At 43.8% G+C, this 481,386-nt stretch overlaps 9 protein-coding genes, 1 long non-coding RNA gene, 1 other non-coding gene and 2 pseudogenes across 25 annotated transcripts; 6 read left to right on the top strand and 7 right to left on the bottom strand.

Annotated features, from left to right (window-relative positions):
* Window positions 1–4,241: 4,241 nt before the first annotated feature.
* On the bottom strand, window positions 4,242–91,584 carry CAB39L (calcium binding protein 39 like). Of its 5 annotated transcripts, none has more exons than XM_074987760.1 (9): window positions 91,430–91,584; window positions 58,970–59,117; window positions 42,074–42,238; window positions 37,947–38,065; window positions 27,476–27,644; window positions 19,806–19,865; window positions 13,656–13,721; window positions 12,798–12,941; window positions 4,242–5,870 (listed from the first exon to the last, which is right to left on the bottom strand). In XM_074987760.1, exons 2-9 carry the CDS (start codon window positions 59,069–59,071, stop codon window positions 5,691–5,693), a joined length of 1,005 nt encoding a protein of 334 aa, XP_074843861.1. In that variant the 5' UTR covers window positions 59,072–59,117; window positions 91,430–91,584; the 3' UTR covers window positions 4,242–5,690. The 5 variants fall into 5 exon arrangements, with proteins under 5 accessions (XP_074843861.1, XP_074843876.1, XP_074843851.1 ...); XM_074987775.1 differs by having other exon boundaries at window positions 58,970–59,114; window positions 91,430–91,568; XM_074987750.1 differs by lacking the exon at window positions 91,430–91,584 and adding an exon at window positions 81,675–81,994.
* Window positions 91,585–91,804: 220 nt separating this feature from the next.
* SETDB2 (SET domain bifurcated histone lysine methyltransferase 2) lies at window positions 91,805–184,292 on the top strand. Its single transcript, XM_074984245.1, has 30 exons — window positions 91,805–91,944; window positions 93,131–93,482; window positions 94,760–94,843; window positions 106,294–106,416; window positions 108,945–109,010; window positions 111,747–111,837; window positions 112,246–112,433; window positions 113,123–113,729; window positions 114,466–114,585; window positions 116,084–116,253; window positions 116,680–116,908; window positions 118,903–118,999; window positions 119,999–120,107; window positions 121,096–121,430; window positions 123,486–123,574; window positions 124,549–124,625; window positions 138,746–138,798; window positions 139,643–139,792; window positions 146,438–146,520; window positions 150,117–150,199; window positions 150,306–150,381; window positions 151,176–151,308; window positions 156,775–156,882; window positions 157,496–157,629; window positions 161,305–161,351; window positions 172,521–172,579; window positions 174,987–175,053; window positions 178,535–178,657; window positions 181,119–181,190; window positions 183,447–184,292. The coding sequence occupies exons 2-30, from the start codon at window positions 93,449–93,451 to the stop codon at window positions 183,581–183,583; spliced, it is 3,744 nt and encodes a 1,247-aa protein (XP_074840346.1). The 5' UTR covers window positions 91,805–91,944; window positions 93,131–93,448; the 3' UTR covers window positions 183,584–184,292.
* Window positions 134,629–134,700, bottom strand: TRNAG-UCC (transfer RNA glycine (anticodon UCC)). The gene has a single exon. It is a non-coding gene; the product is annotated as a tRNA-Gly (tRNA).
* On the bottom strand, window positions 175,114–234,010 carry RCBTB1 (RCC1 and BTB domain containing protein 1). 9 transcript variants are annotated; one of them, XR_012644503.1, is made up of 14 exons: window positions 233,215–233,368; window positions 223,007–223,179; window positions 221,977–222,127; window positions 220,757–220,923; window positions 219,219–219,377; window positions 216,631–216,738; window positions 214,513–214,655; window positions 211,090–211,280; window positions 209,695–209,821; window positions 206,824–206,975; window positions 205,696–205,826; window positions 200,334–200,485; window positions 184,954–185,242; window positions 175,114–177,720 (listed from the first exon to the last, which is right to left on the bottom strand). XR_012644503.1 is itself a non-coding variant. In XM_074987719.1 (13 exons), exons 2-12 carry the CDS (start codon window positions 223,130–223,132, stop codon window positions 200,345–200,347), a joined length of 1,578 nt encoding a protein of 525 aa, XP_074843820.1. In that variant the 5' UTR covers window positions 223,133–223,179; window positions 233,215–233,368; the 3' UTR covers window positions 175,115–177,720; window positions 200,334–200,344. The 9 variants fall into 9 exon arrangements, 7 of the variants coding, with proteins under 7 accessions (XP_074843820.1, XP_074843802.1, XP_074843764.1 ...); XR_012644504.1 differs by having other exon boundaries at window positions 175,115–177,720; window positions 184,954–185,179; XM_074987719.1 differs by lacking the exon at window positions 184,954–185,242 and having other exon boundaries at window positions 175,115–177,720; window positions 205,714–205,826.
* LOC142009523 (jupiter microtubule associated homolog 1 pseudogene) lies at window positions 198,254–200,339 on the bottom strand (annotated as a pseudogene).
* Window positions 234,011–251,633: 17,623 nt separating the features above from the next.
* Window positions 251,634–252,206, top strand: ARL11 (ARF like GTPase 11). The gene has a single exon (XM_074982703.1). It carries the CDS (start codon window positions 251,634–251,636, stop codon window positions 252,204–252,206), a length of 573 nt encoding a protein of 190 aa, XP_074838804.1.
* A 10,293-nt stretch (window positions 252,207–262,499) lies between these two features.
* LOC142009492 (uncharacterized) lies at window positions 262,500–269,836 on the top strand. The gene is made up of 3 exons (XR_012644487.1): window positions 262,500–262,526; window positions 266,486–266,570; window positions 269,522–269,836. It is a non-coding gene; the product is annotated as an uncharacterized LOC142009492 (long non-coding RNA).
* On the bottom strand, window positions 267,539–285,568 carry EBPL (EBP like). Its single transcript, XM_074987640.1, has 4 exons — window positions 285,237–285,568; window positions 275,783–275,852; window positions 273,428–273,566; window positions 267,539–268,956 (listed from the first exon to the last, which is right to left on the bottom strand). Exons 1-4 carry the CDS (start codon window positions 285,420–285,422, stop codon window positions 268,716–268,718), a joined length of 636 nt encoding a protein of 211 aa, XP_074843741.1. The 5' UTR covers window positions 285,423–285,568; the 3' UTR covers window positions 267,539–268,715.
* LOC142007460 (tetratricopeptide repeat protein 9C pseudogene) lies at window positions 285,421–289,118 on the top strand (annotated as a pseudogene).
* A 5,274-nt stretch (window positions 289,119–294,392) lies between these two features.
* KPNA3 (karyopherin subunit alpha 3) lies at window positions 294,393–382,932 on the bottom strand. The gene is made up of 17 exons (XM_074987626.1): window positions 382,740–382,932; window positions 363,803–363,847; window positions 330,952–331,041; window positions 330,655–330,684; window positions 330,517–330,569; window positions 330,338–330,433; window positions 325,415–325,500; window positions 318,578–318,664; window positions 318,027–318,196; window positions 315,759–315,803; window positions 313,771–313,902; window positions 312,176–312,304; window positions 308,047–308,151; window positions 307,842–307,913; window positions 307,588–307,750; window positions 304,897–304,991; window positions 294,393–297,334 (listed from the first exon to the last, which is right to left on the bottom strand). The coding sequence occupies exons 1-17, from the start codon at window positions 382,827–382,829 to the stop codon at window positions 297,236–297,238; spliced, it is 1,587 nt and encodes a 528-aa protein (XP_074843727.1). The 5' UTR covers window positions 382,830–382,932; the 3' UTR covers window positions 294,393–297,235.
* A 33,290-nt stretch (window positions 382,933–416,222) lies between these two features.
* SPRYD7 (SPRY domain containing 7) lies at window positions 416,223–429,733 on the bottom strand. Its single transcript, XM_074987612.1, has 5 exons — window positions 429,317–429,733; window positions 423,328–423,444; window positions 421,795–421,961; window positions 420,137–420,239; window positions 416,223–417,496 (listed from the first exon to the last, which is right to left on the bottom strand). The coding sequence occupies exons 1-5, from the start codon at window positions 429,420–429,422 to the stop codon at window positions 417,399–417,401; spliced, it is 591 nt and encodes a 196-aa protein (XP_074843713.1). The 5' UTR covers window positions 429,423–429,733; the 3' UTR covers window positions 416,223–417,398.
* Window positions 429,734–452,399: 22,666 nt separating this feature from the next.
* On the top strand, window positions 452,400–461,477 carry TRIM13 (tripartite motif containing 13). Of its 3 annotated transcripts, XM_074987532.1 has the most exons (4): window positions 452,409–452,487; window positions 455,449–455,644; window positions 458,141–458,303; window positions 460,239–461,477. In XM_074987532.1, exons 3-4 carry the CDS (start codon window positions 458,298–458,300, stop codon window positions 461,472–461,474), a joined length of 1,242 nt encoding a protein of 413 aa, XP_074843633.1. In that variant the 5' UTR covers window positions 452,409–452,487; window positions 455,449–455,644; window positions 458,141–458,297; the 3' UTR covers window positions 461,475–461,477. The 3 variants fall into 3 exon arrangements, with proteins under 3 accessions (XP_074843642.1, XP_074843633.1, XP_074843652.1); XM_074987551.1 differs by lacking the exon at window positions 458,141–458,303; XM_074987541.1 differs by lacking the exons at window positions 455,449–455,644; window positions 458,141–458,303 and having other exon boundaries at window positions 452,400–452,487.
* A 197-nt stretch (window positions 461,478–461,674) lies between these two features.
* On the top strand, window positions 461,675–468,811 carry KCNRG (potassium channel regulator). Its single transcript, XM_074987563.1, has 2 exons — window positions 461,675–464,058; window positions 466,950–468,811. The coding sequence occupies exons 1-2, from the start codon at window positions 463,478–463,480 to the stop codon at window positions 467,200–467,202; spliced, it is 834 nt and encodes a 277-aa protein (XP_074843664.1). The 5' UTR covers window positions 461,675–463,477; the 3' UTR covers window positions 467,203–468,811.
* Window positions 468,812–481,386: the final 12,575 nt, after the last annotated feature.

Below are 481,386 nucleotides of genomic sequence, written 5' to 3'. Positions count from 1 at the left end.
GCCTACAAGAGCCACCTGCCACTGGTAACGTGAGATGGGCACAACAGGTGTCTAGCTTTCCCAGTCATGGCTGAACCTAACCTACAGCAGAAACCCTTGGTATTTAGCCAGGCTGTCTCTTGTCATGTTGTGCACAGCAGCAGCGTTTCACCAAAAATCCCTCTTGTGTATGTGGCATGGACCACCTGCTGTCCCTAGGGAAACACTACAGCACTTGGAAACTCCAGTAGAACCTCCATGGGACAAGCCTCGTGGGAATGGAGGTCATCCGCAACTCTGACATGTTCATAGCTGAACAAAATGTTCGGGTTGTTCCTTCAAATGGTTCCAGTGGGGGACAGACTGCAGCTTTGAAACATTACTATGCCAAAGAAAACCAGTGCTTGTAAAGTAGCTCAGTTTAAATAAAACTAGCACAGAAGCTGCTTCCTCACCTTGTCACATTTCTCTCAAAATTTTCCTTCAGTAGCTCACGCTTAACCCAGCACTATACCATATGTGCACTTTTATTTTTTGGTCTCTCCTGCTGCCCGATTGCATACTTTTTGTTCCAAGGGGCATGTAGTTGACCACTCAGTTTGTAACTCTGGGGTGCTGCTGGAGGTCTGATCATGTTGCCAGCACCCCCAATGACAAGCCCCACGTCGACTGGAACAGAAGCAGCTTCAGAGCCTATGTGCTGATGGAGGCAGCCGGGCTCTTGACAAAGTACAGGGCCAGACTGGGATACTGGAGATACAGGAGCCAACTCACTGTCCTTCAGGTTTGTGTCTGTCCCTGCCTGGTGTGGGCAGTGGAAAGGGTAAGAAGAGGGGGACTCACCCTCACCCCCTGTCAACTCCAGGAGGAAAGCAGAAATGAGAAGCCCTGGCTCTGTGAAATGTGTTCAGCTGTGTAGCCAAGCAATGAGCCAGGAGCATTCCCCAGGGTACATCAACCTTGTATATACAAACAGATACACATGCTTAAGTCATCAGCTTTTTGCAATTTTCCCCCTCCTATCTACTTCTCATTGACTCCAGAGTGGACTGGCTCTGCCAATGGACAGCAGCCTTCCCGTCTGATTGAGGTTGAATTGCCAGCCTGAATATTTAGGAGGTGGTGCAGTCCAGCCCACTACAAGTTCCATATCCTGGCTTCCACGGAGCTGCTGTGAGATGGTGAAAGGGGCACCACCCTTTTCGTCTTCATGGTTACTCTCCCACTTTGTCCCCTTGTTTGATCAAACTGTAAACCCATGGGACCCCGGCTCTGATAAGATGTTTGTATGGGAGTATGTGGCCTGGTGCTCAACTGCTATCACTAGGTGCTACTGTAAAAATAAGTGTTCAGTAATAAATAGTTGGCTGTCATTCAAGTGCTCTCAGAAGTAGATTAGGGATGAAATCCTAGTCCCACTAATTCTATGCAAGTTTAGCCTTATATTTCCAGGGAGCTAGGATTCCACCCCAGAGAAACATCATTCTGATGGGTAACAAAGATCTGAAGCTGACTTTTGAAATTACTAAAGGCACATGGAGTTAGGGGGCTTGTCTCTCATGGAAGAATGAAAGATTCTTTTTAATTACTGTATGAGACAAGCAGATACTAGGACTATGAATGCTTCACAAATGCACTAGAACAGAGGGCAAAAAAACTACTGAGATGAATTATTACTGTAATACTCACATAGAAGCACAGCTTGCCAAATTCCATCATTAGCGAGGCAAAGTCCTGCATCAAACTCTTTCCTCATCTGTTGAAGTGGGCAGGGAATGGATGGATGATCATTCTTCATTGCACAGGAAGGACTGTGGCCTGGTTTAGTCATATTCTTCATATTTTAATAAAAACTGTCTAAAAACTCAGCTATATGGGCCAGTTTGTATGTTCTGGGCACTCTTCTGTATCAAAGAATGTTCCTAGGCATGGTATTTTTGTAAGTTGCCACAAACCAAATCTCCATCTCCAAATATCCCTTGACCCTCGGGTGGGGTTTGGAATCTGAATGCTGCAGCTTAGCTCTCTCTCATGTTTGTTTTCTCCTTCTCCCACCAAGTGTCCTTTTCACCTTTCTCATTGATAAATTGTCTCTTGGGTACACGCTGATATTAATTTTAGTGTCTCAGAGAAACTGCAATTTCTCGTCAGGAGCTCTGTGAGGCAAAATAGGAGGAACCCTGTTTGAAGAACTAAAGGAAATTGAAAAGTGTCTCTCTACTCCCCTATGGATCAGAGACCTCCATCTTTCAGCTTCTTAGAGCTGCGAGTCCCAGCCCGCTGTGAAATATTATGGACCTTAAAGGGCTCCACTAGCTTAATTTAATCACCATCATTTCTGGTGTTTTCTTACGCTCTGAGGAAGATGTTGAATTGCCCTCAGGTCTGCTGGAAAAAACTTCACATTAGACTGCAAATACTGAGCCAGCCTGAGGTACAACAAACAGAGAGGAGACAGACAGGAGGTGGATAGATGCTGTTATGTACAGGGCCCCCTGAAAAATCTGAAATTCTAGGCGTAGCAGTGCATGGGCCTTCTTTGTGGTCTCACTTCTGCTTGTGGTGGCAGTGGCCACTGTTAAACGAGCTGACTTCTAGACTCCTCAGCATCACTTTTCGGAAGCAGACTTGGGCCTCTCCGCTCTTTGGGGTGCCATGGTACAATCAGGAGGACTGTGATGACTCAGCTCCATTTAACCTGATGTGGGCATGGGACTCTCTGCATGGTCCCCTCTTCCCCTACCAGAGCCAGTGAGGGAGAACAGACAGATCCTCTGTCCACGCAGAGTCCTCTGCTGGGACCCCTTGGAGCAGTGGGTTTTAGCATTAACAAGTCCCTCAGGCTTTGTCTCAATGATGCAGTCTGGGCGTGTAAATGCTGTTTGTTGGCAGGGGTGCTGGAAGCCACTGAATCAACCTGCAAACTCTGTACAGGTTGGGGACCACTTCCGGCCAAGGGCTGCCAAGCGCACCTCGTTCAAGCACCAATGCTCATCAGAACTTTTGCCAACAAAAAATATTCCCACCCTCTACGATCCAGGTTTGTGCTGCCACCCAGGAGCCTGTCACACTACCGCTTGCAGTGGCAAAACTTCTTTCTGGGGTGGGGGCTGAAGAGCTTTTTTAAGCACCCTTGAACAACAATTTTTTGTCCTTCAATTGGCAGCGTAGACAAAGCCCGAGATGTATGAAGCCATTTGGGCTGCGGGCAGCTGGAAGAAGGCATCCCTACATCTAATCCACCTAGCCCACATCACACACAGGAGCATACAACACTTTTTGTAGATGAAAGCAGAGATTCTGATGTTACCACATGCCTCTGAGGGCTGAGGCCCTACATTGCCTGTGTGCTAAATGCAGCCCCTGATACAGGCCTCTCCTACAAGGCTCTGAGCACGTTCGGGGACACTGCACACCCAACTTGCATTGATTTCAGCACCTTGCTGGAGATTCTCCACATTTCAGCAGCTCAGACACTTTAGTGAATACCTGAAGCTTTTACACAGAAAAACCCTGCACTGCTTGAGAGATGCTCCCTTACCCATGGTGAAACGCACAGATTGTCAGTGACAACCATGTAGCATGGCACTGAGGATCAGAGGAAAGCCAAAGTGGATTGCAGCCTGGGATCATCAGGTGCCCTGCCAGTGAAGGCTACAAATAGGATGTCTGCAACGCCCATTGGGTCTGAAGAAAGTGATCATCTGTCCTCCGCCATCTGTGCCAGATGTGGTGGCGTTGGCGGGGGCTGGGGGAGAGAATGCAAAAATGAAAAGATTCTACGTGGAAGCATTTTTGAGAAGGGGGAGTGGACCAAGGGAAGGAAATAAACAGTGATTAAAAAGCACAATTAGTAACCATGCCTTTAATAATTTGTAAATATAGTTTTATCACTTCACACTGCTAAGATATACATTTTGGTCTATGCCTGACATCCTAAAAGTAACCCACACGTTGATTCCCTATTTGGTTTCACCCTTTTTCTAAAGCATACAAATTACACTCTTAATTCCCTAATACGTGGCAGTTTCAAGGACAAAAATCTCACCTGATTTCTATCCTTTCACTGAAGTGTTTGCTAGGCAGTTATAGCTGGACAACTTAATATCTTATTCAACAAACAGAAAAAACCCAAAATTTAAGCTAATGGAAGAAATACTGCAAGACCCTCTCTCTCCACTCTCAAACTCCTCCAAATAAAATACACAGAATCACAGTGCCTATTTCCTAGAGAAGAAAAAAAGTGGCAAGAATACCTGGGCAACTTTTTGGACCCAACGCTTTATTTATCTTAAATCACAGTGCAACAATTTCCTCTTCAGCAACTTTCAGTGTCTAGCAGAGACTGAATTCACATCTGAACAAATAAAATGGAATATGCTAATCACGTACGGCAAACCTACGAGCCCAGCGTCACACTCCTAAACCTCATTCAAGCTTCTAAAGAAGCATCTTGACTTTCAGAGGGGCTAAATGTCCACACCTTCCATTCACTCAGTGGGAGCTGGGGTTGCTCAGCAGTTCTGAGTTAGGCCACTTCTATTTAGCTGCTGAAATAAGAATTCAGGAATCTGATTTAGGTCCCCTGGTTTGAATATTTTGTCCATGATGTTCCTTGCACAGGGAAGAAGGAAGGAGCAGAAACTGAACTGCTACAGAATTGACAAGGTGGTTTCCAGCCATGGCACAGGTACGATATTGGCACTTCAGGCTTGTATCACAGATGCCAGGCTTCCCTTACGACTCCGCTTAGGGCTCACATCTGTGAAGTCCTGAGTGCTCCCACTGATACCAAAGCCAGTGGGAGATGCAAGCTCCAGGACTGAACCCTGAAGTTCTGAATGAGGCCCAATTCTGTTTCCACTAAAGTCAACAGAAAAATTCCCCACTTGTTTCAATGGAAGCAGGAACATGTCTTTATTGATGCCTCTCTGCGCTTAGCCAGGATGCACTTCTGAAAGGGAGCTAAGCAGTACATGATCTCATTCCCAGTGGAGCAAGGGTGTCCCCAGTTTTATCACAAGGTCAGGGCTTGGGGCAACCCAGGCTGCAAAATGGGAGGCAGTGGGTGCTGGCTGCCCACCCAGTCTCAGCCTGCTTCCCAGGTACCATTGGCCAAACTTGCGGGAGACCCCTGAGCTTGAGTGAAATCTAAAAGACTGCAGCAATGAGTGAGCCTAAAACTAATGTGAACACGTGAGCCTTATTTTTAAAAATCTACTTCTCACTGCTTTACCTAACAAATCCACTACGTAAGTTCTGAAACGTCAGTCATCCAGCACCCTCTCACAGGTCTCCTGTGCATGCAGGACTAAAAAAAAAAAAAATGCAGAAGTGCAAAAGAGAGAAATACAGTCAAAGCTCCTACTTGGCACACTTACTGAGAGCTCAAGGTTGCTGATAAGTGAAGATAAAGGTTCCTTCCCTCTTGAGCGCACAGATGAAAATCTGCGTTACCAGCTTCTAATACAGAGTGCCTTAACTGACATAAATAATCACAGACCTGATTAGAAAGAATATATTATTCTAGACTTTTTTTTTTTTTTTTTTTTAAGTTTCCATGTAAGACGTTTATATTCCTGACATCTATGTGAAGAATGAAAAAAACTAAACCAGGCACTTCTGAAGTGCTGTTGCGTTTTTAAATGATATGGGGGAGGAACTGAACACGTTATGATCTAATGCCAATGATGGGAAACGAAGGGAGCTCTTCATGATGTAGGTTTTTTCAAGTCTCGGATCTGTTTAATCAAGTAGTTCTTCTCGTCGGTGAACTGCTCATCATCCGTCCTCTCCTTCTGGAAATTGCTCAGAAACTCAATGAGCTTGGGTTGGTTCTTCAATAGAATTTCCACGATCGGCTGTGTTTTGTTTGGACTGGCCACGAATACCTAACATGCAAACACAACCACAGACAGACAGAAAGAAAAGGACGAACAATCAGAGTCATGCCACTGCCCTACATTATTCTTTGAGTCAACTGAATGCTGAAGGCCAGTTTTTCTGGTACCTGCCCTGTATTCACTGAGTGTGGTACCCAGTGAGGGGGAGAGGAAAGAGGCTGCATAACTGTTGGTTGTAGCTACCCGATCTTGTGGCCAGTTCTACACTGACCTCAGGCCTAGTGTACTTTATAGTTGCCCCTAAGATCCTAGTTTAAAGTAAGACAGCTGACTACAGCTCCCATGGTTACCTGCCAGCTGGGGATTAAGTGCCCATGCCATGAAGTCTAGCCATGACCCTTCCATTGCTGCAAGCACCAATGCCTTAGGAGCTGCAAAAAGGCCCTAGGAACAGATTGCAGTAGCCACACATTAGCTGGGAAGAGCCAACAGCTTCTTGGCCATTAGTGGCACTGAGGCCAGCACTAGTAAGAAAATCTATCCCTTTCTCCTAGTGTCACATGATCTTGCTCATTAGCAGATGGAAGTGAAGTGACCCTTGACCTTGTTATCACTCTTCCTTAATCTGTTTTTTTTTCCATTGATAAAGGGTGCAGTTGAAAAGCCTAGTGTTGAAAGTTGGCTATAAATCCCTGATCCCTCCACACATTCAGCCCTACACATGAAATGTCTCCAATCACAATTACTGAGAGAACAGGCAAGGCTAGCATTGGTCATACAATTTCCATATTAAACTGAAATGGGCTAAAATTAGTCCATGCCGCTTTGTGCTGGTTTGTGAACACAGGTCACATCTGCCACTTTGCCCTCCCTCACCCATTCCAGTGAGCACTGTGAGAGTGCAAGTTTATAACAGCAAGATCCACCTATATGTCAACCTGATTGCTCAGCTTGCAATGACACAGTAGTGAGGCAGAGCAGAGGGATAGCATACCCCACTTCCACAAGCACCAAGTCCAAGCCACTGGGAGGGTAGTGAACTGCGTATGTATCATGCTCAGGTGAAAGTCTGAGCTCTTTCCTTTGTAGCACTCCCTCACTCTAGACACACGCCTCTTGACTCCTCGCTAGTTTGGCTCTTCAGGCGTTTCCTGCTTACATCTGTTTCATCCTTCAAAAGTAGGTGCAACAACAAGGAGGAACTGAAGCCTGTACTGATGCCCAAGCAGCTGTAAGCCCAGTCTACGTCCCAGCCCTTGCGAAGGTGATTTGCATCCACAGTAGGCCAATTTTCAACCATTGGGCCCTTTGTTTGGAAGTTTTGTAGTCATTTTGCTCTTTTAATTCCTGGTGACCTCTAGATGTTTACAAGCAATGGCAACTGGCTTAGTGCAAGAGTTCACCATCACCCCTTTAGAGCAACCATTCTAAATGGCAACCTCCTTCCCAGATGCTTCAAGTTCTCAAAAAGAAGCCTCGGTTATTAGGAATACCTTCTGTGATCCGAGAGGTAGTCAGCTCAGAGCCCCTGTGAGTGTGCTGAGAGGTGTACAGCTAGTTTGTTCAGCCTCTGCTTTGACAATTAAAAACCAACATACCTTTCATTACAAATAACCCTCTCATACAAATTGTATGCTCTTTCCCCAGTTTAGATAATTAAAGAATTGTCTGTGAGAGCACAATACAAATATACTTGCAATATCTGGCATTTTCAGAAGTTCTGTTTACAGCCACCAGTCCTGGCTCTCAGTGCCATTGTTTTCCTCCAATTTACCCTAAATGTCTTCTATGAGCACAGTAAGCAGTGAAAGTGTGGGTAATGCTGCTAGACAATGTTGACCTCCTATGCTTCAGCACATTCTCTGGTTTGGCACTGGTCAGTACCCAGGGTGCTGGACTAGAAAGGTTTGATCTATACTACAAAGAAATTTTATACATGTCCACAACGAAGAGCCCTTAAAGCTTGAGGCTAGATCCAGGATGTGGTTTACTTTTTAAAAAAGGTCTCCTGCTAATGCTACCCTTTAAGACAGCTCCACTTTGTAAAAATGTTTGACAAGTTTTGTTTTCATTCCAACATGGAATGAAAACAAAATGTCAGAACTCAAAAGGTGCCATGAAAAGGAACTGTTGTCCTCTAGCTGGCTGGTATTAATCAGCGTTATCCATCAAAATGGATACACTGTGCATTCCATATTCTTGCAAGCCACTTCAGAAAGTGCTTGATCTTGATTCTCACAATTCCAGTGCTGCACTATCAATGAAGAGACTAAAATGGTCTGATTTTCAATGTCTCATGGTGTGGTCAGTAAGAATCTTTTGGACATGCTATTTTTTTTTTTTTAAAGCTTGGAGGCCAGGCCTACTCAATGTGTCAGGATCTTGATGAGAATAATTCATGGCAACCTCTGACCTACTTTCAAAAGGCTAGAGATTATCGACCAAATCCAGCATGCCTAACTTCATACGTGAACAGGCCAATTGACCCATCTACACCACAGGCGACACCAGTCCCATGACTTTCCTACATGCATTGCAGGAGGATTACTCCCTAGCTGGAAATGCATGAATGCTCACAAAGTTACATCTGCAATATTCTCCCCCAGACTGAAGAACAATCAGGTCTATAGAGCTCAGAAGTAACAGTGGGTATTGCAACACAAATGTGGTTTCTGCCCCATGCTGAGCTGAAACCATCCGTATTGTCAAGTTCTGCAGAACTGTTTGCAGAGTGAGCAGCAGGAGACAGCTTTGTGATGGGCATGAAAGAGAAGGGAAATATGAAGCTAAGGTCAAAACACTAACTCATTCTATTTTTAGATTTAAATAATAAAAAACTTACTACATCTACTGCAGAAGAATGTTACACTAAACCACCACTGAGGGATGAGCTCACAAAATAATCTCATTGTTTAATAGGATAGCCAAGAGCCGCTGCTACTATCCTATATGTTCATGTGTGTTGTGTGCAATATATAGCCGAGTGCTTGACTTCAGATTGCTGGTAAGTGAACAAAAAGCAGAAATCATGTATGAGGATGGACCAATAATGGTAGTGAATATATCTGCTAGAAGAAAATGTGAGTATTCAGAAAGACCCTTTTATTGTTCAGACTTCAAACTAGATACTGCTTCCCCTGCTGGAATCGAGGGCGGGGGGGAAAGCTGCACGGGTAGGAAGGTGCTTAAGATACATGCTAATTTCCTGGGGGACTATCTAAATGCAAGGCTTTCAGGTGGCCATGAGCAGGCGACTGGGTGTGTATGGTGGAAGTTAAGTTTCATTTTGCAAAAGCAGGCGTAAGGGTGGGAGCAGGTATGAGGAGGTCATATCAGTGAAGGACCAGTTATACACAAGGAAGTACTGAAAACGAAAACTTACTTCTTATCTTCAGTACCTCTGGGTAGAATGCTCTGGATGAGTAAAACTGTTGTCAGCACTTGAAGAGTTAAACTGCATTTTTAATTGCCATCAAAATATACCCTAAAATAGTTAGAATTGTAGATGCTCATGGTTCCAGTTAAAATATTGCAACCTCAAGCCCTCAATAATCAGACTGCCTCAAAGAGCTGAGAGTCATATGCCTTCTTCAGGGTCAGCTGGGGCATGGGAGAGCCGGAATTTGGATACTTACAAAATAAGCACTCCCCCCACCGCCATTTCAAATGCGCCTAGCTGCAAAAACATCCAAGTCAGGTAATTTAAACTCAGATCTTTTGGCAGCTTGCAGTCAGCACTAAGTATCAGCCACTTGGCAAACCTCTATTTCAAGTCAGTATTGGCAGTCTGTGGTAATTTAATACAGGACTAACTGGATACTTTCAGGCACAGTTTTAAGTGTTGTGAAACAGACTGGGACCCTGACTCCATGTCCTCCATTACACCAGCATAAAAGCTAGAACAACCAGCAGGAGAATAAGGCCTGAAACTCTCCACCCTAGAGCAGCAAGGCAAATCACTGCCTTTCACCGGCCAGAAAGGGAACTGGCACAAGGCAGGAGTTGATTTTCCACGAAGCGCACATCCACTTCCACACTTAGAGATTTCCTTGATTGGTTCTCCCCCCCAGCCATCAGCAGATTTTTCCTTTGTTAATAAATTCCCAGGACAAAATGCTCAGGGTCCTTCTCTCATGCATATTCTATAGTCATTCCAGTCATGTGGAACAAGGAGGTACAATAACCCAGGGAGAGCCTTGCTGCAGACTAGAGAGGGAGCTTTTGCGGTAACTGTGGGTTACATTCTGCTCTTTGTGCAACTTCCACTGGGTGAGATTCCGCTCTGAATTACATGGTACAACTCCCATGGGAAAAAATATTAAGCATATTTCATTCACGTCTAACTGCTGCCATCAGCCATTATGGTAAAAAGGGACGAATCTGGTGGGAGTTGGATTCATGTAACTGAGGGAAGAATTTGGCCCAGTGACATCACTGTGGGGTGCATTATCCTTTACTATTGTTTTACATGGTGCCAAAAATCCCACTCAGGATCAGGGCCCTATTGTGTTTGGTGCTGCACACGGTACATGGGTAGAGACAACCTGTGCACTGAACAACCTACGAACGGGATATGCCGATGTGAGCAACGAAAGGAAGATGGACACTGGGGTGACAGTAACAATATCGCATGGTTACCTAGACAGCTACAACTTAGCTGGATGATTACAGATTTCTCCAGGTCATCTCATTTCTACTTCAGCCAAAATAAAATCAACTTCTCTTAACTGCCCAGCAGAACCGGTCTGGGTGCTGAAGAGGGATCTGAAGCAACAGATCTGGGGTGGGAAACTTATGGCCCACAGGTGGGATCCAGCTGCAGCTTGCCTGGATCCGATCAGAATGGCTTGGAGCTTGGCCCCCCACTGCAGCAGGGAGCCCGCACTGGTACTCCAGGCCCACGGCCCCCCATGAGGCTTAAGTATGATCACTGGCTCCCGGCTGTGGGTGTGGTAGAGGGAGAGCCAAGAGCCAGGCAAGCCGGGGCTGGATCCATCCTGGGGGCTCTGCCTGGTGGGGAGAGGAAGTGGCTCTGTATGCTGCTGTGCCCGCTCCCTCACTGCAGTGCAGGGAACTGCTCACCTGGAGGCTTCTCCCCTGCTACAAACACTGGCCAGAATCAAGGCCACTGGGATTGGTAGGGGGCAGTGCTGGGAGCAGGTAGGCGGGCATGGAGGCACGTGTGCTCCTGGGGAGCTGTGCCGAGTAAGCATGCCCCACGCCCAGCCTGCTCCCCCACCTCCGCATCCCCAGCCTCCTCCTGCAACCCCTCTCCCACTCAGGTCCTCTCCATCCCAAGCCTGCTCCTGCACACACACACTCCCATGCACAGCCCTCCCTCCCTCCGTCCCCGCACCCCTCATCCCACCCAGACTGTGCACGTCCTGCACAGCCCCTCCCAGACCCCTCCTGCACACTGAACCTCTCTTTTTTACCCTCACCTAGAGCCCATCTATTAGCCCTGGGTTCCCAGAAGAGTTAATCTGGCTGGGGGAAGCCCTGAACCTTGGTTCTCCCCCTACCCAGCCACCCACCCCCATGGGGCTGGAGCATTAGGGAAGTGAGGTGTTTCAACTGGGAGCCACATCAGAGAGGGGTGGCTTTTTCCACCCCTTTTGCTTCTCACTTGTGTGTGACCATCAAATGATTTTTCAGGTGGGTCAGTGGCCCCCGACCCAAAAAAGGCTTCCACCCCTGCGATACGTAGTAGTGCTCTTAGGAATTAATCCAGGCACTGCGCTTTGTGCATAGACGTTCCATGCACAAGAACGTGACTGCTGGTAAATATGAAAAAGTAGCCAGCCGAGACCAATCCTTTTTTTTTTTTCCCCCCTTCCTTCTCCTGACAATTGATGTCTTAAAGATGGCAAGTATTTGGGATTTACTCTCTCCAGCTTATCTTGGAGTTGCATACCTCACGATAAGGAGTGAGAGCAGAAGCTGCTCACTGTAGTTTGAATGTCAAGAATACATCAATGAGGCTTATGCAATTAAATGCACCACTGAGGCTTATTATGCTGGTAAATATTGTGGGAAGCCCTGTGACTACTCTTCATAAAATAAAGATTGTATGGAGCAACCATACCAGCTTTCAAGCCACTTGCTGGAGATGCGAATGCCTTCTGACAGATTTTTTTTTGCACAACAGAAGCAGCAGAATCAAAAAGCCCAGAAAAGCCTTATTGAATCAAGGGTCATGTAATTTTTGACACTTGCCATTTGCGCAGCGCTGCCAGTTTTATAAACATCCTCCAGAAAAGGCCTTCCTCCCACCCCCCGGGGCTTTATCCCTCATCTCTGCAGATTATTCTGTTCAGACTGTGGAAGTTCATCCTCACATATTCATGAGTTAATTTTGAATTACAGGTCAGTCTGCATAATAATAATTCTAGTCATCTTCTTGCTTGGGGCAAAAAGCTTTCTTGATGGAGAAATAAAATTTTAAAAAATAATCAAAATCATGACAAAAGAAAGCATGTGCATGTACGGATCATATTTTTATGACAATTCTGTACGGCTGTGTTAGTGATCAGTTCAAAACAGAGCCAGAAACGGGAGGACTAAGCATATGCCCATCTCAAACTTCTCAACGGCAAACCTCTGACATAAGAGCTCCCCACTTGCTTCTGTCTCGCCCAGAGAGCCAACGTGATATCCGTCTGTCACGACGTGCTCTCAGGAGGTTGAGGGGAATCACGGACTGAAGCAAGCGGTTAGCTTGCAGCAATTGATCTGTCACCTCTCAGTAATAACACATTCCTGTAACAGCCCCCTCAGCTCACGAGGAAACAATCCTGCCTTAGACATCACCTAGAGAGGGCAAACAAGTGACGATGACTGGTGGTCAGGGAGAAACTGACCAGTAAAACAGTTCCAAACGTTTGAAAAGGTTTGTAAGAGCCCGCACTTGTCTAAGTTCTCCTCCCTCCCATAGTGAAAGATGTTCCTTCCCCTCCGAAGGCCACACTGAGTTACCTTGAACACATGGAATGCCTCAAACTGAATGTTGGGGCTTTTATCTCGCAGCAGATTCATCATTAGCTTTAGGTTCTCTGGCTTGCTGATGTATTTTGTCATGATGGCAAAGTTGTGCCGGTCCAGAATCAGTTCACCCAGCAGCTATGGGAACATATACAAAAGTGAAGGCTTTGTGACTCACCACAGAATTTACGATTCAGATGAAAGCACCACACTTTTATCTTCACCCCCACAGGTTTCAACATAGTCTTATCTCAGATAGCTGTGGCTTCAAAAATGGAGGACCTTTAAAACAACTGAGGCGAATTTGCTGTTCATGTGAGAATTTCCCGACAGAACAGATCATCCAAATGTTGCAGAGATGGAGATCAGTTTAATGCATATAGTCACGGTTGTCTTGAGCCAGATAAAACAAAACCAAGTATAACCATACCACACTGGTCTGCTAATTCCCCTCTAGCTCTACATGCACCACGCTCTCCTGTTCTAGTCAGGAGACGACTGCAGATTAGACCCAACTGCTTGGTGCTACAGTGCCATGGATAAATGGGAACCAAAATGCACCTGCCAAACTCATTCCCTTCATTGTTCAGTACTCAGGGACAGTGAAAAAAGGATAAACACTTATTTTAGAGAAATCACTCCTGGCTTTGCCGTGGGAACTCAGGAACTTGAACTTTTCAATGCTAACCCCAAGGCAGCGACATGACAATATCACCTGATTTTCCCAAGCACTAGATTAAAAAGAATTTTTTTTGACAATTTAAAAAAGGTATAAAGGTCACTGACAGGCAGGGTAATATTCTGAGCATATTATGACTATTAAAGGAAAGGTGTTTTGGAACTTTACATTACCTTTAAAGATTGTCTCTTTGTGACATAATTCTCAGAATGAAGCAGTTTTTCATAATCCTCAAAGATCTAAGGGAACAAGAAAAGACTAATGTAGACATATGCGCTCTTCCTTCCCCCAGTCTCCCTGTACTGGCGCCTAGCTCTCTGCCACCTCTTTATAATATTAGAGCTTAGCCCACACTGACCACTGATTAGCAATACCCAATCCATGTTTGCATGCGCATGTGAATGCACCAAAGAAAGAGGAGCTTAAGAGTCCTTGTGATTCTCACCTTATGCCATCATCTTATTTAAGATTATGCATTTGCTGCCAAAACACAGCACACACGTACAACATTAGTAACCAGATTGTCTGAGCTGTTGTACGCACATAGGGTTATACAAGCAGAGTGGCACATATGTCCCTGGAAAGACAGAGAAGGATGATGCAAGTCTGGTTGTTGAGCGTGACATTTTTAAGTGGGTTTACATGTGTGCACCTAAACTTGCCAATTTTCCATTTTGTTTCACTTCAGTTGTTCTCCTTGTCATTTATTATTCCCTATACCTTGGAGGTGGAAAGATCAAAATGAAGGCATTGCAAACACAGCATGCGGCAGCATAATGAAATCATGCCATGTTTATAATGCTTCCTCTTCATATGTTACAGTTCCTGTTGCCTCACTAGGTTCTGAGGACTTTCAAAGTCCCACTGAGTTAGTGGGAGTTGACGGTTGCTCAGCACCATCTCTTACCACAGAAAGGTTGCTGTGTTATCCTGTATCTTCACAAAACAAAAAAGCAATCCTGTAGCACTTTAGATTGTAGCAACCCTAAATAGATAGGTATATTTTAATAGAACCTTGGCATTACTATGTATCTTTGTATTTTCCTGTTTATCTACGAATAGGCGCTTCGTACCACTTTGTGTCTAACTCCATATGGTACTTAAGACTCCGTTTTGATGGATATGCTCTTCCATATTAGCCTGCAAACCTTGTGCTCTGTCTGTGTGAGGATGGGTGTGCGTGAGATGCATCTGGAAGGGTGAATGGGAATACTTAGAGTTAGCCTCTGGAGCCCGCCTGTCTGGACAGCAAAGACTTGGTGGCTGAAGAACAATGAGAATTGGACTCTACAGCAGTGACCCACTCAGACAGGAAGATTTAAGTCCCATCTGTAGGTGATGAGTCATACAGAAACCTGGGGCACTGGGAAAGGGTCAAACACATCTGCCATTGACTGGTGACTCATTGTACGTGGGGCAATGGGACAGAACCAGGACTATGGACTAAAAGCTATAAAAGGATGCGTGCACCACCACAAGGTTGGGTTCCTCTTCTTGTCTTGTCAACATCAGAGCAGAGGGTGGGTGGGTGGGCGAGCGATTCTTGCCTTATCCCTCCAAAAAGATCCTGTGTGCTTCTTATAAGCATAAAAACTACTTCACCAGGAGGGTGGTGAAGCACTGGAAGGCAATACCTAGGGTGGTAGTGGAATCTCCATCCCTAGAGGTTAAGTCCCAGCTTGACACAGTGATGGCTGGGATAATTAGTTGGGGTTAGTCCTGCTTGGGGCAGGGAGCTAGACTCGATGACCTCCTGAGGTCCTTTCCAGCCCTAGGATTCTATGATCTCTTGTGCTAGACATTTTGCAGGTCTTGTTCTTTGTACATGGACAGCACCACAGATGGGCATGGTGATTTACAAACAGATAATCAGCACTGAAAAGATTATGAATTAGGTGAGAGATTCAACATGTTATACAAAGTGTTACAGTGGGAGGGAAAAGTAGTCAGACTATGCCATACGATGGAAGTCCAACGTGGCACTAAAACACCTTAGCAGCCAGCGTATGGTGATAAAATGTACCGTACCTTAGAAAATCTGGCTAATACAGAGTAAGATGAAAATTGTCTGAATCATGCTGCATTTGTAACTCATCAGCCTGCAAGCCTGAAGTCTTCATTTAGCCTTCTGGACAGCTATGATTAAATAAATCCTCTTTGGCCTCTCTTTTCTTTTTGACAATGAAATAAAGAACATCTAACATAACACGACAACTTCAGTCAAATTCCACTTGCCATGACAGCCCAATTTCAGCTGACTCCAATGGAATCTATTTCTAACCTATGCTTGATTTTTCAGAGATTCTTTAAAATGAAATGACAATTCACAAATAGAATAATTTTCTTCAGGTGATAACAGGTGAATTCACATTTTAATCTCTTAGGATTTACACAAATATAAATTTCCAATAAACACTTCTATAAAGTTCCAGTAACTCTTGTTCTCTTTTCATTAAGTATTACTGGAGCTACGTCTACACCGCGAGAAATATGAATTTACTAATATCAATTTTGTAACACTGGGGCTGTGTCTACATGTGCCCCAAACTTCGAAATGGCCATGCAAATGGCCATTTCGAAGTTTACTAATGAAGCGCTGAAATGCATATTCAGCGCTTCATTAGCACGCGGGCGGCAGCCGCGCTTCGAAATTGACGCGCCTTGCCGCCGCGCGGCGTGTCCAGACGGGGCTCCGTTTCGAAAGGATGCTGCCTACTTCGAAGTCCCCTTATTCCCATGAGCTCATGGGAATAAAGGGGACTTCGAAGTAGGTGGCTTCCTTTCAAAAAGGAGCCCCGTCTGGACGCGCCGCGCGGCGGCAAGGCGCGTCAATTTCGAAGCGCGGCTGCCGCCCGTGTGCTAATGAAGCGCTGAATATACATTTCAGCGCTTCATTAGTAAACTTCGAAATGGCCATTTGCATGGCCATTTCGAAGTTTGGGGCACGTGTAGACACAGCCTGGATTTCATAAATTTGAATTTGACTATCCTCACTTCCCTACATGCTCCTCACAGTCAACTTATTACTGCCACACTCAAAAATCGGCAAACATTGACTGTTGCAGTTGTGCATTGTGGGAACCTATCCCACAGTTCCCTCATCCCCATAGCATTCTGGGTATTTCTGCTGGTCTTCTACATCTTGCCACATTGCATTGCCCTCATTCTCTTCCCATAGTAAGAGAACATCCTTTTTTCCAGGTGGAAGGAAGGAAAACTAGTGCATCAACAAAGATCACCAAATGCACAGGAATCTTTCCTCTATAACGCAATTGCTTTTTAAAAGTGTGTCTGTAACTGATTTAGGACAGATTTTATAAAAATTATCAGGTGTGTCTTCTCAGCTGGCTATCCACTGACTCTCCTCCTGCCCCTCCCCCCAGCAACTGCATCAGATCCCTGAAAATAACAAAGGGAAAACAAAAATCTTGAAGAAAAAGTAGACAGGAAAATTTTTGGAAAAAAAATGTTGCTGGAGGGAGAGTCTTGGCTTCCCAGGCCATCATACAGCTTCTGTGCACAGTCTATTCTCAGCTGGCCCTCCATCCACTCTTCCCTGCATGAAGGGGTCCAAAGTTAGAAGAAAAAAGATAGAAAAGGACAGGAAAAAAGATTTGTCTTCTCTCTCCGCTACAAAAGGCATTTCCAACATAAGGGATGGGGGTGCTCCAAATTGCACTGCCATTTTGGGGCGGGTTGGAATTTGGGAGGTTGAATGTCCAGTTGACATGATCCCCAAAAATCTTTTTTGTCTGTGGAGTGAGGGGTCCGTGGCTCAAGGGCCACTTGCACCATTCCCCCTGGCAGCGGAAAGGCCCCAAAAATCTGAGCCACTGGGTAAACTTCTCCCAGGCAGCAGCTAGCCCCCTGGGCCCTTGTTGTGGCAGGGAGGGTATCAGTGGGGGGCAGCTGAAGTAGTCCCATCGGGCTCCTGCAAACCCCTGCAATTAGTAGCCACTGGGGGACATTACCCCAGGCGGCAGAAAGGCCCCAAAATTCTTAGCTGCCCCGAAAATCTTAGCTACTGGGGGAGAATTCCCCCCAGCAGCAGCAACACCCCAAAAATCTTAGCTGTTGTGGGGAGACTTCTCCCTGGCAGCAGAAAGGCTCCAAAAATACCTTTGGTTGGGGGCCAGTTTAAGCAGTCCCACTGGATGGCTGCAAGCCCATGAAAATGTTAGCTGCTGGGGGAACACTTCCTCACAGGATGGGTGCAAACCCATGAAAATCTTTCATGACTTTAGTGCCTTACCCACACGCATGCCAGGACATGGTGCTGCCTGGCAGCATGGTCAGCACCGAATGGCAGGCACATCCTTTTATGGACTTGGGGGCTAGCCACCTGATGTGGTTGAGTGCGGGAAAGACCCCAACTGCGTGGTGCCTGTGGGGGAAGTAGGGGGAGCACACAAAAATGTAAACCACCAAGAAGTTTCTTGGCCTCTTATGCAAGCACGACCCCCACAACAGCCTTGCTGCCACGGGGCATGGTGGGGCAGTAGCTGGAGCCAGGCAGCACAGAAAAAAATACCAAGTGTAGAGACAGAACCATGAACTCCCTGCAGCAGCTATTTGTAATGGGTAGATGTGCTGACACCCTGATAGCAAAGGAAGAAAGACACTTCTCAGGCTCTGATATAAACATGACCCCACAGCCACAGGCTTCCTAGTTCTGATTTGAAGTCTTCCCGCTATCTAATTCCTGCACACCTGAGCTGTGTCTACACGTGCACGCTACTTCGAAGTAGCGGCACTAACTTCGAAATAGCGCCCGTCGCGGCTACATGCGTCGGGCGCTATTTCGAAGTTAACTTCGACGTTAGGCGGTGAGACGTTGAAGTCACTAACCTCATGAGGGGATCGGAATAGTGCCCTACTTCGACGTTCAACGTCGAAGTAGGGACCGTGTAGACGATCCGCGTCCCGCAACGTCGAAATTGCTGGGTCCTCCATGGCAGCCATCAGCTGGGGGGTTGAGAGATGCTCTCTCTCCAGCCCCTGCGGGGCTCTATGGTCACCGTGGGCAGCAGCCCTTAGCCCAGGGCTTCTGGCTGCTGCTGCGGCAGCTGGGGATCCATGCTGCAGGCACAGGGTCTGCAACCAGTTGTAGGCTCTGTGTATCTTGTGTTGTTTAGTGCAACTGTGTCTGGGAGGGGCCCTTTAAGGGAGCGGCTTGCTGTTGAGTCCGCCCTGTGACCCTGTCTGCAGCTGTGCCTGGCACCCTTATTTCGACGTGTGCTACTCTGGCGTGTAGACGTACCCTCGCAGCGCCTATTTCGATGTGGTGCCGCGCAACGTCGAAGTTGAACGTCGACGTTGCCAGCCCTGGAGGACGTGTAGACGTGCTACATCGAAATAAGCTATTTCGATGTTGGCTTCACGTGTAGACGTAGCCCTGGAGAGCAGCGGCCAGAGCGGAGCACTGTGGGACATATACTGGACACCCCTGGAGGGCAATAAATTCGATTTTAATATGCAGCACTTCCACACTGGACTTCATCTGAACTTTTAAATCCGAACTTGATGCTACACCCAGTAGGTACCGATGATATTATACCGATATTAGTGCTCCCTGTATCGAGCTAATGGTATTCACAGTGAAGAAAGTCCATGGTAATAACTGCCTTAAATTCAAATTTATCTCACAGTGGAGCAGTAGCCTAGCACACGAATGGCCACCCCCTAGCATTGTCTAGGTGACAAACTGTAGCAAAAGTTAAATATTTAACAATATTGGTCTGATATCTGCCCACACACATGTAGCTCCCATTAGTGTTAATGTAGTTATCTTGTGTGCAATGAGATGAGAACAGGTTGTCTCCTTCCACTGCTCATCATTCCAAATTAGATTTGCTTTTGATGAGGAGTGGTACTAGCAATCTGGAGGCCTGGAAACAGAATATAAGCATTATTTCTATGGCTGGCTAAGGAGAATTCTCCCTTGGTAAAACTAATTATTTTGGCTGAGAGCCTGCAATTCTTGGTTCTACATAAAAGTTTTAGATGGGGCACATGTGCTTGTTTTTCATGCACAGAACAGAATACTATGAGCTAATTGGCTTGAAGCACAGACACCTTCCCTGAAGTCATGCTGCTGCTGTCCAGATTGGATCCCTTGTCTGAGAAACGGATGAGCTCTGTTGAACAAACAGCTACAGTTGGCACAATGAATCAAGAAGATCCATTTATGTTTTTCTCTGAATGTTGCCAAAATGCCCCTGCCAAAGGTCTCCAGTTCAGATCCAAGTGAGGCTGGATTCCTCACAGTAAGGTCTGCAAGAACATATATGAAACCATAGATGCTGGAAAGTATTCGTACTTACTGTATCATAATTTTGTTCTAGGAAATCTGCTACCAACGATTTGTGTCTTGTTAGCAAGTCCTGGGAAAGAAAACCAGGGAAAAGTTAACTCTCTCTACCTGAAGCATTTGGAAACTCAGCCACCCTTTCCCCCCCTTCCTGCCCCCTAGTTTGTTCATCCCTTTAATGTCCACTTCTAATGAGTTGGAGAACACTTTAAAAAGCAGCTCTTCTTTACAGTAATTTCCATCATTACCTCAATAAAAAAACAGGTAGAAGAATGACAGTCCATCATTTAATACCAGTTGCTGATTCATGTTTACTAGTTCGCTGAATAAAAACAAAAAAACACTCCAACATGTATATTGGTAGGTGTTTTTTTTTTTTTTTGCACTCAGCACATGGTCTGTGGGCACATGTGCATACACTAATTTTTAAGATGCCCATTGTAAATTGGGAGTTATTTCACCTTGTCTCCTGAAAAGATATTTTCTAAAAGCGTACAGTGCAGGGCCAGCCAGACTGTTATGGGAAGTCCACATGGGACCCACAAAACCTAAAGAGTCCTAGAGATGCTCGACTGTCCTGTCTTTCTGCAGCTGTTAAGTGATGACCAAGCTGATCAACTGCAGAGTGTTTATAGAGGCAAACAGGCAATTTAAATTAATTGATCACAGCAGAAACAATTACTACTAATTATTGAGGTTATATATATTTAAAAATAAGTTTCTATGTGAAACAGAAGTATGAACCTGACAGAATTTAACCAGCACAATTCCTATTTGGAATTGAGGACCAGGACCATAGATTCCATTAAGAGTTTATGTTGCTAAACATCTCTTTGGCTCAATATGTAAGGGCAGCCCTCTGGCCCCCGGGAGATGACAGTACTGGACCCTCATCTCAGGCAGTTTTGAACAGTGTAACTCAATTACCTTCAGCATATTTACTTTCCATATGTGTACAATAAGTGTGTGAAGAGAACCAACATCTCCATGTAGTAAGTTGACCTAAGGCAGTGTTTTCAAATTTGGATGCCTAAAAGTTATCCACCTAAAATCCATATTTAGACACCTAAAGAAAAAAGTAAAAGTGGCCTGATTTCCACACAGGCTGAGCACCTTTTTTCCTGTTGAAGTCAACGGCAGCTGCAGTATCCGGCACCTCTGAAAATCAGGCCACTTATTTATGTGATTAACATGAAGCACCAAAATTTGAATTTTTTTGTCCTATTGCTTTCTTCAAGGTATTGCACTGAAATGCAATAAAAGCCAGGCTCTGAAGCCTTTCTCCTGATTTGAACAGGAAGGGCTTTGAATCAGGCCCTGTACCTTTAAAAGATCTGCCTCTTAATGGTTTTGTTACTCACTGTCAGAAGTTGAAGCAGGTGCAACCATGGTTCTCAATAGCTGCAAAAACTGTATTTAATCTGATGGTTCTTCAGTTTGTAATTTGATTTTCAATTAATTATATCGAAAGGTTTAGTATTTAGCAGCTATTTTGAAGGGAGAAGAAGTAGTCCTCAGACATGGTTGCTATAAAAACCAGTATACTATGCAGTTAATATATTCTTTTATTCAGCAGGCCTGTGATGAATTCAGATTAATTAGCTGAGTGGACATCAGCCTGCTTCATATGCGGGGAACATAGCAACCAAGCACAGCATTTTTCATTGAGTCTAACAAACTGCATATAGTTCAAAAATTAGCTTTGTTTATATTCACAGAAAAATCATAAGACAGAGGCACAGCAACCTTTTACCAGCATGCTTCCCATCTCCCAGCTGCTCCTGGTATCCCCATGGCAGATTGTGTCTCTAAATACAAGTCCACTTCCCCTGTTGCCCTTGCATTACTCAGCAGCTCAATCCCCGTATGCCCTACACCTGGCTGAATTTAATTAAAAAGTACGTCTTAATATAATCAAAAATTCCAATATTTCCTTACTATAAATATCCTTTGATATTAATGCAAATTTAATTAAGCCCTTCTCTGGATCCTGGGACAGACAAGGCTTTCTTCTCTAAACCAGACTGCCATGTAGCTACATTATACAACCCAACAAGGGGGTGGCAAAACCCAGATCAACAGCTGCAGTAATCCACTGAATGAAAACTACAGTGCTTGTTTTTACAGTCTTAGACATCAAGACAGCAACATATTTTACAATTCCTACGCTTTCACCTCACATGTTGCTATTTCAATATAACAGAGTGAAACCAAGATTAATCAATGCTTATCTAGACGATTGCCAAGTCTCCGACACTAGCCAATACCTGATGCTTCAGAAGGGGTCAAAAAACTAAAACCCATAATGGATAATTATGGCATAACCTGCTCACAGAGGAAAAGTTTTTCCTAACTTCAGACCGTTAGCAGCTGATACATACTCTGAGTCATGAAGGTTTTACATTCCTTATAGTTTGTTTTCATCTACTTCACATGTCTGCAGATGCTGCTGTTCATACAGACATGTAATCCTATTTTTAAATCCTGTCAGACTCTCAGTTGGTAGGTCCATGAGCTACATAGAGCCACTGGTTATACATGACCTAGTCCAACAGTCTGCAGCCCTTAACACAGCTCCAAAGTGCTTTGTCCCATGCACTGTTTTGTGGTTGAGAGAAAAGGAGATTGGTAATCAGCTCCACCCACATTTTTCCTTTCCTAAAGCCTGATCACTCTGCAAAGGACATAACTGTCTCACACCACACATTAATGGCAGAGCTGGAAATAAAACCAAGGAAATCTCATTCCCATCCCCAGGCCTGACCAAAAGACAACACCTCTTTGAATACAAAAATAGGGCACTGACCCCTAAAAACTTAAGTCATGTGTTCACCTTTGTAAAATTATGTTGCTGGAATTCTCTATATTTATAGAATAGTTCCAGTATCATATTTAGCTGGTGATAACAAAGACGGTTAGCAACATCAAATCTTCTTTATTCATTATTAGAACTTGTTCGTACTGGAAACCTGACTTCACCAACCAACTTAGGAACAAGAGGCCACTCCTATTAAGCAAATCATTACTCCACTCAATATTTCAAGGATGACAAGAAAAATTAAGACCAGGTTTTTGGATGTGATTTGCACTGGTAAGTTGAACTCTCTCTTAGACTTTCTTCTAATTATAGCCAAGGCGTCTTTCATTGTGCTTCTAATTAGCTTTTCCAAGAAGAAAAAAAAAAAAGTTGTTTCTATGACAGCAAAAACCTACCGATAGGAGAAAGAAAAACAGAGTTGTCTCTATATTTAGAAGACTCTCTCATTGCAAAGATTTTCCCCAGCTTTAGGGGATTTTTACAGAGAATAACCCAACTATTCCTATATGTTAAACTTCATGGACAAATAAATTTTGCTGAAGGCCTACAGTAGCTGTTGCAAGGAACATTATTTTATATAACGTCTATGTGACTGTAAAGCATATTGCAGTCAACATCCTCTTTAATACAGAGATATGGCCTGTGGAGACTGCAGGTCACAGCATACAGTCCCACATCTAGACCTGAGCACCAGCCACAGACCAGAATATTTAATTCTCCATCTTGCATTTGGGCCACCTCAGCCTCCTCCTCATTAGAGCATTTAACAGGAGGCGAGGGGAGTAAAACCCAATCACACCCGTCTTTTTGTGAGTGGGACATGTAAATAAAAGGTCTGAAGTGATTCAGTCTTGTTTGATCCAACCTGTTGCTCTCCAGCCTCTCCCCCCTTGGCCTACCTCTCCAATTTCTCAGTATTGCTATGCCCCGCAAGCATTCAAAAATCACAAGTCAGACTCCTACAAAATCATGAAATTAGTTTAAAAGATCAAGAGGCTTTCTAAAAATAGATTTGGGCTTCTTTTTGGTTGCCTTTGGAGCCCTTACAGTGCCATCAAGTCATGTTTTCAAGCTTTTCCCCTGAACCACAGTAGCCAGATAATTTAAAAAAAAATGAAAGCAGAAATACTACATGAAATTAGAAGCTGGGATTTACCACCTACAAATACCAGAGAAAGGCTGAAAGCTAAGTCTAAGGTGCGAGAAGTCCTCATCAGAGACATGCTGTTCGCAGACGATGCTGCTGTAGTGTCTCACACAGAAGACCAGCTTCAAAAACTGCTGGATCAGTTCTCCAAAGCGTGCAAGGACTTTGGGCTTACCATAAGCCTAAAGACAACAAAACGTACTCGGTCAGGATGTTGCTGAATCCCCATCAATCAGCATTGACAACTATACGTTAGAGGTCGTCCACGAGTTCGTTTACCTCGGGTCCACCATCACTGACACCCTGTCGTTGGACACTGAGCTAAATAGGAGGAACGGAAAAGCGGCCACAACTCTGTCCAGACTCGGCAAGAGAGTGTGGAATAACAACAACCTGTCCGCTCACAATGTACAGAGCACATATAAACATAGATGTGTGGTCACAGGCTAACTAGACATAGATGTGTAATCGCAGGGTAACTATTTTTACCAGTCTACACCATTTTCATGAATTACAAGTTTACAGAGTCATCAGTTAAAGTTTGCTGCATCTCTGTACTGCATTCCTAGGACTCCATGATCAGTACAGATGCATGTGACATCTTCCATCCAGTCAGGGTGTACTGTAAATGTTTTCAAGTTACATGCATCCAATGGTTACCCAATGGAGCCAAGCAGTCTTCAGCTCCTAATACAGCTCAAAGACACTTTGTTGCGTACACTGGCATCAACTCCATGACCACATTGCTGGGACAGGAAACAACAGTTATGCAATCAGTCACTTAAAAAAAAAAAAAGAAGATTGTATTGCTATTAAAGAGGTAGGAACAAAGGGAACCTTTTGTGAACAAAGCAGCGGAAGAAATGAGAACATGGAACCCTCAATTATGGGGGTGGAAGATGTGATTGAAGAACCTGGTGCCCTCCTTAGGGATTCTTATATTTCTCTCAGAATATATTAAACTGGCATTGCAAACTTGTAGCTGGACTCCTACAGGATATTGCTGGATCTATGCTCCGCCCCCTTTTTTTTTTTTTAAATAGGCCTACACCGACTCAAGTATTCTCTTGCACACTTTAACACCCCAGCAAGCTCTCCATCCTTGTGAGATGGCTAAATATTTTGAAGACTAATCTCTGAATTACTTGTCAACCAACATTTTTTTTTTTTAAGAGTACATTGGCTATCGGTGAACAGTGCAAATCCAGACCGGATGAAGACCTCTGTGTAACTTCAAAACTCGTCCTTCTCACCAACAGAAACTTGCCCAATAAAAGATACTTCCTGACCTGCTTTGTCTCTCTAAGCAGAGAACAGGCAGCATGGTAAAACAGAGCATTTCTTACTTCACGACCATTTCATGGGCATGGTGGTCCTAGATGCCATGTACGTCACAGCCCATGGACAACCTTATTTTGGAAGGTCTCAAACAAAACTGATCAAGATGATGTTGCTTTCCAGTTAGAGTCTTCCTAATGTTGCTATCAGAGCCCACAACAGACACTGCAAAGCCAAAAAGCTGCCGGAGATTATATGTCAGAATGGTTTAGGAGAGGGACTTTGGCAAAGTCAGCTGGAGGAAATCACTGACTGGCAGGAATTTATTAGCACACAGTGCTGTAATGATCTGATGAGGAGCTGATATGAAGCCAAGGGGCAGAGATGTCAATCAGAGGAGAAATGCTTCAAGTGGTCCCTCTTGTTTGTCCTTATTTACACTTTTGCAGTGTCTAAAATCTGTGTGTTAAAGCCCCTAGGGCATGGACCTTGGTAGCAGGAGTAGCTGAACAATCTCCTAACATATCTGTTGGCCTTTTTTGTTCAGGAGGATCAAGCTAAAGAACAGCCATTTTGTTTTTCGTTGTGTGTTTAGCCATGTTAATCACCTCAGGAATGCTACGAGTGCATTTTGTTTGGGTTGAAACTGACAAAATCAGCTTTACTGTGCGATTGATATTATTTTTCTGCACAAGTGTCTGCTACCTTGATGCCATCACAGAGGCTGCACTGACAGTGTTGGACAGTCAGTCACTCTTCCAGCCTGTTTTTACTGCTGTTCCAGATATGCTGCGATGGCTTTTCTACTGGTTAGGTTTGTGTTATTCATCTGAGCAGAAGCATCAGTCCATAAGGAATTAGTGAGGATAAATTTCCACACATAATGTGAACACTCAGTTCACTGAATCAGTAAGTAATTGGCACAATTTAGTTCACAAGCACAGCCTATGGTAAGAAGTGATGTGTGGCCATGCCACCCCATGGAGATCGTTGGGAGATATTCTGTGTAATGGAGGCAGAATCTCTCCTTGAACAATCCAGTACTTCAGGGATTTCAAAATCATTACTATGTCACTTTAGGTGGTGTGGCTTGCCGTCTCCCTCTTCCGTGTGCCACACCCACTCCATGGAATGGTACAGAGAAGGGGAACAGTCTGGATTTCACCTCCCTCTAATCTCCCTGCTCCTCCAAGAATATGGAAGCACAGCAGATACAGCAGTTACATATGGCCCTTACATGGGCCTTCTTAGGTATGGAAGAGGCTTGCCCCTTCTCTGTTTGTAGAATGTCTGTGCACAGATGAATACAATTCATGCCTTTAATTAATCAAAATTATTCCACAAAACTTGAATTAATTTTTTGACTGTAGCTTGCTGCCTGAATTTTGCTGCTGCATTGTGGTTGATCACAATGATCATATGATTCAGATCTACTTTGTGATCGGATTAACGTACCAACCAATTTGCAAAAGGTACTCCAAAAACACGCCAGTGTTTTGGCATAGCAATTATTTTAAATTTAGCAATAAGGGCACTGAAAGCCTAGAAAGAAGTTCTTTTAAGTTGTACTTAAATCTGGATACCTCAACAAAAAGGTTTGTTAACACTGCCAGCTGTGGTTCATCTAACTATTCACACAAATAGTTGTGGAACTTATTTTAAATAATTTGCCTAACTTGGCTTCCGAAGAATAAAAACCTAAAGGCTGCTGCAACCTCATTCTCTTTAAGTTCTTTAAGAACAAATCGCTTGAGTCTGCATAACACTCACTCTCTTCGGCCCTAATCCTGAAATTCATTATGTGTGACAGACCGCTACACTTGTGCAAAACCCCAGTGACTTCATTAGGGATTGGCGGAATCAAGACCTTAAAATCTGAACCTCCTTGGTGCTCTGAGCCCACAGATCCCCATAGACAAAACAAGGATTTCTACACTGGACTGGACTGTGTACTTGCCGATGTTTTCAAATTAAATCTATGAGAAAAGCTTATTCTGTCTACAAACTATGGATAAGCAGTGTGATGTGTAAAGACCAAACTCAGAGTAGTAAGGAAAACAGACTGACTTTAAATGATTCATTCCATATATTATTTTAAAGGGGTTATGATTCATTCCACATATTATTGTAAGGGGTTACATGTGATACATGGCTAATTTTAGTTTTAAATGGTTATGCAAAATGCCTCGAGATGTCAGGAGAGACATGAAAGAAGCAGAAATATGGATTAATTTAAAGGTTCTGGATTGGCTTTATTCCCTGCTGTAAATGAGTCACAATCAGACTAGGGATGAATTTAGTCCTCTCTAACAGTAAAGAATGCTGTCTACTAGAAAGAAAAAGGTGCACTAGACCACATTCTGCAGTCTAAAGCCAGTGAGGGAGAAGTGATGTTTTAAACCCAACATTATAAAGTTCCCACAAATATACGATAATTTACCTTAAATGTAGCAAAGGCATCAGAAGCGATGTCAAACGTCGACATTTCCACATATTTGAAAAAGTCTCTGAATTGTTCAGAGAACAGGATGATTTTGGCAAGTGGCTCATGCCGAATACATTCCCTCAGCATAATTCCACAGCGTAAGGCAATACTTGGTGCTTCGTACCTAGAGTGTGAAAAACACAGCAGACAAAGAGGGTTATTTTAAGAATAAATGGCCAAACCATACAAAAAAGATATATCTACAAACAAAAAACACGCCAGAAGGCTCTGAAAAACAAACACTGGAGTAAACCTTGATAGCCTGGACTCATGGTTGTTACAAACATTCATTCCAATCACCTGTTTTTATGTACTAATTTTTTGAAATACTTAAATTTTCACTGAGATTGTTATGCTTAATTTGTGCTGAAAGCGGACTCTGAGGGTTGTCTGAACATTCTGAACAGAATTCCTTTGCTATTTTGGAACTGAGAGGGTAAAACAAATGAAGTTAAACCCTTTCCTTTTTAAAAATAATGATGAGATCCTTAAACTATTACAGGTACATCATTCTTCCCATCCCCCGAATCCCTGCCCACTCTGCAAGAAGAGAAGACTCCACTGGAACTCTAGTCTCTTCCTCACTTACTTGTTAAGAGTTTATTCATGCAGCCTATTCAGTGTCTCTCTGTGGTTCTGATGACCTTTGCTGTAGGCCTGGGAGTTTGGGGAGAATTATGTTCATTCCCATCTCCGTGGAAAATCCCTGTGCTTTGTTCAGAAGATCATTATTTGGCCCTCAGGTTGTAACCATCTTACGACAAAGACACTATCATACAGCAGGAAGCATACTTGTAAAAGGGGAAAGAGGTCCATCTATCTCCAATTCCCGTGTAACACATTTTATCATCTTTACTTCAAAGTGCATACAAAAATAAAGCATGAGACGTTTCAAGAAAAAAAAAAATGAATATGATTCAGCCACCCCGCACCCAAAAAAACAAAACAAAAAAACACCCAAACCTCCTCTCCTCATAACCTTTAATTACTATATAATGAACATGCTTTAACAACGTTCATTTAGCTGAAAGTGACAAGGCCCAAATGAACAGAAAGGAAACTGCTTTGATGGTTGACTACAGCATATCAAAGCTTCCTATTGTCCAAAGCTTACTGTTTCTCTGCACAACTCATTTCTACCGTCAGGCTGAAAAACTAGACAAAAACAGACTGCTATCTGTGTTTTTAGTGGGTCTTTCAAAATTCACCACTTCCGAGGTAAAAGGAATCATAGCATTTTCAAAGCATACTAAGACTGTTTATTTCCATGTGATGACTACAATAGGTAGCCTAATGAAAAATAAACCACTGATTTGAAAAAGTCAAATGAAGTTCCCCTTTCTGCAAACTAAAATAAATCCCATGCAGCTGATGACAATCAAGCATCTCTCTAATTTTGGGGGCTATTTGCACCACAGCCATATGACTGTTTGGTAAATGGCCACAGATGTTTTCTGTTAAGAGTTTCCTCTTCCCTACTGCATCAGGTCACACTAGTACAAAAGCACATTTTCAAACAGAAGAGGCAGAGTCACTTTTAGGAATGCAGCCAGGAAATATTTAAGGGCTGGGCTAGGAAATATTTTGGGCAGAATATAAATCAATTATATTTTTCCAAACACAATACACTACTAACAATAATGCTTGTTTTTAGAAAACACTAGAATCTTTAAGTCAAATGATTCATTATCTAGAATTTGGTTACATTATCTGGCTACACCAGAAAGGTAAGTTATACCTGGCTCCTGGAATACACCTGAAAGTGATTACCAGCTCTCTGGCCATAGTTAGCATTTCGTCTGCACCAGCAGTTCCATTCAGAGACCCTGTGAAATTTAACAGAGAACCAGGAGGGAAAGCAATCCATTATCAGATGCTAATAAAGCACTGTTTGTGATGATTATTTGTTATTGGCTGATGAAACAAAGCATGAGGCAGGAGTCAGATTCCTTCTTAGCAAAAGAGCTAGAGCAGCATTGTAAGGGTACAAACGGGTGACCAGAAGCCAGTGTGCTTTGTACAGATTCATGCAGTATCATTCATCTTGTTCATGAGCACCTTGTTGTTCATCACTACCGGTGATGGTAGTGAGATTCAAAGCAAAACTGTTCAACATCTCGGTTGTTCAGGTGCATGCACCCATGTCCAATGGTATGGAGAAAGAGACTGAGCTATTCTATAAAGACTTGACAAAGACACTGGAGGAGATACTGAAGACAGATATGTTGCTCATTGGAGGAGACTGGAACGCGAAGGTCAGAACAGATAACGGAGGTTGGGAGAGAGTCCTGGGAACGTTTGGGTATGGAGAAAGAAATGAACAAGGTAAGAAGCTACTAGAATTTGCTACGGAGCATGAGATGGTAATCTGCAACCTGGGATCCCAACAAAAAGGACTGTAGGAAGTGGACACGGCAATCCAATGATGGGATGTGCAAGAACATGATAGATATGATCTTAAGAAGATGAGTAACATCAGTACAGCTGTGCTGAACTTTCCAAGGAGGAGATAAAGACTTGGACCACAGTCTAGTGATCGCAAACATCAAGATGAAATGCAAGAGAAAGCATAAGACAGTTTAATAAAAGAAGAGACATGACAAGGCTAGGTGAGGAAAAAATAGGGAATGCATACACAGCAGTGCTTGAAGAGAAGATTAGGAATACTGGCACAGAGAAAGACCTAGATAAAAGAGAGTCGAAAGGATAGCCACGACAATAAAAGTAGTAACTGAGCAGACCGTTCTGGAAGAAGAGAAGATCAACAAGAAGCGGATTATGCAGGAGACACTGACGATGGTCCAAGAGAAGAGTGTTGAAGATCTGAGAAAGCAGATCAGCAATACGGAGTGAAATGCAATGAGGTAAGGAAAGCAGCCAGAAAGGATAAGGTGAAATGGTTAGATGAGCAGTGTGAAGATACAGAGAGGTATTACGATGAGTAAGACTAGAGAGGTCTATCAGACGATTAGGAATATTAACAGGAAGTGGTAGCCGAAGCAGACGGCGATCAAAAAAGAGAACAACGAGGTGCTCATGAAGAAGGAGAAGGTTGTGCAGTGATGGATGAGAAGATACTGCATCGATCTGTACAAAGCACAGTTGGACCCGAGTGTCTCAGGAGGGACTGACTGAAGAACTGAAAGAGATATCTCCACAGAGCATTGAAAACAAGACCAATATTTTAAAGCAGAAAGTGCAAAAAGCGGTGAAACAACTAAAGAACAAGAGCCCTGAAAATGATAAGATCATGGGTGAGAGGATCAAATACTGGAGGAGAAAGCATGATTCAGGAAATACACTGACTATAATATAGCATGGAAAGAAGGGAAGGCACCTAAGGAATGAACAAGAGCCATGCCAGTGACAATACACAAGAAAGGAAGTGCACTGGAGTGCAAGAGCTACAGAACGATTGCCTTAACAAGTCATCTAGGCAAAGTGCTGGTGATGATATTGATGGAGAGACAGACTGCAGGTAGAAGAACATCTGGAGGATGAGCAAGTGGGGTTCAGGAAAGATAGAAGTACTATACAGCAGATATTGGCACTAAGACTGATAGTGGAGAAATCTTGATGAAAGAACTTCTACAATTGCTTTGCTGATTTTCAGAAGGCATTTGACAGTATGGATCAGAAAGTGACTTGGGTGGTGTTGGAGTCATATGGAGGGGATCGCAGACTGATACGGTTGTTGAAGGATATTAGTGACAATGCGGAAGCAGAGGTGAGAATGTGTGGAGAGTTGGGAAGTTGGTTTAGAACGAGCAGAGTACGAGACAAGGAAAGCCGATATTGCCAAGTATCTGCATCACGCGCTTGAGAGTGATGGATAAGATCAAGGAAGAAGTAGAATGGATATCTGTGCACGGGATGAGAATCAACAACTTGAGGTTTGCAGATGACAAAGTTATCAATGAGGAAGATGAGGAGAAGCTAGAGAGAATGGTACACGTGCTAAGTGAGGAAGGGAAGTTGTATGGGCTGATTATGAACAATGATAAAAACAAAAACGGTATTTTCAGATAACAAATAGGAAGGAAGATCAGTGTAGATGGGATCGAACTAGAGAACAGAGAAGTTCACATATCTGGGGAACAAGATAATGCATAATCTAGCCTGTAAGAAGGAAACAGCGACTACAATAACGAGTTGGAAGGTAATGGGTAAGATCAGGAAAACCAAAGCAATTAGCTTAGGAATGAAGCTGAATGTCTTGAAAATGTGTGTATTCAGCAGTATATTGTACGCATGTGAGACATGGGTGATAACGAAAGATTTGAAGAGAAGGATATTGGCATTTGAGAGGAGTTGTTATAGAAAGATCCTGATAATAGGATGGATGCAGAAGGTCACCAACAAAAATGTATATAGGAAGATATAGACAAAAGAGAACCTACTGCAGAAGGTTATACAATGGAAGTTATAGCTGTTCAGGCATATCTGCAGAATGGATGAAGAAAGGAAAAAAATCAAGACCCTGGTATTCAGCATAATGGACAGTCTGAATAGGAGAGTCAGACCCCACAGAGTAGATGATACAGCAGATTGGTGAGGAGCTAGTCTACAGAAACTAAGCCTCTCTGCACTGGAAAGGGAAAAGATGGAAGGAAATAGCGAGGGAGGCATCGGACACCAATGGGCGCTGAGCCCATCGCCAATGAATGAGCTCAATGGTGTAGACACACAAAATTAAGAGCGCATTGGCTCTGAAAAAAAAAACTTACAACCTAAAAGTCAGCCACTCTGAACACAGGATGCACTGGGAAATCCAGAAAAGGAGGTTTTTAAGTCTCATCTTGACAAAGTGCTGGCTGGGATTATTTAGCTGCAATTGGTCCTTTTAGCAGGGGGTTTCAGCGCTGTGATTCGACAATGATGTTGATCTAAGCTATGCAATTTGAGTTATGTTAGTAAGTGTAACTCAAATCATAGTTGCTTAGATCACTTACTATGGGGTCCACAGAACAAATGCTGTCGACTCCCCCTTACTCATCTCAATTTACTGAAGTATCAGAGTTGATAGAGTGACCGGCACTTGATTTAGTGGGTCTTTACTAGACTTGCTAAATCAACTGGTAGTGGACTGATTGCTGCAAAACCACCATCTTAGCACCTGAGGTGGAGTCTGTCGTACCTCTTCTTTGGTACAGAATTATATATTATTTTGAATTGAATTCATCCCTGGTCTAAGACCACTGAATGCAATCAATTCCAATGGACATCAGTGATTAATATGGCCCAAGGACATTTGCTACCTTATATACCCAAAACTACATTCATTTGAAGTTCTATTTGCTCTCCACAAATCACACAGAGCCTCCGTGAAGGGAAAATACAAGACCATTAAAGTTAGCTTGGTTGGCAGCAGGTAAGTCATGCAAACACATGCACCACTGAACAGTCTGCTGAGTCTTTTTGTGAAGCTGATAATTTGGGAGGGAATGACTGAAGTAAAATGAGGACCCGGAGGTAACAATTAGTTCCCTGAAGCTAGCAAGGCCACTGCAGTATTACTCAGGAAATGCTGGGAGGAAGATCTTATTCACGAATCTTCCCACTTAACAACAGAGCTCACATTATGCAGTGAAAAAAAATGACCTTTTGTTGTTGCTGCTGGGAACTGACTATCAGGTGACAGTTGAAATGTTTCGTCCAACACTATGCAAACAATGGCTTGTCTTCATGATTGTTCTGCACTGTTTTTTTTTTGTTTTTTTTTGTTTTTACAGTTGTGTGCAGTACATACATTTTATTTTAAAAATAAGTCAGTCAGGATATATGCCAGAAATCACATCCTGTAATTTTATGAGAGAGATAGTAGAGAGAATATTGTGACATTGCTTTGATTTTGTTTCAGTTTTCCTTCCTTTTTTAAATGAATTTTGTAATAAACTATTACATTGTAGTCACACACAAAAAACATCTGTAAAGGAAAATGATAAAAGAAAATACAAGGCTAAATGTTCAGATGTGGATGTCTGAAGTAAAGCACATAAACCCAGTCTTGCAGATCACGTCACATGAGCACACAAGACTATTCCCATGCACCAAATTGCAAGGTTGGGGCCCCACATTAGGCACTTTATGTAATATGTAGAATTTGGTACTCAACCCTGAAGTCTGATTCACACAGATAGGTGCTCTTGCGTTTGCTCAAGTGTATTACAGGTTCAAGGCACCTTATTAAGATGCCCTGTACAAAGAAGTTCCATCAATCAAGAGATCACAAAGTTCTATAACGGGAACAAAAAGCAGTGTCCAAGTAACAGGAAGATTCATAACCTCTCCACAGGAGTTCGGCAAGGTTGCATTCAGTCATCTTTGTTCAATATTCATATTAGTTAGTTGATAGCCAATTTTCAGGAGACAGCCAATAGCAGCACTGAATCAACACCATTCTGCTTTGAGATCTTGAATGCACCAGTAACATTGTCTTGCTAGCACTGTGTGATGAATTGCTGCAGCTGATGGCCAAACTGGCTGGGAAAGAACCAGTGCGTGTTGATCTGGTAACCGATCTGGATAAAATTAAACTCCTGGCCATTTCCATCAAGCAGCCCCCACGTCCATATTACAATCAGCTCAGTAAAAATCTGTCCAGGTAGCAACTGTCAAATACTTGAGCAGCGTCAGAAAGCACTGGAGAACTCTCAAAAGATATAGATGTTTGTATGTCAGCAGCTGCCACCATGTTTCATGCTCTTCAGAAGCCTCTGCGGGGATGCTGGGACATCAAAAGCTTGCTATGAAGCTGGGATCTATGGAACTACGGTTGTGTCAGCTCCACTGTATGGAAGAGGTGCTGAGAAAGGTTGAAGAAAATCAGACGGATGTTTTTGACTATCATCATCCATCAATTGTTCCAGAGCTAGTGGCAAGACAAGATCAGAAAACAGGCCATGCACCGCTGGAATTTGCCACAATGATGATGAGTATATAAAAGCTACAGCACTCAGCAACAATCCCCTAATACTGCTGTAATATTGTAAAAAAGGGAGAGTTTTGCATCACTCCAGTAGAATTCTTTAGTTTTTTCTTATAAGGTTCTCTGGGACTGGCCTACATTAAATATTTTGACACAGTTCACCACCGAATAGTAATGGCTACAATAATTTCCATATTAATTATTTTATAGTTATTTGCAAAGAGTATTTGGGACATTATCCAAAAATATTTTACAGAACTGCACATCATATAAAACCATGCAATGTGCTAAAAAGTCTATGGGAGAGGGTTAGCAAAGAGGGGGGTGAAAACAGTTAAAGCAAAACTTGACAAATATTAGACAAAATATTTTAATTACGCTCAAAAGGTTAGGAAATTTACATAAGCAGTAATTAAAGGAACTGTTATCACTGTCATGCAACAAGGCAAAATGGTCACAAAGTTGATTTCCTCTATCTGAACAAGGAACTTCATCAGAATCAGAAAAATGTTATTTCCTAAGCTACTCTGCCTCTCTTGTTCTACTTCACTCTCAAGGTGCTGTCTGGAACCTTGCTTAACCTCTAATACCTGGATTCCTGCCAGAAATTTAAAGTACCAATGCACACATCTTCATAACCATTTAAAGCTGGACTGCAAAATGGTAGATGGAAAAACTCCTTAGAATCAAAAGCTATTTGCAGACAGCTACTACTGAAGCTATGTCAGCACTGAAAAAGGGTGCTGCAGCATTATCAACACTCACTATAGCAACCGGTGGGGTTCTCTCACTGTGGTAATAAATACATCTCTCCAAGAGGCGGTAACTAACTTCATGACAGACTACTTCATTTATCTAGTCCTGTTGACACCAGTGTTTAGGTCAGCATATCTATGTCTCCTGAGACGTACTTATGACAATGTAACTTTTCAGTGTAGACCAGCCTGAAGTATTTGGGACTGGGCAGCAGTAGAGGTGGTCTTCAAATACCCCTTTCTGTAGGGTTTCACCCATGCAGATCCACACTGAGCATAAATCACATTTGTAGAAGGTGCGCACTTTCTCACTGACTATGTTCTCCTGTGAAGACCTGCCAGAAAAGTCACATCTACAGTCAGCAGAGCAAACCAGAAATCCCTCACACAAATCTCTGCAGACTAGTCCCAACACAACAAAAATGTAGCTTTCCATTTGAGCAACATGTTCCCAGGCAGGTAGTTTAGGATTTGACCATAAGTATTAATTAAGCAGTACTATGAAAGTATCAAAATGAAAGAGCTATATGTGAGCGGGAAGCGTTTCCAGTGGGAATTTTGTTACTTAATATTAACTTCACCCTCTTCATAGTTGACAACAGGTTTCAGAGGTAGTCGTGTTGGTCTGTTTCAGCAAAAACCAACAAGGACTCCAGTGGCACCTTAAAGACTAACAAATTTATTATGGCACAAACTTTGGTGAGTTGCAACTCCCATCATCAGATGCAGGAAGGTAAATAAAAAGAAACAGCAGGGATTTTCCCCCTTTTTCTTTGCCTTCCTGCATCCCATGAAGTGAGTTGCAACTCACCTTCTTTTGTATATGCAATCATTACACTGGACGTGAAACTGACGCTCTCACATGCAAATGTCAAATCTATGCAGAAAATGCACTATTGGAACAACTAAGTTAACAGACCTCATGCCTTGCTTTATGAAAATCTGCTATATTTAGTAGTATTAAATTTAAGGAAGTGCCAATGCTTCATAGAAAAAAATTGGCAAAATGATAAAGACTAGTTTTTGAAACACTGTATTCAACAAATACTTAATCTGTAGCTTGACATATCAAAATTCAGCAGCAACAGACGTCCGTAATGCTGGCTGACCGACACCTTTTTGAGAAATTTGCCACCTCAGTGACTCAGACTAATGAATAAAAACAAATCTGCATTTCAAAATTAACAATAAAGTTAAGTTAAACTTATAAATCTAATGATATGTTAAGACCAAATGAGTGGCCCAATGTTTGTATTGATCACTCCCCATCACTTCAGCAAAGATAGTGGGCCCAAACCTGACTACACTGAAGTCAGAATTTTGCTCCCAGTTTCAATAAGAGCAGACTCAGTTTGGAAAAATCCTTATTTAAAAAACAAAACAAAACACAAAACCTGCTAGTAATATAGTCATAGGCCAAATCTTTTTCAAAGTCACCACCAGAGCTCTGAGTGTTGCCACCTCTTGTGACGTCATTATGAGTCTTGCATTATTTGGGATTTCTTATGAAAGTACAGCTCATGGAATTACAAGAAAATCTCAGGATGCATTTTTTTTTTTTTTATAAACAGTAAAGTACTATTCATGATTGCAAAGAAAAGCTTGAAAATTAAACCCCTAAAGGCTCTAAAAAGTTAAAGACCCCCAAATATATTTTTAAATCTCAATTTTGAGGACCCATCTCACGATTTCTGAATGCCTGGGTTTAATGGCACTGCTATTATGAGATTAACAGAGATCATACTGGTTATGTTTATTAACAGACTAATATAATGTCTTATTGCTACATGGCAACTTTTACCCAAAACAATCCTCAAGCTCTTTATAAGCAATGGCCTATATTTACCACCCCTGAGAAAAAAAAAAATAAAAGGGTGAACAGAAAATGGCAGCTTTCAAACCATGGAAAAGCTAACAGTCTCAACGTAAGGGCACAGACTTGTGGCCAAGCAGAGGACAGAGGCCTCAGAGAAGTTTGGTCTAATCTCATGTTCTCCCGTGCATCAATGTAGTTAACATGCCTGTGTTGCTGCTTAGCCTCTTTCCATGGCAGCATGGTGCACTGGCCTCTAAAGTGAGCTAACTCCTTCCATGAGACAGAAACCAGACAGAGAACTAATGCTAAAAAGAGCCATGTTAACTTCTGAGCTGATCTGAAGTTGGAAATCTGCTGGTGGTTGAAAGGAACATGTTCCCTGTCTACATCCCCCTCTGTTTGTCCAAAACTAAGAGCCAACCATGCAAAATTCACACACACAAATTTTTGTGCAGTCACCAGAGGCTGTAGAGCACGCTTTTCAGACATCTTTCTTGTAGTCTTCTGAAACAGAGTCCAGAATTTGGCCAAATATTTACAGGAATCCTCTCTCTCACTGCTGAACTGCAGCCACCTGTGAAGGGAACTCAGCAGCTGCTTAAGTGCACCCATCAGTCCTATCCAACAGTTTAGGACAGGAATGGAAGTGAGTATCACATGGAAAACAGGGGGAAAGCAGTCAGAATGTAATAAACCCAATACAGAGTCTGGCCAAGAAATCACAGCCAAATAAATAATTCAGGTACTGGAATGTGAATAAGTGTCCACTTAAGTAGTAGCAAGTCAATGGAAGCCAAGAAATCTGGAATTAAGGCTGAAATTTCATCTACTTTTAAAAAACACCATTAAGGTACATCAAATGCAATACGAGCATTCTCCAGACAATCCTGCCTAACAGAAATAAAACAGATTAAAATGAACACTCACCCTTTCAGAAGCATGAATAGGATATGTGGATGGGCACTAATGTATTCCACAGTAGGGCTTCGAGTGCCAATCTGTCTCCTCAAGATGTTGTTAAATATCTGGGACACGTCCTTTTTGCCCTGTTAAAAAAATTAAACCTATTTGCAAGTGTGAAAACATGATGAAATGGGTTTAATGGTGTCTTTAATTACAACGAGAAAAGATACCAAAAGCATAAACAAGCCAACACCAGATTTTCCTAGCTGGCTTTGCTGTTGAACCTCCACATCTTACACATCAGAAGATGGGTGCATCTTCAATGGCTCAGCAGGGTCTTTTGGGAAAAGAAAAATGCAAATTGTGGAATTGGTATTGCCCAGAACACATAAATAGGGGGAACTAAAAGTGCAGACAAAGACCAACTCTTTTGCTCATTCTGAGAATCAAACCCTTTGTTCTGTTAATTGGCAAACATCTCCCCAGTGATATAGAATCTGAGGCTAAGGGAGCAGTTCTAAGCCCTCACAGCACCACTCCCAATGGGTAATGCAACGCATGGTTCTGACATTTGGTCAGGGTAGACCTTTTTCCTTGTATTACCTTCACAATGAAAATGACAGATCAAAAGTTAACTAACTCTCACGCATCTCATCTACACAGGGCCCTTTTCAAAAGGACCCCGCAAATGCCAAAATCACCTCATTCCTATCAGCTGATTTTGAAATTTCAGCCAAGTGTAGACCCGGTCTAAGAGTTAGCTGATAGGAATAAGAATATTTCAAAGTTTGTGGGGTCCTTTTGAAAAGGGCCCCATGCAGATGTGCCACGCATGATCAAAACATGGCACTTTTGAAGTGCTGCAGCTGGCAGCATGCTAATGAGGCGCTGAATGTTCATTTCAGCGTCTCATTTGTATTCTCCAATTTGGCCATTAGCATGGCCCTGTCAAAATTTTGGCCAAGTGTAGAAACGGCCTTAAACAGTCCTACTTTGAGAATTTAATTCCAACTCCTGACATACAGCAAGGTTCATGGTGAATCGAAGGACAGGACTAGCATTGCTCTTTTGCACTTTATTTAAACTTTAAATATAGGGCCAACGTTACTGTCACAGTCTATGGTATGGTTTTTGTCTTTTGTTGACTCTACTTTATTCCCCTCAAAACTGGATGAGATTGGTCCATAACTTCTCTGAAGCCTCAAGGAGCCCTCGGATTTTCTCTTGCTGTTAATCCCTGCATATACCTCTTCTGATTTTTGTGCTACATTAGTCATCATAGTTTCAGTTAAAGACTTCTGGAGAAGGCCCTTCTAAGCCAAATCACTCAGAGTCTGCTGTTGCCAAAGTGAAGAGCACCACGGTAAAGGTCTTGTAGCAGAGAAGCAAAATAAACAATGGATCATAATAGACTATGCAGACAATATTTATAACATTTCAAGACGACAAACACATTCCTTGTGTTGGAAATGAACAAAGGTCTCAAGGCAAAGGGCAGTTTGTTTCACATAGAGGAGAATTTTCCTCACCTCACCCATGCACATAAATCACTGTTGAGAAAGAATGAATATTTTGCTTTCCTAGTTGTTCCACCCCAGCTGGCATGGAGAATAAGAGAGGAAATCAAGTCATAAGGAAGGCCCTTCTGCTGTCTGAGATATTCTTGACAAAATGAGCCTCCTTGTAATCCAGCCAACTTCTTTTTTTTAAGAAGTTTCCTTTTAAACAGTAACACTCTCCACATAAGCCCAGAATGCAGCACAATGTAAATCAGTAAGTCATGAGATGTGTTCCCAGGAACCCCAAAAGTTAGTTCACCGTGAAAATAATCCATAAAACCAGGGCTGTTAAACATAGGACAGAATTAAAATGATTTTAGCTGCATAAGCACAGGATTGGCGGGACTGACTTCTGAGATGCTTGGGGCTGCCTCTCATGCAGTCGACTACCAGTGACATCATGAAAAAAGGGCACTTCAGATGACACAGACACAAAAGGAACAGTGAATACTCTAGAAAAGAAAAATAATATGGGGCTTGTCCCGAAGACAACAGATCCTGAGGCCCATCAGTATCCAGACTTCTGCTGAGTGGGGAATTACTATTGTTGAATTAAAATAACTTATTATGTTTAAATGTCAGATAGAAAAATTATGTATTTTGGTGGTAGTAGGGGAAGGTCCCCTGAAAGAAAATATCTTGTGCAGTAAAACCCCAATTATCTGACCCCCTGTTATCCAACACACTGTTTTATCCAACACCACCTGGAGTTACAAGCTAAATCATTAAGGGCTTTACAAATATCAGCCACATATTCAACATGCATTTTAAATTTTGGAAGCATCATCACCTCTGGCTATAAAAGTAGGAGCAGAGCCAAAGTCCTCATATTAAGGTTTAAACACTAATTGTACTACAATGATGTGTTTTAAAATAGCACATATCTACAGGATGAAGGCATGCACTCATCAAAAATGCATGCAATTAAAATACAAGAATTAAAGTGATTTTGCAATGCTTCCTTCACGTGGAATTTGTGATGTAGGTTCTCTTTACAATGAAAAATGCAAGATACAATAGAAAGAGCAGAGGAGGGGCAAAATGGGAACCAAAGCACAGCAACTAGATTGGAGCAAGGGACAAATTTGTATGCACAAGATGGGTTTATTACCAGATTTCTACACCATAAAATAACCCAAGCCAATATGATCTTTTAAAGGACTCAAAGCAAGAAAATGAAAGTAGGATTTTTGTAATGATATGGTTTTGTGTTACCACTTTTTTGAACTAGTAACTATTTCTCTTCTCCTTTATTAACCAGTTAGGTGTTTTTTCTACCGAGTGGCCAAAGTCAAAGTTCAGATCTGAATCTAAATTAGAGCCTCACAAATTTCAGTTGTATTTGAGTTCATTATCCCTGCTCATGTCCATCTCCACAGTTTTGTAAGAGTATCAGTGCTTTAAAAAAAAAAGATTTTAACATGATTTACAATGGTAGAAGAAAGAATTAAACACAGAAAACATCATCTATTTATTTGCATGCTGAAAAGCAACAAATTGCTCAGATAATGAGTTATATGTGGGTAACAATTGGAAGACAGCAAAATAAGGCTCAAATGTGGCCAGGAAAGTTGAGAAGCTCAAAAAAACTTGGGAATCTGAAGACACAGTGGGCATACACTGTTACTAAACTACTTTTCAATTACATTTTCGTAATACAGAGGAAGCCGTGCTAGTCTATACGCTATCAAAACAAAAAGCAGTCAAGTAGCACTTTAAAGACTAGCAAAATGGTTTATTAGGTGACCTTTCGTGGGACAGACCCACTTCTTCAGACCATAGCCAGACCAGAACAGACTCAATATTTAAGGCACAGAGAACCAAAAACAGTAAGCAAGGAGGACAAATCAGAAAAAGATAATCAAGGTGAGCAAATCAGAGAGCGGAGGGGTGGGGGGGGAAGGTCAAGAATTAGATTGAGCCAACTATGCAGACGAGCCCCTATGGTAACTCAGAAAGTTCCCAATCACGATTTAAACCATTTGTTAATGTGCCGAATTTGAATATTGGTGCACCAACATGCTGAACTTTTTGTGATAATTTATCACAGCATGTGGCAACACAGGAAGTGCCATATTGGATCTGACCAGTAGCCTCTCTTGTCCAGTATCTTCAGTTACAGAATAACCTCCCTAAAGGGAAGTTTCTTCTCAAGCCCCATCAGTCAGAGACTACTTATGACGTTTGTATACATCCTAAATTATTTTTATTGGAAACTGACCAATGGGAGCTGAGAGATGTTGCTGGGGCGGGGAGAGGAGGCAGCACCCAAGCTCTCCCTCCTCTGCAGCCATTAGGGAGGGCAGTGGGCCTGATTAAAAGGCTTGGTGGCCTGGATCTTGCCTGCCCTGATCTAGTGCATCATGTGTCAGAGAGAGGGTGCCTGTCCATTAGCACATTGATCACTCCAGAACAGAGGAGCTCTATTTAAAAACCCTATAGTTCAGCATGTCTAAAATTTTATAGTAAAAGGTGTTGAGAAGATTCTACACAAATCAGTTAACCATCAGGAAACGACAACTAAGCTAAATGACAATAGCAGGATCAAACAGACAAAGCTCTTGGCTTTTCAGAGGACTAATATTGACCTACCTCAAAATCTATCAACTGCAAGTTGGCTATAAGTGTCACTAGCAGGCCACTGTTGTACAATTCTTGCGCCAGTTGAGCCACGGTTTCCGTAGGTGGCTCCTTGTCAGTAGTACCACACAGAATTTCCTTCATTGCTTGCAGTGATTTTGACACTTCTTCCGATGCCTGGTAATCAAACAGCACATTAACAGTTAAGGAAAAAACACCTCAACATAAATAGAACTGGTAACAAAGAAAAACAGTTTCAACAAAGCTTCAGAGAGATTCCAGTACAAAAAAGAGTTAACGTCATTAACGATTGACTAGCTTTTTGCATAGGTTGGGGCTGGAACATTCACATGGGATCCTGCAGCCCTTATTCAGGCAAAACCATGCACTAATTCAACTGCTGGTAAACAAATTTAGTATACCTTATATTCATGTGTAACACACATACAATGGGTCAGATTCTAAGGTAAAGGTGTAAGTTACACCTGTGTTAACAAGTCCCATTTGTTTCAGGAGGTATTCATGCCAAATAAAGGCAGACAATGACTCAGCTGCCACCCCCTCTCAGGTTTCTGGCAAAGAGCTCCACAAGAGGAAGCTGTTGAAGGGCACACTGAATCAGGACACTCCCCACCGGCCCTCCAGACATACCTTTTCTATCCAAAGCTTCCCGTTTTGGTGGCTGCACTGGCCCCACTACAGGTGGGCAAGTATCTCCTTACAGAAAAGCGCCAGGTTTGCACCACTATTTTTCTCACAATCTTGTGTTTGACACTCAAGCCCTACACCTGCTAGCAAGTCTAGCCGATTACCTTTAACTAGGAAAGTATTGATAAAATGTATGGACACCTAGATTGCAGAATAAGGTAGACAAAACTAACCCACTGCCACTAAAAGAAAAATTTCATTATGCAAAAACAAAAGCCAAATCTCCACTTCTTTACAGTTTACTTTAAAACACTTTTGATGAGCCCAGCTCTTCAGCTGCATCACCCATGACAGCAAGATACAAAATAGTGATGTTGCTTAAGATCTACTTCTAGACTAGAAAGTATTTGAGTCTAGGGCTTTGGTTTGGTCCAAAAGAAAGATCGAAACAATTTGTAAAACCTGATTCAAAATCAGATTAAGATGTCGAATATCTCAACTTTTGGCGTGCGTTCATAAAATAAAAGCCAGAAAGGTCCACTGTGATCATCTAGTCTGGCCTCCTGCATAACAGGCCACAGAACTTTCCTCAAATAATTCCAACCTAGAGCATAACTTTTAGAAAAACATCCAGTTTCCAAGCACTCATATCCAGGTTTCTAGTCTACACCAAGCTCATTTCCTATTTTCAGACATCTCAGGAGTTTCCAGTCAGAACGTGATGAAGCTCTATAAATAACCCCCACAACATGCTAAAAAACCCATACAATATGTAGACTGTAGGCACTTCTGGGCAGAGATCTTGGGATGGGGACTGAACTCATACCACTATTACACAGATGCAACTCAATTAACTCCAATGGAATTAATCCAGATTTGCAGGAGAAAGAGACTGGAATCAGCCCCTTGATTTTGCCATCTACAAATCAAATACTATTTACCTCCTAATTGTACCAGGATTGCGGCTGCCCGCTAATTTGGACAGATAATGTGGATGAAATTAACGTACATTCTCTTTACAACAAAAAGTTTTATTTAGCCATAACAGAAGGCTCTTTCCTCCGACATTCCTCATGGTCACCACCTTTAATGAAGGCAACTTGCTCTAAAAACATGCCTATTTCTAACCATCAAATGTTTATGGTACATCACTAGAGCTATAACAGAGTACAAAAGGGCTTAACAGGAATGTTATCTTGTGAACTGAAAATCTAAGTCTTTACAAACGCCATGCAAATATTTTCATACTCAAAGCAAAACCAGTGCATTTTTGGCTTTTCACCAGTTCTGCTTGGGTGGGTGTGAAAATTTCTAGTATTCTGCTGTAAAAGCAAAACACAAAACAAAACACCACTTTGCTTTGCTCCCTAAAACACAAATAGTCCTTCTGCCAGTTAGAAAATCTCTCCGGAATTTAAACTTCAGTTGCAGCCTCATAGAGCTGATCAGTAAATAACTAAAAAGGAAGAAAAAATTGTAATAAGCCCTAGGAGTTACATACCATGTTGGACTCCAGTTCTGTCTTCATCTGTCTCATTTCCCTCCTCTCCTTCACTGGTCTACACCGATGACTTCAGCATTTTTTTTAAATTCCCTCTTGGATACACTGAAATTTGGTTCTCAACATAATATCCTTCAGGAAAAGTGCTCTTATCACAGTTGACAATAACCTAATTCCAGGCCAAGTTTGAGGGCCTTGTCTATAGTCTTAAACTTCATTATCTCTGAGCAGGGAGACCTTGAAGCACCAAATGCCAGTCCTTAAAGATCACTCCTAGCCTCTATTTTGACACTGGTATTTAAACTCATTGTTGATAACTCCATTAGTGAAGAACACAAGCGTTTTGCTCCTGGGACAGAACGTCAATCCAGCCTCGTATACAGAAGACATTCCATTTCAGGAACAAAAGTAGGCTGTGAATTTTGGTACTGAGCCTTTCAACTGTTTATCATCCCAAACTGGCACTCTGGGGGGGAGCGTGCAGCAGGTACCCATAGTCTGTGATGCAGAGTCAGCTGGAGGACTGTGTCACTGAACAAAGACTCTCTTTCAAGCATCTTGGGCCCAAACTGATCCTTGAACATCAAGATCAAGATCAAATTCAATAAAGACAAATGCAAGGTAATTCACCTAGGAAGAAGAAAACTCAAATTTACACCTATCAAGTGTGGCAGTACAGCTGAAAGGGATCTTGGAGATATAGTGGGTTGTCAGAGAATCATAGAATCCTTGGGCTGGAAGGGACCTTAGGAGATCATCTAGTCCAGCCCCCTACCTAAAGCAGGAAATATACATATCTCATAGGACTGGAAGGGACCTGGAGTGGTCATCAAGTCCAGTCCCCGCCTCACAGCGGGACCAAGCACCATCTCTGACAGATTTTTTTTTTTTTTTTTTTTTTTAAATCTATTCGCCCCAGACTCCTAAGTGGCCTCCTCAAGGACTGGACTCACAAGGCCAAATGCTCAAACAACTGTCATGGAAGTCTCCGAAAGTCATGGAATTTGTGACAATCTTCTCCTTAGAGATGGTAGAGGGTGAGGCTCAACAGCCCTGGCTCCTTTTGGGCATATGGCTTATGTTTCTAAAATTCTCGTGCTTCAAGGTTTTCGCAGGATACACATAGAGGTTGGGAAGGGAGGTGCCTGCCCCTCATCCCCCCAGCGTAGTCTGTATTTTAAACCTCCTTTCTCTGAAAGGTGAGGAACGATCGAGGCAGGAGATGGGACACTGGACCAAGTGGGTCAGCTCTCTGAGATGGCACTTAGCATTCTCTCTCAGATGTTTGGATGGCTGGTTCTTGCTCATGGATTCAAGGTCTACCAACCATATACGGGATTGAAAAAGGTATTTCCCTCCCTCCCCCAGGTGAGTTCCCCTTCTTCCCTTCCTCTGCAATGTGGGGGTAAAGTCTCTAGCTTGTATGGTCTGGGCATACCTCAATCACTTTCTTGTCATTGTGAGCACCTCAGGCACTGCTACACCTTAGTCAGAGATGGGATTGTTTAAGGAAACGAGGATGGTGATCCCGAACATGTTACACAAAAGTGTTAAAAAAAAGGGTACATGAAGGTAATTCAGAGTGTGAAAAACCTAAACAGAAGTGCTTGACTTTTTTATACTAGGCTCAAATCAATGACAACACTGAAGAAGCTGAAGGGACTTGTCACATATACCAAAAAGTACAGGCCACATCAAGCAAAATAGCATATGCTGTTGGTACAGACAAATTGCCCCAGGAGCAAAATGCGCCTACATCTGCTTATATTTAGATTGAAAAAAGTATGGTCTCATTCACACTATTATCGTCATTACCCTAAGACAGGGGTTGGCAACCAAAATAGCAAGAAGAGACTTTTTTTCGACTTTGGTTAAAAAAAAATTGATAATTCAAAAGCTGCAATACATGCAAATGTGAGACAGTCTTTAATAAATAACGTTAAACCAAAGTTTTGTAATCCCTACCTCAAGAACAGTGCACACCCAATGATTTGTAATGTGATACATGTTTACTGCAGGATGTTCACAAACTTTCTTACATATTCTATTTCCTCACACTTCATGTGTGTTTGTAACACTGTTTTCCTGACTTTCACTCCTGAACCCACTTTAATTTTACAAATTCTACTTCACACTTCATTTCAGTTCTCTTTCTTAGAAATGCATGTTGCCCTTCAGGCAAAGAAATTCCACAAGCTTCCTTTTCAAAAATCAAGACTTTATTAGCAACACAATCATGACACCAATCCAGTATATCACATAATGCACTGCACATATAAAGGGGGAGTTACCCAGCGTTGCGAGATCATGTATCATTAGGTCTTTAGATGTGAGTTTTTCATGGTTGGGCTTTTAGACATCCACCGTTTATCAAAAATAATCAGGAGGTTCCGCCCCCCAACTTTGCAGTTATAGTATCGGGAGCCACAAAGAAGTCCTTAAGAGCTGAACATGGCTCGAGAGAGACAGGCTGCAGACCCCCTGCCCTAAGACAACTTTACTAGAAGACACTACAGCTAAACAACCGATTGTGCATGTGTATCACAAACCTTCTGAGAGCCACTTTCTCGCCACGCACTAGGACCACTTTGAGGGGAACACAGAGGCTTGGATTCCTAGCGACACTCCCAGCTCCTGAAGCCAGAACAGAATCCAAACACTGCTACAACCTCAGCATCCCTGTGCACACTTTCGAGGTGGAGACCCTCCTTTTTGGAACAGACTCCCCATACCCTCAAATGCTGGAGCCCGCTTACAAACAGCTTACCCCCAATAGTTACAGCATCAACTTCTCAGGCTCCCTAGTATTCAAAAGCAACAAAGGGGTCCTGTGGCACCTTATAGACTAACAGAAATGCCTCACAGTATACTTTCCTTATTCCATAGGAATAAGAGGACTTCGAAGTAGCCAGGGTCCTTTCGAAAAGGAGCCCCGTCTGGACGAGTCACGTCAATTTCGAAGTGCTGCGGCCACCCGCATGCTGATGAGGCACTGAATATGTATTTCAGCGCTTCATTAGTAAACTTCAAAATGGCCATTTGCATGGCCATTTCGAAGTTTTTGGCTAGTGTAGACATGGCCCATGAGGCGGGAATCCTTTTTGTCCCCCTCTCGCTGCCGCACCAGGCAGATGGAAAGTATACTGTGAGGCATTCCACTCTGCCTAGGTTCCCAGGCTGCAATACAGCTGCTCGCCTGGCTGGGGAGGCCATACTTTTGGTGGATGAGGATGGCTGTGGTGAGAAATGCACAGGCCAGGGCTGTTCACTTTCAACAAGTGGGAGGTCCTTGACTCCCTGGCTCTCTCTGTTTGAGCACCCCCAGAAGTATGGCATTGTCACCTTTAATTTTTCAGTGCTGCTGCTCATGCTCTTTTCAGGGCTGGGCACTAGCTAGCACCCTCTTTCGGGTCAGGACCCTCAGGCTGAGAAACAATAGTCTTTCCCATGAAATCTGTATGGTATTGGGTACAATACACAAAAGACCAGATTTCACAGACCTTGATGCATTTTTCACCGCTATGAATTGGTTGGCCCATGTGTGTCATGAACTGGACAAATCAGCTCAGACTGCATAGCCCAGACCAGCCCCAAGCTCTTGAGAAGAGCTATCAGCAAATGTCACTGATAGGCTCAGCTGAATATGTAGGGAGCTAAAATGGCAAAGAAAATTTAACTCTTGATCAGGTTACATGTGCATTTGGCCCCAAGCACATATGCCAAAGCTCAAAAAGCGCTGAAAAATTTAGTCATAGATCCTTGGCCACATGTCTTGTAAAAGCAAGCAAAACAAAAAAATTATATAGACAGACAGACAGACAGACAGACAGACAGACACACACACGGCCAGTGCTAATGGCAGTGATCAAGGCACACAAACTCCTTGAAAAAATGCAAATAGTTGCCCAATCCTAAAGAAATCAATACTTGACCTTAAGGATCTCTTCAACCACCTGTTCCCAAAGAAAATAACTAGAGATGGTAATAATCAAACTTCAACAACATAACATCAACCAGCACCAGGTACGCTTCACAATCAGGGTTCAGACTACAGTACAAAAACAGCACTGAAGAAATAAAATGTGCCAACATTTTGTGGCCAGAGACACAGGTAAGATCCAGCAGTGTGAGCCTGGACATACTCTGGAGCCTGTGTCACAGCAGACAAGGTGCTGCTCACTAAAGCCGGGCAAAAGTTTTCAGTCAAATAGCATATTGGCTAAAGGCAAAATACTATTTCAGGATGACCAGAACTAATTTATTGCTAATTCTAGTTCAACTAAAAAAAAGGAAAAATTATATTAAAAAAAGTCAAAATGACCCATTTTGTTATTGTCATCTTTTCAAAATGATGTTCAAAATATTTTGTTCAAGGCAGGAAAAAATGGTTTTATTTCCGTTGCTGAAATAAAAACAAAAACAAAAAAAGTCATTTTTGGTTCAAAAACAAATTTTTTTTAAAAATGTTAATTTGGCTAATAACCCTCTTCACCCTGCAAAATCCCAATTATTTGCCCAGCTCTATTGCTTACCCTCCTAAGAATGTAAGAATGACTATACTGGGTCAAACCAAGGCCCATCTAGCCCAGTATCTAGTCTTCCGACTGTGGCCAATGCCAGGAACCCCAAAGGGAATGAATGGAACACAGTCATCAAGTGATCCAACTCCTGCCACCTGGTCCCAGCTTCTGACAAACAGAAGCTACAGACACTTTTCCTGCCCATCCTGGCTAACAGCCACTGATGAACATATCCTCCCATTAATTTATCTAGCTCTTTTTTCAACCCTGTTATAGTCTTGGACTTCACTTCATCCTCTGGTCAAGGAGTTTCACAGGTTCAGTGTGTATTATGTGAAGTAGTACTTCCTTTTCTTTGTTTTAAGCCTGCCACCTATGAATTTCCTTCAATGATCCCAAGTTCTTGTGTTACGGAAAGAATAACTTCTTTATTCATATTTTCCACGCCAGTCTTGATTTTATAGACATCTATCATGTACCCACTTAGTTTTCGGTTTTCGAAGCTGAAAAGTCCCAGTCTTATTCATCTCTCCTCATATGGTAGCCATTCCACTCCCCTAATCATTTTGTTGCCCTTTATGTACCTTTTTCAATGCCACGATATATTTTTTTGAGATGAAGTGACTACATCTATTCGCTGTACTCAAGATAAGGGAGTACCGTGGATTTACATGGCGGCAATAAGATATTCTGTCCCATTCTCTATCCCTTTCTTAATGATTCTGAAAACTGTCCGCTTTTTTGACTGCGGCTGCACACTGGTTGGATGTTTTCAAAGAAATCTCCGCAATGACTCCAAGATCTCTCTCTCAAGTGGTAACAATTAAATTAGTCCCCATCATTTTATACATATTTTTGTATTATGGTTTTCCCAATGTGCATTACTTTGCATTCATCATTATAATGCATCCAGCGTTTTGTTACTCAGTCCCTTAGTTTTGTGAGACGCTTTTGAAGCTCTTCAGAGTCTGCTTTGGTCTTAACTATCTTGAGCAGTTTTGCATCATCTGCAAATTTTGCCACCTCACTGTTCACTCTTTTCTCCAGATCATATATGAATATGTTGAATAGGATTGGTTCCAGTACCAACCCAGGGTAGATGCCACTAGTTACCTCTTTCCATTCAAAAAGGGGGACCTAACAGGAATACATGGCCCAGTACTGCAGAGGTTTCAGTTGTTCCTCTCCAGCAAACTAACTGCTTCTTTTCTCTAAAAGATCCTCATGTGAGGTCCCATTGGAATTCATACTATACCTACTTCTCTTCAACATCTGTGAGACACCCAGGAGAGACACCGAGATGCAGTAAGGCATGTACTCCTTCTACACTCAACTAAGTATGTCATTTTCTACTGGTGCAGCTACCACCATTTGGAAGTTAGCTCCTGGCAAAGAGAGTGTTGGCTCAGCTAAATCCAAGGTCAGACTACGGTGGTGCTGATCGGAAAGGGGAAACATTTTGAAAAAGGTGGCCAAGATGCCATCTCCACCTTCCATTACAGGCACACAGCCACCCTTTGTGAAAGCTGTGAAAAGTTTCTGGGTTCTGTTTGGCCCCTTGCTAAGATTGGATGACAAAACAGAATCAGTTTTCAACAGTGCTTTCTTTCAACCTCCAGCTTATTTGGAAACTTTCTCCTTCCCTCCTGGGCAACAACCTGGACACAATAATGCCTATATTTGTCATCACCTAGACTGGATTACTGTTACTCATTGTATCTGAGGTTGAATGTGAAAACAATGCACAGGCTATAGTTGGAACAGAATGGGGATGCCCAACTTCACCAAGGCAGAGATTACCACAAACCACATCAGGCCCATGTTCAAATCAAGAACACTGGCTCCTCATCAATATTCAGCGCCAATATAAGGTCTTGGTCCTAATTTGTAAAGAAATTGTCTTTCAAATCAAAAATCAATCAGAGACTCCAGTAAGTCCACTGGGGACTTTGCTATTGCTGCTGAAATTATGTGCAATGTGACCCGATACTATGGTGCTGGGTGGTAGTATAAAACTTAAAGTGTTAAAGAAAATTTTACGACTACAGTTGAAGCACAAAAATATCACGTCCTCACACCTAAGTTGTCCCAGTCACCTACAGAGTTTCCTCAAACACAATCCCTTCTTTTGCAGGATTATTTGGTCAAACTAATTTCTGGTTTAATTTAATTATGGATAACGAAATTGCACCATGAACAAATGTGACCCACTATATTTACAAGAGATTGAGGGTGTGGCTAAAAAGAACACAATAAGTGAACCATACAGAATCCTAAAAAGACCAGCCTAAATTATTTCCAGATGACTGAAAAGGGATTATTTGCTGAGCTGAGGGCTCTAACAATATACAAAAAGGATAGTCAGGATCACCATGGCTACATCTACACTAGAAGCATATGTCTACAGAAGTTGCTATTGGAAGAGATGTTCCAACAAAACTTCTGTCGACAGATCACCTCTATCCATAAAAGTACATTGATTTTTTGTTCTTCTGTCAACAAAAGGGCCCCTTGGAGCATCTACATGACTTTTTTGTCAACAGTTTGCCAACAAAATGCATTGTGTGTGTAGATGCTCCATGAGTTTTGTTGACAAAACCCCAGTTCTGTCTACAAAACACTCTAGTGTAGACATAGCCAAAGAATTTAACATGTATTTGCTACTATTACTCACATTTGACTCTTGCTATGATAAAGCGCTTTATGTAACTTATAAATATACCCATACTTGGTTCCCTCAGAGGTAAAAATCAAGTGATTGTAATTTACTTGATAGGATCATAACAGCAACAGAAAATACCTTTTTGATTGTAATGTCTCTGCAAATGCACAATAGTCAACAAAACACAAAAGCAGTCCAGGAGCACTTTAAAGACTAACAAAATAATTTATTAGGTGACGAGCTTTCATGGGACAGATCCACTTCATCAGATCATAGCCATACTGGAACAAACTCAATATTTAAGGCACAGAGAACCAAAAATAGTAATCAAGGTTGACAAATCAGAAAAATTATTATCAAGGTGAGCAAATCAGAGAGCAGAGGGACAGAAAGGGCTGGGGGAAGGGAAGGGGCGTCAAGAATTAGATAAAGCAAAGTATGTAAAAGAGTCCTTACAATGACACAGATAATTGCCATTCCGTTTCAAACCATGTGCTACTGTGTCGAATTTGAATATGAGAGAGAGCTCAACAGCCTGTCTTTCCAAATGGCTGCAAAAGTTCCTTTTCAGTAAAACACAGACTTTCAGGTCATTAACAGAATGGCCCACTCCATTAAAGAGCTGGCTGACAGGTTTGTGAATCAGGACCGTTTTTATGTCTGTTTTTTGCCCATTAATTTTTTTTTTTTTTTTTTTTTTTTTTTTTTTTTTTAATCTAAGAGAGTCTGAAGTCTGTCCAATATACAAAGCATGTGGGCAGTGTTGGCACATGATGGCATATATGATGTTATTTGAGGAAAATGAAAATGTTCCCGTCACTCTGCGAATAACCTGGTTAGGTCCAGTGACAGCATCTCCAGAATAGATATGTGGACAAAGTTGGCAATGGGGCTTGTTGCAAGGAAAAGTTCCAGAATTGGTATTTTTGTGGTATAATCTGTGGTTGTTGGTGAGAATCCTCATAAGGTTGGGAAGTTGTCTGTAGGACAGAACAGGCTTGTCACCTAGGGCCTTCTGGAGTGTGACATCCTGATTAAGGATATGTTGTAGGTCTTTAATAATGTGTTGCAGTGGTTTGAGTTGGGGGCTGTACATAATGAACAGCGGTGTTCTGTTCTTGGCTTTTTTGGGCCTATCTTGGGGTAGCTGGTCTCTGGCTATTTGTCTGGCCCTGTCGATTTGTTTTATTTCTTCTGGTGGGCAATTCAGGTTTATGAATATTTGGTAGAGATCTTGTAGTTTTTGGTCTCTGTCAGTAGGATCAGAGCAAATGTGATTGTACCTAAGGGCTCGATTGTAAACAATGGAGCTAGTTGTGTGTGCAGGATGGAAGCTAGAAGCTTGTAACTAAGTATAGCAGTCAGTGGATTTCTGGTAGAGTGTGGTACCGATCAGGCCATCCTTGATTTGTACTGTAGTGTCCAGAAAATCTCTCTCTCACGTCAAGTAGTCGAGGCATAAGTTGATGGCGGGGTGCAGACAGTTAAAGTCTCTGTGGAATTCTTCTAGAGTCTCCATACCATGGGTCCAAATCATAAAGATGTCATTGACGTATCATAAGTAAAGGAGGGCTAATAGGGGACGAGAGCTGAGGAATCACTGTTCCAAGTCAGCTACAAATATATTTGCATATCTGTCATTATAAGGACTCTTTTACATACTTTGCTTTATCTAATTCTTGACTTCCCTCCCCTCTTTCTTCCCCTCTGCTCTCTGATTTGCTCACCTTGATGATAATTTTTCTGATTTGTCAATCTTGATTACTATTTTTCATTCTCTGTGCCTTAAATGTTGAGTCTGTTCTGTATGGCTATGATCTGAAGTAGTGGGTCTGTCCCACCTAATAAATTATTTTGTTAGTCTTTAAAGTGCTACTGGACTGCTTTTTTGCTTTGATAGTTTATAGACTATCATGGCTATCTCTGTTACTAGTCAACAAAAGACGTATTAGACAGAAAGTGGATATTGTATTTGATCTTAGCTCACTAAACTTTTTGGCTACATCTACACTAGAGTTTTGTAGACAAATCTCAGAGTGTCTACACACAAAATGCATCTTGTTGACAAAGAAGCTGTGTAGAGACTCCAGGGAGCCCTTTTGTTGACAGAGAGGATCAAAAGATCAATCTGCTTTTATGTGGAGATGCGATTGGTCAACAGAAGTTTTGTCGGAAGATCTCTTCCAACAGTAACTTCTGAAGACAGATGGTTGTAGTGTAGACATGGCCTTTGAGACAGGTTTGTTTTTTAAATTATGTGGTTGCAAAGTTCAGAACACCTGAGCCATAGTCTTTGACGGGGGCCATTCAGTGCCCTGTAAGTAAATACGAGTACTCTTATAAGGTCATTTTGACTCAAAACAATATGAGGAAGAGACTTCCTCAGTCATCTTCTTCCCTCAGCTCCACACAGACTAGCAGCGCACTGTTTTTATTTAAACAAATAATGAATAAGAATTTAATCAGCTGGTGAGGGGAGTAGCTATGGTTGGGAAACACACTTTCAATTCTCCTCCTAGTTTCACTATATTATGCTTGTGACCTTGTGTTGCTAAAAGAAACGAAGCAGAGTTTTACAAATAATCTCCTTTGCTTCTGATAACCAGCTATTTGAAGAAGTGCTTTGCTGAAATGTCTCAGGATCCAGTCCTGGCCTTACCTCTGACCCACATAGGAACACATTTAAAATTGCAGACCTGGTTGTTAGAACACAAAGGCTCTGTCCATATTATAGATCTGGCAATGTTTAAGCATGCTGTGCAAACAAATTGGTGCCCCTACTGTGTTATGAAATACCATTTGGTTATGCCTGTGGCATGAGACAAACTGTTACATAATTTCGAACATGGGATGCTCAAGACGAGAGACTAAAGCATGATAATATGGCTTAGGTCTGTCCCTATGGACAACAAATAGGCATGCTTGAATACTCTTGGGGCACTAATCAGGCAATGATTGAGTGCTATGCATGTGTACACACACACACACACACACACACACCAGAGCTTACTCATGCTTTCTGACAGTGGGCAGCACAACGTAAGGTGGGGGGCACATGACTGCCCCATGTATATCTCTGAGAGGAACCCTCCAGCCCCACCTCCCTGGAACAGGGCAGCCAATCACATCAGTTCCTGGGGAACTAGGAGACACTGGAGTGAGGATCACATGCCTCATGGGTCTGCCGAGACTCACAGCACCAGTGACTCCCCAAAGCGCCTCTACCCTCACATACACCACTGGGGAAAGAGGATAGGTATTGCCCCTACCTCCAACTGAGCACAGGGACCCTGCTCCCAACACCTTTCCAAGTGACACCGCCCCCCGCACGCACACACACCCCAAACAGACACTGCCCTCCAGAGTTTCCAGTTGACTTGGCCTCAGTCACAGACAGGGAGTGAACAGAGCCACTTTTACGCCAGATAAGGGTGACTGCTCCAAGTTGCTGCCTCTGGCAGTGCAACAGCTGCCTCAGAGCACCCAGCTGGGGAGGCCTCAGAAGCCTGCCCCCTCCACCCCACCTGCTGGGGACAGGGGCAGAGACAGCTGGAAGAGGTCGGCCAGGCTCAGCTAGAGCAACCCTGGTCCCCAGCGCACTGTGGGTAGGGGATGCTCTGGCCTGGCCTGAGCAGGCCTGTCCATGGCTGGGGGACAGCTCCAGTCCTTACCAGTTAACTGGTTAACCTATAACATCCCTATGTTACATACAGTACAAACAAATGAACCTTCACCACTTCAGGTGCTCCTGGATTTCTCCTTCTGATGCTACTATAAACACACAAAATCAATAGGACTTGATGTCAGTTCCTAAAGACCTGACACACAAACTCCTATGCTTAAACTTCATGAGTTTATTCCAGTTTGCGTCAGTCCCAGCTGGCAGTATGGCTAGCAGGCTGGGAGCACCTGCTCTTATTCTCATTTTACTCCTTAGCAGGCCACTGGTGATTCCACAATGCCAGCTGATAAAGAACTGAGACCAGGATCCATCCCCCCATCTGATCCCCTCCAAGGCCAGGAAAAGCGTATTCAATCATATGAACCTTCAAGTCACCAGGCAAGGTTCTGTACTGGGGAAGGAGTCTGCCAACCAGCCCCTGGTGCGGGATGTGATACACCACCAGTGGCTTACATAATTCTCTGCTAGACTGCAGTAGAATGTTTCAGATCAGGATTCAGGGGTTCTGCCCCTGGCTCTGGGAGACGAATGTGGCCTAACTCTTAGAGCAGGGGTTAACAACAGGCATTGATGATGTGTGAGAGAATACTGAGGATCCACTTGCCCCTTGCACCCACAGTTTTTGTGGGGGCAAAGTGCCAGAGCCTCTAGGTCAGTGGCGGACAACCTGCGGCTCCTAGGCTGCATGAGGCTCACTAGGGTTCCACCTGCGGCCCATACACCGTGCCTGTCCTCTTCCCCACCATTCCTACTTTACGTTCTCCTTCTCAGCAATCTGGAGCACCATTAGTCTGCTGATTCATGCTCCATTCTCACTCCTCCCTCACCTCCTACAGCTTGAGCACCATGAATCAGCTGCTCTAGGTGGCCCAACAGACTAGCAAGTGAGGGAGCTGGTGCCCATAATAGAGGTAGGGTTCAGTGTCATCCTGCCCACCCCCTGCCACCATGCGCAAAAAGAAATCGTTATGTGCATCAGCACATATGCGAATTTGCACCACCAGTAGAAGCACATGCTGAGGGCACTCTGCTACTCAGCTGGGTAGCATTTGAGTATCTCCTGGGTAGCCACCCAAGCACTCAGCTTAAAGGGAATCCTGGTTGGGCCCTCTCAAACTCACAGGCAGTGCAGATGGGAGGGAACTGGACAATGAGACTGTGCTCCCCTGCTGCCAGCCATGTCACTCAGGGAGGGATGGGACCACCCACCACTCGTAAGTGGGAAGTGGAGGGATGTGGCCAGCAGTCATGGGAACAGTCTTGGGCCACATCACTTCTCTTCCCACTATTGCTGCCTGAGTGTGTGGGGAGAAGGGCAGCTGGAGCTGAGCCCTGCTGCTAGCACCCAGGCCTTCATGCTAGCACCTAGGCCATGGCACTCGGAGGAAAGTAGGATTGGTTGGGATTTTTTTCTGTTTTTTTTAAATGCCTAACCATGCAAAGCCCTTACACTTACAACTGAAGTGTTATTGGAAAAAAAAAAAATCTAGCACTCCAGATTCTTATGAACAACTGTTGTGAACCTCTCCTACAGCACAGAGAAGTGAAATGTGAAGACATACTACACTGACCTCCCTACATGAATTTGCCTAATTCAGGAAATTTAAACCCAAAGGGGAAGAACAACATAAAAAAGGCTTCAAATGAATTTTTACCTAATTAATAGGGTGTTTTGAAATAGTGACTGGATCCCCGGGAAAAACAAAAATAAGGCCAAGCTTAAGGTAATCTCAAGGTTGTTTTGCTGGCCAGCAAACCACAACTATTCATAATAAAACCACTCATGAGTTACAACTTGCCAGATTTCAGATTCCATTATAAATCTAAAACTTTGGTCAGCTTTGTCAAGTTTTGGACACATTGTAGCACCTCCAAGCCGAATGCAGAGGGAATCTGTACCAGCTTTCAAATTACTATGGATCGGTTTATAATGTTGGATGAAAACCTTGTAAAACTTGATGGATTTGCCTGTTCAGTAAATGCTGCCAAGCCTGTAGCAGCAGGGGACCTTTGAGTCAGAGCCCAATCCATCAAGAATGGGTGAAAAATACCAGTGGGATGTTTACTGTTCATGCTTCGGTACTAGTGACACCAATTTCTTAATCTTTCAGCAGATATTCAGTCTCTGGCCCCGCTGCACTCTACCACTCCTCTTCCGCACCTTCCCCGTGGATGCTCCACTCCTGCTCCTCCCCACCCCCTGTGCCTCCTGCACTCCACAAAAGAGCTGATGGTGGTGGGTAGGAGATACTGAGTGGTAGGTCTGCTTGGAGGCAGAAGGTTCTGGGAAAGGGTGGAGCAGTCTACTAGTGGGGGGGCTCTGTCAAAAAATCCCACAGAGCATCTACACACAAAATGTGTTCTTTTGATATTAAATTGGAAGATCGCAGGACTTTTTCTAGGGCCCTCTTCTGCTCCTGGATGAGGAAGAGGGCCTTCTTCCGAAAGATTCTTTCAGAAAAAAAAGTATATAGATGCTGTGTGGCCCCTTTTTTCGAAAGAGCAGTCCTCCATGGCACTGGAGTTTTTGATCCACAGCATTTCCAGCATTAGGAATCAAACCATTTTTTTTTTTTTTTTTTTTTTTTTTTTTTTTTTTTTTTTTTTTTTAACAGAGTTGCTTAACTGGAACTAGATATGTTGGTGGTAGGCTGTAAGATTGGGATCATAGCCATTTACCATTGTAAGTAGTTAAATGATTTGTTAATGTTCAGTTAAAGTAAAATGTCATTTTCAAATTTGTGAAGTTTTTTTTTTTTGTTTTAAACGGATAAACTGGATGGAACCTTCCACATTTGTAACCCCTTTTTAGTCTTGTGAGAAAAAAAATTACACCAAGAGTTTAAACTTCCTAAAAAGAAAAATGTCAATTCAGTGGTATAAAACGTCCACATTCCTCTTAAAATTCTCCATCTCCAGGGTACGCTCTCCCTACCCCCTGCAACTTAAAAGCACAGCTCAACCAGTGGAAATTCAAAGTTGAATTTCAAAGCAAAAACAAAAATTGAGTTACATCCAGATTTCTGCATTAAATGTGGTCATTAAGTAGGCTACTGGGGTACATTTAGCATAGAATGAACCATTTATATATTCTCCTTCCCATTCCTGAAATTAACTGAAAGTACCCCAAAGTCAGCCAACGTCAAATACCAGAAGTCTCTGAGATTTGTGTTACAGAAGTAACTTGTTCTAAGGCACTGTCTTTGAACTTAAGGATTCCACTGATAAGGAAAATGTGCTTGTTTTCTGATTTTGGTTCACTTCTAATGTGTAAATGTATTGAGGAAAAGTACAATAATATGTGCAATCATATGACAGAATTGACTAAGAAGTGTTTTAATATCTAAAATTTAAAAATAAATTTTTAATCTCATCCACATTCGTGTTATTGAACTGTACCCAGGATAATTCTTTTAGAGAATATGAAAGCCTCTGGTGCAATTAAATGCATTTAAACAAATTTGTGGTTATATGTAAGTGCATGAACACTAAGACAGTGATTTATACAAATATCTATATACATAAGGTATACATAGCATATATAAACATTACTGATTTTTACATAATGTTGTGCCTGTGTGTAATCTGTCAGCCTACTAAAACAGTAAAGCCTAGAGTATTTTTAAAGTGGTATTTCCTTATTTTGTTACATGCTTGAATAATTAAACATAATCCAAGTCACTTATTTTGGCTTAGCCTTCTGGATATATAGGCATATTAAGCTAATTTGTCACCCAATGCTTGTTAACTTTACTCAGATGAATAGTCTCACTGACATGTATGAGAGTTTGCAAAGATCACAGTCTTGAACACAGTAATTTCACTCTTCAGTCTGTTGCCCCCCCAAGTACAAATTAATGCCTTATAGCTAGTATTAAAAACATGGATTTCATACCTTGTCTGTTTTTTTATCTTGCTTTTCCAATACAGACATATTTTCTTTCAGAGTTTTTACAATCTCCGCAGGATTTTTGTGTGATTTACTGAACAAAGGCATTATCTTCTTCACCTGAATTTTCTTCTTCTGATATAGATGAGGACTGCTTTAAATCAAAAAAGACCAAAGAGAGAGCAAAAATTAGCTGTTAAGGTTCTGTTTGCAGCTATGAGTCAAGTACAATATGCTCCATATATAAATCACACTGTAAACTCATTGTAAAAGCATCTTGGGCTCCAGTTGCTTATGTCTACTGAAAATTCCAGTAGTCTCCACTAGATCCTCCAACTTCTCTTTGTTTCTACAGGCCTTTCCAAATTTGACTAGAAAACCAGTAGCTCAAAGAGCCAGCAGGCAAACCTGTCTGTTGCTTGGATCATTGCAGGATTGGAGCTCAACTTTTCAGTCATTGCTTACGTTTTGTTCCATTTCTCTAACTTTTAAATGATGAGGATGTCAATATCAACCGTTTAAGCCACCACCAAAAAGAGAGCCTGCCAAACCTAGAGAGGCCTGCTTTCCTTGTGACTCAACTCATTTTTGATTCATTTAAATCCAGGGGAATTTTAGATGAGCAAGGAACAGAAAATGAGGCCTCACGGAAATACAAGTGCTTACAACAAATTAAAACATATAAAAAACCCATACACATTCCGCCCTGTTCTGTTAGAAACCCAAATTCCCATCAGTGTGCTAGTGAATGACAAGCAGAAACAGAAAGTGACCAGTTTAGTACTGATTTGTCAGGACCTGAGCCTGGAAGATGCTGTGTGTCCTTATGCCCACTGACTAACAGGAGTTGAAGACTTTTAGATTATGTCTTCACTACCCGCCAGATCCACAGGCTGCAATCAATCAATTTATCACCTTTAGTATAGATACGATATATCAACCATCAAGTGCTCTTCCCTTGACTCCGGTACTTCATTAAAACAAGAGCAAGTGGAGTTGACGGGAGAACGTCAGTAGACTTACTGTGGTGAAGATACCATGGTAAGCAGATCAAAGCATGTTGATGTCAGCTGTATTACTCATGGTAGTTGAAATTCCGTTACCTAGCTCAACAGCTCACAGTAGTGTAGCTAAGACCTAACAGCCCAACACAAAAACTAACGCAGTCAACAGACAGACTTCCATTGACTGGTATGGACTTTGGATCAGGCCCACGTCACTTTAAAGAGGGCGCACAGCACTTTGCATGAGTAGGTCTCCATGCTGAAGAACAAGCAAATAGTAAAAACACATTGATAAGAAGAAATGAGATCAGAAAAAAATATCACTGCAATTTTGACATATCCTAGAATCTCATACTAATAACAGATCTTGAACAGGAAGGAAGGAAAACACATTAAAATATACATATGTAAAATGCTGCATATAATGCTCATCCTTACCTCAAAAATCTAAGTGTCAGAGCATGCTTTTCTCCAAGTGTGCACAATGATAATTATTACATATTGCACATGATTAATAACGAAGAGCTACCAGTTTTACTTGTGTGCTCTTATGGATATTTGAGAGAATTATTTGAAATACATGTGATGTTTTACTAAAGCACAGCAGATATACCCAGCATAGCTCAGGAAGTAAATTTTTGAAAGTAAGTGAAAAAATGTACCTGCTTTCCCTCCCCCACTGCCAATGACTGTCTTTTTCAAAAATGAAAAAAAAAAAGAAGGCTAAAGGGAGGCTTCAGGGGTGAGAAGAGGCAGGGTGTGGATGGCTTAGGGCAGAGGGTTGTTGGGGGCGGGGTTGCAGAAGTCAAGGCCAGTGGAAGGTACATAAGTTAGGGCAGGGGGGAGGTCACCAAGGCCACCTGTGGCGATGAGGGTGAGGCTGCTAGGGCCAGAAGCTCCTCCTGAGGGGATCAGGGCACTTCTGCCAGTGACTCCATGCTGGGAGGGAGGGATTTGAGGCTGCATGCTTGTTGGGTGGTGGCTAGGGCTCTGTGGGCTGGCCCTGGCCTCCAGCTAGATCCAATTTGCAGCCTGTGGGGTGCAGCACTCTAGAGTCAGCCCCCAGCCTGCTGCTCCTCCTAGGGCATAGTTTCCCTATGGCATGCCCCTTTGCGGGGGCATGAAGAGATTCCAGGGGGGACATGAGGCAACCCAGCCCCCCCTCATCATTCCTCCCTACCTGAAGAACGAGCTGGCCTTTGCCTCCAGCTCTCAGGCCCTGCCATTTTATGTAGGTGATCTGGCATAGCCACTATAAAAACCAGGCAGCCAGCAAAGACCCGCATGGAGCTAGCTGCCTTCTGCAAAGAGTGAGTGAGTGTGGGTTGGGTAGGGGGAGAGGAAGATGGGATTAGATGAAAGGCTGGGGGTGCCTGGCTCAGGTGAGGGGGATGGGGTAAAAGCAGGGGGCTGGTGGTGCCTGGCTTTCTGGGATGGGAGAGGCTCAGGCAGGTAGCTTACGGGGCTCAGACGGCTGGCTGGCTTGTGGGACTCTCAGTGCTTGGGCAGCGGGCTCTGGCACTGCAGGATTTAGGTGGCTCATGGTGGCTCAGGCTGGCTGGCCAGCCCAGCAGTGTGGGTCTTGGGCAACTGGCCCTGGCAGCATGAGGCTTGGGATGGCAGGAAGGCAGCTGGCCCTGGCAACATGGGAATTGGGTAGGTGGCTTAGGCAGTGGCCCACAGCTGGTGGGCAGGCAGGTGGCTGGTCCCAGCAGGGTGGAGCTCAGGCAGGTGACTGGCTGGCCCTGACAGTATGGGGCTCAGGTGGGCAGCTCTGGCAGCACAGGTCTCAGGTGGCTGTTGCAGTCAGCTCTGGTGGTCCACAAGGGGTCAAGAAAAATTATTTGTGCTTGTTTTTTATTTTAAACAACATTTATATCATGTTTTTGTGTTTAAATTACAAATTGAATTTTTTGTTAAAGGGGGGTTGGATGATGGCAAAGAGGAAGCTGGGGAGGCGTGAGAATCTCTCAGAACTCAAGCGGGGGGGGGGGGGGTGTTGTCCTAGTGGGCCTTTGCTTTGGGTAGGAGCTGCCCCATCCCGAAGCCTGTCATGTGAGGGCAGTGCTCTGCAGGCTAGCCCCAGCCTCCAGCTGCCTCCCCCTGAACTGGTGGGGAGGAGGAAACAGTCTTTCCGGGGTTAGGTCCAGCCTCCAGTGGCGCACTCCATCCTGCAGCCTGTTTGGTGAGGCACTCCAGCTGCCTGCCAGTCTCTGGGGGCTACTCTCCCCACCTCCAATGCCCCTGTGGCCTACAGGCTTTTGGGAGGGAAGGAGGAGACCAGGCTCCGGGGGCTGCCCCTTCTTCCTGGGGGCCCTACCCCTATGGCCTGAAGGCTGTTGGTGGAGGCAAGGCTCTGGAGACTGCTCCAGCTGGCTCCCTCTCACCTGCAGCCTGCCGGCTGTCAGAGTGGGGGGCGAATTCCAAGATGGCAACCCCCCTCCAACCGTCCCCTGCAGCCTGCAGGCTGTCTGGGTGGGGAGCAAGGTTCTGGGGCAGCCCTGCTCTGCAACGGTCCCTCTCCAGCCTGCAGTCTATCTGGCAAGATGTCAGGCTCCGGGGTGCCCCGAAGTGTGCAGACTGCATGTGGAGGCAGGATCTGGGGTGCTGCCTCCCTCCGGCTGGCCCTCCACAATCTGCAAACTGTCAGGGGGCGGGGGGCTTTGGTGGGATGCCCCCTCCAGCTGCCCTCCACAGTCTGCAGGCTGTCTGGTGGGGGGCAGACTCTGGGGTCAGCTCTCCTTCCAACAGAGCCCCCAGGAACCCCCTTTGTGGCCAGTTAGCTCTCCACAGGGGGAGGAAGGCTCTGGGATTGGGGCAAGAGAGCTACTTACCCAGTCTTTGTGGCAGGCAAGATGGTGGAGCCATCGCCCTGCTAGCCTCTCTCTCAGTGCTGCAGCTGCCCTTAGTAGCCACTCTCAGCATCATGTCAACTGTCTGTGCCCCTCCCTTTCAGCTCCCTGCTCCTCCTGCCCCCTGCCCTTCCATGTTCTGGAAAACCCTGGGATTCAGGCATTTCCCATTTTCCAGGCACAACCAAACCAGGCCTTGGTTTAAGTTAGGGTAAAAGGAAGGGGCATACCACATTTTGTGGTTGTAGTGCTTATGGTTTAAGACCAAGGTGTCCAATACACGCCCCGTTTGCCCCTCCAACTGCTCCATGTACACACCCCATGATGGGACAAATGTGTGGTGGCAGTGGCGGAGGCAGCTCCTCCAGCCCTGGTGGGCTCCACCCACAGAGTGGCTCATGGGGTGGGGAGGGCCTGTGGCAATTAGTTAAATTTCTCTTTTTCAGAGGAAGAGGTAGTAATTTAAAAAAAAAAAAAAATCTGTTAGTTTCAGGGATCACAAGGCTTATCTGCTTTTTCCCCCCCAAAATGAATTAAAATCCATGTGTCTTTTGAGCATAGACTGTGCTAAATAGTTACTTTTTCCACTATAATTCCAACAGGATTTTGTACCACTAGACAGGTAACCTCTCCATCCTAGATGGAGTCCAGTGAATTCTAGAAGTAAAGGCCAATAGTTACAACCATGGGAGGGGTTTTGGTTACTCTGATTTCCAAATGCCCAATCCTGAGGCACCCCAAATTACTGTTCACTTTTTAAAATCTGGAGCTCTTTTTTCACCGCGTATCAGCTACACACTTTGATGAGGGTCTGTCTTTAATTCAGGACTACCTGTAAAAAAAAAAAAAATTGAAGGCACTGAGGTATTAGCATTTCCAGAGTAGACATGGAACCTTAGTGAATTTCTTTGTAGTGCTATTACATACAAGCTTACCACAACAGCATCTTAATGGCACCAAAGAACTGCCCAGTGAAAGGAAAGTGCCATTACTTTTCACTTCACTCTACCATTGATAGGAGCAGGGCAAATGCACACTCCTCTTTCCCCGCCTTTACCTACTATGCCCTCCACACAAAAAGCAAGCCTTGGGTAGAGCACAGATTATGCATTTTAAAATCTGTGTTAGACTTCCTCTTTCTTGCTGTTGTTTGTTTCCAACAACAGTTTTGGGCAGAGACTGCCTTCACACAAAGTAAGGGCAGAAGGGACTAGGCAGAGCATGTGGTTAAGTGAGGGGCAAACTGGGCTAGGGAGTGGGCCATAAGAATGCCTCCTGCCTCTATCTCAGTGTCATAACCAACATGGCTTCCTGGGACAGAGTAGTTTTGCTAACTGTGTTTGCATATCTAGAATTTCAGGGTGTGACAAATGAACCACAGCAGCACTTTATTTAGATGCAGAGGGAGCACACAGCTCTCACAGTCAAGGTTGTGTGCTATCAACGTGCACTTTACATACCCTTGCTTTAAGTTCATGTCACTTCTGTAATACCGAGAGGTGGAAAAAAAAACAATGCGGCTGAAAGTCAGCAGAATCTGGCAATCCTGTGCATGAGCAACGGTAAACAAAATGTCTTATCAGTCACACATGGAACCCCAACGGGCAGTTGTCTGCCACTGATGTAGTCGACCATCAGTCTGAGCACCAATACCAGCCAGCACCTTCTCACTAAACCCAAAAAAGGAAACAAAACCAAGGAGACTCTCAGGAATCTAGACTATTAAGTGTCTCAAACACAACAAGGAAAAGAAACACACAAGTGTTCAAAGCCCCTACGTAAGTTGGGGAAACAATTAGTGAAATATGTTGAGATACCCTTGCTGCTTCAGAAGTAGTCACTTAAAAAAAAAAAAAAAAAAAAAAATCACCCAGAATACTCTGGGGAAAAGAACACCTCTTCCTGACCCTGCGTGTGGCCAGCTGAAGCATGAGCTTTAAGAACATAAGATTTAGAACATAAGAATAAGAACATAAGAATAGCCATACTGGGTCAGACTAAAGGTCCATCCAGCCCAGTAGCCTCTCTGCCGACAGTGGCCAGTGCCAGGTGCTCCAGAGAAGGGGGACCGAAGAAGACAATGATCAAGCGATTTGTTTCCTGCCATCCATCTCCAGCCTTTGACAATCAGAGGCCAGGGACACCATTCCTACCCTTGGCTAATAGCCTTTAATGGACCTAACCTCCATGAATTTATCTCGCTCTTTCTTAAATTCTGTTATAGTCCTAGCCTTCACAGTCTCCTCTGGCAAGGAGTTCCACAGGTTAACTATGTGCTGAGTGAAGAAGAACTTTATTAGTTTTAAACCTGCTACCCATTAATTTCATTTGGTGTCCTCTAGTTCTTGTATTATAGGCACAAGTAAATAACTTCTCCTTATTCACTCTCTCCACACCTGCCATAATTTTATATACCTCTATCACGTCCCCCCTCAGCCTTCTCTTTTCTAAGCTGAAAAGTCCCAATCTTTTTAGCCTCTCCTCACCACGGGGCCTGTTTCAAGCCCCTAATTGTTCTAGTTGCCCTTTTCTGAACCTTTTCCTACGCCAGGATGTCTTTTTTTAGGTGAGGAGACCACATCTGTGCACAGTATTCAAGATGTGGGCGTATCAGATTTATATAGGGGCAGTAAGATACTCCTTGTCTTATTTTCTATCCCATTTTTAAATAATACCTAACACCCTATTTGCCTTTTTGACTGCCTCTGCACACTGTGTGGATGTTTTCAAGGAACTATCCACGATAACTCCAAGATCTTTCCTGATTAGTTATAGCTAAATTAGCCCCCCATCATATTGTAAGTATAGTTGGGGTTATTTTTTCCAATGTGCATTACCTTATACTTATCCACATGAAATTTCATTTGCCATTTTGTTGCCCAGTCACTCAGTTTAATGAGATCGTTTTGAAGTTTTTCCACAGTCTGCCTTTGTCTTGACTATTTTGAACAGTTTAGTGTCATCTGCAAACTTTGCCACCTCACTATTCACCACTTCTCCAGATCATTTATGAATAAACTGAACAGGATTGGTCTTAGGACTGACCCTTGGGGAACGCCACTAGTTACTCCTCTCCATTCAGAAAATCTACCATTTATGCCTACCCTCTATTTCCTGTCTTAACCAGTTCTCAGACCATGAAAGGACCTTCCCTCTTACGCCATGACAACTTAAATTACATAAGAGCCTTTGATGAAGTACCTTGTCAAAGGCTTTCTGGAAATCTAAATATACTATATCCACTGGAACTCCCCTGTCTGCATGTTTGTTAACCCCTTCAAAGAACTCGAACAGATTAGTAAAACATGATTTCCCCCTGCAGAAACCATGTTGACTTTTGCCCATCAAATTATGTTTTTCTACGTGCCTGACAATTTTATTCTTTATTATAGTTTCAACTAGTTTGCCCGGAACTGACATTAAGCTTACCAGAATAAGGTTCCGATGAAACCAGGTTAGCACGTGACCAGTTTCATTCTCATTGGAACTCAGACATGCATAAACTGTTGTCTATAGCATGATTTGAACCTAGGACACCTTTGTCATGGTCAAGGATGGTACCATATCTCCACAGGTTCACAGCATTGGTTATGGGAAAGGAATATATGTAGGTCAGCTGAATTGATTGCTTTCCCCAGTTAAACTTACCAGTCTGCAATTGCCAGGGTCACCTCTAGAGCCCTTTTTAAACATGGGTGTCACATCAGCTATCTTCCAGTCATTAGGCACGGAAGCTGATCCAAAGGACAGGTTACAAACTAGTGTTAATAGCTCTACAATTTCCCATTTGAGTTCTTTCAGAACGCTTGGATGAATGCCATCCAGACCCCGTGATTTGTTAACATTAAAGTTTATCTATTTGTTCCAAAATCTCCTCTAATGACACTTCAATCCGGGACAGTTCCTCAGTTTCATTTCCCACAAAAACAGTGCAGATTTGGGAACCTCCCCAACATCCTCAGCCGTGAAGACTGAAGCAAAGAAAGCATTTAGTCTCTCCACAATGGCTTTATCATCCTTGATTGCTCCTTTTGTATTTCCATCTTCGAGGGGACCCTCTGGTTTTTTAGCAGGCTTCCTGCTTCTAATGCATTTAAAAACATTTTGTTATTACTTTTTGAGCTTTTGGCTGGCTGTTACTCAAAATCTTTTTTGGCTTTCCTTATTACAGTTTTACACTTAATTTGGTAGCATTTATATTCCTTTCTATTTATGGCACTAGGATTTGCCTTCCACCTTTTGAAAGATGCCTTTTTATCCCTCGCTGCTTGTTTTACATGGATGTTAAGCCATGGTGGCTCTTTTTTCGGCCTCTTAGTATGTTTTTTAATTTGGGATATACATTTAAGTTGGGCCTCTATTATAGTGTCTTTGAGAAGCTTCCATGCAGCTTGCAGGGTTTTTGTTCTAGTCATTCTGGCTTTTAATTTCTGTTTAACTATCCTCCTCATTTTTGCATCATTCCCCCTTTTGAAATTAAATGCCAGAGAGTGCTGGACTGCTGAGGCGTTCTTCCCACCACAGGAATATCAAATATTATTACATTCTGATCACTATCCCCAAGCGGTCCTGTAATATAGTGACCTCATGGACCAGATCCTGCACTCCACTCAGTACTAAATTGAGAATTGCCCCTCCCCTTGGGGGTTCCTGTACCAGGTGCTCCAAGAAGCAGTCATTAATGGATCAAGAAACCTTATTTCCGCATCTCATCCTGATGTTACATGTACCCAGTCAACATGGGGATAATTGAAATCCCCCATTACTATTGAGTTTTTTATTTTGGAAGCCTCTCTACTTCTCCTTAGCATTTCAACATCACTATCACTGTCCTGATCAGGCAGTCGATAATATATCCCTAATGCTATATTCTTAGTACAGCTTGGAATTACTATCCATAGTGATTCTAGGGAACATTTTGATTAATTTAAAATTCTTATTTCATTTGATACTATGTTATCTTTCACATACAGTGCCACTCCGCCACCCACACGGCCCATTCTACCCTTCCGCTTTATTTTATATCCTGGTATGATTGTCTCCCATACATGGTCTTCATTCCACCAGGTTTCCTATTATGTAAATTTCTTCCTTTAATACAAAGGTACTCTAGTTGACCCATCTTTATTAGTCAGACTTCTAGTATTTGTGTAGAAGCATTTTAAAAAGATTTGCGTCTGGTTATTTGTCTTTCCATCCCAGACATATTAGATTATTTTATATGGGATTGTTTGTCTGATCTAGCCCATTGTTTGATATCTCCCCTCTTCTCTTTTTTACTAGAGTATCTCTAATCAGCGGATTCTCCTCCAAGAGGAGTTTGTCCAATCCACGTGCTCCTCTGCACCAATCAGCTTTCCCCCCGCATCTCTCAGTTTAAAAACTGCTCTAGGACCTTTTTAATGTTTAGTGCCAGCAGTCTGGATCCCCTTTGATTTAGGTGGAGCCCATCCTTCCTATATAGGCTCCCCCTCTCCCAAGAGCATTCCCAGTTCCTAACTAATCTAAACCCCTCCTCCCTATACCATCGTCTCATTCACGCATTGAGACTCTGAAATTCTGCTTGCCTACCTGGCCCTGCACGTGGAACAGGAAGCATTTCTGAGAATGCTACCTTAGAGGTCCTGAACTTCAGACTCTTTCCTAGCAACCTAAATTTGGCCTCCAGGATGTCTCTCCTATCCTTTCCTAGGTCACTGGTACCAACATGTACCACGACCACTGGCTCCTCTTCTATCTAGATGCCTCAAGAGATCTGCAACCTTTGCGCCAGGGAGGCAAGTCACCATACAGTTCTCCCGGTCATCGCAAACCCAGCTATCTACCTTTCTAACAAATGGAATCACCCACTACTAACACCTGCCTTTTCCTAACAACTGGCGTTCCCTTCCTGGGAGAGGTATCCTCAGTGTGAGAGAATACCATAACATCCTTTGGAAGGAGGGTCCCAACTATGGGATGGTTTCCCTGAGTTTCCAATGGCTGCTCTCTTCCCCTGAGCCCTTCATCCTCCTTAAGAGCACTAGGGCTCTCAGACTGCAGGTGGGACAGTACTACAGTGTCCTAAAAACTCTCATCCACATACCTCTCTGCCTCCCCAAGCTCCTCCAGTTCAGCCACTCTGGCCTCCAGAGCCCAAACTTGGTGTCTGAGGGTCAGGAGCTCCTTGCAATGAGCGCACACATACACCTATCCACAGGGCAGGTAGTCATACATGTTACACTCGATGCAACAAACAGGATAGCCCCCACTCTGCTGCTGGGCTTCTGCCTGCATTTTCTCTATTGAATAATCTGAATACAAATGGAGTTTTTATTTAAAGGTTTGGCATATATGTTATATGGCAGAAGGAAATTACACCCTCTAACCTCCCCCTCTAAACTTCCTCCAGTTTGCAATCACGTGTTCACAAGGTCCCTGGTCGCTATCTAGCAGGATAACCATAAACAAGCTCTGGGACAATTGAGGCCTTACCTCCCACCACCAGAGGCAGCTCCATCGTGGAATTGCACTCATACATTTTCCAGTTCTCTCTTAAAACTAATTGCTCCCCATCTGTGCCACACACATTTCCCATTGGGAAGCAGTCCCAGAAGCTCACCCCTTGATGGTTACAAAAGTTCTAATTTTCTTTGAGCACATACTATTCTCAGTCACACAACATAAAGAAAACAAATTGTGAAAAACCTTGAATAAAGACCAAGCTGGTAGCAACTGAAAACCACCGCCACCTGAAGGCTTTTTGGTGACCATAGTTTGGTAGCCTCCCACAAGTTCCTTATGAGGATAGGTTAACTTCATAAACAGCATCACCACAATAGACACAAATTTCTACCCTTACTAGCAGTCTGTGAAAAGAAAAAAAATAACCAGCTCTTTAAACCAAATAACTTTCAGACACACAGAGGTGGTTCCTCCGGTGTAGAAATGAGGTGCATTGCAGGGTTGTATGGAAAATAATGTACTTTCGCTGCCCGAGGTTGTAACCGTTAGATAAAACACACATTTCCGTCTCCATAGCTTGAAAGTCCAACACGTTTTATGTTCTCTACATTTACAAAAATATTTCAATAACCACATTGAAACTGACACTTGGCATTGTGAAAGAACATTTTGCTTTTGTTTTATTTTAGCAAAAAAAATAGCAAAAATAGTGAAAAGCTGTTTTTAAAGCAACCTTTCCCAGATGCTTGGCTGTGCTTATTAAAATTAGAAAGAAAAGCTTTTCTATGGTAGTAGGCGTGGGAGGAGCAGGTGTGCTTCATTCTCAGTGAGAAATTCTTCTGCTCTCTTATATTCTTTCAAACTATCTTGTCAATCCCTTGACAGCCCCATGCTAATACATGCACAAAAAAGGAAAAAACAACACACATTTTAGTACTCAAACTCAAGCATTCATGAAGTCAAGAGACTTGAGCCTGGTCTACACTATGAGATTACTCAATTTAAAGGGTCTAAGTTCAATTTTATAAACTATGCGTCTGCATCGAGCGTTCAACAGGTCTATTTTAAGGAGCTCCGAGGTAGACTTTTGTAATGCTAGCTTCCCCCTGAAGTAACTCGAGAAGTTGAATTTGCAAAGCTGAACTGTACAAATGGAGACAGCAGCACTACTAAAACCCATTTTAATTTAGCCTTTAAAAACTGTTGCACAGTTCCCCTCAAAGTGTCCTTTCCCATCATTGTTCCACTCCTGCTGCTCTGCAAGTGAGCCAGAAGTAGGTGACAGAAACAATGTTCATCAGCCTGGGGATTTTCTTTAGATTTCCTTTCCTCTCTGGTCAGCCTGGCAAACAGGCTTGTAGATCAAATCTCTGTAGCACACCTAGCACAGCTTATAGCTATGACTTCCCAGGATTGCAAAAGGACCCCAGCATAAAGCCATCAGATCTGGGACCTCATTTCAGTGTGGGGTGAAGAAGCTATTTTCATCCAGCTCAAATCCAGCAAAAGGAATGCTGGTATTTACGCAAACATTTCACGAAGCATGACTGAGAAAGGTTACAGCAGGGACACTCAGCAGTGCCGCATGAAGATCAAGGAGCTGAGGCAGAGCTGCCAGAAATGCAAGACAGCCAATGGCCAGTCAAGAGCATCTCCCCAGAAATGCTGATAGTACGAGCAGCTTCACACTATTCTGGGGTCAGACACAACCTCTTCCCCCCAAAAGTCGCATTAATTCCCATGTTCTGTGGGCAGGATGATGAAGCATGACACAATGTGGAAGGGATAGACGACAGTGGGTTCCATTCCAGCATAGAATTAGATCCCCTTAACTCAGGAGGAGGATTCATAGGCCAACCTGTATCCTGGAGAGGGCACTTCTGGCAAGTATGCTTTTTTCTACTGACGTATGTTGCAATCATGAGGTGGAAGGTCTATGCCCCTTTCCCTTAGATCAGCTTGTTAATGTGTGAGGATGGAGCACTGATCCTGTTCAGATGTCTGACTGAAGGTCTCAGACAGGCATTTTTGGATTCTCCTCACAAGATTTTTGGGAAGACTTAATTTGTTCCTGCATCCATGGTAAGACACCTTACAGCACCAAGCCACAGGTAAGTGATCTGGAAGGAAGGCCCCACAGAGCAGCGCACAGGTACTTCACTAGAAATAATTAAAAGAATGACTGAATAATCGTACTTTTCACTTACAGTGCATGCCTTCCCTGAGAGCGCCAGAACTTTTACAATCATTAAGCCAGCTATTACATGTGTGACGCATGTAAGTAACAACTACCTCCATTATCACAATGGAGGAACTGAGGCACAGAATGATTAAATGACTCAAAGATCAAAGAATCATTTAATGGGAAAAATCAGGAATAAAACCAAGATTTATTGGTTTCTAATTCTGTGCTGTATTAACCGCAAAACCAAAACCCCTAATGTTATACGCTACCGCAGGCCTCTCGTAAACATATCAATCTAGACTTAGGGCAGGTCTGCACTTTGGGAGAAAGTCGAAGTAAGAGACACAATTCTAGCTACACGAATTGCATAGCTGAAGTCAAGGTACCATAAGCTGAATGTCTGCAGCATCCCCAACAGTGGGACACCAACAAGAGACAGGCTGCTTCTACACTCTCTCCCCCCATCGGAGGTGGCACGGTAATGAGGCAATTCAAAGCAGGCTAATGAAGTGCTGACATGTATATTCAGTGCCTCATTAGCATAATAGCAGCCACATGAATTTCAAAGTGAAGACTTGGAATTGCAGATTGACAGCATATATGGGGGCAGCTTTGAAATAAGATTGGAGTAAGGGAATGTTGAAGTGGGGTGCTTATTTCGAAGCTGCCCCCATCTACACTGTCAATCTGCAGTTTGAAGTTCGAGTGGCTATTATGCTAATGAGGCACTGAATATGCATGTAAGTGCCTCATTAGCCTGCTTTGAATTGTCCCATTATAATGTCACCTCTGACAGGAGAGTGAGAATGTAGAAGCAGCCACGCTCTTATCAACTTCTCTTACTCCTTGCGACCCCATGCAGTATCAGCATCAATGGAAGAACAACAAGCTGTTGATTTAGCGCATCGCTACTAAGCACACTAAATCAACCTCCAGATCAATCATCTCTGGTTAAGTGTAGACAAGGCCTTCGGGGTGGATTAGAACGACATCCATAGGAACAAGAGCCTAACTTGCTCTTCCACTCACTTTTCCTCCACTCCCTGCCCCCCCCCCCCGGCATTCTGAGAAGTAGACCTCTACTAATTTTGGAGATATGCATGAAGAAGTTTGCAGAAGGTAAAAATTCGTTTTTTGTCTTAGCAAATCAGATGGATAAAGTTTACCAGACTTATTTTCATGTGATTCTTAAATGTGGGGAGGGGGTTGGAGAAGATCCGACTATTTGTACAGATCTGAGTTAATGTTCCCACAGCTCAGAATAGATATGCCATTGCTAATCCAATTAATCTAAAATAGCATGTAACACAAAAACCACCACTCAACCCACATCCACCAAATAACAAAACCCAACAGCTTCAACGGGAAGCTTAGAGCCAACTTGTCAGGGTGAATGTTAAAACAAGGCAAAGAAAGAACATGGACAGGCCACCACCCCTTTCTAGCTCTTGATTGAAGATGCTCTTACAATAGGCCACAGAAAACTCTCTCAGCCCAGGTGATATTCCTGTGAATAAATTGGAAGGTACAGAACCCATTCAGCCAGTTTACACTGTACATCACTCTGGTGAACAAAATGTTTAGTGCAGTGGTTCCCAACCCATTTGTGATGGCAACTCATTTTGACAATGACAAGTAGACTTTGTGACCCATGACAATTCAGACAAGGGGGAGGTTCTCCTCTGGGAAAATAATTTTACAAATTTTGACTTGCCCCTGCCCCCAGGCTTAAATCCCTCACAGCCCCAAAATGCCCCCCCCCCTGACTTTAAATCTCTGGCAGCCCCAAAACACCTCCCACCTACTTCACATGAAGGCCACTGCTGTCTCCCACTGCTCCTTTGCCAGGCAACCGCTACTGCCTCCTCTGCATGGCTCCCCCCAACCATCCTACTCCCTTTCCCCACCTGCAGCGCTGACAGTTCCCTGCCCAGCTGTGCTGAAATGGGGTTCAATTTAATTGGTTTAATGGCCAGATCCCTCCTGCTGGCTGTTAAATCAATTAAATTGAGTTCCGTTCCAGCAGGGCAGGGACAGGAGCCAGAGGAGTGAGTGGCAGCAGCTGCAAATGGCTCCTTAAAGAGCCACATATGGCTCGGAGCCACCCAGACAACGACCCTTAGAAAAATCTAATGGCGACCCATGTTTGGGTCCTGACCCATAGGTTGGGAATCCCTGATTTACCATGATTAAAGCTCTTTGATATAAACAAATCTGATTCCTTTTCATGTCATAGGCTCCCTCCCTGAGCTCCTTTATTTCTTTATCATAGTCCTTCTTAAGACCCCAGTACATCAAAACTTACAAAGATAATGAAAGAGGGAGAGACAATGGAAGTGAGGCAATACAGTTTAATGAATCAACATCTAGTGGTGAAAAGACACAAGCTAGAAGAAGCGCTCTGTTTTATCTTGAAAGCGTGGCTCTTTCATCAATAAAAGCTGGCCTAATAAGAGACTGGGTCTTTAATACCAGGGACCAACATGATTTCAACACCACTGCAAACACAGCAGTTAAGTAGACAGCAATTTTATTTAAAGCATCAGAGGGGAACTGTGTTAGGCTGTAGCCACAAAAACAATGAGGAGTCCTGCGACATCTTAAAAATTAACAGAGTTGCTTGTGCATAAGCCTTTGTGGGGAAAACCCACCTCATGAAATCCATAGAGTGGAAGTTACAGGGGCAGGAATAAATATACCAGCACAGTAGAAGAAGGGAGTTACCATATCAAATGGAGGACCAGTGCTAATGAGCCTAACTCAGTCAGGGTAGATGTGGCCCACTCCCAACAGTTAACAAGGGGATGTGAATACCAAAAGAGGGAACATTGCTTTTGTAGCGAGCCAGCCATTCCTAGTCCCTATTAAACACACATCAGTAGTGGCAAGTTTGCAAATGAGTTACCGCTCTGCAGTTTCTCTTTGGAAGTTTTATTTTCTTAATTTTTATTGCTATTGAAGGAGGTCCACTTTTTAATCCTCGAGTGTTCAGGGAGATTGCTCTCCTAACTTGTTTTTGTACGTTATCATTCCTGATGTCTGCTGGGTGTCCAGAACAAAAATCATGAACAGGAGGATGCCAAGCAACTCTCTAACACCTCATTCTATAGGCCACTAACTTCTGATCCCACTGAAGAATACCAACTACACCACCATCTGCGCAAGAAATTTGCTGTGAAAGCAGAGGAACAAATCTACACAGGCACCCCTCTAATGCCCCAACCAGAGGTAATCTACCACCAATATTCATAAGCCTGGAAATCCCAGGATGCCCCATCATCTCAGGCATTGGCACTCTTACTGCAGGAGGCTACGCTGTCACTCTACTCAGATTCTAATATACCACTGGTCCTAACAATCTTCAAGGTACCACCAATTTCCAGAGGAAACTACAGTGAATTAGTGATCTTCCTGAAACAACCATCCTAGCCACTGTGGTTAGAGAAGTGCTTTCTGCCAATACGTCACACAGGGACGGACTACCAGCTGTCAGAAACAATATACCCCATGATGTCATGGCACACCTGGTGGCTGGGCATTGTGACTTTGTCCTCACCTAGAGCTATTTCAGATTGGGACAATTTATACTTTCAGGTACCCTGCAAGGCCCCACACTATGCCAGCATTTTTATGGCTGACTTAGAATAATGCTCTCTCAGCTCTCATCCTCTAGCACCCTTTCTCTGCTTGTGCTCCTTTGCACCTCTTCACCATATGGACCCACAGAAGGAGGTTCTTGAAGAATTCCACTGTGACTTCAACAAATATCCACCCCATCAACCTCAGTCTGGACCAGTCCACACAAGAGATTCATTTCCTGGACACTACAGTACAAATCAGTGTTGGTCACATAAAAATCACCCCCCACTGGAAACCTACTCATCACTGTTCTTACCCAAATGCCTCCAGGTTCCATCCAGAGCGCACACATTTCATTTTCTACAGCCAAGCCCTAAAATACAATCTCCTTTGCTCTAATCCTCAGAGGGGAAAAAAAAAAAAATACCTACAAGATTTTTACTACCATATCCACCTGGGGAAGCAAGGAAACAGATTAATGGAGCCAAATGGATACTCAGAAGTCACATACTGCACGACAGGCTCAACAATGAAAAACAACAGAACACCACTGGCTATCACATACAGCCCCCAGCTAAAACCTCTGCAGCACAATCTATCCTGGAAAACAATCCCTCTCACAGCTCTTGGGAGGCAGGCCAGTCCTCACTTACAGACAGCTCGCCCTCCCCCAAACTTGAAATAAACACTCACCAACAACTACACATCACACCCACAGAAACACTAACTCAGGAACTGATCCCTTCAAAAGCCCCGTTGCCAACTCTGCCCACATATCTGCTCCAGTGACACTATCATAGGTCCTATCCACAATCAGCCACACCTTCCAGGCTGATTCACCTGCATGTCTACTAATCTGACACATGCCATCACTTACCAGTAATACCCTTTTACCATGGGGATTAGCCATACCAAACCAGACAGCCTCTACACTAAGTCAATGGACACAAATCAGACATCAGCAATGGTAACATAAAAAAAAAAAACACCTTAGCAGAATACTTCAGTTTCCCTGGACGCTCAGTAAGATTTAGAAATGACCATCCTTCAACAAAGAGAAAAACTTCAAGAACAGACTTCAAAAAGAGAAACTGGAGAGCTGCAATTGATGTGCAAACTTTCACTACAGAAGCAATTGTCCTTCTCTTGGAATTCACCCCTCTTCCTCAGCTGGTGGGAGTGGGCCACATCCTCCCTGAGTTGTTTTCATTAGCACAGGTCCTCCACTTGATGAGGTAACTCCCTTTTCATGTACTAGTATATTTATGTCTGCCTCTAATTTCCACTCCATGAATCTGATGAAGTGGATTTTTCCCACAAAAGCTTATGTCCAAATATTTTAGTCTTCAGAAGGTGTCACAGGACTCCTCCTAATATTACTTCAGTCATCAGCAGATCCCATCATTATACAGTAACTCAGTTAAGCAGTTTGGTAACAAATACTTCTTTTCTTCCCACAAACACAAGAATGTCAACATGTGATTCATTCAATCCATTCTTCTTATGTTACTGATAAGCAAGTCGGTACCAAAAATGAATGACTGCATACAATTTTATACAAATTCATGCAAGAAAAACCTTGATGTTTTTAGCTTTTTTTTTTTTTTAAAAAGGAAGAATGCAATAAATGCATAATTAGCATGATAAATATCAGCCCAGGCATACAATCCATATCCCATCAATGCTGCTCAACACACTGATGGGAGTGGGGAAGTGAAGATATTTTATTTACCCATGGAAAAAAAATAACTGATCCTAGAGTGAGTAAGTTAACAGAATTTTGCGACTCTGATAAACATGTAGATACTGTATACTGAACACAATAGGGAAAACTACATTTTAAACTCAAGTATCAGAGTTAGTTTGTATCTACAAAAACAACAACAGGAATCCTGTGGCACCTTACAGACTAACAGATATTTGGGAGCATAAACTTTTGCAGGCAATGACCCGCTTTGTCAGATGTGCAAATACAGGCTCCAGAGGAGGGTATACATTTATAGGTTCACGAACAGAAGAGTCCCAATCAAGAGGAGGACCACTGTTGACAAGGTACATTCAGTCACAGAGGATGTGGCCCGTTATCTGCAACTGACATGGAGGAGAGAATATCAAGAAAGGAGAAACAAGGTCAATTCAGTCAGAGAGGACGTGGCCTATTATCAGTAGCTAATGCGGAGGTGTGAACATCGAGAGGAGAAACTGCTTTTGTAATTGGCCAGCCACTCCCAGTCTCTGTTCCATCCTTGGTTGGTGTTGTCAAATTTGCAAATGAATAGCAGCTCTGCAGCGCCCAGCTAAAAGCTCTCCAACGCATCTTCAGTGATCTGTAACCCATCCTGAACAATGATCCTTCACTCCCACAGACCCTGGAAAGCAGGCCTGTCCTCACCTACAGACAGCCCACCAACCTGAAACAAAGTCTCACTAGCAAATACAGACCACAAAACAGTAATTCTAAACCAGGAACCAATCTCTGCAACAAGCCTTGGTGCCAACTCTGCTCACATATCTACACTAGTGATACCATCACAGGATCTAACCACACCATCAGGGGCTCTGTTACCTGCACTTCTATTAATATAACGTGCTATCATGTGCCAGCAAAGCCTCTCTGCAATATATGTATTGGCCAAACAGTCGCTGCATAAATGGACAGAAATCAGACATCAGGAATGGTAACATACAAAAACCTGTAGGAGAACACTTCAATCTCCCTGGACACTCAGTAACAGATTCAAAAGTAGCCATCCTACAGCAACTCCAGAAACAGACTCCAAAGAGAAACTGCAGAGCTGCAGTTCATTTGCAAATTTGACACCGTCAACCAACGATGGAATGGAGACTTGGAGTGGCCGACCAATTACAGAGGCAGTTTCTCCGCTCTTGGTGTTCACATCTCCACCTTAGCTACTGATAATAGGCCACATCCTCCCTGACTGCGTTTACCTTGTCAACTACGGCCCTCCTCTTGACTGAGGCTCCCTCTTTTCATAAGACTATAAATTTAGACTCTTCTGTGGAATCCCCACTCATGCATCTGACCAAGCAGGTCTTTGCCCACGAAAGCCTATGCTCCAAAAGATCTGTTGGTCTCTTGTTGTTATAACAGTCACCCACCTGAGCAATCTCCAGAATTCAGGATGCCCATGTATTAAATTCATCCCTTGTGTGTACGTGCATTACATTTAGACTCTTTAATTACATATTATTTTTCTACAAGAGTATTGCTTCATTCAATGCAGAGAATGGATAGTGTTCTAAAGACACATCAGGGTTGTGCATCAAATGAGGCTGTTATCTGGGTCCCTGCCTCATTTGTTGCAGAACTAGAACATTGATTACCCCATGATTAAAGCAGTTGCATGATGCCACAGAGCATTGGATTCTATCCCTGCCTTGGCCACAAGTTCCTATATGTTGTTAGGCAAACCACCTAAACCAGAATTCTCACATTTGCTTGCGAATTGTGTTTTCCAGTTTTGTGGGTACTCAAAGTAAGATACCTTGGGTCAGATTTGCAGGAGCACACTCTGAAGTTGACTAGAACTGTTCTTTAAGCATAAAGAGTGCTATAAAAATGCTAAATACCCTTAAACTGACTCTAGGCATCTCAGATAGGGCACTCAGAATTCATAAGCTCTTCTGACCTTGATCTCTGTGGCTCAATTTCCCAGATCGAAAATGGAGACACCACCACTTAGTCTCACAGAAATGTTGTTATAGTAATGTACACTTTTGAGGCACCTAGCTACTACTGTAAGAACACGTGAGGAAATTCATAATTTTGTATTCAATGTAGATTATGAATTGTGTGCACCAAGTCAGGCCTGTGGGCACATACTAACGACTGTGTCTACACCACATTCCCCTTTTGGAATGCAAATGTGGCTGACTGGAAATGCAAATGAGATGCTTATTTACATACTGGGTGCCTCATTTACATAACGGCACCCACTCACTGTTCCAGCAGTGCTGTTTTCAGAGGGAAAAAACAAAAACAAGCAAGCTGTATAGATGGGGTTTGCTGGAAAACAAACCCTGCTTTCGAAAGAACCCTTCTTCCTCATACTTTTCAGGAAGAAGAGTAATTTTGAAAGCGGGGCTTCCTTTTGAATAAACCTGATCTACATTGCTTCCTCTCACCCCTGAAAACAGCACTTCCAGAACAATGAGTGGCTGTCATTATGTAAATGCGGCATACAATAGATAAATTAGCACCTCATTTGTATTACCCTTCCAAAAGGGGAATGTAGTGTAGATGCAGCCAATAAGAAACAATACAGAATAATTCTCATTCACTTAGTGAGGTAAGGGTCCTGTGGAGGAAAAACAGTACATAGTTATATGATTAAAGTTTCTCTCATGAACACACACAAAAAGCAAAAGGGGGAGCGAATTACACAGGAACCTTAATTCTGTTTTTTCCTAACTTTTTAATGCTTCTCCGCAACATTAGCAATGCTCTTTTAATGGGTTTTTTTTTGTGTGTGCATGTGCACGCGTGCGTGTGCGTGCGTGCGTGCATGTGTTTGTTCATTTCTTAGGCTTTTAAAAATCCATAAAAAGGACCTAGCCTGACAGATCAGCAGCAGGACTGAAATTTTTAGGTCCACTATATAGGCCTCTGTGACTTGAGCTAATGGAATTACTGACAACAGTAGTATATTTTCTTCAGGGACTTGAGCTGAAACACACAATTTGCAAGTAGAATTTGCAGATGACAGCAGAAAGATAACACTTGGATTTTTTGGAATCTCTACCTGTACCCTGGCAACAGGAAAATTTTTGAAGAATAGTTAGAGCCCACTGGAGTTCATAGCAAAATTCCAAGTCTGCAATGATGCAGGATTAGGTCCCTTCATTATCTTTTGTAAAAGTAAAGACATTATGTAAGGGCTGTTATTCTTTACCCATGTGGAAGGGGAAATTTAACTTCATTTCCACAGAGAGTAGTAGTAATTGGAAAAGCAAAAGCAAACCAGTAGTAGAACCCAAGTAATATTTAAACAAACCCCTTGACAGAGCAGCTAAGAGGTAAAACAACATTCTTGGTCCCATAGTTCAAGTATTAACATATTCAGCTTTGCTTTATATTAGATGTTATTGGAAAGTGACCTATACCAACTCCATTCACTTTATCATGGCTCTTTTTTTTTTTTGTTTAAAAAAAAGAGAAGAAGTCATCATCAATTTGGCTTCATGACACATTAAATAATTTGGCACTGCAATAGGTTTACATTACCGCTAAAAGTGGGCCAACTTTTAAAGTCCCTACTCAGGCAAAACTCCCCAGACACTTAAAAGAACATTTTGCCTGAATAAAGAGCTGCTGATAGGCCCATTATGTCAGACTCCTAGAAGCTAGAGATGGATGAGATCTACTATTTCATGTTTCCCAAACTGCAGGGGCACAAAGAAATTCCAGGGTGGGGCAGGAGGCAACCCAGCCCCCCCATTCTCCCCACCCAAAGAAAGAGCTGGCCTTTGCTTCTGGCTCTTAGCTCCTGCCATTTTATTTGGGTGACCTGGTGCAGCCGCTATAAAAAGTAGGCAGCCAGCAAAGACCCACATGCAAAGGTGAGTGTGGGTGGAGGGTGAAAGGATGGGGTTAGATGAGGGGCTGGAGGTGCCTGGCTCATGTAAGGGATATGGGGTAAGAGCAGGGTGCTGGTGGTGCCTGGCTCTGTGGGAGGGGAGGGGCTCAGGTGGGCAGCTTGCCAGGATTGGGTGGCCGGCCAGCTGGCAAGATTCATGGGGCTTGGGCAACTGACCCTGGAGGACAGCTGACTCCAGTAGTGCGGGGCTTGGACAGGCGGCTGGCCTGGGCAGCATGGGGCTCAGGCAGATGACTCTGGCAGTGCAGGTCTCAGGCGGGTGGGGCAGCTGGTGCAGGCAGCTCTGGCAGATGGCACAAGGCTCAGGCAGCTGGCCACCTGAGGCTGCACCAGGCACCTGCTAGGGGCCAAGGAAAACCATGTGTGCTTACTTTTAATTTTAAACAACATTTTATATCAAGTTTTTGTGTTTATTATAAATTACAAATTGAATTTTTTGTTAAAAGGGGAGTTGGATGATGGGAAAGAAGAGGTGGGGGGGGCATGAAGGTTTCTCAAAAATCGAAAGGGGAGGACACGATGCCAAAAAATTTGGGAACCACTGTACTAGATCACCCTCCATCTCTTTATTTAAGGTGAGGTACATGTGACAATTTGTATACTCAAGTTTTATATACTTATTATATATCCTTAATAGTTTCTGAATTTCTTACAAAAGTGACTATGCTCCCATTTCTCTGTACTTCATGAGTAAAGCTGCAGCTGCAAACACCTCAGAGAGAAGCAAGAGAAATGATATGTTGCTGTTACTTTATTTTTGGAATCCCCATTGTAAATAAAACCTTTCCAAATATATTCCATGGATACAGAATATTTGTTAAGAACCATGGCCTTACGTAACAGAAATGGTACTATTTAGGACTGCTTTTAAACATACCAAACATAAAACACCATGCTACATTAGTTTACAATTCTACAAAAAGATAAGTGAGAATTACCAAAAAAGCTACTGATAAACCAAAAAGGGAAGTTTTAATTCATTGCCTAACTTTATTTAATTTAGAATAGATTCTCTTAGCTGATACTCACTGTATACAGTAATGTCCAGGCTCGTCTAAACAACAAAAAGCAGATACATGATGAGGTGCTGAAGACAGCTCTCTGCCAGACCCAAACACCAGCAGTCCAGTTTTAGGACCCTTTATTTATCTTCCATTTAAGATAAATTCTTCCTATTATTGACACGTGGCAAAGAAAAATTCCAGAATTCAATCTCCACTTGTTTGCCAAAGAGCAACTGCTACCTTTTGGAAAAAATGTTAATGAACATGATCATTAAAATACGCACGCTCACTCAGAGCAGCTGTAAATTTCCACTCTCCTTTTCCTGGATTCAGATTCCGAGCCTCACTTGTCTCTCTAATCTGCCAGAGGCAGTTCTGTTTCTGGTCAGACTAGCTCTGTGTATGTGCGTCTTCCCTCCCTTTGCAGCTTTCTCTCTCACATACTCCCACATACACACACATACCCTCCCTTGGTAAACTGAGCTCCACGTCAGAGGAATGTGTGTAAAGCGAAAGACAAAAGTCATGTCTCTGCCAACAGAATTTTCTAGGGGTTACAGTCCCAAATGCAACAAATCTACATCAATTACATAAGTTTTCCCTCATCAATCTTTTAGTACAAAAGCCCACCACAGATGTCTCTTTCGCATCCACAGAGTTAATAGCTGCTATAATCATATTATTCACCTTCCCCCTTGTTTAGAACGTAACTAAGGGCTTCTGACAATTACTGATTTGTTGTTGCAAGAAAATAACTTTGACATACTACCATGTGAGCCTTTTGGGCAGTGGGATCCTACCCACAGCTTACCCTTTTATGCTTAGGAAAAATTACTCAATATTTCAGTGCAAAAATTCAACTAATTCATAAAATTCAATTAATGTTTCTCAATCTAAATTATATTTTAATTTTATGTAAGATAGAAAGCAGAAATTCACATAATCAGCATATCAATTACGGGAAAATGTAACAGCAATTAAGGATCTTCTTGGACAGGGAGGGGTGGAGATGAGGGTCTGCTCCTGTGTTATTTTAAAGTTTCATTTTTCTCTAATATCAGTTATCTGCCAGGATGTTTGGTATAGGACCAGTGGAAATTACAAATGCTTTCCTCCTATAGTTGTCTAATCTACATTAGAGACCACGGAAAGAAAATTGTTTTACCAGTAATTGTTACCAATGCCATTTTTAACTCATTCCTCATCTTACTTTCTGCTGTATTATAGCATTGAGGAACTTTCCCATGATGAGTGATGACTATATACTTGTGCTAAAATCAACAGTTCAAGATGGAGATTGGGGCTGAATTCTGTATCAACATTGTATTGAGTCCATTCTCACTTCACATTCTTTAATGTTTGTGTGTGCATTAACAGATTGTTTTAGAACCCTCTATCCACCCCACTAGTGCTACCTTCCCTTGTCCTGTTAGGTCTCAATTTAGGACTCATCTGTAGCAGTTAACTACAGCCTTATAAGGAGGCAGTGTTAATATGTACTACCTCATCAGGAACTGTGGGAGGTACTGAGCTTAGGGATATGAAGTATGCAGCTGCAACACCACCCTTTCAAAAAGTGCATCTTCCATGTAGTCTCCAAATTGTGCAAGATAAAGGCAGAGGGAGGGGTGGGAGAAAGATTTGCTTTGGAAGAACCTAGAATCAATAACCTTTAGTCTTTATACTCAAATGAGAATGGGGACTAGTTATTTTAGAGCTATAAAGAGCCAGCTTCTTGCACTGTATCCCATCCTCATACATCCATAGAGGAAGCACAACCCTATTCTCAGAAAGTACTTCTACTTGCTTGGAAAGCACCACACATTTATTCTTAAATAAAATGTCACTGATGCACCTCGGCTCCAGCGGTTTAGACCATATGTTGAAGTGATGCTGGCTTTGACCATGATTTCAACATCTGAAGTGATGTGTGATTAGTACTAGTCCATCTGTACACAAAAGAGCTGCAGGAAGAAGCATTTCACCAAGTGGGATTCTTAGCTCCAAATTATTTGACAGTCTCTTCCCTCCACACAAACACACCCAGCACATGTATGGACATACTGTTGCTATAAGTGCCATCTTTTGATTAAGACCTACAACATATCTAAAATGTAGTAAGAGATGCAATTACATTTTGCATGCACTCCACTAGGGCCTGGTCTTCTGCCTAGAGAAAATCCTCTTAATGGGAGTTCTGTGCATGTACACATCATGCAGAAATGATTATTTTGAAGGGCTGCATGAAACTGCCTCATCCTCAATCGATTAGTGCACTTGGAGAAATATTGAAGATTTTCAAAAAAATTTATGTACCACCTATCTAATGTGGAATTTGGTTTCAGTGTGTAAGTCACTCAGTAGTTGAGTGCTAATTAACAATGAACAATCAACACTTGTAGTCTTGTCAAAATATACTGAACTTGCTTGCACACGCTAAAGAATTCTGAATTCTACATATTTGATTTTCATTACATTTTCTTCTTTATAAATGCAGATCTCAGGCTGAAGTTATGGGTTAAAAGCTCTTTTTTTAAAAAAAAAATTCTTATTTTAGCTTAAAGCACTTCCATGTATTACAGCAAAAAACCAAAACAACTCAAAAAAAAGTTAGCACATTTGCCTTTTATTTTTTTCCCCACAATGACAAAAGGAAAGCTAAAAAGCTTTGAACCACAAATGGTTCAAGCTGCAGAGCCAAGAAACAATTTTATAAATCTAAATTACACTCGAGTTCAATACTTAATCATCCACATGTAAGTAGCTCTAATAAAATAATTTTAGAAATAGTTTCTAGAAGTATTTCTTTGTTAAAAGGTCAGGTATAAATAGGCTTGGCAGAATGTGATTTTTCATAATTTCATGGCTGTATCAATATTTATTAATTTATGTTTTCACAGTGTGGGACGTCACGGATACATCTACACAGCTAAAAAAAAGAAATCCCACCACAGCGAGATTCAGAGCCCAGGTAAATTGCCTTCCATGATGTGGGGCTAAAAAGAACGTGACATTAACACTGGAAAGGGAACCCAGGGTTGGAAATCTCTCTGTGCATGCATGCATTCATCCCAGAGCCCATCAACAGGGCTATTTTTAAGCCCCTCAACCTAAACCTTGCAAGCTGCAGTGACTAGACTTGTCTTCTCAGACTAGGCTAAATCCTGGGTTTCTGTAGAGAGGTGCAATATTTGTTGCACTAAACTGGAAGGAAAGAGAGTAGAGCTTCTCATTTCTCTGAAGAGCACAGAGCTGGTATCCAACTTAACAAGCTCCCAGTGCTGGAGTCAGTGATGTTGCTTCTGCAATTGCTTTGGCTGAGTTGTTGTATTTTGGCTGAGGTTAAAAGAAGGATTAAAATAGATTCTTCATGTAAACTATTACAAAAACATTTAAACAGATCATTGGGATCACGTTGTTCCTTCTCTCCCTCTGCTCCCTCTAGTGTTCCCAAGCATAGGCTGCATTCTTTCCTGTTCTATTCAGTTTGTGTTCAACTTAACTTCAGAGAAGAAGCAATACTGATCTTTCCAAAGAATTCTGATTCTTGGTATGAATCCCGAGCCCCCTCCACTTGTTGGGTTCCTCTTCATTCCTGCAGCAGTCTGAGAGAGAGAGTACTTACGCTCACAGAAAAACACTGAAACCCAGAATCAAGAATACTGTACCAAAACAAGACACTTCTTTGCACCCATCTCTCTCCCTGGAGAAAAATACACACAACGGATGCTAATCAAGTTGCTTTGTGCACAACTGGAGAGTGCTCAGATACTAGAGAGAAGTATGGTATAAGAAGCTTAATAGACAAGAGTCTGGTCTAGGCAGCAATAGCTGCAGACAGGATCGACAGCCTTATCCCAGGGCTTTAATCCCTCCTGGGGGAAGAGCCAGATATTATAAGAAGCCCTGTTCCCAACCACCAGAAGTCTTTCTGGAGATCTCATCTGCACTGACATCTTCAACATTTGTCTGCACTAGGCCTCTTCTCCACATAAATGTAGTAATATCATACTGTATGTAAAGCAAGGAAGCTTCTAAAAAGGCATCCTTCCATCCACACAGTGAAAGTTAGAGGTAAACCAAGCAGAATTTTTCCCTTAAAATATTTTATACTTCAAAAGTAGGTTCAGCACATGAAACAGAATTACAGGATTAAACTTAATCATGTCTGCTCTGGAAAAAACACATATACAAGGTACCTTCTCTCTATATGACCCACATTAATGACTTCTAAATTCCTTTATAATCATAATTCTGCTTTCTATTTTATGTGTGGAAAGAAATTAGACTGAAAGATACACAAACAATTCTACAATGTGAACTTTTTATATGACCACTCATTTAAAAAAGAATGGCATATTGCTGATTTTAACCGAAAAGATGCATACTTACAGTAAGATTCCTTTGATTAGGCACGTCTGGGACCAGACAGATGCCATATTACCAAGTTTTCCAGACTACTGGACACCACCATAACCCCCACGCCCAACTGTAACTTCACCACCACCACCACCACCCACATTCCCAGCTTCTTCAACCCCACACGCCCCGGCTCCAACCCTTGCAGCCCAAACCCACCCCAGGCTTAACCCCCTGCCCCTTTCCCACAGCCTGAACCCACCACCCAAGCCCCCCAACTTAAGCAAGTTTTGAGGTACACGAGGGCTGTGTAGACTACAACCCTCACATATCTTGGGCAACTACTGTATGCCAGACCATCTCTGTAAATGGGACTATTTTTGCCAGCTGCCAGACCATCAGGATTTCCTAATCAGAGACCAGATTAAAGGAATTTTACTGTATATTCACATTTCAGCATCTCTACCTGCTCAAACTGCACCTGTGCCAAGTATATGCTCCAAAGTGATAGAACACTACCAGTTTCCTAAAGATATCTTACCATCCTATTCAGAACATTCTCGATTTTTTGAAGAATGTGAAGAGGAAGAATAGTAAGGTGTTATTTGGCTTCTGCAGGTGACTATTTCTCCTTCAATCTAAAGGTATAACATGTTATTGTTCTTGAAAAATCACGTAAAAGACTGAATTACAATAAAGCATAATTGAATAGGACTCTCGTATCCTTAATTCTTGAATACTATAAGTATTATTTCATCCATTTTGAAGCAACAGTAAGAGACAGCAAGACACAAAGACTTTCCCCACCAAGGTCTGATTATTAGATGAAAACAGGAATTATATGTACTTGCATCTGTAAAAACAAAGCCTTAACATCTCAAGTTGCCCACCCTCTTTTTTTTTTTTTTTTTAAAAGAATTCAGCAAGTCAGCTTAGATTTGAACAAAGTGAAACAGAAGACCTGTTACAGACCAAAATTTAGAACTGAAGAGCCCTGTCCTTTATTCACTAGTCTTAGGAACACAATGACTCTGAACACTATTCAGATTACATAGCATAATAATGAACCTTAAAACTCACAATTCTGAATTGTACATATTTGATTTTCATTACATTTTCTTCTTTATAAATGCAGATCTCAGGCTTAACATGCAAGATAAACTTACAGTGCCATCTATTGGTCAAGGTCCTATCTACAATAAGACCATGAGCCTGGAGAAATGCTACCTGTGAGCGTTGATGCTAGGAAGTTTACTGATCATACAAAGGAGACAGGCATTTTGGGAGAACTTGACAGACTTACGGTCTCTGTGCATGAACGACCAGATGAGAGAGCAGCATGATACCGATCAGTACCTTTTAATGGTGATGGCAAATCATTTTACCAGTAGCTTCCAAGTGTGGATCATGGTTCTTAGTTATGCAGAAATATCAAATGAATGAAAAACCATTATATTGTAATCCTATGTTTTCTTTACTGCTGAAAGGGAGTCTGGTGCATTCAGCATGTAACACAGCATCACAGCTCTGCTAATAAGGGAGCATTATTAACCCCAAGTTGCTTATATCTGGACTTAATTTCATAAAAAGCACGCAATTCTTGATTTAGTCAAGTGCTTTATTTACAGCACAGGAATTGGCAATACTGTACAAGCTTGCCTAGCTCTGCGCCTGAGCCTTGTTATGAGAGGATAACTTCAGAGATGAGATTCACTCTCTGCTTACAGCCCTACCATTTACACATTTTTTTAAATTGATCTGCCCATTTGGAACTCGACTAAAATCATCAATCCATTTCACACTAGCCAGAGTACAGCCATCAGAAGGAAACAAGTATTAAACCACTATTAGAGGTTCACCCTTTCTACTTTGGCTCCCTTAGAACCTCACCAGTGCCAAACCAGGGAAGGTAAATATTATCTAGCAGCATTAACACTTCCATTGCTTAATGGGCTCTTAGAAAACAATAGGCGCAAATTAGAGCTAAATAACGGCACACAAACTGGTGGCTGTAAACAAACTTACTCCTAGTACGGGGTAGGAGCACAGACACAGGGGCCCCATAAATTCAACTTTTAGCTTGCTCCTAGTAGGCACACTAAATCAAATACTGCAATATTGACCGCAGAAATGAAGAAAATGCAGACATGCGCAATAGAAATGCCTATTCTGCATCTAGAAATGCAATGATATCATAGCATACCTCTCCCTCTCCATTCCACTAGTATTTCAGGAGGCAGTTAAATCACAGGTAATAAAGGGAAATATTTTAAAGCCAGGTTTAAAAAACTTGCATCCAATAATTTTAAAAAAAGATGATTGAGAAGCTCATTGGACTGATAATGTTTATTTTCAGTAAATCTTAGAACAGTGGGGAGGTTCAAGACACTAGGGATGGGTCTACACGGCATGACTTTCCCGGCAGATCCAATGCTAACGAGCAGCCTCAAAATTGCAAATGGCTGCTTGTTAGCATGGTCCCACAGCTCAGTAGCATAGCCACTTAACAGCTTGGTCTCAGCAGAGTGGGGTACCAGCAGTAAAGAGGCCACATGGACGTGCCCCTGCCGGCAAAAAGCTCCTCTGTTGCCAGACCCTTAAGCCTGAAGGGCGTAAGTCTGGCAACAGAGGGCTTTTTGCTGGCAGGGGCACGTCGACGCGGCGTCCTTACTGCCAGCACCCACCTCTGCTGAGGCCGAGCTCTTGTGCAGCTATGCTGGATTGAAGAGAGCATTATTAGAGAAAAGTTACGTGGGATTCAATGCCTGGAAGTTGAAGAAAGTAGACAAACCCAAACTAGAAATAAAGTATACATTTTTAATACAGTAACAACCCACTAAAAATTTACCAATGGCAGTATTTTTAAAAGCAAGATGGATATTTTTCTAAAAAAGATATGTCCTAGGAATTATATCGGGGAAGTTCTATGGCTTGTTACATAGGAGATCAAACTGGATGATAATTTTTTTTTTATGGCTACTATTATATTTCAGCAGTGCTTAGTTTGCTGAAGAGCCCAGATTCACAAGCAATGAAATATATAAACAAATATACTTCCGTCATTAGTTTTATACCACGTTAAAATACTCAAGCCTGGTAGTGATTATTCCTTTGCTTCCGATGCACATATGAACATGTTATAAAAATTCAGGGAGACTTTTCTTCAAACGGAAGTCAAAGCTGTTTTATAAAGAAGTCATGTTTAACAGAGTTATAGATTTATGTTGAAATATTTTGTCTCATTTCACAATCAGCTCACAGCAACAAAATAATCAATACTGCCATGAAAAAAGATTTTTTTTAAATAAAATGTTCCTATTTCTAACTTAGAGTGCTATCATCAAAATATTCCCTAGTCCTGTTCCTGAGAACATATTAATAACTCGGTAGTGGACGCTTTTAAGTAATTGACGTGCATGGAAAAGGGCTTTCTAACCATGTGACCTTTAAACAAGCTCTACACGTTTTAAACAATTAAGTGGCAAACATATGACATCAAATTCATCTGGAGTATCCTCATTTAGATAGCAGTTCAAGAAAAAGACTTTCTGTGCAACACCTGTTTCCTCCCCCTTCCCTCTTTTCAGAAGGAAAAGAGTATTTGCAAGACTGGAAGCATTCAGGCTATTATTATTATTAGTTAGATTTCTCTTTAGAATAAAATGAAATTGTTCTGAAACATGAACTGTTATATTTCATTAAAGCATGGCATAGGTGCTGAAAAAAATTGCAAAAATGTGCATTTTTCAAAGAATATCTTGTACACTGTTACATGTATGCTCTGTAAGATTCTTTTTTTAAAAAAAATCAGATTTTAAATGCAATATGAAATCTATAGTAAAATATATTTTAAATAAATAATCTAAAACATTGGAAGAATTTTTTTTATTTTATTGGCACTAAAGAGAAGTCACAGGTGACAGTAAAGTACAACTGAAATAATTCATTTACTGTGTTGACTTATAAATATTACTTGTCAAAGAAATAAGTGCCTACTGCTTATATACATATGGTAGTTTATTTGAGTGACTCTGCAGAAAAGTCAGTTTCTCAATATATAAACACTTAAATTCTGAAAATTACTTGATAGTAGTTTAATCATGGTGAGTTTAAGGTACCTTCTACACTTTTGTAGGCCCTATTCTGCAAGAGACTCCTTGCATTAATTACCATGTCTAGGAGATCACACACATGGAAAAGCTTCTCTGTACCTGCAGTAAGAGACAGCAAGTACTGCTTGCAGTCTTACACTGCAAACTGCAAGGCAAAAAACAGACCAAAACTGTAAGACAAAACTTGAGTACTGTAAGACACAAAAGGGAGAAATCTGAATTACACCTCAGCCTGAAGCACATCTCAGCAGCCAAATACATAACCAACCTCAGTACCACCCCCTTCCATTACACCTTTTTGGAGGTGCAGCTCCTACCAGGGTTTCCAACCCACAAAAAGCCATCATCATCTCACTCTTTATTTACTACAGTAACAGCAGTAATGTAAGACTTACAAGCCAGGGTAACAGAATACACTACACAGAAACAAAATACGCTATATGGAAATAGGATAAAAAGGCAGCTCTCCAGCCTCAACCAGCAACCCACGTAACAGGAAGGCCATTGTATGGGTGTTCAGTGGAAAACAAGCCCAGATACCACAGCAAAGGGCACAGTATGGGTTGCTATATTAAACAAAAGAAGAGAAGGTCCCAGGCTTGGGGCTGCCTCCATCTCCTGCGTGTAGGTTAGGGCAGTAGCAGGAAGAGCTACCCACATTCCCTCTCAACAGGGTGGCCATCCCACCATAATGGGAACTAAGAGACCAGAATAATTCAAATCTTCGGGAAAAAAATGAATACCTTGAAGGCAAAAAAGCCTCCAGGCACAGGAGCTAAGCTCTTCCCCACATTCCCAGGATTAACCGGCCTCAGCATCCCCCCCCCCCCCCGCCACCCCAACTCCACACCCAGTCTTTTAGCCCCCACCCCCATCCCCAGTCTTTTATCCCCCCAAATCCATCCTGTCTTTTATCCCCTCCACAGCCCCCAAACTCACCCCTGCCATCCCCCCACTCCACACACACACACACACACACACACACCCATCCCCCAAACTCACCCCTGCCATCCCCCGGCTCCACACACCCCCGTTCCCCAACCCACCACCCCAACCCCAGGCTTTACACAGCCCAGCTTCCTCAGTCCCCCTTCAGCCCCCTAAACCCCTCCCCCACCCACATGCTTTACCACCACACCCCCATCTCCAGGCTTTAGTCCCCAGCCTCCCTAATCCACCCTCCGTCCCCATGCGACCCCCAGGAGTAACCCATGCACCCACAGCAGCCCCCAACCTAACCCTGACTGAACAACCTCAGGCCGAGTTAGCTCCTCCCCTTTACCTCACCCAACATGGCCGACGAACCTACCTTAGCCACCGCTGCTCCTTCGAGTCTATTCCAGAGGACCCGATGTCATTGGCTGCCCTATGGCAACGCGAGAGGCCAGTGACAGCCAATTAAAGACGAGGACGACTCACCAACCCCTGGGCCCATCTGGCTCCCCTTCCGGAGAACCATTGGCTTCTCTTCTCCCGCCCCCATTGCGCATGCGCTGGGTAGTCGGGGCACGAGTAGCCACTTGAGAGTGTCCAATCCTCTCCTAGTTTTAGACCGACCGCGGGTTGAAACCCGCCTCCTGCCCGGCGAGGAGGTTGCTGATTGGTGACTGCGGAGCTGGCCGGGATCCTACGCCGGGCGGCCACGTGCGCACAGCGGAAGGAAGGCGGGGGGAGGAGTTCCGCTGACGGGGGAGCCGAGTCACACCCATTAGAGGCGTGTGGCCTTTCGGGTAGCGGTGCCAGCGCGGGGTTGGTGACTTCCTGCTGCCTTGGGAGGTTCCCCCCTCCCCTCGGGGCTGGCTGGAGCGCGCTGTTGGAGGCAAGGTACAGTGCATGGCGCTGGGGTCCCTCCCCTGCCGAGCCTGAGGTGCGCGCGGAAAGGTGCAGGGTCTGCCCTGGCCCGAGAAACGGGCTGTTGGTGTGGGGTTGGAATTGAGAGAGCCCTGCGGGTGACTGGGAATTTCGTATCCTTTTCGTTAACAGCTGCTGTGCCTGTCCAATGTAATTTGTCCTCCCATCCCTCTCGCTCTCTCTGAAGATGGAAAAATGCCGTGGAGGGGAGGGATCGGATCGCACCTCTCTGTAATTGTTGAAGTTCTCTCTCTGTTCACAGACTGGGTTCCTAATAACTAAATAACTCTCTGTGCTAGATCTTTTGCAGTAATTATTAAAGAAACTTTCCCCAGAGTTTTAAAGATGAATAATAGTCATGTTGGAGTGCCTGGCTACCATTCATCTGTAAAATAATACCTAGGCTCAAGTGTATACCTGTTGACTTAATTGTATGTATGTATGTAAGAAGTCTCACTTAAGCATGTGCATTATTGATTGCAGGTCCAGTGCAGAAGTGAGACTTCTTACATGTGCATACAGTTTAGTCAAGTGGCATAGTTTCAAGCCTGTGTGTTTGCACTATTGGGTCCTTAGACATTACTTAATATCGTGGTCTGATGGCAAGAATGTATCCACATATGTGCACTTTGACTATAAAAATCAGTTTTGTGTGTTGTATATTGTGTTTTATTACAAGTAAATCCCAGATCACTAAAGCTAAAAGATTTAGAGGAGATAAACCAGCCTCTCTTTCCCTTTTATAGTATGACTGTTTCCAGCAAAGGAATGAAGAATGTTCTTTTTAAAACATGACTGGTAGAGAGAAACGCAGTTCCTGAAGCCACTCCTGATAGTTCCTTACGAGGGGGCTAGATTTTCAATTGAGTAAATCAAACATTATCAATTATGTGTAAGTCTTTTGCATAACCTGACCAGTTATTTTCTAGGCAACTTGGCTGCCCTGTGCAGACTGGGCGTGGTGGTTGTTCTGTCCTCGCTCTCCTTCCTCGACACAATAGGATGAAGGAGGAGGATCTTTGATAATACCATTTTAAATATACTGCAAAACTTTTTATTTTAGCAGTGGTTTTTTTCATATTTCTGGTGGCGGGTAATGCTGTTTGCTTGATCTTGGAAACAACCATTGTAAATTACTTCAGACTTTTTTTTTCTTTAGTTTACGGAGGAATGGAACTTTCTTGGCTCAGGGGAGAATGAAAAGTTTTATGAGACCCAAGAAGTGCTAAAGAATCATGGAGAGATCACATTGCAACAGTGAAGAGTGGCTGGCAACTGAAGATTGACTTGATGGTGCTTAATATTGGTTGTCCTGGAAAATTAATTGTGCCTCTAATTAAGCATGGAATCTGGTACTTCCTCCAAGAGCAGTATAATAAATTGGGAATGCAGTTTTAGGACAGCAAGTTCATAATGTTCTATTCTAGCCTGGATTTGCTGCAGTTAATGTTCTAATAGTTTTTGAAGAACAACTTGCATGCGTCTACTTCAAAGGATGGAAGAAGAAAAACGTAAGTTTTATTTTTTTAATTAGGGAAAAAAAGCATTTTTAATCATCAGTAGGCAGTTTCTTTGAGAGAGTTTTCTTTAACAAAGGCTGGCTAACCCTACCCAATTTAATATGAAAACCAGACTCCAACCTAATTAAACAAGTGATTTAAAGCAACCAACATTTGATTAAATCCACTGAGTTTTTTTTAAAGGTGTATATCACAGTGGACCGGAAGCAATTTGATTTTCCTCTAACACTTTGGCTATGTCTACACTAGCCAAAAACTTCGAAATGGCCATGCAAATGGCCATTTTGAAGTTTACTAATGAAGCGCTGAAATACATATTCAGCACCTCATTAGCGTGTGGGCGGCTGCAGCACTTCGAAATTGACATGGCTCATCCAGAGGTGGCTTCTGTTCGAAAGGACCCTGGCTACTTCGAAGTCCCCTTATTCCTATGAGCAGATGGGAATAAGGGGACTTCGAAGTAGCCAGGGTCCTTTCGAAAAGGAGCCCCGTCTGGACGAGCCGCGCGGCAGTGAGCCGCATCAATTTCGAAGTGCTGTGGCCGCCCGCGTGCTAATGAGGCGCTGAATATGTATTTCAGCGCTTGATTGGTAAACTTCGAAATGGCCACTTCGAAGTTTTTGGCTAATGTAGACACAGCCTTCTGGTTGTATTTCTAGCACACACCTTGTACTCTTTATTCAGCACTCTGTCCACATTAACATTCGTGACAAACATTATATGCTTGCTATGGAGACAGAGTGCCATCTTATGTGTCCTTATAACCTACTGTTCAAGCAGAGTTATCTGTGTTTTGCTGTACATCTCTTGGGGTCAAAATTCAGGATTTTTTCCAGAGTCTTTGGGTCTGCCATTCTTTCTGGAGAAGTTTACCATCAATGCAGTTGCTGTCTGGCAACTTTAACAGAAACAAAAAAGACTCATACGCAGAAAGGGAGCAGAAAATGGACATGCTTAGCTGACTATAGAAAGCATAGCTAATCTGGCAACACTTGGGTACTTTTGGGCTGATAGGACCTGATTCTTGCGTAAAAATGAATACAATCTTACTGACTCCATTTCAACTTGCTGCTTTTAGTAGCAGTTTACCACGGCCACGTCTCAAAGTTTGTGTAGCCTTGACAGTGGAATGATTTTCTTTCCCTTGTAAGTATCGTCTCACACGGTGCTCTTTCAACTGCCTTCTGCAGTTAAAGGTAGCTGAATGGCAGCTTTTTGCAGAAACTGGTATGAATCAAAAGCATCTAATCACTATTCTTTTTACCTAGCTGTTTATACTGCACCTGTCACAGTAACATCTGAATGCCTCGATGTAGAGCCTCATAGCAGTATCAGTGGAGAAGGAGGTGAAGGTGATGTCATCTCATTTTCTTTTTGTTATTGGGGGACAAGGGGAGGTAGAAGTAAATAAGTAGTGCTCAAGAACATAAGAACGGCCATACTGGGTCAGACTAAAGGTCCATCTAGCCCAGTATCCTGTCTGCCGACGGTAGCCAATGCCAGGCGCCCCAGAGGAGGTGAACCGAAGACAGTGATCAAGCAATTTGTCTCCTGCCGTCCATCTCCTGCCTTCGACAAAAGGCTAGGCACCATACTTTACCCCTTGCTAATAGCCATCTTTGACCTAACCTCCAGACATTTATCAAGCTCTTTTTTAAACTCTGTTAGAGTCCTGGCCTTCACAGCATCCTCTGGTAAGGAGTTCCACAGGTTGACTGTGCGCTATGTGAGGAAAAACTTTCTTTTACTAGTTTTGAACCTGCTACCCATTAATTTCATTTGGTGTCCTCTAGTTCTTATATTATGGGAACAAGTAAATAACTTTTCTGTATTCGCTTTCTCCACACCATTCATGATTTTATATACCTCTATCATATCACCCCTCAGTCTCCTCTTTTCTAGACTGAAAAGTCCCAGTCTCTCTAGCCTCTCCTCATATGGGACCCGTTCCAAATCCTTAATCATTTTAGTTGCCCTTTTCTAATGCTAATATATCTTTTTTGAGGTGAGGAGACCACATCTGCACACAGTACTCAAGATGTGGGAGTACCATAGTTTTATATAGGGGAAGTAAGATATTCTTCATCTTATTTTCTGTCCCTTTTTTAATTATTCCTAACATCCTATTTGCTTTACTGACTGCCGCTGCACACTGCGTGGATGTTTTCAGAGAACTATCCACTATAATTCCAAGATCCCTTTCCTGATCTGTTGTAGCTAAATTTGCCCCCATCATATTGTATGTATAATTGGGGTTATTTTTCCCAATGTGCATTACCTTACGCTTACCCACATTAAATTTCATTTGCCATTTTGCTGCCCAGTCACTCAGTTTGCTGAGATTTTTTTGAAGTTCTTCACAGTCTGCTTTGGTTTCGACTATCCTGAACAGTTTGGTGTCATCTGCAAACTTTGCCTCCTCACTGCTTACCCTCTTCTCTAGATCATTGATGAATAAGTTGAACAAGGTTGGTCCCAGGACTGACGCTTGAGGAATGCCACTAGTTACCCCCTTCCATTTATTCCTACCCTTTGTTTCCTGTCTTTTGACCAGCTCCCAATCCACGAAAAGATCTTTCCTCCTATCCCATGACCACCTAATTTACATAAGAGCTTTGGTGAGGGACTGTGTCAAAGGCTTTCTGGAAATCTAAGAATACTATGTCTACTGGATCCCCCCTGTCCGCATGCTTGTTAACCCCTTCAGAGAACTCTAATAGATTAGTAAGACACAACTTCCCTTAACAGCAACCATGTTGACTTTTGCTCAACAAATCATGTTCTTCTATGTGTCTGACAATTTTATTCTTTACTATTGTTTCTACTGGTTTGCCCGGTACTGACTGAGGAGCAAATAAGCTGTGCTGTATGTCCTAAATAAGGGTGGAGGTGAGAGGTGGGTGAAGTGTTGGACTGCGGAAAAGGGAGGGCTGCTTCTCAGTGATGACCCGCTCCACTGAGAGTGATTGTGCTATTTATTACGAAACTGACTTAATTATAGCTGTGGCTTACCCCACACTACTAACAGGAGGAATAGGATTACACCCAAAAGGAAAAGAAACACCCCCTGGGGTTTTTCTAACTCCTAGTAGTTCTCTAAAATAGCCCACGGGGTGGTGGAATTCATTGGCTGTTATCTATCCTGGTTTCTAAAAGCTGTTATCTATCCCCAGGAAGTGTGAGTTTTGAGTTTCAGGGGATAGGACTTAAGGATTAATAGGAGAAAGTGATGTACAGATACAAACAACACTCTGTTCTGTAGAACATGGAGGTTCAGCGGACCACGCTTCCCAGCTGAGGCAGCTTGCTTTCAGAACTTCCCGGTCATTGGGTCAAAGCCCTCTCGGGGGTCCTGGGGCATCTTTGCCTCAGCCTTACACGTGACCCTTACAGACTCATAAAACTAAAGACATACGCACAGCAATACACATAGCTATGGCAGGGTATCAAAAGAAAAGTCAGAGATAAAATGCAACTGCTAACTTTTACTTATGTAGCTGAGCAGGTACAGGAACTAAACAATAAAACACTGCATCTGGCTATGTAAGCTATACTGTTACAAATTTCTTCATGGTACCAATAGGTTTTTCACCCACTACTCTGTTTAACTCGTGAGCAGGTGGGAGGAACGGCGAAGGGTGATCAGTCCTTGTCGCAGACAGCATCCGGTCTCTCCAGGATTCGGGAGTTCCTCTTCCTTCTTACTTTGTTGCCCCCTTCTATGATCTGCCATTTGCTGGCTCCTCCCGAGGCCTGACTCATCACATCCTGGTTGCTTCTCTTTGCCTGCAGCCCCTCTCAGCCCCCTCACCTTTTTACACAACCATGCATCCCATACTTCTTTTTCCCTTTTAAGGTATGCAGCTGGCACCTCTGGGCTGCTAGGTCAGAGGCCATGGCTCTTTTCTGTATAGGGTTTTCCTGTTTGTCAAGTTTTAGACTGCGGGCGTGGCTGCAGACAGTGCAGTCTGCAAGCAAGTCAGTAAAGACCATTGCTAACTGGGTTAGACTTCCCCAATTCACTTGGATCCTCAGTTCTAGGAGTTTGTGGTTTAGCCTCTTGTGCTAAGGCACATTTCCCTATCACAATTCAAAAGGGTCTTTGGAACCTGCCTCCACCCCACATACCTCACGGCATTGTTCAAGTGCCCATGCAATTCACCCTAACATGCCCGAGCATGGCTGTTCACTTAAGGGTCACCCGGTAATTTTGCACACTGATGTTAGACTTACCAGTAGAGTCTCCTTTAGAGCCTTTTTTAAATATTGGTGTTTATATTAGCTGTCTTCCAATCATTGGGTACCGAAGCTGACTTAAAGGATAGGTTACAAACCACCGTTAATAGTTCCACAATTTCACGTTTGAGTTCTTTCAGAACCCTTGGGTGAATACCATCCGGTCCTGGAGACTTGTGACTGTTTAGCTTATCAATTAGTTCCAAAACCTCCTCTAATGACACTTCAGTCTGGGACAGTTCCTCACATTTGTCACCTATAAAGGACGGCTCAGATTTGGGAATCTCTCTAACATCCTCGGCCGTGAAGACTGGAGCAAAGAAATCATTTAGTTTTTCCGCAATGGCATTATCCTCCTTGATTGTCCTTTTATGTCTCTATCGTCCAGGGGCCCCACTGCTTTTTTAGCAGGCTTCCTGCTTCTTATGTACTTAAAAAAACATTTTACTATTGTTTTTTGAATTTATGGCTAACTTTTTTGGCTTTTCTTATTACATTTTAATTTGGCAGTGTTTATGTTCCTTTCTATTTTCGTCGCTAGGATTTGACTTCCACTTTTTAAAAGATGCCTTCTTATCTCTCACTGCCTCTTTTACATGGTTGTTAAGCCATGGTGGCTCTTTTTTAGGTCTCTCACTGTGTTTTTTAATTTGGGGTATACATTTAAGTTGGGCCTCTAATATGGTGTCTTTGAGAAGTTTCCATGCAGCTTGCAGGGATTTTACTCTACTTACTCTACCTTTTAATTTCTGCTTAACTAACCTCCTCATTTTTGTGTAATTCCCCTTTTTGAAATTAAATACCAGAGTGTTGGACTGTTGCGGTGTTCTTCCCTACACAGGAATATTAAATAATAACAGAGAGGAAGCTATGCTAGTCTATACACTATCAAAACAAAAAGCAGTCAAGTAGCACTTTAAAGACTAGCAAAATGGTTTATTAGGTGAGCTTTCATGGGACAGACCCACTTCTTCAGACCATAGCCAGACCAGAACAGACTAGAGTCTGTTTTGAGTCTGTTCTGGTCTGGCTATGGTCTGAAGAAGTGGGTCTGTCCCATGAAAGCTCACCTAATAAACCATTTTGCTAGTCTTTAAAGTGCTACTTGACTGCTTTAGGAATATTAAATGTTATGGTCACTATTTCCAAGCGCTCCTGTAATAGTTACCTCTTGGACCAGATCCTGTGTTCCACTCAGTACTAAATCAAGAATTGCCTCTCCCCTTGTGGGTTCTTGTACCAGCTGCTCCAAGAAGCAGTCATTTAAGGCATCAAAAAATTTTCTCTCTGAATCCCTTCCTGAGGTGACATGTACCCAGTCAATATGGGGATAATTGAAATCCTCTATTATTACTGAGTTTTTTATTTTGATAGCCTCTCTAATCTCCCTTAGCATTTCAGCATCACTATCACTGTCCTGGTCGGGTGGTCGATAATATATCCCTAGCGCTATATTCCCATCAGAGGAAGGAATTGCTATCCATAGTGATTCTATGGAACATTTTGATTCATTTAGGATTTTTATTTCATTTGATTCTATATTATCTTTCACATACAGTACCACTCCGCCACCTGCTCGACGCATTCTGTCCTTCCGATATATTTTATATTCCGGTATGATCATGTCCCACTGATTGTCCTTATTCCACCAGGTTTCCATGTTGCCTATTATGTCAATCTCCTCTTTTTGATATGAGGTACTCTAATTCACCCATCTTATTAGACAGACTTCTAGCATTTGTGTAAAAGCGCTTTAAAAAACTACCACTATTCATATGCCTGCCCTTCCCTGACGTATTGGATTCTTTTGTATGTAATTGTTTCTCATCTGATCTGGCCCATACTTTGTCATCTCCCATCTCTTCTTTCTGACTGAATTCTAGAGAATCTCTATCAATGGAGTCTCACGTAAGAGAAGTCTCTGTCCGATCCACATGCTTCTCCGCAGCAATCGGCTTTCCCCCCATCTCTTAGTTTAAACACTGCTTTACAACCTTTTTAATGTTTAATGCCAGCAGTCTGGATCCACCTTGGTTTAGATAGAGCCCATCCTTCCTGTACAGGCTCACCCCTACCCCAAAAGTGTCCCCAGTTCCTAATAAATCTAAACCCTTCTTCCATCCACCATCGTCTCATCCACGCATTGAGACTCTGCAGTTCTGCCTGCCTACCTGGCCCTGCGTGTGGAACTGGAAGCATTTCTGAGAATGCCACCATAGAGGTCTTGGATTTCAGTCTCCTTCCTAGCAACCTAAATTTGGCCTTCAGGACATCTCTCCTACCCTTCCCTATGTCATTGGTACCTACATGTACCACAACCACCGGCTCCTCCCCACGACTACATATAAGTCTGTCTGGATGCCTTGAAAGATCCACAACCTTTGCACCAGGCAGGCAAGTCACCATACGGTTCTCCTGGTCATCACAAACCCAACTATCTATATTTCTAATGGTCGAATCACCCACTACTGACACCTGCCTCTTCCTAACAACTGGCGTTCCCTCCCCCGGAGAGGTATCCTTGGCATGAGAGGATACCATAGCACCCTCTGGAAGGAGGGTCCCAGCTATGGGATGGTTTCCCTCTGCCCCCGTTGACTGCTCTCCTTCCCTGTGCCTTTCATCCTCCTTAACAGCATTGGGGCTCTCAGATTGGAGGTGGGACAGCCCTACTACATCCTGGAAAGCCTCATCAGCATAGCTCTCTGCCTCCCTTAGCTCCTCCAGTTCAGCCAACCTGGTCTCCAAAGCCCGCACGCAGTCTCTGAGCGCCAGGAGCTCCTTGCATCGAGTGCACACATACCCTGTGGGCAGGTGGCGTATGTAATCATACGTATTACACTTGACGCAATAAACAGGATAGCCCCCACTCTGCTGCTGGTCTTCAGCCTCCATTTCCTCCTCTGATTTAATTTAATTCTATATGGGGCTTTTAAGTAAAAGTTTCAGATGGGGATGTTATAAAAGATTTAAGGGTGTGAGAAGTAACTAGCTCCCTCTAAGCTCCCCCTCTAAACTACCCTCTCAGAACTCCCTCCTGTTAGCAGTCACCCTGTTTGCAAGAGCCCTGATCGCAAGCTTGTGGGAAATTGTGTTGGGAATAAGAGGAGGTGACCAATGTGGGATCTTGGGGTGTGGGGTATCAGCTATGTGTCCCTGCCCATGCCTCACCCCTTGCCTGCTCCAGATAACTCCCACTGCCCTTGCTACTTCTAGTGGTTCGCTGAAGCAGTACGGTCTGGGAGTAGTGCAAGGAAATTTCACCTACAGACAGCCCGCCAAGCTTAAACAAAGTCTCACCAGCAACTATAGACCACACCACAGTAACTCTAAACCTGGAACCTATCCTTGTAACAAACCTCGCTGCCAACTCTAGTCATGTATCTAGACTAGCGATATCATCACAGGATCTAACCACATCAACCACACCGTCAAGGGCTCTTTCATCTGCACATCTACTAACGTAATATATGTCGTCATGTGCCAACAATGCCCCACTGCAATATACATTGGCCAAACTGGATAGTCTCTCCATAAAAGAATAAATGGACACGAATCAGACATTGGGAATGGCAACATACACGAACCTGTAGGAAAACACTTCAGTCTCCCTGGACACTCAGTAACAGATTTAAAAGTAGCAATCCTACAACCAAAAAACTTCAAAAACAGACTCCAAAAAGAAACTGCAGAGTTGCAATTCATTTGCAAATTTGACACCATCAACCAAGGATGAACTCCGCCATGAAGCCACTGAGAGCTCCGTGCCAGTCCCAAGCCTGGATGAAGGAGCAGGGTTGGTCAGATGTGTGTCAATGCGCTGACTGTCAAACAACAATACGAATGAAATCTGATGCCAATACAACCAAACGTTAAAAGATGTCAGCTCGGACGTCGCCCAGATAAACAAGGTCCACGATACCAATCGAGAGATCGGGGTTGGGTTGATAAGTTGGCTACTGGAAGAAAATTACACCTAACACATATGCTATCCATTGGAACATGGAATGTCCAAACACTGGGCAACTGGAAGGAAGTAGGAAGGAAGATCAGTGTGGAAGGTATTGAACTAGAAAATGTAGAGAAGCTCACGTATCTGGGGAGCAACATAACATATGATCTAGATTGTAAGAAGGAAATAGCGAAAGCAAGAGCGAGTTTGAAGGCGATGGAGAAGATCTGGAAAAGCAAAGCAATTAGCTTAAAAACGAAGCTGAGCATCTTGAAAATGTGTGTATTCAGCAGCATGTATGGATGTGAGACATGGGTGATAATGAAAGATTCCAAAAGAAGAATATTGGCGTTCGAAAGGAGTTGTTATAGAAAGATTCTGAGAATAGGATGGATGTAGAAGGAACCAATGAGGAATTATATAGGAAGATACAGCCAAAAGAGAACCTGCTGCAGAAGGTTATAAAATGGAAACTACAACTATTTGAACATCTTTGCAGAATGAACAACAAACGAAAAATCAAGACCCTGTATTCGGCATAATGGATGGTTCAAACAGGAGAGGCAGACCCCACAGAGAATGGATAGATGATGTGGTAGATTTGGTGCAGAGCTAGTCTCCAGAAACTAAGCCACTCTGCACTGGACAGGGAAAGATGGAAGGAAATAGTGAGAGAGGCATCAGACACTAATGGGTGCTGAGCCCATGGTTGATGATGATGATGAACCAAGGATGGAACAGAGACTGGGAGTGGCTGGCCAATTACAAAAGCAGTTTGTGTTCTCGGTGTTCACACCTCCATTAGCTACTGATAATGGGCCACATCCTCCCTGACTGAATTGACCTGATATCTACTCTTTTGATGTTCACAACTCCGCTTTAACTGCTGATAATGGGCTACAACCTCTGTCACTGAACTGACCTTGTCAACGCTGGCCTTTCTCTTGACTGAGACTCCCTCCTTTTCATAAGCCTGTATATTTAAACCCTCCTCTGGAACCCCCCTGCTCAGGCATCTGATGAAGCGGGTCTTTGCCCACAAAAGCTTATGCTCCAAAATATCTGTTAGTCTCTAAGGTGCGACAGGACTTGTTGTTTCTGAAGATACAGACAAACTCAGCTATTCCTCTGATTCCTAGCTCGGGCTACTCCTAGGCTGCACCATTCTGGGGGAGGCCTCCGTGCGCATCGGAAGTGGCACAGTTGTGTGGTGGGTGGGCAGGAAGGTTGGGGCCCCCTGTGCACCCCTCCCCCTCCTGCATCACCTGTGAATGACAACAGGGAGGCTAAAATTGTGTCTAGCACAGGTATGTGTAACAGGCAGCTTCTATGCACATTCATCCATCCTCTGCTGGAGAGAGAGAACACCTGGGGGGCTAAAAGAATAATTGCATCTCCATGACCATTCAGTCTTTGGCCTTTCTGCTGGGACTGCCTACAAAGGTGCCAAATGTGGAGGTGACAATGTGGACATCTGTCTGAGAACTGGGCTAAGAATGTGCATGTGTTTTATGTAGGACATCAAATATCCAAGAATCGAATAATATACCAAGCTTACTGGTTTGGGATGTTAGCATAACAGGTAAAATATATGCAGTGCTTTGAAGAGAGAAATCACTGGCTGTATAAAGTGATTTTTATTCAATGTTGATCCTGGGCTGGATTTGAACTGATGACATGGACGCGAAAGACTTTATATATCCTTGCCAGTCCTTTAAGATATCTAATTCACCATTAGCATCCAGCCATAACAAATGTTATATCACAGAAAGGCTGTGTCTACACAGGCACAAATCTTTGAAATAGCCATATTTCGAAGATTACTAATGAGGCCCTGAACTGAATATTCAGCGTCTCATTAGCATTAGGATGCTTTCCAAAGCGCTTGGCGCAGCTACATGGGGGTCCGTTTCAAAAGGACCGGCACCTTTCAGAATCCTCTTATTCCGCTCGGTGAGTGGGATAAGGGGATTTTGAAAGGTGTGGGATCCTTTTGAAAAGGATCCCCATGTAGCTGCACCAAGCTGCGCGCTTTCGAAAGCAGTGCTTTGAAAGCACCGCAGCAGACAGCGTCTGAATGCTAATGAGGTGCTGAATATGCAATTCAGCACCTCATTAGTAATATTCGAAATAGCCATTAGCATGTCTGTTTTGAAGATTTGTGCACATGTAGACATACCCAAACAGTACAAGGTAGTAATCTTGCTGTGGGGAAACCTGCTATGGAATTAGATATTACTGTAACTTAAAGAAAAAAAAACACCCTTTTCCAATTTTTTTAAAACAAAAATCCCTCAAGCATCTTGATTAGTGCAGGAATGTCTCACAGAATTGTCTGCTAGAACACTGACGTGAGATTCTGCCTGATCAGTTGGTGCTGTCAGAGGGTGGACATTGCTTTTCCTTGTGTTTGTTTATTTCTTGGAATACCAGGGTTAATGAGTACTTGTGTCAGTTGGCAAGTGTCCTCCCTATCCAATCAGCTTTAACAGAAAAGAAGCTCTTTTTGGATCTTACCTCTTAATATTAAGGCAAGCCCATTGCTGTCACTCATATGGCTGGTGATCTTGTGCTCAAACAGAACTTTGTTTTCCCCTTTCCCTGTCTCCATAAACCAGCTCCCCTCACATTATTCAACAGTTGTGCCTAAGGAAACTATGCTAGCTGGGCATATTTGTTTCATGTCCTTACAAGTACCCATGCATGTTATCCTGTGACTTCTTGGTAGATACTATGCATAGTCATTTTATGTCTGAGCATATTTGTTCATCCAGATTAGCAGTCTAAGACCAGAACATAAAGATTCCTGTCTAAATATGATAGTTATTTAGAAATTAATTAACAAACCAGATGTAGAGCTTCCTGGATTATTTCATGGGTAAATATCCTTAATCTCAAAACTAGTAAAACATTTATTTGTCATGACTGATTTTTGTGACTTGTTGCAGCAATATACTTTCTATTGGAGGCCTGTCCAGTTAAAATATTGGAAGCAGTAAGCATTCCAAAAAAGGGTTCCGCATTTAGTCTGTAGGCTGCAGATTCGTGCTTTGCAAGAGAGGAGTGTGGGACTAAGGACTCTTATTAATTGGCTTTTTAATACCTTACATATATTTTGTCTTCTTTCTCTATATATATGCTTATTTATGCATATAAAATAATGGGTTCTAAATTACTTCTTTCCACTTTAAGAAAGAGATCTTGGAGTTGTGGATTGTTCTCGGGAAAACAACCAGTGTGCAGTAGCAGTGAAAAAACTAAGTGTTTGGACTCCTCCTTAAGAAAAAGATACATAATAAGACACATATTATATTGCCTCTGTATGAATCCACATGCACTTACAGTTTGAATACTGTGTGCAGATGTCGGTGCCCCGTGTCAAGATATATTGAAATTGGGAAAGGTATAGGAAAGGGAGAAAAAACGATTAGGTGTATGGAACAATTTCCATATGAGGAGAGAATAAGGCTGACTTTTCAGCTCAGAAAAGAGGCAGCTGAGTGAGATGGGATAGAGGGCTGTACGGTCATCACAGATGTGAAAGTAAGGGAGAGTTATCTAGTTAGAACGCAAACTTGGGGTTCACCAAATTAAAGTAAAAAGTTTTGTATTTCTTCAGACAACACACTGTTAACCTGAGGAACTTTTTGCCAGATTGTGAAACCCAGGAGTTTAACTGCGTACCAAAAAAACTGGATAAGTTAATGGAAGATAGGTACGCCCATGGCTGTTATCCCGACTCAGCAGGGATCCTGTCCTCTCCCTGTGTTTGCCACAAGCTGCGAATGGGTGTTGGTATGGGTCACTTGATTACCTGTTCTATTAATTCCCTGTGAAGCACATGACATTGGCCACTGTTGGAAGACAGGATACTGGGCTAGATGGACGCTTTATCTGGCTTAGTGTGGCCATTCTTGTACCCAAGGAAGGCAGTATACTTCTGGGCACAGGAAAAGTTAATAAAACTAACGCCACTTTGAAAACAAACATGTAAAGGTGCATTTACCTCACAATGTTTATACTTTTTTCTGCTGACTATAAGTGTGTTTCTGGGATGGGAAACTTTTATTAATTTTGTGGGGTACAAAAATTTTGTAGAGACTTAGTTTAAAAAAAAAAAACCCTATGGTATCCAGTTAACCAAAAAAGAGTGTGTTATTTTTATAAACTTCAGTGATAGTATATCTCTAGTAGTCTCAGAGTCTTACCCATGAAAGCTCATTCCCTAAAAAATAATCTTAAAGGTGCTACAGGATTGTTTGACATCTCTAGTAGGAATAACTTAACAGTGTGCAGGGAGAGGGTGATATCTGTTAGAGGCAAGGAGATGTTAAATTTCCTTCCTCTTTGATAGTACCAGAATATTTTAACAAAGGACAGTTTTGAGTCTCCAGAAGACTCCTCAAGCACCTCAGTTGACTACCCTTTCACTTTTAGTTTAGATTTAAGGCCAAATTTGTAAAGGTATTTAGGTAGCTAAAAACAGAGTGGTTTATTGGAATTTTAAAAATTGCCCAGGAGCCCCTGTCTGCATATCTAGGCACCTACATGCTTTTAAAACTCTGGTCATTAGAAACTGCATACTCTTGTTGTAAATGGAAATGTGTATTTCAGGTGATGCTCAGATGTTCTGGAGGCAAATGGAAGATGAGACTGTGGACTTCATATTTGAGCAGGCACAAAACATGTTGCTGTCCCTGAAACAAAAAATCAAGGATGGAACTGCAACAAATGATGGTTTGACCCTCTTGCAATACTTATGCATGCTTAGAATCCAACTGAAAGCTATTTTATATATTGCTAGACCTTAGCTGTAAGTTTAAAAAAATACTGTGTCTGAGGATGGTGATATTACTGATTTATATTATCATAGCGACCAAGACCCCTGTTGTGCTAGGTGCTATGCAAGCATATGGCGGGGGAGGTCAATCCTTGCCCCAGAGAGCTTACAGCCAATGGTTACTTCTGCACTAGCACCTGTACATGTCCATGACCCCCAACCGTCCACATCTAAAACCTAAAAACACAAGTCTGAGGATGAGGAGAAGGTGAGTAAGCTAATACACCTGAGGAGCTTGGGAATCTCAAGGTCATTGAACCTCAAGGTCAGCCATTTTCAACACGTCAAAGTTATGCTCAAATTCCACTGAGCACTTCACCGATCACCTACTCCACTACATAAACGTTTGTCTCACAAAAGGAGTAGGAGGAGATCCAGATCACCATTCCATTGCTCTGTTCTCCACCCGGTTCAGCAGAAATAATAGTGAGGGGGCAACATGGTCACAAGATGCCACTTGTAAGCATGTGAAGGGCAGAGGTGGTATCAGCAGCAAATTAGTTCCTAGAGTGTCTCTTTTATGTGCACAGTGCTTCCCCTAAACTGGTAGTGCTAACTTTGCCTAAAAGCAGCAGTGGTGTGGATGTATACATGAACATTGGGTTTCCCCCGTCTCTAGCACAACATTTTATGGACATTTGTTGTGGTGTGGGGAGCCACGTACACAATCCAGTACTTTGAGTCTGTGTTCCAATGTAGCTGTAGCTTGAGTATAACAGCATCCCATTAGGTGGGGAGCCCCAAACCTAAATCCGAGATGGAGTAAATGGGAAAGGAGGCATGATTACCAAAAAAAATTCCTCATTGCCTCCAAACATCAGTTTGATTGCTATACCTTTTGAGAAGCTCCTTTGAAAACCTCCTTTATTAGTTTAATTTTTTCCAGCAGCTAATCCTCAGTATAGCTTTTTGTTTACAGAGCTAAGATGTTGGTGCTCTAGACAAAACAATGGAGCTTTGCTTGTTCATTGTTCTGCGGCATGTTTTGCTCTAGAAGCTGAACTCCCCTGTTGAGTTAGTTCACATTGTAATTGTGATCTCTTGAGAGTCTGTGTTAACGTTAGAGACTCCATTGTAACTTTGGATTTCACTAGGACAAACTTTTTAAAATTGAAGGGCTTAGGGAATCAATTATAAGATCCTTTTGATGGTATTAAGAGGTGAAACTAATTTTGGTGCAGGTCTTCAGAGATTCATTAGGGCTGCTCTGTGCACATTTTGTCCCAGTTTAGCCATTTTGGTTGGTACATATTGAACCTCTCTAATCCAGCATGCTCTCATCCAACAATGTCCATAATCCCTCGTGATTTTAGTTAGCCAGACAATCACTTATCATGGGTCTGGCCAAGTTTCCTGTGGTCCCAAAAAATTCGTTTACAGCCACCAGTCCTGGCTCTCAGTGTTCTGTGCTGTTACTTATCAGATATTTAACAGTAAATTACAGCTAAGAGGCCAGTAAGCAGTGGAAGTGTTGGTAATGTGTTTGACAATATTGAACTCCTCTGGTCCGTCAACTTCTCTCCATTCGGCACCAGCCAAGTTCCAAGAGTGCTGGACTAGAGAGGTGCAACCTGTAATATAAGTTTGTTTTTTTTTTGCAGTCCAACCCAGGGTTTGGATAGCAGCTGTGCTACTTACTATAGTTTATTCCCCTTCTCAGATGAAAGAAGCAAAACTAAAAGCATGTTCGTGCTGGTATAATGACAGCATTCCATGCCAGGAGGGCCGTTCTGCTTAAATTATACTAGAATCATTAAAGTATAGAAGTTTTGTGCATACAAGCCTTCAGTCTTGGCGTTGTGATGCAACATTACAGCAGCACGATATTGTACGAATAAACTTAAATCCCTCTGCAGATGTAATGAAAATGTGAGATGAAGACTGTAACTCTCACACCTGCCAGTCTATAAAGACCCTGCTATTTAACTGCTGCTGCTTTTGTAGTAGTACAGTAAATTACTACATAGTGGTCTGGGGTTCAAGACACTTTCTCTCTTGCTCCTTTGCACTCTCCTTGCTCTTTATTAAACATTCCAGCAAATCTGAGACTGGTGTTAATTGGCTTTGATGGAAACAGCGTACGGCCCTTCTCAGCAAGAAGATGGTTAGCTATGTGAGAGAATGAAAACATTAAACTATACTAAAATGTATTATGGGGTTGTAGACCTCTGCAATGCCAATCAGAAAAGAACCTCCAACAATCTGCCAAAGTCCACAAAATTGTCAGGTCTGAGTTACAGCTGTAATGTTGTTATTACAAATGTAGGCTTCTATCAGGGGAGGTGGTGGTGTGCGTAGGCTCTAGTGTAGCAGGAACAGATGTTACTGTGGGTGGCCTATGGTCTGGATGTCTTATTTGTCCATCATTCCTTTTAATTCATATTGTTGTTTAGAAACAATATATCCGTTTTTGTTTTGTAAACAGAATGCTTCCAAGCTTTGATGCTGGTCAACAGAGGTGATGTAAGCAATCTCTTAGCACTGACAAATGGTATGTGTGCATCTCAGCTCCGTTTATTCTACGCTCTCCAGTATTTTATTGTCTCAATTTTTATCATCTGGAGCACAAAGTTAAATAAAATTGGCCTGAAAAGCTTACTGCTGTTGCATGTAGACTAACTGTAGCATTACTCTGATTAGGCTCTATATTGTTTTCTAGGTTTTCACAATCATAGTATGTAGGTACAGTTCCCTGCAAGTAAAAATGCGATGCCTTAAATGAGAATCATGTTTTCTGGTGCAGCAGCTGAGGAGAAAAATAAGAGTTGAAATCTTGATGTATTTTCTGGTCAGGCATTAAAACCTATGGGATAGATGTGAGGGGCTTATTTCTTTCAGAAGTATACAAAGGGTTTTGGAAGTGAGGCAGGGAATTCATAGAGGAAGTGACTTTCTTTGTAGCTTATGATGTTAGCAATGTCTGAAAGAGAGGGGGAGGAAGAGGGAAGAACTTGCTGCAGACACTAATGCACTGAGAAGCATGATTCTACTTGCCCACTGATGTTAAATGAGGGTTGCAGGATCTTGGTGTTAAACTGCAAAAAGAATCAAATCTTGGGCTATGTCTGATCTTCAGGTTTTACAGCAGTGCAGCTGGATTGTTGCAGCTGCTTCTCTGTAAGCTCTCCCGGGAAGCCACTCTATGCCAATGGGAAAGAAGTTTCCCATTGAACCTATCCCCAGTGAGGAGTGGTGTCTTTATCTGTGAGAGAGCATCTGATGCCTACAAAGTGTTGTCCACACTAGTGCTTTTGGGGTGAAACTTTTGTCAGTCAGAGGTTTTTTGTTGGTCCTCTGACCAACAAAAGTTTTACTGATATAAGTGCTAGCCTAGACGTAACCCTGGTCTTGTATTAATACTGAAATTAAAAGAATGCACTTCACCTGTTTTAGGTCCAAAATGTGAATTTTCTTTAGTCTAATGATCTAGGGATAATGTCTCTTGGATTATAGATAGTCATTTGTGTTTCAAAATGTGAACCAGTTAATTTAAATCCCCGTAGAAGTGATGAATCTCCTCTCTTCCTTTCTGCAACCTGCTGACACCTGCAATTTATCAAATAGGAATTATAAACATCATATTTCTCCTCGGTCCCACCCTCTACCCCATACTTTACAATTTTGGTAAGGTCTCATGGAAGATGATGAGATTTGCCTTTGAGGAGGAAGCACTAGTTGACCAGTCCTATTCTGAGTGTTGATTATATCAATGACATGGGATTTTAGGGCTTAAATTATAGTATTAATTGAGAGCAATTCAGGACTTACAATTACTGCGTATTAAGAGACATTATTTTTCCCTTTGAATAAATTTTTAAGATGGTTTATTTCTTTATACTTTTCATCTGTCATTAGTTAATTCTATTTAAAGTATAGTATTGTATCACATGGTAGAGGGGGTAATAAATCCAGCTCATTTACGTGAATTAATGCTGTGTAGAATATTTCAATAAACATATACTGAGATGGGACAGTCAGTTTTCCCACTTAAAAATAAAGAGCCAAGCTATGTGCTGACTTGCACCCTGTAAAACCGTGTTTCTTAAACTATGTTCCACGAAACATAGGTGTGCCATGAACAACTCACAAGCGTTCCACTTATATTTGGAAAAATACCCTGATGGTATACGTCGGGGTCAGCAGCCTTTCTGAGGTGGAATGCCGAAATTTTACTTTTGACCTCTATATACAGTCTGAGAGCCAGTGATACTTTTTAAAGTCAGTAATAGTCCTACCTCTAACTGCTTCATTAATAAATAAGCAGTAAAGCTCTGCATCCTAATTTAGGTGGTGGTTGGTAGCATTAGCTGGTCTTTTCTTAATCCACAGATGACATGGCTTTGAGCTAGCTCCTTGCTGCATGGGGGAAGAGAGGTAGGGTGGAGCTGAGGTCTCACTTCACGTGCCAATGAAAATTGGCTTGTGTGCCACTCTTGGCAGTCATGCCAGGAGTTGTTGATCCCTGGTACATCTCTTCCATAATTCAAACTAGATAGCAGTGACATACTAACATTGTATGATACCTGATTAAATTACTTCATTTTGGTTTTGCTGTATATGTTGCTGTTTGGGTTCTTTTGGTTTAACAACATTTTTTTAAAGAACATTTTCATAGGTGTTCCACGTAAAAAATATTATTGTTTGATGTTCCATGGTGTCAAAAAGTTTGAGAAACACTGCTGTAAAACTCTACACACTATAATGTGGGTGGATAATATGCAAGTCAATACACAGTGTGGCTCAAACTATGCATACTGGGCTATATTTTATGTCTGCTTTTTGATAAACAGATATCACTTTTCGTGTGCTCTCACTCTCTATTTAATGTATAATATTTGTATGAACTTCGAAGGTTGCAGCTTGATGAAACTTATAAGATTTCAGGCAAATTCAGCTCTGCATTCTGTTCCTTGTTGTGGAGGAGGGGGAAGATTAAATGGTGGTGGCCCATTCCTCTGCAAATTTATCAAAATAGTTCATGTAGGAAGCACTCTGAAATCTGTTTTACAGTGGATTCTCTGCTTAGTAAGATTTTTTTCCACATTCTCCATTGCATTTGTTTTATAAAACTGTTTCTTTAGCACACTTTTTTTTTTCTTTCTTTTTGGCTAGAATAGGTCAAAATGATCTTTAATGTATTTCGATATCTGATAATGTGGTAAGTTGTAAGATTAATTGTACAAATGTAATGTGGATTGTCAAAGTCTTTGTATTTTAATTTTTAAAGTAAACAATTTGACTACTGAAGGCGGGAAGCAGAGACTCAAACCTAGATTACAGCGTTCTATAGCAGATGAAAGTACAACAGGTTTTTCTTTGTGAGTATACATGATACATTTTAATTCCAGTTTACTGTAGCCCATTCTTTTAAATATTCTTTGTCTTGCACAAGAGAATTTGGAGCTAACACTATGAAATTAACCACTTAAATGCAATTTTGAATCATGGTTATGGCCTAAGCCTTGCAGTTTATAACCTCAACTGTGTGGAAGATTTGAACGCTCTCCAAGTTACAGCCTGAGGGTATGTGTTTGCTTGTAGCTAGAGAGAGGATAGTGTGATTAAACTTTTGCTGTGTATGAAAGTGTACAGATAAAGCCTTATACGATTAAGGTGCTGGTCTGGGACTCAAGAAATTTGATTTCAGTTCCTAGCTCTACATTATTCAGCTGCTGTACTGGAAAATGGGCTGTATATTATTTCCTTTGTCTTTGCTGTCTGTTTAGGGCAGAATGGGGCAAACTACAGCCTGTGAGCTGTGTATGGCCTGTCACCTGTTTTAATTTGGCCCTTGAGCAACCACTGGGGAGTGAAGTCTGTGGTTTGCCTTATTCTACATGGCTCCCCGAAGCAGTGGCATGTCCCCTTTCTGGCCAGCTCCTATGCGTAGAGGTAGCTGGGGGCTCCGTGCACTGTTCGTGCCCCTAGCACCATCCTTACAGCTCCAATTGGCCATGGTTCTCAGCCAATGAGAGCTGCAGGGGTGCTGCCCTGGGTGGAGGGGAACAGCACACAGGGCTGCCTGGCTTCCTCAAGCTGACCAGAAGGGTCACATGCTGCTGCTGCTGCTGCTGCTTCTTCTGGGAGCTGTTTGAGGAGATAAGCGCAGCCTAGAGCCTGCACCCCTGTGCCCCAACCTCCTGTCCTCCAAAGCCTTCAGTCTCAGCCCAGAGCCTGCTCCTGCACCCCAAGCTCCTGTCCCAGCCCAGAGGTCCCTCCCACTCCCTGAAATCTTCATTTCTGGCTCCATCCCAGAGCCCACGCTCCCAAGCCATAGCCCGCATCCTCTCCTGCACGCAAACCCCAATTTCATGAGCATTCATGATCCTCCATATCGCTTCCGTATGTGTGACCCTTGGGCCAAAACATTGCCAACCCCTGATCATAGAGCATAAGCTCTTTGTGACAGAAGTACGGTATAACAGATGGCTTATACAGTGCTGAGCACAAAGAAACCATGATTGCCAGTGAAGCCTCATGGCATTAGCTTAATACAAATAATGATCCATTGAAATCCTGGACCTCACGATTGTGACTGAGGGTGGTTTTCTCTACCTTGTGAAGAATACTGAATGATTAAAAAACTGCATCTTTTATTGGTAGTGCCAGCCACGGTTCAAATATGTGTTGTGATTCTTAACAGGAGAATGGAGGTGAAAGAAAAATCACACTTGGGGAACGAAGACTCATGTAGTGAAACAAGGGAATTGCCATTAAAGTTATGTTACCAGAATCATGACTGCTCTAATCTGTGTCTTGCCAGCAGACCACTGACCTCATTCAAGGGGGAGAACCCCCTTAAAATACCAATCCTTTGTCATTTCCAGAGGCGACATGCCAAAGCAGACTCGTTTTCAAAGTCACTTGATGTGAATTATAAGGCCCCCTGTGGGAGGACTCTGAGAAACTATCAAGATGTGCAGCATTACCTGTGTCAAACAGAATGCAACTTCTTATTTGTCGATCACTTTTCTTTCAACACATACGTACAGCTGTGCAGAAACACTCTGAACCGAGAAGCACTTGTGTTTGATTTTGATATCAGCAATGGAGCTGAGTCTGTGCCAGTTTCCTTCTGTAATGAAGCCAACCACGCAAGATTACCCTATTTTAAGTATAGGAAGGCCACGTGGCCACGTGGGTACTTTCTGAACAACTTCTCTAGCATGTTTCTCGACTCATGCGATTGTACCGATGGCTGCACAGATAGGTAAATAGAAAAAGTTGACCTAACTAAAGCCCTGTCATAGAGGTGCCCTAAATAACATAAAAGGAAACTGTCACACTTATTTTGTGCGTGTAGGAATATAATACTTTTGTCTGATAATACAAAGGGTAGCAAAATCTGGTCCATATTAAAAGCTCCAGCTCTGTGTGCCAGAAGAGTAGGGAGCAGCAGATCCATTGCTTGTTTCTTCCATTCCCTAGCAGACTATTTCCTCAGGGGACTGAGACTCTCCAGTTATGTAGGGAGCGGGTTCAGAGCCAGGCCAAGGCATTCACAACAAGTCTTTGGAGCTATAACAATGTAAGACAACGAAAGGGTCAGTGTCATCTTCTGTTGATCCACAATCTGCATTGTGAACTCTAGTCATTATCTGATGGAGGGAGGGGCATGGCGAAGCACTGGCAGGCAGGGCTGCCGCGATAGTATAGATTTTGTTCAGTTTCTTTATTTACTAGTATTTTGTGCACAGTAAGTTTTTTGCCGTGTCCCCTGGTGTAACTAGTCCCCCTGTTCCTGTTGTTTGGGCCTTCAACAGAGTACAGACAAAAGAAAAATTCTTAAAGAAGTAGGAAAATGTGACTGTAGACCAAAAAATTGGGGGCAGGGGCTGAAACCAGTTGTAAAAAGCATAGGTTTTGAATTCACTTGATTTACAGTTGGATTTATCCCTTTAATTACATGCTTATTTTCACATGACGTTTTACTGTTGCCCTTCTAGGTCAAAATGTGCATGCCTACAACTGACTGCAAATGGCTGCAGTGAAAATTCTGCCTCACCAAGTAACAGAACACCTTATGGTTATAGGTATAAAAGACTGGACGGACCTGTCCCCAGCGGGTAAGGCACCTGGAATTGACATTGGTGTTTTATTCACATACAGTTATGGCATTCAGGCCACTCTTAAACAGTTAGGGGAGTGTGGGCGTATGGATTACAGTGATTGTATTGAATGGCAAAAGTATTTTTGTTTTGAAAGCCACGGCATGGTTTTGTACTACAGGAACTTCTTTTATATTTAATTAAACTTGAATGATTAGGATGGCAGCTCTCAAAGTACTTTACAGAGGAGATCATTGTCTCCTTACAGATAGAGAAACTGAGGCACAGACAAAGCGATTTGTCCAACATCACCAGTAGGCCAGTGTTGGTGCTAGGAACGGAGCCTGTGTCTTTTGAGTTCCAGTCCAATGCTGTGTCCATAAGGCACGCTCCCCACTTGTGATATATTTACAACTACAGTTAGACACCTTTGTGCTGTTTGACTCTGGCTAAGATAATGTTGAATTGTAGTGTAGATGGTCCGGCTCTGGCTGGAGTATGGGCTCTGGGACTCACCCTCTGCTTGGGTCTTAAAGCCTAGACTCTACCCCAAGCATGTACACTGCAGATAACCTGAGTCAGCTGGCATGGGGAACTACTCGCAGGGTTTTAATTGCAGTGTAGGCATACCCGCAGTCCATGTACTGTGGTAACATGGCGTTGAACCTTGGAATTGCTAACTCACAGATGGCTCGTGCATGACTCCTTAAGGGATTAATGCCCTCACTGAAGTTCTTCCAACATTATGACAATCACATCCACCCCGAAATGTCTCACAAGTTGGGGCTAAGGTAAACTTTTTTTCATATCCATCATTCTATCATCCAGAACTCTCAAATAACTAAAATTTTAACCATAAGTAAATTTTAGTTACGTTTTTCACATTTACAGTATAAATACAGTACAGTAAATACAAATAAATACAGCAAATACATTTTAAGTTTACAGCGTACAATATTACTGTTTTTGGCCAGTAAAGTACTCTGTATACATTTTCGTTTTTCTTAATACCTAATCTTGTTTTTCTTTAGTGTTATGCATTGCTAGGTGTATCTCTCTATTGCCCAGAATATTTGAATATCTGGCAGCTGCCCGGTCCCAGGGCTGTCGGATATGAAAGAGTTTACTGTATTTTAAAAATCAGAAAAATCCTAGAGTAACTGCCATAATAAAATCCATCCAGGTTGATTGCTCTTTTAAGCTCTTACATATGTCCCAAGGGTAGAATGGGGTGATTTGTTAAGTCACTCATCAGGGCTATAGAATCTATGCTGCATTAGCTCACTTAAATAATGTAAGTATGGTATATATTCTTAGTCATCCCTGAAAATCTGAAGGACTGTTAAAAGTGTGCAGTCAGGAATGGGGAAGACCAAACTCTAAAAGTGCAGTGATTTGCCCATTCTTTTCTAAGCAGATGTCTTTGTCTTTTCAGTGAGCTGCTCTTCTATTTGCATCTCCAGATATGAACAAGTGACACTTTTTTTACTTCGTTTTTAATTTTTTTTCCTGTCAGAATTTACGAATGCAACTTATCATGTAAGTGTGACAGAATCAGGTGTCAAAATAGAGTAGCACAGCATGGCATCCAAGTTCGGCTGCAGGTATTCAACACAGAGCGAAAGGGCTGGGGTGTCCGCTGCCTAGATGATATTGACAAAGGAACGTTCGTTTGCACTTATTCAGGTAACATATAACAATTGTCATTCTCAAACAGTTCTTTGTGGAGCCCTTCCTAGAAGTCTGCAAACTACAGCAATTTAAGTACCAAGCAGTAAGCGGCATTTGCTGGGGTTGGGATGGCAGATACAACCATAATGTCTGCTTTGCAGTGTGTATGCCAAAGAGTAGAAAAAAGCTGTGGAAAACAAGTAATCCAGTGGAGTTAGTCGAGCACAAAGACCTGTCCAAGGTTAGAGTTCTAGCAGTGTTGTCTCAGAAGCAGATGACTTCTCTGTTCTGTGCTAGATTCCACAAGGACCGTTGCCTCGCAGAAGGAATGGTGTTTGCATTTCACACTCACAAATGGTGATCTAGTCCCTGCTAAAAACGTAACTGCAAAGTTGGTCGGAGAACATGGACTAAACTAGAAACCTTCTGTTTTTCTCACAGGCCGGATAATGAGCAGAGTTGATCCGCAAGAAATGGAAGCTATAGATCATAAGGATGAAAAGAAGAATGTTGTGAATGAGAAAAGTCCCACCTCTCTTTCACTAAAGAGAAAACTGGACACTGCTTATTCAGATTCTGAGATCGAACTTGTACAGACTGGTAAAGACAACATTAACAGAAAATGTGAATCTTTGTCCCAGCCTGCAGATGACAAATATAAACCAGTTGTGTAAGTTGTCATAGCAGATTTAAGGTAAAAATAGACTGTATGCTACTATTATAGACTATTCATAAAAGAACTAGATACATTCATGGAGGGTAGGTCTGTCAATAGCTGTTAGCCAGGATGTAACGGGTGGCATCTGTAGCTTCTGTTAGCCAGAAACTGGGACTGCACACCGGGGAGTAGATGACTTGATGATCACTTGTTCAGTTCATTCTTTCTGAAACACCTGGCTTTGGCCGCTGTCAGAACACAGGATACTACGTTGATCTGAGTATGGCTGTTCTTATCTGATAGCAAGAGCCACAGTGGAACCTGAGTTTGTTCAACTGTGCGGCTTTCTCTCATATTTTTTAAGCTAACGAATTGGGAATAAGGGAATTTCAACGTTGGGAGTGTATTTCAAAGCGCCTGTATTTAGGCTGCCTGTCAGCAGTTCGAAGTCAGTAGTTTGAAATTCGTGTGGCTGTCATTATGCTAATGAGGCACTGCATATGCATGGCAGGGCCTCATTGATATTCCCTGGTCCGTGTCATTTCCATGCCCCGCTTTGAAGAAGGGGGCTGGTGTAGAGACTGCTTTCCTGAGGAATAATGCCTATTTTAAAATAGGCCATACTAGGCTCCAATGGCACTATTTCGAAATAGCGCTGTGTGGGGTAAAGTTATAATTTGTTTTTTAGATTATAATATTTCTGGAGTAGGAACTTTTTCTTTTAGTTTATAATCCTAGGGGTGACTAGCCCTACGCAGCTTCATTCTGGCTGATGCCTGGAGATAGTGTTGCAACATAACTGGTTCATAATGTTAAACCATTAGACTTTGAATCATAAATTACATTTCAAAGGGTCATAGCTTGTCTGCTTATCTTTCTCTGTTGCTAAGGGAGTGTGCTTGGGTGCTCCACTCATGGTTAACGTGGCACCTCGTCCTGGTCACTCTGAGGAGTCAGGTCAGCATCCCTTCCCTTGGTTGCTAGCCATCCCTCCATCTCTCTCTGCCAGCCTGCAGCTCCCTTTCCTCCACAAGTTGCTGCCAGCTCTTCATGGCTTAGCCCTACTGCCAGGTCACCAATTAGTTTTCCCTTTTAGGATTGGAAATTCTCCTCACCAGCTGTCCTAGGCAGTCTTCCCATTCGCTGCCTCATAGTGCTTTTATGTTCATGGCTAGCAGGGAAAACCAGGCCCAGGTTCTAGCTCAGGAACATGCATCAGCAACCAGGGTCTGTTCCCTTCTATACCTTACTGCTTTGCCCTGAGCCCTGTCTTGCCTTTCTGGCCTTCCCACTCTCTGGGTTTGCCACCCCAAACTCACATCCCCTTTAGCCAGGGAGTGATTGCAGACTTTCCCAGCAGCCCCCTTCTACTGTGAATTCCATCCTTTATAGCCCTAGCTCAGCTCCTTCCACCAGGGGATTACTTGGTCAATTGATTCCTCTGTCATGATCTGGTAGGCTAATTAGTCCCCTTAGTCTGTATTAACCCTTGCAGAGCAAGTGTAGTGTAAACACAGGGAGTTGACGTTCTCTTATGCTTTGCAGGATTTTGTTGGTTTCAGTGGTAGGTTTACAGTCTCTCTTCTTGCAAATTGTGCCTTCCACTGTCGGGGCTTAACCATCGTAGCAGGGACATCTAAGGAACCTGAATGTAGTTCAATGATGAGCATGATCTAAGAACCTAGATGGATGAATAGCTCTTACCAGAAATATTATTGAAGTAGTGATTGTTTGTTTTAAAGATGTCTGAGGGGTATAGAAACAACTGGCTGACAATAAAGCTTGAGCAGCAACTGATGGTCTACCTTTTTGAGAATGGCTTGCCAAATCCTGCAGTCTCTTCAGGGGCAAAACTGCCACAAGATTTCTAATGATTATTGACGGTAGGCTTTGGCTTGCAGTCTGTTGTTCTTTACAAACTGGAAAATGTTAGCGAAGTAGATGTTGCAAAAGTTCTCTTATCGGTCTTTAGGCTTGCATAAAATGCTTTTGCCATCCCTGTGCAGGGTTCAGAACTATGGGTACAATCCAACGACTCTGAGAAGCCCAGCCAGTAGACCTAAAACAAGAACGGCTATTCTTCAGGCTCGTCGGCTAAAACTGGTAAAAATTGAGAAGAATAACAGATTGCATTCAGACTTGTACATATTCAGTGAAGTGTAAAGGCCGTTATTTATGACTTTATATCAGTACTCATTGCAAAAAAAAAAAAAAAAATTGAATAGCTTCACCCCCCGCCCCAACTTGCATCTGTCCTGGGACTTCTATGTTATAGCTGCTGGCACTGGCCCCTTCCCATCCCTCATCTCCCTGCACTAAATACTCCCACAGCGTCATCCCTGTACATGCAGGACTGTCTCCAGCAAACAGCCCTCCCAGGAGTTGTAAACATTCTCCTCCCTGCAACGTCCTCCATGGTCCTCCTAACTAATGAAATAGGAAAGGAAAAGATAAATGCTGTCAGGAGCCAAACTCAATATTGCAGCATCCTTTGCTGCACTAGTGCTCAGGGCCTTATGCTCCACTACTACAGCACAGACTGGAGAATTTGGTCTGCCACGTGAGCTAATAGGAAGAGGCAGGAAGTATCTATGAAGGAGATGTGCACAAGTTTTGGTCGCCCCTTAGCTGGCCGTGTTAGTATCAGAAATATGTATAAGAGCTTGAGACAGAACTGGAGATCCCATGACTAGTCACTGGTTCATAGCGAAAGGGGAGGAATCTTGCTGATCCTGTCCATTTCCATTAGCTCCATATGCAGAGCTAACTTAGGCCCTGGTTAAGCAAAGCAGTTAGGTATGTATTTAAGCATGTGTTTCAATTCTATTGAAATCAGTCGAAGTGAAAGGGAAACCATGCTTAAGTGTTTTCGTGAATTGGGACCCAAGCTAGCTCTGCGTACAGCACTGATGGAAACGGGCTGGGTCAGCAAGTCTGGGAGGCTTGTGTGGATAATTCGGAATTATGTCTAGACTTGGAATTTAGCCTGTTGAAACTCAAACAACAGATTAGAGTCGATTTGCAACTTAAATCCCGGTTGTCTTTGGCTCTCGGTGTAGAGATACATGGGACACAGTACCTCACAGTCTTATTTCTTTTAAGGAAGTTGCTGCTGTTGTGCGCGATGCCAGCTTGGATGAAGATGATAGTTCTCTGTCCCAACAATCAACCAAAATCAAACTAACCCCTGGAACCAAGAAGGGAGAAGAAAGTAGGTTTGCAGAGCTATAAATATTACTCCGGTTAGCACACTTGTGCCCAGTCAGGCAATACAGTTACTCAGTAGAAAATGATCTTATAATTTGCAGAAATTTGTTCAAATGCCATCTTTCTGACTACAATGGCATATATGTGTAACACTTAGTACGCCCTATCATGCCTTAGCAGCACAGAGTATTGCTTATTACACCGTAAATGTGGATCATGCTTAAAGACTAAGAATTTAAAGATAAATGAAGTTCCTTGCCATGAAAAGTGTAGTGTGCAGTGTAATGGCCTGATCCTGTAAGAATTGAGTGCTCCTGGAAAGGTGCTAAACCCCCTGGACTTCTGCTTCCTTCAGCGGAATTTGGGGGGAAGTGGCAGAATTGTGCTATTTACTAATTGTGACACAGCAATGGTTAGTGGTAAGCAAAGAGGGGTGTGGGGATATGGGAGAAAGAAGAGTACAATTGGAAAAGGTGCTGGGAAATATTTGCTGTTGAAGATGAATCTTGCTAGCACCTTATTAAAATTCAGGATGGTGTGCAGAATGCAAGTAGACAGTCAAATAGCAACTGGAAAAGTTGAGTTCCGGGAGAGGATTTGAAAAGAGGGGAGAGAGTGGATTATGCACAAGATTTGAGGGCCTGTTTCAGGTACTGAGGGGGTAGTGTAGCATTGGTGCTCCTGGGAAATGACACGGAAATCAAGCAACTGAGCTGAATTTAACAGTGCAAACAACTAGTGGGGCTTTAGGGAACCATGTATGCAGAGGGGCAGAGCTTGTTCTGTATTTCTGTCTGAAGGTGACAGGGAATCATTTGAGACCCATAAATACCAGAGGAAATAAGCTAGTTCAGGAGTTGTTGGGTATTTAGGGTCAAGTAAGCCAAACACATTTAATTTTGCAATGTTATCCTTAGTTGTTTGCTGAGTCATTTTCTGGCAGTGCAAACAGATTACCTATTCTTTTAATCTTTTGACATTTCTTTTGACAGAACCCAACCTGCAGCAAAAGCCAGGAGAACCAGAGAAGGCCATGCAAACTGTGCCATGTGTCCCAGATAGTGCAAAATCTGAAGAAAAAAGGCCATTGGCACAAGATGCTAGATGTGGGAAATCAGCCGGAGTAGATGATGCACATGTTGCAAGACAGTCTGTAGGCCTACCCCAAAGAGATGCCTTCAAAGAGGAAACAAATAGGAGGTCCAAACAAGATGCTATTTATAACAAGGAGGCAGAGGGTGATAACACATCTCTGAAGAAGTCTAAGGAAGAAAATATTTATTTATTGGATGCCACAAAAGAGGGAAATGTGGGCCGATTTCTTAATGTGAGTGAAAATGGTAAATGTGATTTAACAGCACACACTTTTTTTAATTGCTTATTTGCATAAACAGAAGAGATTAATGAGTTTTGCAAAACTGTTCTCTTCTCCCAAGATGAGCAGTCTGTGGTTTGTTTTTTGTTTTGGGGTGGGAAAATAAATAATTGATCTGGGTTCTCTGTTTGCTTGCTGAATGGCGCTACCAATGGGTGCTATGCTGGATCAGAGCAGGGGCTGGATGGTTGACAAGATTGCAAGCCTCCTTTCCACCCCACTGGTTTCTGAAACCATTGTAAATTGTGGTTTGTATCATTTTGAGGATATTTCACATAACACTGTCTAAAAATTGCATCCTTACTCCTGACCGTACAGCTGTAGATACTGTCTACTACAGATCCTTATGTAGGTTTCACACTCAACTGAAAACATTCTGAGAAGGGACTCTGGCTGTTCTAGGCATTTGTGTAGCTAACAACATTATTCAATCAGCTGGCAGATTTATTGGGTAATTATTAGATAATGAATGAATTTTCATAATTTTCGTAGTGATAGGAAAACTAAAAATTCTCATCTGCCCTGATATTTAGAAATAACTGGACATACACATCTCCTGGAATTGGAACAGACCTCCAGAGGTCATCTGGTCTAGTCCCCTGCCTTCTTGGCAGGAGCAGGCACCGTCCCTGACATCAATTAGCCCTAATCCCTAAATGAGCTCCACAGGGATTGAACTCACAACCCCAGGTTTAGCAGGCAAATGCTCAAACTACTGAGCTATCCCTCATGCCGTGTATGTATAACACTCGATTTGTTTTTCCCATGAGCATTAATAGGTGTGTCAAACTGAAATCTGCACGAACATTGAAACGATGCTCTGTGATACAAAACAGGGACAATAACAGCCTTTCTATCCATGTGCATGCACACACGGAGATGTGTCTAACTTGGGTTGGCAGAATTTGAACTTTTTTTTTGTAATTTTGACAATTAATAATTTCTATTGTAGCATTTTTTCAATTTAACTATTTTAATTTTCAGTTGTGAGAAACTAAGGGGAGTTCTGGGTCAGAGCAGGGCTGCAGGTGTGTCTCTGGCCCTCAGCTGCACAGAACACCGAGGTGCAAGATGTGAGGGAGGCTGTGGTTCTGCCCCTGCCTCAGCTCAAGCTCCAGGGCAGGGCTGTGAGGAGCAGGATGAGCCCCAACCCCCACTGCAGGGGTCCTGCCCTGGAATGCCCCTGTAGTCCTGGCCAGTGAGTGAGTGGAACCAGGACAGCAGAGATGCAGAAAGCTCCCAGCAACGTTTCAGGGCAATGACACCTGATCCCTGCAGCTGCAGGCAGTGGTCCTACTGGGTCAGAGCAAAGACCCCAGTCCTGGACTGTGAGTAGGCTGCCCCACTGCTGAATGGCTCCTGTCCATGACAGTACATCTGCAGCAAGCTCGCTGCATGGCCATGGGGCTAGTGACGCTAGATTCCTTCAAGCACCGATCATGGGAGATGCTGCCATTGACTGATGTTTTTCCATCCATTTATTTAAGCGAAATCAGTACTTAGTGGTGCTTACGTACGTAAATCAAATCCTGCCAACCCTACCTAACTGTAAGCACCTGCACCACTGCATGGCAGGTTCTGCACACTTGGAGTAATTTTATTCATGCATATGCTCCCAAAGATTGCTCTCTTATCTGACTGCATAGCATCTTTAATTTATTATTGATGGTGATCTTTTGTTCCTGTGTGAAATGAAGAAAGAAGCAGCTCACCATAAATTACTGAAGTACAGATTGACAAAAGAACTTGATTTTTCAAGACCAAATTATTATCTTAGAAATGTTAAAGGTATTCCTTAACTTGAAGTGACTTACTTAGAGTTAAAACTGAGGCATGTTAGATATGAATGGTGAAGGAGTGGTAGGGGACATGTCTTCTTTCAGGTTTGGGGTTTGTTTGTTTTTTTTCTTATGCATGTTACAAATATTTCTGGGGGAAATTTAAATATTCTACAGCCAGAGACTGAGCAACCTTCTCATTAAATTTCAAATCATTTTTGTTTTACAGCATAGCTGCTGCCCAAATCTCTTTTTACAGAGTGTCTTTGTAGAGACGCACAACAGAAATTTTCCTTGGGTGGCGTTCTTCACAAACAGGTTGGAACTATCTTTTTTTAACGTTCATTCAAAGCAAAATGTTAGAGGGGAAAAAAAAACATATTGTTTTCCAATAGACAAGTATCCTGATTGAAAAAAGAACACATTGTTATCGGTGATCTCATTCGAGACCATGGCCTGAATGGGTCAGGGAGCTAAGCTACATTGTCACCACAAGAGAGGTGTTCTCCAGTGTTGTGTGGGGAAAGCTTCGCCCTGTGCCATACCTATTCTGTTCAGTCTTTAGCCAAAATCGTTCCAAAGAGCTAATGGGGTTCCATTAAAATTTACCATCCAGGAGTGCTTGCAGGCCACAAGGGCTGTATCTACACAGCAAAGAGACATCTGCAGGCCTGTGCCTGCTGACTGAGACTCACAGGGCTTATGCTTCACTGCCGTGTATACCACTGGGCATAAGGTGGGAGGATCTCAGAAATGAGGTTCCCACCTGAGCTCTATGCAGCAATAAAATAGTGCTGTAAGCCTGAGTTCTCCAGCATGGGTCAGCCACAAATTTTTCTTTGCCTTGTAGACTTGATCTCCACATCCATTTTATGGTGTTCCAGAATTTGATTAATGATGAACTGTAGTTAGTGAGACTAGATTTCTTCTACTGCCATTCAGATACTTTGTACTGATTTTTAGCTGAATGTATCTTAGACATCAGAGGAAGTTGTATTTGACCTCTGCAACCCCAAAACCACAATCTGAAACATCACAGGGAGTTCTTAACAGAACAGTCACAAGGTGGTTGCACAGTGTTGCTTTTGACGCAGACCGCATTGTTGCCCACAGTGGGGGATTCTGGTTTCATTCCTTCAGCTCTCACCTGCACCCTCACAGTTTTCTCTGTGCCACCTTCCCTTCAACCCACTACTTCAGGGATTCTGCAAGTAATTGATGGCAAATTGCAAACACAGTGGGAGAGAGCCAATTAACTAAATACGTTAACTGACAGTGTTTTTGTTCCCTAGGCATGTGAAAGCTGGAACCGAACTCACATGGGATTACGGTTATGAAGCTGGAAGCATGCCCGAGACAGAGATCTCTTGTCAGTGTGGGGTTCAGAAGTGCAGGAAAAAGATATTATAGACAAATGTTTACAACTGTCCCCGTGTCCAGTAAATCTGAAATTCACTTGCAAGAAAGGACTGTGTGTGCAGCAGAATTACGGCTCTGCAGTGGACTCAGGCATGTGGTAGGCTAATGTAACTCTCTCCAAGTAAAGGACCTATGCTCATGAGTTGTGTGAATCTGATTTATTTTTTAAATATTCTGCTGCTTGCTTTTTCACATGAAGCAAGAAAAGGTGCTTCCTTTTTTGCCTTCAGAAATGGAAGCCAGTGGCAACGTATCTAGTAAGATGAAAAGCAGGGTTGATACAACATTGTCAATCATTGGGGTTTCTTATTTTTAATTAATTGTAACTTCTCTGCTGGAGAAAATACAGTTGCAGGGGGTAGCTCAGTGGTTTGAATGTTGGCCTGCTGAACCCAGGGTTGAGAGCTCAATCCTTGAGGAGGCCATCTAGGGCAAATAGATATTTTTAAACAAAGAAGTCTGTCAGGGATGATGATAGGCCCTGCTGTGAGTGCAGGGGACTGGACTCAGTGACTTCTGAAGGTCCCTTTCAGTTTTATGAGAGAGATCTGTTGTGTTTGACTGCTTGTAGCAATTTCCATAGCTTATTTAGTACAAATTGTAGTCTGTTATCTCTATCTATCTATGTATATCTTAGAAGTGTGCGTTTGTCTGTCAGTCTGAATCCTCTTGTTCAAGAACTCCTCCTAAATTATAAGAGTTTGGAGTGCCAAATTTGGTAGGCACCTGCCTCTTTTCATAACTTAAAGCAAGGGCCAGGTTTGGTTTGTGCCAGGAAAATGGAGTGTGCGTGCAATGTGATTGTTTCATATCAGACAAAGGAGAGAGCATGAAAGCGGGAACCTTTTATAATCTCGCATGACCACAGGAGGACTGCAAGCATGGGGGGCTGTTATACTCATAAGTGACCACAGGGAGGCAGCAAGCCACCCCCGTGATCACTTACGAGCCAGCAGCGCAGCCCTCCCGCTCCACCCTGGCCTTCCCTGGGGAGCAGCAGCTGCCTGCATTGCCCACTCTGGCCCTGGGAGAACGCAGGGGCTATAGTGCACAGCATCCCCTTTGTCCCAGGAAGAGGCTGGCGGGGTGGTGCACGCATGCGCACACACATTATGTGTTTCTGCCATGGGCCAGCCCCTGAGAGAGGCCGGTGGGGCGGGTGTGTGAATCCCTTTTCCCCCATGCTGGGCGAGCCCCAGGAACAGGCCAGTGGGTGGGATGTGCTGCCTCCCCTGGCAGAAGGCATGGTGTTGCTTACTCCACCCCGGGCTGCAGAGAAGATGGCAGGTGGGGTCGCAAATATGAAACAAGTCCAGTCTGCGCACCTTCCCTTAAGCACCGGTGTACTTTGAGAGTGAATAATTTCTGAACCCAGCACTTACCTGGAGCCAAGATTGCTTTTTGCTGTGGAGCTCAACGGTGTATGAAATTCTTCTTTGAGTGTCCCCGTGGGTGCTCCACATTAGTGTCCCCGTGGGTGCTCCACATTAGGTGTCGGGCTCGCCCGGCGCCGCAGATCGGATCTTCCAAGCAGTTTCCGCCGGACCGCACATGCGCCGGTGCGCGCCACTCCCCCGCGCGCTCCCGACCACGTGCGCGATCCGGTCCCCGCCAGTTCCTCTTAACCGCCGTCGGCTGCAGACGGAATCCGACTAGGCTAAGGCCAAATAGCGTATTCAACGACTTTATCTGTTTTTCTTTCAAAGTTTTTTTTCAGATACTTAGGCTACTATGAGTTAGCCGGTTGTTATTTTGCAAAAAAAAAAAAAAGAGAACAAACAACAACAAACAAACTACGAGCGGGACAGCTTCAGCCAGTCCCAGTAACAAGCGCCGGAGGCCAGGAGCTACGGCCATCAGCCCTACTGCTGAGGCAGGCCATCGGACGGGGAAAACAGCACAGGGAAGGTGCTAAGTACCCACTTAATAAAACTCAAAGACTCACCAACAATGTCCTCTTCAGGCTTTAAAAAATGTGAGTCCTGCCGAGAGGCGATTAAGGAGAGACAGGGAGATGCGGCTTAAAATGCTGCTTTGGATAAGGCCCTCCAGCCAGACGTGCCGGAGCGGCCGCAGCAGGAGAGACCCTCCGGGGCCCATAAAAGGAAAGCTGCCTCCCTCACTCCATCAGCGCAGAAACGGAGTAAAGTCTCCCCAGCCCAATCCCTGCCGGCAGCAACAGCGAGCGGGACGGGAGGAGCGCACAGCCCCCAGCCGCAGCAACAGCTGATCGGCGGCGGCAGGGAGAGCCACGTGGAAGCAGCTCAGCCTCCGATGATCAGCCAGCCGCCCCGCACCGCAGGCAGGGCAGCGGCTTAAAACTGCTTTTCATAAGGCCCTCCAGCCAGACGTGCCGGAGCGGCCGCAGCAGGAGGGACCCTGCGGGGCCCATAAAAGGAAAGCTGCCAAAAACTGAGGAAAGCCTCCCCAGCCCGATCCCTGCCGGCAACAATAGCGAGCGGGACGGGAGGAGCGAGCAGCCCCCAGCCGCAGCAACAGCTGATAGGCAGCGGCACAGAGAGCCACGTGGAAGCGGCTCAGCCTCCGATAATCAGCCAGCCGCCCCGCACCGCAGGCAGGGCGGCGGCTAAACAAGCGCTGGTACCGGCGGCACCGCAGGCAGCGGCACCGACCCCCGGGGAACCGGCGGTGCAGAGCGCGCAGGCACGCAGCCTGCAGGCACCGGAGTACACCGCACCTACGGCACCGCCCTCCAGCGTGCCGAGCTTGGTGCGCACGGGGCCGGAATCCCCTGTACGTCAGGGGGCAGAGTTACCTCCTCAAGGGAGGGGGAAGGCTGCACACAAGAGGAGGCATTGCAGCCCCTCTCCGCACAGGGCTGTGGAGTTGCTTTCTCACAGCCCTCCGCTTATGTTACAGACTCCAACCAGAAGGCAGGGGTCCCCCCTAGCCTACCCGGAGCCCCCTTCTCCATTTTTTGCAACCAGCCTCACCCTGGCTGGGACCACCTTCACCCTTCCTGGGGTTTGAACCGCTGGACTATTATGCAAAATCGCTCTCTCCAGCCCTCCCCCAGACGCAGAGGGTATGCACCAAGGGAGTGGTCTAGGTCACCTTCCCAAGAACAGTGCCTATACTGCCATGGTCGCCCCTACCACGCGGGGCATAGACACCATCGGCTATCTACCAGGGAAAGATCCCCACAAACGATCTCTTACCCCCGAGGGCAATTGCGACCGGGGACAGAGACTCAAGCATCTCAGGGGGGACTGGTTATGGAACCCCGAGATTTTCCCTCGCAAACCTCTAGTGAGAGGGTGTACCATCACCAGCAGGAACCGGAAGGGTCCACAGAGACGTATCCCAGTGGTTCCTCGCTCTCCTCCCCGGATGAGGCTACGGCCCCGGGGGACGTCCATCCTCCGGACGATCTCAAACAGTTCCAAGAGCTGTTTTACGAGGGTGGCCTTCACGCAAGGCATCCAGACAGCTAAGGTGCAAGAGAAACACCATAAGCTCCTCAAAAATCTGAGACCTCTGGCCTCCTCCAAAATAGCAATACCGCTTAATGACGCAATCTTGGAGTCTGCCACTATGATATGGCAGACTCCTGCGACTATTCCGCCTGTCCACAAGAGAGCGGAAAAAAAAAACAAAAAAACTTCGTGCCGACAAAGGGCACGGAGTTCCTGTTCAGCCACCCACAACCAAATTCCTTGGTGGTGGAGTCGTCGCAATGTGGGGGAACAGACAAACATGCCAAAAAGCTAGAGCTGTTGGGCAGAAAGGTCTACTCCTCCTCCACTCTACTGTTGCGAATGGCAAATTACGCAGCGCATCTAGCGAACCATAATTTCGATAACCACATTAGGTTAACCTCCCTCATGGACTCGCTTCCAGAGGGCAAGAAACCAGTGCTCAAGGCCATCATGCAAGAAGGCTATGCGGCCTCGAGGACGGGAGTTCAGATCGCCCTGGATGTTGCGGACTCAGCAACAGCGTCCCCAGTACCACAGGGGTTACGAGCAAGGGCGACATCAACAGCACCAGCAGTACAGAACTCCCAGGCGTCGTTCCCAACACAGCCGTGCGTCCTCGGGGCAGGGCCAAAGGCCACAAGTTTGACACACAGATCCAGGGCTGCGCCATCACTACCGTCGCAAGGTCATCCGAAGCGGTTATTCCACCATCGCCTCCGACCATTCTATAACCAGTGACGAAGGATCACCACAGACAAATGGGTGCTGGAGATCATAGCCACGGGGTACGCCATCCCCTTCCAGTCGCTCCCACCGCCATGACCTCCACCCAGGCCCCACCTCCAGGAGGCCTCCCACGTGGCGAGGCTCAAGCAGGAGGTAGACCATCTCATGCTCATAGGGGCAGTGGAAAGAGTGCCGGAGCAACTGCAAGGGAGAGGGTTCTACTCCAGGTACTTCCTCACGGGGAAAAAGACAGGAGGCGGGAGGTCCATCTTAGATTTTCGAGGCCTCAACCGGTACCTGTGCAAGCAACGCTTTCGGATGATCACAATCGCCTCCATCCTTACGGCACTATACGATGGAGATTGGTTCGCAGCCCTCGACTTATAAGACGCGTATTTTCACATAACTATTCATCCGGCTCACCTACGATTCCTCTGGTTTCTCATGGTAGGCAAAGAACATTTTCAATACAAGGTCCTACCGTTTGGCCTCTCCTCGGCCCCCAGAGTCTTCACCAAGCCCTTGGCAGTGGTGTCAGCCTACCTGCACAGACGGGGTATTTATATTCCAGTATCCGGATGACTGCCTACTCAAAGGGGCCTCGAAGGAGGAGGTACTACGCATAATATGCGTCACAACAGGCACGTTCTCTCGCTCGGCCTGGTTATCAATCTGACAAAATCAAAGATAGACCCCACGCAGGACATAGAGTTCGTAGGGGCACACATAAATTCTATTACAGTGAGGGCGTATCTACCAGAGACTCCCTTTCGGGCCGTTGGCTCCCTCGTGCAAGTCTTCACCTTCAGCCCTACGGTGCTGGTTCTGACGTGCTTACAGCTGCTGGGCCACATGGCAGCAGCGGCGTTCGTACAACAGAACGCCAGGTTACACATGCGCAGCATGCAGCACTGGCTGGCGAGCGTATACAACCCGGCAGCACATACTGTTCACAGGGTGGCGTCGCCCACAACAGAGGTGCGCAAATCCCTGCAATGGTGGGTAAACCCCGAGAACCTGCTAACGGGTACCCTTCCACCAACCACACACATTGGTTTTTCTTACTACAGACGCCTCCCTCATAGGGTGGGGAGCACACATGGGCGAAGAGGTGACGCAAGGGCTGTGGTCCTCCACGGAGCAGTCACTGCACACAAATATACTGGAGCTCAGAGCAGTGTTCAACGCCTGCAGACACTTTCGAGACCATATAAAAGGCAAAGTAGTCGGGATCAGTATAGACAATACCTCCACCATGTTTTATATGAATCGGCAAGGAGGAGCTCGGTCCCGTGCCTTATGTGCAGAAGCAGTCCGGTCGTGAAACTGCTGCGTCGCCAACAATATAACCCTGGAAGCCTCGTACTTCCCAGGCGCTCACAATGTGCAGGCAGACCAGCTGAGCAGGCGCTTCGCACTCACGCACGAGTGGCAGATCCGTCCCAATCTGCTGCAACCAATTTTTCACGCATGGGGTTTTTCCCCAGATAGACCTGTTTGCTACTCAGCACAACAAGAAGTGCCCACGATTCTGCTCCAGGGCAGGACTGGGACGGGGGTCCCTGAGGGACGCCTTTGCGATCTCTTGGAGGGGCCCCCTGCTTTACGGTTTCCCTCCCACAGTGCTCATCCACAAGGTGTTGCAGAAAGTCAGGAGGGAAGGAGCCTGAATGATCCCGATAGTCCCAACGTGGGATCGACAGCAATGGTTCCCCCTACTCCTGCGCATGTCGGACCGGCCACCGATGCCCCTTCCGGTGGCGCCGGATCTGCTCACGCAATCCCAGGGGTCCATAGTGCATCCGCACCCCCAAGGCCTGCGACTACAAACGTGGTTAATCCATGGCTCAGCTCCCTAGAGAGCACATGTACGGAGGAAGTGCAGCAAGTCCTAGAAAGTAGCAGGAGGACTTCCACCAGGAAGACCTACAAGCAGAAATGGACTCGCTTTACGGCATGGTGTTCTACCAAACAGCTAGCCCCCCTTTCGGTGCCTATGGCTGTGATATTAGAGTATTTACTGGACCTCAAGAGAGGAGGACTCTCGCTATCCTCGTTTAAGGTCCTCCTTGCCGCCTTTTTGGCATTCACACACGGAGAGACAGGGCACACGGTGTTCGCCCATCCCATGGTTACCAGGTTCCTTAAAGGGCTGGTAAACCTATACCCCCCCCTCGGAAACCGCTTCCACCTTCGTGGAACTTGGACCTGGTGCTTAATGCGAAAAGGGGACCACCGTTCGAGCCTTTGGCCACGGTTTCCCTCTGCCTCCTTATGATAAAGACGACCTCTCTTCTCGCAATCACGTCAGCTCGCAGGGTGAGCGAGCTTGCGGCAGTTATGGCAACGCCACCCTGCGCTGTTTTTTCCAAGGAGGCGGTAACCATACGGCTGCATCCAGCCTTTGTTCCTAAAGTTTCTTCTGAGCTTCATACTAACGAACCTATTGTTTACCCTCGTTTTATCCAAAGCCTCATAACTCTGACAAAGAGGCGCGCCTATGCCTCCTGGACGTGAGGAGGCGCTAGCTTTCTATATGGACAGGGCCAAGTCCTTCCAGAGAATGGATAGACTCCTAGTCTCTATCGCTCCCAAATCAAAAGGAGAATGTCTCTCTTCGCAGAGAATCTCGAAGCACATCGTATCTTGCATTAAAAAGTGCTACAAACTCAAAAAGACTCCTTCCCTGGCCATGCCCAGAACTCATTCCACTAGGGCGGTGGCAGCATCAACAGCCCTTTTTCAAGGGCGTTGCGCTAAAAGACATTTGCAGAGTGGCGACCTGGTCATCCTGTGACACCTTCGCCAAACATTACGCCCTTCACAGGGTATTCCAGGAGGATACCCGTCTCTCGACAGCGGTCCTCTCGGGGACAAGCTGCACATACTCCGATTACCCACCTCCTATCTTGGGTTACTGCTGGGTAGTCACCTAATGTGGAGCACCCACGGGGACACTCGAAGAAGAAAGAAAGGTTACTCACCGTAGTAACGGTGGTTCTTCGAGATGTGTCCCCGTGGGTGCTCCACTACCCGCCCATCCTCCCCGCTTCGGATCTCTGTTTAGTGTTTTGCAGGAGCATCCGAGGCGGTTGGTCAAGGAACTGGCGGGGACCAGATCGCGCACGTGGCCGGGAGCGCGCGGGGGAGTGGCGCGCACCGGCGCATGCGCGGTCCAGCAGAAACTGCTTGGAAGATCCAGTCTGCGGCGCCAGGCGAGCCCGACACCTAATGTGGAGCACCCACGGGGACACTAATGTGGAGCACCCACGGGGACACATCTCGAAGAACCACCGTTACTACGGTGAGTAACCTTTCTTTTCCCAGTAATGATTGCTGGAAGCTGTCCCTGGCTCAGGAGAAGGTCAGGAATTTCATTGTTGTGTGAATTCTTGCTGCTGTTTGCTCTTTAAACTGGGCACGAAAATGATTATAAGAATCTGGTGACATAAAAATGGTTCACTTCCGGCACCACCTCTATCATGACAGTCCCTTGACTGAATGACCCCAGATTGGCATCATCCACTCTATCCCCGCCTGATACAACACATACGTTTTCAAGATAGCTTGCCTGGGCCATCTGGATTTTAAAGCAAATTGAAAATGCAGTTGTGAACAGAAACTCCCTTGCGACTTTAATTACTGTGTAACTAGGTGCCATTGCATAACATTACAGCCAACAGCCCAGCATTGGCTGCCCTGCTCAAGAGGGGAACAGGGGTTCTGTTGGAAATTACTTTTCCTAAATATGAAATAGAATGTTGTTCACAAGTATAGTTACAACAGACATAGTGTCTAAAGTAAAATTCAGGGAGGCATACCAGCATAGTTTCAGAAGATTTAAAAAAGAAATAAATCCCCCAGTTATAGTGAATCCTCTGAAGAAAAGTCTTAACAGAAAATCCTGAAATGGAAAAAAAGCATCTTCAAACATAACCTTCCTAAAAGAGACAGGCGCTTTAATGTTTGTAAAAAGGCTCCTTTCATGTAGAAAGGGAAACCTTTCCCACCACGCACAAGATACAATATCATGGACTGTATTTAGGTAAAGACAGCTGCATCTGCTAAAGCCGCTAGAACATCACAAGACAATTAAAAGGGAGAGGAAAGATTCCCCAGTTTCTGCTAGCAGGTTGTTTAACAAGCTGATGCCCCGTAGCCAGTCCAGTATACCAAATTTCCTGCCTATGGTGTGAAGAATGAAAAGGGCTGGCACAAGGGTAGAATCATAGAATAATAGAGCTGGAGGAGACCTAAGAAGCCATCAAGTCCAGCCCCCTGATCAAGGCAAGACCAAACCCCCTCAGATCAGCCCAGCCAGGGCTTTGTCAAGCTGAGACTTAAACACCTCCAGGGATGGAGACCCCACGACTTCCCTAGGTAGACCATTCCAATGCTTCACCACCCTCCTACTGAAAAAGTTTTTCCTAACGTTCAACCTGGACCTTACCAACCACAACTTGAGACCATTGTTCCATGTTCTGCTATCTGTGACCACTGTGAGCAGCTTCTCACCAGCCTCTTTGAACCTCTTTTCAGTAAGTTGAAGGCTGTTATCAAGTCCCCCCTCAGTCTTCTCTTCTGCAGACTAAACAGACCCAGTTCCCTCAACCTTTCTTCATAAGTCATATGCTCCAGCCCCCTAATTATTTTGGTCACCCTCCTCTGGAGCTCCTCCAGTGTGTCCACATCCTTCCTATAATTGGGGGCCTTATAGATCAGTGGTTCCCAAACATTTTGGCGTCACAGCCCCCTTTTGATATTTCAGGAATTCTCACATCCCCACCTCTTCTTTACCATCTTCCAGCCCCCCTTTTAACAAAAAAATAAATTCATAATTTAAAATAAACACAAAAACTTCATATGTTATTTTAAATTAAAAATGAGAACACACAATTTTTCTTGCCCCTTGTGGGTGCCTGCTGCAGCCCCTTTCCATCTGCCTACCTGAGACCTGTGCTGCCAGAGCCGCCCACCCAAGCTGCCTGCCCACCATCCACTCGAGCACTGCACTGCCAGGACCAGCTGACTGTACACCAGCCACCTGCCCCAGCCATAGGCCAGCTGCCCATGCTACCCACTCAAGCCCCATGCTGCCAGGGCCAGTTGCCTGACTGCCACCCCAAGCTGCCCGAGTCCCACGCTGATGGGGCCAGCTGCCCGAATTTTGTGTTGCTTGGGCCAGCTTCCTGCCCACCAGCCTGGGTTGTCCGAGACCCGCAGTGCTGGGGCCAGACACCCACCTTCCAGCCTGAGCCGCCCGAGCCCTGCAAGCCCCACGAGCCACCTGACAGAGCCCCTTCCCTCCCACAAAGCCAGGCACCACCAGCCCCCTGCTCTTACCCCGCCCCCCCATCTAACCCTATCCCCGTCCCCCTCCGCCTCCCCCTCCCCCCAAACCGCACTCAATCACCTTTGCAGGAAGCAGCTAGCTCCACATGGGTCTTCTAGCTCCATGTGGGTCTTTGCCGGCTGTCTGCTTTTTACAGCGGCTGGGTTGGGTCTCTCATGTAGAATATCAGGGCTGACAGCTGGAAGCAAAGGCTGGCTCTTTCTTGGGGTTGAGGAGAATGACAGGGAGGCTGGATTGCCTCCCCCCACCCTAGAATTTCTTCACTCCCCTCAGTTTGGGAAATGATGTTATAGACTAACAGATTTTTTGGGAGCAGAAGCTTTTGTGGACAATAACTCACTGACAGATGCATGACTAACAGGACTGTCTCTGGATGCTTACATTGACAATGCAACTGAAATTATACCAGCTCCCAACCAAATAAAGGACCTTGCTGCATTGGCTGGGAATCGAACCCAGGTCAACTGCTTGGAAGGCAGCTATGCTCACCACTATACCACCAATGCTTGTGACAAGTCTTTCTATTGACTGAAGTCACATGTGAAAGCACAGTGATTCATTCCCACACATTTAAGGAGCAACCTGTCAGCAGGGAGCACAGGCAGGTTCCCAGAGGAGCTGGAAGATGCAGGGGAAGGAGCTGCTACATCCCAGGCTGTGATGGCATGAGCTCCCTTCAGAGAAGGGGCATGAAGACACTTGCTCATGACAAGTATCAGAGGGGTAGCTGTGTTAGTCTGGATCTGCAGAAGTGAATACATGAGGCATATTAAACTAATGAATGTGGAAAGAAGTTAGCAAAATGGCTGGGAATGGGTTTGGGTATGCAAAGGACTGTTTTTAGAGAATGTTTTTGTGATACCATCATTTACCAAACTACAGAAGGAGGCTGGGCTGCTTGTTCTCTCCCCCATATCACTGAAGGGGCTTCATTTACATAATGCTGCCTGTGATCAAAAACTTCGGAATAGATTCTGTCCTATCAGTCTGTTAGAATAAAATGTGGTCAATTTAACTCCAAGTGCCAAACAGCTTTCAGTATAAACAACAACACAAATCACTGATTAGTCTCTGTGCCACAACTAAAAAGCTCACCTATATGTGTGTAAGTGAAACTTCAGTGAAGGCACTGGAAATAAAAATACTGTTCTTGTAATAGCAATGTTAGTATTATATTTATTTTTTACTGGGGCAAAAAAGAAAACGTTATTGACTTGTTCACAAATTCATCTTTACAAAATAAAATAGAGCCAAATGCTACCATGGCCCACCCTGTCACCCCATGATAAAATCTGATGAATAATGATTGAGCCAAAGCTACTCCAGTGGTTGACCTTGCAGCGTTTCTGCCAAATACTGCCTCAGGAATGAGGAGTGGTATGTGGAGGCATTTACTGTATAGAGCACTCCTGACCACGGTAGAGTGATTTTTGTGTTGTCGGGGGAAGCCATACCACAAAGGGGGTCGAGGTCTTTCCAGATGAGTTTCAGATGTGGGTGGGCATGTGGAGCCTGGCTCTCTAAGGCATTTTGGGGAGGAGTTTCTTCTCCTGGCTGGGGACCTAACTGGATTGTCAACTCCATAAACTTAAATGTGGAGATTGGCCCCAAAATTATAAGATTGTCTTTTACAATGTTCTGCTGTTATCTTTTAATTTCCTCTGCCAGCCACCAATGTGTGTGTGAGAAGTCAGTGTTGCTAACTCCCAGATTTGTGAGGAAGATGAGTTTTGGCCACAGCTAAAGGAAACTCTCGCACAAGGGTGCCCAGCCCAGATCTGGGTCCCACGGTACTAAGCATTGTACAAATTCATAGTAAGAGATAGCTGCTGCTCTGAATGGTTTGCAGTATGGTAAGTCTGACCTGGTATCTGGAATGGGGTCTAACCAAACTCAACAAACATCCATTAGATGACTGACTTCCTATATTGCTCCTAGCAGTCCTCCCACTGCCATCCCATACTGTAAATCTTGGTTGGTCTATTCCAACCCCTCTATTGTTCTAGTATTTGCACCCTCTGCTGTTCTGGGATTATTTTAACCATCTTTCACCTCCCTGTTTAAATAATGGCAAGCACCCAAGTGTGTCCCTTTGGTATTCTAGCTTATAGTAAATTCACACACCTGCAGTCAGATACTCATCATATCAAGCAGGCCCTGTGCTTCCACAGGGACCTATTTGGAGGCACTGGACTTTGCTGGCCTCCGGGATGGGGAATATGCCTGGTAGCATCTTCCAGCAGTCACTGGAACGCCAAGACAACTGAGCAGCTGACAAAGCAAATGGAGAGAGGGCATTCCTCAGGCACTACCCGTTGGCACAACAAAGCAAAACAGCTCTAGCAGGATTATAAACAGTACAAAAACAAGTCCTCCAGCAGTGGTCAGAATACCTGTGTCTTCTATGAGGCACTATATTGCATATTTGTCAGGAAACCACACCACACCTCAGTCTATTCTGGACAGCACCAAAGACCCTAAACAGGAACCCAAGGAAAAGTAAATTGCCCTGGACAACCAGGACAATATCAGCGCACAAAATTCCCAGGCAGCAGCAGCAGTGTCAGAAATGGCCCCCCATGCCTGAGATAGAGACCCAGTCTGACAATGCTGGAGAGAGGACCTCTTCCAGTAATAAATATGCTATTCTACAATACAATTTGTACAGAAGGATTTAAACAACTTTCTTCAGGTCACTGCCATGTTGTGCAGACAAGGTGGATAAGGTAATATTTAGGGCTGTCAAGCAACTGAAAAAATTAATTGCAATGTTAAATGATTTTTTTTTAAATATTAGCCTTTATGGTTGTTGAGAAAAGAACTTGAATGTGGGAAACCTAAGGGAGAAGAACCCAGAAAGGAAACAGAACCCAAGTTTTATTTTTCCGCAAAATCTAATCTCCCGGTTTTTGAATGCTTGGAGTTAGCAATACGGCAGGAGCAGCAGCATGCAATTTTGCCCAATGTGCACAGGATTTCCTATACGTTCTAATTCTACAGTGAGATCTGCTAGCGTAGACCCATGCAGAATTTTAGGATGGGAAAAAGGCATCCGCCAGAGCCATTGTCAGGGCAGGAACATTATTTTATTTGGTGTTATGCCTCTGGCACAGAGCAGCTTCTGACACAGGAAAGTGAACCAGCCAGCATTAACCTGGCCCATGTGTGGGGACAGGAGTAAGGGGGATTCCTACATGAAACCTGGGAGTGGTCCAACCTCTGAACTGAAGTATAACATTCAATTTACCTGCATTATGAAAGGTATTGGTATGCTGCAGGCCTTTTGAAAAATTTAATCCCAACCTTTACGTTTGAGAGCTCTCCCTAGGACTGCGGGGTCCCATACGCTTCCCATTCACCACATGTGGTGAACTGAGCAGCGTATTTTGTGCTGAAATGCAGCTCAAGAGAGCCGTACACATGGGGCACTGCTCCATGCATGCACCCCACCACATGGTGGAACAAGAGCATGGTGGAGGTGGCCCCTGCATTAGTTGCATCAGCATGGCACCTGCAGCTCCAACTGGGAAATATGCAACTTCCTCAGCCCTGGCACAGCACCTGCTGCCCTGGCATCTGCAGTTCAGCACGGCCTCAGGCCTCGCGTGGTGCCTGCAACCCCAGCGGCGACAGATACAGCAGTGGCTCCAGCGACGGCAACTCCGGTGAGTTGGGTGGAATAAATGGGGTGGGCTGCCTGTGGGGCAGGGGGAAGGGACACTTATTTAGAGTGAGGGCAGGTCCTGTGGCAAATGTGCAAGGATGGCAATTACAAGTGTGGCGATCCTTGATTAACTGTTGGAGTCCACTGCCCTCGACAGTATATTGCACCTTCACCCAAGTATTTACATGGCTACCATACCGCAAGCCAGCCTTATTCCGTGAGTTCCACCTCCACCTTTTCCCCCCTCTGCCCCTCCTGTAGCACGTAGTACATTACTTTCCAATCAACACACAAACTTTTTGTAATGGGTGGCTTGAGTCAGGGCTTGTAAAATTAGCATTTACATGGACTAAGGAAGTTCAAGGCAATCTCCGCTACAGTACAAAACAAGCAGCCATGTAGCACCTTACCTCTGCTTTGGATTACAACAGCCTCAGGCACTGGCTAGTGTAAATAGAGCTGTCAATTAGCAGGCATTAACACATGTTAATTTTTTTTTACATGTTAATTCTGCCCTGCATTAATCGCACATTAATTGACTGCCCTAGTAATATTTTATTAACCCAACTTCTGTTGGTAACAGAGAGACTTCTGTGCTAACAGAGCTCTTCAGCTCTGGAAAATGTTATGCAGATGAAAGTTAGAAGCACTCTTCTGCCTACTCTGCTTTTATTGAAGTGTTCCCCTCCTCCAGTTCCCCCAGTGAGCTTCAAAATGGTGCCTGTGCTGGATAATTTAAGTTCTAACCTTTCTATGTGGCTTAGTTACTCAAGAGTGACACAAAACTGCACGCTCATAATACAGATTGGTACGTGGCCATTCTGAAAGACTGACAAAGTGGTTGAAACTTGCTTTGGTTATGTCTGAGACCTGCGTTCTCTTCTCAGATTTGCATGAAATGACCTTGTGCAAGCTCTTATTGATCTTACCAGTGAAATGGGTGAGTGATAGTTTACCACCCATAGGGGGTAGCATCAGAGTGTAGCTCACCGGGTGGATTCTGAAAGCTACAGTCAGGCTAAGACTAGAATATGTGGCCTCTGCCATTGCAGCTCACACTCACTTCCCTTAGATCTGCAATTCTCAAACTTAATTTGTTCATGTACCAGTTTCGTTAAAAACTGATGTTTGATGTAATGTGCATATTTATTCTAGGCCCTAAGAGGCTTATATATTTCCAGATTCTACAGTAAAATAAGGGCAACTAAAATGTCCGATTATAATATTTTTAAATATATCAAATTTGATTATTTATTGTTTTACTTGTTACTCAAATTAGAAGAAAAATGTAGTGGATGTCACAATTCCCAGAAAGAGACGCTGACTCACTAGATTGTCATGCAGGAACCTAGCAACTGTCCCAGTTTTTGCAATCCCTAGGCACACTGACAGAGAACACAACCTCTGTAGCACTTCCTGGGAGGTGGAACTTGTAGTCTTGGTGTTTAAGCTTCTGGCCACTATGCTGGCCCTTCAGACTCCTCCCTAGCTTAAATATATCCTGTCCCAGAACTCTGTGTTCTGGATCACCTCTGCAAAAGCATATAACACACAAGACACTTTGCATAGGGTCTGACACATAAGGCAGTCATTTATTTAATCAGAAAAGGCACAAGAGTAGACATTTAGAAAACAAAAAAATTTGTAATTCATTGCCCCTCACTAGCTCCCCTTTTCCTTGGGAATCCTTGGGGAACCATCTGTGCTCAAACAGAATTTCCCTTGTCTGCAGCATCTAACAAAATGTATTTCTTACTCTCTAGGGTTGCCAACTTATCTGATAGAGGCACTTTGCTGGTGTGGTGGAGTATATTCTCCGGGGCACATCTTCAGAAGACAAAGAAACAACAGAGAAGGACTCTGAGCGTGCTTACAGCAGAGAATTGCAACGTTTAGACACACCTCTTTCTCACTGCCCGTTGGCTAGCACCTGGGTAGTAATGAGTCCTAGTTCTGGTGAGCTCACAAGGAAGGGGGATTGGCCAAGGGGAAATGGCAGGAAAGGACAAAGGATGGTTTACAAAAGGGGCTACTGTAAGTGGCTAGGAAACCAATTGGTACCCTTTTCCACAGGCTAGGGTAATCAAACCTGATATCTCACTCCTAAACATAACCCGGGATGCATGTACTTTCAGACCAGTTCTGGATACTGCTCTCGTGTGCTACTCTTGTCCTTGCGAAAATCATTGCTGGGTAGCATGGCAGTTTCCTACAGGGTAGCTCTCCCAAAGATCCTTTGCCAGAGAATTGCAGAAAGTTTCCTAGAGATCACTATAGAAGATTACAGAGACAATGCCATGTGCAATAACAAACTTTTCTGTCACGGCCCCACAGTGTATATGACCAGGCCATGGTGTTAATTTCTGTTCCTTGTTGTTCTACCCCTGAAGATCAATATCCTTTACCATGCAATATGAAAGCAAAGTGAGCATTTACCAGAGCTCCCCTGTCATGCATCCCCCATGCCAGACTCAGTGTTGGAACTAGCTAGATCCCTCAGGAGTTGGGAGGTCCTGACTTGCTGAGTCATTGGACTGTACTGTGCAATCCACACCATCCTCCACCGCTTCTTCAGTGGAGTTGTCTGCTGGTGGCTGCATCAAATCTCAAAGTATCCACAGGGCTTTTGGCAGTGGGGTCACCACAAGGATGGTGTGCAGTTTCTACAAAAGCAGTGTCTTTGATGCTAGACTAGCATGATGGTTGGGCTTTCTTACCTCCCTCATATCCCCAATTTTAGCATGATGATGCCGTGTGAACTGTGTACAACCAGCAAACAGGAAGAGAAATTTTCAAATATTCCCAGGCCTTTAAACGGGGGAAGAGTGCTCACCTGTGTACCTTCAGAGAAGCAGAGACCAAGCAACTAACGAGAGTAGCAAAGATGGGCATTGAAGGACACCTACTGGAGGCCACTTGAGATGACATAACCACGTAAGGTGTCTCCATTCATACTGTGTTGCTCTAATTCCATTGCAAAAAGCTTTAGGGCACTCATCGGGTATGTGTATGCTAGAACGCTACCTCGAAGTAGCTTATTTCAAAGTAGCAACATCGACATAAGCTACTTGGACGTGTAGTGTCCACACATTCTGCAGGGCTGGTGCTGTTGACGTAGCAATGTGCAACATCGAAAGGGGCGCCTCAGGGGAGCGTGTACACACTAAAGCTGCCCCGTTCAAAACAAGGGGGCTAGGAAAGTCTGCGGATGGGGTCACAGGGCGGACTAGCCCTTCTGGGGCAACAGCAAGCCATTCCCTTAAAAGGCCCCTCCCAGACACACTCAGCCTGCACAGCACGAGGTCTGCGGAGCTGACACCAGGTTGCAGACCCCATGCATGCAGCTATGGACCCCCAGCAGCAGCAGCCCTCAGCACCTCCTGGAAGACGAGCCCTCCTCAGGGGATGAAGCAGCTGCCCCAGATCATCATGGGACCCTCCTGCTCTCCTACCCCCTGCTGGGCATTCTGCTGGCTATGCAGGTACCCCACCAGCATTGAGTGGTAGGAGCGCCTGCTCCTGGAGGAGTGGGACCACGACCACTGGCTCTGGGCCTGTGCCGCTGGCTGGAGGTGGGGACCTACATCTCTGGGGGACACCACCATGCCCCTCTGCCTTGTGGCAGATGTGGCCTACCCCCTCCAGCCTTGGCTTATGCGCCCTTACATGGGCCACTTCAATGCCAGCCAGGGGAGGGTCAATATCCACCTGAACCATGCACGCCAGGTGGCTGAGCAGGCTTTCGGCCACCTCAAAGGCTGCTGGCAGTGCCTCCTCACTCATCTGGATGTGGGTCTCCCCAACATCCCCCAGGTTGTGGGTGCATGCTGTGCGCTCCACAACCTGGTGGAGAGCAAGGGGGAGGCCTTCATGCAGGGGTGGGCTGTGGAGGCCAGCACAGCCTACCCCCAACCAGCCGCCCCAAGCTGCCAGGATGACCACGAGGGGATCTGAGGCCGGGAGGCCCTGTGGCCCATTTTGACCATCCCAGGCAGGCCACTCACTGCCCTCACCATCCACACTACTGCACCCTAAGAGCACACGACACATTTTTTGAAAAATAAATCTGTGAAACAATTATTTTAACGAACAAATCTGCTGACCAATTAATTTACAACAGAAATGAACACCCATGGGGGAACTATGTACATGGGGACAGCTACCTGAAGGCAGGGCGGCACAACTATTTACAACATGACCCTTGGACCCCGCCGCCCCCCGCTGCTGGGTCCCCATCCCCTGTCCCCCAGCCACACGTGTGGTGTCCCTGTGGGTGACCCCCTTCAGCTCTCCCTTCCCTCGCAGGGATGGGGCTTGGTGCTGTCCATGGAAGGTGGGTGCTGACAGGCCCTGGGGTCATGCCATTTTCCCCTGGCCATGGGCTGGGGTTGGCTGGGTGGGGGCTTGGTCGTGTCCCTTGCCCCTCCCCATAAGCCAGGGGTGTGCACCTGTGGGGTACATACCTGATGGTCCACTCCCACAATCGGGGGACACCCGTCAGCCAGACGCCCTGCTGGAGCTGCGGTCTATGAGGAGCTCCCCGTCACTGGACTACTCCTCCTCTGCTGTCCCAGGGGTGGGCTTTTCCAGGGGCCTGTGGGGGTGCAGGGCTGGCCTCCGGGCCGGACTCCAGCTTTGAGGCCTGCTGGGACTCCTCAGCCGTGGTGTCAAGGGTGGCTGGTGGGAGAAGTTGTACTGGGGGCCCAGGATTTCCCTGAGCTCTCTGTAAAAGGGGCAAGCAGCGGGGGCGGCCCCAGACCAGCTGGCTGTGTCCCAGGCCCGGGTGTAACCCTGCCGCAGCTCCTCGACTTTACTCCTGACATGGTCAGGAGTGCGGGCAGGGTAACCCTGGGGGGCCAAGCCCTCAGCCAGCTGGGCAAACGTGTCTGCATTCCGCCACTTGCTCTCCATTACCTGTAGCACCTCCTCCTCACCCCAGAGCCCCAACGGGTACCCGGAAATCAGTGTCCCTCCAGGAGGGGCTCCACCGCCTCTCCTTGCCCCGGCTGGACAACTGGGAGATGTGGGTCCCCATGGGGGCGTGTCTTGGGGGCACTCAGGTGGCTGGCTGGCTGCCATGGGTCTGAATCGGGGCCTATGGAGGGCATGCATGCGTGTGCTGCTGCCTGCATGCTCTCAGCTTCCTGCCACAGGATATCCGGGTGTGTGGTGCACATGGGGACCATAGAGCCCCGCAGGGGCTGGGCGGCACGTCTCAACCCTTCAGCTGATTTCTGCCTTGGAGGAACCCGCTATTTTGAAGTAGCAGGATGCAGATTGTCTACACATGCCCTACTTCAACGTTGAACGTCGAAGTAGGGCTCTATTCCCATCTTCTGATGGGGATAGCAATGTCGATGTCTCACTGCCTAACATTGATTTCAACTTTGAAGTAGCGCATGGCCGGGGCTGGGTACTTCAAAATAGCTGGCTGGTGCAGACACAGCTATTAAGATGATTTTTATGTTGGCATAGCCAAGATGCTGGAACAGTTTTTATAGTGGGTATGAACCACTGTACCAAACTGTACATCCTGTATATAATGGAAACCTCTTCAAGTTGAGGGTTCTGCAGCACCCACTGCCCCCCCACCCCTAGTTCCAGCACTTGTGAGTATAGGTGGTTACCCGGGGTGGGAGGCCATTTCAATATGCACACCTCTATTGCTTTGTGGATGAAAGCTAATTTATGTTGACAAAACTATGTAGTGTAGCAAACAATGTCTTTGTCCATCAAGGAGGTAAACACAAAAGGGGAACTGTATTCAACATAGATTTTGCTGTTAGGTACAGGTACACAGAATTCACAGATCATATAGCGGTTCCCATGTTGTCACAGTGTCAATGTCATACATTTCAGTGCTACATTTTCTCATCTAATGTTAAATTTGACATTCCTGCTAAATTTTGTCAGGATTATTACTGAAGATGAACCACACTTTGGATCTGAGTGACTGTTCTTGGGCATCAAGCAACTCCAGCTCCCTCCCAAGCAGCTTCTCTGGATATCAGTAATGTAGATTCACACTGCAGCCACTCACCTATTCAGCTGCTAGCAAGCTAGGTTCTCCTTACTTAGGGTTGCCAACTTTCCTGACCAGACCACCTAGACACTATGTGTGAATGGCATCCACTCCAGAAAGCTGGCAATCCTGTCAGGCTCTTAGTCCAGCTGTAGCCAAGCTGTTATCCACCGGGCCCAACCGGCTCTCCTAGAGTACCATTCTCACAAGTTTATTATGATTTGGGTGTGTTTCTTAAAGCCCCTGCTCATGGAAGCAAAAGACTGCATGAGAATCTCTGTTTTCATGCAGGGGTGGGGGTGGGGGTGGGGGGCAGAGAAAAAAGTCCTTCATGTATACAGAAACATGAATCAAGTGTAATGTACCAGCTCAGAGCCCAGGCCATCCAGTAACAGAGAGAAAGCTGTGCTAGTCTATACACTATCGAAACAAAAGAGCAGTTCAGTAGCACTTTAAAGCCTAACAAAATGATTTATTAGGTGATGAGCTTTCATGGGACAGACCCACTTCTTCAGACCACAGCCAGACCAGAACAGACTGAGATATATTAGGTTTACCATGTTTGACCTTGCAAAAAAGAGGACACCCCGGGGAGGTGTATCTACGCCAATATCTACCCATGCACGTGAGATTAATGTACTATAACACATTAATACAACGTGATCAATCGTTCACTCTCCCCTCAGGGGGCTCTTCCCTCGACCGCCTCAGCAGCTGACCAGGACCCCAACAAGTGACTTCCACGCTACCAAGGGAGAGGTTAGCAACTCCCGCCTCCTAAGACCAGGATTCCCCATATATCCCCCAGCCCTGCTGGGGCAAGACGCAGCGCCTGCTCGGCGGCACCGGGAGGGGGGCCTCGGATCTCAGAAGCTGCGCCCCCGCCCAGCCGCCAGCCGAGCGCAGCATGCTGGGCCCGGCAACAGCGCGCCATGCATCAGCCTCCTGCCGCCCGTTCAGCTGCCGGGCCCGGGCTGCCTCCATAGCAACGGCAGGCTCGGGTCAGCTGGGCCCGCGCAGAATTCGAACCCGGCGCAGCATCTCCCCGCCCCTCCGCGACCCCTTGTCGCATGGGGAGCGAGGGCACGGCTAGATCAGCGGCTTCGGCGACGGTTAGTGAGCATGCGCAGCTGGCTCGTACATGCTCAGTTCTGGGTAGCGAGCCGGGGCCTTCCAACACTCTCCCAGCCGGACACGCCCGTTTGCTGGCCCCTCCCCCACCTTTCGGGAGTTTCGAGGATCCTGCCCTGGGTTGAGGTAGAAGCAGCAGCTCAGGCGGCGAATCATTGTCCCCTCCCGCCCACGGTAAGTACCATTGGGGTGGGGGGCGAGAGCCGGGCTGTGCCCTCCTGCGCCTCGGTGTGCGCCACCTCGGGAATGACTGTGTCCCACCTCCCCCACGGCTGCAACGAATGGGCCGTTCCGCCCCTGCTGCCCGCTGAACGGTGGGACTGATAGGGGAGGGGGTTCCCTAGTAAGGGGCAGGCTGGGCTGCAGCTCCTGGCTGGCCTCAGGTGGGGTGGGGATGTGCTGACTGACCTACCACTACGTCAGGGGAACCTGGTCCAAGTCAGCCTCTTCCCACAGGCCCCTGCCGCCCCCAGAGTATCTCCACCCAGCTAGGCAGGGACTGGCTGAGGTTGGAGGGTGCCAGGGTGATACTTGTGACACAACGTGCTCCCGGCACCTTTCTAATCCCTGCCGTGTGCCATGATGCAGCCTTGATAGGTGCTGCAACATCTCACCGTGCACCATAACGTGCCCCTTGCCATGCTCCATGCTACCCCTCAACAATCGCCACAGCCTGCTCCTCTAACTGTGCTCCATAACACCCTTTGCCAGGTGCCACAATGCTCCTCTTACCTTGGCCATCACTTTAGCCCCAGCGGAGCCCTGTCCATTTCCATGGTGCCTGCCACATGGCGGTGTTAGAGTGCTTGGCACTCACCAGCTTGGAAATCCTGCTCTTCTCCCAGATATACTCTCTTACTGTGATGATGCAGTTGATGGGGCCTGATATTTCACATACTTGTTTAAAACAAATAGCTGAATGTCTAGGCAGGTAGGGATTTTCACACCTGCAGCATGGAAACACAGTTCAAAACCACACAGAGTCTGTAAGACATTGATTCACTTTTTGACTACAAATGACATAGGAAGTGATCAAAACTGGAATAGAACAGAAAAAACCCCCAACTTTCCTTGTATTTTTTCCCGCTTCCATTTGTTTGTGCAAATCAATAGCAGATGGTGCAGAGTCAGTTTCACTTTTGTTGATCAGTTTCTGTTCCTCTCTTGAACTAGCAAGCCATGACATTATCTTCATGTTCTGAGTGATTTTCATATGTTTTCTCTCAGGCCTCTATTACAGCATTCAAAAGTCCCATGGTAAAAGGGAGCTGCCGGTATTTTGGTATCTATGTAGCTACACTTGAAAATATGAAATAGTAAAGAAATAGAGAATACTGCATTAGCGTTGACAGCCAGCATCTTGGCCAACACATAGTATTGAACTGGGGAATTTCAGAGCATAAGTTGTTGGTTTTCTCCCTGTTAGAAGAGGCACCGAACTTCTCAGTTTCAGACTGACTACACTGGTCAAGATAGAATTGAATTAATAGCAAAAGGGGAGGGTAAAAGGTTAGAAGATATGAGCTCTTAACACAGAAATTGTTACGCTGAGAAAGAACCAAAGGACAATTGAATTGCAGATCCACCAATCCTAGAAGATTTGTGAACAAATGAAGATCTGGAATTGCTTATACTTGAGCATAAATTCAGTCAATGTTACTGAAACTTGGTGGAGTGATTTGCATAATTGGAATGTTAAAATCAATATTTATAAGATTTTGGAAGTATTAAGTGGGCAAACGGGGAAGGAGAATGACAAGCAATATAAAAATGGTATTTTTACCTATTTGTATGTCACTGTTAACTCAGAAGAAAGTGATAATGGATCAGAGTCCTAACAGATAAAGCACGAGGTGGGATGTTAGTAGACACCAGCTAAAGACACAAGGCCATAATAAAGAACAGGATGGTCAATTCCTTATGGATCTGTCCATGATATGGAGCGGGAGTGCACAATTAGGGGGATTCAATTTGAGTAACATATGCTGGAGGTCTTCTGGTGGGAGTAAAAAAAATGTCCTTCGGTTTTCTGAGCATTATAGATGACAGTTTCCTAACAAAAAGTACTGCAGCCTGCATGGGGGGGAATTCTTTGTTAGATCTTGTCCTAACAGTTAAAGAGGAACTGATCAAAGAACTAAACATTAATGGTAGGCCAGGTAGTAATGATGGTGGCTTGATCAACTATTTATTGTGCAAGCAGAATAAAGGCCAGACTGATACAAAGATAAAAATAATTGGAAGTTAGGAGGAAGAATTTAATCAGAAAAATCTGAATTATAATTGGGAATCATTTAAGTACACTTTACTGTATACTCCAAAAGCCATAATCCCACAACTGAGCAAGAAGCCCATGCTAGTTAAAAAAACAACTTGATTTAGAGAAGTGAAGGATGTTATGTATAAACAAGACAGGAAAAGTTGATAATAATGAATATAAATCTGAAGTTAGGCATTATAAAAAAAATCTATAAGTGAACCAGAGGAACGCAAAGAGAAATCTTTGTCTTATAAGGACTATGCCAAGAAGTTTTTAAAATCTATTAGGAATAAAAAGAAATCTCACAATGGTGTTGGTCCATTATTAGATGGAAATGGTAAAATTTTCCATAATAATGTAGAAAAGGCAGAAGTGTCCAATAAATATTTGGTTTGTTTTTTGAAGGGAAAACATAATATAAACTCATTGTATGGTAATGATAACACTGTGACCAAAGAAGCTAATGAAATCCTGGGATTTATAACAGGGTAATCTTGAGTAGGAGTAAAGGCATTATTTTCTCTCTCTGTTTGGTACTAGAAGATTTACCCAGCATTGCTCAGGTCCTTCACTCGATTGAAATTTTATTTGTCCAAAAAAAAAATTCATCATTACTCTGGAATGGGACTAGGAATGAGAGGTTCAGTAAGGAGAATGCTCCTGAGGGACAGGACTACCTCCATCCTTTCTCACTGCAGCAGTTTGGGGCCAGGGGAGAAGCACCTCTCCATGGCCACTGCAGCTCCAGTGGGCACGCGCGGGGAAGAGGGGGAGCAGGTCCAGGTTCATCTGCCCCCTGTGTGAGTGAGGAATGCAACAAGCTGTGCGCTTTTCCTAGCTCTCTGACAAAAGGGAGCAGCCAGCAATGTCCCTGTATAAATTGAGGTGGGGTGAGCTGCAGTTTGCTCCTGCCCCCCGGCTGCCTTAAAGGGTTTTTTGAGAGTGGAAGGCTTGGGGCGGGGATAATCCCAGGCAGGGAACGTGGCCGGGGGAACGCCCCCATCCAGACCCTTTCATCTGCCTGGTGATTTTCTCTCTCTCTCTCCTGCCTGGTTTTATAAGAAGCAATCCCATTCCAGGCTCATCCCATTTTCCTGGCACAACCAAACCGTTACCTTGCTATAAGTTATTATAAGAGGAAATGGCGTACCAAATTTGGTGATCCTAGCTCTTTCTGTTTAGGAGGAGTTTTTGAACAGACAGCCAAACCATCTCAAATACAGAGTAGATTGAGGCGACCGCTGCTAGAATACTGTTTCTATTTCTGGTGCCCACAATTCAAGGACAGTTGGAGACTGTTCAGAGAAAGGCCATCAGAATGAGTAAGGAATTAGAAAATATACCTTACAATAAGCTTCTAAAAGACGTGCTATAGGAATTATTTGGCAGAAGCTCTTTGGTTTGTGTTTTACAGGAGATCAGGCCAGAATGGTCACAGTGATCCTTTCTGGCCTTGAAATCTTTTAATCTATTTTGCAATTGAACTAAAGTCATGTCATGAAACTGAGAGTTGTTAGACTTGTATTCTCTGGGGATCAAACCCAGAGGAGACACCCACTCATCATCAGATTATGTTGTTATTTTTCATTTACTAAAATAAGTTAATATACAAATGTAATGGTTTGCCTTGTAAACAGTATCATTCTCATAGCAGTTGGGAGGTGAGCAGAGGACAGATCAGGAGGGTGTGTTCAGACTGCTTGTATTGAGCCATGTAAATTGTCTTCCACTTCTTAATGGAGTTTGGAGGAGCAACAGTGACTGTTATTTCCATCCTAGTTCCTTCGCTGGAACTGGATGGATTGGAGATCTTTGGCCTATGCACAGAGCACCCCTTCCAGACCACACATCAGGGGAGCAGCGGCTGGAGAGGAGAAACATAAGATAAAGGGAGAAACAGCCAGAGCTAAGAGTGATCACTTGCCTCTAGTTGCTTCCATGAGATGTGTTCCTCCCATTCATGTACTCTGATACCCACTTCTGTACCTTCAGGCAAACTCCCATTTGGGGTATTTTGAAGTTAACAGAGAAAAAAACCCATCAAAAATAGGAACAACTGGTTTTAAAGTAAATACAGGAAATATTTTTAAAAGGGTCCTTGGGGGTAGTACTCCTTGCAGAGCAGCTTTATTTCCTTTTGCTGAATCTGACCAATTTGTTTGTTTAATTGATCCTGTCTGTACCCCTGGAGGTATAATTATCACCAATAAATGAATCAGACAGTAAGTCTGTGTAAGAGCCAGAAAAAGAACTCCAGTTTCCTGATTCCTAGTGCTATGTATGAATAACGACAAGAAAGCTGTCCTCATTGTTATTCTGCAGTTTTATTTTACATTATTGTAAAGTTCTTTTCAGCCTATAGATTAACAAATCATATTTAGCATTTTGTAGGATTTTCATCATCATAATCCTTAGCAAAGTGGAAGTAGTGCTGTTATTTAGCTAATGTTGAACAGCATTCTGTGTGCTCTGTAGGCCTGTTAAGAAGACAAACTCTCCCCAGAGAGCTTTGTCTCTGAGAACTAGATCCTGTAACTGGCCCACACAGGTAGAGCCAACTAACCAGATAGATCCAAGTGCTCTCTCCAGTGGACAGTGCTGTCTTCCTTTTACAGATAGGAAAAATGAGCCTAAATTACTTGTCCATGGTCACAAAAGGAATGAGTGTCAACAGCTGGGATTTGAATTTAGGCATTTGTGTCTCTCATGCTGTATTTGACTATGCTTCATCTATGTCATGTAATAAAAATAAGCTTTTAAATCCACACAATCCTAGAAAAACAGGGTTTTCTTTATCTTTGCAGGTGGTAGGCTCCAGTGTTCTCTAATGTGACATCACCTGCAGAGAGCATCTTGAACATCACACCTCGTGGGAACTAGCAGTTGCTGAGGATCTGAGTGTTGGGGACTTGCATGACAACAGAAGAAGTAACATTTTATATTACTGTTGTATTGAATGAACCTCTAACCTGGGCCCTGTTGGGCACTGGGCAAATAGTATTAAATGAATTTGAATTATGATTTTAATTTGCAGATGACCTTGAAAACTTACTGCAGCTGCCAGACAAGAAAAAGGAAGACAATGTGGGAGGGCAGAAGAGGATGATGAGGAAAGTGTTGGGAGAATTGAAACAGAAAAAGAGATTAGTGGGTTTTTGTAGCAAAACCAGGGATTTCATATTTTTCTGATGTACGTGTATAGGGTGTTGCCCAGAGTGGTGCTGACTTTGATGAAGGTTGCAGACCTCTAGCTTCCAGCTGTTATTGAGAGGACCCATTCTCTAATCTCACCTTCCTATTTTTTCCTTCCCCAATTTATTTGTAAATCTCTTCACTATAATCCCTTATTGTTAAGGAAACAACGTTCCCTTCTTCTTTCCTGTGAACTCAAGAAGAATATTTGTGGGAGCTGGAGGTACTACTTAGCTTATTTAAACTACTTTTATGCAGTGGCCGTCAGATGTGTGCAAGAACAAGCTTGAGGTGCTGATATCAGGAGACTAGTATCTTCTAAACTAAATATGCTTCACCGCACGTGAGGTGACTCACCAGCCCATACCAGGTAGTTGGTGTCTGCATGGAATGTTCTTCAGTGATCCCTATATTGCTGAGCAAGTTTGGAGGTTTTCATATTAATCCCTTCCTCCCACCAGTGACTTTCCAAGAAAAAATCCTAGTTCTTATTCCTCTATTCCCAATTTGTAGAACCCTAGCGGTTAGCTTCTATTCCGCTTTTGTCTCAGCAGGTTTTACTGATGTCAGTCAATCATTGCTAGACTGGCTGGGCACAAAGTCAACTGAATGCAAGTAGAATAGCAGCTAGTTCTGGAAATGTTGAGGGCCCTTACCAGCTATACTTTCCCTGCTCCTTCCACCTGGTAGAATTTAATGTTTTGTTCAACAGTCTCTCTCCAGGTGACAGCCAGATAATGGAGAAGATGGTGAAAAGAAAGTGTGCATTTTGTCCAGCAGATGAAGAGTGTGCCATAATGTACATAGCAGAAAAGCAAAATCTTGCAGTTCATCAAGATTGTTTGGTGAGATATTTTTTTTCTTAACTTATGAAAGGAATCAAGTACCAAGAGGAAATATTTCAAAGAGATTATGGACATTGTACGTAATTATCTACATTAGAACAGTGTTTCTCAACCAGGGTTAGGCAGATCCCTGAAGGTATGCACAGGTTTTTCAGGGGTACATTAACTCATCTAGATATTTGTCTAGTTTCTAGCAAAGTCAGTACATAGTAAAATTTCATACAGACAATGACTTGTTTATATGGCTGTACATCATACACTGAAATATAAGTACAATATTTATATTTCAGTTGATTTATTTTATAATTATACAGTAAAATGGAAAAAGTAAGCAATTTTTCAGTAATAGTGTGCTGTGACACTTGCATTTTTATGTCTGATTTTATAAAGAAGCAGTTTTCAAGTGAGATGAAACTTGGAGATACAGAAGACAAATCAGACTCCTGAAAGGGGTACAGTATTCTGGAAAGGTTGCGAGCCACTGCTCTAGAAGAAAATGGAACTAATTCCCTCTCTTTCAAAATGCAGGGAATGATCTACAATTTCATGGTCTTCTGGAATGCCATTGATTACAGATTCAGAGAGTTTTTATTTATTTATTTAATTATCCAAATGGTTGGTGCATTGAGCTGGAACAGAATAAGAAGAATGCAGGAATCAAGATGGAAAGTAGAAAGAGGGAAAAACTAGCCAATTCACCACTGCGTTGCTCTTTGTATAGTCACTTTAGACGAGTGCAAAATGACTGTGAAGTGTTGTTATGTTAAAATATTAATATTTAACATCCAATTTTCACTGATATAACTAGCTAGGTACGTTGCAGGACAATGCTGAATTGGGCCCCAGATCTGAGTAGGAAGTAGAAGGAAGGAGACCAAAAAAGCAGGAATGAACATACCTGTTTTGCTACTAATTTCTTCTGCTTCCCCACCATCAAACAGCTTCAGAGTTCAAGACAAGTTCAACATTTTGATTAGCCCTTGTTTAATTTAGAAACTATAGAAATTGCATTAACAGTAGATAACTAGAATTCGGAACAAAAATGAATTTGTTTTGCAATAATTTTGCAACCCTGTGACTTCCAATGATTTTGAAGAGCAAAGCAGGTGCTTTCAGTCCCTGGGCTGATCCTGCAAAGACTTATGCATGTGCTACATTTAAGGTAGTGTGAGTAATCTTGATTTGAACTAAATGAGTAGGACTCCTTGCAGTGTCCCAAGCCTTTGCAGGATCAGGCTCATAATTTGCATGATGAAAGTGGCAAGATGGCAGCTTTCTGTGGGCATCGTAAATATAAGGAATAATTAAGTGTGGTTTCAGTTAAAAATTAGCTATGTAAAAATATTGGTGGCAGGTTCTAGGTTTATCGTGATTCTGTTTGCAAATAAAATGTCTTCTGTCTGCTAGCCATTCAATCTTACCCTGAAATCTGAAAGTTAAGGTGGGCTCTTTCCTTTTTTCACATCAGCACCTTCAATAAAAATTCTGGACATCAGTCTGTCCTCATATAGGTGTAATGAAGGGCAGAATTTGGCTCTGTCTTTGGTATATAGCGAACTATTTTGTAGTGTCTAATGAGACCTCTCTTATTAAAGTTGTTTATTTTGCGACAATATCTGGAGAAAAGTAATATGAAAAAATTATCATTAAATATACAGGTATGGTTTTAAACTCACAGAAGGGAGATCTTTTGAGTTAAAAGGTGCCATCGTTGCTGTCAAGCAAGGTGTTTCCTTGCTATAAGCATAGTTATACCTTCTTATTGTAGCATATAAGATACCTATTATTATATCTGGAAATACACATTTCATAGAGCTGGAGGGGACCTTGGAAGGTCATTGAGTCCAGTCCCCTGGCAGGACTAATTTTTTTTTTTCCCCAAAAAGTCTATTTGCCCCAGATCCCTAAATGGCCTTCTCAAGGATTGGGCTCACAACTGTGGGTTTAGCAGGCCAATGCTCAAACCACTGAGCTATCCATCATACAGGATGAATGCTGGAAATTTTCTTTTATTATGTATCTCATAAGTCACAAATCCTTTGTTCCTCTTTTATTCCTCCATTTTTATAGATCAGCTCTTATTGAATTTGTTTGTATTTTTATTAATTTTGATTACTTTTATTTTTCATTTTACAGTGTTAATAGGTTTCAAACATTCAGATTCTTGAAAGCAAGCCAGTGTTGGTTTAGCAACGTTGTCACAGCCACACTAATCTCTCTGACCTCCATTGGAACATATATTAAGTGGCTTCTTATTTCTAATTATATGTTCTTATTCCTTTAGCTGGCCAAGCTTTGTGTTGTCTTGTAAATTTATTAAGTGTTTTTAAGTAACAATTTTGGGGGTAGGTTTTGTTTTAAATATGGTCATTTATGTAAAGCACATAAGAATGGCCATACTGGGTCAGACCAAAGGTCGATCTAGCCCAGTATCTTGTCTTCTGAGAGTGCCAGATGCCTCCGGGAAGTGAACAGAACAGGTGATTATCAAAGGAAGCCCTATTGAAGGCACAGAAAGAAACTGTCCCGATGCGCAGCAAGAGAAGTAAATATGGCAGGAGACCTAACGGGCTTAATGGGGAAATCCTTGGAAAACTTAGGCACAGAAAGGGAGCTTACAAAAAGTGGAAACTTGGACAGATGTCTAGGGAGGGATATAAATGTATAGCTCGAGAAAGTAGGGCAGTTATCAGGAAGGTGAAAGTGAGGAATGTGAAGGACAACAAGAAAAGTTTCTACAGGCATGTTACCAAGAAGAAGGTGATGAGAGAGGGCATGGGGCGGTAACTTAGTGACAGATGATGTAGAGAAAGCTGAAGTACTTAATGCTTTCTTTGCCTCTGTCTTCATGGACAGAGACAGCTCCCGGACTAATACAATAACTGATGCATTGTGGGATGAAGGTGGACAGCCTTTGGTGGGGAAAGAACAGGTTAGGAGCTATCTAAAAAAGCTAAATGTACATAAATCGATGGGCCCAGTACTAATTCGTCCTAGGGTTCTGAGGGAGTTGGCGTATGTTGTTGACAAGCCCTTGGGGGTTATCTTTGAAAAGTTGTGGAGATCGGGAGAGATCCTGGATGATTGGAAAAAGGCAAATGTAGTGCCCATCTTTAAAAAAGGGAAGAAGGATGATGCAGGGAGCTATAGGCCGGTCAGTCTTACATCAGTCCCTGGAAAAATCATGGAGGGACTCCTCAAGGAAGTCATTTTGAGGCACTTGGAGGAGGGGAGAGTGATCAGGAATAGTCAGCATGGATTCATGAAGGGCAAGTCATGCCTGACCAATCTGATTAGTTTCTATGATGAGATAACTGGCTCTGTGGATAGGGGGAATATCAATGGATGTGATTTATCTTGACTTTAGCAAAGCTTTTGATATGGTCTCCCACAATATTCTTGTCAGGAAGTTAAAGGAATGTGGATTGGATAAATGGACAGTAAGATGGATAGAAAGCTGGCTTGAAGGTTGGGCCCAGCAGGTAGTGATCAACGGCTCAAAGTTGGGATGGCAGTTGGTTTCTAGTGGAGTGCTCCAAGGTTCGGTTCTGGGTCCTGTTCTGTTCAACATATTTATCAGTGACGTGGATGAAGGGTTGGATTGCACGCTCAGCAAGTTTGCGGATGATGCTAAGCTAGGGGGAGAGGTAGATATGCTGGAGGGTAGGGACAGGGTCCAGACTGACTTAGACAAATTGGAAGACTGGGCTGCAAGGAATCTGATGAGGTTCAATAAGGACAAGTGCAGAGTCCTGCACTTGGACCGGAAGAATCCCAAGCATTGTTACAGGCTGGGGTCTGACTGGCTCAGTAGTAGTTTTGCAGAAAAGGACCTGGGAGTTGTAGTGGATGAGAAGCTGGACATGAGTCAACAGTGTGCTGTTGTAGCCAAGAAAGCTAGTGGCATATTAGGTTGCATCAAGAGGAGCATTGCTAGTAGAGCCAGAGAAGTGATTATTCCTCTTTATTCAGCTTTGGTGAGGCTGCATCTGGAGTACTGTGTCCAGTTCTGGGCCCCCCCATTATAGGAAGGATGTGGATACACTGGATAGGGTCCAGCGGAGGGCGACCAAAATAATTAGGGGGCTGGAGCATATGACTTATGAAGAAAGGTTGAGGGAATTGGGACTATTTAGTCTGCAGAAGAGAAGACTGAGACGGGACTTGATAACAGCCTTCAACTTACTGAAGGGAGGTTGCAAAGAGGCTGGAGAGAGGCTGCCATCCATGACCGCTGTGAACAGAACATGGAACAATGGTCTCAAGTTGCAGTTGGAAAGGTCCAGGTTGAACATTAGGAAAAAACTTCTTCAGTAGGAGGTTGGTGAAGCATTGGAATGGTCTACCCAGGGAAGCAGTGGAGTCTCCATCCCTGGAGATAGTAACAGAGAGTAAGCTGTGCTAGTCTATACACTATCAAAACAAAAAGCAGTCAAGTAGCACTTTAAAGACTAGCAAAATAGTTTATTAGGTGAGCTTTCGTGGGACAGACCCATGTCTTGGTCTGGCTATGGTCTGAAGAAGTGGGTCTGTCCCATGAAAGCTCACCTAATAAACTATTTTGCTAGTCTTTAAAGTGCTACTTGACTGCTTTTTGTTTTCATCCCTGGAGATGTTTAAGTCTCACCTTGACAAAGCCCTGGCAGGGCTGATCTGATGGGTTTGGTCCTGCTTAGGGCCGGGGGCTGGACTCAGTGGCTTTTTTAGGCCTCTTCCAGCTCTGTTGTTCTATGAGCCTATGGAAGTGATCCCTCTCCTGTCATCCATTTCCAACCTCTGACAAACAGAGGCTAGGGACACCAGTCCTACCTGTTCTAGCTAATTGCCACTGATGGACCTAACCTCCATTTGTGTTCTTATAAACCTCATATTCAGTTAATAATTAACTTATCCCTACTAATGTCATAGTCCAGTACATCAACCAAGTACTCATACATACATTTCTGCTGTATTTTTACAGTCACTCTTCAACCTTTTTACATTGCTTCTCCAACAACCCACTACTTTTCTTGGCCAATTTTAATCCTGTTGTAATTTCCAACCATGATGACCTCCTGAAAGTTCCCATTGTCTCTCAGACCTGCTCAGCTGGGATGGACTAATTGGCATAGGATGATAGCTTCCTTTGTGAAGCTTTCCTGTAAGAATCTCCTTAAACTTGAAGTGGAGTTTAGTACCACTGATGCTGGTTTGTAGGAGAGTGGAAAAGCTAAGCAGTTTCCCCTGCTTAATACTGGACAATGTCCGTTACAAAAGAAGAAATACAAATTTGCTCCATTAGGACCTCACTGCTTTGTGGGGTGAACAAAAATGCTGATTTTTTTTTCCAGAGTTCATAGTTCTCATGCCTGAAACTGAATGGAAACCCCGTCTACTTTCTAAAGTATATGTCATTACTTCTTGATACATCAGTTTCTCACTGACTGACTCACTGTTAAGTACTGCTGTCATTTGTTTTGTTTACAGTTATATTCCTCGGGCTTTGTAGAATCCGAAGAGCATAACCCAGAGAATCAGGATACAAGGTTTGATGTGGCCTCAGTTCAGAGTGAAATCAGGAGAGGAAAGCGGCTGGTAAAGCAATTTCTTTCAAATAGTTTCTTGTTTATAATTTGTGATAACAGCTGCAGCTTGTTAGACTGTGAAGTCTGTTTATGGCTTTTATATAACCTTGTAACGTAAAAGCTTAAATAAAATGCATACAAAGAACCCAGTCATTCTGACTCACCAAGGATCAGCATAATTTAAAGATCAGAAACATCAATCTGATTCTGCACTTGGTGGAACCTAAAGTGTATGAGCATTTTTGTTTAAGAGGAGCTTTTAAAATCCTGTTGTCTTTCAGTAAGACTTAGTCCTAAATCCCAAGCAGTTTTGCACATTGTACCCAATATCTCTATACTTTGTAGAGTGAGACGATACTGTGACTGTCAGTGGGTCACTTCGAAGAATATTAGCTGATTTAAATACAATTGTGTGAGAGCAGAGAGAATAATAGAAAGTTTGGTTTGAAAAATGAATTGAGTTTGGATTTGGAAGAGTGAGTTTGCATGATGAAGAGGGGAGAGAGACTGAGAGTTAAACACTTAAGCATGTTCATTGATGAAGATACCTACTCTCAAGTATACGATTTTAATTATTAAGTGCAAAATGCATATGCCCACTGAAAACACACCCTCTATTGTAGATGTGCAACTTCTGTCGCAAAAAAGGAGCCACTGTGGGATGTGAGATAAAGAACTGTCGCAGGAGTTATCACTACTTTTGTGCGCTGTGTGATGATGCAGCATTAGAAACTGATGGAGGGCAAGGAATTTACCGGTATTTAACAAACCATTTTCTAATTGTTTGTAGGTTTTGGTGTCGTTGTCAGAAAAGAGGTTAACTTTTTTTCTTTTTAAATGTTGAAAACATTTATGTACATGTCCCACCAAAAAGTTCTCATGCCACCATATTTGAGAGCTGTAGAGAAAATGTTCTTATCTAGTACTGCAATGTTGGGGGGAGGGAAATGCCATTTAAAGACAAGAATATATAGATGGTTCAATTCACTGCAGTACTATACCCATATGTCAGTTTGTGGTGCTGCTCCAGTACCCATTTACCATAACTTGTTGGGCCTCGTTGTGAGTCTGTGTTCCACAGCCCAGCCAGTCCATATTTAAGTTCTGTCTTCTTCCTGGGTAACAAGAGTCCAATTCAAAAATGCAAATAAATCACCAGACAAATCTTCCTTCTGCTCCTTCACACTACGTTGAAGTTCCCTGCTCTGCACCTCTTTATTCCGAGACACTGCAGAGTTCCTTCTTTGCACCTTAGGTTGAACTTATTCCCTGGAGGACTTCTTTAGCAGGTTTTCCCACTGCCTGCCCTCCCCACGAAGGAGCATCTGGGGAGCTTCTGTCAGGGGTTTCCTTGCTTTTTATAGGCCCTATGTCAGGACCTCACTGAGGAGCTAATCGCCTCCCTGGGGTTCTCTCCAGCCTGCCTCCATTACACCCTTCACAGAGACAGGAAATTCCCCCTGCCCTTCGTTCCTGAGCCTTCTCTCTTTAAAGGATCAGCTGTCCTGTGACCGTATCGATGAGTCTGAGAATCCTGAATGACTATGGTGCTAAAATTGACAGAGTTTTCATTAGCCATCTGTTCAGTAAAGACAAAGTTTTCTGCCCCACAAGATAGAGAGTTGGTCTCTCTCTCAAATTCAGATTTCCTCTTGGTTCATGGGCTTTAGTGAATAGCCTCGGTACATGGACGTTGGCACGCTCTAAGCAATCATTTAATTTAGATAGGTTTTTATATTTTTTGTCCTCTGGTTGAGCATCTGGAATGATAGTGGAAACCTTTGGGTCCCCACACAAAAGAACTTTTCATATTTCTTGTGCATTCTGAAGACCAGCAGAACTGAACTAGCTTTGGACAAGTCTTCTGAGTGCTTCCCAATGGTTTTAGAGGCATGCACTAGAATTTTGTAACAGTACCGCCATAGACAGTGTTGGTAGTTTGGAGAAAAGAGGTTTAGAATCTTTGGGGCTGACCAAGGAGAGTAGCCTAAAAGAAAAACATTTTGAGAGCAGAAGACAAAACATGATTTGATGCTGTAGGCTTTAGAGGTTGGACGAAAAAATACGTTGTTCCCAAAAAAAACAAACAAAAAAAAAAAAGATTTCAGGATTCTGTTTGTGCATCATAAAAATCTATCATTGAACAGCTGTTAAAAATTAAGAAGACAGCTCCAGACTAATAAAGAGGTAGGTGTGCTTAGAATTTGATTAATTAACTTCTGTGAGGAGACACAATGAGGAAAAAAAATTAAAAATGAAAAAGACTTTCAGGTGTTAGTATATTAGCCCATTAAACTCGTGTAAATTGAATAGCATAGCGTTGATAGCAAATTTCTTCGTCAGTGGCCAGAAGGCCAAGAATGATAACATCAGTATAGATCAGTTCTCACAACAGTTGCTTGCTCAGCCTGCTCTGAACTAAACAGCTCTTTGCATTTTACGTAGAGCCCTATCAAAATCTTTGCTGTGGAAAATGCATCACGGGCCATGAAATCTTATCTCCTCCATGAAAGCATGCAGCAAGGAGCTCCAAACTGCACAGGGCTCCAGCTGCTCGTGTCAGCTGGCGATGGGGAGGGACAGGACACACACACACACACACACACACACACACACACCCGCCCCACAACATCCTTGCAATCCCCACTTCTGCGCTCCTGGTAGCGGCTTTAGAGCTGTACGCCTGGCTGGCAACCTTCCTCTCTGACAACCCATTCTGAATGCAGTGCCCCTGCCAGCATCGGGGCAGAAGTAAGGGAGGCAGTAACACAGCCCTCCCATGGTAGCTTTGCAACCCACCTATCCTGACTGTATTTTAGGATGGAACACCTGTGATTACAATGCCATGAAATTTCAGATGTAAAAGTCTGAAAATGTGAATTTGACTAATTTCACACCCCCAGCCAAGAAATTGACCAAAAATCCCCTATGAATTTGGCAGGGCCCTAATTATGCATCAGTGATGCACCTAAAGAGACATGTGGCAGGGTGCATAAGTTTGTAGTTGACACAAACCTAGGAGGGCCAACCGTTGCCCAAGACGGGAGGGAAGAAATTAGAGACATGAAAAACTGTGAGCGTGGGTTGACAACACATGCAGTTGGACATGAGGGGAAAAAATATAAAGTAATGAGGCTTGTGTCAAAAGGGATAACATATTAAGTGGATATGACTCTGATGAGAATTTAGAACTTAAAATCATCAGCTTGATGACCAGTGTGATTAGGAAAGTGGTACAGATCATAAATGAGAAGTGGTCATTATGGCACTGTTTAAAGAAAACAACTGGAGAATTTAACATAACTTGGGGTGCTTTTTGTAGAAACAGTACTGAAGGATTGGGAATGCTCTAGAAGAGGGTAACGAGGATGATAAAGTATGGAGGGATTATTATTTGAATTGGCTAGTAAAATGTGTTGACATGTTTTAAAATACAATTTACACATATTAATTAGGAAAGAACCATATAGGGCTGTGGGCAATTAAAAATAGAATGTTGTGGTATAAATAAGGCAAATTATTTTAATGGGCAGTTCCCTACCTAGCTTTCTAGATTTAATTACCGAGTGTGCACACAGCTGGTATTTGTATGAGAAAATGAACAGTCACCCTAGTTGCACATACAAAAGTAGGCCTTTTTTATATAAAAGAACAAAATGTGGACCTTTGTGGACTATGTCTAAAAAAAAATTAGGAAATGCACTGTACTTTTCTGCACCTTTATTTTTTTTATAACAGTTTCTTCGAAACATGCACTTATTTCTGTGCTCCTGAAAATAGGCCATTTCAGCTGTAACTCTAACATTGTAATACAGTTTGAAAAGTGCACTGGGAGAAAGACGTTCTATAAATGGAAGGCAGTTGTTCTTGTTCTTCAGGAAAGCATCTGTTATGTATTCTCCACATTCTGGTAAATACCATTAATATTTAGAGTACCCATCCTTTGAGCTCTTATAATAGATCCATGTTGCCCTTCTAAAATCTGAAGCAGCTGGGGACAGGAGGGACATTTTTTTTCCTACCATTGCTGACCTCTCTAATTCAGATAAAAAGGAATTAATGGTTTAAACAAATGTTAGTACTCTGCCTATGCAATGGGCAGGGGTGTGTCGCAAGAGAACATGGTGATTTGCCTGTTAGTTCAAAACTGTGCCATAATAGCATTTGAGTCTAGTCAAATTCTACAAATAAAGTTACAGGAGTGTGGTTTATAAAAGTGCCAGCTGTAAGGCTCATGACTGAGGAGGAAATTTGGAAACATCCATTTTAAACAGGTTCAATTTTGTGTTCAAATTTTTTTGTATCATTAGTATAGGTGCTGATGAAAAGAGGGAAAATATCTTTAAAATCAAAATCAGGATAACATTGTTTACATACTAATTAATTCTCTGTCTGTCTGTCTGTCTGTCTCAAAATTGAACCAATATTTTAGAGTATTCTGTCCAAACCATGACCCAGGCAAAAGGACCAATCATTATGGTGAGTTTTTTTTAATGGCTTATTTTTAAAATCTGCATTCTACATTATTTGCAGTGGGTCGCTAATTCATCTGAACAAAGTCAGGGTTGCTCCTCTTCCTAATCTTGCAGTAATGGTTCAACTGATATACATGCAACGGAAACTCAACAAATTTTACTTGAGTATTTTTGTATTTAACAGTTGCCCTGAGCTTTTCCAGATAAACTTTAAAACTGTAAAATATAAACACCGTGGACAGTATTTTTCACTAGAACTACATTGCTTTTCATGAGCTGACAATCTGGCCGTAGTTAACATTATAACTTATGTTTATGGCTCCTGTAGTGACAGGGTCACGTTTTTTAGAAAGATGGCTGGCACCTGCATCTGACTTAAGTGCTTTGTTTTAAAAATATTCCACAGTTTCACAAGTGCTTCTTACCTTCTGCACTTTCAGATTGCAGGGCTGAGCAAAATGGCTTGTAAAATACGAGAACAATACTAAAGAATCACAAGTTAACATCTGATCTGCCAAAAGAGAGATGTTACAATAGTAGTCACTGGTGATTCTTATCTGGAGTTATATTAAGCCAGGGCTTTTTGTCTGGCAGAACGTAGTGGAACTGCATTCTGCAACATTTTTTTCCCTTGGCTGTCATTTGTAAAAGGCAGCTGGGCAGCTCTGAGCCGCATGTGGCTCTTTAAGCAGCCACTTGCAGCTCCTGTTGCTCCACCTCTGGCTCCTTGCCTGCTGATGAAAGAGCAGGACTCAATTTAAATTGGTGTAACAGCCAGCGCCTGTCATTAAACCTGCTCTCAGTGCAGCAAGTCAGGGAGCTGCCCCTGCTGCATTGTATGTGGGGGAGCTGGAGGTCTGGGGGGAGCCACGCAGCTATGCAGAAGGGAATATAGCAACCAGCAGTGGAGCAGGAGCACGTGGCACTCCTTTTGAAATGTAAGTGAATCCTGGGTTGTGGGGCGTTAAAGGCTGGCTGCAGGTTGGGGAGTAAAGGGACTTTGAAGTTGCCCAGGCACTTCGAAGTACTGTCGAGTGAGCCGTGGCTACATGTGAGTCAAGACTTTGAAGTTTAACACTTGGAAGTTGCTGCAGGGGAGAATTAGCGGAACGAAGTGCTACATATGCACCACAGCGCTTCATTAATAAACTCCCAACACCCTACTTATCATCCTCCCTTCAAAGTAGATAGGTGGTATAGACAAGCCCAAAGCGTTTTATAAATGCAACAATTATATATAAACAACAAACAAGGATCACTTTGTCTACCACAGAAATGCAGCCAGTCTGAGAGTGAAACACCTCCGCTTTTAACACTTTAAAGCCCTACAAAATAGAAAGTGAAGAACTCTGTATCTGATTAGTATCACAGAGGTAGCCGTGTTAGCCTGTAGCTTTGAGAACAGCAAGAAGTCTTGGGGCACCTTATAGACTAAGAGATATTTTGGAGTATAAGCTTTCGTGGGCAAAGACCTGCTTCATCAGAAAGCTTATGCTCCAAAATATCTCTTAGTCTATCAGGTGCCCCAAGAATTCTTGTTGTTCTGTATCTGATTGAAACCATAATAAGAACTGGGGAGAAGTTCTGTGTGTTTTGTAATGACCACAAGAAAGCAGAACTAATGTCATATCTCGTCCCAAACCATGCCGTCTCCAGCACCACAGTGTCCTCTGATAATGACCACTGACACGGCTTAGCATTGCTCACTGAGCCTTTGCCTCTGCTTACAGCATTAAAGCAGGGTTGTGGCAGCACTTCAATAGAACAGTGTGGTCACAGCTCCAGGCTTTAGGAAAACCACTTCCACAAGAGTGTAGTTCACACCACTGGGAGCCTGTCTACAGTGACAAGTTACTGGACTGAAACTTGCTTCCTTGGTGGGGGCGTTGAAGAAGTGTGATTTCCCCTCCCTCCCCCCACAGGCTGGAGGATATTAGTTTCTGTGCAGTGACTTGCCAGTGTAAGCAAGTTGGCAACATAGATTTCTGCTCACTTATATGGAAGACTTAATAAACCTCAGAGTTTGGACAGGCTTCATTAATATCTATAAAATGTTGTTTAATTACTTTTATGAGCTGTGTGAAACCTTGTTATGGGTTGAATTAAAACCCCACTCAGAATGATAGGTATGAACTCACCCTACAGTTAACATAACTGTAGGCATCAGCTCGCCCCTAATATAAAAGGAGCATGAGCCTCCCAGAAGCTTTTGGCTGAGTATTTTTTGAATAGCCTTACTCACACATGCCCTATGTCTAACCTAGCACTTGATCAACAAAACTTTCCTGTGAATGGCAAAGTTTTGCCCCAGCAAGGGGAAGTGTGAACACTGCTTTGTCGGCAGGAATGCTCTCCTGAGCTGTGTCTATGCGACAGCCTAACCTCAAAATAAGCTGTGCAATTTGTGCTGTGCAACTTGTGTAGCTTATTTTGAGTAGATTTCTAAATGGGCTATTTTGGCATGTGGAGCTGTCTAAGCAGCACCACATGCTGAAATAAAGCACTGTTTCGAGGCATCCCTATACTCCTCCTGTGATGAGGTATACAGGGATGCCAGAATAGCACACCTGTTACCTCAAACTGTTTCAAGACAACAGGCATATTTCTTAGATGTGGGCACTATTTTGGGATACTGCCGTATCCCAAAATAGCACCCTGCCATGAAGACAAAGCCCTGCTGACAAAGCAAAAGCCACTCCTTGGATACAAGTATCACAGCAAACAGCATTCACACACACTGTTTTTTTTTGTGACAAGGGGAAAAAAAAATACCAGACTCCCTCAGTTTCTGCTTTAGCTGGGCATTAAGGATGTTCTGAAAGTGTGATTAGCTTTTCAGGTTGAGAAGGGGCAATGCTGATGTCAGAAGCAGGGTCCATTGTTCAAGGAGAGAGAGTTAGCTTGCATAAGTCAAAACTGGCCAGTGGGATTTAAAACAAGGCCTGAAACAGGAATTGGAGGCTCAACAAAATAATAAAAAAAAAAAAAAAACTCAGAAGCTTCACAAATGAAACTGAACCATCATCTGAACAATTCCAAGAAAGGACTGCGGATTGTTGTGCATGAAGAGATCAAGTATCTACAAAGAGCCATACAGGTTTGTGAAGCTCTGTTTCAAAGCTCGCAAAAATGGAATGGGAAAACAGAACATGAGTGGTAACCTGATTGTCACAGACTAGAATGTTTTCCATGAAATAGTGGAGACCAGGCATTGCTAACACAGAAGAGTTGTTGCAAGGACCCAAGCATCTGAAAAGTAAGTTCCAGCAGGAAATCAAGAGGGTCACTGATTTCAATGGAATGCAGCTGCCTGGATGAGGAATTAAGCCTGCCATCGGACTTCCATAGGATCTCATTTATAACCTACAGAGGTTCAGAAGGGAGTGTTTGGGCTGTCCCAGCTCCAGTGATGCAAAACTCATGATATCTTTGAGACAGAAATTCCCTGGGAGGCTTAATTGGCTCACTCCAACATCATAGCTTACAAGGAAGATGGCCAGAAAGCTGGGTTACTAGCAGTCAGCTTGTGTTGCCCAGCCCTAATGGTGTTGCAGAACTTATCCCCAGAAAAGAGATGGAGTTATCTAAACCTGGTATGAGCCCTTGGCATGTAGGTTGGAGCCAGCCATCAGTCTGAACTGGTGAGTGCCCAGCTAATAGCTAGACAGAAAGGGAAAGAAGATGACCTACCTGAACTAGTAGGGGACCTGCAAGAGGCTTGTGTTCTTAGTATAGCCTGGTGCCACCAAGACCTTCCAGGACTGATTAGTAATGGACTAATAGCTGCTCAGCTGGACTAGGGCTTGCAGATTAAGATAAATGAAAACAAGCCAAAGACGCACTCAGAGAATCTGTGGAATTTGCCACGCAACGTAAACCTTTTCTTATAGCAACTCATCAAATGAGAAAGCAGCTGCTAGTGTGGGTGATGGATGCTCACTCAAAGCCCTGTGATTGTGGCTCTGGTTTAACACGTATATTTAAATGGGGATTTTAATATGGTTCATGACTGTATTGACCAATAAGAACAAATGATAAATCATGTGAAGGAAATTGAAGATAATTAAAGGAAACATTTCAGTTTAATGCTGGCAATGTGACAAAATTGGCCGCAGAAAGGTTTGGTATAAATTTAAAGTGGGCCAACACAGACTGGCACAGGTATCTAGTGAAAGCCTTTCCTCTAGTTGGAGAAATGATGGAAGACCGAGCCAAAAGGGCAAAGCTTGGAGATACAAGGATCAATCCCAGCACACCCACAATCAGATGGGATGGTGGAAAGATTCGATAGGAATCTAAGTCTGCAGTGACTACCTTTGTAGAATAGTACCCAAATGACTGGATCAGCATATCCCACTTCTTTTGATGGCTTATAAAAGAGCAGGCAAAGAGAATACAAGTGTCTCCCAGCACTCATGTTTGGACATGAGCTAAGGACCCCAGCAACACTCTTTTGTGGAGTTCCTGAAGAGTAATAAAAGGATTTAAATGACCCAGAAACTCTGCATTCCAAAACTAGAAAAAGTCAGGCCTATGGAAGCTAGCCTCTGATAAAATGGATAGGTTGTGTGATGTAAGGTCATAGGGGGAAGTTTTTAAAAGAGAGCACCTTATCTGCTGCCACAGTTCCAGAGGAAAGGAGGCTAGGAGCCCTAAATTGGATAAACCTTAAATGTACAGTACTGACCCAAATCAATGAAGTGATGTACGGGAACACAGTTGGGCCCCAGAACTAAGGCCAAAGTTATCCATACAATCATTTGAGAAGATAGAGGGGGACAGGGGTTCACTTTGCCTGTCCTCTGAATCTGAGACTGTAGCAGTGGAAGTTGAGTCTCAGAAAGTGTAACAGACGTAAATCCTCCATTAGAACAAAGAGCAGGGTCTGCCTGAGCCAACAAATTCCACAGAAACCATCGGTGTCCATCAGGGGCTGGCTGATATGAAACAGAGAGAGAGAAAAGCCCCAACAAGATTTAGATGGGAATAAAGAGTTTTTGGGCTGGTAAGATGAAAAACATCTTTATAGAAAGACACTGTACCTATGTAAATAGTTGCATCATCTTTAATTTAAATCATCTGTTTCCCTTTGGTCTGCCGTTGAGTGTCACCACTTTGAGGCTTCATCAGGATGATGGGCAAAGCTGATGTGGGGAAAGGTTTTGTGAGCTGGGTGGATTGAGTTAAACCCCATTCAGACTGATCAGTGTGCATACATGGCTCCTTGCATCAGCACTGCACATGCTCACCAGGAGTGTTTGTGTCAACACACAGTGTGTTGCAACATGCATAGGAATTCCATTGGGCAACTCACAATCATCGGTCATGCTGCCTATGGGAAATTTTGTCAGTGTCAAAAGGCGGTAGAAACTGGTTGTGGAAGGGTGAATGGAAGCAATGGGTTACGTTTGCATCCTGCAACTTTCTTCGTCCTGTAATGCTATCCATAGCTCATAATGTTTGCAACTTTTTGCACAGCTCTTCTCACAGTCCACCTTCTTTGATTGAAGTATGGAGCTCTTATAGATTTGGACTGTTACCATGAGCATTGCAAACACAAAGTGAACAATCTTCCCTATCTGCAGAATTCAGAGGAAGAACCACAACAACTGGGGAACACAACAGTTTTGTGGAGGACAGCTTTGCTGTGGGACACAGCAAAAACCCGTTCATTATTGTTGGTGACCTTCATGGACCAGCTGTAGATGGTGCAATGCTGCTTCCGTCCCTAAGAAACAAGTGTTGAGTGGTGGGATCACATCCTAATGCAGGATTAGGATGATAAGCAGAGGCTGCAGAACTTTTGGCTGCTAAAAACCACGTTTCTGAATCTGGGCTGAGCTTGCACCAGTCCTCCAGTGCAGAAATACTAGAATGAGTGCTGTGCTGACTGCTGAGAAGCAAGTGGTACTTGTTCTGTGGTACCTTATCATGGAGAATTGCTACCATTCAGTGGGAAATCACTTTAGTATTGGAAAGTCCGTAGTGAGGAACCACTGTCTTATGCAATTTGACAGGGCGACCAGTTGTCTCTGACACAGGACAGAGACTCTTCAAAACACAGCAGATGGCTTGCAAGAATGGGATTCCTGAGCTGCATGGGCCAACAGAGGGCATTCCTAACCCATTTTTGGCACCAGCCCACCTTGACACAGAGTACATCACTTGCTTCTTTTTTCTATACACACACTGGTGGATCTCCACGGATGCTACACTGTCATCAATGTTTGCTGGTCAGGAAAGGTGCATTACATTTGCATCTTTAAGAACCCACTGTTTAGAAAGCTACAAGCAGGGACATCCTGTCTCAACCAATGGATTATCATTGGTGGTGTTGAAAGACCAGTGGTGATCACGGGGGGACCCATCCTACTCTTTTGTTCCCCCCATACGCTAGCCACCTCATCATCACTAAAGAAAGTCTACTATCAGCTTAGGCAGTGTAGAATGGCTGTTGAATATGCTGTTGGTGGATGGAAGGGAGACTGGTGGTGTGTATTTAATAGATGGAATATCAGTGAGAGATACATCCCAGTCAGCACTGCTGCCCACTGTGTCCTGAGTGATATCTAATAGACAAACTGGGGAAAGTTGTCACCAAGGCACAGGGCAGTGCTCTCTGAAGAGTTGGAGAGTGCAGACACTAGGGGAAGTAGAAGAGATCAGTGCAGAATTGTGTGGTTCAGGAAAGCCTTGAAAGAACAGGTAACCAAGCCACCACAGTAATGCAGTGTGGAAGGGTGTGCCCCAGCTGGCCCTGAAGTTTTGGTGGCTATGAAGAATTGCACAGGGCTTGGTGAATATACAACACTATCTCTTAATGCATCTATTAACTCTGCAGTGCTTGCTGTCCATTTGTAGTTATTGTGCAGCGTGGTCCTGAGTTTTGTCATCCTGTGGACTGACACGTTGTAGACGCTCTCAGTAGTGCTCAGCATTCTGCAGCGTGTGTTGTTAATTAAGGAAGGTGAATTATTTACCAAAAAAAGTTCATTGCATACCAAAACTGGTGCATAACACAGTGTGCAATGCGGGGCGACAATAAAAATGTCTGAAATAAATTATCAGAAGAGAGGAAAAAACACTCATGTCCCTTTTCATTCATTTTGCCTACACATACGGCCCTCCTAGCTCTCACCAATGATCATATTTCCTCCATTTTTTCAGCCTTTCTCTACATTGTTTGCAGCATTCAACCTACAGGCCCAGTGCGGCACTGGCTTGCAGGATTTCACTAGAATATATCCTCTGTGTCGTCGTCTTTCTCCTCCTCCTTATGGTCAGGTGTTCTGTGGTTGTGGAGGGGAAACTCTTGATGTCCAACACAGTGGCTGTTACAGATGAAATACACAGTAGTGTCAAATTTAGAGCTACAAGGGGAAGTGAAAGTTAAGTTTCAGACTTTTCTTCCCTTGATCCACTGAAGTTTCAAACAAGACATGCTTATTGACCCTTGAGCCTTAGCGTGACTGCAGGGCGCTGCCCTCCAGCTCCAGCAACCGTGCTGTGTTTCCCAGTGGGGCCCAGGCTGGGAATAAAGAGGGAATTGTTATGTTGCGTGAAAAAATAATGTTTCAGCTCGTATTTCTATAAGTATGACCGGAGGGTAATGGCACGAAGCACTGGTGCTACTTCTCAGGTGATTCTAGCTGATATCTTGCTCGTGAGACCAACAAAGACAGAGAGAGGAGAGCTGCCACCTGTGTCCAGGCCCCTGTGCTGCTAGCATGTTTACTGCGATTGTGCCTGCCTAAGTCACTGTGGGGTGATGTGGGAAGAGTCCTACTGTGGATGGAGAAATAAGACAGGCATCCCTAGAAACCTGTGGGTGAGGATTGCAGAGTACATCCACTGGGAGTTTCACTGTGACTTCTCAGCAAGATTCAAAGGATACCCCTATGTACACACACAAACTGCTCGGCCTGGGCCCCTGCACTCCTTGGCCCCTGGCTAAGTCTACAGGGGAATGAAAAGCAGATAATAATTGTACATGTGTTTGTTGTACCACTACCTCTTCTAGTGTGAGTAAATTACTGAGAAGTCACTAGCTGTGCCCTGCTGCATTGGGAGTAGGCAGCATCTGCGTATTTAAACGCTGTAATGGGTCATACACTTGCCTGAGTTTCCTTCCTCAACATCGGGCTCACCCGTGCTCAGCGGCTGGGATTGACTAGACAGCACTGGAGTTTTGGAATGATCCTCTCTTGTGGCATAGTTGGACCTCCAGGTTGCATGTCCCCCCCGCCCCGCCATCTTCCTTGTTGGAGAACTCAGGAGAGGTCTGTGTCTGGGGTTCTGTGGAGGTATCCAAAGTGCTCCTGTGTGGGACAGGGTATCTCTGCTCAAATTTGGCATGCAACTTGTTAAAAGAGCACCAGGGATTCAGATCAGCACCAGGTTCACTGTTGGCCTCCCTGGCTATCTGGTGTGCCTGCCACTGATCCATCACTTTCACATAGCCCCCTTGCTAAGCCCTTTTCGTACCTCTCCACCAGGATTCCCTGTGCAGTATGCGCCTACAGGTCCATGTCTGTGTACTGCTCCATGGCTGGGCTGCACAGCCTCTTCTCCCCATGGGTCCAAGAGAGCCAGTAGTTCCCATCTACTCCAGGCAGGAGCTTGTCTGGAGCAAACAGCCAGCATGGTTGGTTGAGCAGCTGCACTCAACAAAGAGAGATGCGTGAGCTGCGCAGGACGTTGAGCAATCAAAAAATCATTTTAAAAATACATAAGATTTTAAAGGAGGTATTGATGGCTGCTCTCTGTGACCCCTTGGGCGTGGAGTTCAGAACTGTGACTAGTGTGGTCAGTGCGTGGCATTGTAGGATAGCGGCTGAAGGGCTAAGGGTGGACATAGATTATGCGGTGTCTACACATGTACTGCATTGATCACAGTAGGCCGACCATGACTCAGATATTGTTTGGAGACATGACATTACTGAATCCCCATAAGCAGACACTTACGCTGTCAGGACACTAATTTGAGGGTAGACACGTGCACAAATAGGTTGATGCAAGATGAGTTAGGTCCAGCTAACTTCATAGAATGTAGATCAACCCCAAGGACCTGCTCCTTTTTTTTCCCCTGGATCCTCCTGCATTTAGAGAAGGACGTTGTACATTCCTTGCAAGTAAACAAGATTGCATCAAAGACAATACCCAGCTCCATCTGTTTCTATGTCCAGTGGAAATATCCCCAGGGCCCCAAAATTTGATTAGTTCTCCAGGTCAAAAAAGGTGCAATAATACCATTTGCTTGCTTGACAACAGCCTCTCTCCCAGTGCACCACTGCTGCAACTGATATAACAGAGGTACTTAATTCTGGAGGCCCTCAATATAAATGAGGAAGGAGGTGGAGTATAGTCCATTAGGGGAGTTTCTGAAGCATATTTCCTCCACATTGGTCTTAGATGGTTTGGTGCGACTGACCCTGCAAAGAATACTTAAAAGCCTATCCATTTCCATTCAGGGAAGGCAGTGAGAGCCATGTTTCTGGGGAAGGTGAAGTGCTTTGTTTCTTAATGTGGGTGGCTCTGCTGATTTGTGTACATTTTATGTTATGACGTGTTTTTGATAGATACCCTGGGTGCTTTTATATAGCATTTTAAATCCAAATGAATATTCACCAAATTCTAATCTTCCTTAATTTGTGACAGGTCAATGAGGCATCCTTAGGCTATGTCTACATGGCCACCTAAAACTTTAGTCATTCAGGGGTGTGAGAAAACACACTTCTGAGGGAAAAAAATTTTGCATTGAAAAGCGCCAGCACAGACAGTGTGTTATCTCCAGAAGCCGCACTCCCAGCAGTAAAGCTGCCGTGTCTCATTTGAGGGGTTTTATTCCTCACTAGGAAGGTTCTCCTTGCGGCAATAAGGCGTGACTACGCTGTCCACATCAGAGAGCAGCCCATGGCAATGTAGACATACTTTAGACAGCGGAGCACTCTTATGAAGCAGTACCTTATGTTCTCAAATGAACATTTTCCAGCTTGGATTAGTGAAGTGCCTAAATCAATGATACAATTATTTTTAAACCATTCTGAGTGTCCCCAAGTCCTTCTGAGTCAATGGAAGCTGCAAGTTCTCAGCGCTAATGAAAATTAGGTCACTTAATTATATAAACTTTAGGCTCTCAGGTTTGAGGATTAGACTCTACTGCATCAAAAATGGGCTGATTAGTTCCTCCCAAAAGTATGGTGTACAATAATAATGCCATCACACTTTTGACCACACACAGGCAGGTGATTCTGACAACAAAGAGGGGCTTTATAGCTTCTTTTCATGTCTCTTTTCAGTTTGTGGGTTTCTTTGATTTGTTTATTTAGTTAGTTACCAGGGAGCTTTACCTGGAAAAGGCATCTCCTCTTTCTCAGTTCTTTCTGGCTGTTGCTCCATATGCCTTGCCAGCAGACCTTATTCTCCGTTTTCGATGGTGGACTCACTTCCACAGGAGCTAGCATGACATCTACGAAAGTCAAATACATTTGGGCAGCAAATACTTGATGAGAGCAGGTGAACTTTCCAGAACAAAGATCCTGTTTTCATATAAATGTTACTAAACAATTTACAAACAGACATCTGAAACATAAGCAGAATTGTTTCTATGTAGGATTTGTTTAAGATTTTCAGGGGCTACTCAGTTAAAGTTTAAAAGACCAGTGTAGATGAGGTGATTTATGCTTAATTTCTCAGTAAATTTATATGCACAAAATAGTTCTAGTTGTGAGTTGTATTAAACATGAGTTCATTTGGAGATTAAAAGTGCTTTCTGAACTATTTCTAACAACTCTTATTTGAAGTTTTTCTTTTTTAAAATAAATATTTTAATTCTTTTAGCCCTAGCTTGGGATGGGTAATCTACTCTGCAATGCAGAGTTAAAAATGTGCAGTTTGCTTTATAATCCTAAAACGAAGGAAATTGTAGCAGTAATGCACAGTGATTTATATATATTTTTAGGCAGCTAGTGATTTGGCTATATTTTAGATTTCTTGGAAGTAAAGTATATCCAGCTGAAATGTTGGCAAGTCAGGGAAACTAAAATACGCAGACTGTTATTCAAAGTTTCTAACATTATAGCCCTCATAAAGAGAAACGTCAAAATTAAGTGTGAAATGATCTGTCATTTGTTTCAGAATGTTACATTGTTACAGATTTTCTCTTGATTTCTAGATGCAGACAGTAAGAGGAACAGGCATGGAATGAAATCTTCCACCTTCACAGAAAAAATGGTAATTGGAATCAAAGCTAAAGACATGGAAGAATCCACTTTGTGTTGTTACGAGTTTAGCTGGACTTCTGCAAGAGGTTGTGTTAGCATATTCCAAAAATGGGAACTCAGGCAATGACTTGGGCCATGCACAGAGGCGCAGCCATATTTCCTGTGCAGTGGCTTCCCATCCTTATTTCAGTCTTATAATTCCCTTGAAGTGTTACATTTAACAGTCACAGTTTGAGTAAAGCTAATTCTACCCTGGTGTGAAGCTGGTGCAACTGTACTGGAATTGTGGCCATTTAAACCAACCATGATTTTGGCCCCATGACTGTGATATTGGCTTCTACAGAGAAGTGTTTTTTCCCCGATTTGTATTTCTTCTAAAAAGTACCAGGATGCAGGCAAACACACAGGATGCCAGGACATCATCGTCTGATCCGACAGTCAGCCACACTAGAGCACTAGGATTCTGAGACAAAGGAGTAAAGAATTTTTTTTTTTCCTAAAACATGCAGGTTTTGGATAGCCAAATAGGGCATGACTACATGCCAGCACTTGGCACAGAGATATTCTTCTATTATTAATAGGTCACACTAATATCTGCTAGCACTGGGGTGGCCAACCGGTTAGACACTAAGAGCCAAAATAGCTGTGGATAGAGTGCAAAAAGCCATGTATTATATATTTATTATAGACAGATAAAAATAAATACCTAATACATGGCTCAGTGCCCTGACCCTCTCCCAGAGCCAGGCACTCCCAGCCCCTGCACTCTAACCCAATCCCCATCCCCTCCCCCAGAGCCAGCCACCCCCATTCTCCCACAGACTCTGAATCAATGCCTGGGACTCAACGGAGATGCCACCGCCTCCGCCATGCATGTCTCCCCCCAGGTGCCGGGGCATATGCACAGAGAACAGTCAGGGAGTCAGCAGGAGCCACATTTCATTGATCAAAGAGCTGCACCACTGCCGCCTGGTTCCCAGCTCCTCACCAGTCCCAGGACCAGGAAACCGCTCCTGTCAGCGGCAGCAGCCAAGAGTCAGCCTGACTCTTGCCACCCCTAACAGGACCGGTTTCCTGCTCCTGGCCGGGGTGGCAGCTGCTCCTGTCAGTGACGGCAGTGAGAGTCTTGCCCTTGATTCACGACTCCCCTCCACTGGCTGGAGCCAGAAAACTGACCAAGGCCGCTGCGCGGGTCAGTTTCCTGGCTTTGCAAGGGGAGGGGAGAGAGGGGGAATCTCACGCCTGGTCAGTTTCCCGGGTCCTCTAAGCGGCAGGGAACTTGGAACCAAGTGGCAGCCTGGTTCACGGCTGCCCTGCACTGGCAGGAACTGGAAAACTGACTAGTCATCAGCTGGTAGTGGTGTGCTAGTCAGCTTCCCGGCTCCTGCAAGCCCAGGGAAGCCGGGATCCAGTCCGCAGCCTGGTTCCCATCTCCCTGCTGATTTGTGTGAAAATTTGAGTTACGCAGGGGGTTGCAGGAATTCAACCCCCGCATAACTTGAGGGTTTACTATACTCCAGGGATGAATTTGCCCAGCATCCATGCAGCACTTCTTCTGCTGTTCCCCCATCTTAGAGTCCTTCAGAAATGGACATAGACATAGGAGATCAAACACAGGAAGGCTCCATATGCATTTAGCGAATTCAGCGTAAATCACTTGTCACAGTACTAACCAAAAACAGCTCTGTGCTCTGGAATAGTCCAAAGTGTAATTGTTTTTTCCCCAACAGCTTCTTGCCCTTCTAACACCCATATCCATTTATATGGATTTGTGGATAGATATTAGAATGCTAGCATAGTGCATTATAATTTCACTTACAGATGATAGGGATATGGCTTTATTTTGGTTATTTACTGTAACCAGAATGCTAAAGGCAGTGTTCAAAGAAGAGGGTCTTTTTTTAATCAGATTTTTTTTTTTTTTTTTGCCCTTCTTTCGTTAGTTACAGTCAAACAACAAACACACAGACTGACTGAATGACTTTTAGGAAAACTGGGTGTAACTATTTATATACTGGCTGTTTTTCTCTTGCGGGTTCTGTATACATAAGCAGTTTTATCAACAAATCTTTTGCTGGTCAGAGAGGTGAAGGAAAAAAAAAACCGCACTGCTGATTGACGTAAGTTTTACCAGCAAAAACACCAGTGTGGACAACACTATGTTGGTGGACACTCTCTCCTGTTGCTGGTGGTGTGGGGAGCGGGGAGTGTGTTAGTCATGCCAGTGGGAGAGTTCTCTTCTGCGCATAGAGTGGCTACACAGGAGACCCTACACTGGTGTACTGGTACTGCTGTGTGCTGGTGTTAAAGTGGGCAGTGTAGACATAGTCTTTGTAACTGTAGACCGAGTTGTTTTCTTTAAGCAGTAAATGTCCCTGCTGGTATGAATGTACGGTATTTTGTTTTGTTTTCAATAGAGCACTGAAGAGACAGCAGCAGAAAATAGTTTACGACTTTTAAGGAAAAAACATAACAAACACAAAGGTTTGAAAAATAATATTATTACAACTATTTGATGCAATCATAAATTGTACTGAAATGGCCAGTCTGGGGTCTGATATGCTGCACAGCAGCTGAATCACAACTCTGCCTTTATTTTTCCTCTCAGCCAGTTCTCTTCTCTGCACCCCCCAACCCCCTGGTGAGGAAATGGGGTTCTGATTTGCAGCAAAGCTGTTTGATTTCAAAATAATTATGCAGTAAGCAAATCCCTCTCCTCTGGCTGAGGGCCATTATTATCCAATAAGAATCAGTGATTTCTCGGTGGTTGTATAACCCCTCTGCTCTGAGCGGCTGCTGGTCTCAAAACTCCTCATGCGTAGGCTGACAGCAAAAATGAATGCTTCAGTTTCTGCCTCCCCCGCCCCAGATATTAAACGAGATTACATTTGGCAAGGGAAATTAGCTGGAAAATTAACATTAGCCCCCTTCAATGGGAAAGGAGGAACAGGTGGGGGAGTCATTGAGAAGATTGTGGTGACCAGCGCCTGTGGTGGCAGAAGCTGAGGTAACCATTGTAAGTGGCAGTTCATAAGTTATATAACATGCTGGTGGGTGTCAGATCCTTAATTTTGTATTTGGTAGAGTGTTCTAAAAGGGGTAGGCGGGTCTTGAAAGTCACCAAAAATGTGTTGACTAATTTATGAACATCCCCTACTTGTACATAGCAGATTGAGGAGACTTGAGGCCAGTAGCCAGTTAGGACTACGCGTGAGAGGAAGTCAAGCCCATTTCAGTAAGAAAACTATGCAAAGATGTTTCCAGCTTCAGTTGGTGGTTAACCAGATCCTCATGCTTTAGACCCCCCTGCAGTTAGTAACCTCAAAGGGGAGCACTGTCTTGGAATAGTGGAGGTACACTGTATTATCAAATGCATTATCATGTGTGTTGTCCATTTTGATTTAGCTGTTGTAATTGAATTTTTCTGTAGTAAAGCAGGTTGTCGTGCTGCCTGATTAGTAGCTAGCATTCCTTGCCACTCTCTTTCTAGCGCGCAAAAAGTATTATTGTAATTAATTACCCTTGGGGATTGCTTTCCCAAATAACGACGGTATATCTCTGTTTACCTGGGATTGGTGCTGTGGTGACTGATCCACCAAGGGTTAATTTACTGGATCTAGTGATGACTAATGTTCCCATGGATTTTTTCCATCCATGTGCAGAATAAATGTTACGTGCACTGAGGCATATAGAAATGTGCACTATCAATAGAAACAAAGCTAACTATGGTCACTCTTCTGATTGGCTGGGAGGCATTTGACTGTCTCCTGAGTGGCCACACAAGTGAATGGCTTACAGGGAACACGGGTGCAGATCCACTAAATCGGGCATGTCAAACTCAAAGCCTACTGCGGGCTGCACAAACAAAAACTGATAGCTTTCAGGGCCACCAAAGAAAATGTACTTCTATCGCAAAGTCATGATTATGTATCATGCTAGATTATGTTTTAGGTATATTTTATAATATTTTTGAATATGCATATCCCAGTGCAATCATTGGCATCACTGACCTTAGTAACATACATCAACATCTTTGTCTGTCTGATTTGAAGCAGGACGGAGGCTCTGTATAGTTTTAACAATTGGAGTAGTAGTTTGAAAAGAATACAATAATTTTAATTGAGGATTAAAGACTTAATATGAATGTTGTTTTATAATTTTATTAATAGTTCACAACAGTTCTAATAATAGTTCATACCATTTGATGTGTAAAATTATTATTTGCTCATACATAGTATTAACTTAAATATAAAAATGTAAGGTACTCCATGCCCTGGGGCTGCTGGGGTTCCCCTAGCTGGGTCCCCCATGGGCTGGAGCTGGGGGGCAGCACTCCCAGTTCCAATGCTGCTGGGGTTTCCCCAGGCTCAGCTGGGTCCCTGGAGCTGGAGCTGCTGGTGGGGCTCTGTGCCCCAGCTGGCTCCCAGTCCCACGGTCACAAAAAAATTTGATCGGGCTGCATGTTAGACATGCTTGCACTAAACTGACCTCAGATCACTCTCTTGTTGACTCTAGTGCTCCACCAGAACAAGACGAATAAGGTAAGTCGATGGGAGAGTTTCTTGCGTTGACCCGGAGCGGTGTAGACACCACAGTCAGGCAATCTAAGCTATGTCAACTCAGCTATGTTACCCAAGTAGTTGGAGTTGTGCAATTTAGCTCGACTTAGCCCCTTAGTGTAGATCAGGCCTGAGAGAGTTTGTGTTTAAAAAAAAAGAGTGTTGTAAAGCAAAAGTGACATTTACTTACTGTGCATGGTGGCTAAATTCAATTCAATGAAATACATTACTTTTAAAAAAATTACACCACTGGGTATTACTTCTACAACAGTACGTCAGTGATCAGAAGACCCCCATAAAAGATGATGGATCATTTTATTTGTAAAATTTAAGACATTCTGTCTAAACAGAACTCTGCTTCCTTTCTCTCAAGTTCTCCCCAATAAAAAATTATATATAAATTAGTCTTTTAATTCTGACACCTGCTCCTGTAATTTATTCTCCTCCTGGATTCCTGGTCCTTAGAACTGCATCCTCATAACCCTCTTCACAATAACTGATGTCAAAATGTAAGATCAATCTTTGAGGTGCGGGAGGGAAAACCGCAGGAACAAACAATCCTGGGAAAACAGCCTGGTTTCATGAAAATCTCCTGCAAAAGAACAAACACAATGAACAGTAACTTTTTGATTTGGGCATGTTCTCTAAAGTTACCTGTCAGTGTCCAGCAGCTCTTTTAACTGAAGACCAATGTTTTAATAATGGAGTTTGTTATACCATCTCCAGAGGTCTTTAGTCAAGACCCTGAAGTTAAGACACACAATATCTTTATTTCAAGGCAAAGGGGAGTCACATCTTAACACAAGTGTACACATATCCCTCCTTTCAACCATACTGTTTATTTTAGCATAATTGATGACTGTCCTGCTGCCCTGAGACTAGGAAAGAAAAATGGCTACATACATTTTTCTAGTTTTCCAAACAGCTGCAAAGTTGTCATATAAAATGGACCTGCAATAAGGCAACTTAACTGCAGTGTCACTTGGGAGAGCCATGTTCACAAAAGGACACTATTTATCAACCAGATCTCATTCATCTTGCTCCTTATTAGAACTCTTTCTTCCCCCTTCCTGATCAAGCCACACAGCAGCTTTCACTACATCTTCTCTTAATGCTATGATTTATCTGATTGAAAGGCTAAGATATGAATTTGATGAAGGACATCTTGCTTGCCTGGAATTGAGAGGGTTTTATTATTGGCTATGCGCCTATTGGCTTCTGACCCTTTCAGTTCCTTGTCAGAAAAGGGTTCAGGAGGTAGAATTAGAACCACCAGCAGGCTACATGTGTAGCAATTAGTCTTTTAGCAATGTTCAGTCACATCCAGAAGAGGGTGAATGGGAGCTACTACAGTAACTGCGCTGACACACCATTTTAATAAAAGCATGTGTTCTGTATTTTGACAGCAAGAATAGACTATCTTAGGAAGTGCAAGCAGGCTGGACTTTTGGATGGCATATTTAAAGAGATGCTAGACACACTTCACCTTGCAAAGGCAAAACTGATGGATGACAACACTTCAGAAACAGGTACTATGAACAAATGGGAGTTCTGCTTTGGACAGAGATTCTGAACTGAGCCATTTATTTAATTCCTGGGACCTTTAACTCAGGGTCATGGTCACCTTTTTAGACACTTAAAAGTTTTGGGTGCTGCTTACTTAAGAGACCCTCTCTCTCTTCCACTGCTATGCTACTACAGTAGGGTGCTAGTGGTATAGGGGCAAGGAGCTGCCAACACGTCAGCCTCTGTGAAAGCACCTGTCTGGAATTTGTTAACTAAGCCCCTTCCCCACACAGATAGACACAGCTTAGTTTCTCAGATCCTTGGGATGCGGCAAGATGTAGCAACCATTTAAAGAGGAGGGTATTTGAAGGATTTTGAAGACATTATCTGGACTAAGATTGTTTTATTTCATCAGCGTGATCAATACTTTATGGTGCATAGTTGAAATACAATAAACCCCCAAAATGCATGCTTTCAAGTTGCACTTTATTTGCATTAATGCACGTTAAGCACAAGTCGAAGCTGCTCAGCGGCTGTCTGCCCACCTGGCTCCCCCAGCTGGGAGAAGCTGGGCAGCCACAGCTGTCTGGTGCTGGTCAGTTTCCAGCCGGGAGTCAGGCTGCTGCCTGGTCCCCAGCTCACCTCCACTTGCTGGAGCCAAGAAACTGACCAGTCAGTTTCGTAGCTCCCCCACCTTAAGCAGGGTGTGAGAACAACAACCCCTGTGCGAGTTGGGGGGTCTACTGTATTGGAAAAATTGCATAAGAATATGTTTCCTTGTAATAGATGATTTAGATTAATGTCAATTTAAATATTGGGGGTTCTGATACAGGGACTTGTACAAAATAATTTTCTTGAAGCAGTCTACCCAGCTTAATAATTTTGTGGACAAAGCATCATTTAAAAAGAATTTAAAATTTCTTTCTGGTATTAGTTATCTCTTTAAAAAATAATCTATGCTTATTTCATAGAATCATAGAAGAGTAGGACTGGAAGGGACCTCGAGAGGCCATCGAGTCCAGCCCCCTGCCCTCATGGCAGGACCAAGCACTTTCTAGACCATCCCTGAAAGCCATCTATCTAACCTCTTCTTAAATAGCTCCAGTGATGGAGATTCTACCACTTCCCTTGGCAATTCGTTCCAGTGTTTGATCACCCTGACAGTTAGGAACTTTTTCCTAATGTCCAACCTGAACCTCCCGTGCTGCAATTTCAGTCCATTGCCTCTTGGTCTATCCTCAGAGGCAAGGAAGAACAAGTTCCCTCCCTCTGCCTTATGACACCCTTTTAAATACCTGAAAACTGCTATCATGTCCCCCCTCAATCTTCTCTTTTCCAAACTAAACAAGCCCAATTTCTCCACATCCTTCCTGAACTGTGGTGCCCAGAACTGGACACAATACTCCAGCTGAGGCCTAACCAGCGCAGAGTAGAGCGGGAGAATGACTTCTCGTGTGCTGTTCACAACACACCTGTTAATGCATCCCAGAATCATGTTTGCCTTTTTCGCAACAGCATCACACTGTTGACTCATATTTAGCTTGTGGTCCACTATAACCCCTAGATCCCTTTCTGCTGTACTCATTCCTAGGCAGTCCTTTCCCATTCTGTATGTGTGACACTGATTGTTCCTTCCTAAGTGGAGCACTTTGCATTTGCCCTTATTAAACTTCATCCTGCCTACCTTAGCCTATTTCTCCAGGTTATCCAGATCCCCCCGAATCATGACCCTATCCTCCAAAGAAGTTGCAACCCCTCCCAGCCTGGTATCATCTGCAAACTTAATAAGTGTACTTTCTATGTCAATATCTAAATCGTTAATGAAGATATTGAACAGAACCGATCCCAAAACAGACCCCTGCGGAACCCCACTAGTTATACTTTTCCAGCGGGATTGAAAACCATTAATAACTACTCTCTGGGTATAAAACCTATATTTTACTGAGGGGGAAACCTGGCACTGAAGCATAATTTAACTAGGTTAATAAACTCTAGTTAAGGATACTACAAAGTCACTTCATGCATTTAGAAATGTAAAACAACTTATTAGCCTCTTCTACTGGGCACTTTCATTTCATCTGATTTGCAAATTGCAATTAAATTGGTTTCCAGCCACTTCTGTGTTCTGGCCTATGGTCCCAGAAGTGTTGCAATACACTAGATTTTAAAACTGATTTAATGCGTTACATGAACTTGGGTTACCAGACAAACAGCCCCCTATTTTAAATATATCCCATTAATATATTAGCAGTGCTTACTGTATGTAAAAAGTATTGAGAATCCCATTTATATCTTATTTGCTATAGGAAATTAGTGAGTGAAAATGGCAGAAGGGAGATTAATATTTTTCCCACTATTCTAGTTTTCTGAGCTTAAAGCATTGTAACTGAACAACTGTAATATACAGATTGGTAATTACCATTGTGTAAGTTTTAAGATCTGTGTTAAGATATAAAAGTAAATCATTTTTTTTCTAACCCCTAGAATACGAGGAAACAGTAATATCACTTTTTGACTGTAGCCTGTTTGAAAATATACTTACAAATGTTCATTCAGGTATGTAAATATACATATATGCTATTATATAAATTAATTCTCCAAAAAGAGTAATTTTTAGAATTAAGATTATTCTTCAGATGGCTCTGGGATTGTATCAGTTTAAAATTAAAGCTCTCATGCACACTTCTTTAATGTTGTATGAATAAACCCAGTGCAATCATTGGCGTCACTGTCCTTGGTAACATATGTCAACAGCTTTGTCTGTCTAATTTGAAGCAGGACAAAGGCTCTCTGTAGTTTTAACAATTGGAGTATCAAGCACCTTGTATGACTTCTTGATTCAGTGGACCCTGCCTCTCTCCTAAATGATGCACTTATATCATAGTATTTCCCAGGGCATAGTTTCTTGTCCTGTATTTCTCCAGAGCCCCTAACTCAGCCAATCATTTTAGACAGAACTCATGTCTTTTAGGCCGACAATTTAAAACAAGCCCCCCTTCTCTTTCCTTCATTCCAACAGTAGCTCAGGGAATTTCACTCACTTCAAATAGTATTTATACAGAAGTGGTGCAAATAGGAAGGGTATTTCAACATTATCAGCTAGATCAACAAGGGTCCATTTATCAAGTATCATGATAAATCAACTGCTGATTCCTCTACCATCAACTCCAGTATTCTACCTCAATGAGAAGAGCAAGGGGAGTTAATAGGAGAGCATCTCCCATCAAAGCAGTGCAGTGAAGACACTGAAATAACTACATCTTATTACTACAATTTCAGCTATGATAGTCACCTAACTAAAGCTGCGTAACTTGAATTGATCTTTCATAGTAGTTTGAACCAGCCTTAAGAAAGAAGTCTAAAAGGCAGAAGCAAAGGAATAAAAATGAGGAAATTAAGAGGAAGATAGCTGAGAAGGCGGTGAGACACAAACAGTTTTGAAAGCAGTATATCAAGTAGAAAGGATATACTGTTGTGTATTTTGGGCAAACACGGTCTGCTAGCACATGCCTGCAAACTCTCAAAGCACAGTGGTGCTTAAAAAATAATGATAGATGCTTTGGAAACTAGCACTGGAATGTGTGCATCTACATGAAAGCTGCTCCTAGAACACTTGGCCTTTTCCCCTGCTTTTCCTTCAGTTTTAACCTTCTCCATGGGGTAGCATCTGACAGCCTGGCACTTTGAAACAGCCATGAAGGTCATGAAACTATACAAGCTACATCTGACTTCACAGCAGTCTAAGGCATAATGGAGGGTAGTTTCATTAGAGTCTTTTCAGCAGTTTCTTTAAATGCCTGAAAGACGATATAGTCTTGAATAATTTATTATCATTAAAGATCAAGGTGAATGAGTATACAGTGACAACTGCTATATTTGCATCTCTTTTGAAGTCAAGCATGTGTAAGTGCAGACGATAGCATGAAGGCAGTATCAAGACATTTTAAAGTTGAATTTGCAACTGAACCTTTTACATGTTCCTTTTGAAATACAGTCTGTATAATCTATTTTTAATGATGCACTGGACTGTGAAGTACAAACATTCAGAGTTTCTGAACCAACTTTCCTCCAACATAGCAATTTTTTAAAACCTCAGATCTGCAAAGCAATTCAAGTTTTAAAGAAAGTTGTTTTAAGCACTTTAAAGACTAACAAAATAATTTATTAGGTAATGAGCTTTCGTGGGACAGACCCATTTCTTCAGATCTATAGCCTTACCAGAACAGACTCAATATATAAAGCACAGAGGTCCAAATCATAAAGATGTCATTGATGTATCATAAGTAAAGGAGGGATAATAGGGGATGAGAGCCGAGGAATCATTGTTCCAAGTCAGCCATAAACATATCGTGGGGCCATCTGAAGTTGCTAACACTGTACATGAGAATAACTGTTCTATTTCAAGTTCTGTTTCTAGTAATTAGGGATTCAACTGCTGAGGATACAGATACTACGTGACTGCTTTTTTGTTTTGATAGAATATAGACTAACACAGCTATCTCTCTGTTTCTCTCAAAACTGTTGTTTTCAAGCCTAGCTTGATTTAAGTTTCTCAATATGTTTCAGATATGACAATCATTTCTGATGGAACATAAACACATATGTAGTTCCAGTGCTTAAACTAATTTTGCTCAAATAAAGCAAAAATTCCACCTTTTGAGAGAGACCAAGCATACCTAAAGAATTTTATTTGAGAAAGGTATAAATATGAAGTCACAACTTTTATTAAGATAGTGATAGGTGTGAGTTTCATTATTTAAGTGAAACTATATTTATGGTCTTTATAGTGAACAGTGTTTTGTTTCATTATAGGAACAGAGGAAAAACTTCAGGAGCTTCTGGAAAAACGGAAAAGACTGGATACCCAGATTGAGCTACTGCAAGATTTAAAAGAAATTATTCCTTTCCAGGAAAATATAGCTAGTGCATCTAGTTCAGTGTCTGAATAGCCAATATTTACTTCTCTCTATATCAATTCCATATTAAAGATTTTTCTACTGATAGAAACTACAGTTGGTCAGTGTATAACAGTGACTTGTTAGGGGCACACAAACAATTGGGTGATCTATTCCTGTTCTATACCTCACTTTTGCAATAACTTATTTGTCCTTTTCCTTTTTAAATTTTACTGTGACTCAAATTGAAATACCTTCTGTATGAGATTTTTTTAAGAAATACTCCACAAGCCACTTTTTAACGTCACTTCAATTGTGGCAGCCCCATCATGTGATTTATCTGTGATTCAATGTCTACTCATCAGAGACAGTATACAAAATAATTATTGTTAAGGCTTTCCAAAGAGGAATTAAGACTTGCACTTGAAGAAGCCTTCTAAGAAACAGAAGGTTTTTTATTATGTTTTCCTCAATTTCTGGTGTGTTAGTGTTTAAGCTGTTCTGTTTTAACTTCAATGGTGAGAGGTAGTTTCTTTTAATTACATGCAAACACCCAAGGATGGCTGGTGATCATCCTCTAAAAATCACTCTCTGTAACATAGTTAGGGAGTCAAATACTGCAGTAAGAATGTTTATGGCTTCCATGTGTTATTTTGTCTTAAGATTATACTACAATTGTCTGAATATAGAAAAGCAGTACATTTAGTTACAAAATTGCAAGTTAATGAAAAACTTGACAATAAAATGGTTTTGTAAAAAAAAAGTGCATTGAGGAAAACCAGTAACAAACTCAAACTTATGCACCAAAATACTATTGTTTACAGTACAACCTTTTAGGTTCTCACTGCTAATCCACAGCCTGGCTGATTCTCACAAAACCTTTAGTGTCATCATACTTCACAACACACTTCTAAGAGAAGATGTAGTACAATATGAGATTCATATTAAGGTTTTGTTATTCTTAATATATTTAAAAAACTTTGCTGCTGTTCTATGAAATTAAATTACACAAACAATATTTTAGTGTATTTAACACTTTACTATTTTACAAAGTTAATAATACACTTGTCATTAGTGCAAACAAATAGGTCTATTGTATAGTGCTACTTGTTGCCTGTAAGCAGCCAAAACAGGCTATAGGAGTCCTAAATTCAGAGAGTGATAGCTTGTCTGGTTAGTTGGCAATATTTGAGAATGTTACTTCCAAGGATAAAAGTTACCAACATTCCAACAAGTCTTTCAGCTCTTCCTCCTGTAGAAAAGCTGCTAGTACTGCTAGAATATTAGTGTAATAGCAAGCAAATGTACAAATGTTCAAGCTCTAATTTTTATTTGTAGAGGTTGAACTGCTCTGATCTGGCATACTCTCATCCAGCAACATCCATAGTCCTACATGATTTTTAGTTAGCTGGACTGCCACTTACCCTGGGTGCAGCCGAGCGTCCTGTGGGCCTATAAAGTTTGTTTACAGCCATCAGTCCTGGCTTTCAGTGTTCTGTGCTGTTATTTGCTGTAATTTACCCCAAAACGTCTTCTAAGAACGCAGTAAGCAGTGGAAGTGTTGGTAGTCAATATTGAGCTCCTGTGGTCCAGCAAATTCTCTCGTCCGGCATCAGTTAGGTCCTGAGGATGCCAGCTGAGCGGTTGAACCTGTACTTGGTTTGAATTTAAGATGAGGTTTTCAACGATTCCCAATAGATGAGATCCCAAATCCTATTAAATTGCAAAAATGGATTGGGTGCTTAATGCCTGTACATTTCTTCAGAAATCTCACTTGTGGTCTCCTGGTATAGTGGGTGGCTTTCAAGTCTACATCTTAAGGTTATGTCACCAGTGGAGCTGGAAGTGTAATTTCCAGCTCCGATAGATATGTACACTGTGAGTCACTGAGCTAAAATGAGCAGTGTAGTCATGGCAGCAAGCAGGCTAATCCACCCAAGTACCCCAGATCTGGGGCCTGCTTGTCCTCCAGCAGTTCCCTGCTGTTGCTGCGGCCAGCTAGAGCAAAGCTAGCATGTAGAACTTTGCTACAAGTTACACATCCTGCGCTGGGTCTAGCTGCACTCATCCTAGCAAGAACTTGGCTGAGGCTAGTGAGTAGCATTTCCAGAACTGCTGCAGTGGTTTAAGAGGATAAGTGTATTGAAATCTTAGGGGACTTAGACTTATTAACTTTTGAAACCAGAATTGTATCCAAGATGAGTCACACCATAACTAACTCTTGTCTTCTGAGTTTCCCTCTGTTCACAGATAATGGATTAAACAAGATTTTACATCCCTAACTGGTTTTAACGGGGGGAGGGAGGGGCAGCTGGGGAAGGCTGCTTCAGATCAGCTGGAGGTGGAGTGGCTTTTCAGGCTGGAGCACCCCTGCTCACAGTACCCAGGCACTTGAGCTGCTCCAGCCAGGCCAGATGGGTGCTCCATCCCTGCTAAAGCAGACCCCCAATGTACTGTGGGACAGAGATGCTCCAGCCAGCCCCAGAGCAGCCCCAGTCCTTCCTGGCATGCTGCAGGTGGAGATGCTTCAGCATAGCCAGAGAAGCCTGTCCATGGCCTGCCAGCTGCTCTTACGTCCCTAGACCAGCAGAGACAGGGCGACTCTGGTCTGGCTGGAGAGTTCCAGCCAACTGTGGCCCATGGGTACAGGATCAACCCCCTGCCCACAGTGGTTAACCACAACTGGTAAGTCTCTTTGTGCAGGGACAGGATACCATGTCTAGGCCCCTCAGCAGGGTAGAGGTGAATAGAGAGCCAAGGGAAGTACAGATTCCAGAGACACTGCATTTCATTGCCTCTCCTTACAAGTTAGTGGTCTTATTTTCTTTGGAGACACCGAAGTGAAGTTACCCAAACCGGCTGAAACAAAGACAAGATTTTTTCACATTCAAAAGAAAAACTGCTTAACATCTACATTCACTTAGCTGCACTCAAAACTTTCTGGGCTTCTCTACACTAGCTTCCTACTTCAAAGGTGTGATGGGGTTCAGGGGTCCACCTGCACTGCACTCCGTCCGCTGGCAGGAGTGACTCTCACTCAGCAGGTACAACAGGAGGTTTATTAGGCAACAGATGCCCAGTTTCTCACAGAAGCATCAGTACAGCAGTCAGACAGTCCTTCCAACCCGTCCTGGGGAGAAGACCCCGAGGGGTGCCCCTCTGGGGTGTAGCTTTCCCCCTCCTCCCGCTGGCTGCCTTCCAGCTCTCTCTTCCCCTAGCCTCTAACTGCCGCCCCCCCGATTCAAAAAACCCCGCTCGGTTCCTCCCTCCTCTTTGTTCAGGGCAGAGGTGTTACCTGCCAGTTGTAGCCCCAGGGTCATCCTTAGCCACTGGGAGCTGCTCTGCTTGCCTCTCACATCCAGCCTGACTTACACATGCACTCCCCCCACTCCATCACAAAAGGGAGCATGGTAAGTAAGGTGGCGGGAGATTACTAATGAAGTACTGGTGGTGCATATGCAGCACTTCCTTAAGCTGATTCTCCCCCCACAGCAACTTCGAAGTGTTAAACTTCAAAGTGCCGGCTCAGGTGTAGCCGCAGCTCACCTGCCGGTACCTATTTGGAAGTCCCTTTACTCCTCAAAATTTTGAGGAGTAATGGGACTTTGAAGTTGCCCCCGTACTTCAACATACCGGCGGGTGAGCCGCGGCTACACGCGAGCTGGCACATGGAAGTTGCTGTGGGGGGGAGAATTAGCTTAATGAAGTGCTGCGTATGCACCACCAGCACTTCATTAAACTCCCGCCACCTCACTTACCATGCTCCCTTCAAAGTAGGGAGCTAGTGTAGACAAGCCCTCTCGCAGATCAGGGAGAGAAATGACTGCGACAACTCTTTCTGGCTGCTCTAGGCTACCTGTCAGTGACCACTGCTGTGTGAGTAGCAGCCACACTTTTGCTGTCCAAAACCCTATCGAGGGGTCAGCTTACATGTTCAGCGATGCTTTGGCCCTCATACATCTGTCTGTTACCGCAGCAGGTTAACATTTTATTATTTCCAGCAGCAGTCTTTTGGCCTGCTGGGTTGCAGAAACCCCCCTAACAATGATTAACAGCAGCCTTGCAAAGGAATAATTGATTTCATCACTGTTGGTGCCTTTTGCTGCCCTGGGAATCGCTCTAGTAGTGGGACACTAAACTGCTAAAAGCAGCCATGTAGTTGGTGAGGCAGTGCTGAGCAGAGACAGTCACGAAGGGCACAGAGTGAGCCAAGTGGGAGGTGCTTAGCTGCTGGGTCTCGCACTCATCCAGCTCATTAAAAATATTGAGCTATGCGACTGGTTTTAGGTATGTGTATTTACAGTTTATGCCACTTAATAAAGTGTTTTACAGTCTACATACTTATTTGCTTACAAGTCCCAAAAGGGTTCTTTTTCCATACGAACATAAACAAAATTCCCATCAGTTTGGATTACATTAGACAGTCCTGCAAATTGCAGGAATGAAGAGTTCGCTCACATAGGGCACCCTATATAACAAAGCTGTGCCTCACCCTCTCCACTGCTAACTTACACCTTTGCTAACTGAGCACACTGTGTCTGTACTCTGTGCCACTAGCAGTGTAGACATACACCTAGTAAACAAGAAGTCATATGGCACCTTATAGACTACCAGGTATTTTGGAGCATAAGCTTTTGTGGGCAATGACCTGCTTCACCAGATGCATGTCATGTCACAAAGCAGGTCTTTATCCACAAAAGCTGATGCTCCAAAATATCTGATAGTCTATAAAGGTGCCACAGAACTTCTTGTTGCTTTTGAAGATACAGACTAACTCAGCTACCTCTCTGATACACTCAGTAAACACCCCCAAACAAGGCTTCTCCTCTTAAACTACAAATTGTGGACAGCAAACCCACAGCTTCAGGAATGATTTCTCACCATAGGCAACCCTTAACTGTCAATTACAGCTGATTCCAATAATAGACAGTAATTAGCCAAGCCATGATTCATAATACATTTTGTTGTCAGAGGCATCCTTCAGTCTGCGTAGACTATGGATCGCGCCCTTCGTAATTCCATTTAAGATAGTCATTTGCAGCATTGACTGTGACTGTGGAGGCCCATATGAGAATGACAGTCCTTGCTACATCTGCTGCATATGTAGTGGGTGTCTGGCAGGTCCTTGCTGTCCTTTCTACCAGCTCGCTTCTCCTCTGCCAGCTGTCCGATCTTCATCTCGCCCTTCTGAAGGCCCTTGTGTAGTTCCTGCTTCCAGCTGCTGCGGTCGTCTGCCAGCTCTTCCCAACTATCTGGGTTGATGTCTACCTCCTTGAGGTCCCTCTTACAGATGTCTTTGTAGCACAACTGGGGGCATCTGGGAGGTCTTTTGCCAGAGGCTAGCTCGCCGTACAGGATGTCTTTCGGGATCCTTCCATCATTCATCCTGTGGACGTGGCCAAGCCAGCGGAGCCACCGCTGCCTGAGGAGGGTATGAATGGTTGGAATTCCAGCTTGCTCGAGGACGGCGGTGTTGGGCACTCTGTCCTTCCATGATGTCCCAATTTTGTTGTACCACCATCAGATACTGGTACTAACAACTAGCTGGCACTTGACTACCCACTGATAAATAGGAAATTATTTTTTTCCCTTCCCCAAGAACAAGTTTTTCAGTATATTCTTCACATGAGCCTGCCTGTTCCTCATGCCTTGGAACTTTGCAATTTTGCCCAGACAGCTCAGCTACTTTGCCGGTAGGAATACTAGCCCAGCACAAGGACGGAATTAGATGCATGTGCACGCACACGCCCACTCTTTAAAGAAAAGCTGAGAGGCTGGAGCCAAATTTCTAGCTGCAGTGTACACAAGACCCGACTGACAACACTGACAGAGAAAACAGCTGTTAATCTTCTATACCTAGTTTGAGATGTGTTGCGCAGGTCCTTTCCACTGTAGGTGTGAGCGCTCAAGTACCGCTCTTGGAGAGTTTTCCCTCAGTATCATAGGTCAGTTCTGGTGCCCCCTGGAGATGTGCTGTGGTAGCACCAGTATATAGGGCCTGCTCACACCTTAGTTCCTTTTTGTTTGTTAACTGGGCAGAGATAGGTGGGTTTTTTGTTTTTTTTTGGGGCGGGGGGGGTGGAGCACACGAGAGAAGGAATGTTTGGAATGGACATAAGCAACACACCTTGGTGAACATTATTTATGAAAGGGTAACAGGGTTCCCTCCCCTACCCCTTTGAGAGCTTGCTCATGTCCATTCCCAGCTAGATGACTCTTATGCAGATGTAGGGGAAGGTTCAGAGTTCACTGACAGCCAGACTGTAGCACCTCTCCACTAGACACAACGTTATGTCTAGCCTGGTGAGTGAAATACAAGAGGATGGACTGAAGACCATGTTCCAGCTGGACAGAGACCTGTGCAGCAAACACCACTGAAGATGTTTATGCTTTTGTGGAGTGTGCTGTCAAGGATGGCCTAGGGAGATGGACCAGGTTGTAGCATGTGCAGATACAGGACATGGTCCATGACAAAATTCTCTGGGCTGACAGATGAAGACCTGCAACGGCCACAAAAATTTGAGTTGGTTTCTGAAGTGCTTTAATTCTTGGTAGAAGGCTAGTGCATGTGACATCTAACAGGTGATGCCTCTCCTCTTGTCTGTTTACAAAATCTGCATGCTTAGAAGACTGGAAGGAAGCTGATTATTATGGAATTGTGACACTACCATTGGGAGAAGGGCTGGGTGAAAATGTAGCTGGACCTTTTCCTTGGAGGACATTATTTATGGAGGTTCTGATCACCAAGACCTTTCTGGCTGAAGTAGCGGCCACTAGGAAGTCCTTTGCTTTGTTTGAGGTGGAAGGTGAATATGTTGCCAGTAGCTCGAAATTGGAATCTGAGCCTAGGACAATGGCAGGTTTAGACCCCAGGCTGGGATTGGCTGAAGTACCTAGGGTTACAGCCTGTCATGGCCCTTGGGAAACTGACTGCAGATCAGGTTTGCAAAAATAGCTATTTACCAATGGGTGGAACACCAGAACTGCAGCCAGCCAGACCCTAGTAGATGACATCAATAGCCTCTGCTGCTTCACAGTAGCAAGCAGTCCAGAATGAATGGCACAGCTGACTGTGGGTGAACTACCAGTCTGCACCGGTCAGATACCAAACCTTTCCCTTTTTGCTATCTACATTGTAAACAATTCCGATTGATAGCTCTCTGCATCCTTTTTAAAAACAAAAAAAAAAACAAAACAAAAAAAAACAGCCCTGAGCATGCTAGCTCAAGGGTACAATGATGGAACTTTCAGGCAGTGAGATGTAGGAACTCAACGTTCAGGTGATACAAGTGACCATTGTTCTAGGACAGCAGGTCTAGAAACTGAAGTAGTCAGATTGGTGTTTCTACTGACAGGTTCAAAAATTACTTGAACCGGTGCTGGCATGACCAGGCTATGGCTACTTATCAGGATGACTTGTCCCAGCTGTTCCTAAGCAAGACGTTGTGTCTGAAAGAAATGGGTGGAAATGCATACAACATACAACCCATCCAGAGCAAGAGAAAGGTATCTGCCAGCTATTCTGGACTATGGCCCAGGAAAGAGCAGAATTGGAGACATTCCTGTTTCACTTTGTTGCAAATAGATTTGTGAAGTTTCCCACTCCTGGAAAATTATTTATAGGCTCAGTGGGCAGATGGACCACCCATGGGGATGGGAGAAATACCTGTTAAGATGATCAACTAGTTTGTTCTGAGAACCTGGCAGATAGGAAGTCTTTAGGCAAATCGTATGGGTTATGCAAAATTCCCATAAGCAAAATATTTTCATGCACAGGTGAGAAGAACGTGCTCTGACCTGTCTATTGATAGTTTTGTGCTGTCTGTAAGGAGTGCCACACAGCTGACTGTAGTTAGAATGCCTGGCAGGCCAGACAAAATCGCTTTGAAATGATACCAATTTGCAACAAGAGCTCTGTGTCTGCAGGGACCTCACAGGAGCTTATTTCCCACCCGGTTCATGCCATAGTGTCTGTGACAAGCAACACTGAAGGTTGTGGTCCTGAGAAAGGGACTCCTGCGCACACCACTAGTGCATGTAGCCGTGGTTCAAGGAAAGTAATCACCAATGGAGGAACTGTAATGACTATGGCTTGATCTACACTAGATCTTAAGTCAATGGCAGATATGCAATTCTAGCTAGGGCAACTGTGCAGCTAGAATCAATGCATCTGCAGTCAACTGGCAGGTCTTCCCATTGACCTCCGTCAGTGGGGACATGTTTCTCCTGTCAACTTCCCTTATGCCTGGCCAGAGGAGGAGTACAGTGGGTCAACTGCCAATCCCAGAGAGATCGATTTTGTGCATCTTTACCAGACACACAAAATTGAATGCCGGAGGATAGACCATGAATGGGTGGATCTCCCCGTTAATACAGACATATCCTATGTTAGTTTGTCAAGTACACCGACAGCAACCACTCCTGGAGAATGGCTGCGATGACTGCCGTACGTTTAGTGAACACCTGAGGGGCACAGCAGGGAAGGATTTGGTTTCTTTGACCATGGGATTCTGTTTTGTGAACAGGGATTGCTGAGAAGAGACGGGATCCACCTCACTAAAAGAGGAAAAAGAGCATCTTTGCAGGCAGGCTTGCAAATCTAGTGAGGAGGGCTTTAAACTAGGTTTGTCGGGGGAAGGTGACAAGCCCTGAGGTAAGCGGGGAAAGAGGCGGGAACAATCAAGTGGGTTTCCTAGGTGAAGAGGAGAAAGTGGGGCAATTGGCCCCTTCTCTAAGATGCTTGTACACTAATGCCAGAAGCCTGGGGAACAAACAGGAAGAATCAGAGGCCCTGGCACAGTCAAACAAGCATGAGGTCGCTGGAATAATGGAGACTTGGTGGGACGATTCGCATAACTGGAGAGTGGTCATGAAAGGTTATCAATTGTTTAGGAAGGACAGACGGGGAGAAAAGGAGGAGGAGTTGCGCTCTGTGTGAGGGAACAGTATGATTGCTCAGAGCTCCAGTATGAGGAAGGAGAAAAATCCAGTTGAGTGTCTTTGGGCTAAGCTTAGAGGTGGAAGTAACAGAGGTGATGTTGTAGTTTGTGTCTGTTATAGACCACCAGATCAGGGAGATGAGAAAGATGAGGCTTTCTTTCTTCAGGCAGCTAAGTGAAGCTTCCAAATAACAGGCCCTGGTTCTCATGGGAGACTTTAATCATCCAGACATTTGTTGGGAGACCAATACATCAGCACACAGACAATCCAGGAAGTTTTTGGAGAATGTTGGGGATAACTTCTTGGTACAAGTGCTGAAGGGGTCGTGCGCAACTTGACATGCTGCTCACAAACAGGGAAGAAATAGAAGTGGGAGGGAACCTGGGCTGCAGTGACCATGAGATCGTAGATTTCATGATCTGGACAAAAGTAAGAAAGGTGAGGAGTAACATACAGACCCTTGATTTCAGAAGAGCTGACTTTGACTCCCTGAGAGAACAGACGAACAGGATCCCTTGGGAAACGAAGATGAAGGGGGAAAAACAGTTGAAGAGAAGTGGCAGTATTTTAAAGAAGTCTTACTGAAGGCACAGGAACAAACCATCCCACTGCATAGTAAGAAATGCAAACATGGTGGGCAACCAGCTTGGCTTAAACAGGGAAATCCTTAGTCATCTTAAATTCAAAAAAGGCTGCATACAGGAAATGGAAACGTGGACAGTTGACTAAGGAGGAGTATAAACATACGGCTGGAGAATGCCAGGCAGTTATCAGGAAAGTGAAAGCACAATTGGAACTGCAGCTGGCAAGGGATGTGAAGAGCAACAAGATGGGTTTCTACAGGCACGTGAACAATAAAACAGGTTATCAGAGAAGGTGTGGGGCCATTACTGGATGAGGGAGGTAACCTAGTGACAGATGATACAGGAAAAGCAGAAGTACTCAATGCTTTTTTTGCCTCAGTCTTCACGGACAAAGTCAACTTCCACATGACGGTCCTAGACAATGCAGTATGGGAAGGTGGAGGGCAGCTATCTGTGGCGAAGAAACAAGTTCTGAGGTATCTAGAAAAACTAGATGTGCACAAGTCCATGGGTCTGGATTTAATGCACCCCAGGGTACTGGAGGGAATTGGCGGAGGTCATTGCTGAACCTTTGGCCACTATCTTTGAAGACTCTTGGAGATCAGGGGAGATACTGGATGACTGGAAGAAGGCAAACGTAGTGCCCATCTTTAAAAAAAGAAAGAAGGACAATCCAGGGAACTATAGACCCGTCAGCCTTACCTCAATCCCTGGGAAAATAACGGAGGGACTCCTCAAGGAATCCATTTTGGAACACTTGGAAGAGGGGAAAGTGATCAAAAGTAGCCCCTGGTGAATCCATGTTGGCAAGTCCTGCCTGACTAATCTGATTAGCTTCTAGGATGAGGTAACAAGCTCTGTGGACATGGGTAAGTCAGTGGATGTGATACACCTTGACTTCAGCAAGGCTTTTGATATGGTCTCCCACAACATTCTTGCCCATAAGTTAAGGAAATACGGATTGGATCCTTGGACTATAAGATGGATAGAAAGCTGGCTTGATGGTCGGGCCCAACGGGTAGTGGTCAATGGCTCAATATCTGGATGGCGGTCTGTTTCAAGCAGAGTGCCACAAGGCTCAGTTCTGGGACCGGTGTTATTCAACATTTTTATTAATGATCTGGATGAGGGACTGGACTGCACCCTCAGCAAGTTTGCGGATGACACAAAACTAGCGGGAGAGGTAGATTCATTGGAGGGTAGAGAGAATCCAGAGGGACCTGGATAAATTGGAGGACTGGGTCAAAAGAAATCTGATGCGGTTCAATAAGGAGGAGAAGTGTAGAGTCCTGCACCGGGGGTGGAAGAATTCCAAGCATTGTTTCAGGCTGGGGACTGACTGGCTCAGCATTAGTATGATGGAAAAGGACCTAGGGGTTATGGTGGATGAAATTCTGGATAGGAGTAAACAGTGTGCCCTTGTAGCCAAGAAGGCTAATGGCATACTAGGGTGCACTAGGAGGAGCATTTCGAGCAGATCTAGAGAAGTAGTTATTCCTCTTTATTGGGCACTGGTGAGGCCACACCTGGAATATTGTGTGGAGTTTTGGGGCCCCCCCCCCCAGTATAAAAAGGATGTGGATTTGCTGGAGCAGGTTCAGCAAAGGGCAACAAAAGTGATTAAGGGACTGGAGCACAAGACCTATGGAGGATAGGCTGAGGGATTTGGGCTTGTTTAGTTTACAGAAGAGAAGACAGAGGTGATTTAACAGCAGCCTTCAACTTCCTGAAGGGGAGCTCTAAAAAGGAGGGTGAGAAACTGTTCTCAGTGGTGTCAGATGGCAGAACAAGGAGTAATGGTCTGAAGTTGAAGAGGGAGAGGTGTAGGTTAGCTATTAGGAAAAAGTACTTCACCAGGCAGGTGGTGAAGCATGGGAATGCGTTGCCTAGAGAGGTGGTAGATTCTCCATCCCTTGAGGTTTTTAAGTTCCAACTGGACAAGGTCCTGGCTGGGATGACAGTGGGGGTTGATCCTGCTTGAAGCAGGGGGCTGGACTAGATGACCTTCTGAGGTCCCTTCCAGCCCTGTGATTCTGTGACAAGAGACTGAACAGGAGCACCATAAACAGGTGGAACACAAGATTCATGGCAAATCGGAAGACCCTTCCAGGTCCCTGAAACACAACATGGAAAATAAGTCTTTGTAACAATACATGCCCTTTAGGTTGAGGACAGTCCCCAGGATCCAAGGATGGAATGATGGAGACCAGGTGCAACTTCAGTTTCTTCATGAATTTGAGATGTCACAAGTATAGAATCCATCTCAGACCACCACTGGCCTTCAGGATTAGGAAATAACTTCAGTGGAATCTGTGGCCACTTAGCTCTGTCAGAACCTCCTCCACTGCTTCCACCACAAAGAGTGACTTCACCTCTTGGGCTAAAAGTTGCTCATGAAAAAGGGTCCCTGAAGAAGATATGGGTAGGTTGAAAGGCGAACGAAAAACCTGAAAGGCATACCCTAGTGCTCCTGTGCATAGCACCCAGTGGTCTCAGGTCATACGGGACCACACCCCATAGAAGCAGGATAGCCGGTTCATAAAAACTGGGGAATTTGGACTCATAAGTCATCCTGGTATTTTGTCCCCACGCATCTCATCAAAAAGCCTCTTTTGACCCCATGAGTGTGCATAGGGTGCAGATGCACATCCAAAGGAAGGCTGTGGATAGAGTTTCCTTCTGTTGCTCCTGCTGTAGTCTTGAGGAACACGGGGAGGGAAGAAACAAGATGTCTACTGTGGCCTAGCCTGCCTCCCTCATTATGGATGGAGTTCAAAAGCCCAGAGAATTCACAGTTTAAGGACTCAAGGGCCACCCTGAAGTTTGGAGTCCCTGTGATCAGAAAAAAAGCAACACTCCCTCAAAAGACAGGTCCTGCAAAGCTTGCTGGACCTCTGACTGCAAGCACAAGCTCCTCCACATAGCCAGAGCCAAAGCCACGGATTAGGCTGCCTGTGGCGATGCCTTTGCCTTCCTCTACAAGAGCTGAAAACTCATCTTGACTCCTAAGGCAGCAACTTCTTACATTTCAGGGAAGAGTCCCAGAAGTTGAATCTTCCTTGGTTGGTCATGTTTTCTAGACTTATTTTTTGCTGCTCTTCTTTGGACCTTCTCCAAATCTTTCTTGAAAATGGTGCCCAGAACAGGACACAATATTCTAAAAGCATGAGCCTCTGTTGATTGAACTAATTGGGTTTGCACACTTTTGGCAGAAACAGATTCAAACTTTGTATGCATAATAGCTAATAGAGTGGGAAGAAAAACCCGCAGTGTTAATGGGGGTACAAATTTGTCCTACATGGGGAAAAATTAAGACAAAGCTTCAACAGACCTAAATAAATTGCAATCTCAAATTACAGTGGCATAGTTGCAGTGCTGTTGTCCTAATGAAGACTTTCTAAATTAACAGGAGAGAGCTCTTCTGAGGTCTTAATGCTCCCTCCATGGGAGGTGGCAGCTTATGTCTACATTGGTACTTAGATCAGTATAACTACATTGCCTAGGGGTGTGGTTTATTCATACCCGAGTGACAGAGGTATATTGAAGTAATTTTGCAGCAAAGACCACGCTAAGTCACATTACCACTACCTTTCATGTTTTATAATAGAAAAGAAATCTGCACTATTGACTAAAACTTGAAAGCAATATCCTTTATAGAGAACGAATTATTTCCATCTTTGCCCTGCCCAAATCAACTCTTTATAGTACTATGACTTACATGGATTCTCTGAACTGTTTGTTTTGCTTTTGGTTTGCAAAATAAATACCTGGAGGAACTTATTATAGAACCATAGAATTCTAGGGCTGGAAGGCAGGATCAATCCCATCCAAAACATCTCAGCCATGACTACGTCAAGATGGGACTTATAAACCTCTAGGGATGGAGATTCCACCATCTCTCTTGGTAATGCATTCCAGTCCTTCGCCACTCTCCTCGTGAAATAGTTTTTCCTAATATCCAAGCTACACCTCTCTCTCTGTAACTTCAGACCATTGCTCCTTGTTCTGTCATCGGTCACCACTGAGACTAGTCTCTCTCCATCCTCTTTAGACCCCCTTTCAGAAAGGGGAAGACTGCTATCAAATTGCCCCTCAGTCTTCTCTACTGCAAACTACATAAGCCCAAAATCTCTCAGCCTCTCCTCATAGGTCACGTAGTCCAGAACCCTAATCATTTTTTTTGCCCTCTCCTGAACCTTCTCCAATGCTTCCACATCCTTTTTATACTGGGGGCCCCAAAACTGGAGGCAACATTCCAGATGAGGCCACACCAGAGCCGAGTAGAGGGGAATAACTTCTCTAGATCTGCTAGAAATGCTTCTCCTAATGCACCCCAATATGCCATTAGCCTTCTTGGCTACAAAGGCACACTGTTGACTCATGTCCAGCCTCTCATCCACTGTAATCCCCAGGTCCTTTTCTGCTGCACTGCTACTTAACCAGTCAGTCTGCAGACTGTAACAGTGCTTGGGATTCTTCCATCCCAAGTGCAGGACTCTGCACTTGTCCTTACTGAACCTCAGATTTCCTTTGGCCCAATCCTCCAATTTGTCTAGGTCACTCTGGACTGTATCCCTACCCCGCAATATATCTACCTGACCCCCTACCTTAGTATCATCTGCAAATTTGCTGAGGGTGCAATCCATCCCCTCATCCAGGTCATTAATAAAGATGAAGGATAATACTAGACCTAGAACTGATCCTTGGGGCACTCCACTTGGCGCCAACCACCAACCAGACACTGGGCCATTGACCACTATCCTTTGGGCCAGTTTGTTGAGCCAGTTTTCTACCCATCTTACAGTCTACTTATCCAACCCATATTTGTGGGAATATTGTGGGAGACTGTATCAAAAGCTTTGCTAAAGTCAAGGTATACCACATCCATTGACTTCCCCATGTCTACACAGGCTGTTACTTCATCAGAGAAGCTAATCAGATTGGTCAGGCACGACTTGCCCATGGTGAATCCATGCTGACTACTCTTGATCATTTTCCCCTCTTCCAAGTGCTCCAAAATGGATTCCTTGAGCATCCCATTCATGATTTTTCTGGGGACTGAGGTGAGGCTGGCTGGTCTATAAAAAAAGAAAGAAGGACAATCCAGGGAATTAAAGATGGGCACTACATTTGTCTTTTTCGAATCATCTGGCACCTCTTCCAAAAAAATATCACAATGACAGTACATAAAGTGCTGCTTTTTAATGAAAGAAATTTGGCACGTACAGTCAGGCTCAAGTTGTGCAGTTCACAAGCATGGAGAATGTGGGGGCAGGGGGGAAAGAGAAACAGACAAGTTCAAAACAGTCAGAAAGAAACAGGTTTAACAGAGGACTAAGCTGGACTTTCCACGAGGTGGGTTTCTCCTGGATGGTGAAGGACTGGTGCTACTGGGCTAGGAACAGGTGTAGCAGGCAGGGTTTTTCTGCACTCTGGCCAGGAGCAGCTTCCACATCAGCCTCGATGTTTCGCCACTTTCCCTACCCTTTGGATCTACAAAGTCCACACAGTTTTCATCCAAACTTTCATCCAAAGTTTCTTCTTTGTGGCTCAGAATCTTCTGACACCTCTGGGCATGACCCCTGTTCAGTCAGCCTTAGAAAGTGGATTCTCTTCAGAAGGAACAAAGATATTGGATGCCATTTTGTTCCTTCGCACAGGCTACTCTTTTGGCAAATCAAAGCCCAATGAGAAATTGGAACCTCCCCCTGCAGGGGACAGTTCCCTGGAGCTGTTCCTGCCATTGGGGTCCACACCCTTGAAGGTGGTAGCGATGGTCATGGCAGGCAGAGACAGGCGAAAGCTCCCAAACCAGAGACCGGCAGGAGGTGAACTGACCTCTCCCCACCGCTGGTGGCAACTGCTATCAAAATTCATTACTTTAGAAGACATGACAAGGCAAAATATCAGGTGCCCAAGATTCTTTAAAATAGTAATGATGAAACCAGGAATACCAAATCTCTCCAACACTATAGAAGAGAGTTGTCATAATTCAGACAAAGGATGGGTCTGTGATTAAAACATTGAAATTTGGATTTCTGAACTTTGATTCGTCTTTGCTGTATTCTTGTGCGACCATGGGTGCCTCAGTCCTATTTTTAATTATTTAGCATCCCTTATTGTCTACACTCTTCCCAAACAAACACTTAAGACTCATAAGATTGTCATGAAACTGAATTTGAGAAAGACATCTTATATTAAAAGGTCAAGTAAATTCTTGAATAAATTCTTTGCTATTTCCTGAAATATGGATTACAGGTGTAACTCTGCTGGTTTGGGATGGGATTCTGCCAATACATATTTGCCACACTCTTAGTAACTTTATTCTGTGGTGATAAATGAGATGACATATCTCTCAAGTCAAAAGTTTACAGTGAATAAGTAAAAAAAAAAAAAAAAAAAAAAAAAAAAGTAAATTTTATTGCATGCCATTTTGAAGTTGTTATACAATTCTCCAAGGCGCAAAAAAAAAAAAAAAAACAAAACACCAAACCCAAAACCAAACCCTTTTCAACATTTTCCTCTCCCCTTTTATTTAGGATAGCTTAATTAAGTCCTCAAAACCAGGCAATAAGTCTTTCAATGATTATTATAAATAAATGTTTGAACAGCTAGGCTTTATGCTGCCATGTACAGGTCAAGGTATCCTCAAAGGGCAGCTTTACTTCCAACTTAATTAGTAAATCATCTCAGCATATTTTGTAGAGATATTTTTTTGCAGTTCTCTAAGCCTTGAATACATTTGATTTATACATAGCAAAATTTGTTACAAATTCACAGTCATGCAACCACAATACAAAGAAATCTGTCCTGTTTGTTCTTTCTGGGTAATTCTACAGCACTGCCATTTACATGAAACACTTCAATGGCTCAGTTCAACCTATGCTGCAACTTTCTGGAGGTCTCAATCGATTAAGTCAGGAAATCCCAATTCCTGGCACCAAATAATTAATCCTCATCCTCTTGCTTCAAATTTTTCCCCACTTCAGAAGTACAGTAGACTCAAAAAACAGCAATGTGAAGAGTGAAATGTTAACCGGCTGACTTGTGACTCTTGCAATAGCAGTTCACTTTTTTTTTTTTTTTTTTTTTTTTTTTAAGGCATGGATACAGCACACAGAACATTTTGCTGCAGCTTCTGGATAAAGATTCATACTGCCAGTATTATGCAAATAGGGCTTGTTTCGTTTTTCTTTACCTGCAGGGTCATGCAAGCCTCTTACACATGAATACAGCAAACCAACTGTGACTATTATAACCCTGCATCATCCAAAACTTACAGCCATGTCTTTCAGTTCTTAAAGGCTCCACATTTACTGGCTTTAGCAATGAATTCCTTTAGCAGGGGGCCATCCATTTGCCAAAATGCTGCCGTCTGTGTCACTTCCGTCAAATGATTGACACAAAACTTAAAGCAGAATTCTTCTAAATCCTAGACACAAAACAAAACAAAAAAGCCTTTTTATTAGCTTTGGTTACACTGTAAGAAACCATTTAGAACCAGGCACAAATTGTTTTTATACGTCTTTTGTAATTACACTGGAATTAAACACAGATTAGAGATTTATGTAAAAAGATTACATTAAGGAGCATTATCCCAGCTGTTCTCAAATTTTTCCATACCATGCCCTATATTGCAACAGAAAATAAATCCTCCAAAACTAGCCATAAAAAAAGATGATGTTCATGACTCTTCCAAGCATATTTACAACTCAGTTTGAGAACTCACATACTATTCAAACTAGCATATTCTACTAAAGACAGATGGAACTTCCTCATCTTACCTCAAAAGTTTCCTCCTAACCTAGTCAAGAGTGTTGGTTTTAGCCAATGCCTTTTTTGCACAAAAAGAGGAGCTAGTACTCAGCCGGTTCCCTACCCCACCCAATCCCGCAACGAGGGCTGCTGAAATACCAGTATTCTGTATCGGCAAGTATTAGCAGAAAAAAAAAAAAAGCACTAGTTTTAGCTATTTCAGAGGAAGCATCCAGGATAGAAATAAGAGCTAAGGGAAAGATGAGTAAAAGCCATCTTTGAAAACCAGTACCCCAGTTTTTCCATTTCCATATAAAAGCCTGTTCAAAATACAAAGCTGCACTGGTTTAGCTAATGGAACCATGCTGCACTGGTTTACAGAAAAACCTGACTACAGCATAATATATCTAGATAGAGACTTTTAAAAAGACATCTATGAAGTCCATGCAGAAATATTTAGCAGGAACATATTGGGCACAAGGCAGCCTAAGTCCCGTTCTTTAATTCTACATTCTGCTAAAGTCTGGCCCACAGCCAAACTGTTCATACACTGCCTTTCGTCTAAAGATCAAGGAGTACCTCAAACAAGTCTCACATTGCACCCACATGGTATTAATATTACGTACAGAGTATGTAATTCTACAGCCAACAAAGTCAGCCATAAACCCCAAATGTTGCCAGATTAGATAAAGGAGTTAAGCGGGCCAGATCCTTTCATGCTACATTTATCTCCCCTAAGGAGTAGAACAATAACATGACAGACTCCATCTAGTCTTACTTCAGTATCCAGTCTACTGAATGCAATACTGTTTTAAAGAGACAATCTAGCCAACAATATGCACTTGGGATTAGGTGAAGCACTTTTGGCAAGTATGAAGAGTTAGCTCACTGACACAAAGTCAACCTTTCTTGCAGGGCCATCCTGAGGAAGCAAGGGCGAGGCTTGGGGCACCCCCACCACCTCAGGGCCCTGGGCAACCCACAACTCCCACACCACATGCCCTTCCTCTTCTCCATTCTGCTCCCATCCTGACTAGCCCAGGCCAGGGATCACCCGGGGCAGAGGGCAAGTGAACAGCAGCAGCAGCAGCTGCAGAGTGTCACTTTCCCCTCGGCCTCCCTTTCCACCTCCATCCCACAGGCAGTGCTCCACCACCATGCCCTCCCATCCCACTGAGCACTGCTTCGCCCTGGGTGGCTGGGAGTGGAGTCCTTCCACTTGCCTGCAGAGAAGCATGGCTCAGCATGCTGGGAGGCCACGGCAGAGCAGAGCAGACTGCCTTTCACGCTGCATAGGGAGGGTGGGGAGGGCCGGAGGAAGTGACCCCCTGCTGCTGCCATTCACTGCCTGCCCCAGGCAATCCTACCCCTGTCCACAGGAGGGCTGGGGAGGCCATTGCACGGCCCCCAAAAGCATGGGACCTGTAGCAGCTGCCCCACCTTATCCTATGGACAAGATTCCTTCGTTTTCTTGACTCAGGAATGCAGAAAATGCACTGCTGTAAGCACAGGATCTCTAGAGCTATGTGCATGTCTTGGCTTGTTTTGTGTCATGTCCGTGTAATAAGTTACAGGCTTATGAAAGGATGGACATAAATGTGAAGTTTTCACAACAAATGTATTAAATGGATTTTAAATAAAACTACATCACATACACATTTATTGAATTACAGTACTTTATTAATAAGATTCCCATACTCCAATTAAGAGTAACAAAAATACAAGCAATATCATTACACGAAGAGACTGGAAAGTTTAGAATTCAGCAGAAAAATTAAATAAGTCATATTTGTACACTGGATCAAAGTAAAACTTTGGTGTGTGTATATATTGTGACAAATGATAGAGGCACAAGATTCTTCCAGTGATTAGTTAGTTGCAGGGACAAACTGGACCACCAATGTAACTCTGACCATTATGATTCAGCGAATAATTAATCCCAGAGAAACACACTGTACCTTAGTACTGAAGAGTGTAAAATGTCAGGATACAGAAGTATTTTAAATAAATGATGCAGTTTTAATTGACACATTATAGATGCTGGAGACACTTAAAAAAAAAATCTGTCTTCTATAAGTTGTAAATGCCCGAGAAAAGCTCAGAACCACAGTACAGTGCCTTCTATTTTTCTTTGGTTTAACCTATACACCTGTCACTCTATATGGTAGACTCGGTACACAAACCTCAATTAGCAAAAGGCAGAATATTCATACTACAGCAGAGTAACTTCTTACTCTTTAAAAAGGGAGAACCATAAAGGTACATGAAAAACACATTCTGCAGGATTTTACCTCCAAGCCAGACATTCATGGAGGTCACATCTGCCTCTGTGTAATCACAATAGATAACCTTCCATTTAAAATAAAAAGCTTTATATTGTGTCTATTATTTCCACACCAAAAAGATTTTGTAAGTAGCAAATGGTGTGAGAACTTCAATGGTTGAAAAAATTGCAGGTAAGCTTTGAGATAAGCACAACTTCAAATGAAAATGTATGTGCGTTTTGGCTGCTACAGAGAAAAAAGCAAATACTAGAAGCTCTATGAAACAACATGTAGCCTTTGATAAGTGAACAGCTTATAGAAATGTATTCAACTCAGGAAAAATTGCACATTTGGTAACAAAAGCTAGTCTGAGTAAATAAAGGCCAAAAGAAATCAAGATGCAAATACCTTGAGGACCTGCAGACCCTTTCACAGTAATCTGCCAACTGATCTGATTAAACACCAAAATAGTTACTACTTCATGATGAGACAAGTGTCATTTGCATATCCCCTTCATATACCACGTCTGACTTCATAGTTCAGTTATCTGGCTCCATGATAAGCTTAATTTCACTATATTTATTGGTTCAGTAATCAAAAAATACTGACATGGCATTCCAGATGTGTACAATGTTTGAAGTATGAATACTCAGACACAGCTGACTTTCTATTTCCAGAACAGAGCACTCTGGTTCCTACATTTTAAAGAAATACGTATTACACAAAAGGAAAAATGTAGTTTAAGTATAGGGAGAAAAAAAATTTAAGTCAATATTTAAATCAAAAATTTAAATTTAACTTAGAGGCTTATTTTGAAAGCATTATGACAGCCTATATTAAAATCCTACACAATATAGTCTATTAAAGTAATTTTAACTTGAATACAAATATTAAAGCAGTACATATTTGCTATCAAAATTTTAAAGAAAGCCAAACCAGTGAACTGGGAGAAGTCACTGGCTAAACATCTGTGAAAAGTTTGCTGAAGTACTAAATCATCTTTGACAGCAGTGAAGAATTCCAGACAGAGGGATTTTTTTTCATTTTAATTTGTTCAACTAATTCAGCTCAATGCCTAGTTATTTCAAAACTAAGACACTGATTGGGAGCTGAAAAAAAAACAGGAGAAACTGTTTTTATTTCCAATATATGAATAGGAATTGCCATGGGAGTGGCTACGTCACTTACTCAACTTCTAAATCATTGTTTGTGCCCTCAGAAGCCATATGCTGAAAGATTAAAAACTAGGTGAGAGAGGCTGAGTTCTACTAATTCTAAAATCTTGAAGGAAATGGTCACTAGAAGAACTGTCCACTTCACGAACTACAGATACTTCCTTTGTTGAATGAATCTATGTTTAAAATGCAAAAACTTTCCCCCACTCATGCATTTAACATTTAAGATAGCTTCACTTAACTAATGAATACAATTTTAAATGACAGTTTTTGTGCCTTCTAATTGCATTCCCACTCCCAAACAAATCCAACTTGACACAAGTCATGACAAACAAAAACAGCTGAATAAAAGGTCTACTAAATATGTAAAGAACAATAAAAATGCAAACATTAAGATTTAATAGAGTTATTTTAAGCTCTGTAATTTCTTAGATGGTTGGGGGGGGGGGGGGGAAGAGAGGAGAGAGAGACCGACCTCCTGGTTAGCAGAAAGTAACACCACATCTTGTGTAAAGGATGTGTTGATTAGCAACAAAACGTTTAATAGTTACCAACCTGTCAGACTCAACTTCTTTAGGAAAAAACTAAAGTACAAATGCAAAACAAGATTAAAATTCATGATTTAATCAAAGTTTCCTGCTGCTGATTTACATTGTTGATTAAAATTACTTTAAATTTAAATCAAGCTACCACGAGTACAAGATAATCAAAGTTCCATGGCACCAAAACTCTGATAGCTACATCTATATCCAAGCGTAAATCAAGAGGGGGCAAACAGGTCCATCTGGCACTGACTATGTCACCTACTTCTAAGCAGCTATATTAACAAAGTTCTCAGATGCAGCCATGTCCAGCCATGTTACATTACAAGAAAAATCCTAAACAGATGACAAGGATTTTAAAAACTGTACATATTTAAACATATTAAACAAAGATTAGTGTTATAAAACCAATCAGCAGGACCTTTAGACTCTCCAGATTTTGCTTTCTTTCTGAAGCCTGCCCTTTATTTGCAAGACAATATTTTCAACCTCTAGATGAAAAGCTTTCAGCACAGAATTTTTTGCCAGATAACATGGAGTGATGCATTATGACACTAGGCAATATAGCATAAAATGGCTACCATGAACTAGACAATGTAAGAGTTATGTTATACCACACTTGGTGAGTTCATTAAAATAATCCTTGTGCATATATAAAGTGCTAGTTCACTTGTCTGCTACAAGTTCAATAGAAAGATATGGCTTTCAAACCCAACAGAATGCTACAATTCCAGGGAACAGCACCAGAACCCTATTGTTCAAATTTTTAGCACAACGAGCAATTTTCCCCTCAGTCAAAATGGAGATCTACTTCTACAGTTTTAAAAAAAAGCTGTCTCCTGTGCTCCATGGTTCTGGTCAAAAAAGAGGTAGGCTATTTAGTGAGTTTAATCTTTAGAAGTTTACCTCTGCATCATATCTCACCGCAGCAGAGAGCAATGAAAATGCATTTTCCACAGTAATTCCTCTCTTGATAATGTGCTGACACAGTTTTTTCAATCTGTTTTCACAGTAAGATGTAGCCAAATCCAAGAGTCCTGAAATTAAAATGCCATTATATTAGCCACTTCTAATCTCAGCTTTTATAGTATGAAGGCAAGCGCAAACTGTACTTCCATTCTAAGTGTGAAGCATAGCTACATTTTACCCTTCAGCTGAGAGTCTGCTGCCCAGTCCAGGTTGACAAGAGCTAGCAGGGCTTGAACTAGTACACTACAAATAGCAGTGCAGACATTGCTGAGTGGGTGGTGAACCAGACTAATCACTCACTTATAAGCCAAGGATTGAACAAAACCAAGCTGCCGCCTGGGGCCACACTGTCTATAGTGCTATTATTGGCGTGCAGGCTTGAGCAGTTAATGCATGCCCGTACCAACTCAAGCTGGGAATTGCACTCCCAGCTGCAGCATAAACATACACAAAACACATCATCATATATACACATTAAATTGTGTGTTCCTCAGAAAAATCAGCCTCATTGACATACAAGAGGCCCTCCCTGCCACTTTTAAGCCGCATCCCACTAACAGTTACACTGGAGCTTATCCCTAATCACAAGTGGTCCCACTGACATGACATGTGCAAGTGCTTGTAAGATAGGGGCTCTGGTAATAGAACAGGCAAGTATTAAGTGAAAACCTGTTACTACATAAGGTAGAGTTTAACTCAGAGCTTGTCCATTGTACTGGGTAAAACTTACCTCACTGCATGGTCTGAATTTTTGATTCAAGTAATTTCAAAGCATAATTGATTCAATTTAGCAAACCATCCGAATGCTTTCTTCAGAACAGAAATCTAAACACCTCCCTCTACCTTTTACTCTGTACCTTCTGCTCAGTTTAGTCACAGATACAGAGCACTATTTCCATAGCAAGTCGTTAGAGTCTATTTTTAAAGTACAACTAAAGAAAGCATCATTAAAATTGATCCTCTGCGGGTCTTAAAACCATGCATGCATCATTTATTTCCCCGTTTTCGCCCATTTATTACGACACTGAATTTATCATGTAATTTGGACAAAGAAGGCTGAGCTACCTATAGCATCTTCAGGTGGCAGATCAACACTGTCTGTATATAGATACTCAAGGAAGGCATGATACACTGGGTAAGAAAACTGGTCTATTTCTATCACGTCCTTCATGTCTTCATTCCAATATGACTGGAACATGGTTCTGAAGTGTTCACATCTAGAAGAGGAATGCAAACCATTTATCTGGCATACCATGAAATACATGCTACATGAACACTGCATTAGAGGACATCTGAAATAAAGCTGCCCCACATTTTCTCTACAGTAAATTAAAATACGTAAATACAAATACAATTAAATACCCAACTGTGAAGTCTTGATACTGATAAACTCAGATGTTAAGAACAGGCATTTTGGTTCCATCCCTTCTTAAATTTAGTATTTAACATTCTCATACCCATAAGTTACCTTTTTTTCCTCTAAGGCTGCATCTACAGTACGAGATAAATTCAAACTTCAAGGCTTCAGCTCGATATTAAAACGTGACTGTCCTCACACATAATACTGTTAACTCAAACTTATTGAGCCATAATGCTGATTATAGAATACAGATATTACAGAACGGATATAATGTCTATCTCAAAATTTAAAATCTTGAATCAAGGCTTGTGTGGAAGCACAATGTCCTCAATTCAAATTTGTCAGCTTCCAGAAGTGTCCCACATGTATCCCACAAAGCAACACAGTGACCCTCCAAGTACGGCCGCTTAATTGTGCGCTGCTGTCAGGTGTGCAGGAAGAAGGTCAAAGTAAGCCTGTGAAGTCTGGATTGAATTTGAATGAAGATTTGAATTGGAATTTAGCAGCCCAGCCCTGCAAATAAAAAGGCTGTCCATTATGAAAAAAATCCCTTTGCCCATCACATTGCATCGCAACAGTAGCCATCACACCGCACAGATAGTGATTATCGGTAGCCTTGTACTGCAATCAACACTCAGGGTAGTGATCTGACTAGGACTTCCCAGGCTCGCAAGAGAGCCCCAGATTGGACCCACCAGGAGATTCTGGATCTCATTGCCATTTGAGGAGAGCAGTTGGTGGCAAAGTGACTTTGAGTGGCCAAGAGAAATGAAGCCATCTATGATCAGATGGTGTGCGAGATGACAGCCCAAGATTACTCCTGGGACTCTATGCAGTGCTGGGTGAAGGTTAAAGAACTCCAGCAGGCCTATCAAAAAGTCTGGGAAGCCAAGCACCAGGCAGAAGTGGCTCCGCAGACCTGCTGCTATTATCAACAGCTCTGCATGCTTATGGGGAACAACCCCACCACAGAGCCCAGACTGAATTACGATACTTGTGGAGGCTCTGGTATGGATTCTGTATTGAATATGGAGGAGCAGCGTGGCCCAAAGGAAGAGAGCAATAGAGAGGAGGAAGGGACCAATGAGCAGGGGACAGAGGAAGTTGTTCCAGACACTCCAGAGCTCTTCACCATAGACCCCTCCACGCCGGTCCCTGAGCCCTCTGGAGCAAGCAGCTCGGATACATGCTAGAAGCGGTTGGGGGTGGGTATAGCTATAAGGTTTTACATAGGTACAGGTTTGCCAGCTGTGCTTCTGTGCCCCTCCGAACACCATGTGAATGTTTCGTGGGATGGAGCACGTCTCCTTTTTGGAGATCTCCTGAAAGGCTTCAGCCAGGCACTCTTGTATTTTTTTTCCACAAGTTTCTTGGGCAGGCCTGACTTGTTGAGGCTTTCACAGTAGCACACCGTGCCACACCTGGCAACCAGATAGCGATGTGGTGGCATGGCACCACACAGCATTTTAGCAAATTTTCCAGGTTTTTGGTCACACAGCAGCAGTAGCTGTTCTTTCTCCAGATCTGTTAGTTTTAGGAGGGTGATGTCTTCTTTGGCAACCTGTGGAAGTACAGGAATTTGCCTGATCCCCCACCTCTGCTGGCCCTACTGCAGCCTGATCGCCAGCTGCCCCACCCCCACCAGCCCTGCAGCCCAGCCCCACAGCAGCCTGACCCCATGCCAACCCCACATCTGCAACCTGCAGCAGCCTTAACCCCCATGACAGCCCCACAGGCTGGCCCCCCGGCAGCCTGACCCACCTCCCCTTCCCCACCAGTCCAGTAGACCTAACCTGCCACAGCCTGACCTCCCCGCCAACCACACACCCAACCTTCAACAGCCTGAACCCTCCAACCCACCCCATGGGTCCAACCAGCCACCAGGTTTTAACTCTCCCTCCCACTCATGGACCCAAACTGCCCCCAGGCTTTAGCCTTCTCCAACTCCCTTCCCCAGGTTCACTTACCTTTCAAAGGCAGCGCCACCTGCTGCCCCTTCTTTGCCGAGCTCTAGGAACCAATCAAACTTTTACCTGTATTTTAATGAGAATTTAGTGCCCCTCTTATGAGTTTTCGCCTACAAGCACAAAGTTGGAAACCACTGTGCTCAGAGTGAGGGATGAGTGTATTTGATTTTATCGTATATCAAATTTACCTCGTAGTGTAATCTCAGCCTAAGTGTGTCTTGTTCATATGTATTTAAAGTCAGTGCCATTAACTATTTAGTGACTTACCTTAGTTAACCAGATCTTATACAAACAAGGTGATACAACCTGAAATATTTCCAGGACATCTATTGACCCATGAAAAATAAAAGGCATCAACACATTGATTCAGACAAAACCTAGCACTTCTAAACATCTTTTTGTGTTAACTGTGTCAAGCCCATCCTTCCAAGCCATCAAAATGCAAGCTTGAACAATTTCAATTTCAATATTTGTGAATAGTCTTTAAAAGTATAAGTACACATTCACTTTTGACTGTATTGCAGATGGACCTCAGAGAGCAAATTAGCTGGTTACTCTCTATGCAGTGGAGGAACTGCTGACCAAGAAGCCAGGAAGCATGACCACTACCTGATTTTTAGAACAGCTTTATGAACATGGATGTATTTTCCATCTACGCGGAATTTTAGGTCTGAGGTTTCTGGACTATCAAACTCTTTCTTCAAAGACTCAGCTACTGTTAAGGAGTCTTCATGTTCTAAACAAAACAAACAAGCAAACAATTGTTTTAAAACAAAATATATTCTGCCTAATAACAAATTTACAGAGCGGCTTAAGTAAACTGGCTAATCAACACAGAAAAAAAAAAAGTGAGTTCACGCGATGTTCAAGAAGTAAATGTCTGGCAGATCTACGCTGGTAACCACGACTGTGGATCAGTGTTGCCAGCACTCATTTTATAAGCCAATTATAAGAACACAAACACCCGTTAAGTGTATCATGAAAAGAGAGGCTGATACAAATAAACAGTCTCGTAACTGCTACCAAGGACACAGTACTTCTCCCCACTCATTTTGGAAAATTAAAAAATTGCCCACTTAAGCCAGCTCCCAAACTGAGTGCCCTCAGCATTTGGACAGATCCTACAAAGGGCTGGAAAATGCAGATTAACCTTTGTGCAAGGACAGGCAGGACAATCAGACCCATCTAGGATAAAAGTTTTCTTTCATGCATTATAAACTTGTGGTACCCAAGCTGACGCTGCTCTTTAAAAAGATTACTTTTTAAAACAAACACAAAAAATATGCATTAGTATTTGTGAAAGGTGCTTCATTAACAGCATTTGTGATGAGTCCCCAATTTACCTATAAAAAACGAACAATCAGTAGTATCACAAGCTTTTAGTGACTTGGGGCACTGCAAAGAACTACGAGTTTGTAACCTTAACTCTGCCCACTCCCAAAAACAGGAGCGAGCTCCACTGGTACATACTGCAAGTATGTTTCAGCCAGTGCTACTTTCATGTGGTATATTGTGCCCCACAATGCTATTCCCTTATTCATCTGACTGTGCTCCAACTGCCCTTCACTGCACCAGTGACAGGTATGCTGATTGATGTAGGGATTACTGGCAGCAGATTGCCAATGGCCGATAGCATCAGAGAAGTGCATATGCACCCAAAGGAAACAGACTGTTTCCTTGCAGAGAGTTGTTATTCATGTAAGCAGAGAATCACAGTGGTCTATTCTATTCTTTTCACGGTGGATTTCTAGCAATTCAATGGTGTATACTGCAGTTAAGTGCACATGACGTAGATTTTAAAACACTTAACCAATTGATCCTAAACAGTAAGCTGGTTTCACCTTTAGCTATAGTGGAGCTATTGCCCCAATATATCATACAGATTCTAATAAGAAAGCACATTTTCACAAGGTTTAAATGTTCTTAAATGAAAAGGAAACCTGTTTGACAAGCATCACATTTGTTGGCTTTTTCACTGTGTAACAAGTCCGAGCTTGCTCTTACCTACTGAGAGGAGGCGCCACATCACAGCAGGAGTAGAAAAGCAAGCAAACACATCATCAGTGCAAGTGAAGTGAGTGAGGTGAGGAAGAATAACAGACTGGCCACGGCACTGGCCCCACATGTACACCTGGCCTCCTTGGGTCTTGGCAGCAGACGTGTGAGAAGAGTGGCAGGCTGCAACCTCTACAACCCTATGAATGGCAGGGGGAGAGGGTTGGGGGGGGAAAAAAAAAATCAGAAGATAACAGTTTGTCTACAACACATATAGAAAATGAAAGCAGCATAAAATTGAAGACAACCTCATTGTGTTTGTGGGAAAAGCAGAAAGTACTCTGTGTAGTCTGACATTTTCTTTTAATGGTTATTAACTGGAACAGAACTGAAGAACCTTCACATAATCACATTCAGTATTAAGTTACAGAGAAATAAGCAAATGCAGTATCAGATTAGTGACATTTCCAGAAAATGACAGTCAAGCCTTTCAAGCAACATTTGTCATACTTCCACCCACAACAGGCAGAGATTTCTAAAATGAATAGGTGCTTCGGATATTACAACACACAAGCAAAAACTAAGCACAAACGTGAAGAAATCTACTACATTTATATTTTGTAACTAGATTTGAGAATCAGCCTGGAAAACTATTCCTCAATTAACAGTGCTTGTTCCAGGACATAGCTTCAAAAGAGCATTTTATCAAATATTACCAGTGCAGTGAAAATGTCCTTCGAAGCAAGTACTTAAAAATACTTAATTAAAAGAATCTGCCTGTCCCTCTTTGGATGAGCTCTGATATTTAGCCTGCTGTAAAACATGCCTATATTTTTGGTATCACATGTTATATTTAGTTCCCACCCACCACAACAATTTGACAGAATATTTACAATAATACACATTCTTCAATAACCACATTCTTTAAAAAAACAGAAGTATTATATAGTAAAAACTACAGAGTTTTAAAGAACTGCAGCTGTACAGTTACCTGTTCTGTCCTCCCTTTGCTCAAATGATCCCTGAACTGTTGTCTGAAGTAGTTATATATGAACAGAGAAGAACTACATTCCCATTAAAAGAATTGCAAAGACACGGTCAGAATCACTATTCAATACGCAAACAATGCCAGAGAATGGAAAGTTAGGAGAGAAGTACCATAGTTTTAATATAAGAACTGTGTCCTCATGTCCCACCCCACTCCCCTCATGTTAAAACATGTATACCAGCATGTTGCCTCTTCCTATTCAAATATCACTGCTCGAATTAATTCCCCTCTTAAATGCCTCTGATGAAGTTGGTCTTTGCCGATGAGAGCTTATGCTCCAAAATATGTTAGTCTATAAGGTGTCACAGGACTTCTCGTTGTTTTTGTAGATGCACACTAACACAACTACCCCGATACCTGCCCCCCATGCCACTACTGTAATCTCACCTCTACCAGCACAGCCCATCAGAGCCCAACCACTGACAGCAGACTCTCTCAACATTATAAAGAAAATTCCTTATGAACTCTCCTTCACCTAATGAGGTCACAACCATTCCTAGCCTTCAAATCCATGCACAACTGCACCGTGGCCTCAGTTACTTGTTTTTATAACTGGACTTCAACATTGACCCTACCTTATTTTTTGTCTCGCCTCATCTGTGCCCATGTTCTAGAACACACGTTCCTCTGGTCAAAGACGCGCTGTGTCTTGCAGGGCACCAAGCAAACAAACTTCTCTCTTTCCGATTAACAGAGGTCCTTTATCGGGTGGACACCTGCACCCTAATTCTTTCCCTCAAGGCTGCATTTCCAGGTAACCTTGGACTCCTTTAAGCTTCACCCTCGATGTGCAATCCAAATTCAACTATGTGCCATACTTATTCTTCAGGACAGTATAGCACTCCCTTTCAACAGGATCTACTGGCAGCCTATACAGCAAACCCCCGAGTTACACGTAGGGTTGTATTCCCGGCAACCACGTGCAAATCAAATTTCACGCAAGTTCAGGGAGTCGGGAAACTGAGCAGAGCAGTCTTTGAGGTGCAGCAGCACCAGTCAGTTTCCTGGCTCCTGACTGCCCTCCTAGTGAGAGTTGGGAAACTGTCCAGTGCTGCTGCATTGGTCAGCTTCCTGGCTCCCACGAGTGGCAGGGAGCCAGAAGCTGCCTGGTTCTTGGCTCCTGAAAGTGGAGGAGAACCGGGAGTCAGGCTGCCACCTGGTTCCCAGCTCCTCACCACTCACGATTTTGACTTGTGTGTTATTTGGATTAATGCAAGTCAAAAAATCACATAAGTAAGGGTTTTACTGTATTAGTAGCATTTGGCACAGATGCCATATTGGCTAGTATGTACAGGCAACAAGACCAACATGCATTAAAATGTATCCCACAAGGGGGGGGTTAAAAAAAAAAACACCCACATAACGAGGGCAATGACTCCAAGAAAAACTAGTCAGGTAAGTTCAGTAAGGGAGGGTAGATTCATCTAAACCTAGCACCATAACTTGCTTTTTCCTGGAACATTTTACCCCACTTTAACATTAGCAAGGCATTATCTGCTTCACATCTTGGAAATTCAATTTTTTTTAGATCTCATGCCTGAAGATGATCAGTTCTGACATTAAGGTCTCCATGCACCTCACTTGAACCACTATTTAAGAAAAAAAATAAAACCTCCATTCTGATCTTTTCCCCCCATGAGTGTTCTCCTTCACCAACTGAAGAATTCCTTCACAAATATGTTGGGAGAGGGGGCAGCTGAACTGTGGGAGGGGAGGGTTGAGCTAGATCCATGCATGGGGGTGGTGAGCTGGAGCTGTGCTTGGGTGCTGAGCTGGAACATTGGGGGCTGGGGGAGGCAGGTACTGTTGAACTAAGGCCATGCATGGAGGTGGGGTTGAACTGGAGCTGGGTGGTTTGAGCCAGAGCTGTATGCGGGGTGGGGTGGGGGGTTAGAAGTGGGGCCACGTGTGAGTGGTGGTGATCCGGTGCCAGAGCTGGGGGTGAGGGTGAGCTTGAGCCGCTCGCAAGGGGTTTGAACTGGGGCGGGGGGGTTAAGCAGGGTTTTTTTTGTTTTTTCTTTTTTTTATTAGGCATCAGTATAACAAGTTGGCACATATAATCCAAATGTTTTGATTAAAGAGGTCATTGGTGCAATGGCTTGTTGAAATTAACATTTGGCCTCCTTGTCCATTACATCTCTGTGAAAGGTATGTAAGGAATATATATACTTTCAAAGGTTAGCATAGGAGCCACTACACATACCAAGGGCATCCCATTCCAGAATTTAAAGGAAAAAAAAATTGGATAAGAGTATGGCGTAGTACAAGATTAACCAATTGGAACAAGTATTCGTAAAGACACACCCTTCTAGGACTACTTACTAACTGCATAATGCATGCTCACAAAAACCAGTATAGAAATATGGTAGCAGCAGCAGCATTACCTTTCTTTTTCCATCATGATCTGTATGGGACTTAGCTGGTTACTTTTATTGCTGGTTCCCAGCTGCCCGTAAGTGTTAGCTCCCCAGGAATAGAGCAAACCCTCATCTGTTAGTGCTAGTGTGTGTGCATAGCCACAGGCAATCTGTAAGTAAATTCACAAGGATTACTACTAAACAGAAACAAATGGAAGACAAGTTATTATGCTCATTACATTAATCTGTTTGAAGTATGTTAAATGTCTCCATCATTCTCCAGTTAACACTAGAAACTGCTACTTCCTCAGACTTAAAGCTAACAAAGTACATTAGCAATAAGTACTTGAAAACCCCAAGCAACGGTAATTTAATGTTCGCTGGTTATTCCTCACTGTTTGCTGCAATTCTTCATTAAAAAAAAATAGCCATATTCTTTGTTCACGATACCTAAATATTTTGTTGAAGGTTCTTAAATTGGGCTACTTTGTACAATTCTCTTACAGTCTCTGACCTCTAAGTTACACATTTCAGTAATTCTTCTAGGATAGGGGTGGCAAGCCTTTTCTGGGGTTGGGGGGCACTGACCCACACAAAAATCAATCAGGGGAGAACCAAGTAAAATAAAATAAATAAATAAATAAAAGCAAAAACAAGAACTCCACACCTCACACACGGAGGTAGCCCCCAGCTGATAAGCAGGGCGGGGGAGGGGGAACATGCAAATTGGGCACCAGGGCTCTCCTCATTCTTCAGCCCCATGGGGGCAGAAGAAGAAGTTGCACCAAGGCTCCCCCACAGATAATTTACCAACCCTGGGAATAATTAATGTGCCCCCCTAGACTCTGGGCTGGGTCCAGAAACGATGGGTTCAGCATGTAGGAGGGGACTCCCAGAGAACTGGCTGGGCATGGGGGGGTGCAGGGTCTGTAAGGGAAAGTGCAGAAAATGAGAGGTGCCTACCTGGTTCAGGTGGGGGGGGGGCAGCAAATGGCCCCACATGGCTCTACACTCTGCAGGGAAGCATTCCTTCCAGGCACTTCACACCAGTCACTGCCGTTACCTGGGAATCTGCCAATGGGAGCGGCAGGGGGGAGAGTGGGGCTGTACCTGCAAGGAGTATTTCCCTGCTGCATATAGACCCATTCCCTCCCCTATGCCAGGCAGAATCCGTGATCCCATTGCAGACCCAGCTGAGCTCCCCCCTTCCCTCCCACAGCAGTACAATCCAGCCAGTGCTGGCACTCCAGCCATGGTGCCCTGTGTGTGACTGGAGCACCTGTGCCTGCTCTAGAACAGTTTAATCTTTCACACTACTCAACTACTTAGAACTTTTCATCCCATGGTCTCAAAGTGCTTTACAAACTAATCAAATGAGGCTTGAAAAGCCCCGTAAGGGGGAGTGGGAGGAGGTGGGAGGTTACCTATGGTAGAGCTGGAGAAACTAAATTGTGTTGATCACATGAACACTTAGCCTAAGGATACACGCTAAATCAAACCACCAGGGCTCTACCATCAACCCTGGTACTCATGGTTGTTGTGAGGAGTAAGGGAAGTCAAGGGAAGAGTTTCTCCCATCAACCACTCATTGGGAACAGCAGGAAACAAAAACAAAAACATCTATTTCCAATACTTTGGCTACGGAATTCATGTAGCTGGAGTTGCCATACTGTAGAGCTGGCCTAAGTTACACAAGTCTGACAGTCCTATCTCCCACCCTCTGTTTTTCATCTTAAGATGCTTCCCCTAGCCTTTCACTCCTAACCCACTGACTAGACAGGATATTAAGGCAAATCCTTTGACTCTCTTATTTTGCCTGTTCCTGATCATTTCTTACAAGTTTGCCCATTACACCTCACTTCACCAAGTCTCACAATATAGAGATGGTTACCTGCATGACATGTTGTATGCATCATTTTGGTACATTATTCCATTGTGAAGCATTTTGAAACAAACATTCAGGAGATTATGCAAAAGCAAGCATCACACAGATTATTTTCTATCTTTCAGCTTTCCTAGCTTTTACAAGCATCTAACAACTAGAACAGTAAAATCCTGAATTTAGAAACATGCTTATGACTCAGACTGGGTGAAGTTTTTGGAGACATTATACCAATGCACAATTTACTTCTATTTTGGACTTACCTGAAGTATACATACTCCATGTAATGCTGCCACTCTACAAGGTGTGAGTTGATTGCCATTGTTTCCCAGACCTAGTTGGCCATTACCATTGTAACCCCAGCCAAATACCTAGTTAAAGAAAACAAAGACTAAGCTACCTGTTCTGTTTGTAAGAATACAACGGATATGAGTTGTAACCAGAGACAATAGAAGTCTATGAAGAAAGTCTTGAGAGAATGTCAAATCTTCACAAACGTAACAAGGGAAAGGAGAATAGTGATGAGGGCATACTAATTTGAGCAATTTCTCCTACTTTCCTATTCTCCGTGGTTCTAAAAGAAAGCTGGCTTTCTGAAAGATGCCTGCCTTTAGCGTACTGATCTAGCTTCCCAGAAGACATACAATACCACAAAATCCTGAAAGTCTTACTGTGACGGTCTAATACTTTGCAGCTGACAGAACTATCACCTTGATCAATGGTAACTGAGAGGTAGCCATGTCAGCCTGTACTCCAACAAATCCTTTTGTTAGTCTTTGAAGTGCTACATTTCTGCTGCTTGATCAATGGATCAACTTAAGTTATGTCCAACGGCAAAGTAGTCCATTGCTTCACTGCCCAGAACATGTCACTTTACTCCTAGTTGTCATTAGGATGGAAAACCCATCAGAACACAACAATTACAGTGCAACTGAAGTATTCACCTGTCTCCAGTGAAAATGAAACCCTTGGAAAGATAGAGGGTTCTCATAGCCCCAACCTTCTGTCGGTGAGGCTGGGACTGGGGAATCAGAAGCAAAATGAAACAAATCCAGCTGACTGCTTCCAATAGTTACTGATTAATACAAGAGTTCTGAATGTATATATGAAATTGCAAAACTGTTATACATGTCACTTATCCTTTAAATTAGCTATTCTCTAGTCATCTGGTAGAATAGCTAACGTAATGCCAAGTTTAAGTAAAAAAACCGCCAAAGGTGATCTTGGCAATTACAGGTGAGTAAACCCAACTTCAGTATCAGACAAATTAGTTGAAGCTACAGTAAAGAAACAGGGTTATCAGACAGAGATGAACATGATTTGTTGGAGGGAGGGGTGAGTGGTAGAAGAGTTAACATTGCTGTTGCAAAGGCAAAATCCATTAAACTTCTTTCATGGGGTCTACAAGCATGTGGACAAGAATGATTCCACGGATACAGTGCACTTGGACTTTCAGAAAGCCTTTGATAAGGTTCCTCAGCAAAGGCCACAGTCATGAGATAAGAAGAAAACGCCTTTCAAGGTTAAAATACAGGAAACAAAAAGGTATACATAAATGGTCAGTTTTCACAATGAAGAGAAGTAAACAGCAGTGTCCCCCACAGATCTGTTCCAAGGCCAATGCTGTACAGCATTCATAAATGATCTGGAAAAGAGGATAAATGGTAAGGAGGCAAAGTTTGCCAATGAAACAAAAGTATTCAAGGTAGTTCAGTCCAAAGCTGGCTGGAAAGAGTTACCAAGGGATCTTGCAAAACTGGATTGACTTGACAACAAAATGGCAGATGCAAGTCAATGCTGATAAATACAAAGTAACGTACAGCAGAAAACAATCCCAATGATGCATACAAAATTATAGGGTGTAAATTAGCTCTTGCTATTCAACAAAGAGCAATAATCCTCTGTTGCCAAAAACCTAACAAAGTGTTAGAAATCAGTAGGAAAGTGATGGATAAGACAGAAAAGTATCAAAAGGCCACCACCACATAAATCCCTGGTCTTCCCACCTCTTGAATACTACATGCAACTCTGGTCACTGTACCTCAGAAAAGCTATTATTTTGGAAAAGATGAACAGGAGGACAGCAAAAAATGGTTAAGGGTCTGGAACAGCTTCCATATGAGGAGACAGTAAGACTGCAAACTGGTTAGCTTAAAAACGATGACTAAGGAGAAGACATAATAGTGGTCCATAAAATCAACGAAGTGAAGAAAGTGAATGTAACCTTCATTTAACACAAGAAGCATGTGCTACCCATAAACTATTAAAAAGTAGATTTAAAACATACATAAGGAAGTATTCCCCATCCCCCCCACAACACATTATAACCTGTGGTACTCACTGCCACAGGAAGTTGTGAAAACCAAAAGTATGACTGAGTTCAAAAAGGAATTTGATAAGTTCATGTTAGTTGTTAGTCAAGAATGCAACCCTATGCTGTACAATACAAAAAGATCAACATACTTTAAGAGACTGGAAACTGGTTACTCAACCTCTGAGCCACATCTGGAAGTTATTTCTTACTACAAAGAAGGCCTGAATGTTTACCAGGAGGTAGACACTGTTCTGTAAAACATTAACCCATTTTGTGAATTTTGTTAAGTGAAAATCCCTACTAATGGCTTGAACAAGTATACAGTTAACTCTCCCTTAACAAACACTTCCTACTGTTTTTGTGCTCTAACTGTGGTAGCTGAACAGCTATACCACATTATTTCTTGTGGAAAGTAAATTTCATAGCGGTTATTCGTGTATCTTCTGTAATTGGAAGGTTCTCCATATCAGCATTTCTCATCTCTATGCAGTCATAAACAGACAACAACTTATTAGGATGTCAGTGGAGAAAGCTTACCTCACCGTTGTCTATTACGGCCATGGAGGAAGTCTGACCACAAGCAATACTGACCACCATTTTAGTCTGTAAACAATTTGAGACTTTGCGAGGAGTTGGCTGATTTGCTGTGGATCCAGATCCAACTTGACCACAGTTGTTATAGCCCCAAGCATAAACCTGCCCATTAAAGAAACATATATATCATATAGTTTAGAGCCAAAATGGATAGCTTTACTACTAAGTTCTCCTCAAGAAACATGACTTGCCCAACCCTAGCTACATTCAAATCTTGTTTTAAGGTTAACATTATGAGCTAGACCTGGTACCGTGAGCTTAAAAACATGGCTTTTTTTGGTTCCACTACAAAAAAAAATAAAGGTGGCAGTAGGGGACGGACAGACAGCCACCCACACCCACCCACCCCTTGGTGGGCTGGATTGGAACGCACCTCTTCTGATATGCTGCAAGACAGTTGAGAATAACTGAGAATGCAGTCTAGGGTGTCATTTCATTTCCAGCTTTACAGAATTCCTTCCTTTCACTCTTCTTGTCTATTGTTTCACGTAGATAAAGATATAAAAGCATCTTTGGGGTTCTGTTTTGCCCCTCGCCTTTCACTGGAGCTTGTGAATGGGGATGGTTTGGTTGATCACACCAGTTTTAGCAGCAATGATACTAGATACAAATTACATTAAGGGAAGAACTGGTTTTGGCAGTTTTGTACAAGAATTTGGGGCTCTTGAAAATGGCTAAAACAGAGAGCAAAAGGTTTTCTGTGTTTGTAAAATTCGAAAATATATACTCTCTAAGGAGGCTCTCCCCTCCATAGAGTTTCTAATATGTTATTTCTTCCTATATTATCTAGTTCAAACTTGGGCAAATGTAGGAATATTTCTTACACAGGTTGACCCTCTCTAGTCAGGCACACTCGTATGGCAACATCTGTATCCCAGCATGATTTTAATTAGCCAGATTGCTATTTATCCTGGGTGTGGCCAAGTTTTCCATGTCCCCATAAGGTTTGTTTGCAGCTATCAGTCCAGGCTCTCAGTGTCCTGTGCTGCTATTTAGCAGTAATTTACCGTCCCCAACATCTATTTACCCCAATCCCTGAATGGCCTCCTCAAGGATTAAACTCACAGCCTCAGGTTTAGCAGGCCAATGCTCAAACCACTGAGTTATCCCTCCCCCGCCACCCCCGCCCCCATCTTACAGACAGGGAATACCAATGACAAAGAAAGGCTTTCAATATTACATTGCTTTTAGGTTCACTTCTTTCCTGTTTCAGTCTTATCAACAGGGTATTCAATACACAAAAAACCACAAGAATACTTATTGGCCACAATTTTCAAACCACTGTAGGGAAGAATTAAAATTGACCTGAGAGGGAGTTTGTTTTTCAACACCCTTAGAAAGAGTGTGCCTTGGCTCTGAAACACATCAGTAAGGCACATGGATAAAATTACTTTGTACCAGTAATATGGACAGAAAGGACTTCAGTTTCAATCTGATTCCTTTTAGGAACTCCAAGTTTATTGAAAATGTTAAAGACTTACATCTCCATCAGATGACAGGGCCATAGAATGATGAGAGCCACAAGCTACTTCGATCACCGTCTTACTTAGCAGGTTGGTACAGACTTGAATAGGAGTAATGCCCTGATTGGTTGTTCCATTCCCAAGCTGGCTATATCCATTATGTCCCCAAGCATAAACTTCACCATCTGCACAAAACATGCACGTATGTGACACCACACCATCAACTGCAAGCTAACTGAAAAGTTAATTGATTTGAACACTGACTTCTCTTTAGTGTCTACAAAATGTAAGTACAGACAGAATTATGAATGAAAATGAAAATAGAATAAATTAAAGTGAGTGTCTAGTGCAGAAATTAGTTGTTCTACAGTTTGCACAGTATCTATTCTTGTGTTTTAAGCAACCATTCACAACTGTACGATACCATAAGAGCTAGACTATTTAAGGTAATTGGTGGCACATGAAGATAATGGAAGACATTGTTAACAGACAAACTGAAATTTCGCTAACCTTAGTGCACAGTGAAAAAGCTTTCCCCTCAACTCTACTACTTGCAGCAAATATCATTAACCATTTAAAACTGATGTTAGCTACCTGATCAAACAATACAGACAAAAGCTATTTCCGCCATACCAAATCAGCTTCTATACGGGTTTGCTTTTTCTCTAAAGAAAGCCATGCAAGAAGCAACTCTGAGTGGACGCTTCCTGAACTCCATTAGTTTCCTTTTCTTCCTTAGGTTCAGCGTTCCTCAGCACTGAGAATTTCCCAAGCAACCTCTCTCATATTCCTTTAGCTTTCTGCATCTCTCTGACTTCTATTAAAAACAGCTTCTATCTTGCCTATTGTCAATTCAGGGCAAAGGAAGTTCTGTCAAGGGAATCCATATTAACTATTTTTATTAGTTGTTTTTAATATCCCCTTCCCAGAAAATGAGCAAAGTTCTTCAATGTACTCATAATCCAAAATTAAAGGAACCAAAAATTTAAAACTGAGCATGAGCAGTCTATCATTTTATCTGTGATACTGCAGAAGCAGTGTAAAGCTACTTCAATGAAGTTATAATCTATGTAAGCTGAGAGAGAGCTGGCCTTTCAACTTTGTTGGCCCAGGATCAAAAATTTCCATAAGAGCAACACAAACCCAGCATAATGGCCAAATAACAATCTCCCAATAGCTCCACTTCCATCCTTGGCAGAACATATAACTGATCATTTCTCATACTAAATGTTCTCTACCTTCAGTGCTAAGTATAACATGTGGCCCACTTCCATAACTGAGACTGTTAATCTTCTTTCCACACAAGGCTTCTAGTTTCTTCGGTACTATTGTGCTTTGATTATCTCCAGTCCCCAGACAATTACTACAGTTTAGTCCAAACACAAACACCTGGGGGGGAAAAACAGTTTGAATTTTAAATTATTTAAATTCATATTTATGAAGACAGACACACACAAATGGGGTGAAATCTGGTCCTAGTGAAATCAATGAGAGTTTTGCCATCAAGCTCAATACTCACCCATGGAGCTTTACTGCTGGTTGAAAGTGTCTGACAGCCGGTTCCAGATTCAAAATTTAGATTTTTGTTTATTAAAACACAGAAGGAAGGTTTAGGAACCCTAATGGAAATAATTCTGCTGAAATCATAGGTCTTTAAAAGGGTATGGAAGTGTTTTGTATGTTTTCAAGTCAGGCATCCAAATAATCTACTTCTTTTGAGTGCCTAAGCTTATTTAGGGCAAAGCACTACTTCTCAAACGGTGACAATTTTAATTAAGAACAGAAGTTACTTACATTTTAAAGAATACCTCTAAATGGTGCATATCCTGGAGTGGAGATTCATTTTTATTATAGTTGCTTTACACAATAGCCACACAAGGATAAGTTCTACCATTTGTCATAAGAATTACCGAGTTATATTTTAAACGCTTGCTAGTGTAAACAGATCCAAGAAGTGAAATTGGCCAGTCTAGTTTAATCGTCCAAGTGAAACAACTGTAGAAGATTCAGTTTATATAGCAAGTTACTTTTCATCTTTACTAATATATGTAATTAATAGTTATTAAAATAATTGTTGCTAAGTTTGAATCCTTTTATCCACTTTCCAGATACATCTATGTGCAAGATTTCAAACATTTGCAAGTCATTTCCAATGAGACTGGGACAGAGCTTCATGCACAGTGCTTTTTGTAGGCTGCTTATCTAACAGCATTCAAGGAAGTTAGAAATTTCACCCAAAAACAGATTAGGTATTTCATTTTCTCTTACCTCATCACTGTGGGTTATGTATATAGCTTCATTGGCAGATGTGCCAAATACACATGCTTTTCGAACAGATGCTATTTCTTGAGGTGAAAGCAAGGTAAATATTGGCCACTTTCCTACATCCACCATGACTATGTTGGTTTCATGTAATTCCAATAATTAAGGTGACATTTCTGCTGTAATAAGAAAAAATGGTTAAAAAAAAACAAACACACTCAAATTCCGCCCCCGCCCCCCAACAAAAGGCACAACAATCTTCAGAGAAGAAAAAAGCTCTTAAAACTTAACTACAGGGACATTAATTTCTCTGATGAAGAGCAGCTAGTCCCAGGCAGGATATCAGAGAAACAGTTAAAAATCAGTATCTTCTGGGCAATTTTGTATTAATAACTACTGAAAAACCTGATGAAGAAACTGCTCTACCTGAAAAAAAAAATTCCATCTTTTTATAAAATATGCAACCTAGCAAGTGCTGCCTTTCAGTGACATTAGATTTCTGAGCTACATTTTGGATCTTATTTTCTTCTGCATTACATTCGACTCTCTTGTAAATATTCAACTGTACTCCAAGCCTACCAGTTTAAAATGAGCACAAGCAGATATTAAAGTATGTGTCGCCCATAAAATATTCCCTCTAGTTTTTTCCCACCTCAGTGCAGAATAAATTTTGTTATGCGAGTCAAGAGATAGAATGTGCACAAGAGACTATTTGGCATGTAGAAGGAAAATACACAAGTTTGTGCAATACAAAGACCTAGAAACTATGCAAAGTGCTACAGAAAGAGAGGTTACAAACTCAGACATGGAACAAAATTAAAACTACATCTGCCTATTATTTCTGAAGAGCAGAAAGGGCCCTCAATGGCTATGGCTACACTACAGGGTTTTTCAACAAAGCAGGCGTTTTGTCGACAAAACCTGGGGACCATTCACACTAACAATGCGTTCTGTCGACAGAACTCAGCACTTTTGTCTACAGCCTTCTACCTCTGCCCCATGAGACAGAACACTCTTCTTGACAGTATCTGTGGACAACACAGCTCCAGCTCACTCTGCTCTCCCGGTGCATCACTCAGGGGAGAGGTGAGGGACTGCTCCCACCTCCACTCACTGGCAGGAAAGACAGCAAGGTGGGACTGCATTGCTCTACTTCCCCCGCTGCTGGTGAGTGTGAGGGGGCTGGGCCGCTGCCAGCAGCAAATTCCTACTTGCCCCTCAGGCTACATCACTCAAGACAGGGTATGGGGAAGAGGAGGGTGGCGCCCCTACGCTGGGAGGGTGGTCACAGGGCTGTTGGTCCCCTGTGTCACCCTCACCAGTTGCCCGTGAATTCTTCCACTGACCTAAGCTGGGATTTAGGTTGATTTAACTATGGTGCTCATGGGCATGAAATTCTTCTTCTTCTAAAGTGCAGACTAAGACTTACTCTAGCTCCTATATTTAATATTTTTACACATAACCACTTTATTTTGACCAAATAGGTGGTAGAACTATTAGACTATGGCTAGATTACAGCAATTTGTTGACAGGCGTTTTTGATGGGAGTTTTTGTCAACTTCTGTTGACAGATCATGGTCATATTGCCAAGCAGATCACAAGAGTGATCTGCTCTGTCAGAGAGCAGCCAGACTGCCTGGCCACTCAACAAAACAGTCAACTGGAAGCACAGCAGACAGGGCTGCCTGGTGTCCGGATGTCTTGTATGTTGACAGGAGGCCTCAGAACGTCCAAACCCGCTTTCTGTTGACAGATCTCTGTCAGGTGTTATGCCACGGGGGGAGCAGGATAAGACTGTCAACAAAAGTACTGTGTTCTGGTGACTTACTGTTGACAGAATGCCTTGGGAATCTACATGCTCCTGGGTTTTGTCAGCAAAACTGGCATTTTGGTCGACAAAACCCTCTAGTGTAGACATGGCCTGAGACAGAGGAGAGAGATAGCTCAATGGTTTGAGCATTGGCCTTCTAAACCCAGGGTTGTAAGCTCAATCCTTGAGGTGCTCATCTGGTGGGGGCGTGGGGGAGATGGTGCTTGGTCCTGCTAGTAGATCGGACCAGATGACATCCCAAGGTCCTTTCCAGTTCTAGGAGATGTATATCTCCACTTATTATTATATTATGGCAAATATTTTAAACAACAGCTACTTCTCTTTTATTAACTGTACTACTCCTAACTAACTCCAAATGTGAAAGTATCATTTTAAAACCCTTATTCAGAGTGAGATCTATTAACATCACTATTTCTTCCCTGGCTACTGTAGCAAGTAACTGAAGATACCAGTGCATGTTTTAGCAGGACAGAGAATTCACTGGCTATTAAGATGTACTATTTACTATAATGACCTATTTTACTATAGGTTGGAACAGTGTGAAGTGGACTCCTTGGTATCATAACTGAGAATATCAAGCAAGAAAGATACCCCGTATTTCCGATTCTCTTTTATCTCAATCTTCACATTAGTTCTCTATTCCATATCACAGAACTTTATTTTACTGACTGATCTCTGACCGGGAATCTGATCAAATGCTTTTTCAAGGGAAAAAAAAAAATCTAGCTGTATTATAGTCACTGCATTTCATATCCATAGTGGTATTATTTAACAAGAACTCCAGCAGGTAACCCAAGTCTGACTTCCCTCTACCAGAAGCCACATTGGCTACTTTAAAGCTGTGATTTTCCAAGGCACACCATAATACCTAAAACAGTTACAGGAATTCTTTGCCTCCCATCAAAAATGAGTCCTTTGCCTGCTATTTGTTTAAGTTTGTCTTTTGACAATTTGCTATAATTAAATTATATTTACCAACTCACAATCACCAAATGTATCTGGAATACAATGACCAATTAAAAAAAATTCACAGAATGTCCAAGTTTATGACTTCCTGCTTTCTGGGGGGATAAAAAAGTATTATCTATGATGATGGATTTCCCTCTCCTTCTGTTGCAGTGATTAGCTACTGCCAGTAGATGGTGCCGTTTGCTACATATTTTGTTATGAACTGACATGGTTTTAATCTCAGGGACTCTTGATTTTTTATTAGGTCTAAATTAATAAAACAATTATTTTAAAGCTCGTTTCACAATACCTACGCTATTGCTTCGTCAGCTTTAAGAGTATCCAGCTGCTTTACAATATGTTAGCTGATAGGAATAAGGGGATTTCGCTGTTTGCAGGGTCCTTTCAAAAAGGACCTCCGTGTAGACAAGCTGCAGGCAAGCGAACTGTGGCACTTTCGAAGTGCCGCAGCCAGTGCTATGCTAATGAGGTGCTGAATATTCAATTCAGCTCTCCATTAGGATTATTCGATTTGGCCATTAGCACGGCCATTTTGAAGTTTTTTGTAAGTGTAGACACAGCCCTGTTTAAGGAAAAATAATTCCCAACCTGACCATAGATCCATTTTTCTCTCTGCAAGAATAGAACAAAACTTCCCTAATGGGGAATTAAAACTTGTTTTGGAAAGATGTTAGCTTTAGTTACATATGTTACAAAAGCAATGTCCCACTTAGTTTCTGAATCCCCTGTTGCTAGGTTACACAAGCTTTCTAGGAATTAGACCATTTACAATATTATTGTCCCAGCCATCATTGTGTTCCAAATATAATCTCAAATTCCTGTGCAAGGCTCTGTACCCAAATAATTTATTTTTATTTTTCTCCAGGAACAGCCCAGAAGAAACTAGCCAGCTAAAGAAAGTGTGGGGATGAATGTTTATCCTTCAGAATCCATCTACACCACGACAAACTGCAGAACAGGACAACACTACCTTATTTAGTTATCTTTTCCAGGTCCATTTCCATCAGAAAGGTAACTTTGGATTTTTATTTGAATTTTGTTAACCACCAGAGGTCTCAGCCCACTGTGCTAACAGTATACAAACAGAGTCTCTTCCCTGACCAGCCTATATTCCAAGTATAAGAGGACACTACAGGTGAAAACAGGACAGGATTTCAAGGCATTGTAGCAGAAGTCAGTTTTAAGGAGATCTAGGAAGATTCCAAATTTTCTCACAAAAGCTCATGCTCAAAACTTTTCTGTTAGTCTATAAGGTGCCACAGGACCCTTTGTTGCTGTTACAGATCCAGACTAACACGGCTACCCCTCCAATACTATTCCAAACTTTCTGTGCATCAGATTCAGCATCATACCTGAGAAATGCACATTTAAAAAGTTAGTGCACCAAAACATTCATGGAAAAATAGCACATGAACTGAATAGTGTTTTCACTTCTAGGCTTTCTCAAAAGACCAAAGTGACAGCAAGCAAAAATAATTCAGAGCAATGACCTCCAGATGTCACATACCTATTGTCACTCTTGTTATCAACTGACAATTTAAAATAAGAGTAGGCCTGCAACACTGTGTGTTCCGCTGGGGCAGAACTAGCCAGCAGAGGAGGCATAAGTCAATTAATCTCATTCCCAGGAACACGATGACATCTTTGAAATGATCCAATATGCTACTGCTCAAACAAGGAGTAGTGTTAATTTCAGCTCTATTGAAACACAAATAAATGAACAAAAATATTTACCAAAAAAGGGAGGACAGATTGGCAGGGAATGAGGCTGAATCTTCTATACATCATACTGAAACCACCACAACACATTTTAAAAAATACCAAAAAACTAAATCCAGGACCTTTAATATCAGGGTTGGGGGTGGGGGGGCAGACATCCAAATGTATATAGATTGAACAAATAAAGCTAAATAACTCTGAAAAAACAAAAGAATTTCAAAAACCTCAACTAGACCACTGCTCATGAATTCTCCTCACTCATCTGTTTTTCCCAATAACATTTTTCAATCTGTTTATCACTGATGAGGAGAAAGATCATTTGGGCAGTTAGGATTGCCTCACTGTCCCCTTGCAAAGTCAAAGGAAATATTTACAAAATACTTTCAACTGATTTTTTTTGAAAATATTGCTTAAATCGTAATTCAGATAAATAAAACTGGCTACATCCACACTACAGAGATCTTTCGAAAGAAGCCATTCTGGAAGATCTCTTCTGAAAGAGCTTCTTTTGAAGGATTGTGTCCACACACAAACGAGCAATCTGCTCTTTTGAAAGAGAACGTCCACACCGCCCCTATGCTTTCAAAAGAGCAGGCCAGAGATCAAAAAATCAGGCTACATGAAGACTGCTCTTTCAAAAAAAAGGGCCTGTGGAGCAGCTACACACGTTTTCTTGCAAAAGAAGCCTTTGAAAGGGGGCACCTTTCCTGAAACAGGAAAGGACGAGTGATTTCGAAAGGAGTGCTGCATTCTTTCGACTTAATTTCAAAAGAATGCTGTATTTGTGTAAGCGCTCCCTAGGATCTTTTGAAAGAGCCCCCTTCTTTCCAAAAATTTTTCAAAAGAATTTGCTAGTGTAGACACACCCACTGTGTTTAAAACGACACAATCAATCTAAATGCATTTTGGCATGGAAAATGGTGTATTTACTATCATTACAAGTAACACCTATGAGGACAAACTGATCAAGTTTAAAGAAAAATATTTCAATTTTTATAACACTGAGCATTTGGTAGTGTATTGTTGGGTATAGCCACTTTCCCCGTTTCCAGTCCTGCAATAGTTGTTACGATAGTCAAAGCCCTGCATCTGCAGAGAAATTTGCAGGATCAGAATCCTAGTCATTTTCCTCTTTTTCTATAGGTCTTTCTTAAACTAATAGGGCAACGAAACATCTTTAAAAAACAAAATAAAGCAAAAACAGGAAAATATGGTTGTAAAACCGTATGATTTGGCAGAGGAACTCAAAGGCAACTGCAGTAACACACTTTCAACCTTTTTTTTTAAAAAAAGTTAAGGTAATATTTTAAGAATATATAAAAACAAAAAACAAAAAAATTCAAATGTAAGGACTGTCAGTCTCACATTTTGAGAACAAGAAGAAGTCCTATGGCACCTTATAGACTAACTGATATTTTGGAGCATCAGCTTTCATGGACAAAGACCCGCTTCATCAAATGCGTGAAGCTTTTGCTCCAAAATATCAGTTAGTCTATAAGGTGCCACAGGACTTCTTGTTCTCAAAGATACAGACTAACATGGCTACCTCTCTGATACTAGTCTCATGTTTTGCATTTCTTACTTATGAAATTTTAGCACAGCAACGTCAATGCAAAGAAACAGCAACACCACCACAAACATTGCCATTACCATTAGATATTTGAAACAGTTATTTTTTTATAAAAGGTGCAATTTCTTCTATGGAAAGAGTATAAAATGTATATTGTACATTGTTAGATGTACATGTTTGGTCTAAGGCGCTTTTCTTTTGCATCCCTAACACAGGCCTTACCACAAAGCACAGGGGATGACAGTCACCCCAGGGCAAGAAGGGAGGGGGGCCCAGCTTCACGACCGCAGAAGGGGTGAGGCCAGGGCAGTCAGCCTTTAGCACTGCCCAGCCAGCAGCACTGGGCGCCCCCCACCAGCCACACAGAGCAGCAGTGCTGTTTCAGTTCAAAGGGGTTGAAAGCTCAGGCCACTGCTGAAACAGCCACAAAGGCAGTTACTATAATATGACTAATATGTTTGAATCATGAATGCTGCTGCTTTGTTTACGTTCTTCCACAGACCATTTTGGGGATGGAGGAGTTTGTTAATTTTGCAATGATTAAACAGTCCTATTGCCTTAGTAACTGCAAGAAAGACAGATAAAAACAGGGCAATTATCGACAAACAGATCCAACAGTTTTAACTATGTAAAGTTATGATGAATGCCAAACACTTCATAGTATTATGGCTACAACATGCTGATTTTCATATAGCTGAACCATTACTTGCTCAAGCAGACCAATTTTCTTAAACAGCTCCTAAAACAGTGTCTGTTTCAATCTGACGAAACACAGAGGAAATTATTTTAAATTTACTTTAGGAAAACGTTCTTAGTTTTCAAAGACTTGCTCAGACATTTCAAGAGTTTGTCCTGTCTGTGGATTTTTTCCAAGAAGGTCAATGATGGACTGGGTTCTTGAAATAGGCAGATGTTTGCTTATGGTTACCTATAGTTTAGAATTATGTAATAGCCCCAATTTTATGTTACATTCTTGCAAAGGCTTTTGCTTGGCCCCAGACTTCTCCTAGCTGTTTTGGTGTAACATATAAATGAGAGCTAAGGTTCTTGTATGTTTAAATCAGTTAGGATCATCTTGGCCGTGTCTACACGTGCCCCAAACTTCGAAATGGCCATTTGCGTGGCCATTTCGAAGTTTACTAATGAAGCGCTGAAACGCATATTCAGCGCTTCATTAGTATGTGGGCGGCCACGGCACTTCAAAATTGACACGCCTCGCCCAGACGGGGCTCCTTTTCAAAAGGACCCCGCCTACTTCGAAGTCCCCTTATTCCCATGAGCGGATGGGAATAAGGGGACTTCGAAGTAGGTGGGGTCCTTTCGAAAAGGAGCCCATCTGGACGAGACGCGCGGCAGTGAGGCGCGTCAATTTTGAAGTGCCGCAGCCGCCTGCATGCTAATGAAGCGCTGAATATGCATTTCAGCGCTTCATTAGTAAACTCTGAAATGGCCATTTGCGTGGCCATTTCGAAGTTTGGGGCACTTGTAGACGTAGCCCTTATTGGCAATGAAAGCTATAATGACACAGATGTTAACATAATTTCTGCATGCACTTCAATATTAAGATTCTTTAAAAGGAGAATCCCAAAAGTCTTTATATGGAAAAAAAATGCTATGTCTTAGACTAAGGATATTAGAAGGCATCTGAAAACTGTAATTACCCACTTGAGTGGAAGTTTTATGACTCTTATCAGTAACAGAGAGACAGGCATATTAGTCTGTATCCTAACAAAACAAAAAAGCAGTCCTGTAGCACTTTAAACTAAAGTTTTTATTTCTTTTTTTTGGGGGGGTGGGGGAGTCTGTGTTATTAAACCATTATGTCATTTCCAGTTCAGCACTACCTCCAGATTTGAAGAAGTGGGTCTGCCCCATGAAAACTCATCACCTAACAAATTATTTTGTTAGTCATTAAAGTGCTACATAACTCTTATCAGGACTGCAAGAGATGGAGGGCATTATCAATAACCAATATCAGAGATGTCAGTTGAAGAAACAAGAGTTATTACAGAAATGGGCAAAACCTGCATTTGACAAGGAACTACATTTCCAAGGAGCAGGAGAGAACACAAACCCCACAATTAACAAAGAAAAATGAGCAAGCTAAATAAAAATATTTAGCTAGGAGACACCATGAAAGTTGATGGGTGGCCAGGTGCTGTAAAAACTACTGTGAAGGAAACTTCCAGCACAAACGAAAAATTCAAGAAGAGGTTGGAGCAGGTTACCAAACTAAGTATCAGCATTATAGAAAGCCAACGCTTATTTCATTTACAAAGCATCTGTGCTCACAGGATTAGAGCAAAACACTTGGATACTAGGAACAAGCTCCCAGGATTTTTGTAAGATATTAACATTCTAGCAGAGTGCATGGAATTAAACCTAGCAATTTTCTAGGACTCACTGGGAAAGGAGATATGCTTTTATACTGCCTAATACAGGGCAAAATCTGTACACTAAATATAATAGTTTCTTTGCAAATCTTCTACAAAAGCAATGCTCTAAATTACATTAGTAAAATATAATATAGGTTCGCTTTACTACTCAAATTTGGAACTAACTCCAATATCACAGCAAAACAGCTTGGCTGTTAGCGTCAAGTACCTTTCTGTGACTAATTACCAGCTTTGCTCTCTTCAGTACAAATGAAGCACCTCCTCCTTTCAGAAAAACATTCCTCTAGTAATGCATTCTGACACATTAAGTGTTTCCTTATAATTCCATTGCTTCAGGTAAGCAATAGGGAATGACTCAGGCTTCTTATGGTGCCATGCAAAGAATGCCCATTTGATTCCTGGCCTACTCCTTTGTAAACTAAGAGTCTTGCATTCACAGAATATTCCACAGTCAAGGGTGAAGTCATTTATATCGTTCAACAATGTTCCTTTCTATCATCTATCTACTTGCATTAGGGACTACTGAAGAGTCACATGAAGTTCTCTGAAGAAAAAAGGGTACAAGAATCTGAGATGCTTGATGGGGAGAAAGCTAAAGTAGGAGGAGGAAGAGACCAGAAAGGGCAACACTTAAAAGGTAACACTTGAAAACACTTAGAAAAGGGAAATGAAGGCGGCATCAGGAGAAAAAAAAAAAAACACTAGAGCTGCCATAAGACATTCCTATTCCAGCCAAGTGCAAGCAACTAAAGCAAGCATTACAAACTCTAAGAACACAGTCTTACAAGAGCAAGAGAAAGGGTAACATCTGACACTTCATCTTTAATGCACTCCTCTTACATCCAAGGCAGTATAATTCTCTATGGGCAAAACTCAGAACAGTGCATGATTGACATACCACATATGCTAAAACAGCTACACAATACAGGATAGTTCCAGTGCCATAGGCAGCATGTCCAATTTAAACTGCACTGGGTTCACGGTACAAACCCAAGTTCTTGCTTTTCTTTGAGCTAGTCTGGAAAAGAGCCCTGGGCACTAAGAAATGCTTGTGCACCTGCGAGCTGAGGCACAAAGCTACTTTTTCCTCTTTCCTTTCCCCCAAACTTTATTTGAGGAGTCAAGGAACAGGAAAACTAGTTCAGACCCAAAGCAAACACCCCCTCTGACACCCTAACGTTTAGCGAACTTGTCCCGAGCGCTGATCCGCACTTCACCGCCTCCGACCGCCCCACCCACCTCCTCATCACTCCAGAGCACGGATCACCCGTGACAACCACGTCCCAGCCGGCGGGAGCGTCGCGCCGGCGCCGTGCCCAGCAGCGCTGAAATGCAGCCACCCCGGGGAGGGCACCCAGCGCCGAGGAGTGCTACAGGGAGGGCACCGGGCAAAGACCAGCCGACAGATGTGGGGGGGGGGGGGGGGGGGGGAGAGCAGCACCTACACAGAACTCGCCGGGATAAACGCTCAGCCCTCAGCAGCCACCCCCACACCCTTCCCCCTGCGGTCCCCGTCCACTTCCCCACCCTCAGTCACCCCCGGCCCGACTCCCGCAGCTGAGCCAGGAGGCCCAGCCGGCCGGAGCGGCTGCCGGCGCCGAGCCAGCACGGAAGCGGTGGCTAAGGGCCCAGCACCCCACGCGGGGCATTACTGGGGGCTGTGCGCAGAGCCGCCTACGTGCGAGCCCCGATACCAGGAAGCCGGAGTCCCCGCGGCCCGGCCGGGTACCTGGAGAAGAGCAAGGAGCGCCCGGCCCGGGGCTGCCCCAAAGCCCCCACGAGGCACCTAGACGCGGCCACCTCCGCAGCGGGAGCTGAAAGGGGCCACCCGCCCCCTCGGCCGCTCAGAACCACTTGAGTGCACGGAACGAGACCCGCCCCGTGTCACCTACGGGAGCCGGGTGCAACAGTCTTGCTGTTTCCTTCTGGGCCTCACGAGGATGGTGGCAGATCCCGCCCACTCTCTCCTCCCATTGGGAGCTCTAGCCGGCCTCTGAGGCTCACGCGCCCGAGGCGCTGCGTGCTGATTGGCCGGCGATGTCGGGCTCTGACAGGCCCAAAGCAAGAAGCGAACGGACGCGCGCCCCAGGCCGCGTGCGCCGCTGTTATGTGGTCTAGAGCCCGGAAGCGACATCTCCGCCCCGCCCCCCCTGCATGACTCTTAACCCTATCGGCCCCTCGGTGCTCCTGCGCCTTTCATCGCCGCGGTGGGGGAGGTCGATTCCGCGGGAGGGGGGCGAACCCGATGCAGGACGAAGCCGGGACTAGGCGGCGGAGGGAGCCCTGGGCTGGGCTGGGGACCTCTCCAGGGTGGGGGCGGGCGCCGGCGCAGGCGCGAAGGAGGGCGGCAATGGCTTGGGCGGTGGGGGAGCCGAGCTGGGGCGGGGCCTGCTGGGGGACGGCGGAGATGGTTGCGGGGAAGGGGAGCCGGGCTGGGGCGGGGGCTGCGCCTGCAGGTGATATTTACCCTGCTCTTGGGAGCTCCTTGCTGTGGCAGGGTCGGGGAGGCTGGCACTAGCCCGTCCCCTGGAGCTCCCAGCCGGGGCGGGTCTACCCGAAGTCACGCGGCAGAGCGGGGGTGGAGCAGCTCCGTGGGCTTGGCTGTGCCCGGCCCTTTGCCCTGCTGGTGTCGTTGCGGGGAAAGCACCGTGCAGGGGTAAGACCTGTTGTGCATGTATTTCCTACTCCCGAAGTAGCGCCCCGCCTGGGCACTGGGTTGGGCAAGAGCGATTAGTCTGGATGCAGTCGGACTTCCTCTAAAGTGACAAAGAGCAGCATAAAGCAGTTCTGCTTTGACTGAAGCTCAGCCTTACAGTGGAGCAGCTACGTGGTGTTTGCTTACTTAGAAAGCTAACGTAGTCTGACACCAAAACCACTGTGCTGTCACCCAGGGCACAGTCCAGACTGGTGGACAGCAGCTGCGTCCTTTCAGTTTTCCACCTGTGAGTGCCTTTCACAGGGAGAGCAACCATTCCAGGTCTGCTTGCACACAGCCTCTAACACAGCAATGGGCAACCGCAAACGGTGAGTGAGTCAGATGAGTGTCCCTCCACTTCAGTGGGCTGCAGCAGCCTGTGGTACGTTCAAATTCCACTTGCCTGTCGTGGGTACCAGGACGTCAGAACACCGCACTTCATCTGCTCCTCCCCTTCCTCTCCTGTACTTTAAGAGCATACAGTTCACCTGTTTTATGCTTTGTCCCTGCCCCTGCCCTTCCCTGCTAGAGCTTGACCACAGGCAGATGATTTGTGTTCCAACTCTGGGAGGGAGGGGAGAGAGCAAGGAAGTGTGGGACTCAGGTGCCCTGAAACAGAGGAGGTGTTTGTGTGGGAGGGTGGTAACAGGAGGTCCATGGGCTGTAGGAGAATTCCCAGTGGGCTGCAGGCTACCCACCACTGCTCTGACATGTAAATCATTAAGCTATAACTTCAAGTGCTGTAGCCAGTGAATTATATTGCAAGACAACAGCAGCAAACTCCCATCCCAGACTTGTCTCCCAGAAATCTGTATCTTGAACTGCCTAACACCACTGTGGTGGCCACAGGCTCTCATAGAGTTATTTAATATAAAATTGTACACATAAATCCTGTGATGCCAAATGAAGTTTCCTAAACACTTCAAACATGCTGTTTGAAGATTGTTTAGATTAAGCAAGTTTATTAACCATAGAAATATAGATTTGAAGGGATTACAAATAAAAAGGTAAAAGGCAACTTGTATGTAACTTAACAAGCTAAAGGGAATTTTAAGCAAAAGTCTATCTCACCACAAGTTCCAACACTCTTAGGCTGTGGCCACACTTGGCCAAAACTTCGAAGATTACCAATGAGATGCTGAATTGAATATTTAGCACCTTATTAGCATTAGGATGCTTCCAGCCAAATATTCAATTCAGCGCCTCATTCATAATCTTCAAAATGGCCATTTGCATGGTCATTTTTGAAGTTTTGGCCAAGTGTGGCCGCAGCCTTAACTGTCTGAAGTCCTCAGCCAGGATCTCCCCACAAAAAGTTCAGTGCTGCTTCCTTTCAAGTGTTGATGCCACTAGCAGAGAGAAAGTATGATGGTTTTGATCACAGAGATCCCCTTGGGGCTGTCACATGAGATACTGACCACACTAGCATGCTGACCATGTTACTGAGCTCACCTATGTACCCTCCAGTGCCCCACACCATCCTGTCCTCCTGGGCCAGAAGTTCTGATCTTCCACAGCAGAGGCACAGAGTTGGATAACAGCCCCTGAGCAGAGTAACACACATGCTGAACCAGCTCAGCTCTGAGACTGCATCTATGCAGATTTGGCAAATCTGACTCTTTTTCAAAAGAACACGTGGAGCATCCACACACAAGGTTCACTCTTTCAATCTGAAATTGAAAGAATGCAGCTCTTCTTCCAGAAGCCCTCTTCTGCTTCTGAATCAGGAAGAGCGCCTCTTTTTGAAAGCTTCTTTTGAAAAAGCATGTGTAGGTGCTCCACAAGCAATTTTTCTTATTTGTTTTTTTGAAAGAATGGTCCTCATGGCACTGGATTTTTCAATCCCTGGCTGTGTTTTTAAAAAGACCAGGGATTGTGTGGACGCTCTCTGTCGAAAGAGCAGATCAATCTTTTGATCTGCTTTTTTGTGTGGACGCATTCTTTCGAAAGAAGATCTTCTGGAAGAGATCTTCCTGAAGATCATCTTTTGAAAGATTGCTGTAGTGTAGACACAGCCTGAGACAGCTACTGTAGGGCCTTGACAACATACAGGACTCCAACCCCCGAAAGGGACCAAAACCCCAGACAAATCCATCTTACTCCATATAAGTTTTACACAGCGAAAGCTCATAAGGTCAGTTCTCTTTATCAATGAACGAGAGATATGCGCAGATGTGCCTCCCCCTCAAGCACTAATTGTTTACACTGCGTTTGATGATAAAGAAAAGTGTTTTAAGTATAAAAAGTAGTATTTCAGTGATTGCAAGTGAAAACAGACAGATCAAAGTAAGTTTCTAAGCCAAAATTAAACCCCCCAAGTAAGCCTAATACACAATGAAAGAACGTTACGGAACATAATTCTCTATCTAGTCCTTATTCCAAGTAAAATGTTTCAGGAGAGAGGTGATCTTTCCTTTCTGATTTGGGCCTATGGCTCCTAGTATCCTTAGTGTTCTTTGTTTTCAGGTTTTTAATGTGTATCCTCTTAGGATGGGGAGGCCACTCCAAAGGCCACGTCTTTGTAGGACCAACCATAGTTCAGGATTACAGGAAAACCAAACCAATTCACAACTCATTGTTTTGATCACTTGGCTATTCAGTTTCTTTAAATACCACTAATGACTTTCACTAGAAAACTTAGATTAATAAAACAGGGTTTACACTTGGTATTTCTAACTTCACGTACACCAACTGTGGATGTGCCCAACAGTCACAAGAGCATTGTGTGAAGAATATGCGGCTTACAACAAAGAGACTTTAACAGCAGACTACAAATGGAAACATGAACTGCAGTTTATGCTCATATTCAATACTTTGACTCTTGGTCTTAATAGAGGGGTAGCCGAGTTAGTCCGTATCTTCAAAAGCAACAAGAAGTCCTGTGGCACCTTATAGTCTAACAGACATATCTGGTAGTCTGTAAGGTGCCACAGGACAACTTCTTGGTTTTAATAAAGACAGCAATTACCTTATGCATTACAAAGACAGCTTCCCCATCATTGATGTTTGTAGTGATCTCAGACAGGACACTTAGTAATTTTCTCCCCCTCCTTTCCACCTTTCGCCCCACCTCCCTCCCCTTCTGTCCTGTGCGTCTAATTTGTCAGTTTTTCTTTCTTTCTTTTTTTTTTTGTATCTCTGTGTTATGTAATCATCATGCCAATTCACTTTCAGCAACGCTTCCAGGACAGCATAGCTCCAGATCTGAAGAAGTGGGTCTGCCCCATGGAAGCGCATCACCTCATAAATTATTTTGTTAGTCTTTAAAATGCTACACGACTGCTGGTTTGTTTTGTTATGCACGAGCAAAGTAACTATAACTGATTATGAGTGTTGACGTTACTTAAGTTGACTTCACTCTGTCATGGAGACATGGCCTCTGTAGTCAGGATGCTGATCATGCCATTATATCAGCAGGTGATTACTTTTTAAAAAAAGGCACATTCTTTGATTTTATTACCAACACAAAGTAGAGTCTCTGACATCTTCCAGTCTAGCCCTAAGCAAAGCCTCTTTGTGGATCCTTTGGCCATTTCCTAGAGCCTCAAAGTGGAATAGGACAGAAGTATGTTTAGCTTTTAGTCTCATGGACCATTCAGCTAAGGCCCTGTGTTTTTAGGAGCTGTCCATGAGTTTGAATTAACCCTGATTGAAACGGGACTCATGTAAAATCTGGTTGGAATGTTTTCTGTTCTGCTTAGGCCTGGTTTTATTTAGCAGAAGAGGATCCAGCCCTGTTTGTGACTCACATAAATCTAAGGAGCCTTGATATTTAAACTGTTTGTTGGGATTTGTAAATGGGACTCAGGGAGGCAGCTGGTACCTATAATTTTATTTGGCTATGAAGTCCAATGCAAAACTTGGATGGTGTTTAAACAGTGCTTATTTTAATACTGTTATTTCCCAGTCTGCTTTATGCCTAAACATGAATTTCATATAGACTAAATTTGCAACAATTCTGGAAAATTTAGGTCTCTGTTTAGCTGGGGAGGAGGCACAAGCTGTGGTAGTAAGGCGTCCTCATGCCATCCAAACTAATCACTGTATCTCAACCCTAACCTCAGCGGAATAGTTCTAATGGTGGGTAACAGTGGAGTCTTCCAAAGAGCTGATCTTTGTCAGGAGATGTTCTCATGTTAAAACATAACTATAAAGAGTCAGGTTAGCAAGTATGGTGCTCACCACAAATAATTGCTTAATTTATGAGCCAGGGCATAGTGAGTTCAGCATCACGTCAGCTAATTATGTGTAAGCCATAGTTCCAGTCGTAAAATATTGTGGCCTATCTTAAAGCAATTCTTCCTGCTGGAGAAAGTTTTGCTGTTGCTGGATCTTCCCTTGAGGTGGCTGGTGAGTGGAGGCAGTGGCTGGTTAGGTCATATCTTCTGCTCACACATTGGCTTTCTACATTTCCCCTCTCTGTTCACCCTCCTGCTGCCCCTTCATAACTCCCCCGGTGGGGTGTATCCTGCTCCTAGCACTGCACAGAGAACCAGCCACAGAGAACTGGTTGGATTATTCAGCTCATTAACATTCTGTCTGGCAGTCTCCTTCCTTTGCCCACTGTCCCTGGCTGGGCTGGTGACCGGGTAAAGTCAGGAGGAGCCAAGCCCTGCTTGTACCAAAGCCCCACACAGAGCTGGCCCAGGGAAGTTTCTTCACCCCTCAGCTAAGCTCTGGAGAGGCAGTTATGAAACTATTTTCAGCCTGTTTGTGACCTGACCCCTAGGTAAAGACACTTAGCACCCGCCTCACATGCTGCCCCCACCCTGGGTCCTGCCCCCAGGGATTGCCAGGTTGCTCTGTCCCATTATCCTCCTATGCAGAGCGACCTCTTTGGGCACATTGGCTATAGCCCCTGCATTGGTCCTAGTGTTCAATGCATCCTTAGGCATAACCGTCTGCATTGTAGCCAGGGAGCAGGAAGTGGATAGGTTTTGTCAGTGGCCAGCAGAAGCTTGGAGATGTTAGCTGCCTTTCTACACTGCAAAGAAAACAGTACAAACTACTTCTAGCCATAGAGGAGTGGGAGGTGGGAGGGAAGCGGTGACCTCGGGAAAAGTTTGGGATGGATCATCCCTATCTGCACCCCAACTCCCATTCTGCTGGAAGCAGTTCCCATCCCTTCCTTCCCACACAATTCCAAAAGTCTGCCGCTGGCCCCGTTCGTGTGACCCTGTGTGCCCTGCCCCCTACAAGTTGTCTTGAGAAGATGTAGCACCAAATACCAGGAGAGATGGGTCTGTTCCAGGGGCCCAGCCAGGCTTGGAGGGTGGAGTGCACTGGATAGGGAGGGTTGGATCAGGTCGGTCACCTCCACCCCTGTGCCAAAGAGTTGTACCAGAATGTGCATGTCATTGTTCCGCCATACAAACCTTAAAGATGAGAAGTTACATAAAAGATCTCCAGCTGTTCAGGAGCTCTTTTTAACAGTCAACTTGATATTAATCTGAATATTCGTGCTGCATAGTTCTGACCGATTGCCATTGAACTGCTTGAATGGGTAATTTTACCAGGTGGCCCATATTCAGCATAGGGACATATAGGCGCCCTATAACAAAGGCAGATTCTCCCCTTAAAGTCTGTGCAGGCTGAATAGTACCTTCCCCGTGGGCAGTGGACATAAGCAAAAGAAGTCAATACTTCCCCTGGGTCTTAGTGCTCAACCAGTCTCTTTCTCCGACCTCTATTCTGACAGTTCCTCCAGGCTCCCACATAAGTAGTAACAGAGAGATAGCCGTGCTAGTCTATATACCATCAACACAAAAAAGCAGTCCAGTAGCACTGTAAAGGCTTTATTTCGTTAGTCTTTAAAGTGCTACTGGCCTGCTTTTTTGCACCCACATAAGATTATTGTAGCTTTGCCAGTCTTCCCCCTTCAGTGGGTCTATTAACATGTAAGTGAAAAGCCTTCCAACTTGCCAGCCCAATTAGCATAATACTGAACCTGTGAAAGAGCCATTAAGTGGTAATGAAAGCATTTAACAGGCATGTGCTAACCCAGAAGTATATGATGTCACTTTCTGAATTCGCTGACAAAAGCTGCTGTGCATTACTGTGATAGTTTAAAATTTGCTTTAACTAGTGCATTAGTTGGTTGCTGAAGATTATAAAAATCACATCTCTAAAAACAAATCCTGGCATATATATACATTTTAGATGCACCGGCTTAGTATTCAGCTTTAGCCCTAAATGAATGGATCTTCATACATGATAGGCTTTTAACAAAATCTTCAAAAGAGCGCCCTGATCTAAAATACACCTTTTCATTACTATAGGACAAAAACTTGCTTCTCAAATCTTCCTGCCAATCACTGCTCTCCTTTCATCTTCCTTTTGAAGAGACCCCCTTAACGGGATAATAGCTCTTTTCTTTCAGATAGCTGGACAAATGGGTTTCCCTTTCTTTATATATATTTGATGAACTAGTTTTAAGTGTCAAAACAAAAAGCAGCCAAGTAGCACTTTGAAGACTAGCAAAGTAGTTTATTAGGTGAGCTTTCGTGGGACAGACCCACTTCTTCAGACCGTAGCCAGACCAGAACAGATTCAATATTTAAGACACAGAGAACCAAAAACAGCAAGCAAGGAGGACAAATCAGAAAACAATAATCAAGGTGAGCAAATCAGAGAGTGGAGGGGTGGGGGGGAAGATCAATCTAATTCTTGATCTTCCTCCCCACCCCTCCACTCTCTGATTTGCTCACCTTGATTATCTTTTTCTGATTTGTCCTCCTTGCTTGCTGTTTTTGGTTCTCTGTGTCTTAAATATTGAGTCTGTTCTGGTCTGGCTACGGTCTGAAGAAGTGGGTCTGTCCCACGAAAGCTCACCTAATAAACTACTTTGCTAGTCTTTAAAGTGCTACTTGACTGCTTTTTGTTTTGATAGTATATAGACTAGCACGGCTTACTCTCTGTTACTAGTTTTAAGTGAACGCTCCACCAAAATCAGTACCTTTCTTAAGATATAAAACCCTCTGTCGTGCATAAAATCTTTGAAAACATATTTTAACATATGATGAAATTTCATTACTTAATCTATTGTTATGGAGAGCACAGAAAATAAATGTATTCCCTTTTTCTAAACGCAATAAACTTTGTTATGAACACTCTAAACTCTGCTGATTCATGTAAAATAATACCTTTGTTTCAGTGTGTTAAATATGTAGTGATCTGGCATGATTAATTTATATTTAAAATGTAAAATCAGCTTAGAAATACTGATTAAGAAAAATGTGAAACAGGGAAGAGCTGCATCGTATGTTTAATAATATTTGATGTTGAATTCAACAGGACAGCTGACTTGTCCTTACTTACCAAGTTTTTGCAAATAAATCTGTGAATAGCTTCAGGGTATATCAAAAAACCTGTTGACTGACATTTTTATTTCCAAACTTAGTGCTTTTAATTAGGTACCTTCTGTGTGTTCAGTCTTCTCAATCTGGCATGCAGGAGAAAACATGCTCCAGTTTCTTTAGAAAGAAATTCTAGAAGCGTGTTTTTTTCAAATGTCATTTGCTACATTTGGGTTCAGGGATTTGGCTGGAAGGAGTGAGCAGATGGGGCGGGGAGAGAAGAGGAGGGGAAGGCAGTGGGGAGGGGACAGGGTCTGGGCCAAGTGGAGGGCAGGGCCTGGGCAGATCAGGGATGGAGTATGGGCAGGGATACAGGCTGGGGAGCTTGCCTCCCCAAGCAGCAGCTTCACCCACTGCTCATGTCCTTCCCAGGTCTGTCCCTCACACCACTAAGTTCATCAACGCAAATGTTTTGACCCCTGCTTCCAACCCCTTGAGCTTCCATTGCTCTAGCAGCCCATTAAGTGCAAAGCTACTAACTCCTCAGCTTTCTGGAGGGAATTACCATAAAATCATAGAATCCAAGGGTGGATGGGACCCCAGAAAGTTATAGAGCCCAGCCCCCTACCTAAAGCAGGATCAACTCTAACTAAATCATCCTAGCCAAGACCTTGTCAAGCTGGGACTTAAAAACCTCTAGGGATGGAGATTTCACCACCCTCCTGGTGAAATAGTTTTTCCTAATATCCAACCTACTCCTTTCCTTCTGTAACTTCAGACCACTGCTCCTTGTGCTGCCATCTGTTACCACTGAGAACAGTCTCTCTCCTTCCTCTTTAGAGCCCCCTTTCAGAAAGTTGAAGGCTGTTGTCAAATCGCTCCTCGCTGTTCTCTTTTGCAAACTAAGTAAGTCCAAATCTCTCAGCTTCTCCTCCTTGGTCATGTGCTCCAGCCCCCTAATCATTTTTGTTGCCCTCCGATGGACCTGCTCCAATGCTGCTACATCCTTTCTGTACTGGGGAGCCCAGAACTGGACACAGTATTCCAGATGTGGCCTCACCAGTGCTGAGTAGAGAGGAATAATAACTTCTCTAGATCTGCTGGAAATGCTTCTCCTTTTGCACCTCAATATGCCGTTTGCGTTCGTGGCTACAAAGGCACACTGTTGACTCATATCCAGCCTTTCATCCACTGTAATCCCTAGGTCTTTTTCTGCTGTATTGCTACTTAGCCAGTCGGCACCCAGCCTGTACCAATACATGGGATTCTTCCATCCCAAGTGCAGGACTCTGCATTTGTCCTTGTTGAACTTCATCAGATTATTTTTGGCCCAATCCTACAATTTATCTAGGTCACTCTGGAGCCTATCCCTATCCTCCAATGTATCTACCTGTCTGTCTCTCCGTTATCATAAGTCAGACATTCTAGCTGTTTGCTGAGGAGTAGGTAATACCGAGCTGCATACCCTTACATTTCTTTCTGCGTTTATACCTGTGGCTTCAGTGCTAGAGCTCTGGGGCGGGGATCAGAGAAAGAGGGAGCACATCCATATCCAAAAGGAGCTCTTTTGTAATGGAGAAGCCCCTGTTTGGAATTAAAACTGCCTAAAATAAATGAATCTGAATAAGAAAGGGGATTGCTTCTACCCTACCTTTATTAACGGTGTCTCATAAGGCTGGTTAGGCAAGACAGTACTAGTGGTGAGTAGAAAATTGGCTGTTTTAGTACATGTTTGAATTCTCAAGCAATTGATGGAGTCTACCATTGCTAAGGGCCCGTCCACCTCAGATGAAGGCCGGACCACAGGAAGTAGGAGACAACTGATTGCAGGGGACAAAAATATAAAAGCATATACAGGAGTGAGGACAGATGTGTAAAATGAGGGAATCAGATGGGGACACTGAGCAGAAAAACCCGGACAGTGTCCACAACTTTGCAGAGATCAAGGACTAACTGCATGCAGCTCAGAGAAATTGTCCCCAGGTATGTGAGATGACAAGGAAGAGCAGTAGCCCCACAGTTGACTCTGTGTGTGCACATCACTATGACTAGATCCAAATTCAAGAGGAGAGGCCACAATCTTTTGCAGGCTGTAGATGGAAATGGTGTGTTTTGTGTCCATGGCTATTTGAATATCCAGCAGCAATGAGGAGTCCTAGCAATCATTAGGGCTTTGGACTGGCAGATACTTTCTAAGAGGATAACGTAATAGAGGTGGCAAAGCTTTAAAGTGCTCCTCTATTCTCTAGCCAGTGTCCCTTGAGTTTTTCCAGGTTTCAACTAATCTTCAGGCTAAACTTCAGGCAGGTGCTCATTACCACCAGGCCCTTGGAGAAGCAGAAGAAGGTGCTATCTGAGTCTGACAGGAAAATGATGGAGCAGTGAGAGTAACCTTGTTGGCACTTTGTGAAATAGAATGGATTAATCTACACTAGCTGCTTTGTACAGACATTAACAAGGATGGGGGAGAGGCTGTAGCCCCATGAGACAACCACAGAAAAACGCACTTGAGGTGGAAAAGCAAGTGCACATCAGAAATCTGAGAGTGCTGAGAGAGGAATATGTGAAGTGACCTCACAGTGATCCCTAAGCCTTGCCCCATGTCTCAAGTGAGGAGGAAGGATACCCTGGGTCTAGTCTGGTCTCTGTAATGAGCATTCTTATAATGCTACAGCTGCATTACAATATTTACAGCTGTGCTGCTGCAGCACGTAGTGTGGAAACACTGTACGATAATGGGAGAAAGCTCTCCTGTCTGGTTAATAACTCCTGCCTCTGCAAGAGGCAGAAGCTGTGTCAGTTGGAGAAGCTCTCCTGCTGACATAGTGCCATCTGCACCAGCTCTTTGGTCAGTATATCTCATGTTGCACAGTCATGGAAGGGTGTAAGCTGTTTAGGAAGGGGAGAAAAGGAAGAGGAGTTGTGCTCTACATGAGGGAGCAGTATGATTGCTCAGAGCTCCAGGATAAGGAGGGAGAAAAGCCAGTTGAGTGTCTTTGGGTTAAGCTTAGAGGCAGAAGCAACAGAGGTGATGTTCTAGTCGGTGTCTGCTATAGACCACCAGATCAGGGAGATGAGGATTTCTTCCGACAGCTAAGAGAAGTTTCCAAATCACAGGCCCTGATTCTCATGGGGGACTTTAATCACCCAGACATTTGTTGGGAAACCAATATAGCAGCACACAAACAATTCAGGAAGTTTTTGGAGAATGTTGGGGATCACTTCATGGTACAAGTGCTGACAAACCTGACCAGGGGCTGTGAGCAACTTAACCTGCTGCTCACAAACAGCAAAGAACTAGTAGAATAAATAGAAGTGGGTGGCAACCTGGGCTGCAGTGATTATGATGGTAGATTTCAGGATCCTGACAAAAGGAAGAAAGGTGAGAGTAACATACAGACTCTTGATTTCAAAAGAGCAGACTTGGACTCCCTGAGACAACTGTTGTGCAGGATCCCTCAGGAAATGAAGATGAAGGAGAAAAGAGTTGAAGAGAACTGGCAGTATTTTAAAGAAGTCTTACTGAAGGCATAGGAACAAACCATCCGGCCGCATAGTAAGAAACGCAAACAAGGTATGCAACCAGCTTGGTTTAACAGGGAAATCCTTAGTCTGCTTAACCTCAAAAAGGGTGTATATAAGAAGTGAAAAAGTGGACAGTTGAATAAGGAGGAGTATAAATATATGGCTGGAAAATGCTGGGCAGTAACCAGGATAGCGAAACACAACTGGAACTGCAGCAGGCAAGGGATGTGAAGGGTAACAAGAAGGGTTTCTACAGGCATGTTAACAATAAGAGGATATCAGGGAAGGTGTGGGGCCATTACTGGTTGAGAGACGTAAGCTAGTGACAGATGATGTAAGAAAAGCGGAAGTACTCAGTGCTTTTTTTGCCCCACTCTTCATGGACAAGGACAGCTCCCACACTACAGTGCTCAACGATGCCGTATGGGAAGGTGGAGGACAGCCCTCGGTGGGAAAGGAATGAGTTAAGAGCTACCTAGAAAAACTAGATGTACACAAATCCATGGTTCTAGATTTAATGCACCCAAGGGTACTGAGGGAATTGGTAGACGTCATTGCCAAGCCTTTGGCCATTATCTTTGACGACTCTTGGAGATCAGGAGAGACCCTGGATGACTGGAAAAAGGCAGTGCCCATCTTTAAAAAAGGAAAAAAGGACAATCCAGGGGATAATAGACTTGTCAGCCTTACCTCAGTCCCTGGGAAAATAATGGAGGACTTGAAAGAGGGAAAAGTGATGAAGAGTAATCAGCATGGATTCACCAAGGGCAAGTTATGCCTGACCAATCTGATTAGCTTCTATGCTGAGGTAACAGGCTCTGTAGACATGGGAACTCAGTGGATGTGATATACCTCGACTTTAGCAAAGCTTTTAATACAGTCTCCCACAACATTCTTGTCCATAAGTTAAGGAAGTATGGATTGGCTCCATGGACTATAAGATGGACAGAAGCTGGCTTGGTGGTCAGGCCCAATGAGTAGTGGTCAATGGCTCAATATCTGGATGGTGGTGGGTAACAAGTGGAGTGCCCCTAGGCTTGTTTCTGGGGCCGGTGTTGTTCAACATCTTTATTAATGACCTGGAAGAGAGACTGGATTACACTGTCAGCAAGTTTGTGGATGACAATAAGCTAGGGGGAGAGGTAGATACATTGGAGGGTAGGGATATGATCCAGAGTGACCTGGGCCAAAAGAAATCTGATGCAGTTCCACAAGGAGAAGTGTAGATTCGTGCACTCGGGATGAAAGAATCCCAAGCATTGTTATAAGCTGGGGGCCAACTGGCTAAGCAGCAGTACAGTGGAAAAGGACCTAGGGATTGTGGTGGATGAGAGGCTGGATATGAGTCAACAGTGTGCCCTTGTAGCCAAGAAGGCTAACAGCACATTGGGGTGCATTAGGAGGAGCATTTCAAGGAGATCTAGAGAAGTTGTTCCCCTCTATTCAGCACTGGTGAGGCCACCACTGGAATGGTATGTCCAGTTTTGGGCCCCCCAGTATAGAAAGGATGTGGATGTGCTTGAGTAGGTTCAATGGAGGGCAACAAAAATGATTAAGGGGCTGGAGCATGTGCCCTATGGGAAAGGCTGAGAGATTTGGGCTTATTTATTTTGAGCAGAGAAGACTGAGGGGTGATTTAATAGCAGCCTTCAACTTCCTGAAGGGAAGCTCTGAAGAGGATAGAGAGAAACTGTTCTCAGTGGTGACAGATGGCAGAACAAGGACCAGTGATCTGAAGTTATAGAAGGAGAGGAGTAGGTTGGATAGTTGGAAGAACTACTTCACCAGGAGGGCGGTGAAGCATTGGAATGTGTTGCCTAGAGAGGTGGTTGAATCTCCATCCCTAGAGGTTTTTAAGTCCTGGTTTGACAAAGTCCTGGCTGGGATGGCTTAGTTGGGGTTGATCTTGCTTGAAGCAGGGGGCTGGACTCAATGACCTCCTGAGGTCCCTTCCAGCCCTATGATTCTATGACTCTATGATGATAAGATATACCAAAGTATGCTGTAGTGTAGACAAGGTCTGAATCACTGCATTTGAAACTGGTTCCTTTTAAAGTACTGTTTTCCTACCCCTTTGAGATGTGTCTCATTGAGAAATATGTGGAATAAGGGTGACACATTGTGGTAAAACAGAAGAAATGCAGTTTCTACACACTGACTCTCGTTCTGTTTGTTTCCATCTGGCTTGTTCTACACTGGGGGGCTAAGTCAATTGCAGATACACAATTGTATAGCTAGACTTGACTTAACTCCAAGGAACTTATCTGGCCACCTTCTCAGAGGGAGGCTGTTGGGAAAAAATCTCCCATTGATCTGCCTGACTCCTCACAAAATTAAGGAGTAAAAGGGTCAATGGCCAACCCCAGATAGTTTGATTTCACATGTCTCTACCAGGGGCACCAAATTGAACTCTGGAAAATCAACCCTGACTGGGTTGGATTTCCTGGTAGTGTAGCCATACCCTCATTGGTCAAGAAGGAATTAAAGCTTAGACTGGCATTCTCATTTTAGTGGCTATTTCTATGATCTATGGATAACTTTCTGCACAGACTCCCTTTATTATTGCACAACACTCTGATGGATGGACTCTGCCTCATGGAACACAAAATCTAACTTCAGACAAGCCAAGCACAGACTATTGGTCCATTGAGTCCAGAATCGCAACACTTCCACTGCTTACTGAGCCCTTAGAAGATAGATAGAGGTAAATTAGAGCTAAATAACAGCACGGAACACTGAGAGCCAGGACTGTTGGCTGTAAGCAAATTTTATGGGACCACAGGAAACGTGGTCACACCCATGATAAGCTGTTGTCTGGCTAACAAAAATCATGACTGATTATGGATGTTGCCAGAAGAGAGTTCTGGATTAAAGAGGTTCAACTTGTAAGGAGGCCATTTAGGGATCAAGTGCAAATAGATTTAAAAAAAAAAATCTGTTAGGGATGATGCTTGGTCCTGCCAAGAATGCAGGGGCCTGGACTCAGTGACCTCCAGAGGTCCCTTCCTTTCTATGAGTTACGTATGTATGTACTGTTAAATCCGGTGCTCTGCATTTTGCTCCTGGGAGAGAGGTCATATAATGAAGCAGAATTCTGATACAAAATCTTTTTGCATAGCATCTTCCCCACATCTGTATCCTCGATACGTTGGCTATTCTGGATTTATTTTCCCCTATATTTCTGACAATGCTTATTTCTGTAGCATACGGGATGATGATATAATAGAGACTCCATTGCAGCATATTTGCAATACTGAGGTATTCATGGACTTGTAGAAGCCCTGTTCTCACTTACTGTATGTGCATTCCAGTTTCCTTAGAGGAATTTATCAAATGCGACACAAACCTAGCTAATGTGAACTTGTGCCTTACACACTCAGCAAGCCACACACAAGCTGTACTGGAATAAAGACAAGAGGAGCATGTAAGTACCAAAAGCCGCATCTGCAGATCCATTAACATTTAACAAGATACGTATTGATTGGCTTTATAGTCCCCTGCAGTGCTCTGCAGCAAATCCAGATTTAATGCCTAGCCTCTACCCTCTCAGATACCTTTTATGCTGGGCCTACCTATGTCTTTAAGTGCCACTCACATTTTCAAGCTTATCACCCCACTGCTGGCAAATCCGAAGGTACCTAAGTTTCTGCTACTCAGCATTTGCAAGGCCACCTAAACCCTGACACTGCCACACAGTTCATGAGCAGCTTGGAGCCCTCCTGCAAGCTGAAGTCCCAGAGGAGGACACAGCAGAATTCTCACACTAAGCAGAGAAATGCCAGTCTTGCTAGTGGCAGCCAAACAGGCAGGCGTGCTCAGGGGATCCTGGTCCAAACTCTTCAAAATTCTACATGCAAGATTGTGAAATCCTGCATATTTGGTTTGTTAAAATAATACAACAGACTCCTGCCGGCGTCCATTATTTTGATAATTTATTTCAAAATGTCAGTCGGCGAGTATGTCTGTAACAACGCGGAGAAGAAAAAAGAGCCAGGAAATGTTTATGACAAATAGATGCTGTACTAGGTATCTCCACAGAGAACTCCGAATAAGCTACAGTACATAACTGTGTTTCCTACGCCCCACAGAAGCCACGTAAAGGCTTAGGGGGAGCTGGGGTAATAGAGGAGCTGAGGGAGAGGAAGTAATTGCTGGGAAGGAGTCTGGGAGTGAACCTAGAGGGCTGCAGAATGGGTGGGAAAAGTATGGAATATTTTGGGGGGGGGTTAGTAGGCACCTGGGAGACCTTGGCTGATACCAGCCTCTCCCATTCAGTTGGTCACATCTGCCCCATCCCTACTTGTCCCTGCATCCCTATTCAGCCACGCATCCTCTCATCCCCATGTGCCCCTGTACTCCCTAACCATACTCCCCCAGACCCCTCCTCATCTTCATATGTCCCTGCTCCCTCACTGAGCCACCCCATACGCCCACCCCCATCTCCATCTGTCCCTGCATCCCCCTCTGCCACTTTCCATCACTCTGTGGCTCTGCCTATCTGCTCCCCAGTGACCCTTCCCTCTCTCACTGGCCCACACTAACCCTGTCGAAGCCCAATCTGTGTGACCCCCAGCATCCCTGTGCACCCCCACATTCTGTCTTCCCCCGTATCCCATGCCACCTCACCTGGCGCCACAGACGGACCACTGTAAGGAACGCAGCCTTTCCTCCTCCCCGCTGGCTGCTGCAGTGAGCTGGCTGCTTTCTGTTCTGATGCCACACAGTGACACCTGGTGAGAGGATGGTGTATATGCCACGCTGCTCCAATAGAACATGTTTTCTGCAGAGGAAAAAAAAAAGGTCCGCAGGGTCCATTAATTCTGCACGCATGCAGTGACACAGAATTCCCCCAGGAGTAACAATAGACCTGATGGTTGCAGGAGGGCTGGATGCAAGCCACCATGGGGGAGGAACAGAACAAAAGTCAGTTGTGAGCGCACAAAAACAGAGGCCAAGTGTGAGAGAGATTAAGACTCTTCTGGCCACTGGGACAGGGGATACCTGAGCAGTTCCCCCGGTTTAGGTGCCTCATTCCAGCAGTGGGCTCATGGCTGAGGATCCTGAGTGGAAAGCAGCTCAACAGTCAGAAACACCAGGTGAACTGCGTGGGTGCCTAAGCCGTTCTCCTCTCCGTTTCAGTTCTGGCTAGCTTAGGCAGCTTCCCATTCAGTTTGCCTGCTTCTGGGGAGGCATTTCGTCGGCCTCTAACTGTCTCCACCTGTGGTATGGGGTGCCCGGACACCTTGCTCCAGGCTGAGGACTCCACTAGGTAGCAAAGTGCTTAGGAGTGACAATGCTGAGTGAAGGAAGACTGAAGTATCTTTGAGGATTAGTGCCTTAATCATCAGACCACCGGTGGCTGAGCATGCTGTGAAGACAACACAAGCAGCCCCCATGGGGGTAAGTGCATGTCATTGTGTGACCTCTACAGTTGAAAAACAAGTTGCCTCCCCAGGCTGCAATGAAAATCATCCTTCATGTAAAGAGAAATTGTGATGTGGATCCTTTACTTGGGTAACAGCTCGTGATATTTGCACCTTAGGAAAGTGGAAGACTCCCCCTACTTGCCTCGTTCTCTGCGGTGAGGTACAGTGGTTAGAAACACAAGCTCTCTGCTGACACTGTAACCAGAGATTTACAACCCGCAGAGCTCGCGGTGCCCTGCGTGTATCTGCCCGTACTGTTTAGAGTGCAAATCTTGCCACAGTTTGTTAAGGATCTCTTTTGCTGGCCCACTGCACAACCGCCAGGCTGAAAAGAGCAGCTCTTGTCTGAGTGACTCTGCAAGATATTCAAGTAGCACAAAAATCTCCTTCTATTCATCCACCCACTGCACTGGTACATACACCTCTCAGGTTGTGTCTGCTAGCTAAACGACGTGCTACTTTTGTTGAAGGATGATAAAGTAGCATTTGCAATGGCCGTAGAAAACCAACCCATGTTTCATTTATTTAAGCATTTAGTCTTTCCACCCCTTGGTTTCTGCCGGCTGCATTTCAATGAGCCATTTCAAATATCATTCATACATTTCCTTAAATCTCCATTTCTATTGTCTGCACAGCCACTGGTAAAAAAAAGACTCTTAAGGGGAAGACTATTTTTCTTCACTTTTAACTGGAGTGGGTAAGAAGCATTTTCACTGTCTCTGTTGCTGTTCTCTCAAATAAGGACTTGCCAGTCTCTGATTCAGCACTTACCACGAGTAATGCTTTGCAACAGTGCAGTTTCCTCAGCCCTGAGATGGGGGTGGATTTCCCCTGGAGAGGCTGCTGGACAAAACATCAGTATTGTTTTTGTGCAACATGAGGAAGAAACTGAGTTCACTGTCCCTTCATCTCTCCCAAAAAGCAGGAACACAGAAGCCATTTGTTACTTCAAGTCACTTTTATTTGCTCTGCTGCATCTCTCATAAATATCACTCACCTTGTTTTAGCTACAAAGGAAATCATGGAAGCTGATTGGTTTTTTTTTCTGCAGTAAATATTACACATGAATCCAGAATGCTCTCTCTCACATGCTCCTTAGTCACTCTACTAGACAGCATCATTATTAGATGCTGTAAAATGTTTCTCTTTGGAAAGGAATAATTTTTCATTTGTACTTTTTGGACAAGATTTCAGCAGCAGCAGCACGATGGGGACGTTAAGCTCCAAGACTTGGCAGAAAAGAGATGCCCGGGTCGTGATGCTGGGACTGGATTTTGCTGGCAAATCCACCATCTTGTCTAAATTGAAGAGCGACAAGCCTGTGGAGACTTCCCCGACAATAGGCTTCAACGTGGAGTCTCTGGAAACATTTCGTCATCTATCCTTGACTCTCTGGGATGTAGGTGGTCAAGGCAAGCTCCGTGGTAGTTGGGAGGACTACCTGGAGGACACAGATGCTCTCATCTTTGTGCTGGATGGTGCGGACAAAACCCGACTGCCAGAGGCAATGGCTGAATTGGAGAAAGTTCTGAACAACATCAACATGACTGGGGTTCCAGTCTTGGTTCTGGCCAACAAGCAGGAGCTGCCAGAGTCCCTCTCGCTCTCTGAGCTTCAGGAGATGCTGAATCCAGAATGGTTCAGTGGCCGAAGATGGGAGTTGAGACGGTGTAGTGCTCGCACTGGCAAGGGGCTAAGGGAAGTTTTAATGGCCCTGGCAGGACTCCTTAAAAGCCGGGACAAGAATTGCTGTGAGTGTGCCTGTGCACCATTGCAGTGATAAGGACATCTTTAATCTCTGACTGACTGGAAGGAGCAATTTGAGGAAAAGTATGGAAAATCAGGTAACTCCTTCCACTAGTCATTCCTCCGCACTCTGTTCATTTTGAAAATACCTCTCTGCTCCTAGGAGGGTTAACAGACATGACACGTGCAATATTCCAAAATATCCCCTATTTTTACTGCACCATGATATTACCTCAGAAAAACCCTCCAAGCTGCATTTGTGGACAGCAATGTTCTTGACCTTTGTTTTACTAGTTTTTCTTAACCTGCGGCGGCATCAATAAACTGAGCTCTCACCACAGGTATTAGGTTATATTTGTTTTTTTTTTTTTCCATGTTAAATAACTGTGTTTTGGATGTGGGTTTTGACCTGAAGACGAAGATATTCTGGGGTGTCAGTCTTTATTTTATTCCTCTAAGATCAGATGCTGTCAGTACATACTAACAGCCCCTGAGGGGATATATTTGAGTGGTCTCAGTTCCACTTCCCTCAACTTATAACAGATGTTTGCTGATCGGAAACAGAGCAGAATGTAAAGAGAATGGCTGAACAGAAGAAAATAAGCACAAAAATGTAACCGTATTATCAGCAAGCAGTTTTTAGCAGTGTTCTTTGGAAGCACCATTATGAACCCCTGAAATGTGATCAGGATTGGGTCCTGTGTTATGTTCTTAGAATGCCTGTGTGGCTTTGAGTGTATTTTAGTTTGATTAATTTTTTTACATGTATTTAGAAGTGCTTTATTTTTACTGCAATAAGAATATAAATGATAAACAGTTTTTTTTTGGGGTTAATTTAAAACCTGATGAAATCAAACAGGAATGAGCGCCATGAGGCATTTTAAACACTAGGAAAAAATGTATATGCACAAGAGCTCTAATGGGTCTCAGACTATCCTAATCCTGAAATCTATTAGACTGTGGCTTAGTCTGACAAGAGAAATCCGAGGAGGCCCATCTATGTGGTGTTTTAAAATTAGATTAAACACTAAAAATTTACCGTAGAAAATGATCCTGCTCAGGCTGAGTGATAGTCAAGATTAGGTGACCTAAACTTCTGCTGCTTTCAGTGGGAGTTGCCACTGCTGTCAGGTAAGGTTAGGCACGTTTCAGGAGCAGGCCCCTGAATTTTAGTGTAAGTCTTGATTGATTCCTTGACTCTTCCACTGAAGAGTGGCTTTGTGAAACCATTACTGTAGGGCTTGCACGAATGGAACCCTGGAAGTGTAAGCCACACCAGCTCCACACTGACAGATGAAAACTCTTGGCATGTTTGTTAGTTTGTGTTAGGTTATTAGGCTATTATAGCAAGGGAGGGGGGCCACAACCCAAGAATAGCAGGCAGCTGGAGTCAGCAAATTTCAAAGAGGAACTTACATGGTGCAAAACTAAAAAGAAACACATGCTTTTCTTCTGATCACCCCAATGCATTTTACACGTCTAACTCCAGAGGCACTGAGACCACGTACTAGGGAGAGTGAAGGCTCTGCTTTACAGCCATGGCTCAGAGCCAGTGGCCTTTAGCTTATGCAGTAGAGCATGTGGCTTTAGCCCCCATGGTCAGTGGTTCAATCTCTTCTACTGACACCCTGGGTCTGTTGCTGTTGCACATATATTAATGAATTAAACCTCAGACCACTAGTGGGAAATAAGACAATGTTGTTGGCCTCATTTTACAAAAGGCAAACTGGGGTAAAGTTAAATACAGTAAACCCTCAAAGTGTGTGAGTTCGCTCCCCCCCAGCCCTGGCTCAACCCCCTACCCCAGCCTCACGTGGCCCCGGTTCAACCCCCCCACGGCTTGGCTCACTACCTTGAGCACGGCTCCGGCTCACCACCCCCATGCACGTGGCTCTAGATCAACAGCACCACCACCCCCCGCCCAGCCCTAGTGCAACCTCTCCGCCCCTGCCCCCGTGCAGCTCTGGCTCAACTCCACCCCCCTGCAGCCCTAACCCACCCCTGGCTTAACCCCCTGCTCCCCTCCCATGGCCCCAACACATTGCCAGGCTTAACCCTCCCCAACTGCCCCCCATGACCCCAGGACATACCGTACAAAAGGAGCACCAGGTGCTCCTGCTGCTTCCCTGGCTGCAGAATATGCTTTCCGCCAGGGAAAAAAAGCTCCCCCTCCCCCCCCGACTTATGTGAAATTTGGGTTACGCAAGGGTGCATGGGAACGGAACCCTCACGTAAACAGAGGCACGCCTGTAATGTGACAAGACTCCCATGATGATAGAGGAATAGAATTGAAGCTGCATGACTCCCGGTGCTATGCCTTAGTCACAAGATCATTTAGGGGAAATCCCCCAGAAAAGAAATCCTTCCTAATCAGCCCAGCCAGAAATTTTGGCCAGGCTGACCTTTATAAGGACTAGCATGAGTTATGCTGAGAGAGTAAATAGATGATTGTTACTCTCAGTAAGAGTGCCCTAAGCTAGACTTGCACTGAAATACGCTGGGAAGCTTTGCTCTAGGAAAGGCCGCACCCTTCTCTTAGAAAGCAGCACAGGATCATTCGAAGGATACACCTGTATCTTAAAAACAGTTTGTAACTGCTGTTAAGGTGAACGGATCGATTTTCCGTGTGTTAGTTTGAAATGCAGGATTCCAATGCGCTGAGAAGAAAAACCACTGAGACCTCAGCTGCAAATGGAATCATTTTGGCTGCCACTTGTCACGGTGGTTTTCTTCAGTTGCTGTGCCCAGACGTTTGAATGCATTGGGCCAGACTCTCTCCCTGTGCCTGCCCTTCACCAGCAGGTAAAGAAATGGAAGGGACTCAGAAAGGGATCGGGTCCTGCTGAGACAGAATTCCCTTAGAGCAAGAACTGATCCCGACAGCCTCAGGCTGTCCTTTTGAGGGCCCTGTGCAAGCCCTGCTGTAGGGGGCATGGCTGAAGAGGTCTGTTGCTGAAAGGGTGGCTCAGGTGTGGGGTCCTATCATACAGCACAGCTGTGCATAGACACATAGGGACGGGCTGCTGTGACCTAATCTACATAGGGAGTTGACTGACAGAACTAAAGAACTGTAATTAGCTCTGCCAGTGTAACACTGGGTGTAGATTGTCTGTTCTGGAACAAAAGGGGTGCTCTGGATAGCTTTATTCCTGCCGGCCATTTCCCCTGGATACACAAGTCTTCAGCTGGGCTGTTCAAACCATGGCAGGGCCACTCTGACCCTTGAAGCAGCTTTTCCTTGGGAGAGCGTAAAAATGCTTTAAAGCCCCCCCCACATTATTGGACCTCTTAGAAGCCCCACACAGCAGCTGATCCAATAGCAGTCAATTAAAAAATGGATCTGGAAAGAGAGGGAGCTCTCATGTGCATATAGCGAGTCTTGGCTTCCCTGTGGTGAGATCTTTGGGAAAGAGACTGACTTTGCTTTTGTAGCTTGCGTAATGCCAAGCCCATCACTGGCGCTGACACAGTAACAGTTACTCAGTGGTGCTTGTGACCTTTATTCCCTCCTTGTTAATCCAGTGTGTTCTGTATTCACGATTTCTTCCCCGTTTTCTAAAGACAATGAAACATCACACATTTGTTCTGCCTGGTGCTCCCACACAATACAAATTGAGGCCTAGTCCCTGTACAAGATAAGCAGTTTTACTGCAGCAACTGAAAAGGCATGATTTAAAGTCCACTTGGAGACACTACAGGGTACTGATTAGCCAAGGGGCTAGTAGTTGAAGGTCTTCTGAGGCGTAAGCAGTGCCTTTTTTGTAAAATAAATAAAATAGAGGTGCCAGTGCTCAGCCAGCTCCCCACCCCCACTCCCAGCCAATCCTACATCAGGTACTGGTGTAAGTACCAGCACAAAAAAGCAGTGTGAGCAAGCGTTTGAAAAGAATAACCAAACTGATCATTTTGCATCTGAGTTACTGCACCGTCCACTGTCAGATTTCACAAGGGAAGTATCCGCTTTCCATTCACAATGAACAGCCACACACAGTCAGTTTCAAACACCGATTTTATTTTAGCATAAAACAAAAGTAGTTTGCATTAGCGCATAGGAAGCGGTGTGGGATCTGAACACAAGATGGCAGCTGCTTCCAGCTGACTCCTAGGTCATGTCTGCACCAGCACCAGCTTGGCAAATTTTCATCACTCGTGGTGTGAAAAACAGCCCCCCTGCAGACATCAATCTGGCCGGATTAAGAACACTTTCCTGCCTACGTAGCTACTACCACTCATTGAACAGGTTTTGTTATGTCAAGGGAAGCACTCTGTCCTGACAGTGTAGCACGGCTACACGAGTGATCTTACAGGGACACAGCTGTATGGGTAACAGCTGTGCTGCTGGAAGCTTGTCAGCGTAGGCATGGCCCTAGCAATGTAAGACTGCCATACAGAGACCAAAAAGCTTCACAATGCCATAGCCATGATTAGCACTTGCCTGGGAAAGGAACTCCTTAGCGCTGCTGTTTCGGAAACTGGACTTTTTCCTTTGGGATTATGACAAAAAAAACAAGCGTACAGAACATCACAAATAAAGCTGAAACTCCACTGGTTAAAACAAACAAACAAATTGCCTCCTTGTGCTTGTTAAAGAAGATACAGGCCTGTCCCCCAGAGAGTGAAATGCTCCATTTATCCATAGACAAGGGCCCTTACTGGCTGGAAAAGTGCAGGCCCTGGCTGCCTTCTCAGTGTGCTACAACTACACACCTTGAGGCATCAACTCTCCAGTGATTAGCACAAGGGCCCTTGCTCCTTACTGAAGCACTGTGATGGTAGTTGATGACTGCAGGACACAGGGAATTAGCCCAAGATCACCCAACTCACTTCATATAAGCCACCAAATAGCCATTGAACAGACGCAACTTACCATTCCAGGAACTGACACAGGCTGTTTGATTTAATGTCCTGCCTAGAGGTACAACAAAAGCCTCCATATCTCATGATCAAGCCAAACCACCAATCTTAATTCACCTACTGGCCCTTGGGTATTGCAGCACTCGTATGCAATGCACTGAGCTCATACTACGACATCACTTCAGACAAATAGGGCACCTCTACACCACAGGGTTATTCTGTAACAGCTGATTCCAGAGTTGTTATTCTGAAAAAGCTATTCCACAATAACACGTCTGCGCTACAAGGACGTCCCAGAATAAGCAAAACTTTTTCCAAAATAGGTTGTACACAGACAATAGATCCTATTTCAAATTAGAGCCCCTGGAAGCACGTAAAGGATGAGCACTTGCAACCAGTGTTCTCTGTCTACATAGTGGCGACTAAACTATTCATCTGTATCTCTGTGACATGCAAATTTTGAAAGCCTAAATTTCCAAATTCGGAGTCGAAAAAAGGGATTTCAAAAGAACGCCTCCGCACCCGCAAAGCAGATCGGAATAACGCTCCGCTCTTTCGAAAGAGTTTCCCGTTCCCTTGAAAGGGAGCGTCGCTTGCGAAAGAATGAGCCAGGGACTGCCACGCACGAGCTCGCATGGCTGACAAGTCCTTCAGGGGCTCGCAGCCAGCCGCTCTCTTAAAGGGCCCCTCCAAACACGCCCGCTCTGCACAGGCAGAGGGCTGCTGAGCTGCAGACAGCAGTGCAGACACTGTGGCGGAAGCAAAGGCCTCATTGCATGCAGCTCCAGCAGCTGCCTGACGGCAACGTCTCCCCTGACCCTGGGGCTCAGCTGGCCATGGTTACCCTGGCCCTGATGGAAGCCCTCCAGTCCATGACCCCTCCTCCCACTGGTGTCCTGCACGTCCTTGCCACAGGGCACTGGCAGCGCCCCATTCCCTGTCTCCTCCGGTGCCTCTGGAGGTACCCCAGCAGCAGAGACTGGTGGGAGAAGCTGGGATGATGAAAGGTGGCTCCAGAACTTTAGGAAGTCAAGGCAGACATTCATGGAGCTGTGCCACTGACTCACACCAGCCCTGCAGCACATGGACACCCAAACGTGGCCTGTGCTTCCTCTTCAGAAAAGGGTGGGGATCGTATTGTGGAAGCTGGTCACCCTGGACAGCCACCGTTCAGTTGGGCACCAATTCAGGGTGGGCAAGGCCACTGTTGGAACCTGGAGGTAAGTCAGGCTGGGGTCTCACAGCCACCACAGGAAGGGAGGAGTGGGCTCCTGGGCTGGGGGGCCTGGCGGAGGGAGTGCTACGGGGCACTCCACTATGCAGCTCAATTTGTTGATGGCCTCCCTCACACAGGCAGTCCAGGCAACCAACCACGTCATCCTGCGGAGGGCCACTGAGGTCAGGGATCTCGACGCCACCATGGCAGGATTCGCAGCCCTTGGGTTCCCCAACTGCTTTGGTGCCCTCAGTTGAGCCCATATTGCAATCTGTACCCCGGACCAGGCAGTATATAAACCACAAGAGGTACCACTCCATGGTGCCACAGGCCCTTGTTGATGCCAAGGGCCACTTCAGTGACATCTGTGTGGTTGGTCCAGATGAGCCCACGATGCCTGGATATTCTGGAACTCCTGGCTGGGACGCCAAATGGAGGCGGCCATCTAAGTCCCTGCCTGGGAGTTCCCCATGGGGGCCACGATGATGATGCCTTGCATAGTGGCTGATGGGGCGTACCCCTTGCAGCCATAGCTGATGCACCCCTACACAGGGCACATCACCCCTAGCCAGGATGATTTTAACCAGTGCCTCAAGCACACCCACAATACCGTGGAGCAGGCTTTTGGGTGCCTGTACAGGTGCTTTCAGTGCTTGCAAGCCAAGCACACCTGGACGTCAACCTCCCCAGTGTCCCTGGGTGGTCACAGCCTGCTGTGCTCTGCACAACTTCGTCAAGAGCAAGCACAAGCAGTTCATGCAGGGGTGGGCTGCAGATGCCGGCTCCGGCTATGAGCAGCCAGCTGCGGCCCTGTGCCGCCATGCACACCGGGATGGGCTTAGGGTCCAGGAGGCCTTTGAACAGGAGGCTCAGTGACCCTGTCACAGGAAACCTCCAGCCCACCCCCACCCTGCAACACTGCCCCCCCCCACACTACTGCCCCCCCAAAGCACAAGGGACACCGGGATGGATGAAAACAAACGCTTTAGTTATACTTCTCTTAACACAACAAACTGCTGTCAACCAAACATAAATAAATATTAATAACAGTAAACAGGCGTATGTTAATTCTAGCGGGGGAGATCTACAGGGGCCAATAGTGGAGAACTGTACACAATAGGGAGGGTCGGGCAAGCAACTCAGGGGGGCCATGGGTGGGGAAAGGCCTATTCTTCTATGGGGGTGCAAGGGCAGAACCCTCGGCAGGACCCCGGATCCAGGGGCCCAGTCGGGGCTGGGATGGGGCAGGGACTACGGGGAGGTAGGGCCGGGCAGGGGGTTCTGGCAATGTCTTGGGAGGACTGGGGACATAAGGGGAGAAGGGAGGTCAGGGGTGCAGGGGAGAAGGGGGACTGGTGAGGGGCAGGGGGGCAGGCTCACCCTGGTGACGAGCCAGTGGCCCAGTGTGAGCCAGGCATCTGGGGAGAGGTTGGATGGGCTCAGGTTGGTCAACTCAGGGGCTGGAGAGGTGAGGGCAGGAGGGGGCCTGGGCACTCCAGCTGTGGGCAGGCAATGCACCTGGGCGCCACAGCTGCCTCGCTTCACACCTCCTGCTGCCAGTCCCTGTCTGCCTGGGCCATCTGCAGCCACTGCTGGAGGACGGCTGTTTGCTCCTGGATGGTGGCGGTGTGGGTGGCTGTGGCCTTATCTGGGTTGTGGCAGTGATGGGCACTCGGTGAATGCTGGCCTGGGTGGCAGAGATAGGGGCGCCCTCTGAGGGTGGGGCGGGACTGCTGGGTCCCAGGATGGGACTGCCCCTGTCTTCAGAGGCCATAGCTGAGGAGATACAAGGGGAGAGCGTGGCAACCCATCAATGCTGCCACCTGACCCAGGGGCCCCACCTTGGCCCCCCAAGCCATCCCCCAACACACAATGCAAGCACCCAACCCCCCTCAGGGGTTTCCCTGTGACCAGTGGGGCTGCATCTTTGGGGCCCCTGCTGGAAATGGTCTGCCTCGTCTCCCTCCCTGGCTGGGAAGGTTTTGGTGCTGTCCACAGGTGCAGGGTGCAATTGTGCCTAGGACATGGCTGAGAGATGCAGGGAAGGGTGCCCCCCCCGCACCAGCCTGGGGTTCCCAAATCACCAGTTACCTACCTGGGCTTCCAGAGAACACATCTGGGAGTTGTAGCTCAAGGGGGCCTGGATGGAGGACCCAGCAGTGATGGTGATGACGAGGGGGCCCACCTCCTCCAATGCACTCCCTGCTCTTCCTCCCTGGTCTGGCCTGAGGGTCCCAGCTGGTCCTGATGCTCTGGCTTGCGGGGCTGGGCAATGTCAATGATGGCCACCAATTCATGCATATCCTTGGGGTCAAGGAGTCAGTGCAGCTCCTTATAGTACGGGCACTTTGGGGTGGCTCCTGCACCTGCACCCTTGGCCGAGTCCCTGGCCCGCCAGGAGGCCTGCCGAAGCGCCTTCGCTTTTGATCTTACTTGATCAGCCGCAGAGGGGGTGGCCACCTTTCTGTAGCCCCCTGGGAATGACGATGGAAGGCCACAGCATTCCTGGGCTGGCCGGGGCTGTGCTGCAGCATGTCCTCATGCCCCCCAGAGGCAGAGGAGGTCTTTTCCCTCAGCTTCTGTCCAGGAGGGGCCCCTCTTTTCCTGTCCCTGGCTGGCCTCTGGCAACGCCCCTGGAGGGGAAGAGGGGGACTCCTGGGGGCCCCAGGAGTCTTGGCTACTCAGCATCAGCATACTGGGGTGCGTCGCTGGGTTGCGGGAGCAGCTGGAGGGTGTAGCTGCTGGTGCTCATGCTCGTGCTCCTCTGGCTGCCAGCACACACACAGCTTCCTGCACGGGGTTTCTGGGTCCTTGCAGCTTTAAGAGCGGTTGGACTCAGACAACATAGGGCCCCACTGGTGCTGGCAAGTGCATCTCTGCACTCCCTATGGCTATGCATGCCCTGTTTCGAAATTCCATTTCAAAAGGGGGCGCGCTTTCTGAAATCGGAGCGGAAGTGCGATTGCGAAACGCGCACCCCTTTACGCCAAAAATCATTTCGGAAGAGGCCATCGTACGTGTTGATGCTCCGCAGCCTCTTTCGTAATTAGGCCCCCTTTCGAAACTGATTTCAAAATGGAAAGCTGGTGTAGCTGCACCCTTCTAGAATAGCTTATTTCAAAATAGCCCCTACCCCTACTCTACAGCCTCTAGTCCAAAATCTCTGTTTCTGAATAGGCGCTATTCCTCGTAGAATGAGGTTTGCAGAATTTGAAATAAGCCATCCGCTTTTTTGAAATTATTTCAAAATAGCGGTTTTGCTGCGTAGACGCTCGCAAAGTTATTTTGGAATAGTGGCCATTATTCCAAGATAACTTTGCTGTGTAGGCACATCCATATTGAATTATAGGCTGACTGACAGCAGCTCAAAGGCAGAGGCCCTCTCTCCCCAAATTTTGCCTTTTATTATGCACATTAAAGCCATATTTACAGAATCCTCCAGCCCCCACCCCTTTGCTCTCTGGTGACTAAAGAAAAATAAAAGTTCTCAGAGATGAACATTGGAAAAAAAGTGAGGGGGAGGGCAGTTGCTAAACTGGCTTGGGGTGAAGCCATTAGAAGCAGGAATAGGCCTTTAAGAAGGTGCATTGATTAAACATATAAATCCACATAAAGGAGGCAGGTTTCTTTTCCCAGCATTGGGGACCTTAAGCCTCATAAGATGACTTAACATCCTGCTTACAGAAAAAACTCTCACTTCCCTCTAGGCAGTGACTTGACAGTGTCTCCTATCTTGGAGGTTGTCATGGGACTTAGCAGCCTCATTTTCTGGGGGCAGAGCTGCTCATTCCTATTGCTGGGCTGATTTACATCACTGCTTGACTTTATCAGCACTGTGTTGCTTCATAACATGCATTTTCCCTTGAAATGGAAAAGTGTATTAAATACCAGATCCCGCTTCTGCTGACTGTTTTAGCATGCCCAGCCCAATGGCATTCTGGCCTCATTATAAAAACATCCACTGACTTCAAATGGAGCAGGATCGATCCTTTACCTAAACAACGGTGTGATTATCATCCATGGTGGTGCCATGCAGGGGAGGGTTATGACCTTTTCCTGGACACCACAGCCATTCAGTTAACTAAACTGCCTGTTAGGGTTAAAACCGCAGACAGTGCAGTCCTAGGCAATCTCCAGGAACACTAGGGAGCAGGAAGTGTTGGCAGGAAGCTAGGGAAGTCAATGGGCAGGGAGTGGAGATTTGAACTGAAGCAGTGATCTGCCTGCTGCTGTCTTTTGCGTGACCAGAGACAGCGGAAGACATGAGTTAAGCCACGAAAACAGGTATGGACTATTCAGTGACAGCCATGCCTAGGGAAGGGCTATATCTGGAAAGTACAGATTATGTAAGTGGAACAGGGAACATTTAGGCAGATGCAGTCAGGTTATTTTTTTATTTTGGGTTTGTGCGACTTACCTGTGCTGATTTACGTACCCTCCTGTACACTGTAACGTCTAAACTGACCCCCAGGGAAGGAATTCTCTCTCTTTAATTTACTCTTTTTTCAGTTGCTCTTTAACACCTAGCAACCAAAACAAAACAGCAGTCCAGTAGCACTTTAAAGACTAACAAAATAATTTAGTAGGTGATGAGCTTTCGTGGGACAGACCCACTTCTTCAGGTTTGTCCCACGAAAGCTCATCACCAAATAAATTATTTTGTTAGTCTTTAAAGTGGTACTGGACTGCTGTTTTGTTTTGATAGTATATAGACTAGCATGGCTCTCTCTCTGTTACTACCTAGCAACCAAGTATACTTACCTAGTATGTCTTCTTTGTTTCGCCAATAAAGTCACATTTTTAAGACTATGATCTGATTCCCATATCCTAGAAGGCAGGGTGTTCTGTGTACATGTGCTGGAAAATTAAAGGTCAGCTATTAAGAAATTGCTGTTTGTTTTCAGGATCTCTCCCAAGGAAGGGTTGAGACCTTGAGGTTGCCCCACAGGGAGACATCCCAAGTGTGGCTTCCTGGGTTCTCCAAGGGGGTTTTTGCACTTGGGTGGTGGCAGCGTATCTCCAAGGTCAGGAAATCCGTGACCTTGGGGAGGGATTTTTTTTTTTTTTGAAAGTAGAAACCTTTAGTGGCAGGGTACTTAAAAGTTTTTGAGGTCCCACCTTCTGCGAGAGTGGGGAACAGCCATGCTAGGCAATTTTATTGGAGAGTTATCTGTTTTACCAAAGTTATTAAAATAGCATTACCATAAGACTTGTGGAATTGATATGTAACTTGCCACTTGACTAAGTTATTTTGTCACCCTCAACCCAAACTTTTATTCTGAACTATTGATTTTCTTCTTGTTAGATTAAAAACAAACAAAAATGGCTCATTTTAGACTCAAACCATTCACAGGAGCTATGAGCAATTTTTTAGTTTAGGAAAAAAGATTTTTTTCCTGTGCCAGAAATATGACCATCTACAGTATTTATTACCATGAAGAGTTCTTATTACTTATAGTTCTCAAGCTTCAGTTTGCTAAATAAAAGTCACCATTTTATGACACAAACCGTTATCTGGAAGTGCTTTTAATTCCATTAAATATGCTGAAAATATTTACCTTTCTCTTTCCCACGGAATTAATATACTCAGTGTTTAAGAGTTATATTAAAATAGTTGCAGGACATGTGAGCTTTGTGGTCAGTACACCAGCTGCCTCCAAATGGATTTTAGTCAAAATTAAAATGAACTGATGTTTGAGAAAAGATGACAGAAATTCTTGATTGCTGCCATTAATGTCTTATAAAAAGTCAATATGAAGATCCCTGGGGAACTCCGGTCAATCCATTTACTTGGTGTCCAGCCAAAGTGGAAGTGTCCTGGTGTGGTGGTTCAGTAAGCCACTTGGGATGCTGCTGGCACTTTGGGCTGTATGGCCATGGTGCACCCAGGTGCCAGCTCTGGTAGTTGGGGAGGGCAGCTCCTGCCCCCTCCCTCCAGCCAACTCCTGGGATCAGGCATCTGGGCAAGGGCTGTCCCCACCACGCCATCCAATCAGGCTACAGGAGTCAGGGCAGGGGCCTGGGTTGGTTGCTATATCCACAATTAAAGAAATTCAAGAGATGCTTGTAAACAATATGATAGTTACTATGTAAGGCATCAGTAGCTACTGCTCCAGAATATGAGCAGAGTTTCTGAGTTTGTAGGGCCAGTAAATCATTGTGTGCACTTTAAGTACCTTCCATAGTGCAGCTCTAATTGATGGACCTCCTTGGCCATAAAAAGGCAAGGCGTGTTACTACCTTTGTTTACACCAGAGGCTTTGGGGAGTCCAAACAATTATCTTTAAGAGGTGCTGTGTGGCCTTCATGAAGCTCACCCACCAAGCTCTACTTGTGACCAGGGTGTCTGAACGTTAAGCCAAATGCACAATGCACAGAGAGCTGAAGCATCAGCTATACAGTGTTTTGGAAGGACCACATCAGTTTATTCTCACTTCCCAGTTCTGACTCTCCAATGAACGCTCTCCATCCTGCCTCTCTGATCATCTCTACCTGCTTCTTACTCATCCTCTCTGCTCCTCCAGTTCTGGCCTCTGGATTTCCTTCTCGTCTCAGCTCCCCATGATATTGCTGTGTGTTGAGCTGCTCTTTCACACATGTAGCACCATCTGTTTGGAACCCTTCCTCCTTTGGAAACACTGAGTCACTTCTACCACCTCTCACTTTAAAAATCCTTACCCCCCTCCCAAGAGTCTCCTACACCAGAAAGGATTCTGTAGAGCTCTTTATAAGGGACACTGTGTAAATCTTCCAGCACGTACATGGATTTGATAGTTATTTTTCCAGCCTCTTGGCAATAGTTTGAGTATTTTAGTTGCTTTTTTTAAAAATGGCAAAACTTTAATTAACTATTTTGTTGAATGCAGCAAAGATCAGATTTTTTTAAACAAGTCATTTCCCACCACCTACCAGAGACTACAGTAAGTTAAAACAAAACACAATTAAAACAACTAAACTAATCTTTCACTTCATTACTCAATGACATCTATACTTCGTGTCAGTTAATTCATGAATTTCTACTGTAAAGAATTATTCCTAGTATAGCAGCATAGCATTTTTACTCTCATCTTAAGTGTGGCAATGCTGGATGTAGTTTAGGAATATTACTGTGTAATAATTTTATTAATACTGTAGGTATGTGGTCAGTGAGATGGTCCCTGTATAGCTATACTGGGTTACAGGCCTTTCCCATATCAATGTTTCAATCTATTTTACAAGAGGGCTATTAAAAATACCCCAGCCCCCCCCCCAGTGAAAAAACCCACAAAATGGACCTAAATTAGGTAGCCTCCCAAACGCACATTTAGGGTGCAATTACAGGGCAATGATCAAGCTAGTAGCCGGGAAGATGCCACTCCCAGTCTTTTTGCCAAGACTGGGAACTGAGAAATCAAAAGACCACTGAACGGTTACAAAGACTCTCTTGAGAGAGGGATGGAGAGTTGTCAGGGAGCTGTTTGTGTGGGGAACAGACTGGCATGGACACAGAGACAGGCCCTGTGGCAGTATGGGAAGGGGATGGGCCCTTCTGCAGCTTCCAGGAGGTGGCAGGCAGCCTTAGGGAAAGGCAGGCGTGCCTACAGGCTGCCTATCAGTGCCTACAGGCTGCCTATCAGTTCCAGATGTTTTCCTCTGACATGCTTTCACTCTAAATAAACAGTACTTTGAGGAGGCTGATTGGCCATAGAGTATTACTTGGCAGATAGCACCTGAGGAGCAGAGCTGCAGGCACTACACAGAAGTGGTCCCTGGGCCATCCCTAGAGAGATGTGGGGCACAGGGCAGCCTCCCGCACCCCAGGCCTTGCCCCTTCCCTTTCCCGTCCCTGCTCTGCCCCTATTGTGTCCCTTCCCTGAAGCCCCCTGCCCTGAGGGACACAAGCTGAGAAATTACCAGTGGGCTCTGCGCAGGGCAGGACCAGCAGCAGTCACTCACCACAGTGGGAGGAGCCACAGGAAGCAGAGCGACTCCGCAGCCTGCTCCACTTTGCTGCTACCTCCTAGCTGGGTCACATCAACTCACCACAGCCATGAGAAGTGGAGTGCCCCGGCCCCAGCCCATTCCACTCTGCTCCCCATGAGCTGGGGCTAGGCCACCCTACTTCCTGCCACCGTGAACCATGGTGAAGCTGCTCTCTCTCTCAGTCCAGTCTTTTATTCTCAGGGGTTTTCAGGTATCCTTATGGAGGGGGTAGGGGTAAAACCAGCTGAATAACAACTGTTTTCTTCCCCTGCCTTTTACAGAGTTTTCATAAGGGGGAAAAACTTTGTTGATTCCCTCTACTCCGTGGTGGAAAAGTACAGAATTCAAGATGGCTTCCAGGATCAGGTGATGTAGTCACGTTTCTGGAGGGCCACTTCTAACCATATTTCACAGGCTGACCCACACACTCCCAGGAAGACTAAATTCTTTTACAGTCCGTTGTCTCTTGCTAATAGACCATCACCACTGACTTTTCCACTGTAATCCCTGAATTGTAAGCAGGGATCAGGACCCAAAGCAGCAAGTACCGAACACAGATCCACAATTTAATAGTCTTAACTCCCTCTACAAAAATGATACTTGCCTACAAATAGAATACTCGTATTCATTAACTCATAATCTTTCTAATGATGTGTTATATGAGCCATCTTGCATAATGCATATCTGTTATGACATTCATACCATAGGCATATGCTCATAAAGCATATGGAGTATTACATCACAAGTTGCATAAAAAATATGCTGCTTACCTTTTCTGCACAGTTTGTTAATTGATCTGTGAACATGAAACTGACAAAATCAAAGTGAGAAAAGATTTTAGGAAAAGAGTGTAGCTAAAATGTCACCGGCACCTGAAATGTTTAATCCAACGTAAAGTCATATATGCAGCTGCAACACTCAGAAGCTAATCCTGGAGCTAGTCAGGTCTGTTTAAATTGTGAAATGGACATTTTCTGAGCTGTGGTGGGAGGAGGGAAGGAAAGGCAGAGGACATTTATCATAACCCTCTCTGGAGGCACAGATTTAATACCTTAAGCAGACAAACTGCATTACGAATACTTCTCCATATAAGTAAAAACATGTTCCTAAGAGTCTTGACATTTGAGAAACAATCTGCTTCAGTTATAAATGAAACACTGAACTTTGATGAAACTTGGGATGGAAGGGTGAACAAGGCTGCGGAACCAGGATTTAGAGCCAACTTAATTATTTCATTGCTTGTTTGCTTCACTTGGCTAAAGAATTCCAGTGGGATAAGAACATTTTTCTTTTGAGGAGGGAATAAAAGAAAAAGATCTGTATGCCACTTTGTGATAAAATGTATTGTTTATTTTTGTAAGCAGTGTGATAATTTGGCAATTGCTTTAAATACTATATATACTGCACTGATGATGTAAATTATTTTTCTCCTTGTAAGATCAGCCTGAAATACAAGGCCCTACAACAAAATTACACTTAATATGGGTAAGTGTAAGGTAATGCACATTGGAAAAAATAACCCAAATTACATGTACAACATGATGGGGTCAAATTTAGCTACGACAGATCAGGAAAGGGATCTTGGAGTTATGGTGGATAGTTCTCTGAAGAGATCTGCGCAGTGTGCAGCAGCAGTTAGTAAAGCAAATAGGATGTTAGGAATTATTAAAAAAGGGATAGATAATAAGACAAAAGATATCATACTTCCCCTATATAAAACTATGGTACGCCCACATCTTGAGTACTGCATGCAGAGGTGGTCTCCTCACCTCAAAAAAGATATATTGGCATTAGAAAAGGTTCAGAAAAGGACGACTAAGATGATTAGGGGTTTGGAACGGGTCCCATATGGGGAGAGGCTAGAGAGACTGGGACTTTTCAGTCTGGAAAAGAGGTGATTGAGGGGCGATATGATAGAGGTATATAAAATCATGAATGGTGTGGAGAAAGTGAATATAGAAAAATTATTTACCTTTTCCCATAATACAAGAACTAGGGGACACCAAATGAAATTGATGGGTAGTAGGTTCAAAACTAATAAAAGGAAATTTTTCTTCACACAGCGCACAGTCAACCTGTGGAACTCCTTGCTGGAGGAGGCTGTGAAGGCCAGGACTCTATTAGGGTTTAAAAAAGAGCTTGATAAATTTTTGCAGGTTACGTCCATAAATGGCTATTAGCCAGGGGTAAAGTATAGTGCCCTAGCCTTCAGTACAGGAGCAGGAGATGGATGGCAGGAGATAAATCACTTGATCATTGTCTTCTTTTCTCCTTCTCTGGGGCACCTGGCATTGGCCACTGTCGGCAGACGGGATACTGGACAGGATGGACCTTTGGTCTGACCCAGTATGGCCATTCTTATGTTCTTATGTTATGTTCTTAAAATTTATAATGTGTGACCTACAAAGGTGAACAAAGATCATCAGTTGATTGCATCTCTGCAAAAACAACAATGCTGTTTGCACTCTTAATTTAAAATCTCTCAATCAGATTAATGAAGTGGGCTTTTCTTCACTTAGTCTTCTTTCTAGTATTTGATTTTTCATGATGCATTTGCTTAAGTCCTAACCAGGACTGCCACAATAAAAGTGCAGGTATCACTACCCATATGCCATTAAAAATTACCAGGTAGACCCAGAGATAAAGCCAGTTATTGGTGTTTAAGTTAGGACTTCCAGTGAGCCAGTCTGGGCAGAATGTCATCCATCCACCATATAATTCACAAACACACAATGTAATCTGTATGAAATGCCTGTAAAGAGGAATACGAAAAAAAAAAAGTCAGTCAATTGCAATAAAAATTAGTGCTATCCAGAAAACCATTCTGTTCCCCACTTTATTTTCAAAGTTTTGTAATTTATTTTAGTTCTGAGGCAGAATACAAAATGAAAACTTTGAAATATTTTCCCCAAAAGCAATCATAAAATCCACCCCAGATTAGTGATTTAGGAACATGACAGACACAAATTCAAGTCTCTGCTCTGAAAAAATGTAGAGGAGGCAGTTGAACCTGACTCTCATCTGAGGTGAATATGATTTTTTCTGGGGTGTCTCTCTGATTTTGACCAAAAATTTCACCCTAGATCTGAAAATCCTTCTTTATGAAATTTTTGTCAAATCCTATATTCTTCCATGAAATATTTTGGTATTTTCAAAATTTTTGAAAAGATTTTCAAATAGAAAAGAAATTGTCTACAAACTTTTGGACACACTATTCTAGCACTTACATAATGCTTCACATTATAGAGACAAAGACCAAACGTCTTGAAGAACCTCCATTATAGTTATAGGTAACTAACCTCCATTTCTCCTTTTAGGGCTCGTACCTATGGACATTCCATGTGTGGATGATTATTGCAATCCTTCTGTTTGCAAGACGGAGTCAGTCAAAGCAATGATAAACATTTTAACCTGCACAGGTTAAACCTCTCTAGTCCTGGCACCCTCACGACCTGACTGGTGCTGAACAAGAGAATTTGTCAAACCACGGGAAATCAATATTATCTAGCACATTACCAACACCTCCACTGCTTACTGGGCTCTTACAAGATACTTAGGGGTAAATTACAGCTAAATAACAGCACAGAACATTGATAATCAGGACCTATGGCTGTAAACAAGCTTTATGGGACCACAGGAAACTTGACCACACCCATGGTAAGTTGTTGTTCGGCTAACTACAATCATGCCGGATTATGGATGTTGCTGGACGAGAGTGTGCCAGATGAGAGAAGTTCAACCTGTAAAACTTAACCAGCTTGGTTTTTTTCGGTCTACTAATCATTAAAGGAACATTTACATTAAACTAGCAGGGTTTACTAAGGGGCCTTCACTTAGTCCCCAGCTTTCTTCTATATTAAAGAACCACATTTATATTATGTACAAAATAAACTGTTCTTAACATGCCAGAATATAGCCAGGTGGTAACCAGGTTTCTCAACACTGTTGACTTTGTCATGTAAACAGGACTGATTGTCTGGTAAACAGAAGTTTTGCAATAGTGCTGTATTTCATTCAAGGTGCTGGTGTGTATGTAAATACCCAAACCTATTATTTATTTTCTTATCCAAATACCTTTCAAATATGACAAGACTTTAAAAAAGAAAATGGAGTTTACCCACCTATACCGAGGGACTCTTCAAAGATGTATGATCTTTATCTGTATTCCACATGTGGGTATTCTTGTGCTCCATCTGCCTGAGACCAGAAAATTGGCAAGTAGTGTTCATTGGTCCATGCCTGCACCCTGGTGTTCCTTGTGTTCAGTACCAAAAGTACCAGGGGAAATGCAGACTAAGCATTTCTCTAGTTCCTTCTCTACCATAAACCCATGTGTGATGTGAAGCAGATGGGACAGAAGGTGGGTAGTGGAATATAAACAGATAGGAAGCAAACACCAGTAACTGGAGGTTAGATATAAGTAAACCTCCATTTATTCTTTGAGAGCTGGTCCCCCTGCATATTGTATGTGTGGGTGACTATGGTAATCAGTATTCAAACAGTTGGGAGATGCAGGAATGCATGCAGCACAGAAGTCTGTAATATGATTGTCCCAATGGCTGCTTCTGTGGACATGTCTTGAGCTAAAGTTTAATCCCTCGTGAAGATGGGGATGGAACACCTGGTGGCCACCCTATATATGTTCGGTACAATTAACTTCTTACTGAGCTGCCACTGAGGTTGACTGTGGTCTAGTGAAATGGGTCCTCGTCCCAGATAGTGACAATGATGCAGCCAGAGATCCACTTAGATTTTGAGTGGATAACATTTGAACTCATCATCACTCTGCTACAGGGATTAATCGTCCAGGTGTTCTTCTAATTGGTTTGGTTCTTTGCAGGTAACACTTAAAGCTTGTCTGACACGGAGCGAGAAAAGAGCCTCCTTTACTCTTTGGAAGCAGAGGGTTTTGTAAAGAATACTGGCAAGAGAACTGAATAACTGGTGTGAAACTTGGAGATTACCTTTAGGAGTGTATTTTGGGCAACTCTATAAGGAAAACATTTCCTTATGGAACATGCTGCATAGTGGGTTGGCCATGAGTGATGCCACTTCACTCACTCTCCTGGCTGCTGTGATAGCGACAGGGAAGGCAACCTTCAAAGACAGATGGGACATCAAACACATTGCCAGTGTTTCAAAAGGTGTTCTGATAATCAGTAAGAGCATGAGATTGAGGTCCCACTGTGATTCCCTTTTGGTGGGAAGATCTTAGTAAGACCCTTCAGGAATCTGGTTCTTATAAGATGAGTAACACTAGAATAGCTTTTCACCAGAGGGTGGGAGGCACTCACTGCTGCTGATAGCTAGCAAGCTAATAGAAAAGCCCACCATCTTGGGAATGAGAAGGCCGTGTGGAATAGCAGGGGCACCTCCTGTGTCTGGAAATAACTGGTTCTGTTGCTAGATTTAACATCCATCCAAATATCAAGCTCTGATGTGCAGAGAGTCTGGACTGAGGCATCTGATCCCACTGTTTTCCTGAGTTAGCAGAAGTGGGAAGGATTGAATGCTGATGGAGATTGTCACTGAGTGAAGGTTTTGTTTAGCACTTTATTGAGAATCTCTCACTTGTGGTCTGTGCAGAAGTGTCTGCTGAGATTGTCTGCCTGAGAGTTTTGTGCCCTGAAGGAGTACATCACTGAGAGCACGATGTGAATCTGAAGCTTGCTGGTTGGCAACAGAGTTAGTACTAACAGATCGCTGCTCCTGCACACCTTATTATCATAGTAGGAGGTTAAAGCTGGCCTGAGTCTTTAGGACCTGAACCTGAGAACACACCCCATTTGGAAGGAGTCAAGGAGGGATCCCTTCATTTGCGAGCAGATTTGGAAGTGGATTTGTTTTTGTTTTTCCATTGTCCGTAAGAGTGCCCCTTCGTCTAATGAAAGGCCTGAGACAATAAGTCTTTAGGCTTTACTAACTCAGTCTCTGTTCTAGAGATCACGTTCAGAGGGATGCTGCTCCCAGATTGAGGCTGATGTGCAGAAATGTCCTCCCATTCTGGATCCCACTGGAGCCTCCTGATTTTTCCATGAGGTGCATCCTCTGTTGAAGCTCTCCTCTCCTGGGTTTGGCTAGGGAAAGAGCAGCAGAAGCTGAACTTTGAAGACATGTGGCTCTCCCCAAGCAGTAAAGGCAGCGTTGATCATTGTTCCTGGCAGAGGAGTAGCACAGGCTAGAGACACTCCAGAACTCTGGGCACAGTCCTCCTGGGGCAGGGCAGGGTGGTGAGCAGGAAAGGTCCACTGAGGTGGGTAAAAACTACACTATACTAGCTAAAAAACTACTGGAACAGTGCTAAAAACAGTAACATTCTAACAATTATTTACAATATGATTGCAGGTAAGAAGACGACAAAGCTGCTTCAGGACACAGAGAATTCCAACTCAGGCCACATGGTGGTTAGAAGGAACTGGAGAGGCTGAGAGTCACTTCCTCCCCTTGTACCCTTGGCACTGAGCAGCAGGAATGCCTGGGCAAACGCATGGACCAATGGACACCACTTGCTGATTCTCTGGTCTCAGAAGCATGGAGTACATGTGTACCCATGCGTGGCACACACAGGGAGAAGGACCACTCAAAGAACAACCAGCTTCTGTGCTTCAAGACCTCCGTCAAGGAAAACTAAGAAAAATGAGACTGCCTACACCGCAAACCAAAGTATAATGGAACTAACAGATTCATATTTCCACACAGGAGGGGACAGTATTTGGCATGAAAAACGGCCTGGGTTTCCCTTCAAAAAGCAGATGGGGACCACTGATTTTCAGGCTACTATTAGCAGCTAACTCAGAGAACTTGAGAACTGAGACACTGATATTAGTAGGTCAGAAGAGAACTAGCCCTCTTTCCTCATTATAACTTAAGTTTTGGGACCTTCCTCTATGGTGTCCACACAGGGCTCAAAATTAATGCCTTCTTTTTAAAGACAGTACAATGCTTAAATGATGCTATACTGAGGTTGTCCATTGTTAAAATTGTCCTTGAAATACTCACTGGAAAGAGATTAAGCAACTTTTTGCACAGCACACAAAGCTGCACAGTCAAATGTCATCTCTCATAATATTCTCCTGGGTTCCTGACTTCTGCAGTTTGGGGACAGACCAATAGCCTGTGACTTCAGATCCTAGTTTTCTGCAATAGACCATTTTCCCTAGCCCAAAAACCTCTTTTTTATCTACTTTGCACCAAGTAATTGTCTGATGTCTACCAGAACTTACCTGTAGTATTTCTCTTTGATAATAGCATAAATGAGTAACAGTGCTAGAAGGCTATCCAAAACAACAGTTAGTATTTCCAGAGACACAATGGTTGGATCAGCATAAAGCCACCTTGCATCTGCTCTTCCATATTCTTTCCCTAAACAATGAAACAGAACAGTTAATTCCACAACTGGTAAAATCAATTTGAAAAAGATAACTCGGTGGGTGGGTTGCTCCCCTGCCTTGATGGAAGAATATGCATAACATTTTCAAAAGCACTTAAATACCCAATGGGATTTAGTTGACTGAAAATTTTACCTTTATGAACGGATGCCTGAGATGAGCATATGCGTGCTTTAGAAATAAGATTATCATTGTTTAGTTGCTAAAGTGACTGAACATCTATCTTTCCTATTTCTTTTACAGGAAATTGTTCCCTTAATACAGGTGCCCATAGTCATCAAGTAACTTCTACATAGAACTTGCCCCCCCCACAATCTAGAAAAAGATTTTTAGGAATAAAGACAACACAGGTAAAATGCACCAGAGGAAAACGACAAAGCTTGTTAATGAGTGCTCCCTGTAAACTGCGCACTTGTGGGGCTGCTCGGGAGAAATTCAAATGTCACTAATTAGCAGAGCACCCACAACTAGGTTTGTTTCTACTGGTGGTGAACATTTGCACATGCCTGGGGGCACAGAAAAATTTATTCTGTGCATGTATGGAAAATGTTAGAGGGAATATTGTTGCTAACCAAAGGGGATAATAGTGGTTAGACAAATCTTAGAGAACTCAGCTATTTTTTCCCACCATCTTAAAATTAGTCTTGTATTTATAGTGCTCCTGGCTAAGGAGAGCCAAAGACTGATCTCAGTTACGCCCGCACAGCTTTACTAGCTATACCAAATGAGAGAAAAACTGGAGTCTTTTTTTCTAGTTAATTCCATCAGGAATCAACATTCAAATAAGGCAGTAGTAACTGCAAATGGACTGCACGTGTGTCTATACAGCCATATTCAGTTACCATAATTGACATAGAAGCAATTTCCCATAGAGTTTAAAAGGTAGATTCTCAGGCATTAGGGTGATGAAAGCAACAGAAGTACCTCAGTGGATAAATGCAGATGCGTCTAATTAAAAAAAAAAACTATCCTAATGGAAAAGGTATTCAATAGGATTCAATATTTATTAACACACTAAGGTATCATGGAGGGAAGAGAATAATCTTTATAGAAACAAAAGTCAAGTACTCCCGCTATCTTTAAATGATGGTGCGTATTGAGTTAGAATGAGAGAAAAGTTCACTAATGCTGTTTGATGTAGAGGTTTGTGTTCATTTCTGAAGCACAAAGATCATTATTCAGCTTTACCAGTTCATATTGTTGTGTATTTGTTAACTCTATGGATTGGTGTCTGCAAAAATACCATTGCAAAGACAACCAGGTCTGGGATTGTTTTGTAGTACGGATACCTCAAGTGTAAAGGGCTTTGAAAAGAGAATTGTCATAGCCCTGTCACCCTCACCTTGCATTTAATACCCAGTCCTACATTCTCTGTGCTCCCAGGACTCCCATTCTACACTACGCATTTTGGGTGCACAAAGGTGACAGGATCACACCTTTTATTAAAAAACCAAAGGATTAAAAACTGAAGCTGTCATTTTGTTTTGTAGCCCATTGTCATAAAGGTCACAGAAGCTACATTTTAACCAAAAAGACTTCTTTACAGTAAGAACGAATATCAAGAAACTTTGATGCATTAAGTTTCCAAAATGTCAGCTTTAGACTTCATCATAGTGGGAGAGAATGTGAAACCACAATTATGTCACTCTCTTCATTAAATTAGTGAGCAAATGCATACCAGCCTAAACAAGTTAATCTCTTAAGAGATGTTGCTCCAGCAGTGCCTTTTTAGCCTCTCACATGTTATCACAAGCAGCACATATTTACTGTAGGGGAAACTCACAGGCTATGGTATAACAGCATTAAACCGCAGTAATGCTGGTTTTTCCTCCTTACCGTCACAAAGGCAGAGAATGGTTGCTGAGTTTTGGTTTTGGGAACAGAAGATGCGGACTAAAGGGGACATTCCCCCCCAGACTGATGTTGATGCATCAATTAAATCAAATGGTGGAGATAAACTAGCGGGAGCCTCTGGTTTCCCAAAATTTTTCCTACCCATTAAAATGAACAATTGCTCTTCAAGTGACTGCCCATGTGAATTCTACTCTTGGTGTATCAACACCCCATGTAAATGATATTGGATTCTTTGGTCACCAGTGTCTGTTGAGGCCACAGGTTCACCTTATAGTTCTTTGTGCCACCACACCAATGCCCCTAGTTCTGCAGCCATAAAAGACAAGCTATACTTACACAAAGAGGCAAATACGTTGTCTGACTCTGCCACCGTTCCCACTAAGGACAGATACACAAAGGGGCCCTCCTGAGGGGGAAAACAAGACAGAAATGTGTTCTAATTTCACTGAGGTATGCCCACATCCATATTAGCACTCAGAATGTGATGGAGGATAGTCTAGGAATGTCACAAATTAGATAAGGAAATGATTCATAAATAGAGAAATCCTGTTTGCAAGCACCTCAGCAGTGCCACATACTGGACGTGCCTTTCAAAGCATTTTATACCACAAATAACCAGCCTGCCTTTAAGTAATCCTGCAGTGCCTGAGACACCTCTGGTTTTTTTAAATGACCATTTTGAGTTGTAAAGTGTAAATTGCCTTATTTTACATCTCCTCACCACACTTTTCCTTTTCTCTCACTCTGCATAAGCTCCCCATGCAACTATATTGTGCATATGCAATAAATCAAACATCAGAACCCACACATTTAAGATTTCAAATTTGAATAGGCTACAAACCCCACTTCCCCAAGAGCCAGCATTCACTAGAATATATCACACCATCAATCTGAAGGCATTAAAGTATTCCCATACGTTTTCATTTAGCAAGGGAAGGAAGAGAGCTGTCGCAGGAGTGCAGTGGAACTAACAGGAGATGAGGTGGTTAATTGTTAGCCATGAATGTTCCGTAATAAGTCAGGAAAAGCTTGAGAGACCAGTGACAGGGAAGCAAAAAGGAGCTAGAGAAAGGAATGTTAAAGAGCATAAGAGAATCTAAGACCATGAAAGCAAAGACAGACAAGCACTCTGAGAAATCTCCCTGAAACTATAAAGTCGTTCTCAAGTCTGTCCTTGCATTAACAGAATGAGCTACTCCTTCACCGCATTCTAGTTAAGATTTAAAAAAAGACGCCCCTGAGTAAATTGTAAGAGTAATCAATTCTGTTGAGGGCTAAGTCCAACGGTGAGGCCTAGCGCCAATGTATTTATACAAAAAGCTCTGCAGTGGTGCGGGATCCTACCGATGACAACAAGATCAAGGAATTCCGTGCCACCACCTCCAGAGAGGGCACAAAAAAGACAGAAGAGGGACTCTTCTGTCACATGTAGCATCGGGCACAGTTCCAGGTGGGCAGTCCTGCAGGATGAAGGTGTCTACGCCTGCTCAGAGTGCTCCAGTCCAGGCACCAGAACTTTGCAGAGCTGCTCCAGCTGCACCAGCATGCTACAGCCCTGTTCTGGAGGGATCCCTTGAGCTAAGATAGGATAGTTCACTGGTCTTCTATTCTCTGATGAGGTGTCCAGTTTTATGTAGGGTGACCAGACCCCCCATGGCCACATACGGGAAGGGGGACGGGGGGGCGCTCCTCCTCCCCCGAGCCTCAGGGAAGCAGCAGAGAGGGAGCAGCCGCAGCGCTCAACCCCCCCAACCACCACCTTTCCCGAGCCTCGAGGGAGCAGCAGGGACAGAGCAGCCAGAGCACTCCCCCTCCCCCGAGCCTTGGGGAAAGGGAAAGTAGCTAACTGGCTGGCTCCCTCTGCTGCGGAGAGCAGATACCGACGTACAGGACGTGCTCTCTGGCAGGCAGCTGCATCTGCGCCACCAATACGGGACAATTAGTCCCTTTTATAAAATAAGTTGGGGGATGCCTTTTTGGTGCACCAAATACGGGATCCTCCCGCTGAAAATGGGACAGACGGTCACTCTAATTTTGTGATATCTGTCCACTAGGAACTGCTATGAGACTACCACTTCATGGCACAGTCAGAAGGCGCTGGACAACTCTTGTGAGAGAACAGATCACAAACCTGGGCTGGATTAAAGGTTTTCTAGACGTGAACGATTCCTTCATTAGGACCAGTTAAAACAAACTCCCTCCTCCCAACACATGTAGCTGCATCCTGGCAGATTTGGAAAGATGTACTGGATTTGTAACTCAATCATACAAAGATGCACAATTTTCCATTCTAGGCCTTGACCCCACCGACCTCCGAACCTATTTGCACAGTATTATTCTCGCAAGGAATGCGGAGCAAATGACAGCGCGTAGGGAGAAGCACAACTGCATCGGCAACAGCTCTTCATACGGCTGCTGCAGAGAGGGTCAGGCGGGAACAGAAAGTCACCAAATCTAAGGCAAAGCAGCACTCCCTGACTCTCCCTGGCCAGCGTTCTGTCCAGTCGTAACGAATGTAACAAGTTGGAAAGCAGCAAAGGGAAAACCGCGTACCCAACAGCAAAGAAAAAACAAAACAAAACAAAACAAAAGCACCCTTAACAAACACACGTAACAATATGGCTGAAAAATGGTCACCCATCTTTCATGAGTGCTGTTCTTGGAAATGTGTTGCTCAGTTAGGTGTGTGTATGCTACGTGCAGGACTCGCAGAAGATTTTTTCCCTCAGAGGTACCCGTTGGGACATCAGAGGAGCCCCCTGGAGTGGTCCCTCTGCGGCAGTGCATAGTTACCCCTTACTGGAACGCTCAGACAAAATGGAGGTGAGCAGGATATGGAATAGACATGAGCAACCCACCTCGAACAACAACAGGGTACTAAAGGTAGGTAACCGTTTTTCTTCTTCAAGGCCGCGTCTACACATGCACACTACTTCGAAGTAGAGGAGCCAACTTCGAAATAGCGCCCGTCACGGCTACACGTGTTGGGCGCTATTTCGAAGTTGAAATCGACGTTAGGCGGCGAGACGTCGAAGTCGCTAACCCCATGAGGGGATGGGAATAGTGCCCTACTTCGAAGTTGAACGTCGAAGTAGGGCACGTGTAGCCGATCCGCGTCCTGCAACATCGAAATAGCGGGGTCCGCCATGGCGGCCATCAGCTGAGGGGATGAGAGACGCTCTCTCTCCAGCCCCTGCGGGGCTCTGTGGTCACCGTGTGCAGCAGCCCTTAGCCCAGGGCTTCTGGCTGCTGCTGCTGCAGCTGGGGATCCATGCTGCATGCACAGGGTCTGCAACCAGTTGTCAGCTCTGTGGATCTTGTGTTGTTTAGTGCAACTGTGTCTGGGAGGGGCCCTTTAAGGGAGCGGCTTGCTGTTGAGTCCGCCTGTGACCCTGTCTGCAGCTGTTCCTGGCACCCTTATTTTGATGTGTGCTACTTTGGCGTGTAGACGTTCCCTCGCAGCGCCTATTTTGATGTGGTGCTGCCCAACGTCGAAGTTGAACGTCGACGTTGCCAGCCCTGGAGGACGTGTAGACGTTATTCCTCGAAATAGCCTATTTCGATGTAGCATGCACGTGTAGACGTAGCCCAAGTGGTTGCTTATGTCCATCCCATTTAGATGGATCCTAAGCCAAGCGAATGGACAATGGTGGGGTTGGAGACTACGAGGCAATAGACTCCAACACAGCTCTCCCAAAGGCTGCATCATCCCTTGCTAACTAAATCACTAAAACTATTAACCATTAACCAGATAAAAACTATATACACGCTAACAGCAAGGAAGGCATTTGCAGGAAGATGCAACGATCAAGGACTCCAACAAATGTCACAGGTAGGAAGAAGGCACTGAGGGGGCAGAGGCCCAGCAGAGGTATATATGTGTCTCCATGGAGGTGCCACTCCAGGGGACCTCCCTACTGACCTGAAGGGTACTGCTGAGGGAAAAATCTTCCCACAATGGTGCACTTGGCACATACACACCTAAATGGAATGGACATGAGCAATCAATCACACTAAGAATTATTATTGCTGTAAGAGAACCTCTTATCATTGCTCTGCTCTTTTAACACAAGAGGGTGTTTTGCATAATTTCACTGTATTTCAAATCTCTTAAGCACATTTTTGCCTGACTCTCAGATGAGGGGCTCAGGTGCTACAGTGATGAAGACCACATAAACTCCTAGATTAGATTGTTTAGTTTAGTCTTTATGACAAGAAATGTTGTCATGAAAGTTCACAGACCTGGTCTGTAATTTCTGATGAAGATGGTAAACCACTGCCCCCTCCCCTTCACTTCTCCCTGTTCTTTAAATATAATTCTGTGCAGCAGCCGCACCTTCATGAGCAAAACAGAACAAGAACACAGAATAATCAGTATTTTAAAAAAGGATTCCAGGAAAACAGAGGGTTAGGGTTGCAAATATTTTAAAGCAGCTACTGGACCACTTGGGAAAACTAATCAAGCAAGCTGGTCTACTTAAAATGAAGCATGATTAGTCCCTAGTGCTTCTATTAGTACTCGACATCTCTGCCTTCCTAATATTTTTAAAATCTAAATGGCTAAATATTTTTCTACTGATATGTCAATGACATTTTAGCATTGCTAAGTCACATTCCAAAGCTCAAGCAATAATAAAATGGTCAGAACTGGAAAGGATGTGGTTGGCTCACTGGTGGTGTGTCCCCTTGTGGCTGGGTACAGCACAGCTGGTCTTTCACCACTAGGATGTCCTGCTGATGGGAATCTGCCTCTTCTTGCAGTTTTTGAGTTCTAATCCTTCTGAGGTTATAAAGAACCCAACAATAATCCCTCAAAAGGTCTTCAGCCCCAGGGTCCCCACACCCTCCTCCCAGGGTTCTTAGTTGAGCTTATCCCCATCTCTGGGATTTCCTGTAACCTCACCAGTAGCGGGTAGTGGAACCCTGCCCCTCCCACTACAGTGGCTTCAAGCCAAAGTCTGCTTTGTCTGACTCTCTTTTCCTGCCTCCTTAAACTTCTTCCTACCAGCAGATCTCTCCCAAAGCTTCTCTAAGTTCACCGTTTATTCAGAGCCAGGGCTGGCAAGGCTCTCCCCTGGAATCCCCCAGTAGATCCCAGTCTGAAAGCACAAACTTAGCCAACTTCTGTCCTCCTTGGGCTGAGCCTTTGTATCACAGATTCCCCTTGCTCTGTTCCTCCACCAAACACCCACCAAGTTTCTCTCCCTGCCGCACCTTGCCCTTTTATCACGGCTGCGCTTTACTGCAACCTGCTCTGTTCACCCCCATTGCTCTGTGTCTCTTGTCCTGACAGAATGCTCTACTCAGAAAACAATCCCAGAGCCAACTTTCTCTCTGGGCTCCATCCTTTACCTTCCTAACCTCTCCACTCTAATTTCAGAGAGTGATCAGAGTTTCTACTTACAGACCCATTCTGCTCCAGACTCGCTTTCTTTCTAGCTATTACCCAAGTCCTTCCTCACTGGCTTTAACAAACAAGCTGCTTTACTTGGCCCACATTAATCCCTTCAGAGGCAAGATGGTGTGTATACCCCAACACAATGTCAACCCATTGTCCACTTTGTCAACAATCCTCATTAAAACAGACGTAGCCATTTCACATGCGGTGTGTTTTATTTTTATGCTGCCACTGGCACCCTTTGTGAAACAAAAATTCATGAGAAACACCAGACCCAATGTCAACTTGAAGTAACAATGAGAGATTACCTGCATTTTAAATGTATGACCCTAACTGAACAGATCAGTTTTTTCTTGGGAGAGACGGGGGAAAGAATTCAGGGCCTGCTCTACCCCACAAGAAGACACAAACTGCCATCATGACATTAGTGGCTGTGACACAGAGACAGGCCATATGAGAAGACAGAAGGCCTCTCTTAGGAGCAGCGTGCTTTAGTATCAGACCAGCAAGGATCTAGGCCATATAAATCAAATAGTTACTTACCATTCCTGCCAACGTATCTCACACAGTACCATCTCTATTCACACAAAATGGGGAAAACAGCCAATGGGAGCTGAGAGATTTTGCAACGAAACGGGAGCAGCACACAAAGGCTAACACTTCCCGGTGGCAACCAGAGCAGAGAGCTACATGGAGCAGGCAGCAGTTTTCAGCTATCTGGGACAGCAACAGGCAGACAGCCTGCCTCAAGGTCCTGCAGCGTGGCTCGCCAGGATCTGCCTGGGTAAATCTCCTGGCCCGAGACTGCCTCTGGTACTCTATAGCCTCCCTCCTGCCAATCCTCTGCCCCCTCGCTCTCCTGACCTCTCCCCCACATAACCCTAATCCTCTGTCCCTCCTCCTGCACCCATATCCTCTCCCAGACCCTTCCCAGGTCACAAACATCTCCTGCCCTAGGTCACAGCCCAAACCCCTCCTGCATCCCTGCCTCAGATCACATCCTGTCACAGACCTTGCACCCCCTCCTCCAAGTCAGAATCCCCTTCTGCACCCTTACCACCTCCTGGTCCCTGCACCTGCTCCCACACCCCAATTCCCTGCCCCAGATCACAATCCCCTTCACCCAAACTCACTCTCTCTCAGACTCAACATGACCTCCTGCATTCCAGTCTCCTACCTGAGCTCTCTTCTGCACCTAACATCTAGCCCAAACCCTGCACAACCTCCATTACTGTCATGGAAAAGTGTGGCCCTTGATCCCTTCCCAAATTCTTAGGGTGGCTCCCCATTAAAAATTATTGCCCACCCTATTTTAGACATACCGTAAACTGTTGCACATCAACAGCATTACAGCAGGAACCCAGTCAGATTTTTGCTCTGTGTCTTGCTAAGGAGATTCTGACCTGTCCTTTTGGATGCAGACTTTGAAAGTGTTATCCAGACTTTTGTTACCTCAAGATTGGACTGTTGCACTGTGTTCTATGTGGGACTACACCTGAAAACCATTTGGAGACTGAAACAGGTTCAAAATACAGCAGCTCACTTATTGAATGAGATATCACACTAGGAGCATGACACAAGTGGTCCAGGACTGTGTTAGCTGCTCACCCAGAGCTCAATAAAGTTTAAGATGTTGGTTGCGAGTCATGACCCATAAAGCTCCAAGTGCTGGGACTGACCTATCTAAGGGATTGCCTGTCTCCTTTTGCCACGCCATCACAGCTGCTCTCAGAAGAGCGCTCAAGCTGAGATCTGCTTTGTTACACAAGTGGTGGTGGTGGTGCTGGCAGTTGCAGGGGCCTGGCATGACATTGTCCATGAGGATTCCAGGACTCTGGAACTTGCTCCAGACAACCCCAAATTTGATGACTTCTTCGACATCTGTTTTTGAGAGGGCTGAAGACATGCTTCCCAGACAATGAACAGACAGAAAAGAGCTTCTATAGGCAACCATAGGAAGTATAAACAGGGAAATCTCAAGTAGGAGTAGAGAGGTTATTTTACCGCTGTATTTAGTAATGATGCACTTGCTGCTCAGAAAATATGTCCAGTTCTGCTGCCCACAATTCAAGAACGATGCTGATAAATTGGAGAGGGTTCAGAGAAGAGTGAAAAGGAAGATTAGAAGACGTGCATTGTGATAGACTCAAAGAACGCAATGTATTTAGATTAACAGAAAGATGGTTAAGGGGTGACTTGATTACAGTCTGTATCCTCATGGGGAATAAATATATGATAATAGGCTCCCCAGTCTATCAGGGAAAGATATGATAGAATCATAGAATCCTAAGTTTGGAAGGGACCTCGGGAGGTCATCGAGCCCAGACCCCTGCCTAAAGCAGGATCAATCCTAACAATCATGATCCAATAGCTGGAAGTTTAAAACAGACACATTCAGACTAATGTGACTGCTGTCCCTGACAGCCTGGCTTCTAGCTCCCTTCTGCTTGCAGACCCTGGAAACTGACCAGAGCAGCAGCCCTGATCAGTTTCCTGGCTCCAAGGAGGGGAGCGGAGCTGGGAGCCAGGTTACCCTTGGCTCCCTGCTCCCCTTCGCTGGCTGGAGCCAGGAAAATGACTAAAGCTGCTTCCTGGGTCAGTTTCCCAGCTCTGCAAGGGGAGGGGAGCCAGGAGCCCAGCTGCTGCCTGGTTCCCACCTCCCAGAGGCTTGTGGAACCTGGGAAACTGACTAGCACATGGCTGGTCAGTTTCCCATGTCCCACAAGTGGCAGGGAGATGGGAACCTGGCTGCCCCCTGGTTCTCGGCTCCCCACCACTCTGGGAGCCAGGAAACTGGTCAGCCCTGGGGGGCTGGTCAGTTTCCCTGCTCCTACAAGCGCAGGGGAGCCAGGAACCAGACTGCAGCCTGGTTCCTGTCTCCCTGCCGACTTGCACGAAAGTTTGAGTTATGTGGGCATTGAAGGAACGCAACCCCTGTAACTCAAGGTTTACGCTATAGCTGGAACTCTCCAGAGAAGACTGCAGGCTTCCACTTACTACCTCTTCCACACAGTAGTTCAGCCTGGAGCCAACATAATCATGCTTCGGGGGAGAAAAGAGAATGGCAGAACAGTGCCTAATTTTATGGCAGGTGAAGTTCTGTGAAAGCAACTATCAGCTGCAAAATTTTCAGGATGCTTTATTACAGATGTGTTAAACATTGATATCAGCCAAATCTAGAAGCTGTATAAACTTTGTCCACATTACTAAATGGAGCGTTACCCTGCACATTCACCTGATTTTTAAAGGAGATGAGCGACTCCAGCTACCAGTGAGACTTTTGAAAATCAGGAGCTCTTTATGTGCTACTGGCAAGATGCATTTGTGAAATGACCCATCATGGTAAGATACTGTGTGGTGCCTGGATTTCTGGGTCTGTCTTGGAACTTAGTGGTGCAAAACATGATGCATTACAGACACACAGAAAAATGGATTGTGTATGTTTTGGTGTATGTCACAGGCATGATAAAAGAGCTGAATATAATATTTTGATTTCCTAAGACACCTGAAAAGTGAAAGGCAGTTTGATTATGAAGGATATATGTAGTCCAAATTTCAAAGACAGTAATTTTTTCAGTGCTTGGAGGACCAAAGAACTAACCTTACTTCAGTCTTTCCAGCTGCCCTGTAAATTTCAACAAAAGTTAGAATTTTTCTGTAACATCCAGTGAAACAGGAATCTTTCTGTGGATGAACTGGGCAAAAAACAGAGCGTTCAATAAGTTATTCTAATCAATTAAACAAATCATTCTGACTTTCACTGGAAACTGACAGAGCAGCTACAAAGCCCTGAAAAGATGATACAGTCTATGGGTTCCTGGTTGTCTTAACTTTCTTTTGAAGGAAGATCTTGCCAGGTCTTCCCAAACACACCTATATGGTCTGTTCTGAAGCACCTTGTTGAATAGGCACATTGCTGTGGCTTCTGCAGCATGAAGCACTGAAGTGGGAAAGTGATCAAAAGGAATCCAGTCCTAGCTGAAGCCTCCCTGCGGCAAGAGACTGATAATCTGTAAGACCAGTGGCAAACCATGATGTTGCCAAATTCCTGCACAGGGTAGTCAGATTTATAGGCCTACGGTAATTAATAAACGTGGACTGGGCACTCTGACAAAGGGAGTTACTGTGTCTGGGGCTGCACTGGGTAGCAGCCAGCCACGAGGCTTGAGAGGGGAGCAGAGAAATGGGGGTGCATTTAATAGGGAGGGCAGAGGAGCGTGTTTGGGGTTTTTTTTGGGGGGGGGGCGTTTTCCTGTCAAAATGCCTCAGGCTGGGGCTGGTTCATCCCTGCCTGTGTTGAGCTGAGGTAGCGAAGCCGTGGGCCGTGCCCCCCCCAGCGCCCCCTTTTCTTAGCAACCCCCCCGGCCCGCCCTTCCCCCTCTCGGCACTCACCAGCGTGCAATGCACCAGCAGGTCGTAGCAGAGCCAGCCCAGCACCCAGCCGTCCGGCGCGGAGCAGCCGCGGCCCAGCCTCCGGCCCAGCGCCCAAGCCAGGCCCAGCAGCGCCGCGCACACCGCCAACGAGCCCGCCGCCGCCGCGCTCAGCAGGTGCGGAGCTGCGGCTCCAGGCCCCGCCATGCCGCGCTCACGCGGCGGCCGCGGCTCCCTGCAGCGCGGGGTGAGGGTGCGGGGACGGTCGGTGTGTGGGTGTGGGCGGGGTCGGTGCGGGGGTTGGGTGCGGGGAGGCGGTGAGCATGTGTGGTGCTCAGTGTGCGTGGGGATGTGGGGGAGCGGTGTGGGGGGGGGGTCTGGGGGGGCGGGGCAGTGAATATGTGGTGGTCAGTGTGTGTGTGGTGGTTTGGGGGGGGAGTCGGTTTGTGTGGTGCTGTGGCTGGGGGCAGTGGGGTGTGTGTGTGGTGGTCAGTGTGTATGGTGGTGTGGGGGTGGTCGGTGTGTGGTGGTCAGTGCGTGTGTGGTGGTGTGAGGGGGAGGTTGGTGTGTGTGTGGTGCTGTGGCTGGGGCAGTGGGGTGTATGTTTGTGGTGGTCAGTGTGTAGGGGGATATCGAGGGGGTCGGTCAGTGTGTATGGTGGTGTGGGGGGTGGTCGGTTTGAGGGGGCAGTTGGTGTGTGTGTGGTGCTGTGGCTGAGGCAGTAGGGTGTGTGTGGTGGTCAGTGTGTAGGGGGATGTGCAGGGGTCGGTCAGTGTGTATGGTGGTGTGGGGGGGTTGTCAGTGTGTGTGTGGTGGTGTGAGGGGGAAGTTGGTGTGTGTGTGGTGCTGTGGCTGGGGCAGTGGGGGGTCAGTCAGTGTGTATGGTGGTGTGGGGGGGTGGTCGGTGTGAGGGGGCAGTTGGTGTGTGTGTGTGTGGTGCTGTGGCTGGGGCAGTCAGTGTGTGTGGTAGTGTTGGAGGGGTGGTTTGGGGATAGGTCATCTGTGTATGTTGGTGTGGCAGGGCGATGTGTGTGACAATGTTTGTGTGTGTGGTGACTCCTGCAGGTTGGGGTTGGTACTATCAAACTCCCATGTGACATGTTATTTTGTGGGGGGAGAAGAGGGCACCGACCCAGAACAGCACCTGGTGGGAGAGTCAGGCTGCAGCTGTGGTCCTCCCTGTGAGCAGCACCAGCAAGGCCTAAGCAGAAGGCACTGCACAGCACCCACACCCACTCCTACACCAACCTGGCTGCCAGCTAGATCCCTGTGGAGCCACTGAACTATGAGCTGCTGAAGGGGTACAGCCTCAAGGTACTGAAGAGAGAGCCTGAGAACCCAGAGGCCTTGTACCATGCTGGCGTGGCTGCCCACCACCTGCAGGATTATGACCAGACCCAACGTGATCTCACAGCAGCCACAGCCAGCCATGAGATGCCAGTGTCAAGTGGTATCTGCAGCAGACAGAATCCCAGCTCAGCATTTATCATCAGAAGGAGAAGCAGCTCTATATGAAAACAAAAAAGCAGTCCAGCAGCACTTTAAAGAGTAACAAAATAATTTATTAGGTGATGAGCTTTCGTGGGACAGACCCACTTCTTCAGATCATAGCCATAGTGGAAGAGACTCAATATTTAAGGCACAGAAAACTGTGCCTTATTATTTTGTTAGTCTTTAAAGTGCTACTGGACTGCTTTTTTGCTTTGATAGTATATAGACTGGCACAGCTATCTCTCTGTTACAGCTCTATATGGGGATGTTTAGCTAATGAAAGTATGGCTCCCCCACCTGACTCCACCAAGGCCAAAAAAGAGAACACCTCTGAGAGAGTGTGTATCAGTATCTACCACACTCATGTTGTATTAATGTATTAGATATAAATTCATACCATGTGAGTTGGTAGATACAGATACACTTCCTTTCAGAGGTGTCCTCTTTTTCATATGGTAACCCTAATGCGGATGCACCTCCCTTTCGTGGACAAACTGTTCGGCCATGGGGACGCTTTCACTGATGCCACCACCAGGGCCACAGGCACATGTCTGACTTCTGCTGATGGGGCTGGACCGACGAGGTCTCTTGGGATGTGGATTGCTGAAGAGGGAACCCTGGGCTTGTGGGTAAGACCTGCTTGGAGGGCTCCCTTCCCTCTTGTCTATGGAGCATTGTCTTCTCTGTTGCCCCAAGGACCTGGGCATGCCCAGATCACAACTGCACAGGCACAACCACCCCCAGTTGTGGCACCAGAGAAAAGGAGCATGGACTGGATCACTGGCTCTGTTTTCCCTTCCGCCACCCACTCTGGCCCTCTTCATAAAGGGACCCATTTCCCGGTAAAAACAAAAAAGCCAAAAGTTAAGCTACCCTAGCTATACCATCATAGGTCCTTACCACATCCAACCTACCATGAAAGTCTCAGTCAGATATGTGCCAGCAATGGCCCTTCTGCTATGTGCATCAGACAAACCAAGCTGCCTCTGCACCAAAGGATAAACAGGTACAAATCAGACATCAAGAAATGAAACATACATGTACCAGTAGGGGAACCCTTACCATTCCTGGCTGTTCAGTAAAGGATTTAAGCTTAGCTGCCCTTCTCAAAACAAAACAAAAAACAAAACAAAACTTGATTGCAAAGGGAAACAGCTGAATTGGAGCTCATTTGGAAATTCAAAACTATGCAATTAGGGCTCAGTAAGGATCTAACTTGGTTAACACACTCAGTGGTTCCCAGTCTGGGGTCTGCAAACACAGCTATTGTGGGGGTAGGAGGGCTGAAAAACTAAATAAAAATGATTGTGGAACATCAGTTTTAATTAAATTGAAAAGTTACAATTCTTTTTAAATATTAATTGCTGAACAAAGATCTACATTGTGGTTTCCTTTTGCATTTAATCAAGCGTACGTAGTGGCTAGAACTGGCTTTGATGGGGGTCCACTAATGGTTTGGGGACAGTGACTGGGAGTCCACACTAGTGAAGAAGTTGGGAACCACTGCTCTACAAATTCCCTGCATGGACTATCATATCTCCCCATCAGCTACATTGAATGGACACAGTCACCCTGACTGATCCACCCTAATTTATAATGGATAGTAACTTCTTTGGCAATAATTTTCTTGCATACATACCTGCCTTTGTATTTCCACTCCAGTTCATCTGATGAAATGGGCTTTATCCATGAAAGCTTATGCCCTAATATGTGAATGGCCATACTGGGTCAGGCCAAAGGTCCATCCAGCCCAGTATCCTGTCTGCCGATAGCGGCTAATGCCAGGTGCCCCAGAGGGAGTGAACTGAACAGGCAATGATCGAATGATCTAATAAATCCATCAGTCTCTAAGGTCCTGCAGGACTTCTCATTTTTACAGTTACAGACTAACGTGGCTATCCCACTGACACGCTGATTTAACTAGAACTGATGTCACACTCCCTTCTATGTATCCCTTCCGTTTTTCTTCAGCATTTGAAAAAGTGAGTTGTAGCTCATAAAAACTTATATCCTAATACATTTATTAGTCTTTAAAATGTCACGGGACTCTTGTTTATTTTGCTGAAACAGACTCATATGATGGCTACTCTTAAGCTGCTATGCTGTGGCAGAATAAATATGGCCCTTACAATTACAGGCTAACAGGCCTTTCCTTCCAGGCTACACCTAGATGGCTTTTTTTGAACTTGGTGCCATCCAGAAGGCACCAAAGTTCGAAAAAAGGACCTATTTTTGAAGGTTCCATTACCTCTCTCACAAGGGATAGCAGAACTGGATTACCATGCTTGAAATAATGCTACTTTGAGCTCAGAAAAAAGCTGCGGATTTGCTGGTTCGGAATACGTTTGTATCCTGAAATGGAACCACAGTCTAGACATAGCCCCAATGTCAGGAATACAAACTGTAGGTTGAGCTTTTCTCTCCCCATAATTTCCTCCAGCCATTCCTTCCTTGAGGCCCATGCATTATGATTGAACTAATACATTTATTCTAGGATAGGCCCTCTAAAAACACTCAGGAATTTCCACACTCCATCACACTCAGCATCTATTTAGTTCAGTATCCTGTCTTCAGTAGTATCAGATTTTTCAAGTGAACAAAACTAACTTCACCGCAGGACAAGTTTCATTTCACAGGTGCTTATTGTGTCATAATCCTGCTAGCTCTTCAATTGTACAGATGTTTTCCATTCACTTATGCTTCTATTTTCTGTGAAGCAGAAAGGCAATGCGATGGCATGTTAACTAGGTATTCCTGTCCAGCTTGTGGTAGACCAGTAGAATAATATAACATAAATGCTTAGGCATGCAGTCCAATATTTATTTTAGTGCAGGCAGATGCTCCATTTTTTACATTTGCCGCCATGTCCCCGCTCCCCTCCACACACTTGGCTATTGGAGCTTGAGTTCATCTGCGACATCCTTACCTTGTTCACTTTCAAGTCCTTGCTGAAGACCCACACTCCTGTCATGCTGCTTAAAGTGAATCTAGTGGTATATAATTTGCCTGTTTTTGTTTCCTGTTCCCCAACCGCTCTCTTTTGCTCTGTCCTTAGATTTTGAGCTCCTCATAGCAGAATCCATGAGAGTTTACACAATGGGCATTAATATTAAGTAGATAAGGCGACTAGAAAGACTTTCCTTTGTGTCAGAGGGCAGAAGCCCAACCCTGAGAGCACTCAAGCCCTTTCAAGCCATTTTAGTAGGAAACAAGTTTAGAGAGCAGTGGGTGGCCCGAAAGGAGTCACACTGACATCAAATATCAGAGAGGTAGCCGAGTTAGTCTGTATCTTGAAAAACAACAAGAAGTCCTGTGGCACCTTACAGACTAACAGATATTTTGGAGCATAAGCTTTCATGGGCAAAGACCCGCTTTGTCAGTTGCATGAGTGGGAGTTCCAGAGGAGGGTCTCAATTTATAGGCTCATGAAAAAGAGGGCGTCCCAGTCAAAAGGAGGTCCAGAGTTGACAAGGTCAGTTCAGTCACACAGGATGTGGCCCATTATCAGCAGCTAATGTGGAGTTGTGAACATCAAGAGAGGAGAAACCATGTCCATTCAGTCAGGGAGGATGTGGCCCATTATCAGTAACTAATGCGGAGGTGTGAACATAAAGAGAGGAGAAACTGCCATCAAAAGCAATTTTTCAAATGCAAGAGTACAGTATAGGAGTCTTACATAGCTAAGGTTTCCTGGATTCCTTGCTGGTCATAACATTTCACTCCATCCTGAGCCTCCATTTACACTACAACAGGGCTCAATGTTCTGAGATCGAGCCTCCAGTGATTGGAGCAGCCCTCCTAAGATGGAGGAGGGTTGGCTGAGCCCACCTTTGAACTCAGAAACCTTTATCAAGTTTGGCCTGAGAGCAGAGGACCACTGAGTGGCCAGTAGAAATTACCCATCTGCTGAAAAATATGAATTACATTTTTAGTCGGTTACTGTACTGATTTGTCCAGGGCATTAGTTAGCATTGCAAGTCCTTCGTTAACAAATGTCTCAGACTTCCTCATTCAAAAGTTAGAAGTCCTGGTGGCAGCTGTAGGTTTGCTTACATATGGAGTTGTTCTTAATTAACTCCATATAAGGATGCTCTCGAATGATGAATGAAAAATCAAGACTCTGGTATTTGGCATAATGGATGGTTCGAACAGGAGAGGGAGACCCCCCACAGAGCATGGGTAGATGATACAGTTGATTGGTGAGGAGCTAGTCTACAAAAACTAAGCCACTCCACACTGGACAGGGAAAGATGGAAGGAAATGGAGAGAGAGGCATCAAACACCAATGGGTGCTGAGCCCCTGGTTATTGATGATGATGATGATGATGGACACTCTTATTCCATTGTAAGTTTCCACACGTAGGGTTTTATCAGGAACAACTCCATGCATAGATCAGCCTGCAGCAGTCAGAAACGTAGACTTTTTGCTCTGTTCATCACCATCCTGGTTTCTATGCTCAGAGTTTTGAAACCATTTAGTTACATTCCAGCAACTTGTTCTTCTGACCAGCCCTGAAAAACAGGAGATACTTGGAATCCTTAGTGTCAAAATCTTCAGTATCTGCTACCTCCCACAAACCTATGAGCAAGTGATCTATAAATCCAGGTAAAGCACATCAGACCACAGAAATGGAAATATCAGTTTTTTTAGCTTGGAAGTGAATGAAACTACAGAAAAACGTCAGCCCCAAAACCGACAAAAATCATGTATCAGGTTCCAACCCCAATCCATCCCTTCCAAGAGATGCAGTGAAAAATAATGAGATTTTCAAAATAATAATGGTGGAGGGTTTATCTGTCTTGAAGTTTGAGCTTTTAGGGCTGATGTTTTAAAGCTCCTCTTTGCAATTCTAAGTATAAAAAACCCCCATAAAATATGAAAGCTGAGAGGCTCATGTAACAGTAGGACACATTTTCAGTTCTGGCTAAAAAAGGGTTATGTGAAAAGCCTGGTTTTGCCCATGTAGAAAAAAAATCATTACAGCCGTTACATTCAGCAGCTCCAGCAGGCCTCTAAGTCCCTGTTCCAAAGCAGAAGGTGACTGGTGACAGATACGCTTTTTTTTCTATGCACCCTTGGGTCAAGATACAAGCCTCTGAAAAATGTGTTTGCCTATGATCAGTAGAAATGAGCCTTGTGAAAGACTTCCAGATAAATTCGCTGAGATTCCAGATGCACTGCTCCATCCCCAAAGTTCCCCCAGGCCACACTTACACCTGCAATTGAACATGCTCTATCTCAAGATTGCAGAAACGGAATAGGACTTTTCCTCTGTGACACTGCAACCAATAGCAGAGTTCCTTTTTACATTTGCTTGGTGTTTACTGATATAAAGACAGTGAGAAGGCTGCTATACTGGACTGTAGAGGAATAACATGTATTGGGGTAGGACTCAGGATACGGAGTGGCAGGAGTCAGGGATGGATATAAACAGAGTCAGACAAGAAGTGCTTTGGGAATAACTCAGGGTGGTGTAGGAAGCTGTTGTCTGCAGGATCCCTGCTTCTTTTGGTGCAGAAGTCAGAAGGCAAGTAGTTAATGAGGCAAGGAATTACTGGAAGAGAAAAATACTTTTATGAATAAGGTAAATGAATGTTGCCCTGCACACTGCATTCTATCCCTGCCTTTGCCAGTGTCGCCCTGTGATGCCGGTCAAGTCACTTAAATCAAACTTTTCACAGGTGGTCAATATGTATTCCCCATTTTCTGGGTGCCCAACTTCACACGGTTTGAACCTCTCTAGTCTGGCAACCTTGGGACCTGCTCAGCGCCAAATGATAGAATTTGCCAGACCACAGAAGGTCAATGTTGTCTAGCAACATTGTCAACAATTCCACTGATTACTGGGATCTTAGAAGACATCTGGGGGTAAATTACAGCTAAGTAACAGCACAGAACTTTGAGAGCCAGGACTGGTGGCTGAAAACAAACTCTATGGGACCACAGACAACTTGGCCATATGCATGATAAGTGGTCATCCAGCTAACTAAAATCATGCTGGATCATGGGTGTTGCTGGACAAGAAACTTCCGAACTACAGAGGTTCAACCTGTACAACCAAGGCCAGATTTGTTAAAGTACTTAGTAGTGCTTACCCCTGCAACTAAAGTTGACTGGAGCAATGTTTTGAACATATGAAGTGCTATATAAATGCTAAGCACTCTAAAAAATTCAGCCCTAGATACTTCAAAATTGCCTTTGTCTGCACCTTAGTTCCCTAGCTGTAAAATGGGAGATCACACCACCACTTTACCTTCACAACACACCAGTGAGATTAAGTTAATGTTTGTGATGCATGCAGATACTATGGCTGAGAGCACCATCCATAAGGAAATTAATGTAATCAGTGCAGGGTTTGTATGGCATGCAATATATAAAAGCACTGGGCCACACACACACTGAACGTGGAGGCTAAAGAGAAAAATCACTGAAATGAGGGATACTGTGAAAAAATACAGTATGTAACCATGAAGTTAAAGACTAACGCATATAAACAAAGGACAAAAATTAAAGTTTGCACACCCGAACTAAATTCTCATTACTTGACATTATAAAATTTACATTCTTCCAAAGAGTTTATGGTAAAGCTTAATCAAAAAGCAAAACCGAAGCAACTACAAAAATTCTAGTTTTACAAAAAGAATAGGCAATCCCAAATATTCTATTTATCTAATTATCTCTATTGCCAACTGTCTCTCAAAAGCAAAGAATGTCACAAAACATTCTAGTGATTTCATTCTGTTTTTAAAAACATGGACAATATAACCCATCCTTCTAATCTTACACTTTCATCTTGCAAATATTTCTGTTTCCAGTTTAATACATCATTTATTCCTCTTTGGCCGTGTCTACACTAGTCCAAATCTTTGAAATCTGCATGGCCATTTTGAAGATTTGGGCTAATGTAGACGTAGCCTTTATGTTTGTGAGCATAAGTATAATCAGTATTTCAAGGGTTCACTTCCATTGCAACACTAACAGAGGAACTCAACTGATCTAGGCTTTTTAATGGATTCAGTATCTTTTAATGATTCTGCATCAGACTGGATAAGTAGGTCAAATTTGGGGCCTGAACCTCTTGACAAAATCCTTTGAGATTTAGGGGAAAAAAAATCTGTCAATGCATCTCCTCACAGATCCACTACTTAACAGATCCATAAAAGCAAAACTGAAGATTCATGTCACCTTGAAAAAAACAAGGAAGACATTCTTTAAGGTGCTTTGTAAAAGATACACTTTCCTTAAGAACATCACAACAAATCACAACACAGTAATTCTCAAATTTTCATAAGCGGGACCAACTGTATGGTTAAAAACTTATAAGGCAAAATTTTCAAATGCCCCCCCAGTAGTTCATCAGCCTAAATCGCATTGTCAAAAATCAAAGTGAACAGGATGGGTTCCCACAACCTAAGTCACTTTTTGAAAATGGGACATTAGCTTTTGCCTGAATTAAGTGACTATAGAAGCTAACGGGTGAAATTTTCAGAAGGGCCTAACACGTATAGAATAATACAAGATTGTGTCTCTAAACTGTGTACTATTAAATCTTTGACAGACGACGATGAATAAACAGGTAGAACATAAATATCTGCAACCCGGAAAGGAAGTCCTCTGGAAGCTCTAGCAGGCTACAATCTTCATAAAAAGTGCTATGAAAAAGTCTGCTTGCTTCCCAATTTGAATTACTTCTTAATTTATTCCCAAATTTAAAGCATATATGTATATCATGTACAGATGCCATTTGACTCAGACAACTGAGAGAATAAATTGACCTTTAGCTTTACTGTAATTTTTTCTTCTGTATCTTCAAAACTGCTAGAAAGTGGCAGTCTTTGAAAAGCACCACTTTTACCTTTATACCACTTAATACGAGAGTCACACAACCTTCCTCCAATGGATGGTCAACTCTATAGCAAATATAAAACTCCACACAAAAACAGTATTCAAAGTTTCAAAGATCATTGCATTAGCTTATTTTGTTCTACTAGCTAAAATTTGGTCAAAGACAGAAAAACCCTTAAATCAATTTGAAAAGACAGTGTGATAGTTTTCAAAATAAGTTTTTGCATGTTTTGTAGTATTTGATAGCAGCTTTTTATTGGTTACAAAACCTAAGCCCATATACAAAATTAGGAACACATTTAGATGCCTCTTTTGAAAGAACGTTTTAGTCTATTTTAACTGATAGTTTAAAAAAATAATAAAAACAATGCAATTTTTAAACACTTCTGAAAACTTAAAAGTGCAGCAATATACTTTGTTTCCTTTATTAACTATGAAATGGTGCAATCCCAATCAAAAGCTGATAAGGTCACAACTGAAAGAAATGAGCAAATGCTTTGTAGTGCCTTACTCAGTTCTCCAAAATTCACTTTAATGTGATGCACAGAGTGCAAGAAAAAAAATTAGATCTTCACAGTCATGGAAAATCATGAATGTAATCTCAATTTTTATGTAATCTCTAGGAAAATAGCGAGTGCAGGCTGAAAAGGGTAACTGTCAGTCTATGACATACAGAGAACTAAATTCAGACTCAAGGGGGGAAGATTTGTTCACATCATCATCAGCTGGAACTCTAATTTCACACAACTTTGTGACCTTACCTAACTTTGACTTTATATTGTTTAGTTTCAGCAAACACCACACAGTTTAAAGATTTTAGACTATAGTATGAGACTAGGATGCAGTTACCATATGAAGCTTCAACTCAACTTTTGGGAAAAGAAAAAAGGCACAATGAACTTCAACTCAATTTTATGTGCACAAGAGTTGAATAATCTGAGCCACCTTAAAGAGAAATTGATTCTAAAATTTATAAAACCTATAAATAATCAGAGGCCAAACCACTATATTAAAACAGATTATCTAGCAAGTAAAAATCTTGCATTTTAAACATACGCTTGTATCTATTTAAGATACAAGACAACTCACTCTTTAAAGTGGCTCCACCTTGGCAGATATATATTTAATGAATGCACACCTGCTATGTGTTGTTCATCCGTGGAAAAAAAACAGCTGATCCACAAAGCTCTGATGGCATCTGTCCTTATCTTCATCACAGTAAATACAACCCACATCCAATAACTAAATTAGTTTAGATTTTTTCTATCCCTTCACATCAATGCATTGGGAAATTACACCCAGTAAACAATGGCAACAAAACCAGCTTGTGTGATAGCTTACAGAATTTCAAATTAGTCACCTTCACCCCACTAAAAGCAAATCCCTTTGAAAATAACTGGGCCAGACAATTTTCCAAAAGCAATGACCTCACACATTACCAGCTTATATAGTTATTTAATGTGTGCCGCATATCAGGCTTATGCTGAAAAACTGCAGCTTCTAAACAGCCTCACACATCAACTAGTCTGTAATTTTTTAAAAAATCATGTGAATATTGTTTTAGACTCATTTCTGAATTACTCTTCCAATACTCCAAGAATGAAGCTTTTATGATGCTTCTAAATAGCTGCTGGTTTGTTGCCAACCACATCATCATAAGCACTGGTTACTAAGTAAAAAATAGTTTAAGACTAAATTACAGTAAACATGAAAGCTCCACAGTTTAAACCCAATATAAATCAACCTTATCCAATTATCAATTTAAAATGAAATATACTGACTACTGGAAGTTGAAAGCAAGATTCTTTTTAACCAATGCATGGTTTTGGACATATTTTTTTTCTAGTTAAGGACTCTTGCTTTCAGCTTAAACAGAAGTTCAAGTCCATAATAGGTTGTAGCTCAGGTAAAATACCATGCACAGCATCTGATTACTTCAAAACAGCAGGAACACACAGGCTGAAGTGAGTGGTAAAATAGGGCTCGCTGTTCTCAAAAATTAAGTATAATGGCAAAAGCTTTACCAGTCCAAATCTACAGTTCATTCTCCAACCCTGGTTTCTGAGGCAGTAAATGAACACACATCAATTACTGGTAGATGAAGTAGTTTGTTTTTTAAACTTAACTGTTTAATCAAATGCCAAGTGTAAGTTACTTTTATTTCAGTTTCACCAATGAAACTCATTTGGCTTGCATTTTTGAATCTATTCTTCCACATAAAGTATATGAAAATATGTTTGTGGAGGACGATGGAGGCTCAGACCAAACTGTGCCCCTGTGAAGTCTTCCAAAATGTATGCAACATACCAAAGTGTCTTGATCCACAGCGCACCATTTTCCAAAGAAGTTACTTTTCCGTGGAAAGCAGATGTGCTACCACTATGAAATTTTCTTAACAAAACTGCAGATTGCGGTTGTCAGCATGTGGCACCAGGGAAAAAGGCAAAAAAAGAAGGTAATTGGGACGGTTAAAAGAATTCTAAAACAGTTTAAGAGATCATGCATATGCATTTACAGTCCATGTGATAGTGACTTTTGGCAACTGCAAAGTGACCGATACATGGCTTGCTTTAGAAGCATCAAAACGAGGAGGCATGTGTGTCTTGGAGCCTTTTTTTCACTTGGTAGCCTTTTGGTGGTGCTTCATACTGGTGTGGGACAGAGAAGCTGCACTGTATGGAACTTAAAAATTAAATTCTTTTGTTTGCAGGTTGGCTGTTGGGTCAAAGTTGTAAGTACCTCCTTGAGTCGCTTCAGGAATGAGGCTGGGATCTTCATCAATCTATTAAGATATAATAAAAAGTAATTCATAGAAAGCCAAAACCATATACAAATCATTACACATGCAGGGATGCATAAATATTTAATAAATATTGGCCAGATGAAACAGTCTGTTACTAAAAACTGAAATGCTAATAATCCTAACCAATTCAAGACAACTTTTTAAGAAAGAAAAATCATGCATTGTTCAAATGCCATTAAGGACATAGATGCAGCAGGTCCTTAACGATTGTATTACTACTTAATTACAGCAACAACTCAATTATGAAATTAAGATTGAAATTTCGGCTTTCAAGTGTATCTGCTAATCATATCTAGTGAAATCCAAAAAACAGTTTTGTGCTTTTCACAGGGTTACATATAATATTAAACTGATTTTTATCTATAGCTGATATGAATTCTTGTCTCTCTCTTTTTTAAAGTAAAGAGTATTTGCTCTTGGATTCTGAAGAATCTAAATTAGGTTATTTCGGAGTGATTTATTTTATAAAACTCTCAAATTCCTTCTGAATATATTATTTTACAAAAGAAACAAATTAAGCTGTCATACTGGTGTAACATGCAAGCCATAAGAACATAAGAATGGCTATATTGAGTCAGACCAAAGGTCCATCCAGCCCAGTATCCTGTCTACCAATAGTGGCCAATGCCAGGTGTCCCAGAGGAAGTAAATCAAACAGGTAATGATCAAGCAGTCTTTCTACTGCCATCCATCTCCAGCTTCTGTTAGAAGCTGGGGACACCATTCCTTACCCATCCTGGCTAATAGCCGTTAATGGACCTAACCTCCATGAATGGATCTAGGTCTTTTTTAAATCCTGTTGTTGTCTTAGCCTTCACAGCCTCCTCTGGCAAGGAGTTCCACAAGTTGACTGTGCGCTGTGTGAAGCAATTCCTTTTTTTTGTTTTATACCTGTTGCCCATTAATTTCATTTCATGACCCCTAGTTCTTAATATTAAGGGAACAAGTAAATAACTTTTCCTTATTTGCTTTCTCCACACCACTCATGACTTTCTCCATACCATACATATCACTAACATATTCTGCCCCCCCACCCTTCAGTTTCCTCTTTTCTAAGCAGAAGAACTAAGATTCAGTTTCCCGTTTTAGAAGTTAGGCACAGATGTAACATTTTGCTTCTAGTGAATAACATTACAATATGTATGTATATCTGATTTCCAGCACAAAATTCACGGCCAACAGTACTGAGCATGCTAGGGAAGGGTTATTGGTGATATTTATTCTGAACGTATTAGCTCTGCAAATCATACTGCACGAACTTCATGTCCTGTCACTTGAGTTATTGAGCCATTTAAAGTACTAAAGCCCAAGATGCATACACTGTATACACACACTGAGATCCAGTATTCTGAAACGTGGGCTATGATTATACTACAAAGATAAGTTAACGTATATTATGTTAATGTAAGAGCCATGGCATTAATTACTGTGGCAACTGATGTTCAGACTACCCTCCTTGGGTCGGTGGGTGTCAGTCTTCAACTTAACTGCTCCCACTGACCTAGGGAGGGGTCTATGGAGAGCTCAGAGTCTGGTCTCTGAGCTCAGCTGGCAGTACCTTGCTGGGAGCCTGGTTGCCCTGACAGGAAAAGGATAAAGCTACCTGGGGCTCCCTGCTGGGAGTGGGATCCATTTTCACTTCAGCTTCCTGCATCTAAGCAGACACTGCCTCACTCTAACATCATTGTAAGCCCTACACTTCTCATTGAGGTGGTCTTATTACATCAGCATATCAGCAAACTGTATCAGGAGGAGCACTGCAGCATATACACCTCAACTCTTATTGACAAAAACCAACATCTATTGACAAAACTAGGTAGTGCAGACGAGGTTTTAGGATTTTGAAGTGCTGACCCCTAAAATCCTTCAGTCCATCTCTATTTTAGGAGACTCATTAACTCCTAAACAGAGGGGAAGAGGAAAGTATGTACATTGACAGAGCAATATGTGGGGGGAGAATGAGTCACAGGAAAATAACTTTTTGCTTTTGTGATAATGCTTATTACTCTTAATGGACCCCAGGGAAGCTTTGCAAAGGCAGCAGCAATCCTCAGCAGAAAAGCTGAGTGCTAATTAAGAGTACTGGAGCACTTTCTCATACTGAGGATCCAATATCGATTCAGAATTGATACACTGCTTTGTTAACTGTGACTGAACTACAAGTAGCAGCACTGTCCTTCTACAAAGCAGCATGCCAGTGTTGATACTTCCTTAGCATAAGGGGCCTATCACCTGTTAGAAAGTCAGGAGAGGGTTAATCAGATTTCTGAAAAGACCACATCTGCCCGCCTCTACTGCAGGGAATTATAATGGAATAATGTAAGGTTAGCAGCACAGAGAGGATCAGTGTCTCCAATCTCCTTCAAAAAGGGAGCAGAGGATATTCTTTCTCCCTCATTTGTGTGATCCTGTTAGAGGGTTTGGTTTGCCTGCCTTTAAAAGGGATACAATACTGAATTGTGTTTCATAGTTATTAAAAATAACCACCCAAAGAGTGTACTCTAGCCTCATTCTGAGACATGGAAAATCCAGTAAAATTGTTGTGTCATTACTGGACAGTAATATGAATGTATACAGTGGAGCAAGTAAGATATCTATGAAAACCTTATTCGCTGATTCTATTTATACAATTCAAATGCGTACATAATTTTTGAAGTGATGACGTATTGGCTATGTACTTGTATTTCAAAAGTTTACGTCTGGGCGATAGCAGCAGGAGGCTTGGCTAGCTACTGTGAGAAGACTTAGTCAAGTGAATAGCAATATTTAACTGACTACGCACCTTGGGTTGTGCCAATCCTCATCTGATGAGCATTTCTGTGAACATTCACACACCCATTGCCTAAAAAGGGACCGAGTCATGCAAGGGAAGGTAACTTTCTCATGGGGCAAACTCAGTCTTGAGACATACTCCCACACAGCAAGAACAGTCATCCCTCCATGTGGGCCAGGTTTCTCCATTTGTCTTCAAAACCTCTACTATGAACTGAGTGTGAAAGGACTGATCCTAATAGAGGATGTATTCAAGAGACTTGTTATAAAACAGATTATTTTTTCTGTGCCACAAGCCTGCACCACAAACTTTGCAATTGGTGTATGCTATTGATTCCTTTAACAATCTTAACTCTCACCCTTTCCTTCTTTCTTTTTTATGAATAAACTTTCAGATTTTAGATTCTGAAGTGCTGGGTAGATCTGAGTTATAAACTGACCTGGGAACGAAACGGGTCCTTTGGGATCAAAGAACCTGCTGTGATTTGGTGAGACTGGCTTTCATAACTTCTTATCCGCAGAAAGAGTGGTACAGGTGGTGGCATGGGAGAACTAGTGAGGCTAAGGCAGTGGTGTTCAGTGTTGCTCCCTTTCACCATACGTGCCAAACAGGACACGAAGATGCGGTAAAATGGAGCTCCCTCTTGCTGCTCTGTGCACGTGCCCCACAAGTCAGTGGGACAAGTGCATGGCACCAGCCACGTCTCCAGCCACAGGGCCTGGCGCATCTCCACCCGTGGCGCGGCTCATGCGGCCCACGGCTGATCCAGAGTGGTGGCAGCCGCTCTGGTGCGTTGCTGGCAGCTGGGGGGAGGAGGAGGGTTGCGGAGAGGGAGAACGACACTGTGGTAATCCTGAAATCTCTGTTGGGCATCTCTGCTCTGAGGGGATTGCTTGTATAACTTCCTGCTAGCCAGTGTGGCAAATGGAAGTGTTCTGTGTGACTGGTTTAGGGTTTGGTGTACATTATAGTGGAGTATCCCCAGTCTCGGTTTGTAAGTAGACCCATCTCTATGCCATTCACCCTGATTTGACCCTCTCAGCAGTGCCTCAGAGACCCTTCTATATTACAGACACCTGAAGAGCATCATCTAGCTTTATTTTGTGGCTCCACATAGGACCCTAAGAAATACTGACATGGAAAATCCAGTGAAGTTGTAACATTGCTTTCTATCCCTCACGCCCACAAAAAAGGTAAACAAACCCAAACCCAACCCACTGACTCAATGTCCTTAACCCTGGGGGAATTCTGCAGAATCCATGTTCCCCAAGACTTCGTTTCCATGCAGAAAAATGACTGACAGGGAAAAAAAAGGAAGCTCCAAGAGCAGTGACATACCCTTCCCCAGCAGTGCAGATGTGTCATTTTAGGCCCCTGGAACAGCCAGTAATGTAGTAAGTCACGTGGAAAGAACTGGAGATACCCCAGATTCTGGGTCAAAAACACACAGTCCATCCAATGGTCATTTATTCAGACCTCACCGAGCCTCACCCTCCCCAGTCAGAACTCCCACCCTGCCAAGCCTTACCCCCTGTATTCAGAGCCTCCGTGCACCTGGGCCTGCCCAGCCGCACCCAGTGGCTCCTGCCCCGCACTGGACTCAGCTGCTAGTCCTGGCTAGGCTGGGAGAGAAGCACATTTCTTCTGCACAAAACAGCTGAGGCAGATCCGTCCCCAGAAACCTCCCCCAGCTCTACACCCGACCGCCACTTCCTGCCATCATCTCTTTTCAGCTGTGGGAGCAGGGGTCACCTCTGCCCAGCCAACCCCCAATCCAGACCTGCTGAGCCTCAATCTGTACACCCAGAACCCCCTCCCCACCCACCCCCACTGAGCCTCAACTACCTTCACTGGGGGTCCCATGAAGAATCCCATTTTCCCTGCACTTGGGACCCCCTCCTCGCAACATATCCCTGTACATCTAGATTTCTCTCATACCTGCACCCTCCACTGAACCACCTGCATCTACATTGCCACACATGAAATTCCACCCCCACCCCCACCCCAAAACACACACACAAAGGCCCTCCATCCTTGTGTCTTACAGGGCTGAGCCTGCCTGCACACAACTGATGCAACAGGCGCAGAAGGGCAGGGCCTTGGCATATTTCTAGCACAGACCTAGCTAGCCCTTGTCTTGCATCAGGGTCAGATGCAGCCTCACTGCTGAATCCATGAGGAAGTGGGGTGGAGGGAGGGAGAGGGAAGGAGGATGAGGAGGAGAACACGACATGGTGGTCTTCCATCTCCACAGCAATGGTAGCCTCCTGAAACATCAACATTTCATAGAATCATAGGGCTGGAAGGGACCTCAGGAGCTCATCTGGTGCAGCCCCCTGCTTCAAGCAGGATCAACCCCCACTAAGTCATCCCAGCCAGGAGCTTGTCAAGCCGGGACTTAAAAACCTCAAGGGATGGAGAATCCACCACCTCTCTAGGCAACACATTCCAACGCTTCACCACCCGCCTGGTGAAGTAGTTTTTCCTAGTACCTAACCTACACGTCTCCCTCTTCAACTTCAGACCATTACTCCTTGTTCTGCCATCTGTCACCACTGAGAACAGTTTCTCACCCTCCTTTTTAGAGCTCTCCTTCAGGAAGTTGAAGGCTGCTATTAAATCACCCCTAAGTCTTCTTTTCTGTAAACTAAACAAGCCCAAATCCCTCAGCCTGTCCTTATAGGTCTTGTGCTCCAGACCCCTAATCATTTTTGTTGCCCTTCACTGAACCTGCTCCAGCAAATCCACATCCTTTTTATACTGGGGGGGGGCCCAAAACTGGACACAAGATTCCACATGTGGTCTCACCAGTGCTGAACAGAGGGGAACAACTACTTCTCTGGATCTGCTCAAAATGCTCCTCCTAATGCACCCTAGTATGCCCTTAGCCTTCTTGGCTACAAAGGCACACTGTTTACTCATATCCAGCCTTTCATCCACCATAACCACTAGGTCCCTTTCTGTCGTACTGCTGCTAAGCCAGTAGGTCCCTAGCCTATAACAGTGCTTGGGATTCTTCCGCCCCAGATGCGGGACTCTACACTTCTCCTTGTTGAACTGTATCAGATTTCTTTTGGCCCAGTCCTCCAATTTATCCAGGTCACTTTGGATTCTCTCTCTACCCTCCAACACATCTACCTCTCTCCCTACTTTTGTGTCATCCGCAAACTTGCTGAAGGTGCAATCCAGTCCCTCATCTAGGTCATTAAAAAAGATGTTGAACAACACCAGCCCCAGAACCGAGCCTTGCGGCACTCCGTTTGAAACTGACCACCATCCAAATACTGAGCCACTGACCACTACCCATTGGGCCCGACCATCAAGTCAGCTTTCTATCCATCTTATCGTCCACGGATCCAATCCATATTTCCTTAATTTATGGGCAAGAATGTTGTGGGAGACTGTATCAAAAGCTTTGCTTTATTTATCAACAAATAAAATTTGTAGAATTTTAAAATATTATGCACAGAATTTTTATTTTTGATGCACAGTTCCCTGAGGAGTACCTATGCAATGACTGCCAGGCTCCAACCTCTTGGGAAGTAACTTCCATGCCAAATAAATCTGCACAAATTCTCTCTAAATTGTACAGCAGTGAGGACTGTCTTGAAGTCCTCTTGTACTTCCAAAACAACTGCTCTGAAACAGGCGAGATACAAGCAGAAAAATTTAAAGCTAAGGATATTTGTCAGACGGCCAAAAAGGACTTTTCCAGAATATCCAACCCTGGGACTTCAACAGAGTTTGAGAACCCCCAGAAAAGTAATGGTATACCTCAGGAATTTAAGAAGTGCTTCCTTCTGAAGGATGCTCAAGTCAATCCTAACAACTTTAAATCTCAGATCTGTTGGCCTTTAACGTCTCTGGAATCTCATCTAGTTTTGAATTAAATGCTTTAGTATCCCCAGAAGGTTGGTCATTTTTACATTAATTTTGGAACACATCCTACCTGATATCAACCAAAGCTGTCTCAGACCCATCACAGTCATTGCTAAGTCTGCAATGACACCTGCAGAGTCTGAAATACAAATATCTTTTCACTTGACTTTTAGTGGGTGGAAACTTCACACTCTTTCCCAACAGAGGCTATAGGCCCATGCCTGGTAATTGGCACTCCTAAAGTTAGGGCTGCTACCTATATGGCTTAACTTTATAAACTCCTTATCCAAAAGACCTGAAGAGAAAGCCCTACCAGACAGATCTCGCAGAGGCTGCAGGTCACACAACACCTGAGAAAGGATGTTGAATAAGGTGTTTAAACTCCTATTTATCTGGCACCAAGAATTCAACTGCATCACAGCTAGGTAATTCCAGAGCAAATCTACTGCATCTGGAGAAAAAACTTATTCTGCCCCCGGATGTAAAAAGTTACAGAGAACAGTCGTTACAACTTGGGCTAGCTTTGATTTATTAGGCAAAAAAATGAACTGATTATCTTGGACAATGTCTGTTTGAGGCAGTTTCTTTGTGCAAAAAGGGAATGAAAAAGATAGAACAGGAGCAAGGACAAGTCAAAGAAGTCACAAAAGGGAATGAACCCACATAGGAAGATGGGAGGGTTGAGAAAGCGTCTTAAACTTTTAATTAAGACAAGCTGTACAGAAAAGGGTAGGATAATATTTTCTGAACAGAACGGGTCCATAAATTTGGATGACTGAAGTAACACTGTCACTGTAGTTACTGAACCAAAATAGGGAGTACAAAAGCACTCACACTAGACACTATATACATTCATAAGTACACACACAACATTCTTTAATTTACTTACGTCATCACCAGAGAAATACTGATCGATAATTTCAAATGCTAGTTTATAGATGTCCTCATTCTCGTGCTGTTGCAAAGCTTCAATTTTCTCCAAACCTGTCCAAATGACAGCAGGAACAAAAGTGTTCAACGGATTAAAATGAAGTTTGTTACTAGCTACTTTATATTAGCATTTTAGACGTAAGAAAATACTGCCTTTAGGTAATTTAACACCTTAAGACATACTGAAGAACAGGGATAGTACGATGAAGCCTAGTCTCTAAACAAGACCCAGGACACACAGTTGTCATCTTCATCTTTAAGGCAGACAGTGGCCTGTGGATCTACAATCTCAGCACAGCTAGTTTTCATGAGCCACCCACCTCAATGATGACAAACTCAAGCGTATTCCTCACACTCTCCAGAGCAGCTGCAATCCATTCCCTTACATAAAAGTTATGCATTTATACTGTATCCTTAGTCCTATATAGACACTGTATGTATATCTTGGCATAGTAAGAGTGGTTCCCTGTTAGAGTAGCATACCAAGAACAAAATGCAGACAAGGTGATAATTTGGAGAAAGAAATTTATGTACTGGGGAAAAACCTTTCCAAGATGCCTATTTTACGACCTTTCTAACTTGCTTTTGACAAATTAACTTGTCATCATATCTAAATTGCTGGTGTGATTAAACAAGGACTTGCTTCCTCAAACTCAACTTTTCTTCCTACTTTATTCTATGGGGAAGTCAAAATACCGTAGACCCCTGACTTGCACGGACTTGACTTACTTTTTTTTTTTATATTAACATGAGTCTAGTCGAGGGGGGAACCCTGCCTCGCTGCTTGCCCCCGTGGGACCTGCCTGCCAGCAAAGCACTGCTAGCAGGCTCGGGGGCTCCTCAGGAGGCAGTTCCTGCCTCGTGGCCACCCAGATTACAATGCCAGGGTGGGAAGGGGCAGGCACATCAGGCAAAGGGCTCGGCCAAGCACTGGAGGGGGCTCACGACTCCCTTGCTCCAGCTGGTGGCTCTGGCTCTCCCTGTGGGTGGAGTGGCAGGAGAGGGCCAGGTTGGGGAGAGGCAAAGCCACCTCCTGCTCCAGCCACGGTGCCCCTGCTGCCCCCAGCTGCCCAGCCCCTGTCTCCTCACAGAGCCTTTAACAGCTCAGAGCCTGCAGCAGCCAGCAGGAGTGGAGCAGCCCCAGTGCTGTGCATGGTGAGAGCGTGGGGGTCACTCCCAGCTGGGGAGAGGAGGGGGCAGCTGCGTGTGTGTGTGAGCCCAAGGAACATTGGGGCTACTGGGGCCACTGCTTCTTTCTGTGCCTCCTGGAGCTGGGGCTGGCCCAGTGGCCTGGGCCGGGACTGAGCAGGGGGCTTGGAGTGCTGTGCCCTGGCCAGCTCCCACCCCCGCTGCTGCTGGGGATGTCCCTGGCCCCGGTGGCTCTCTGGGGCTGGATCTGGGGGCCCCACCCCCACCTCGAGTTGCACAAAATTTGAATTACACCTGGTTCCCCAAGAACGTAATTCTCATGCAAGTCAGGTGTTTACTGTACTGACGTTCAGACCCACTGCAATGGAGTGGTGCAAAACCGTGGGTTTTATTGAAGGATTAAGCACAGGCAGAAGCTTGATGGAAACAATGCTTCCTTTCAAACAAATCTGAAAAGATACACACAGCTACTACTGAAGTATACTGATCTGGGGAAGTACGTCCTCACCCAACCCTGTCACGTAGGCTATTCTACCTGGTGGGAACGATTTTGGGATACTGTAGTATCATGAAAATGCTGCCCCCTGTCTGTGCAATGCTCCCGTCATTTTGAAATATTTTTCAAAATAATAGGCACTCTATTTCAGCATGCCTGCACTCCTTATTGCACAAGAAGTAAGGGATGCTTCAAAACAGTGCTTTAGTTTGACACGTGGCACTGTTTAGACAGCACCACATGCCGAAATAGACTCTTTCAAAATTGACTTGAAATAAGTATTCCGAGTTTAGGCTGTCACGCAGAGATAGCCGAAGTGTCCTCCAATGTGAAAGTCCCTGTGATTAACTTTCACTAAACAGAACAAAGCCACAATGGCTACAAGGTAACGTATTTTTTCCCCTTTCGGGAAAGCTTCATCGACTTATTTAATTATCAGACAGATAAGGACCAATTGCTGGTGTTACATGCTATATGTCCATGGCTGTAGGCCAGCCCTTCTTACAACAAATATTTGGGTGGCCTAAGTTCAGCCACCACCTCTTGCCACTGCCCTGCGGCTAAGGCCTTAACCCTGCTGTGCCCAGAAAGGTGGATCATGAATTCACTAGCTGTGTGTGAAGTTCCAGCTTCCTGCAGTGCCATAAATGCTGGCCTCATGTGTCTCCAGAGGTGCTGTTGGCCCTGGCAGGTGGGGGTGAGCTAGGGGCGGACACTGTGTGATCCAGGGTGCTGATATCCTGCTAACAGTGACAGAAAACACCAAAGAGGCACATCCAGGAGCAAAAGGGTGGAACTGCAGGTAGGGGCCACCAATTTGCCTCCCCTGCTTCCAAATCACTGTCCAGAGGCTGCTGTGGCAGCAAAAGAATACACTGGTGGCCATAGGCAGTCATACAGTGGTCTCATTTTAGAAAGACTGCCTTACGTACTACATTGGCTCTGAAGACGGAAGACAAAGTGATCCCTAGCAAAGAAGTTTAAAAAAGCCTAACAAAATCTTACCTGCACATTCTTCTATAATTTCAGCTATTGTGCTAGCCTCATCACCAGCCATTATCAGAATGTTTTTCAGACCATCCAGGACCACCTGGACCACCTGAGAGTCTTTCACTGACAGTAAGTTACAGAATGGCGGGATTACGTTCTGTTGTACAAGATATTCAACCTAAACATGGGGAAAATGCTTTCAGAATGATATGTGATTAATCTGACAATACACTGTATTTTGACAATATTACAAAGTCAGCCACACAAACCTGATCTTTTCTTCCACTTATCGTTAAGTTGCTAATTGCCCAAGCAGCTTCCTTTTGTGTTCCAAAATCTCCCTATAGGGAAAAATTGATAGTTCATTAGAATTAATAAGGATATAACAATAAATCTTATTAAAACTCAGATACTTCCTGGGCCAAATTTATAAAAAGAGAATGACAAACTTGTGTAACTGACAGTTTGACTGACCTTAGCCAGCTGGTGTATGATCATAGGGATTAGTCCAGCATCTATTACAGCTTGAACTTGCTGCTGATTTCCTGCTGTGATATTGGACAAGAACCAAACTGCTTCCTACAATCAGACAAAATGAGAAACCACCTTTCTTTAGAAATAATTTTACTCTATCTATGGCTAAAAAGTATTACATATGAACTGCAGTGACACAAAAACAAAGCATTAAGTACGTTCAGCAAGTCTTCATCAGTCTACTCTACCATGTGTGCCTTGTCCTAGAAACACTTCTCCCCAAAGACAACCAGCGGCATTCAGTGAGCTTCGGTGTAAAATTGGCTTGTGTCACTGCAGTTTTAGCTTGGCAAGCTATCCTGTCAAATGACATGCTCAGGTACCAAAATGGCAGACATGCACCCAGAGCCCTCTGTCTGTCTTATCCAATGTACTAAAACTTCCATGCTCTCCTCAGTCTCCCCTGCCTCTCTCCCAGACAGCTTCCATAACGCAGTTATGTGTTTCCAATACAACATTTTACAACACAGTGAAAGCTAACAAAAAGGGGGATCAATATAAAATAAACTTTAATGGAACTGTAAATACGCAATTAGCATATTATCCACTGAGGCAGTCTCATACTACGGGCCCCCAACACATCTGCAGTTGTATGTGCACCACTTTTTGACCTCTACACTGCTAGAGTTGGCATAATTAAGAATCTGGTCTTCTGTATTTCTTGTTGTATTTAGCTAAATAAATCGGTACTGTGCCTGAGAATCCCTACTGAAGAATTTAGCTCAAACATGTTTTGAATTACTGGGGGTGGGAGGAGGGAGAAAGGAGGATCTGCTCACACTACTTATTGAAACTCACATCAGGATATTTAATCTCTGATTTTTGTACATAAAACTAGATATGAAGAGAAGACTGTCATTCTAAGAAAATGAAATAACTGATAATTTAGTCCAATAGCTCAGTGACAGTCTTCGGCACTGGCACCAAAACAAAACAGGGTTCAGTTCTATTTCCATTGTTTTCTGCAATGAGGCAGTGCTGCTGATGCAAGGCTCATACACTAGGCAAACACATAACTTTCATGTTTCTCAGTGATCAATTCCAGGTGATTCAGCAGCAGAACCAACTCTCAAAGATATCATGTAGTTCTTAGTTAAAAGAAAGGGCTAAATGGGGAGAGTTTCCAAGAACTCCCATGGCAAATTCAGAGACTACTACCAGCTGGGCCTTTTGTAAAAGGAAAAATAATTCAAAGCTCAAAATAATGACTACATAGGATTCCTTCCTGGGAGCAGCTTCATCCAGAAGATCACTCTCTTCAGACTTACTAGTGACCAAATGCAGGCTGTTTTTTTCGTTTGTTTTGTTTAACCCGGGAGCTAGAAAACCTTTAAATAAAGCCAAAAATAAAAGCAGCTCCAGGAGACCCTTTCTGAGAGCAGCAAGGGGTAGGCAGGAGGATAGAGCTGCAGTTACTGGATCGTACGTCAGAGGAAACACTCCTTCAGGACTCCCAGCAACTGGCATGGGCTAAGGGAATAGGAGGCAGTCACTAGGAGACTTCCCTTGCAGACACTCCTCTCCCCTTCTGAAGAAATGCATTTTGCCCATGAAAGCTCGTGACCTAATAACTTTGTTAGTCTCTCAGGTGTTATCTGTGTGAAGCAAATGTATTGTGAAAGATAGGAAGCTTTTTCTCCATTCACGTGTATTTTTGGTGGAGAGGGAAAGGGGTTGGGCAGAGCTTTATGAGCCCAAGCCACCCAACCCACACATAAGTAACTACAGGAGAGGAAAGGCTCTGATTACTTCTTCCCACTAACTCCCAAACTTCTCCACAACCTGCCGCAGGGAAGCCCACGACAAAGCTGTCAGAAGACAGGCAAGGAAACGCAGGTGTCATTCCACTGCTCTTGAAAGCAGAGGAATCCATATCTGCTTGAAGCTGCCAATAGCAGTGACAGAAAAGAAGAAGCTGGGCAAAAGGCCATAGGTCTGTTTGCCCTCCTGGTGGTGCATCACAAGAGTGCTCTGCTATCTGTAGTGGAGAAGCTAGAGTGATCTTGACTGTCTCAGTGGGAGGAAATGGGATTTCAGACTTCTCGTGACCATTCCCATGAATGAAGGTACTTTGCATATTGGTTACGTCTACACTAGCCCTAAACTTTGAAATGGCCACACAAATGGCCATTTTGAAGTTTACTAATGAAGCACTGAAATGCATATTCAGCGCTTCGTTAGCATGCGGGCGGCCGTGGCACTTCGAAATTGATGCTCCTCGCCACCGCACAGCTCGGCGCCTCCATTTCAAAGCGCCGCGGCAGCCCGCATGCTAATGAAGCACTGAATATGCATTTCAGCACTTCATTAGTAAACGTCGAAATGGCCATTTGCGTGGCCATTTCGAAGTTTGGGGCTAGTGTAGACACGGCCATTGAGTCACATCAGATAGGTAATATTTAATCACCAGGAAAACAATCACTCCCACCCTAGCAGAGGCACTGTCTCCATTACCTACGAGGATTATTTAAGCAACAAAGTGAAATTTTACTGGTTTGATAGACATCAGGGGTCTATATTAAGGGACACTCCACTCTACATATCCTGCAGTAGAATGTCAATTTGCTGCCAGAAGACTCAGGATGCTCTTCAAATGCTAAAGTAGGGGGTATGATTTATTCCTGGTACAAAGATGGGCCTTACAGAAGACATTTAGCTCTCTTCTCTATTAAAAAAAATCCCTCTATCCCCTGCACCCATGCCAAAAAAATCATCCCACCTTCCCTTTAACAGCACACTTAAGTTGGACAATTACTTAGTATGTTACTAACAGCAGCCTTTCCTTTCAAGTGAGGCTCAAGAAACCATTTTACCAGAACTAACAGGGATGCTATAAATGTTAACTGTTTTTAAATTGCCGAAACAAGCATAGGGTAAAAAATCTTGCCGAGGGCCAAAACTGGCAAAGTGGAGCAACAAATATTATAGTGCTGGATGGGTGATACTCTAGTAATAACATTTTGAAAGCACATTTGTTTTTCCTGTGAGCACAAGTGAAAGTGATAATGCGTATTTATGAATATCAACTGCAATGCGGATGAGTCACAGCTCTGGTATAAGGATAAAAAGTCCTGTATTTCAATGGTAACATTACATTTGGGATAAATATCTTTAGATCATGAACTCCTTGAAACAGATATCATGTGCAACAGGGCACTGGAGCCAACCGGTGTCCTTGTCTATGCCTGTTACAGCCCTGTGGCCCACACCACTGGGAGCAGTAGTTTCAGGTTGCATGCTTGTTCCTTGTCATGTGCTATAGTGGAAATTGGATATAAAGGTCCTTGCTCTTAAGCTGAAGAGCAAATAGAAGAAACTCCGCCTCTCCCAAGGAACTGGGAGATAAGTTTCCCTCTGTCAGCCAGAATCTGGCCTGAGAGGGGGCCACCAGCACACAACAGGAAGCCTCTGCTGAGGAGAGCTGTGAAACTCTGGAGATAGCTTTTTATCAGCAGCCCTATGGAGAAGTAGATCTATTTTGGGTTGCTTTACGTTTATTCTAAAATAATAAGGAAAACCCTGAAAAAGGACCTAGCTCCATGCAGCTGGTCTGAGTGGGTTTTAATCTTTCTCAGTTGGTAGATCAGGCCCCCAGCTCTCACACAGTCTTATAAAATCTATCCACACCTCTAGCACTATATAAATAAGTCTGCTGGAGTGAAAACTGAAAAAAAAGCGTGTAGATTTTAAAACTGCTTTCACTGTTGGTCTGAAACAGGCGTTCCAAACACATTGCTCCAACATGCACTCACCTTTGGTATTGTTATGCTGTAAAAATTTACAGAAGCAACATTTCTATCTGAAAAGACACGATTTTCCATTCTTATTAAAGCAGTCCCTTAAGTGGGATTGCCAATCATATCTCCAAGAGAACAGTTTGTGCCCACTACGCACACATCATTATTAATGACAGGCTTGAGAAAAAAATAAAACAATGTAAAGAATAAATCCTTCTACCCAGCAGTTGGGAATTCTGCTTGCCACATGCTACAAAAGCAGAGATATTTTGTTAACTAAAAGGGTGAACCTGGAAGCAAAAGAAAAAAATGAAAAGAAAACCAAAATATACCTTGTTTATCTTTTCTTTTGGGTGCGTCAGGAGGTTTGGAAAGTGAGAGAGAACATCACAGTTGAGAACAACTTGTGTCTGTTCATCAGTACCAGTTACTATGTTACCCACTGCTCTCAGTGCTGCTGTCTGCATTTGGAAAAAAAAACAGTAGTAAAACTTTACTGCATGTATGTAACTATTTGTGGTAAAAGAAGGATAATTAACAAAACATTATGAGTGTCCCTAGCCAATCATTTCTTCAAATATAGTTTACCATTGTACCATCAAAACCATGTTCAGCAATATACTGAGTGTGCGCAGGGTGGATTTCTTGCACTGCTGCTCAGCAAGGTGAAAGAGTAGACTACAAATAATTTATTGAGTGAAAAAATTCCAGCTGAAGTCAAGGAGAGTGCAAGATTACAAAGTTTTAAATATTGACTCTTGAATTGCTCTCAGTAGGCTCTAGAGCTATTCATTAATCAGGTAATGAATGTTTGACAACTTACACAATATATTAAAAATATTCACTTTTTTAAAAAAGTTAACTGGTTTAAAAGACTTCGGGACAGCCAAAAAAGGTAAGTTATACGAAAGATAACAAGTATATAGATATCTCAAAAAAGTCCTATTTTGCACCATGGTTTCATAGTACTCAAAAATTGAAAATGTTCTTAAATCCCTTCTCATTTCACTGTATTTTTGAGCCAGCTAAAATTAAGTTGGTTACTGTATCTTCTATAGGGAAATACCAATTCAAGCCATCCTATATTTAAATTCTCTGCCATTTGGTGTGTGTATTAGCTTGTGTATGGGAAGAAGAGTGGGTGCTATATTTGTTAATACTTAATGAAGATAAAAATGGTTATTTGGGGAGCTTTAAAGTGGCAAAATAAACTCAGATGCTATCATGTTTTCTTTAAGGAGAAGGCTTCTACCCTTGATAGAACAATGGTTAGAAGCAAAGTTAAGTAGACTGGAAAATGACCCTTTAGGTAATTTGTATCTGATGCCCATTACATAACCTATCAAACCTGTAGATCAGAGGGAAGTTTAAGCACTATCCATTATGTACTCCTTCTGGCAAGTTAATGTGGCATATATCATATATACCTTACATTTTTAAGTTTTACATTTATTTTCTTAATTTTTCATCAAATTGAAGTTTTTGTTACTATAGAACATGTATAAGACTTAACAATGTCGCTGTATTTGAAGGTCTGTTACATAACGGTTTAAATAATTTTTAAAAAAATTAAAGTGTCTGGGATTTGAAAACTTGAAAGAAGAATCAAAATAAGTTGGAGACCAGAACTGATAAGGTGCCAATAATCTCATGACATAACTGAAACAGACTGAAAATTTAGGGATAAAACAAGAGTAAAAGAGATTAGAATGGAAAAAATAGTGTTACAGATTATAGGAAACAAAACATAGAAATGCTGATTAAAACATTTTTGGACTACATGTCTCACTATACTTGTAAAAAGGAATGTGCAGTTCACAACTACTCCATTCCACAAACATTCCTCCCTCTCCAGACAGATGCCTAATAACTTATTAAAAGGATTAGTTTATGACATCAATGAAAACAAACAAAAAAAGAGACTTACCTGAACTTTAACCTCCTGGTGGCTCAGAAGGGGAACCAGAAAAGGTACAACCCCTGAATCAATGACCATCTGTATCTGTTCATTACCACCATCTGTTAGGTAGGACAAAGCCCAGACAGTGTCCACAAGGATCTGCTTGAAGCAGAAAAAAAGAGACATCTTATATATTGAGTGTAAGACTGGAACTGCACATATCTGAAGTCTGATCAACACCCCACCAGTCATTTTAAAAACAGAAAGAACAAGGAACTTTGTGACAGAGAGGGCTCAGAAATGCTATCAGGAAAAAAGTTAGCTAGAATGTTATAACAGGCAACTACAATGGTGAAAGAGATGGTCTTTTGTTCCATCAATGGTTCAAATGTGTCAAATGCTCCCTTCACAAACTTTGGGCAGCAGGATTTAATTAAAAGAACCTTAAATACTTTTTGGCTGTAGTTGGGCCTTGTCATTATTTCAATGGAAGACAATCAAGGAACTCCTAGACGATTAAGTGGATTTAGTGATTGTGCAGGTGGACCTCTTCCTTTGAGACAGTACCAAAGCAATCCCTGCACTTCACAAAGATTACTGCCTGAGCTACTATCTCTTTATTAAGACAGACAGAAGTTTCATTATGGGCATATCAAGACTGTGTCTACACTTGCATTCCCCTTTCAAAAGGGGAATGCAAATGAAGGACATGTGAAATGCAAATAACGCACTGATTTACATATCTCACACTTCCTTTGCATAATCTCTTTTCAGAAGATATTCTTTCAAAAGAAAAAAAAGCAGTGTAGAGAGGGTCTTTCGAAAATAAACCCCATCTTTGAAGGAATCCTTATTCCTAATTTTTTTTTTGGTTGTGCAGATAACCTTTGAAATTTGGCAGAGAAATCCTGAAGACTACAGAGGTGGGGGGATTTTTTCACCCAGGAATTTTTGTTTCGGTTTGGTTGAGATATAAACTGTGAAGCCAAAACTTCTCTTCTTTCACTTGTGTCAACATTTTCATATGGAATCATGAGCCAAAATATTAAGTGAACGTGAACAGGAAAGAGCCAGGCCCAACATCAAAATAGTGACAGCACCTCCATGCTATGCTGTGGTAGACACTGCTGAACCACCTCCGAGACTGAACATATGACCCTAGTATCCCCTTTCTCCAACACTCCGTTGGGGATAAAACTACAGACAAGAAACTGGAGCTATCCAAGTTCTGGGTTGGGTTGCAGGAGAGAGCCAGACCACACTTCCTCCTAAGACTCAGCATATGATCCCAGCAGCCCATTTTTCCCTTTCACATAGCAGTTGTCTCTTGTGGCCAGGGTTAGTTAGTAGCTCAAGACCGTCTTGAGGTGCTAATGGTTTGGTATTCAAATCCTCAAGAGGATGAATGATGGGTTGGTGTTTAAGCTGCAAAACAGAATTTACCCCTTTGCTTTTTAAAATAGTTTTTTTAACGCAATTTCCTAGGTTAAATTTTTTAGATTGCAAAGCCAAACATTGAAAAGTTAGGGAATGCCAGATTTATACTGCACTTGAAAATTTAATTCTGCCAGTTTCTGCATATATTATTATAAAATCTAATTAAATGACCATAACTGTATTTCACATAGCACTCTCACCTCATGGGTTTCATAAACTGGACACTCAAGAGGCAGAATTAAGGTAGTACAGGCAAGTGTACATCTGGCTTCTCACAAATTTCATGTGCTTGACTTTGCAAACTAAACAGCTACCTTATGTATATATAGTTACTCCATAAAGAGTAAAAAGGTTTCTAAATTTAAAAAATAGTGTTTGTGTTTCCCTTTCTACTCTCCTGATGACTGGAGTCTCTCATTATAAAAATAGTGACAGCAGCATATTTACTTAATTATACTCAGGTTAACATACAAAACAAGCATACTATTTAAATAAAAGCCACATTTTTATCTTTAGAGAAACAAAGAAAAATGGGTAAATACTTAAAATCTTAAGGTATTTGTTTTGTTTTTACTTACGTTTATATCTGTATGGTATATAAGAACACACAATGCTGGCAAAATCTGAAAAAAATAAACTACCAATAATTACAGTGGCACCTGTCCATTACAAAGTAACATTTATTGTATAAAAGCAAGTTAGAGTAGGACATGTAGAAATGGTTTGAGGATTTATTCATGTATTATGCACCTTCGTTTCCTAACAAAGAATATTCACTCCAACATCTTAAATGTTAAGTATTTTACAGGAATTCTGAATGAACACAGAACAAAAGTTGCAGCAGTGCTGTCCTTTAAAGGAATAGTGAGAAGAGACAATATTAGGGGAAAACAATCAAACTTAAAAGCAAAGGTAAATTTAGTGATTTTCCCAGCTACTCGTTAAGGGTGTTGAAACAATCTGTACAGTGGGGCTGGTGAGAGCCACTGAACCAAACTGTAAAGTCTGTATTTGATGGCAACCACTTCAAGCTCAGTGGTAGGGCAGCACCTTAAGTATCCCTAGCTCCAATACTACTTATGAAAGCTAGCAACGAAGGGTCCTGTGGCACCTTATAGACTAACAGAGAAGTTTAGAGCATGAGCTTTCGTGAGTTAACTCACGAAAGCTCATGCTCTAAACTTCTCTGTTAGTCTATAAGGTGCCACAGGACCCTTCGTTGCTGCTACAGATCCAGACTAACACGGCTACCCCTCTGATACTTATGAAAGCTAGTGTTTAAAAGTATCAGGTACAGGTTGAACCTCTCCTACTGGGCACTCTTGGGACCTGACTGGTGGCAGATGAGAGAATTTGCCAGATCAAGGGAGATCAATATTTTCTAGACGATTACCAGCACTCCCCCCTGCTCAATGGGCTCTTACAAGACATTTAGTTGTAAATTATACCTAAATAGCAGCACAGAACATTGAGAACCAGAACTGGTGGCTGTAAACAAACTTTATGGGACCATGGAAAACTTGGCCACAATGATAAGCGGTCCTCCGATTAACTAAAATCACGTCAGATTACAGATGTTGCTGGATGAGAGAGTTGCGGATTAGAAAGGTTCAACCTGTATAGTAAAAAATGAAAGCAAAACAAAACCCACACTGTTTGGAAAGTTATCAGGATCAAACTAATTTTTTTTACACGTATTTGTGTAGAGCCAGAGCAAAGATACTCTTACTACAATATGTAAACCCTTGTTTGGTAAATTCTAGCGTCCTGCTTTTACTGTCTCAATTTTGAAGTTCCATCATACTTCATTTTGCACTGAAATGGTATTTCAACATGCTTCAAAAACTATAGACATTTGTACATATTTTAATCAAAGTAGATCTTTAAACAGTTGATAGTATAAGTCACAGTAAAATGGCATCCCTTCTTCTTCCAATTGTCCAAAGCTATCTTCAAATATTTTCAATGCTTTAGTTTTAAAAACAGGGGCTTATCACTGACACTGTATATTTTGCCAAGTACTCAAAACTTACATACATAATAAAATGACATACATTCATTAATTAATTACATTTTACATCATTAGAAGTAATTTCTTTTGAATAGCTATTTGTGTGTACAGAATCATATTTGTAGTGGTTTCTTTTTTGGTGGAACTATGAAACTGCAAATTAAACTAACTCTGCAAGCTCATGCTTTCTACAGTCATCATTTTTTGGAAAATATGTTGAAACAGACTAAGTCAGTATTCACTCTCTCAAATGGTCTTAGTAGCATAGTTCTACCCCCCAGTTAGGTAAAGTAAATAGAGCCACAGGTGCTGACTTTCCAATGTGTTGGGATGCTTGACCCTGTCTCTGCTCCAGGCTCCACCCCTAGTCCACCTGTTCCCCCAAATTCCACCTTAGCCCCACCTCTTCCTGTCTCACTCCACCCCTGCTTCTTCCCACCCTGTTCCACCTTCTCCTCCAAGCATATTCTGAGTCCTTGCTCCTCCCTCTCCAACCCTGCGAGCCTCCTGCATCCCATGAAACAGCTCATTGCAGTGAGTGAGAGATGCAGCGAGGAAGGCAGAAGCCTTGATCAGTGGGGCCTGCTGGTGGATGGCAGGCTGCCAGAGAGTGCTCAGTGCTCACCTTTTTCCCCCTCTGGGTGCTCCAGTCCCATAGCACCCTTGGAGTTGGTGCCTAGGAGCAGAGCATTTTGATACTTCTGTTAACAAGTAGTCATTAATACCCAGGCAGTATAATAAAAAATACATTAACTGGTACCACATAAGACTGCATAAAAATTGTCCTGTAGTCCACAGATAAGGTGTAAAAATCAGTCCTATTATAATTATTTACCTCCTGAACTGTCTCCATAGGCGGTGGGGGGTCCTTATTCCTGCAGAGATTTACAATGACCCATGTGACGTTCCGAAGGAAGGTGATGGGAATGGAGGGATTGATGAAGGACAGAAGAGGTTTGACAACTCCCAGTGATATGACATAATCTCTACATTGAGGACCATCACCTACAGAAATGAAAATTGTTTAAAAAAAATTACATTAAAGATGGAAAACCTTGAAATGTATGCAATGACTTATGTTGGGATACTGATATTCTATGTTTCCTCACGAGTAGTTTAGTACTAGTAGCATTCAATAAAAATATTTTAGGAGGCATAAAATTTATATTAAAAAAATCTTATAACAAATGAAGTCACTGACACTCCAAACTCAATAATTAGTATACACACATAGATTCTCGCCACGTGAAAAATTATAGGAAACCAGAGAACATAGAGGAAACATAGTCTCATATGGTAATGCCAATGTTCAAAAATCAGAATCTAAATTCTTGTGTGTCCCCTGATTTAGTTTCAGGTGTTTTTAAAAAGGGAGTTAACACTTACCTATAATATTTCCAAGAGCCCAAACAGCTTGTTCACAAACATTCTGATGTGGTGAGTGAAGCAGTCTCAAAAAGAGGGGCACTGCATCTACAGAATAAATAGATTAGAACCTGTTAGCTGAAAACAGAAGAAACTACACAGTATTTTACTCTATAGTTATAAGACCTGTTGATTAATTGGTGTTAACCCACTCAACTAAAATACTTAATTATAATTTTAAAAATTGTAATTAACAATTTAATTGCACTATTAAAAAACTGAAGTGTATTACATATTTTAATGTTTTTTTACATTTTCAAATGCAACATAAAATACAAAGTGTAAAGTTCTGACTGTGTATTATTTTAATAACAAATATGTGCACTGCCAAAATGAGAAAATAGTATTTTTCAATTTATCTCTTACAAGCACTTTAGTGCAATCTCTTTATTGTGAAAGTGTAAATTAAAAATGTAGATTTTTTGTTACGTAACTGCACTCCAAAATAGAACAACATAAAATTTTAGTGCCTACAAATACACCAAGTCCTATTTCTTATTTTGGCAATTGCCAAGTTTTGTTACATTTACAGGAGATAACAGTGCCTGTTTCTTATCTACAATGTCACCTAAAAGTGAGGACAGGCATCACATGGGACTTTTGTAGCTGGCATTGCAAGATATTTATGTGCCAGATATGCTAAATGGTCATATGCCTCTTTGTGCTTTGACCACCATTCCAGAGGATGGGCTTCTATGCTGATGATGCCTTTTTCAAAAATGGTGTGTTAATTAACTTTGTGAACAAGCTCCTTAGTGGAGGACTATATGTCCCCTGCTTCACTATGCTCACACTCTGCCTTATATTTCATACCTGGAATGGACCTTCAGAGGTCAAGTCCAGCTCCACTTGCAGCAGGAGCTATCACCTATCCTTGACAGATTTTTTTTTTAAATGTATTTATCCCAGATCCCTAAATGGCCCCCTCAAGGACTGAGCTCCCAGCCCTGGGCTTAGCAGGCCAATGCTCAAGCACAGAGCTATCTCTCCCCCACTCATTTTAAGAGGACTACCACCACAGATTTCAAAAAACACAAATTTTTAAAGCTAGCTGCAACTCTCAATAGTAGGTTTAAAGTGCCTTCCAAAATATGAGGCATGAGATGTGCACACACTTTCAGAAATGTTAAAAGAGCAACACACTGATGCAGAAATTACAGCACTCAAACCGTAAAAAATTAACCTTCTACTTGTGGCATCTGACTCAGATCATGAAAATGAACACGCATTGGTACACATTTCTTTGAACTGTTATTGAGCAAAACCCATCATCAGCTTGGGCACATGTCCTCTGGAACAGTGGCTGAAGCATGAAGGGACAGATGAATCTTTAACACAGCTAGCACATACATATCTTGAGATACCACCTACAAGAGCGCCATTCAAACACCGACTCTCACTTTGAGAGGAGAATGTAACCAAGAAGCAGGCACCATTACCTCCTGCAAATGTAAAGAGACTTATTTGCCTGAGTGACTGGCTGAAGAAAGAGGATTGACTAGATATGTAGGCTCTGAAATCTTTCATTGTTTTATTTTTGAATGTACTTATTTTTTGTATGTAATTGTACATTTGAAAGTTTAACTTTCTTGGAAAAGAGACTTCACTACAGTACTTGTAGTAAGTACAATGAAAATTATCTCATCTCACAGTTTTCTTTTCAGAAAATAAGCAAATGTGAAATAGTGGTCCACACCATACCCTACCCTCCACCCTCTTGGGAGTCAATATATTTTTTTAAAAATTACATGCTTCAAAACCATGATCTGGAAAATCCACCTCTTTCAGAATTTAAATGTGTCATCCATTTCCTCTGTAACAACTCATTCCTTGGAAGCATGAGGGGTCTTAATGTCAAACTTCATTTTCACTCTCTCAGACTTTATCATGTAGACTGGTTGGGCAATTAAAACTGATTAATGTGCTACATGAATGAATTATTACTCTCTCGTGTGGGTACTTAGAAAAACTAAAATACCAAGAGCTAAGGAAATTAAAATGTTTTTAAACAAAGAAGCTGCAATATAAAAACATTTTAACAAGTGAACACAATAATTATTTTACGGTTGATAATTTAAAGGAATCAGTAAACTAAAAATTTTAACAGATTAATGAACAAAATCTCTGGAGAAATTCCATGCAGTTAAGATGAACAACAAAGGAGTCTGGTAAAGTTGCCTCATCAGATATGAGGGGCATCCAACACACGAACACTTAAAAACTTCCCTTCCCTCCAGAGTCGGCCATTCAAAATCCTACCTGGATCACATGGAATATGGAATCCTACCTGGGTCATACTCTAATGGAATATTCTTGCCTGCCTCTCCCCTTCTTTTTTTTTTATTTTTAACAATCAACGGCTCACCCAAAGAACCCTGATAGAACACAGAACGAGCATGTCTGGATTGAGGTGAATCCAATGCTTTTGATTTTGACACCACAACTTGTGTGTCTCTAGAAACAGGCTGAAATGCTTCTCATCTGCCTTCCATCAGTGAGTGACTTTTTTTGGGTGGGAAGGGAAGTAATTAGAGAACGAAAAAATAGATTTTGGGGGTTTTTTTGGAAGGTTTCTGTTTTGTTTTTTCAAAAAATTAAAAGTTTAACTATACACTCTTTTCAAAAGAGCTGAGGCAAAAAATAGCTCAAGTTTGACACCTAGAATGGAAATAAGTGAGGACTAGGGACATTAATAAACTGGAAAAGTGTAACTGAACAAGTTGTAACTGAAAAACCACTGAGCACACACAGTTGGCATGTAAGTCTTATCCCTTTGTAAAACCATCACATACATTCGGCCTACCCTGAAAAAAAACCAGGCTGCTGGGATAATCTGCAGGAGAACTGGCTCACTAAAAAGATCAAAATCCTTGAAAAAAAAAAAAAAACTGCTTAATCACTGAGACATCAAAAAAGCTGTAGGTACAACCCTTGGGTTCTACAGGCTTCTTCACCATTTTTAAAACACTGAAAATTCTTGCATTTCTCTTTTCCAAACTGAAGAGTCCCTGTCTTTTTAATCTCTTCTCACATGGAAGTGCTTCCATACCCTTAATCATTTTTGTGTCTGATCTCTGTATCTGTTTCAATTTGAATATACAGGTATTTGAGATGCCATCACCAGAACAGCAAACCATATTCAAGACATGGATGCACTATGGCTTTAGACAGTGGCATTATGGTATTTCCTGTCATATCTATCCCTTTCCTAATGTTTCCAACATACTATTTTTGACAGATACTGTACATTGAGCAGATGTTTTTAGAGAAGTATCCACAATAACTCCAAGATCATTTTCTTGAGTTGCACCAGTTAATTTAGACCAGGGTGTACAGTAAGTTTGTCACTCACCACATGTGGTGAATAGGACACTGCGTTGTGGTGAATATTTGGGGTGGCCAACCCACCGCTCTCGAGCTGCATGCAGTTCTTGGAGCCTTTAAATAGGGCTCCTCTTGAGAGCTGCATGCCGGGTGCATGCCCCCCACTGCTTGGCAGGAGACGTGGGTGGTGGCAGCAGCCCCAGCGAGACACCAGCACTGAATTAGAACAGTGGCAGGGAGATGCCTGACTCTCAGGGAGAGCATTTATTTAGAGCAGGGGAGGGGTGTGTGGAAAGGGGGTAGGAGGAGGCTGGGAGTGCCTGACTCTGTAAAGTTTTGTATATTACAATGTGGCGAACATGGGAAGGCAACAACCATAAGTGTGGTGATCTTTTAATTCCTATTGGACACTGCTGATTTAGACCCCATCATTTTGTACACATAGTTGAGATTAAGTTTTCCAATGTGCATTACTTTGCATTTATCCACAATCAATTTATCTGAAATTTTGTTACCCAGTCACCCACTTTTGTGAGATTCATCTGTAGCTCTACACAATTTGCTTTGCATTTACCTATCATGACTATTTTTGTATTGTCTGCAAACTTTGTCACCTCACTGTTTTCCTCTTTTCTAGATCATTTTTGAATATGTTGAACACTGATCCCAGCACAGATCCCTTTTGAGACGCCACTAATTACCTCTCTCTGTTGTAAAAACTGACCATTTTATCCCTACCCTTTGTCTCCTGTTAACCAGTTACTGATTACTTGTATCCCATGACTGCTTACTTTGCTTCAGTGTCTTTCAAGAGGGAACAACAGGAAGTCCTGTGGCACCTTATAGACTAACAGGTATTTTGGAGCATCAGCTTTCATCTGATGAAGCGGGTCTTTGCCCACGAAAGCTGATGCTCCAAAATACCTGTTAGTCTATAAGGTGCCAAAGGACTTCTTGTTGTTTTTGAAGATACAGACTAACTTGGCTACTCCTCTGTTTCATGAGGAACTTTGTCAAAGGGTTTTTTAAGTCCAAGTGCATCCATTGATCACCCTCACCACTTGTTGACCCTATCAAACTCTGACACATTGGTGAGGTATAATTTTTCTTTACAAAAGCAGTGCTGGACTCCTCCCCAAAGTAACATATTTATGTGTGTCTGATTATTATATTCTTCACTATAATTTCAACCAATTTGGCTGGTTCTGAAATTAGGCATATCAGCCTGTAGCTGCCAGGATTGCCTCTGGAGGCACTTTTTAAAAATTGGTATTTCAGCTATCCCCATCTTGTAGTCATTTGGTAACATACATTGACTTAAATGACAGGTTACATGCCCCGTTAGTAGCTCTGCAATTTCATATTTGATTTCATTTAGAACTCTTGGATGAATACCATATGATCCTGGGACTTAATAATGTTTAACTTACCCATTTGTTCCAAAACTTCCTCTATTGATACCTTAATATGGAAAAGTACCTGATTTAGCATCTAAAAACATCACTTGGGTATAAGAATTTCCCTCACACACTCTGAAATGAAGACCTGTGCAAATAATTCATTTAGCTTCTCTGAAACACCCTTGTCTTCCCTGAGCAATTCTTTAGCATTCTGATCATCCGTTACCCCCACCAATTGGCATGCCTTTCCTTTCTGACGTGCTTAATTTTTTTCCTGTTATTTGGTATCTCTTTGTCCTGTTGTTCTTCCAATTCTTTTTTGCCTGCTTAAACATATTTTTACACTTGATATGCCAGACTTTATTGTCCTTTCCTTTTTTCTCATTACTGTATTAAATTTAAAACATTTTAAAGACTGATGGATTTATGCAACGTACCTTTTGACTATAAAAGGCTGTTCCTAGCGGCAGGACAAAAGGAAGTTACAAACATTTTTTCTTGGATATTTTCAATGTACATGTTAACTCAAAGGTAAAAAAAAGTTCCTTGGATTTAGATTCCTTCCAACACCCTGTCTATCATAAGCCTGGTTGGCCTTTCAGCAACAGCTTGTGGCTAAACCACAACCATGTGCCAAAAATATCTCATTACAAGACTAATATAACTACCACTCTCTTCTCTCTACCTACAAAGAAAGAAATTAATATGATTGCTGAGACACAAGCTGCAGCAGAAAGGGTAGTGGGCTTATGGGAGATAGGCAGAGAAGGGCAACTTACAGCTACCACCTTTATCCCGTGCTTCCCTTCCTCAGGAACACGCCAAACTGCAGGAAAGTAATTCAAATCCTTCAGTTCCCATACCACCTCAACCTCACCTTCGTTCACATCTAATCAACTGTTCCTTCAACATCTTTGCCCTCTACATAAAGAAACTGTAGCTCAATTAATTTCTTCATACCAGTTCCTCCCACCAAGCAAATTAATGCACCTCCTCTCAAAAAAATCCACTCTCCCCTTCTCCTAAAGAAAATTAATGTCATCTTCCACCTTACACTGCATGTGTTATGTGCCCCTCTAAAATAAGTTAAATCATTCCTGTTTTCACATCTTTAAAATAATCAATTGGTACAGGTCCACATCACTTTTTGTGATGAAGCTCCTGCCCCTCTTCTGGTGTTCTCGTCTGTTTGCCCCCAGCATTCAGCCTCCTAACTCCTTCTGTACGTAGGATAGACCAAGCTAAAAGCTTAGCATCTTTCTTTTCACAACAGCAGCAATTACCTAGCCTGTTTCCTCAGTCTCTCATCCTTCTTAAAAGAGCAGCAGCTTGCTTCTTATTCCCCCTCTTTTCCTGTGGTAACAGCAGAAGCTGCAGCCATTGCATTTTTATTCTCATATTGTCTCCTGAAACAATGACACGTGGTCACCTTCCCTTCCTCTCCCATTAAAAGTGCAGGAGATACCTGGAGTGATCCAGCCCTTTCCTTCTCCCTGAGAGGTATGAGCTGAGCAGAACATCCAGCCAGATTTTGGGAGAGGACATGTTTCCCTCATGCCTCTTGGCAGTCAGGAATATAAACTCATTAATTTTGCTGTGTCATATGTATGGATTTCCTATTCTCATTACTCTGCTTAAATACACCACATCACATATCACTGTATACGACAAAGATACAACGAGACTAAGAAGTCCAGATAAACTGAACAGTGCATAAATGTGAAGGCTGATACTGAAATCTTCAACAACTGCATTTTCTAAATAACTTGAACTGCGCAACTCTGACAAAGCTATTGGTATTAAACAGGTTTTTAAAACCTACAACATTTATAGTATCTTTTTAAAGTTGGAAGAATTATTCATTAAGCCTTCTGTTTCCAGTCCTATGAAGAGTAAGAGCGCTCATTTTCATGAAATGTCTTTTCAAGAGTGACAAAGAATTAACATTTCCTGAAATGCTCATGAGATGACTGTTTAGGTATTGTTTCCTAATGCAAATCATTATTACCTGCACTTTACATCTTTACTCAGCAACATTCACATTTTCCAAAAATAAGCAATTTTTACCACTTACTTGACTGTACCACAGCTTGGGTCTGTGCAGAAGTGCCTGATGCTATATTAGTCAGTGCCCACGCAGCTTCAAATTGTAATGAAGGACTATTAAAAAAAAAAAAAAAGAAAGAAAGTAAAAAATTAAGTCAGTCATTTGACATGTGTTTTTTAGCCTGTTATATGGCTACCCACTATGGACACTAGCTGTTTATGTACACAGAAATTGCAGAATTTAAACTGTCCTGTGGAGTAAATAAACAAACACCTTCCTCCAAAAAACACCCCAAACAAATATTTAAATACCAGTATTTTTGGTGGGCGTGGCAGCATCCAGGGGCCAGAATGGAAAATAAATGATACTTTGCCAAAACTTCCCCTATTACTGACGATGGCTGAAAACAACACAATTAATTGTGGCCCCCTCAATGGAGGCACCTCCCACACTTGTTAGCTCCGCCCACATTGCAAATTCCACCCCAAAACTACTTTCCCTTAGCCCTGCGAGGAAGGAGAGAGCAGCATAGGGGATCTTTGTCCCACCCCCTCTGAGGTGCGTGGGGAGGTAAGGAGTCCTGGAGGATTGAGGGTTGCCAGGCATCCCATTTTTGATTGGAATGCCTGGCTGAAAGAGACTGCTGACTGGGCCACTAAACATCTAGTTGATGGCACAGCAGGGCTAAGGGAGGCTTCCCTTCCACACAGGTCCCAGAAGGGGCCAGTATTCACCTCTGGCTCCTAGGCATAAGGGTGACTAGGTAAAAGCTCCACATGCTGCACTCAGTCCCACTACTGCCTCTCAAGTCCTAGGGGCTGGACATGCCATTTGCTTCCAGGACCAGCGGAGATCCCGTCTTATGCCCTCTGCATCACCAACTGGAAGCTCCCTGAGTGTAAGTGCTGCTAAGCCAGAGCCCTTACCCCAAATCACCTGCCCAGGTCAGAATCCCCTCCTGTACCCAAAGGACCTCCCAGAGCCCACGGTCTGCACTCCCTCTTGCACTCCAAACTCCTTGGCCCCAGCCCTGGAGCCCCCTCCTGCACTCCAAACCCCTCATTTTCCTGCACCAACACAGAGTCGATATTCCCAGTTCCTGCTCCAGCCTGGAGTCCTCTCCCACCCCACCTCATTTCTCATCCTGTCCAGAGCCTGTGCCCCCTGCTGGGGCCATCACTTCCTGCATCAGCTGTGTGAAAATGAGTGAAAATGGGGGAGAGCGAGTGCTGGAGGGAGAGGGCCTGGAGTGAGTGGGGGGTGGGGCCTTGGGAAGGGAGAGGGCAAGGGTGCTCATTTTGAGCAGCTAGAAAGTTGCCAACCCTTGGACCGTTACTGGGTTGGGACTGAACGGACAGGAGCTGTTGTTCCTGAGCCTGCTCTAATCTCATCCAAGCCAGTGAAATGGAAGGGGCCGCTAGCTGCTCCATAAGCTACAGGACCAGAAGTTAACCACATGGAGTCTCTCTTAATGGGCCTGTGGCGCTAACAAGGGCCTAACAAGAGGGTGACAAGCACACAAGCAGCACGGGCCTTTTACTTGTTTCCAAAACCTGCAGACAGTTGTCTCACACATCTTTGAGACCCGCAACATTCCTGCCCACCACATGTAGTATGCTTCTTGTATTAACCACCATGTTTCTAACCAGGGATTCCACCCACTGCCACCTCACTCCTTCATTATTTGGAGAAATCCGTAATCTTTTCCCAAGGGCTGAATGTGCCACATCTGCAATGTTTGTAGCCTATGACAGGGCCCACGGAGCAAATACTGGACTAAACTTTTTCCAATTCCCCCTGCCCTTGTTGATATTGCTGCATAAATTCAGTGCTAAATTGCTAAGGTTTGGTTTTGGCTCAAAAAGCAGATACGATAACACAGGACGGAAAATTAACTGATATGTGACATCTTAAATTATCACACAGATCACTAGCAACTGAAGTCTTTTAGGGCTGGCCAGCACATTGTGTTTGTCCTGTGGAGTGGGGTGAGGAAACAGAAGGAGGCTGTTCTCAGCAGAACACCCATTATGGAGTGCCCATCATCTCTTGGTGCAAAAAAACTGAGTGTTTGAAAACAAGATGCATATGTCTTTAGTTTTGCCGTGCTTTCAGTGATGATTGGGCGGGTTATTATTTTTTTCTATAAGGAGTAGGAGAAATTTTGACTGCATTCGCTAACATGGTGTTGGTAGTACAGATTGCACCTCTCTTGTCTGGCACCCTTGACACTTGACCAGTGGCAGAAAAAGAATCTGGGAGGTCGGTATTGTCTAGCAGCATTACCAACGTTTTCAGTGCATACTGGGCTCTTAGAAGACATTTAGGGGTAAATTACAGCTAAATAACAACACAGAACACTGAGAGCCAGGACTGGTGGCTGTAAACAAACTTTATGAGACCACGGAAAACTTGGTCACACCCATGGTAAGTGCTCATCCAGCTAACTAAGATCATGCTGGAATACGGAGTTTGCCGGAAGAGAGAGTTCCGGATTAGAGAGATTCAACCTGTATCACTGTAAAATATTATAAATATCTAGTAGGTATTAGATACTTTTTTTTTTTTACATTTGCATATGTCTTGTTTTCATAAAGAAGAAATCTGAAAGGAAGAAAGGAAACATACCAGTTTCAGCTTTGACTTATTTTTAGAAATAACTGTCCCTAGATGGATTACTCTGGATGGTCTAAAATAAACAGCTCATCCATGTTCACTAAATTACAGAATAACTTGACCAAATAGATGGTCTAGTCACATAAAGCACATCCTGACAACTATGTGAGTAAAATAAATCTGAAAGATCAAGACTGAAAGAAGAAGAAGCTGACCCAAGAAGTGGGAGGATGTCATCAAGGAAGACATGTATTAGCATGTGGCGTATTATGGGTGCAGCACTGAACAGAGCATTTCGGAGAGAGAGAACTCCCATGGACTCCATTTGTTGGGATTAATGCAAGAACAAAATTGCAGAATAAATTTGTCACAGGAGCACTGTAGTGCAAAAGCACCATACACCCCACCTGTCTACATAACTGATTGCCAGTAAAATGCCATCACTCTTCCACCAAGAAGAGCAAGGGAATACAACCTGTTAAAAAAAAACTCTGAGGATTGAGAATATGAATGTATGTCCAGTATGTATTTTCCCTAAGCCCACACATGTCCCATAAGACATGTGTCTAGCTAAATACACAGTAATAGTTTAGTAAAAGTTCATGCGCAGACTACGATTAACGGGAGTGATGGAGGGCTAGCATTTACACAAGGAGGCAGAATTAAGGTTGCAGTGCATGGTGTGGTAGTTGTGATAACAGTAAAATGTGTGCCTGGGGGTGAAGGAATCTATAGTATTTATTAGATGACTTTGTTTTTCATTTCCTTGCTTTCACACCTTTGTTTTAGGTATGGGGCACAGGTAGCAACCAATGTTCCCTCTAGTCTTTCCCATTCTTATGAGGACTTTTTCCATCCACATGTGGAAAAAATTTTGCTACATGCACCAAGATGCATATGGATGTGCTCCACCAGTGAAAACCAAACTTAAGTGCTGATCACCTGGGTCATATCTGAATCTCTCCTGAACGCAGGTGGCTCCTTGCGCAGCCACCCAGGAGAGATTCAAATGTCACCCTGATGATTAGCAGAGTGCCCACAGCCAGCAGCGTGTGCTTCTACTGGGGGTGCATATCCACACCTCTTGGTGCACATAAAAATTCTGCACATGGATGGAAAAAATTAGAGGGAATAAACCTCACTGATGCCTAGATATGTTGATGCCTAACTGTAAGTGGTGCAGGAAAGGAATGGGTTGTGGACACAGAGGTTAAAAAAGCATCTGCTAACAATACCCATTAGTAGCTGTGTATAACCGCTTCTGTTGTACAATAAAGTGACAGTAAATCATGGCTTCTGGCATAGGTTTTACGTGCACCTAATCTCCATCAATCAGGCTTCTGCATATCCAGTTCCTCATTCTCCCCATCAATCAGGTTTGTATATGCAGTGGATAAACTTTCAATCATAACAAAGAACTGCTAAAAATGACCCTAACTCCAGTTTAATCTTTTAATTGTCACTGCATTAGATTGCTAGGCCTCCTCAAATTTTGTAGACAATATTAAAAAGACATTAATCACAATAAAAGAAGAACTGCTCAGGAAAAAACCTAACACGAAACCATATAAAAACTACAAAGAAAATTCCAACACCAAAAACTGTGTGAAATACTGCACCAGTTGGACATTTACTTTTGCAAAACTGGGCATCTATAACACCATTTTATAATGGAATCCGACTCATGAAATTGTTATCACGCATTTCCATAATAGCTGGTTTGCTGAGAACTTCATAACCAGGGCCTTGTGTATTCTATGATTCTGCAGCTGCAGAGCTGTACTCCAAAAATCACAGTTTGCATTTTAAAATTTCTAATTTATGATTGAAGAAACAACCTTGAAAACACAAAATGACTACACAAATGCAGTGGTGCCTGCAAGTGAAGAGAGCCTAAAACAATGCCTGGGGGTTTATGAACTGCCCCAGCTCCTCAAGCAGAGCCACAGACTCCAGGATGCTATGATTGTGGAGGTTGGAATTTTTCTCAGGTGCCAAGGAATCCTCCTTAACCACACCCAACTGGGAATTGCCTGAAGCTGTCTTCTGTTCTCCAGTGCACCCCAAAAAGAAAAGGTGAATAGCAGCAAATGCTCCCTGTATGGATAAGGGAAATCAGAGCTGAACTGCACCTTGCAGCAACAGTGAACTTTAGGCGAGTGGAACTGGCAGCCTGGGGCAGAGTACAGCAACCAAGATCAAAGCTGCTGTGGAATTTGGTCCCACTGTGTCATACTATACATGGGTCACGGTCATAAGTTTGCATCTGAATGAGCACTGCCATTTAATCAAAAATTACAGGAAAGGGAATAAAGAAAAAAAATGTATACTTACTTATCATCCCTTTCTAGGCAGTTGACCAAAATTGGTAAAATTCCAGATTTTATTAAGTCATCAATAGGTGGATTTCTGTCACTGGATAAGAGTTTTCTGTAAAATCAGCAAGGCAGGTGAGTAAATGCCTTCATTAAGGAACATATTTGTAGCCACTGCACTTTGTTGATTTTTCTTACCTTGCAGCTTGAACAGCACTCAACTGGATCACCGGGTTATCACTTGTCGCATTCTGCAATTCAAAATAAACAATTCAGAAATCTATTAAGAGCCTAAATTCTGAATTTAAGAAACTGAAAGTATTAAGGTTAACATACCTGCAATATAGCTTCTAGTGTTACATTTTGCTTGAAAAGAAAGAGAGATCATTTAGCAACAAATTATTAAAATTACATTTACTGCTGACACATTCCATATTAAATTTTTGAGCATGCTGACCAGTGCCACTCCAGTACTTCATTGGAGTTGTACCTGCTCAGATTTGCCCTTTCCATCCATTATTGAGCGACTTCAAAATTAACATATGACTCGGACTCAAGTGACTAACAGAAAAGTGTTCCAGCCACTACCAAGAAACTAAATTTTCAAAGCATATTCAGGATCAAGCAACTTACTGCTTTGAAGTCGGCATCAACATCAGAGTCTTCTAAACTTTCTTCTTGAGGGACATTTCTTTTTTTCAAAAGATGTTCATCTCTTTTGTTCTAAACATATTAAAGACATTTAGTGTTCATCAATATAGGCTAGTCAAACAGAGGTACTTCCAAAAATTTTCACGATTGTTTACATAAAGAGATTTGGAACTCCAGACAGATTTTACAGCAGGACAGCTACAAATCACTCTATCTCAAGCTAAAATAGATTGGAATCTCTTTATAAAGCATTTATCTGGTGAACCATGATAAAATACAATACATTGCATAAAATGCACTAATCTCTTTCATATCTGGCAGCCCTGGAACCAGGAGTCTGCTGCATATTGAAATATTCTGGATAATGGAGAGGTATGCCTAGCAATGCATAACATGAAAGAAAAACAAGATAGATATTAAGCAACAAATAAATGCATGCAAAGTACTTTATTTTACAGTAGTATTGTACACTGTAAACTTATACTGTATTTGCTGTATTTATTTGTATTTACTTTCACTATACTGTACTTACGGAAATGGTAACTAAAATTTACTTATGGTTAGAATGACGTTTATTTGAGAGTTCCAGATGATAGAATGCCAGATATGAAAGAGTTTACTGCAGGCACTTAACACCTTTCAGTTACAGTGTCAATATTCTACATAGAACTCATAGCATACACAACTGCCTCAAGACCCTAAATTAGAAATGAATTATGATGTTCCAGTCAAATAAGACAAACTAGTTTGTAAATAAGACTATTTACAAGCGGCTCCAATAGCTGGATTACGTCTATTTCAGTCCTAGATGTAAGCAAACATGCTCCAACACTCTATGTACACTGGTCACTGCAGCATTAATAACAGTTGCTACTTATAACACAGTACCCTGTAACTTAGTGCTTTATTTAGTAACTACTAAGTTGAGCTGCTCTGACTAAGCAGCCTTTTCAATGTTAAAGCATCCGTAAAATGCGGAGAGTTTCCTTAAACAGTATGCACCATACATTTTATACTCTAAGTTTTCTACCTTTATATAAAGGGGAAACTAAGAAATGGGTTTCAACAGTGCCAAAGGAACATATTTTATTTGTAGTTTTGAAACCTGAGTTTGTGCTTGCACCAGAAAAACAATCTTTTCCACGTAAAGGCTATTTCATCCACATATCAGACATGACCTGTCTTTTGTTCTTACAACTGTGATTTACAGGTTGAACCTCTCTAGTCTGGTGCCCTCAAAACCTGACCAGTACCAAACAAGAGAATTTGCGGAACCATGGGAGGTCATTATTGTCTGGCATATTACTAACACTTCTACTGCTTACTGGGCTCTTAGAAGACATTTAGGGGCAAATTACAGCTAAATAACAGCACAGAAAACTGAGACCCAGGACTGGTGGCTGTAAATAAACTTTGTGGGACTGTGGGAAAGTTGGCCATACCCATGATAAGCAGATATCCAAAGAAAAAAATCATGGCGGAATTACCACAGATGTTGCTGGACTAGAAAGTGCCAGACTAGAAAGATTCAACCTGTTTTTCCATATGCATTTTGGGTGAAATATTTAATTCTAAAAATTTGTATTCTCTATTATGCAAACAATTAAAAGTGGTTTAAAGAGGAAAAAGTGTCCTTCGTTTGCTATACATAGGTTCCCAAACTGGGGGACCTGAAGAAATTCAGGGCAGGAGGGGCACAGGGTGATCCAGACCCTGCCATCAATCTCCCCCACCCCAAGAAAGAGCCTGCGCTTTCGTTACCTCCTGCAAAAATGGGGGTAGCACCAGCTTCCTGCAGTATGGGAGGGTGTGTGTCTCCCACAGCTGCATGTCAGAGTCGGTGTCTCAGGAAGAGCGTGCACTGCTTCCCTTCCCCAGACAGCTGGCGCCGTTTCCTGAAAAGCTGGGTACGTTGCCCGCCTGCAACTTCCTTCCACCTGCTACCTTCCTATTCAGGGGAACTGTGAAGAGTAGGAGTCCCAGGTCCACACCAGCTCCAGCCACGCAGGCAGAGCCTGCCCTGCTCCTTGCTCCCAACAACAGCCGTGTGCTTCCTGAGCAGATGGAGCTGGCATGGACCTGAGACTCCCACTCCCACCCCACTCCTTGCTTAAGAAGGCAGCAGGCAGAAAGTAGCTGCCAGTGGGCAATAGACCCGGCTTTTCAGGACATGCATTGTCTGTTTGGGGAGAGGAAGCAGCACACATGCTTCCTGAGACTCGACCTGGCACACAGCTGCGAGACCCCCAGGTCCCAGGCAAGCTGTCCTCTCCCCTCACCCACATCTCCATGAGTTCTCTGGCCCCCCACCTAGATCCCTACCTGTCCCCTGCCCAGGTTCCCACCAGCACCATGCCCCCTTCCCCCTATTTCTTGGCCAGACACCTACTCCCAGCTTCCTCCTGTACCAAATTCTGCACCTCATCCCTATCCCACTCACTGGCAGCTCTGTCCCACACAGTAGATCCCTCATTTGTGGCTCCACCTCAGCGTGTAGAGGGGCTCACAAATTCCACTAAACCCGAAACCCCAGAAGAATTAATCTGGCCTGAGGCCTTGAACCTCAGTCCTATCTACCCTCTTCCCATAGGGTTGGCGTGCCAGGGGAGGGAGATGGCTTAGCTGGGGCCACGTCAGAGGGGTTTGGAGGTTGGTTGTTTTTTTTTTTTAAGCATTTCATTTGTGTGGTTCCCGATTTATTTTTCTGTGGGCCAGTGACCCCTGACCCAAAACAGGTTCCCTGCCCCGCCCATAAAAAGAGACAATGCTGAAAGTTTGTGTTGGACATATTATATTTAAAAATGAAGCCTGGCCAACAAGGCCCCAATTGGGATCAAGCCTCCATTTGGCCACAGCATCATAACACTCCTGCATCCCCACACATACTTCAATCCTCAGGTTATTATGCACTGGACTTTCCTGTCCTGAGCCCCTCACATCCCCAGTCTTCTGCCGCTACACTACTGCACAATCCACACACTGCAAATCTGTGTCCTGAGCCCATAATACTCCCAAGCCCACTGCCCTCAATTGCTCATACACCCCAGCCTGCACTCCTGCACCCCCACACCCACAAGCCTGTGGTTTGCTCAGCACCCAGCCCTCCACCTGACCCCAACACTCTCTAGCCTGGAGCCCCCTCCCTGAGCCAGCAGCCCTTTCTCCACCTCTTCCCGCACCCAAATTCCCTCCCAGAGCTTACACCTTTCACCCTCTTTCCTACCCCAGAGTCCGTACCTCCTAGCTCAACTCAGTGAGAGTGAGTAAGGCCTGGGGACAGCAAATAATAGAGAGGAGAGGAACGGACAGGGCCGGACCTCAAAAAGGAGTGGGGTCCTGGGGCTTGCATTTAAAAAGTGATTTCGGGTGTAAAAAGACCGGAGACCACTGCTGTAAAAAATGTTTACATTTCATACCACACAATGTTTGGGGTTTTTTTTTGCCTTTTGACATGCAGAGGTCTGAATTGAATTTTTTTGTTAAAAGCAGGGTTTGATGATGGTAAAGAAGAGGAGGGGGAGGCATGAGGGTTTCTCATAAATCAAAAAGGGGGCATGATGCCAAAAAGTTTGGGAACCACTGTACTGTGATGACCATTATACCTCAAAATAGCATGCAGTAATCCCCATATTTATATATGGTTGTGATTTCATGCAAGGTACATCTAGTAAGAGATGATACCAAAGGTGATCTCCGCCAATATATATATATAGTTATGAGATTTCTGCTATATGGTTGTTATTGAAATATTGGATTTTGGGAGTCACCCACTGCTAAGTCTCCAGTGACAACAAAGGAGGTGACCCCCACCCAGGGTCGTTAAATGTTCCTTAATCAGCAAATGAGCTGTAAACAAGGGATTTAATATTCTGTAAGACAGTTGCACAAGCATCACACAGTGGGGATTACTCAACTCTGACTCAGCAAGGCCCACCAGGACATGTCAGAGCTAGTGTTTTCCAGGCATATGGACTGGAAGTATATAATAAGGGACAGAAGCATCATGTATTTATTTTCCCCTCCCCCATTTATGCTGAAGGCAACAAGAATACTGGGGAGACTGCCTTATTTAGGGGACTAGGCCCCTGGCTTAAAGAGAAAGCCTGCATATAAAGCATTGACCTGCTTGCAACATCCTGTGATGCAAGAAAAACTGCTTGATACAAATACTGCTTAGTCTAATAAGGTTTAGGAGTTCAACTGCATGTTTACTTTTAATTTTCTCCAGTAACTAACTTCAGCCTTCCATGCTTGACATTTACAATTACTCACAACAGCGGTCTCATGCTCAATTTACCTTAGGGCCAGTTTCAGTGCTCAAGTCCTCCTCTTGGGCCAGGGAGCATCCCCGCTCTGGCAATTGCTCCGGGCAGAGAGGTATGTCTCCATCCCCCACTGACCCCCAGGTGATTGAAAATACCCCAGGGGCCTATACCATCAGCAGTGGCACTGCAGAGGGGCTACAGCAGCTTCTGCCACTGCCAGTACATCCCTGTGGGCCAGGGGTAAGTGTGCACAGAGCTGTCCTGTCCATAAGGCGGTTCAGGGTGGGTACCCCAGACCATGCACTCTGGGGATCCAGTTGTGACCACTCCAACTGTCTTATGGACAGGACTGTCCCAGATACTCAGGATGGCCTGCAGGGTCCTGGGCAGACCGGGGCTGGAAGCAGGGGTCAGACCCCCCTGCACTCACCCTGGCAGCAGAAGCCGCAGGGAAGGGGAGTGACACAGCAGTCTGCTCCACCATCTCCAAGCCCAGCCACTCTGCTTCACTATAGGGCCCAGAAGCAAAGGCGCCCTGCCCCAGCACGCTGCAGAGCAGGATGCTACATAGCTCTACTCCTCAACAGCTCCTACCCCAATGGTGAGTATTGGGGGGCCCCCCAACTCCAGCTGCCACACCCTCAAGATCATCCCCATTGCTGCATCCCTCAAAGGAGAAGGCTGAGGGAAAGGGATGAAACTGGGGGCAGGGGGCAGAGCAGAGCAGGGACAGTGAAGCAGGGGCTGGGCTCAGGGAAAAGGTCCAGGCACCTCCTGCTCTAGGGCTGCAAAGACTCATGTTCTGACCACTCTGCAAGCTGGATTGTGGAACTGCTCAGGCCGCAGATGGCCCACAAACAGAGTTTGAGATCCCTGACTTAAGTTTGACAACAAAGTTTTTCATTGTAATGGTTTGTCCTTACCACCAGGGCCTTCTTCCTGCCAGAACAGCATTCCAGCAACTCTTTTCAAAAGCTGGCTGGGCAGCTTTGTTCAAGCCACATCTGGCCCTTTAAGAGCCATTTGCAGCTCGGACACAGCCACCTCTGGCTGACTCCTCCTCCTCCACTTCCTCCCCCATCTGAAATGCCAGTGGCCATGTAGAGGAGGCAACAGCAAGGTAGGAGGTGAGATAGCGTGGGTGAGGGACCAGGGGGGCAGATATATGCTGGAGGGGGGCAGGCTGTGTCTGCATGGGGGGGAAGGGGCTAAGCCACAGGGGCAGCTCAGGGGCCATGAGAGAGGAGGGGTGGATTGGGGCCATGCAGGACAATTTGGGCCCCACTGAGGGCCAGCTTAGGCCCCTGCTGGGAGAGCAGCTTGTGCCCTGCTAAGAGGGCAGGTAAGCCACTGGGAACTCATGTGTGGGGGACAGCTTGGCTTGAGTTCCACCACCCTTTTTTCTAGGGAGAAAAAAGCACTGCTTACTACTGAAAAGTGCTTGGGACACCTATTCACAAAGGCTGCTGAAAGTCTACTTTCCTTTGCTGAAGTGGTGAATAATTAATAAGATTGCACTGTTCAGAAGAATGGCTTGGGCAGTACGTGACAGCATATTTCCATGGTGCAAAGCCAGAGGATTAGGAGTCTTGCTGGTATTTCCCTGCACAGTTCAGGAGGGGCTTGGAAAATGCTCATGCAACATAGCTAGGTGTGATCCTACATGCTAGCCTGAGCGATAACAGTACCTGGGAGGTGTTTGCAGCTTGTCATTAGAGCAAAGCACTGAGCCAGCCAGCGAAATAAGGGGCCACAGTTCAAGGTTGTAGCCAGGGACAGCATTACAGCTATACACACCCTACTGGCTATAGTGACTATGCTCTTACAACCCATTTATAGTAGACCCCTGAATTCTACACCCAGCAGCAGCAGCCCACAAGGCTGTCTCTGAGGCAGTGGCTGCCCTGCTCGGCCCCACGGAGGAGGCCACCCAGCACCTCCCAGAAGAGGAGCTGTCATCCTCAGGGGATGGAGGAGCCGGCCCAGACCATCATGGGGCCCTCTTGTGCCGCTGGCCTCCCCTCCCCCAAAAACAGGGCACCCCACCAGCTATGGAGATACCCCACCAGCATGGAATGGTGGGAGCACCTGGTCCTCAAGCAGTGGGATGACGACTGGCGGCTCTGGAATTTCCAAATGAGCCAATGGACTTTCCTCAAGCTCTGCCAGTGGCTCACCCCTACCCTTCAGCACTAGGACACTGCGATGTGGCATGCCCTCACTGTTGAGAAACAGGTCGGCATCCCCATCTGGAAGCTGGCCACTCCAGACAGCTACTGATCCATAGGACAGCAGTTCAGTGTGGGCAAGGCCACTGGCTGGGCTGCTGTCATGGAGGTAAGGGAACCCCAGGGGAGAGGGGAAGCCTGGCGGGGGAGCAGCTCAGGGGAGGGTCAGGCACACCCTGCATACCCCTCGTGGGTGCTCATGTCCTCCCCCTGGAGGTGGTCCATGTGCTGAATGCTCTACTGCTCCACAGGCTCATGTGGCTTGGGGACCTGGAGGGAGGCAGCCAGCGGGGGGTTTGCTGGCATGGGGTTCCCCAACTGCTTCAGGGCACTGGACAGGAACCATATCACCATCTGTGCCCTGAAGCACAGTAGAGGATGCTTCCTGAAGAGGAAGGGCTACCACAGGGTGGTCGTCTAGGCCCTTGTGGACAGCCAGGGCTGCTTTTAGGACACAGATGTTGGTTGGCCTGGCAGCACCCACCAAGCCCAACCTTCTAGGAACTTGGGCCTGTGCTGCCAGCTGGAGGCAGGGGCCTACATCCGCCAGAGTTCACTGTCCCCCTCTGCCTCATGCGTCCCTACACAGGCCACCTCAGCACCAGTCAGGAGAGGTTCAACACCTACCTGAACCATATGCGCCAGGTGGTTGAGCAGACTTTCGGCTGCCTCAAAGGCCGCTGGAGGTGCCTCCTCACCCACCTGGACATGGGGCTACCTAACATCCCCCAGGTTATGGGCACATGCCACAACCTCATCAAAAGCAAGGGGGAGGCCTTTGTGCAGGGCTGGGCCAGGGAGGCTGGCATGGCCTAATCCCAGCCAGCCACCACCCCGAGCCACCAGGCCAACCATGAGGGGATCCGCATCCAGGAGGCCCTGCAGGTCCATTTCGACCAGGCTGCAGGGTGAACACCGGCATGACCAGGTGGCATGACCAGGCACCGCCCCCCTCCATCACCCACAACACACTATACTGCTCCCACTACCATGGCCTCAGATCACACAACACACGTTTGGTTTGCTCTAAATAAAGCAAAAATTACTGAAACCCAACAAAAAACACAATTAACTTTGTAAACATGAATGGGGGAACTATGTACATTGGGGGGCAGACAGCTATTAAGGGGGGGTGGGACAAGGCAACTATTTACAAGGGGGAGCCTAGGTAACCCAGTTCTTGGCCCCCTCCCCCCTACTATCCAGGGCCCGGCCTGGCCGGGGGGACCCATATCTGGGCTGGAGGACCCCCTCGAGGCTGGGTAGGGGCCAGGAGGACTGGCAGGTATGGTCCTCATGGCAGTGGTCCTCCTCGGTAGGCTCCAGGGCAGGTGGAAGGCAGCCGGAGCAACGGGGGGCAGCATCCGTTCAGCGATCTGCTTGAAGGTCTTCATGAAGGACCCCCAGGCCTCCTGGCACCAGGGCAGCGCACTCTCCTGGAACTGGTGCCGGAGCTCCTCCACTTGCAGGCGGCGCTCTGACACCTCCACCTCACGGCGGAGGGTGGTGAGGAGCTGAGGGTCAGCAGCGGCGCATGGCTGGCTCCGGTGGTGGGTGGCTCGTCCCAGGGCTGGTCCCTGCTCTGGTCCTTGGCTTCCACAGCACAATGTCCCTGGCAGGCTGTCTGGCATGACGGACGCAGCGCCTGCGCTGTTGTGGCCTCAGATGGTGCAGCTGTGGAAAAGAGCAGGGAAGAGCGAAGACAGCCGTTAGTCTGGGCCCTGTCCCATGGCCCACACCCCCCACCCCTCTGCTGCTGAGTCCCCAGACCCTATCCACCAGGGATGATGGGTGTCGTGACCCCCTTCGGGGGTTCTGCTCCCCACTACCCCAGGATGGGGCATGGCGCAGTCCTGGGGGGCAGGTGCTGGTGGGCTTGGGGGAGCGGGGGCGCTGTGCCACTGCTGTGCTGGGGCCATGGTCTGGCTGGGCTGTGGTAGGCTGGGGTCAGCTGGGTGGGTGGGGGAGCGCCCTGGTCATGTCTCTTGCCCCTGCCCCTTAACCCGGGGAAGCGTGTCTGTGGGGTACATACCTGACAGTCCACTCCCACAGTCGGGGGGCACCCGGTGGGTGGACGCCCTGCTGGAGCTGCAGGCGGACGGGTCGATGAGGAGCCCCACGTTGCTGGAGCCCCCCTCCTCCTCTACTGTCCCAGGGGTGGGCTCCTCTGGGGGCCCCTGTGGTGCAGGGCTGGCCTCCAGGCTGGAGTCTGGCTCTGGGGCCTGCTGGGGCTCCTCGGCCGAGGTGTCAAGGATGGCCGGAGAGGGGAGGAGATGTACTGGGGGCCCAGGATCTCCCTGTAAAAGGGGCAAGTGGCAGGGGCAGCCCCAGACCGCCTGGCTGTGTCCCAGGCCCATGCATAACCCTGCCACAGCTCCTTGACCTTACTCCTGACACAGTCAGGAGGACAGACAGGGTGACCCTGGACAGCCAGGCTCTGCTTTGTTGGACATCGAAGTACAGCACTATTCCCATCTTCTGATGGTTATAGCAATTTCGATGTCTCACTCCCTTACATCGATTTCAACTTCGAAATAGCACCCGGCGCATGTAGATGCGCCAGGTGCTATTTCAAAGTTGGGCTGGCTATTTTGAAATAGCCACCTAGTGTAGACATGGCTCTTAACAGGGAAGGGTGAACAACAGTCCTTTAAGGCTCTTCCAGCCAAAGAATCAACCAGGCCAAGAAAGAGTAGCAGAGGATACACCCTAGCATTATGAATTGCAGAGATTTATTAAAAGGCAAACATCTTCCTCTTCATTTCATGTGACACTACTGTTAGAAAATCCATATTATACTTGAAGAACCAAGCGAGTTGTGCTTTGGAAAGAATAACCTGTATACAGACCAAACACAAAAGTCAGGACAGTTTTTTTACAAACATACTTTCATAGTTTAATTTCTGTCCTGAAATTGTGCATTTTAACCATGAATTGAACAGTCGGGTGGGGTTTAGGTTCATTATAGGAACCATCTAACTATCAAAATTGTTTGCCACAGCAAACGACTCCACCTGAAAGAATCAAAGGCAGGGGCACTCTTGCAGTGTGGACAGAGCCTGAGTTTTCTTAGTTTTTTGTTTTGTTTTTTTTTTTGAGTTTTACTTGTGAAGACATTAAATAAAAGGGTATTGTGCAGACAAGCCATTTTAAGCACAACTAACGGCTGAGTCCACACAGAGGCTTGACTCAAACATTCTGCACTAGGCAAGCAACAGCTGCCTGCGGTGCTGGTCTCTAGGGCTACGTCTACACGTGCACCCAACTTCGAAATAGTTTATTTCGATGTTGCGATATCGAAATAGGCTATTTCGATGAATAACGTCTACACGTCCTCCAGGGCTGGCAACGTCGATGTTCAACTTCGACGTTGCTCAGCCCAACATCGAAATAGGCACAGTGAGGGAACGTCTACACGCCAAAGTAGCACACATCGAAATAAGGGAGCCAGGCACAGCTGCAGACAGGGTCACGGGGCGGACTCAACAGCAAGTCGCTCCCTTAAAGGGCCCCTCCCAGACACACTTTCATTAAACAGTGCAAGATACACAGAGCCAACAACTAGTTGCAGACCCTGTATATGCAGCACGGACCCCCAGCTGCAGCAGCAGCAGCAGCCAGAAGCCCTGGGCTAAGGGCTGCTGCCCACGGTGACCACAGAGCCCCGCAAGGGCTGGAGAGAGAGTATCTCTCAACCCCCCAGCTGATGGCCGCCATGGAGGACCCCGCTATTTCGATGTTGCGGGACGCGGATCGTCTACACGTCCCTACTTCGATGTTGAACGTCGAAGTAGGGCGCTATTCCCATCCGCTCATGGGGTTAGCGACTTCGACGTCTCGCCGCCTAACGTCGATTTCAACTTCGAAATAGAGCCCAACACGTGTAGACGTGACGGGCGCTATTTCGAAGTTACTGCCGCTACTTCGAAGTAGCGTGCACGTGTAGACGCAGCCTAGCAGAATTAGCCTTTGACAAGCATTTGCTTAAATCCCTTTAAGCAGATACCAGCATCACACTGACTAGGGTTGCTTCTACACTCACTCCCTATCAGAGGTGGCAGGGTAATAAAGGCAATTTGAAGCAGGAGCTAATGTGCATAATCAGCACCTCATTACATAATGGCAGCCAGGCAAATTTCAGAGTGCAGACTTGGAATTTCAGACTGACAGTGGAAATTAGGGCACCATCGAAATAAGTGCCCCACTTCGACATTCCCTTACTCCAATCCAGTTCTATGGGAGTAAAGGAATGTTGGAGTGGGGCACTTATTTCAAAGCTGCCCCCAACTCCACTGTCGGTCTGCAATTTGAAATTCACATGACTGCCATTATGCTAATGAGGTGCTGAATACACGTCAGCACCTCATGAGGCTGCTTCAAATTGTCTCACTACCGTACGACCTCCAACGTGAGTGTAGAAGCAGCCTAGGTTTCATCCTTGGGAATTCTTAAGGTGCAAGAATGTGGTTAGCTTCCCTACTGCTTGCGTGAATGAATACCGAGACCAACCAGATTTGGGAATACTCAGGTTTCCCCTACTCAGTGGCAAGAGCAGATCATTTATGGGGTGGTAGCCTTCTCCAGTGTCCTCTCTCATTATCCTAAAAAGAGTATGCATAAGAATAAGCTCTATGGAGAGGGACAGCTCTAGAATCTGCTCAAAAGGAGGAGTAATGTAGGGCTATCCTATGTCAGACAGGCATAAGAGTGGCTAGTTATCACCCCAGTGTTCAATTTGTTTTGTTAGGCCCAAACAATCAAGCTTGTTATTGAACTCTGATGTGCTACCATGAGATCACTAAGCCATCTCCTTTCTGAATCCTCAGCAGCAGGGAGCTGCAATGAGCTGTTCTGTCAACTCTCACTATTTCACAATTAATGTGGTTTTGGCTCCTGCTGGAGCTAGTCCCATTAAGACAAAAGCAGCCCTGCCCAAGCTGGGCAGTCATCAACAATGATTCAGCTTCACCTATACAAATAACTCTGTGAGCCTACAAGAGAGCAGCCACCAGCAATACGGACAAGGCCATCATGACTGAAATGCAGAACGCGATGTTGTCTTTCAATAAGCTGGGGTCAACAAGGCTACAAGACAGATGAGTTAATACCCTTGACTGTAATTTTATTAAAATGTAGACCAGGCAAGAATTTCTATTTTTGTACACTCAGCCATAACACCACTTCAGCAAGGAAGCACAGGAAGGTCCACAATTGCACTCATACAAAAAACACAAGCAGCAAAATGGTAACAGAAAGGTAGCCGTGCTAATCTATTTGAACAGCAGAAATGTAGCACTTTAAAGACTAACAAGATGATTTATTCAGTGATGAGCTTTCATGGGACAGACTCACTTCATCAGATCAGCAGCATTTCCAATACAGACTGCCATCGCTACGTACCGAGGTCTAAAGCTGTAACAGATTTAACCTCAAAGCAGAGACGTAGGCTACACTCTAATTCCACATATTTTCTGGCCAACTTCTGCCATGGTTGTTCTTGTCAGAGGATGCAGAGAGAAGAACAAGCTATAAGAGGCACCAACCACCTAACCTTTATAGTTAGCTCTCCTGCAACTCACACAAAAGGAACCACAGGTTCTGCAACAGTTTCTGGGAAAGGTTTACACATAGTACTATAATAAAGAAAATAGCACTATATGCAACCTAGGCCTACTTTTCATCCCCATCATATACCTCCAGTTTAAATACCCCAAGTTAGCCACAGTGCTTTGCTGAACTGGTGGGCCTGAGACAGGATGAAAGGTAGGAAGTAGGTCTCAAAACCAGCCCTGAGATGATTTCAATGGTTCTTCAATATGTTTTGTTTAAATGATCGACATACACGTAGGCAAATGTAAAGAAAGATCCAATTTTCTAAATATGTAGAATTTAGTGAAAATGAAGTACACTCTTCCTCACTATACGAGCACAATTGGTTTCCAACTTTCTACTTGTAGGCAAAAAAACTTAAGAGGGGACACTACATTAAACCACACAAGTGTGTCTGATTGGTTCCAAGTGCTCCTAACTCAGCAAAGGAGTGGCAGCATGTGGTGCTGCTTTTGAAAGATAAGTGAACCTTGGGTGGGGGTGGGGTTGCAGAGGGTTAAAGGCTGGGGGTAGTTTGGGGTCATGAGTGGGAGGGAGGGTTAAAACCTGGTAGCAGCTCTGGTGGAGGAGGTGGCAGCTTGTTCCTCTGGGTTGCAGCACTGATACCTGCCGGATAGCAGTCTGTGGAGTTTGAGGACCGGGCTGGGGTGAGCATTGGGAGTGAGCCACACTGAGCTGGGCCAGGGGAGCTGTGGGCTGGGTGAGTATTGGGACCAGGTCAGGGGGTTTGCATGTGCAGGAAGTTGCCACAGGGGGAGTGTTGGGAGTGAAACAGCTGGGGCTGCAGATCTCCCCACCCCCAGCCAGGGACCCCACGGCTGGCTCATATAAGCAGGGGAAGTTCACTTGCATAGTGAACAAAGGTAAGTGAGTGCGTCCCTTGTTTTAGCAAGTACTCGCAAGAAAAGTACTCGTTAAGTGAGGGATGAGTGTACTGAGTACAACACAATATATAGCCACATTGCTCATTTTATGTTTATTTTGATTAGATATTTGCACTGTAAAAAACAACTTTTCAATTCACCCACATATTATAGTGTCACCTTCATCACAGAGGTAGAGTTCATAAATGCAAAATTATGTACAAACAAGAGCATTCAAAAAAGAAAACAATGGAAAACTTTAAAGCCAGAAGAACACTTGAGTCAAACTTCTTGTTCAAACTTTGTTTACATTTTCAGACAATAATGGTGCCTCTGCTTTTTGCTTACAAAAAATCTGAAAGTGAGAACAAGCACTTTCGTGGCTCTCTTGTAACTAGTTTTCCAAGATGTGTGTGCCAGATGTGTTAAAAGATTCATATGTCCCTTCATGCTTCAAATCACCATTCCAGAGGACATGTGCCCATGCTGATGATGGGTTTTGCTCAACAATCTAATGTAATTTGGACCAATGCATGTTCATTTTATAACATTCTAGTATATATCCCAAGATCCATTTAGTAATTCCCCGTGAGACTAACCTTTTGCTTTTTCCATTATGTAAACAAAGGCTATATTTACAAGACAAAATTTATTAGAACTGATTTTATAATGCTGGGTTTTATAAATTCAAATTTGAGTATCCTCACCTCCCCACAAAGTCAACTTATTGATGTCACACAATCGTCAAACATCGACTGCTGCAGCAGTGGACTATGAACCTCTTCCCACAGTTCCCCGAGACCCGTAACATTCTCATTATTTTTACTGGTGCAGCATGGGGGGAAAATATGCCCTGCAAGTGGTTGTGGATAAGCAATATCTTCCCACATTGCATTGCCCTCATTCCCATCCTGTCAAAAGCAAATGGCCATTTTTCCAGAAGGAAAGAGGGAAAAGTAGGGCATCGACAAAGACTGCCAAATTAACTGAAGTCTCTCGCTTCTGTAACAGAATTGCTTTTTAAAACTGAGTTAGCAAAAATTTTACAAAAAGCAGCAGGTGTGTCTGCTCAACTGGCCACTTTTCCTTGTCTTAAGGAGGCCAAAGCTTGAAGAAAGAGGACGACAAAAAAAGATGAAGAAAAAGATTTTTGGCTTCCCACTACACTACACAGAGTTGTCCGACACGGGGAATAGGGCTCATCAAATTTCAACAAGCACTGCTGCTCTGGCAGGGGACCAGTCCCAAGTGACTGCTAGAGGGCTGGACACCCTCATCCCATGGTGCGGGTTGAGGGGAATCAGAAGATGATGGGCCATTCAGATCGTCCCTTCTGTTTCTCTCAGGCAGGGGGGCAAGCCCCCAAAAAAATCTTAGCTGCCAGGGAGACTCCCCCCACCCGCAGAAGCAAGCCCCCAAAAATCTTAGCTGCTGGGGGAGGCTTCCCCCTGGCAGCAGCAGGCCCCCAAAACCTTTACCATCTTTGGAGCCTTCACTGCACACAAGCCAGGACATGGTGCTGCCTGGAAGCATGGTCCGTACCGAACAGCAGACATGTCCTTTCATTGGCTTCAGGGCTAGCCAACTGATGTGACTGGGTGCAGGAATGACCCCCACTTCTTGGCACTTATGGGAGAGAGGGGGCACCTGAACAAATGGAAACTGCTGAGAAGTTCCTCGGCCTCTCATACAAGCATGACTTTCCCCAACAGACTAGCTGCCATGTGGTGTGGTGGAGCAGGGGCTGGAGTCAGCGCTGAGAGAAAAAAAAATCCAAGCATTCAGCTTGTGGGAGGTAGACACAGAACCATGAACTCCATGTTGGGGCTATTTGTAATAGGTAGATGCGCTCACTACCCTGATAGCAAAGAAAGAAGTTTCTCAGCCTCTCATACAAGCATGACCCCCCCAGTCATGGGCTTCCTGATCCTGAATTCAATTTCACAGGCTTCCTGTTACCTAATTCCAGTGCACTTGGAAAGCAAAGCATCAGATATGGAAGCGGAAGGAGTAGATGACCATGGGGCATTGTGGATACATATGGGACACCTCTGGAGACTAATAAAGTCTATAAAGACATGGCATTTCCACACTAGCCTTAATCTGAACTTGACATACATCGAGTAGCTTTCCATGGTGTTATACCAAGCTTAGTGTGGCCTTTTTTTTAAAAAAAAAAGAAGTATTTAGTGAAGACAGTGGCATTACAAAAATCAAACTAACTGCCTTAAATTCAACATTATCATGTAGTGTACACATAGCCATAGAGCCCCAGAAACTTTCTACTGGCTTGGTTCAGTGCAGGAAGAGCTCAAGGGCACATCTAAGAGAGGAATTATAATTTTTGTTCTTGGGAATAGCATATGGTTTTGGAAGAGCTACAGACAGGTGAAGCAACCTGTTAATATGGTATTCAGATACAGTCTTCTGGAGGATCTGAGGTGCAGCAGGCAGGCTTTCTCCAGATGGAATACTCTGTAGAGCGTCTGCCATCATGGCCAGTATCTCACTTACTTATCATCGCTTTGGCCAGACTACTAAGAATGCCACTTTCATGGAGAGGTGGGTCATAGCACACATTGCCATAGGTTTGGTGCGCAGGCCTATGACAGTTCATAGAACCAGGTTAAGGTTTCATAGGGAGAATTGGTCTGATGACCAGTGGGGGAAGGTTCTGATCAAGCCTTCCATAAACCTACACTGTCTTCATGTGTATGAAGACACAACATCCTCCACCAGGCAAATACTTGCAGGCTAGGTGAAATGCTCTGAGCTCTAGCAAATTTATGTGCAGTCTGGATTCCCATGGTATCCACATACCCTGGGCCGCACGATTGTCCACATGGGTACCCTTTCGTGTAGGAGGCATAAGGCATGATAGGAGCCCTCCATATTGGTAAGGATTCCCTTCACTCTTCCAAAGAGCTTCTAAAGGAACCATGACTCAGGAGTCAAATGTGGCCCATGGCTGACCTGAAGATCAAGTGAAGCCAAGCCTGCAGGCACTGCAGATGGAGCCATGTGGCAGTAAGGAGGAAATGGAGTAGTGTTGACTCATGCCACCCCTTACACGCTCATTTAGAAGCATTAGAGAAACACAATGCATGTGTGAGGCAGACACTGCTTGCAGAAAACTTCTGGACTCAGAGGCAGCGTACATAGATTCACTCAGACTTTACAGTCAGAATGGGTCCACTGTGATCACCTAGCATGACCTCCTGCACATTGAGGACCACAGATCACCCACCCACTTGTGTACCAGACCTAACCCATGGCTCAGTTAAAGTCCTAAAAGAAGAATTAACTTAGAGAACCCACCACTTACGCTACTTTAAACTTGCCAATGACCGATGCTGCAGAGGAAAGCAACATTTCTCCCATTCTCCCCAGGGTCTCTACTAATCTGACCTGTGGGAAAAAATTCCTTTGTCACCTCAAATATAGAAGTCAGTTAGATCCTGAGCACATGGGCAAAGCCAGCTGCCAGACACCTGGGAAACAATTCTCTGTAGCAACTCAGAGCCCACCCCAGTTAGTGTCTCACCACTGGAGTCATTAGCTGCTGGCAGTTGCAGATGAGTTACATACCATTGTAGACACAGTTTCATCACACCTTCCCCTCCATAAAGTGAGAGTTCAGTCTTAGGTGGGTTTTGTGCCCTCATACTTCCCTTGGGGATGTGGTTGCAGAACTTCATGCCTCTGATAGTTAGAAATCTTCACCTAATTTTAAGTCTAAACCTCTCGATAGTAACTTTATACCATTTGTTCTGGGGTCCACATTGCTGCTTAACTTAAATAACTCTTCTCCCTTGCTGCAGATTGAGCACCTCTGGTTAGCCAAACCCATCACAGGTAGTAATCTGGTACCACATGTACTTCAGTGAGCAAATTAATGATGTTATGACAATCTACAGAATCATAAAAGCAATGGCATTACCCTCTATGGTCTGGCAAAACAGACTTCCTGCCCCTTTGGCACACAGCTTCAGATTCATCAGTTGGTAGAAAATTAGATGATACCATGCGGTTAGAAATTGGTCAACTTGGGTATGATTCAAAAGCCCTTTCTCCTATAAACTCAATGGTACCAAACATGGCGCAGCTAGAAGATTGGTAATTTTTAGTTTACTTTAAAGCAACATGCAACCCTCACAAAGTTAAATTTTGGCCCTCAACTGACAATACTATGTTATCATTAATGTTCAGAAAATGATCCCTCATTAAGTTTTTTTTTAAGCCACAGTCTACAAATCAAAGGAATGCTTCAAACTGACTTGCGATCATCAGCAAAAAAGAGGTTCAACAGTTCTGATTATCAGCTTTATTATGCAAAAAGAGTTATGAGGCACTGATTAAGACATTAGCATCTGCCAGAAAAGACTGAAATCCAACTACAAATGCTACGCGCACAGCATACTTAGGAATTGTAATGATGATACATAAAGTACTTTATCAAAAAACAACTTTCAATTTGGTTTATCATTTTTATGCATCAATGGGGAGAATGCCACAAGCAGCTGAATCTTTGGAGATGACAAAAATGGAGGACCTGGTTAAACAATATGCGTGGTGTCACCTTTCATGCTGTAATTGCTACCATAAACTCAACTTGGCAAGGGTAGTGAGCACCATGAAAAAAAAATGAAGTGCCAGCTTGGGCGAAGCTCCTTATATTAGGTCCCATGGCATTCAGGCAACTTATCTCCCTGTCCCATATAGGGGGAGGGGTTGCTCCTCCACGCTCCAGGGAGCCAGGAAGGAGGCAGCAGCTCCCTGCCCTCCCTGAGCCCTGGCAGCTCCCAGGAAGCAGCAGGGATGGAGCAGCCACAGTGCTCCTTTCTCCTCCTCCTCCTCCCCCACCACTTTCCTCAAGCCCCAGGAAAGTGGCAGGACAAGGCAGTCGCCCATGCTCCCCCCGAGGAAGGGGAGAGTAGGCTAAACTGAGGGCTCCCCGCTCTCTGGCCAGCAGCTGCACAGGATCTGGAAGAAAATACGGGACAATTAGTCCGTTTTCTAAAATAAGTAGGGATGTCTTTTTGGCATCCCAAACACAGGACTGTCCCACCATAAACAGGATGGATGGTCAGCCTACATAGCACGCATTTTGAGATTAACAGCTGTCTCTTCCACAGTAAGCCAGAATTCCAAAGGTTTCCTTTAGGAACAATTTCAAGACGACACTGATGAAAAACCATACAAAAAACAGTCACTTAGTGAGAATGTTTCAAGGAAATTAAAAGCAAGTAGACACAATGACCCAAAAGAGAGTTCCACATATGACACTGGATGCACTGATGCTCTAAGAATGTCTAATATGTTATGTAAACAGATAGAAAGAGAAACAAATATTGATTTTACTGCTGCAGACTGTGGCATTCATATATTGCCTCACAGGAACTCTAAAGGATGGAAAAGTAGTACTGATAGCTGAAGCAGAGGATAAGTATAAAAAAATGTGATCTGAACGAGATGAGAGAGGAGCAAATGCTTGGCAGAAATGCTCTTCAAGCACTTACTGAAGAACTCTGGGATATGGATGTACTTTTAAGCAATCCTAGCTAAAGGAATGAATCACAACCCATGTGTTTAAAAAGCTGCAAAGAACAACAACAACATGGTACTATCAAAAGCAAAAAAAACTGCTGATGTCAACAGTAATATGAAAGATCTTTCCCATTGCTGAAATTTTATGGAGAAGCATTTTATTGTGTGACACACAAGAGCTACAGGGATCCATAGCTGACACGCAACTCAAAAAAGCAATCCCACTACCACTGCACTACTAAAATGCACTACCATTTTAAATGGTGCACAGGAGGTCATAGTGACTTCGGCACCAACAAATATGATAATATTCAAATGGAGAATAAGGCTGCCATTTTACTGCAAAGCCTCACGTACAAGAGCTGGAGTGAAAGGCAGGTTTTCAACACATATGTAACTATCATATGTACATACCCTGGTACAGGTTGAGCCTCTTGAAAAGTCATGCCAGACCAGTGTGTCAGACTAGTCAGATGTCCACTTATCATGGATGTGGTCAAGTTTCCCACAGTGCCATAAAGTCTGTTGACAGCCACCAGTCCTGGATCTCAGTGTTCTGTGCTATTATCTCTAAATTTATCCCTAAATGTTTTCAGAGTCCAGTAAGCCGGGGAAGTGTTGGTTATTCAGTTAGTCAGGGTGTGCAACCTTTTTTCCATTGGGGGCCACACAGCATTTTTACACGATTCAGGGGCTGAACAAAAATAGTTCCAAACCACCCTTGCGCCTCCAGCCTCCACCACACAGCAGCCCCTAACCATCCCCCACCCACTGCCAGGCTTAACCTCACCTCACAGCACCAAACTGCACCGCCACCAGCCCAAACCCAGGATTAATTTACCCAAGAGCTCTGTGTGCTGCCATTCTTTTCCAGCTCCCAGGCTTCTTCCACCCTGAGGCTGCTGGGGTTAACCATTCGGGTCCCAGGGCTGGAGCTGCCAGCAGTACCCTGGCCCCCCATGGAGCTCTGTTCCCTGGCCCTGGCACAGCCTCTGCGAAGTTCCCGGTGCCACTGTAAGAGCCCCACACACCAGAACTACCGCCAGAGTGTGATTCTTTCAGCACACTAGGGTGCTGGGAGCTGCCCCTGCCATGCTACTCACGAGCAGGAGGTGGACTGGCATGAGTTGCAAATGGCTCCTTAAAAAACCACATGGCTCTGAACTGCCCAGCTGACATTTAAAAACGGTGCCACTACTGGCTAAGTGGGCCAGACGAAATGACTCTCTGGGCAGGATTCCAGCCCACGGGGTATAGAAACGGCCCTCAGGTCCTGACCAATGCTGAACCTTTTTAAGGTGTTTAAATAGTTGAGACAATTACTAATGAGGTCTTAGTAGCACAAGAGGCATTTCTACAGAGACTACCTTTTAAAGACCAAAATTATGATACTATGCAAAGCTACATTGGAAGATATTTTCCCCCAGATAAATGGAGAAAAACTCCACCAGTAAGGGTGAAAATTCACACCCTCTCTCTCAAAGGGACAAATCCTCAAGCAATGGAAAGATCAAAACTACCCTCCCCTACCCTGGCCTAGATGAATCTTGAACGGACTGATCACACCAATTGTGTGAAATACCACACTCACACTAAGTGGATTGGTTTAAATCAGGGCAGTTTAAATCATTGATTTAAATACAAAACCACCGAGAAAATCATTTATATAAATTAAGTTTCCCATTGACTGCACCATGTTTTAAGAACTATGAAGTCAAGTCAATTACTAAAGCATGTTAATTTACAACTCAACACAGCATTTTACAACATCTAAGACAGTATACGTTGCATAACTTTTTAGATAACCTGATTTTTATTAATTAGAAAACAGTACGTAACACTCATTACCAGACTAAAGCTGCTGATGTAGCAGCAGTACAGGGATGGTAAGAATTAAATCATACACAAACATCACATTTTATTAAACAATCTTAAAATGTCACTTAAGTTATATTTAAACAAAAAAGCAGTCAAGTAGCACTTTAAAGACTAACAAAATGTATTAGGTGATGAGCTTTCATAGGATAGATCTACTTCAAACTACATTTGCAACTTCAGCAACGCCCTGAGTTGCCATCTGTCCTTAAACTTTAATTTTCAGATTTTATTAACAATAATGGACAGTCATCACAACGCTAAAGGCTTTTTCTATACTTCTAAAACTAAAGCACAGCCACAGCAGAACTCTGATTTTGAAGTGAGGCAACAGCAGGACTGGTGGGGGAGAGCTCTGCCAGTGCTTTATGTATACCAGCTCCATGAGAGGAATAGATAACAGCACTAGGGACGGGTTTACAATGCTGCAACTCGCTACACTGGGGGAAGGGAGTTTCCACACACGACAGCCAGAAAGTTGCAGTGAAATACGATGGCAGTGTAGACTTAGTTCAGCTACGATGCCCTTAAAACTTCTTTAACTGTAATAATATGAAGGGACTCTGGGCCAAGTTGAGAGGGCCAAGTGAAAGGACCAACCATTGGTAAATTGCTTGAAGCTGGGCCACTTATAGCCCAGGCTGGGATTTCCTTCTCAATAAGGCAAACCACGCCAGCCACAAAAATACCTCTACCAGCCCCACTAGCCAGCCAGAAGCTACACAAACCAACCCACAGATTCTCCAGTTGTTCCTAATGCTTAAACCAGTAACCCTCCTTACTCAGGTGAGTGGTGTTGAAAATCTGTATCACCAAATCTACGCAGATTCTTCCAAGCCTCAAAGGGTCTAGTCATATTCTCAGGTCATTACATCCTTAGATTTTACCCAAAACAGCACGCTGTGCCAAATCTTTAGAATCTAAAATCTTAAAATTAATGAAGAAACAATAGGGTGAGAGAAAAATTGTTAAAGTGATACATTACATACTCCAATTAAAGCTACTGATGCAGGTTACAGCTGATGGTATATGCTGCTATTCTTGAGAGGCTCTGAAAATACATTTCTGAGGGATGGGACCCCCAGTCCACACAGGCTTAGTTCATGAAGAATGAAGACGACCAAAATGGTCATTGCTAGGGTCATACTTATAGAGTCGCTCTGTGGAGGGAAAAATTCCCTTCTTCACACAGGCAATGGAGGGTCACCTGACCGGGTTGCCTGGTGTGGCATTCTGCCACTGAGATTGGTCATCTGGGATGTGGCCAATCAATTGCCATAAAAATGTGGATTTGACATCTGGGCCTCTGTCCCTTTGTTCAGCCCATGTCACCTGACGGGGGAGATGATCACACCTCCTATTGTGTATCTCAGCACTAAGACATTTTCAATACAGGTATAAGCCAATACCTATAACTTTACATACAAACATGGCACAGGTATACAAGTAGCATAAAACAGATTCAGTGACTCACCAGCTTTCATTAAACACCTCACTTGGCCCATGTGCCACAAGATTTGGTGCAAACATAATACAGAGGTCACAGAAAAGGCTTTATAATTACTGTAAAAGTCCAATAACATCACCACTAGTACTCATCCTTCCCCACTCCCACTTCTATTTTTGATTCACTGACTGAGTTTTCTAAGCCAATACCAAGCAATGAAAATATTCTGTGCCTGAGAAGAAGCTATTGCTGTGAAAAGTTGGCTTAGAAACTGAAGGAACTGTTTTTAAGATGCTTAACAATTTCCACCAATTCAGGTGAGGAACTTTGTTCAAAGCACCATCAGTAAAAATGCACTGATTACATGATATATTCTAGGACTGAAGTGAATCGTGACTGGCATGACACAGGAGTGCTCCTGAGATGTCCATGTCATGGCAAAAGCATCTTCTGATGTTAAGCAATCCACTTTTATATGTGGAGTTGCGAATGTTTGAGAAAATGAGGTGGGGTTAGTGCTTAAACCATATACTTCTTTACAGTTATCAGTTTAACTTTCTGGTGAGGTTTTTTTCATGTCTCTTGACAGCATCTTCCAGATTTCAAAGGCATCAGTGATGCAGCAGTAATTTCTCTGAAGTTTAAGACTATGGAGATAAGCTTCAGTATATGAAACATAACCTCTATGTTCCTCTTCAATCTAATGGTGGGCACTCTGGAGGACATATGTCTCTCTATTTTATCACAGTTTTCTTCAAACTTTTGACAATAAGCCAGTTTAACTGTTCACAACAAATCAACTACAGAATTCCATCCAACATCATGAGGAAGAATTAGTTTAGACCTTCCTGCTCTCTTCCGTAACCACCATTTTGTTTTAGCTTCACTGAAGTATTGAGACTTCACCATTCTTCTACTCCTGGAGAAGTCCTACTTAAGTCTTGCACTAAAAGACAAATTATATGGGCACTGCATACATCGGTTAAGGGGCAGCCTTATGTTTCTTTTTACTAGAGTCTCATCTTTGCCACCTATGTAACACTGAGAAAACAACATGTGACAGCTGAAATTTTGTTCCGTTTATTATAGCTTTCACAGACACTTTAAAAATATTCTGTTGCATGGGCATTTCCCAATGTACCTACTGTTTCTAAAAGATATACAAACCCATCTTCTTTTGTCCCACAGGTTACTGGATCATTGTGTACACTGCTCCATTCAAGGCTTAAACTGGTAGGATTTTCCCTCAGCATTTTTCTTGGACCCTATTCAAGTTCCTTCTCATACACATTACCTAGAAACCTTCCACCAGTGTCTGCTCTACCAGGTGAAGTGTAGGCTAATCATCAGGACTCATTCAATGAAGCGTATCATCATTAACATGAAAAGAATTCGTGGCATAAATGAACACAGCAATCTGTGGTGTCTTGCTTGTATTTCCTGGTCCTTACTACAAACCCATCTTTTGCTCACTACTGAAACTTTGTCGTCTGAAACGTTAGTTGCAGCACTTCTGCTAGAAGCACCAATGGATGACTCAAGCTGTTGTAGACAGTCAAAGTCTCTTACTTTTAAATGGGATCCTCAAACAGAATTCCAAAATGATCTTGAATAGTCATACCTCTCACTTTATTCAGTTAGCTGTTTATTTTCAGCAAGGACGCAGAGCCAATTCCAAATTACCAAAAAATAGCTAGACTGACTGCACTTGGACTGTCCTTAATTTTTGGAATAAACCCCATTGAAGTCACTACTGGAACTTCTGTTTTTTGAGAAAATAAGAGTAAGGATGGGGTTCACTTGGGAAAGCTAAGTTATGCCGAAGTAAAATAAGGAATAGACACATAGCATCTCCTTTATGGTCTGTGGCCGTAATGCTCCAAAGTAAGGGGCACGTATTACGTAACAAAATAAAATTACACCCAGTGGCAACTGGCAACTCTAGATTTCTCTTCCTGCAGCTTTCTGTACCATGTACTTCAGCGACAGCTTCTAAACCCAGGATGTCCAACACACTAGCCACGGAGCTACGTATGGCTATTTGGCCAGATGAGTATGGCTAGTTGGCTTTAACAAATATTTTTGTAACAATGTGACTAGCTTGCTACAGCAGTTTTTCAGAACTGGTTGGACACTCTGGCTCTAAGTTTAGTTAGCCGAACAAGCCATAAGGATTAGTTGTTTTTTTTTGTTGTTTTTTTTTTTTAAAGTAGCAACATCCAACATAGCAAACAGCCTGGGAATTTACTTGTTAAATCATATTTATACTAAAAAAGTATAGAATCTTGAGGAATGATAGATTAGAAAGTGAATTATTTAAGTTATTAACCATTTGATCCACAGACAATATCCAAATCACCTTCTCTCAATGAAACAATTTTCCATAGGACATTTGTGCAACTAGGCTACACGTCTTCCTTACACTGCTTATATGTTACATGTGTTCCTTTTTCAACAGGGAAGAACTTTGTTCAAAATATTACCACATAGGGTCTCCCTTAAGCCTACAAGCCTTAAAAATTCTGGGTTTTCCATTTCTGTTTCTCAGCAGACTGCAATGTGCAAAGACAGACAAGTGGTATAGGACTGTTTTTGTTCCATGCTTAGGAGGTGGCGGATAACGGCCAAGCACAGCAGAGGAGTTAGACAAGCCATTGTGTCAGAGACATGTCAGGAAAGGATGGAGGCAGCACAGAAAGGAACAGTGAAATGGACTGGAAAGAAAATAGGAAGACATTCAGCACACACAGAGCTTTCTATGTTCCAGCACACTTTTGCCCTAGAAAAACTGTTACGGATTCTGACTGTAAGAGAACCAATCTAGGAATATTTTGAATAAATTCATTCCTGGATTAAAAACTCCAGCCAACTGTAAGCAATACAAGGAGATGATGCAAGGCCTATTTGCCAGAATGAAACATAATAAGGAAAACAGGTTATTGGGAGAAAGTTATGTTGATGTAGATAAGGCTGTGGCTGTGTGGATCAACTGGTTAGTAATTAAACACAGTAAACATCCCTGTCTGGCAGCCCTGGGACTGGGAGGGTGCCAGATACTCAAATATTCTGGGTAAGAGATATACCTAGCAATGCATAACAAAAAAACAAGATTTGATACTAAACAAAATGGTATGCAGAGTACTTTTAAACCAACAGTACACTGTAAACATATACTGTATTTGTATTTACTTTCAGTAAATTGTACTTATGGAAAACGTAACTAAAATTTACTTATGGTTAAAATGCTGGTTATTTGAGAGTTCTGGATCATAAACTGTTAGATATGAATGTTTACTGTAATTCAACAAGAAGTCCTGATACTTTGGAGCATAAACTAAAGCTTAAAGCTAAAGGTTATGTTCCAAAATATCTGTTAGTCTATAAGGTGCCACAGGACTTCTTGTTGTTTTTGAAGATACGGACTAACTTGGCTACCCCTCCGATACCGTAATTCACTTTGCAATGCACCATGCATCAAGACTGTCTATATTTGACATAGAAGCAGGCTGATCTTCTGCATTAGTATAAGCCATAACGGTTATGCTGTAAATCTATTCCCTATTTTTCTTTGGCATAACAGCTTTTCCAAGGGAACGCCATTCTATACATATTTTCTCAAAAAACACGAAAAACAGAAGTGTCAGTGAGTTCAAGTAACAGAGAGGGAGCCATGTTAGTCTGCATCTTCAAGAACAACAAGAAGTCCTGTGGCACCTTATAAACTAACATATTTTGGAGCATAAGCTTAGACTAACAGATATTTCGGAGCATAAGGTGTCACAGGACTTCTTGTTGTTTCAGTGAGTTCAATGAGGCTTGCTCCAAAATTAAGTGCAGGCTAAGCACAGTCAGTCTTAGATTTTTTCAGTCACTTGATTTCAATCAACTGATTTATCTTCAAAAAACATTTTAACTGCCTTGATTTAAATCAGTCCATCCTGTGTGCATGTATCACTCCTGTATTTGAAGTATCAGCCTGTTTTACTAATCTAGACCTACAAAGTGAGGGCCATCAAGGATACTTCAGAAACTTGATGGCTCAATGTTAAGGACAGTGACATGTATATAGTTTATCTTTCCTATGAGCTAGTCAGTAAGAAGGGCTCAGAGTCCCCACAAAGACACATGACCATGTCAGCTGATGCTAGAATCCATCACAGATTTTGTATTTTTCCACAGAGGTGTGGGGGAATCAAAGGCTTCCTGCCCTAGAGAAATTCTGTATAAGGGAAGGCAACAATGATGGTTTTCAGCTGGCTTTACAAACTGCCTCCTACCCACCCCAAGAAGATACATGAAAATACCTAGAAACAACAACAACTACTGAGAAAAGGACATCTCGGGCTTAAGAACTTCTTATCCTAGTTCTGCCTCCAAGCGAAGTTAACATTTGTAACAAATTATCTTAATGTATTAATCTTAGCTTGTGTTTTAATTTGTTTAATAACCTCCACTGTTCTGTCTGCTCTCTCTTGTGACCACTTAAATTCTATTCTTACACTTAATCACTTTGGTTTATTAATTGTTACTAGGGGAACACCTGTGCATATCTCTTATTAGAAGAGGGGGCAACCATTTTATGAGCTTGCTCTGTATAAAACTGGGTTTCTGGTCCCACTGGGCTGTGCAGCTGGATGCTGTCACTGTGGCAAATCCTTCTGACTTAGATCAGATCAGCTCTGGAAAGCTTGTCGGTGTGCCACCGCTGTGGACCGTGACTCCATCTCTGTATCAATACTGGAGTAGGCCACAGAGTCTGGCTTGGCAGGACAAGGTGGTAGGGCATGTAGGCAGGCTCAGTGGCATTTCAACAGCACCAACTGACAGGGGATCTCTGTGACCAAACACACCACTATTACTTGCTACTCTTCTTCCATCCTTTCCTATGTTTTGTTTCTGTCTTTAAGCGTCGAAGTATAGTCTTGGCAAGTTTGTGTTAAGATTTAATTGTAGCATTTTAAATGAGAGAAACTTAATATTTTATTGACCTAAATAAATCTTTATTTAAAAAAATCTTTGATTTTTATCCATTCTGAAGAGCAAACAGATGAAGACCCTAATCACGCTCCAGGCAGAAAATGTGCGTTTCCCCTCCCCACCCCCTCACAGCTCCCATCCAATACAGGATTGCTTTTCATGCCTTCCCCAAACCCCTCCCAAACACTCCTTCCAACTTCACAGAACTTCTCTGTACCCTATTCACTCCACTCCTTTGGATGGCTTCCAAAAAATAGCTGGACTTACACACAACCATGAGAGATTACAAAAATCTGCACTATTACCTACCTTCCTACCTCTGAATTTTGGTTAAATGGCATTTTAAAACACAAACCCTGAAAGATACCAAACACAAGTCTCCTATATGTGGTGGTTGCTGCTGGCAGTAATATATAGCGGCAGTTTGATAATATATGACTAAAAATCCCAATCAGGAATACATTACAATTTTCCTGCAAGGCAGCAAGTTAAAGCATGGCAAGGTGCTTTATGAAGAGATATTTCCAGGGCTCATTACCAAAATGCTGCCTCAAAGTCTCTCTGATTTGAATAGCTTCCGATTGTCTCCCTCTAATAGCCATGGTATCTGGCTGCTCAAATTCAGCAGACAGGCAACCAACCTCTGTTCCACCCTGGGGGAACTTTCCAACTTAGCCTCAAATATTATGTAGCACGCAGAAGGATGTATGACCAAGAATGTTTTCCTCCTTTGGTCTAATTTGCCATAGGGCAGGGCCAGCATGCTTTTTAAGCTCCCAAGGTACATTGCATGGTCATCTGGCACCTTCTCAAACTTTGTGCTCTTTGGTGCCATCCAGGTTTATTGTGTAAGGCTTCATGAATCAGGGGATATGAATAACGCTGCCTCCTCCTGGATCATTATGGAGCAATTCAACATCTCCAACTGGAATCTCTGGGTCAGGAAATAAAGTCTCTTGTTGCAGCTTTTGGCACAGGATGGCATTCCTGAGGGACGTGTCATGGATCCCCCCAGACCACCCCACGCTGTCATCAGTGAAATGCCCACAATGACCCACAAGTGCTTTAAATACTATGGAGAAGTACCCTTTTTATTTATGTATTCAACCACAAGATGGACCAGGTCCAGAACTAGAAGGTGTGTGTCATCTATTGCTCCACCACAATTAGAGACTCCTACTGCCATAAAGCCACCCATTACCTCATACACACTTTGTAGCAGAAGGCAATTAATGGTCCCACACATTTATATTAACACAGCTTAAGGATTGACTTCACAACTCTAAAGCAACTTGCCACTGGGCAGTAGCAATCTGAAGTTGCCAGCTTCTCCACTGTGATTGCCACATGCTTCTCCACTGAGGGGGCAGTCCTTATTTCGGTGTCTTTGCACCACAGTGCTGGTGAGCTCCACCCACAATTCCAGGAAGGCAGCTGTCCCCCTGAAAGCTCTACAGCCACTACTGGCCATTCCAGAGCTGCAAATTTACACAACTTCACCACTTGCCGTTTTGAACTCTGGAAACGAGCAGAGTCCACAGTATTCGACTGCTCCATGAATGGCAAAAGTAATCTGGTGGGTTCCCCCCGCACAGTGCACAGCAGTTCAGGCAATTCTGATACCTGTTCAGATTGGGTGCTGATATATGGTACAACCATCCATCAGGTCTGTAATAGTGACAACAGTGCAGGAGCCATCCATCAGACAGGTGACAGCTGCACAGTAAACAGGGGCCAGTGAAAAATGTTGGGAAACACTGTCAGAATTCCAGAGAATGCTGGGCAAAAAACTGCATAATGGGATACCCATGATGTAGTGTGATCCACTCTGCCATCTCAACGCCCCGCTGTAGAACGCGGCACATAGCACAGTGAGATAATTACCCACAGTGCACTGCTCGCAGCGTCATTGCTAAAGCACTGAGAGTTGACATGTTTTGCCAACAGAAGGAGGTTAGTTGGAACAGGCACAAAGGTACAACTGATGTAATTATACCAGTTTCTGACTGCTTAACTTGCATCAACACAGTTCTGTAGTGAGGACAAGGCCTTATGCTGTCCTTTGAGGAGTCACATTTAGTTTCCTCCTTCTCAAGCATCTCTTCACATTTGGAACCATTATTTGGTGTCTGTGAATGAGGATCAGCACGTATGGGTATCTATGCTGGCTATATTACCCAGGATACCGGCCCCAGAGCCGAATGGTATGCAGTTTGTTTTAAAAAGCGCAGGCCACCAGGACGCCATCTCATTTACTGTTGGCCTCCCTGGCCTTGTGATGTCCCTAGTGAAGTTCCCTCGTTTTCATGCTGCACTGTTGCTGATTTCCATCATATCAATTTGATGGCATCCCACATGCCATCTGTTCATAGATGTTCATGTTTCTGCAGCTGGCTTGCAGTACTAGCAGCCTCTTTTCCCCTCCAACAGGCAAGAGATTTAATACCTCTTATCTACCTCACACATCTAGTGCAAGGACCTGCCACAGTCAGTTGCACACAAGGGTGAACTCTTAGGTGTGCAATCAGGAAATGGCATTAAAAAACATGTGGAAGTTTAAATGGTTTGAGTGGGAGGGGGGATGGTGACTTTCAGTATGATTCCTGAAAAGCAGAATTTACCACTGTGACCAAAATAATCTCAGTTAGAAGCCACAGGGAATTGTGTGACCAATGGCAGTGGACTGTTAGGTTTGACAAAGATCAGTGTCTGCACTTGCACAGCACTGACCTCATAGATGGGTCAGTCATGGCTCCACACCATTTGGAGAAGGGGTTATATATACTCTGTTGGTATGACAGAATGCTTACACTATAGACAAGTTTGAGTGCAGACACATGCACAAATAGGTCAATACAAGATGGTGTATGTCAACCCCGGTACGTAGATCAGGCCTGAGAGGAAAAAAACCAAGAGCTCCCACACTCAATGGCCAAAACTGACCCTTCGAAGATTTCAAGCTTCCAGCTTCCTGACACATTCCTTAATTCTTTGCAATGCAAAAGTAAGTAGCGCTTTGAAAATGTTGTGGCAGTATAATATTCAACTGAATTTTATTCCAAATACACACAGCAAAGGCTACATACATACTACGCAGAAATAAAAGGAGGCAATAGGTGCAAGAAGAGTAGGAGGAAGTGAAAAAGTACCTCATACTCTAGAATTCACAATATAGTTTTGGTTCAACATTCTATAGAGGACATGGAGAGCGATAGCCCAGTGGTTTGAGCATTGGCCTGCTAAACCTGGAGTTGAGCGCTCAGTCCTTGAGGGTGGCATTTAGGGATCTGGGGCAAATGGAGTTTTTCCAGTATGAGAAAGGAAAAAATCCAGTTGAGTGTCTTTGGGTTAAGCTTAGAGGCGGACGTAACAGAGGTAATGTCGTAGTTGGTGTGGGCTACAGGCCACCAGATCAGGGAGATAAGATAGACGAGGCTAAGTGAAGCTTCCAAATCACAGGCCCTGGTTCTCATGGGAGACTTTAATCATCTGGATATTTGTTGGGAGACCAATACATCAGCGCACACACACAATCCAGGAAGTTTTTGGAGAATGTTGGGGACAACTTCTTGGTACAAATGCTGAAAGATCTGACCGGGGCAGTGCACAACTTGACCTGCTGCTCACAAACAGGGAAGAACTAGTAGCAGAAATAGAAGTGGGAGGGAACCTGGGCTGCAGCGACCATGAGATCATAGATTAGGATCCGGACAAAAGGAAGAAAGGTGAGAGTAACATACAGACCCTCGATTTCAGAAAAGCAGACTGACTCCCTGAGACAACAGATGAGCAGGATCCCTTGGGAAACAGAGATGAGGGGGAAGAGAGTTCAAGAGAACTGGCAGTATTTTAAAGAAGTCTCACTGAAGGCACAGGAACAAGCCATCCTGCTGCATAGTAAGAAATGCAAACATGGTAGGCAGCCAGCTTGGCTTAACGGGGAAATCCTTAGTCAGCTTAAACTCAAAAAGGATGCACACAAGAAATGGAAATATGGACAGTTGACTAAGGAGGAGTATAAACATATGGCTGGAGAATGCCAGGCAATAATTGGGAAAGTGAAAGCACAATTGGAACTGCAGCTGGCAAGGGATGAGAAGAGTAAAAAGAAGGGTTTCTACAGGTATGTTAACAATAAAAAGGTTATCGGAGAAGGTATGGGGCTGTTACTGGATGAGAGAGGTAACCTAGTGACAGATGATGCAGGAAAAGCTGAAGTACTCAATGCTGTTTTGCCTCAGTCTTCACGGACAAAGTCAACTTCCACATGACAGTCCTAGACAATAAGGTATGGGAAGGTGGAAGGCAGCTATCTGCTGGGAAGGAACAAGTTCTGAGCTATCTAGAAAAACTAGATGTACACAAATCCATGGGTCTGGATTTAACGCACCCGAGGGTACTGAGGGAATTGGCAGAGGTCATTGCTGAACCTTTGGCCATTATGTTCGCAGACTCTTAAAGATCAGGGGAGATAGAGGATGACTGGAAAAAGGCAAACGTAGTGCCCATCTTTAAAAAAAGATGAAGGACAATCCAGGGAACTATAGACCGGTCAACCTTACTTCAATCCCTGGGAAAATAATGGAGGGAATCCTCAAGAAAACCATTTTGGAGCACTTGGAAAAGGGGAAAGTGATCAAAAGTAGCCAACACGGATTCACCAGGGGCAAGTCCTGCCTGACCAACTTGATTAGCTTCTATGACAAGGTGACAAGCTCTGTGGACACGGGGAAGTCACTGGATGTGATATACCTTGATTTCAACAAAGCTTTTGATATGGTCTCCCACAACATTCTTGTCCATAAGTTAAGGAAATATGGATTGGATCCTTGGACTATAAGATGGATAGAAAGCTGGCTTGATGGTCGGGCCCAACGGGTAGTGGTCAATGGCTCAATATCTGGATGGCAGTCGGTTTCAAGCAGAGTGCCGCAAGGCTCGGTTCTGGGGCCGGTGTTATTCAACATCTTTATTAATGACCTGGATGAGGGACTGGACTTCACCCTCAGCAAGTCTGCAGAGGACACAAAACAAGTGGGAGAGGTAGATATGTTGGAGGGTAGAGAAAGAATCCATAGTGACGTAGATAAATTGGCAAACTAAGCCAAAAGAAATCTGATGCAGTTCAACAAGGAGAAGTGTAGAGTCCTGCACCTGGGGTGAAAGAATCCCAAGCACTGTTATAGGCTGGGGACCAACTGACTCAGCAGCAGTATGATGGAAAGGAACCTTGGGCTTATAGTGGATGAAAGGCTGGATATGAGTAAACAGTGTACCCTTGTAGCCAAGAAGGCTAACAGCATAATAGGGCGCACTAGGAGGAGCATTTCGAGCAGATCTAGAGAAGTAGTTATTCCCCTCTATTCAGCACCAGTGAGGCCACATCTGGAATACTGTGTCCAGTTTTAGGCCCCCCCAAGTATAAAAAGGATGTGGATTTGCTGGAGCAGGTTCAGCAGAGGGCAAAAAATGACTAAGGGGCTGGAGCATAAGACTGATGAGGACAAGCTGCGGGATTTGGTCTTGTTTAGTTTACAGAAGAGAAGATTTAGGGGTGATTTAATAGAAGCCTTCAACTTCCTGAAGGGGAGCTCTAAAGAGGAGGGTGAGAAACTGCTCTCAGTGGTGTCAGATGGTAGAACAAGGAGTAATGGTCTGAAGTTGAAGAGGGAGAGGCATAGGTTAGATATTTGGGAAATCTACTTCACCAGGAGGGCGATGAAGCATTGGAATATGTTGCCTAGAGAGGTGGTGGCTTCTCCATCCCTCGAGGTTTTTAATTCCCAGCTTGACAAGGTTCTGGCTAAGATGACTTAGTAGGGGTTGATTCTGCTTGAAGCAGGGGGCTGGAATAGATGACCTCCAGAGGTCCCTTCCAGCCCTCTGATTCTGTAATTTTGCGATGGGGACTTGAATAACGGCTTGAAGTAGTAACACAATCATAGTAATAAATGAAGACACTGGAGAATGTCAAAATTAAGAGAAAAGTTACATCTGATAAGTAAGAGCCGAACAAATTACCTTCCGCAGTTCAATTGTTACTTCATTTCTGTGTCTTCTCATTGTCTGCAAAAAACAAAAAAAAAAAAAAATCAAGATTACCTAAGAAGAAAACAGCATACAGGGATTTGTGAACAGTCTATTCCCAAGCCACTTAAAATGAAGGTATTCATGGAGAGCTACAAACAGAAGAGGGCTTAAGATGTATTGTTTATAATTGAGAATGTTTTCAATTACAAAATCTTTCACAGCACAGACCTTGGGAACTTTGGGTTAAAGAAAAAGAATACACCAAATTGTAAAAGCTTCCTCGTAAGCATAGAAAACAAGTACACTGAAGGATAGAAAACTTTCTGAATAGATTTATAATAGTACCTTCTTTGTGAAATGCCACACTGTTCTCTTTGATCTTACTATGTATCTACATATAACCACCCAGAAGAAAGATTACTACAGGAATTCAAATGTTAACCATACACAGATAAATGAGTTAAGCACCAGCCAGCTCTTGTCCATGGGCTGATCTCAGTCAGCCATTAGGAGAACTGGGTTACAGATAATACCCACCTATCTGTCCTTTTCAACTTATTTTAAGACAGAGGTTGTGTGTGATGGTAATGAAGCACTTTGAAGAGCTTACTGAAATGCCAAAGTAGGATGTATATCCACAGACGACATGATAAACTGCAGTCTAGGGGTCCTTTCAGACTCCTCATTAATGCTGGGCCTTCACAGCATCACCTATGAGAAACACATCCTACTATCCCATCTCTGATGATCACCTTGCCTCTTGCACACTAATTCATTTACAGAAATTTATTTTAATCTGAAAGAATCAACTTTTGAAAATAGCAAATGGCTTAGAATGAAGCAGCATTCAGCATCCACAGCCAGAAGGGAACCAAGAATATCAAGTCTCTTTACTTCATTTATCACAGTGGTTCCCAACCTCTCCACTACTCCACCCCTTCACCTGACCCAAATCCTTTATGGACTCCTCCCCGCCCATCAAGGCCAATTCTATTCTTTATGATCATTTTTATCAATTTTTTTTCCCCCATGGACCCCCTGCAACTCCACTGTGGATCCCAGGTTGGGAACCACTGGTTCATTCGATTCCCTATTGGCAGGCATGTCACCTTTAAGTTCTTGGTCTCTATCTTTAATGATCTAAAAGATCCCTGCCCACAACCCTGAAATTCCACTTCATTCTTGGAGGCCTCAACCACCGGGATCCACGTAACAATTATCTACAGTGAATGAAGATCAGGAACACTAAAAGACACGACTGTTTAATGGGCTTGCCCGTTACTAATGACGTCACTCCAACAATAACTAAATATAACCACTAACCTCAACATGTTCTGATTCAACATGAAGTGCAAGTATTTGACCTTGCCTCCTACAAACAATGCATATTCTCTGAAGGACTGCCTTTTCCCTATACCATATTACTATAGCGGAGATGCCCAGAGTTGGAATCACTCTTTCATGGGCAGGGGGAGAGGAGAAGAGGTGGCTATTGGCAAGGTGATCTCTATAAGAGCTCCAGGACTCTGGAACTTGCTCTTCATCCTGCTCCTCCCCCACTCCTCTTGTTAAAAATAGCCAGAATTTGGTGACCTTCTAAACATGCTGTAAGAGAGCTTTCTATGATCTTTTTGCAGAGGGCCAAAAGACTTAGGATTTTTGTCTGAGTTCCTGTTTGAATTATTTTAATGATGTAAGAATTTTGTTGTACTACTAATGGTGAGTTAGGGGATCTTGAACCTTGTAGAGATATTGACACTTAACAGTTTACTCACTACATTTTTTAAGCAAACATTTTCTGCAAAGAAGAGGCACTTCAAAATCACAAGTCTATCGAGCTAACTGTGGTAGACATGTCATAAGAAACCAAACAGAAGTCTAGCTAGTTTACAGTCTATAAAAACTTACGGTTTCATTTTGATGTTCATACCAAGAAATTTTACCAGTTCTTGGGATAACCTATGCCCAGCCTTGAAAGAAGCCTGCACTGTTTAAAAGAAGTAAAATGCAAAGCATGCTCCACATTTAAGGCAGATATTTGTGATGACCTTCCCAATGAGCTGTAAGTCCTCTACTCGCTAAAACATTTGTATATTGTTCCTTTTAAATCATACAGTATTAACCATTAAAATATGAAATACTGGCATTTGAAATACTTTCTTAATATTACATGACTGGAAATACAATATACTTTTTGATAAATCTTCCTTTAACTGTGGTTTAGCATATTCAATGAAGAGTGATTTAATATTTAAAATATATGCATGCTTACTTAGGGAACTACCAAATGTACAACTGGTAAGCATCCAGAAGGCGATCCAATTACACAAACATAGTACTCATTAAAAAATTAACTTACACCAATTTAACTGACGATTTTTAAAAATATACAATACAACTAAGTATACCAATGGCATACTTATTTGTAACTGTACTAACAAGGATCAATATATAACATATGCACATCTGACCTACAAATTAATGAAAGAGTATGCCCATGAGCAGATTTTAAAAGTGGCACAGTTAATTTTCATTTTGCCTTTTTTTGTTCTAGAACACTATTTTAAGTGGGCAGCTGTACAAGAATATCTAATACCTGCTTCAAATAGGATTACTGGAAATAGTCAAAAGGTTATTAACAGCTTCCTCAGAAAGTCCTAGATTCAAGATAAATTTGAGATTACACAAAAGTTTTGAAGGAAGTAACTATTTTCCAAGTACTAATACAATCCTCCTTCACAATGCTAGAATCATGATAGTATTATAGGTTGAATACTATACCCCTGGTAATACCTCCAAGCTAGAAGCAGTGGCAGAGGTACTGTAGGTATGATACACACTTGTTCTATACCTGCCATGAACTTTTTCTTTGTAATCCCAATCAATAGGCATCCCAGAACCAATTCATGAAATGGTTGGGAGTGTCCTCGTCACAGATTCTTGATCATCTGCTTCCAGGATGGAAGGACAGCAGTTAATTACAGGTGGGTGCATACATGGTCATACTAGAAGCTTATGAAACAAGTACATCTGTAACAGAGGATGCAATTATCAATTTCCCAAAAATTACCGATTGCGGCTTATTTTCCAACCCAATCTATTTTCCTACTTCCCCCCCACAACTCATTTTATCAGAACCAAGACAAGTCAGATCTTGAAGCTTTCAAGTCAGAAATTCAGCAAAGCAACAGTGATCCAAATCAATGTTTAATCCCTAGTCTCTAAAATGAGCACACTGCACAAGGCATCATGTATTAATGCATGATACCGCAGTTGCTCAGGAACAGAGTCAAAAATCTATTCACCAAGTGCTATTATGGCAAAAATAGTGCACATTACTGTAATGTAACAGAGGAAATATATCTGAAATCACCTGGCACTCCCTTGGTACAGTTAAGTCCATAACTTATGTTAAGTCCATGTTTTATATTACAAAGGAATAGCATTTTTCTGCCAATTCAGAATCTATGATGGACAAACTACTTATAATAATGTTAAGATTTAATGTGACAACTTTAACAGTGAAATGCCCAGCTCTGAAATAGGCTCAAAAATAGATGTCAAATTTGAAATAAACGTTGCTTAACTTGCTTAGCATTTTCTTCAGTAGCATAAGAAACTTCAACGAAATAACAGAACAAAAATCAGGTGCACCTAATTGAAGAATGGCTTAGGACCGGGTTTCTTTTATGTGAGTACTGTCCTCAAAAACACACCACTACATTCTTTAAAACACAGTATGAAGAGTCTTTCGCTACCATTTCTACTCTATTTAAACAAAACCAGAATTCCATCACACAGCATCACAACAAAAGCAAGATTTCATGAAAAGTCACACTGAATTTGCCAGTACCGTATGTGAAGATGTCTTTATGAACCCCTTTCACGCTCCTGACTGTGCTAAGGGTGTCAAATGATTTAACATTGCTATTAATCACAAAATAAAAAATAGGGATGATTAATCAGTTTTAATCAAACCATTTAACAAAATACCAGCTCAAAGTTATAATTTTTGATTCCCCCCCCCCCTACATTTTCAAACACTGATTTCAATTACACCCACTACAAAGTGTGCATTGGTCATTTTACATTACTTTTTTTAAAAACAAATATTTATACTGTAAAAAAGAAACAGTACTTTCAATTCACTTCATAAATGTTCTGAATGGCTTTGTTTGTAAATTGCACCTCATGATAAATTATTTTTATTTACCTGTACTCAAAAAAAAAACAAAAAACCACGCAATACTTTATAGCTTTGTTTCTTAAAACTATGGTCTGTGAGCAACTTGCAGGTGTGCCACGAGGACCTGATACTTAGATGTACACTGATGGTACACATATTTTTGTTATTAAGCCAGATATGGTACTACTTCATTGCTATATCCCATTAAATTACTTCATTTTGCTTTTGCTGTATATGTTGCTGTTTATTTTATTTTATTTTGTTTTGTTGTGTTTCAATTAAAATTTTCACAGGTATTCCGCATAAAAAATACTCTGGTATTCTGTGACCTCAAAAAGTTTAAGCAGCATTACTATAGAGTTTACAAGTCTACTCAGCCTTACTTCTTGTTTAGTCAATCATCAAAACACAGTGTGTACATTACAGGAGAAAAGGCTGCCCACTTCTTACTTACATCACCTCAAAGTGAGAACAGAAGGGTTGTTTGATAATGATCCAAAAGTGTGTGGACCAAAGCACTTTTTTCATTTGAGTCAGGGGACACACAGAAAATTGACTTATTTTTAATTATTCAAATTCTATAGTTTCTGCATCATAGTGCTGCTCTTAAGACTTCTGGAAGTATGGTCCACACCTTATCCCTCTAAGGCAGCATCTACACTAGCCTGGAAGATTGACCTACTAGGGACTAGTGGCTAGTAGGGACATGCAAAATAGACTCCTCAGGGGTTGCAGTTGACCCCTGTACTCCTCGCGAGACACAAGGGGTAAGGAAGGTATATGAGAGAAACTCATTTACCTTCATTCAGTATGACAGACAAATAAGCTGGGCACAGATAGGTAATTTCTAGCTACAAAATTGCCGCAGCTAGAATTGCATATCTACAATCAACTTACTTTGCCTAGTGTAGACATTGCCTGATTTTGGAAGGAACTTCAGACTCAAACCTTAGGTCGAGTGCTGGGGCTGCATTTAAAAAAAAAAAAATCTCATATGGGTACTTTTTATGAATTTTGTCAAAATCTGTAGTGAACGCATTTTTAAAAATCAAACATATGCTGTATCATGAAAGTCTGTCAAACATAAAACATAAGGCAGAATGTAGATAAAGCCGCAGGCCACATATAATTGTGCCCCCAAGGAGTTCTGTCACAAATTTAATTAACATTTTAATGAGCACCAGCATGCCCTGTGGAATGATGACTGAGGCATGATGGGGCATATGAATGCCTGCCATATTCGGCACAAATACCTTGAAATGCCAGGCTACAAAAGTGTCATGTAACTGCCTGTTCTCACTTTCATGTAACATTGTAAATAAGAATTTGGCAGCATTACCTCCTGTACCAGTATTACACTTGCTTGTCTTAGCAATTGGCTCAACAAGAAATAAGACTGAATGGACTTGTAAGCTCTAAAATTTTACATTGTTTTGACAGCTCTAATTTGCGTGCATTCCTTCCTTCTAAAACAGATTAATTTCCCTGCTGCCTCTGAAACAAAGGTAAGTAGCAGATACTCAAGTCAAATCTAAGTAGTTGAAGAAAACTGAATTTAAACAAATTAAAAATAAAAAAATTCTAGGATGAGAAAAGCCACAAAGAATGGTATGTTAAGAAATTCATTAGACCTTGAAATAAGCCTTCCTTTCCAAGGCAATGTCTTACATAAATCTAAGATCAGGTTTAAAAATCTCTCGCAAAGCAGTCTTCGGCCGACATCTATTGGTCACAAAGAATATAACACAAGAACATGCAAACTGTCAAAGGAGCAAATCAACGTTCCATCTAATTTAGTATTCTGCCACCAGAAGTGCACAACTACCAAATACTTCACAGGGAAATAAAGAAACCAGGAATTATGAAGTAACTGGTTCATGAGGAAAATTGCTTTCTGACTTCCCTTCCCCCTCAATCCACTCCAAGTTAGAGGTTAGTTTACGCCATGAAGAATAAGTGTTCATATCCCTCTTTATATTTGTACCCATAACAGCAACAGTTGACCAGGGATATCAAATCAGAAGGGTCTGACAACTTTGTTTCATAAGTATGAAAACAAGACATTGTTGCCAGATGAATATCTTTAGTCTCCTACACTTTTCCCAGTAATGTTCAGCCACAGTGGTCAACACAAAGGACAAGTGTGGCTGTTGTAGTTGTCTAGTGAACAGCCCAAAGTACACCATATAAAAGCTTCTCTGTCAGTGAAACCCTGGCTACAGGTATTTGGTGAACAAAAAAAGATGTCCTTATCTATCTTACCTCATAGGACTGGAAGGGACCTTGAGAGGTCACTGAGTCCAGTCCCCTACCCTCACAGCAGGACCTATCACAGATTTACTACTACATTTATTTTCCCAAGATCCCTATACCGCCTGTATAAGGACTGAACTCTCAACCCTGAGTTTAGCAGGCCAATGCTCAAGCCACTGAGCTCTCTCTCCTCCACAGAAAGAATGTAGAGATCAGATGTCACCTCTAACACTTGCACACCAAAATAACTCATTTAGGTCAAACCAGCTTTAAAGCCAAGTCCCAAAACAGGCATTTTCTAACTATTTCACCACATTAGAGAGAGAACCAAATTTGTTAGGAACTAGGCCTGCACAGAAAATAAAATGATTTGAAGTTCTACATAGTAATGAAGATTTACTGAACCTTTAAATATGAACTCAATAGGCAAAAGAGATCCATTATGCTTATTCCTTTACCTGAACATTCAATCTGACATTCTGCAGCAACACATTTACAGTTTGTGAAATGGTAGTCTATGTCATAAGCACTAAGGCTTTTTTTAAGCTTACATTATTCAAAAGAGGTTAAATAAGATTTGAGAGAGGAACTTATGACAAGAAAAAATATAACGTGGAGATGCTAGTTTGTAGCACAGAATATGCAGATTGTTGGTTTAATATAATATTGACTAAAGGATAACAGAGCTGTGCAACCTACCTGCACATCTTCAAGTTCTTTTGTAGCTGAGAAGTAGCAAGCATATTATACAGTAGGTGCTTTGTCTAGCATAATCCATAGGCATATGGAGTACAGAAGATCGATCACTGTGGTGTAAGTGTGACATACTTGCAAAAAAATAAAATAAAAGCAGACATTTTGGGTTGTATTAACAGGAGTGTTGCACACAAGACATGAAAGATATTCTTGCATTCTACTCTGCACTGATTAGGCCTCAGCTGCAGTACTGTGAGCTCTAGGCACCACACTGCAGGAAAAATAAAGGTTCAGAAAAAAAAATTATTGAAAGTGTAGAAAATATCACCTGTGAGGAAAGACTGAAAGAAATGGGCTTGTTTACTCTGGAAAAAAGATGAAGGGAGACAACATCTTTCAAGTACTTAAAAGGGTGTAACAAGGAGGAGGGAGAAAAATTCTCCTCTTATATCTGATGATGGGACAAGCAATGGGCTTACATTTAAACAGGGAGGTTTAGGCTGGACATTGGGAAAAAAACTTTGTAAATGTCAGCGTGATTAAGCATGGGAACCAAATGCCCAGGAAGGTTGTGGAATCTTCATCATTGGAGATTAAGAGCAGGTGAGATGAACACTTGTCAGGGATGGTCTAGAGAACAGCCGTTCCCAACCTTTTCCCTAGTGCAGACCCCCCAGATCACCCCGAGCAAGCCCTTCGTGGACCCTCAGTCACACCCCACAAATCATTCGCACACCCTCAAAGCCAATCCTAGCTGTTATGTACACTTCATTAAATGAAAAAAGTCAGATTTTTTTGGACAATAACATTGTTTTAAACATTTTAGTTGAAAAATAATTGATTGTAACTTTGCAATTTATTTAAAACTTACTTTCTATGACCATTTTTATTATTTTTTTCATGGACCCCCTGATCCATAGATTCCAGGTTGGGAACCACTAGTCTAGATGCTGACTGGTCCTGCACGGAATGCAGGGCACTGGATCTGGTCAGCTCACAAGGTCCAGTTCTATGATTGTCTAGTTTGCAAGGGTGGTCAAGATTATACAAAGCATACGTGAAGTGTTAGGTTAGAATTTTACACCTGAATTTTAATACAATGAAATACTCCCATCACGGCAATATAAAGAGAACTGAAGACCATGGTAAGACACTGTGCCAAACCAGTCTGCCCCCCATCACTAACTGCTTGAAAATAACCAAACCTTCCCACTCAACCCCTTTCCTGATGACACACTAGCAGAGCAGGAACCAATTCAGGTGCTTAGTCATGAAGTTAGGATGGGAGGTGAATTCTGTTATTTCACTGAAATTTGTTACTGAAGAAAATGGGGACTTGTACTTGGCAAACAATATAAACAACAGCTTTAGTAAAAGCACGCTGTAACTGTAAACAGAACAAGGAGAAGTTAAAATGACTTTTCTTTATATCAAGCAGTGTTTTTACAAGGCATGTGCTGATGAGATCAATACAGCAACAATTTTGAAATCTGTCTATGTCACAAACCTAAATGCTTACAGTATAGACACTTGCATTTTGACATTTTACTCTTACAGGCTTTAATATAATATGTTAAGAATAAATGCATAAAAATTGTTGTAGATCAAACAAATTACCATATCCTGACAGACCCACATGCAAAATGCAAGAGTGAGGAATTTCTAAGACCTCCAAAGAATTTCTGTATACTGTTCGACAGAATTTAAAGGGTGAGTCCATTCTAAAATTGATATTACAGGAGTCCATATTCATTGTCTCACTGGATTCCTTTATCCAATTATGTCAATTTGCTAACAGACGTTTTTCTAATTGCCAGCTCCACTGACTCAACCTAGGCTCCAAGCTGTATTCCTTCCATCTCATGGATTCCCAGTATAAAGATTTTATTAGACCAATTTCTGACCACAGATTTGTTTATTCAATCTGTCTTGAGAATATGCCTTCAGAGGCCAAGCAGCAATCCCATACTAGGCATCTAAGTACTCATATGATGCTTAGAACTGTAGTTATCTGCCTGAGCACCTCAGTTATTTGCCTACTTACCCCTTATACGTAGTAAAGATATTATGGAGTACTAGTATAACATCATATATATGGGTACCTAAGGCACAGAAAGATTCTACCTTGTCCAAGGGATATTTACAGCAGAGCAGGAATCAAACTGAGATCTCCAGAGTCCTTGTCTTCAACATTAACCACAACGCCAGCCTTCTCCTATGGTATCACAATAATATCGATCTTCATGGGTCTTCAGATTACACCCACTGAAAACTAAAAGGACTACATAGATATGGAAGACAATCAGGTCCCTGAAAACACTACAACTGATGAAGAGATACAAGATTTTCAAATTGATTTTTCTCTGTCAAATTCCAACGAACTGAACGTATCAGTTAGAGCACATGAAACCCAGGAACGATTTTTTTCCACTTGAAGTTGAGTAAATCCATACTGAAAGGCTTCCATATTTTCTTTAAAAATATAACCTTTAAGATCTTGCTACAATGAATCTTATTTGCATGCAGACTTGGTTTGTATATAACACTACCTTTCATGATGTTGCTAACTTCCAATTATCTCAGTAGACCATTTGTTCTTTAGTTTGACAATCAGCATAAGGGCACATCTACACTAGAGAGTTCCGTCAACAAAACTCACAACACCCACATTACAAACGCATTCTGTCGATAGTAAATCAACTGAATGCAGCGCTTTTGTCGAGTGCGTTTTGTCATTCTCCCAGGAGGCAGAATGCCTCTCTGGACAGAATCTGTTGTCAGAAAGCAAGTGCGGGCATACTCCGAGTGGGCACTCTCAACAGCTAGGACTTCTGGGTCACCAGGGAGCTCTATCAAGAGCATGGCCCGGCAGTCCAGCCATGCTCTGTTGACAGAGCAAATCGCTTTTTTGATCCACTTTGCTGCCTGGACACAATCTTCCAACAATAACTACTCTTGGCAGATTGCTGTAGTATAGACATAGCCTATAAACCATGGGAAAGAAATTGCAGTTGAAGTCAATCAAAAATAGCCACAGAGCTAATAGAAAAGGAGAAAATAATTCAGTGAAAGACAACTGATTTCAAAAAGATGCTTAAATAATTTGACTCAAGTAATACAAGAGTGTGCGCAACACTTATTTTGTGCTTGCTGTGTATAAGCAGCCACACTGTACTTGCATTAAAAATTCAAAATAGCTGGAAAAGCTTATTTGTCCTGAAAGAGTACGCATGTGATCTGAGAACCCTAGCCACGCTAACAGGAGGTAAGCAGACCAACACCTGCTGAGAAAGAGCCAGAAACCTCAAGATCAGAGACTTCCCCTAACAGCAGTAACTTGTGAAAAGTATCAGAGTCCCACACTGCGTTAAGCACTTCAGACTAGTAGCCTGGAGAACAGCTCCTGCCCCAGACAACGCCCTTTCCAGTCACTCATATTGTGGTCTCAACACCAACAAACAAAATTAAGTAAAAAAAGACAACAGTGTCTATCACTAACCATTTTGCCCGTATGCCAGCTTCTGTCATGCTCTTTTGAACATGTCTTTTTAGATTGTACATGTTTTGGAATAGAGACATTATCTTCCTAGGAGTTTGTGAATGTTGCCGTAGAATTATGTTTAGGACCTGTCAGGACTACTGCAATAAAGGTCCAAACAGTTTCTGATCCTGAAAGACACCAAATCTGAAGATCTGGCTACTCTTTTCCAGAAACTAATTTTGACAACAGCATTGCTTTGTTGAGAGGAAAGAATAAAGTTAGAGATTAATTCTTTATACTTAAGAGGCACTGCAGATAGTTGAGGTAGTAGCTGCTAAAGTTGTTAGACCTGAGTAACAGAGAGAAAAGCTAGAGTAACCAGAATATGACGTAAAGATGAATATTATATCACCAGGCAGCATTTTGCAGCAAACACTATGTTACTAAAAACTTGAAGTTTCCGTGCTTTCCAGAGAGTTAGATAGTAAAAAGTGACAAAAATCCCACTGGACAACTCCACAAAAGTTGTATTTTAAAAACACTGAAGATTTTTTTTAAAAAAAAATCTTCATTTGATGAGACTTCTTTAATGTTTTTAATCAAAAATAGTGTAGCAGATTTGACTCCCTTTAAATCTGTCATTTTATTTTAGCAAAAGAAGTTGGAACTGCTGCCCAGCCATGCTAAGAGCCATGCGGTGAAACAGACGAGAGGAGAAGCAGACCCTCCATATGTCCTGAGTATGGGGTCCAAGGGCAGGCACACAGGCTGGGGCTGCTCTCTAATCCCCAAACCTGGACAGGTGGAGGTATGCAACACAGTGCCTCCCCCTACTTCCCATGCACCAACCTGGATAAAAATAGATTTTAAAAAATTTAAAATCTGATTTTTTTTTTTTTTTTTAAAAAAAACCAACATCATACTACACTTTCACTAAAAAATAAGTTACAATTAAATCTTACCACAAACATGCTACTCCCACTCTTAACTATCTTATACAAGAATGAATTAATGGCTCTAGTCCATCCAGACTTACTACTGACTCCTGCTTCTTGAAAGTTTTGGGCTTTCAATTTCTAATTCACAGCAGACTGAAAAATAACATGTGCAAAGACAGACAAGCACAGAACCAGAACACTCCTACCCAGCTCATGTTGTGGTTGACCTTGGCCAAACACAGCAGAGGAATTAGTTAAAACATTTTCTTAAGACACAGAATATCTAGGAAAGGACAGTGGCAAGATACACAGATACAGTGGAGCAGACTGAAAAGAAAAAGGAAGGACATTCAGCACGCATATAGCCTCCTATATACCCCCACACTTTAGCCACAGAAACACTGTCATGGCTTCTGGGCATGGAGTCTCCTCCCTCCCTCCAGTCATTTGGGGATACTCCCTGGGTAAAAAGGGAAAACATGTTAAGTGTTAGCAAGTGCAAGAAAAGATGCAGGGTCTAGGTGCAAAAACAAAACATCATAAGGAACCTGCTGGTTGGGAGAAAATGATGTGAATATCACTGAAGAACTATGTGGATCAACTGACTAATAGCTTAAACGCTCACTTTGCAATGTATGGTACTTCAAGTCTCTTCCCCCTCACCCAAGGATAAGTGAAATTTGACAAGTAAATTCCCAAGCAGTTTGTTATGTTGGATATTGCTAATAAATGTTGCTTAGCTAATTCTTACAGCTTGTTTAATTAGTTAACTAGCTTTAGAATCTATCACTTAGGTATACAATACAGAAAGCTAGAGTAAGAAATCTGCAGTTGCCAATTACCACTGTCATTTTCTTATATTACATAAAACATGCCTCTTATTTTGGACTATCATGGTGATACTGTAGGGCTATTCCCTATTTTACTTCAGCATAATTCACCTTTTCAAAGGGAACCCCATTCTATACTTGTTTCTCAAAAAACCAGAGTGTCAGTGCATTCCAAGCACAGTCAGACTGAACTTTTTAGTAACTTGATTTCAACCAAAGATTTTTTTTAAAAGGTAATTTAAATTGCCCTGATTTAAACCAACCATGCCCCCCCCTGAAAGCCAGCTATTGTGGCACAGGTGGCACACACAGTTCCTATAGCATGTTCGGGGTGGAGAGCCTCAACAAATGTTTGTCACTAAAGCTTTTTAAGAATAGGTTAGAGAGATTCCACAACCTCCCTGGGAAACCTATTATAGTGCTTAACTATTCTAAGCCATAATTCAATCCCCCTACAATCCGGCCCCTTTTTAGGCCACTGTATAAAAAGGATCATCTTGAACTCTGGGTGAAGGAGGGGTGAGAGCTCAGCTGAGCTCCTCTAAGTCCCAAATCCACCCATTCCAATCTCTTCCTACTCACTACTACCCCTACACTGAGGACACAATACCAGAGACTCACTCCCTTTCCTGGAAAAGTAAACAACTCCTGCGATCATCTCATGTAGCCAGTCAAGTAGCTCAAGCGGTAGAAACCTCTGCTATAGAAGTTTCAGAATGTAAGTGCTTCTAATTCAGACTTGGAGTGCTACAGTTGTACACACTGAGAAAAGCAAAGGACATTTTTAAAATCTGCAAAGTTACACGAATTTAACTTTCAAAAATCAATGTGCTGGACAGACACACAAGGTGCATGGGCAACTTTGAAGGTCAGGCATTTCCCATCTTTGATGAAGAAGGGTTTGTTTTGGTGTTTTCCCTTTGCAACCTACTTTAACAGTTTGCTTTTTTGTATATTTTTCTATGTGACTGTTTATTGGTTGAAGGAATGAACTAACAAACTGTGTAATTTATAATAAGTAACTCGCAGGATAGCATGAGCCTGTCCATGAGTGCTATTTATTGCTCTAAATAAAAAATATGAGCATAACAGACCAGAAGCAGGGAAGAAATCAAGGATGGGTAGGAAATGGCTGACAGGAGTGAGGAAAGGTAGCAGGTGGGAAAGGATAGGGTTGAGGAAACAGGTGTAGAAGTTGCAGGTAGAATGCAAACTAGAAACCTCAACATCAAATTGTATTTTTTAAACAGTTGTAATTTTAGTGTCAACTTGGTGTCTTATGTTTTTCTAAATTAAAATGTATCATCTTATATATAACTTTGGTAATGGAAGGCATGGCCCACACTTAAAACTTGGGCTTCCTTAGGTTGACCTGAGTACAGACACCAGTAGATTGAAGGAAGACTTCTTCGGTCAGCCCACCTAGCTACTGTCTCCAAAGGGGGGGGAGATGTTCTACAACAGAAAAACCTCCTCCCGTTATTGTAACATGTCTGCACCAGAGCAGAGTAGCTGCAGTGCTACATCTGTAATCCTTATGGTGCAGACATACTCTAAGGCTGCTTCTACACATGCCCCTTCCTCTGGAATTTTGATGTAGAGGGGGCTTCCAGAAGGAAGGTTTCCTTCTGGAAGATCCCTGCAGGCTGTGCACCTACATGTCTATTTTGGAGTCCAGAAGAGCTTCTTCTTGACTCCAAATCACATGGCCATATGCCAACAAGGGATGGAAAATTTACTTTCGTGCCTCATTAGCATCTTCCGGGCTGCTCATTACCATGTCCCTTCCAGAGGAAGGGGCATGTGTAGAAGCAGCCTTATTATTTTTGATACATTCAGGACATGCTCAGTTTAAATGGCAAAAGATACAGACTCCATAAGAAGCTTATACAAACTAAGCTATGTTGCATAATTGTAAGCTCTCAAAGGCAGAAGCTGCGCATTTGTTCCTAGACACAGGAAAAAAAAGTTTTTTTTATATATTTTAAAACTGCAAGGAATGTTTTAAAGGAACTTCACAGCTCAGTTTATAATAATGAAGGCTTTTCATTGTTTATAAAAACAAAGAACAAAAGCTCATTTTATGATTACCATTTGATGTTGGACTATTTCATTTTTAACAGACTACCTTTCTTGGATATTAACAATACTAAACAGAGGTTGAAATTCATATCCCATGGGTATAGTTCAGTAGACTGGCTGTGTAAACATGCAACCACAACAGGGGTGTGGAGACAATTAATCCCAAAGTCTTGTACCAGGTCATTTCAGGAAGTTGCTTGTCCTTTACAGTCAGCGGAACTGTACAGTTCATGGACACTGCTGAACACCAGCATGCTTCTTTGCCCCTACAGAGGAGGATACTGCAAAACCTTGTACCTTTAGTACACAAGCTAGAGAGAGCAAGTAAACTTTGCACCATCAAATGCCAGATTCTGTTGTATCACAATCAGTCCTTTTGCCTGTAGAAAGATTCTTCCCTTTAACAAGGGTAAGGGCAACTCAGGCTAGAAGAAAGGCAAGGTGTTATAGCACAGCAGACCCAACAGTGAAAATATCAGTGTCACAGCTTAAGAAAAGAATAATTTGATTTGGCAAAACATTTTATACCTGACCAAAAAGATTTTACAGTACTCAATAATAAAACTGAATAGGAAAGGAAGATGGTTATTTAAACACACTCTCTATTCATTCAAGCCCGGTGATCACAAAAAAGTCAATAACCATTGAACAGGTAACAAATTTCTACAGCACATACTAGTCGATAGTTTGGAACATGTTTTATGTCATTATCTACAGAAAAGAACTTTTTTAAAAATGATCTCCTACTAGATGATTTACTCAGTGTTATTTGGACCCTTAAGTCATGTTCTTTTGGAAACTAAAATGAAAATGTATGCTCTTCTTCTAAATCACTGCTCTGGGGTGGGGCTGGTGATGAGGAATTGAGTATGCAGGCTGCCCCAGCCCTCTCTCACCACAGCAGCTTCAAGCCAGGTGAGAAGCACCTCTCCATGGCCACTGCAATTCCAGCAGAGACAGCCAAGGGAGGAGAGCACCCCCTGCAGCTAGCACAGGTCCAGGTTTGTCTGCGCCCCGCCCCTTGCAGCCCAGAGTGAGGAATACATCAAACTGCACACTTTCCCCTCACTTCCTGAAGGAAAACAGTCAGCAATGTTCTGTGGGGGGAAGCTTTGCTCCCTCTCCCCCACCCATGTCTTCCCTCGAGGGTGCCCTAGTAAGGGGGGGGGGGGGGGGGGGGGAGATTAAAGGCTGGGGAAGTCCTGTTTCATGACTGTCTCTTTTCTGCATGGTTTTATGAGAAGCAATCCCATTCCAGGGACACCCCATTTTCCTGGCACAAACAAACCCTTACTTTACTTTAAGGTATGTTAAGAGGAAACTGCATACCAAATTTGGCAGTCCTAGTTCTTAACATTTAGAAGCAGTTCTCTAATGAACAGACTCACAGACATACTCTACCAAATAGACAATAGATAATATGTTTTGATACATGTGCCAAAGCACAAAATTCTCAAACCATATCATTTACCAGATCCACAACCTTATCACAGGAGAAAATTGCTCTGTGGGGTATTATGTTTAATCCCAATCCCATCCTGCTCCTGCTATTACAGCAGCAGGATCCCAGGCCTGCTGCTGGTCTCTACACTAGTCCTACCCAGGACTCTACTAATTTGCTCAATATAGCATATATTTTATTAAGTCAATGGAACACCCCGGTAAAAAACTGTCCTTTTTAAGTACATCATGTCTTGGGGCAATACAAGGACTGTAATTCTTCTAAAATAATCTCTGATATTCTTGCAGCCTAATAGCTAGCTAAGTAAAGCTACTTAAAAAGGATACTGCTACTGTTTACTATGAGATGTGTTCTCCAGAGAGCCAGAAAAAGGATAACCAAAATTATGGAACACTGATATTAAAAAACAAGCCACGTGTTCAATTTTGATTTATTTTGCTTCTTTCATCTAAGTTTTATTTAAAAATATACTTCTAACCTTAAATTTATTGTAACTTACGTACGTGTATACTTTTTAGAAGAATATTTTTGAGGACTGGACATCAGAGTTGAGCTGAAATGTGTCCTCCCCAGGTTTAAGCTAAACACCTCTTTTCTTAGCAGGGATGCAGCTTTTGGATGGACCAACAGGAAGCTCTTATGACTCACCACCTTAGAAAGTAAGACACCGTACAGAGAAACTTATCACACAACATTAATTCGGCTACAGGTTGAACCTCATCTGGAACTCTTGTCCAGCAATATCCACAATCTGGCATAATTTTAGTTAGCTGGACAACTAGTTATCATGGTTGTGGTCACGTTTCCTGCAGTCCCATAAAGTTTGTTCACAGCCACAAATTCTTGTTCCCAGTGTGCTGGGCTGTTACTTAGCTGTAATTTACTCCTAAGTGTCTTTTAGTAGCCCCGTAAACAACAGAAGTGTTAGTAATACTGCTAAACAATATTGCCCTCTAATAGTCCAGCAAATATTCTCTTGTCCAGCTCCAGTCAGGTCCCAAGGGTGCTGGACTACAGAGGTTTAACCTATATTGACTGAATTTTGGAAGGGAAAAAAACAAGCAAGCAAGCAAACAAAAAAAAAACAAAAAAACAACTATGCTTCCCAAGCACAGTAATTGTTGCAGAATAAAATATCGACATGAGGGGATTACACCACTAACACTATTCCTGTGCCAACCAGTTTTCCCAGACAGACAATCCCTTAAATCCCCTCAGCTCAGTCATCACCATTTTCAAATGTATCTGCATATCAGTAATCTTAAATGACAGGAGACTATGCTATGTGGGGAAGACCTTCACTTTGCCTCTACTTTTCTCTTTAACCAGCTCAGGCTAGTGGTTGGAAGGCAAAAGCTTAAGATGAGTGCTGCTGAAACAAAGCCAGTATTCTCAACAGAGAAAAGGGGGGAAAAAAAAGAGAAAGGCAGAGGGAGGTGCAAGCAAAATATACATCTCAAAATTGAAAATGGAGGAAGACACAGAAAATAGAAGCCAATTATGTGATGATGAAAGGGTGGGACATTTTTGGCTAATCTAATTATCACTGTTACCCTCCAAAAGGCAGAGAGAAAACTTTTCTGTAAAAACATGGCTTTTTCCTTGGAAAGAGCATTGTGTGCAAAGGAGATTTACCATCATTAAATTGATGAGACATTAAAAAAGTAAGCTAGTTTTATCTTAAACTAGGTCTACAAAGAACTGTCTCCAATAGTAGAGATATGAGTTCTACCTCAACTCAAAACATCTTGAAAAGGTATAAATTCAGAGTCTATTTTGGCTTATTTAAATGCTATAATCATGAAATACAGGACTCAAATGAAGTCAAAACACTAACAGTATGTTTAGATTCACCATTTCGTTTTTCATCCTAGTTTAGCTTTCCCTTCAGATATTTTCCCTCATTTTAGCTAAAAAAATTAGATGTCGGCACCTTGGAATGTCTCCTTTTTTCACAGTAACAATGGTGTCCAGAGAATTAAAGAATAATGAAGTCAGGAGGCCTAAACAGTACCTTCATGCATTCAGTTAAAGAGAGACAGTATTTCAGATTTGGAGAGCAGGCTGACTCCCCCTTTAGATAGGATCTCGCTCTATGTTGCCTGATATAAGAAAGAGAGACGCTTGCTGACCAGCTCTCCATCCCTGAGTTACTTCTTTCACTTCAATAACCCGTTCACGTCATTTTAAAACTAGGGAATTTATGCAAGAGCTCGGAGTGAACGAGCAAGCCACCATCACAATGCCCGTGTGTGATAAAAAAGCTCAGCTGAGGGTGGGAGCGGCCCTTTTAATTTACCAAATGGCCTCTACCACCCGGCCTAGGCCTGGCCCGACAACACTGGCGAGAGAAAGGGTAGGCAGCGTTGAGCGCCAGCCCCGGCATGCGAGCTGCTTGCGGCCGGCCGTCTGGCAGAAGAGGTGCTGCTGCTGCCCGAAGGGGTGGCACAAAAGGCAGCTCAGCCCCATTGTGCAGCCCCTGCATGCGCCGCCGCTCCCTCTGAGCATCGGGCAGGAAGGCAGCTACTGAGCCAGGGAGAGAGGGGGCCACACGGACACGGGGGATTGGCGCATCGAGCCGCCCGCCCGGGCAGGCCCGGCCCCTCGCAAAGGTCCATGTGGAACAAGCCGGGGGTGGCTGGGGGGGCGACCGGCGCGAGCGAGCTCCCAGCCCGGCAGCCTCGCCCGGGGTCAGCCCCGCAATGGGGCGAGGAGACGGCGGCCTCCCGGGAAGGCTGCAAGCCCCCGGCGGGGGAGCGGAGGGAGGCGGCCGGCCGCGCACCCCCTGCCGGCTCCCCGCGCTCCCAGGCCGCGCCCGCATGACGAAGAAGAAAAACCCAGAGGCATCTCCCTGGCGCCGCCGCCGCCGAGCCCCCAACAGCCACTCCCCCCCGGCGCGGAGCGGGGCACGGGCCCCTCCTCTCGAGCCCGCCGGGCCGGAGGGGGCAGCGCGGCCGAGCCCAGCCCCGGCGGCAGCGGGGCCCGCGGGACCGGACTCACCTCCACATCGCGGCCCTTGTTCTTGAAGCTCTTGATGCGGTGGTTCTCCAGGCCGGCGTTGGCGGCGGCGGCGGCGGCGTTCTCGGCCATGGCTGCTCCGGCGGCGGCGGCGGCGGCTCCCAGCTACTACGAGGCGGCTCGCGGGGAGGGGAGGGGGGAAAGGGACGTTCCGTGACGAGCGCGAGGCAAGAGGGGTGTGGAAAGAAGGGGCACGCGCCGTTGCTGAGTGACGGAGAGCGCGGCCCGGCGCACGTGACGCCACAGACCACGCCCCCTTCCAATTCAAGCCTTGCTCCGGCCGCCGCGTCCCGCCCCTTTATGATAATACGCAGGACGTCTTATTTGCATAACGCGGGCTCCATCGCGCTAGCGAGCGGCGGAGACTACAGGCCCCGGCATGCTTGAAGTCGCGAGACTCTGTGGCGCATTGCACCCTGGGGCTTGTAGTCTGGAAGCCGCCTTGAGGCGAACTGACAAGCACGCGGTGCGTGGCGTCTCCTGAGAAGGTAAAGGAGCCGCAGCGGGTGGCGGCAGTTCCAGGGCTTTGTGGCACATGGAAGCGCAGCATGTAGGGCTGCTGGAATAATGTATATAGCTGGGGTGCTGTAAGCCATTGAGCAGGCGATGAGCTTTCCTGGGGCAGACCCACTTCTTCAGAGCTGGCTCGTCCGACGAGGGTGAAGTGGCACAAGATGAATTTAATAAAAGGCTTGCTAGGCGGAGGGATAGCTCAGTGGTTTGAGGCCCTGCCCTTGTGAGTTTAGGGTGGGGCGCTCAATCCCTTGAAGAGGCCATTTAGGGCTGTGGAGCAAATAGGTTTAAACTAAATAAAAATCTGTGGGGGATGGTGATAGATCAAGACTGGAGCTGATGACTTCTTGAGGTCCCTTCCAGCTCTATGAGGTAAGTATGAAAACTGGCATCCCATTACAAAGGGAGACACCTGACTTGGAACTGATTCCCAAATTTGACACCTTGATGCTTAGGGCTCAATGGCAGTAGCAATTGTTTTACATATTACAAGGACACTTTCCCCATCTTTGATATTTGTAGTGATCTCAGACAAGTCACTAAACTTAATAGACACTTCTTGCAAGTAACTTTCTTCACCCTTTCCCTCCTTTCTGTCCTGTGCAGCTGATTTGTCAATTTCACTTTTCTTTCTACCCTTCTGTTAAATTCTTGTTGTGCCAGTTTACCATCATCAGAATTTTCAGATCTGATGAAGTGGGTCCATCCCACAAAAGCTCATCACCTAATAAATTATTTTGTTAGTCTTTAAAGTGCTACATGACTGCTTTTTTGTTTTATGAAGATACAGACTAACATGGCTACCTCTGTAATTATTGAACCAGAATGAAAACATGTCTACACTGGATACCACAGGGTGCAGCCACAGGGTGCAGCAGAACCATCAGCACCTCTAGTTCCTGCACATACATCAGTATGTCTGGATGTCTCTTTTCTGACATCCCTAAAGCAGGCTGTTTAGGACCCATTTCTCTCTTGTGATGGGCATTTTTCAGCCTTTCTCTGCAATTGTGGAAATGGGAATAATTTTTAAAGGAAAGCTGACCATGTATTTCTGAGTCCAGGCTCTGCAGCACTAAGAAAAACCTCAAATAGTGCAAGACTTAATAAAACTATGACAGTTGGCAATACTGTCTCACTCAGACTGTATGTCTATGTTCCTTACCTGGCTAACTGGCAATTTCCTGGTTTCAAGCAACCCTCTCAGTCAGGGTCTCAGGCCATCACCTTCCCAAAGAAGAATCATCTGCCACTACAGTCTAAATGTTGCAATCCTTTATGTGTCAGCTTTGATTACCACAGCAGGTCTGACTTAGGTCCAATGCCTGTAAGTTGATTCCCCCAGGACAAGAACAATGAGAATCAATTGCCACATTGCCTCCATAAAGCAAAGTATTATTTGTTCAGTACAAAAGCAATAATAAAACAGACTTTATGTGTGTCTAGTTTACTAATTAGCTAAAGAGGAGATCCCCAAACTGGGGCACACCCCTCACAGAGGGCATGGAGGAACATGTGGCAGGGGAAGGTCAGCAATGTTCCCTCTAATTTTTTTCATTCATACGCTGAATCAATTTTGTTATGTGCACTGAGGCAGGTATGGATGCACGCCATCAGAAACACGAATTGCCAGCTGTGACCAGCTGTGGATGCTCTGCCAATCAGCTGGGTGGCATTTACAATTACCATGGGCTCGCTGGTCATAGAATCATAGAATGGTAGAAGAGTAGGACTGGAAGGGACCTCGAGAGGCCATCAAGTCCAGCCCCCTGCCCTTATGGCAGGACCAAGCACTTTCTAGACCATCCCTGAAAGCCATCTATCTAACCTCTTCTTAAATATCTCCACTGATGGAGATTCTACCACCTCCCTTGGCAATTCGTTCCAGTGTTTGATCACCCTGACAGTTAGGAACTTTTTCCTAATGTCCAACCTGAACCTCCCCTGCTGCAATTTAAGTCCATTTTCTCTTGTTCTATCCTCAGAGGCAAGGAAGAACAAGTTCCCTCCCTCTGCCTTATGACACCCTTTTAGATACCTGAAAACTGCTATCATGTCCCCCCTCAATCTTCTCTTTTCCAAACTAAACAAGCCCAATTCTTTCAGCCTTTCTTCATAGGTCATGTTCTCTAGACCTTTGACCATTCTCGTTGCTCTCCTCTGGACCCTCTCCAATTTCTCCACATCCTTCCTGAACTGCGGTGCCCAGAACTGGACACATTACTCCAGCTGAAGCCTAACCAGCGCAGAGTAGAGCGGGAGAATGACTTCTCGTGTCTTGTTCACAACACACCTGTTAATGCATCCTAGAATCATGTTTGCTTTATTTGCAACAGCATCACACTATTGGCTCATATTTAACTTGTGGTCCACTATAACTCCTAGATCCCTTTCTGCTGTACTCATTCCGAGGCAGTCCTTTCCCATTCTGTATGTGTGACACTCATTGTTCCTTCCTAAGTGGAGCACTTTGCATTTGTCCTTATTAAACTTCATCCTGTTTACCTCAGCCCATTTCTCCAGTTTATCCAGATCCTTTTGAATTATGACCCTATCCTCCAAAGCAGTTGCAACCCCTCCCAGCTTCGTATCATCTGCAAACTTAATAAGTGTACTTTCTATGTCAATATCTAAATCGTTAATGAAGATATTGAACAGAACAGGTCCTAAAACAGACCCCTGTGGAACCCCACTAGTTATACTTTTCCAGCAGGATTGAAAACCATTAATAACTACTCTCTGGGTAAGGTTAACCAGCCAGTTGTTCACCCACCTTATAGTAGCCCCATCTAAGTTGTATTTGCGTAGTTTATTGATAAGTATATTATGTGAGACCGTGTCAAATGCTTTACTGAAGTCTAGGCATGCCACATCCACTGCTTCTCCCTTATCCACAAGACTTGTTATTCTATCAAAGAAAGCTATTAGATTGGTTTGACATGATCTGTTTTTAACCAAACCATGCTGGCTGTTCCCTATCACCTTACCACCTTCCAAATGCTTGCAGATGATTTCTTTAATTACCTACTCCATTATCTTTCCTGGCACAGAAGTTAAGCTGACTGGCCTGTAGTTTCCCAGGTTATTCTTGTTCCCCTTTTTATAAATGGGTACTATATTTGCCCTTTTCCAGTCTTCTGGAATCTCTCCTGTCTCCCATGATTTTCCAAAAATGATTGCTAAAGGCTCAGATACCTCGCCTATCAGCTCCTTGAGGATTCTAGGTTGCATTTCATCAGGCCCTGGTGATTTGCAGACATCTAATTTTTCTAAGTAAATTTTAATTTGTTCTTTTCTTATTTCAGCTTCTAAACCTACCCCTTTTTCACTAGCATTCTCTATGTCAGGCATTCCTTCAGATTTCTCAGTGAAGACCGAAACAAAGAAATCGTTAAACATCTCTGCCATTTCCAAATTTCCTGTTACTGTTTCTCCCTCCTCACTGACCAATGGCCCTACCCTCTCCTTGGTCTTCCTCTTGTTACCAATGTATTTGTAAAAAGCCTTCTTGTTTCCCTTTATGCTTGTAGCTAGTTTGAGCTCATTTTGTGCCTTAGCCTTTCTAATCTTGCTCCTGCACGCTCGTGTTGTTTGCCTATATTCATCCTTTGTAAGTTGTCCTAGTTTCCATTTCTTATACGATTCCTTTTTTATTTTGAGATCATGCAAGATCTCCTGGTTAAGCCAAGGCAGTCTTTTGCCATGTTTTCTATCTTTCCTACGCAGCGGGATAACTTTCTTTTGCGCCCTTAATAATGTCCCTTTGAAAAACTGCCAACTCTCCTCAGCTGTTTTCCCCCTCAGTTTAGCTTCCCATGGGACCTTACCTACCAGCTGTCTGAGTTTACCAAAATCTGCCTTCCTGAAATCCATTATCTCTATTGTATTGTTTTCCCTTCTACCCTTCCTTAGAATTGTGAACTCTATGACTCCATGATCACTTTCACCCAAGCATCCTTCCACTTTCAAATTCTCAATAATTTCCTCCCTATTTGTCAACATTAAATCTAGAACAGCTTCACCCCTGGTAGCTTTTTCAACCTTTTGGAATAAAAAGTTGTCTGCAATGTAGTGTAGTCACTCTAAGCAAGTAGTGTCCAATAGGAATTCAAAGATCGCCGCACTTGTGGTTGTTGTCTTTCTATATTTGCCACATTCCTCCTGGCCTCTAAATTAAATGCCCTGCCCCTCCACCAGAGCCAGGAACCCCCCTAGCCCAGGGGTCAGCTCCCTTTCTGAGGCAGAGTGCTGAAACTTGACTTTTTGACTTCTATGTATGGTCTGAGTGCCAGTGATACTTCTAAAAGTATCTAATAGTCCTACTTACAACAGCTTCATTAATAAATAAATGAAAATGCAGAGTTTTACTATTTAGCATGTCATTACTCGCCATTACTACAAAACACATACCATTTTTTTTCTGGTTTGCCATAGGCAAAGGTCAGAAGTTTCAAAGTAGAGACCAGATTTGTGTATGGAAGTCATAGTAAAAGTTGTACCAATATTCACATACCATATTCACATTTGCCACAATTTGAGAAGTAAATCATGCAGCTCTGTTAGCAGGTGGCTAGGACCTAAACAGCTTTTTGCAGACATGCCTGCTTAATTTGCACAAGTAGCCCTGGTAAATACTTGTGGATGTTATGGATTTTCTCCCTTTTGCCCAAAGGTGAAAGAAAGCCAATGTGTCCTGGTGCAGCACACTTATAAAAGACTGGCTGGATAGGCGTGGGGCTCTTGATGTGTTTCAGCATCATGTGCTGCATGGCCACAGCACATCGAGGCTCCAATCCTGGTGCCCGGACAGCTGAGCAGCTGTGGTTCCCCGCCAGCTCCAGTGCTTGGGTAGCCAAGAAGAGCAGTCCCCAGCAAGCCCTTGGCCTTGGGTGGCTGGGCAGAAAGGGTTGGGGTGTGTGAGGGGCCCAGAATAAGGCAAAGGACTCGTGAGAGGCTCAAGGCAAGGCACTGGGGAGGCAGAGTGGGACTGGAGTTTAGGGTACAGTGCGTGTATGGGTAGGGGGAAGAATCCTGGCACCAGGTCATCTTACCTGGTCTCTGGGGCCCAGACTGCCGGGGCTGGTCCTGGGCCTGACTGAAGTCGAGTGGCTGGGACCACTGGGGGCAGAGCCACCCCAGTTCGGCCCCTCCACCCCACCCCACCAGACCCAGAGTTCTCCCTGTCCCCTGCTCAGCCCAAGAACCTGCTTGAGCTGACGATCTCCCCCACTCCCAACTTGGCTTGGGAGGGGAAAGATTACCTGGAGTGAGCAATGGTTGCCACTGGGGATTGCCTCACCCCATCCTCTGCACTCACCAGACAGTGTTCTGCCTCAACCTTCCAGCAGAGCTTAGCCCTGCTTTTCCACAGGCTGCTGGAAGACTTCCAGCTGCCCAGTGGGGCTCAGTGGGCCTGAGGGATGCAGTGGTGTGCTGCATGGTCAGTGCTGGGGTGGAGGGGGGACGCTGGGGGAGGTGACATGCTGTTACTCCTCCCGGCCCCTGGTAATCCCTGGCCACGCTGGTCAGGGATGGGACCGGGGTTACAGTGGTGATGGAGCAGGGAAGGGATGAGGCAGCCTCTGGATGAGGGCTGAGAACACACCACACACACACACACACCCCGCATACAGGCCTCACCCGGTACACCATACAGGCAAGATATTGTTTGTGGGTTTCGCAAACCAGAAAGATTCTGTATGTGCTATCCCCAGCACCTCCACTGAGCTGCCAAGTCTCTGTGTACAGAGTGAGGGCCTGGTGGCTGGGGCCGGGAGCACTAGGGCAGCCAGAGGAGCTGCTGGCAGTTCTTCTCTGTTCCCTGCCACTCCTTCCAGCAAGCAAAGAAACAGAACTGCCAGGCCTCCGTCCCACCCCCCCTCCCCCGCCCGCTCATGCCAAGCAGGACATCCCCCAAATCTGACATCAGAAATTAGAATACGCAGAAGCCTATAGGAGAACACTTTAACCTCTCTGGACACTCAATAATGGATTTGAAAGTAGCCATTCTCCTGGAGAAGAATTTTACCACATGATTACAGAGGGAGACATCTGAATTGGAATTCATTTGCAAATTTGACACATTTAAATTAAACCTTTTTAGAGATCTCAAGTATTTTATGCATTACAAGGGCAATTTGCTCACCTTTGTTCTTAGGAATGAGACAGAATTTGCTTCTTCTGCTGGGCCTGCTAGGTACAGGTAGCTCTTCCACCCTTTCATTTTTAATTTCCTCCTTCCTGTGCCCCTCTTCCTCCCTGCTTTACACACCCTGGATTCTAAGTATTAGCTCCAATCATCCGAAGAAGTGGGTCTTACCCATGAAAGCTCATGACCTAATACATTTGTTCGTCTTTAAGGTGCTACAGGACTGGTTATTTGTGAAGCTACAGACTAACCTGTCTACCCCTTTGAGACTAAGGACTTCGAAGGTTGTTTGTTACAAGGAGGAGGCAGATTTTTTTTTCTCAACTTCTGGGGGTAGGGCAAGAAGCAACGATCTTAAATTGCAGCAAGGAAGCTTTTGGTTGGACATTAACCATCCTGACAGTTAAGAAGCTTTTTCTAAACTCTGGAATAAATAAATTGCCAACAGAGGTCATGGCCTCTCCACTCTTGGAGACATTCAGGAGCAGTTTAGACAAACACCTATCATGAGTGCAGTGAGCTGGTCTCAATGGCCTCACAAGGTTCCTTTCAATTCTTGTGTTCTGTCACTCTGCATTGTCTGAACTGATGCTACCATTGTGCATAGTCACTTTTTAGGGTCGGCCAGCGCTGGCAATTTTGAATGACTCTCTAATGACGGCTGTATTAGGTTCTCGTGCTTTCACCATAAAACCTATAAATGTTAGTTTTCTCAGTAAAGTGTATCTAAAAATGGATTTTCACTATAGAGTTAACCCAGGGTCTTGGGTGCTGCCTCAAACTCACTCACAACCAAACACATACAACCTTCTGTCCCAGCTATCGTGGGGTTATAGGCTAAAATGTTTGCTAAGAAGACGTTAACTAAACTTCTTGATTGTGGCTTATTCTCTGATACCTTTCCAGGGTTCCTGTCAGGGGTGCAGAAGGCCAGAAAAATTACTGCAGAATTCATCGAGGAAGAATCATAAGAGCATCTCATCTCACTGCAATACAACACGCCCCCAGGAGTCCTAGCAACAGCTGCCGCCAAGTGCAGTAGCAGTGCAGATGTAATAACTCCCATAGGCCTTTGCAGTATGGTTGATCACACCTGGGCTAGGCTCTTGAGTTAATCCTCAATGAAAATAGGGTGGTGGGAGACAGACTTGCTGGGCCCCTGGGCAAAGTGGGCAGAAGCACAGTCCACAGTCCTGGAAGGGGCGTGGCCTCCGGTGGGCAGGGCTGGGGGGCAGCCAGCTGTCGATGCCATCCGGAGAGCACTGCGCAGGGCTACCCCCCCAGCCTTCAAAGTCATATGGAATGTGCCATGTGGCACACCAGCGGTGAGTGAAAGGGTCTGGGGCTCCAGCTATCACCACTACCACCAGCTGTGGTAGTGGCAGGAAGCCCCGGATCTTTTGATGCACTGGGCTCTGTGGCAACTGCTTCCTTTGCCCACTGTCCCATCGGCAAGCCTGAGTGAAAATGTACCCTAAGGTGCTCTGGAAGGGTGAGGGAGGGAAGAAGCTGGTGTCCTTTCAGTGTATATTTGTGATAGGTAAAGATCTGGAAGAAGGTATTTTTGGTATGTTTGTTTACCTGCTGCATTCAGACCCTCTGTACGGTGTTGCCCAACTCAGGAGTTCAAAAGTCTTCACTCAGGCCACTCAAAATCACATGACTGAGTCAAAAGTATGTGATTTGAAAATACATTTGGGAATCTTTTTACATATTTACTTCCTGGTCTTTAGCTTCCAGGGTGCCTTTGGGTTATATTTAAAGTTTTTCTTCACAACTCTGAAGGCTAGACCCTTTATTGAATGAAAGCTGTGATTGTCATGTCATGACTTGTTGCCAGGTGCTGGGGCTTTAAGTAAAACATCAAATATAACATAGAAAACACTCTGTGTAGGCTGGAAAACTATGTCATTATAACTAACAAAATGGTGACAGAACAAGAATTAAGTTTGTGAAAGCAGCAATGGAGAGGAGCTGGGGGTAGGAGGCCTTTTTTGAAAGGACTTATTTCAGGGCAGCCAGTGGGTTGGGGCAACCAGGGTAGTTGCCCAAGGGCTGGAGATTTAAAAAGGCCTGCATCTGTGGGTCACTGCTGTTGCAGAAGTAGCAGCAGCCAAAGACCCAGGATCTTTAAATTATTGCTAGAGCCCCATGTGGTGCGCTCCGGGCAGCGCTGAGGGCTGCCTACCTGTAACCCCACCCATTCCACCTGAGACCCGCCCCTTCCAAGAGGCTCAGAAATGAGCCCTGCCTCTCCCTGCACTGTGCCCAGCCCCCCTATTGCCCTGGCAAAATCAGTTGCCAGCCCTGGCTTTTCTATGTATTGTTTCCTACTGATATAACAATTGGTATTAGAAACTAACTTGGTTTAAGTGAGTGTGATCCACCCCCAGAGTGATGTGTCTTCAATAGGCAGATTCCACTGATTTAGCTCAATTTATGTCTTAAATGGGAATGTAGTTGAATTTACAAAATCATAGCTGCGTCTACACTAGCTGGCTATTTTGAAATAGCTGGCCCAGCTTCGAAATAGCGTGCAGTGCACCTACACATGCCGTGCACTATTTTGAAGTTGAAATCGAAATTAGGCGGCGAGACGTCGAAATCACTATCCCCATCAGAAGATGGGAATAGTGCCCTACTTCGACATCCAAGTCAAAGTAGGGCGTGTGTAGACGATCCACGTCCCGCTATGTTGAAATAGCGGGGTCCTCCATGGCAGCCATCAGCTGAGGGGTTGAGATGCTCAGTCCAGCCCCTGCGGGGCTCTATGGTCGCTGCGTGCAGCAGCCCGTAAAGCTCCATGCCCCTGGATTTCCTGTGGCAGGAAGCTGAGAGCGTGCAGGCAGCAGCCCAGACACGTCCATAGCCTGCACGGTCTCCAGACTCCCCGATCCCTCACCCAGCACCCATGGCAGCCAGCCAGCTCCCTGAGTGCCCCCAGGGCACACACCCCCAGGGGGACCCAGGGCTCCCAGCCATCCAGCCAGCAGGGGAAGAGGTGACGGGGCCCCTCCTGGTTGGACGCCGAGATCTGGGACCTGCTGGGGCTCTGGGGTGAGGAGGAGGTGCTGCAGGTAATGGGGAGCAAGTGGCAGAATGTAGATGCGTTCGCTTGGCTGTCTGAAGGCCTGGCTGCCCAGGGTCACCCTGTCCGCACTCCTGACCATATCAGGAGTAAAGTCAAGGAGCTGCGGCAGGGTTACGCCCCGGCCCGGGACATGGCCAGCCAGCCGGGGGCTGCCCCCACTGTTTGCCCCTTTTACAGGGAGCTCCGGGAGATCCTGGGCCCCCCACTACACCTCCTTCCACCAGCCACCCTTGACACTTCAGCTGAGGAGTCCCAGCAGATCCCGGAGCTGGAGTCCGGCCCAGAGGCCAGCCCTGCACCCCTTGGGCCCCCGGAGGAGCCCACCCCTGGGACACCGGAGGAGGAGGAGGGCTCCAGCAATGGGGAGCTCCTGATTGACCTCCCCTCCCACAGCTCCAGCAGGACGTCTGCCCGACAGGTGCCCCCCCAAACACAGGAGCGTACCATCAGGTATGTACCCCACAGGCGCACACCCCTGGGTTAAGGGGTGGAGGCAATGGACACAACCAGGGCCCCCAAACACACAGTTGACCCCGGCCCACCACAGCACAGCCAGACCACGGCCATGGGACAACAGGAGCAGCACAGCCCCCGGAGCCCGTCAGCACCTGCCCCCCAGGACAGTGCCATGCCCCATCCCTGGGGGTAGGGGGAGCAGAACCCCCAAAGGGGGTCACCCATGGGGTCACCACACCCATCATCCTGGGGGACAGGGGATGGGGACCCAGCAGCAGAGGGGTGGGGGGTGTGGGCCATGGGTCAGGGCCCAGACTCACGGCTGTCTTCACTCTTCCCTGCTCTTTTCCACAACTGCACCATCTGAGGTCCATGACAGCGTGGATGCCGCATCCGTCGTGCTGGACAGCCCTCCTGGGATGTTGCGCCATGGCAGCCAGGCGACGGAGCAGGGACCAGCCCCGGGACAAGCTGGCCACTGCTAGAGCCAGCCGCGTGTAACCGCTGACCCCCAGGTCCTCGCCGCCCTCCAGCGCCAGATGGAGGCGTCAGAGCACCGCCTGCAAGTGGAGGAGCGCCGGCTCCACTGGCAGGAGCGAGCGGTGGCCTGGTGCCTGGAGGCCTGGGGGTCCTTCGTGAGGACCTTCAAGCGGATCCCTGGGAACCCTGGATCGGATCACCGAGCAGATGTTGTCCCCCGCTGCTACAGCTGCCGTCCCTCCCAGACGCCCTCCACCTGCCCCGGGGCCCGCCGAGGAGGACAACCGCGGGTCTCAGGAGCCAGCCTGGCCATACCTGCTGGTCCTCCCGGTCCCCAGCCAGCCTCGACGGGGCCTCCGGCCCAGGTGTAGGTTGTGACCCGCCACGCTGGGTGCTGGACAGTAGGGGAAGGGGGCCAAGGACTGGGCCACCCAGGCCCCCCTCCTTTGTACATAGTTCCCCCTCATTGTAAATAGTTGTCGTGTCCCACCCCCCCTTCAGTAGCTGTACCCTCACAATGTACATAGTTCCCCCATTCCTCTTTACAAATATTTATCGTTGTTGGTTTCAATACTATTCAGGTTTATTTAAAACAAAAACGTGTCGTGTGCTCTCAGGGCGCAGTAGTGTGGCTGTGGGGGCAGTAGTGTGTTGTGGGTGGTGGTGGGGCAGTGAGTGGTTCACCGGGATGGCTCCACCAGTGCTCACGCGACAGTCTGGTCAAAATGGGCCCGCAGGGCCTCCGAGACCCAGATCTCCTCATGGTCGGCTTGGTGGCTCAGGGCACCGGCTGGCCGGGGGTAGGCCGTGCCAGCCTCCACATCCCAGCCCTGCACAAAGGCCTCCCCCTTGCTCTCCACCAGGTTGTGGAGTGCGCAGCATGCACCCACAACCTGGGGGATGTTGGGGAGCCCCATGTCCAGGCGGGCAAGGAGGCACCTCCAGTGGCCTTTGAGGCGGTCGAAAGTCAGCTCTACCACCAGGTGCGCATGGTTCAGGCGGGTGTTGAACCCCTCCTGGCTGGTGTTGAGGTGGCCCGCGTAGGGGTGCATAAGCCAGGGCTGGAGGGATTAGGTGGCATCCGCCATAAGGCAGAGGGGCATGGTGGTGTCCCCCACAGGGATCTCCTTCTGGGGGATGTAGGTCCCTGCCTCCAGCCAGCGGCACAGGCCTGAATTCCTAAAAATTCGGGTGTCATGGGTGCTGCCAGGCCAGCCAACATATATGTCCTGGAAGCAGCCGCGGCTGTCCACCACAGCCTGGAGGACCACCGAGTGGTAGCCCTTCCTGTTCAGGAAGCGTCCTCTGCTGTGCTCCGGGGCGCAGATGGGGATGTGGGTCCTGTCCAGTGCCCCGAAGCAGTTGGGGAACCCCATGCCGGCAAACCCCGCAATGGCATCCAGGTCCCCAAGCTGCATGAGCCTGTGGAGCAGCTGAGCTTTCAGCGCACAGACCACCTGCAGGGGGAGGACATGAGAACACATGAGGGGTGTGCAGGGTGTGCCTGGCCCCCCCCCGAGCTGCCCTGGGCTCCCCCTGCCCCCCGGAGTCCCCCCGAGACCCCCCTCTCCAGAGTCCCCCCGCTTCCTGGAGTCCCCCCTCCCGCAGGAGTCCCCCCTCCCTGGGCTCCCCCAGCCCCCTCCCAGGCTCCCCCCCCTCGACCGCCCCCAGCTCCTCACCCCCTGGGGTCCCCTCCCAGGCCTCCTTACCTCCATAACGACAGCCCCAATGGTGGCCTTGCACACACCAACCTGCTGTGCTATGGATCGGTAGCTGTCTGGAGTGGCCAGCTTCCAGACAGCAATGCTGACCCATTTCTGGACAGTAAGGGCACACCACATAGGGGTGTCCTGGTGCCGCAGGGCAGGGGTGAGCCATTAGGAGAGCTCAAGGAGTGTCTGTTGGCTCATCCAGAAATTCCGGAGCCAGTGGTTTTTGTCCCACTCCTGCAGGACCAGGCGCTCCCACCACTCCGTGCTGGTGGGGTACCTCCATAGCCAGCGGCATGCACGGCGGGAGGGCGGGAGGGCTGGGAGAGCCCCATGGTGGTCTGGAGTAGCCCCTTCATCCCCCAAGGAGGAGAGCTCATCTTCCAGGAGGTACTGGGTGGCCTCCTGCACGGTGCTAAGCAGGGCGGCCCCTGCCTCGGAGATGGCCCTGAGGGCTTCTGGGTGCTGCTGCTGCTGCAGCTGGGGGTCCATGCTACATGCATGGGGTCTGCAACCTGTTGTCAGCTCTGCAGGCCCCGTGCTATGCAGGCAGAGTGTGTCTGGGAGGGGCCCCTTAAGGGAGCAGCTTGCTGTTGCCCCGGAAGGGCTAGTCCACCCTGTGACCCTGTCCGCAGGCTTTCCTAGCCCCCTTATTCCAATCGGGGCTGCTTTTGTGTGTAGACGCTCCCCTGCGGGACCCATTTTGATGTAGCGCTTTCTTTTGTCAACGTTGAATGTTGACAGCACCAGCCCCGGAGGATGTGTGGACGCTACACATCAAAATAGCTTATTTCAATTTCGCTACATAGAAATAAGCTATTTCAGCGTAGCATCCCAGTGTAGATGTAGCTCATGTGTAGAAGAGCTTTTAAGCTATGTCTACATGGGCAAGTTATTTCGAAATAATTTTGGCAGTGTCTAAGTGATGCACACGCTCCTTTGAAGTAAAATTGAAATAGCGGGTGCATTATTCCAACTCCAGTAAACCTCAATCTGTGAGGAATAATGCCTATTTTGAAACTATTTCAAAATAGTCACTATTAAGACACGGAATAGCACTATTTCGACATAAGCCATAATAAGTCTAATGGCGCTAGTTAGAAATAGTGCTATGCGTCTGGAAACGCGATAGCAAAATAGCTGCATGCTATTTGGCAATGCATTTTGTGTGTGGCTGTGTTATTTTAAAATAAGATATTTTGAAACAGCCCCTTTGAAATATCTTATTTTGAAATAAGGCTGTCATGTAGACGTAGCCTAGAGCTTTTAAAGAATGTTTTGGTTAACATCTTTCTAGCTTCAGTGAGTAATTTTCCACAAAGCTTCAACATCTTCATCCCAATCAATTCAGGAACTAAAGATCACAGTATGCACCCCCGAGAGTTGGGATATCCTCCAGCGAAGCTACAGAATACAGGATTTGGTAATCCTGATATTTCCAAGGTAAAAACCAAGCAGAAGTGGAAAAACAATAAACAAATATTTCATACTTCTTTATAGATCATGAAGAAAAACTGCTTTTTTTTTTGTGCTGATACTTGCCGGTACTGAGTACCAGCGCCTTGGCAGCCCCAGCCATGGGATTGGGTGAGGGGCACGGGGGCGGCTAAGTATCAGCTCCTCCTTATTTTTTTTACAAAAAAAGCACTGTGAAGAAGTAAACAGAGGTACAAGATCCCTTCTCTTAAAATATTCCTTTGCAGGTCACTGTTAAGGAAACTATTTGGTACAATTATACTTTTGGCCTGCTCTGATTTTTGGGGTCTTGGTTTGTTTATCCATTCAAATGTTAAATTTCCTGTCTGTCTTCTGTTCTGTCCATCACCAGGTACTTTTTCAGCACTCAGAAAATAAATATTAAGATAAGAATAAAGCCAGATAGAACAGAAAATGAAAATCCAGTCTTCGCACCTAAAGAAATTCCTGGCATGAAGCTGTCACATGCTTTGCGAAAATTCCATTAGCCTTTTTGTTGTCTCTGATAATAAACAACAGTTTACTAAAGAGTGTGAATGCTGCAAATAAAAAAAAAGGTTTATTTAAAAGCTATGTGGAGAATACCAGGTAAATCTTTGCTCCAGTTCAGTCAGTGTGATGAGAAAAGGACTTCTGCATGTTTGCAGAGGGAGCAATGGTCTAGGCGTCAAAAGGTAATGGCAAACTTATATTTGTGACAGTTGTGCAGGAGGTATTTCTACTTCCATTATGCACAGTCTGAGATGACTGACGTACACTGTATCTGAAATCTGAGTTGCTAGAAAAGAGTTTGTTTTAAATATCTGTTGGCTATAAATATTAAAAATATTGAGCATTAATTTCAACAACATTTTTTGTTACACAGTTAAGTTTTTTATTTCTAGTCTCAGATTCTTGCGTATCAGCTTTGCTACTGTACTATAGATCACTATGCCTATAATTTGGGGGGCTACTGAAGTCAAAAATGAATTCCTCTAGATTATTAGAAGCAGGAGCAAAGCCTGCAGGTAAGTGGAGAGCATGGATACCTGGGAGATGAACTTGAGATGGGAGGGAGTATGGGCTACACTGGGAGAATAAAAAGAGGGCCAGGGCAAAACTGGGAAGCAAGACCAAATCAATGTCTGAGATGCCTATATACAAATGCAAGAAGTATGGGAAATAAACAAGAAGAATTGGAAGTACTAATAAATGAATACGACTATGATATCGTTGGCATCACAGAAACTTGGTGGGATAATACTCATGATTGGAATGTTGGTATTGAAGGGTACAGCCTACTTAGGAAGGACAGACAGGGAAAGAAGGGAGGAGGTGTTGCCTTGTATATTAAAAATGTACACACTTGGACAGAGGTGGAGATGGACGTAGGAGATGGACGGGTTGAAAGTCTCTGGGTTAGACTCAGAGGAGTAAAAAACGAGGATGAGGTCCTACTAGGAGTCTACTACAGGCCCCCTAGCCAGGTGGAAGAGGTGGATGAGGCTTTCTTTAAACAGCTAACAAAATCATCCAGGGCCCAGAATTTGGTGGTGATGGGGGACTTCAACTATCCAGGTATATGTTGGGAAACTAATACAGCAGGGAACAGACTGTCCAATAAATTCTTGGATTGCATTGCAGACAACTTTTTATTCCAAAAGGTTGAAAAAGCTAACGGGGGGAAGCTGTTCTAGATTTAATTTTAACAAATAGGGAGGAAATTATTGAGAATTTGAAAGTGGAAGGATGCTTGGGTGAAAGTGATCATGAAATCATAGAGTTCACAGTTCTAAGGAAGGGTAGAAGGGAAAACAGTGCAATAGAGATAATGGATTTCAGGAAGGCAGATTTTGGTAAACTCAGACAGCTGGTAGGTAAGGTCCCATGGGAAGTTAAACTGAGGGGAAAAACGGCTGAGGAGAGTTGGCAGTTTTTCAAATGGACATTATTAAGGGCCCAAAAGCAAGCTATCCCGCTGCGTAGGAAAGATAGAAAACATGACAAAAGACTGCCTTGGCTTAACCAGGAAATCTTGCATGATCTCAAAATAAAAAAGGAATCGTATAAGAAATGGAAACTAGGACAAATTACAAAGGACGAATATAGGCAAACAACACAAGCGTGCAGGAGCAAGATTAGAAAGGCTAAGGCACAAAATGAGCTCAAACTAGCTACAAGCATAAAGGGAAACAAGAAGGCTTTTTACTAATACATTGGTAACAAAAGGAAGACCAAGGAGAGCGTAGGGCCATTGGTCAGTGAGGAGGGAGAAACAGTAACAGGGAATTTGGAAATGGCAGAGAAGTTTAATGATTTCTTTGTTTCGGTCTTCACTGAGAAATCTGAAGGAATGCCTGACATAGAGAATGCTAGTGAAAAAGGGGTAGGTTTAGAAGTTGAAATAAGAAAAGAACAAATTAAAATTTACTTAGAAAAATTAGATGTCTGCAAATCACCAGGGCCTGATGAAATGCATCCTAGAATCCTCAAGGAGCTGATAGAAGAGGTATCTGAGCCTTTAGCAATCATTTTTGGAAAATCATGGGAGACAGGAGAGATTCCAGAAGACTGGAAAAGGGCAAATATAGTACCCATTTATAAAAAGGGGAACAAGAATAACCCGGGAAACTACAGGCCAGTCAGCTTAACTTCTGTGCCAGGAAAGATGATGGAGCAGGTAATTAAAGAAATCATCTGCAAGCATTTGGAAGGTGGTAAGGTGATAGGGAACAGTCAGCATGGTTTGGTTAAAAACAGATCATGTCAAACCAATCTAATAGCTTTCTTTGATAGAATAACGAGCCTTGTGGATAAGGGAGAAGTGGTGGATGTGGTATACCTAAACTTCAGTAAAGCATTTGTCACGGTCTCACATAATATACTTATCAATAAACTACGCAAATACAACTTAGATGGGGCTACTATAAGGTGTGTGAACAACTGGCTGGATAACCGTACCCAGAGAGTAGTTATTAATGGTTTTCAATCCTGCTGGAAAAGTATAACTAGTGGGGTTCTGCAGGGGTCTGTTTTAGGACTGTTTCTGTTCAATATCTTCATTAACGATTTAGATATTGACATAGAAAGTACACTTATTAAGTTTGCAGATGATACGAAGCTGGGAGGGGTTGCAACTGCTTTGGAGGATAGGGTCATAATTCAAAAGGATCTGGATAAACTGGAGAAATGGGCTGAGGTAAACAGGATGAAGTTTAATAAGGACAAATGCAAAGTGTTCCACTTAGGAAGGAACAATGAGTGTCACACATACAGAATGGGAAAGGACTGCCTCGGAATGAGTACAGCAGAAAGGGATCTAGGGGGTTATAGTGGACCACAAGCTAAATATGAGCCAATAGTGTGATGCTGTTGCAAAAAAAGCAAACATGATTCTGGGATGCATTAACAGGTGTGTTGTGAACAAGACACGAGAAGTCATTCTCCCGCTCTACTCTGCGCTGGTTAGGCTTCAGCTGGAGTATTGTGTCCAGTTCTGGGCACCGCAGTTCAGCAAGGATGTGGAGAAATTGGAGAGGGTCCAGAGGAGAGCAACGAGAATGATCAAAGGTCTAGAGAACATGACCCATGAAGAAAGGCTGAAAGAATTGGGCTTGTTTAGTTTGGAAAAGAGAAGATTGAGGGGGGACATGATAGCAGTTTTCAGGTATCTAAAAGGGTGTCATAAGGCAGAGGGAGGGAACTTGTTCTTCCTTGCCTCTGAGGATAGAACAAGAGAAAATGGACTTAAATTGCAGCAGGGGAGGTTCAGGTTGGACATTAGGAAAAAGTTCCTAACTGTCAGGGTGATCGAACACTGGAACGAATTGCCAAGGGAGGTGGTAGAATCTCCATCAGTGGAGATATTTAAGAAGAGGTTAGATAGATGGCTTTCAGGGATGGTCTAGAAAGTGCTTGGTCCTGCCATAAGGGCAGGGGGCTGGACTCGATGGCCTCTCGAGGTCCCTTCCAGTCCTGCTCTTCTATGATTCTATGAAAAGCTGACCATGTGTTAATGAGGTACCATTCAAGGAGGTTTGGGATTAAGTCACCAGGATCAGATAGGAATCATCCAACAGTTCAGAAGGAGTGAAAGTGTGAGTTTACAGAACTACTAACCGTGGTGTGTCCCCTGTTTAAATCAGCTTCGGTATTAGATGACTAAGGGATAGCTAATGTGATGACAATTTTTTTGAAAAGCTACAGAGTTTGCCTGGAAATTACAGGCTGGTGAGCCTAACATCAGTACTGGACAGATTGTTTGAAACTATAGTAAAGAGCAGAGGATATAGAACTGAATTTTCAGAATGCCTTTGACAAGCTCCCCCACCAAAGGCTCCTAAGCAGTGTACACTCTCAGGAGATCAGTAGATCAGTAACTGGTTAAAAGATAGGGAACAAAAGGTGGACTAAAGGGTGAGTTTTTTTCAGAATGGACAAGGGAAATAGTGGTGTCCCCCACGGGTCTGTACCAGGACCAACACTGTTCCACATAGTCATAAATGATCTTGAATAAAAAGGTAAACAGTGAAGTGGCAAAATCTGCAGATAATACGAAACTACACAAGATAGTTAAGTCCAAAGCAGACTGCGAAGAGTTACAAAGGGACACCACAAAACTAGGTGACTGGACAGCAAAATAGCAGATAAAATTCAATGTTGATAAGAGCTCAGTAATGCCCATTGGAAAACACAGTCCCAACAATACATATAAAAGGTGGAATCTAAATTATATTGATCAGGAACAGGTTTATTTTAAACTGAAATATTACGCCTATTATTTATCATTTGTGCCCAGGTGCTCTACTTTTGGACCAGCACTCCAAAGCATTAGATTCTGTACAAACGCATCCCAGAGAAGGTCCCTGCCCAAGGATCCTACAGCCTAATTACAAGACAAAAAATAGCAGGTGGCTACAGACAGATGGAGGAGTACAAAGAAACAATGAGAAGCATTGCCTACCGTAACAGCCAGTGCTCTATGTACACTAGGAGCCTAAATGTTGGCAAGGTTTTGGTAGGCATCCTGGCAGAGGACAGTTTTGAGGAGGGATCTGAAGGCTGTACAGGTTAAACCTCTCTAACAGTCCAGAACTCTCTCATCTGGCAATATCCTTAAGCTGAATTATTTTAGTTGGCCGGAGAGCCACTCATCATGGGTGTGGCCGAATTTTCTGTGGCCCCATAACGTTTGTTTATAGCCATCAGTCCTGGATCTCAGTGTTCTGTGCTGTTATTTAAGTGTAATTTACCCCTAAATGTCTTCTGCAAGCCCAATAAGCAGTCGGAGTTTTGGCTAAACAATATGGACCTCCCGTAGTCTGGAAAATTCTCACGTCCAGCACTAGTCAAGTCCCAAGGGAGCCGGACAAGAGATGCTGAACCTGTAATGCGGTAAAGTTCTTCGCAGGCTTTTACAGGGAACACCACCAGCTGTGAAGGGCAGCCTGGGAGAACACGGGGAGATCTGTGCAAATGTGAAAAGGGAGCAGCTGAGACTGGCAGCACAGGCCAGTTGGAGGGCAGGCACCACCAGCTCTAGAGAGAGGAAAAGATGATAGGCAAGGTGGTGGCGGACTGTGAATGTTTGATGCTATAAAGAAGGAGAAGCAAGTGGTGGGATTCAATGTATGTCTACTCAGCCTTTAACAGTGGCTTAAGTATATTGGCTTAAAAACTGATTTAAATTAGTGGTGCATTTTCCCATGCAGACAAGGTCTTTGTCTCCCTTCCCTCTCCTCTCTGTCTGTGGGCCTTGGGTAACAGAGTCTTTGCTCCCAAAGGCAGGATTCTTCTCATTGTTGACTTCTACCTTTTGTGTTACCTTCCCTTGCTGAGGAAGGAGACGCATGTACAAGATGAGAAGATACTCCAGATACCAGGATCAGCATCTCCTTTCCGCATCTGATGAAGAGGGTCTTTGCCCACGAAAACTTATGCTCATACATTTCCGTTAGTCTATAAGGTGCCACAGGACCCCTTGTTGCTTTTGCTTCTCCTTTCTGCTATCAAGAGAATTAGGCAAGCCCTTGATACACTGAGGAGTTGAATAGATTTTTTACTTCAAGTTCAGGACTGGTGTCCAAGGTCAGGGGGCTACCATGCAACACTATGAGACTTTTAATCTCAGAGAAGACAGGAGTTCAAAGGCATGCTTCCCCTAGCCTTGACAAGTCGTCTTCCTGGAGCAATGAATGTGAGTTCATTGTACTCTTATTAACTTTAACGTTTTAATATGTATGCGTACGTGTCAGTGCCCATGAATTGTCAGATATTGTCGTTCGAATGAACAAAGCAGCATGGGATGCGACAATTGTTGTTAAATTATGTGAAAAAATTCACAATTCTGCTTGGCTTTGGAGACTGAGTCCCCCTAGAGGCTGATGGGGGGAACTGTTTGTGTTTAGATGCCTTTACCAAGGAATAAATTGCAGTAGGATGACCTCTTCTGGTGCACAGAAAACACCAGCAGGTCTGAGACAGAAAGTAGGAAATGTTGTAACAAGAACAAGAGATGGCATAAGCGTTCTGAAACTACTTTTGTTGTTTGTTTTGGGTTGGTAAGTGGCAAAGTTATACAAAATCATCGAGAATTCTACTTCTAAATTTTTTCCATATTGGGAATATTATCACAGATAATACAAAACTACTACAGGCTGAACCCCTCTTGTCTGGTATCTGCAGCACCTAACCAGTGCCAGACAAGTGAATTTGTCATATGACGGGAGGTCAATATTTGCTAGCACATTACCAACACTTCCACTGCTTACTAGGCTCTCAGAAGACATTTAGGGTAATGTGCTAGCAAATATTGACCTCCCATCAGCCAGAAAATTCTCTCATCTGGCACTCATCAGGTCCTGAGAGTGCTGGACAAGGCAGGTTCAACCTATACTTAGAATGTACTTATAACAGAGAGAAATATATGTTCTTTTGGTTGAATTTGAATAGTCATTTTTCTCAAATCCTAAATGAGATAGCCTTGCTTGGTGCAAGATACCAGTCTCAAGATACCAGTCTCAATCTGTTCTTCATTTTTAGGCCCAATCACACAAGAGCCGTGTCTACATGTGCACGCTACTTCGAAGTAGCGGCACTAACTTCGAAATAGTGCCCGTCACGGCTACACGTGGCGAGCGCTATTTCGAAGTTGAAATCGACGTTAGGCGGCGAGACGTTGAAGCTGCTAACCCCATGAGGGGATGGGAATAGCACCCTACTTCGACGTTCAACGTCAAAGTAGGGCACGTGTAGATGATCCGCGTCCCGCAACATGGAAATAGCGGGGTCCGCCATGGCGGCCATCAGCTGAGGGGTTGAGAGACGCTCTCTCTCCAGCCCCTGCGGGGCTCTATGGTCACCGTGTGCAGCAGCCCTTAGCCCAGGGCTTCTGGCTGCTGCTGCGGCAGCTGGGGATCCATGCTGCATGCACAGGGTCTGCAACCAGTTGTCGGCTCTGTGGATCTTGTGTTGTATAGTGCAACTGTGTCTGGGAGGGGCCCTTTAAGGGAGCAGCTTGCTGTTGAGTCCGCCCTGTGACCCTGTCTGCAGCTGTTCCTGGCACCCTTATTTTGATGTGTGCTACTTTGGCGTGTAGAAGTTCCCTTGCAGCGCCTATTTCGATGTGGTGCTGCCCAACGTCAAAGTTGAACGTCGACGTTGCCGGCCATGGAGGACATGTAGACGTTATTCATCGAAATAGACTATTTCGATGTCGCTACATCGAAAAATAAGCTATTTCGATGTAGCGTGCACATGTAGACGTAGCCAATGAGTTCAGTGGACATTGATCTCTGTGCTCACACAGAGCTGAGTGCATGATTGGGACCTTAGAGTGTGTCCCAAATTGTTTTCAAATACCCTCAGTTTTATCTGGGAGCTCTTATTTTCTCTGAGTGAGTCTGCACATCTGATGATCAACCATATACACAGAGTGGTACTGTCCGTAGGATGGATTGGAGCAGCCAGCCTGAGCCCTGTGTTTTGTGGGGGGCCTTACGGCAGCTGCCTCAGCCATCCTACAGAGGAGATGGTCACCATATTGATGTTAGCCCCACAGCCCAGAGCAGCCTGGGGGTTACAGGGGACCTGGCGTGGAGCAGAATGAGGGGCTGGTCCTCCCCGCAATCACTACGACAGCAGGAGCCATGGGAAGTGGGGGCTGCATCAGCATATTTCGCTCCACTGCCATCTCCCAGGTGGGTCACACTGCTTCACCACAGTGGCAGGAAACAGAGTCCCTTACCCCAGCCTGCTCCATTCTGCTCCTCCCATGGCAGGACCTTGGGGGAAGGGGTGGAATGGAGGCAGGACAGGGCCAAGAAAGAACGGGGCCCCTCCCCACCTGAGGGGTGGTGAAGGGATTCACCACTGGACAGGAGAGTTCCTCCATCAGTGTAAGAGCTTCTTTGCTGAGGCCTTACTGTGGCACAGCTGTGCCAATGCAGTGTTGTAAGTGTAACTTGCCCTTAGAAGTGCTCATCTGGCAGAGTTCCTAAGGAGGTAGGAAGTTCTGGAGCAGGGGAGCTCCAGGGAGGTTGAACTAGGTACAAGCTGTGCTCCTACAGCAGGAATACTGAGTGGATGGCAAAGGTCCGCAGGCAGGGAGGCCTGAATGTGACTGTGCAAGCAGGGGAAAGACTGCAGAGTGCAGCAGGCAGTGAAGAAGCCTGAGGCCTTAGCAGCGGCAAAAGCTGTGGCTGGAATTCAGGGACTGTTGTTGTGGGACTTTGTTTTATATGGGCTCTAATATAACAGCCTTTAAACTGCTGTGCAAGTGCTCTTTGCAGAAGACTCTACTAAAGGGAAGTGTACTTCTATAGAGTGTCTGGCTTCTCCATGAGCTGGCAATTTACGTGACCTCGGTACCTACCTGAGGGGGAAACTGAGGCAGACCACAGCAGTGCCACAGTCAGCTGCAAGGGGGTGCTAGGGAAGCAGCCGAACTCCTCATAAATTCGTGACAGAGAACCATTTCCCTCACACAGAGTGAGAGCTGTATGGCTCTAATTTCACCTCCTCCCCTTTCACGGAAGCCGCTAGTATGAGGGGCATGTTGGGGGTGTGCTGAGGGAGGGAGAAGGTATGACCAAGGAGTTCTGGTAATCCAGGTGCTGTAAAGGCCCATGGCAAACTGTTTCATTTAAGACTATGTCTCAGTATGAAAATTCATATCTTCACCACTATTCCTGATGAGCTGTCAAGCGAAGTTGATTGTTAAACAAGTCATAGTTGCAGACTGTGCATAGAAATTTTAGAGAATATAAAGTTACTTAGCACTCAATGGCTACGTTTACACTAGCCCCAAACTTTGAAATGGCCACGCAAATGGCCATTTCGAAGTTTGGGGCTAGTGTAGACATGGCCAATGAGTGTTAAAGATGGGAAAAACTGGAAAAGGGCAAATCAGTGTTCACTGGAGATGGGACACTTTTTTTAGCATTTCTTTATTGCTTCTCTCTTTTGGAGGGGAGTATAGACTTAGGACATTCAAGTTAATATATCTTTATGCTTCAGAAAACAGAAACTGCAAGAGACAGCTATTTTGTTTCTTATGTTTTCCTCCCTCGTGATGATTTGGTGTTCTAATGTATGTCTTAACACGAGCAGGTTTGGGAGGATAAGCAGAGGTCAACCTAGCTGGCCAGACTCATCTGGCAGAAGTTCAAGGCTAAAGAAGCCTTTCATGTTCCTGGCTTTATTTTTAGTTTCTCATGATGCAGCATTTTTAAAATTAAAATATAGTTCAGAATCTCCAGCTCTGTTTGTTCTCATGCAGAGAACAAACAAATCTGTGTCCCATCGCAAGGTGTAATTTTCTAGCTCTCAGTCTTTGCTTTTCATTAGCAGTTACCTTTTGTGACATGATGTCCCCAGACTCCCTCTTTGACCCCGCTAGACCTCTAATGCATTCCCATCACTGGTTTTATTTGAAAGGTTAAAGAGACCACTTGGCTTTAGTTGCTGAGCTACCACTGTGGTTCAGCTGCTTTCCCTCAGCCCCAGGAAAGTGAGAAGAAGGGATTTTTGCTTAATCATGTTCAAGTATTCCTGTCCCTGGGACTCACAATAGCAGCATTAGGACCCTGATGAGAGTTACAACTCAATAAGGTTGCTGGTAAATCTCCTGGGAGAAATATCTGGTTTCTTGTGTGATTGCCAGTAGCTTGTGTATGCATCTCTGTTTACATGGAAAATGCAGGCTTGCTCTAGTACAGAAACTGAAGCAAGTGCTTCTGGCATGAGCCATTCCCCCCCCCCGCCCCAGTGTCTCTGGAGCTTGTCTGTCTCACTGGGGTATAAGATAAGTATGGGATGAGTGCTGTGAAGCAGGAATTCAGAGCTGGATGTTCTGGCTGTGATGCTTAGAAGGCATCTACATTAGGCTTTTTGCACAAAACTTTCCAATGGTCCAGCTGTAAACTTTTGGAGTCCAGTATAGAAGGGGATCCAGGTGGCCACTCACATGTGGGAGCAGAACAAGGCAAGCAGTCCTGTAGCACATTAAAGACTAACAATTTTATTTATTAGGTAATGAGCTCTGTTGGGCAAGACCCACCTCAGGTTATGGAGCAGAACTGAGAAATGAACAAAAGGGGGTGGGGCCCAAGGTATAGGCCTTCAACCCATACCCTAGAGGCTGTAGTGTTAGGTTGGGGCATGGCCCCAAGAGTCTAGTTTCCCCTCCTTAGGGGGAAGGTTCCCTGGGATTCTCTCCCTTTTAGCTGGAGGAGGGTCTGGAGGCTGCATCGTCCAGCAGCAGCACTGGCTCCAGCCATGCAAGTGTCAGAGCCAGCTCCTGCCACTTTGCTAGTCAGCCCTGAACTGGGCTAGCTTCCCTGTTTTTATCCTGCTTCCAGGCCTGACACTGGCTGCAGGTGAAACAGGGTGGGGCTAATTGTACAAACAGGCTCTGTTTAGCTCCTGCACTGCCTGATCTTCCTCTCACTCCCTTACACCCTTATAGTTAGAAGTTTTCCTAATATCTAACCTACATCTCCCTGATGCATGGTCCCACGGCCCGCCGGGGACATCAGTTGGAGGATTATCCATGGAGTGGTGACCATGGGCATGTACTTGGTGTGGTTCATCCCTCTCCTGGACACCGGCTCCTTTTGTGGCGCAAGGGAGATCCTGGCACACATCTACGTTGAGCGTGCCAGGTTGCAGCCCCTCTTCTGGCTCCTCCAGAACCTCCTGCTGCACTTCTCCCCACACCTTCCGATCCTGGCACACCCCATTCGTGGCCCCACAAAGTCGTAGGACTGCCTTGTCTGCCTCCTCCTGGGTACGGCCAAGGTGGCCATCTATAACACCAGGAAGAGAAGGCTGGCCGGGGGGGCACTGCGACCGTGGAGCCTACTTCTGTTCCCCCATCCATTCATGAATCTGAGCAGAGTTCCTCTGGGCAGCGTCCGCTGGCTCCCTCAACACCTTCAAGAAGCAGTGAGCGTTATCCGGGGCTTTCTGCTCGGTATCTCCCTCTGGCTCCCTTTTTTGGCCCTTTGACCCCCACACCTGTTCCTGTTCTTTCTTTAGTTGTCCCCTGTGATTATGTGAGAACTGTGTCCTTTTAATGGATCCCTCTCTTAAGGGGGACGTTTTAGTTGTGGGCAGGCACAGATAGGATCTCCTTGATGCAGATTAAGCCTATTACTTCATATCTTCCCTTCAGTGGATATGGAAAACAACTGATCACGGTCTTCTTTATAATAACCCTTCGTGTATTTGAGGACAGGCCTACTCAGCCATCTTTTCGCAAGAATATATTTCCTCAGTTTTTGTAACCTTTCTTTGTAGCTCAGATTTTCTAAAACAGTTATCGGCGTTCTTGCTGTTTTCTGGGCTCTCTCCAGTTTATCCACATCTTCCCAAACGTGTAGCACCCAGAACTGGATGCGGTACTCTGACTGAAGCCTGTTCAGTGCTGAGTAGAACAGAACAATTATCTCATGTGTCTTACATATGACACATTAATGCACCCAGAATACCAGTCTTTTTGCAACTGTGTCACATTAACTCACATTGAATTTATAACCACCAGGGTCACCATATGGCTCAGATTCTTTTTTTGCAGTGCTATCCAGTTATTTCCCATTTTGTAGTTTGATTTTTTTGTTACTAAATGCAGTAGCTTGCAGTTGTCTTTACTGAGTTTAATCTTGTTGATTTCAGACAAATTCTCCAGTTTGGCAAGATCCTTTGGAGACAGGACTAGAATTCAAAAGTGCTTGCAATGCCTCCCAGCATACTCTGTACTCTGTTATCCAATTCTTGAATGAAGTATTGAATAATCATGGACCAAAGACAGACATTGCAGGACTCCATTAAATATAGCCCCACAGTCTGATGGTGAACCACTGATTAACTATTATAAGTGGTTTTTTTTTCAATCAGATGTGCACACTATTCATACCTTAACTACATTTAGATCAAAGAGATGGGTTGCTAATTGGAGCATTTGTTATATTAAATTACTATGTAGTTACTTCAGATTTTTAAAAATTATATACAGGTATTGTCTAGGTTTATGTGCAGACATAAGCTATAGCAACTGATGGGGTGGCTATTCATCTAAAAACTGGAGATAAGAACCTGTGTAATAGAGCTGTGAGAATAACTGATTTTTCGGGTTGCTGGCTGAACTGGAAAAGCAGGGAAATTTGTTTTGGTCAACTCAACCCAAAATGAAAATGTTTGTGACTTTTCAGTTGGCTGAAAAACTTTACGTTTTCCATTCAGGATCAAATTAAACATTTTAGGTTAGATTTATTTTAACCATTTAAAATAAAATTGAAGTAAGATTGAAACAAAAGTAATTTTGACTTAAATAATCAAAATATTTTATTGAAACAAATTATTTTGATTCTTTTTTAATTTATATTTTAGGGGTGTCTTGACAAACAATTTGGCCACCTGAACACAAATTCACAAAATGTTTGGCAACTCAAATCTACATTTTTCCACAGAAGAATTTGTGTGAACATGTTCGCCCAACTTTGCCCCATGCATCTGGACACCCAGAGCTTTGGGAGATTCCACATTCAGATCAAACAGATGCTTGCAGCCTCCTTTTGATATAAGCACAACTGGGGCTTTCTTAAGCTGGAGGCCTATCTGAGGGCCTTCATGGACATCTCGTGTGCATGCATTGGCCGGACAACTGCCTGGAGAGAGTTAATATACTTACAGTTGGATTAACAGAGCAACAAACACAATTGCTGTGTCAAAGCCTTAGAGAGATTCCTTAAACATGTTTACATCTGTTACACTGAAGAAGCAGCACCGACGTATTAAAGGTGTACCTGTGGCCAAAAATCAAAGCTACTAGCATTTCCCTGGCCCCTGCAGCCACACTGCTTCTTAATGCCATCTCAGGAATCGAATCATCATATTTTCTTTGTTCCTTCTCTATTCCTGCCTCAATCCCCACTTAAAGCTTTACTCAATGGGTCATTAAGCTGCTATCACTACAAATTTGTTCAGCTCCTTAATGGTCAATCAGAGGGAGAAGGAAGGGAGAATTCTACAATCACTAGTCTATTCACTGCACTTTACAGGTGTGAATTAGCATCTGTTGAGATTCATTTCCTACAGTGGGGCCCTTTGTTCACTTCAGGCTGTGTCGGGTGCTCTATTATGGACGACTAAACGAGTTGATTGTACCTTAATATAGTTCTTAAATGTTTTCCACAAAGCAGTTTTAAAAAGTGAGCCAGGAAATAAAAGTGATCTCTCCCAAAAGACAAAGTATTCCCACAAACCCCTGATTATCAGGCTCCTCACTTAATTTGTGTATTTCACTTCCCACCAGAGTGCCAATTAAGAAGATTCTCCGTTAGCATTATGTAATGTTTATGAAGGGGTATTTTTCTATAAGTATCCTGGATTGGTCACTGTGATTAGAAATACTTGTTAAAATGTAGATGTCAGTGAAAACAGCAATGCTGTTTGCAAAAGCAGATGTAAATGACATAGCACAGAAGGCGAACAAGATTGTCATTTACTTGCTGCAGGTGTGAAGGGGAAACGTAGGTGCATCTTTGCACATAGCATGCTGTATCAAAATCATTCCTTGATTTCAATAAAACATTGTCATAGAACTCTGGATCTGTATGCATGATTGCCCATATTTCTAGAGACATTTCAGGGTGAAATTCACCTTTGTACAGAGGGCCTGTGCTCAGCTGATGGGTCTCTTAAACAGCTCTTTCCATTGAACTAGCTGTGTCAGCACTGGGGATAAGGTTTGCAGAGCTATGGCTACTTTTCATATATCTGACTACTGTCTCTATATGTCAACCTCTGCTGTAAGTATAGACCAGGCCTTAGTGATACTGCTGATAAACACCCTTACGTCCCATCTACACACAAGTTGCACCACTTTAACTACACAAGTATTTAGTGGTACAAAAACCTCATGTAGATAGTTACACCAGCGTAAGGAGTACTTATACCACTATAACTTGTTTCCATAAAGGAGGGGGAATAGGCTATACTAATGTAAAGCACATTAGGCTTTATATACTTGGAATAGGACTATTTGAGTAAAAAAATTTACCCCAAACCTTAACAGTTAAAGCAGCACAAATGCTGTCTGTAGAGCAGGCCACAGGCTTTATATACACTGAGGCGTGGTCTATGTTTAAAAGTTCTGCTGGCATACCTGAGTTGGTTAGGAGTATGTGGAGAGAAAAATCACAACCCTAAGTGACAGTCATGCTGGGAAAAGCCCTGCTGGCAAAATGTCTTTTTGATACTATAGTTTATTTTTGGGCGGAGCTGAGATAAACTATACTGGTGAGAGCACCTGTACGGTTATACTGGCGAGTTGCCAGTACAACCTCTGTCCACACAAGAAGGCGTGGTTGTATAGTTTAACCTACATGTCCTTGCATTTCAGCTTGTCTTACTCATGGTTCAATATTTAGATGATCTATCGTATACTTTTATAATCCTACAAATTACATTGACTTAACATGCAATGAATATATAACATCACATAATAAGTGAATAATGAACGAAAATCATTGGCTACAGTGCTGTATAAATAAGAATGCTGTGCTGATAAATATGCAACCTGGATTACATGTCTGGCAAGCTTATTTAGTAGCAGATGAACAGACCTACTCACTGTAAATTGTGCTTCTAAGAACCAGAAAAAAAGACCTGTTTCCATAACTGGTTTTGTTTAAGATGTGTTGCACGTTTCCATTCCTTATTAGTTGTGTGTGCTCACCCACATGCGCTGCTGCCAGAAGTTTTTCCCTCAGCAGTATCCAGAGGGGAATGGCTCTGGTACCTCTGGAGTGGTGGCTTAGTATAAGGGGTGTCGCTGGCTCCTCCCACCCTTACTTCCTTCTTGCTAGAACTCCCAACAGTGGAGAAGGGAGCTGGATCACGGAATGGGCTTTGTGAGTATAAGCACTCATGGGATTCAAAAGACCTGTTGAACAGTGTGAACAATAAAGTCCTCTTTAATGGTCTATAGAAGCTGAAGTATGTTTGCATAAACCTTTCATTGACTAATGAGTAAACTTTTGAAAAAACAAATAATGGATAATTTACCATGAGTCACACATCTGAAAGAACACCAGGTATGGAAACAGGGAACAGTCTTTTCTTCTTCGAGTGCTTGCTCATGTCCATTCCATGTCAGATGATTCCAAGCAGTACCAGTAAAAGCAGACAGGAGTTCATGGATATGTAGATTGCCACACAGTCCTGCCAAACCCAATGTCATCTCTGGCCTGCTGAGTGATGGCATAGTGTGCTGTGAATGTGTGAACAAAGAACCATGTCACAGCTCTATTTCTGTCCTGGATACGGATTTGTGGAAGAAGGTCGTCAGGGATGTCTGAGCTCTAATTGAGTGGACTCTGACAACTGGCAGTGGCATGAACCCTGCTAGCTTGTAATAGGTCTTTATGTGTGAGGTGATCCAGGTGGAAATCCTGTGAGGAAACCAGAAGGACCTTCATTCTCTCCACTGTGGTGCTGAAGAACTGGGTTGATTTATGGAAAGGATTAGTACGTTCCTTTCCTGCATGCAACCAGAACCTCCTCCATTGCACTCAGCTGCAGCCCCCTACTTCCCTGGTGGCTGATATGGTTAACCACTGATAAGCATCAGGGGCAACCTATGATTATCTCCAAAAACAAAGACTACAGGATGCAGAACCTGCTTGGACACAAAATGTGTTCATCTACTTGCCTACAGTTGAGAGTGGCCAACCACTAGGCCCTCCTTGGCTCCTACCACTTTAGTATGTAGCAAACCATGGCCAAGTCTGAGTTCTCTCCTGGAAGGTTTTCGGAAAGAATTCCAAGCAATCCTTGATGAGGGTAGGGCCATGGCCAGGCAGCCATTCAAGCAGCATCTGTCAGCATCATGGCATTTGCCATCTCCATGTGGAGAGCTTCCTGACTGCTCCTCTCTGGGCTGTCCTCCAAGGCTCACCAGTCAATACAGGACCATGCCTTCCCTCAGCCAGGCCCTGTCAGCAGAACAGATGAGCAGCAAGCTGCATAGGCTGACGGACAGCACCTGAACCACCCTAAAAATACTTGGGTCCAATATCCCATAAGCAGTTCAAGCCACAGCAAACTCAGAGGCCAGGAAGCTAGGCCCAACAGGACCTGCTGCACAAAAAGGCCCTGGGTTATAGACAGCATCCAAGCCACACATTTCCAACCTCTTCCCAGCTGGGGCTTGCCCTGCTCCAAACAAGGAACCAAAAGTCATTTTCAGGGTACAGCTGAGGGTGACCTACCAGACTGTTCTCAGGATCTAATTTCCCCATTCTTTTTCCAATCACCTTTGCTTTTCCTCTTGGCATAGACAGCTATAGCCTCAGACTGCTGAGTCCTCAACATGGTGTTGCAGGGTTACACCCTCCAATTTCTCTCAATCCCCTGAAGGGCTATTGAAGATTACCACCACTCTTAGCCAGGACAAAATATTTATGCTTTGTCCTTTTGGAGACCGAGGAGGTATTGCCACAGAGTGGTGGTAATCTTCAATACCCTTTCATGAAGGGGCAAGGCCATCCTGGAAGGGGTCATGGAAGAGAGGACGTTGAACTGCTGCTTGACGGCCAGCCTGTTTGGTGGCATTCAAGATGAGGGAGGGGGAGAAGCAGGGATGGGGTGGGAATCGGCCGATTCACAGCACTTTGGCAGTGGTGGGAGGGAGGGGAAAATGCGAGCGGCATGTGGGGGAAGGGGGCAGAAAGGGGGTGTACAGGTGCACATGGAACACAGATGGGCCACTGACAGGTTGCATGTTGCTCACTACTGATCTGTATCTTGTGCTTTGTCACCAGTACGGGGCCAAGGCACAGGACTTGGAGGTATTGTGGGATGGTCATCAGCACGGTGGTGGTGGTGGTGGTACCTTCCTGAATATGGTGACATACTTTTTGGAGACTGCTGGTGGGGCTAGTGATTCCAGTCCTCCTATCAATCCTGGGATCTGTATCAAACACTTGGCAATGCTCAGGGTTGGTTCCAGTGTTCCTATGAGAGAATGTGTGCCTCAGTGGATCTGCACCAGATTACCAGTGAGATATGCCTCAAATCCCATTGCCAGTGACCACAGACAGCTCCACTGCATCTGCCTCCCTTGCTCCAAGGCAGGGTCACAAAGGCAAGGGCAGGCACTAAGATCCGAAGGCAGGTTTCCCATGAGATCTGGGCACCACCAGGGCTGGTGTGGGCAGTGCTTGGAGCATCAAAATCTCATGAGCAACCTTGAGATCTTCAGTCATTGATTTAAGGCTGATGGAGGCCCACATATGTGTTGGGGCTCTTAGGTAAGATACAGGGTGGACTGCATCACTCAACATGAGCTGAGCCCTGACTCCCTGAAGTGGAAGATGAACAGCTTGGGATGGGTCTTGGCTCACCCCCAGCCTTGTCACTCCCCTTGTTGGAACTAGGAAACTGTACTCAACTGGCTTTCTTTGGGTGCTGGGGCACCGTTGACGCCATGGTGCTAGGGGCTGAGTTAGACCTCTGCTGTGGGGCTAGAATGAGTATCAACTTCAGCAGGAGCACTTTGAATTGGATACTGTGCTTAGTCCTAGGTTTGAAGGACTTGCAGATGTGACACCTAGGTGTGGCTGACTGTCCCATATAGTGGTACCTAGACCTCTTCACAGAGAAAGAATAAGTGTCCTCTACAGTATCAGAGGGGTAGCCGTGTTAGTCTGGATCTGTAGCAGCAACGAGGGGTCCTGTGGCACCTTATAGACTGTTAGTCTATAAGGTGCCACAGGACCCTTCGTTGCTGTCCTCTACAGATTATCCTGAAAGCCAGCTGACCTTTAGATCAAGCTGTAGAGGCACCTGCATTAAGCTCCCAAGGTCCCAGGCTTGAGTCTACTGCTGGGTAGTTACAAATGGTGGCTTGTCTAGGATTTCAGCTGGGTCTCTGAAGCTCCAGAAGTGCCGCCTCAGCAAGGGGAAGTATGTAACCCACACACCTAGGTGTGGTTAACTGTCCCATGTAGTGGTGCCTAGACCACTTCACAGAGAAAGAATAAGTGTCCTCTACAGCTGAAGAGCAGCTGGCTTTTAGCTCGAGTTGCAGAGGTGCCTGCATTAAGCTGCAGGTGTCCCTGGTTCAAGTCTGCCTGTGTGCAGTTACGTGTGCTCTTGGCTCAGGCACCTAAGGCTATGTCGATACTAGACGAAGTTAACTGCTGCTATGCCATTTTAGCTTTGCCAATTAAGTTGCTAAAATTGATTTATCCAGTCGACTTCCATATCTGTCCACACAGTGGAAAATCGATGGGAACGTTTCTCCTGTCGACTTTCCTTATTCCTCACCTCTTGCGAGGAGTGGAAGGGTTGACATCAACCCCTGGGAGTGTCATTTTGCACATGAGCAAAATGAAACTCCAGACGATCAACCCTCAGTGGGTTGATGTTCCACTGTAGTATGGCTCTCAGCATGGTAGCTTCTGCTATGTTAATATTCTTTAATAAGTAACCTCCCCCCATTTCTTAGTCATTTGCTCTTTGAAGTTAGATACTGTGATCACAATTCCTTTAAATATGTCTCCCTTCCCCAAGGAATTCCAGAAACAGTTTAATTCCATATCAAATGCTTTCATTTTCAGCTTCCTGTTATTTCACAAAGCAATAAAGGCCATGCAGACATCACTCAGGGAGAAGCATCAAGAGGATAAATTGAACACACTCCTTCCTCTTTGCTTCCCAGATTTAATATCCCACCCCTGATATATTCATTTTTAGTTTCAAGAGTTGGCAAAGCTGATCACAGAAGCATCATGGTTTGTCTCAGGTGATATATGGCACATGGACACTGCAATGCCCCAAAAGAATGTTCCATATCGCCTGGAACTTTCTTCCAACAGTGACTAATATTGCAAGTTAGAAGGGAATAGCATTAGTCCTCTGCATTATCACCCCAACCCCCAAATGTTCCTAATCTTATATTGTCGAAGAGGCATCATGCTTCAAAGAGGAGAGAAACTGCTTTATGGCATCACCTGTTGCCATGTCAGTTTCAGCACTGGAAAAGGAAAAAGTTGGGTTTTGAAGCCACAAAGTCTTTAAATAATTACAGAAATTATGAAGGGAAAGGCTCAAAGAAAATCAGCTGTATTTGAAAAGTTCTGAATAAAATAACCTCAAATATTTAAAGGCAGCACAGCATTCAGTCATCATATAAAAGCAATGGTGCACGGACAGCCAAAAACAAATCTCACTAAAAGTCCTTAAAAACACACATCAGGATATACAAAAAAGTTTTCTTTGCAAAACAAATGACTAGAAAGTATACTGCATACGTGACCGGAAAAGAATCATCCAATCTTTAACAGCTACAGGAATCATTTTTTAGAATCGTATGTTAACCATAGTTCATTTTATTACTGGTTTCAGAAAAAAAACGTTTAAATAAAATCTTCAATAAAGAATAATCTGATTTACAGTTTAGCTGCAAAGCTTCCTCAGAATAGCCAGCATACCTTCCCTGCCTTTGGATACATCACAGTTCAATGATTTGTACCTCTTCTGCCATCAGAATAACACAGTATGGAAGGCTTCATAAATACCTCGTGTTTGGCTTTGCTTTGGTTTTGTTTTTTTTTTTTAAAAAAACAAACATACAACAACATAATGCTGTGACTGGTACTAATAAGTGTTGTTACACTTAAAAACAAATGAAAAGTTATGAGATTTATATAAATTCAAGAGGACTGTTTGCTGTTTAACAACTAGAAAGGGGTAGGTTGTGTGTTCCAAGAGAAAAAAATTTTGCTGCCAAACATATCATTAGTCATTGTGCAGAACAAGGATATTTCAGTCCAAATGGACTAAGTAGCACAGTGCTCTTTTGACAAGAAAACTCAAACAGGAAGGAGCTTGAAAATATCATAATAATACAACTATTGACCCCTGTAGCTTTATGGAAATATACGATCATATATATGAACTATTTTCTTTATGAAGCTCAAGTTGCAATCAAAAGTTCATTTAATACTGTGTCAGTTATACTCTTTAGCGTCCATTTACACAAAATACAGATCGGAAAAAACTGCCCCAAAACACTGATTTTCACATCAAAAACAGTTGTCAAAACTCTACCATTTGTAACACAATCTTCTGGTGTTGCAGTTAACATTTTGGTTCTTCAGACAACAGTTACAAGTACTTTACTAAAAATACAAACATGTTTCCTACAGGTAATGTGAAGATCTATTTAAGATGACAAAGGCTTTGTAACCGTGCAGGGGTGCAAGTTTTCATTACAAACATATTCAGAAGATTTGTTGCTCAAAGAGTATTTTTTCAAACCCTGGTGGAGGAGTGTGATAAAATTCACTGAACTGACAATCCAAGATGGCACTGTCATCAACTGCAGGACAGAACCAAAAAGAGAACAATTAGAGGAGCATTTATATTGATTATATGTTATACCATATTAGATTATATACATCAATATGTTATGTACCTGCAATGACTGAAGAATAAAGGCTATACTCCAGTATGTTATAAACATCCATGCAATAAGATAAATAAAATCTCCAGGGTTAATCTATTTAAAGGATCCTACAATACAATCAAGCAGACCAAATCCTCTTTATTTCCTACAGAATACTTTAATTTGCAATAGATTCTGTTGAAATAAGTGAAACTTCTCCTATTGATTTTACTGAGAGAGCTAATAAGCCTTAAAGCAGCGCTTCTCAATTTCTTGGTCCTTCATTTTCCACTCCACTACTTTTGAAGCCCACAGGACAAGCATGGTAGTGCTGAGACATGAAAGAGGACGTATCTGCACCACAGCATGCTTCCCATTCCCCTGGCCCTCGAGTCATCTGCTTAGGTTATGACATCAGAAGCCTGCTTAATTATTTTTAGACACCTGGATTTTAAAAATAAATCTGTATTTTTGAAAATGGTAATACTGCCATGAGAATTTCTGCCTAATTTGACGTGGAGGATTAGACCACGTAAATGGAATTTCTGACTGATCATTAGCTGAAGCAATACTGAACATGCTGCTTTAGTGAAGTAGAATGCATAATGTAATGCTGCTCTTCAGAAAATCAGGTCCATTTAGTTAATGAGTCTTTAAAACAAACATTCCTTTAAGCCATCTCTCATGAGACAGCAGTATGACAACTGCCAACTCCCCCTCTCCCGCCCCACTTAAAAAAAAAAAAAAAAAGGTAAACCGAAAAAAAAAAAACCAAAAACCAAAAACCCAGATATATTTTGGTCAAGAATTTAGATATCCTGAAGTCAGGTTTTTTGCGCAGCAGCCTGAACTGAGCTCACAAGAGCACACATACTATTTTATGTTGTATGAGGTGTTGATCTTACACTTTAATTGTGCCTGGGGTACAGCTGATGAAGTTCACTTGTGTTTTAAGTTCCCAAACATGACATAATTTACTTTCTCTACTGAGTTTATTTAAAAAATCTCTAAGATTCCGGTCTGAAATGCTGATAAATTAAATGGCGGAGAGTAATTTCTCCTTTCATATGCCTATGAATAAGTAGCATTAAAATTAAATTAAGGGGTTTATTATTTGTAACTTATAACACTAATGCATCACCTGAATGCAATTTGCAAATCATCGGGTGTTAGAGCTATAAACTAATCCATTGTGCAACATGTAAATTCTTGGGAATTTATGTCAGCTCTTGAAGGATGATGACAGGAGACGGAGTCTGGCAATAAAAAGTCACCTCACACCCAAACCTAAAACTTCAGTGGTGCAGGATTAGGCACAGAGAAAGTAGGAGAATTAAAAAGGTACAAAAGGTCAGGAGTTGGAGTCCCTGCTGCAGGAAGTTGATAGTTTGTGAAAGCTACCAGTTCCTGAGATCTCAATTCTCTCCACTGTAACTCCATTTCCCAGGCAATGGAAAGATGAGATGTTAGCTGCCTAAAAATGTCCGTTCTCGTCTTCTCATCAATGTGGTGTTTGGCAGCCAGAATCCCAATAATACAATGTTCATATGAATAAAATCATAGCAATTATTTTATTCCTGTGTTTGCAAATATTTGTAATAATGCCACCATACGGAAAATGTAATGCAACATGATGATATGAAATAATCTTCATTGCAGCAGTTTTAAAAAGGGTAAATTGGCAGCTGAATTTGTAACATGTTGCACTTCCAAAGCAAATTTAGATAGTTTCCTGTTCAGAAAGAGTAACATTAAAAAAGTGTCTAGACAGACACAGAAGTGTGCCAACAGTTCATTATGAAATGAAATAATAAGCAGCCATACTACTTGGTACAGTGGTCCTGTCGATTTCACAAACTAAGAAGTCTGGAAGAGGTCAGTATTTAGATGTAAGATTTACAAAAAGGTAATATATATAAGTAGCAAAATATTGAGGATTCAGTGAGTGGTACTCTTCCCTCTCAGAACTGAACCAGTCCCACAGCGGGGTAGATGAAGCACTGTGCAAGCAGAGGTGTAGTGTTTCAGATTAAAATCAGAATTCCTACACACTCAGGAGTTGCAAAGAATACCCTGAAATTCTAGTAACGTAAGGTGCTAACGCATGTTGTGCCCACATTCCAATTCACAAAATGCATATATTCTTTCTCAAGCTGCCTAAACAGATTGGATATAATATTTGTTTCCTGTTCAAAACTGTTCTGGTAATGTATTCAGTCAATGCAGTTGCCATGATTCACTGTAGAGATGGCTGCCTTTTGAGAGGTGAATTGATTTTTATATGCAGTAATTCCCTTGCTGTTATCTCTGGACCCATTATTGGCTGTTCATAGCCAGCCAGATGATGGTACTCCTTGTTTCTAGCTACTAAGCTGCATCAAAAGAGGCAAAATACCTACTGATACTATATTGATTTTCCATGTAATCAATTGCTATAGTTCCCACAAGGATACTTCTTGGTTATGACTGGGACAACAGGTGGGCCACATGAATGGGAGTACGATAGGTGGTTTGCGACAATATTGCTATTAAGAGTGACCACACTGTCAATTTTAGTTTGCGAAATCAGCTTACCATACACTACAGGATAGACAGTGCCTCTGATTCCTGAAGCTGGACAATGCATATTCTTTCCATTTAAATATACATTTAACTCTACATGGTCATATGTAATACCCTATAAGGCAAAAACAGAAAATGTTAACGTAAGAGCAATGAACGCATACATGTGAGAATGCTAACAAATATTCCTTTTTACAGCTCTTCTTGCTAAACACAATGGGAAGTTTCTCATCTGATGGCATAAATCACAGTCTCCTAAAAGAACTCCCTAGGCTATTTTTCTGCACATTTAAAAAGTCAATAATTAAGAATTATATTAATTGTATTTGCACTCCCAAGCATCAAAAGGGCTTGCAGTCTTATTCACTCAGAAGACAGCAGCAGCAGCAGCAATCAACTTATTTGATAAACAGCAGCTAACCAACAAAGCTTTAATTGTGAATGTACAGAGTTCATTCACAAACTACTGCATTTGTTACTTTTGATCCTTCAAGTGTTTTTACTTCAGCTTTGAAGAGTAGGATTTCTAAGGTTATAGCCCTGTCAGGTTTCCAGGTAAATTCAGCAGCCCTAGTAGCAATAGGTAGCAATGAAGCAGTATTGTGATGGGGGTATATAAAATCCATTCTGTCACAGTCACTAAGGGTCAAAAGGACAAACTAGCTACCTTCCTAGATGTGGCTAACTGACCCGCAACACATGGAATAAGCAATCCAGGCACAGGATTACCTTGCACCAGCAGCAAACTGGCAGGAAGCCCCCCATAAGAGCAGGGCTAGAAACCTTGATGACTAGGATGAGACTGCTGAGAAAAATCCACCAGTCTAAACAGGTGGATACACTTCCTCTTGTGCACCATGAGCTAGGAGGAAGACTGGACTCCCAATGGGCCTGATGCCTAGGAGGAAGGCAGCATAAAAGATCTGAGGGTAGTGGGAGCTAAACTGAAATACTAGGGCTGTGGCCACACTACCCCTCCCTTTCAGAAGGGGCATGTTAATAAGGCAGTTCAGATGATGCATATGAGGTGCTGACACGAATATGCAGCACCTCATTAGCATAATGGCAGCCATGCGTGATTCAAAAGCACTGCTTTCGGAATGCAAACCACCCGTGTAGACAGGGGCCTTTTGAAAGGACCTCCTGACTTCAAAGGCCCCTTCCTCCTATTTGGTTTTTAGGAAGCAAACTCTGTTCCAATTATGCCCTGCTAGCAATATGAATTAGAAAAGGCAGAGAGGAAGGAGCACACCTAACTTAGGGCACATGATAAATTCATAACTGGGTTTTATTACATGATTACAATCCTCAAGGATTATATTATTCTACAATGTTTTTCGCATGAAATACTAAAAGTATTCGTGTAAAAAGCCTACAAATTTTAACAAGTCAATAGCAACTAAATATTACCTTCTGATGCATTGTATGGATATTAATTTATTAGGTTTAATCCTTTTAACAGATATTAATTTTCAGGGCTTCCATATAATAGCGTTTAATTTATTTGTATGGAAAGCTAGCCTTTAACAAGGGTTCACTCACTGTATTCCCTTTAGCCTTGCATCAGTGCTGACAGCAAAACCAGCTTTGGGAAAAATCACAGAAACATCTATTGCTGACTATTCAGATACAGCAACAAATGTACATAAACAAGAACTAAGAAAACTCACCACAACGTCACCCTCCTGCGGAAGGCTGTTTGCAGGCAGCCTGTTCTTCTCCTCATTGTTGTAATAGAGAGCCCCGTCATTCCTCATCACTAAACTATGCACATCTCGACCAAGTGGAATTTGATTCAAATTTGCTTTCTGGGTTGCAACTCCAATACCCCAAACCCCTGAAAATATGATGATGGTAATGATATTCTGCAAACATTGGTATTTGTTTTACACACACACTCACCTTAATGACAACAATATCATGAGTGATTTTTTATTTGAAAATAATCAGAAATTATAAACACTAGAGGGTAACAGATTAAATATATCCTTCCCAAACAGTGTTTTTATTTTATTAGCCTTCAATATAAAAATTAAGGGATAAGAGCCTTAGCCTTCACTCTGACCAAGTTATTGCCTAAAATGGATAGAGTTGCAAATTCTCACTGGGAGAGGCTTCTGGGGGCAAAGCAACTACAGAAGATAACCAAAAGGATGTCTCTGTGGACCCAGTGGCAAGAAAACCTTGGCAAAAGGGGAATGCTGGGTGCAGAGCTGTAGCATATACTGTAAACTCTTTCATATCTAGCATTCTATCATCTAGAACTCTCAAGTAACCAGCATTTTAACCATAAGTACATTTTAGTTATGTTTTCCGTAAGTACAGTATAATGAAAGTAAATACAAATACATACAGTATAAGTTTACAGTGTACAATACTACTGTTGTTGGTAAATAAAGAATTCTGTATACATTTTTATTTGTTTCTTAATCTCTAATCTTGTTTTCTTTAGCATCATGCATTGTTAGGAACACCTCTCTCTTACCCTGAATCTCTGGCAACCTCCCAGTCCCAGGGCTACCAAATATGAAAAAGTTTATTCTACATTTCAGTGAGTTCAGACAATGCAACAGTCCACAGGACAGCCTGGGGCTGTCTAAATTACTGTGGGGATGCTTCAGCCCTGGGAGCAGCCCAGAACTGGGAGGTCACAAAAAAATGCTTAAAACCACATTAAGCCCATTACCCACAACCTGCAAGTTCTGTGCTGTCTCTCTAAGCACAGAAACATTCCCACAATGGCCAACAGGATGCTAAAGTAGAAGAAAAAGGATATGTACTGAAAAGCAGAAAACAAAGGTATAGATATAGCAGAAAATATTATTGAACAAAATTGCAAGAGCTATACACAGTATATTACATGCTCATAACTCGACAGCAATATTAAATTCAATGGAAAGTAGCTTTAAACTATTCATATTGCTAAAATACACATAAGAGGGTATTCAAATATTAACAGCTCTAGTAATTTAATTTAACTTTGCTTTTAAGAAATCAAAGCAGCAAATAGAAAGTTTTCTTTTTTTCTTACAAGATGACAATTTAGCTTCTCTCAAAAATCTGATGTTTGTAAAGTGTGTTATTCTTCATTGTAGTAGTCCAAAGATTAAGTGGAGTTAATTACCAAACATGCAAGTTCTTTGCCTATTTGCAATCAAACCTCAAATACCAACTTAAAGTTGAAAAATATTTTACTAACCAACCTGTGGATTGGATTTTAAACTCAAAATAGCTCTTGTTCTGATGCAAAGGTGCATTGGCTAAGCAACCTCCCGTGCCACATATTCTTCGGCCATTTTTGACAATGACAACATCTGTTCCTGCGCACACAAATAAAATAAACAAACTTCAAAAACTGTTTTTTTGTTGTTGTTTTTTTTTGGGGGGGAGGGGGGTATAGCATGTTTGGAGACATTCAGTAAAACCCCTAAACAAGAACTATTTTCACTTTCAACTCTGAGAAAGAGCTCCTTCGGTTTATGAAGTTAGTTTGTGCAGTGCTTCAAGGAAAGCAAAGATGCATTTTTGGCTAGTTCTTCTGTCAGCTAGAACTCATCTATTTAAAATCTATATTCTTCAACTTCTCCTTTCAGGCTTTAAAACAACATGTTGACTATAACATTTCCTCAGCTACTTCAAGAGCATAGCTTACCATCATTTAATTAGAAAGACATTCACTGTGAAAAAGGGGACTCAGGTCTCAGATCTTGTTTTAAACCATCTCTTTTTCTTCGGGCAGGTCTACCTACACGAGGAGAGGAAGTCAACCTAAGATATGCAAGAATAGCGTAGCTGGAGTCGACATTCCTTAGGCAGACTCTCTCCATCATCACCACAGAGGTAGGTCATGGGAAAAATTCTCCCACTGACTTCCCTGACTCCTTGACAACTGCAAGGAATACCAAGGTCAATGTGGACACTCTTACATTCAATTTAGCACATCCCTACTTGTCTCCACAGCATTAATGCTGCAGTAAGTATAGACTTACCCTTGATCTCAAACTGAGGGATAGGCACATGCAGTAGGCTTGTCATGAGCTGTGGTCACCAATCAATCAATCAATAGGTAACATTCATTTAATTATTTGGTTGCAAGCTTCCTTTAAATTTAAAGACACCTGCCACCACACAGAACATAGCACTGAACTCTCTACTGAATTCCACATTGTCCACATTGTCCCATTGAAGACTTTAGCTAGAAAGCTCTAATAATCATTTGTCAGCATAGCCACAGACAAGATTCAGTCCTCAAGAGAATCTAATAAGTTCTAAAGATGCTGGGATGTTTTGTAGCTAAGAGGATTTTTAAAATATTTACTTGGCAAGCAGCAGTCCTTTCTAATTTGATTTGTTGCAATCCCCTTTACATAGGATTATATCAGAAGACCACTCCACCCTTGTCTTCATGTAAAAGTTGTACTGCTTTAACTATATTAGCATAATTGAAGCAGCAAACACCCCCCCGCATGTATGCAGTTATAACAGTACTAAAGTGCTAATACTGATATACTTTATTCTTATATGGGACAAGACAAGTTATATGGATGCAAGACACTATCACTCAGTGGCTGTCTCTACACTAGCCCCAAACTTCGAAATGGCCACGACGGGGCTCATGGGAATAAGGGGACTTCGAAGTAGGCGGGGTCCTTTCAAAAAGGAGCTCCATCGGGACGAGCCGCACGGTGGCGAGCCGCGTCAATTTTGAAGCGCCGCAGCTGCCAGCATGCTAATGAAGTGCTGAATATGCATTTCAGCGCTTCATTAGTGAACTTCAAAATGGCCATTTGCGCGGCCATTCTGAAGTTTGGAGCTAGTGTAGAGACGGCCACTAAAAAAGAAAAAAAAAATCACACCTCAACCATCATCATCATACCAATGAACCATACCAGTTTATAGTTCAGGCTTTAGAAACTAAAACTCTATCAGAATACTGCTGCTTGGTTATTTAGCGACATTTTAAAGATAGGCTTTAAGCTCGGTTCGACGGGGACAGGAGAGTAAAGCCCACGGGCAAGTGGAGAACATGGAGACCTGGGAGATGGGTTGGAAATGGGAGGGAGCATGGGCTATAATGGCAGAGTAAAAGAAGGGTCAGGGCAAAACTGGGAGGCAAGATCAAATCAATATCTTAGATGCCTATACACAAATGCAAGAAGTATGGGTAATAAGCAAGAAGAACTGGAAGTGCTAATAAAACTATGACATCATTGGCACCACAGAAACTTGGTAGGATAATACACGATTGGAATGTTGGTATGGAAAGGTACAGCTTGCTCAGGAAGGATAGACGGGGAAAAAGGGAGGAGGTGTTGTCTTATATATTAAAAATGTTCACACTTGGGCTGAGGTGGAGATGGACATAGGAAACAGATGTGTTGAGAGTCTCTGGGTTAGGCTAAAAGGGGTAAAAAAACCCAAGGGTGATGTCCTGCTAGGCATCTACTACAGGCTACTCACCCACGTGGAAGAGGTAGATGAGGCTTTTTTTAAACAACTAACAAAATCATCCAGGGCTCAGGATTTGGTGGTGACGGGGGACTTCACCTATCCAGATATATGTTGGGAAACTAACACAGTGGGGCACAGACTATCCAATATCCTTGGACTGCACTGGAGACAACTTTTTATTTCAGAAGGTTGAAAAAGCTACGGGGCGGGGGGGGGGGGGGGAGCTATCCCAGATTTGATTTTAACAAATAGGGAGGAACTGATTGAGAATTTGAAAGTGGGAGACAGCTTGGGTGAAAGTGATCATGATATCATACAGTTCACAATTCTAAGAAAGGGTAGAAGGGAGAACAGTGAACTAGAGGCAATGGGTTTCAGGAAGGCGGATTTTGGTAAACTCAGAAAGCTGGCAGGTAAGGTCCCATGGGAAGCAAGACTGAGGGCAAAAACAACTGAGGAGAGATGGCAGTTTTTCAAAGGGACATTATTAAGGGCCCAAAAGCAAGCTATTCTGCTGCACAGGAAAGATAGAAAATACGGCAAAAGACTGCCTTGGCTTAACCAGGAAAGCTTGCATGATCTCAAAATAGAAAAGGAATCATATAAAAAAAATGGAAACTAGGACAAATTACAAAGGATGAATATAGGCAAACAGCACAGGAATGCAGGGGCAAGATTAGAAGGCCAAAGGCACAAAATGAGCTCAAACTAGCCACAGGCATAAAGAGAAACAAGAAGATGTTTTATAAATACATTAGAAGCAAGGGAAAGACCAAGGACAGGATAGGCCTATTGCTCAGTGAGGAGGGAGAAACAATAACAGGAAACTTGGAATATGCTTGGAAGAGATGCTTAAGGACTTCTTTGTTTTGGTCCGCACTGAGAAGTCTGAAGAACAAATGCCTAACATAGTGAATACAAGTGGGAAAGACATAGGTTTAGAAGATAAAATAAAAAAAAAAGAACGAGTTAAAAATCACTTAGAAAAGTTATATGTCTGCAAGTCCCCAGGGCCTGATGAAATGCATCCTAGAATATTCAAGAAGCTGATAGAGGAGGTATCTGAGCCGTTACCTATCATCTTTGGAAAATCATGGGAGACGAGACTCCGGAAGACTGGAAAAGGGCAAATATAGTGCCTGTTTATGAAAAGAGGAATAAGAACAATGCAGGAAACTACAGACCAGTCAGTTTAACTTCTGTGCCAGGAAAGATAATGGAGCAAGTAATTAAGGCAATCATCTGCAAACACTTGGAAGGTGGTGAGGTGATAAGGAACAGCCAGCATGGATTTGTAAAGAACAAATCATGTCAAATCAATCGGATAGCTTTCTTGGCAGGATACGAGCCTTGTGGATGAGGGAGAAGCGGTGGATGTGGTATTCCTAGACTTTAGTGAGGCATTGGATACCATCTTGCATGATATTCTTATCAGTAAACTAGGCAAATACAACTTAGATGGGGCTAGTATGCGGTGGGAGCAAAACTGGCTGGATAACTGTACTCAGACAGTAGTTATTAATGGTTCTCAATCCTGCTGGAAAGGTATAACAAGAGGGGCTCTGCAGGGGTCTGTTTTGGGACTGGTTCTGTTCAATACCTTCATCGACAATTTAGATATTGGTATAGAAAGTATGCTTATTAAATTTGCAGATGATACCATCCTGGGAGGGGTTGCAACTGCTTTGGAGGACAGGGTCATAATTCAAAATGATCTGGACAAATTGGAGAAATGGTCTGAAGTAAACAGGGTGAAGTTTTCGAAAGACAAATGCAAAGTGCTCCACTTAGGAAGGAACAATCCATTTCACACATACAGAATGGGAAGCAACTGTCTAGGAATGACTACAGCAGAAAGGCATTTAGGAGTTATAGGGAGCCACAAGCTAAATATGAGTCAACAGTGTGATGCTGTTGCAAAAAAAAAAAACAAAAAACAAAAAAACATGATTCTGGGATGCATTAACAGGTGTCTTGTAAGACACGACAAGTCATTCTGCTCTTCTCTGCGCTGGTTAGGCCTTAGTTGGAGTACTGTGTCCAGTTCTGGGAACTGCATTTCAAGAAGAATGGGGAAATTGGAGAGGGTCCAAAAAAGAGCAACAAGAATGATCAAAGATCTACAGAACATGACCTTTGAAGGAAGGCTGAAAGAATTGGGCTTGTTTAGTTTAGAAAAGAAAAGATTGAGGGGGGATATGGTAGAGCTTTTCAGGTATCTAAAAGGGTGTCATAGGGAGGAAGGAGAAAACTTGTTCTTCTTGGCCTCTGAGGATAGGTAGAACAAGAAGCAATAGGCTTAAACTGCAGCAAGGAGGTTTAGGTTGGACATTAGGAAAAAGTTCCTAACTGCCAGGGTGATCAAACACTGGAATAAATTTCCTAGGGAGGTTGTGGGATCTCCATTTCCAGAGATATTTAAGAACAGGTTAGATAAATGTCTATCACAGATGGTCTAAACACCTATTGCTCCTGCCATGAGGACAGGGGGCTGGACTCCATGACCCCTCAAGGTCCCACACAGTCCTAGTATTCTATGATTCTACACTAGCATTCCAGAGACTGCAGAACTCCAGTTAGTTTCCACATGGCATGCAAGGTGTTATTTTTGACTGCTAAAGCCTTTTATTAGGTGCTGTGTGCTTTAAAATCTTTCTTTTTGTGCCATACTTTCATAATTATATAACTAAGATCAATCTGGAGTGTAAACTCTTTGGGGAAGGATGGTCATCTGTTATGTATCTGTATAGTACAGGGGTTAGCAACCTTTCCCAGGTGGAGTGCCAAAAATTAACTCTTTGACCTCTATGTATGGTCTCAGTGCTGGTGATATTTTTTAAAGTCACTAACAGTGCTACTTACAACAGCTTCATCAATAAATAAATAAATAAATAAAGATCCAGATATTTACCATTTAGATGGTGGTTGGTAGCATTAGTTGGTCTTTCGTTGACCCACAGGCAGCATGGCTTTGAGCAAGCTGCCAGCTGCATGGAGGAGGAGCAGGGCTGAGCTCCCACCTCCCATGCAGATGAAAATCAGCTCATGTGCCACTCTTGGCACCCATGGGGGTGGGGGGCGGTTGCAGACCCCTGGTATGATGGGGCCTAACCTGTCTGTGACCTTTAGGTACTATGCAACATAAATGTAAAATAGTAAATACTCAATCCCCAGATAAGCACTTTGGGGGGAACAGGGAATTTGCAGCAAAGCAAAGTAATGTGTGGAATTTGCAGCCTTGTGGCTCTGACAGACCCTGAGTGTGGTGACAATTATGGCATAAAATAAAGCCTAAATCTGAGTGGGGATAGCCCTGGTAGGTTGTGGAATTCCTCTAAACAGCATTTCCTGGTCCTGTTAACAAGCACTAGGGCCTCTATGTTTAAATGCTAGTACCTAAAACACCTGTTGGGCACGACTGAAAAAGCAGGAGACCTGGTAGGATTCAAAGCACACGCAGCTTCCCCCCCAGGTCCTGATCGTGGGCTACACAAGCACCTACTTACTAGTCACTCCCGTCTCCCCACCCCGCTCTGCCCCCGCTGGGTCAAACCCCGGGAGGCGGCGGCGCTTGGAGCTCTGGCGCAGAGGGCAGCCCGGGGCCAACGGGGCGGGGGCCAAGTTCAAGTGGCAGCAGAGAAAACAGCGGACCGCACCCGGCCACGCTCCCAGTGAAACCACCCAGGAGCTCGGCCCCCGACCGCGCCGTGGGGGAATCCCTGGCGGGGGCGCCCCCCTTACCCATGTGCTGCGTGTCCAGCTGCACCGCGGGCATCTCCTTCAGCGGGATGTGCCCGGCGCCGCCGTCCCCGCACCAGCGCAGGCAGCAGAACACCGAGGCCGCCATCGCTCCCTGGCGCGGGGCGGGGCGGAGGGCCAGCCAGGGAGCGGACAGCGCGGGGACGGCCTAGCCCCGCGGCGCCCCCTGCAGGCTGGGAGGGCTCGGCGCGCGCGAAGCAGGGCGGGAGCGGCAGGGCCCTGTGACCCGGCAGCCCGGCCCCGGGCGCGGGTCGGGCTCCCGCCCTGAGAGGCGGCGGCAGGCGGGAACTCAGGCCCAGCTCCGCTGCGCAGCTGGGCGCAGGCTCCGTGTAGGGTTTGCCGCCCCGCCCGGAAGTTCGGGTCCCCGGTCCCAGCTGGGGCTGAGGCGTGGAGGGAGGGGCTGGCGGGTGTTTCCGAGCTCTCCCGCCGCCCCGGGGACACTCCTGTTGTAGGGCAACGCCGCCGCTGCTGCTGCTTCGCACTTGGGCCTGAGGGCCGCACCTCGAGCAGCTGCGCCCCAGGGTGTCTGGGCGGGGCTAGTTCGTAGGGCTGCACTCCAGTCACAGACTCCTGGGGCTGGCAGGGACCTCATGAGGCTCTGGAGTCCAGCTCCCTGCCTCAAGCAGGACCAACCCCAAAGAGGGTGGCCATTTGTCCCGTATCGGCCGGGCAGCCCCGTATTTTGGGCACCGGAAAGGTGTCCTGATTTACTTCTACAAAGGGGCTAACTGCCCTGTATTTGCTGGCTCCTGGCTGCCCGAGTTGGAGCCCGACTAGCACGGCTTGTGCCGGCTTCCCAGCTCCCACGCATGCGGGGAGCGAGGAGGATCACCGGCACAGCTGGCCCAGATCCTGCCCCTTGTGGCTTGGGGAAGCTGGAGCTGGAGCAGAGTGGCTGCTGCCTGGCTACCGGCTACTCCGGGGAGCCCGCGCCTGAGCGGTGTGGCTGCTGCCTGGCTCCCAAACTGTAGGGAGCCGGGAGTGCAATGACACCGCTGGCCTGGCTCTGGCTCCCCGTGGCTCAGGGAAGCCAGAGCTGAACCAGCATGGCTACCTCCCGGCTCCCTGCTGCTGCGGGGAGCTGGAGCCCAAGTGGTGCAGCTGTTGCCTGACTCCCAGCTCCCCACAGCTTGGGAAGCTGGTAGCTGCTGCTGCCCCACCACAGCCAGGGAGCACCTCTCCCTAGTAATGTTTCAGCCCCTACAAGGAAGCCACTGCCTGACTGTTGACGTGACCAGCTGTCCCATTTTGGCTGGGACACTAGCTCATCCTGCTGTCCTGTATTTGGCTTGGCCGAACTAAACCATCCCAGCCAGGGCTTTGTCAAGCTGGGACTTAGAAACCTCTAGGGATGGAGATTCCACCACTTCTCTAGGTAACGCATTCCAGCGCTTCATCTAGTGAAACAATTTTTCCTACTATTCCTACTATTCATCTTAGATGTCCCCCACCACAACCTGAGACAATTGCTTGTGGTTCTGTCCTGTGTTGCCTCTCTCCAGCCTCCAGTGTGCTGTGGTAGAAAAAAATCAGCAACAGCTGTAGTCAGGGTTTGCTTATAACACTCTTGCCCCAACCTTTCACTCACCCCTTGTGCCCAGGCCCTTCTCCTGCTCACTCCTCTTCCCCATCACTAGCTCTCCACCTTAACCTTGGCCATCCCATATCTCCTGGGAATCACCTGCTGCCTTCAGAGCCAGGCTGGGAGGAGCAGATGCAGGGCTTCCCCACCTCCCCAAGTGGGGGAAAAGTGAGGTGGGAGAGGTCAGTCTCCATAGCAAGAGGCTGTGGCGCAGCAGGTAAGGGCAAGGTCAGTCCCTGGAGAAAGACAAGGCACTGGAGCAGGGAAGGGTTGGTCCCCTTGGTGAGGGGCCAGGTTGGGGCACAAGGGGGAAGAAGGGGTCATGGACAGGACCCTGCCCCACTTCTCTACTCTGGGTGGCAGCACCTTCCTCTTGGAGCCCTATCCCAAAACCATACACTCCTCTCTGACAGGCACCAGCAGAGAACAGCTTCTCCATATGGGTCCAGCTGCATCTGCTGCTCTTCCTGCCTCCCAGTGGCACAGACCAGTTACCATAGCCAACCTGGGCAACACTATGGCTTGGTCTACACTAGAGAGTTATGTTGGGAGAAGGGGCCCTCTGTGGACATAACTCAGGGAGAATCTACACACCACAAGCATTCTGTTGACAGATTCTCGACAGAACTCTGCATTGCCTCTACAGTATTATTCCTCAAGGCTATGTCTATGCTAAAAGCATCTGTCAACAGAAGTTACTGCTGATGGGAATAAGGGGATTTCAAAGTTGGCAGGGTCCTTTTGAAAAGGACCCCCATCTGGATGAGCCACGCAGGAGCTAAAAGCAGCAATTTTGAAGAGCCGTGGCCAGTGGCATGCTAATGGGGTGCTGAATATGCATTTCAGCGCCTCATTAGTAATCTTTGAAATGGCCATTTGCATGGCTATTTCAAAGATTTCTCTTAGTGTAGACATAGCCCAAGAGTCTAAAGTTACCAGCAATATCTCATCTGCTTGTTTCTCACTTAACCACCTTCTTGTCTTTCTGTAGTGTGACCCCTTCATGTGGACTGATCTCCCACTTTTGGTCTACCAAGTCATTATGCTCTGATTAAAATCCCTCCTTATGACTTGCTTCTGTGATGCCCACAAGAAGTGACTCAAGAATCATCATTACTTAAACACAAATAAAAACTCCGAATTGAATACTTCAGAAATACATACACACATTATCTTATTAGCTTCACAGTCATGCTGGAAGGGCATAACAAGTGGGGTGGCACAGGCATCAGTTTGGGACCAGTTCTGTTCAATATAATTGTCAATGATTTAGATAATGGCATAGAGAGTATACTTGTTTGTGGATAATACCAAGCTGGGAAGGGTTGGAAGTGCTTTTGAGTCTGGAATTATAATTCAAAATGATCAGGACAAATTGGAGAAATAATCTAAGGTAAATAGAATGAAATTCAAAAAGGACAAATGCAAATAACGCCACTTAGAAACAATCAGTTTCACATGTACAAAATGAGAAATGAGTGTTTAGGAAGGAATTCTGCAGAAAGGGATCTAAGGATCAGAGTGGATCGCAAGCTATACAAGAGTCAACAGTGTGACATTGCTGCCAAAAAAGCAAATATCATTCTGGGATGTATTAACAGGGGTTAATGCACAAGGAAATTCTGCTCTGCTCTGCTCTCATTAGGCCTCAACTGGATGCTGTGTCCAGTTCTGGGTGCCACATTTCAGGAAAGATGTGGACAAATTGGAGAAGGTCTAGGGAAGAGCAACAAAAATTATTAAAGAGCTAGAAACCATGCCCTTTGAGGGAAGATTGAAAGACCTGGAGTCTGGAAAAGAGAGGCCTGAGAGGGGACATGATAACAGCTTTCAAGTACCAAAAAGTTTGTTACCAGGAGGTGGGAGAAAAATTATTCTCCTTAATCTCTGATGATAGGACAAAATACACTGGGCTTCTACTGCAGCAAAGGAGGTGTAGGTTGAACATTAGGAAAAATTTCCTAATTGTCAGGCTGGTTCACTACTGGAACAAATTGCTTAGGGAGGCTGTGGAATCTGCATCTCCGGCGAATTTAAAGAGCAGGTTAGGCAAACACCTGTCAGGGATGGTCTAGATGGTGCTTGGTCCTATCATGAGTGCAAGAGACTGGACTTAATGATTTCATGAGGTTGCTTCCAGTTCTGTGGTTCTATATCCCTTGTCTGACCCCATCAATTCTTTCCCTACTTCTTGTTACCTTCTTTGCCACATCTAAAATTCGATTGTAAATTCCTTTAGGCTGAGCCAGTCTTTCTCTTTGTAAAGCACATTGTACATGCATGGGCACTATAGAAAAAAGTTTGTATTCTAAGAGGCTAGGTTGTCATGAAATAAGGACATTGTAAGAAATATTCCTTACAGAAACTATTTTTCTTTTTGGGTGGGGAGTAAAAATTTGAAACCATCTGAATAATCTACCATAAATATGCCCCTTTCCCTAACAACTGAAAAATAATGCCTGAGTTCCTCATTCATTTGTTACACTGCACTCCTCAAGTCAAACATAATCATCATGAATGACTACTTAAAAAAAAAAAACAACCACAAGTCTAACAACTTCAGTGACACATGCCAGGAACTTGATCGCTGATAGGACAACAATGTACACCATGTGTTTCACATTTTAAAATCATGTTCAGTATCCTCTCTAGTATTTTTAATGTGTATATGGCAGATGGTACACATCATGTCAATTAACTTTTCACAACATTTTATTGGGCCATGTTAAAATGGAATCCTACTTGGAAATTCGCTGGTCAGTTATTCACTGCTCAGAGTAATCAGAAGCACATTTCTTTTCTTTTTTGATGAGAAAAGTTAAAAAAAAAACAGACTCCTTCAAACAGAAAGAGTTCTAGAATCTAGCTAGTCTGTAAGCATGTTTTCAGTCTGCATTGGCCTTACATTTGTTCCTGTGTTCCCTATAACTACACCTACACTCGAAGCATTTGTCGACAGTAACATCTGTTGACAGAGTGCATCTACATACAAAAGCAGATTGACAGAGCAATCTGCTCTGTTGATAGAGAGCAGCCAAAGTGCCCTGCGCTCTGTTTACAGAATGGCTGATCAGAAGCTCTGCAAACAGGGCTGGCCAGTGAACTGGAAGCCCTCTCTATCAACAGAAGTGTCTACATTGCATTTCTGTTGACAGAACTCTGTCAACAGAAGCATTATTCCTCAAATTTTTGAGGAATAACACTGTTGAGACAAATGCAGAGTTCTGCCAAGACTCTGTCGACAGAATGCTTTAAGTGTCTGGATGCGCCCCAACTTATGTTGACAATGGCCCCTTCTGTAGAGAAAACTCTCTACTGTAGACCCAGCCTTTATGTGTGTAGATGCTCCATGAGTTATGTCAACAGAAAGCTTCAGAGTTATGAACATTTTAGAGTTGGGAAAAACCTCCATTCTCAAGGTGTTTGTAAATCTGTCCTTCTAGTGTACGACAGTCTTACCATTTACACAATTTACAATATCATACTATTTTAAAGTTCAGTACACAACAGTTTGTTATGTATTGCTGAATCATGTTTTCTAATGAGATGATCCAAAATGTGTAACAATTTAGTCATTTGGATGTCGATCAATTGCAAGTCTGTCTCTGGCTGTTTCGGAATCTTTGCGTCTTCTTGTTCTGTATCCACTATCAATAGAGTTTGCTCTGTTGATTGTTTTTTCTGAGGAACAAACTGTAGGTGCTGATGATTTCTGCTGAACTCTTCACTGGTTTATCTTGATCACATATTCCCTGGGCAGTCAATTCTTTTTCTTTGTAACAGCTGAAGTTCTCCATTCTTTTTCTCCATCCAGTGACATAAACATGGTCACCAGATTCTAGACCTGGCATTTATTCGAGTAACGTGTAATGCCAAAATGTTTGTAAACTTTACCTTTTCATTTAACATGGCATCCCTCTTCATGTTTGGCCACTTTGGAGATATGTTCTTTTTCAAAGTTAGAACAGAAGTTCTGACTTGTCCTCTCATCAAGAGCAGCACTTCACTGTATCCAGTAACTGGTATGGGCACTGATCTGTAGCTCAGAAAAGCAAGAAATGGATCGTCCTGCTGTAGGAGTTTCTTGGCTGATGTTACAACTTTCTCAGCTTCTCCATTTGCTTGTGGGTAATGTGGGCTGCTAGTATTATGATCAAAATCATATGTTGCTCAGAATGACTTAAATTTTGCTGCAGTGAATTGTGGTCTGTTGTCTGTTACTAGTTGTTCTGGAATACTGAAGTGATCAAAAGCACAATTCAGTTTCTTGATAATACTGCAACATGTTATGTCTTTCAAGCATGTCATTTCTGTGCACCTGAAAAACAGTCCATTACCGTGAAGTAATTGTGATACTGCATCCTATATTCTTCATAGCACTATTATTATATGAATGTGGCATAACTATGCAAGGTTAATCATGTAAGGTATCACTGGAAAGGTTTTGATTTACTTATTATGATTATCTTATTTGCATGTATCATTTTTGTATCTGAAATTAGGATGTTAACTATGTTGCTGTATTTCAGATGTGCTACTTTGGGTGAAACCTACAACTAGCCCTTCAGATACAACAGTGAAAAAGTCAGATGGGGTGACGGCCCAGCAGCAAAGATAATGGCCTGTGAAAGAGTTTAGTCTTCCCATGGATGCTCCAAACAGCCTGTGAGTAATAGTTGCCATGACCCTACAGAGACATGTGATTGAGTACTGGACCCCCTCCAGTAATTTTCCACTGGAAAATTTTACACAAAAGCTATATAAGGCAGGGGAGTGACATCAGTGTGGTTCTCCTCTGCCTCCCTGCTCATAAAGATACTGGAAAACACCTAGAAACAGGGACTGAATTGGGGGCAGAAGAGCTGACTGAGGCTGGTATGGTGTCCAGTTTGTAAGTGAAAATACCTGAGGTTTCAATCTACAGGCCAGTGCAGCTGGCTTTTAAAAATCTCTGCAATCTGCTTACAGGGTGAAGAATCATTATTCACAGCAAATTTCTTTAGTGTACTAAGTTGCGTTTGCAAGTTTTTTTTTATTTGTCAGTAATTTGCTTTGTTCTGTTTGCTGTCTCTTACAATCATTTCAGATTTGAGGACAATCTATACCTTCAACTGCGTAGCACTTTTATGGGCATCTGCATGGCCCCACAGTATGCCAACATTTTTACGGCTGACCTGGAACAATGCTTCCTCAGTTCTCGTCCCCTAGTGCCCCTCCTCTACCTGCGCTACATTGATGACATCGTCATCATCTGGACCCATGGCAAGGAGGCTTTTGAAGAGTTACACTGTGTTTTCAACAGTTTCCTCCCTACTATCAACCATAGCCTGGACCAGTCCACACAAGAGATCCACTTCCTGGACATTACAGATAAGCACTGGTCACATAAATACCACCCTATACCAAAAACCCACAGACCACTATGCTTATCTACACCCCTCCAGTTTCTATCCACGGCACACTACACAATCCATTATATACAGCTACACACTAAGGTACAACCGTATTTGCTCTGATCTGTCAGACAGAGACAAACATCTACAAGACCTTTACCAGCTTTCCTCAAACTACAATGCCCACCTAAGGAAGTGAAGAAACAGACTGACAGAGCCAGACAGGTACCCAGAAGCCACCTGCTACAAGACAGGCCTTGCAAGGAAAATATGAGAACACCACTGGCCATCACATACAGCCCCTAGCTAAAGCCTCTCCAACGCATCATCAGGAATCTGCAACCCATCCTGGACAATGATCCTTCACTCTCACAGACCTTAGGAGGCAGGCCTGTTCTTGCCTACAGACAGTCTGCCAACCTTAAACAAATTCGCACCAGCATCTATAGACCACAACACAGTAACTCTAAAACTGGAGCAAACCCCTGCAACAAACCTCACTGCCAACTCTGCTCACATATCTACACTAGCGATATCATCACAGGACCTAACAACAACCGTACCGTCAGGAGCTCCTTTACCTGCACATCTACTAATATAATATATGCCATCATGTGCCAGCAATGCCCCACTGCAATTTACATTGGCCAAACTGAACAGCCTCTACGTAAAAGAATAAATAGACATAAATCAGACATCAGGAAAGGAAACATACACAAACCTGTAGGAGAACATTTCAGTCTCCCTGGACACTCAGTAACAGATTTCAAAGTAGCAGTCCTACAACAAAAAAAAATTCATAAATAAAATGGAGCAAGAAATCTCTGAGCTGCAATTCATTTGTAAATTTAACTCCATCAACCAAGGATTAAACTGAGACTGGGAGTGGCTGGCCCCTTACAAAAGCAGTTTCTCTGTGATGGAAGTTCACACCTCCACATTAGAATCTGACAATGGGCCACATCCCCCCTGAGTGATCTGATTTGTTTTTTGTCCTCTCTTGATCCATCCTACTGATACTGGGCCATTTCCACCCTGACTGAATAGACCTTGTCAACTCTGGCCCTCCCTTTTACTGGGACCCCACTCTTTAAATAATCCTCTGAACCCCCATCCCCCACTCATGCATCTGATGAAGGGGGTCTTTGCCCACAAAAGCTTATGTTCCAAAATATCTGTTAGTCTAGAAGGTGCCACAGGACTTCTTGTTGTTCTCAAAGATACAGACGAACATGGCTACCTCTGTGATGATAATCATTTTAAATCTTCACTTTCTAGTTAATAACCTTGTTTTTGTTTAGTCTGAAACCCAGTTTCTGTAATTCATAATTTTGAGAAGGGGAGGGCTGCGCATACCTTCCTCCACATTGAGGGAGTGGATAAATTTCATGAACTTGCAATGTATAAATCCCTACACAGCACAAGACAATATACCTTTGGGTCGGCACTCCAAGGAAGGTAAGTTCTTGAGTGCTGGGACAAGTCCCTTAAACTGAGGCTTCTCAGAGCTGATCTCAGTGTCTGTGTCTTTTGGCAGCTGGACATGGCCCAGCCTGTGAGTGCACTAAAGTAGGCTTGAAAGCCTGGCTCAGCAAGACAGGATAAAAGGGGGCCCAGGCTGGCAGAACAGGTATGCTCAGTGGCATCCCAGTTCATCAGATGTGACCCCGTCAGTAACGACGCCCTCTGAATCTGCATAAATCTGCAGCTAGTGTCTTCCACAGTCTGTCTGGTGGACGTGCTGTTAACAAAGGTTGTTTGCACTGTGCTGGTCTGTTAGATCTGCAGTGTTCACATGCAGACACTTTATGTCCTTGCTCATGCCCAGCCTCCACACTGACTGGTTAGCCCATTCAGGACATTAAATTTGTCCTCAGTGCCATTTACATATTTGGGCCAGCCTAATGTAACTCACGCACACAACGTTTAAGAAGTTGTATCAAGGTTGCTTATTGTAGCTTATTTAATTTCTTTTCTGACCCTGGTCTGTATAGCTACGTCGACACTACAGTGGTCTGTCAACAGAAGTTACTATCAGGAGAGATCTTCTGGCAAAACTTCTGTCGACAGATCACATCCACGCACAAAAGTGGATCAAAAGAGCAATCTGCTCTGTCGACATAGAGCAGCCAGACTGCTCGGCTGCTCTCTCAACAGAATGGCCAACTGGAACCAACTGGAAGCTCAGCTAACAGGACTGCCCAGTGAATTGGAAGCCTGTATGTTGACAGAGGGCCCCCTGGAGCATCTACACAGCTTTTTTATCGACATAAACTGTTGACAAAGGTGTTATTCCCCATAGCAGAAAGGCAGAAAGCTGTCCATGGAAGTCCTGAGTTTTGTCGACAAAATGCATTTTGTGTGTAGATGCTCTGCACATTTTGTCGACAAAACTCTCGTGTAAATGTAAGCTGTGTCCAGAGCATCCATGTACATTTTACATCATTTTCTTGTTCACACGTAGTTGTATGTTGGGTTCCATGACAGAGTATCTGCTACCACCAAATTTTTTCCAGGAACATATTTAGCAAATGGGTTAAACCACATAAACCTTATCAAAACACTGGGGCTGGGTCTACACTAGAGAGGTTTGTCAACAGAAAGCCCCCGAGTACTGTCGACAAAAGTGCTGCATACCACTTCTGTCGACAGAGAGGGCTTCCGGTTTCCAAGTAGCCCTCTTTGCAGACCTACCAGTCCGCTTTCTGGCACCGCAGGGCAGTGCAGTCTGTCAACAGAGCAAGTTCTGTGTAGATGCAATTTGTTGACAGTGGATCTGTTGAGATTTCCCTGTCGACAGTGACATCTGTTGACAGATGCTTCCAGCGTAGACATAACCTGGGCATATGTCTTGCAAAATAAGACAACACAGAGCCCTTTGGGGAAACAACAGTGTTGATGTATGAGCATAATGACATCCTGCCAAAATCTTGATGTCATAATGGAAATGCTTAAGTAAATATGCAACCATGTGTCTAAGTCCTTAAGACTGCAGCACCTGAGAAATAACAAAATAAAATGCTGGTCAAGTGGAAGCAAAAGCTGGTGGGGGGTGGGGGGAACAGTTTATTTATGTGCTTCTCTTGAAAGGCAAGAGAAGAAATCCCTACAACCAATCAAAATATTTGTAAAGGTAATTGTCAGTATCACATTATATGTGTTGGTTTGTATACAGTTGATATGCAGGCACTGAGGTTGCACAAAGTTACTATTATTAGGCACAAAGAACCACACAGAGGCCAGATCTACACTAAGGGAGAAAGTTGACCTTAGATATGCAACTTTACCTAGGAGACTAGCATAGCTGGAGTAAACTGACCTTAGGTCAAATTTCTCCGCTGTCCCCATAGTGGGAGGTTGATAGGAAAAACTCTCATAGAATCATAGAAGAGTAGGACTGGAAGGGACCTCGAAAGGCCATCGAGTCCAGCCCCCTGCCCTCATGGCAGGACCAAGCACTTTCTAGACCATCCCTGAAAGCCATCTATCTAACCTCTTCTTAAATATCTCCACTGATGGAGATTCTACCACCTCCCTTGGCAATTCGTTCCAGTGTTTGATCATGCTGGCTTTCCTTACATCTCATGACTGCGAGGAGTACCAAAGTCAATGGGGGTGGCCTCAGCATTTGACTTAGTGGGTCTATACTAGACCTGCTACATCAAACCCTGAAAGATCAACCTCCGGTGTGTTGACCTGGAAGTAAGTGTAAACAAGAAATAAACTTCTGCAGACCTAAGTGTGTTTAATTGTAGATGGTTCACAATGGGAGGGTTAATCAAGCTGTTTTGCCAGATGTTGCTCAAGAGTGTGCATTTCTCTTGAAAGGGGGAGGCCAAGTAGTTACGCTGTGCCTGAACTGAGAGCAGAACTGGGCTTAAAATGTTTAGATATGATTTTTGCTAATAATGCTTTAATATTATTTTCCTGTGTAGTATCAATAGGGATAGTTTGTCTGAGAACCATGTTAGACCTATAGGATACAATAGTGCTACTAAAACAGCAGTGTTGGGGGTCCCCTTTAGAATAAGTTGCCCACTGATTTGTTCCATTTTGTAGTAAAGAGCTTAATTCTTAAAACACAGCTGGATCTCATCAACATTGCATAATGGAACCCTGGAGGGCACTGATGTGTTTTAATGAGATCCCTTGATATTGCTGAATTCATAGCATAGACGGAACCTATATATCATCTTGTGGGGAGACAGTCAATAGCCTAAACAAAATAATCCCTGTTTATGCTGGTATTTAGATTGTGCTAGAACACTGTTAGCAACAATTGCATGTGTGCCCAATTCACCACTGTGTCTTGTAGACGTTTACAGCTGTGCACAGTCAATGAAAAATGACTATAAAATGCTGTTAATTTAGCGTTTTACAACCACCTGGCACAGGTGTAAATGACTACATATGGTACGTGACATTGGAAAAACCACGGCATGTGTACTGAAACTTCCATTGACTTCAGTGGGTGTTGGACTGGGCCTCTGGCTCTGACAGTAGTATAGGCAGGGTCTCTGATGCAAGTCAGGGCTGTGTAATGATGGTATAGCAGCATCCCTGAGAAAGAACACACAGGGCCTCCAATGAAATCTGGGGCCAAGTTAATGTTTTAACAACCCCGATTTTACTGTGCCCTTGTGAGGGTTAGTTTTCTATATTCTGTCTCACAGTTTATATAGATAATTTGACATTTGTAAACTTATTTGTGAAAATTAATTTTGTTCCTGATTGTGGTTAGTGTAGGAGTCACTTCTGGCTTGCTTACTTAATGCAGGGATAATTTGCCTACGAGGGACAGCCCCTAACTGTTACAAAAGATCTGGGAGTCAAAGCTTAGCTCTGTCTATTGAACAGGTCAATCCAATTGAAGTCAATGGGAGCACAATCAGACCCAGAGATACTGTAATATTGAAGAATGTTAAGGTCTAGCAGCAAGGTTGTCTTTGATCTCTATTCTCTGGGCCACCAATGGGCAACCTAGCCTAGTGAGTGGTCCTGCATGATTCTTCATGTCAGTGGGCCACAAGACTATTGTAAACAAGACGGTCTCCTGAGATAGGGCAGCTCTGCTAACTGTACTTGCATACATAGATTTGCAGGGTGTGCTGACTGAACCATACCTATTTGCTTTATATCTACCAGTATCCTCATCCACGGACATGGATGCGGGTATCAGTGGCTCATTTTTGCAGCTGCAGATATGAATTTTGTATCCATATAGGTCTTTTACCACAGCAGCAATCAGAAATGCATGTCACTCCATGAGCCCTTGCTTTATGTGCATGTCACTTTAGTAATACCTGTAGGGAAAAAATTATGCAGACAGAAAACCAGTGGAATCTGGCAACTCTGCACATGGGCAACAGTTAACAAAATCTCTTGAAGGCCACACATAGAACCCCAATGGGCCGCATGTGGCCCTCAGGCTGCAAGTTGCCCACCACTGTTCTAGGCAATCACAGACCTCATTAAAGCAATTAAATTATTTTATGGATGAAAGTAGCTGAAACAACAAAAGTCACTACTTAAGGTACTGGGGCCACTGGGGAAGGCCTGAACAAGAACTAATTCAGGATGAAGTGCCTTTTCTGGGTGTTGAATACAAAGGCAAGGGTAGGAGCATTGGTTGGTTGTAGCTACGTTTGTGTGGGTGCCAGAAACAGAAAAGAACCAGAAAGACACAGCAGACAGCAGCAGGGGAAGCAGAAGTGAGGGTGTCTTGGAGGAAACTCAGTGACAGAACTTTTGGGAACAGTCCTTGCTAGAAAGTCAGACTTAGGTTTCTGAATAAGAAAAGTCTCTGCTGTTGTCTGTTCTTACAGTGTTCAGGGACACAGAACTTGGTGTGCATTCTTTGATGCAAACCTGTTTCTATATAAAGAAATTTACATTATCCTAAATCATATGATCAGTTTCTCTTCCCAGTGAAAACAACCTGTCAAGGCACCAAATATTGGCTGACTGCTTAGTAGTGCCAAGTATGTAAAACTACAGAGCATGCCACTACTAAAATACACAAAGGCCTAGCAGATGTTGGTTCAATCACAAAATCTGTGATTCGAAAACCTGCTGTTGGTCACTTAAAAACAGGGTGTTTGCCCCATAAGGATTAGGTGCCTGCGGCAAGCTTAGAATCAGAGAATCATAGGACTGGAAGGGACCTGAGGAGGTCATCTAGTCCAGCCCCCTGCTTCAAGCAGGATCAACCCCAACTAAGTCACCCCAGCCAGGACCTTGTCAAGCTGGGATTTAAAAAAGCTTACACCAATGGTACGCCTGAGCAGGGATGATCTGATTCCCCCATTTTTTAAAAAGGGGTGCAGGGAGATGGGGAAGAAGTGAGAAAGCTGGCTGGCTGGCAGAAGGAGGTGCTGTTGCCTGTTTAAGACTGGGGAGGAAAACTTTTGTGTTTACTTGTGAACATATGATTAAACTCAGATCATGAGGAGGGCTATTATTATATGACTCATGAAAGCTTGTGCAGAGTTCATTTGAAAAGCCATTCAAAAGGCGAAACTGAGTTTAAGGTCAACTTATAGGGCCCTATGGGGGTACCTGAGGGTAGGCTGCTCACCGACAGTCACTTCAATCACTGATGAATAAATTTTCCATCTTTAGTTGATGGATTCCCACAATGCCTGTTAAAATTAGCTTTCGTGGAATGATTGTAAGAAATTGCTTTCTTGTTTAGCTTGGAAAAGAGAAGATTGAGGGGGACATGATAGCGGTTTTCAGATATCTTAAAGGGTGTCATAAGGAGGAGGGAAAAAACTTGTTCCTCTTGGCCTCTCAGGAGAGAACAAGAGGCAATGGACTTAAGCTGCAGCAAGGGAAGTTTAGGTTGGACATTAGGAAAAAGTTCCTAACTGTCAGGGTGGTCAAGTACTAGAATAAATTGCCAAGGGAGGTTGTGGAATCTCCCTCGCTGGAGATATTTAAGAACAGATTAGATAGATGTCTATCAGGGATGGTGTAGATAGTGGTCGGTCCTGCTGTCGGGGTGGGGGACTGGACTCGATGGCCTCTCGAGGCCCCTTCCGGTCCTAGTGTTCTATGATTCTATGATTCTATGCCCTCCCATAAATCACCTGTTTTGGGGATACTAACAAAGTTCAGATGTGCCTAAAAAAAGTACATTGTCAAGCACAAGATATGTATGTGTATAAGTTTTATACATGTGTCTGGAGTTGCAGCTTGAGTTATTCCTTGTGAATCTTTTTCTAAATGTGATTATCTTGTAATCTTGGTCCTAGTGTGGTGCACTGCATCTGTTAGGGGTTTACTTTTATGTTTAGGACCTTATCAGCAACTTCATAGCCTGGCTCAGAGTAGATCATCCACCCCAGATCAGAGCATGGCAGATGCTATTTGTGTTTGGCTCTCTTCTCTTCTGTGTAGAAGGGGAGACACAGCTGTGTTCTCTGTATCATTCCCTTCTTCCCCTGTCTGAGCCCCACATGAGATTCTCTACAATTTGAGGTACACTCAGAAGGTAGGAGAAGGTGGCAAGCTGGGGACAGGGGAAGATGTACCTTGCTGACTTGAGAACTTCCTGATAAGATTTATAGACCTGGGCTACATTGTCTTTTCCTGGAATTTTCTCCCAGGAGTCCCAGGGACAGCTATGATGAATGAGTCTCTGGTAGCATAACTCCTAATATGCTTTATAGCTCTTGAGTCAGAGATGGGCCTGCCACAGCCTGCAAGGAGGTGTTTGGTTGGCTCTGGCTTCCTGCACATCTGCAAGGATCCCTTTGACCTGCCAGGTTTTTAGCATGAGCCCCATGATCTTTTCCCCGGGGGGGGCAGACCTTTCAGTGACATGGAGGGGAATGGACATCCCGCCTGTAGGACCTTCTGCAACAAGGGATGGTTTGGGGCCTTAGATGAACATTTTAAACACAACTGGCCTTGGCTCTTTAACACACCTGAACACACAGAATAACAAGCGACTGCAAAATGAAAACAATACTTACAGCTACTCAATGCCTTGCAAATCCCAGAATCTGTATTTTGAACCCCAAAGGACTCTCAGAAAGAGGACGTGCCCACTGTTTTACTTTGAACTGAGAGTCTCCAACCCACAGAAAGGTTCCCTTGTTTGCCTTTCCTTGCAAGGTGGAGAGATATTGCCCCAGCTCTGCTGACATTTGCCCATTCATTCCCCATGATCTCACTGAGAAACATCACCAAATCACCAGAGCAGATGCTTGCAGGCAATCAGATTTCCTTGATGTGAGCAACATGAACACTGCAGCTATAACTGAAGGGAGGGATACACAATAAAAGTTGGTGATCAGAAAAATAGAACAAATTTGCCCAATATGTTTGTCATGAACAGTTTGTCCATCTCTCTCTCTATCTTGGTATCTAACCCTTCAACGTAAATCTCAACGTGCTAAATCTCAACCTGTGACGGGGTTCAGGGGTCCCCAAGCACCACACCCCGTCCGCAGGCAGGAATGACTCTCACTCAGCAGGTAGAACAGGAAGTTTATTAGGCAACAAAGGCCCAGTTTCTTACAGAAGAGTCAGTGCAGCAATCAAAGACAGTCATTCCAACCTATCCTGGGGAGATGAGTCCAAGGGGTGACCCTCTGGGGTGTAGCTTCCCCCCTCGCCAGGCTGGCTGCCTTCCAGCTCCTTCTCCTCCCAGCTTCCCACTGCTGCTTCAGATTCAAAACCCCTCTTGGCTTCTCCCTGGTCTTTGTTCAGGGCAGAGGTGTTACCTGCCAGCCTAGGTTACAGCCCCAGGGTCCTCCTTAGCTGCTGGGAGCTGCTCTGCCTTTCACACACATCCAGCCTGACTCACACATGCACTTCCCCCACTCCATCACAGAACCACAGAAGACTCAAGTGCCAATTTTGGCTGAGTCTTGGATCGCCACACATCTCTCAGGAAGCTGGACCTAATGCATGCATGTATTGTACTGAGATGGGGCACTGGCCACCTTTGCAACTCATACCAGCGTCTGACAAACCATGCATATGCAGTAGTTCTGTGTGAGCAGAATGAGGAACCAGCACCATAAAACTTACCATGCAAGATTACAGAACAAACCATGCTGAAAATGGAAAAGGAAGGCAAAAAATATATATAGATTTAGTTAAGTTTGAGGAAGAGAACCAAGGGGTCAGATTAGCTCCCCTTCATGTGGGAGCTTGCAGGAAAGGATCAGGGAGTATAAGTCTTCACAGCATTCTCAGAACAGAGGCCCTTATGGTGAGGAGGGCTTGTGAGACTGAGCAGGGTTCAAGGCCTTCCAGTTGTGTGACTCCAAGGGACTACATCAATACTGTTTGGATAGATGACCATCCATTTTGCTTAGCTGGCCTTTTCCTCATCTACGGAATGGCTCTAGCAGGAGTCCTGCTGCCAATAGCTGAGCCTTCCTGCTAGTCTCACAGGAGACAATGTTTTGAGCACCATTAACTAGGAAGTCAGTAGGTTTCCACAGTGAAATCCTGGGACTGATCAGGAAATTATACTGTCTGGTCATCTGCTTCAATTCCTGACCACTGGTCCCAGCCCTAGAACTTTTTAGTGTGAAGATCTTGTGGAAAAACAACAGAGAAATATAATAGGGTCATAAAGAAGACAAGATGTGGCTGCAGGATCCCAGTCCCCACTTTTATGCCATCAGAGAAGTCCTGCCCATATAGAATCTTTTCTGCTTGTGTAATTGGATCCAGACTGATGGCAGCAGAAAGGCAAAATGAATTCCAGCCAAAGGAGTTAAGAGGTCTAAAACGGGCTTTTAGAAATATACCAGGGAAAAATTCTAGATCAGAAGGAAGTTAATTTACAAGTGATAAAATCAGCAATGACTTTCAAATGCCAGAGGGTTGCTGTTAAAAAGTGTCTTTAACATAAAAAATAAAAATAGGCAATTTGGTGAATTAAAAAGTTAGGAATACCTTGTAAGAGCAGTCATCGGTGAAGAACAGTCATGGGAAAATGTGAACATTTACTCATTAGTGGGTATCAATGATATGCCACCTAAGGTGTTGAGGAAATGGGTTAAATATATTTACTAAACCATTTATAATAATTTTTAAAGCCATTGAGAATGGAGGAGACATCTGATAGTCAGAGAAAAGCAAATGTGACTCTAAAGTACAACAAAAAGAAGAAGATTGCCATAGCCAGGATTAATCTGGTAAGTTTAACTTCAGGCCCATTCTCCCCAAAAATAATAGATCAAATACAAGGGGAAAAGTCAGGTTTAGGCAGTTGCCACTGAATTAACACCAGCTGAGATGGGACAAGAGTTAGGTCAAGGCTCAGAGCTTTTGAATTCCTACCTCTGTAGACTCTGAGGACAAGAACAAAGCATCACAGAAAAGCTAGATACCTGCTTTTGATATAAATACTTATTTGGAGCCCAATTCTGCAAGCTTTACTCATGTGAGTAATCCTTAACTTGAAGACCCAAGAAACCAACAAATGAAATGATTGGAGTCAATCATTGATGAATGAATGAAGAGAATGCAGGAAACAGGGTACATTGATTTTAGTGAAATTTTTGCTGCAGTGTTTGTAACTCAGCTAGAAATCCACATTGGTTTGGGTGTGAGAACTGTTACATTCACTGAAAACTAATGGAGACTTTCCAAAAAAGAAGTCTCACCACTATTCTCTATGGTCATGGTGGGCAACCTGCGGCCCTCTGGGGCTCCAACTTTGGTCCTTTCCCGGCTGCCCCCTCCTGCACACATCTCTTGTGCACTGGGCACTTCTCTTCCTCCCTCCCTGCTCTTTGGAGGAGCCACCTACTGACTGGTGCTACACCCCCACTCCTCCTCCTCCCTTCCACCCAGCGCTGGAATGCTGCAAGCAGCTGATTCAGAGCATTCCAGCTCTGCATGGGGGATTCCAGCTCTGCATGGGGGAGGGGAGAGGAGTGGGGAGATAGCGGGAATCAGGTAATTCATGCCCTGCAAAAATGCTAGGAAGGAGGGGGAGGAGCAGGTGAGTACAGGGCTACAGGTGGAACCTCATTGGGTTACAGGCTGCTGTGGCCCCCTGAGGTGAAGAAAGGCCACTCATGGAGCCCATTCATGGTTGTCCATCTCTGTTCTATGGTAATATGGCCTTCCAGGAGTGTTCCCTGTAAGCTGAGCTCTTGGGCGGCCACCCACAATTCAGGTGCTGCCCAGCTGATTATCAGAGTGTCCACAGTCACCCACAACATGCAGCTTGTGTTTCTACTGGTGGCGCACATCCACACATGCCTTGGTGCACACAAGAAAATTTATTCCACACGGGGTTGGCAAAAATTAGAGGAAACACAACATACCAGCCCCCTATCCCCTAATCATTTAGTTGGTGGCATCCCCCATCCAAAAGTGGGGCTCCCCCTCACCTTCCCACTGTGATTGTGGGGAGGGAGGGGATGTTCAGTTCAACAAGCCCGACATGAGTTTTGTAGTTTGACTGCCCCGCCAGGGAAGAATGCACCTATTACATGACTAGAGCATATGGGAACGTGCCAACATAATTATGAGTCTGATCACTAAATCTGGTCAAAATTATCTTTATGTAAAAGCCTCCATATAGGGGTGGAATACAGAGAAACTTTGGTTGCATAATCTAAGAGGAGCCTCCCTAGCTATGTAGCACCAGAGGAGTGATTGCGCTGCAGAAAGCCCGTAAGTTACCCTCTGAGTCTGATTCAGCAGAGTTAAGAAACAGCATTAGAAGTTAGAATTCTGTAAATGTCTCGGCTACAAATAAAATATATTTGTGCCTCTCTCACTTCTGCACTTGGGCTATAGGCTTGAATGATCAGGCTAGAAGATCAAAAAGCTATAGTCCTACTTTGCCAAGTAGTACTTTCATCAGTACCTAGCAACAGGAAGGGGGTCTTCCTGCTGCCTAGAAGTGAACCAAGGGGAAACAAAAAAGGGCAACTGGAAGTTCATGCCTCAGATTTAGCTCATGCAGAGCTGCTTGTGTTTTGTGACTTTGGAAGGAGAGTGGGGGAGTAGAGGCAGTGAGTGTGTCTGACCAGTGGCCCAATCCCCACTATTGGACACTGACACTCCATGGGTTACACCTGGCAGCTTGCTCCCCATTCTCTTAACAGAGGCTTGCATTGTGCTGAAGATTTTAAATTGCTGGGAAAATGGAGAAACCCCCTGCAACGGCTGGTTATCTGCAACATGAGCATACAGCGACTATAGTTGTGTAGCCATAGCATTAGTGAAGCAAATTAAAGGGATCTGCCATTCTCCAGTTCAGTATCCACTGAACCCTATAGTAACTACTTGATGGAAAATAGGCATCAAGAATTAAACCCACAAGTACATAACTGTGGGTGCTGGTGTCAGTTCTTAAGATTTTACAAAAGCCACCAAACAAGGCCAAAGGTTTGAAACTATGCTGTATTCATCAGTGTGCCAGTGTAGAGTACGCTGCAGAAATGGAGGCACAGTGACTGGAGCCTGATGATACAAGGGGAATATGCTTTCAGTACCTGGCAGGCAGGCAGCAGGGTAGCAGCAGCCAGAGAATAGCTGGGGAGTAGGAATGCTGCAGCCATCCCTCCTCTCCTCCCACCTCCCATGTACCCGGCTGTTGCTTGCTCGTTGCCAAATGCATGTAGTGTGCCTTCTGACCTGAAAGAGTGTTCCCTGCGAGGGCCTTATGGTGACTCGGTCATTCTGCATTGGAATGTATGGCATAGCATGGTCGGAGGACAGGGGTGAATTTCTCCCTTGCTCCCTACAAAGACACTACCAAATACAATGTGTAAAACCTCTCCTTTTTGACACCACCAGTTGAAAATGAATCTGAATTTAGCAGCAAACCTTGCTTGAACCTCAGCAGGTATGGAATTCCTCAGGCACTGAAATGAATATGGTTACAGTGCAGTGAAGGGCAGGGTTTTGAACTAAAGGGCTCGCTGGGATATCCATGGTGCAGAACCTTTTATTCCTTGAGCCGTGGGTAAGAGAAACAGCAAACTACATGTGACAGTTATTAGTCACATCACAATGCACTACTGATAGGGTTTCAGGTTCTAAGGCAGCGAGGGCAGTATAAGGACATGTGTAGAACTAAAAAGAAGTGCAGAGGGAGTGCTGGGGTAGGCTGGCAGTAGGACAATCTATGTGGGTTGTTTAGTCTTTCCTCCCTGGAAGGGAAGTATAACTTTCTCCTAAGGATGGACCTACCATTCAACTCAGACACTTGGGCAATTGCTGGTATGTGGATTTAACTCACAGAGCATCTACACACAAAATGCGTTTTTGTCAACAGTCTGGCGATTAAAACTCAGCACTTCTGCTGACAGCGTTCTGCCTCTCCATGATGAGGAATAGCGCTTTCACCAATGGTTTCTGTTGACAAAAAAGCTGTGTAGACACTCCAGGGGGCCCTCTGTCAACAGACTGGGCTGCTGGTTCACTGGGCAGCCCTGTTTGCTGAGCTTCCGCTTGGCCATTCTGTCGAGAGAGCAGCCGGGCAGTCTGGCTGCTCTCTGTCGACACAGCAGATTGTTCTTTCAGTCCTCTTTTGTGTGTGGATGTGATCTGTCAACAGATGCCGGAAGGTATCTTCTGACAGTAACTTCTGTCAACAGATTGCTGTAGTATAGATGTAGCCTTAGAGAATCAGTATTTTGCTTCTTTTTCATATATGTTGTTATACGCAGGCATATGATATGCCAAATATATGTTAAAAGCACACACAGTAACAGGGAACATTAATTACCATCAGTGATAGTGAAGCACAGCCTGAGGGTTCAGGGCACTCAAAATTTGGAGAAAGATGTCTTAAAAAACCTTTGCACTATTTTATCCATAGTGAGACTATGTTCAGAACAATCCTTATCTCGATGGGCCAACCACAGGATCTAAAACTGAATCTGAACTAAAGGCTTTAGATCGAGCCTGGTAGGTACTGGGAAAACTGTGCCAGGCTGTTACAATTTAAGTAAGGAGAATTTAAAAATAGTGATATATAAAGCCCGCATCTTGTATTTGGACGGACTTTAGTGTTCAAACGGAGCCCTGTTAAATGGGTTCTGCCTAGATCTGATGGACACACCATAGCAAAAAGCCTCATGGAAAAGCACACAGGAAAATTCTTTAATCTCTAAAATGAATCTCAAATATGGGAATTACCCTCACCCAAACATGAGTGAGAGCTTCCAGGTCTAGATATATGACACCTTTTCAAGTATCATAGGATCCCGTCTCATGTCATACAAACATCCTTTGATAGGAAATATCTCTAATTTCAGATGTAGTGCCACCCCACAATTATCTGTGCCATGCTGTTTCAGTAAGGTAAAAACTGGCATTAGATAAGTCAACTCATGAAGCTGAGGAATAGTCAGTTACTGATTTAAAGATAAATCAATAAATTATTTTGTTAGTCTCTAAAGTGATACATGAGTACTTTTTTTGTATTGTTAGGACACAGACTAACACGGCTACCGTATCACCTAATAAGTTATTTTGTTAGTCTTTAAAGTGCTACATGACTTCTTTTTTGTTAAATTAATCCAGTATCATTTGCAACTATGTGTATGTGAGAGAGAGAGCTACATTTTTGTTGTGAAAATTTTAAATGTTGAAAAGTGTGCATGGCTAGCCTGATTTAAGGCCTGCCTACAGCCTGAAATTGACAGTTCTCATGACTGTTCAATAGTGTTTTGCACCTCTATCGCACCTTTCAGTGGAGAATCTGAAAGCACTTTGCAAGCTCTCTTTCATAGAGCTGTCCCTAGCATAGGGCTGGAAAGGACACTTATCTTATAGTAAATATGCAAATATATTGTAGAACTGTGTCAAGAGCCTTACTAAAATCTAGTTATATCATCTACTTTCCACCCCCATCTACTTGACCAGTAATACTATCAAGGAAGGGAATTAAGATGATTTGTTCTTGACAGATCCATGTTGATTCTTATAACGTATTATCTCCAGTTGCTTATAAGTCAGTTGTTTAATGATTTGCTCCAATATCTTTCCAGGTACCAAAGTCAGACTGATTGCTCTATAATTTCCTGAGGCTTGCTTGTTTCCCCCTTTAAAGAGGGCTACTGGGTTTGGCCTTCTCCAGTCTTCTGGAATCTCTTCTGATTCTTTAAGTACTCGAACATGAATTTTGTTAGTTCCTGCTGACTTGAATACTTTTTACTTGTCTAAATATTTTTAGCTGGTTCCTTCCCATTTTGGCTTCCCTATTGTTAATAATCTGGTTATTAACCATGTTAGTGAAACCTAAAGCAAAATTTCCATTAAGCACCACAACTTTCTTGATGTCATCAGTTATTAGCTCTTGTTCCTTACCAAGCAGACTCTACATTGACCCGCGTCTTTCTCTTGTTCCTAATGTTTTTTTTTTTCAAAAACTTGTCTTATTCACAAATTTTGCTCTACAATACTCCAGTTTACTCCAAGTTTAACACCCCACTTTAACATACAAGAAAACTGCCCAGTTATAGCCAGGCATTTAAGGACATTATTTAAAGAAAAAAAAAATCTCCAGGGCTCAGCTGAACTGTGCTGAACAGTAATGGGAGCACCCAGAAAGCTTTACTAATGTCTCATCACACTTGCCACCACGCTACACCATCAGCATATCACAGAACTGGAAGGGACTTGGAGAGGTCATGGAGTCCAGTCCCCTGCCCTCAGGGCAGGGCCTATGATAATCCCCACCAGATTTTTTTTAAATCTAACCTGCCCCACACCCTTGGACGGCCCCTCACGCATTAAGCTCACCTCCCTGGGTTTCTAAGGCCAATGCTCTAACCACTGAGCCATCCTTCCCCCCCACAGCCCAACACACCACTGCGGGCTCCACACGAGCTAGCTCTTCGCCCCTTTCCCCGGGGCAGACCAGACCAAGTAAGTGACCTCCGGGGGCCAGAGTTGCCGGGGGCGGGTCTATGTAGGGCCCGCAGATCGCCGCTCTGGGTCCCCCCACCCCGCAAGCCCCCGAGCGCCGCTGACCCCGGAGCCACGCGCCCAAGCCCCGAACTCCCCCGGCAGCAGCACCCGCCCCACGCCAGCGCTGATGGGCGGAGCGGGCGGGGACCGAACCGGGCCCTGGCCCCGCCCTCCCGCTGCCCGTGGCGGACGGGAGGCGCCTGCGCCGGGCCGAGCCTCACTACGCGTGGCCGGCGGAGCGGCGGGAGCAGGCGGCGGCGGCCCCGCAGGTGAGGGGCGTTGGCGGGAGTCCCGCCGGGCTCTGCCTAGGCCGGGCCCGAGTCCACCCCCGCCGGCCCGGGGCCGGGCGCGCGGGCTGCGGAGGGGAAGGCCCGAGGGGAAGAGCGGAGGCCCGACAGGCGCGGCGGGGAGCGGCTGGGCCGGCGTGGCTGTGGGTCGGGGGGTGCCGTGGCCAAGCTGCGGCATTGCCCAGCCTGCCCCCCGCGCGGGTCGGCCACCTGGCGGGGGAAGGGCCTGGACCCCGCCCCTCGGCCCGGGGGAGGAGAGCTGGCGCCACATGCCGCTGCGGCCTTTCGGCAGGGGCTGGTTGGCGGGGGGCAGAGCGGAGCAGAGCTGGAACGGGGGCTGGAATTCGTACTGTAGGGCTCCGATTCAGCCCCATTCGCAGCAGCCGGTGAACCTGCTGACGGCGGCGCCTCGCTCTGTGCTGTGGGGCTGTAAAAACACGGGAGTTCTCGCCGCTAGTTGGCTCATTCACTTAAGTACATGAATTGGTTCTTCACTTGGCTCTGTGGAATGGGAGAATTTCACCTGACATCCCTCCACGGCGCTCTGCTCTAACCCATACAGGTATTTTCTCACCAGCCTAGTGGCTTCCACGCCTCAATTTCAAAGGTTATTGGCGTAAAAGTGTTGAAGATGCTGCTGTTATCCGCTGGTAGGAAGAGGGTACAGCGTTGCTGTCTCACACTGCCTTATGATGACCCGCTATGCCAATCCTTGCATCCCAACACAAGTAGAGCACCAGAGAGGTAGCGGAGTTAGTCTGTATCTTCAAAAACAAGAAGTCCTGTGGCACTTTATAGACTAGCAGGTACTTTGGACCATAAGCTTTTGTGGGCAAAGACCTCCTTTGTCGGAATGGTCTGACTAAGCGGGTCTTTGCCCATGAAAGCTGATGCTCCAAAATATCTGTTAGTTTATAAGGTGCCACAGGACTTGGTTTTTAACAAAAGTAAAGCATTGTGTAATAAAAAGGGGAGGCAGGGCCTGCATGTGTGTGCAGGACTCATGAACCACAGCCTCCCTACTGGGTCCTTTTGATTGATTTTTGCTGTGATAAAGCCATGGCTATAATGAACAAAAGGTTTGGATCCTGACAGCAAGGGTGAATTGTAAATAACTTCATTCTGAAATGTGGCATCAATTCAGTTTTCTTAGGGTGATAAAAGTTGACAGAACTAAATAGTAAATGGATTCCAAGTTATGGCACATATGGGACAAATGTCTAAAAGGCCAGGGTTTGCTGGCTTCGTTGTCCTGCCTTTCTTAGATCTATGTGCTTAAGGAAAGAGGAATAGGAAAAACCTTACTTTAAGTTAATAATCATTGAACTACATGCTTTGGTATCTTTCATTTGTTTAAAGTCTCCTCAACAAGTCAAGAAGACTGTCTACTTTGGAAAGCAATGCGCAGGAGAAAAAGCAATTTTTAAGTTGCTGCTATCCTTCCTGTAATCCCACCTGTTAACCTTATTAGTTTCTTTGAGTAATTTAGAGTAACTCTGTGTTGTTATCCTATCAGCAGGTAAAGATGGAGATACTGATAGGGTAGTATGCATTGAAGCTTCTCCATGTCATATCTGTTCATAATTATGATGCTGTGGTAGCAAAGTCGTAAACTTTACTTCATAAAAAATCCTAAATTTTAGGCACTTAAAGCTTTCTAAAAGCTTACTCTTCTGGACTGATATAATATGTCAGGAATTTCAATTGTAAACATCTTTTTATTTAAAGTTTGGTCACCTTATGTTCAGCTATCTTTCAGTTTCCTAAGCACAAAATATTATTGAAAGATGCCAGGTCTACAAAATATTATTGAAAGATGCCAGGTCTGAAGTTCAAGTGACTCACGGATCTTTTTCTTTCCTAAATTCATGTCATGAAAAGTGTGCATTTTAATCAGAGAAAATTGTCTTGTTTGGAGAGATTAAGTTTTGAAGTAAGTAGTGGGAACTTGGATGTTGGAGTCAGCCGGTTCAAGTGTAGCCTTCATTGCCTCATCTTTCAATTAACTTCATTGGTGGACAACCTGTGGGCCACATGTTGCCTCTTCAGGGTTCTGTTTGTAGATCACACATCCCTTCTCCGCTCCCTTCTGCACACCTCTTGTGTTGGGGTTGGGGGCTGTACTTGCCTACTCTTTCCCCTTCATTCCAGTACTTCCAGGGCAATGTAAATCATCTGATTTGCACCCTGTCACCACTCCTCCCCCAGTGTTCATGCTGGGAGGGAGAGGGAGTGTAGTGGTGAATGAGTGCAAATCAGCTGATTCATTGTGTGCTGGAATAGTTGGGTGGGATGGGGAGGAGGAGCAAAGATGGGAGGTGGGGAAGAGGTTGGCAAAGGGTTTAATGAATGGAAACCTGAGTCTTGAATTGCAAAGGGTCTGCACATCCCTTACGCAGAATCTCAGAAAGCTTGTGGAGGATAGAGCCAACAAGAAATCGCTCTGGGTACGATCGAGAGCAACAAGTCCTATGGCACCTTATAGACTAATGGATATTTTGGAGCATAAGCTTTCGTGGGCAAAGACCCTCGAGTCTATAAGGTGTCACAGGACTTCTTGTAAGATAAGCGTAAAGGTGTCTCTTTATTATTTGAAGTTGCTGATGGTTCTGTTAATATATGAATGATTAAAACATTTCTACTTGTTTTGAAACATCTGGTGTGCCATGTATTAATGTTTTCTTGGCATCATGGTTAGTGTACATGACCAGTCTTTAGGCCTACTGTAATGAAGGATGGCCACTCCTGCAGCCCACTTATTAGCCTTGGTTGCCCTTCACTTTGTTTCATATCAGCCAATAGCAGAAAAATCTAGAATAGTTCTGTTTTCATTAGAGAAACTATTTGGGATGAGGAATTAGACCATTGTTTTGTTTTTGCTTGGACTTGTTTTGCACATCTTCATTGTGTATGGAAAGCTGAAAGTCTTGCTTTGTCGTTTAGCTGACACCTTATGGATTTGGAGGCTTGAGAGATTGAAGAGTTCCTTTGATGAAAGAGCTTTTGGCTTACGTGAGGAAAAAATGTTTATTATCAGATCAGTCTGGTTGTCACAGCCGGCTCCCCTCGCTAGTTGAGTGTTTTGAATGGATCCTACTACAGGATTATGTGCTTCTACATCCCTTGGGTCTAAGTAAAGGTGAGTCACTGTTCCTAGGTCAGGATCTTTATAGCAAACCCCAGGTGCTGGTCCAGTCACTGATACCTGTTCTTGGGGCATGGGACTCTGCAACTCCTACTCTCACGGTTCCACTTTAGTATAGGTGCACTGAATTTCTCTGCTAACCTTGTCAGGGACCGCATGGACTATGAGGATGGAATACAGTAATCCCCCAAGATACATGCATTCAACATGTGTTTATCTTGCATTTACATGAGAGAGGTGGGGGTGGGCAGGGAGACCCCGCAGCCCTGTGGCTGGAGCAGAGCCAATTGTGGGGTCTCTGGCTGAGGGGATGGGGAGACCCTGCGACCTTGCAGCTGGAGCCTTCTTCCTCCCTTCCCCCAGCCACATGGCTGTCTGACAGCCGCGTGGCTGCGGAATGGGAGAGAGAAGGCTCTTAGCCGGTTTCCTGGCTCCCTGCTTATGAGAACCAGGAAGCAGATCAGCCACGAGCTGGTCAATTTCCTAGGTCCTGCAACCTGTGGGGAGACTGGAACCAGGCTGCCCCTGGTTCCCAGCTCCCCACCACTCTGGGAGCCAGGAGAGCTGGGAACCAGCCTGGTTCCCAGCTCCCCTTGACTTGTGTGAAAATTCAAGTTATGCAGGGATTGCAGGAACACAATTCCTGCATAACTCAAGGCTTTACCTTATGCCCTTTGCAAAGGAATTTCTTAACCAGGGTTGCTATTCTTCTCAGAAAGTACTAGAGCTGCATAGTGATGAAAAATAAGAGTCCTTAGAGGCACTTCCCACCACCTTAGTCTGATCTCATTTATTCAGTGAGTCTGTGGTATGGTCTGCAGGCAAGACAGAATCTCTCCCACTTTCTTTTATTTCATCCAAGTCTTCTGCCCTGTGGTAAGGGATAGCTGCCTTTCTCAAAGGACCCCTCCTTCCCCCAACCTATAAAATAGTTTCTGCCCCTTTTTTGCTCAAGTGCTGTAGTCTGAACATTTGAATCTAGCCCTTTCTTCTGTGTAGACTGGGGTGGGCAAAATCAGCCCTGGGAGCAAGATCTGTCTCCCCAAGCATTTCTACCCAGCCTTCCCAGCTGATTAGCAGAGTGCACATACTTACAGCCAGCAGCATGTGCTCAGCTGCCTTCCCTCAACCTTATAAGTCTGCAGCCAAGCTGCTGCTAGGAGTCTCCTGCTAGCAGCGGAAAGGTGCAGGGGAGAGGATAGTGCTAAACTCAGCATGTTCCCCTGCCCCTGTACCCCATCTCTGCAGAGCAGGGACTGGGGTGAGGGAGACGCACAGTGAAGCTGCTCCAGGATGGTAAGCGACTCAGGAGTACAGAACGGGAGGAGAGAGAAAATGGAGCAGGACAGAGTTCTCTTGCTCAGAAACTTAGCAGGTGCACACAATCACTGTCTTACATGCCCAGTCTGTGCCACGCACACAGTCACTGTCACACACACTGCAGCACACACCCAGTCTGTGTCACAGTCTCTCTCTCACGCATGGTGTTTCTCTTTCACACACTCTCTCTGTCTGTAGCCCCCAGTCCCAACTGCTCAGCCCAAGGCCCTGCCTCTTCCAGCAGGCCCAGAGCCAGTCTGCTCTGTGGAGTGGCCCCTCTGCAAAAATTATTGCCCACCCATGGTTTAGAGACCGTCCATTGTTGCATGGTGATATGCGGGACGTCAGATTTGATGACCCTTCCTCTGTGGTGTTTTCTCTGATACAGTCTGTAACTAGGTGCCTAGCCCTTAATGTAAAATGGATGCTTAATCTAAAATGTAATGCAAACTGGAGTTCACAGTGTATTACAGACCTATCCCTTTCTGTCATGTGAGCGCTTTTAGAATTCTAGCTATTATTGTCACCTGCTTGAGGAAGAAAGGAGAAATATGCTTATAAGCTTCCTGCTTTACTTTTTAAAAAAATCACATGCTCTCACAGCAGGCCTAAATGGCTCCGTGAAAGATCAGAAATAAGAGGTGACAGTTCACTATCTTTACAAACAACCGCTATTAGGATTTTTGTATGATGTGTTTCCAGTTAACTTCATAGCTGAAGACTCCTGTATGAAAATGGAGTCCTTGAATCAGCTCTAGAGACAACACTCCATTAGGAATGACTGCAGCTGAGATTGAAGTCCGCAGGACTTCTCACTTGGGCCTTTCCCCTAGGCTTTGGGGTGACTGACTTTTGGTAAGTAGGCTTAGTCTTCTTGCTGAATAGAAGTCTAATAAAATCTTCAAGCCCTGCGTATCTATATGCGTATCACTAGTGATGGGGCAAATTAATTTGGAGGTTGAAGATTTTTTTCTGTATGTTGTTGCCCCCAATATCCATCTACCTTGTGGTAAAAGTTTTTTATTTTGGTCATACCAAACTTCTTTCCTCATCTCCCAATGCAGTCTGTCTTGATTTTTCTGCTTTCCATGTACCTACTAGTATTCTTGATCTCCCTCTGAAGGGTTTTTCCTGACTTACCTTTTTTTTTTTCTTTTTTTTTTAAATCAGTTTCCTGTTTTGGTACTTTGTGTGATACACCCTGAGAATTCAGAAGTTACAGTTCAGCCAGTTTGATAATACACTGGTAAACATGGGAAAATTGTTGTTTCCTTTAGTTCTCTCAAGGGTGAGAACTTTTTAACATCTTTCACCAAATTAATTGGATATGCAGGTGAGTCAGGTATGCTAATGTCTTTTACCCTAAATGTCCCCGTTTTCTCATTTCACATGCTAAAACTGTAAGACCTCTGCACCAGAGAATTGTTTTGTTACATGAGTTCAATATTCAGCATAATGGGTGTCACCCCGATTGGGGCATTTCGGGGCTACTGCAATACAAGATAAGTTTTGCATTTTCTGTTGATAAATCCTAGTATCTGAGCTCCTCCCCCACATCCACTAGCAAGGTAAAGATCATCCAGACAAAAAAGCAGTTCAGTAGCACTTTAAAGATTAACAAAATAGTTTATTAGGTGCTGAGCTTTCATGGAACAGACCCACTGACATCAGCCATCACCTAATACGTTATTTTGTTAGTCTTTAAAGTGCTACTGGACTGTTTTTTGTTTTCAGAGTATATAGACTAGCATGGCTATCTCTCTGTTACTGATCATCCAGAGTTTTCTTCCCTCCACTCCCACTTCTTAGTATAACTTTAAACAAATGCTGACTAGCCTTTCTGCTGCTGTGAGAGGGTATTTAACAAACTGCTAAAATTGAGGAAATTCTTTTGCTTTATTCTGAGGTGCCTTTAATAGTGTTCCTCCATCCATCACCTCCACCCCCCCCCCCCAAAAAAAAAAATGACAGTGTTCGAGGTGCATATTTTTCAAGAAATCTCCGTAGGAATTAGAGAAGTGAAATGTAATACTGGTTGAATCTCTGTCTGGCACTGCTCAGGTCCCAAGGGTGCCAAATGAGAGAGTTTGCCATATGATGAAAAGTCATTATTTTCCAGCATATTACCAACACTTCCACTGCTTACTGGACTCTCAGAAGGTGTTTAGGGGTAAATTACAGCTAAATAACATCACAGAACACAGAGAGCCAGGACTAGTGTCTGGAAACAAACTTTATGGGACCATGAGAAACTTATGGGACCACGGTCAGTGTTGTCCCACTAACTAAAATCATGCTGGATTACAGATGTTGCGGGCTGAGAGAGTTCCAGATTAGAGAGGTTCAACCTGTAGTTTCTGGTTCAATTTTAACATTGCCTGCCATTATTGCATGTTGTACGGATGTGAGACATGGGTGATAACAAAAGATTTGAGAAGAAGAATATTGGTGTTCGAAAGGAGTTGTTATAGAAAGATCCTGAGAATAGGATGGATACAGAAGGTCACCAATGAGGAATTATATAGGAAGATACAGCCGAAAGAGAAGCTGCTGCAGTAGGTTACAACTATTTGGACATATTTGCAGAATGAACGAAAAATTAAGACCCTGGTATTTGGCATAATGGACGTTTGACTAGGAGAGGCAGGCCCCACAGAGAATGGATAGATGATGTAGTAGATTGGTGTGGAGCTGGTCTACAGAAACTAAGCCACTCTGCACTGGATAGGGAAAGATGGAAGGAAATAGTGAGAGAGGCATCAGACACCAACAGGCACTGAGCCCTTGGTTATTGATGATGATGCCATTATTGAAATTTCAAAGAGCAGATCAAATCAGTCTTTGAATATTGCATTGCTGCAGTAAGGCTTACATTTTGAATGAGCCTTCAAGTTGTTTTCAACAGATACTAAAAATCAATGTCAGATTTTGCTCTTGTTCCTTTTCAGTGTTTATGCTAAGCTTGTGAATCTGATTTTTTTTTTTTTGTCTTGACACTGATCAGATACTGGGACAGAGTTAAATGATTAGTGGAGTTACCTGTTTTGCAGCTAAACTCATTATGTGTATGTAATATGTGTGTTAGCTCATCTGAGACTCCACCTTGAAATTCCTTCTGTTGGTGAGCCAGCACAAACTGTGTAGAGTTTGTCTCAAATGGAAGTCACCCTTCTCAGGTTTCTTGTAACCTCTTCCCCATTTGACTGGTGGTGGGATGGAAATGGTTCTTACAAAGTCCCTCTAATGTTTTCCCCCCTTTTTTCCACAGGATGTGATGGAGCTCTTAGAGGAAGACCTTACCTGTCCCATTTGCTGTGGTTTGTTTGATGACCCTCGGGTTTTACCTTGTTCTCACAACTTTTGCAAGAAGTGTTTGGAGGGGATCCTGGAGGGAAATGTTCGAAGTGTGGTTTGGAGACCACCTCCCCTTTTCAAGTGTCCCACCTGCCGGAAAGAAACCCCTGTTACAGGAATTAACAATTTACAAGTCAACTACACCCTGAAAGGCATTGTGGAGAAGTACAACAAAATAAAAATAACTCCTAAAATGCCTATGTGTAAGGTGCACAGTGGGCAACCCCTCAACATTTTCTGCCGTACAGATACGCAGCTGATCTGTGGTATCTGTGCAACTCGAGGTGATCACACACAGCATGTATTTTGCTCCATTGAAGATGCCTATTCTCAGGAGAAGCGTGCTTTTGAAACCCTGTTTCAAGGTTTTGAAACATGGCGTTGTGGAGATGCGCTCTCCCGGCTGGACACCTTGGAAACGAGCAAGAGGAAAGCACTGCAGATGCTAACAAAGGACTCTGACAAAGTGAAAGAGTTCTTTGAGAAGTTGCAGCACACACTAGAGCAGAAAAGAAATGAAATTCTTTCTGACTTTGAGACCATGAAGCTTGCCGTGATGCAAGCCTATGACCCAGAAATCAATAAACTAAACACAATTCTACAAGAGCAACGAATGGCTTTTAACATTGCAGAAGCTTTCAAGGATGTGTCTGAGCCCATAATATTTCTTCAACAGATGCAGGAGTTCAGGGAAAAAATCAAAGTGATTAAGGAAACCCCTCTGCCTTGTTCCATTGTGGACATCAGTCCTACAATAAAGAACTTTGATACCAGCCAGTGGGATGGTGTAAAACTAATAGATGTGGACAAGCTTTCTTTGCCTCAGGAAAACAGCACGTTTAACTTCAAGATTCCTTCAATCTTTTCACACAGATTTACAGTGGTTTTTCTGATTTGCTTATTTGTCCTTGCAGCCACCAGAATGATCTTTGCAGAATCTGTCTTTGACAATCTTCAGAGCTGGAAAACTCAACTCTTTACAATTGGCTCATCCTATCTGGCAGACACTGTGGAGATAGCTGACCATGCGGTGTTTTACTGGGAACAAATGACAGATGGAGCTTCACTTCTAAGTGAAAAGTGCAAAAATTATACATTAGTGGTATTGGATAATGTTGCACAGTTTGTGTGCAAATATAAACTATTGTAAAATCCAATACAACAGCACAAATTAAGAAGCCCAAGAAATGAACAAAACTCTGGTGCAGAAAACATAACTGTGTGCACAGTTAAACATCCCCAGCCCCAAAAAAACCAAACCAAACTCCAACCCCAAGGCTTCTGCTGGAAGCATTTAAGACTCAGAATGTTTCCAGAGTTGTTATATTGTTCATGTAGCTCAACAACTGATATGCTGGAAGGTGAAACCAAACTTTGGAAAGTTATGCTTTTGCTTCTGAGATCCTATTTTAAAATGGTTTGGGGAATAATGCACTTCCTTGCTCTAACCAAAACATAAGGCAAAACTAACAATGTATATAATCAAATATCAATAGAACCATGTCACATTTTACAAGTGGTTTTTATAAAAAGTGCTGATTTCCTAAATGCATCATCCCTTGTCTGTGTGGGAAGATAAATTGGATATTACAGGATTTATTTAAAAAAAAAACATTCAGGGCAGTTGTCTTGAATGAATTGAAATAGGAGAGAGAAATGTGTGGAAGGCAGTGGGGCACAATAAGCTGCAAGGTGCCCTTGTATGCTGTGCGATGACACTTTGGATTCAAGTTTTTTTGTGGCTTTTTTTTTTAAGGTGCCTGCATCTCCATATTCTAAAAAGTGTCTCTGAAGAATTTACGCTCCTTTTGGGAAATATTCATTTGCTCACAATTGGGGCTACAGTGCAGCTCATTGTGGTAGTGAGAATAAAGTATAAGGTGAATGCATGGAGTAGGGAGTATTCTCTATTCCCTTCCCCTCAGAGTAAGAACAGTTAGAGCCTGCTATAAGGTGAAAGGACGACAGTTCTATCCTCCTTAACAGGCAGGAAGCGAACCTCCCTAAAACACAATCTTTCCAGTAATGTGAGGCTCGTGGGAGTGGAGCTTCTCTGTCTTCTGACATCAGTCACTCATAACTGCAACAGCAGGCGAGATGGGATGCTGCTTATAAACATGTAATCGCATCATTAACATTCGCTTGATCTTAAGAAATTTCTTAGCCATTAGGTGTGTCATGCTCCTTGTCTCTGCTCTGCAGTTGGAGCATGGGTTGACATACATGTGCTAGCTGGATTAAAGGTAGCATATCTAAAATAGCCATGATCACATGGCAGCACAGGTATCAGCACAGGTTAGCAACATGAGTATGTATCCTGAGTCCCTGGCAGACTTGTACAGGTTCAACTAAAACCTGTGGTGCAATGACTTCATTGCTGTTCTCAACTCTACTAACAGACTTAAAGCTAATGTGGATATGTCAACCAGTACAGCAATTGCATCTGCAGTTGCAGTGTAAACTTACTCAGTGTAATTCCATTGGTTTGTAGAATTCAGGTCTTTGAGTTTCATGGGGATTCTTGGGAAAAATTTGGTTCTTTGATTTCCCTGACTTTAGGATGATGCATGTATGAAGAAATCATATTGCTGTATGGCTATTTTATACACACACATTAATCGTTGAATCATTTCAGATCAGGAGCATTTAGTGAAATATGCTTTCAGCTTCTCTGAACTGTACTCATTTGAGAGCATAATTGTGGAGTTGGAGTTCTTACCCATAAAATAAATTTAGCAGTGGGTCAGCCCCAGCTATATAGAAATGAAATCACCTTGTTGTGATTCTGGAAGACTCTTATATTGAATGTCTTGCTTTTGAGTATAGTTCTTGGTTTTCATCAGGATATTTCAAAACTTTGGAGTGAGTTAATGGTCAGTTAACCATTTTTAACAGCCTTTGGAAACTGGGTGTTTTAATTTATTTTTGTTTCAGGAGTCCAAGTTCCCAAGCAACCGGGACAAGCAAATGGCTATCATAAATTGTATTTACTCTTGTTGCTTGGGAACCTTATAGGTGCTATACACTTTACTTCAAAACATTCAGGGAGATCACTGAAGGGTACTTGCAGTCTCTGGTTGATTTTCAGTTTAGGAATAGTTCAGTTAGAAAGCCACAGGTCAGCGTTAAATTCTTGATTGGTGGAGAAACAATATGAGCAATCAAGAACTGGCTGTTCTAAATGTGGGAGGCTTGATATTTACAACATGGGCTTCTACCTTGCAGAGGTTCCCAGAGTCCAGGTTAGCACGAATGTTAAATGGCAATGACCATGAATTCAGGCTGGTGAATGGACAGTTCTTTGTGGACAGAGATGGAACATTATTTAATTACATCCTAGATTTTTTGAGGACACTCCAGCTTTCTTTGCCCGCTGACTTTTCAGATTATCAGAGGTTGCAAAGAGAAGCAAACTTCTATGAGCTCCATTCCCTGGCTGATCTCCTAAACCAGGAAAACTTGCTGAAGCCAAGACCAGAGATCTTGGAAGTACGCTTCTTGCTCCAGGAAACTCAGGCTTTCTTCCGAGTGTTTGGGTCTTGCAGCAATACTGTTCAGGTACTGGCTGGACGGGTCACTATGTTTACAGAGCAGTCCTTGAGGCAGAACTGGAGTAATAATCCTTTTCCTTCTCAGAAGCTCCTCACTCCGTGTCCTTTGGAGAGACTTTCTCATCATGACCTGATTTTTCAATGTGGCACTGACTATTCTGCTGGTGACCAGTTGGAGGCAAGGTATTCATCTTCTGTGGCTTTTCTTCCTTGAAATTGTTCCAGGACTTTCAATTCATAAAATATGTGCAATTTGCTAGACTGTAATAAGATCATTGGATAATCAGTTGATGATTCAGTGTCAAGACGTGACTGATTTAACTCCTGTTATACTCATCTAACTTGGTGTAAGTTTTCTTAACTTCCTTAAATGTATTTTTGAACATCCTATTCTTTTAATTCATTTGACCTTCCTCTCATCTTTGCTCTTTCTGTAGCTCTCAGAGGTGACTGTCCAATAGTATGTCTGAGTCACATCTGGAAGCCATTGGAAAATGCAAAATTAAAATAGAGGAAAAGAGCCATTTGCCAGCAGTAATATTTTGTGCTCTTGATTCTCTGCCTAGATCCTACTATTTGTCCCATATATAACTGCTTCTGTGTTCTGTCAGCCTAATGATATAATAATGGGTTCATTTCAACTGTAGTAGTCAGAATGTTTGATCACTGGAAATAAAGTCTGTGAGTTATCTCAAGTAACGGGCAATCACTGATGATGTTCCTAATTGGCAGAAATAATTACTAATGGATAGAAAAATACTTGGCTTCCCCCACCCCCACCCCCTTTTTTTTTTACTGAGATGCTTAACTCAGAGAATGCAGGGTAACATTTTTCTGAGAAAAGAAGTTGATTTCTCTCATTGATGGTGTGGGTAAGTCTGAATGTGGGCTGATACGAATTTGACAATTATAAAATTAGCTCATTAGACCTGTCATTCCCTTGTGCTAGCCACATCAGGCTCTAGTTACATAGTTCTTGGTAGTTTTCAGACGCTCTGAAGAGTAATCTTTATTGTATCAGGTTGAACCTGTCGGAACTCTCTCGTCTAGCAGCATCTGTAATCTGGCATGATTTTAATTAGCTGGAAACCACTTATCATGGGTGCAGTCACATTTCCTGTGGTCCCATAAAGTTTGTTTCCAGCCATGAATCCTGGCTCTGTGTTCTATGCTGTTGTTTAGCTGTAATTTATCCCTAAATGTCTGAGACAAGTAAGCAAAGGTAATGTTGCTAGACACTATTGACCTCATGTGGTCTGGAAAATTCTCTCATCTGGTACTGGTCAGGCCCTGAGGGTGCCAGATTAGAAAAGTTAAAGCTATATAGTTTAACTTTGTCTCAGCCTAGGTTATCTTTTCCTGTATTATCCTCTGTGGCTCTTGGAATGCCTGGATTTCTATGGACACTTCACTGGAATATTTTCTCTAGGGTTGTTACTCTCTTGAAATACATGAATTAAACAAGTAAGAGAATGTTGGGTTTAAAAAATTCAGTAGGGTTTATCGTTTTATTTTCACTTTTAGTGGAATAATTGTAAGAAGCTCATTCTGGGCTTTCTCGCATAGGACAGGCAAGTTGTTGCTTAAATGCCATACTTCATGATATATAACTTCTTGTAGCTTATTGGACTTATTGTGCATCAGTGTAGGTATAGCAACTTAAAAACAGGGAGAAGTTAGTCTGTTATAACCACTTTTCTGACTTTGCTCAACCAAGTCACACTTCTCTGTTGTGCTGCAGAGCAGAAATCCTTACAAGTCAGTTTTTGATTTATATGATTTCACTCTAATCCAATGGTTTCTAGAGGTCCAGGGGGGAAAAGATGATAGATAAACACGAAGCAGCTAAAATTGGCTTTAGGTCTTCAGATGGTTTGGAGGGTGACTGGGGATCCGCAAACAGTTTGGGAAGGTGATTGGGGGTCTGCACTAGTGAAAAGTTGGGAACCACTGCTCTAAAAATTCCTTTCTGATTGCATAGAATTTTGTGCTTTTTGGGGACCTTTACACTTCATGAACTATGGAGCAATTCTGTTTGTCAGTTTACCCTGCTGTCTAACAGTATTTTTACATGACTTTTGTTCCTTGAAGTGTCTAGATGTATTTGTAAACTTCCTGTACTTTATTACAAGTAAAATCAGTGTGTTTGGTGTAAATAGCTTTCATAATTGTTACTAAAAAGTTGCTGTACAAGACAACTGAGCAATCAACTTCATTGGTGTTAGGGAGAGGTGCTTTGTAATGAAGAGTGCTGCTACTTAAATTAATTCAATTTTGCAGGCCTTGCCACAGATTTACTACAGTAAGCCCTCAATTTTACGGACCCCGATTTAGCGGACTTTGGGAACAACGGACCCCTCCCACCCGTTGTTCGTGAAATCTGCTGGGGTCCATAAAATCACCCCACCACGTTGCGGGGAAAAAACAGTTGAGACTTAGACCACTGCTGCAGCCTGGAGGAGCCACTGTGTGCTCCCCCTACCAAGGGTGGTGCATGTACATGGGCAAACTGGCACTTCTGTACGTGCCCTACCCTGGTGGGAGGAGTCTGTGGTGGCTCTGGTGGCAGAGCCACCGTGTGCGGCAGCTCTGGTAAGTGGTAGAGGTATTTTTGGAGGGGAATGAAGGGGAGGGGGGCCTTTTGGGAATAGCGGACACCCCTCCCCCACATTAGTCCGTTTAAATTGAGGGTTTACTGTGGTCTCATCTGAGAAACTGCTGTACATTGTGCGTAGTCAGTTAGTTCCTCTCCATTAACTTAAAAAAAATTAAGAGTTGTTATGATCACTTGTAAGGAGAATGTTGACTTCACAGTGGAAAAGTAAAGTGCCTGTTCTGTAAAAATACAACTGGTCAAACTGCAATGAAATAGCTGTGCTCTTCATGAGGAAAAGAATTCATATATTTAGAAAACAAAGCAATCTAGATTCTTGGGTAGTGTAAATCAGTACAGTTCTTTTGAAGTCAATGGAGTTGTGCTGAATTCCATCTGTTGAGAATTTGTCTTGTTTAAAAATATGGCGCTGTCGTTCAAGAAGGATGTTAACCAGTCACAATTTTCTCTTTCTCTTTAGGTATGTTTCTATAAAACCTGATAATAGAAAGCTGATTAATGGAACTAATGTTCTAGGCTTACTGGTTGACACTGTACTTAAAGATGGATTTCGCCTTGTGAGCACCAGAACAATTTCTGCTGAAGAAAAAGTTGAATGCTACAGTTTCGAAAGGATGAAGAGGCCAGAAGCCCTTGTCCTCACTGCCAACCAAAGCCAACAAAGCACTGGTGGAGCACAGACAAAGTTAACCCCAATGCACAAGCTGAAATGAAGCCTGTTTTTTTACTGCCTGCTCTTGTGAATCTGGGAAGAGACACATGTAGGCACTACTCACCTTACTATTTCTTTATTTGAAATTGCAACTATTGAGGGTAATAACAAAACCATCATATTTTGTATCTTCCTCAAAAAATCAGTTTCCCTCCTTTTCCTGCAATATGTGGAAAAGCAAAGTTCTTATTTTTCTTTGTTCACCCTTTCCTGTAACAATGGAGAATACTGATGCAATATTAAATATGTAGTGCAAAATCAAGCAGTTAAACACGTGCAAGACAATTTCAGAAGCTGAGATGGGCACAATGGAAATAATGAAGCATATTGGGAATAGAGGGAGTCCCTAAAGAAAGGTTCTTGCATTCATTGCAGAGTATCACAAAGGAGACTTTAAATATGACAACAGTAAGTGGAGTCCAGTAGTAATAAACAAGGCCTTCTCTGCTTCCTCTTTAGAAGGTTTGATAGATGTCTGGAGAAATCTGAATTTGAATGATTGCATACTATTTCTGCAAGCAAAAATTATAGATGCAGGCTGTCTTTCAATTAGTTGAAAGCATCATTGTGAAAACATCACAGATTGTGCGCCAGTCTCATTATTTTTATCTATGAAACAACCATTAGTTTAGTTGAGTGTATTGTCTCCTCTTATAGGGTCCCCCAGAAAAGAACCTATTAAACTGTCCTTCGATGTTCTGAACTTGATAAATGTAATATTAAAAAGCATCTGCTAAGCAATGCATGTCAGGCTGCAGTGAAAGGTCAGTGAATTAGTAGTGTCCTAATTACAAAAATAAAGAAAAGACTGAATTGCTCTTCAGAAGAAACAAATAGGCTGGAAAGCTCAAATAAAAGAACTTTTCAGCACTTGCCAAATGCAAAGAACAGCCAGGGTGAAGGGCTGACAAAGGTGACTTTAAGACATGGTCATATTATTCAGTCCCCAAGGCCTGCACCCGAAATTAGTTGCCTCATGACTGCTCTTAAATTATGCTGGTTTAAATCAGTTCTAGGAATGTGGGAGCATAACAGGTTCTGCTCCTTGAGATGTATGACTCTGCTGGGAAAGGGTGGTGTAGTGATGGACTCTTTGCCAATTAAGGATTTTTCCTCTAGTCCAATTATGACTATTTAATGGCAACTTTACAATGGTACAACGGAGATTGGGACAGGATCTGGACCAATAGATTACTGCTGTTAAGGAGACAATGTTGTATGGCCAAGAAATTAGACTGTTTTGGGTTTTGCATCTAGGTGGCTTCCTAGTATTGAATTTTCATGAAAGCTACCTTGAACATCTCCAGTCAAGAGGACAATCGGTGACGGTAAGAAATGCATATGTACATGACAACCCCCTTAATAGGAAAAGAGAGAAAATGGATTTGCCTGTACCCAAGATCTATAATCAAAATAATACATGATAAAGAGCAATGATCTGTAGACTGACTGACTTTTAATACCTTTTTGTAGTGGAAAATATTGTACTGATTTTAAACAGTTCAGAAATCCTGATTTTTTTTTTCATTCTTAGTTGTGTTGAAAATAAATAAAATCCAGACGAAATATTTTTAAACCTTCCCTTCTAGTGGGTTATCTGTTGTCTTGACCCATTTTCCATAGTCCAAGCCGATCATTTTAAAGTATTTTAGCAGGGCAGTTGCTGCTGGACTAATAATTCACGATGTTTGAGTCCTCTGGCTATTTATATGATGACCCATGCATCACGTTTTGTTGTACAGGGTTCTTACTGATGTTTGCTAAATTCCGGTGTATGTATGTGTGTGTGATGAAAAAGGACATTTTGAAACACTGGTATTTCAGCCAAAAGTGTCATATTTTTTTTCTCCTGCAGTACTTAGAGGTAGATGGCCTTAGCTTTTGAAGACAATTTGGCACTAAAGAGGGTTAATTCAGTGGAAAGCATCTGTATAGAAAGTGGTCAGGCTACAAATAATGTAATAGGGCTAGCCTGAACCTGTGACTAAATGTCAATAGTAACTTGAGGAAGAGATAAAAGTGCATGTCTTCATTGACAGTTTATAAAATGGCACCTTCTTACAGTTGCTCCCTGTTGTGGCAAATCACTGTTGCCCTGCATGGCTTGCTACTTCAGCACAAAGTGGGTGCTACCAATTTAGAATGATAGCTTTCTACACCCACTCTGGAAGTGTGAATGACTACACAGGGTGCAGAGCAATGGTGAATCAGAGTTTTCCGTCTTACGTTAGGGATGGTTTTTACTGCTCTTTCCTTTTAGTGTCAAACCAGTGCTGCTACAGAGAACATAGTGGAGCCTCCCACCCCAGTGCAGTGTCAACAGAACTGCTTTTACAGTTTTACTTGGTTACACTTGTGCAACCCTATTATGTGATGGTCTCATTCGGCCCGCAGAGCCTTTGTGATGGGTGTTGTGTGTAAGAAAGGAAGAAGTCTGGTTGACTGAGACTGCATGATCTGGTTAATCCCACTATCGGGGGGAGGAAAAAAAACCTTACTTGTAAACTGGATTCTTCCTTCCAGAAGTCTTGGTGAGGATAAACAATGGCACCACATAAACTGTCAGTTGGCCAACCTCTCATATGCATTAGGTAACCCCCCGTCTCATGAGTTGCAGCAGTCCCATCTTCTGTTTCTCTAATTAAACATAAATAGATGTTAACGTATTTGAGATGCTCTATTTCGTTTATAATTAGAACTTGTAGCCATTGACTTCATTTACTCTTCTCCCCTGTCCAGTCCTAGGAGATGGTCCATATTGAAACTGATCCTAAGTCTTCTAGAGTTGAACATCATGCTGCAAAGAAGGGGTTTGGTTTAAGTTGCTGACACTTCTTTATCCTGCAGTTTTCTTAATGTCACAAATGAGTCATAGACTGAAATTTTGGTATTCAGTGATATGTCTGGAGGCCTGAGGTAGATGAAGCTGTGATCTTGCCTCTGCCTTTTTTTAAATAAGGGACCACTGGATATAAAAGAAATCAGACCTAAAATCTGAGACTCTCCCATTCTTAGTGTAATCCACCCTCCATATTCTTCTAAGGTTTCATTAGAAAGCTACTGTAGTAGAACCCTCTGAAAAGCAGTGATGACTGGCTGTTAGGCTATTTGCTTTTTGCATATCTTCCTTTTTATTCAGTCTACCTTTTTTTATTATTGAAACTTCACAGAATCATAGGGCAGGAAGGGACCTCGGGAGGTCTAGTCCAGCCCCTTGCTTCAAGCAGGATCAACCCACCTAACTCATCCAGCTTGGCAAGGTCCTGGCCGGGGACTTAAAAACCTCGAGGGATGGAGAATCCACCACCTCTCTAGGCAACACATTCCAATGCTTCACCACCCTCCTGCTGAAGTAGTTTTTCCAAATATCTAACCTAGACCTCCTCAACTTCAGACCATTACTCCTTGTTCTGCCATCTGACACCACTGACAACAGTTTCTCCCCTCTTTAGAGCTCCCCTTCAGGAAGTTGAAGGCTGCTATTAAATCACCCCTAAGTCTTCTCTTCTGTAAACTAAACAAGCCCAAATCCCTCAGCCTATCCTCATAGGTCTTCTGCTCCAGCCCCTTAACCATTTTTTTTGCCCTCCGTTGAACCTGCTCCAGCAAATCCACATCCTTTTTATACTGGGGGGCCCAAAACTGGGCATAATATTCCAGATGTGGCCTCACCAGTGCCGAATAGAGGGGAAAAACTACTTCTCTAGGTCTGCTCAAAATGCTCCTCCTAATGCACCCTAGTATGCCCTTAGACTTCTTGGCTACAAAGGCACAATGTTTACTTATATCCAGCCTTTTGTCCACCATAAGCCCAAGGTTCCTTTCCATCGTACTGCTGCTGACTAGTCGGTCCCCAGCCTATGACAATGCTTGGGATTATTCTGCCCCAGGTGTAGGACTCCACACTTCTCCTTGTTGAGCCGCAATCAGATTTCTTTTGGCCCAGTCGTCCAATTTATCCAGGTCACTCTGGATTCTCTCTCTACCCTCCAATGTATCTACCTCTCCCCCTAGTTTTGTGTCATTCACAAACTTGCTGAGGGTGCAATCCAGTCCCTCATCCAGGTCATTAAGAAAGATGTTGAAAAACACCAACCCCAGAACTGAGCCTTGTGGCACTCTGCTGGAAACGGACTGCCATCCAGATATTGAGCCATTGACCACAACCTGTTGGGCCCGATCGTCGAGCCAGCTTTCTATACATTTTATAGTCCAAGGATCCAATCCATATTTCCTTAACTTATGGGCAAGAATGTTGTGGGAGACCGTATCAAAAGCCTTGCCAGAGTCAAGGTATATCACATCCACTGACTCCTCCATGTCCACAGAGCCTGTTAACTTGTCTAGCACTTCTTATGCAAGGCTCTGAGGACTTTACCAATACTTAAATTTTTGATGCACTTGTCAGGTTGGTTAGTATTACACCAGTTTACAAGGGTGGCTCTTTAGCAGAATGCTTCTTTTTAAAAAAAGAAAAAAAAGCTATTGAACTTCTTTACAGATCATGGGAGCCTTTTTGAAAAAGTCATCTCTTGTGAGATAGAGGTGCTATATTTCTAACTGTGATAAACAATAAGCTGCTGATGCTAATACAAAATACTTTGTAGTACAGACTTTCTGGATATCCCTAGTGAGAGCTTTGTAGATGTTGGATAAAGAATGAAAGCCTTTTGGGAATTAAGAAAATTGCAGTCTTGACTATCATGTGCTCTGTGCATGAGCTACTGATTAATTAGTTAAAATGAATTTTTAAATACAGTTTTGTGTGAGTTGGGAGAAGGAAAAGACAAATTCAGCTAGTTTATTTCCCACGCTGTGGGAAAGCTTGCACACTTAGTACAGTTCTGAAACAGTTTTCACTTCCTACACATATCTGAACTCCTTAAGAAAACAATGAGGAATACCAGGCCATGTTCTGGGAGGTGACTATTTAACAAATGTTGGGCGAGTGAATGATACCATGATGATTGCTTCCTACCTCCTCTTCTGCATACATGCAAAGAGAGGTTGGAATATCATGTTGTTAGGTACTAGAGTTGTAGAAAGCTTTCTTCTGCAATTGACTTTTAAATTGTCAAGGAGATTTACACCCCAGTTGCTGGAAGGAGGTATTGAAAATTAGGGAGCAGGCTCATGACCATTCACAAGCCACTTTCTCACTGCTTCCTCTTCTTTGTTCCTGGGTTATGCTGAATTAGTGCAGCTGCATAGCTTTATTTTTGATTTTTGTTTCCAGTAATGAATATGAAAACTAAAATAAACGTTCAGTCCGTAAGGAAATCCAACTCTCCACCAAATGTTAAATCGATCTGTTCTGATTAGATCAGCGGTTCCCAAACTTTTTCTGGTCGTGGAACACTTGGTCATCATGGCGCTCTCTGCAGAACACTATCTTTTTTACATTGTCATACAAACTATGAGTAACATTACTAAATGGAAAATATTTCATAATTATTGTATGGTAAATGCAACTCAACAAAAATAATGAAAGCACACTAACAAAAAGCAGGGATGACAGATAAATAAAATCAGCATACTTAATAAATTAGATGTGATGGATGAGTCTGACAGGATGAACAAAGACGCCCAGTATCAGGTGAGATATCTGATCACTGAAGCAGCAGTTCCTCCTCTACATCCAGTTTATTTCTATACTTTGTTTTTGTGGTGATGTACCTGGAAAATTGGGTTTGACAGATAGGTGGTAGCAAAGGGCAGTATTTTTGGAGTGCTAGCTGAGCGACATCTGGGAAATTATGTTGCACTTAAGATTTGTCACTGGAAAATTCCAACTTTAAATCCTTGTTACATGTGAGATCAATATACTGCTCCATGTCTTTACTACTGAACTCAGGTGTTATGCGGTTAAATAGATTGCAAATCCAGTCACACTCATCTGTTTCAGGAGGAAAATACTCATTAAAAGTGATTTGGAGTCATTGGATGCTGAGCATTTTATCTTCTTTCACTGCATCATCAAGCTTGAGATTACACTCTGAGAGGAGGTTTTCCAGGGTGGGAAAGCAACTAAGTTGACTCTTTTCTACATATGAGAACCAGAATTCAGGCTTTCTTTTTGTTGCTGAAATTTTGTCATGAGCAGAGAAAACAGTAGCGTCTTTGCCTTGACTCAGGTTTAGGTCATTCATTTTAGCAAACATACCTGCCAAATCTGCAAGCCGTTGAAGCCAGATAGCGTCATGCAGTTGATACGACAAATTAAATATGTGAGTCTTGAAAAACACTGTTAATTCATTTCTTAAACACCCTGATGAGCACTTTTCTGTAGCTCAACCAATGTACAGCTGTATGCAACAACAATGCAGTGTGTAGGCTTCCAGTGTCTTCACAAATTTTAGAAAAAAGTCTAGAGGTCAGAGACCTTGCTTTTGTGAAATTTACCATCTTAACAGCTTCATCCAACACATCAGCCAGTCATTGAGGCTTTTTTTTGTCCCAAGTGACTGGCAGTGAATAATGCAGTGGAAGCTAGTACACTGGATTTTTGTGTTTTATCCATGGTAGGGCACCCTTAGCTGCATCAGTCATGCATTTGGCTCCATCCATACGCACATCCCCACATTTCTGCCAAGAGATCTCATTTTCCTTCAAATATGTATCCAGAACACTAAACTGCCGGCTGTTAAACCAATTACATTTAGTTATACCGTTTCAGTGGCAGCAGGGTAGGGAGCCACAAAGGAGTCAGCTATTGTAATGGAATTTTCTCATGGAACTCTATTTTCACTTTGTGGAATGCTGGGGTTCTATGGAACACCATCTGGGAACCACTGATCTAAAGGATCATGAGGGTCTACTTGGGAAGCAACTCACTGTCTTTGCTAGGGGTGGGAGGGTGCAATGTAGATGGCAGTTGCCTTTATATAGTGGTGGTGTTCCCATATGCAGGGAGAGTCTATAAGTTAAGATGTGGGGCAGGAATGTGTATATTGTGTTCCATTCTCAGGATAAATGCTGCCTAAAAATGAACAGAACTTGAGGTAAACAGGCAAAGCTAGAAAATAGGCCCGAGTCTACATCAAGAGGAGAATAATATGTAAAAAGGGAATAATATTGTAGTGGACCTACCTACATTGTACTACATGCTGCTGTGTCCCTCCTATCCAACTCCCTTTCTCTACTTGCATTAATTTCCCTACTGTGCTTATATACCTGTTCCCAGCTTCTCCTCCTCCTCCCATGCAGTACCTACGTGCTCCTGTTCTCTCCCCTATTCACTATCCTTTAGCTCCTGCAACCTCCCTTTACTTCACTGGGCTCACTTTCTCACGAATGCCTGGGAGGCAGCTGGGTGAGAATTGAGACAACTGTGAGTCTCTCTGCAAAAGAGTGCGGATCTCAGATCCAGGCTACTCAAACAATGCTTAGACCACAGCCACCACCTAGGAGCTTTTTGGTGCTGGGGAGGGAGTATAAGATGAGATGCTTGAGCACAGTGGTAGTGGCCACAAAGCTCTGACAGGAAGAGAGATCCAGCCTTTCCAGTTGGCTCAGACTAACTGTGGCTGTGTCCACACTATGAGATACAGTTGAATTTAAAGGCAGTTAACTTGCTATTACCGCATGACTGTCTTCACGGTAAATACCATTAGCTTGACTTAGTGTGGATTAATCTCAAGATTACAAAATGGCAGTTATCTGATGGGTACAGCGTCAAGCTCAAATTCAGAAGTTCAATTAAAGGCCAGTGTGGAAGCGCCACGTGTTAAAAGCAAATTTCTTAGCCTCCAGAGGTGTCCCGTATGTAACCCACAATGCCCCTCTCAGTGCTCCGCTCTGGCTGCTGCTCTCCAGTAACCTGAAGACAGTGAATTTCCAAGGGGGAGCAGTGAGCCCTTGGCTGTGGGCTCATGTTTGTACGAGAGCCTGAGAAATGTTTCTCTTTTTTTTTTTTTGCTATTAGCACTGTGAGCGTATCTACCCCTTCAAATAGCCCTGCAGGGAGTTCACAGCTGTCTGTACACTTATTTTTTCTTGTGCTGCCTGGCACCAGCCCCTGCCCCACCGTACCATGTGTCAGTGAGGCTGTACTGGGGGTCGTGGTTGCATAACACGCAGAGAAACTTCTTTCTAGTGGTTTACATTTGTGTGCGAACCCCCTTCCTTCCCGCACAGGCACCATGCAGTCTGGGTCTTTCCTGTGCTCAGGCACATCATGTGGGTAGCTCCCAACCCAACCCAACCCAACCAAAGGATGTGCCCGCTGTTCAGTGCTGGCAATGCTGCCAGTTTCATGTTTAGGGATCCAAGGGTAGGAAAGATATTCTGGGCTTTGCTACTGCCATGGGGAAGTCTCCTAGAAGTTTCCTAGACTTTTCTATTATCTTTCTTCTAACTTTGAGGGTCTCTGGGGCTTTGCTGCTGCCATGGGGAAGTCTCCCCTGGCGGTTAAGATACTGGGGGTTCTGCTGTCACCGTGGGGAAGGACCACTTCAATTGGCTCTCCATCCACTGCACCCCCTTGGCCCATAGCAGGGCTTGCTGCTACTGGGGAAACATGTCCCCTGGCGGATAAGAAATTCAGGGTTTTGTTGCTGTGGTAGGGAAGGACCACCTCAACTGCCCCTCCCCCATGCCCATACCAGGCATTGCTGCTGCCAGGGACAAGTCTACCCTGGTGGCTAAGAAATTCAGGGTTTTGAGGCTGCCATGGGGAAGGACCACTTCAAGTGCCCTTCCCCCTGCTTGCCCATAGTGGGCCTTGCTGCCGCTGGGGCAAAGTCTACCCCAGCAGCTAAGAAACACGTGGACCTTTGTTGCCACTGGGGAAAAGACCGTAACAGGGCTTGCTGCTACTAGGGGGGAAGTCTTATGACCTGGGGGGGCTCAGTCCCCAGGAAAGGACCATGTCAACTGGGCCTTCAGTGCTTGGCTTACTTCTTTTTTCATCCACTTTTGTATTCTTTCTTCTCACTTTCAAATACAGTCCGGACTGCTGCATTATTTTCAGGGATCATATGCATGCAATGATGGGAGGTTGGATACTCAGTGGATGGCCACTTGAGAACACAGTCATTGCATGGAAGCCTTATTATGCACCAGACAGCCAAAGACCCTTTTCAATACCAACATAATGAACAGGGAAACCAAAAATTCTTTCTTCCTACACTTTTTTATCCTTTTTCTTCTCACTTTCAAATACAGTCCTGGCCCCCTGTATTATTTTCAGAGATCACATGCAGGTAATGATGGGAGGTAGGACAAGTAGATGGCCAGCTGAGAATACAGTCGCTGCACCCATGTTGGCAATGTAGTGTGTGTGTGTGTGGGAGCAAAAATTCTTTTTTCCTAGACTTCTCTATTAGCTATCTTCTAACTTTTAGGGTCTCTGCATTATTTGCATGGATCAATATATTTTCAGGGATCAGGAGGAGAATGAAGAAAATGCAATGGGGGGAAGATGACATCAAGACCAGCAAGCATACCCAGAATGCTATGGGGATGAGGGAACTGTGGGATAGCTTCCCACAATGCTCTACTGCAACTATCGATGTAAGCCAATTTGTGTGTGGTAGCAATGACTTGACTTTGTGAGGAGCATGTGGGAAGTGAGGATGGTCAAAATCGAACTTATAAATTTCAGAACTAGAAAATCAATATAAATAAATTCAAATTTATTTCGTAGTTGAGAGACAGCTTGTTTAAGCCAGAAGGAAGCATAGTAATCACTGAATTTCTGGCTGGCTGCTGTGTTGGACCCTGTCTTCTCACCTTACTCATAACAGTGCATGTGTGCTGATCTAAGGGTGGTTACTACGTAACAATGGGAGGATATTAAAATTTTGTGTATGACTGTATTCTAACTTACTTTGGGGATAGTGGAAGGTGTATTGTATGACCATCAGTTTCACGGCCTGGGGTCTGGGCATCAAGGCAACAAAATGGCTTGCCAGATAGAGCAGTTGAAAGATAATGGAATAACCTGTTAGTTTGAAGGATTCTGGATCTTGTCTCCAACTAGTTGCAAGCCCTATCTTATCAAAGGTGGGTTCCTGGAGGTCTAAGAGAACATGAAAGTTAAAAAGGCCTTCTCAGGAGAAGAATGGTTGTTAATTGTCCAAGACTGATTGGGGAAACAGTCTGACGCAGGGCGAATTTCTGTGGTGGGGAGTCTGAAGGAAGAAGCTGGGCTTTCCCAGATACAAACCAAAGGGAAAATCAGGCCTGTGTATAGTCAGGTTTATTGTTTCTAAAATGTTTTGCTCTAATAAATAACATTCTGTGCTAAGAAGGCTGCCTGGTTGCTGGCTCCTGCTATCATGCTCATGGACAGAACCAAACTTAAGCTTGTTAGAGCTGCTGTGATAACCACAGGGGATTGCAGCCAGGACTCAATCTGAGAGTGGGAGAATTTCACGATTCTGTCCTGAGAGAGCTGCTGATTTGAAGTCTGAAAGCCAAGAGGGTGTGCACTAAAAGAGACAGTAAGGAAGTTTTCTAAGGCATACCCTGACTAGAAGACTGAAGAGAGGCCTAACAGTACACCCTTGCTGGGTTCCCCTGCAAAGCCCATCAAAACAAAAAGGCAATCCAGTAGCACTTGAAAGACTAACAAAATTTATCGTGTGGTGAGCTTTCGTGGGACAGACCCACTTCTTCAGACCATAGCCATACCTGAACAGACTCAATATTGAAGGCACAGAGAACCACAAATTGTAATCAAGGTGGACAAATCAGAAGAGCAGAGGGGCGGCGGGGGAATCAAGAGTCAGATAAAGCAAAGTATATAAAAGAGTCCTTATAATGGGCCAGGTAATTGCCATCCCGGTTCAAACCATGTGTTAATGTGTTGAATTTGAATATAAAAGAGCTCGGCGCTCTCTCTTTGTAGGCAATTATTAAAGTTCCTTTTCAGTAAAACACAGACTTTCAGGTCGTTAACAGAATGGCCCACTCCATTAAAGTGCTGGCTGACAAGTTGGCGTATTAGGCATTAACCTTCATTACAATTTTTGGTTCTCTGTGCCTTAAATATTGAGTCTGTTCTGGTCTGGCTGTGGTCTGAAGAAGTGGGTCTGTCCCACGAAAGCTCATCACCTAATAAATTATTTTGTTAGTCTTTAAAGTGCTACTGGACTGCTTTTTTGTTTTGATAGACTATAGGCTAACACGGCTCCCTCTCTGTTCCTGTAAAACATGTCTATCAGAACTGGTATCAGGATAGGAGACGACAATAAACAGAGGCACTACACTACAGTACTAAACCACAACACTTTATTTACCAGCAAAAGGGTAGGAAAGGGGGATGGGTTAACTTCACCGGTTACTGAAATCATACACGACATACACATAGGCATTCCTCATTTTTTTCTGGCAGCTATCTATAATAGGGATTGAAGACTAGAACAGTGGAACAGGGATGATGGTGATCGTGATAAATGGTCAGCAATGATGACAGGTCAGGATTCCTAACTAGTTCCTTTGTGTCGTCTGGCATGTAAATCTGTCCTACCTCATCAGAGATCAGTGCAGGTGGCTATGCTTCCCTGCAAAATAACAAACCCTGAGAAACTAATCTTCAGTCTGTCACCTCAGGCTGACAACTTATGTGTGTGGAATTCACCCTTCTCACACAGATGTGAGGGAAAAGCCCCCGAGCTCCTCTTGCTTAGGTAGGTTTTGGTTGCCTAGCAACAATATCCACTTGCTTCCCACCTTATGCTTACGGCACGTCTATGTTGGCAATTTTTGTTGCCAAAACCCTTTTTGGTGACAAAACCCCAATAGCATTCACGCTGTAATGCAACAAAAGTCACGAAGAATGGCTAGCTCTGGTTACGAAAAACTTCCACCTCCACGAGGGATTTTTTCTCCCCCCTCCCTTTTGTTGTCGACAATCATGCATTGTGTACCACAGGAGGCTTTTTTCAGCCTTTATTGAAATCCAGGCTGTGTCCCACAATGCCACTCTGGCTGGACTTTGAACTCTGCTGCTCTACAGGCAGGTAAACTGCAAAATGTCCCTCCCTGTTGCAAGTCCCAGGAATGTTTAAAATCCATTTCCTGATGGCTGGCTCAGCGTGGAGTGCTTTCATGGTGGCTCAGCTGGCTGTTGCTCTAAACACTCTTCTGTGTGGCCCACCATGGAGCTTTTGGATCTTATCAGTGTGTGGGAAGAGATGTCAGTGCAGTCCCATGGGACCCATAGGAACTGGAACACATACAGGTAACATTTCTCCATCCTTGTGTGGGAAGGGGTATGATGGGGACACACAGTGCACAGCAAGGTAAAGGAGCTGAGGTAGTCATACCATAAAGGGAGGGAGACAAACTGCCGATCTGGTGCTGCGTTCATGGCATGCTGTCTTTACAAAGAACTGGATGCAATCTTGGGTAGGGCTCCACATCCAAGAACAGTGTAGATACTTCTGAAAGCATTGAGTTAGCAGCAACAGGACTTAACAGGGAGGTAGAGCAGTAGAGCTAGTCAAGGTTGTGGCACTCACAGCAGGGTCAACTGGTGTGGCAGGCAGAGAGCAGCTGTTCTGAAGTCCCAAGGCTAATGTGGAGTCCCGGCAGCAACTGGATGTGGAGCATGAAGTCAGGAATAGATACAAGGTAAGTGTCTCTGCCCTAGATAGGGCAGTGGAGTCACAGAAACAAAGGAGATTGGCTGTATTTGTGAACTGGCTCAGTTATGCATGGCTGGGCAGTCTGTCCAAGCAGGTGTTGATGCACACTGAGATGTCAGTTGAATCTTGCAGAGATCTCTAGAAACTGTCTGAAGTACTTATTAATCTTCTCACAAAGATACCCTGGCAGTGCTGCCATTTCCCCAAGTCAAGGTAGGACATTCTCCTAAATCTTCAATCCACGCTGCAGGTACCACGGTGGCAGAGTTGCTCCACAGAAGAAGTCGGGTGACCACCCACTAGGATCCATAAAAATAGCGCAGGGTCTGCAAAGTTCATCGATGCAATCATAGAAAAGGGAGGAATGGTGGCGGAAGGGGATGAAAGATTGAAAAGATGTCACAGACCATAAAATAAAAGTCACAGAAGACCAAACAAATGCTGAAGTGTTTAATCAAGACGTAGAGTGAAGAGAACTGGCATTGGCCTTCCTGGCAATACATAAGGAATTCTTTACAGAGCAACCCAGCCTCTAAGCCCCCACGCTTCTTTTTCACTTTCTGAAAGTGCTTGTTTTCCACTCTACTCAGTTAGGTGCTAAGGATCTTAAATATGTCTGCACCAGACCCCCTAAACATGTAGGTCCACTAGCCTGTTTCTGTGACGGCCGGTATCTGTCACCTGGTGATTGTTACTATAATAAATAAGAAAAAGATTCAATTTTATGTAAACTGAACAGAGGAAATTTATTGGGGTGTGTGTAAATTTACAAATATGGGAGGTAAAAGGGGTAATTGATAAGCACATGAAATAATGAAATGAATATAGTAGACAGTCCCAGAGCCCAATATATAAACCCTTGGCTAAGGCAACGAAAAAAAAACCCCCCAGTTAATAACCTTTTTTCTAGTTCCTGTAGGGTGCTCAGGACCTCTAATCCGTTGGCTCATGGGGACTCTTTGGAGAGGAACTCTGCGTGATCCCACAATGGAGAGCTGTCTTGGGAGTGTAAAGCTAAGTAGTGAAGAGGCAGGCTCAATGGTTAACTGGAGTCTGTGAGGTGATGTTGCATGAAGACCAGCCATTGCTCTGCTACTGGGATGGGCAACAGCTGACCTAGCTCTGTGTCCGCCTTATAAACATTTTATGGTGGGAAAACCCCTGAAAGAAACCCTGTACCATTTGCCCCTGTGGGGGAACCCCATAAGATTTCTGCTTAAATCTAGTTTGAATTGGAACTTTACTACAAAGAAAAGGTGGGAAAAACATAACAGACAGACAGAAGGTCCCATGACTAAACTGCCATTTTTTTTTTATACAATGGATTCCCTGCCATATATTCAACAAATCTTAACAAGAAAAACCAAGGCTCTACAGCCTTAATAACTCCTCATCACAGCTGTGACTATGACAGCGGGACCAACAAACAATTGTGTGGCTTTCCCCTAACCCAGGAGTCTGCAACCAAAATAGCGAGAAAAGCCGTTTTTTTTCAAATTTAGTTACAAAATCAATACTTCAAGAGCCGCAATGCATGTGAGTACGAGACAGTCCTTAATAAATAACGTCAAGCCTACTTTTTGTAACCCCTA

Source organism: Carettochelys insculpta, chromosome 1 (genome assembly GCF_033958435.1).
Source record: "Carettochelys insculpta isolate YL-2023 chromosome 1, ASM3395843v1, whole genome shotgun sequence".
Lineage (NCBI taxonomy): Eukaryota > Metazoa > Chordata > Testudines > Carettochelyidae > Carettochelys > Carettochelys insculpta.
The sequence above is the reverse complement of the archived record's forward strand: the minus strand, read 5'-3'. Positions and strand labels throughout refer to the sequence as shown.

What these genes read in the sequence shown, in the direction of transcription:
- CAB39L (XM_074987742.1), bottom strand. An exon ending in TGCAGTTGATAGATTTTGAG is followed by an intron (nt 38,066 to 42,073) that starts GTAGGTCAATAT and finishes TTTTTTTAACAG; the next exon opens with GGCAAAAAGGACGTGTCCCA. An exon ending in AGGCATTCCATGTGTTCAAG is followed by an intron (nt 5,871 to 12,797) that starts GTAACTCAGTGT and finishes TTTGCATGTTAG; the next exon opens with GTATTCGTGGCCAGTCCAAA.
- SETDB2 (XM_074984245.1), top strand. Translation starts at nt 93,449, where the DNA reads ATGCGTCTACTTCAAAGGATGGAAGAAGAAAAAC. An exon ending in GTTCGTTTGCACTTATTCAG is followed by an intron (nt 116,254 to 116,679) that starts GTAACATATAAC and finishes TTTTTCTCACAG; the next exon opens with GCCGGATAATGAGCAGAGTT. An exon ending in CTTGCATGACAACAGAAGAA is followed by an intron (nt 150,200 to 150,305) that starts GTAACATTTTAT and finishes TTTAATTTGCAG; the next exon opens with ATGACCTTGAAAACTTACTG.
- RCBTB1 (XM_074987701.1), bottom strand. Translation starts at nt 223,132, where the DNA reads ATGGTGGATGTAGGAAAGTGGCCAATATTTACCTTGCTTTCACCTCAA. An exon ending in CCGTAATAGACAACGGTGAG is followed by an intron (nt 216,739 to 219,218) that starts GTAAGCTTTCTC and finishes TTCTTTAACTAG; the next exon opens with GTATTTGGCTGGGGTTACAA. An exon ending in ATCATGATGGAAAAAGAAAG is followed by an intron (nt 211,281 to 214,512) that starts GTAATGCTGCTG and finishes TGCCATTCATAG; the next exon opens with GGTTGTAGAGGTTGCAGCCT.
- ARL11 (XM_074982703.1), top strand. Translation starts at nt 251,634, where the DNA reads ATGGGGACGTTAAGCTCCAAGACTTGGCAGAAAAGAGATGCCCGGGTC.
- EBPL (XM_074987640.1), bottom strand. Translation starts at nt 285,422, where the DNA reads ATGGCGGGGCCTGGAGCCGCAGCTCCGCACCTGCTGAGCGCGGCGGCG. An exon ending in CAACGTATTTGCCTCTTTGT is followed by an intron (nt 273,567 to 275,782) that starts GTAAGTATAGCT and finishes TTCATTGTTTAG; the next exon opens with GGAAAGAATATGGAAGAGCA. An exon ending in ATCAAAGAGAAATACTACAG is followed by an intron (nt 268,957 to 273,427) that starts GTAAGTTCTGGT and finishes TCCTCTTTACAG; the next exon opens with GCATTTCATACAGATTACAT.
- KPNA3 (XM_074987626.1), bottom strand. Translation starts at nt 382,829, where the DNA reads ATGGCCGAGAACGCCGCCGCCGCCGCCGCCAACGCCGGCCTGGAGAAC. An exon ending in CTATGGAGACAGTTCAGGAG is followed by an intron (nt 315,804 to 318,026) that starts GTAAATAATTAT and finishes TATTTTTTTCAG; the next exon opens with ATTTTGCCAGCATTGTGTGT. An exon ending in ACCAGGAGGTTAAAGTTCAG is followed by an intron (nt 312,305 to 313,770) that starts GTAAGTCTCTTT and finishes TTCCAAATGCAG; the next exon opens with ACAGCAGCACTGAGAGCAGT.
- SPRYD7 (XM_074987612.1), bottom strand. Translation starts at nt 429,422, where the DNA reads ATGGCGGCCTCGGTGTTCTGCTGCCTGCGCTGGTGCGGGGACGGCGGC. An exon ending in GTTTAAAATCCAATCCACAG is followed by an intron (nt 421,962 to 423,327) that starts GTTGGTTAGTAA and finishes TCATATTTTCAG; the next exon opens with GGGTTTGGGGTATTGGAGTT. An exon ending in TGTCTATCCTGTAGTGTATG is followed by an intron (nt 417,497 to 420,136) that starts GTAAGCTGATTT and finishes TCTGTCCTGCAG; the next exon opens with TTGATGACAGTGCCATCTTG.
- KCNRG (XM_074987563.1), top strand. Translation starts at nt 463,478, where the DNA reads ATGAGCAATCAAGAACTGGCTGTTCTAAATGTGGGAGGCTTGATATTT. An exon ending in GGTGACCAGTTGGAGGCAAG is followed by an intron (nt 464,059 to 466,949) that starts GTATTCATCTTC and finishes CTTTCTCTTTAG; the next exon opens with GTATGTTTCTATAAAACCTG.